Source organism: Eublepharis macularius, chromosome 5, assembly GCF_028583425.1.
Source record: "Eublepharis macularius isolate TG4126 chromosome 5, MPM_Emac_v1.0, whole genome shotgun sequence".
Classification (NCBI taxonomy): Eukaryota; Metazoa; Chordata; class Lepidosauria; order Squamata; family Eublepharidae; genus Eublepharis; species Eublepharis macularius.
The window spans coordinates 47,340,534-47,917,249 of NC_072794.1; the positions used below are offsets into that span (position 1 = coordinate 47,340,534).

The 576,716-nt window shown below is 42.0% G+C and overlaps 1 protein-coding gene across 1 annotated transcript; it reads left to right on the forward strand.

The window, feature by feature from the left end:
• The first annotated feature begins 66,422 nt into the window (after positions 1–66,422).
• On the forward strand, positions 66,423–434,627 carry COL11A1 (collagen type XI alpha 1 chain). The gene is made up of 67 exons (XM_054980352.1): positions 66,423–66,462; positions 165,018–165,185; positions 180,015–180,228; positions 180,985–181,147; positions 210,768–210,896; positions 226,902–227,027; positions 227,642–227,749; positions 230,411–230,668; positions 233,215–233,277; positions 237,142–237,183; positions 237,538–237,600; positions 240,347–240,421; positions 241,820–241,903; positions 242,731–242,787; positions 249,206–249,259; positions 250,328–250,381; positions 250,494–250,547; positions 252,171–252,224; positions 260,653–260,706; positions 260,803–260,847; positions 263,167–263,220; positions 263,315–263,359; positions 263,801–263,854; positions 264,299–264,343; positions 272,389–272,442; positions 275,716–275,760; positions 278,313–278,366; positions 278,470–278,514; positions 286,060–286,113; positions 290,517–290,624; positions 295,623–295,676; positions 299,626–299,679; positions 309,784–309,828; positions 309,986–310,039; positions 310,139–310,183; positions 316,969–317,022; positions 321,294–321,347; positions 326,515–326,568; positions 329,490–329,597; positions 333,196–333,285; positions 334,952–335,005; positions 340,498–340,605; positions 348,458–348,565; positions 355,497–355,550; positions 359,701–359,754; positions 361,603–361,710; positions 368,970–369,023; positions 369,951–370,004; positions 370,106–370,159; positions 385,576–385,629; positions 387,293–387,400; positions 388,375–388,428; positions 389,674–389,727; positions 390,771–390,824; positions 405,073–405,126; positions 405,881–405,988; positions 406,079–406,132; positions 409,297–409,350; positions 409,475–409,582; positions 410,501–410,554; positions 410,667–410,702; positions 410,811–410,864; positions 418,694–418,943; positions 423,682–423,794; positions 425,541–425,609; positions 429,702–429,935; positions 432,043–434,627. The coding sequence occupies exons 1-67, from the start codon at positions 66,423–66,425 to the stop codon at positions 432,187–432,189; spliced, it is 5,382 nt and encodes a 1,793-aa protein (XP_054836327.1). The 3' UTR covers positions 432,190–434,627.
• The last annotated feature ends 142,089 nt before the right edge of the window (positions 434,628–576,716 follow it).

A 576,716-nucleotide genomic window follows, 5' to 3' on the forward strand; every position in this document is an offset into this window, starting at 1 on the left:
AGTGGTATCTATTCATTAAATCACTATAGGCCCTGAGCTAGGTTCATGGAAAGATATCAGTGGTGAACAAAGATACCTAAGTAGTACGTCTCGGTTCAAAAATCTCTTCATGTTTTTCTTTCAGTGGACTTATTTTCACTATGTGCCTTATAAACATTGGAAGCAGCAATGTCAAATGTTGTGTGTGTGAGGGGTGGCAGCTGTGAGAAAGCACTATAAGCATGCATAAAAATTCACTTCCGTGAATAATTGGCTCCCTAGTTGCAACTGGCAAGCAGGATGTGAGCTGAACTGGCAAGTGGTTGAGGATAACTACCACAAATAAAAAGGCTTTTAAAAAAGTTAGATCCTTACTTCCTGCATCTCATCTAGCTTGATCTTTTGTTTATGGCAGAAGGGTCTGCTTTAAAAAAAAATCTATCTGTGAGAACCATTTTTGATTACCCAATTTTCACTGTAGAATATATTTTCAAAATCTTGAGATGGCCTAATGCAATTTCTCTGTCTTTTCACCTTGCCTTTTAACAACACCCCTTTATTCTGGTTTGTCTGATTTGTTTGGTTTGGGTTATCAGAACGGCTTCATTGACACTGTGCACTGCAAATGTCTGCATAATATGGAAGCCACAGGCATCCAGGATGGAGCTCAGGAATAAATAGGATCTGGTTAATACAGAAAATAAGGTGTATTTGTAACAAGAACTATAGTGTGTTCATGCCACACAGTTTATCCAACTGTGAAAATATTAGTTGGGGTATGACTGAGTCAGTGCTTAGAATTCTGCTGGACTCTGACCAGTATAAATGGTCTAAAGCAAATGATTTAGGTTGTTCAAGACACTAAGACGCTGAAAGCTGTGATCCTAGAAAAAAAGCCGATAGAGTAAGACAGCTATAATTTAGAAAAAGATGTGGTTCCAGTTGTCCAGACATATGCAAACCTGGAGGCTTGTAGCTATCTTAGGAACACAGCAAGCAGTATTGTAACGGGAAGTATTTTTAACTCCAGAGCCAGCTCAAGACATTTTGCTGTCCCAAATGGTTGAACCTCATGATCCGAGAAATGTGCAAAAGTATTCCAAGAACACTTGCAAAGGATGCTAGGGAATGTTACTATAATATTGAGGAAATCCTTCCCATTGAGAAGTGAAGGACTTTAGTACTAGGAATGGTAAGTTGGAAATATCACTTTACCCATGAACTCAGTAAGTGATGCAAAGCAAGTTACTAACCATTTAGTAGCATCCCTAGTCTTCTATCTGGAACATGCAGATAATCCAACTCGCTTCCCTTTGAGACTTATTTATAAAAATTACAGTTACTAATATAGGTGATTCTGAAGTGCTTGGAACATTAAGAAAGCTACTTTATAAATACTAAGACTGCAGTTCACCCAGGGCTTTTTTTTCTGGGAAAAGAGGTGGCGGAATTCAGTGATGGAACTCAGGACCGCACAATGATGTCACTTTGGGTCAGCTGGAACAAGGGGGGAGTTTTTTAAAGTTTAAACTGCCCTTGGTGAAAATGGTCACATGGCCGGTGGCCCCACCCCTGATCTCCAGACAGAGGTGAGTATAAATTGCCCTCCACACTGCACGGCAAACTAAACTCTCCTCTGTCAGGGGGCAGGGCCACCAGCCATGTGACGATTTTCAAGAGGTGCCAGAACTCCTTTCCACTGCGTTTCTGCTGAAAAAAAGCCCTGAGTTCACCACATAGATTTGAATCTACTTAGCAGCACTCTCCAAGCCAGTATGTTTCAATGGTTCTTAGAACTGAATGTAATTTTGCACCATTCTGATGTTCCTAGATTCAGCTTCTGGCTACGGAGGGTACACTGGCAGGACATCCAAACAAATTTGAATCCCCAAGTGTACTTCAGAATATCCAGAATGATGGCCAAGGAGCTCCAGGCAAAGCACATTAAACCCACTGCAGTCCATTGGATACATGCCTAGGTGGGGTTCAGCAAGGGAAGTATGTCACATTAACAAGGTGGGGCTGGAGTGCCAGTCTGTCAGAGACCACATTACACTTCAGTACCGCATAGGCCCCTTGGACTCCTGATGCAGACTGCTGTATTTCTTGGAAGGAAGGATGGGGTGAAATCAGGGGCTATGGCTGGTTCATAAGCAACAGCAGAGGCCGAGATACTGGAATGAGAAAGTCTTAGACCCAGCACTCAGTTCTGCATTTGACTTCTCAGAAGCTGCTGCTTCTAGTCAGGAAAAAGAAAAACCCACATGTGCATAGGGACAAGTCTCTTCAGGCCAAGAACTATTGCATAGCTTTGCCACAGGCATTAAATTGTTAGTTACTAAATATTAAACCTTAAAAAGGAAACAATCATTTAAACATAGTCAAGATTACATATTGCAAACTGCAGCATTGACAAAGGGTATGGACTATTTTTTTTCAACCACAAACAAGCATCCAGCATGTGTCTCACACTAAAGCTTGTCATTACTGGACCTGGACACTGCAACATAGTTCTCTGAACTGCTTCCAACATAATGGAGAAGAGTTAGAAGAGTGGGTGTGTGACGGTATAGCTGATTATAACCTTGGGAGTTTCTTTATCCCTGTTATTCTTTGTGAAATGTGAATGACGGACTCTTCTAAAGATACATTTTCATGATTGTTTTATTGGCAGATAAATATACATTCCATCTCTGCCATTCACATACTTGAGCTGTTCCCATCTGGCCCTGGCTGTCTATATCATAGGTTTGGGTGGTTATATAGGATCAGTATTGGTTGTAATACTGGTTGCCTCTTGGCCCTTGGACTAAGGGGCACCATGGTTCAAGTCCTAGGAGGCTGGCCCATCTCAGAAGGTATCCTGCTCTGCCTGATGGCTGTTGACCTATACAGTCCCACAAGGCTCAATTTTATCCCCCTTGCTATTTAGTATTTATGTGAAGCAGCTGGGGGAGGACATCAGGAGGTTTGGACTATAATGACATCAATATGTGGATGATACCCAGCTCTACCTCTCTTTTCGTCCACTTCCAGTTGGGTGGGGTTGCAATTCGGACGTGTGTGGCTGCTGCTCCAGCATCTACTGTTAAATACTTTTGTTATCTTTGTTTATTTCTTCAAATATTTATAGGCTCTCTCGAGGCTCTAGTTCTTAGTATTTTTAATCTTTTATTTTGTTTTGATAACAGCTGACATTGCTCGGATTGAGCAATTACTTCTCATTCCCCACCCTTTTTGAGACGTTGAATCACGCCTCATTTTCTGGGCTGACTAGTAGGGAAGGAGATTGATTTTTTTTATTTATGCTATGTGGCAAACCTGTGTTTCTTTGCCGTCTCTCTTCTAACTGGTTCCTTTTGTTCTTTGCTCCTTTATTTTCATTCCTGTTCTGTTGCCTATCTGGCTGGTGTCCTTAGTGGCCACTCCAGACTGCTGCTGGGTGTGTGAGTTTTGCCCCCTCTTTTAGAGGACGTTTTGTTCTCTTTCCTCAGCCTGGTCGTGGGGGTTTTTATTTTATTTTATTTTTTTTAATCTATTCTACTGCTTGATTCTGATTGGGTGGGTGGAGGGGCAAGGGAAAGAAGAGAGCAAGAACAATAAGGTGTAATTACTCTAATTAGTAAGACCTTGTTGCATCCTAACTATGCAGCTGATAGCACTACTCAGCTACATCTATTTTTACAGCTGTATGGTGATAACTCTAGGAAGTTGAATTTTATGCTACTGCTGTGTCATAATATACTCTAACTTGTCTACCTCTCTTTTCCATCTAATTCCAAGTATGCTGCTTGAAGTTAGTAATAGGCTAGACGACAGTGAAAAAGCTGAAGTTTAATGTTGCTTAATAGAAAGGCTGACCAATGATGTGAGATCTCCGCTGTCTTAGATAGGGTTACACTCCACTTGAAAAGTCACGTTCACACAGCAGTCACCTTAGAAAGCCAGGTGGCTGCAGTGGGTTGGAATGTGTTTGCCCAGTTTTAGCTGATGCATCAGTTGTGTCCATTCCTGGCTCAGTCAGATCTAGCCACGGTGATTCATGCCTTAGTTACATCTTGACTAGACAGTTGCAATGCAATGTTTTAAAGTTTGGCTGTCCTCAGACAAAGAAACTTCAAGGGCAGATTGCAACATGAGATTGCTGAACCTGAGTTCATTTACAAGTTCAGAACCATGGAACCTCTGGGACTGAATAGAGACATAGTATTCTTATCAATACAGATTCTAATTTCTGCTCTAATCAACTGAATTGTACCTTTACATCCTGACTCCTTTCTTCACTCCTCCCACCTCCTGACTTGGATATAAAGGCTCAGGAATCTCCCTGTACCTGAAGAATGGAGCTTTGTCTCTCCAAAGTTTATACTCTGAAAATTGTGTTGGTCTCTAAGGTGCCACTGGACTCAAATTCTGCAGTTCTACTGCAGACCAACATGGCTACCTACCCAACACTACCCATTGAAAACAACTTTTTTGGCTATGCAGAATCCAACTCATTGCATTGTTACAGTAAATAACTTTTGGATGTTTTAGTTCATTAGGAGGAGCATGGTTACCTAATAAGTTAATTTTTCCTTATTTTATATCAGTTTTTTTTAAATAAAAGATGCATCGGTGTCTCCCACTGTTGGCACATCAACAAGTAGAGAAGATGAAGATGGTTGTTCAAGGACTATCTTTGTTCATTTGTTTGTTTAAAACATTTATTAGCCACCTTTCTATAATGCCAAAATTCAAGGCAGCATACAAGATGAATTAGCACTTGCTGGTGCAGTATGAATTGATTTGGCTGGATGGCTAGACTCAAAGCCCAGGGAGTGTCAAGTAAATCTGGAATGCAGCTCAGCCAGAGTGGGAAGCATCTGGCACAGGTCAGAAGGTATGGGCCAACAGCATTTTCTAGAGAGCAGAAAGAGATGGAGTCCTGCAGGACCTAGGACAGCACCCAACATGGTTCAGAAAACAGAGAACTCTGCATGGTTGGTTTTTTCCTCGCCATTTAGTGGGCCCAATTTATCTCCCCTCCCCAAAACATCTGACTAGTTGTCTGCCTTTTCATTAGTTTTTATGTCTTGTTTATATAACTAACTATCATATGGAGCCTGACATTTTAAAAAAGTAAAGCAATCTGCTAGTTTCTATGTCTTCATACATAAAGAATCATAAAATACATCCCAGAATTTAGCATGCCATCTGGACAATCACTTGGCTGTCTTATAATGATCCAGCTGCAGAACTAGATGGATCCAAATGGTTTTCTGATGGCTGTAGGGGATTTTCTAGCTGATAATCTTGTTGATGCCCTGGTTGATCTCTGGAATGGAAATGAACCATGCAGTTGAAGTGGTTGCTCCCAAGAATTCTTTCCCACGTGTTAGAGCTCATGTAGCCCTTCGATTTACTGAGGAGATGTGGGGGATAAAAATACCGAGGGTGGGGGTGGGGGTAGCTAAATCAACAGTGGAAGAAGATTTGGGATGAATCCAGTAAGACACAGAAAAAAGCTCACCCTAAAGCATGCTCTGTGGTGGTGATGGTAGCAAAGAAGCAACAGTTTTCTGTCACTATTGCATCTGCACAATTTAGGCCAGTAGAGCAGTTTCAGGTGGTCAGAGGCCTGTTGGGATTTGGCTTGCAGGAGGTGGTGGACTACTCAGTGGCCTTCTTGACCCTTTTGCTCAGAATTTTGCAGATACAATCTCTTGAATCCATTCCAACTTAGACTCTACGTTAGCATTGACAGGGTCAGATGATGCCAGAGTGCTGACATTTCCAGTTGTTTGGGATACTTCTCAGTTTATTTAATCTGAAGATGTGGACAGGATCCTTGGTGGTTTGAAGGCTACCACCTGCTTTTATGATTGTTGCCCTTCCCTGCTGGTCTCTGTCCCATGGAGTCCCACAAGGTTCCATCTTATCACCTAGGGTCTTTAACCTCGGTGTAAGGTCATCTGAAGATTTGGACTGGGTTGTCACCAACATGCAGATGACACTCTGCTCTATCTCACACTTCTGGCTGACCCCAGGGGGGCTGTAGAAACCCTGAACTGGAGCCTGGAGACAGAATTTGAATAGATACAGGGAACCCCCAGGAACAGGATTTGGAGGTATTTCAGGCTGCTGTAGGACAGGGCAGACAAGAAACCTGCACTCCTAATGGACATCCTTCTGCCCGTGGGAAAACTCCAAGGTATCTAAGTCGATATGTTGTTGACTGTTGTAGTTATTCCTCTTTTAAATACTTTATAGACCATTATATTTTCTGCTATTAAAAACTGATAATTTTGCTCAAGTCAAAGGATGAAATTAAATTAAGGTAAGATCTGGTAAAGGTTGAAGGCATTTGAATGAAGGAGTAGCCACTCTCCCATCCCACTATTGGGACAATTATCCAGGAAACAGCAAAACACGAAGATTCCTTCCAAGTGAAGTCATTTTTTGCTCTTTATATACTGTTTTCCTGTGAGAAATATCTCTGCTGGTTTACATGAAAGTATAGAATCAATACAGGGAGATTAAACTATGAACTGGGAAAGCAATTTTTTTTAAATAACAAAAATCATCTAACGGAAAACTATTTAAAATTCAGTACGCAGTAAAAGGAAACCAGAATAAATATTTAAAGACATAACTTCTAGTCATGAATATGGTGTGTATATTTTACTGTGTATTTATAAAGCATCTTTTGATTATGCATCTCATAGGCTAAATGTTGCAATACCTCTTCTCAGAAACAAGATGTTATTGCAATCCTCAGAATATCCACTGCAAGAAGGAAATCTATCCATTTCTTTCTCTGACAGTTACTTCATAAATGACATTGCAAAGAAACATGACACCAATGTTTACAAATGTCACATATTCACAATAGCTTATAGAGTTCATGTATACTGTACAGTACAGAGATGGTAAACTGGTAGCCATTAGATGGATCTGCCCTCTGAATCATTATTCAGCATCCTAACACATTTTTACAAGCCATGATAAAAAAAAATGTTAACAATTTTATTTTGTATTTCATAAAAATATTATATTATTTTCCCTGTAGTAGCATTCTATATTAGCAAAATGCTACTGCCAATATGCAATTTTATGGGAAGAAGGAGAACATTTGCACCTCAGACATTAATCAGTGAGTTTGTAACATCTGAGCATACATGCTTCATGCTGGAGGACTTCTTATTTCTACATCAGGTCAACTTTATTTTAGATCTTGACCATCAACGATGGAATCAGATTGTTCCATCTCTCTCATTAGTGCATGGAGAATATCTTCATTCCCAAGTATATGGAAGATCCTTGAGACGCTATTATAGAATCACAAAATCAATTGTTTAAGCACAAAAACATTTCAGTTGTTACTTAGTCATCAAATTAATATCAAGTCTGCATTAAAATACCTCAAATGGGAAATAATAAATTATAAAACTAAAATGTACATTAAAAAGAAGTAGAAAAATTATGATCCAACCATCAAGATAACTAGCAGTACTGTCGAGTTGCAACCAGACCACCCTAAATAAAAGTTTTTAACTTAATAGTGGGAAAATGACAGCCTGATGCATTTTCTAAGGCAATAAATTTCATAGGATCTGCATCACAGCTGCCAAGTTTCTGCACCACATCTGTCTCATTTTAATAAAGGGTGTGAAAGATGAGAGAGTGGAGAGATTTATATTTGGAGAAAGATGTACGTGAACATAAAGGCCATTTGGACCAAGAATTTTCAGACCTTCCAATTTAAACATTGACTTAAACTTAACAATAAATTGTATTATTTAGTTGCTACATGGAGATCCCACCATCACCTCAAGGACCTCAAAAGGATACACATGAGGTTTGTCGTAACATTCCCATCCAAGTGCTGACCAGGCCAGATGGACTGCACTTCAAAGAAGAACTTGTTCAGGAGAACAGAGACCATTTCCTGGGATTTCCTGTTAATATTACAGGATACTCAGTTTTACACAGATGTTGTATGCATCTTTCTAGAACTGAATAGCCATCTTTGTCCAGAAAGAAGCCAAATTATGAGGAGAAATATTTGTCCTCTGTCTATAATTTGTTCTAGCCCTGGGTTGCAGATGCAACACTGCTCATGCCTCAGGAAAAGAAGTCCTGGTTTGACGATATGGTACAGGTTCTGGAGTGAGTCTGTTCTAGGAAAGTGCAATTCAAAAAATTTCATATTAATTTCAGATCCACACCTCAGGCTGGACATTATATTCATTATTCCATGTGTGGGTGTAGGCACTGCCACCTCTAAAGCAGGCAGTGTGGAGAAGACTCCCATGGGGACAATGCCAGCAAGGTGATTCTGGTGCCAATGCAGTGCTTTTCCTTTTAAAATTAAGGGCCATGGGTGAAACCCAGGTCTACCCAACCATCAACTTTTAGTTGGTCTTTTAAAGGGAAGATAGATAGATACCAACAAACAATTGTTTTCCAGGCCGGCTTCCTTTCTTTTCCTCCCTGTTCCCGTGCCTCCCTGAAACCATGAAATACTCTTGAAATTCCAGAAGATAAACTATCATTAGTCCCAGAATTTAGGAGAGTTTGGGGGTCATTTTGGATATCTCCAAACTGATCCAAAGCAGCTAATGTTTGATAATATGATTCTGGCTCTGGTATACTTAGTCTGTTGCCAAATTGTGAAGCATTTTCATTAGAATAGGGAGCTTGTTTGCTGCTGTGCTTTTAAAACATCATTCCATTATTGTATAATCATCATATGCGAAAGAGGAAAAGTGTAATTTAATTGAACTTTCCCACTATGTGCTGGGACAGACATGTACATTTCTATTACCGTGAATAATTCTCCTGCCAAATGAAACTCAGTGGAATTAGGATCCATATTTATTTAAGAAGCAGGAAAGTAGTGCCAGTTCCAATGCAAGTAGGAACTATTGTGCACCAATGTTCTGGCTTTAAAAGAGCCACCCTCTATTCACAGCATCAAGTGCTACAGATAGCAGCAGCTTCTGTCTTCATGTGGTGTCATAAAAAATAAGACATAGTCATATAGTTACCTCAGAATTTTTTTTAAAAAGATGCATATCTTACATGGACAAACAGTTTTTATCCTGGGGACCCCTCTTCCCAACCTGACAAAAACTGCTAGCTTCCATACCCATACTTGTTAGATTCCAGTGGAATGGCTTTTGAGCCATTCCATTCCACCCCCAGGTCTCCTCTGTGCTCTGACTCCCAGGCCTTGCTTCAGTACTGGATTTTTTTATTTAAAGAGTTGGCAATCCTATATACCTCTGCTTGATGCGACTGCTCCTATAAAAATATTTTGAAAGCATGTCTCATTTTACTTTAAAAAACTCTTACAGCCAATCCTATACATTTTTGCACTGTGTTCAATGAACTAACTTACTCCTAAGCCTTCAGTGTTCTAGGCTACATTTCTAAGAACACACTTAGCAGTAAGCCCCTATTGCATTAAATGGTACTTCTGATTAACATATGTGTAGGATTGCACTGCTATCCCTGCTTAATTTTAATGCTTATTTTATTTCCTGTCTCCCATCATATGCTTTCATAGTGGCTCCCAAACAATTAAAAAAAAATAAAGTATTACACAATTATGAATTACATAAAATTTAAACCCCACAATACCATTTTGCAAAATCCAGCTTCAAAACACTAGTATGGCCCATTCAGTCATTTTAACCAATTCAGCCAATGCCCTTAATTGAACTCAAAGCAGTCTTAATTGGGACAAGAATTCTATAGGCAAGGTGTGTTTATTGAACAAGCCCTAAGCTTCTAGAAGGCCCTGAATTTATGGTACTTCAGTTCGAGGGGTGGCTTCTTGCAACAGATCCTCCTCAGAACATCTTAAATTATGAGGTGGGGACATATGAGAAGAGACATTACTTCAGATAACTGGAGCCCTGGCAATTTAGCTCTTTAAACGTCAAACCTAGAAGAACTGTATAGAGAAGAAAGCTTAAATTATAGTATCATCTTCTGTATGAAACTTAAAGAAAATATTTGTTTTATATGAGAGTTGCAAATATGTGAGTTAAACCGCTGTCTTAAAAGAAGTCTAAATTTATTTCCTTTTGTGTGTTTCTCAGTATCCCAGCATATTTATATCTGCGTTATGATATGCTACAGCTCTGAGAGACAAAATCCTTACCCGGTTCTCTGAAAGATGAATATTGGAAGTTCTTGCTAAATTTAAAATTTGCCATTCCAAAACTATTCAGGCTAAAATAGAAGCATAAAGGCATTTATTCATTCCATTGCTCTGGCTGAAGAAAGGTTCCATTGAAACCAGGAGAACTGCTGGGGGAACATGATGCAACTTGACCAGCTGTGATAGAAGCAGCACTAAAAACTTCTGTGTCGCATTCTGCCTTCTGTAAACCATGAGAAAGTGTGCATTCAAATCTCCTTTGATTGCAAATATATTAAGAGAGGGTGCTGTGAAAACTGTGAAAACTGATTCAATGTACAGTCCTAAGTAGAGTTACAACCTAGACCCATTGACTGCTATGGCCAAGAAGGGTACAAGTCTGTTTAGGACTGCATTGTCAGTCTCTGTGTCTATGTTTATTTGTGGAGCCTTTGAGGGATTTTTCAGCTGTCAAATTATGCTGTGGAAATAAAAAATTTAGACAGGGTTTTCAAATTGTCTAAGACAATTTGACTGGGACTGTTATATCTGCAGGACCACCTCTCAGCATATGTTTACCAGAGAGTGCACCAGCAGACAATCATCTACTGGTGGTCCCTGGCCTAAAGGAGGTTTGCCTTGCCTTAACCAGAGCCAGGGCTTTTTCGGCCCTGGCACCAACCTGGTGGAACTCTCTGTCTGTGGAGACTTGGACCCAGGAGGATCTGTTACCTTTACACCGGGCCTGTAAGACAGAGATGTTCCAGGCATATGGCGGTTGAGATGGATGGGCCTCCCAATTGGCCTCCTGCCATTGGTGTGTGTGTGTGTGTGTCCCCGATCCTGCTGTTTATCCAGCTGCTTGTCACCCTGCTTCACGGGTTACTGAAATCTGATGGGTTGTAGTAATATGTGTGCTGCTGCTTTAAATGAATTGTATTATTGGTGATTTTACATTTTTATGCTATTATGTTTTTATTTTTATATTGTTGTGCTCTGCTTTGAGCCTGCTTGCGGGGAGAGCAGAATATAAATATAATTAATTAAATAAATAAAATGGTTAGTTTGCATAAAAACATATGATTGAGAATGTTTTGAAGACCTAGAGATAATGGATCACTATTATTCTTGTCCTATAATTGTATCTGTATTGCTGTAAGAGTGTCTTGTCTAAAGACACTAATGAGTTTATGTAGAATCAGATCCAGATTTGGGGGTGCCAAGGACAAGAAAGCCTCAAGTGGTTTTCCCGGTCTTGCTGTGTTCTTATCCATGAATGTACACACCCTTCTGCAAAAGGAAGCAGAACATAATAATAATAACATCCTGTACTGCTTCTGGATATGAAGGTTCTCCTTTTAGCCTCCCCCTCCACAGCACCAAGTGAATGAGTGCTTTTAAAAGAAAGTTCCCCCGTGTACATCTGATTGAGAAGCCAGTCATGCACCACATTGTAAAGTTACATTCTTAGCTACTACCCCAGTGAAAAACAGGAAAAGGAGAGAGTAAAGCTAAATTAATGCAAGGGCTATTTTTCTATTGAACATAAGCTTAGATTTGTGGCCAACATCTAACATGAACAGATAACATGGGATTATGTGTTCAGTCCCACATAAGATTTTACTGCAGCATAGCAAGGTTCTATGAAAACGCATAGTCTAGGCTGTTTGTTTGTTTGTTTATTCAATTTATATTCCACCCTCCCCACACAAGCAGGCTCAGGGTGAATTACAGTTTAATAAACAATATAATTATTGTAAATAAACATTTACAATATAAATTAGTTTAAAACAGTTTAGATAACAGTATAAAACAGTACAGTATAAAAAATAGCAGCATTCAGTAACAGGATTCATCACCTGAACTACCATTTAAAAGTTTTTAAAAAGCTAGAGGGTGGATGCATCTAATCGGGAGGGATCCGATCTCCTCTATGTGGCTGGTGGAGGCCAAATGCCTTGCAGAACATCTCTTACAGGCCTGGCAAAAGGATAACAAATCCTGCTGGGCCCTGGTCTCATCTGACAGAGAGTTCCACCAGGTTGGAACCAGGACCGAAAAGGCCCTGGCTCTGGTTGAGGCTAGGCGGGCCTCCCTGGGGCCAGGGAACACCAACAGTTGTTTATTACCTGATCGTAATGCCCTCTGGGGCACATGTGGGGAGAGATGGCCCTGCAGATACACTGGTCCCAGTCTGCATAGGGCTTTATAGGTTAATATCAAAACCTTGAATCTGATTCGATACTCTACTGGTAGCCAATGCAGCTGGTGCAATACCAGTGTTATATGCGCACCATTTGGCATTCTGGTGATAGCATGCACCACTGCATTTTGAACCAGCTGTAATCACCGGATCAGGCCCAAGGGAAGCCATACATAGAGCATGTTACAGTAATCCAGCCTAGAAGTGACCATTGCTTGAATCACTGTTGTTAAATCGTGGGTCAAGAGATACAGGGCAAGCTGCCTGGTCTGTAGCAGATGGAAAGAAGAGGACCTGACAACTGCTGTGATCTGAGCCTCCATTTTCAAGGAGGCATCTAAGCTCACCCCTAAGCTCCTGACTCTTGGAACTGGAGTGAGTAATGCCCCATTGAGGGCCAGAAGCCTGGGTCCCGAATCCACACACTCGTGACTCAAGTACAGGACCTCTGTCTTTGTAGGATTTAATTTCAGCCAACTCTGCTTCAACCATCCAGTCACGGCTTCAAAAGCATGCTCCAGGACACTGGGGCCAAGTCAGGCTGGCCATCCATCAACAGATATAATTGGGTTTTATCAGCATACTGATGACACCCAAGTCTGAAACTTCACACCAGCTGGGCGAGGGGGTGCATACAGATATTAAACAATAATGGGGAGAGTATTGCCCCCTGAGGCACACCATACACCAGTGGGTGGCGAGATGACAACTTCTCCCCCAGTGCCATCCCCTGTCCCCGATCATGGAGAAAAGAGACAAACCATTGTAGGGCCGTCTCTCAAATCCCCACATTGGTGAGGTAGTGGGTCAAAAGATCATGGTCGACCATCTTGAACACTGCTGAAAGCAGTGCCAATCCGCCCCGATCCAGGTGTCTGCGAAGATCATCTGTGAGGGCGACCAGCAATGTCTCCATCTCATGTCCTGGGTGGAAACTGGGCTGGAAGGAATCCAAGGGCAAGGTATCCTTCAGGAAACCCTGCAATTGTTCCTCCACTGCCTGCTCAATCATCGTCTTAGCTCCTGACATTATGTTTGTGTGCATACCACATCTTGCCTTTTTTTCTGTGCCACAATTACCTCCGTGACTTTTAATTTCTATTGGGTTCACAGGCACAAATCAGAAGGTTACCCAGGACAAAGATCCCATGCCTGTAACAGAGGAGTAAGAGGTGTACACACACTCATATCATAACACGTGACATATGAGTCTCATCTAGTGTACATATGACGTAGCTATTCTTTCTATGAACTTTGGGTCTTAATTTGTGATTTAAAGGTCTTTTTTTCTAATTAGAACAATGCAATAGTGTGGGAGGAACCTATCCATTAAGCCCTAAATTATCTGGCCATGGAATAAGTTATGATGTGTTGCCTGCATCTAGGGCTGCCAACCTCTAGGTAGTGCCTGGAGATTTCCCAGAATTGCAACTGATTTCCATATGAGAGAGATCAATTCCACTGGAGAAAATGGCTGTTTTGGAGGGTGGACTCTATGGTATTATACCTCACTGATACCCTCCCCCTCCTCAAACCTCTCCCTCCCCAAGCTGATATCCTCCCCCTCCTCAAACCTCTCCCTCCCCTAGCACCTCCAGGAATTTCCCAACCCAAGGTTTGTAACTCTATTTGCATCGCAAATTCAGTCCAGCAGATTGCAAATGAAATTGTTCAGGAAGGCATTTTTATAAATGGAACACGGCTGTAGTTTATCAAACTGTTTGCTATATATTTTATCCTGTGTTTACTGCGTTGTCTTCTGTTTCTTATAATCAGGATTTTTATTCTTTATGGTAGGTCATACTGTTTTATTGCATTGTTTTTAATATAATATTGTAGTCTAAACGAAGTCTTAGCAAGGAAGGCAGACTATGAAAAAAGTAAATAAAACAAAGAGTTATTCAGAATTTGCCATCTAAAAGAGTGGTTGGCCAGAGAAATTGGCAGTAGGAACCTTAATAATGAGAACACTTTCCGGAGAGGAAGTTTACTGATAGATATTAAAAATCCTTCAATCTATGCTGGAATTCGAAAATAGGATACCTGAGGGTAATCTTGTTTGGTGCTAAAGAAGGTTTAAAATGGCTGAATGAAAATATATTTTAATATATTCTTAAGTTTGGCCTTAAGAGGCAAACTCGTGTCTCAAAACTAATTTATGGGGCAAGGGGAGTTTGTTCAACCATCACTTCTGTATTCTCCAGCCAAGTAGTCAAAGGGAAACCTTCCTCCTTTATTTCATCAGTGGAAACATTTTAAAAAAAAATCTAACTACATGGTACTTAGTGTTTTTGTTTTTTAGTAATAAATTTATTCCACATTAACTTAAAACATAACCATACAAAACCCAGAGTATAACAATTCCTAAGGAGTTCCATACATTTAGAAATTCAATCGTTCTTGGCAATGAATGTTAGAAGAAACAATTTCTTTTTCCTGCAAAAATGGCACAATAGGAATTAGTGTTTAATAACTGATAGCAATTGTAGTATTTTGCTATTGGATAGCTTTAATGTAATGGTACATAGTATTCAACAGTAACAGTAATTCAGCAATACTTCAGAAGTTGATAGCTTATGTAGACTGATTCTGCACACGTTAGATAATGCACTTTCAATGCACTTTATCAATCATTTGAGGTGGATTTTTTGTTCCCCACACAAAAAAATCCATTCCAAATGATCTATAAAGAGGACTGGAAGTGCATTATCCAACGTGTGCAGAATCACTCGTAATTTCATATTTGCTGCATGACAAAGGCAGAACAATCAAGAGACACAAGAGACAATTCCAAAGCTCTCAGATTTAGAAGTGTAATTTCATACCCATGTTTTGAGCATTTGGTTCAGTTCAAAAACTAGTTTTTATGTGGACCTCAAAGTGGGTTGGTTGCAAATACCACCCTTGAGTGGGGAAAAAGTCATTGCTGGAATCCACCTTTAACTTTCCAGCTGTGGAAGAGGTATTTGGAACATTGACAGCATGGAATGCATTTCCAGCATTGCTCAAACTCCCCGAGCCTCTGCCTGTGAGAGGGAGGGGTCTTGTGTTTCCCCTGACTTTCTTCATTGCTTTATTTGCATCTGCACATGTCATTATCTCATTATTTTGAATATCACAGTGATTAAGGACTGCAACAATAGAAATTCACAAATTTTTCCCTTGTCTGCACATAAGATTCCCATAAGATAGTATTTAAAAGCTTATTAAACAACAAAAAACGGCCTGGAATCAGTGCATGCATAATGAATCATTGTACACAACCTCATTGGAGATGTCAAAAACATCTGTCTTCTCTGGTGCTAATGTCCAGATGATCAATAAATAATTTTTACTAAACCGTGAAGAAGGAACAACCTATATTCCAATTAGACAAATTATTTTATATATTTCCTCTGTGAGATATTAAAATCTCATACTAATGCTTTCATTGAGCAACAGTGGCTTGGTTCAGACACAACACAAAATCATGGTTTATTTTAAATTTGATTAATAAATTGTATAGGATTTAGCTATACAATAGGATATAGCTGTATAGCTATAGGATATAGCTATATAGCTAGGATTTAGCTATATTTTAACTATGATTAATAATTTGAATAGGATTTAGCTTGCAGATGATCATTCAAATTCTATGTATTGTTGAAGGCTTTCACGGCCGGAGAACGATGGTTGTTGTGGGTTTTCCAGGCTGTATAGCTGTGGTCTTGGCATTGTAGTTCCTGACGTTTCGCCAGCAGCTGTGGCTGGCATCTTCAGAGGTGTAGCACCAAAAGACAGAGATCTCTCAGTGTCACAGTGTGGAAAAGATGTTGGCAGGTCATTTATATCTACTCAGGAGGGGTGGGGTTGAGCTGAGTCATCCTGTAAGAGTTTCCCAGGGTGTGGAATGCTAATGGCGGGAGGCTTCACTGTATCCTGAGGAGGTTCTTTTGCATATGGATTGGTGCTTGATGTGCTAATCTTCTCTGCAGGGCTATTATCGGGTATAGAGTGTTTTGTTAGCCTGGTGTTTTTCAGAACTGGAAACCATGCTCTGTTCATTCTTAAGGTTTCTTCTTTCCTGTTGAAGTTTTGCTTATGCTTGTGAATTTTATTGGCTTCCCTGTGCAGTCTGACAAAGTAGTTGGAAGTGTTGTCCAGTATTTTGGTGTCCTGGAATAAGATACTGTGCCCTGTTTGAGTTAGGCTATGTTCAGCCACTGCTGATTTTTCAGGTTGTCCAAGTTTGCAGTGTCTTTCATGTGCTTTTATTCTTGTCTGGATGCTACGCTTTGTGGTCCCGATGTAAACTTGTCCACAGCTGCAGGGTATACGGTATACTCCTGGAGAGGTGAGGGGGTCTCTACTGTCTTTTGCAGATCGTAGCATCTGTTGTATTTTTTCGGGTGGGTCTGAATACTGTTTGAAGGTTATGCTTTTTCATAAGCTTTCCCATCTGATCAGTAATTCTAGTTTGCCTCAGCGAATGCTGGTTTCATTTCCTTTGTTCTTTCCTATCTAGTCTGCATGCAGAGACCCAGCAAGTATCCTGGTTAGCATTGCTCTAACAATGGTCAAAGAAGAAGCCAGACTGTTTGCATTTATACATCCCATGAAATCACAAGCTCTTTTCATGTGCTCCAGCCACTCATAATGGGATCGCACACTACCCACTATCTTTTCGATACATGAGGCTGCCATTTTGCTCCCCACCCCCACCCCCCGCCGTCAAAACAAAAGGCAGACATAAAGCTAGGGAATAAAATCGGGCCACTTTATTGAATACAATATAACTTGTCACTACGGCAAGGGATCTAACTAACTAGCGGAACAGGTCAAGCCCTGGGATAACCCACGACCTCCACCTTGACCTCCATAGTCTGGGTGAGCCTCCACTGCCCTGGGGGTGAGCCATACAACACATGGCTGTACCTGGCGGCCAAGAAAATGGCTCCCCCCTCAAAACCTGCAGCACTTCGTCGTACAGCAGTAGGTCCTTAATTGTACAGGGGAGCCATGCAGCATCTGCCCTCGCAGCTGGCAGCCATACAGCCTACCAGCAGCTCCTGACAGACCCCAATTCTCCACCAATGGGGACATGCCAAGGGGGTCACCGGCCCACTCATTTTCCCATCCTAACCTGCCACTGCTACGGCCAAGCCTCTGCTTAGGCCCTTGTGCCCCACAGGTGGCTTATGGCCAACCTGAGTCCTTGCTGTAAATCATCCAGGAATATGTCATAGCCAGCCACTGATAGGTGGACCCCATCACCTCTGTAGAAGTTGGCGAATTCAGCCTGGAAGCTGGGGTGCAGCAAATAATGCCCCAGCCCTCCCCAAAAGCCAAAGTCATTACAATCCAGGTAGATGACAGAACAGGAGGCAGAGGACATACCTCCCCTCAAGCCACCAGGCCACTACTTGCCTATACACTACAAGTCTGTATGAACCTGCAATGGAATGTCATCACCACCTAGGTGAATGACCAGAACATGAGGTGAAGGACCACACCTCCCCTTGAGCCATCAGGCCACTACTTGCCTGGCTGCTGCAAATCTGTGTTATATGTGTTGTATGTGAACAATAGTGAGTAAAAGTGGTACATGTGCATTTAGCTTGGTATTATTACTGGAATCATATTATTATTGCAAGGCTAAACTTGCAGCCAGTAATGTTTTTACATTCAGCCAAATAACTGCTTGTCTTTTGAAACTACTTCAGGGTAAGCAAAATGCAACTTTTTAGGTCCCACCAAATGCCAGAATCCTTTGCTACAATCCTCTTGATTATGGAACAAACTGTCTTCAGCTTGGGAATTACAGCCCTGCAATAATAATATTATTCCAGTAATAATACCAAAGTAAATATAACACATCACTTTTACTCACTATTGTTCATGAGTCTTATTCAAGGTGAGGAGATAAGAGCACAGAAAATTTTATCAATCAGCCTTCCCCTTGGCTGCTCAGCTCTGGACATGCATAATGCATAAGCCTCAATGTTACATGCAAATTAGCTGCACTAATTATTGGTTATTTCCCACTCCAGCCCCACTCAGAAGTCAACATGGGCAGGGGCATGCAATGAATGCTTCTAGAGATGTAAATGGAGGAGGAAGAGAAGTTCCAGGAATAGGAAATGGGAGGAAGAAAAAGGGCTTTTCCTAGTCTTTTACACACACTGTAATTTACTGAGAAAGAATAATTTTAAAATGAAATTGCCATTCTCCACTAACTTGGTACATTTAAAAATATATCTTTTCTTTTAAGTGGCAGGAAGTTAGCAAAAAATATGTTGGAGGAAAGAAAAAACCAACAATGGAATCCCAGCTAAGTCTCTGCTCAGAGACAGTGTGATCCTGAGTTATTAAGTATGTGAATAGGAAGGACACAGTAGTTACTCAGTGGTGAAAAAAGCCCACTCTGTATACACACAGGGGTAACTTTTCTACCAGCATGCTATACTGGAGCTGAAAATAAAATCCTGTGCAAAGTTCTGATGACACAAATTAAATAATCAAATCGCAAGTCTAACAGTGCAAACATATGTTGGGTAGGGGGCAAAGTGCTTCGGAAGCCAATGAGCATCCACAATGGCATATCTGCCTGAGACACCATCGTAAACCCAACTTACGGAGGAGAGCTAAGTCCAGAATGTCTGACTAACGACCCTCGTTCACATTCTCCTACAGGTTAACTATCTCCAGAGTCTTGGCTTGGAGAATGAGTACACAATAACGGGTAAAAAGGAGCTATGGAGCTGGCTGAGCTGGCTTGCAAGTTCACACCCTCTCCCCGATCCTCACACATGGGCTGGCACTTCCCTCCAAACACAAGGCTCTCTGGGTGAGGCTCGTTGATAGCTGGAGGGGCAGCCCCTGCCCTTGGGCACCATAGCTCATACCTGCCATAGTCCATGCCTGCCTCCCAACAGAGCTGCCTCAGATGGGATGGTAGGGATGCTGCAGTCCATGTCAGAGACTGCCTTGGCCACACTCCCCCATCATGCAGGTGAGAGAGCACGGTCTTGGGTTGGGATGACTGGGTTCTCACTCTCATAACTCCCCTGTGAGGGTGGCCATGAAACCCCTCGACTATCTCCCTCATAAGATCAGAGCTCCAAGCAACCATGGCAGCAGTGAAACAGCCTGATGCAATCAAGAAGCACTTGAGGGGCATTCATCATCTGGTTGCTGGCAGCACCTGTGATGATGGAGCTGCTATGCCCAACCATGGAAACTCTCCCTTGACATGGCAGGCCTGACTGTGGCTTGCACGAGGCCAAACCCCTCACCACAGAGGTCTCTGTTTCCCTTTCATGCAGGTTGCAACCTGTCAAAGAGGCCAAGGAGCATGACTGTTCCAGTCCCCAGTAATCCTTCTCAACTGCTATTCTCAGAGCTGCCTCTCTGAGATTTGGAGGGCTGATCCAGAGTGCCCAGGGGCTGCGGGTGTGAACTTCACCAAGTGCCACCTTACTAGTCTTACTTTTCTGAGAGAGGGTGCATGTTTCTTGGAGTAGTGGCAGAGGGGGCGAGGAGGAATTTGCAAGCAAGTGATGCTTCATCTGACAGCTGGCCCTTTTCAGAAATGGGGGTGCAGTGAGCATGATCTTTCTGGTCTTTCTCCCCTGTGTACCTGCTCTCTGCTGGTCAGGGGGGGTGGCATTGGTAGCTGGGGATGGCAAACACAACCCAGCTGGAAGAGTGGCTACGCCTTTCCCTGCCACTCACACTGCTGTCAACTGCAGCTACTCTGCAATTGGTGGATTCTGACAGTGTTGCCAGGACAATAGGGAGCATTCTGTCTTGGCCCCGCCTGGCCAGGCTTGCCATTCCAGCATTGCACTCCTGTTAGAGTCCCTTGGGAGGGACTCTACCTGTAGGTCAGCAGGGATACAAGGCTTAAGATTGTACCACCTATCTAGTCTGTTATAGCAAAACCAAAAAAAGGAATCTTATACCCTTTTAAAGACTAACATTCATTCATATACCACTTTTCTACCCAAAATAGGGTCCCCAAGGCGATGAACATTCAAATGCAAAAAAAAAAACAATTTAAAACAATTTTGAAAACAATTTAAATTTAAAACAATATTTAAAGTAGTATTAAAACAATTCCATCAATATGGCTACATGGACACACGTTTTATTTAATAACACATTTCCTTTAATCTGATCAAAACTCGTTGACTAAAAATCTTCAGCAGTCAAAAGAGAAGAGAAGAGAAGAGAAGAGAAGAGAAGAGAAGAGAAGAGAAGAGAAGAGAAGAGAACAGAACAGAACAGAACAGAACAGAACAGAACAGAAATTAACAGAACAGAAAATTATAACCCAGGCAACTGTCTGTTATTTTCTGTCAACTCATATTGTCCTCTAATAGTGGAAGGTGTATGTAGCAAAATTGTACTTTGCTTGGGATAGCAAAATACAGACACCAAACCCCCAAACTGTTTCCCTTTCAGCATCCTAAAATCATACATTAGTAAGCTCCTGTTCAGGCTTTGGCAATATAAGCTGGCAAGAAGATGGAGCCCTTAACTTCCTGAGAAGCAGCTAACATTTCCGTGATTTCCTTTCTGTTGTACTGCTTAACACTGCTTAATTGCTTGCTCCATCAGTGACCTCCTGTCCATATTGCATCATTTGATAGGGAATGAAGAAGGAAAAGATGGTGTAAGGAAAGAGGGCGTAATCATTAGTACACAGCTACATCAGCCAACATCTGGCCTTGTAAATAGAAATATGAATGGGGGTGGTGTGCATCCCATGCAGGCGTTTGATTTGTTTTCAGGATTGTTAAGTTTGCAAGAACATTTATATGATTGGTGTGAGACCGGATGGATGTCTCTCAGAATCCTGGTGGCCTCACTGGGATCTGCAAAATCATTTTAAAACTTCAGTGACTGCAAGGGTGTGCCACAAAATAAGCACAATCATGACAATGCTTTTTTTTCAAACAATAGTATAGAGTGTGGCTTACTTGCTGGTACATCTGCTCTCTGCTTACAGGAGTGGGATCAGGATTGTACAGGGCTGGTCGAAAAGAACCAGTGGCTGAATCTGGCGCTGGGCATGGGTTAGTCTGGGTGGCCTTGAAACCTTTTCAATGCATGCATTCCTACTTCAACCCATAAAGTAATTCTCCATTAAGGAGAATCCAAGAGCTTCATGAGCGTCTAATTTTTTTAACCTCATTTCTCAACATACACTTAGGGTAACAACAAACCAAGCAAGGAATAGTCACATGAAATCCCTTAAAATGTGTTTCTTATTTAAATCTTTGCTGAGAATCCAAATATCCACATACTCTGCAGAGTGGGATTTTCCTGCTTCCCCCTCCTGGTGCAACCCACTGAATTTTGTTCCAGGGGTCAGAAGACTCTTAGGAACAGTATGGGAGTAACGTGGTGGTCTGTAGTAGGAGGAGAAATTGGTGGAAATCACCACTTTCCCCACAAATGGAACTGCCATTCCATCAGAGAAACTGTGTGGGTGGATAAAGCACTTACAAGCACCTTAAAATTACGAATCGAATCGAATCCCTTTATTGGCATAACAGGACATACATATGCACAGTCAGCAAGGAGACAAAAAAAAATCCCTTGCCCCATCACTTAAACCATTCTTCTCCTCTTCAATGCACAACAAAAAAATTTAGCCAGATGCAATGATCCCAGGGTTATGTGTGGATAACCTTAAAATTACAAGGATTTTATCCAAGTAGGATCCTCCATGTTTGCTCAAAATATCACTTTAACCAACATTTGCTGACAACTCTAAGACAAACCAAATAATTTCCTGATCACAAAATACTTCATGATAATATCCTTATAGTATGTACTATCTATTTGTAGCATTTGCAAACTATCATCTATTTTCTATATGTCTGTCCCATTTTACCCCAGTCTTCCACCCAGGAGCTTGGGACAGTGTACATGGTTCTCCCTTCATCCATTTTATGCTTATGCCTGTGGGGATCATGCAGGGTCTGCAGTTCCATCCCCATTTGCAAGGCACATGCTGTAGTCATCTGATCCTATGAGGGAAGGCAGCTGCAACTGCCTTTCCACTGCTGCTGCCCCTGCATACGGCTCTGATCCTGCAATGCAACGGGTCTCATGGGTGCTTTGAGTTGAGCCTCTGGAGATGGGTATATATTAGGACTCTGAAATGAGACATGTTAGCCACATGTCATGGTCTTTGCCCTCCCCTTTGGGTGTTAGTATTAATTGCTCACTTGGCGGTGCTAAGTGGCCTCTCTGTGCCTCTCCTACCACCAAAGTGCATCACTGCAGAGTCTCATGAGCCTCATGCCATGTGCCCTACCTGCTGAACCATGGGGCATCCTGACTGGGGTTGATGTAGTGTGGGAAGCATGATTGAGTACGGAAGAGGGAGTTTGCCTGCCAATGGGGAGGCAATCATTTGCTGCGTCTGTAGTCGGCATGTGCTCCTCCAGGGCTTTTGGATCAAGCCACATCTGTGGGAAGCGCTTGGTCTTTTCCATTGCCTGGGTCTATGGGCTACAATGTAGTTTTTGATGGTGTAACTTTCCTCTGATTTGGAGGGAGGCATCCCTAGCCGACTAACTCCTGTCATGCCCCCAAGCCTGCAACTTCCTGCACTAGTGCTGGGGCTTATGCTAGTGGTCTGCTGGCAGTGACACTAGTTACCTCTTCTTTCACTGCCTCTCCTTGCTTGCTAATTTCCCCATCTTGCAAGTGGACCCTTCATTTGAGTAACATCCTTGGCACCTGGTGTGGAGGTGCACCAGTGTATCTCAGGTATATGCTGGTGTAGTGCTGATTTGGCTTCCTGACTTCTTTTGCACACACACCTCAAGGATCATGCTGTGAATGACTATCACATAGGGCTATAAACTAGAAGATATAAAAAAGTAACAATAAGAAATGTTTTTAAAAGATATTCTTTTGCAATGTAGTCTTGAATGTCTCCAAGAGTGAGCCTTTAAATATTGTTGAGAGTCTGGTTCTGATCCTTGCAGAATTCTGTTCCATCCATTGCTGAAATCTGAAATGACATTCCTGGTAAGCAAAGCACGCACTGAATAATTTATACTAGCTCAAACTGACTGACCAATTGGGAATTGGAAAACGGCTGCAACGCTGCTCCTGAGAGCATCAAATGAGTGTGTTTATTTTTTTTAAGCAGAAACTAAAGATGGGCAAAATTTTGACAGAGGAGCAGATTTTTCCACTGGCTAGAAGCCCTGTTCCAGCAGCCTTCTGCTTCATATAAATTACATATATTACATGGATTATATACAGCACTGGCTACATCCTCTTTGGCTTCCATATACAGGCCTATTATTACTTTTAACTATTTGGTTGTATAGGATTTTGGCTAGTTCCAGGAACCAGCTGTGTTAATCCTCCATACAGGTTGTAGTTAGCTAATGCCCAGCTGTCTTACAGAAGTGTCCTTGAACCATGTTTTGGCATGCTGGCTTCATTAGAAACTGATATCCTTGATAACAATCCCACTTTTTAAACAATTGACTATTTGAAAACACGCCCCCCCCCCCCCCCGTACAAAACATCAGGATTCTGCAGCCCTGAAAGTCACTGCAAGACTGCTAATTGCTGATTGCTATTTAACAACGTGTGTTTTAGTTTTACAAGGCTCCTTGGGACCAAAAAACACTTGGCTAACTTTAAGGTCTACATTTTGGCCTGGCTAGCCCTGTCTCTGGGGCCTTTAGGTCTAACTGTACATCATGCTGCCAGAAATACTTTCTTTCCCCTAATGGTCTTGAAGTTCTGTCTTATACACCTACTTATAAAGCACATTTTAAAATGGAGTAAAAACAGATGCTTCTGAGAGGCCTTTTCAGATAAACTTAGTTGGAGCAACCCTGATTCCTGCTATGATGTGCAATTGCATCATCCAAACATACATAATTCTATAATGAATAATAACAAATCTAGCATGAATAGTGAATGATAAATAAAACCACAGAGTTTTGTCCAGATCATATAGCATCAAGATGACAGCATGCTTGCAACACGATGTCAGTTCTGGGTCTGGCGGTTGGTGCAATATGTTCTTCCTCATCTCCGCCCCCTTCCATCCCACCTCCATTCATTGACTGGCAACCCTGAAGGGCAGGGTCTGTGTGATGTCTGTGGATGTTCACTGAATCAGTAGATTCAGTTTTGGATTTACGCTTGTTTTCACATTTTCAGGTTTTGGCAATTCATACCCTATTATACTTGTTCATTGAAAGTCCTAGTTGCTGGTTATGTTGTATTTTTGGTCATTGAATGTTCTAGCTGTTGTTTATATTGACTTGCACTGTATAATCTGTCTTGGGTCTCAGTGAGAAAGGTGAACAAGAAAAATAAAAATATCGATCGATCGATCACATTCCCCCACCATGGCAACCCACACTGTTTATGAAGGACCACCAACACTCAGTGGGCTGCAGCTAGAAGGAGACCGTGGAAAATAAATCTCCTAGTCTCTGGAGAAGTAATGCAGGTCTACTTAGATGTAAGCCCCATATTAATCAATAGTGCTTACTCCCAGGGAAGTGCAGCCTATCACTGAAGTCCCCAGGGCGTTTATCAAGTTTCGTTGATAGAACAGACCACTTGCACCCCATCCAGTGCCCTTTTTTCTCACAGCAACTGACCATCCAAGTGTCCCAACAGGAGTGGAGGATACAGATCAGTGCTTGGGTAATGCCACAAAAAAATTCCCTCCTCCCTCCACCAGAGTTAAACAGATGTTCCCAAAGCCAATAGGCCAGGAGGGATCTCCCCCTGTGAGGACCCGATTGGTAGGGAGAAAATGTCATTGGCTAGATAGCATCTTTTGTGTGTGTGCTTATGTGTGCATGTGTGTGTGCATTGAGTACATTCCCCTTCCTGCCAACAGAGTTAATTGGGTGGTACAACATAACATAAGGACTCTCTCCCCTTGAAATCCTATTGGTGAATGCTATTAAGGAAAACAATATGCTGCTGTGCTAGCCCCAATGCCTGCCTGCCTGCCAATGCCACTGCAGGGTAAGAAGTGAATTGACACACACTAACTTTTCAGTGGGAGGATGCCCTTATAACTTGGTTTCCCTGATATGGTTCACCATTCTGGAAGTCACATTAACAAAACGAAACAGCGAATTCCAGGCTCATTTGTTTCATTTTGCACACTCCTATTGATAACCCTGCCTGCTTGAGATTGAAAACAGGAGGACTGCCAAACAATATTTGGCTAATGGGTTGGGTTCAACATGATAAGTCAAAAGTTGTCCAGATGTTTAGAGAAATCCCTTGTAAATAGTTGGTTGGCTCATATTGTTTATGAGAAAGAAGAAGAAATATTCCTAGTTCTTTAGGACAAGGAGGCTCTCACCTTATATAAATCACCTGCTGTAGAGTGAATTTGGGAGCCAATGTAGTGTTGGACTAGAACCTAAGAGACCAGTTTCAAATCAGGGCCAGTTATTCTCTCTCAGCCTAACCAGTTTACAAGGTTGTTTTGAAAATATTCAGGAAGGACCCTCTAATCTCCTTGAAGGAATAACAGGATATAAATGTAATAAGATAGATACAAATCCTTGCAAGACCTGCCACGAGAGGGTGTAGTAGAGGACTAAAGTGGAGTGGGAAGCACTTTCTCTCACGTGGGTTTCAAAACAACAAAACATTTATATGCTTTTGAGTGTAATCATATATATAGTGCATATAATACTTCTGTGACTGCACTTCAGACAAGGGGAGCTGTTGTTTTATATTTTAGTAATGTAAGCTTTAACGTGCATATAGTTTGGCATACAGTAGCTGTCTGCACTTCTTTACAATAATGTAATTAAAACCATCCACATATTTTTGTGTTCAGCTCTAAAATTGTTCAAAAAGGCCCCAGTAAAAAGCATCTCAGATTTATTTTCTACCAACATGGAGTTTCTGTAGGTTGAAAAGCAGCCTGCTTCACAACCCTCGTTCGGCCTTTGCTTAGAATTAAGTTTAATGCTGCTAAAGGCTGCCCTTGAAGACCATTTTCACTATTTTAAAATAACAATCTTGGAAGGTCATTGTTCTCCACATTTGCTTCCTGATTTGACAATTATAATGTGCTCAACATGTGTCTGTGGATTTTTGAAGCCTTAAACGGATCACAGAATTTTAATTAAGGTATTGTTTATGGAAACTGAGGCCAGGCTCGACTGCAGACTGCTGCCTGAGGGCTCCCAGGTGCCTTAGAACCCCCATCCTCTGCTTCCTTATAAGCCATTCTGTTCTTCTTCCTGTTTCACTGCTCCTTTCTATGCCACCATTCCCTTACTGCTTTTTTATCTTACCCTTCTTCCAAATATGTAGATCCCCCACCATATTTTGTCCTTACAGGAACCCTGTGAAGTAAGTTAAGCCAAATGATGTCTTGCCCAAGTTGACCCAGTGAGTTTCACAGCTGCATGGGAGTTTAAACCGAAGCCCATGTCCAATATTCTGTTCATTATGCCACACAGAATCTTTCTTCAGCAGCAGAAAAGAGCCAGAGCCAAAAACTGTGGTAGGGTACAAGCTTTCGTAAGCCACAGCTAACTTCTTCAGATACTCTTTCTTGTGTTGTCCATTGCAAACACTGAATTAAAAATAAATATTCCAGCCTGGCAGAATTCTGGGCTGAGTTCATGGCATATTAATATTATTTCTTTCACTTTAAAAAATCCCCAAATATTCATGAGGATGGGGGACTTGATGTAGCTGGAATTGGTTGATAGGGGCTGTTTGCACACAACTCCAGCCCTAGGGTATCAATACAGTGTTTTTAATAGCTACAGAATAAATCCATGGCATCTCCAGCTGCATCTACTAAAAAGATTGTTGTCAAGGTAAAGAAGTAATAAATTGTAACAGCTCAACAAGGAAAGTGGGCTAAAAAAACCCCAAAACGGTAGACATGATCCCATTTCAGAACAAAGTGTGATGGACTAGAATAGCTTCTTGCCATTTGCTATGATATCAAAACATTGACCAGATTTATGGTAAGACAGATTTTGAAACATTTGCAAATGTATTCCTTAAATAGCCATCCAAAGCAGAAGCAGCCTGTTAATGCTATAAGGACAGCAATTGTACCTTAATACTATAAAGTATATTCAAGTATGCATTGGAAGAAACCCATAGAAAATTTACTTTCCTCAGGGGGTGGGGGTGGGGAGAACTAGAAGTATAAAATCTTTATACATCAGTAATTATTCTGTGGAACCCAGTATGGGTTCAATAAAAGACTGAAAAGCCTATATATGTCTTTAACATGTAGAAACTAAGCAATCCAAAGTATACGAAAATATTTTTCCATGGAACATTTAATCCATCAAATTCTTTCCTTCCTTCTTGCTGGCAATAGAATAATAAACTGAATGTAGGCTGGAGTATGAAACTGGAAACAAAAAGAGCAAGAGAAGGGGATTAAGGTCCCTCAAAGGAATAGTACACGACATGGCGGGTTAAAATTATCAGAGAAGGCTTTGATCCATCAGATATTGTGACCTTGTTGCAGAAAGGACCTGTCCAAGCTGAATGGGGTTAATTAGGTTTACCAACTTTGCCTGCCTCTTGATATTAGTTTTAATTAGCCTTAGCAGTGCCAATTACCAGAAAGCGAAGACCTCAAATTTTGACAAAGGAAATCTCACACAAACTAGGAATTCACATCTGCCCAAGTACAAAGCACAAAGAATCTAATTTCATAAGGGAATTCTGCCCCCACCCCCTCTTTCTCTCTCTTTCTCTCTCTAACTCTCATCGATAATTCAAGAGGGGGAGCCATGTTAGTCTACAGCAGCAGAAGAAAACAGGAGCCTTGAGATACCTTAAAGTCGAACAAAATTTATTCCAGCATAAGCTTCCCTGAGTCAGAGTTCACTTTATCAGATGCACCTCAGACAGCTGATGAACTGAGATCTGATTCAAAATGATTTATGCTGGAATTTATTTTGTTAGTTTCCAAGGTGTCACTGGACTCCTGTTACATTCTACAGTCCAAGGGAGAAAATATCACATGGCAGTATGAGACATCAAATGATTCTGCTGTTATTTCAGTGGACCTTTGACCTATGTCCATGTTGCTAGTTTCTGGCTATTGTTGTTGTTGTTATATTGGTCTGCTTTTTAAAAAAAAATTATTTGTGTATTTGAATGCTTAAGTTTTAAACTATTAAACTATTTCAATAACTAGCCGTCTTCATTTCGAGTTCATTTTAGTTTTAAAATTTTGCATTTTTAAAAAAATCAAAGTGACTATGTTTTGTTTATTATATTCATTACATGTTTCCATTCATTTCAATGGGTACACATTTCTGGCAGTACCTTTTTTTCCCTTTCAAACAACTGGAATGAAATTCTCAAGGACTGTATACTCCAACTAAAGGATACTGCTAAATTTGGGGCAGATCGGCTAAATGGTCCTTGTAATGTTTACAATTATAATTCTCCTTCGCACTGAGACAGACCTTTAACAACCTGGATAATGTCTACAAATGATCTATAATAACAAATAATATATGAGCATTCATAATTAAAGTGGGGGGGGGTCTAATTTTTAGCAAAAACCTCATACTTTATTTTTCTGTGCTGTGGCACCTGAAACACTTCTCCCAGCTGGAGTCACTTCTTGTATCAAAACCAGGCTGGGAACCAAACATTTCAAGCTCCAGAGCCGCCTTGTATTTGCAATCACTCCTAAAGAGGGCTGCCCATTGCTGGGATTGGGGAGAGCCTGGTCCTGTGCCTCTGTCACTCACTTGTGTTTTTGTATTTTCAATAATTGGGATACTGGTCAGCTTTCTCTGAGGGATATCTCTTTAAGAGTTTCTTGAAGTGCTCCTATCAGTGGCTACATGCCATCTACTTAAGTGATTAATGACTTAATGTGAGTTTACTGGGTGGTCCGTGTAAAGAACACTTTGCAGTATTTACTAGAATGAAACTATGCAAGTAGTTTGATTTTTGTATGATTTATTTTTTGATCATTGTAATATGGTTGTGTAGTGTATGTATTGTGATTGATCATTGCAGTGTTTGAAGAATTTTGCTTCATGCAGGAGGCTCTTGAGAAAGAACTTTGAAATGAGGCAGACAGTAAGCCGGCCCCTCTTTGGGCTGAAACGGGAGAACTTCTGTAGCAGCACCTAATGGCTTTTTTCTTCCTGCAAAGAAAGAAGTTTCATAATTTCTGCACTTGAACACATTATGGACTTACTTACATGACTTTTGAAATCAGGAACTAGAGTGTTTGATTATTGTATTATTGGATTCTCTAATGGTACATTCAGGGGTCATTTCGTAGAAAAAGAACTGCAGGAACTCATTAGCATAACTCATTAACATATGCCACACCCCTTGATCAGGCCAAAATGGCCAGGATTTGGCTGCTGACAGATGGGAGAATGGTCTCCCACCTGGCAGTGGCCCAATCAGGGCTCTTTTGCCCCCAATCCATGACAAAAGGCCCAAAATGGCTCAAAATGGCCATTTTGGGAACGTTTTGGCCTGGATCAGGCCCCAAACAGCCCAGATTTGGTTGGTGCCAGGCAGGACAGGGGTCCCCCACCAGGCACCAACCAATCCTAGCAGTTTGGGTCCTGATCCTGGCAGAAAAGGGCCCCAAAAGACCATTTGGGCCCCGGTTTGGCCCAGATCATTGCCGAAACAGACTGGACCAGATCAGTGCTGGGCAGGGGTGGGTTCCCCCACCTGGCATTGACCAGATCCCGGCAGTTCTGGCCCCGATCCCAGCAGAAAATGGTCCAAATGGCCAAAAGTGCCCATTTCTGGCCTTTTGGACCAGGATCAGGGCTGAAAAGGAACAAATCTGGTCAGAGCTGAGAGAGGAACCCTCCCTTGCCCAGGACTGACCTGGTGAAGGCTGTTTTGGCCCAGATCTGGACCCCAAAGGGCCCCCAAGTGCTGCCATTTTGGGCCCATTTGAGCCTGAATTGGGTCTTAAAAGGCCAGGACTGGGATGGTGCTGGGCAGGGAACACTTCCCCTGCCCAGCACCGACCTGATCCAGGTACCTTTGGCCCCAATCCGGGATGAAACGGGCCTAAAATGGCCATTTTTGACCTGTTTCGGCCAGGATCGGGACCAAAACGGCTGGCACTGGATCAGTGCCAGGCAGAGGAGGCTCCCCCTGCCTGGCACCAACACAATCCCAGCCATTTAGGCCCTGATCTGGGCCATTTTGGACCTGAAACGGGCCCAAACGCCCCCAAAATGGCCAAAAATGGCCATTTTGACCCATTTTGGCCTGGATAGGGGCCGAAACGGCCGGGATCGGGTTGGTGCCAGGCGGGGGATGCTTCCCCCACCCAGCACCGACCCGATCCATGCTATTTTGGCCCTGATTGTGGCCGTTTTGGACCCAATAGAGGCCTAAACGGCCACCTAACTTGAGCGAACTACAGGAATGGTGTTCCAGTTCATTACCCCTTGAAATGAGCCCTGGGTACATTATTGTTTCTATAGGCATCCTTATTGTTGCATGTGTCACTTTATGAAATATCAATAAGAACATGGTGTTCAGATGATACATTTCCTATCCTGTATTATATTGTTTTCATTAGTGCACATGTCACTTTATGAAATATTGACAGGATGATGTTGAGTAACACTTATATGAGACTTGAACTTGCGAAATTATAATTTCAACTTGTCTTTCTTAAGGATTTGGTTTATTGAATTATTGCTGTTTACATTTCTAGTTAGATAGTTGCTGAGTGTTTCTCTATCCTATATTGGTTACTCATTCCACAACTCTCTTTTTCTTGTTGTGCTTAAAATATCTTGGCAATAAAAGATTTCTAGAGTTAAAATAATTAGAGATGGGCACAAACCGGGAAAAAAATGAACCGTGCGGTTCGTGCTTGGTCATTTCGTGAACCACGAACTTTCACAAACCAGCCCCGGTTTGCGAACCAGTTTGTTTGGTTTGTGAAAATTTCATACCCAAGTCAGCAAATCATCACTTCTGGGTCAGCAGGAGGTCACTTCCAGGCCAGCAGGAGATCTGCAGGAGGTCCATCCCCTGTTGCCTAGGAAACTGATTGATCGGCGCCAGGCTGTCTATAGTGACAAACCAAAAAATGAACCAAACGAATCAGTCTAAAGTTCGTAGCGGTTCATCAAAAATGGCCTCTGACGAACCACCGGTTCGCAAACCATGAACTGGCCTGGTTCGTCATGAGCTTTGGTTCATATTTCGGTTCATGCCCATCTCTAAAAATAATCACGAGAATGCAGATGGTTTGGTGAGAAAAGTTTAAATATCAAGAGCTGTAGCTCTAGAGTGGTTGGCTACTGAACTTTGTGTTGAACAGAAATTCCATTGGCATGTGATCTGATATGTTTCATACTTTAGCACACCCAAAAAACTATAGAAAACAGAAACTGAGAAGAAAAGCTGATCAACATTCTGTCTTAATATGTGAACTCTTATACAAGAAGGAAAAAGTATAGGTACCTTTCAAAAATTGTTTCAATCGTCGTGGTGCTGCAGAGTTGCCAGTGGCAGATGAATACTGCAATTCCCTGGGGAAGACAATACAATAGAGCACATACTCAGTGCATCTTCAGTGCATGTATAACCCCCATAAGCTAGTTGGTTTAGGCTAGTAAGGCAAAGTCAGTATCTGGAGCCAGGCAGCTGAGGAAGAGGCTGGTTGCTGGGGAGTTAGATAAAATTTTATGTGCACTTATCACCATGAATAAAGTTACTAAAAACACATTGTATGTGAAAATGAATGAATAAAAATGTGTGTGGGGTATTACATTTAGTTTGGTATTATTACTGGAATCACATTATTATTGCAGGGCTGAAATTCATAAGCTAAAGACAGAAGCCTGGGTTCCAGTTTGTTCCCATAATCAAGAGGACTGTAGCAAGGGACTCTGGCACTTGGTGGACCCGAAAGCTGGACTTTGCTCACCCTGAAGTGGTGCCAAGAGACAACCAGTTTAACTCAAAAGACATTATTGGCTGCAAGTTTCTGTGCTTTGTTGTGCTCGTGTGTTTGGTTGTAAAATCTAGTTATATTGGTCTGATTACTGAAAGGTTTTGATTTAAAGGAAATTCTTGATTTACATTTGTCTTGCAAGTTTTGTTCCTAATTTAGTCCCAAAGAATCCATATAGAAAAGAAGTTACACATGTGCCAGTATTATTATCTGGGAGACAGCTCTTAGATAAAGGCAAGCTTTCCCCCCAAACATACTTTGAGATGGCTCATAGATAATGAGCTCATTTTGAAACAAGTCAAGAAGAGTTCAGCCATCACTAATTGTAATTTGTGTTTGATTGTCATTTGTAAGCAGGGAGGAAAGTAACTTAAATTTATTATTGGCACTGTCTCTCTTGCCCTGACCTGATAGCCCAGTCTAGCTTGATCTTGTTAGATCTTGGAAGCTAAGCAGCAGCAGTTTTGGTTAGTAGTTAGATAGGAGACAACCAAGAAAGATCAGGGTCACTATACAGAGGCAGGCAAGGGCAAACCACCTATGTTAGTCTCTTGTCTTGAAAACCCCAGCGGGAGAGCCAGGTTTGATTCCCTACTCTTCCACTTGAAATCGGCTGGGTGACCTTAGGCTAGTCACGGCTCTCTGGAGCTCTCTCAGCCCCACCCACCTCACAGGGTTTTTTGTTGTGGAGATAATTATGACATACTTTGTAAACCGCTCTGAGTGTGCATTAAGTTGTCCTAAAGGGTGGTATATAAATCAAATGTTGTTGTTGTTGTTGTTGTTACTATGTCAGCTACAATTTGACAGCACTTTCCACCACCACCACCTCCACCACTGTAACTCTGGGAAAGGTGTGGGGCTTGAAGCAGAAGATTCCACTCTGGCCACTTTTTTACCAATATTATGTGCAGGCCTGCCCTTGCAGGATTAGGTGACAGTATATTTAGAGTTTGGAATCTTGCAATAGATTAATTTCATATGGTAGAAAGACAGAATTCAGAAAATACAAATGCAAAGCTGAACTATGTCACTAACACTGCAGCCCTAAGCAGAGCCACATCCTTCTACATCCATTGAAGCCCATGAGCTTAGAAAGGTGTAACTCTGTTTAGGACTAAACTGTATATGGTTTGCTTTGGGGGGTACTATAGCTATAGTAATTGAAAGGGATCATAAAGACATTATATTTCCCAGAGGATTGACACAGCTGGTTCATTAGTAGGAAAGGTGTGATGGAAGTTGATGATGCTTATAATTCTCACAGTTTGTCTTTATTTTTAATTGCCTGGTTAATATTGTTGGTTGGCTAAGGAGAACATCTCCCAGCTGAAAAAACAGGAAACTTGTGAGTTGAGGAATGTTCCCGACTGACACAATATTTTAATGTTGTAATAAGTCTAATTTCATAAGTATTGCTAATAGTATTCTTTCAACTACTTGTTCAGACTTTTTAAATATAAGAACATAAGAAGTATCCTGCTGGATCTGACCAGTGGTCCATCCAGCCCATCTAGTCCAAAATTTAGGAGTGTGCCATGAGAAAAAATTTGTTATAACTTCAGATCCAGGATTTGAACCGGGAATGGGGGGCGGATTTTTTGCAGTGATTGATAATTTTTGTGTTGAAAATAACTGGTACGAGATATTAATCCATGTGGTTTTCAGGTTCCAGAGTTTCAGGCTAATTGTTTTATTTATTTTAAAAATATTTATTTACGTTATTTATAGTCCACCTTTATCACTGAGACTCAAAGCAGATTAGATAGTGTAAGTCAATACAATCAACAGCAGGGACGTTCAATAAACAACACTCAGGAATGATTGGGTTTTTCAACCACTCCCAAGGAAGATGGAGGCCAGTTGAACGGAATTCAGACAAAGAAGGGGATTATCCAGCTAGGCAGCTGACAGCTTCTTCTGCGGCTGGTAGAGTTGCCAACTGCCAGGTGGGACCTGGAGTTCTCCCAGAATTACAACTGATCTCCAGACAACAGAAATCAGTTCCCTTGTAGAAAATTTCAGCCTTAGAGGATGGACTCTAAGTCATTATACTCTGATGAGGTTCCTCCCACCCCCTAACTCTGCCCTCCCCAGGCTCCACCCCCAAATCTCCAAAAAATTCCTAACCTGGAATTGGCAGTCCTAGTGATTAAGGTGACAGGTCCATCTCATTATTTCTTGTACCGCACACCAATTCTCTTACTGCACAATTTATTTATATATTTACTCACAATATTTAGTTCTGTACTCTCAGTAATAAATTATCCCCCCCCCCCGCAGTCAAAATGAAAGGCAGACACGAAGCTTGGGAATAAAATTGGTCCAATTTATTGAATACAACATAACTTGTCACTATGGCAAGGGATCTAGCTAAACAGCGGTACCGATCAAGCCCTGGGGTCGCTCCAGACCTCTGCCTTGACCTGTCTGGGTGAGCCCCCACTGCCCCAGGGTGAGCCATACAAACGCATGGCTGTACCGTGCAGCCAGGCAAATGGTTCCCCCTCCAAGCCAGAAGCACCTCGCCATACAGCAGGAGGGCCTTACTTGTACAGAGGAGCCATGTGGAAGTCTGCCCTCACAGCTGACTACCATACAGCCACTCCTGACAGAGCCCAATGAGGATGTGCCAAGTAGCCAAACTATTTACAGCTCCACCAAACCAGTTACCTAAACATATCCCGCAGTGCAAGGTAGGCGAAAACCCCTCTTCTGAATGCCAATTAGGAGAAGAGAAAAAATTCCTACCTGGCCCTGATAAACAGCGGCTGGCTAATCCTGCACTGTCATAGGAGAATGGGTGGGCTGACCAAACCTGGCAACTGCACGCTGAAGGGAGGGCGGAGCAGGCATAAATGCCTTAAACTCTGCCTGCCCCAGCCATCCCTGGATGCCTGGGAAAGGCACAGTCAACCTTTCCTTCTAATGGGGCTGTATTTGCAAGCCCCGTCCAAGCCGTCTTCTGAGGAAGTTTTCAATATCAGTTAAAACAACATGTTAAAGAAGTGAAGAACCAGCATTCTATTTAAAAAAGCAGTAAAATCATTAATAGGATGGCAATGAGATGGCAGAAGGCAAATAAAAATGAATGAAAGTGGCATCACCCCCAACTTAGATTCAGAAATAAAATACCAGAATGAACAGATATAAAACAGGGCAATATTCTAATTTAACACTGGCAGTAAGAACAACAATAAAAAAACCCTAGGAGAGAAAAAAAAACATTACAGGATAAATAACAAAAGGCTTGGTTAAATAAAAATTGTCTTTGCCAGATGGCTAAAAGACAACAGATTTGGCATCAGATACATTTTCATTCTTAGCAGATTTCTATAGGGAGGAAGTTTCACATTCTCAGGACTGTAACAGAAAACGCTCCCTGCCCAAATGTGCTCTGTTGTTGCTTAACTATAAACTCTTCTAAAACAGCCTCTCTAAAAATAAATGAAGAAAGAGCAAACGACATTTTGAAAATTAATTCATAACATTTAACTTCAGGGAGACTTTTTCCTAAGTGTTATCATCATTCAGGACTATACTTTAACATGTTGAAACAAGCACACTTTCAGTAGACAAAGCATCAAAAGCTAAAATAAATTAGACAAAATGTCAAATTAAATGATGATTTTTTTTTTTGCAGAAATGTAATTTAATTCATTGGCACTGGTATTGTGGATTCGATGTGCCTACCGCATTTAGCAGAAAATGTCTAGAAAATTTGACTCCAGGACCCAGAAAGATTAATTATTTTTATTTGAGTTTCTTATTACAAGTAGTTCTTTCTCATTTTTCTGTCCTTGTGGCACAGGATGGAATTTGGAAAATGTGTATCAGATAATCAGATCAAAATTGTCAGCAATTCAAATGTGTATTTTATATTGGTTGTTATAAAATACATATGACACCTAAATTTTTATTCCATAGTATTAGCTTCCTAAACACGCTTTAGGCAATTCTATATGATGACTTTACCAGTGTACAACAAAGACTTTCTAAGGTTTAATTTTGCATGTGCAAGCATGATTTATAGCACAGATTTAGAAAAAATTTCAATGACAATCATTAATATTAACATTATCGTGTTAATAAAGAAACACAAGCTGGGGCCCTGAAAGATTTGTGAGGATCATTTCATTTCCCCCTCCCCCACAATTTCCTCTTCCCCTTCCCTGGAAGCCCCTATAGGTTCTCTCCTGTGTCTGCTTCCTTTTTTCTTTCCCACCCACAAACCAACCTACCTTCATCTGTCCCCTGACTTCAGTTTTCCCTCCTTCCCTCCACTTACCAACTTTTCCCTGGAAAAATTCTGCACAGTTCCAGCTGCTTGGCCCAGACTAATAAAATTTGTGGTAAGGTATAGAGATGGGTATGAACTAAAATAGGAACCAAAGTTCATCATGAAGTGGGCTGGTTTGTGGTTTGCAAACCAGCAGTTCATCTGAGCCCATTTCTGACTAACTGGGATGAACTTTAGGCTGGTTCATTTGGTTCATTTTCGGTTAGTCGCTGCAGACAGCTTGGCACTGATCAATCAGTTTCTTAGGCAACTGGAGATGGGCTTGGATCAGCTGCTTGTCAGGGAGATCCCTGACAAGCAGCTGATGGGGGTTGAAATGCCCCTTTCCCTGTTGCTTCACAGTAGCACAGAAAGGGGCATTTCACCCCTGCAGGCTTGGATCAGCTGCTTGCCAGGAAAGAATTAAGTAGCTGCTTTTCCCTCCCTCCCAGGCATGTTTCAGGCTTTGCCAAAGGGAACAAAAACCAAGTGTTTCGCACAGCCCTTTGGAAACAAAGTGGCAGGGAAGCTAGCAGCAGTTCCCCACCACTTTGTTTCCAAAGGGCTGTGCAAAACACTTGGTGTTTATTCCTTTTGGCAAAGCCAAAAGGCCTGGGAGGGAGGGAAAAGCAGCTATTTAATCCGTTCCTGGCTTTGTAAAGCCAGGAGGAAAGTGCAGTAATGGTACAATGTTGCCATGTTACAATGTTGCAACACTTGCTTGCCTTTTTTTAAAAAAAAGTGTCTGTGCATACCCCAAAGGAGGAAGGGAAAACCAGCCATTTAGCCCTTTCCTGGCTTTTAAAGCCAGCAGAGAATAAGCAAACTCCCGCAAACATGGGAAGCAGAACAGCCAGCATGCAGCAGCAGGGAAAGAGGGCATTTAAACCCCGAATCAGCTGCTTGTGAGGGATCTCCCAACAAGCAGCTGATCCATGCCTTCCGGGGTGAAATGCCACTTTCTGTGCTGCTGTGAAGCGGCAGGGAAAGGGGCATTTCAACCCCTGATCAGCTGCTTGTTGGGGATCTCCCTGACAAGCAGCTGATCCAAGCCGGTGGGTGAAATGCCCCTTTCTGTGCCGCTTTGCAGCAGTACGGAAAGAGGCATTTAAACCCCACAAGCCACAAACTGGTTCGGGAACTGAGGCAAGTTCATGAAAGTTTGTGGTTCATGAAACAGAACAAACCACGAACAGCATGGTTCTTTTTTCCCCAGTTCGTGCCCACCTCTAGTAGGGTATGAGCTTTTGTGAGTCACAGCTTACTTCTTCAGATACGTATCTGAAGAAGTGAGCTGTGACTCACGAAAGGCCATATCCTTCCACAAATTTTGTTAGTCTTATAGGTGCTACTGGTCTCTTGCTCTTTTCTACTGCCCAAGTTTCCTAGATAAAGAATGGGATAAACAAAATTATAAATAAATGGTAATTAAGAAGTACTAAACAAGTGCCTGGGATCAATAATGGGCTGTAGAAAGCTAAAAAATTAAAGCTTAGTCCAGAGAAAACAGAAGTGCTGCTAGTGGCAACTCAATTTTATTTATTAAGAAAATGTGTATTTATATTCTGCCTTTCTTTCACCAATGCTTCACTAAAGATAGTTATGACATAATAATACAAGTATGCAGCATTAAACACACCAATAAAGCCATTTCAAATACTAGATTTTAAGCCATAGGATGGTTTAAAAAAACCCATCAAATTAAAAGCATCAGAATAGTAAAAATGCAGCTAAAGTCAATATTGGTTCAAAAACATCTGGAGTTGAACAGGGTTACAATAATTTGAGCAGCAAAAACAATTATGAACAGTAAGGAATAAAATCCAATACTTCTCTCAAAAAGCTCACTGGAATAAAAGAGTTTTAACAACATGATGGAACGCAAAGTAAAGAGTTCTGATGAATTTCCCATGAAATGAGTTCCAAAGCTGGGGTGTCACCACAGACAAGGCCCTGGGGGGCTATACATGGGTGTTTTTAGTGTTGTCAAGCTACAGCTGTGGTCTGGAGATCTCTGGGAATTATAACTGATCTCTAGAGTACAAAGATCAGTTCCCCTGGAAAAAATGGCTGCTTTGGAGGGTAGACTTTATGGCATCACATTGCTGTTGAGCTCCCTTCCCTCCCCAAACTCCACTCCCACCCCCAAATCTCCAGGAATTTCACAGCCCCATGTTAATAACCCTACGTGTTTCTGAAATATAAAGTTGGGAGGGCTTCTCTATAATTCCCCACAGATCCACATGAATTTGGAGATTTCCCCAGTGAAAACACTGATAATATATCACCTTCTGAGGTATTCAAAAATGAATCTAGGGGTATGCAGTTCCATTCAGAATTTGGATTAAAATACTGAATCTTGGCTGATTTAGTAAAAATCAGGTATTCTGAATCAAAAACAGGTATTCTGAATTTTTATTGAATTTTCAGAAAAAAATTCAGTAAAACTAAGCGATTGTTTTCTATGAGAAAACCACTCTAGAGGCTCTCTGGTGGGCTGAGGGGGTCAATTTTCAACCAAACTCCACCAAATTTGGAGGTAACCTACTCTTTACTGTCCTCTAAAGGATTTTCAAGTTTCATGAAGATTGGCTGTTAGGGACCTATATTATGGGCCCCCAAAAGAAAACATCCCCACCCACTAATCATTATTCCCTATGAAGAAAAATATCTGGGGGCTGTCTGGGGGGTGGAGGTGGCATTTTTAAAGAAAACTCCACCAAATTTCTCCACCAGAGAAAGCCCAACAGAACCAAACTGATGCACAGGAATGGAATCCCCTCCAGAACCAAAATGAAGGAAGGGGACCAACATCATATCAGAGAATCACTTCAATTCTACCCAAACCAAACTGAAGCAAGCAACATTGTTGCATGCATTTATTTATGACCCACTTTTCTCCACATTTGGGAACTCAAAGTGACTTGGAACATTATTCTCCCCTAATCCATTTCCCCAGAATAATGACCCTTTGAGGTAGGTTAGAGAGTGTATGATGACCCAAGGTCACTTAGCGAACTTGCATGGTGGAAGTGGGGATTCGAACCTGGGTCTCCCCAGATCCTAGTTTGACGCACTATATCCACGCTGTCCATTACATGCCACCACATGTGTTACTGAGGAAAGAAGTGGAGTGGATCCTCAGCCTTTTACCCATAACTTCACAGGGGTTAAAAGAGAGTCTAGATTTTTTACAACTGGTCCGACTATAAATCTTGCTGTACACTGGCCACCTGTTGTTATTATGGTGGGAACACTCTAAGAGATGATTGCCTTACAGGCAGTCAAAATTTTAATTTCCTTAACTTAGGGAACTTTATTTCAACCTGGAAGCTGCATTTAAGCCGATTTTGTATGGTTTGTGACTTTGCAAGTATGTACAAGCAGCTTAAGTCTGAATATATATAGCATGCTCAACCATTTCATCTCTGGTTAAGACAAAGTATTTGCATGACTCCTATAAAATAGTATTATCATGCCCAGTTAGTATTTTTTATTTAAATTTGTCTTTGGCTTTTAATCTTCTGTAATATTTATGCTTGGTATTGAAAGATTTTTTTTTAAATCTGGGTTTTGTATATATTATTTTAGATTCCCTGACAAAGCTGCGTGCAAAATGCATAGGGATCTTTGAGTGAAATAAAATTTCTTTTCCCGCTGTGCCATCTCTTTTTCTTCTCTTCCTTTCTTCTCTCAGACACAGGTATTGCATTGCATTGCACTGTAAAAACTAAACAAGTGCACTGGTCCAGAAATTTATGTGCATTCAGATTACTAAAAGATGGATACGAACATTATTCCAGCTTTATTCATAAACAATTAGAGGTCAGTATAGCCGGTCATTTACATGTTCTTAGGCATTGGCAGCTCTCCGTGCATGGAGCAGAACACGTGGAATGATAGTCAATTTGACTGGCACTAAAGAAAATGATAACATTTAGAAATAAAACTCCCCTCCCCGAAGTTCTGTGATGATTTATTTAAAGCAGTTGAAAATTACAACATTGGATTTGCAGTGATGAAAATTCCATTTATTATAGCACTTGTGTCTTGGCTCCATAGTTGCATATTTGCTCCAAAATATATTACATAATAAAATAGAATTTCCAGACAGAAGTCAGGATTTTATAGCTAGATGCATATCAAGGGGAAACCTCTTTTTTTTTTTTTTTGTGCATTGGCTGCCTATTATATACCACGGTTTCTTTAGGATTTCCCCCACCCCCTTTTTTTCCTCTTGAAATAGTTTCCATGAAGCCATTTTGAGAACATTGCTTTCTATAGATTAAAGTTTCCATTTTGTTTCTGCTCTTCAGAAAAATACTTCTTTTCTGCTTCTTGACAATGTATACTTTTTTTCTAGGTTCTCTCCCCCCTCCCCTTATTTTCAGTCTGAAAACTATTGCAGCAAAGCATTGGATGGCTGCTGTTTGGGGAAGGAAATTTTTAATTTTCCCATTCCTGCCTGGACAGCAGCTGTTTTCTCCACCATGGGGATAGGGGTAGGGTTCTTGAAAACCAGCAAATGAATATCATTATATTAATATGTTATAACAGTCTGTGTAACTGGTTCTCTGAATTCTCAGCTTTTATTTTTTTTTAAAGTAACTCAGTGAGTGCACTTGATTTCATTCACAAATTCAGAACAATTAATCCTCCTACTCAGGGCTGAACAGGGACATAGGATTCTTATCTCACTACATATGCTCATTTTCTGTATTTCCTACCCAAAGCATTTTTCCTCTGCATTTTACGTTGTACCTTTGCATCCTGACTCCCTTCTTTGCAACACACCTCCCACATTCTGAGTGGGATATAAAGGCTGAGGATCTCCATTCCTACTTCTATCTGATGAAGGGATCTTTGACTCTTGTAAGCTTACCCTGAAAATCTTGCTCTTCTACAGCCGACCAACATGGATATCCACCTGAAACTAGCCTCATGGCAATAAAAACATATATGGCCTTTCCCCCCCAACTAGGGATTAACAAACGTTCACTATCTTTTTAGCTTTTGTTCTCTCGTTTCCAGCACTAGTTCTGCAGATTGATTTCTGCTGTGTATTCATAGTGTATGATTTTATATGCCATCGAAAGGTCCCTTCCTGAACATGCTGCCCAGTATGGAGCCAGCTGCCAAGGTTCAAGCGCCTTTCTACACCAAACAACTGCTTTACCAGCAAAGTGATGAAGTTGGAAAGAGCTGGACATGGCTCCTCCTCATATATGTTGTGTTGAGCATATGCGCCCCCCATCAACACAATTCCTGGTGCTGTGGAGTGAGAAATCATGCCTCCAGAACTCCAGCCTTGGTCAGCAGGATGTATTTGGTAACCCACACAACAGAATCCACCTACCCCCCCCCCCGCCCCATGCTGCAGAAAGACGCTGCTTCTCTCCTTAGCAAGTTCCTTGAGAATCGGCTTTGTCTCCTTGCCGTAGTTGTGGGGGGTGCTTCCTGTCAGGAGTAGATGCTTTGTGCCTCATCTGCCAGAAACAAAGAAGGGATTGGAGGCAGGCACTGGCCCTTCCCCCCCCCTTGATGCAACATCTGAGGGTATCCTAGTGAAGCCTCACTCCCCCTTTTGCTAGACAGAGCGAACCCCAACCCTTTCCCTCTCACCTCAATTGAGAAAGAATGTGATGGATCGGCTTAATTTTGGTTCTCCACTTTTCAACACTGGTTATGTAGATTGGTTTCCACTGTGTATGCATATTGTATGATTCTTATATGTAAGGAATGGTATTTATCTTCTAACATACATCATTTAAACATTTAATGTACACTTATATGTATAATGCTTGTTTGTTGATGCTCAAATAGTGTTGAAAATGTACGTGAATGAAGAATGACCGATTTGAGTAACAGAAGAGGGAATTAGAATTAATAAGGGATTTGGGTAAAAGACATAAAATAAAGTCAAAATCAAATGGATTTATTTATTTTATTTTATTTATTATTATATTTATATTCCCCTTTCACTGCAGAGCAGGCTCAGAGCAGATTACATCGCAATATAAAAACAGGTAGCATAATAAAACCAGATTTGGTTTATAAAGTCCCGTGGCACTCACAATGCCCTTGTCCTAGCTTCTGTTTGTAAAATAAAGGTGTCTATATTAATGTCTTGCTGATATGTAAATGCATTTCATTTGTTAGTTAAAAGACAGTCAATTAACCAATTAAACATTTTGACTGAACTATTTTATTATACAGTTGACTCAAATGTAAAGTATATGCTTAACTAATCAAAATCATTTTTCAGTGTATGGCCCAAATGAGAAGACGAAAGAGATATAGAACATGTTTGGATAACCTTAATGCCACATTTGAACAAGCAATACTGTTCCAGAAATAGCTATTTTTGCACAGCATGTATTTATGAAAATTGCACAGACCCTATGAAAGACACCTAAGAGACATGTGATGTCTTCTGAAGAACCTTCAGTTAAGAAATACTGAATATTAATAAGGACTGGAAAATAAACAAATGTAACCCTACTCAGGACTGTATTAATAAAATACCTGGTTATATAAGAAATCCAAGATTATGGGATGGAAATATCTACAGATTTTTGTATCCATATGAGATCATATAAATAGGATGGTGACAAAGAAAAGTCTGTCTTTACATTTAATGTTAACTTCCTGCAGTTAGTTTTCTTCAGGTTACCCGAAAGACCAATGAATTTTATAAAAATGCTTTCATAGGGTCTGTTCATACCTTTATTTCTGTTATTCAGAAAAATCACCTTTCTGTTTGAAGAGCACAGTGTACCAACAACAGAAGGAGGACATCTGCTGCAGCAGTATTTGTAATCACCAATATTTATTTCAGAATGTTGGGAATTTCTAAAAAATGCCATGTTGCTTGTGAATGGATCATTGTTTTGAGAGGGAAAAAGAACTCTGAGTAGCCGCAACATAACATGCCAGCTTGCATTAGGGCTGTCAACTCCGGGGTGGAGTCTGGGAGGTGGAGTTTGTAGAGGGAAGGGTGCTCAGCAGGGCTTTTTTTCTGGGAAAAGAGGTGGAGGAACTCAGTGGGTTGCCCTCGGAGAAAATGGTCACATGGCTGGTGGCCCCGCCCCCTGATCTCCAAACAGAGGGGAGTTTAGATTGCCCTCCGCGCCACTCAGCAGCTATCAAGGCAAGTGAGAAGCAGAGGTGGTTTGCCATTGCCTTCTTCTGCAGAGTCTTCCTTGGTGATCACCCATCCAAGTGCTTAGCTTCCGAGATCTGATGAGAATAGGTTATACCATGCCACCTTCCCTCCATTCTGTACCTCAAAGGCAGACCCAATTGTTATTAGATGTTGTATTTTCTTGTATATCTGAAGAATTCCCTGAGTATACAGGGAACTTCATATGTGGGTGGCTCAGTGTTCTTGTTTTTGTGATTAGTACATTATTATTATTATTATTATTATTATTATTATTATTATTATTATACATTATATATATGCAAAAAGAACTGTTTAGTTCCAAGCTACTGATAAAACAAAACAAATTATTATGGTCTGGATCCACAGAAATTTAAGCAAACTTCTGCTTTCAGAACAGGTATTTCCTGCCTCATCCATCTCACTGAATCCTCCAGTTCCTCCCTAAAATTCTTACTGAGGATGAGGAGATATTCTTAAATGACAGGAGTAAAACAATGGAAGCTTCAGCTACCCAAGAAAATTAGAATATTGTTGGGAGGGGGGGAGAGATGGTGTTAACTTTGCGGAAGTGATTTCTGTTCAGCCAAGTACTTGCTTGGATCCCAGAGCATTTATTTATTAAATTATTGAAATAGTTCCATGTGGCAAGGCAACTTTTTCCATGCGGTCACTCATACATGTACTGAATGCATTGCTGAATGCACTAAGAAGTTTCACACACCACCTCCACATCTTTTACTGCTTTTGCAGAACAGTTGTGTTTACACAAATGACAATTATAATCATTTTATGATGACATAATTAACTGAACTGGTCTTGAAAGATAAAAGTAAAGCAGCCTGAACGCAATCCAGTGAAACCACAGATGTTTCATAGCAACAGGATGATTGATTAGTGATATGAATTAATACTGCGAAGAGGAAAAATATTGAAAAATCAAGTTCCAACTTGTGATTTATGAAGGCAACAACAAATAAATATAACAAAAAAAATTAGACTTGAGAAGAACAAGCAAATGTTTAATGCTCTATGTGAATCAATTAATATCTTGTTGACACACACCCACTTACGCACAAAGAAAGAATGCCTCTTTGATGAGGTAACTCTTCCTTAAAAACTGGGGCTTTAGTTGCTTATCTACCACCATTTTAATTAATTAATAGATTAATCTAGAGTAGATTAATAGATTAAACTAGAGTTGATCAATTTACATTTCAATATATTTGCATATTATAAAAAAATCTCAATAGTAGATACCTTTTTTTAGAACAGCCAGGTAAGAGAATGTATAGTTTAATAAACAAAAGCTATTATTCACTCTTTAGATGAACCCAGACAGTAAGTGCAACTTTACTTGCCCCCCAGATTGTCGTCATCTGGTAGCTGTCCACCCTGCCCCACAGATGTGTTTTAATGTTTGAGTGATTTAATTTATAGTTTATGGTTGGTTTTAATCTAATTTCTGTAATTTGTTTTTATTGTATTTATTACTGCATGAGATCCACTCTGAGCTTGCTTGTGGACACAGTGGAATATAAATAGAATAAAATAAATAAAAATAAATACTATTCTGTCCCACAGATTACAGTTTGATCCCACTGATTTGACCTCACTGATTAATCAGCTAGAGTTCAAGTTGATTTACTTTTGTTCAAACACAGGAAGAACAAAAACCCATTAACAGTACGTATACCAAGATATCTACAGGACTCTTGTCTTAATAATACCATTACGTTTGAGCTGAAAATAACTTCATAATTCTGCACAAAAGCTTTCACCCAAATTAGCAAAATCCCCCAAAATACGCATGCTTGGAATCTGGGTGTGTTTGGAAATTTGGCTTCCACCCTATTTAGATATATTTTTATAGAAACAAAGATATATAAACCATTCATTTAAGAAGAAAACACACAAATAACTCAGAAAAGAGATGTGTGCACCAGTGTTTTTCCTATATGCTAACTGTAATGAGGCCATGAATCCTTAGAAAGAATAGTGTGATAATAGGTTGCAGGTCTCCGTAATATCTTGATCTTTTGACAGTTTTCCCACAGGACAGGCACACTGGCAAATTTCAGTGGTGGAGAAAACAAACCAAAGTAAAGCCAGGTTGGGGAGCTGCAGATAAGAGCTTGAGCCTGTGGGAAACTCTGCCTTATGAAATTCTCATGAATTGCAAAAACTGATATTACATTCTTAAGTGGTTTTTCCACATACAGACATTCTCTTCAAAATGTACACGTCACATAATGCTTACTTTCCTAGATTTCACACAACCAGTGGAAGTTGAGGATGTGCTAAATATATAGACTGCCTGTTGAATTAAAAGGGGAAAATAAAAGAATTTCTAAGACCATAGCTTTAAGCTCATCTGGAGAAAAGGAATCTGGCTACAGGCCCCTGCAGCCAGGCTTTTCTGATTCCAGTTGCTACTTACCAAAGAAGCTTCAGGGTCATTTTTCTCATATGATATTATGAGCAAACCGGTGTGAACCTGTCCCAGGATTTATCATGTCAGCTGTGGAAGGAAAGGTTCAAACATTTTTGATACATGATGCGGCAGACAGGAATTTATCAACTTCCGTCTTCTGTACCATGAATTTCCAGCGTAGTGATGGGTGACCCCTTTGAACACAGCAATATTCTCCCACTTTTCCATTTCATGTAGCGATGATCTCTTCCTTACTACAGACACACTCAAATGAAGATCTCACTATAGGTGAAATAAACTTCTCTGAGTCACTGCATGGAGACATGTTGGGTCAAACTGAATCAGCTTTGCTGCTAGTGAAAATAGGTGACTCCTCTTATGACTCTCAAAGTTTGTGCTGGGGGATCATGGGACCTTCATAGAGAAGTAGGATGAGGTCTGTACTAGGACTGGAGGTGAAATGGATGGGGGAGATCAAGCAAAAAACATTGCTGAATCCAACCCACCTTTCCTTTGTTTGATGTTGGACACAAAGAATGATATTGGGAAGGAAATTAAACTGTTCATGATTCATTGATCAGGTAAGGGGTAGGAGATTTGGGGGCTGATTTTTTGGAGAGTTTTAAAATATTTTGTGCAAATCTGGAATCCTCATACATACCCTTGAAAAGTAAACGGCCACGGCACAACTTGGTTCTAGCCTTGCTTGATTTCTTCTGCTTTCTCAGACTTTCTAGCCTGATATTCTGCCTCACATTCTAAACAAAAGATCAATGTTGCTGTAGGGAAATAATTTTTCACCTTCAGTATCAGCCAGTTTCACCGGAGTTCAAAATGAACCTGAGAAAATGTGGAGTAGCCTAACAACTGACATAAAATTGGGAGGCTCTGAAGTGGATAAAAATAATAAATTCTGATTTTAACAAACAGGAATAAATAAATAAAAGGTTTGTGTAGAATATTTTTATACCACCTGTTTAAGGCAGCTTACAATTAAAATCACAACAATACTGGAAACAAACCATTAAAATCAAGCCATTGAACATGAGCAGTATAAAAACTATCTACAAAACAGCAGACGATTAGAAAGCTGATTAAAAAAACCTCAATTAACAGTCTGGATTAAAAGATGTATTTTGGCCTGGCACCTAAATGAAGTTGATGCCAGAGAGAGACCCTCAAGAGGGAAGGCATTCCAGAAGTGAGGTGGCACGACAGAAAGTGCTCTGTCTCTAGTTACCACCTGCCTCACCTCCAAAGGTGGAGGCAGAGAGAGCAGGACTTGAAAGACAGCTTTTAACCAGGGGGCTGCATAGTAAGGGAGGAGATGATCCAATTTGAAACAATGTCCAAATGACAGCCGCACATAGAGTGCATTACTGTATTATGTCCTGTATTATGTCCTGTCATTTTCTTAGCCCATAACATTACATTTTCAAGTCATAGGGATCACGTTATGTGAATCTTGTATAAATTTTTATCTAGAAACATATAGCATACCAAAACAGATAGTCTTACTCAGTTTTTTGGGAAATCCAAACTTTTGCTTTGTATTTACAAAAAAGTGTTGTAAGTTTTATAATAGTCCTTGTAGATTTTGTAATAGTCTATTTCCCTGAATGTCTTTATTTTCAGTAACAAAAAGATTGAGATTCAAATGGAAAGGCTTTAAAAGATTTGTCCAACGAAAATTCCACTTCAGATTTGAGAAAACTATCAAAGGATTGATATTCCAGGGGGGGGGGGGGTCTGAAAGTTTTACACTTTTATAAAAAGAAACCCAAATATTTAATTCAATATGATGTTAAAGATCTTTTAAAGTCTATGGTTAGATCTAAGACATTTTTTACATAATGGTTCTTCATTTCCTTGAATGAGCAAAATATCCAAGATATCATAGTTAAATATTTTATTTCCTTTTCTTCACTAACCACATAAATACTGTTTAGCAGCCAAAAATTTTTAAGCAGTGTACAGTACAGCCAGACAGAGTAGAGTTAGAGTGTTCTCAAGTTTATTGAAGTTAAGGGGCTCTCAACAGTGGAACTCCATTTAGGATTGCATTGTCAGCTGAGCAAGACAGATCAGCAGCAAGCAGAAAATATGACGGAAAAATTCTAAAAATGCTGGCAGAGGCCAAACAACAAACTGACTAAGGATGCAGTCCTAAACTGTTGTTCTCAAAAGTAAGTCTCATGTTCGGGGATTATTTCCAGGAAAGTGACATTAGGATTTCAGCCTAAAGATATAGGCTTCCATAAATCTGAGAAGGGCTAGGATTAGGACTAGGTTTGCCAACCTCCAGGAGGAGTCTGGAAATCCCCCAGAATTACAGCTGATCTCCAAACAACAGTTCTCCAGGAGAAAATTGCTGCTTTGGAGGGTGGACTGTATGGCATTATCCCTCACTGAGGTCCCTCCCTTCCCTGACTCCACTCTCCCTGGGATTTACCCCCAAATTCCAGGCATTTCCCAACCTGGAGTTGGCAACCGTAGTTGGGAGAGGCCAAATTTAACAAAAAGACTGGGGAAAGAAACGTTCTTGTGCCTAAAACTCCAAAGACAGCAGGAAAACAATATGGAAGTGGCATTTCACAACTGTAAAGGCCCTGTCTCAAGAAACTGCCTAACTCCGGTGAATAGGTGTACTCACAGGCGAAGGGATTGTGGATCAGTAGCTGACAGGCTGGTTTGTATGGGATGAATCAGTTCTTTACATAACCTAGTTCCAGGCCTTATTCTTCCACCTATAAACAAAACTACGCACAGGATCTGCGTAAGTAAATGGGATTCATAATATGCATTTGCAGGTGAAAAAACAGATTCTGGGAAATGGAAAATAATATTCAGTACACATAGCAAGGTGGCTTCACCTTTTTTCTGGGGGGTGGGTGGGATATAAGATTCTTTGCTTCATCTAAACAAAGCAACAGTTTCAGATTGCACATATTTTCTTTAGTCTATAGGTCATCTTTTGGACAAAACTTGCAGATACATATGCCAATAGTTAGCTGAACAGCTACTGTGCGCCAAGGCCTGTAGTGGAAAATAAATCCCTCCACTTACTGTGACTAACAGAATAATAATAGAAAACAAAGAGAAAAATGTACAGTGATATTCTTGATTATAACTCCTGAAGTTTGCAACTCAAATACTTTCCCCAGTCAGACTTTATCATAATCTCTTCCAATCATTTCCAAATGGAAATTCTGAGAATTTTTTTTCAACTGACCCCCTTCTAATGTGAATTTGGAAATAATTTATAATTCAGACAAAAACTGTTTTGCATTTTCCAGACAGAGAGTCTTTCCCATTTTCCAAGGCAAATGTGTTAGTGAGGAGCTAGGGATTTTATTTTAGGGATACACACAACTGAACTTTAAAAAAAATACTGCAAATGAAGGGGTCTTGATTTTTCTTTCCGAATTTTCCCCAAGAGATTTTCTATGACATGCATCAGCAGGTGGCGATGTTACACATAGTCTGTAGCCCGCAATTTGTGTACACTGTTTTATTTTTTAAAACTTTTATACCACCTGTCCAGAAATCGGTGAACAAGGCAATGTAAAAAGGGATATAATTTGAAATTGCAACATAAAGTGTTTATTTCCCTAAATGTGATTGGGGCTGCCTTGATGTCAAGCCTAAACCATAAAACCGGAGTGCATTTTGTATATATTTATTTTTAGATTTGTATCCTGCTTTTTGATCAGAATCTCAAAGTCATGTGACTGCAGGGTCATTTTGCAGGCCTGTGTATGCGGTTGGGTCAAAACTGATTTCCCTGATTTCCCCTTCCCTCTGCAGACCCTCCCCATGTCATTCCTCAGGTTCTCCAATCTCCCAGGAGCAGCATTTTGTGCTGATCTCTGGGCTGCAGTGGGAGGGGAGAGACAGAAAATGTTGGTTCCGATGATGGAAAATTTCGTCTGGATCCAGCTCGTGGTGAACATATGGGACAAACTGTGCAAAGCAAAAGTATACAAAATCGCGTGGCTTGTGAAATCACTGGGTTGGATCCAGTAACTGTTCTGCTAAGTGCGGAGCCTGCTTTGGGTGGATGAAGCAAAGCTTCTTCTGTTCACTTAGTAGAAAGGAGCCATCCAATTCCTTGATTATAGCAGAACCACTTCTTGGCACTGACAATTCTAATGCCAAGCTGGAGCCTGGGAATGGCATCCTCTGGATCAGAGGCAGAGCCAGTCAAGAAGTTGGGGGGGGGCGGATTCCGAAATTGTATGAAAAGTGTCCTATATGTTTAAGTAAATGAAGTGAATACAGGGAAGCCTAGCATCATACAGAGCTGATGTCTGAGCTGAGTGTGCTCCAGCTCATCAGAGTTTCAGGGATATACCTTAGGTTTGCCAACTCCAGGTTAGAAAATCCCTGGAGATTTTGGAAGTGGAGCCTGGGAGTGGCAAAGTTTGGGGAGTGGTGGGACATCTGCTGGGTATAATGCCACAGATGCCACCCTCCAAAGCAGTCTTTTTCTCCGCAGGAACTGATCTCTTTTATCTAGAGATCCATTGTAATTCTGGGCCCTTCAGGTCCCGGAGGTTGGCAACCCTAGATATGCTCAAGTTTCCATTTTTGCAGTCCTGGGGTGAAAAAGACTGCAGCAGCTAATCAACTATTTTAACATAGCTCAGCTAAACGATCCATGAGTTTTTGCATTGCAAGTTTGCTTTTTGCATGATAAAAGTTTCATCAGAAAGATAGTCAATGTGGCAGCCTGAAGTCTTTGAAGCCATTTCATACACAACTGAATTTTGGCATTCAAGGCATTCAAAGGCATTTATTTGGATGTGAATAAGATACCTTGAACCAAGAGGAAAAGCAGGGTACAAATATTTTAATTTAATTAATTTAGGTGGGAATGTTTTAAAATGTCCTTTTCAAACACATTTACAATAACTCTATTTTGGCCTTTTAATCCCAAAGATACTTCAACAGCTGTGGTTCATACCCTGGCCTAGACTATAAAATCTTCATGCTGACTGTTTGGGAGCACATCTTGGGGTCACAGTTGCATCGAAAATCTGATATATGATTGGTCCTAATGCATTCTTGATCCCAGGACCTACTTGTCCTGTGATCAACCTACCTCTATTTGTGGCGGACAGATAAGATGGACAGAATATTATACAATTTAAATGTGCATGCTTATATATCAAATAAGAAAGTGGATTCTACAAGTGTTAGGGGCTATGCCCCTCACATGTCACCTTGCATAGCTATGAGCCTGGTCACTGGACAGTCAAAAGCTTATTTACAAAATTGTAGGACTTAATTATAATACTCTATGCACTAATTTTACTGTAACTAAAGTCTCGATTCTGTATATATTAATGGAATTTAGATTTCCCAGAAATGTTGTTTTGAAAATAAGTATTATTTACATGGTGTGTTACAGAGTTTCACTAGCAAAAAGAAGCCAAGAAGCTGACTGCAAGCATCTTATAGGCTAATGGACAATGGGGGAGGTAAACAGGGGAAGGGGGAGGAAAGCAAGATTTATGGGCAGTAAGGGCTGAATGTGAGCAATTGCCATTACAAATACTTAGGCTTAGTTAAAGTTTAACATGAGGTTTAAGGGGCTAAGCTGAAAGTTTCACAGAAAAAACGTGATTTCTGAGGAGTTAACTGAGGGGTGAGAGGAGCAACATGTACATATTCAAGAAGGGAATTCCTGGCATAAGGGGCAGTAAAAGGAATGAATAGATTCATTTAATATGGCAGGGTCCAAGGCCAGAAAGCTGTAAGAGTGACGGTTGTCCCATAAAGGTGGAGTGGGACAACAACATGGAGAACTCTGAAGGGAAGTTGTGTGACGATGGAAGACAGTAGTTAGCTAGTGTCGAAATCTGAAACTGTATTTTTAAATATTTTTTCTCTACAGTGAAATTGACTAAAACTCAATAGCTATCAAGACTAATAAAATTTGTGGTAGGGTATGAGCTTTCATGAGTCACAGCTCACTTCTTCAGATACAGCTATAATGCGAGTCCATCTGCTCTAATATCTTGGAGAATGGAGTGATTATAGTAGCCAAATGACAATAGCTGGTGAATGACAATAGCAGGCATGATAAGTTAGGGTGGGGTATCCAAAGGGGTTGTGAGTGTGGAGAAATCATCATTGGAAATGAGACAGGAAGCTTAGGACTCCATTCAGTTCAGGTGGATGCATTGTCTTGAGCTTCATTATCAATTGCAATTCAGCAGTCTCTCTTCCTAATCTCCCTTTGAAATTCTTCTGCAGGATAACTGCTACTTTTAGGTCAGCAATTGAATGTCCTAGAATGTCAAAATGTCCCCCCACTGGTTTTTGAATGTTTTGGTTTCTGATGTCAGACTTATGTCCATTAATTCTTTGTCAGAGGGATTGGCCAATCTGTCCAATGTAGAGGGTGGAAGGGCATTGCTGACATATGATAGCATAAATCACATTAGAGGATGAGCAGGAGTCTGAACCCAAGATGGTATGGCTGATATTATTGGGTCCACTGATGGTATTGCTCGGATCGATATGAGAGCAAAGTTGGCATCTTGGTTTGTTGCAGGCCTTGGTACCAGAGTCCATGTTAGTGTTAAGTAGTTTATCATTGTGGGTGAGTAGTTGTTTTAGGTTAGCAGGCCATCTGTAAGCAAGAAAAGGTTGCCCCCCCCCCCGTGCCTGTGTGAGGAAAGTGTCAGAATCCAGCATGAGTTGTAGGTCATTAATAATGTGTTGAACTGGCTTGAGTTGTGTCCTGTAGGTGGTCACCAGTGGTGTTCTGTATTTTCTTTGGGCTTGTCTTTTAGCAAGCTGACCCTGAGTGTCATTCTGGCCTTATGACCTACATTCTAGCTGTATCTAAAGAAGAGAGTTGTGACTCACAAAAGCTCATACCCTAGCACAAATGTTGTTAGTCTTATAGGTACTCCTGGACTCTTGCTCTTTTCTACTGCTACAGACAGACTCACACGGCTACCCATCTTGATCTATCGCAATAGCCAACATCATATATTTGCTGCTAAGATAACTGTAAATCACCATACTGAACCAATTGCTGGACCAATTGAAACAGATTTTCCAGGTAAGCCACAAAGTAAGCTGTAGCTTCTGTTGTTTTGTGCTTTCTAAAAGAAACTTTATGTGTCCCAAACTACCAATCTCATTTTGTGTAAAAACAACAAAAGGATTCAAAAGGCTAAGAAGAAGGAAAGGTCAGCCTGAATTAAAATATTTTGCCTGTAAGAACTCTGATATTTATTCTTTAAGAAATAATGAAGACCAGCCGGCAAGGGCTGATTTTGCTTTTGAGCAACACATTACTGGCATTCACATGGAACATCACAAGCAGGAATCTTAAATGGGGCTGTACTTCACTGATGTTTGGGGGACAGAGTTCAAAACATCTAAAAATATGCAAGGCATGTCAAGCAGCAGTATGAGTAGAAATTCCCCCTTGTAGCACAAGGACACAATGAGTAAAAGCAGAGTTGATGAGGAAGGGACAGCCATGTACACTGCTTTGAGCTCTTTGGAAGATTTACTAATTTACTAATTTACTAATTAAAATATTTGTACTCTTTCTTGCTGTCAACTTTCTTGTCAATTCAAGGTGGCTTACCAAGCCAGTAGCCACTGTAAAGTTGGAGGAGACATGCTAATATGTATGGCACCAACACCACAACACTGTGTTGGCACAACACTCTAGAGAAACCCTCCCCCAATTTTGGGGGAATCCTAGAATGTTATTCTATCATGATGATGTCACTTCTGGGTTTATGCTGGAAGTTATATTGTGGGCCTTGGCATGATACCTAACTCCAATTTTCCTCTCGCTGCTCTACTGAATGATTGTGAGTAATCAGGGTTGCAGGGCAAAAAGTCTTCAGCTACATTACTAGCATTATATCTAAAACCAAGTAAACCAATAAAAAACAAGTACAAATTAAACATAGCTATATACACCCCATTTCTTGGTATAGCAGCTGCAGAGATCTTTTCACCCACAATCAAAGACTCTTTTCAATAAAACAGCTTTTCAAGGCATTTCGAACCAGGCTAGTGTAGTCAGAAAGGGTTGTCTCCGAGGAGGGCATTCCGCAGGACCGGGCCACAGCCTAGAAAGGCCAAATTTGGGCTGAGCTGAATTTAATAACTCTGAAGGATGTGGCAGACAGAACGGAGCTCATTTTGTCTTGCTAGTGAAAATCTTCATTCATAAAATAAAGAATCCAACATCATTTCTGTAGAAATTTTTTTGTTAATGTATGCTTCTGCTTGCAGTGCAGCTAATGGAAAGTGACAGGGATTCAGGAGATTCTACTATTCATGTCAAAAAATTAGAATTTATTCACATCAGTTTTTGTGTTTCTCTTCCATTGACAGTAACCTTTTTGGCACCACAAGATCAGAAATGTCAAAATAGCACAGGAGGGAGGTTTTTCCTCCTATTTTTTCCTGCTCTACGTGGAGCAGTAAAAATGAGGGGAACTCTCCCCATACTATTGTGACAGGGGGAAATGGCTTCAGTGGAGAGGGAGGAGCTCCTCTTTCCCCCCATACTCCTCTTCCCCCACAGAGGCATACTGAGGCTGTTTGGCCTCACCTTCATTTTTAACAGCCATTCCCCAAACCTGCTGTGACTGCAGGGAATCTGAATTGGGCCTGAGAAACTCAGACCCAACTCTTTGAAAACGTGCACATCTAGCTTGATGCTGGGTCTCTTAAAAGCTGCTGGGAGAATGCTCTTTTGTGAGCTGGTTCCTAACAGACTTGCCATCTTTGAGGCATTTACAGTGTCCATAGTGGACACTGTAAGTCTGTAACCACTTCTTCAGGAGTTGGACTGCCCCCCCCCCATGAACCCCTACCCCATTACTTCATTCCTCACAGCAAGATCTGCTCTCCATCACATCCAGGAGGGTGGTTAGGCCTGTATCTGACTGGGGAAGCATCTTTTTTGAGGCAGCCCCATCCTAGTAGAATGGGCTACCTGGTGAGGCTTTGTTCCTCTTTAGGAAAGTCAGGAGGACTTTTTGCTACTCTCTGTGGTTTATTTGCAATAAAATATCTTAAACAAATAGAATAATGGAAAATAGACACAAATTTATTGTCTGAGAAAGATAAAATCAAGCTTATTTATTTATTTAGACTACAAGCAGTCCAATCTTCAGGCATCAGGACTAAAAATATGCTAATTATTATACTTTAATTTTCTCATATTCCTGACTACCAAAAATAGTTTTAACTAAAAGATGTGATTCTGCTTCTGAGAGATGTGCAGGCCTGGACTTCTTCAACGTAAGGGAAGTATAACGTTTTGTTTCTTTTGGAAATTTTGACCTCACCTTTCTCCCAAAATGGCACTCATTGCTCAAAATTATTGCCTCTGTGTGTACCTCAGCAAACCTATTTAGCACATGGACAGAAATTAAAGGAAACTTCCCAAAGACATTTCCCCTCATGACTTACTTTTTAAAAATCCCAGTTACATAGGTCTAAAAATTTGCTTGCTTAATGTTATCCTTTAGGGCAGTGCCTGCTTTTTGACCAGAAATGAGGCTTATGTATTCTTTTGCTGTGGAATAACCATGGAATGATAAGAATGCTATTAATCCAGAAGCAGTTTTGTGGGTTTTTCTTTTTTACAGAATTATATATAGTTTACCAAAATGTCTTTGCATAGTGGAAAGTGAACTGGCTCAAGGGGGCAGGCGGAACCAATGCAAGCATTGCAGTTTGGGTTGTCGTAAAATGAATGTGCTTTATAAAACTTATAATTTTGATATTTGATGTTGGATCATAAAATAGATCATTACTTTGGCCCATTTCTTTGGAGGGTTTAGCATTCTTCTTATTAAAGCCACAGGGCATTGGTCTGCTAATGATTTCAGCTTGGCTACATTCACTGTCATTAGCATAGTCTGCCAGATTTGTTGAGAGCAATGACATCATTAAATATTGGAAGGGGAAAGGAGAGACAGCTGAGTCCTTGCCATCAGCCCAGTTGATCTGTCACATGGCTGTCACAGGGCTCCTTCCCCACAGAATATACTCCTGTGGCCATTTCAACATGCCATTTTGAAAGTGAATATACCTTAACGTTTGTTGTTTCTTCTTCTGAATATAATGGTTTCCCATTGTTCCACCAATAACTGATTTGATTCCACTTTAATGGTAGAACTACATGTTATGAGGTAAAAATGGAATCCTCCCAATCCATGTTTATAATACTGTTTGGGCGGTGGAGGAGATCCTCTCTTTGAAAGAGATAAAATTATTTTTTCTTGCTCACTGATTCCCCTTTGCAGGTTGTTTTTCATCCCCACCCCACCCCCACTACTGAGCTACAAGATTTAGGGGGCTGCAGGGAGAGGGAGAATTGCAGGAAAAAATACACCTCCTACTCATTCTCCTTTGTAATACGTTCTACAGTTCTGATTCTCATGACCTCTGCAAACTTGTTTTTAGTGTTTGTCAGGGTGGGTAATTGATAGCTCTGATATAAACCCTGCATTTCAAATGATATTTTTAAAAATTGATTTAGTAGTCATAATCCTCCACCCATAGACCTGCACTAATTCAGAAATCTCTCTTTGAATTGTTGATCTCTATAAGGAAGATTTCCACAAAGGCTGTATTTTTAACATTAAGAGCTAAAAGGCTTCACCCATTGGCTTCTGTTGTCCATTTGTTTGCTCAGTGACTTCTAAGGAAAAAAAACTATATGTAACAATGAGAATTCTGTACATGAACTTCCAACATTTAAACAAACAAACAAACACATTTCAGTGCTGGTTGGGACTATAATAAAGATGTTTCAGTCTTCTCAACACCATTTTTCCAATTGGAAAGGGCCCTGGGGAGCCAACATTTCCCTTTTTAGGGCAAATATACAAGTAGTACCAATTGGTACCTGAAAACAGCCCAATTGGAAAATGGCATGTGGGGGTGGGGGGTGGGGATAGAAAATTCAAACTCCTCCTCCCCTGAGCTACAGGTTCAGTCAGACTTTCCTCACAAGATTTAAAACAAAAACAACAACACTGAGAAATTTGACCCGAAACTCTCAGCATCACATGTGAGTCAAAGGATTTTTTAATACCCTCTCCCCTAGTTTGGACAACAGAGACTTTTCCAGAGCCCTTCTTTAGGCACCTCAGCTGTACACAGTCTAGTTTTATGCATAGGTATCAGAAGCAAAGTTGTATTATCAAGTGTGCTTTTCTTGCTGTTCTCAGTACAGGAGAGAGCTGTACTGTATTTTACCTGTGTCTGAGCCTGATGGCAAGTAACAGAGGGAAGTCTTTGGAATTATGGGTGATGTTAAGACACAAATGGAAAGACTTGGGGGACAGGTTTGGTCCTCAGGCTTCCAGTTGCCTATGCTTATTTTATACTTCTAAACTATTTTTCCAGGCACATGTCTATAACACTAAGCACCTCTAGGTCTCTGAAGCTTGTCCAGGCAAATGCACATTCCTGTCTGCAAAGGGTTAGCTGGAATGTCTAGCAACAATTTTTTACATTTTGTAGTCATTTCAATCTCATACACTTAGACCACATCCCTAATGTAGTCAAAAGCAGCAGCAGCAGCAAATCTGTTTTAAATTAGGATAACATACTTACAGTAGTAGAAAAAATCCATTGAAAAACCCACAGGCATACTATATTTAAACAGACACCACCATCCCCACCTAACAATTAAATATATCTACTTTTTAACTCCCTTGACCACTTGTACCAAGAAAGCGAGTTCTCAGCTATTTTTTAAATATTGAGATAATAATCCTAAAAGACAGATTGTTTCAGGAAATATGAACTCACTGGATATAGAAATCATTAACAAATAATATTTGCATAGTGATTTAAAGAATAAACAGTGATCTAAGCTGTTTCTAAATTCTGATCATGAATGTTTAGTTTTTATAATAAAGGAAATAAAATCCATTATTTTAGGGTGATTCTCAGGTTTGTATTTAACACAGTAAAAGTACGACAGTGGGTTTTACCCATTGCCTACATACAGCGACAACATACCTCCATACATCAAGAAACAAAACCACAAGATTCGTGTAATGGGTGAACCTGAGTTTATTTAAATTGCACATGGAAATGTGCAATTTCTTCCTTCTCTTTAATATAGGTTCCCTGAAAGTTTGTCCAAAGTGGTTGTCAGCATGGGCAGTTACATGCTGGCTGAAATCTATGATGAGAGATGTTGTTCATCAACAACACTCCCCCATAGTAGTCAGCATGAGGGTTCAAATGATGATGACCAATGAGATAGGGGTCTCCCTTCTCAGGCTATTGAACCTGGTCAGCCAGTTTGAGTATCTTTTGATGCCTCTGAGTGTTTCCTGATCTAAATTATCTTCAAGTATCCTCTAATCTACACACAGTTGGGGTCTAACCAACCTGTAAGACCAGACTATCTTTTTTTAAAACAACAACAACCCCCAATATTCCGGAGTGGTATGAAGAATGTGAAAAAGAAGCCTCAAAATTCCTGCTCAGCCTTGAAGTGACGAGGTAATCAATCCCACATTGTTCTAAATTTTGTGGGAAGGGGATCAACTCTGCTAGGAAAAAGCTTGGCATGGAGGTGTGGGAAGGCTTTCCCCTGATGTTTCTCAGACTGGCTGTGCTGCACTTTCCCCCAAATATAGCTCCCTACCTCAAGGAAACAGACTTCCATTCACCTTCTTAAGATATAAAATTAACCATGTCATGATCAATGTGCAGCTAGTTTGAGCCCTGCAATTATATGGCCCTTTTCACATTTCCATTTTATTCCAGATGTCTCAACTTTGTGTAAAGCAATGTGGAGGTGTCAGTTTCAAATAGAACTTACTTCCATTTATGAATCCTATGCAAATTGCTGTGGCCATTGCTCACAGTGTCTCTAGTTCTGACACCAGAAGTGGCTACCCTTCATCTCCTGGGCCACCAAGGCTTTTATGATTTTTTTAAAAAATGCTGCATAAAATATCATTATAGCGTAAGGACAGATATGGCAGGTTCTCCAATTCCCAGCTTTCATTTTTTTAAAAAAGCAAGTCTCTAGCCTCTTTTCTGGCTGAGCTATAAGGGAAAAAGCATATCTCCACAAAGGAAGAAGCAAGAGCCTTGCTGTCATGGGCTGGGCTCGCCCAAACTAATAGTCCAAGCACTAATACGAAGCCAAAGGAGCATTCAAGATTCAAAAGCCCAGTCCAGTCCATAGTCAGAGCATGAGGTAAATGCCAGGGGTGTGTCCAGAATCCAAAAGCCAAGTCAAATCCAGTCCATAGGTCAGAGCATGAGAGTGTCAAGTCAAGGTGCACAGGCAAGAACAAGATGCACAGTTCAAGTGATCACAAGTAATCAACATGTTGCTTCCCCACCTGGCAGTTTCTCCAGACTGGTTTTTATAGCCAGGCATGGTTTTCAGCCAGTTGCTGGGGCTCCATCCTGACACTACTCATCATCACTCTCCAGCAGCTGGCATTGGCTCAGGAGACGAGCACTGCACCGTCTCTCCTGCAGTTCCAATCTCTGGCATTGTCTGCGGCATTCTTTGGGTGTGGGTTAACCTGGGGGGGTGGAGATCCTTGGCTGGGCTGCACCTGTAGCCTTGGACGTCCCTGGCTGAGCTTCCCCTGTGGTATTGGGGCCAAGGGTGCTGGTGCCTCTGCCTCAGCTGCTGGCTGTGAGCTCTGATCATCCAACAGCTGTTGTTCTTGATCACCGGCTTCTGCTGAGTCAGGGCTAGGGCTGGTTACACAGAACTCCTCCTGAGAAGTCCTGGCTGGCTACATGAGGCTCCTCTCCTCTGGAGACCCTCACTGAGTCCAGACTGGGCCACGCCCACGACACTTGCTTTTTTGAAACAAAAGTTGGGAATTCAAAGAACCTGTTACACCTATCAGTTCAACATTATAGTGCTATAGCACTAATCACTATCTGTTCAAAAAATAGAATGCACAGGAAAAGGGCGGGGAAATTTAAAAGGTGAAGCTGGTAAGAGCACTGACAACATTTCAAATAATGTACTGCAATGAATCAGAAATATAGAGAACACTTCTGTCATCTGGAGATCAGTTGTAATTCCAGGAGATCTCCAGCCACCACCTGGAAGCTGCAATCAAATATTACCTAAAATGGAGATCCCTAAATTTCTCTTGTATCTCCACTGTGCTTCAGTTTGTAGGTTCAATATCCAGTGGAGGAATGAAGATTTGCCCCCCACAGTCGGAAGAAAGAGGCAGACACAGTATTTTGGAACTAAGGGCCGCTTTATTAAACATAACAATAACAATAAACTGCGGCAAGGCCAACTTGCGGTACAGGTCAAGCCACGGGGTCCAACCAGGACCTCCGCCTTGACCTGCATGGGCGAGCCCCGCTGCCCCGGGCTTGAGCCATTCGAAGAATGGCCTAGACCCGGCTGGCCAGGCAAAGGGTTCCCCATCAAGATCCTAAAGCCTCAGCCATACAGCATGAGGGAAGGACTTGCACCCGGGGTTCCCAGTAGGCGGTCTAGCCAGGTGGTGGCAGCCATGAAGCATGCCATCCTTCCTGACAGACCCCTTTCCCCACCTATGGGGAATTGCCAAAGGGGTGCTCACCGGCCCGCTCCCTACTCCCCGACTTTCTCCTGCCAGGACACCTACACAGCAACACCCATAAAATGCCTCTCGTCCTGCTACAATACAAGGTAGGCGAAAAACCCAAACCCATGTGGCCAATCCAGGAATGGGAAAAAATTCCTACCTGGCTCAACAGCAGCCGGCTAATCCTGCACTGCAACAGGGCGAGGCGGGTGGGCCGATCTCGTGGAAGGGACTGCTGCTGGAGGGCGGAGACGCCTGCTAAGGCTCCTGTCTCCGCCCACCAGCCAAAGACCCGGATGCCCGGGAAAGCTCAGCCCCCTCCTCCAGCCGTGGGTGCAAATACCAGCACCCAGCTAAGCTGCATGCAGCAGCTGGGTAAGTGCTGTATTGCCCCCCACAGTCGGAAGAAAGAGGCAGACACAGTATTTTGGAACTAAGGGCCGCTTTATTAAACATAACAATAACAATAAACTGCGGCAAGGCCAACTTGCGGTACAGGTCAAGCCACGGGGTCCAACCAGGACCTCCGCCTTGACCTGCATGGGCGAGCCCCGCTGCCCCGGGCTTGAGCCATTCGAAGAATGGCCTAGACCCGGCCGGCCAGGCAAAGGGTTCCCCATCAAGATCCTAAAGCCTCAGCCATACAGCATGAGGGAAGGACTTGCACCCGGGGTTCCCAGTAGGCGGTCTAGCCAGGTGGTGGCAGCCATGAAGCATGCCATCCTTCCTGACAGACCCCTTTCTCCACCTATGGGGAATTGCCAAAGGGGTGCTCACCGGCCCGCTCCCTACTCCCCGACTTTCTCCTGCCAACGCGGATGGCCAAGCCTCTGCTTAGGCCCCCGCGCCCCACAGGTGGCCTAGCGCCAACCTGAGGCCTAGCTGCAGATCGTCCAGGAAGATATCGTTACCTGCCGCTGACAGGTGAACCCCGTCAGACCTATAAAGGTTGGCAGAAGCGGCCCTAATCCTGGGGTGTGGAAGAAAAATTCCCAACCCCTCGGCTAAAGCCTTCTGAATGGCCCTATTGGCCCGGCGCAAGGCCCGCGCCATGCCCCTAGGCTCGAGGGTCTCTCTCCATGCCCTTCGAGGGAGCATTGCAGACCAAAATATGTATGTACGCGGCCATCGTGCCTTGATCGCCCGGAAGTCGGCAATCACCCGCATCGAAAGGGCCCGACCTTTCAAAAGGCCAAGGTCATTGCCGCCCAAATGAATTAAAACAACATGTGGGGGAGGACCCGTCCTGCCCCTAAACAGAAGCGGCAATAACCCCGACCATCGAAGACCCCGCCGGCCGCACCATTCAATGACGGCACCGTCGCTCAGCCCAAGCTGAGATCCAATCGGGGATTTTCTGGCATGAGCTGCGGCCCAGAACACCATACTGTGTCCCACAATAAGGATCCGCTTCCGATCTGGACGCCCCGCCAAACCTAAAGAAAATAATCAGTCAGTAGACAGTCCACACACCGGCAACGGACGCACATATGACCGATAGGCAGAAGAACGCCATCTGCCCACCCTCTGAATCGCATCACTAGAGTACCCCATTACAGCTGCAGTAGAGGCGGCCCCAATTCGGAAGGAATGGGTGCCAAACCTAACTCCCTCTAGACCCAAACGCTTTAAGGCCCTACTGGTTACGGACCAGAATTGATAGCGTGTCAATGGGGAAAGATCCTCATGACGAAACAGCACCCCCGGGGCGTTGCCCCGGACGACTAAATAGCGCCGCAGTGCCTTTACAGGGCATAAACCTTTTTCACTACAGGGGCCCAAAACAATAACCGACCCCCTGCCCATCTGGTCTGTCTTAGAACGCCTAACCCTAATAGAAACTTGGCCATCAGGAAAGGTAAGATCCTGAGCCTGAAGGGCCCGGCCAGAATCATCAAGCCGCGACTGGACAACTAGCTCCCCCACTCTCAGAGCACCAAAGAAGGCAATAAGTGAGGCCGCGTGAAAGAGCCGTACTTCAAACTATGAAGCACAGACCAGTCCCCAAACATCCCGAAGACCCTAAGAATCGAAGGGGAAATAGGCTGACGCTTATCTCTGGAAACAGAAAGCTCCCTGGCCCAACCCTCAAGCATTTTCCTTAAACGGAAGTCGCCGCTAAAGTCAGCGAATCCGTGGGCCTTACTAATGAAAGCAAATGCGGCAAGCTGCCCCCTAATGGACCTGACAGCCATACCGCGCTCACGTTGCGCAACGCAAAACTGCAACAGGTGGTCGACTGGAATGGGCCAGTGCTCCTGCAACCCAACCCGGGCCCGAAAGTCCTGCAACTGTCCTACCGCACGTCCATACGATTTTCGCGTGCTGGGGGCAATGGCCAACAGAATAGCTCTGTTCACTTCAGATTCCCAAGCCGCCACACCTCTGGGGGGACTCTGCAGGGAAACCTGTCGGGGGCTAGCTGGTGAAAACGGTCCATCTGTTGACGAGACAAGGCATCTGCCAGACCGTTGTCCACGCCAGGGACATGCCTGGCCCTAAACAGAATGTTGAGCCGAAGGCACCTCAGCGTAAATGCCCTAACCAAACCCATAACCCTGGCCGATTTGGAGGTAAGGGAATTAACTACTTGAACCACTGCCATGTTATCGCACCAGAAGTGCACAACATGATTTGACAATTCTCGACCCCATACAAAAACCGCAACCAGGATGGGAAAAAACTCAAGGAACGTGAGATCCCTGCCTAAACCCATGGCCAGCCACTCCCTCGGCCAGCGGTCAGCACACCAGTGGCCCCTAAAGTAAACGCCAAAACCGATGGTTCCTGCGGCATCTGAAGAAACCTGTAAACCATCGCCCACCAAGAGGACATCCCTCCAAAAAGTGACACCGTTAAAAGTCCCCAAAAACTCGTACCAAACCTCGATATCCGCCTGCATGCCCCTATTAATCCGAAGCCGATGGTGAGGCGCACGGAGCAATGCCATTGCGTCACACATCCTGCGCAAAAAGGGACGCCCGGGAGCAATAGCCCTGCATGCGAAATTCAAGTACCCCACGAGCTGCTGCAACTCTTGCAAAGAAACTTTCCTTTTGCCCCTAATTTCTTGCAAACGCTCCCTAAGCTTGACCACCTTATCATCCGGCAGACGGAAAGTCTGGTGTACAGTGTCAATCTCAATGCCCAAAAAGGTTAATACCTGGGCAGGGCCTTCAGTTTTCTCCTCCGCTAGAGGAACGCCCAATTCCTTTGCGAGGGATTGAAAGCCCGCTAAGAGCCTGGCGCATTGGGCGGTACCTAACGGCCCAACGAATAAAAAATCATCAAGGTAATGCGCCGTATCGCGGCAATGAAGCCGCCGACGCAATTCCCACTCTAAAAACGAACTAAAACGCTCAAAGGCAGAGCATGATATTGAACAACCCATAGGAAGGGAACGATCCATGTAGTATCCTCCCTCAAAATAAAACCCCAGCAATTCAAAATCATCCGGGTGCACAGGGAGAAGGCGGAATGCTGACTTAATGTCGCATTTCGCCATCTCAGCTCCCCACCCACACCGGCGCACAACCTTGACCGCCTGGTCAAAAGAGGTGTAACGCACGGAACAAAGATCCCCGGGGATGAAATCATTCACCGAAGCTCCCTTAGGGAAGGACAGGTGGTGAATTAAACGAAATTCACCCGCGGCCTTTTTGGGGACTACCCCCAACGGAGAAACCCTAAGGCACTGTACAGGAGGTGTGGGAAACGGGCCTAGGACTCGGCCCTCAGCACATTCCTTCCTAATTTTCTCACGAACAATGTCCTCCATGCCGACCACAGAACGTAAGTTGTCAGACATGAAGGGGGCTCTAGCCCCTTGAAACGGTATTCTGAAACCAAACTGAAAACCTTCAAACAAATATAAGGCATCCTGACGCCTAGGGTAACCTTCCAATAAGTTCTCAAGCACTCTCACCCTTACCGGGCTGGGGCCCTTTACTAGGAAACTGGTGGGATCCCCCACCGCCAGGCTTCCGCCCGCCCCCCCCAGGCTTGGGTTTTGGACAGGATGAGTAAGGGTGGGGACCCGAGCAAGAAGGGCATTCGTGCCTGTACTTGCATGACCTGCGATTACACACTCCCTTGGACGTGAAGTCTCAGCAGAGCAACCGGGGTTGAACCGGCTGCCCCGCCTGAGAGCGGGTCAATGACGTCGCCTGAGGGCGATGTATCAAATGGCCACTATCGGCCCTGTCACCCGCATTTGGCTTAGCCGGGGACATGACCTGCAGCCATAGTTGCTGGTGGATTTGGTCCCACGGCAACTGAGGGTGGAGTGCAGCGCGCATCCTAAACTCTTCGTCGTACTGCAACCATGCAGCACCAACGAAGTCTGTGTACCCGCGGTAAATTATATTCAGGTACTGGAATAGTGCCACGGCCCGTAAAGGCTGGGCCCTGCCAAGCACCCCCGCGTAAATAAGAAAACCCGGCAGCCAGTTGTGCCAGTTGCAGTCCACTTTCCTCCGCTTAATCTTTTCCTTATCCCTATCGTCCAAGTCTTCCTTGTCCTTCTTCTCCAGATCCCTGAAGAGAAGGCTGAAGACATCGACATATTCCCCTTTGACAATCTTGTCCCTTGTTGCCTGGGTGAGATGATCACCCAAGGGAAGCGCCGTGTCGCCAAAGGGCAAAGCGCGGTAAGGAACCATTCCGTAAGGAGACATACCATAAGGAGGGAACCCCCAAGAAGAATAAGGTATAAACTGACCCATAGCTGACTGGGCACCAGTAGGCTGCCCCTCACTAACCCCCCACGGCAGCTGAGGATAACCCCCCACAGCCGTAGGGGCCCCAACCGGGGGTAACCCAGGCCATCCCAGATAACCTGCTGCAGGCTGAGTGGGTGCGTTCTGTGTATGTGAAGGTATAACAAGACCTGGGGACCCGGAGGCAGCGGCCTGACCCCAGGGCCCCCATGGCCATGTGCATGCCTGAGCAGGCAGGGGGGACTTACCCTCCACACTGGCAGGCTGTACGGCCACAGCCACCTGTTCCACGTCACCTAGATCACCTGGCTCCACCACAGCCACAGCAGCATCCTCAGACGGCTCGGCTTCCATCTCTTGACTGGGTCCAGCTCCAACCGCTCCAGCTGCAGACTCAAGGGCAGAAATTCGCTTTAAAACCTCCATCCAAAAAGCTGACTTGGAAGCAGCTCTTACCGGCCTAGAGCGCTTCTGCACCTCTGCAGCACCAACATCACCGCCCTTAGCCTTCTCTAATGCCTCAAGGCGTTTCAGGATTTCGAAATGGAAATTTTTCTCCCCCTCATCATCAGAGGAAGAAACCGCCACTGGAACCCTTTTAGGAGGCTGTCTCTTAGCAGGCTGCTTGCCCTTGGAAGGGCCCTTGCCTTTCTTAGAGGCCATCTAAATAGACAGTATATGTGCCCTAAGGCCCCACAGGATCAAGTATGGGATCACTCAGCACACCTGAGCCACTTCCCCAATGATGGCTGCAATGCTCCCAAAATATTAGTGAGGCCAAGAGAAAGCCGGCCTGCCCCCAGCAAAAACCACAGGGGCAAGCCTCAAAATGGCCACTGGCAAGTTAAAGAGGAGGAAGCTTTTCCCGCCCCTCGCCCTGCAGCAGTTAAGCCGGAAAGCACAAACCACCGGGGGGGGGGGGTGGCGCGGCGACAGCCCAACTGCCTGCAGAGGCAAAATGGCGGCCACGCGAAGAGAAGATGGCGTCCCCCAAGAAGGTAAAAGGGGGAAGGCCCCCGAAGGCAGCAGCCGCGGCGCAACCAGGCTGCCCGAAGCCCCCCGGGACCCGCGCCGGCCGCGTCAACTAAGAAGCGGCCAGAAAACTCCCCCCTCCTCCCCGAAGTAAAATTAAAGCCGCGGAACGTGGCGCAAACCGAGCCGCCGAGACAAGCGGCGCGACCAACGCCCACGCCGGGGCAATTGACGTTGAACGAAGCTGGCCCCAGCGCTCCAAAAAGGCTCCCGGACAAAGGAGACGGGCGGAGGGATGCGCCACCGAAAACCGCCGCTCTCCTAGCCGGGAGACGACCGCTCGTCCTCGCCCCCTTCACGGATCGCTGGGAGCGTGCAATACACGTCCTTCCCAGCCGATCTCGTGGAAGGGACTGCTGCTGGAGGGCGGAGACGCCTGCTAAGGCTCCTGTCTCCGCCCACCAGCCAAAGACCCGGATGCCCGGGAAAGCTCTGCCCCCTCCTCCAGCCGTGGGTGCAAATACCAGCACCCAGCTAAGCTGCATGCAGCAGCTGGGTAAGTGCTGTAAAGCCTCAGGTTCAACAATGCCCAGTGTAGAATGTTTATTGTGAACTGAGGCCTTTTATATATTTGTAAGCATCACCCACTAATCCCTCCACTGCTATTTTGTGGTGGATGGATTGTATAATCCAGTGCCTCCTAATGTATACACACACTGTGGTGTGGGTTCTCGGAGGTCTGGAGAGACCTGGGCTGCTTCCAACTTTTGAGCCTCCTATCCATAATAAAAAATTTAGAAAGCATGACTTGTGAAAACAAAGTAAGCCACACACAAAAGAGTGATACATAATTTTATTTTTTTTATTTAACAAAAATTTTCCCTGCCTTTTTTTTGAGGGTCCCTTTAAGCTTGAGCCCAGACCAAGTATACCCCCTACACCAAGTAGCCCCATAAGCAGTTCAGTGGAAGCTCACTCTCATACCCCATCATGTGTAGAATGTAATGCATTAGCTGGCTTTGTCTTTTAAGGATATATATTTCCTTCAGGGAAAGACTTATTGTCCGTGACATCCTTACTAAGACACTTTATGCCTCTGGCCTCTATACTCCCTCCTGCCACTAGGGTTAATCTGAAAGGATAGGATATCTTGCCATTTCATTTGCTAGCATGTCTTTTTATCCCTCTGAAGAATTTAGAAGACAAACAGAACTAATGCTGCCTTTGTCTCAAACCATGAAATACAACTGCTTGGAGTGCCTAATGTCTATTCATAGCAGTCTTAATCAGGCAGAAGTTCTTGCCAGAGAGTCTTGACTTAAGGGCCATAATTTAACATCACTATTGGTTCAAATGACTCTGGTTTGGCTAGGGTGTACCTAAAAATAAATAATAGCTCCCTTAGGAAGGTGCTACAGATCTCTGACCTCTTCGGCTAGTGATTTATCACTCTTTTCATAAATGCAAGTATCTACTGAGGTGTCTGGAATGGATCCATGTTATTGCATATGCTCACCATTTTTAAAATGCCTTAATCCTTTTTGACTGACTAGGTTTTTATACTCTGTTATAATTAGTTTTCTCATTTGGCTTCAACACATTAGTGAGATCAGTTCCTGATAGTGCAGTCCTAAACAGAGCTAATACTGTGGACTTAGAAGGGTATTAACTCTGTTTAGGATTGCATGATGAAGGGTCTATCCTTATATAGATAAATAGCATCATTTTTAACGAGTTTCTGCATGGACCCACAGGTGATCCATAGGGAAGCTAGTTAATTTTGCAGCCACACCCTTTTAGCTCTAAAACCCCTGCTTCATTTTCATGTTTCCCTTGTGTGACTTTAACTCATTTTTGTGCCATTTTGTGTTTCATCACAACAGGCAGAACAAAAAGTTTATACTCCTCAGTGGGGATGCAAATTGGCATTCAGCATTGTTCTCACCTCCATTTTATCATCACAGTTGCAACCCCGTGAGGTAGGTTAGGCTGAAAATGAGTGATTGGTCCATAATCACGTTTCCATGGCGGAGTGGGGATTCAAACCTGTCTCCCAGATTCTAGTGTGACATTCTTACCACTTTACCACACTGAAAGGGGTATATTTGTACATCCCTTGTGTTCCATCATGTGAAAATAGATTTATAAACTTCTTACATCAATCATGCAGAGGAGTTAGCCGTGTTAGTCTGTGGTAGCAAAATCAAAAAGAGTCCAGTAGCACCTTTAAGACTAACCAATTTTATTGTAGCATAAGCTTTCGAGAATCAAGTTCTCTTCGTCAGATGCATGATACAGAGTCTCTGTATCATGCATCTGACGAAGAGAACTTGATTCTTGAAAGCTTATGCTACAATAAAATTGGTTAGTCTTAAAGGTGCTATTGGACTCTTTTTGATTTTACATCAATCAGTGATTCTTAGATTTCTTAGTTTCAGAGGACCCTTTCCACATAGACTTGTTTCCTGAGAAACTCTTGCATATTGCAGAGGATTATTGAACATTGTCTATGGTTCACAAACAGTTCACATGCAGTGCTGGACAGATCAGTGGAATCACGCTATCTTCCTGTATGAGCAGAAGCACACCTGTGAACACAGTCTACATACAGGCTATACTCTCATAAAACTGTGCCAGGGAAAGATGTAAGCAGGGGCAAGAGATGGGGTCCACTATTATTTATTGTAGAGGAACCTCTTGTGACAGCAATTCGATGAAGAATTATTGGAGTAACTTTGCATAGAATATACCAATTGGTGAAAAATAATTTGTTTCCATCTTTGAGACTCCACTAGAGCAGAAAGGAAGAGTTGAATAATAAATGCCAGAATCCTTAGTTTGGTCTCAATATACAGTCAAGAATGCCAAACATTTCCTTTTCACTTATTAAAGGATCCTGCCGTACTTCATTCTATTCATAGCAAGGTCCGTCCTAATACCAAAACAATTGTAATTTAATAGTTAGGTGGGAGGTAATGAAAAAGCTCTAGTAGCAAAAGGAATGAGTAACAATAAATCTTCCATAGCTGCCTTGTCACTCAACCCTTTCAGACTCCAGGAAAGGAGTTTGAAAGCTTTTGATTTTGCAGTTCATGGCTGAACTCATTGTACTATAATTTGACATGTTTAACCTCTTAACTGATCCTAGGTATGATTCCTTGCTTCCCATCTTAGAGGGGAACTAAGGGAGACGAGTTATGTGAGTTTGTGCAAGTAAACAAATTTATGTATTGTCTTACATTCACATGCTGGCTTTCCCCCGAGCACAGCATATGTCTGCCAATTTCACAGGATTTCTGGGTGTGTGGTTGCATTTGCATTTCAGCTCGCAACTATAGAGTCATTAGCACAATGTCAGTTTTGTTCTGTTTATGCTTCTCTCTCCCATGGTGTTCGTGTCATACTTTTTATTCATGTTGAAAAGACAGTGGTGCAACTGCTCTGACTCACTTGTATTATTATCGCTTCTCTACTGTATCCTCCCAGTTCTGTTAAAAGCTGTAGCGGCCACTAACCACTTTCATTTTGTTGTCTAACATGACTTTTCTTTCCCACAATTTTTAAAATCCCTGCTATTCCATGGAATAGCTTACTTGATCACCTCCCCCCTTTCATCGGTTACCTTTCGATTAGAGATGGGCACGAACTGGAAAAAAATGAACCATGCAGTTCGTGGTTCATCATATTTCACGAACCATAAACCATGAACTTTCATGAACCTGCCCTGGTTTGTGATCCGGCTCATTTGGTTCATGAAAATGTCACATCCAGGTCAGCAAATCATCACTTCCGGGTCAGCAGAACGTCATGTCTGGGCTAGCAGAAGGTCTGCAGGAAGTCCATCCCCTGTTGCCTAGGAAACTGATTGATCGGTGCCAGGCTGTCTGCAGTGATGGACCAAAAAATGAACCAAATGAACCAGCCTAAAGTTTGTGGAGGTTCATCAGAAATGGGGTCTGATGAACTACCAGTTCGCAAACCACGAACTGGCCCAGTTCATCATGAACTTTGGTTCGTATTTCAGTTCGTGCCCATCTCTACTCTCAATTGGTTGTTGTTGGAATGAAGTTGAGAGCGTGATCAGAGACTGCATGATGCTGCTTCCTATGAGGAACCCTGGCCTCAAAAACCCTGATCTAATATCTCCTGAGAGCAAAAGTGGCAACACAAAAGGGAAGACTATATATAAAAAAGTAGGGGGGAACCTTACAGGGTGTCCAGACGCAACCCCCCAGGCTAAGAGCCACAGGCCAAGAGCACTTTGGCACTTTCCTTTAGGCTCAAGGCAAAGGCTCCTGCCTCTGGCTAGGAGGAGGTGTTTAAATTTTAATGACCTATGCCTCCTGCCTGACAATGGGCAGAGTATGGAAGTAATCACTCCAAAGCAGACGGGCCCTCCTCAATTAGGCACACTACACACAGGGAGAGATGAGTAAAAAACCTTTCCCATGTTTGTGTATGTTCTTTTGTCATATTGTCAGCTGCAGGCTGTGTTAGTGGGGAAACTAACAAGCAAGTGAGCAGGGAGGGAACTGCAAGCTCCAGTACCTGTCCAGTCCATCTGCTGCGCTGCCCTCTAGCAAAGCAACCCTGGCATGGCTGTGCATGGAGGAGTGAGTTCACGTGGTGGCAGCTGACAAAAAGCAAGCAAGCTGCCCTCCCCTTCCCATCCACATGTGCAAGACAAGGTGCAACATGGGATGCAATCTTCCAGTTTCAGAGAATCTGGGATAAAACTCGTGAGATTGAGAAATGTGTGACTGTGTGAGCAAATGCACAGAAGGCTAATAAGAAAACATGTAAGTTTGTTTACTTGCACAATCTTGCGTAACTTGTCATTTGTATTGTGTAGTTCCCCTTTTAGAAGCAGTCTCACTTGTAAAAGTGGCAGTAGTATCTGTATTCATAGATTATCGTATTTACTGGAAAACTAAGGTTCCTGAACACCTTAAATATGGACATTTGTTTCCCCAGTATCAACAAAATAGCTTGTGATATTTTCTTCAGTCACTGAACGAAATGCTAGCATTTCAAGCTGTTGTCCTTTGCATGTCTTATCAGCTTCCTTGCACTACCTTCTTAAAGCAATTCTCACCTCCAAATGAGGGAAGTTGAAAACTGCTACACAACTCAGAACAGCATGATTATTAGAGGTGGGACAGTTGTACAGTTTTGCCTCAAAACAGCAGCATCATGTTGTACACACATGATTAAAGACGTCAAAGCAAAACTGAAATTTGGTACACACCTAACACACTAATACTATGATGGTGGGAAAAGAAGAAACATTTAAGTTTCTTCCTAGAGATGGTAGGCAAAAATTATACCTTAAAATGGGTAAGGTACTTCTATATCATCCAGAAAGCTGAAGTCTGATGTACATGTAGTCCAATATATAGTGATTACTTGGAAAGTCTGAAAATATAGCGGGGGGGTACAAAGATCTAAACTAGGAACAGTAATTTTGCATTGTAGCAGAGGGTAGCATGACAACACAAAGTAAGCCAGCCCAACACATCATATAGAATATTGGTCTGTAAGGATTCTGTTTCTGTTCAAATATTCACACATCCTATGAATATGGAAGAAAAGGAGAATTTTCAGTAACAGATAAAAATGTATATCTACGTATTTGATATACTAAAATATGTAAAGATCTTGAGCCTTGAGATCTTGAGATGAATATAGAGGAATCATTCTGATGTGCTGAATTATCTGGTCATATCAGAAGGTAGAACTAATGCATTAGGAGTTCTCCATTACGATGTTTTGTTTATATCCAGACTTTTCAGAGAGAGTTGTACAGGGATGCTACAATCAATGTCCTGCTTACACTTTCCACTTCCTTTGGAACCAAGCACCCCATATATATCTAGTTTATTCACAATTTACATTGAAAGTGTTTCAAGTTTTATTAAACCACCCTCTGCTAATTTTTTTTGCCATTCTACCTCCCGTTCATGTTGTCATGGCTACATGCACCCCACTGTTGCTATGTTCCATGATTTCCTTTTTCTTTTACTTCTAAGATGCCATAGTGTCCTCATTCTAAATTTGCTTCCTCCGGTATTGCATATTCAAATCTAATAGGCTGCATGGTATCATAATGAAATTACAGGAGAGTAAAAGCAGGAAGCAATGCTTCTTTATGTACTATTGTATCAAGATTCCTCATGTGGTGTTTTAGCAATGCACAGTAATGCATGAGCACCATGGACAGGCTGATTCCGTAAGTTACCTGGAAAGTTCCGAGGGTGGGGGCTGCTGCCCTTGAGGATCACTAGTGGTTCAAGAGCAAGCTGAGCTTGTGGTGCTGAAAATACCATAGGTGCTGCTCAACTTGAAGCTGAACCAAGTTGCTCATGTGGTGCCTCCAGAATTGGAGCATTTGTATTATTTTTAAAACAATTTTCATTTCATTTATTCGATTTTTTGTCCGCTCTCCCCATGGTGGACTTACAGTGGAGTAAAAACCAGGTTAAAACACATTAAAACAGTTCATACAATGATAAAACTCAGTTCATACAACAATATTACTCAGGTGGTGGTCCCCAAAATATGCCCTGCCCCATTAACATTCAAGGGGTGGGAGGTGGAGAGAGCAGCCAGTCTAATGGAAAGCTCAGAGGGGGGGGTCACAATACCCCTCTGGACAGGAGGCTAGCAGGGAGGCACCCTACACCCCACCTCAGCCATATGCTTGGTGGAACAACTCCATCTTACAGGCCTGACGAAAGGATAGTATGTCTGGTTGGGCCTGAGTTTCTGCAGACAGAGTGTTCCACCAGGTTGGTGCCAGGACCGAAAAGACCTTGGTCCTGTTCGAGGCCAGGTGAGCCTCCTGGGGGCCGGGAATCACCAGCAGATTTTTTCCAGCTGATCAAAGCACCCTCCGGGGCATATGTAGTAAGAAGCGGTCCCGTAGATATGCTGGACCCAGTCCACTAGGGGCCTTATGGACTCAAGGATAGCTGAGCTGAAATTGAGGTGCTTTTTCGTGTGATTATTTTTGCTTCTCCGTACACACAAAAATCAACTTTTGATAGTATTTCAAAGGAAAGCTTCAAGTAGGGTTCTAAGTGCTCGCTTGTTCCTGTTCAGAGTGAAGGCAATCTTTGTGCTAAATTAGCTGTGATATCACCAAATCTAATTGTTTAATGGCATAGTAATGTCATCAAGTTTCCCATGTGATCCCCAATTGGCTGGAATCACACACCCAGCAAGAGGAACATGTAGTTTGGAAAACCTAGTGCCAAATAGTATTAGACGCCAATCAGTTCTTCAAAAGCAGTGAAATAGCTGATCCATAGGACAGAGGCTCAAGGCTCTATTTTTCTAATCTCTTAAAAGTGCTGAATGTATGGGACTCTTGTCTCTGCAACGAGGGAATGCAATGTGTGAGTCAATACAGGCAGCCGGCATACTGCACAAGAGGATTTTTTTTATCATTACTATCATTTTATCATTACTACAAACATGGTAAATTTCTCTTCTCATACACCTTCGTGCATATTGCAAGAAGGCAGAGTATAAATGAAGTAAACAGCTGAGTACTTGCTTTCTGCCTTTCAATACTGAAACTATTCATTAATTCACTCCTAGAAACTACCAAAGACTGAGCCTTAACTTATTTTTGAAATGCTGTAAGACATTTTTAGTCAAATTAGCTTCCAGTAGCTAGCAGAAAGAGAGGGGCAGTGTAAAATAATTAACATGACTTCATTACCTGTCCTGAAACCCTGTGATGAGCTATGTCTAAATAAATAATACAATCGAGTCCTTTTTCAGCCACCAAATAAAGAGCCACTTAAGTTGGAAGAAGGGTGCTTATATTGGAGGCTGGCTTCAGACTTTTCAGTGCAGGATAGATGCCACTGAATTTTTTAAAATTGCAAATTGATTTTGACATACTGCCTTTTAAAAAGTCAAGTAGCTAACTTTGAAAATAAATCATTGTTTCTGAGATACTGTTCTCCAGGAAAAGAATATTAAAGAAAAAGACGACGAAGAAGACACTATATAATTAGAATTAACCAAAGTATGAATGCACTTTTATTGATTATATTTGAGTTTTACATAATTCCATCTCATCCAGTTGGTCCTGCATTTCTTGGCCCTTTGATCCTGATTTTTGCCATTTTCATCGCCTGCTTCATGAAGTCTCACTACCTCATCAGACTGAGTTCTAGTCCATGAAAAATTGTGCTGGATTTTAAAAAAAAGTTTTAGTTTTTAAAGTGCCACAAGACTTTTTTCATCTCAGCTATTGCTTACCTCAGGTCCCATGAGAGCAGACTCATATACCTCTCTACCTGAATGAATACCATAAGCAGATTTTAGCCCCCTGTCATGTTTTGACAACTAGAAGAGTTCACAATGTATTTTTTCTGCTATGTTAGTAGAATGGGACTCAAGACAAAACTGCTGATTGGTTTGAAGCCAAGAACACTGTAACATATCATCTCTATTTTGTGTCACGGTTAGCTATGGAAGCAATCATCCCAGACACTGTATTTCTCTGCCAGTTGTTCCCCCTCCCGCCCCCTCTCTCTGTGAGAGAGGATTTACCAGTGTTGATTTTCTGTGATACTCACAGTCATCGTGATACTCGCAGTGAAGGGAAAGCAGAAAATGATGGAAGAGTTGGCAATATCAGACTCGTTGTCTGAGTAAATTAAAAGCATCAACTGTCTGATGGAATCATAGAATTGTCTGTCATCCACTTCTTACCTGGAAAGCAGAAGCAGCTACAAGCACACACAATACCTAGATCAACTTGAACAATGTGAATGGCTTCATGTCACTTCCACCTCTATTTTTATTGCTAATGCGAACATGTCTATGGTGACCTCACATAAAAAATTAACCAGAAGTAAGCAAACAAGCCATGAATAGTCTCTTTTATTTTTGTAGATACTTATACTCCTCTTTTATCTCCAATAGGGACCTGAAGAGGTTTACAACTCTGTTCTCCTCCTCTTCCATTTCATCCTCCTAACAATAGGCTTATGAGGTAGGCAAGGCTGAGAGACAGTGACTGACCCAAGCTCACACAGTAAGCTTCCATAGCAGAGCAGGGATTCCAGCCTGGGTCATTCAGATCCTAGCCACTACACCACAATGATCCATTTGTTTGTACATATGGATGGATTTATTTATTTATTTTCTTCATTTATACCTCCATCTTTCTCTCGATGGAGATCTCCTCCATTTTATCCTCATGACAACCCTGTGAGGTAGCTTAGGTTTATGTAACAGCAAGCTTCTATTTTATTCAGGATTTGAACCTGGGTCTATCTAGTCCAACATTCTAACCACGATACCATATTGTCTGTCTGGACTTTAAATGGTACTTGGGGTACCCGGGATAGACAAGCAAGCCTTAGACCACTGGCACAAGGCACAAGTGCAAGGCATGAGAGTTATCGCCAAGCAGCAGTTCAGCAGCAGCTACTACTTCCATTGCTTCTACTGTTTTTTATGGTAGCCACAGTGGCCAATATGTCAGATAACCCTTTGGCCTCCTTCCACAACTTATTGCCCAGAATAAGGGAGAGCAGCAGACCTGGGAACTTTATAGCAGGCACTAGCACAGGTTTGGCTCTTTTGTAACCTGTGATTCCAGAGCTGAGACCATTCTATGGATAGGATCTTGGATGGAACTGTAGGAGTTCCCTCCTTTTACTAGCAGCCTTAGTGCTATGAAGTAGAGGACCCATGTCTGACTTGAAGAGCTCCCAGTTCAAGCCCAGCTTTTTACTAGGCAATTTCTAGCATTACTTGTTGAAAGCCTCAAAGTCATTAAAAGCAGACATGCTTTTTTGTTAATAGAAAAGTCATGGTGTGCTTTGCTAACTACGAGCATTAAACACAAGAAGCATGTTGGGCAGGCAGCCTTCCAAACTGAAAATAAGGCATATAATTTCACTTAGATCTGTTTAGGCTCTTTTCTGTTGAATGAGATTTAGATGTTGCACATTTGAGGAAGGAATGGTATGAAAAAATGTATTTACTATTATTGTCTGGATGCACAAGGTCTGGCTATCGTGGTTGTTGATGAAGGTATGTTCTTTAAGTAAGTTGTTATTTAACAGCTGTCCCATCCTTAGTTTTTATGGCCTAATAGTGAGATCTGGCCTTGATTATTTGAGACTTATTTACATTTATTCTGCCAGAATACTGTATCATATTTGTTACAATCCATGAAAAAGAACCTCAAGTACACTGTAATAATTACTTGAATCTCTGTATCTACAAAGGATGGCAACCCACTTACAAATGGATGGATTTTAAAATATGAAGTTACTGTTTTTAAAGAAACAAACACTACTCCAGCTTCTTTCTTGAAGTTTAGGAAGGTTCACACCAACATAGGTTGCCAGATTTCAGGGTTTGAGCTAAGGCCTCCCTGGCAACCGCTGGGAGGTCAGGCGGAGGGCACTGGAGGGGAACAGGCACTTAGTTGGAGAGTCCTGCACGCACACTCCTGCCCTTCATACAATGATGTAACTTCTAGAAGTGACATAATTACACAGGGGGCAGGAGACCGAAAGCACTTCATGCCGCAGCCAATTCTTTTTTGTTGCATTTGGGTCTGATTCTTAAATAATTGCACCGTACATGATGCTGTACTTTCAGTGTAACCAAAAGCAATGCCATTGCACAAGGTGTAGAGGTGCACGTGTGGCCATTTGCCCGGGCTGGCTGCCTGTAGTGGGATATCACTGGGCAGCCTGCCTCCTCCCACCAATCACTAGTGATCTTGGGTGGAGGATCAAACCACTGGAAATTTGCCTGCCACAGAGGGGCACCTAGCAAGCCTAATCTGACCTGATGTTTCAAAGTTTTAATTTCCTTCTCATAGTTTCAAGGCAAAGGTATAAAATCTCTGGATGAAGGCCAAAAGAAAGGGAGCAGATTGTTTTTCTCAGGACTCATCATTATGCTTCCTTACCATTCAAAGTTTAATAAAACACATCAAAGTTTAATAAAGTACATACAAGAATATGTCTAATAGATGTTGGAAATGTGGAAAACATACAGGAACATTTTATCACATGTGGTGGACTTGTCAAGATATACATACATTTTGGGTAATGGCACATACAATGGTCCAAACAATTCTACAGATACCAGTACCTTTTAAACCTGAGTTGTTTTTGTTGAATTGCATTCCAGATGAATTTAGTAAGGATCCGGAATATGTTATAATAAGGAGTAAGGATACTGTAGTAAGTATATGTTAGTAAGGATCAGAAATATGTTACATGCAGTAACGGCAGCTAGAATTCTATTAGCATATTATTGGAAATGTCAAATAATGCCTACTCAAGAAGAACTAGCGGTGAAGGTTATGGAGAGTGCAGAAATGGACAAATTGACCTCAATATTGAAAGGGCAAATGGAAGAGGACTTCCATTCTATGATTGGGTTAAAAATAAGCACAAAAACATGAGTATATTAAGGATATAAAGGCTCGAATATAATTTGATTTTTTCCCTTTTTAAAATTTTAAAATTTTAGTGTATAAACTATACACTATAACATAATAAACAATAAACATAGAGAATAAGAAAAAACACCAATTCTAAACATGACACACTAACAATACATACATTTATATAATTCTGTTAAAGAATATAATTTGTTTTAATCATCACAGTCTACCTGTTTGTAGTATCAAGTAATCTTGCAAGCAGACTATTTAGCACGTTTGTTGATTTCCCCCTCCTATCCCCCCTTTCCCCTTCCCATGCCCCTCCCTGTCCTGACCCTGTTAAAATTCAATTTTATATATATATATATAAAACCCCAAAGTTTAATAAAGTACATCGTACACCGAAAGTGCTAAAAACCCACATGGCTTGAACTTTTGCTAATAACTTTGACTCTTCAACCTCCATGCCTAACATGCTACACTGCCAAACTTTATTCTCTGCCCTGCCAGGCATTACTAAAGCCTGACCAACTCTCCAGTTTATTCCTGCACTACCATGCACCAATTCCTGTCCTAAGACCCAAGCCTCAGCAGGCAGATAGTGCATCTATCCCCCAGAAACCTGTGAGATCTATTTTACCTTAGGATCCTCTGGGAAAGCTACACATACATCCTGAACCTGCATCCTGGTTCTTCATCATTTGTTCCTGTAAAACAAACATGCCATAATTTCCCAAGGATGCAGTGAACTAAATTCTTCACACAATGTTCACAAAAATAATTTAGTGAATTTGAAAGTAATATACAAGAGTGAACCACTCTTGTATATTACTTTCAAATTCACTGAATTATTTTTGTGAACATTGTGTGAAGAATTTAGTTCACTGCATCAGTGCTCATTTGTGTTTTTTGGCAAGTTTGGGTGGGTGAGCATCTTTGATAGCCTCTTTTGGTTTGAATAATTTCCCAAGGAGCAGTTTTAGGGCAGAAAGTGTCATGGATGACACATAATAGAGTGAGTTTTTAAGTTGAAGATTGTATGGGAAGGACAGGTACGCAGCTCTTATTCTGAAGTTTTGCAGGCAGTTTTCAAGTCAATTTCCACAGCTTATAAGTGCTAAAAAAAGTTTCAAACCACCACAATCCTGCATTTTTTTAAAAAAAAATCTTAAAGGTAGTCTGTATGAACATCTTGGGAAACTAAATATGACCACTGTCTTCACTGTTGCCTTGTGAATGGCCTTGGTGAACTGAAGAACAGGTTGACTTTGGTAATTGACGTTTAAGTGGGACTGGCAAAGTCCTTTCAATCCTCAGGGTTATCCAAAGGCACTTTGATTGTGATCTTTCTGGAAAAGGTCAGACCAGGTTTCAGGGAGATCACAGCACAGCAAGGGAAAACACAATAGCAGGAAAAATACCCATATGACATGGGTAAGATAAGATAGAACAAACTATCAATGGAACCAGACACGGTATATTCTGGTTACTCTTGTACAAAACACTGTTCTATGACACACTATTCAGGCTGAAGATTTGCAGGCTACAGCATTTAATAACATCAGTGGTTTAACATCATTGGGAACTGGTTGAACATATGGCACTATTCTCCTTAGGAGTGTCAGGTCCCCTTACCCTCCCAGCTGGTGGGAGATCCAGCACTTACCTCTTAGATATCCTCATGCACACTTCCAGTGCACGATAATGTCACTTCCGGGAGTGATGTCATCATGCAGGCCCCAGGAGTGCTCCCATGATTTGTTTGGGGCCCAAACAGACTCCCAGGGTCTGTGTGATGACATCACTCCTGGGAGTGACGTTGTCCCGCCATGCTGGGAACATGCCCTGCGAGGCTGGTTCCCGTGACTTTTCCCTCCACCAGTCAGGTGAGTGGTGGCAGACGGTGGAGGCTGGGAATGGCCCCCACCCCCACCAGAATTAAACTGGCAACTCTAATTCTCCTACTTCTGGAATCCCTTAGCCCTGAAACCATTCTTCAGTACTTCATGGTAGATGTATGTTTTATTAATAGCTATGTGGAATGTGCATCTATTCATGTTACAAAATGATGCTGGTATAATTCTAGTGCTCTAACTTAAATTTTTTAAAAAATCAGACATATAAGGTTTATGGTACCACAGTCAAAGGTAGAGTATAATTGTCAGTATTCAAGAGATTTTGTTTAAAGTTGCCAGTGTGGTGCCCATGAGTGCCATGGCTCCCACCAACACCTTTCCTGGTGCCTGCCAAGTGTTTTTAGAAAGTGTGTGGCTTTTACCCAGCAAAGCTTCTGTTTGGCTATTCAAGATCTGATTGGCTGTGCAGATTAAAATGACATCGTTTTGGCAGCAGCTGCTACTAAAGAATTACTTTTATTCTGTCTCTCACTATTCTTTCCTAGTGTATTTTTAAACATTACTCCTCTTGTCCCCTGTACTTGGACTTCCTCTGTATATGTGTGTGGCTCTGCCTTCCATGGTAACTATTTGTGGTTACACCTACCACACTGTGTCAGAATTACAAAGTCACCCACAGGCTCAAAACATTTGGGGGCTAGGGATTTAGGAAACAGAATGGCCTGTAGATAGGGCTGCCAATTCCAAGCGGGAAAATTCCTGGAGATTTTGGGGGGTAGAGCCTGGAGAGGATGGGATTTGGGAAGAGTTGAGACCTCAGCAGAGTATAATTCCATAGAGTCTACCCTCCAAAGCAGCCATTTCTCTGGGGGAACTGATCTCTGTGGCCTGGAGATTATTTGTATTTCTGGGAGATCTCCAGCTACCACCTGGAAGTTGGCAACCCTTTCTGTAGGCCTCAAGAGGTTGAACGGAGGCCCTTCCCCTCCCCAAACCCCACCCTCTATTGGCTCCACCCCCCAAATCTCCAGGAATTTCCTAATCCAGATCTGGCTACTGTAGTTTGGCCTATGTGACAGAGATTGCCTACCCCTCTGTTAGAGGCATATATTTTGCATTCCTTTGTCTGATGGTATAAAAAGTCTTATAAGAAGCAGTATGCTAAACTGTAGACATGTGTGAGTTATTTTGCATTCTATATAAATGTATAAGAGAAGGAAAATATAACAGAAGCATTAAGTCATTCTCATCTATGGCAAAAGGATCACTTTCTTTCCCAATATAACACACTGCAATAAAGAAGCTTTGTATTTATATAAGAGGAGGCATGCTATAGCTATTAGAAGTCTGTCATCCCAATACTAAAGGTTTGTGCAGCTGTACGTGTAATGTATCTGCAGCACTGCTTGTGTGACTCAGAAAGAGTGAAGTCCTGGCCAACTCCATCCAAGCACTTATGTCCCGATATTGCAAGTCTTAGAACTATTATGTTCTTATAAAAAAAATAAAATGAGAGAATTCTTTCTCAAACACTTCTGAATCTACTAGTAGGATTGCCAGTAGGGTTTTCAGAGTCCGAGTGGAAGCTGGAAATCTCCTGGAATTACAATTGATCTTCACACTACAGAGCACCAGTTTGGTCTAGTAGTTAAGAGCAGTGGGACTCTAATCTGGAGAACCAGGTTTGATTCCCCACTCCTCCACTTGAAGCCAGCTGAGTGACCTTGGGTCAGTCACAGCTCTCTGGAGCTCTCTCAGACTCACCCACCTCACAGGGTGATTATTGCTGTGGGGATAATAATAACATACTTTGTAAAGTGCTCCGAATGGGTGTTAAGTTGCCCTGAAGGGCAGTATATAAATCAAATGTTGTTATTATCAGTTCCTGTGGAGAAAATGATGTACACTATGGCATTCTACCCTGTTGGTCCCTCCGTTTCCCAAACTCTGCCCTCAGCAGGCTCCACCCTCAAATTTCCAGGTATTTCCCACCCCAGAACTGGCAACCCTAGCTACTGTTTTCTTTTCTTCCCCTTGACCAAAAGAGTTGTTTTCATCTAAATGATATCACCCTTTTGACTTGATTCCCTCAGAATTTACTACTACCCACAGCAAGGCTTCTTTCCTCTTACTCAGTTCTCTCATGAGTCTCTCCTAATTCCATGGTTGGGCTTGTTGCCTGAGATGTCTTGATCAGCTTTCAGTGATAAATCGTTTTTGTTTTGTGATTCTTACAGAAGTTCAGGTGGAACGGATTTTTTTTCCCTTATGTTCATTCTGAAAGCTGGCCAAAATGGAAAAAGTAAGTAGGAATCTTTCCATGGAAAGTAACAGACTTTGGATCAGGCCTTCTAACTTTTATCCATATTTTCCCAGCTCTGTGTGGGTTTCTTTCTCCCCCTCCCCAGGATGTTTGCCATATGTCTAATCACCACCCAGCTGAAATCTTAGTCCCTCTGAAATGGCTATGTGTTTACTGGGTGGGAGAAAACAGCTTTTGGGGCCATGGTACCCTCTACTCCTAAAGGGTAGTATGACCTTTTGGCCTTTGGGTCTCTGCCTGTTTAGTTGCAATGTTAAGTAAACCAGTGGAGAGTTTAAAGAACCAGCTGTCTCCATTCTTCCTCCCTCTCTGCCAAACAAACCATCTAAATACCAAGAGCAAAAACAATAACACTTGTAACAGGTGTTGCATGTGGCAATTTGGAGCGCACAGAACAAATACTGCTTTAAGTGTTGGTCATGAACAGCAAACATATAATGAGCAATGCAACTTGGGCTTTATGGGCGGGGGGAATCATTCATAAAGTTGATATATGGAATCATGCTGGGATTTTGCAATGGTCCAGAAAAACAGGCATCATGCAATAGCTATTTTAATTCTCCAGAGCTATTATTCAAAAAATCTATTCTGCAGTTTGTCAGAGTTCGGCTTTGCTTAGATTTGCTCAGAATTGCATATATACTGAAATTCTGCTACTGGGATATAGTGGTTCCTGCTTTTGGAGACTACCAGAGGAATTTTTAAAAAAGATTTTTTTAAAAGAAAAACTAGGGGATGGGCATTACAGATATACATTTTTGCTTAGAACCTAGAACCACAGAATATACTGACACGTTGTTGGAGACATTGGCCAAATCTACACGTCTCAAGTTTTCTGCTTTTTTCCCACCCATTATTCGCTTCTTGGAGGGCTGTTCACATACTCTTACCTTAATCCTGCCATTCTCTCGTGTCTTTCGCGTTGCGCCTCAGATGAATTTGTCATGCGTTCAAATGCTTCTCTTGTGCGGTTCTCACACAATGTGTATGAATGTGGAAAAATAGAAGCATTTCACAAGGAGACCGCCCCCTTCAAACCACCCCACTTCTGTGTTTGAAGCCTTTCTGGAACACCTTCCCTCTTTGCCGTGCAATTATCAAGCTTTTCCACTCTCTCCGCAGCATGCCTGCCTGCCCGCCCTTCCCTCCCCCCTTTTTAAAGGGGACTTTCCCAACATTGTTGCACAATCCCAGCCATAAATCTTAATCGGGGTGCTCCAAAATCCCCACGGAGACATCAAGGGGTGGCGTCATTTCCATTTCCGTGTCATTTTTAGGATGCCGAACAGTTGGAAATATCAGCGGCTGTTAAAAAAAAAAAATTAACTGTTGAAATTACCGTTATAGCAGAAACCCGTCATTCTAACATTACATTCAAGTGTCAAATAATTAGTCTGCCCGTTTGGAGAGTATGGATCACCCCCACCTTAAATATCAGTTCAAATTAGCCTGCCAGAATAATGGTCCAATGGATTTCAAATAAGAAGGGGATAGAATAACATTAACCAATCACAGGCATCATAGGGGTGTGGCCTCGCCACAGCAATTTAGCAAAAAAAACACTATAGCGGAAATCTGATGAAAAAATGAAAAAAAAATGAACGTGATGTCGTCATCAGTGACGTCGGATCTAAACCGGCCCCGTATTGTTCGATTCTACCAGGGATGCGGATGAAGTATAGCGCGAGGCAGCAGCAGTAAGAGAAGGGATGTGAACACAGATTGGGACATTGCGGGATAGAATCCAGCACGATTAATGCACATGAAAAGCGGAAGGTAGGGAAGTATGGATTTGGCCTAGGGCTGGTGAAGAAATTTTCCAAGCAGTGAGCAAAGCTACTAAGATCTGTTGAGAACCAGTGAGTTCCAACTGGTTCATAATGCAAGGTTGAGTTCATAACACAAGGCCCCAATTTTGAGTTGAATCCTAACCTTGGCAATTTTAGGCCAAATAGGGGTCACTTCTACTTTTGGCTAGCCCTTTTTGCAAGTTTTTGCTTCCCTTCAAGAGCAACAAAATCTTACTGTTGCAAAACTTTATCTAGCACTGGAGGAGACCTTATTAAACAGGATGACTGATTTGCAATTAGAAATCCAGTTTTGCCTAGATATAGTTTCCCGCTGCTGCTATTAGACTGACCTCAAGATTCAGTTTGGAAGGCTGAAATTTTTTAAATTTCCATCAGAAAATTACAAAAAATGATAGTGCAAGATTATGGTTGCTAGGTCCTTATACCCTCCCAGTGGGAGGGAGGACCTGTCACTTACCTCATGCTTCCCTGTAGTCTTTCCGGTGCTTACGTGATGATGTTACTTCCAGAAATTGACATCATCACACTGGCCACATGCATCACGAGAAGCAAATTCAGCCCATTTGGGGACAAACTTGGCCACAGTGAAGCACTGAAGCATGCCTGCAGCTGGCATGACATTACCACATCCCACTGGGAGTGCCCCCAGTGCGCACTTCCCTGAGTTGGAAATTGCTGGGTGGGGGGAGGTTTGCAACCTCCCGCTGATTGCCAGTGATCGGTGAGCAATGGGGCAAACCCCCAGGAAATTGCCGGCCATAGGGAAGCCTATGCAAGATGGGGACAGGAACGGCAACAGAGATAGATCTAACCTGCGATTTTAAACATCTCTCCCTATGGCTAGTTATTTCTACATAAAGTTTCCAACCTCCAACTGGAGTCTAAATATCTGCTGGAAATACAACTGATTTCTAGACTATAGAGATCAGTTCTTTTGGAGAAAATGGGCGTTTTGCAGGGTGGACTGTATGGCTTTATACTAGGGTTGTAGTTCTGCTAACTCCCTGGTTGGAGCAGGGGATCCCCTGCCTGCTACTGCTTCAAGTGGCAGTAGGGGAAAAATAAGCTCACTCTGCTTTCCCATGTCCTCACCCTACCCCTCCTACCAGTTGCCAGATCTAACTTGGCAACCTGCAGGAAATTAGGGTGGTGGTGATGAGGAGATGGGAGGGTGGCTGTCAGTGATGATGTCATGTCATGTCCAGAAAACCTCCAACGGTGATTACATGCTGTAGGCCCAATGGACATTTTTAAATTTTATTTTTCTCCCACCACCATTCAGAGCAGTGGCAGGAAATGAGCTGGGGGTGGGGATCCCCTGTCCTCATCAGTGACCTGGGCCGTTTCCACACTACTCACCTTCTGCCGGAACGGGGTGCAACGTCACGAAAAAAACACGGAAGATAGCATCTTCTCATGCGAGTTTTGCACAACGTTGTGCAAAACTTGCACGAGAAGATGCTCTCTTCTGCAGTTTTTTGTGATGTTGCGCCCCGTTCCGGAAGAAGGTGAGTAGTGTGGAAACAGCCCTGGTAACCCCTACTTTAAGTCCCTCACATCACCAAATCCTGCCTAGTTTCTACCCCCCAAATTTCCATAGCTGAATTTCCATAGATTCATAATGTGCCAGTAGCATCTGGATGCAAGAGCTATATAAGAGGGACAGCAAAGCTAGTTCAAGTGTGTAAAAGCAGGATTTTCATCACTTAACATATTCTCCTGTCTATGCATTGAAGGAGGGCAGCATTGATTGTTTTTATAAAACATGTTTCATACCTGCAAAAAGAAAATGCCCAGTTTTAGACTTTTCTAGTAACCAGGTTAACTAGAACTATTTGTGTTTCAAATTTCAGCTTTCCATCTGTGTTGGAAGTACCTAAACAATGCTGATATTTATGTGAGTCAGTGATTTAATAGTTACTCTCAGGAGGAGCCATTTTCAGATGCGACATCCACATTTACTGGAAGCCTGGCAATTGTATCTGTTGGGGACATGCACTGCCCATAATGCTCCCAAAATATATGGTTACCATGTTGTCTGAACAGGAGAAAGTGTGTGTGTTTTTAATGTACCATGCAGTACATGTACAGAAGCCGGTTTGCACAAACTGAAGCTGTATGTGCAAGCAAAGTCTGTGCATTGTCCTGGTTCAGACAAAATGGCAAGTGTGTATATTGGAATTATCTATGCATCTATATATAGGTGTAATATCTGAAAAGTCTCTGATAACATTATAAGCAGTAGGCAGTTATAGTGTGCAGATGTCATCAATAAATGTGCACCCTTTTTTTAAAGCTTCCCTTTGATTTTCCAGTATCCTTTTTTTTCTTTATGATTGCGATGTGTTGCTGCCAGAAGTGTACATAATGATATGACTGTGATATGCTAAATTCTGCCTTTGTGCATCAAAATGACTATGTTATGCCTCAGGATGTTGTGTTTGAATGGTTAGGTCAGGCTGGTAATCCATAATTGTGGAGTTTGATAATGTTTGCTTTGGCTGTGTAAAAAGAGCGCTATCAAAGTGCTGTAATGACCAACTTGCCACATTTGGCACCACCAGCCACACTTATATATGAAGCATAGGTTGAATGGATGGTCAAATACAATCAGCCCTTCTGAAAAAAGGGACCACTGTATACAGCCTGAAAGAATTATTGGTTGTAAAGCAGTCTGGGCTGACGATAATGTAAACTCAGCCAGCCTGAGCTGAGGGAGCCATTTCTTTGGCTCCATAACAGAACTCTTGTTTCAGAAGCGAGAGAGACCCTGGGTTGAGCCAGAGCAGCACTCAAATGAATTAACTGTGTGTCAGTCTTCGAGTCCATTCTCCATGAGGTGTTTTATGAGGCCTGCCAATACACACACACATATATAATTGTTACATCCATTTAAACTACAGAAAGTAAGTGGGGAAGGTAAACAGCGTGTTAGTTTATTGACACCATTTAAAGATAAAGATGGTTTTTCTTTTTTTAAAAAATACTGTCTAAAAAAGTAGAATTTCCTTTATGCGAATGGGAATGCCAAAATACTATCAGCCTATTTTTAAGTAAATTAGTTTATCTGTACCTTGACAGACTGATGCTAATGTTAACAATTATTCCTCCTCCAGTCATATTTCTCTCTAAAAAGCTTTTTATATCAACAGAAAATCATTTTCATCCTTTTTATTCATGGTATTAAACAGTTTTTATGAATTACTCCTTAGTGGAATAAAACATTGATTCTAAAACAAGGTGAAAAGAGAAGCAGGGATGAAAAGACTAATTTGTCATTAGTCTGAAAGTCTGAGTCCTATGTCATTCAACTTCTTTATTGTTTATTGTAGACACCCATAAACATATTTTAAAATAAATTGGCCTATGTTTTCTCGAAGAACTACTGTTCTGACAGCTATCTCAGCAGATTTTACCTGTCGCATGAAATTACGCTGTCTGAAAGGCTCCTTCATGACTCTTTACAGATAAAATATATTCCCTCATCCAGCAGTGAGTTGTTCCTGAGAAAATAGGCTTCCATATACACAGCCAATATAGATCCTATGGTTGTCTGCACTGTATGCGTTATATGCCATCAAGTCACTTCCAGCATATGACCCTATGACTGAAAGACCTATCATTAACAGCCATGCTCAGGTCTTGCAAACTGGAGGACATGTCTTCCTTTATTGAGTCAAGCCCTCTCATTTGGGGTCTTCTCCTTTTCCTACTTCCTTCAACTTTTTCTAGCATTATTGGCTTTTCCAGAGAGTCTTGTCTTCTCATGATGTGACCAAAGTACGATAGCCTCAGTTTTGTCATTTTAGCTTCTAGGAAGAATTCAGGCTTGATTTGATCTAGAATCTACTCATTTGTGGTTTTGGCCATCTATCTGCAAAACTCTCTTTCAACACCACATTTCAAATGAATCAATTTTCTTCCTATCAGCTTTCTTCACTGTCCAACTTACCATCTGTACATAGTAATGGGGAATGCCATCGTTTGGATTATTTTGATCTTGGTTCCCAAAGAGACGTTCTTATTCCTTAAGGATCTTTTCTCATTCCCTTACAGCTACACTTCCAAGTCTCAGTCTTCTTCTGATTTCTTGGTTGCAATCTCACTTTTGGTTGGTGATTGAGACAAGGAATAGAAAATCTTTAACAATTTCAATATCCTCATTTTCAACTTTAAAATTGAGTAATCCCATCAGTAGTCATTACTTTTGTCTTCTTGGCATTCAGCTGTAATCCTGCTTTAGCACTTTCTCCTTTAATCTTCATCAGTAGTCATTTCAAGTCTTCACTATTTTTTTGCCAGAGATGTGGTGTCATCTGCATATCTCAAATTGTTAATGCCAGCTATAGGTTGTGAAATTGTAGGTGAAGCCTGGGGAGGGTGGGGTTTGGGGAGGGGAGAAACCTTAGTGGGGTATAATGCCATAGAGTCCACTCTCCAAAGCAGCCATTTTTTCCAGGGGAACTGATCTCTCTAGTCTGGGTGTGTAATTGCGGGAGCTCTCCAGGCCGCACCTGGAGACTAGCAACCATAGTAGAGGCATACCTGTAATGCAGGATTGAAAGATACCTCCTGGTAACTAGTGGAGGCAGGGGGAGACCACTGGAGGTGGGTGATGGGAGTTACCTGCTGCCACAGGCCCTTGCTGATGATGTCATGTTGCTGGTAATGGAACAACATCACTTCCAATGTCAGCACACTGAACTGTTCCGGTTTGGGGGCACAACCTCTATGGTTTTGGTCTGAAACCATATTTTCTGCACTGATGAATCTGACATCATTTCTGGGTACAAAGGAAATGATGTCATTATGTAGTTGCCCCCATTTCCGCCCTCCCCACTATTTCTCCCTTTCTTCCTCTATTTTCTTACTACCAGCCAGGTAAATGGTGGCAGTGGGCAGTGGCTGGGGGCAGAGGAGCCCCCTCCTCCAACAGGGCCCTGGCAACCCAGCTGAGATGTAATTTTCACAGAGACTCCGCTGTATCTACTGTGTGCATCTTTTGATGCAGATAAGAATATGAATCCTCACAAAGATCAATAGTTATTACTTACAATGTGCTGCATTTGACTAAGGCTGAACTGAACATACTATTACAACACATTTTAAATCAAATGACATCTTATGTATGCTCTTGAACTGGAGAGTGGAAAGCAGAAGTTGGAGAGAACATTAAATATGAAAACCATACTTTCAGATAATTCCCTGAACTGGGAAGGGAGGAATATGTTAGGCTAGATTTGTGCTCCCATATTCGAGTGTTGCTGTAGATAACATAACCCTTCCGAGTTATAATTTAAATAATAAATGTGTGGGCAGGAGAATGGGGGAAGGAAGGCTAGAATGCAGGCTGGGAACGCAGGCACATGCGCCCGTGTCCCTGAACAATGATGTCATTTCTAGCCTGAACTGGAAAAACCAGGGCTGAGTCAGTAAAATCTCTATGTTTGGAGCCGATTTTTACTGAATTGGCCCTGGAGCAACCCTGGAGTCATGCCAAAAATGACATCACTGGACCTGGATGCTGGTGCACATGCTTTGCACCAGTCAGCCTCAGTCCCCACATTCTTTCTCCAATTTTTAGGTTGGGGGGATCTGGCAACCCTGGGAGGGGGGAAAGGATTGTATATGGGTGTTTCGTCATGCATCACAAAAGGAATGCTTTCTCTGTCCAAAGAAGCAGATCCGTTTATGGAAGGGAATCTTTACCAAGTGCCATTTTATCCTGGCTCTTAAATTAAGAATTAAGGCCCAAACATTGAGTCTCAGAACTTTCCTTAGATGCTGTGACCAAACGAAGATTTGGACTGCATGCCACAACCTACTAACAACAACTATGCAATTTTTATGTTACAAAGGGATCGTCTGGAAGTGCTCAGTCTTGCTGAGCCAGCACAGAAAGGCTGAAACACATGGGCCATTATATTCATGCAAAATTATCTATTGTTACATCACATTGATTTCAGAGAATTGTTCTCTTTCTGCTGCACATTGTGCCCTTTCTACAGGGATGCTGGCCATACGGTCCAGAGTGACATTGAATTTCTCCACATCAGCTATAATTTTTAGGACTTTTTACTATGTGGATCATTCTCATTTCATTTTCATTAGCTTTGTTATACAGAAGTTTACATGAACAGGATTGACAGGTTGATAACTTTTTCTGATTCTTCGGATAATGATATATAGCCATTTGTAGTTGCTTGTGGTCCCTAACCATCCCCACTCCTTCAGATCAAAACAGATCTTACAGACCTGAGGCTAGGTACCGTCTGCACATTATTTCCAGTTTGTTCCAGGATCAGCTGTCCTCTGCTTTCAATTCAGCTCTGTTTCCAGAATCCTTACTTCTTGTAAACTCTTTCAGCCACCTTCAGGGACTCTCTCTAGCAGTCTTGCTTACCTCAGTCCAGTTCTCATCTTCTCTCAGCCTCTTTTTATAATGAGGCATGTTTCTGGGCCTTCTGCATTGGTTTCCCCCAGATCCCAGGCGGGAATGCTTCTCCAAAAACAAACCTTCAGGTTGCTTTCTTGCCCTTTTCTGACTCCCCATGGCTTCCTGAGAAGACCTGACCAAGTCCTGACTAGAGATGGGCATGAACCGCATTACGAGCATCAAAAACCCACGAAAATGGTGATCGCGCGATCATGACCCGGCGGATCGTGATCGTCCACAGTGAATGATCCAGCGGTCAGGAGAGGCCTGGATTGTGGCGTTCGGCTTGGTTCGGGAATCCAGACACTCAGGCGCCAGCAATCTATTCCCCTGGCAACAGAGCCAGGGGAATGCCTGAGCTCTGTCTGCCCTCCTTCTGTTGCCCTGGAAACCCAAATGAAAGCCCAGCTTTCCTTGATCAGCAGGGCTTCCTTCCAACCATGGAGCTGCAAAGCAGTTACAGGTTGGGAGAAGACACCCAGGGGACGGAGGGGAAGGGGGCGTTCTGTAGCCATGGGCACTCCAATCTCATCCCTGCAAACCCTGATAGGCAGCTCTGACGGCCAAACACATACCTCCTGTGTTGCTGAATGGGACCCATGCTTATAAATAGCCATGGGCTCCTAGGCTGGGTTTCACTTTCTGCTAGCAGTGGAGGGGGACAGAGCTCTTGCATGCCACTTGCTAGCCTTTGGGGAGAGAGACTGAGAGAGACCCCCCACCTCCTCCCCATGCCCGCCAGGTCTGGCGGCCGCTGGCATCAACCACCGTTCCTGTATCGCTGGGAACAGCTGCACGCCCGCTGTGTTTTCCACGATCCATGATCCACGATCCGGGTTCGGGGACGGGAAATGGTCGTTGCTGTTTGGGAATTCAGGATCGTGGTCCGCACCGAACCACGATCCGCTGGTTCGATAAATTTTTTGGGTTCTTGCCCATGTCTAGTCCTGACCCTTTTCTGACCTTCCTGAGAAAACTGAAAGCATTCCCTTCTGACTTTCCTGGAAGAAACTGAACAGGGCCAATGAAACTGCACTTTTATATAGGCAGCCATTTTAAAGCCTTGGCTGATATCTTTCAGGGAGTGGCCACAGCCCTAAACAATGAAGTAGCTAATGCACAAGTCTCACATTTCTATAGAATCTGAAGGCTCCCAGAGCCAGTGAAATGGCAAAAATTTTGGCAGAAACTGGAAGTGCTATACACAGTCATTCCAATCAGCATGATTTTGTTTGAGTGGAAGACTGGCTAGCTGTTCTGGCTGGATAACATCCCTGTTGGGGCATAAATGTGCTGAGTCATTGTCTCTCTTCACTATTCTTCTCACATCCTGTTCCACAGGAAAATGGTAAAACAGAAAGGAAGGTCCAGAATATCTGTAAGATTGCAATATTTCTAACTCTTCAGTAAGTCTGGGGGGAGGTTGGATTTGGAAAATGTACTATAGTTACAGTAGGACATTGTTTGATTCAGATTTTGATTAGTCAATTTCAACAGCACATTCCTAAAAGCTGCTTATATGCTAAAAGCCTTCAAATGTCACAACAAAGAATGGAAACATTAACACTGGGGTGCCATTTTCAGTGGTAACTACACGGAAAGAGTAGCATGTGCATCTGTTCTGTCTTGTTAGGAAAATTAGAACATGGAAATTTGAGAAAAACATTTGTTGTTTAAAATTAATTCAATTATTCCTTCCTACAATTATGAACATTTCTCAATACCAAAAGAACACATTCTTGGTAGCATTTCTGGGTTTTATTCCCTCAAACTGTATGAAAGAAATTTAAACCAGAGTAGTACATTTTTGTAAAAAGTTCAGGCTGGCTTTAAAAAAAAATGAATCCAATAAGCCAAGTCCCATGGGAATTGGTTTCTAAAGCTGTTTATAAGTTCTTATAGTTTAAACTTTCAATAATCCTGGCTGTTGCAAGCTACTCAAGTTAACTTTGTGTCCCAATAAATCCTAATCTAGTGCCTTTTCACTCTATCTGACCACCTCTAGATGATACCTTTTGCCTCTCATGTGCCAAACAGAATAATTTAAGGATGCTACATATTGTTCAAATCCTGAGGTAAATTGTCAGTTGTATTACAGTATTTGCATTAGGGTGTCAAAACAGACTCCTGTCTCCCCAGAGTTTCAGCTGCTGAAGAAATATTAGTTTAAATGGACACATAGGAATGTGAGGGTCCATCACTGAAATGTTGCTAGTCTTTGTTGTTGTTGTTTTTGTTATTCCTCAAAATTCCATGGATGTTTTGCTTAAGGTGAGCTAATGCTACAGTTCAGCAGAGGATGGGAATCATGGGAACAAACCGATCTTACCCTTTAGTAAAAATCCTACTGCTTGTAGTTCCACATTAGCACCAACCTTTAAAAAATATTTCTCATTGTTCACTTGGGCTTTACTATGGCACTGTACAGCCAGAAATGTGGATAGATAGTCCATGCCTTGGCCTATTTTGGGCCATGCCTTTCTGTTAGTCCATAAGGGAGACTTGGACTTGGATACGCAAGAACACTCCTGCCCTCATAGTGCAATTTGCTTCTCACCCCCTACAGTAGTCAAAATTGCCCCTTACATGCTGCTTCTAGGAGACTGAAACAGCACTTTTGTGGGTGTTTTGAGCTGCAGCAGGAGGAGAGAAGCAAGAAATTCATGCCATGTGGGCAAAAATTCTATCCACCGACACATTCTGGTGAATCCAAGTCCTGATGGCTTGTTTGGGGGCATTTGATTGCCCTTAATTGTACTGGAAATATAGTGATTAAGAAAACCCGGATTCCCAAGCAACTGGCTGCAACTGAAACTTCATGAGAATCTCAGCTATGGTTCTAGGCTACCTACCTTATTGTTGGGCAAGCATGTTGTTTTATAGAATGGTCACTTCTATTGACAGTCAGCGTTAACCAATCTGAAGCTGGGAGCAGAGTGCCCAAGGACACTGAATATTCTGGCATTCTTGAGTCTATTGCTAAGTACTACTAATATCTGGTGTGACCTTTGGAGTAGTAGTGAAAGCTGCATAAAAGTTCCTGATAGCAGAACCAAGACCCTGGCAGGTAGGTTCGGTCCTATTATACTTGACTACTGTTTCAATACAGAGAACTTCCACTTTTCAAATGCAAGTGATTTTTTTTTTTAAATCCTTCCTCACAAAATATTCCCTGAAAATGTGGAACAAATTCCCAGTGGTAGCTGTCATAACAAACTGACTTGACATGAATGCAGGACTTCACTCAGTGAACACTAATCCTTTTCAGTTTCTCTCATTAAAAACTGCTCAGACTGGATGTGTTGAACTGCCAGGACCACTGCAAACAAGCCTAGCAGAATGCAACTTTCTGTCTGTCTGCGTTCAAACAGCGATTCCCTCTCAGCCCTTACAAAAATACTGGGAAGAAAGTTGCACTTGCGAATCAAAAGCACTTTAAGTGGTCAAAGGAACAAACATATGATCTAGAATTCTAACTTGGTAAAAAAAGAAAATGACATTGGTTTTGAAAGGAACCAGAAGGAGCTTTGCAGCGCTAAGCAATTATTCCGACAAATTAAGTGACAGCAAGCAGGATGCTCATTAATCTGAACCCTAAATAGATAAAAATCTCCTGATTTTAGCCTGGGGCATTGGTCTCAGCGAGGGAACTGAATTAAAAGGAGCTACTTGCGTCTCTAAACGTATGTAATGTGTGTGTACACACATGAGTTGCTAATAGATAGTGCTTCATACTAGAAAGCAAGCTTTTAGGAATATAAATGCCCGTGCCTGTGAATTCTGTCCTGGTCAGCATCTAATTTTCAGACATGGCCATATTTGGAATTGAGCAAGAATGGAAGGGCCAAATTGATGACTTTGTTCATTCATTTAGCTCTGGGAAAACTGAAATACAAACAACAGGATCTGTAATATGGATATGCACTGTTACCAAATGAATGAAAAACAAACTGAAACTCATTTGTTACGCTAAGAAAAATAAATGGAGGGAGGAGTGTCATTTTGTCATTCAGTGCTCCCCCCCCATCTTCTGCCCCACTACTATACATACTGTGCTTCTTATTTATTTAGAAAGTGTGCACACTATGGGCCAAGCTACAAGTGACGAATTACACTTGAATGGCAAGTGAACAGACTCACCCTGTTCACTTGTGCTCCGCTTGCACTCCACTTGATAACGTAGTGATCGCGTGGAGTGCAAGCGGAGCGCAAGTGAATAGGGAGGAATACACATGAGTCTGTTCATTTGCCATTCAAGTGTAATTCGTCACTTGTAGCTTAGTCCCACCTCTCTAACCCTGCTGGAGGCAGCTCATAAGACAAAATAAAATCAACCAAGACAAAACAATCATGCTAATAAAGCAAACCAGTAAAACAAACCAGTCAATCTGCTTGGAATCCATAAGCAGATCTCTGTGTACTTGTGTTAATTTGAGAGCAAAACTGCAATTACAGTGAAGGGATTCTGTTCAGATCTGCAAAGTTAGACATAACATGAGAACTGGAGAGGTAGACTGTGTAGGTGGACCTGTGTTCATTCTTCCTGCATACATAGGCAAGGATAGTACAGGGGGACACTTTGAACTTGGCCAAGTCTGCCTGATTCCTGAAGTGAATATTGTTACCACTAAAAGTACTCTGTATGTGCTCAGAGGTACTGTTTCCTCACATCCCAAAATGAGAGTGATGAAACCAGTATTTTGTGGTGATATGGTTGATTTTCATTAAAAGTTTGTACATCTACCATGCCCTGAAACATCCTTTTCTCTCCCCCTCTTTTGAAGTTAATACCTAGCCTGATGAGTTTACTACTATCTTCTTTCTGATGACAACCTGTATTTTACCTGTATGATGTCTTTGTATGCACTGGCTGCTAAGAAAATCCACACCAATTCTTTTCTTGACATTTAATGCACTGCAACTTATATTATGCTTTGGCCCGGGAAATTTTAAAACTGCTCTGAGTTTTATTGTGCTTTTGTTGTTGCTTGGGAATTATAAACTTTAAAAAAAAATAAAATGCCACAAGACTGCAGGGGAACAAGACACTCTTATTCCTCCACACCATTTCAAGTGCTGAAATAGCTATTCTCCCCACCTCACCCCTGCCGAGCTGTCTTGGCACTTGAAAAGGCACGCGGGGAGCAAGAATGCCTCATCCTGCTGCACGGTGGGCCCAATCAGGATCGAGTCCTTATGGCATGACCCATTTTAGGCTTTCACATGGCGGTGGCATCCCCATGTTGGACATGAGGACACCGTCATATCTAGTTTGGCCCAGAGTGTGTGCGATTGTAAGTGAGCATGCTTGGTAGCATCTCAAGCCCAAATCCTCTAATAGGCTGATTTCATTGCTGCTGCACTGGCAAAAAACATTTTGACCATCCTCCTCCCCCTCTCCTCTTCTTTGTTTATGGAGATGGTTAAATCCTACTGAACTATAACCTGGATTATCAGACAAACGTGGAGTAAGCAGCACCAGATCATTTAGTGGAATGCAAGCCTTTAAAAGGAATTCTGCAGGCAGAAAGCAAACCCAGTATCACTTCCTGCTGTCTTCTTTATAGAAAAAAGCAGCCTCTGTGTTCTTCAGGGCTGACTACTCTGCGGAAGGAGAAGAGGCAGGATAAAGGATAAACCTTTGCTGAAGGGACTGCCGTATTCTGTGCCCGTCTCCCATTCCTGTGGCTCCCACAGCTGGAAGCTAAACAGAAAAAATTGGGTAATGCAGTCTTGTGGTCAGTACAGAAAGTCAGGAGACTTTGAAATCGTTTTGGGGATTTTTTCCCCCTTCTTAAAAAAGTTGTCAGCTTCATCTGTGTCCATTAACATTTATGAGAAACTGATGTGACAGGATAGAGTAAAACGTGTCTTGGAGACCGCCATTTCAAATGTAAGTTGTTTAAGAACCCTCTTTTTTCAGTTTCTTTTTAAAAGATCATTTTATCAAAAGCAGCTGGCGCACGAACAAATAAATAATTTGCAAGTGTTAAAATAATCTTTTTGTTTATTTCTTTATTTAAAAATGCATATATGTGCTGCACATCTCATGACTCAAGGCGGGTAACAACAATATAAAAACAATTTGATAAATGTTAAGACAACAAACATAAAAACTTTAGAAACCAATAACCTGCTGTCTCTCCCCATGAAGTTATTCTCTTTTTATTAACTTTTATGCAGAGGACAGAAACCAAAATATAAGCAAATGAGCAATGGCTACCCACAAATAAAGTAAAACCAGAATTACAAACAAAAAGATTTCTTCCACCTGTATTTACTTACTTCTCTAGTAACAATGCTGGATTCAGTATAACTCCTCGGCTTTTAACTGAGTCTGCCAGGGTCAACTGAACCCTGTTGAAAGTCGGGAGTGCAATATCCTTCAATAGTGCCACCTTCCCAACCAGCTGTGGGAAGGGCATAGAAATGGTGGAAATAAATAAATAGGTTTAAATATTATGACCATGATTCAGCTTAGGGAGTGATAAGGATTAAGCTTTTGGCATGAACTGAGTGAATTTCCCTGATGTCACAGTGTGGCAGGCTAGGCCTTTGCCTTCCTTTGGCTGATCTGCTGTGATCCATGAGAATGTCAGGACAGGTAGAAGATCCCAGGAAGTATGGAGCACTGTACGCATAACTCTCTTCCAAAACATACAAACAACACATTTTATGTGCCGATCAGCTATTTGGCAGGGAAGAGGGAGAAAACCCCACATCTGTCTCCAGCTGCACTTGAGCAGTTGATTGATGCATTGACTGCTCTTGAAGAGAGCTCTGTGTGTTTAGATGTAGCGGCAGCCTTGGGGACAGGAAATAACTATGCAGCACTCATCTTTGCGCCCTGACCTGGATAGCTCAGGTGAGCCTGATCTTATCAGATTTCAGAAGCTAAGCAGGGTTGGCCTTGGTTAGTAATTGGATCGGAGAGCTCCAATGAAGACCAGGGTTGCAGAGGCAGGCAATGGCAAACCACCTCTGCTAGTCTCTTGCCATGAACACCCCCCTCCCCGGGGGTTGCCATAAGTTAGCTATGACTTAAGGGCTCTCTCCACTCCACTCTCTGCACTTCCTTATCTAGACTGCTTCCTCTTGCATATTACACCTTCTGGACCATGGGGATGATGAGTATTACACATTCTTTAACTGACGCTCATATTGCAAATACACAAACCAGCAACTAGACATGGGCACGATCTGAATTACGATTTCAAAAAAACCCTGATTTTGGCGTTTGCACCATCGTGACTCAGCTAATCGGTTCCGTCCACGGCAACCGATCCAGCAGTCGGGGGTTTGCTTGTTCGGGACTTGATCGGATATATCAGTTTCTGTTCGGAATTGCAGACACTCTTGCGCCAGTAATTTATTCCCGGGGCAACGGAGCCAGGGGAATGAGCTGTGTTTGCCCTCCTTCTGTCACCCTCGAAACATGAATGGAAGCGCAGCTTTCCTTGATTAGCAGGCTTCCTTCCAACCACAGAGCAACAACCCAGGGGAGGGAGGGGGAAGGGGGTGTTCTGAAGCCATGGGCACAAAGGAAAGGCAAAAGGCAGCACAGGAGGCTGGGAGGCCGCCCGCACCATTCGTCTTTCCCCAGGACAAGGGGTGCGTGGGCAAGCCGGCCGCCCCTTGTCCTGGGGAAAGGCAAAAGGCAGTGCGGGAGGCTGGGAGGCCGCCTGCGCCGTTCGCCTTTCCCCAGGACAAGGGGCGCATGGGCAAGCCGGCCGCCCCTTGTCTTGCGGGGCAGTTGAACAGCACGGGCAGCCGCCGAGCCACTCGTGCAGCCACCAGCTCCACAGCGCACCGGGACAGCCGGCTTGCTGCGTGGGCAGGGGAAGCGACCCAGGAGCGTGCGCATGTGCGCAAGAGCCTGACTACAGTTGCCCTGGGTGCTGGCAACCATAGATCCAGCCCTGGGAATGTCCCCTCCCTGAGGGGAGGTGGCTCATTGCCGGGTTAAAAACTCCACCCCTCTACTCTAAGTGTATGTGTGTGTGTGAATGTCCCCTCCCTCCCTGAAGGGAGGCGGCTCATCGCCGCCTCCCCCTGCCCGCCGGGCCTGGCAGCCGCTGCCACCAACCACTGTTCCTATATCACTGGAAACAGCGGGGAGTCCTCCCGCTTTGGCCTTCCCGATTCTGGATCGGAAATGGGACTTGATCGGTTAGAATCGGTGGCCTGGGTTCAGCAGCGGCCTGGATCCACGAACGGCTTAATCGGTATTTTTTTTGGCTCATGCCCATCTCTACCAGCAACAGAGTTTGTTTTTTCCTTAACTATGGATTGATAAATGACATTTTTCTCCAAGTCTACATGAATCAGAATTCATGGTTCCAAATCACTGAACTCATATAAATTATAAAGCTGCTCATCTACTGTCAAACTGTCTAGCTCAGTATCTTCATCTGGCACTTGTTCTCTAAAGACTTCATGTTAAGGTTTTTCCCACTCCTGCTGCTACCTGAGATCCTTGTAATGAGAGATGATGGGCACTGAACCTCAGATCACCTGACTGCTCTACCATTGATCTCTGGTCAGGTTGTAAATTGTCCTTTTCCCAATTCTCAAGAGGCTGCTCTAGAATTTTTTTTCAGGAATTTCAGTAACAGACCGTATTCAAAAACAAAAATATGCACATTCCTCACAGGCTAAGGAAAGCCATAGGGAGAAATGAGTGCCAGAGAGACAAAGAAGTTCAAGAAGGAAAAAAAATCAACCTTGATGGAGACAAGGAAAGTGACAGCCAGAGGCAACTCCTAAGTCAGCCGCTCTAAAGGTTGTGAAGTCTGTTGTGAAGCGTAACATGCCCTGGTATTTAACATCTGCCTTTCAGGTATTTCATTACTCACATTCCAGGCAAGAAAAGAAGCTTCACTCTGGAAATAGCTTCCCTGACAGAACACCCAGTTTGTATTCTGAAGTCTGGAGCACAGAGCTCTAGTCAAGGGAAGGAGGGACAGAAAAATCTACAAAACTTTATGTCTGCATAGAGATCTTCAAATGTTTTGTTTTCATCCGGTCTTCCTCAGGCTGAATTAAAATTCAGCTCAGCTTGGCTGGAACAGACAGCGAATGATGACGATGACATAGTTCCTGGGTTATATCGTTTCAGAATGCCAATTGGGAATCACATAGTTTAATCCTCCCCACACATACACACATTAAAATCTCTCTTAACATAAAAACTAGATATCAGGAACCATGTATACTCGACACACAAGTTTATATGGCAATATATAGGGAGGGAGAGGAATCGAGTATGCTAGTACTGAGACTGACAGTGCTCACCCTATCACTACCTATACACATTCACTATATGAGCACACACATGTACTAAGTGGATGTGCATAGCTCCATTGATTGATCAGGAATGTAGGATGCACAGTAGTTTTTACATGTACAAGTTCTTTGTATTCAGTTGAGTGTGGGTAGGCAGGGGATAGCTGGGAGGCAGGGTGAAGTGCACTCACTCCTGCATCCTTTCTACAATTCTTGTATTTTACACACAAGCACGCTACACGTGACCACTCTGCACGCTGACTGAGTGTGCAAGAGTAGGCCTGAGCTCACTGGCCCTATGTCTGCATGATTGCCAGCATCTACACATGGAGGAAGTGACCACATGTACACACGTATGCTCCCTTCCCATGATCAAGAGTATTTGGAAAAGTATCTCTGATCACAAGGAAAGAACATATGCACAGACATGTTACCCTCATGCGCATGGTGTCATGCGCATGAGCTGGTGATGACTTGGAGGTGGGAAGAGGGGCCAGCATATGCACATGTTACCACTACCCATGCGTTTAAGGGTCATGTGCCACGTATGCTACGTAAGAGTTCCACTTTAACCTTCTCCCTGAAATATTACTGGTCTATCCATTTTTCTTGTAGAAACTAGCCTACTTTAGCCCCTATATCATGAATTGGTTGGGTCTAATCACCTCATTCACTGTTTGTGTAGAACAGGCCACAGAAAGATATAAGGAACACATGAAGCTGCCTTATACCGTGTCATAAAATTGGTCTGTCATGGTCAGTATTGTCTACTCTGACTTTGCTTTTCTAGCAAACTGCTAGAAAAATGCTGCAGAAGCGGCAGCTGCCACTTTGCCTGAAGCTTCCTGAAGCAATACAAATCGCTTTGGAAAGCTTTGATTCAGTATTTCCGAATTGGGCCAGCAATGTTGGGCCTGATTTGAGAATCCCAAATCTTTCCAATTTGGGCCCAATTTGTGGTTTCTTTCCAAATCAGAATCCTGAATTGCACATCCCTAGATACAACTGAATGTCATCTACATATTGATGGCACCCTGGTCCGAAACTTTGTACCATCTAGGTGAGAGGATGCATATAGATGTTAAATAACATCGGGGAGAGTATCACCCTCTGTGGGACACTGCACACCAACGGTGTTCCATGGGATGACAACTTCTCCCCCAGCACCACCCTCTGTCCCTGACCATGGAGAAAAAAGACAAGCCACTTCAAGGCAGTCCCACATATCCCCGCATCGGCGAGGTGGTGGGTCAACAAATCATAGCCGACCTTATTGAATGCTGCTGTAAGACCTAATAACACCAGCGGCGTTGACCTGCCCCAATACAGGTGCCTACAAAGATCACCTGTGAGGGTGACCAGTGCTGTCTCCATCCCATAGTCCAGGCAAAAACTCGACTGGAATAGATCCAGGATAGAGGAATCCTTCAGGAAAATCTGCAACTGTTCTGCCACCACCCGTTCTATCACCTTACCCAGAAACGGAAGATTCAAAATAGAAGGCCACCCAGTAAGTTTAAACTGAACTGGAGTTTGAACACAGAATTATTCAATAGACGAGACTATTCTGGCTCTCAGCATGAACTTCTAGTCCTGACACAGTCTACAATTTATTTTTAATAAGGCTATTCTAATAAGGCACGCCACATAGCCTGCTTCAGTAATGACAAGGCAGAGCCATTGAAGTCTAAAATCTGCCAATACAGAAAAGGAATATATAGAACATCTGGACACATCTGGATTTCCTAGATACAGAAAAAAGAAACAAGATTTTATATAGTGAGGGAATTGGACAAAAGGGTATTTACAATGAGATTTCTGCATGTATCATCTGGAAAGATAGTCAAAGAGATGATTGAAGATTATTTTAGCACACAATAAAGCGAAAGCAGATGTACAAGCTTCTTTTTTCATCATATATTACAGAACATTTATTTATTTATTTGGCATTCTATCCTATGTGGAGTCCAAGTGGTCTGCAAAGCATACAAACACAAAAATAATGATTTAAACCACCAATTAAAGTAGCAAACAATGAGAGAAAATAAAACATTGGCTTAACCTCTGAGGCCCAAAGCCAGGACAAACAAAAAAACAGTTACAGTGGTTCTGAAAGATGTCACATTTGAACTTTGACAGATTTGGTTGGCGTTTGAAGGGTAAGACACTGAGAACTTCTGCCTATTCATTTGTTCATTTAGATATTTGTACCCTGCTTTTGTCCTCACTGGGGACCCAGATCATTATCCCCTTCTCCATTTTATCCTCACAACAATTCTGCGAGGTAGGTTAGGCTGAGAGGAAGTGACTGCTCAAGGTCATCTATTGAGCTTCCATGATAGAATGGGGATTTGAACCCAGATTCCCCATATCTTTAAAATGGGTCACTGTGAAGCGTCCTGAATGAAATTGCAACATGAAATCTAGTCTACCAAGAATAGGTAGAATCCAAGCCACACCTTTAATAGAAGGTTGTGGGATGTGGGACTTATCTTGTCATGAGTTTTAAAAACCTAGATTTTGCAGATCCTGCCAGGAACCTTAGGAGGGACCTTAGGAGGGAAAAGTATCACACTCACAAGTGTGACAGGATAGAGAGAGGTGCGACTTTTCTCTTCACAACGGTCATCCCATTTGCAAAAGGAGGGGTTTCAGGGCAACCAGAATTACATCGATGCTTTCAGAACAGAATGTAGGATGTGTGTGTATATATATTGTATCAGTATGGTCTCATACACATAATTTACAGTACTGATAGTATAATCCTATGCAGATTCAGAGGGCAATATTCTGCATTTTATTTATTTATTTCATTGATGTTATTTATAGTCTGCTTTCTCACTGAGACTGTAGGCGGATTTCACAGTGTAAGTCAATAGGATCAGTGGCTGAGACATTTAACAAACAATAGAAAGGGGTAAGATTTGCACAAATTTGAAAACAAGTGATAGATCCAAATACAGGTATGAAATTACAAAAACAAAATGTAAGAAATTTTACATGACTTATTAAATGATGTGGAAACTCCCAGTAGGAGCAGTATAAACTACAGCCTCTGTCGCTTTACCAAGACATCTGTCTGAGCAGTTTCTTACAGCACAGGACTATTATCTGGGTAAAAAGCCCTCCATATCGTTTGTGGAAAGCCAATAGATGAGATGCTTTCCTGACCTCTTCAGACAGGCTGTTCCATAAGGTGGGGGCAACCACAGGGAATGCAAATATATGAGCATCTGTTGATGTTGCCCATTTGCAAGGGGGTATCTGCAGAAGGCCTTGCTCAGGCGAGCGAAGCTGTCATGGCAGAGTGTATGGACTCGGAGGGAGACAAGCAATTCCCCAGATATGAGGAGCCAAGTCCATGAAGGGCTTCATCCGCACTCCAGTGTGGGCCCAATAAATTTAGACTAGACTAACTCTGCATAGGATTGTACTATGAACTGACTACCTTCCTTAATGGAGCTGACTTTGTTCTCTCTCTCCCTTTTCATGTAGATTTGTATTTAAAATTTATTTCGCTGCTTCTGCACTTCCTGCGCTGCCATCCATCACGAAGACCTTATTACTCTTTGCTCCAGTACAAACTGCTACAAATGAAACTAATTATTTTACAGCTTGGGCAGTCTGCCTGGTAGACTGCAGGACTTGGACAGCTGCCGCTGCCTTACAGACATGTGCTAACTTCAGAGTTTTTCCAACAATGATGATCTCTTTCAGGGTATGATTGGCTCAAATAAGGGAAAAAAATAGAGAAGCTTTAGGGAAGAAAAGAAGTTAATTGAAAAAGTTTAAGCATTTTTGTGATATATGTTTAAAAACATTCCTTCTAAGCATTACTTTGATGAGTTTTGAAGTGTGAAGTTGTGACAGAGAACTAGCAATTAAAGTTTCGGTCTGCTTACTGACTGATTCTTTGGCATACCACCATAATGGCCCCAATTTGTGTTATATTTCCAAAGTACATTGAGAGATGGGTGGGATGTTGAAAACACATTCCTTTCTCTATTTGTACTCTGTGATTCTCATACATTTTTGAAGATTGGTTTTATGGACAAACTCCACTGTCTATGAAATATGGGTGCAAATTGACTGCAGAAGTGATGTGGATGTTTGTAAAATGAAAGAATGTGGATTTGATACAGGTAGGATGCAGATTTTTGACTGCTAGTTTATAGACTGCACAGCACTGTGAAGGAAAAACGAAACACCTGGTGCAATTATCATTTTTATTATGAAGGTAGCTAAAAGGTAGGAGTGAGGAGCCTGGATTTCTCAGATAGTTTTGCCTTTACAAGGCATTGTGTAGTACAGGGGTCCCCAATCTTTTTTTGTTTGTGGACACCTTCAGAATTCTGACATATGGTGGTGGGCGCAGCCACAAAATGGTCACTTCATGAGACAGAGCCAACCACAAAATGGCTGCCATGGTAGGCAGAGCTCTCCTCCCTCAACACAGAGAAGAAGCCCAGATGTAGGCGACATGAAGAGTAAATTTTAAAAATACACTGGTAAAAAGGAGTGTGAATGAGAATAAAACTAACACTGTGGTGGTAGTTGTCACCAAAACAGTATTGTTTTAATCTGCACAGACAATAAGAATTCCAGTGACTAATCAGAAGCCCTGATGAGCAAGAGCCCCACCTGGCCCCACCCACTTTAAAAAATACCTCGCAGGTGTCAGGAAAGGTGTTGGTAGGTAACATGCACGTACAGACACCACACTGGCAACCCCTGGTGTAGAGTAAAAGGAGAAGAGGCATGCTCTCAGCTAGGTACCTTGCAGGTGAAATGAATATCACTCATTTTGCTTTACCTATTACTTATCTTGCTTTTTGTGCAGCCTCTGTTGCCCATGCAGGAAAGAGAGAGGAAGGTTCTAATTGTTTAATCTCTACTCCATTTTAATATTTGAAATCTGGCTCCCTACTTTATTAGCATTTTAAGGGAGAAAAGAAATGTGCTAGGGTTGCCAACCTCCAGCCTGGTGATCTCTCAGAATTGCAACTAATCTCTAGACATCAGATTCCTTGGATAAAATGGCTGCTTTGGAGAGTGGACTCTATTAGGCACCTCCACTCCACAAACCTCACCTTCTGCAATGTCCACCCCTATATCTCTAGGAACTCAGATCTGGCAACCCTAGGTCACATTTCCTTTAAAAAGCATACTCTCCCTCCCCTTTTAAAAGCAAGAGTCTAAGTTTTGGATACTGAAACCAAGTAGTGGCTAAAAGGTTAACCCTGCCCCAACCCTTCTGTACATAGCCAAGTGGCAAATTGAGTAAGATTTCCACCTCCATGTGTGGCCTGGAGAGCTCCCAGAATTACCACTGATCTCCAGACTACATTTGCTCCCCTAGAGAAAATGGCTCTACCCTTGGAAGGTAGACTCTATGGCATTATATCCACAAAGGCCCCTCTCCTCTCCAAACCCTGCCTTTCCCAGACTCCACCCTCAAATATCGAGAAATTTCCCACCCAGAGTCAGCAACCCTAAAATTGACACTGAACTAGTTTGCAATTTCTATTTTGGGGATGGAACATCATGTCTGTTCTCTGTCTCATCTGTTTAAGCAAGACTAAAGCATTGCCATGGCAATGATATCTTACCTTATCTTACCTTTGGAAAAGTGTAGTTTACAGCCAAAACTAAAGATGCTGGGCACAGGGAAGAGCAATCTAGGACAAGGCAAAGCCTTGCCTTCCTCTCTCAAGGCTATAGCCCCCAGGTGGGCCGTAATTGCAGAATCTAATTGTTTACATACAACCCAATATGGTGTGCTGATCTTAGTTTGACATTCTATTCGAGTAAAATATTCCTTGTACTAAACCTGAGAACGTGGGCTTTTATTAAGCACATAGGCAGATGGTGGGAAAATATTCAGAGCACAGCTTGCCACTGCTCCTGCATTCCATTCCAGCAGTGGATCTGACAATGCTACTGGATCCGTTCACAGGAAGCTAAGCCATGTTATTGCAGGAAATATGAGCTGTGCAGTGGGATAGCTCAAGCATGTCAGGAAACGTCCAAATGTATTTTATTATGTATCTAATAGGCCTTTGATTCTGTGCTTCAAGAAACCAAAGCTGCCATGTGACTACAGGAGGGCAAGTGACTCACCTGAGCCAGCCAGCTGTCTCACTTGAATAACTACAGCTACCACCTTTGTGAAGGAGCAGGAGCTTTTTCTTTCCCATAGTTATCGAATGGACATATCAAGGCCAAGAACAGTCATAAGCTAGAGCAGGACTGATGTTCACTGGATTAAGCGGGAATGTTTGCTGCGCTAGTAGGCTCACAGGTTAAAATCCCTGAGTCTCCCATGCTGAAGAAGAATTAGGGTGTAGTATTTAAAGTGCTGGACTGGGATCTGGGAGACCCAGGTTTGAACTGGCATGGCGTCATGGAAATTTGCTTGATGATCTTGGACCATCACTCTCTCAGCCTAATCGACTTCATATCATTGCTGCTGTGAGAGCAATATGGAGGAAAGGAGAATGATGTTATAAAGTGCTTTGGGTCCCCATTGGGGAGAAAGGCAGGGAATAAATAAATAGATAAATAAATAAATAAATAAATAAATAAAGATTGTATTGTATTGTATTGTACTGTATTGTATTGGAATATACTACCACAACATTTAGTGGTGGCCACTGGTTTAGATTGCTTCACCAAAGGATTAGATTATACCATTGGCCCCCTATTCGGAATGAAGAGGCAGACACAAGAGTTGGGAACTAAAGGGCCATTTTATTAAATTATAACAATAGAACTCTCAACACAGCAAGTGCCTAACTAGTGGTACAGGTCAGGCCCTGGGGGTCTCTCCTGGACCTCCACCTTGACCTGTCTGGGCAAGCCCATGCTGCCCTGGGTGCAAGCCAGCAATGCACATAGCTGGGACTTGGCCCGGTCAGGCAAAGTGGTTCCCTCCTTAAAGCTCTCCCACCTGGCTGTAAAGCTGCGAGGGCAGACTGGCTTGTCCAGGAGTTTCCCACCAAGGCATCTGTCCTCACAACTGGGCCGTAAAGCAGCCAGCCACTCCTGACAGACCCCAATTCCCCACCAATGGGGATATGCCAAGGGGGATCACCAGCCTGCTGAATTCCCCCAACTTCTGACCTCCCAGAAGCTGTTGCTGCTGGCTGGGAGTGCTGTATTGGTCTAGAAATGAATTTGAGCAAAATGCGTAAATGGAACCTCTACATATAAGGTCATGATCATGAGTAGGAAGAGCAAATGGTGCCAGATCAGATGCATCTTGGGTTTATCCAGTAGGACAATTCTTAATGACATCTCAGCTGTAACCTGTTCATTTGAAGCTGGTGCCTACAATCCCAAGGAAATACATGCCAACTTTTAGAAAAATGAACTAAGGCCGTTTCCACACTACTCACCTTCATCCAGAACACTGTGGAACGTCGCGAAAAAAATGTGGAAGATAGCATCTTCTTGTGCGAGTTTTGCGCGATGTCACGCAAAACTCGCACGAGAAGATGCTATCTTCCACGTTTTTTTCACGACATTTCTCAGCATTCCGGATGAAAGTGAGTAGTGTGGAAACGGCCTAAATGGCATTTAAACTAAAGATCTGATTATTTCAGTGGGGCTTAAATGCAACTTACATTTGGAACTCTTGCTTGGATGGAATAGAGATCTTCGTAATGCAACAGTAATAGGGTGTAGCAGTTTGCAGCTCTACGTCAAGTATATTTGCAATTTTGCTTACAGAACATAGAGATCTTTGCACCCCTATAAATACGCCAATAATACAATCTTATATTGTACCTAATTTATAAATTATGCATTTTATGTTGTTAAAGCTCTAAAGTAGGTTTAGGTCAGATAAGTAACTATTGCATATATTTCAATTCTCATCCCTCTCTTGTCTCCTCACCCTCGGAAAAAATAGTAGGAAATGTTTTTTCACCCCATGACCTCAAAATGTCCAGAAATGATATAGCTCTAGTCAGTAACAGCAGTTATAAAAGTAAAACAACTCTGAATTCACATTCCTGAATACTCTTTTTAAAAATCCTTTGAGGAGAAACAATTAACAATACATTACTTTTTAAAGAAACAACCTGAGGTGAACTAATGGTCAATATGTTGCCATATTATCATGAGAAGGAAGCTGTAAACAGGCTCTGTATGCTAATTTTCCATGGTAGTGCAATAACTTATCATGAAAGTCATTACTTGGTTCTTCTTTTTAGCAGGGAGAACTTCCATGGCAGCTTCAGCCACAGACAGGAGCAGGTGACACGAACACGGAAGATCATCTTCCCAGGTGGAAATGTTTCATAATATATTCTTAAGTAATGCCAAGGATTCATCTTCAAAATAGTACCTTCAAAATAAAAGACAATTTACTGATAGCATTGCACAAGAAGGCTTTGCTGAACATGCAGCCAGAATTCAGGATGTGTTTGTGTAGAAAAACGGCTGGGCTGTAAGAAAATTATGTTTGGTGATATAAAGCTGTTAAAGAACACATGTTTTTCCTCTGCTGATTGGTCAGGGGGAGATTAATATAGCGTGATTGTTTGTATTTGAATACTCCGAAAGTTCATGGTCAAGACCATAAAATGTACTGGAAAATAGTGAGAAATCTTTAATAGAAGACTGACTGTAGTAGTACCCCACCTTCCAATTCACTTTAAAAAATGACTTCACTTTCCTTTAGTTTCTCCAACTGTTTATTTGCAATTATGTTCTTTTTCTAATATCCAGTGTGTACAGTTGAGTAAACTAACCTGTATGTTTCATGGTAAAAGGTAGGTAAGTTTGATAAGTTGAATGTTATTATGACAAGAATGTGAATTGAACTTAATGGTGAGCCTGATCTCTGCGGATCTCAGAAGCTCAGAAGGATAGGCCTTGGTTAGTAATTGGATGGGAGAATTCCAACATAGACTAGGGTTGCAGAAGAAAGCAATAGCAAGCCACCTCTGTTCGTCTCTTGCCATGAAAACCCCACCAGGGTTTGTCATAAGTCAGCTATGACTTGACAGCACTTTCCACCACCATATGACTTGTTCATAGAATTGTAGATGAATTTTAAAACTCTGTAGCCAACTTTCTTTACGCTGAAGTTTTTTATTTAAAAAAATGATTCCGGAAGTTAATTACTTAACTTCATTTATACTCTGCCTTCCCTCCCAGGGAGAGCCATCATTTCCAGTGTACATGAAAAGGTAAGTATTCGTGCCCCATTGAAAAGGTAAATACCTGTGCCCTTTGGCGGCAACCCTACCTGTGAGGTAGGATAAGATAAGAGTGTATGACTGGCCCAAGAACACCATGGCAGAGTGGGGATTTGAACCTGGCACTCCTAGATCCTAGTCTGGCACCCTAACCACTATACCACAACAGCTTTCTACTGCAATAATACAGAATGGCTTAAACATCTACATATTTTGTTGTGCATGTGACAGACATGCAAAGAAGTCAGTCATGGAGGAGATTTATGAGTTCTCCGTGAGATAAACATGGGAAACTTTCTTCTTGACATCCACTATAAATTTTAAAAGAACATGTACAGGTAATTTGCACATCCACTGATACTGACTGACAGAAGTGCCAGCGAGTCGTTCAGCACATAATTTGAGTGACACCCAATTCTTTGCAGAAAATGTGTCATCCTCCCCTTCTACCTGTTCTGCTGACATGGGCACTGGAACCATTGAAAAACACAAGGCTGGCATTGTTTCCAGTTACAAAGGCAGAGTATTCTTTAGTGCCCTCATTCCTAGGCAAACTTCATTTGCGTCAAATACAATGAAGCCTGAAAAGTGTGAAGGAAGTCTAGTTGCTGTTACTCTAGCAACTGCTGTAATGAATTACCCTCAGGTTGTATCCTTTTTTTTCCACCACCAGGTAAATAGAAGACATAGTGTTTTAAAAATGATCCAACATCAATGCTTAGAGAAATATGCGGTATTGTCTTCCTGACTTTTAAGCAATCCTCACACCACCAGGGTCCAAGTTTGGGGGAAGGGGAAACGGGTACACTTTTCCAGGTCCCAGAAGTCTGGGGCAGGCAGTTGGCCAAGGATACAAGTATATTATAGTTATATGGCCCATTTTTCTCAGGAGTAAAATAGAAATCTTATTTATTCATGAAATTAGCTATTTTGTTTAAAATACATATATACCCTTAATTTTTTCCTCAGAATCAAGATGGCTAATAAAAAACTGCATGGACACACAAACATCATCAGCGACAAGCTAAAAAATTACACAATTAAAATGCACAATTAAAGACCAGCACACAGTCAAAATGCAGCCAAGTCTAACAAAACCATTTGCCTTCCACCAAAAGCCTTTCGGAATTAAACTGCCTTCCTGAATAGAGCAAGTGAAGGCACGCTTCATCCACTTAGGTGATTACAGAGGAAAAGTTCCAGAAGTCTGTGACCTAAATGTTCCCAAAACCCTCAGTAAGGATACCACCAGGACAAGGCTGTCTGAGGAGTTTAACTGGCCATAGGAATATAGATTATACAGGACAGAACTGGGTTTAGAGAATGTTCCATGTTACAAAGTTGTACAGTACAAGGCCTAGAGAAATGAAGTTTGTACCTGCTGCTCCATAACTGAGATAATGTTTCCAGATAATTAGATTTTAGGCTGTAGGACTGGAAAAAAGATTTGCTTGATACTCAGGAATCCTTAGAACCCATTGTATATCCCCTCCTTTGAGTAGCAAGCAGGAAAAGGTACAATCAGAAGTAGCCCTCTGTGGCCTGTCTTTGAGTGTTGAAATTGCACGAAATTGCCTGTGAGCTTCTCTGGGTCTGTTTATGTTAATGACTGATTGCTAAAATGGGGGGAGAAAGGACAAGAGTCATTTGTAATATGAAAGAGCATTCAGTCTAATGCAGGTTTTACATGCTCATTACAAACAGACTGAAGCCGGAGCCGCTTTCCTGTATGAATTGAAAATGCCTTGCATCACTGGGCTTTGGGGCCAATTTCTCATTTTAGAATCCAGGAGGGAGTGCTGCATACCGGCAAGTGAGAGGGAGGGAAAGAGGGAGGGAGGAAGCAAGGACTGAAAACACCTTTGCTAATGGGCCTGCCCTTCGTAGATTTCATTTGTAAAATTTCACCCTCCAATCTTGAAAAAAACATTTCATTGTTTTTGAATGTTCAAAATGGAGTCAAAAAAGTTCTGTCCATGTACCTTCCCACCATGCTTTCCACATACCCACTCCTCACCTATCAATAATTTTAAAAAGAACTATTTCAGTCCTGCTTGGTGGCGGTGAGCAGAAGTGTTGTGTGGCTGGTCTCTGCCTTTGCCCACTTTGCACACCTGACTCAGGGCCAAACTACAAGTGACGCCTGACACTAGTTGAACACTTGTCAGCTTCCCTCGAGTTTTGATGGGAAATGTAGGCGTCCTGGTCTTGCAGCTTGGCTTTCCGACTGCTGTCTAATGGACTTTTCAACTGTCACTTGTCCAACATTCCACCAAACTGTCTACATTTCCCATCAAAACTTGAGGGAAGCTGACAAGCATCCAACTAGTGTCAGGCGTCACTTGTAGTTTGGCCCTCAATGTTCACCGGGCACTGGTTGCAAATACTTTGCCATGGCTGTCTTCTTGTTCCTCGATCTGCTTGACTATGCCTGGTATAAATACTTGGGGCCACATCACTAGCGTAGCCCTGTTATATCCCCCCCTCCTGCAAGCTGCAATTAATATTACAATAGGTTTAAAATCTGGCCGTGAAGCACAAAATCATTTTGTACGCTTATTTAAAGGAGAACTACAGGTTATCATAAGGTGGAACAACTCATGATATTGCCAAAAGTAACTCCTTTGTGTTGAGTTCTTCCCTGCTTCCCCATAAATATAGCAAAACGTACCAGTAATGGTGCCACATTTCTCCATCCTCATCAGATATTTGGACTAAAGTACACTGCTAGGATCCGCACCATGCCAAGATAGGGTGTAGATCTGAGTGTTGCTATTGCCACCCTAGTTGGAATGAAGAGACAGACACCAAGCTTGGATCTAAGGGCCACTTTATTAAATTAACATCAACCAAGAACATTAACCAATAACTGCGGCAAGGGCCTACTAGCAGTACAGGTCAAGCCATGGGGTCAACCCTGGACCACTGCCTTGATCTGTCTGGGCAAGCCTCTTTGCCCCGGGTGTGAGCCATCCATGTGGATGGCTGAGACCCAGCTGGCCAGGCAATTTGGTTCCCCCTTTCAAGCTCTTAAAGCCTCTGCCGTATAGCACTTAGGGAAGGACTTCCATGTATGGTTCCCCCAGGCAGTCTGCCCTTGCAGCTGGCAGCCATCAAAAGCAGTACCAACTGCTCCTGGCAGACCCCTATTCCCCAGCAATGGGGAAGTGGCAAGGGTGCTCACCGCCTCGCTCCCTATCCCCAAACTCTATCCTGCCCATGAAAAATCTAACAGGCACCATCTCATGCCAATTACCTCAACCACCATAAGTGGGGCAAGTTAGGTGAAACCCCCTCTCCCTATGCCAATTTGGGGAAAGGGGGGGAATTCCTACCTGGCCCTGGCAACAGCAGCCAGTTAATCCTGCACCAATACAGGGTGAGGAGGGTGGGACGAGCTCTTGAAGCATCTGTGGTTGGAGCTGCCTACTCGGGCTGCTGATTCTGCCTCCTAGCCAAGTCCCAGATGGCGGGGAATGGTGTTGCCTCATCCTCCATCCAGGGAGGCAAAAGATGGCCCCCAGCGTGAGCGGCTAATGCCACCACTGGGATGGCCATATAAATTATAGAAGATAATCTAACGATGTCGTTTTCCATGGTATCTTCACATTGCTCACCTTTTCTTTCTTTCCATTAAATAATCAAACTAGACAAGATATTTGCTATGTTCTGGACTCTGCATGTGCAGCCCTCCTCCCAGTGGAATGTATAGCACCCCCAGGGAACAGTTTGTGTCAGGAAAATAGTGCAAGGGAAAAGACTGAAGCTCATTCTTCTGTGCCATGGTCCCAATCCAAATTGTCTCCTGGCATACTTGGAAACTTAGTTGTCAGCAGTTGCTGTGTACCTGTGAGACAAAGTTGAATTGACAGAACCCAGACCCCAACTTGTAGTGAACATCTCAGCTAATCTGGCCCTTTTAAAGACAGATTTGCTACCTGAATGTATAAATGTGTACAAGAAGTAGCCACTGGTAGATAATGTGAGGTGGTTAGCAGCAAATTTACTGTTTACAAATTTACTGCTGCAAATCAGCAGGACTTGCTCCCCATGTCATTAGAATAATGCTGGGTAAGTGAAGCATGCTTAAAGCCATTGGTATGGGTCCTACAACCCAAGGAGATCGGTATTTCTTCAGGAGTAAATTTCGTTGAGTTCAGTCATGCTTATGGGCAGGTAACTACGCCACAGATCTCTACATCCAGCTTTTCAGTGATTTCAAAGGCACTTAAAGGAGTCTGATTTTGTTTTAGGATTGAAATTTAATGTTGTTCAAAATCCAGATGAAATTCTAGCCTTGCAGGACTCCCATCTTCTTTCTATGTTCCATTTGTTCGCTAATAAATATTGGGAATGAGCCACGGAACACTTTTCCATTCATTTAATTTTTTTTATGGTCTGCTCTACATTTAAGTGAGGCTGGATTTTTTTTTAAAAAAGAACTGGATTATTAAGTAGTAGAAAAGAATTTTAATTTAAGGTTACAATCCTATGCACAATAACTTGAGTGCAAGTCTCACTGAACTCAGTGTAGCACACTCCTGTATAAATAGGAATAGGATTGAGTTGTGTTTATCAGTAGTAAAGCTGAACACTGTTAGCAGTCTACAAACAAAAGAATGAAAATGAGCTTCTTCAGTAAAGAGGGCAGGGAGAAAACATATTCTCTGCTCACTACTCCTTAACCCTTCCCCCACTGACCAAAAAGACAACAATGCCCCATCTGTGTGGATAGAAGAAAGCAATTCCTAACATTTAACCGAGAGGCTCATCTGCTTATGTCACATAGACCATATAACGAAGATCACACAATGTTTGGCCAATCTCTCCCCTGAAATGCAGATCTAGTGTCTAATGAGGTCAAGTGATTCAGCTACCCCCTTAAAAGCTGATTCAGCTGCCCCCCAAAAGATTAATTTACTGTAAATGTTGAATACTGACAACAACAAAATATAACCCGACTTGTAAGTGCTACGGTATGGTTTTGGAATATTTTACTTTAATGGGAAACCATTCGTTATCAGGCTGATGATGATGACGACGACATCTTGAATTGAAAAAGGATCCCAAGAAACCAGAAGGGAAAAAAACCCAGCTGAAGCACAAACAAAATAAATAAACCAGGGTATAAGTATGTTCTTCAGTCTTGGATGTTTGATGAGGATGAAGTGATTCAGCAAAATATACAAGATCCAATCGTCCGAAGGGGTCTTCTTCAATATTCTTGTTCTTGATGAATCCATATTATTTTAATCCAAGCGTTGTAAACAGAATTACATTTTACTAGTCCATGAAAAAGCTCTAGAAGACCATGCCAAAGAAATGAACTAAAAGGCATCTTATAAAGGGATAGTGTTGTAGTAAATGAAAAAAATTTGGAGCATGCTTTCTTTTAAGTTTTATTTAAAATAAGATACAACGAATACAGACAAAATCCTTAAATACAAACTACAAAGCTGGTAGGAATCATCAATTATACAAGCTCAAAATTAGTTTCTCATTCTAGACAGAAAGGCATTCCATTTCCCAAATTTATCAGAAAATTGGCCATGCAGTAAACAAGTTAATTTACATAAATGAATACATTCCACTAATTTCTCGAACCAATCCTCTTTCTTCGGAGTTACAATCTTCTTCCAATTCTGAGCAAAAATTAGCCTTGCAGCTGGTATGGCATTAAGAACAAAGTCACGAAGATCTTTAGAAGGGAATTCAACATGATTTAACAAAAAAAAAAAACCTGAGGGGATATAACTCTTTCTTTACACCTTTAGAAATAACTCTAACGATCATATTCCAGAACTCTGCTGCTCTCCTACACTCCCACCGGATGTGTATAAAATTGGCATACGTAGCCCCACATACACAACGATTCCCATTAGCCCCTTGACATATTTTTGCTAATTTGTAGGAGACAGATGCCACTGATATACCATTTTTATTTAATTTTCTTTGCCAGAAAGATTTACTGAGAACTTATTGGGGCTTTCAGATCTTTCATCCACAGTTTTACAAATAATTTCTGCCATTTACTATTAGCGTTTAATAAAAAATTATGTATCTTAGAAAAAAATATTCCTTTCACTATTTATAGCTAACTTTTCAAAACTTGTCAATCGGTTCTAATTTTATTTTTACATGCCAATGTTTGTAAAAGACTTTTAACCAGTAGATACTGAAACCAAGGAATTTGCCCATTACTTAACGATATTTCTGCAAATGTAAGAACTGTTAACATAGTAACTATTTTTAGCTCTTTTATTCAACCAAATCCAGACTTTCAAAGGAACTGACACAAAAGATTGCTTAACGAGGGTCAATCTGGAGCATGCTTTGATAAAGGAAACAAGGTTGCAGTTTATTGCACTGTTGTATGTACTGTCAAGTTTTACTGTTTTGGCTTTTAATTCTTGAAATCTAATTTTTGTATTGTTCACAGTATATCTGATACTTTTTATTATATTATTTTCTAATTTTGTAATCTGCCTTTATTCTCAGTGAGAAAGGCAAACTAAATAATGCCTGTTCCTTGGTTGGTGTAGACCCTGGCCAAGTAAGAATACATGCTGTTCTTCTCATAAATCCTTGTAATGTTTAGTGACTCCATTATCTTTTCAATGATACCCATCATTTTGTTCCAATGAACTATGGCATTATTATTATCCTTGCTCACAGGGAGAATGACAACCACATATCTACATTTATTTTCCAGACTGGTGGTGTGGGCACTACTTTTCCTGACTAAAGCAAATTGATATGCATTTCTTTTTCAAGCTTGAAGAACATTTTCCCAGACACTTGCCACTTTTTCCTGGCTAGGTGAGCACTAGGGGTGCCAGACCACCAGTGGGGGTGGGGGAACCCCCGCCCTCACCCCCACCCCCCACTTACCTGGCCAGTGGGGGGGCGCACACCCTCTGTGCGCGCTCCCCTGCAGAGCTGCACGCTCCCGTGGAAAGGGCCCATTTTGAGGTGCTGCAGAGCGCTCCTGCGCTCCGCAGTGCTTCAAAATGGCCCCATTTTGGCCCGGATCAGGCCCATTTTGAACTGCTGTGGCACGCAGGAGCGCTCCTGCATACCACAGCACCCCAAAACGGTTTTGGAATAATGTTGCGGCCCTTTTATTTCCAATAAGTTGTCTCTGTGCTGCCTTGCCCTCACCCTTCAACATTGGACCCACAAAGTTGTAAGTATGGCATATGTTTGTTATTCCTAGCACTTGTTTTTTCTCAGATCTTTAAATCTCAAGTCCGGTATTATTCACTCTGACTAGAAACAACTCTCCAAGCTCTTAAGCATGTCTTTCTCAACACCAGCTCTCTCGGATATTTTAACTGGAAATGTTGAACAAGGGACATTTTTCTTGCAAATCATCTGTTCTGGTGCTGAGTTGTAGTCCCTAGAGTAACTTTAGGCCTCCTCACTATAAAGTTTCAGGATACAGACCACAGTATCTTTCTCTCTTCTGGAGTATTCTGCATTGAAACCTGAAGAGAAAGTGTGGAGTAAACTGCATAACAATCAAGGAGGGCAAGAAGGCCAATGAACTTGCTAGTCCACCTCTGAGGACCCTGGAGAGACCATTATTTCCTGATACTGCCAAGTCTCTATGATCATATATATATCCCTTCGTTTTAAAAAAATTGCTACTCTGCATGCAAATATGATGCCTTATTAAACACAAAGTTCAAATTATGCACTGCATGAAAGTGCAATCAAACTGGCTTTTATGTTTCTAGCGCTGTGGTTTTATAAAAGAGGATACGCATGTTCTAAGAAATTAACATTGTCTGCCTGGCTTTTACAGTTCATGTATGCAACCATAAACTGGCTGTCTTATTCATTTGACTCTTTAAAAAATCACTTTCCACCTACAGCTTAAGCAATTTGGGTTTAATTCTCTTATGGACAGAGGACAGCACCGTTGGCTGTCTGCTACTACTATGAGAACATTTCATATGGGCAGTGATTAAAGTGGGCAGAATGGACTAAAGACAACTGGCAATCCACTTTCATTATTATCTGCATTTTCAAGCTGTTTCCTCTTCTGCTACGAGTGCCTAAAACACTTCTTTAAAATAATTCCTTCTTAGCATCTATATAGTATCTACATATCATCATTCAAATGTTCAAAACCAAACTTTCAAGTGTTCAAAAATCTCGGTAATTTTTAGGGATGTCAGGCTGCCATCTGGCATCCCCAGGAGCTTTGGGGGCAAGGCAACAGGCAGGCATGATGCTGAGCTACAAAAATCAAAACATGGTATCAGTGTATCAGCTGACACTCTAGAAATTCTATGGTAACTCTATAAAAACTCAATAGTTTCTAGAGCATTGGCTGACACACTGGTATCATTTCCAAGTTTTCTCTGGGACATGTTGTTGCTGTGTAGTGCAATGTCATTTCTGGCCCCCTTCACTGTTCTCCTTCCAACCCCAGAGGCAAGGGGGTGCAACAGTGGGAGAATGGCTGCTCCAAGCGGGCATCCCTATTACTTTTACAGCAGTCCTAGAAGGTAGGTTGCTATTATTATCACCCCTCCAAGTTTGCCTCTGCTGGGCAAATAGCAGCTCTAAAGTGAGGACTAGTTGAATTGCAACAATGGCACTTCAATGTGCCAGACCACAATCAGGTTCCCTCTCACAGCTGCTATTTGTTTCATTTAGCTCTAAGAGCTCCTAGCAAACAGAGGGGAGATTTGGACTGGAGAGTTCTGGATTCTTAGTTCAGTCTCCTAAATGCTTCACCAACAGCACAATTCTAAGCAGAGTTTTATTCTTCTTAGACCACTGAGACCAATGCATCTAGAAGGATGTTTCTCTGGCTAGTATACCACTAAGAATGAAAGCTACAGAGCATAAAGATATTTGCTGAGAAATAAATCTGCTTGGCTTCAGTGGGACTGACTTATGTACCTAGGATTTCCTATTTCATTTCTGTGAAATATCACTGGAAGTTTTATTAAACGTTCAGATCAAATAGGCTCACTAAAAACAGTAGAATGGGATTTGCATGTTTAGCAAACAGCTCATGTTTCCTTTATCTGAACATCTTATGGGATGTTTGAAATGGAGCAATTAAGATTTTGGCTAAATTGGAGCAGTACTCAGTGTGAAATATGTGGAAGGAGTTGTATACTATGCATGAAATCTTGCCAGGAGTTCTGCTGAAACAAGTCTGACTGACTGCAACCCGTGAACGCAAAGTGTTCCAAGTTTTGAATGACTTCCCTTTGCCCAGGTGATTATTCATTGCTGAATGCTTTTGCCTTATGCTGTATTATGTGTATTGCAAATGCAAACCCTGCCTGCTGAAGAAAGGCAAGTTGCAGAGGAACTTCCAACTCCCCCACTCCTCTGCATTAGGCTGCTTAAGTGGTTTTTTTCCAGCTCCACCCCCCCCCCACACACACATACTTCCTTGAAACATACGACACAGTGAGGGAATTCTTTCAAAAACCATAGGTATGTGTCTGAAAGCTTTTAACCCTTAATGACTGGTGGGGAAATGGCTAGGAAAATTCTGAATCAACCTTTTCCCAAGTTTTTTTACTTTTTGGTAGATCACCATAGTGACGTAACAAAGCTCAGTCATAGAGAAGTAAATTCTAGCAGATCTGATAGAGCTTTATCTGCCCTCCTCAAAAGACAATGGCTCCAGAAGTCAGTAAGTTAAGATTATTGGCCAAGTGCTCTAGGCAGGCACATGGATTCCAATGAACTACTCCATTCTGTCATTTAAAAAAAATCTAGTCCATTGGGATATTACAAATTTTATGTCACAGGGCAAAAGAATTAGTTCAGAAGATAATAACAGTATTAATGCAATATATTCAGAGTGCTTCATGTACATCATCACATTAATCTTCACAACAACCTTGCAAAGTAGATCAGTGTTGTTATTCCCCATCCTGTACTATATAAGGATCAGGAAGTGATGCAGAGTGGCTTACATAAAGCAAGCAAATTTGTGTGCTGGATTCTCCCATGAATCAGGTGAGATTTTTAGATAGTGGTTTCGTGGGTCGCAACTTACCCTGTTAGATCTGCCACAGTGCCAAAGCAAATTAGCCACTTGTCTCATTCTCTGTGTCTGAGAGTCTCTTCCAGGTAACTCAGGCAGGGAAGCTGGCCCTCCCGTTCTTTGACTTCCCCCGTCATGTGATTAGCACAGGACTGTGTTGGTGAGCATGGCAAAATTATTAAGTTATAAAAACTTATTTGCCAGGCTGCCTTTAAGCCTCCAAAATCAACCTAATCTACATACAAATGTGATCCTAACTGGTGGACCCTGTACCCAAAACCTCTGCTTTGTATGGTGTGTGCTGAGTTCTAGGGTACTTTTTGTTCTTCTTGCCAGCATCCATGAAGGCATCCAATTATACATGCCTGTGTCTTTGATTCATTTAGACACACAAGGCTACGATCATTCTTTCCTTAGGGTGGATACATCGGACCAGTTATTTTTTCCTGACTATACAGTGACTTTTTCCAGTCATTTCAGACATCAGATACATCACAAACCAAGCACGGTACAGAAACCTTCCAAAATTAATCAACTCTTGCTTCCATCATTTCAAATATGCCTTAGTCTCACAAAGGTTTCTTATTTTTCTTGCTGTGCACTGCATACATCAAATATTCTGACTGGATCTCTGGGCTTGCATTCTTAACCATTTGAGGGCCAGAAGGCACTTAAGTGAATTACAAATGCTTTAGGGTCGGAGCGGATCACTTTGCAATGGCATTACCATTCTGTTTTGGGATGAAATAAATATGAGAAAGTTACAAGAGGGATCCATGCTCACACCAGCATGCTTTTGATGGTTCAATGGGCAGCCTGTTGTAATGTGGTACCTGAGGCAGGAAATCCATGTAGAAACTTCCAACAGAGCTGTGAGAATTCTTTAGCAAGTCCAATGGAAATTAAGTTGTCATGCTGTTGTGCAGTTTTTTTTCAGCCCAGGACAGAGCCCTCTCTTTCAATGAGGCTGTGCTCCAAACATTGGGGTGCAAAGTTCAGTGCTCAAGGGTGCTAAATCCTCCTCCAAGTTGTGGCTTACCTTCTTGCAGTCTTTCTCTCTTCCTCTCTCCATGGATCATATTGGTTGAATCTTATTGGCAGGGAAAAGCATGTATATGTGAGTAAATGTATGTATACGTGCACACACACACACACACACACACTAGCATATTGCAGATACTTTTCAGAAGCATTCTGTGATAAGTGTAGATCAAGGGAGGATGAAGGCACAGTGCTAATGACAGCAGCAATATTATCCTAACTTCTATCACTTTATCCCTCTGCCATTTTCATCTTCAGAGAGGATGTATACTTTGCACTTTTATAATCACAACCCCCCTTCCCAACTTGTGAGGATGATATATGGACCCCTCCAGTGCTTTTCTTCTTCTTCTAAAAAAAAAAGGTGCCAGTACTCATGATGATGTTCTATCCCAGCTCAAGTCCTGAGTGCCCAAGAGGTGTCAGTATTCTGTAGTGAGGTGCTGGTACTCCGTACTGGTGTTTACCCACTGACAAAACACACTGGCTCCTTTCAAAGCTTAGGCTGGCTAAATTTTCAAACTGTGAGGTGGTGCTGGCTCTGTGGTACTGAGCTATGTCTTCTGCCTGTTTGTCTGGGTTGGATGGCCACATAATTTACTGTCGAAGGAAGGGCCTTCTGCACATGCTCAAAAGTAGGGCTTCCAGCTGCAGTTTGGGACATTCCTGGATATTTGGCATTCCAGGGGAGGGGACCTCAACAGGGTGTAATGCCATAGAGGCCACCCTCCAAAGCAGCCATCTTCTCCAGGGGATCCTGATTCCTGTAATCTGGAGACCAGTTGTAATTTTGGGAGATAGTCAGGCCCTACCTGGAAGCTGGCAACCCTAGCCCAAAGATACTCTCTCTTCTGTATTATTACTTCACATATTCCGTGAATGAGCCACTCTGGCAGGGTACCTATTTCCTGATGGGGCTCAAGCAGGCTTGTCAGTAGCTCGGAGCTTGTTTAGCTTGCCTGAGGCAAGTAAGAACGCCCCCCCCCCCCGTGAATACACCCAGACGTCTTCCAATACTTCAAGGTGCGCTCAGGGTTGGTCACTTCCAGGGCAGCCCTGGCCTTCCCCCTTGCGCGGAGGCGTCCCCCCTGCAGGCTCCCAGGCTCCTGCCATTCCTTTCATTCCCAGAGTGCCTTCGGAAACGCGCCCGCTCGCCGGTTCCCCTGAAGCGCGCGGCTCTGGAGCGAAGGGGCGGGGGCGCGAGGCTGCGGCCGCTTCGGCGACTTCGGGTCTTCTTGGGCAAAGGGGAGGGGAGAGCGGGGGCGGGCCTCGGGCTGCCGAAGGAGGCGTGCCATTGGTCTCTGGCCGGCCGCCCGCTTGTCAGTTTAGGCTCCTGAGGTGGGGAGGGGGCGGCCGCTGGCTGGCTGGCTGGCCGCGCTCGGTGTGCCCCGGGCCAGCCCTCTCGGCGGGATGCAACCTTGAGGGGGATGCTGAGCTGGCCGCGCTCGGACTGAAGCCTCTCATGCTCCTTCAGTCGGAAGGCAGGCAGGGCGCCGGCGAGGACGGACCGGAGGGGCCGGGACTTGGGCTGGGCTGACCCCCCCCCCCACGCGCACACACCTCCGCAGCAGCAAGAGCGCGCCGGCCCCCGCCTCTCTCCCGGTGCTTTCTCCGATGGGTCGCTGAAGAAGACCGCCGTCTCTTGGAATATAAGCTGGAGAGGGTGACGGCTGCGGAGCCGAGCTAGAGCAGCGGGGGGAAGGCACCCTGGGGCGGGTGGGAGGGTCGCAGTTCGTACGGCCGTTGCGGGGGGCGCCCCGAGCCATGGAGATGGGGCAGAGGTGGTCCACTAGGTGGAAAACGAAACGGTGGTTCTGGGACTCGGCTCGACCCGCACTCCTCGTATCTTTGATGCTCCTGCTTGCGGCTGTGGAGGTCAGAGGAGGTAAGAAAGGACCGGGGGGGGGCAGTCGGCCGGCTTTTCTCCCTCAACCTCCCTGTCTCCGTTGAGCCTCACCTGCAAGATCGTACTTGGTTGCTCTCCTCTCCTGTCTCTGGCTCCCTGATCTAAGGTGGCAGTTAGCTATTTCTGATGACTGTTAATGATCAGGGGGAAAACACTCTGCACATGGTCAAAGGCATTTCCCTCTGGGTACTGATGCTGAGCCCTGGCGCTGCAGGCAAGTTCCGGAGCTAATCTCGCTCAACTTTAGACCCTGGACAAAGCCGGGTTGCAGGAGGAGAACTGACATCTCCATGCAGTCCAGGGGATAGAGGGATAAAGAGCGCTTGGAAAGATTTCACTATCCTCCAAATTCTTGTTATTTAAGCTTCTCTTCTGCTCTCTACTCTGCTGATGCTTTAAAAACACCATAAATGAAAGAAGGTGGATGGGGAGAGATTGGAAACTTGGAAAGGAGGAGGAATATTGAAGTCAGTGAACTTTCTGAGCAAAGCTACTTTTCTTTGTATAGACAGCCAGTTTTTAAACTGTAAAAAAATAGTTTCTGCAACTTCCACGTTCCAGACCACCTCTCTACTTGGTCTCTTGAACTTGCTGAAGTCATTAGGCTGATCAAGTTCTTAAAATCTTGGCCAAACTGAAATTAAAGAAGGGTGGGAAGGCAGGCTTTGTGAACTTTGCCTTAATGAGAGATGGGAGAGACTATATCTGTAGACTTCAATTACAACTTGTTTTAAAAAGAAAAGAAATAAAAGTGCCAAAAATGCTGCAATATATATATATATTGATTGGAAGATTAGCAGAAAGTTATGTGCTGCAGCAAAACTCCCTTACACCTTGAGCGTCCCAATGGAAAGAAAACTGTGCTCAAATAAAAGCAAACTAGCCAAGTACTCCTAAACTGGTGTGTGAATTTTCTGGGATAGCAAGAGAAATAAGTAAGTGAGGGGACAGATTGTAATGGACTAATATCTAATGCTATAGGGCTATGCAAGCTTCTGAATGAAACAGGTATTTTTGTGTTGTTTTTAAATTGGTGCACAGGAAGAATTATGTGTAACCCTAAGGTTTTCAGTTTTTGAGTGCATCAAGAGCTAGCTAGGCTGCAATATTATTTTTACCTGTTTTAGACAGTGGTGATCCAGTGGTGTCTACCAAGCTTACGTGGCAAGGCAGTGATAGGAGTTCAATGCATAGAGGAATCTCCTCCCTTTCCCCTCCCCTCCCCTCCCCTCCCCTAAGGTGCATGCATCCTTGGGCAACAGGCGTGGAGCTGAGTGGTCCGTTAGGTGTCTGTGGGCACATGTGAGCCCGGTGCAGTTTTTGGAATTTGTAGGCGCCAGAAGGGGAGTTTGCCCTTTTAAGGAGGAATAGGAGCTCTGTGGGGGGAGAGGGTGATGAAGGGAGGGGGTATCTTTTTCAGTTCTGGATGTTGATTTAAAGGGTGGTGGTGCTTTGGGCACAAGCCAGCTGCTTAATCAGAAAAGCAGCTGAATTATCCTGTGTCTGGTAACCATAATAGGAGGTCAGCTATACATCCAGCCTGAAGGGAGGTGCTCCTTGGAAACCCGTGGGCTGATATTACAGAGATCTTCTTGTCTCCATAACTTGGCTGTGGTGCTGCGTTTCCCATCTCAAGGGACCTACGCTGTGACCTCATTCTTTGTTAATTTCTTCTGTCCAATGAAATCTGTTGAAGTGATTAAGCTGTGTGCGTCTATCTTGCAGCGTTTGCATCCTTAAGGGTCCATTTAGCTGCCCCCACCCCACCTCGGGACATAAAACTTGAGTAGTTTATGAAGGAAATCTGCAGTTATAACTAAACAAGTTCTGCTGGTCTGTTAGTTCAGCTCACCATTGGGATCAACGGTGGTCACTGAAGAGAAAGGTGCTCTGTGAGAGATCCCTTTCAGCCTCTGGGTTCCTGATCACCTCTTGGACTTGAGTGTCAGTCACATCTGCCAGTCTTTCTGCCCCCTGCTGGTTTGAATTGCAACTCTGAAGGGAGGTGGACAAATTCAGCCTAGCTTCACCTCACCTCTTGCATTCCGCAATTAATTATCCTCCTTTCCCCCCTCCCTTTGGGGCCAGGGCACGTGCAGGGCATGGATATTTACTACTGCATGCAAAGTGAAGTCATTTAAGAAGGGATTAGGAAGATAAAGTTTATGATGATTATTGTTTCATTCTGGTTTCTTTCTGTTTCTTTAAAAAAATCTGATGTGAATTGGAGACTCCTCTTGGCTAGCTGCTTTGTTCCTTAGATCTAAGAAGAAAATGAGAGTCTGTGCTGAAAAGAGGGTGTTGTGGATTGTTTCAGAGGAAACTTGCTTTAAGTATGGCTCAGATGACTTAAAATATGTTGGCAAAGGGTTTGCTGAGTAGTGCTGCTTTTTCAAGTTGTGATCCTAAGCATGCTGATTTGGAACAAAGTTTGCTGAGAGTGGTGGGCCTTCCAGTAGGGGCTAACAGTGTGTGCTTCCAAGGATATATGCTTCAGACTAAAGATGTGTGCCAGAATGGCAGGAATATTTTTTAAAAAGTTTTGGTAAAATTACTTTCACCGCCTCTCCACATTTCTCTATTCTTGTTGAACTCTTAAAAAAAAAGTCCCATTCTTCGTCTCTTTTCTTAGAAAAGTCTTTAAGTAGATTCTTCAAACATACTGGATGTGTAGAATACATCAATATAGCATGAATAAAGCTTTCGTGGTAATTTAATCTTATCTTAACATTTCTAAAAAGTATAGGGCAGCAGTTACATTTTAAATGCATTTATTTGTGTAGACCTCAAAGATACAAAAAAGTCAGTGACTCTCAACTAGCAACTATGAGGGAGGAAATACAGAAAAATAAAACATACTGCTTGTTGTAAATTATTGTCATTACTGGCTTAACTGGTTGATTTCTCAAGTATGAAAATGAATACTGTCATCAGCATCAGATGCAGTGTATACTAAAAGACCTTTGTGCTGTATGCATAAAGAAGGTTGCAGTCCTATTTCTCACTGTTTACTTGAAATGAACTCCTATTGATTTAACTGGAATTTACTTCAAGTAAGGCTGCAATTGTATGCACACTTATTTGAGAGTAAGCCCCAGTGAAATCAGTAAACATACATAGAATGTGATACTTATCCATACTGCTCCAGCTTGTCTATATTTCCAAAATCAGAATTGCTTCTGTTTATATAGGAATGTAGCTTTAGAGTTGTTTAGAAAGACCTCTTTAATATTCTAATATTCATGTTAAGGTTTAATAATAATTTTTAAGATGGTTGGTAATTGATACTCATAATGGTAGAGAATTCCCATTCCCATTTCCCACTAAAAACAGAAATACTGCAAGAATTAGAACACATTTTAGCAGTTTTTGGCCGAAAACGCTTTCCTTTTACAACTTAGAGCAAGCGTATATCTAAGACTTTCTTTGATTCCCCTTCACACCTTTTAATATGGGATCTGTTGGCAGGGGTGCTTGGGATGAATAAACACATTTTTCAAAGCAGCTACAGAAGACAAGAAATATGATATCATTTTATATCAATGAACCATTGTGACAGTGAATTAAATGTCACAAGAAATATTCAATTAATACTAGTATGGAGAGCAAGTGTGGTGTAGTGGTTAGAGTGTCATATTGTGATCTGGGAGACCCAGGTTTGAATCAACTCTCTGCCACAGAAGCTTGCTAGGTGAGCTTGAGCCAGTAACACTCTCAAAGCCTAACCTACCTCACAAGGTTGTTGTGAAGATAAACTGAATGATGTGAGCTGCTTTGGGTTCCCATTGGGGAGATAGGTAAGGTATAAAGAAAGTAAATAAATAAGTAAATAAAAAAATACCTAAACCATCTAAACGTAGGTTTTCGGGCAAATGAAAAAACTCCGCTTACTCAGAATAATAATTCATTCTGATTATAAAACGACCCCATATAATACACATATTGCTTTCTGTTAAATATATATGAGTGGCAACTAGAATAAGTACTAAATATATTGTAAGGAATTTAAAGCATGCTTGTAAATAGCCGCTGGCCTGATCACCTATGATGAAGAGAAGTCTCCTTCAGGCAGCCAACCTTTGGCTTAGCCTTTGTATACTGGAAGAAAGTAAATTCTCTACTTTCTGTTGATGTCTAATTTAAAGGAAGATACTTTTAGAAGTCAGCCAGGGGATTCTTTGTGTTTCTTAAGCTATGTTTGAAGCTAATGGGATTTCCAAAATTGGGACTACACCTCATGGCTGTACTTCAACGTGGAAAATGTAATAAAAGTAACATTTGGTTCATAAGCAGCTGGTGTAGTGTCGTGGTTATCTATCATTTCCCCCGAAAACAGCCAGCAAGAGACATACCCATAATTCAACACCTCATCTGTAGCCAATGAACATTTTAAGCAGAAGTCTGCTTCCGTTAAGGTCTACAGAGTATTTGCATTAGAGAATTTCCTGGTGGAATCTACCTTTGTCTTGTTAATTGTAAATAAGAGGGGGGGAATCTCAACAACTTTTCCTAGGAATAATTCCTAAGACAGTGTCATTTCATGCAGTTCAATAAAGCATCAAAAGCTGGCAAATCTGTACAGCTCCAGGAGACAAAAATGTTATGTTCTGCCCCTTTTCAAATCTGTTCCAGATTGTGGATTCACTTTTTCTTTCAACAGGTTTAAGTTGTGTTTTAAAGATTTGTTTAGTTAATGAATTTAGAATGGAGCATTTTCTTTTCTTTTTTAAAAAAGCATCCCCACTAACACACCAGGATTTTATTTATTTTTATTTTATTTTATTTTTGTCATTTATAGTCCACCTTTCTCACTGAGACTCAAGGCAGATTTCATAGTGTGAGATCAGTACAAAATGCCAGTGTGGCATACTGGTTAGAATGTCCGATCAGGATCTTGGAGACCCAGGTTTGAATCCCCACTCTGCCCTGGAAGGCTTACTGGGTGAACTTGGGCCAGTCACAAACTCTCAGCCTAACCTACCTCACAGGGTAAGTTGTGAGGGAAAAAATGAAGGAGAGGATTGTGATGTAAGCTGCTTTGGGTCCCCATTGGGGAGAATGGCAGAGTATAAATGAAGTAAAATTTTAAAAATAAAATCTTCAAAGTAGCTGATTACATAATTGGATCAACCCTTGTTCATCCTTGAACTAAATGGATGGGCTCCCCATCTAAATTCACTTTTGTATGTGTAAATACCATTGGTTTCAGTAAGGTCTGCTCATGTTTCTACAAGGCTTGGCTTTGGTCCATAACATGTGGTGTTATTTCATTCTAGTGTTGACCAACATGTCAACATTTGTAATAACTACTGAGTCTTTCACAGTAGCCTGGCATGCAGAATTTGAGCCAGTGAAACTTCTAGCATGGAGGTGAGTGGCAGAAGAGCTTTCAGTGTCACAAGCTGCTGTTAAAGGCAGAAATGCTGTAACGTTGGCAAGACTATGTGGTTAAATTCCAAAATGTCTTTGGATCCTTTAACTTAAAAATTATGAGAACTTGCTTTAATTACAGTTCTGTGTACCTAGAAAGCTCTGTGTTTTAAATGAATTAGACTTGTTGATCAAATCACAGAATTAAGTGGGTTTTGAGATAACTATAAATAGCTGCAAAAATTGTTTGAGTCCCAGGGATCAGCAGGTGAAATGGTTACATCTTCCTATGTACACAAACTCTGTCCCTTGGAGTAGAAAGAATCAAGAACTTGTCTGGTTTGCTGTTAAAATAATATATTTCTGCAAGAGACATGTGGCCAAACACTGATTTTTTCCCCCTGGGCAGCTGACACAGAAATATGCCTGGTATGTAGTGTGGGTTGTGCAGTTCTTTAGTTGTCCTTCACAAGGAGGCCTGAAAGAGACCCCTGAAAGGAAGGTAGATTGGTTTCCCCTGTGAATCAGCTCTTGTAGGGGAAAAATACTTTATATTTTTGAGCTTGACTTAAAATGCACAAATAATTCTCCCTCTCCTGTAACTTTGCATGGTCATAGTAAATGCAGACAGGATTATGCAAATTTATTTCAAATGGTATTAGTGGTGATAATGGAATTAATGGTGATAATCTGTATTTTGTAATATGTATCCTTAATGGAAAAGTAGGGACTACTTTCTTAATCCATTAATATTTCTTGCTTGTTTGATGTTTTTTCAATAAATTTGGAAGACTTGGTTTAAAAGTTAACTTCTACAGTGGTACAATTAAGTATTGGCCCTGTCTGAGATGTCATGTGATAAACCCTGTTTCACGATATAAGAAAGGGGAAAAAATCATAAGAGATTTTCTTAAAACCCATTTTTAACAGCAGTTTCCTTTTGAATATGTCCAATAGCCCAGTTATGGATCTTGCAGATTATTTTCCTCTGCTCTTATTCCCTACTCAAGGAAATGTAAAATGAGATCCCCAGTGCCAATTATAAGCCTCTGGTCAGGAACTAGTTTTCCTGTAGGGCTAATTTGAAAAGCTGTGGAGGGGAGGTGACCCAGAATTTCAACCTTTATCCTCTTAAAGTCACTGTCTAGCAAGTTGCCACTAAGGGCCCCCCTCCACACTTGTAGGGTGTTGGGGAGAAATTTATTTTAGTTCAGATTTCAGCTTTGGTTTGGGAAGTCAGTTGCTCGCAAGTATTGCCCAAGTACTAACAACCAAAGCTTTGGAAATGGTAATGGCTATCTGGGCCAGAGACAATGAAAGGGCCAGTTCACACCTTAGCTAGGATCTGAGGAGTCAAAGTGCATCTTTCTGGAAATGTCAAGAATGGATTCTTTGACTTACAAGAAGGTGGGGAAACAGACGAGATAAGAATCCCTTGGAATGGATGGAGGGGAGTCCATTTTACAGGTCTTTGACTGATTTCATTTGGAGGAAGGAGCTCTCACACTTGCGCTCCATCTTGATGGCTGCCATTGCCACATGGATTAGAAAAAGAGGTGGTTTCCTAGACAAAGACTTTAAGGTACTGAGAAGCTTTTAGCAAACTGTAACTTCTAAGTTAAAGAACCAGCCTTAGAACTAGACCAGCTAGGACATGTATAGAGTGAGAGAGAGGGAAATTGCAAGTTTGCACTTCTTCTTTTTTTTGGTATTCCTTGCTAAATCCATTGCTGTGCAGAGAGTATGTCTATAGACTTTTTACTTTTAATCAATTCTTTACTATTTTAAATGTTGGTAGTCATTCTCTATACCACATAAACCTCCACCATTCAAACACACTATTTGAAAGAGGGGCCAAGAGAAGAAGGTGGTCAGTTGCTAAACTGCTGCTTTCTCAAGAGTGCACAAGTGTGGCAGGCTGTTCCATGGTAACCAAACCTTGGATAGTGGGAGACATGGACATTAGGCGAAGCCTTAGAATGGCAATACAGAAAGGAAGCTGGAAGTACTGGCCCTCTTGGTGGGTAATTCCTAAAACAACCAGTTGGTGGCAACATAATGAAGTAGAAGCAAGAGAGGAAGTGCACCAATGGTTGGGTTAGTCAGGAGAGCAGTGCGTTGCTGGCCAGACTGAGTATTACTGGGCACCTAGAGATACCTTAGAGGGCCAAATGGAACACTGCTACTGTGTCAGAGGGACTGTTTTAACACAGTTGACGATTAGGAACAGCCGTCGCCCTGCAAGAGGCTGCATTTGGCCCTGAGGCCTCCAATTAGGTCCCATATTGCTAGGGAAGCTAAAACAGCTGTGGGGAAAAAATAGCAAAGTGTGCTGTCGTATCCTTCCTTTGCAGTGCTCCTGTATCTTGCTGGGTCAGCAGCAACATGAACAGGGCGAGCTCAGCTTTTTTTGCTTCTCCAAATTCCCTTCTCCTGTGCCAGTTCCATCGGCTCCAAGTCTTGGAGGCTGGCATTTTGTGTGTGTGTGTGTGTGTGTGTGTGTATGTAGGGGGTCTGCAGCCCAGTCTGGGGCACTCAAGGAGGAAGTATTGGGCAGACATCTCCTTCTGTTGCTGGATCAAGGTTGAGCATGAGCAGACCCCTGTTGTGCGGCAACAAAACAGTCAATAGCTCCTCTTCCTGCTGTTGCTTCACACCATCAGCTCACCCTAAAAATCTTGCTGCCCTAAATGGTCAGTCTGCCCTGCTTGCTTCCAGAAAAAAAATTGCTTTATTGCAGAAAGGGAATGATACCAAAAATACACTGGAACAATTATGCTTCTCTTGGATTTTTGTTTTGTACAATCCAAAACAGTAGGGTTTCCATCTGCCAGCATGATTAAAAAGTTTCTTTTTTTCTATCACTACAGTTCTCTACTTCCTTTCATAAGAAATTCTCTTACCGTTTGTTAATTTAGTGTTGGGTTGCTATTCAAGGATAATAGGGTACAGATCAACCAAATGAAGTGCAGGAGACATCTCTCGTGCTTTGAGAAAGAAAGCATATTCTCACAAAGCTATCATAATATTCTTTTGGAACAAATATAGCCCCAAAGGCCAAAAAAACCCAAAAAACATTTTCAGAGTCTGGATTAGCACTGAAATGTGCGTTACCAGTAACCATAATTACAGTATTGAGTTTATTAGCATAACGTTTGCAAACTGCCCATGTTAATAGAGGAATTGTTGACCTTCTTATTCACATTCTAGCAGGAGCTGGCAGTTGTGGAGTTCTTTCAGCACATAATTGCACATAAGAGGTTGTTAAAAAAGAAAGAAAGAAAAGAAACCTCATGTATACACAAGGCCTGGGATTTCAGTGTATGCCAAAATGATAATGCATTCAGCATGGGAAATAGATGCTAGTTAGCCAGTGCTGGATATATGAGAATATAAGGGTTGAAATACAGTATTACAGAGCTACCTTAGGCCTTGGAACCAAGCTACCTAATCCGCTTTCAAAGCAAGACTGAAGCCACCCTTCCAGCCTTCAATATTTTCCCTTTACTTTCTTACGGACTACTTCCTGGATCATATTTCTGCAGCTACTGTTGCTACAGTAGTGGTGTAGAAGACAAAGTGTAGGATTTGGTGAAGTGAGACCTGGGTTCAAATTCTTTCTCTACTATGACGTTAATTGGGCAAGTCATTATAACATCCTTCACCCTGTCACAGATGAACCATTTTTGAGCATGACAAGCAGGGTTCTGCAGTGTGGCAGGCTTGATAGAGCCAACACAATCCAGATGCCAATATGCCACATGCAGAAAGTGGGAACTAAAAATTCATGTGAGCAATTGGTCGATGTGGGGATTCGAGGGACTGCCTTGCAGTGGCTTGTCTCTTTCCTCCACGGTTGGGGACAGAGGGTGGCGCTTGTGAGACAGCTATCAGTACGCCAACCTTTGGTGTGCGGTGTTCCACAGGGGGTGATACTCTCCCCTCTGTTATTCAGTCTCTATATGCGCCCCCTTGCCCAGCTGGTACAGAGTTTCAGACTGGGTTGCCACCAATATGCGGATGACACCCAGTTGTATCTGTTGATGGATGGCCAGCCTGGCTCTGCCCGCAGTGCCCTAAATAGTGCTCTGGAGGCCGTGTCTGGGTGGGTGTGGCAGAGCAGACTGAAGTTGAACCCTATGAAGATGGAAGTCCTGTACTTGGGCCATGGTTCAGTGGATAGGGGGCTCCAGCTTCTGGCATTTGATGGGGCGCCACTTGTGCCTGTTCCGGTGGTCAAGAGTCTTGGTGTGACGCTGGACTCCTCCTTATCAATGGAGGCCCAGGTCACAGCAGTTGCCCAGTCTGCCTTTTTCCACCTTCAGCAGGCCAGGTAATGTTCCCCCTATTTTTCAACCCATGACCTAACTACGGTGATCCATGCAACGGTCACCTCCAGATTAGACTACTGTAACTCACTCTATGCAGGGCTTCCCTTGGGTCTGACCCAGAAGTTGCAGTGGGTCCAGTAATGCTGCTGCACATGTCCTGACGGGTACACCGTTGAGGGCATATGTGACTCCAATTCTGCAGCAGCTGCACTGGCTCCCTGTGGAGTTCCGGATCAGGTTCAAGGTTTTAGTCTTAACCTATAAAGCCCTAAACCAACTGGGACCAGCATACCTGAGGGACCGCCTCTCCACGTATGTACCCCAGAGAGCGCTTAGATCAGCAGGAAAACACCTAGTGGTGGTCCCTGGCCCTAGGGAGACTCGATTGGCTTCAACCAGGGCCAGGGCATTTTCGGTCCTGGCCCCAACCTGGTGGAACTCTCTGACGGAGGATACTCAGGCCCGCCAAGACCTTGTGTCCTTTCAGTGGGCCTGTAAGACAGAGATGTTCCGCCAGCCATTTGGTTGAGGCCAGTATTCAGATCCACCGACTGGCCTCCCTGCCTGTCTCCTACTAGTGGGGGGCAATATGGTCATCTGCCCCATGTAGGAATGGTGACTATCGTGCACCAACTCACGTCTCCACCCCTCTCTTCTTATGGATTGCAGGGAAGGGTGAAGGGAATCCCATCCTGGGATACCAGGAACATGGTGTAGAGCTTGTTTTTATGCCGTTGAATCTGATTTTTATGATTATCCAATGTTACTGTTTTATCAATGTATTTTTATCTGTATGTTAAATCAAAAAGAGTCCAGTAGCACCTTTAAGACTAACCAATTTTATTGTAGCATAAGCTTTCGAGAATCAAGTTCTCTTCATCAGATGCATGATCCGAACTGGTCAAATACAGAAGAGGAGGGATGAGAGGGGAGAAAGAAGGGGACATATATCACAAGGAGACAGAATCTAATTAGCGTGGAGGCAGTCAAAACATTCCTTTGCCTGGAAATGTAAACATCCCCTTTTGGTGTGCAGTCAGCCTGCCGTATTCATTTGTAGCAGTGAAAGTATCCAATTCCTATGTAGTATAAGCCTTCAATGACCACAGCTCTCCCTGCCAGCTGCATCTGACAAAGAGAACTGTGATCCCCGAAAGCCCACACCAGGCGTCACTGGGCTCCCCCAGACCACGCCTCTGTAAAGGGAATCTGTTACCTGTGATAATGTGATAACCATTCATAGTCTCTATTCAGTCCCAGCTTGACAGAGTCAAATTTGCATATGAATTCCAATCTGCCATGTCTGTAATATGCATGTATGCTTTGCACTGAATTCATTTAATCTTTTTTTTATTTAGAAAGATTTATACCTCACACTCCAGAATCTAACCAAGGAGGTTAACAGCATAAAAAACGATAAAATGCCACTTAAAATAACAACACACTGAATGAAATAAAGCAGCAGCGATAAAACCAATGTTCAGAATTTTAAAACAGCAGCTAGTAAAACAAGTGGTTTAAATCAACTTAAAAGTAGTCATAAAAATGAGGTGGGGAAGGAACAGGGAAAGATGACATTCAGTTGAAAAGTGTGAGTGAACAAAAGCAATTCATAGCATTTACGGGAACGGGTACTGGTTTACAGCTCAGAAACAGTAAAGCACCTTTCCCTTTATAGAGGTAAAGTGGTTAAAGTGTTGGAGTAGAGTCAGAGAGTTATCATGGCTAGTTTCCCTGATGCTGGTGCAGCTGCTGATAAAGCGCTGCTGGAGCAGGGTTTCCAAATGGTAGGTTTCTCCACAGTGGTGGCTGAAGGCTCAGAAGATGGATTCCTATTTCTGTGTTTTGGACATTCAGGGAAGGCTTTTTTAGTTGCCTGTCAGAGGCGTGCGATCTCCTGGGGGTTTGCCTGGTGGCAAAGGAGGTGGCAAACCCCCTGGAGATTGCCCTGTACCGGTAGACAACCCAGGAAATTGTGCACCAGGCACGTTTCCAGCAGGGCATGATGATGTCACTTCCTTTGCTTTGCTGGGGCCAGTTTTGGCCACAAACGGGCCAGAATTAGCTCCATGCAAACCGTGAGAGCATGCCCATGGCTGCTGTAATGACATCATTTCCTGGAATGACATTATCGTGCCTCTCTGGGAGTGCATGTGAGGAGATGGCAAAAGGTAAGTCCTGAGTTCCTCCTCCCACTGGGAGAGTATAGGGACCTGGGAACCCTAAATTCAGGGCCAACCTAGATATGATAGAGTCCTTGTGTCTGCCACAGGGACAGCACCACCGCCATTTTAAAATGATTTTAAAAAGCTGTGATGGCCTGATCCTGGTCAGACCTGCAGTTTGGCAGACTGAGGCACTCTTTCCCCGCCTTAGTTCTTTTTCAAGTACTAAGACAGCTATGGGGTGGGGGGGGGAAGTAGGTGTTTCAGCACTTGAAAAGGTGTGTGAGAGGGGGGTAGAAACACTTCAGTCTGCTGTGCTGTGCGCTGCACTTCAGCTTGCTGTGCTGCAGGCCCAATCGAGATAAATCCCTTTCAGCATTTTTCAATTACTTTAAAATGGCAGTGGTGTCCCCGTGGTTGACATGAGGATGCTGTAGGGTTGCCAGCCTCCAGGAAGTGTCTGGAGATCTCCCAGAATTACAACTGGTCTCCAGGCCATGGAGATCAGTTCACCTGGAGAAAATTGGCTACTTTGGGGGTGGACTCTGTGGAATTATGCCATGCCAAGGTCCTTTCCCTCCCCAAACCCCACTTTCTCCAGGTTTCTCCAGGTTTCACCCCCCAGATCTCCAGGAATTTCCCTTCTTGGAGCTGGCAACCCTAGGATGCTGTCACATCTAGGAGAGACCCTGATACAGATATTAATAGTGTACAGCCAAGATACTGAGTGAGTGAGTCATTCTTTATTACAGCACTTAACCAGTACATTTACCATAAAAATTTAAGAGCCAAGATACTGTCTTGAGCATAACACAAAATCACATTGCCTTGCACTTTGTAAGACTTGCAGAAATATAGGACCAAGAATAATACGGTTCTGGTCTTTCCCTGGTGTGTATGCAAAATCCTTGAATGCAAAGTTGGAAGTTTGATCTCCTCCTTTTATTTGGCCAATAGAAAATGTGCCCTAGGCTTCAAAGCCAGTGAGATTGTTCCGAGGGGAAGCTGGTACTGTGCTATTCATTTTATGAGGGTTGGGCTAGTTTGCTGCTGCTGAGGATCCCACAGTCATAACACTGGCACTCTCTAAAGCCGATTCCCTGCCACAGTCCTATTAATTCAACGGTCCGTCTGCTTGGACCAGTCTACTCATCAAGTTGAGGTTCTATGACTGGATCTCCAGTGAGTCTCTTCAAGCAGATCTGCAAAGAGGCAGCAGGGATGTATACATTTTCTAAATAAATAGCATGTAATTTAGATGCTGAAAGCAGTCATGGGGCTGGGGAGATTGGTCAACTTTGGGTTATGGGACTAACTCTTCCCTCCTGAACTGTTTCCCCCAACAGTCCCCAGCTGCTTTGATCTAAGTACAGGAAAAAAATAAAGGTACAGGATTGGGAACTTGGTCCTGCCTCCACTAGGTCTAAAAGCTGCCAGAGGGGGGCATTTTCAGTGGGGGAAATGTTGCAGGGGCAAGAAGGCAACCCTCTAGCAGCTGTAGTAATAGGGATGTGGCGAAGAATAAACCACCGGGGTTATTGGGCAAGCCCAATTAAAGGCTTGAAAGCTTATTTTTGTTACTATCAACCATTTGCACTAGTGTGTGTGTCGAGAACAGCGCCATGATTCCCCTGTAGTGCTGCAAGGCATTGTGGTTTTCCTCTAGTGCATCGTAAAGATCAGTTGATACACAGATGCCTTGTTTGATTTCTCATTGTTTAATTATTTAGTGCTTGATTCCTACTGAATGTGCGAAACGGATCCCTTGGAAAAACAATATGTGTGCGGTGTTAAGAAAGTTCTTTTTACAGTGATGACCCGTGACAACTCATTCACACTTGCAACCGCTCACAAAATGCTGTGATTATGAAACTCTGAATATCCATGCATGAGCCAGCCCTCAGCATTAAGCAGCAGCTTAATAATACGAAAGGACATCCAGATATTAACAGGGCAATCCTATGCATAGTATTACATTATACATAAAATGTGAAACAAAAAAAAATCCTGTTAATATAGTTATAATAATAACAAAATTAAGAATAGTCTGCAATATTTCCGGTCCGGAATGATGGAGCTAGCTCTTATTCTGGGACATGATTGATTTGCCTTAAAGTTCAGCAAAGTCATGTGACTAATGGCCTGGCAGATGTGAAACTGACAGATGTTTTCAAGTTTGTAGAGTTACACACAGATCTTGCTCTCGTTCCAAGTGGTGTTTACCAGTCACATCACTGGCTCATTGGCATGGGGAGGGTTATAAAATTCATTAAAAAAAATCTATATGCCGCCTCTCCAGAGACCTGCTTGATTTGCTATGAGGGGCTTCTTTTTGCTTGTTCTGTTCGTCCTAAGGCTGCCCTTGGTAGGCACAGGAGCAAACATGTTGTTCGCTCATACAGGAGGGAAGTGCTATAACCTGGGGAGGGGGAATGGAGCAGAGGAGGCAAATGCTTGTACTTCCAGGATACTTCTGGTATTGTGTGTGCAGTACAATTGACAACAGTAACATGAGCGTACTAGGCATACACAGACTTAGGGCCACTCTCAAATGTCGTGAGAGAAAAGAGGTGAGGATCAGATAGTTCTTGATGTCTTTAATTTTCCTTAAAATTAAGTGATGCGTTTAACCACTACCAGCAACTGTTAGTCTTGGTAGGTGAAACAACCATTTCCAGTTAATTAAATCATGAGCCAAGCTACACATACTAGGGATCTTTGTGTATTGACACAAATATGCCCATTCACATGAAGAGTGTGTGATGTGCACTCTGCAGGGGGGCTGGACCTAGACTCCTCAGGAGTAAGACCCCAAGTCTGACTGCCTAGACTGGAGAACACAGTCTGGATCTTGGAGCACAGGGCTTGGGCCGAATCAATAGATTGATCCAGCAATGCAGTCTTGCTAAGTCTCAATAGGCTGGGAGTTAATCTGGCTCAGCTGCACTTGCTGGCAAGTGTGGAGGCTCCTGAGACTGTGCTATGTTTTGGTCAAGATCCTGCAAAAAAAGTACCACTCCGAGAGCCCTGTTCTGGAACCAGGCTGTGATGGCACTTTGGCTTCTTTGTGCTGCCTTGGCCCAGGCCTTCTGCTAATGCCGGTCTTGTGGAGTGGGAACAGGATGTAATGGGCTTGGGCCCAGGTTTGCATCTGGACCAGAGGAGGCCTAGTGATCATCTCAGAGGCTGGTGGCAAGGGCTCACTTGCAGATTCTGGTAGGATCACTTCTGATGCTGCTGGACCATGGTCAGCAGGTGCCTCTACAGCATCAAACCCTCCCTGATCATGCTGGGCCACCTGGCTCCTTTGCCTTGGGCTCGTTTTCTGAGCCATCTGAATCAGAGTCACTGGGATGGTCAGAGGGGGTCATGACAATATGGATGTATTTTAAAATAAAATTAAAAATGGATGAAGAGTAGGGTTGCCAGATGTGGTCCTGAAATATACTGGATTCCAGGGAGAGGGAGAGGAGCAGCACGAACTTTAAAAAAATATTCATGTGCAAGTAACTTGCATGCTCCCATCCAGCATGATGACATCCTTACCGGAAGTGATGTTACCCACCAACTGACCTCCGGGCCCTTTGGGCTGGCTGACCTCCCCTGGGTGGTGCCATGCTGCTGCAAGAGGCAGGCCAGGCCCTCTTGCTGGATTGCCTCTCCTAGGAAGTGCCTTGCAGCTGCAGAAGGCCAGCCAGGCATCCGGATTGACAGGCCACTTTCATGGCCTGGCAGCAGCACCATACTCCCTTAGGAGGCTGGGCAGCCAGGCTGGATAACAGACCAGGGGGAGAGGGGCAGGGGAAGTGCCAAGGGTCTGGTATTTGTGGAACATTTCCCCCAGAAAGTCCCCCAAAGTATTGGACTGTCTGGGTGAAAACCAGACACTTGGCAACCCTAGAGAAGAGAGCTAAATCACTTTACCTTACTGTTTGATGTTACTTGCAATATTTTTTTCAGCCTGGCTATGATATGGGAAGTGAGCAAGGCTAGAGGAAAAATGCTCCAAGCAGCAAAGTCCAGCAGGAAAAAGCATTGGAGAGGGAATAGTTTAGCCTCTGTGTGTGCATACTCTATGTTTGTTTAAAACAGACCTCTTCCTACCCTATGGAATTAACTTTTAAATAAAACTGAATATAAAGAAGCACACAACCCTAAATAATGATAATGTATGACTAGAACTGAACAGCATTTGGTAAATACTTAGCATAAATTTATTGTTGTAGCACATCTTAGGGTTGCCAGGTCCCCAACTGGTGTGTGTGTAGGTGCTGGCACTTACTAGGGCTCAGTTTACACATGCCAAAAGGCACGTGCATTTTCATTATGTCCCTTCTGCGTTGCTGTTGCTTCTGGTTAGAGCTGCCTGGTTAGAGTTGCCCGGGGTGATGGTGGCCAATCTCCAGGCAGTTTGCCTTCCCCTGCTGATCACTAGTGATCAGTTGGCAAATCCCCGGGAGTTTACTCACCACTGGTAGGCACCTGGCAAGCTTATTTTAAGATCATGCGCTATAGTTTGGCTACACTTGTAATTGTCATTTGAAAGGCAGGATGTAGAGCTACATTCTCTTCAGGCATAATTTGGGAAAGCCGTATAATTTTTACTTTGTACGAAATGAATTTCTGCTTTGAGTATCTGCATATGTGTAGGCTCAGCAATCTTATTCTCTTTGTTTCCCATTTAATTATGGTTCACATATCTAACTAGCAAAGAGCACATCATGTTTCTTACGCTGCTCAACAATTCTTGGGTTACCATATTTTCAGATATGATCATGAAGAAAATGCATTCCAGGAGTTTAACTTGGCACCAGCATTTCACCTTTGGGAGTATCGATTCAAAAAAGATAGAATGTCTATAAAAGAAACAATGCTTTACAGTGCAATCCTATGCATGTTTACTCAGAAGCAGGTCCCATTTTAATCAGCTGAATTTAATCCCAGGTAACTGTGCATAGGATTGCTGCCTTGGTTATGTAAATAAGAGTCAGCTCTAAGTTCAGGATAATTAGCCATCCACTCATCTCCAAATTCAAATTTAGGCCAATAATGGAGTTGTAAGAAAAGAAGAACAGGGTCCCTAAAGATATTTTCATTGTCAAGCAACTATAGGGCCTAGGAGGGTTCTTGTAGAGAAGAATTGGTGAGTGGGATGCACATACTTAACTAGGGTTGCCAGGTCTCCTAGCACCTGGGGGGAGAGGGTTCCTGTTACTTACTGGGCTTCTTATGTATTGCATAAGCACAAAGCACATGCATGCTCCCAGCTAATTGTGACAATGTCACTTCCGGAAGTGATATCATTGCACTGGCCTTGGGAGTGCTCCTGCATTTTGCGTGGGGCCAATTCATTAAGAATTGGCTTGTTTGGGACTGAAATCAGCCCTGCGCAAAGCACGGTAGCACTCCAACAATCAGCACGATGACATCACTTCTGGAAGTGACATTGTCACTATTGGCTGGGAGTGCACATGCCACGCATTTCTAAGGTTGCCCACTGCTGGTGAGTGATTGCTGTGCTGCTTGCCATGTCCTGGCAATCGTCAGTGATTTGCAGGCAGACAGGCAACCCTCTAGGAGTTTGCGTGCTACCGGTGGGCACCTGGGAACCCTATACCGAACCCTTGCCTCACTTTCCCCTGCTCTCCAGAAAATGCATCCAGGCTGCTTCTAATTGCTTCTTCTTTTTGAAACTGGAATTAAGTCCACTAAAGTGAAAAGAGAAACTGCTAATTGTCCCGTGTGGAAGAACTTTGTTGGGAGAAACTTATGACACTTGTATATTTCCTTCTATGGATCAGATAGCAGTATATGCGGGGTGGAAACGGCTATTTGCAAAAAGTAATGCTCCAGTACCAATGGAAACTGCTCTCCCTCATGACTGATATTAGTGCTTCCACATCTGGTTTGGCCTTAAAATTAGTTGAGAATATGTTCAGGGTTGTTTATTCTTAGTGATAATTGAATATGATAAAGAGTGCTAGAGAGAAGTTGTCATGGAATCATTATGTCTAATTCTGAAAATGACTTGAGTGTGGATAAACCCCCCCTGCACAATGGGCCCATGTATAGATAGGGGATATTTCCCCAGAAGCCTAGGGGAAACCTCAGGTTTGCAGGAAAATATAAAATGTAAATACGTATGATTACAGACATGTATTGTAGAATTTTTTTTAAAACTTCATAAAATCATTGAAGCAACGTTGACTTCTTTAAGAAAAGAATGGTGCTGAAATCTCAGGAGACTACATTGTGAAATCTTGGTGGCCATTTTGAGGGTTGCTAGGCAATCCCTAACCAACATACTGAGGCTTCCAGAGAGGGGAGAGAGAGAATGAAAAATAAATATAAAATATAGGAAGGAAGGAAGGTAAAGGTGAGGGGGGCAAAAAAGTAAAAGGAAATCAGAAAATGGAGGGAAGTGATTAGAGGTTACCAAGGAGCAAAAGAAAAAGGTAAGTGGGTGGGAGAAAAAGGGGAGAGGCTGCAGGTACTGCCAGGGGAAGGCAAAAAGGAAAAGTGAAAGGGAATGGGGAAATGAGATTTCCCTTCTGTGAGTCCTACTTGGTCTCCTACTTGTTCTGCCTGATTATGAAATTCTGTTCTCTTAGAGTTTTAGGTCCAAATTAGACTGGGCACTAGGTACAGGTAAATCACTTACCTATGTGTATCTGATTCCTGTTTAATTTAAATGTGCTTTGTATGTGTGCCTGCTGGACAGTGTGCACAAGGCCTGATGTATGTAGCAAGACCACATAAATCAGATAAGAGCCAAATGGAAAACTTACACAGATAAGGTTTTAGAACTAATTTATAATACAGCACATCTAAAGTGGGGGAGCTTGGGTATTATTTGAAATACACATATGAAAGATTGTTCTTGATGTCTTCTTCTATGAAAAGTTAGCAGGTATGGCACACGAACACCCAGCATAAGCTTTGAAGCCCTGTTGAGGATCTCCCTGCTCCTTTCTCCAGTCCAGCAGAATGTGTTATCCTGGAGTGAGCCAATTCTGCAAAATGACTGATTTCACTTGGGACAAGGCATTTTTTTTAAAAAAAATATATCATCCATATTTGACATTGAAACACCTGTCCTGTTAGAGGAACGCGTGTGTGGAGAGGAGTACGGCAGCTGTGCCGCATAGATGTGGATCATCGGGTTTCCAGATACTCCGAGCAATCCCTCACCTTATTAAGGATGATGTCAGTAAACGAAGGAAGGCAGGGAAAAGAGGTGGAATGGCAGCTGAATTCTAGTTTTGAAAAAAGAGGTGGATCAAGCCACACCCTTTCTCCCCTAATGTACTGCCCCGATGTACTACCCCTGATTTTCTTACATCTATGGATGATTTGTCGTGAGTTTAAAAAAGAGAAAGCAGAGCATCGTAGGAACTACATCTACTATTATGATGTCTGTCTGCACCATACAGGGCTCAATGCTAGGAAGCAGGAAGAAGTTTTGTGCAGGACTCAGTAACTGTAAGTAGGAAAATGAGTAAATTTAGGGTTGCCAGCTGCTTAGAGAAAAAAAAATAGAGGCTTTAATGGGATATTATTTTCCTCCATTCGGTGGAAAATTCCAGCTGCCCGTTTCTGCACATTAAATCTCAGTTAAAGTGATGGGACATTTTTCTCCAGGCCTGTTGGCAAAACAAAAGACACATCACTGGGGTCTGGGGTTCAGAAAGCCTAAAAACTCATGCCTGTGATGTGGTTTATTTATATAATTTCATAAATAAAATAATTTCTTTCATGACTTATTAGATGGGTATAGCTGTTGTAAGTGGTATTGAATATCATATGGAATTGCTCAAAGGACCCATTTTCTAAATATGTAACAGAGTCAGTGAAGTAATGCTTAAGCCCTGTCTGTGATTTCATCCAAGGTTCCAATGTGGACGGAGTCCTGTCTGCCATTGCCCTATTTCCAGTAAGTAATGAAGAGCAGAGGAGTCAGTATAAACCCGTTTAGGGCATTCTGGAGATTTTAACCCTTGGGGAAAGTGAGGGCTATTTTAGACCGCCCCCCCCATTTGAATCCATTTCAAAGTTCAGATCTTTAACTTTTTATTTTATTTAAAACATTTCTATACTGCTTTCCAACCCTAAATAGGTGGTAAATATCAAAACACAAAACATCATAACAACACTTAGATAGAGATGAAATATTTAAACAATTCAATAAAAAAAGAATCATGCAACATGACCTGAGAGGCGGACCAGTAATAGTTATGGCAGTACACCAGACTAAGGTTGCCAGGCCCCCTTACCCACCCAGTGAGAGTGGTGGTGGGGACCCACCACTTACCTTTCTTTTCCTCTTTGTGCAGGTCTAGGAATCATCATCGCATTTGATTTATATACCACCCTTCAGGACAACTTAATGCCCACTCAGAGCGGTTTACAAAGTATGTTACTATTATCCCAACAAACACCCTGTGAGGTGGGTAGGGGCTAGGGTTGCCATTTCCCCACCCGGGGTGGGGGATCCTCAGATCCCACCCTTCCCCCCCCCATGCCCACTTACATGGCTGGTGGGGGCGCGCTCCCTGAGGCGCCCCCTCTCTGGGTGGCACAATGTGCCCCTGGGCAGGGGGTACACTCCTGCACCACAAGAGCAGGTGGCAGAGGTGGCAGCGGCAAGAGCAGGCCACTCTCACTGCCACTGCTGCCGCTGACTCTTGCCGCTGTGGTCCCTGTGCGCCAAATGAGAGTGGGTCATGGCGAGAGTGAGCGGTGGTGGTGGCGGTGGCGGCGGCGACAAGAGTAAGCAGCTGTGATCACATTGGGAGTGGGTGGTGGCGGCAACAAGGGCCCCCTTTGACCCCAGGGCACCATTTGACCCCATGTGATGACAGCACTCGCGGAAGTGACGTCATCACGCGAGCCAGGAGAAAAGAAGCTGGAGTAAGTACCAGCTCCCAATCTCTTGCCTGTAGACTACCGGGACCTGGGGGTCCCCTGTCCCCTGGCTACCCTAGTATGGGCTGAGAGCTGCAGAGAGCTGCAGAGAGCTGTGACTAGCCCAAGGTCACCCAGCTGGCTTCAAGTGGAGGAGTAGGGAATCAAACCCGGCTCTCCAGATTAGAGTCCCGCACTCTTAACCACTACACCAAACTGGATCCTAAACTGGGAGCATATGCGTGCTTCACACCGGGCCTATTGGGGCTCAGACGGGTCCGATTTGGACAATTTGGGGCCCAAATCGGCCTAGTGTGAAGCGTGGTAGCTGCCCTGGGATCGTGTCCTAAAGGCCTGTTCCCTTGCTCCCCCCCTCCCCTGCGGGCGAGGTGAGTGGTGGCAGGGGATGGAGGGTGGGAGTGGGGGATCTCCCACCCCTTCTTCAGAAGTGAGCTGTGACTCACAAAAGCTCATACCCTACCACAAATTTTCTTAGTCTTATAGGTGCTACTGGACCCTTGCTCTTTTCTACTGGATGGTAGTTATTCAGCTCCCTTGGATCCCTAGGTTTCTTTAGGAGTGGATTCACCACTGCCCACTTCAAGGGTCTGATAATTTGTGTCTAATAGAACTGGACCTCTGCAATACAAGAACTGGATCTGGACAGAATTCAGTCCTAAGTCTGTGAAAATGCTCTAATCATACCTAGAATGTTTTGTTGAGAGGTCTTCAATCTGGCTACAATCCATTGCCAGCAAGTTAGAACTTGGAGCCTGCAGGAATTATGCCAGAGTTGAAAACGGTGGCCGTGATTTCTTCATTAATGAGATTCTGTGTTTTGGGGGATTTTTTTGAGCCGTGACAGGACGGTATCTTCTGTGATATGCTTAGCAGAGTAATCTACTTCTACTCTCTGAACTATGGGTATACTACACAGAAGTGGCTTAGGTCCCTGATTCTCTGTAGCTGTTCTTTTCCTGATCGCAGTGAACTGGCAGAAAAACTTTGAAAGTTTGGACATAAAAAAAACAAAACAAAACAACAGGAGCTTCAGTGAGGAATGAACCAAGCAGCCATTGAGAAACTGAATGCTTTTTGAAGTGTTTAATCAGCTGTGACCATAAGTATACACTTCAAAAATAGCTAATTTATTAGCGAAACAATCTGGCCAGCTTTTTCACTATCTTCAGAAAGGTGTTTTATGTCTGTCTCACAGGCAGAAATGCTCATATTGATTGAAGATAATGCAGGAATGTTTTTTATAAAATACCGCTCGTTACTTGCTAAGAGTAGCTTTCCACTTTTCTATAACATGGCCATCGCTGTCAGTGTTTTTTTTTTCTCGATATGCTGTTTTACAAATCTATAGAAGCACACAAGGGAGGACCCATGAGAAAGTCACAGGGAAATTCCATCAATGGTCCTTAGGGTTACCAGACTCGAGGTGGTAGCTGGAGATCTCCCAGAATTACAACTGGTCTCCAGGTGACAGAGATCAGTTCCCCTTGAGAAAATGGCTGCTTTGGAGTGTGGGCTGCATGGTATTATACCATTCTGAGGCCCCTTCCCTCCCCAAACCCCACCCTCTCCAGACTCCACCCCCAAAATCTCCAGGAATTTCCCAACCTGGATCTGGCAACCCTAATGGTCATTGCTTTCTCCTCTGGCTTCTGACACCCCCAGCAATCATTCTCCAACCCTCTTCTTCCTGCTTCCTCCTTCTCCCGTTTTTCCTTCCTCACACCTCTCTCTTTCTTTTGTCCCCAATTCTAGTCCCCACCTTCCTCGTACCCTCCAGCTGTCTTCTCTTTTGATCCACTATCCCCACCACTACCTATATTCCTTACCACCTGGAGGTAAAGAAATGGGGGGCTAAATGAGGCAGATGCCGAGCACCCTCCAAGAGAGCCTGCAGCTGGTTACAGCCTCCCTACGAGCTCCCAAAAAGTTGGTGCTCAGTGCTTGCTTCCTGTAGTCACCACCTTCCCCCCATGGTGGTATCCATTGATTTGGGGGGCTGCTGTATGCCAGACTGGCCACAGGCTTCCTTTCAGCACCAATATTGTCAGCACTCAGCACTCACCTTCTTCTTCTGCTGCTGCCTCCCTGCTCTTAGCAATGTCCATTGATTTAGCGGACTGCTGCTGAGTGTCAAACTGGCCACAGACTCCCTTCCAGTGCCTAGGCAACTCCTAAAATGGTGGCTGATCTCATGACATGCCATCACACAATCTCATTTGTTTACATTTGTCAATTTGTATATCCTTGGTGCCACTTTCTCATTTTTTAGATTAAACTTGGTATAGTCTTGTTCTGTCTAGTTTTCTGTCTGTGTTTTTGGCCATGTTCAGAATTAGATATAATGATATACAGGAACAAGGTTGTAATTTCTGGTAATATACACAGAGATACCAATGAAAAGCAGCTGCTGGGTTACATTTTTGTGTAGCTAGCATAAGAATGCATGTTACTATGAATAATACTTTTAGGCATGCATCCATATATTTGGTGGGAAGTAATGCAACTAAGGCTGCAGTCATTTACACATTGCCTGGGAGTGAGCTCCTCTGAATAAAATGGGACTTACTTCTGTGCAAGGCTTTTTTTTCTGGGAAAAGAGGTGGTGGAACTCAGTGGTGGAACTCAGGACCGCACAATGACATCACTTTGGGTTAGCTGGAACAAGGGGGGAGTTTTTTAAAGTTTAAATCGCCCTCTGGGAAAATGGTCACATGGCCAGTGGCCCCGCCCCCTGATCTTCAGACAGAGGGGAGACCATCTAAACTTGGCGCGGAGGACAATCTAAACGGGGCCATTTTCACATGGCCAGTGTGATATATTTTGACACGCCAAATACACACTTTAAAAAATTGTTTATTGATTCCTGCCCCCCCGCCCCCCGACCTGCATGATTTCAATGTCTGGTGTATTACGTAGTCAGTTTAGAAATTAATCTAGAAATGAATGCATTGATTACTAGGAGTCAGCCTGGATTTATCAAGAATAAGTCATATCAGACTACCCTTGGTTGTACCCACACCTCATTGACTATTATTGCACTATAGCAGTCATTCACAACTGGATTTTCCTGTGTGAACAAGACAGTTCATAAGGTGAATTATTGCTGTAGCACAACCACAGTATAGTATATAACTTGTATATGGATTCAACCCTAATCTCTTTTTGATGAAGTAGCTAGTTTAATAGGTCATGAGAATGCCATGGACATAATATATCTTGATTTCAGCAAAGTCTCCAAGTCTCCCACAGTATCCTTGTGGAGAAGATGGTTAAATGTGGGCTGCACAATACTACAGTTAGGCGGATTCATAGGTGGCTGGATAACACTACCCAATAAATGTTCATTAATAGCTTCATATCATCATCCTGGAGAGATGTTTTGAGTTCTTCAGGGCTCTGTGCTGTTGAACAGTTTTAATAAATGTCTTGGATGCTTATCAAATTTCCAGTGGCACAAAGCTGGTTGAAATAGCAAACTCTGAAGAAAAGGGTCAGGATTCAACATGATCTTGACAGGCTCAAATAGAAAATAAATTTCATTTGGGAAAATGAAAGGAGACCTGGTTTAGTAGCAGTATGTGTGCAAAAGTATCTAGCGGTGCAGTCCTAAACAGAAATGGCACCTGCTAAGTCCAGCTACTTCAGTGGATTTAGAAGGGTTATACTCTGTTTAGAGTGTGAGCAATGGTGCAGTACAATAGGCTGCAATCCTGTGCATGCTTATCTGGGAGTAAGCTCTATTGTTGGATTTTTTGCTTGGGATCCCTAAAAGGATAAGGAGACTCATCTGGGGGCCAGGGGATGGAAGGTGGTACTGGCTTGGGATCCCTAAAAGGATAGGGAGACTCATCTGGGGGCCAGGGTATGGGAGGTGGTACTGGCTGTTTTATACTATGTGTGTTGGTTCATCTCTGATCTGGACAGGCACATGGGATGGGAACCTATGGGGAGAAATGTTGGTGCAAGAAGACATATAGGGAGATGTGGTTCATACTCCATCCTATCCGGGGATGTGTGTGGTGAGGCTCTTTCATGTTGCTCCACTTCTGCCTTGTTCCTTTGCAATGCCAGATCCATGCAAAACAAGATCTCTGTAATCTCTGGCCTGTTGCATGAGGAACAGGTAGCCCTGGCTTGCTTGTGGGAAACTTGGCTGGATGAGTCTGATGTTGTCAGTTTGGCGTAACTGAAGATAAGGTCCTGCAACACCTTTGAACTAGAGTACCTGTGTGTGTGTGGGGGGGGGGTTGCAGTTCTTTTTCATGAGTCTTTCTTCTTCAGTAGATACCTAGTGGTTGTATGTATATTTTTGGGCACCAGGGACAGGTTAGGAATCATCCACCTAGCTTGCCAGCAGGGTATCTGGTTGTATTGATGGCAGTGATCTTGGATTAGGTATAGAGAATCCCAAGTATGATTGTCCTTGGCAATTTCCACATATATGCTGAGGCTGCCATGGCAGGTCAGGCTCAGGACTTTGTGGCTGACATGACATCTGTGGGTCTGTCTTGGGTTGTAATGAGCTGGTGACCTGATTAGGGAGTTAAAGATTTGTCCCTTCTCAAGCTTCTGCATTCTGGACACCATTGACCTTGCTGCATCCTCCCTGAATCAATTTGAATGCTTCCTCCCATGGATCAATTTGAATGGTCTGATCTAGGAGATATGTAGATCCTGTTTGTTTCCTGGTGGCTCTCGGGGATTTTGAGAACCTCCCTGGTGACTCTGGAGGCCACTGTTGCTGGACAGAATGATGGGCAGGCTGGAGTCATAAACAGGGTTGCTCCTCAATGCCCTGTCTCAAAGCAGGCACCCAGCTCAGTGGTTTTCCAGGTTGCTGGGGATAGGAAGCAGATTGGGAGATGACTATAGCAACACAGACTCATTATGAATCAGACAGAGCATGCCATAGAGCCTTTTTGCAGGCCTATGATGGTGCTGAAGAATACATTTTCTCCACCAACATTGTTTTATCTGAATTGAGTCCAGCTCAATTGTTTAAAGTGGTTTGTGACTTGGTAACCAGTGTCCTTCACAACAGCCAGGGTCTGGGTTCGACCAGTGGGGAAACACCACAGAACAGAACCAAACACTACCCAGCCACAAGCACAAGGCATTCCCTTACTTCAGTTTGCTTCTGGTGGGCTAAGTTGCAACAGTGCGGCTTGCTTCACTTTGGTTTGGATGGAATGGATGTGATTCTCCGGTGTGATGTTGGTCCCCTTGCTCACTTTGGTTCTGGGGGGGTTCCATTCCTATGCTTCCATTTGCTTCTGTTGGGTTTTCTCTGGGATGAGCTCAATTTACATTGGGGAGTGTGCCTGGCCATGGCAGCCTTGACCCAGTTTGTTGGTCCCCCAGGGTCTAATCTTCCTGAAACTTGGGGGTGGGTATTTATAGGACACTCAGGAGTAGGTCCCCTGAAAATTTGGAGTTTTCTTGAAAAATTCTACCCCCTGTTCCCTGGATATCCCCCAGATAGTTTTCCCCACAGGGAAAAACAGTAAGTGACTGGTGGCACCTTCTTTGGGGTCCCATAGAATTGGCCCTTGGTGTCTAATCTTCATGAAAGTCAGAGGTTCTTTAGAGGACACTCTGGAGTAGGTTTCCTGCAGATTTGGTGGAGTTTGGTTGAAAAATGACCCCCTTCTCCTCTTGCAAAAAAGGCAAGAACTGCGGTTTCTTTGCAGGTAAACAGCGAAGGTACAGCCAAGTCTTGTTTACTGAATTTTACAGAATTAATTTGAGTTCTGAATACTGAGTCTGATTCGGTATTGCCTGTTTTGATCCGGAAAAACTGGATTTTACTGAATCAGCAAAAATTTGTTTTTTTCACCCTAATTCCAGACCTGAACTGCACACTCCTAGTTCTGTTTTCCTACCCATGAACTTTAATATATGAGGCCATTGAATGAGATTATTTGGAGCTTGGGGCTGGGTATCATCAACACACAGATAACACCCAGGTCTGTATTTCATTATCAAATCTCCAGATGTGTCCATCTTGGCTCTGAACCAGTGCTTGGAGGCTGTGGTCAGGTGGCTATGACAGAACAAGATGAACCTGAATCTAGAGACGACAGAGGTGATGCTTGTTTGGAAGACCGAGGTGTTGGAGAAATTGAATCCATTTTTCTTGGGTGGAGTGGAGTTGGCTTTTACAGAACAGATTAAGAGCTTCAGGGTGCTTATGGATTCATCCTTGCTGCTGAGAATGCTGGTTGTTGTAGTGGCCAATTGCCAGCTGTTTGCCAACTCTTGTCATTTTTTAGACTCAGCTGATTTGTCCATGTTCGTCCATGCTTTTTAAACTCCACAAATGGATTACTGTAATGCACTGCAGATAGAACAGTCCTTCAAGACAACCCAGAAACTGCAGGTGGTTCAGAATATGGCAGCCTTATTGTTGTCAGGGGCTAGCTGATGGAAACATATCCCGTACATCTTAAAACACTTACATTGGCCGTCACTGTATTACTATCGAAGTTTCTGGTTATGACCTTTAATGCCTTCATGGAATAGAACCAAACATATCTCATGGTCTGGCTCGTCTCATGTGTCCCCATGCACCAAGCAGAGACAGGGCATTTTCTGAGGTGGCACCTCCTTGGAACACCCTCATCCTTGCCTGGAGCCTACTTTACTTTCTTTTAGGCATCAGGCTGAAACACATCTGCTTCTGTATAGTTTTTATACCGCTGTGTCCAATGGTTTGTTTTTAATGGTTTGTTTTAATGGCATTTTACTACTGTTAGGTTTTTAAAAAAATTTACACAACCCAGAGTCTGAAGAAACAACATACGTAGAATTATCCTAAACAAACTAACAATAATCTCCAGTTTTCAGGCTGCCACCTATTAGCTTGTTTCTCCACTTAAGGGGCATCAACCTGGCATCATCCAGAGCCCATTCTTTCCCCATCATAGCTCCCAGTGTATTGAATGGGATCCTTGAGGGGCCTAGGAAATGCAATAACTAGAAATCTTCAGGAGGCACTTCAAGACCAATTTATTCACCAGAGCTTTTAATGGGGTATGTGCAAGTATCTTTTTTTTTTTTTGAGGGGGGGGACGTTATTCCATCAGTTTTAAACTGTATGTTTTAATTGTGTCTCATAAGCCCCCTTGAACTACGAGGAAAGGCAGGATGTAAATAAATAAATACATTAAAGAAAGTGGCACTTGCTTCTGAACATAAGCTTTGGTTGCAAGTTGATCGCCAGCTGAACATGAAACAGCAACACTTTAAAAGCGAATGCAGACTTGGGCTGCATTAACAGAATCATAGTGTCCAGATTGCAAAAAGCAATGGTGTCACTCTATTCTGCAGTTGTCAGGACTCATACGGAGTACTGTGCCCAGTTTTGTATTGCATTTTAAGGATGTAGACAAACTAAAAAGTGTCTAGAGAAGGGCAACTGAAGTAATTAGATGTTCAGAAACCAAGCTGTATGAGGAAAGGTTGAAAGAACTTGGGGATTTTAGCCTGGAGAGCACTAGTTACATTCTTGAACTATCAGGGAGAAAATGGGGAAAGCTTATTTTTTCTTATCCTAGAAGACAGAACTAGAACGTATGGGTAGAAGTTACAAGGAAGATTGCACTGGCAGACCTCATCTCTCTTTCTGTTTATACTCTTTTATCCCACCCCTCTTTCAAAGAGCTCAGAGCTCTGTACGTGGTTTTCCCCATCATAAATCTGGGTCCCTGAGCTACCAACCGTATACTGCTTTCCTTCTCTTAGGCACAAGGCTGATGGGTAGAGTGGCCTGCAGGCTTCGGTACAGCCTTTTCCCCAGTTGGAGGCCTGGGGGCTTGCTGGGATTTTCCTTCTGGTCCTACATTTCCCAGATGCCCTCCAAGCATGGAGTATAGGTTTTCCAGTCCCCCGCTGGGGGAATCCCTGCTCCCACTCTACTTACCTGGCTGGCAGGGGGAAAGCACCTCCCAGGTGTGCTCCTGGGCAGCACGGTGCTTTTCCACATGCTGCAGCTGCACAAATTGGGTTGAATCAGGCCAGATTGGGCCACTGCAAAGCACAGCAGCATTCCCATGCTCCACAGTGGCTGAATCGGTCCTGAAACAGACTGAATCAGGCAGCTGTGGAGCACAGCAGTGTTCCTGCACTCTTCAGTGGCCTGATCAAGATGGATTCAGGTTGAATCAGGCCCCAATTGGGCCGGAGTCAGGTTGAATCAGGTCCGATTTGGCCCCCTGCAGAGTGCAGGAGTGCTCCCAGAGGCGGCTCCTGCCCTGTGCCCTGTGCGATGGTGTTACTTCCCGGAAGTGACGTCATCGCACAGAGCAGGAACAGCACTTGCTTTGCATACACAAGGGGAGGGGAAGAGAACGGTGAGTACCAGCTCTACCACCTTCTGCTGTGAGGGTAGAGGGACCTGGCAACCTTGGATAGGGCCTAGTGAAATGTGAAGGAAAATTGGCACTAAGAAGGCTGGGCCATGAGAGAAATAATATAAGCCCCCCTCCAAGGAGGAAGGCATTCTGCTCCTAGGAGCTGAGTGGCAGAGAAGCAGCTACCAGAAGGAGAGGAGCCTTCAACCAGGCAGGATGGGTTGGACCCAGGAAGGGCCTGGCATTGTAGAGACCAGTTAGTCACATTAGGAGGCATTGATGTTTTATTACTAATTAGTTCCTTTAGGTATTAATCTTGCCCTGCTTGTTGAAAAGTATTCTCTGTTAAATTATTGCTCACAAGCATTTCTTCCCTACCTGGTTGGTGATTACCCTTGTTTAATAAACCAGTTTCTTCCATTTTGTTTGGGTCCTCATGTCTCAAACTTGCCTGGGCACCCTGCAACGTCTTCACCAGCAGAGGAACACTGTTAGGAAGGGGGAGAGGAAGGAAGGGGTACTCTGGGCCATCTGTAGTTGAGCTTGCAGACTAGAGTAAGGCCCTTGTCTGCTTAGGGTTGCCAGCCTCCAGGTAGTGGCTGGAGATCTCCCGGAATTACAACTGGTCTCCAGGCCACAGAGATCAGTTCACCTGGAGAAAATGGCTACTTTGGGGGGGGGGGTGGACTTTATGGAGTTATGGCATGCCAAGGTCTTTTCTCTCCTCAAATCCCACTTTCTCCAGGTTTCTCCAGGTTTCACCCCCCAGATCTCCAGGAATTTCCCAGCTTGGAGCTGGCAACCCTATGTCTGCTCCAGGTAGGGTTGCCAGGTCCCCCAGCCTTCAAACAGGAGGACAAGGGTTTGTGAGGGTGCATGTTCCTGGAGTTCTTACTTTGTGCATGTGATGTAGGCACACTCTGGAGCCTTCCTTGCTGCACCAGGAGTGATGTCATTCCTGGCGCGACAAAGGACGCAAAGGTCTCTGTATGGGGCTATTTTGCTTAAAATAGGCCAATTTTAAGCAAAATAACCCTGCACAGGGCCTTCACTTCCTTTGTCATGCCAGGAATGACATCATTCTCAGTGCAACAAGGAAGGCTCCAGAGTATGTGGGAACATGCTCCGGAGCTCCCGAGGCCATTCCCCATGCCTTTCCCCCCTGCCGGCTAGGAGAGTGGGGGTGGGGGTGGAGGCTGAGAGCAGGGAATCCCCCACCAGGGAACTCACTCCAGGGTTAAAGGGGGTAGGAGAGAGAGGGTGTGCTTGTGGGGCTAAAGGACCCCTGGGAACGGATACCCATAGTAGCCAACCCCCACATAGCTCCTCTTACCTATGATACTCCCTCCTTGTCCTTACAGCAATCCTGTGAGGTAGATTCTCCTGAGAGAAAGTGTGACTGGTCCAAGGTCAAGGAGTAAGCTTCATGTCAAATGCAGTTTGTGACCTGCTGTCCCAAGAACTAACTTATATACAACACTAGTTTGTGACTTACACAAAAAAGGTCTATGTGCCTAAAATGTATGCATGTAGGGCTCTCTCCATGATTGGTTCTAATTGGAAACCCAGGTTTTTAAATGGTTCTTGGTTATGCGGAGAAAGGTCTAATCTCATAAATTTATGCATGCACAAACTGAAGAACTATGAACCTTGTAGGGGATCCATGAGACTTGTTGAGGAGGAAAATCCTCCCCTCTCACATTGGCCCCACTTTCTCACTCTTCCTCTTTTCTGTTTTCTCTGCCTCCGCTGCTGCTGCTGCTGCCCGTCCGTCCCCCCTCCATCTGCAGTCATGCTGAGATTGCCCATGGACAATGCTGTAGTGCCTTGGTTGCCAGGCAGCCCCACAGTGCTAACTATGAGATTTTGCGTGAACTTGGTGGATCTCCTTCATATTTTTTTTAATTGCTTCATTTTTTTTTCTTTAATGTTTGGGAATTTATTGCAAGCCTGAGTCGCATAAAAAAATTCCATGTGTTTGTACATTGACCCATCTTGGGGATATTTGAATCTGTACTCTGGTGCCATTGTTCAAAATAAATATAATTTTTTTCTATGAGGAGTGGCCTTTGCTATTTATTCATTCATTTATGTAAACCCCACCTTTCTCCCCAATGTTCTCCTCCATTTTATCCTCACAACAAGTCAAGTAGGTTATGTTGAGTGTGTGTGGCTAGTTCAAGGTCACTCTGCACAACATTCATACTACTAGAGTGATTGAAAGAGTGCAGTTTCATGTGGATATCCATGTTTATTCTGTGGTGGTAGAATAAAGTTCAAGTTCAGGAGCATGAGCTTTGACTCATGAAAGCTTATGCCCTGGAAAAATTTGTTGCTCTTCAAGGTGCTACTGGATTCTGATTTTGTTATGAAGGATGCGTTAGTGATTATATGCCCTGTTTTTCAAATGTTCAAATGTTTTTCAAATGTTCTGTGTTCAGTGACCTTTCCCCCCCATTTGTTCTGTGGATTTTGGAGGATGTTTGAAGATGGAAGATTAGTTCATACAGGTTGAAGGTCAAGCCTCTTGGAGGTCAAGCCTCCCATTGACTTACGTGAACTGAGCATCTTCCATAAAGTGTACCAGTGTGTTCCTCTATAGCTGCATACTTCATAGAGAAGTAGGGTTGCCAGTCCCCCACTGGGGGTGAGGGATCCCCCACTCCACTCTCCACCCCCGCCCCCACTTACCTTGCCGGGGGGGGGGGAGGTAGAGGAATGTGTCTCTCAGGGCGTGCTCCTGGGCAGCGCAGTGCGCTCCCACACACTGCAGTGGACCAATTTAGGCCCCAAGAGCTGAATCAGTACCCTTTGGGGCCTAAATTGGACCACTATGAAGCACAGGAGCTTGCCAGGGCCCTCCTGAATCAGGTCCGTTTGGAGCTGAAATTGGCCCACTTTGAAGCGCAGGAGCACTCCAGGGCCTGTCTCGCCACCCGGGCAGTGCTTCTGCACTCCACAATGGGCTGATTTCGGCCCCAAACTGGCAGATTTCGGCCCACTGCAGAAATCTCCCAGGGGCAGCACAAGGCCCTGAGTGAGGACATCACTTCCCAAAAATGACATCATCACACCATCTGGGATGTGTGAACACATCAGTAAAAGTAAATGCCAGGTTTCCCGCCTCCTGCCTGGAGGGTCAAGGGACCAGGCAACCCTATGGTAATGGTGGGCAAGTTGTCTTGCAGAAATGCTGGTCAGCCATTGCTTACTTTCTTACTAAAGTATCCTTGACAATCTTCCAAGGAATTCCAGGGTTGGGGGGTTTTTTTTACCACAGTTTGAAACCCACAGCACTAGAAATGTAGTTTATTTTTCATTTCTGAAATGCTATTTCCAGATGGAAGGAACTCTATAAAATCTATGATGATTAAGGAAGACTTGGAACATACATCTTTAGAGTCTCCATTAGTTTATATTAGACTTAACCACAAACTCGGCCTCTCTTCAGATTGGCTGGCCTTCAGGCCGGCTGTACATGAAGCTACACTGAATCGTTCCAGGTTTTCTGCCACAGACAGAGAATATACAGCTTTATGATGTGTAGGATGGGAAAAAAACCTGTTAAAGAACTTTTGATTGGTAATTTTAGTCCAAGTTTTGCACTCCTGCAGTGCCAAATTGCCCTGCATCTCCCCCTCTCCCTTGATCAGTGATTGGGGGAATGGAGGGGAGGGTGGGAAGTCCTGGGTGGGAGGCCATAGCAGGAGACCTGGGAACCCCACCCACAAATTAAAACCAGGGTCGTCATTTGAAAGGAGACCAGCTCCTTTGTGTGATTTCCAGCATCCTCTCTGGTTTGGTCCTGTTGCTTCTATATTATATGCTACAGGCATAGCTACGTTTATTTACAGATTTATCATGTTCAAATCTCAAATTGTTTGAGATTATAGGGGTCTGCATTTTTACAACAGAAGGTGCATGCAGATCATAGGAGCTCTTTCCTGTCTGACCTCCTTGTGCCTGAATACTTCAAGCACATTTTTCTCAACCTGACTCTGTTCCATTATTAAAGTTGGGCTGGGCTAACAGCAGTGGAGCCACAGGAAGGTGAGGTGGGGTAGGCAGAGAGTTTCATTTCCCCTCACCCACACATTTCTTCATTATGACAACTAGAGCCCCCATCTTTTTCTGAATGGGGCAACACTTCTTCGAGCACTGCTAGTTTGGCAAGTAAGTCAAGGACCAGTAATGTAGGATCTATAGCTACCAGCATGTAGCCGTGAAAAGTAAGTAAATACATTTGTGACTGAGAATGGTTCAGGATATGTTTGCATGATCAGTTGAAACAAGAAAACTGCATCTGCACCTATGGTGGTCTCTCAAAGTCTCCTGACATGATATGCCTCCCAGGGAGGCAGTGAGGCACCATCCCCTCCTTCATTTGCCTGCGTGCCTTTCTGCCTTGCTCAGAGCCCTTTCCTATGGACACTTACTGAACTCAGCAGGCCTCACTTCTGAGTCAACATCCAGAGGAACGCTGTGACTCTCCTGTGCATCAGTTTTCCTATCCCAACCATGGACTCTTCCACCAGGTCAAGCAGCTGGGTTAGCAAGTTACTCACCTGCCAGCCTACCGGCCTGGCGAATCAGCCAGTATGTTACCTGCCTGCAAAGCCATTTGGCCACCAAGTCATAGGCTTCCAGGCTGCCTAACCAACCAGTGAGCCAGGCAGTCACCTGCCTGTGCAGTCAATTGGCCAGTGTGTTAGCAGTTAGAGCCCTCTCCATGCTGAGAGGGCAGTTTATGGATGGAATATCATAAATCCCTTCCACCTATGCTGTAAGTAAAAAAAAATCCTTTCTGGTTGAACATCTGCCTGACTTATTTGAGAGTTCTCTAAGAGAATGATCCCCATAAGCATTGGTGGAGATTCCTAGTTATCCCCTCTTGTTTGCTTCCCTAATGCTAATTCCCACAACCAGTTAAGGAGACATCCTATTTGGGTAACAAGTGAATTGCTTGCAGGTCAGGCCGATCTGTGGGTGAGTCACCTGCAAGCTCCACCATGTGACTGTCTGGCAGCAGCAGTGGAAGAGGCAGCATCAAGCCTATCTCAGTCAAGGGGAAAGGTGCCAGGCAGGTGCTCCTAGCATGTCTCCCCACCAGTAAAAGATGCATTGCTCTGGGGGCCCTTGCAGCGTCACCTGGGCTCCACCACATTTTTTCTTAATCTTGTAGGGAGCAAGTAGCAGAGCATGAGACACACACACTCCACTGCCTCCTTCTTCAAAGTGTGAGGTGGGATCGGCCTTGAAGAGGGTGGCAGTGGCCCTCCTGGGGAACCTTGAGCCCCAGCAGGTGCTCTTCCTTGCTGATCTCTGTTGAAGGCCCTGCTTTGAACACTAACCTAGTTTGTGTGTTCAAAAGATTAATTCGAGGTTGAAATAAATGGAGACAGACCCAGATGAATCAGAGGGCTCTTGAGTAGTCTGAATAGGTGACTGTGTACCGCGATCATTATCAAAGTGCACTGGGAGAAGTGGAATTCAGAATACAAGGAATGTACTCAGAGACCCAAAAGCAAGAATGGAGTAAGAAAGGGAACGTCGCTAAAATATCTGGCGATTTTCCATCTGCATAAATGAAATGAAGTTACTGCAGGTAATAGTATCTCGAGCAATCTGATCTCTCATTGTGTCAGACAAGGCTGTTTCCACATGGCAATGATTCTCTGAGTAGCTTTCATTGCCATTGTGAATGCATAAGTATTTGCAGTGACAACAGATCACCCACACAACTGTTTTCACTGTACTACCTTATGCTTCCAGCTACCATGGCTGCCGTTTTCCACCCCATCCACCAGAGGGCTTTCTTGGGCTTCCTAACAACATCTGTAATTGGCATATTGCTATTGTGTTGTAACATTATAACAATCTAATAGGTCTTTTGAACTCCCATCTTTAATTAAAACTAACTAACAAACAAACCTCCAGCCCCTTGTCTTGTGAAGATACAAGGGGAAAGGTATATCTCTGCAACTAATGTGGCTAGAGCCTTTTTCTTTTTTTTTAGTAAAAGCTGGGAATTTAGAGGAGCCATAGAGACCTCCAAGGAAGACCTGGGTTGCTATGCAGAGGCAGGCAATGACAAACCACCTCTGTTAGTCTCTTGCCTTGAAAACCTCAGCAGGGGGTCGCCATAAGTCAGCGATGACTTGACAGCACTTTCCACCGCCTCCACTATGGTGATATGTCTGTTATCATTGATCCCAAAAAGCTTGAAAAGTCCTTTTAAAAATAACTGAAACTGGAAAAATAACTGGAAACTGAAGCAAAAAGACTTTTCATGCTGACACAGTGCCCTCTCATCTGAAAAGGGTTGTGTGCATGATTTATCAATCTTTCAGCTTACTGAAACTGGACATCTCTTTTGAGATACCAAAAAAAAAAGTGGGAAAGTGTACTTAAATACTACATGTATATGATTCTGACATCCTGTCTAGAATACGACTCTGAATTCATTTAAATTCATTCAGCATTATCAAGCCAGTAGTTAATTTTGATTGGTTAAGTATGATGTATCTATAACAGTCTATCTTATACAATCATAAATCACAGAATCATAAAACTGGAATGTAATCTAAGAGTTGTCTGATCCAATCTGTATCTGACCAAGATCTGTAAACATAAACCAGCCCTACTAAATGTTTATGCATCCTCAACCATTCTATAATTTCTTTAAGAAGTACATTCTATTTGCTTAGCTGGTTATTTTTGGGAGGGGGGGATTTTGCAGTTAAAAAGGCATTTTTTAAAATATATGTTGTCAGGTGATTTCACAGAACTGTTTACTGAATTAGGAGCCAGTGCAGATAGGGAAAGAACAGGAATGTGCCAGAGAAATCTGTGTTCAAATCCTTTTTGAGACATAAATTCACTGGATGGTGTTAGACAAGTCACAGATTTTTTTGAAAAGGGAAAATGAGATAATTCCATTTATGTTAATCAAATGAACACTGCTTTCCCCCTTTCTGGCTGCTTTTATATCATTGTATACCACAGTCTCAAAAATTTTGGGTTGCAAACTGATACCCCCTTCCAATCTACAAAAACGCTGTTAGTATTGGGGCAGGAAAAACTTTTGTTTCATTATAGATTTATTCCTCCTGTCACAAGTGTCCATAATAGAAAGATTTGATAGTTCTACTGTTTTTCTTAGAATTCTTGGTGAACAACCATTGTTCACCATTCAGTAAATTTAACTAATAGAGAATGCACTAGCAATGATTCTTTGTTTATGCAAGATTGGGTGGATACTGTTAATGTCTGTAGTTCATGGTATAATTTATACAGAACCTGCCAGCATCCTGACAAAATGATAGTTGCCTCTTTTGTCTGTTCATTTTCTCCAATATCACAGTAGCACAGAGGAGCTTTAGGAACAAACATTATTTCCCAAGCAATGCTCCCCCCCCCCCACACACCAATAACTAACTGAATGGCCCTGCAGACAGAGCGAGCAGCCAGGAAATAGCTGTCTTGCTGCCTCTGCTAAAGGATTTATTCAGATAAAAAATCTCTGCTGTCCTCTCAGAGTTCTGTACCTGAATAGCTGCCCCATTTCATTTGCCCCGTAGCAAAGCGGGTCCAATTTAGGTATATATGGGTGTGTGGGTTGGTATATGTTTAGTTAAGAGCCCTTGGGTCTACCAGATCACCATTTGTATAATTTATAAATCCATTTTTCATTATCAGAATTGTTTTTTTCTGGATTTGCTTGGTACATGATCAGTTAATAATATTATGGCTCACTGGATTGCTTTAGGTACGATTCCCATTTCTGTTGTTACAGTGGTCCCCCCCCCCATAAATTATCTACATTAGCTTGGTGTTGTACAGAAAATAAGAGACAGTCTCTGCCTTCAGGTATAGAGTTTAAGAGAACTGAACAATGAGAAGAGGAGTACAGAGCTTTCTAGCTGCTTGTGCCTTGCAGGGCTTGCTTTTCCCTCATTTGGAAAGAATTGGTACCTGTCTCCCACAGTTCCTAGTTCAAGCCCTGAGGGTTCTGGCAGTTATGGAAAGAGCCCAAAAGATGTCAGGACTTGGAGGTGGCTCAGCAGGAGAGAAACAGTAAAGGCTGAATGAAGCTTGGGAGTAGAGGAAGACAGTGAGGGGAGCAAGCTGCCAAATAAGTAGGAGGAGAAAACAAAGGTTTTGAAAATCTATAAGATGGAGGCATTTAGAATATTAATTTGTGTTTGTTTGCTGCAACCACCCTTCTGCCATTCAAGATAGTTTACAGTTTGAAATATTTAAAACCTCAAATAAAAGTTAACAAAATCAGTGCAATACAATAATAGTATTCTTTCAGGCCACTGGTTGTCTCAGCTGGCTTCTCCAGCCATTTTTTTAAAAAAGCCAAGTTGCAACCTTGGGTGCAGACAGGATGTCTGTCTTTTCTTATCTGGGGCTAATTTTGATCGATGAAATCATGCAGGGAGGAAGGGTTAAATCTCACTTCAGCCACAATGCAAACTGGGACATTGTACAGTTATCTTTAAAAATGCTGGGAGATTGAGTCATGGATCTTCCAGTGTCTTGCCTAAAATTGCTGATTCACATATTAGGGAGAACATAGCTTTGGTACAGGGTTCCTCATACTGTGTCTCGTGAACAGTCACATGTGAATTGTGTGTTCTCAATGTCCATGTGCACAACACTCAGGATCACATCTGAGGCACATATGGAGAAAGATCTTCAGCTTCCCCCCAGGGCCATGTTCCTGACCTGCATTGGTCCCAGGAGTGTGCTATTTTGTCCCGTTACATGTACACTTGTTTGTTTCCCCAACAGACCAAATGGAGCCTTCCTCCCCTCCCATCCGATTTCAGGTCAAGAAAATAGTTTTCATGCATGCTTGTGTGCATGTGTGTGTGTATGTTGGGAAGCAGAAGCTCCTTCTTCAGGCATGTGTCAATTAAAATTTGAATTGAGCACCACACATGAAGGAACTGAGAACCTGCAACTGATGTGTGACTGTTGCACAGGACACAGGGAGGGGACTCCAGTTCCAATCTGTGTTTTCTGTAATGTGTAAATCAGAGAGGTTCATCAGGCCCCTTTTCTGGTCATTTTTAGATGACAGGCCAAGATTTTGTCATTTCACCATAGGCTTTAGGATATATCTAAATGGTGTTTCATCAGATTGGAGGGAGGTGTCCAGTGGGGTGCTGCAGGCCTCGGTTTTGTTCCTAGTACTTTTCAATGGGCAAATCCACACGTCCTCGGAGTGTCCCAGCGTTGCGCCAGATGTTTGCTAAACACCCGGAAGTATAGCGTCTTTCTAGCGAAATTTCTGAAATCGCGCTAGACACTATACTTTCAGATGTTTAGTGAACATTTAGCACAACGCTGGGATGTGCCAAGGGCGTGTGGATTTGCCGACTATTTTTATCAATGATCTAGATAAAGGGGTAAACGAGCTACTCATTAAATTTGCTGATGATACCAAATTGGGAGGAGTGGCAAACACCCAAGAAGATAGAGTTAAAATTCAACAAGACCTAAATACTCTGGAGAGGGGGGCGGTTGTGAACAGGATGCAGTTCAACATAGATAAGTGCACAGTATTACATCTGGGCCACAAAAATGAGAAGCACAAATACTGGATGGGAAATACACTTCTGTATGCAAAAGAGATCTTGGAGTAAGAGTGGACTGTATGCGAAAGAGAGATCTTGGAGTAAGAGTGGACTGTAAACTAAATATGAGCAGTCAGTGTGATGTGGTGGCAAAAAAGGCAAACTCAGTCTTGGGTTGTATCAAAAGGGCCATTGCATCGAAATTGCAGGAGGTCATAGTCCCTCTCTATAGTGCCTTGGTCAGGCCACACTTGGAGTTCTGTGTGCAGTTCTGGAGGCTCCACTTCAAAAAGAATGTGGACAAAATTGAGAGGGTGCAGAAGAGAGCGATGAGGATGATTAGGGGTCTGGAGACTGAGCCCTACGAGGAAAGGCTGGGAGCCTTGGGAATGTTTTGTTTGGAGAAGAGGAGATTGAGGGGGGACATTATTGCTCTCTTTAAATATTTGGAGGAGGGCAAGGAGCTGTTCCAATTGGCAGCAGAGGATAGGACCCAAAACAATGTGCTTAAATTACATGCAGAAAGGTACTGGCTGGATATTAGGAAAAACTTTGTCATGGTCAGAGTAGTCCAAAGGTGGAATCAGCTGCCTAGGGAGGTAGTGAGCTCTCCTTCACTGACAGTTTTCAAGAAGAGGCTGGATAAATATTTGTCAGAGATGATTTAAGCTCATCCTGCATTGGGCAGAGGGTTGTACTAGAAGATCTGTATGGCCCCTTCCAACTCTGTGATTCTGTAATATCTAATTTAAAATATCTAATTTTTTCTCAGCTTAGTGAATAAGCTTTAGAGTATTTGTTGCTGGTGTTTTTGGTTGATTTGCTTTCTACTTTTAAGTGTTTTGTTCTGTTATTTCTTAATTGTTGGATTGTTCCTTTTGATATTCATATTACAGTTAGTTGCTTTGAGGGTCCCTTGTGGAAACAGAAGTGGAATGAAAATATTTTAATACATCAGGGAAGAGGAAGCCTATGTGTACAACAGAAAATATGATGAGTAAAATGGTTTATATGAGCTGAAGTTTTTGTATCTCTTTCACTCCTTATGTTATTTCTATCTATTGGATTGCACTTGTTTTTTTTTTAGTTGCTTTAGGAGCCACCCTTGGCAGATAAGTTAGGGTGTAAATAGTGCCAGAAGTACAAGAGAGGATGCTGGGAGACTGAATAAAAGTTTTGCAACAATCAGTGTAATAGGTAATGAGGCATGAAGCTTGAAGCATCAATTGCATCATGAGAATAAAAAGGACTCATTTTGTAGATGTTACCAAGCAAGTGACAAATTTTAGTGAAGAAAGGAAAACAAGTAAGTGGGGTGAAAGATACAATGAAGGCTCCTTGTGCAGTGGTTTGTGTTAGACGACTTTTAGATTCTTAACAGATATGGTTTCATGTATAATGATAGATTTCTGATTGAGGCTTCTCAGTTAATTAGTCACCCTTATCACAGCTGTTCCAGACTTCATTTTTTCTCTCCCTTGATGGTGAGAATGAAAACAGCTTTAATGATGGCAAACAACATCCATAGCATTCCAGGTAATCAAAAAATTAATAACAGATGAAAAGAATGCACATAATTAAAATCTTTTTCTCCCCTTGATATTAGAGCTCCCCCCATCCCATATTAGCCAGTGAGGTGAAGCCCACTGGCATTTAATTCAGAAAGTATTAATTCAGCAACTTCATCAAGCCAGCTCTTTCTTAATGTTGTGAGATTCCTCTGAACACCTCTGCGTCATGTCAGAACCTAAGAATTGATCATGCACCAACAGTAATCAGGATATTGAGAACGCGGCTTAGAGCACAACCTTGCAGGCATTGGAGGAGCCTCTCATTGTGAGATCTATGCCAAAGATAGTTGAGGTTAGCAAGTAAGAGGTGGGCATGTACCAAACTCCATTAAAACAGAGACATTTCTGAGAAACAATCAGAACATGAACAAACATCATCAGGAATGGAGATCATCATGGAAGGCCAGTTTGATTGGTTTTGAAAACTTCCCGTGCCTTTGAAAGCTGTATTAACAGACAGCAGGAACCTAGAGCTATCTCTGTCATTGCATTCCCATGATAGGAGCAAATGTGCTGGTCAAGTAGCTGTCTGTTAAGAAGCTTGCAGTGGTGCAAGAAGCAAGCTAGAACAAAACAGTTTGCAAACCCATAGCAAAGCAGCTAGATGCACACTTGTCGCCCCAGCTCTTGGTCATGCTGTAGGAAGGATCAGCAGGTGTTTGGAACTTCACTGTGAATGGGGTCCATCCTTGCTTCTACTCCTGTTGGAAGGCTGCCTGGAAAGGGCAAGAATGACAGGAGAACAGTAGTGTTTTGCAAATAGGGCTCAAAATGTATCTCCACTTGTTCTGATACAGATAATTTTGCTCATCTGGCTTGTACTTTATACAAGTTTGTGCCAGCATGGTTGCCAAGTGGTGCCATAGATCATCAGATAAAGATTCTCTCTGTGCCCCTCCCTCTTGCAATACTACTGAGACCCAACTAAAACAAAATCAGATGACATGCTATTAGGACAAATACACTAGTAATAATGTCTGATTCTGCTTTAATCTTTCTTGTTGAGATAGAAGAGGAGGAGGAGGAGAAAAGAGATTGCAGCCAATATGTAAGGGTCTTGACTTCCCTCCACATTGCTGTTATTGTCAAATTTTAAATTGGAAGTTCCATGAATTGGGCCATTTTGTTTTTGCTTTTGCTTTAAATCACTGGTGAAGGTTAATCATGCTATAAACATGCTAGTTCTTCACTTATTGCCCATTCTTATAAATGTACCCCTTAGTATAGAGAAACCAAAAATGAGGAAGGGGGAGGTCAGGAGAGGAGTAGTTAGTGACAGTGTTACCAAGTAATTAGTGAGCTCATCTTGGGTTCAGATCTCCAATTATCCATAATATTCCCTGGCTTATTTTGACCTGGTTACTGTCTCTCAGGTTGCTTCTATGTGGAAGTTTTGTTTTAGTCTGGCATTCAACTTGGGGTGGGTTGTTCTGGAACATCCACACAATGTTCTCTAATTATCCACAGCTGTTTGCACATTTAGGAGGTCCTGATAGATGGTAACACCACAGAGTTTCTGGTGATTCCTGGAGCAGACTGATGTTACTTCTGTTTTTTTTCCAGAAGTGATGTCTTGCTGTCAGTTATGGTGTTTTTTAAACAGTATTTTTCTCCCACCAGCTGCAGTAGTGGCAGCAGAAAACAGGAGCTGGGGTTGGGGGGATCCCCTGCCACAGTGGGGAAATGTCAGCTTTGCCTCTGTCTCTCTGTCTGGTTGTGACATTTTATCCCACCCTTCTCTTCAAGGAATTCAGGCCAGTGCACATGGTTTTCCCCTCCTCCATTTTGTCCTCAAAATAACCACGTGAGGTAGGTTAGGCTGAGAGCATGTGACTGGTTCAAGAGCACTCAGCATTCAAGCTTCATGGCTGAATGGAGATTAGAATGTAGTTCATTTAGATCCATCTGACTACTATACCATGCTAGGTCCTGTATATATGCTTCCTGCCTCTGGACTTGGCTGTCTTTAGGTGACACACCCACTCCTATTGCCTAAGGAAATGCAGCTGCTGATTCTGAACAGCTCTGTATTGTTGTAGGTTATGGGGAGGGTGGGGGGTATGGTTCTTTCCCCTTTCTGAGCCCCCAGGAGGAGTTTGGCTTTATGCGTATGCTTTCTCTGTGCAGCATCCTTTTATATCTCAAAGTCGCTGACATTGTGTATTTTGATCCAAATTCTGCTTTAAACAAAATGCAGAAGCATGAAGAGATGGGAGCCGAGGTAAACCTAGAAACAGTTAACTTTTTGAGGCACAGATTTCACACTGCAACTGTGTCCCTGATGTACTGCCAAAGTTAAAGGTTGCTGTAGAACTTTGAAGTCCATCTGTGAAGCTGGAATACTCCAAAAACAAAAAAGGAATTCCTGTTCCAGTTTGTGGAAATGTGATGATCTAGATTAAGGCTTTACAACACTTTAAAATGAGAAATTTCTTAAACTCAAGAGATCTTCGGCAGGCGTGTCCCCCCCCCCCCACTTCTGTCTCTTTCTAGCTTCCTGCTTTTGTTTTTCAGTCTTTTTCTTGCTTAATTTTCTTTTCCGTTCAGCCAGCCTTGCTTCTTCCACTGAGAAAATGTATGCAAACTGCTTCATATTTATATCCCAGGTTTGATTTCCTGCTGTCCTGCATCTTCTAAATCTTTCTGTTTTTCTGTATTTGTGCTGGAGTAGAAGATAGAGAGATTTAAAAACAATTAGTGGCTGTGACAACTGCAGATCTCAATATCAAACCTGCTGGTTTTGGTTCTTTTTATGACTCAGACTAGTTTTGCCTTATGCCAAGTATAATGAGGCTCTGGCCTCTGACAAAGCTTATCACAAGGAAGGGTTCTGACATTTAAAAAATGATAATGAATTAACGGTCAACAAGCACCTGAATACATTATTTCATTTTTTTAAATTGCATATTGTGTAATGAGTGTAATGATCTTTTTTCTTCTTCCTGTTATTTTTCAGCTGAGCCAGTCGACGTGCTCAAAGCATTAGAATTTCACAATTCACCAGAAGGAATATCAAAAACAGCCGGATTTTGCATAAACAGAAGGAATTCCAAAGGATCAGATGTTGCCTACAGGGTTTCAAAAAATGCACAACTCAGTGCCCCTACAAGACAGTTGTACCCAGGTGAGGGGGGCTGGGGTGGATGTGAATTATGTGTGTGTTTTTTTTAAAGATGATATTTGATGTTTGCTGCGCTCTTATCTTTTTTATTTTGCCTACCAAATCATATTACACATTCATCTGTTAAAAATCCTTGCTCTCCATTAAATAGGCATGTGAAGTTAGCACTTTTATGGGTTTTTTTAACCCTTAGCAAACTTATTCAGGTACCACTTATCCGTATACTATGATATCATGCACATTTAGGCATTTTAGAAGTAATGTAAAGCCTGTGAGAAATCATAAGAGATTAATAAACAACGGATAGATTTGTCCTCTGTCCTATTCTTTCCCTTTAGGATATTTCCTTTTCGCTTCCCCAGATTGATTCCCAGTTGCCCTCAGCATCCCATGTCTCCAAGACACCCCAAAGATCATGCTCAGGTTATTTGAGTGGTAGGGAATTAATTTACAAAATGATATTTTTTTCTGTATACCTAGAAAATCCAGTATTCATGATATGGCGGTCCTGTTCCCCTCCTGAGAGACAGTAAGCTATTAAGTTTGCTGTTAGATAGGACAAGCTTTGAGGCCATGAGGAAACAATTTGGAAATTCCAACCCACCCTCCAGCATCTCTCCTGTCAGGATCCCGGGAGCTCCCAAGGACTTGATCAGGCTGACTTCCACTCTCCCCTTTCCCCTCTTTAATTCAGGGGCTCTCATCATTCCCTGGCTTCTCGGACACTTTCAGCTCTCGTCATCAGACCTGTTTTTGAGGGTTCTTTTGGTTAATTTACAAAGTCATATCTTTCTGCACGCCTGAGGTGTCCCCTGAGTATATTGAGGAATGTGGCTTTCATTATCTAGAGGCCAGCCAGTTTTCTCATTTGCCATTTGATTCGGTGGTGGTGGTGGTGGTGGTGATGATGATGATGATGATGATGATGATGATAATGTGTCTGAAAATTTTCAACTCTTGGCTTCAAGCTTGCATCCTAGTCTGAGAGGGGTCTAGCAGTTGGGAAAATGCTGTTTGGATAACAGCATCTTCAATACGTACAGATTAATGTGTATGGTTCCTTTGCTGGAATCTCCTTTGCTGGATTGGGCTGAGAATACTGGACTTGGACAACTAGCATCAAACCCCCACTTTGACACAATGGCTGCTCAGTGTCAGCGGGCCGTTCTTTAAATCCCAGCCTTACAGTGCTTTGTGAGGATAGAAACAAGGCGGCTTTATGTATGCTCTGGAGAAAAGATGAACATATGTATGCCAGCAGATAATGAAGTATAAGCAATCTAATTGTGTAAAGGATTGCAGCCCTCTATTTCTTCCCATTCATATCAAATTTATTCATGCCCGTAAATACCATAAGTTTCACTTGAAATATGTACCTTCTTCCTGCATAAACTGAACACAATTTTAATTGCACAATATTTGGGGAAAGTGCATGGTTTAATGGTTTATTGTAAAGGTCTCCAGAGTGTGTTCTTAAGGTGCCAACAAACCTGGAGAAAATTTCCCCGTCCCCTTATCAGAGGCGTAATGAGTGGAAATGGGGAGCTGACATGGTGGTTAATAATGTCACCTGGGAAATAGCATCACATTAAGCCTCTGGTAGTGGGACAGGATTTTTTTCCCCTCTAGGCAGTTGTCAAGTCTGTGTGTATCTGAAGCTGACGGAAGTGTTCACTGCTGCTTTTCCCATGACATCATTTGTTTTTAATCAATGCCCACACATTTTTAATTTCTGTTTGTTATAATTTGTGATTGTAGCCTAAACGATACATGCAGTTGTGCTTTTTTTTTTCTTGATGTGCTTTAAAAATCCAAAAAACCAAAAGTAGCTTCAGATGGATGTGAGAGGACAGAGAAAAGGGTCTGCTTCGCCTCTCCCCTTCTGGCTTTTTCACTAAAAAAATCACCTGCCAGGCCAGCTATCTTTCTCAGTGCAGGGAGGAACAATATGGATACCCATATTATCTTTTGTTCCCCATGGATAGAAAAGCAGCTTGGAAGGGAATTTAAAAGAGAAGGGATTAAGCAGCCAGAAGGGAAAGATTATGTAGCCCCCACCCTCCAATTTGACTAATTCCTAGTGCCACTGTTGTTTTTTCAAAGCAGAACGGAAAAGAAGGCAACACCAAGAAAACTAAAAAGAGAAATAAACCTAAGACCCAGAGGTTAGATATGGAAATATATTATCTACATATGATATACCCAACAAGGCTAAGCTTTCGGGGGAAATGATGCATCTTGAATTTAAGTAAATTTAACAGCCATTAATTGTTTGGTTTCCATTTCATTGAAATGGATTTTCTTAGTAACCGCTGTGGCTAGCTGTTTAAGTTAAGTTAGCGGAGAGGCCGCTGCAGAAACAGAAAACAACAAGAAAAGTGTTTGGCTTGATTTGCTTCAGTTATTTTAATTAAAAACTAAACCATGCCAAATGTTATGAATACTTTAAATTGAGTTTAAAACAATATCAAGATAAGATTTTCATCTTTGCAAGGCTGAGAGCTTATATATTTGCTGAAATGAGTATTCAAATGTAATTTGAACAATATTCTAAGCTATTAAAGTGAATTGTTTCATCTCTACCTATATCCTGTGTTCTTTACCCTCATGGCTGAGGGTGGCATCCCATCTGCAGTCGCCAAATGAACAATTAAACCCAGTATTTGACTGGATATATGTTACAGTGAAATCAATGAATACCAGTGCTCTCATGTAAAATATTTACCATTCCATATAAGTATTGGGACAGTTAGCTGTCAACTTACATCGTGTACACCAATGAATGTGGACAATCTCTAAGTGACTGGCAGCATTCATTTGAATATCTCTGAGGTTTTGGACATCACAAAATTAATCAGGGATTATCAACATTCACATGAGAATGTCAACATCCACACTTCATACATTGTAACATATACTTCTAGCCAGGGCTCATTTCAAGGGGGAACGCGCAGGAATGCAGTTCCGGCAGTTCCCCAAAGAGGTCACATGTCAGGTGGCCCTGCCCACCTGACTCTCAGCCATTTTGGGCCCGTTTCAGCCTGGATTGGGGCCGAAACGGCCCGGATCGGGCCTCTGACAGGTGGTGGGTCACTCTCCCACTCAGCAGCGGCCTGATCTGGACCATTTGGCGCCCCTTTTCAGCCATTTTCAGCCCCTTTTTGCCATTTGGGGCCCAATTTTGGCCCTGAATGGCCAGGGTTGGGTCCAAAACAGCCAGGATAGGTGATGCCAGGGGTTGTGGCACATGCAAATCAGGAATGCTAATGACACACTTCTGGTGATGTCAAGGGGTGTGGCATATGGTAATGAGTTATGCTAATGAGTTCCTCCAGCTCTTTTTCTACGAAATGACCCTTGCTTCTAGCGTATACCAACATTGCAAGTAATTGTAATTGACAAACCCGTGGTAGTTCCATGTTCTTTAGCTGCTGTTGAATTGGCCATTTCTCCCTCTATTTGAGCACTTCTTGGCAGTTATAGCTGGCAAATGCTGTATGTGCCCTAACATGTTCAGCAACTGTCCCATTATTTTAATTTTAAAAAGCTATAGTGGAAGAAAGGAGAAAGACAGTGTGTGAATATTAAGAGATCCTGAAAATACATATGGCCGGCAGAGAGCCGTGCAAGGTAACTTTTTCTGGAGTAAAATAAGGAAAGAGTTTGAAAAGCCAGAGGTCTGTTTATGATTTTCTGTAAGTGGGTTAGGATCACTAGTCTAAGAAACACATGAACAAAAATATTTCCTGTCCTGGATATAGGAATTGTCTTGATATGGCCACAGAACGTCTTAATCTGCATTCAGGTTACTAACAATGACAGTCCTAAATGTTAAGTATTGAGACTAAGATAACGTGAGATCTCAATTAACTTTATTGCAAGCCAAAAAATGATTATTATTTAAAACGTTTGAATGTTGCCTTTCTAACCAAATAGGGTCCCCAAGGCAGCAAACATTAAAACATTTCAAACAACATCTAGAACAGTATAAAAATAATTCAGTAAAAATGTGCACACACTCACACAAACATGCAACACCGAGAGCAGTAGGAGTGCCCGTAGCAGTTATGAGGTGTGTGCCAAATGAAACCTTGAATTGTGCCCAGAAACAGATTGGGAACCAGTGTAAATGGGCCAAGACTGGAGTGATATGATCCCTGTGACCCACTCCAGTCAACATCTTGGCTGCAGCATTTTGTACCAATTGAAGTTTCTGAATAGTTTTCAAGGACAGCCCCAGATAGAGCACATTTCCATAATCTAATCTAGATGTAATCAGGGCATGCACCACAGTGGCCAGATATTTTCTGCCCAGGGAAGGCCATTGCTGGGTAACCAGCTGAAGCAGGTAAAAGACACCCCTTGCCACAGCTGCCACCTGTTTATCCAGCAGTAGGCCTGGGCCCAAGGGTACTCCCAAATCTCAGAACTGTTCCTTCAAGGAGAGTATAACCCCATCCCAAACACTGGACACTAAAAGTCCTGGTCCAGACATTCTGTTCACCGGTAGCACTGCCATCTCGTCAGGATTAAGGTTCAGTTTATTAGCCCACGTTCTCTCCAAAACTGCCTTCTGAATCCAGTCCAGGGCTTCTACAGCCTCCCAGGAATCATCCTGATTTGGATTGGGACCACAGTGCCTATGGACAAGGTGCTTCAGCCTTTCTCTCTGTGCCGTTTCCCTGACCAGAAACAACCCCAAGGAGCCAGTCTCAATCTAAATTGGGCCCTTCCTTCTGTGCCCAGGAAGCATTGAACTCCTGGTGCACGCATGATTGAAGTCCTTGCAGCATTATCAAAAGTACTTGAGGACTTTGTGTGAATTGACCCATAGCATTACATCCACTCAATTTCTTTGGATGCTCTGCTTGATACAAATTCCTGGACTTAAAAAAAAAGTTTTCATATGATTTAGCTGACATGGAGGCAGAATCTGAGTAAATTTTACCAGACATAATAGAGAAGTATTTTTTTTCCTTCATCCTGGAGAGGTACAATTACATGGTCATTATCTGGAAATGTTGTTTAGAGTTCCTCATACATGTGATTATCAGCCCAATATGATTTCTCAGCATAATAGATTGTCGTACAAAGTTGATGTTGCTCTTAATTAGCCTTACAGCAGATTCTCACAACGCCAATTTTTGACTTAGACATCATAGAGTCACGGTGCAGCATTCTTCTCACAATATATTTTATCCCTCTCCTAATGGGTTAAGTATGTAATGATCTGTATGTGGGTTGCATGGAAGTGCTTTCCTTGTTGGAAGATGGTAGCATATAAAATGGCTTTTAGGGTTCATTCTCATAGACAGCTCTTCACGATAACTTGCATTGACTGCAGCTGGCTTGAGCCAGCTTGTACAATGAGCAGAGATGATTGTAAAAGGACTGATGGCTCACATATAAACCAACAAAACCCAAGAGTATTATTATAAGGCTAAGAGAGCTTTCATATGTCAAAGAGCACTTCAGCAGTTGCGTGGTCATCAATACCTTGAGTACAGTGAGAAGAAAAATGAGATTTAGATTGCTGTTACCTCTGGAATGTACAGCTGAAAGCCAAACTAAATGGAATGGGCATCCCCAAGTTCTGCCCAGTTCTGGTTGAGACCACTGCAGCGCAGGGGAAGAGGGGACCCTGCCTTTCTTCCTGTGCCATTTTTCTGACCTGAAATGGTACTGGGGGTGAGGCATATGGGAAAATGTCAGGCATATTTTGTAGGTGGGAGGAAGAGATTTGTGGGTTCTTTTGGTTTTAATTGTAAATATTTTAAATTTATTATTAGCTGCCTTGAACCATTAGGAATGGAGGGGTAAAAACGTGTAAATAAAATAAATCAATAAATAACACCCCTGACACCATTTTGGGATGGAAAAATGGCACAGGAGGGAAGTCAGGTTCCCCTCTTCCTCCTGCACTATAGTGGTCCTAACCAGAACTGGGGCTCCACGGCAGAGTTTAAAGGAGTTCCTGGTTGGGAACATACTTTTTAAAATGGTGGCACATCCCAAGGGCAAATTCAGGGATGCCCATCTTGTTTAGTTTGGCCATCAGTGGCTGCAAGCCTGCCCCCGCACTGAATCTGATTTACAATCCAGTCCTGTATATTAGAATTCAGTTCCATAAAGTTAAGTGCATCTTCCTCCTGCATAAATGTGCATAGGATTGTAACTTTAAGTAGTCCTTCTGTGCACAAGATAGCAGCCAATCTGTGCAGAGTTCCTTTTATCACTGGTCACCATACAAAACATTTTATCCTGAGAAAGAGACTTGTAGTCGGTTTGAGCAGCAGCCATCACACTTGAGACTTCTCCGTAAAAGGGACTCCCAAGTATGTCAGGTACCATGACACTTGCTGCTCCAAACTAACTGGGCTACATTTCAGGGTGGCTCTTGAGCAGTATTAAAGTACCAAGGTTTTAGCAGTGTTTTCCTACTCACAATACTTTAGCTAGAGAGTAAAAAAGGGTCACTTACACAAGTAAGGACTGTTAGTAGAACAGAGCTGTCACTCAGCCTTAAATCACAATGACCTTGCAATTGAAAACCCTTGAATGGTCATTGGACCATTGCCTTTTAGAAGCTGTTAGCAAAGAATAAGTACCCTCTGCCAAAACCAGGCGGAGAGTACAGACATTCCCTGGGGGAGGGGGAATAAGTCTTGTGTTAACTTGCACTTAGTTTTTTTGAATGACACTGTAGTGTAGTTAGCAGGTTTGGCAGCTACATGGTAATTGCTCATTTCTCTTTTTTGTTTTGAAGGCCAAAGTAAATACTCTCACTATGCTGTTTGTTGGCAGTTACCTAAATTAAAATAGCCTTTGGCTTTAACTTGCTTGGGTTTTTTTCTTCTTTTTCTTTTGTGCATCTGCAGGATTTCTTGCATTAGAACTAAGCTAGGAACTAATGCTTCTGCCCCCAGTTGGCCTCTTCTGCTTTTCTCTCTGGGGCATGCAGGTGAAAAAAAACCCCATTTGAACAGGGAGGAAAGGTCCGAGAGAAAAAACAAAAACACTTTCATAGCGTTCCACTTGAACAAAGATGTGGTAAAGGGAGGGCATATGAAGGATTTTGTGGAATGTACGCTAAAGAATTTATAGACACGTTAGGAACTTGTCAGTATCGTTAGTCTGCTACCTTTGTTACCAGAAGTAATTATTCTAGGTTTAGGAAAAAATCAGTTAACACTATAGCATCGCATAGAACCATCTTAAGTTAGCAAAGATAACAGTTCTATTAAAATAACAACAACAAAAACAACATTCAATTTATATAGTGCCCTTCAGGACAATTTAACACCCCCTCAGAGCAGTTCACAAAGTATGTTATTATTATCATCCCCGCAACAATCACCCTGTGAGGTGGGTGGGGCTGAGAGACCTTTGGAAGAGCTGTGTCTGACCCAAGGTCACCCAGCTGGGTTCAAGTGGAGGAGTGGGGGATCAAACTCGGTTCTCCAGATTAGAGTCCCGTCACTCTTAACCATTACACCAAACTGGCTTTCAGTAGAGGGCAAAATAACAGAGGCCAACTCAGGTAAGACATCTGGGACATTTATGTCTATAATCCCAAGAACATTTTCCTGGGAATAAACTTTATTAAATAAAATGAGACTTTCTTCTGAGTAGACCTGTTTAGGATTACTCCCTGAATAAATTTACGTATGCATAGATAACACGAAAAAAGGAAGACTCTTTTTGCACATTCAGAACTAAAAACTCATGCCACGATAAATCTGTTAGTGTTAAAAGTTCTTGCAACATAGCTGCTCCTCTGGAATAATAACACAGGTTTCAATCAGATGTCATTGTAAGTCAACATTAATCGGAGATGTACGTGAACCAAGCTTCTTGTTATGCTCACATAGGTGCCTAGTTCTGCCACCCAGTTGCAGTCTGAGTCTCTCTACACGAGATGCCTGAGCGCATGTTCATCAAGTGCTGGGAGACGCAATGTTCGCCAGGAAGCGTAGTTTTAAAAGACAGAGCCAGTAGAGATCAATCTGGAGGGGACAGATTCATTCACCACTGTCCACCACCTCTGGCATGCTGGACTGCCCCCCTTCTGCAGCTTTTGCCCTGCCATCCTCACTGCTTACAACTTTGAATTAACCGAGCCTTGGCTCTGAACCAATGCTTTTCAACTAGTCCAGTGGCTAAGGCAGAACTAGCTGTAGCTGAATCCAGGCAAGGCAGCTAATGCTATTTGGGAAGTCTGATGCTTTGGAGGCTTTGGATTCAGTTGTCTTGAGTAGAGTGGAGTTGACATTTGCAGAGTCGGTCCTTATGTAAAGCGTATGCAGAGATCTTTGGACCCAGACTTGCTGTTGCAAAAGCAGGTTGTTGTAGTGGCCAGGAGTGCCTTCTGTCAGCTGCATCTGGGTGGCCAACTCTGTCCTTTCTTAGTTTCAGGTGTTCTGTCATTGTTCAACCAGTTCAGAAAATGGCAGTCTGCCTGTTTCAAGGGCTAGCTGACTGGAACACATTTCACCTATTTTAAAACAACTGCATTGGCTGTCAGCTTGTTTCAGAATTCAATTCAAGGTGCTGCTTATGGCCTTTAAAGTTCTTCATAGTCTAGTCCACATATATGAAAGTGTGTCTCCCATTGCAGCAACAGCTGTCTTCTGCTTGCCATCTTCTAGTTGCACCCCTACTTAAGATATTATACTTGGCATCTACTAGAGCCCATTCCTTCTCTATAGTAGCGACCATTTTTGGGAATTGGCTTCTTGTGGTGAGCAGGGTTCTAGAACACACTTTAATGCTGTTTCATTGTTCAAATAAAGAAAAATTCCTCTTAAAAATGCTGTTTTGTTGTGAAGGATTTTTAAGAGGTTGATACTGCACGAATTTTCTTGGGGGTGGGTGAGTTTTTATACTACTTTTGCGCCTTTAGTCTTGGAATTGTTAGCCAGTTTGAGCCGTACAGGAAAAGTGGAGTATAAATATTTAAACAACAAAATCAAATAAATAAAATGAACAGGAGTTGTGTAAGAACTCTTTTTGAAAGAGCTGGTAGATTTGCTTTAAATATGATCATTGGGCAACAGAGTTTGCAAAGGTATTATTATCAGATATGTTCTCTGTTAGAGGAGGCACTTTGATGAATTGTGACAATTATTTTATCAATGAATAATCAAAAATAGTATCTTCTATGTACCAGCAGCAATCTACCCTTTTTCCAGACTTCAAATACACATGCAATAAGATGACTGTAGAGAAAATAGGTCCAAGTATATTAGCTAATAGGTAATAGGAGGGTGCCGGAATACAAACCAACAAAAAATTGCATCCTAACTGCCTAATCTCCATCACCAAAAAGTCACAGCTAATGGGACAGCAGCCAGATCAAGGCGGCTCCAGCACTTCTGTCATCTGAGAGAATGTGCCAAACAGAAATGTTCAGGAAGGCATTTTTATTAAGTGATCAGAAGTGCAGTATACTGGAAATGTCCAGGAGGATGCTTTTAAAAGGGAATAGGATTGTAGTATATTGCAAGATTTATTGTGTATATCCCCTCTCTTTTACTGTACTGTCTTTTACCTTGGTAATCCATTTTGCATTTTTCTCTGTCACGTCTTCACACATATAAGTATATACTCTTGTAGATAGACAAAAAGTAATATACTGTTAACATAACTTTATTAACTACTACGGTGCAAAAAAATAGAAAAAAGGAATTAATGAAACCATGTATCAGTACGAAACCTTTCTGCACCCCTATATACAGATTCTAGTATTTGCAGCTTCATATCACAATACTGGAAAATTCAGCAGTAAATCACTTGGGAGTAATGAATGGAGTCCAATGGTTAGGGGAGCTATATATAAAAAAGATACCACTCCACGAGTGGGGACCTTAACATTTGTAAGCCCATTGAAGTCAATAGACTTAAAGGGGTGTCACTCTAGTTAGGACTGCAGCATTATCTCTACAGGAGATTAAGAATGTTGAAGTTTGTGCTGCAAAGTATTCAACAGGAGCAAGTATGGGCAGTAATGATGACAGAACATCTGGAAGACTACTGGGGAACACAAAAAAGATTTTCCTTTTTAAGTGAAGGTCTTCAAGTCAGAAGTATGCATACAGCTGTGATGCAAGCAAAGTTGAAAGATATCTCAGTGAAGGGCAGAACTGAATCAAGCTGATGCATCCTATGATGAAAATAGTAAAGATAAAAACTAGATAAAAACTAGAACCATCCTAGAGGAAAATTGAAAAGAGACCCTACTAACAGATGAAAGCAAAAAGATATCATCCACCTGAAGTATTTGAATTGTGTAAAACAAGAGATCCAGTTTGGTACAGTGGTTAAGAGTAGAGATTTGCACGAACCGAAATACGAACCAAAATTCATCACGAACCACACCGGTTCATGGTTCGCGAATCAGTGGCTCGTCACAGCCCATTTCTGATGAACTGCCATGAACTTTAGGCTTGTTCTTTTGGTTCGTCATTACAGACAGCCTGGTGCCGAACAATCAGTTACCTAGGCAACAGGGATGGACTTCCTGCAGACCTTCTGCTGACCCAGAAGTGGCCTTCTATTGGCCCGGAAGTGACTTTCTGCTGACCTGGAAGTGAAGATTTGCTAACTTGGATGTGACGTTTTCACGAACCAAACGAACCGGTTCACAAACCGGGGCAGGTTCATGAAAGTTCGTAGTTCGTCGTTTGTGAAATCTGATGAACCACAAACTGCATGGTTCGGGTTTTTTCCGGTTCATGCCCATCTCTAGTTTAAGAGCATGGGACTCTAATCTAGAGAACCGGGTTTGATTCCCCACTCCTCCACTTGAAGCCAGCTGGGTGACCTTCAGTCAGTCACAGCTTCTCGGAGCTCTCTCACCTCACAGGGTGTTTTGTTGTGGGGATAATAATGGCATACTTTGTAAACCGCTCTGAGTAGGTTTTGTCCTGAAGGGTGGGTATATAAATTGAATGTTGTTATTATGTTAAAGCTTTTTGATAACAACAACATTCGACCTGGCTTCAAGCAGAGGAGTGGAGAATCAAACCCAGGTCTCCAGATTAGAGTCCCGCCGTTCTTAACTACTGCACTAAACACTGCCAATTTGAACACATTGACAGCCATTAGCATCACTAAAAATTACTTGTATGAACACTGAAGAATATGAATTTTTTAAAACAAAGTGATTTTGGAATGATTTAAATGTCAGTGGCTGCATCCATGATAGTGAGCCACCATTTCCTTTTCATTTTCTCCCTGCCATGTCACTGGATGTCTTTTTAAACAAAATCACCAATTACTTGTATGAAAGTGCATGTTAACATTATAACAATCTATTGGCACAATCTTTGCATTCTCAGTTTTCATCAAAAATGCCTCTAGCACCTTTTCTTGCAGAATTATAAGGGGAAAGGTGGAGGTAGCATTGTAACAATTGTGAAAAGGATGTGAGCTGAACCAGCAAATGTTTGGCCAACCCTGAAGAGGCCATGCCTTGCTAGTTTTGTATGTTTTTATAAGTTTTACACTGCTTTCCAGTTTTCTGCCACACACAGTTCCAAAGCCCTATGCAATCTGAGATGAAGATAACTGATGGCTTGCCTTCTTCATTTGCCTGCCTGCCAGATAAGGCTGTCATGTGACAGTGTCCTTTGTGTGCCATGTTCTGAAGCTAGGTTGGAGAGCATGAAAGACAGGACTTTCTCAGCTATAGTACTGAAGTTGTGAAATTCTCTCCCCACAGGGGTCTGCAAGCTGCCAAATTTAAATTCCTTTAGGCACCAGGTGAAGAAGTCATTCTTGTCCCTTCAGTTGGTTTTAGCTATCTCAGTTTTTTTGGTTGTGATTTCAGAGGCTCTGTAAAGCTGTTTTCAGGGTATTTAAGATGTTATCCTGTTTTAATGTGATGTGTTTAATCACTGCTGTTTTGCAGTTTTTAATTTTTTTGAGATTTTACTGCTTGCATTATATAGTTTTATATTGTAAGCTACCTTGAATATAGATATATACAGAGTTGGGCTATAAATATTTTAAACAACCTCTCTTTTGCCGTTTTTAGTTTTACAAGGCAAATTATCAGAAACATATTTAAATTGCAGGCAAACGTGAATGAAGTAGAAGACTTGAAACCATTCCATGGGTATAATCTGTTAAACCCTCTCTCACTTACAGTGGTTTTAAGAAGCTTAAGCAATTTGAAACCTGCAGAGCATCTAATATTGTTTAAGCCCTGCAAAACCGCTCAAGTGTCTTTAGCATCTGCAGTTCCATGGCATTCAAAATCAACTTGTAGCAAAAACCATTGGGCCAGGATAATAAACTATTCCAATTTAGTCTTTTTTAAAACATAAAATGTAGCTTTGCTCTCTCTTTTCATCTGGATGCAAGAAGGACTTGAAGTGTTTAAAACAGGAATTATTTCTCTGTATGCATTTAACAATGGAGTCCTGTTGAAGTCCGACCTATTGATTTATTTTATCACCATTTTGGTTAAAATGCATGTACTATTAGAGATGGGCATGAACCGGGAAAAAAACAAACTGTGCCGTTCATGGTTCGTCGCATTTCACAAACCATGAACTTTCACAAACCTGCCCTGGTTCATGAACCAGTTCATTCGGTTCGTGAAAACGTCACATCCAGGTCAGCAAATCTTCACTTCCAGAAGGTCACTTCTGGGCCAGCAGAAGGCCACTTCCAGGTCAGCAGAAGGAGGGGGATCTGCTCCCAGATCCCTTCCCGGATTTCTCAAAATACCTTGGCCATTTCCACACGGCTTACCGCTGCTCGTAACAACCCGGAAGATGGCGCAAAACTCACCAAAGTACCACCAGAAGTTACATGCCCCTCATCCAAAGCTTGTCAAGGTGTTAATATATCAAAAGATAGGCAATGTAATTAGATATGCAAAGCATTTGTTAGTTCGGTACCTTGGTTCAGATGAAGATTGTGGCATGGCATGTGTCTAAGGCTAATGATGCCACCTTGGGTTGAATAAGGATGTATGTGCCAAGAATCCGGTAGATCAACATCAGTGATGTAAGTGTAGGTGGGATGAGTTCCAGATTACCTACCTCAAACTGATGTTAAAGTGGTGGGTGTAAAGACAGTTCAGTTATTAAGGACACACATAAAAGAGTACTAAAATATTCCTTTTAACATGTGTAGAATAAGTGGATGTTCAATCAGCGATGGTCATGAAAACAATTGAGGTCAGTTATGTACAGAACACACGAAGAGTATTAAGATATTTCCTTTAACACATGTAGAGTAAGTGGACGTTCAACCAGTTTATTTTGGAAGAGTTTAGGAAGGAACAATGAGATGATATTTTATCCTTAGTTAATTCATTGAAAAAGATTTTTTGGAAGATGTTAAATCCGGTATTAGTTCTATTCATTGAACAAGACTATCGCACTACTCCAGAGTTGTTAATGAATTTGGGAGGGGGGGAGTACGGCGGGGGAGAACCCCTGAATTAATTGAATACTGTAAGTTTGTAACTCCAGAATCTTGATCAAAGAGTTCTTGCAGGCATTCTGCCAGATGAGGTTCTGTTAAGGTGTGTGTATGTGAGTGTATCTGTAATCAGATCAGAAGCAAAACTTCCTAATTGCTTAACCCAACAAGAATACTTGACCTGGAAATCTTTATAAGGGATTAGGGAGTATAATCTGATTCACTCTGGCTTTCTGGTTTAAAGAAAACACTTATCTGGTGATGCTGCTGGATGTCCAACAGTTTTGCTTTTCTGCTAGGTATTAATGGTGTACATATGGAAATCTCACCTGATGTACCTCAGGACCAAACTGCATATGGCACTGGATTAGGTTTCCTGACATGTCATTTAGCCTCAGAAAGCAACTCCAGGGAATCTGATAGCAACCAGAGCTGTGGTGAGGGAGGATTCCGCCAGATGAATTTAAGCCCTAACAGGGAAGGAAATCTTCTGGGGTTTAAAGCAGATCTTTGGTGGAGTTCAGAATGGAGAAATGGCAGTGGAGGAGAAGTTAACCCCCTTTCCTTAGTGCAGTGATCCCGGTCTATATAACATCCTTCTGTGACAGCTTTTCCACATTACATACTGGGATTTCCAGTTACAAAACTGCAGCATCATACTTTGGCATCAAGTCAATCTAAAATCAATGGGACAGACTTTCCAATTTTAAACATACTTATTCACAAGTAAGTTCCATTTACTTACATGGGATATCTGTGTGTGGACAGCTTGGATTACAGTATGGGAATACCTATTTATTTGGAAGCTCCATTGAAATAAAAAAGACTTACTAAGAAATAAATTTAGGATCAGACACTGGGTAGATAAATGCTATTTTATTTTTATTTACTTCATTTATACCCCACCATTCTTCCCAATGGAGATCCAAAGAGGCTTTATGTAATTCTCCTCTCCTCCATCTTATCTCACAACAACCCTGTGAGGTAGGTTATGCTGAAAGTGTGTGACTCACTAATGGGTCGCCTCGCAAGCTTCCACGGCAGAATGGGGATTTGAACCTGGATCTAGTCTGACACTCTAGCCTGTACACCATGCTTCACCATGCTATTGGTTTTAATCGGAATCTGGAATATAACAGCTTCTCTTTATTGCAGTTCATGAAATTATAGTTTAAATTTTGAAAAATGGCCTTACCATTAAACATAGGCCTAGAAGGAAAGAAGATAAATATACGTTAAGAATACGTTAAGAAAGCAATAATCCTATATTTGGAATTTTCCATACTTATTTTTAACAGCAGAATAAATTAAAATAATGATCGTGTTACTGATTTAAAAAGCTTACTAATTATGATCTGATTCTACAAAATGTTAACTCTTTTTTTTTCTTAACAGGTGGAAACTTTCCTGAAGATTTTTCAATACTATTTACAGTAAAACCTAAAAAAGGAATCCAGTCCTTCCTTTTATCTGTCTACAATGAACAAGGTATTCAGCAAGTTGGCATTGAGGTAGGCAGGTCACCTGTTTTCCTGTTTGAGGATCAGAAGGGAAAGCCTGCTCCAGAAGATTATCCCCTCTTCAGAACAGTTAATATTGCAGATGGAAAGTAAGTGGAAAAATCAAATGAAGATTAATATAGCATTTAATATGGAAGGCAGAATTAGTGCAGACAGTCAGATGATCTGGACCAGGGGAAATTCCAACTGTGTTCCAGTTCTCAGGGGTTTCCTCAATCGCAAGATCAATGATGACCAACAAGATTCCCTGAAAGAAAGCTTTCCTCCTTTTGCCTATATCCCCATGCAGTGCACAGCTATAAGAGATCTGGTAGTTGAAAGAGGCTGAGCTTGAAGCCTACATCATCTGTGCCATGTATAGACTGAAGCCTCTATACATGGTAATGTAGAGCTCTGATTTTGTAGGTTTGCCTAATCTGTGTTGTTACTTCCCCTGCCATTCCCTCCAACCCAAACAGCTCAGTGGCAAGATATTTCTTGACTCATATTGTAGATTTGTTAGATACTCTGTATGTCCATACATACATGATGTGGAAAAAAAACTGGTACAAAGTCAGGGCTTTGTGTGAATATTTAGGGCATTTCCAGGTACTCTTAGCCCAGAGAATCTAGTTAAGGGTTACAGAGAAGCCAATAGTGTTGCCCACGCAAGCACATTTTTATAATTGTCCTAGAGTTGTTGTTGGAAGCCATGCCATTTTTATGAAGGATGGAAAATCAATATTTTAAATCAATGTAATTGATCCTTGTTAAGTTTTTCTTAATTTGAGAATGCATTTTATTTTTGCAAAGACAGGATAAAATGAAAATGTTTTGTAATTTACAGCAAATTTTTGTTCTGCTAGGTGGCATCGGGTAGCCATTAGTGTGGAGAAGAAGACTGTTACTATGATTGTGGACTGTAAGAAGAAAACCACAAAACCACTTGACAGGAGTGACAGAACAATTGTTGACACCAATGGCATCACTGTCTTTGGGACAAGGATTCTTGATGAAGAAGTATTTGAGGTAAATATTCCTCTTTTAGATATGAGAAGTTTCAACATTTTATTTATGAACAGAGTACATGATGAACATTAAAGCAGAAATGGTAGCAAATCCTTTTGAATTGACTTGCGCTGGGCCCTGTTTAAAGCTTACAGAAATTCCTTTCAACGTTTAGAAAGCTGACTTGGTTGGAAAAGGATACCTGTTTTCTATCTCTGTGTTGTCTAGAAATAGTTATCTCATACTATGGTAATTGGAATGAAATTGAAGGAAAGGCAGCTTGAAAGATGTATGTCTAAATAGGAACATTATTTTTCCAGCTAAATATTCAAGAAGAGTGTAAGCCTTTACTCAGTTATGTGTGCCTGTGCTCTTTGATTTCAGTGAGAACTAGAGACTATCCATGTGGCAACAAGTTTTCCACGGTTACTCTGTGTGTACAGCTCTATGATCTGGCACCATTGGTTCACTAGAAACTTCCATTGATATGGAAAGTTTTCATACCAGTGCTGGGTATTTGTAAAGGTATCTTGCTCTGGCCTAATTCAGTATAAGTTCCAACATGGGTGCATTTTCAAAACTAGCGATGATAAAAGGAAGCAGACTGGACTGAAATCCCATGCGCATTTACATAGGAGTAAATCCTACTGAAATTTATGAGTATGCACACATGGGATTAAGCTGTTTTCAATTTTACTTCTGAGTAAACCTGTTTAGGATTTGGTTGTTATTCTAGGCATATAAAAATGCTTCCTATGGGAAGTAGTGAGAATAATTATAAATGGCCATTTTAATAATACCTTTTATATCACATAATCTTCTAATGTGAAGAGCAAGATCTGGGTCCAGTAGCACCTTAAATGACCAACTAGATTTCCAGAGTATGAGCTTTCGTGTTGGTCTTTAAGTTCTACTGGACCCAGGTCTTGCTCTTCTACTACAGATCAACATGGCTACCCACCTGATACTACTCTAATGTGAAGTTTTACCACTTTGCAAGGTAATATATAGGTTGTCAGAAACCTATATACCCCTGTGGTGGTAAGAGAACTCATCCAAGGGTAGTTTTGTCATTGGTATGGGCTGTCTGGATTGCTTTGGACATATATTTATTATTTTGGTTTTTTTTTTAAAGATTATATAACGTTTCTCCATTAAAATATGGTGGAGGACGTTCACAATAATAAACAATTCAAAATTATAAAAACCATTCCAAAGCAAAATGAACATAAAGTCTAAAACGGAATAAAAACCATACAGAACAACCGAAACTACTAAAAACAGCAGCTTCATTTCAGATCAGCAGCAACCAATTAAAACCACAGTGTGAACAAAAAAACAGCAAATTGAGGGGTAAAACCTACTCAGCAATTAAAAGCATATTGAAATTTAAAAAGTCTTAGCATGGCATCTAAAAGCCAGGTGCAGGGGGGAAAGGAAGGGCATCCAAGAGCTTTGGAACAGCCACCCAAAAGGCCCTACCCTTTGTGACCACTCACCTCTGAATGCAGGTGAGCTGAAATAAAGCTTGAGGTGACATATGTTGGGTCTGGACTGCAGTGTATGGAGAAGTATGTAATTTGAGTACCAAGGTCCTAGACAGTGTTCAAAACAGGATGTGTAAGAGAATGTACAACTCTTCCACCGGCTATTTCAAACATCCACTTCTGAACCCCATTTATTTCTCCACTTCAGGGTGATAGGTATAGTACAGATGTTGGATATAGCATACTTTCAGACGTAAGCCTAGAAAGTAAAATGCTTCCTTTCCTCCCACTTGTTCTGATTGTCCTCAGCTGCTGTTATTTCTCGGTATATCTTCTTGTTATTTGACTGTAAGAAGAAGACTTGGTTCATGGAACCAATTACTTATCTCCACAGTGTGATGATAACGTTATAGCATTTGCCATCGTGGCATTCTGGTGGCTGGCACAGAGAATTTCTACAACTAGTGTCAGCCTCTTAACCAGAAGCATTGGCACAATTGTGGAAACTCTCAGTGTCAAGGAGTCATAATGCCACAATAGCTAGTGCTATACATACTCCACAGGGTGGAATATAGAGGCCATTTCCAGTGGTTTACATCATGATTAAAAATGTGCTGTGCTTGTACTCTCAAGGAATGTGTCGTAACTTAATTTGAGGTGCTGGTGCTTGTAACTGAGTTCAGAATTGCAGCCTGCACTCAGATGGCAAGAAGGTGGCCCAGAGAGATCTCTGTTTATGACTTTAAGCCTCCTGATGTTTATTTATGTCATAAATCTTTCCAGTAACTAGAGAAGGTTTGGCAAAAGGAAGTATATTTTTCCACTATTTAAAAGCCAGGAAGAAGGATTATGCAGAAGACTGAAATGCATCTGTTTAGAGAAATGTATATGGGAGACTGAACTCCTTATAGGAGATATTGCTTAGAAAGATTATTTTAACAGACTGCTGGAGGACGTTAATGTTTTCAGGCATCTGATTTTACAGGCCTGTCATCTGCCAATGAAAATATTCCAAGCTGAAAAGACAGAGTATAAGAATAGATGTGGTGGTGGTGGTTAGTCAAGTTAGTTAATCTTTTTGCCTTATGCAGACTGGATCAAAAAGGCACCAGAAAGGTGCAGGTGTCTCTCACTGTGGTTTAGATCCTCCAAGTAATTCTTGAAGCTTTACTATTGCATTAGAACCTGCTTTACATCAGCTCGATGAATCCCACACATTACAAGAGGAGTTGCTATCATATTTTTACCAAAAATGAAATTAAAAGGAAATGTGGATATTCCTGTTTGGGCAAAAAATCTAAAGAATGTTGAAACAGCCAACAGGGTTTAGGTGAGACTCTTGGAGATTCCATATATCCCTTGACCCTTGATTGATTTTGCCTAAAGGAAAACTTTAATTGAATTTAGAGATTCCATCACGTGGAACATCAGAGGACTTTAAAGTGAAGCCAAAATATTTTGGTAAGACTAGTAAAGTTTCTAGGGATGCTTGAACACTCTTATTTGGCTCATAGCCCATTTACCAGTTGAGAAGAGGCAGCTGATTTTTTGTCAAATGGTTCTGATCTATCTATTGGGTCACTTTTCATTTATTCAGACAATACCATACAGTACAGTTCAATTGTCAGTGATTTGCACATACACAGTCTCAGCCTTGTGAGAGTTGTGCTCTCTCCCCTCTCCCACAGGACTGTTATTGCTGCATACCCCTCAGCAGCCAGTCACATAAATAAACAGAGACCAAATCAATCAGTCAGCCAGCAATTATAAGCACACACTTCTTTTAAAAAGTCTTACCATATAGTATCCTTTAAAGTCCCTGTTATTGATGTTATTTCATGAATGTGCATTCTCTCACAGCCTTATGGGTGGCACAGTTCTCCCCTCATGCCATGTGAAACTGTCCATCCATGCCTGTCCATCCATGACCCTGAATAATCATGTTACCTACTAGCAGATGCAAAAGTCTCTGTAAGACAAGGAAATAAAACTACTACCACAGCTACTGTACAGCTTTTCATCAGCTGTTTGGTGGATAGTTGAACAGATCAGATATTTGACTTCTGGGTGATCACAGCTGTTGAATCTGATGTGTTTGCCTATTGCCTATTATTGTTTGTAGTGAAGTTTGCACTAGGATCTCTAGAAATTTCCTAGAAGGATTTCACACACAGTCTTAATCACAAAGTTTCTACTGAGGGGCATTGGAGGGCAGAAGAAAATGGGTGTGAATAACAATTTTTTTTCCATCTTATACCTTCACTGTCATTTAAGTTTTATGTTTAGAAGTTGCTTATTTTCCTGGCAATGGTTCATGTGAACAAATCATTCTTTAGAAAGTTGGCAAGAATGGTTTTGACTCAGTTGATTATCAGACCATGACTTTGGTTTCTTGTGAATGCTTGTGGAAGTAGCTGAATGTAAAAAAGAATGCCCCTTTAAGAAGAACACAACAAAACCATTCAACCATCTAAAATAAATTCAGCAGAGGTACCTACATCAAGAAGTAATAAACTATAAAAGGCCACAATCTATAGGCCAATATCATAGGTCAATATTGGAACTGAAGAGTTATTGGAAGCAAGACTTAAAAGAGTTTACTTAAATTAAAAGAAAAGGAGGTTGGAGACATAGGCAGACTTGAAAAAGACTTTCAGAAGCCAGAAAAGTGTACAGCATTAATTGCTAACTTATCACTTAGTGATTCATTGCTGAATGTGAGAACAGTTTCATCTGAGAACTACTTTGTCTAACATAATGTGAGGTGATACAAAAGCTCTATCCTAGTATTTGGCTGTTTTACACAATGCAAATGCGTATGCAGAAGATTACATTATGTTTCAGTCATTGAGTGATGAACATATGATAATTATTCATAGTGGCAATAGCAGATTAATAAACGAAGCAATTACATTTTCCAAAGGATATTAGTTAAGGGCTGAATAGAATGAAGAGAATTTATTGTCTTCCTATGGTCTTTTGTTATATGGACCCTGAGGATGGGATTGGATGGCTTCGGTAACTATTGGAGAATGCATATCCTGAGTAGGAGCCTTTCTTTCTCCATTCTTCATCCCAGGTGTCCATGGTTTCATTTTGAATAAATAAGAAAAAAAACATTATTTGCATAGCAGCAGGATATGGGAGTAAAATAGCCATAAAAAACCCAAAAAGACTTCAGGATAGAGATGTGTGAATGTGCTCTTCTACATCTCTTTTTTTGTTTGGGGGTATTGTAAATCTTTTACTAGTTTTCATATTTGGTGCTCCTTACTCATTTGTTTCTTTTACTTCTTTATAACACATTATATGCATTTATTTACATGCAATGGGTGCAAAAATAATGTTAAGACATAAATAAAAGGGGGAAAAACCAGGAAGAGGAAGCAACAAATGGCATGGATATAAAGACTCACAGGTTTGTTTTACACAATGGAAAAGCAAAAGGAGGGAAGGGGTTTCAAGTCAAAACAGGGGAGTTAAGAAATTCAGGAACATTTCTACTTCAGAATTTTGATTCTGCAGGCATCTAGAGAAGGCATGCAAGTGTACTATATATAGATTACTATTAAAATACTTAAGGATGCATTTTTCTATAAAATGTTCAATGGAATCTGTGCACTAAAATGTACTAAAATGTGGAACGTGCAGAGCTGAACGAACATTCCAGTAAAGCTTAAACCTGTCGGAATCGTATTTTAACATTATAGCGGAACATCTACAAAGGAAGTAAAATTGGCAGTGATTCATTAGAGAAATAGTGTAACTGCCTGTAGGCGCTTTGTTTGGAATATAAACATTCAGAATTGAGAACAGCAGCACTTTCATAGGGTTCAGATTTCTTATAGATATTCCCACCCAATCAGAAAGAAAATGGGTAGGAAATAAATGGACATTGGAAAAGTGAACTGTTAGTGTGTGGGTTCTGGAAAATGAAAAGTTAGTGGCTTCACCCAATGGGGAGCCAGAGCAGTCACTGACTATTAGCAAAGTTCAGTGCCAGCTCTCTGGAAACCTGCTTGAGACAGCTGGTTTTCAAGGTAGTGCATGCAGTCTGCCTAAGCTGGGCATGAGTGGTGCTAGATCTCAGTAAGGTCCAGATGCTACAATTTCTTGTTAGTTTGGTTTCCCATATTTTATGGCGATAGTGGAGAGTTATAAACTTGCTCTTCGTTGGGGCCAACTAGAATTTTTCCTCTGCATTTTGAAAGACTGCTTAAGCCTGTGAAGTTACTTATTTTTACTACTTTTCACACAAACATCCCGAGTTATTGGCTATCCAACAATTTAAAGTCAGCTTATTTGGCTGCTCTGTTTCCATGAACTTGACACAGCTGAGCAAAGAAAAGAAAAATAGGAATATGTGGAAAGAAAATGGAAGCAGAGGGTACAAGTATTTTAAAGCAAATGACTAAGATGGAGGTAGCTATGCTATATAAGCTGGGAGGTGTCAGATGAACTTGAACGATGCCTTGAGAAATCCAAAGAGTTCACTCATTTCCACTGTGATGCCCTGGGGTTGATGCTCCCCTTTATGGGGCCTTCTTGGCTACTGCAGCGGAATGGAGTAGGTCTTCACATCAATAGATGCCCGCAGATGGAATAGGATTACAAAAAGTACTGCTTGAAGCCACCTGTTTAGTGCCACTGCAAAGCACTGCAGTTACTCAAGTCAAAGTTATTCAGAAGATATGTAAAGGAATTCCAGAAAGTGGTGGATGTGATTATTATCAACCCTCAGTAGTAACAGAAGGGAAAACTATCTTGCTGCAACATTGAATCCACTCCATTCCATTTCCCAAAGCATATTTCATTGGAAACTTGTCCAGAGTGTTTCAGATGTTTTATTTAATTTTCCACACTATGACATCTAGGTTTTGGCTGATGATGGGATAGGGAGTGCCAAAAATACCAAGGGAACTACTGTTCTGACTGTATTGCTGTAGGGAATTTTTTTAAAAAAGTCTCTTGAGGCTTTTCTTTTTAAATGTTCCTTCCAGTTCTTTTCCCACTGGGCTGTGAGTTTGTGGGTCACTGTCTTACATGCTGTTAGATGAAAATATGCATGCACATTGAAAAGTAGTAGTTATTTCACACATAGGAAGTTGCAAAAAAGAAAGCATGGAGGAAGTGCTTATACTTTCTTTGTACTTTTCCCGTAACTTTTGAAGGGCTATCCTTGTTAACACCCCCCTTTGGGAAATGTGTTAATGCATCTCCTCCAGGGGAAGCTTGAATACCCCACGCAGGCAGTGGAAATGTGATAAAAGAAGGATAAGTTGCGCCCCCCCCCTCCCTGCAGCCATTCCTGTAATATACAAAAATGCTCTCAGTGGTATTGCGGTTTTCATGTCTTGAAAAACAACAAACTAGAACTTTATGTACGCCAGGTATGGGCTCATTCCTTTCTAGGGCTGTCACTAAGTGGTGACAAATCGTGGATTTTTTGGCGAGGGGGGGGGAAGAACTATTGTGAATCTTGGACAGGCAAAAGGCAGATTGGTGAAATAACATGTCCAAGCACTTAACTTTCTTTTGTCTCAGAACTTAACCAAATGAGCCAAGGGGCTCTCTACAGGAGACATTTGACATGTGAAGAACACGTGACCGGAGATGCAGTGGTAGCTGGGAAGGGTAGTTTAAAAAGACAGAACCGGCAGCAGAACAAAGCCTTTGGAGCTGTGTGAAGGGGCTGTGAAATGCCAGAAGGGAAATGTCCGCCCATTATAACCTCTCCAGGTTCAAGCCCAGCTCTAGAAGGTAGCTCCAGCCCATTTCTGTTCCTCACTGCCCTGTGGTTGCGATTCCACACTATTTTAGACTGGAGAGGTGAAATTGACAGAGCCTTCCGGAAGGCAAAGATGAAATTAACAAACCCTCTAAGGAGTGATCTCCATTGGCTCTGTTTTTTTAAAACTACGCTTCCCGGCTAACATTGTGTCTCCCTACACTTGACAAACACATGCAGAGGTGTCTCATTGTAGAGAGACTCTAAGAGAACATTTTCTCAGTGTCACTTGAATGCATGCAGAGGTTTCAAATGTGTTGCAGACTTGAGGTAGGTTTGTGGCACATTTTTAGACTGTGATCTAAGCACACACCTAGGCCGATTCCAGATGGCCAGAAATTGCATTTTTTCTGCGGAAATAATCGCTTACTGGCCACACGTTCACTTTCGTCTCCATCCAACATTATACCTGTAGAGTTGGGTGCATTTTTAAAATGACTTACAATGAGCGGCTTTTTGTGCCTGCATAGTCACTAGCTTTAATTATGTTCCTGCATGCTCAGCTAGAAAACTACAGTTTCTTTGAGACAGAATGAGAATATGCATGTGCTAATTGATCTAGATCTGGACAGATGCTAGCCATTAATGAACACTTAGTAGCCACAAGGGACACATTTCACTAGAAAACTGCTAACAGTGAAACACAATGTTTAAATGATGTGGAACAGCAGACATGGAGATAACATTGGTGGCTGGAGATGGAGAGTAGGTAAGGAGGCAGATGTGGCATAGTACTGTGTGATTACATACATGTAACCCCACCCCCCACACACAAAGTGTTCAGACTTTCTTGAAAAGTTTTGTTTTTATTTCCTCCAATGCTTATGGCATGATACACACATACACAGCTCACACAGCTGTCTCTGGAGACTATTAGGAAGGGGTGGCTACAGAATATGGGAGGCACGTACAGAATCCATCTACATACCTAGTCAAGGGTTGGTGGAAAAATGAAAGGAAAGAAATGAAATCAGTGGGGACCTGGGATGTTCCCTGCCACATTCAGGAAATGATGAATTGTGCTGCTAGATATTGGAAACCATGGTATCTCTGCTGCATCTGGTTCCAAGGCAAATGAACAGTGGTTCGATCGTCTAATAACATCTTTTCCAAATCCTTTAACTCCCATAAACTCAGCAAGGGAATTGTGCCTCGAATCCCTTAAAAAATGACAATAGGTACCTCTTCAGATTGCAAGTTAGGAGAATATATTTTAATGTTCTGTTAGTGATAATAAAACAACTTTACATGCAAGTAGAGAATGTGGATAATAAGGAACATTGCTAGGTAGGAACCTTTCTTTCTGCAATGCTATTTTCTTCCCTGTGAATGGAGGTTTTTTCATGGGAGGGCATTAAAACAGTCCATCAGCATTCTGAAGTGTGAAATAATCCATTCTGCCATTTCAGGATTCTACCTTGCCATTCTGCTGCACTTGTACATGAGGGCTGATATGAGCTGTTATAAAATTTTAAAGTGAGAGGTCACTGTGTTTATTTTAAAGGCAAAATTGACTTGCAAACAAATGTGGCATTGAAGAAATACTGAGCGCAGCATGAAGTCCCTTATTGCAGTTGACTACTGCTAGAGGTCAGGGAGGATTAATGATATAGGTGGGTTTGGGGGGGGGAATCTGGTGATTATATGGGCAATAACAGCAATTATACTTACGTAAGTGATGGACCTGATCCAGTCAGGTGCTGACTAGCCTTAGTGCCTACTAATGACTATTTAATCAAGGCTAAATGGTAATAAGCCCTGCTATAGGGCTAATCAAATCTTAAGGTTCACTGAACTGAACATAAACAGAGTTCTGAAAGGGACACACTCTTCTCTGACCCTGTGCAAGCAGTGTTGCTCTGATCAAAAAAAACTTAACTGGAGTAATTCCCAGCATTCTGGAACATCAGGATTTTGGAGTCTGGTGGGTCATAATTTTTGGCAACTTTTGGCAAACACCAAACATACTTTGATTCATCCAATTTTTAATGCTTTTATTTAGATTTGCTTATCTCTTTAATTAAAACAACAGTTTAATGACAACTGGCAAAGTTCTTTGGGTTTAAAATGGTGGCTTGGATTTTCTGGGATCTGTGATCATTGCTTAGCTCATAAACTGGAACCTTCTTGCCTCCTCCTCCTTGCAACAGCCAGCTAAGCTTTATTGAATTCTGTTTCTGCCGATCAGAAGACCATCACGAACAGTGGAGTGAGAGGTGGAAATAAGTGAAAATATCCCGGATTCGGTTTCGTTTTCTCAGCCATGCCGGACGCTCCTCTCGGCTGGTCCGGGAGGAAACGACCGGGCACCCTGACCGGGCGGCTGATCCGCAAGGATTAGCCCCCAGGACTCCCAGGGAGGGAGCCAGGGTCCGGGACGCTGCGGGAAGAACTCCCCGAAATCAATGCAGGGGGGGGGAATTGCCCGTTTGTCCCTATGGAGGCCGGCAGACGTGCGCGGTGCCTCGAGTGCCGCCGGGCAACGAGAAACGGCAAATAAAAGAAACAGGCGGAAGCCCGTAAACAAGCGAATCCCTTCTGTTCTACAAGCGTTCGTGAAGGAGAGGTTGATCTGAAGAAGACTCGTTCTTCCCCTTCGGTGAGTTCCAGAATTTTGTTGGCGCCCCCCCCCCCAAATGGCAGCAAAGAAGCAAAGTCCCGCTCTCGGTAAGTCAATCTTGGCTACCTTGAAGGGAGAGTCGCTCGAAGAGTTGGTGCGCAGGGCGGTGGTGGAAGCCATAAAACCCTTTGTTGACAAGCTGAACGAAACTGATCAAAGGGTGGGCTTAATTGAAAGCGAAGTGAAAACCATTAAGGAAGTAGCGGGGGGGGCAGAGAAGTCTGCTCTGGAAAGTGCGTCACTTGTGAAGGCTACAAAAAAGGAGCTGAAGTTGGTTGAGAACCAGCTGATCGGGCTACAGATGGAACGAACGCAGACAATTTTGCGTCTCCAAAACGTGAAAGAGGAGGAAAATGAGGATCTGTGGGAGGTGGTCTCGGAACTATTGGCGATACCCGCGAGGACGACTAAAGAAGAGGTTAAAAGCGCCATTTTGGAGGTCCGTCGGGCTTCTTCAAAATATGCAACAAAGCGACAGTTGCCTCGTGAGATCATTATTGACTTTTCATTTAAAAAGATTCGGGACACCATCCTATATAACTCATACAATGCGGATTTGGACTTTATGGGTTTGAAAGTCAAGATTTTGAAGGACGTTCCATTTCTAGTCCGGAAAAGGCGTTTTAAGTATAAAAAGTTTGCAGCTCTTCTGAGGGACCATGGAATAAAGTACAAATGGTTATTCCCGGAAGGAATATGGTTTAGATATAAAGATCAGGCCTATAAGATACTATCAGAAGATCAACTAAAGGATTTTGAGGATAAAAACCCGGAATTCTGCTGCACCGAGAACGAAGAAAAGGAGAAGCCGGAGGGGGGGGGAGGAGGAGGAGAGCACCGCAACAGCGGTTGCACAGAGAGAATTGCGTCCGGGACCTAGAAGGGGGAGGAAAGTTTAATCAGAATTTGAAATGTTTTATTCTCTGTATGATTAACCACTTCATCATTATCCTATGGAGCTATTTTTGTATTATGACAGTATGAAGGGAAAACATTGAAGTGTAGTGTTTAGTGTTTGTAGTTCATTCCCCCCCCTCTTCTTTTTCCATCCCCCTTTGTCCCTTCCCTCTCCCCTTTCCTTGTGATAGTCTTGTGTAGTGCTGTGTAGTGTTTTGTAGTTTGAAAAATAAAAAATTTATATATAAAAAAAAAGAAATAAGTGAAAATATCCCACTGTTTGCCAATGGGACATATTTTCTGTTCCATCCTCCATATGTCCTCAGACACAAGTGTCTAACAACTCAGCAACCAACAAATAAGAGGACACATATTTTATCCAATTAGCGACACTAAAGCACAGACTAAAATGCAGAAATGATAAACTAATAATATTACCACAACTGATTTTAGCCATAACCAGAGCTAGGTAATGAAACTTCACTAAATAAGAAGAACCCTGGTGGACCTAATCAGGCATTCTGTTTGTCAGAGTGGCCAGCTAGAGCTTTCTGGAAAGCTTACAAGTAGGGCATAAAAGCAACAGCTTCCCTCTGTTGTATGTCCCGCAGCATCTGGTATTCAGAACAGATGCATCTGAACATGGAAGTTCCATTGTGCTGTTATGGCTAATGGCTATGGACAAGAAGTAAATAGATGGGTAGGAAGTTAAGACAATCCTCTACTGTGTAAAATTGATAGCCATGCTGGCTATCAATATAGAAACATGGAAAAATTGGGAAAGGTTTGTCTTAGAGTCTTTACCACACAGAATACCCTAATCATTTCAATGTGCATGAAGGTATGTTAGAAGGCAGCATCATGTTTGCAATGATAAAAAAGTCCTACTATGTAGTGTTGCCTGTATTGGCTCACACATTACATCCCCTCATTGCAGGTACAGGATTCCCTTTGATACACTGAGCACTTCTAGGAGACTATTGAGAAATATGATCTGGACTGTTATGAAAGAATGGAACTTAAGGATATTTAACATTTCTGAACTAGCAATGAGTGACCAAGAAAGAGGTCTTGGAGTTGTGGTGAATTTGGTAGAGGTGAGAGACAAATTCTATCTTAGGGGTTGCTAAGAAAGATAGAAAGCTAAATGAGCAGTGCCATTGTATTATATGTATGTATCGTATTATACTAGGCATATGAAGTACTGCATTTGAAGTACTGTGTTCTGATTGCCTTGTCTCAAAAAGGATATTGTAGACTTGGAAAAGTGCTGAAAAGGCTAACTCTGAAGGTGTTTAAGAACCCTTCCATCCCTGAATGGTTTCACTATTTGAGGCCAGATCCCTGCTTGAACTACTGATAACCTTTTAAAGAAAAATGACTAGTAGTATCCATTTCCCCTCATCTTTTTTCGTTAGTAGCATGAGGCAGGGGATCAATTAGCAAGGGTGTGCAAAGATGGAAGGTTGCATCCTCTCCTCTCTCCCCACATGATTGTCATTGTATCTTGAGCACCATGACACACCATCTTTACACACAAATAACAGGTTTTTATTCAGCTGTCAATTGGGCTCAGCCTTCATGTGTAGTCAGCCTCCGTAGCATCCAGTTTGCTACAGGAGCCCCGAAGGGCCAAGACAGAAGAATATGCAAAGCAGAAAGCTGTCCCCTAGAGGCTGCTTGTGCACATTACAACACATTTCAGATTTTTAAGATGATGGGTCTGTCTGATCACAGAGTTTCATTGAGACATTGTTTCTCAAGATCCATTTAAATGTTTGTTTCAAATATGTGCTGTACTGAATATTTCATGATAGACCAACAGTATATGGATTGGTGCTGCAATCAGCTGCAAAGTCACAAAAGCCCTGCAAATTGTTGTGATATAAAAAATCTCAAAATATTTCTGAATAAGTATGACTGTAGTTTAAATAGTTTATAAAGGGCAGGGCTCTTCTATATTTTGCAAGGTTGAAGGTGGCTCATGTGAAATATGTAATCTGCCTCCTACTACTTTCCATGCATATTCATATGGATGTTGTATGCACATATCACGGAGAAGTTAAACAATTCAGTTGAGGATGTATCTGGAATTATTTTAACTGTGAACTGTAGTAATCAGGCTGTTTGCCTGGTAGGATTCTCCTTGCTTTTTCCTTCCCCTGGAAGTTTCCTTGTACACTGTTAAAATTCCCTGCTGAGAGTTGAAGAAACAATGTAAACAAAGTGCCATGTGATGTAGAGGACTACAGTTGGAAGGATGACCTGGGCAAAATTGACCCTCTCATTTTTTACGCTAGTATAGCAAGCTCACACAAGAACCGAAGGATTATAGGGCTGGCTGCAGCTTTTGGGGAGAAAGGAAGATGGGGAAGATCCCCTTGCATGAGTTTATTGAACATTCCTTTTCAGAATGAGCTTAAATAGAGCGTTTTCTATAATAACAGTTGTCAAGAAGGCAATAAATATTATAATATCTTAGGTCCTGGAAGAAGCTGCCTATCCTATCTGTGGTTTCAAATCAAGGATGAGAGAGTTTCAGAGACCATGCCAAAGTGATAATGCAATGAAATTAAAGGAAAGAGCTGTTTCCAAGGATTCCGGTGGGATGATAAAAGGAGGTGGTTTTATGAACTTGATCTTTAACTTGTTTTAATATAAACAAAGCGTCTTTATTTGGATGCCTGCGTAAGAACTGAATGTGCAGTATTGTAGGCGATAGTGGTTTCATTGTTGAGGACTAAGCGGCTGATTTTTAATTGGTGGGTCATGATCTACAACCAGGTCATGCCCTGATCTAAAGGTGTGGATTGTACCAGCAGCAGAACCACCATTCTGTGTATCTTTTTAAAAAGTTTCTAAGAGATGTAGAAAGAAAAAGGGGAGGGAATGAAAGTTAAAGGTACAAAAAGAAAGACAAGCCTGTGTGGTAAACTTTAAAAGTGAGTGTAATGTGGTAAGTTGGAACTGAAGGTAAATCTTGGTTCTGAAGGGAATAGACTACTATGAGTTGCATAGACCCCACAAATCTCATAAGAATATCACCACAAACCTCTTTGATACTCAAACTTTGATTTTAATGTGTAGAAAAATGGGTGTGAATACTTATTTTCTCATTGGAATGAATGAGAATGTGAGAGAAAGCTATGTTCTGTTGGAATTCCAGAAGCATCGTATGTAAGAAGGGAGTATCTTTTCCTAACAATGGTTTCTGTTGCAGAAGTGTTAAGAATTTGGGGTGTATGCATATTTTTTTCTTTGTTGTAGTACTCCAGCTTAAACCAACCCTTGTTTCTCAATAGTGCTGGAAACTCTTTTAAAACGCTAATCCTTCCTTCCTTCCTTCCTTCCTTCCTTCCTTCCTTCCTTCCTTCCTTCCTTCCTTCCTTCCTTCCTTCCTTCCTCCCTCCCTCCCTCCCTCCCTCCCTCCCTCCCTCCCTGCCTGCCTGCCTGCCTGCCTGCCTTCCTTTCTTTGGAAGCAACGTGTGTCCTGAGCATTAGAAACTAAGCTTAGATTACAAAGGGCATATTTTGAAAGGGGAATCACCTTATAGATACTTTTGTGCCTCTATAATTGTACACAGTAGCCCCTTTGAACATGCCATTGGTCAGTTGAACACTTCTGGACTGTGTTCAAGTCTTTGTGGTGTTTTTTGTTAATTTTTAAATAAAAATTAAGAAATTAGTGCCTTTTGAAAACTTCATTGTGTAACACTTACATGGGTGACAGATCTGAATCTATTCTTTTTGAGGGCTGGTATATATATTATGGCCAAGTGGAGATTTTTTCACACTAGGGGCAGAAGAAAAGCAACCAGCTGTCACCTGGAGCATTTTAAGTGATGAATACAGGTGACCATTATCATATGTCACTATTATGGATCTATCTGTGATACGTACTAAAATTTTCCTTATTACATAACAGGATAATACAGCTATGACCAATTCACTTAGAGAGAAAACAGATGAACAGAAGCTTTGTATGAATAATGACTGTTGCTGGGCTGTAGCTCGGGAACTGAATGTTTGAATGCTGCCTTACGCAAAATAATGAACTAGCATGTCAGAGAGAAAAAAAGGTTCTAGGTAATTTTTAAAAAAATGTTAGACACCAGTGTGATTGTGGGAAAAGGAGACTTTTCACTTCTTCTACAGCATGCAAATTTTATAAATCTCTACCTAGTCACCCTTAGTAGATAGTTAATTTAACTGGAGATGCTGGGGATTGAACCTGGGACCTTCCATATGCCAAGCAGTTGCTCTATTACTGAGCCATGGTCAGTCAAAGGTTTTCTTTCTTTAATAGTTATGGTGACAGAATGAAAAGTAGCATTATTTTCAAAGCCTTTACTATGTTTTTTTAACCCTTACTTGCTGGGTGGATTTTGATTTTACTCAGCAGCATAAAGAAGGGCAAAAAAAAATAAAAAAAGATAATGGGGGAGGAAAGAGGAAGCTACTGCTAATTTTGAGACATTGGGGAATAATTTGCATTTTCTGAGAATTCCAAATCTCTTGTATAGACAAAATGTTTATAATTACATTTACCAGTGAAAATTATAGCATCTCAACCATAGCTTCTTGCTGAAACATGGCAAACCCTATGCATGGGGTTAATTAAATTGCCAACTTTGACTGAGTGTGGTAATAGATTGTTAAACATTTTTGAAGATATACTTTCAAAGTTGTGTGGCAGTAAACACGTATCTTATTTCATGTGTTTACTGAATAGTTACATGACTCTAATAATGCTGTAAGTAGTCGGCCCTGGCCTCCGCCATATTTAATAGCTGTTTGATAGCTGCCTGTGTTATAAAACTCACAGGGCCCCTGGATTAATGCCGCCTGATCTGCAGCAGGGAGAATTCCAGCCAGAGTTTCTGAGTCCCGCCCGGGATATCAAGCATGAATAGGATATTCATACTAAAGCAGAGTGACCATTGCGATTGTATTTACTGCCTTCCCAGCTGCGGGTGTGAGCTGTGATAAGAGAGAGAGAGAGAGAGAGAGAGAGAGAGAGAGAGAGAGAGAGAGAGAGAGAGAGAGAGAGAGAGAGAGAGAGAGATTCAACATATTAATTTAGAATGCTTACTTTGAACTTGCAACCTTAATTGTAATTTGCCAGGTTTTTTTTTTAAACTGGTCCTGCTGACACACTTTTAGCAGCACAGAGATAGAGCCAACAGCCAGCAGTAAGCAGGCAGTGTCTCTCCATCTCTAGGCCAGAGCAAAATAGAGGCTGTTCTGAGGCAAGCCTCCTAATTCAACTTCTTCCATCAGTTTTAAAAAAACACTCTCCTTCCAGAGAGTCCCATTGGCCAGAGAAGGAGAGCTCCTGTAGGGATTGGCCTCTCACTCTTCTTTCTTTCCCCTTCCCCCCTTCTGCTTCTGCCTCACTTCCCCCTTCCTTCTTCCCCCTCCCATCTTGTTAAAAAGGTGGAAAACAATGTTTCTTTGCTGTTCCTTAGCAAAGGAACAGCAAGGAACAGGCCAGCTGCAATTTCCGACATTTACTGAATTAAACCAAATTAATTTGGTAAGCTTGAGTTCAGTATTACTGAATCTCCTTCAATAATCCCTTTTAAGGTCAGTAATACTGGATTTTACCAAACCAGGTAAAATTTGGTATTTTTAACTGAATACTGAACCTGAATCGCACACCCCTAGTGGACTCTGCTCTGAGCTTCTTGGAGGAAGAGCAGAATAAAAAGTTACTAGATAGCTTAATTAAGAAATCTTCACCTGGTATCTGCTGGTTTTCTTCCTCTGTGGGGAGGGAGTTCCAAAGCTCTTATACCAAAACAGAAGAGTGCTTCTTTGCTACCCAATTTATTTCTAACAGCAGGAACAAATGGAACATGTTTTCTGGCATTGATCATAACCAGCAGATTCATACAGGAGTGAATGATCCTTCACGTACCCTGGTCCTAGATAGTTAAAACTCCAAAGGTTAATATTTATCAGCGTAGACACGGCAAAATGAACAAGACAGCAAATACACCAACTTGGCCACTGTTGACTTCCACTAGGTGTTTCATTGACTAGTTAACTTAGATAGTTTTTTTCATATAAATAAGACTAATTCATAGAAGATGCTTGATATGAGTGATAAATAGAACTTCCATGTTCCAAGCAGCGTAACTTTAAAATACTATATCCTGATGACAAACTGAGGCAGCAGTTTCTTGCCTTTGTACTTCCTATGTGGGTTTCCTGAAGGCACATTTTTGGCTGGGTGACTGTGCGCCATTCATACTCTCTCCACCAATTCCACTTTTCAGGGATGTTATGAGGATAAAATGGAGGAGAGAAGAAATATATAAACTATTTCAGGCCCTCTTTGGGATGAAAGGAAGGTCTCGAAGTAAATAAAAAAATCCATTCATTTGCATCTCTTTTCTGCTGTTATCTTCACAAAACCTAATTCTAATTGTGTACAGTGTTTTAGGTGCCTGTGATTTCTGTGGGCTGGTAAAAAACATTTTGTTTGCACCCACATATTGCTTTCCCAGCATTTGAGAAACCTGGCAGGTGTATCATATAAAAATGTCATTCTGTGGATATACTGTGCAGCAGACTTGGGGTAGTGGAATATTGTATTAAATGCTTTTGGAAATCTTCAGTCCCCCTGGGCTTTTGCAGGAAGATTAAATGAATTCTGCAGCAGGTTATTCCAAATTCTATAGTAATGATATCCAGGCTGTCTAGACTGCTGTTATTTTCAGTCTATGGTTTTACTATCAAGCAACTAATTAGAAATGCTTGGCACCCACCCAGAGGCTTTTAGGCCTCTTTAGATTTGAATTGGTGGAGAACCACAAGGAGAACAGTTTCAAGCATGAATGTGGATCCTACCAGTTTTGTTCTTGGTAAGATTTGCTGCCAAATTTTACCTAACATGAATTGATTTATTATTTATGTACTGCTAGGGGTGGAAGACACATGCCTTACTGTTGTCTCACTTGGTGGGCTTGGAGCAGAAGATGGGAGGAATTATTTGTCTGCTTCTGGATCAGTACTCTGTGCTGGTTCATAACAGCTTGCTTTAGTACTACCATATGCCAACATGTGCTTTTTTTCAGAGATTCAAGTGAAAAGACATCTTCCTGCCCTGAAAGATTATGAATAGGATCTGAGCAATTGAGAGGGATGGGGGAGCAATTCATTTTGATAAGACTAGCAGATTCTTTAAAAAGGGTTCCTTACATTCTGGGCTGGCAATTTACATGAAATACACGTGTAGGTTGCTTGTCAAAGTATGCTCAGGTTGTGCTGAAGGTGATCAGTGATCATATGTGAATCTGGGGCTGGTGAAGAGACCCTTTTGTGCTGTGAATAAAGTCGAGGAGGATGGAGTTTCAGAATTTCACCTGTCAAATATAGAGGTTCCTGGTTAAGAAATGTTGAGGGAAAACTTAAACATTTCGTTTGGGGTTCTGCACATCCTTCTTTAGGATTTTCTTGAATATTCATCTTGGATAATACATCTGCCAGCTGAACAGTGATTTTTGCCTTAGTGTAGATATTGGGCATTTAAAATCATTCATTTGCTTGACAGAGCAGTTAGAGAGCGCTCCATTTGCTCCAGAGAAGTGCAGCACTGCGTTTCCTACCCACATACTTTCACAAATTTGAAAGGGTTGAGGCCATTGCAGATTTCAAATTTATTTTCCCTAAGTCATATTTGGCAACTGTGCACTCCATAGTGTTGCACATGGTTGTACATATTTCTCACCGATTTGGTAGCCTAGCATTTCTGGAGAAAGGGGCCTAGTAGGCAACAGCACCCATTGAAATTCATAAGCATAAACACAATTTCAATAGGAAAGAAGAGACTTTAAGAATGAATAGAGCATGGCTTCCAGCCCTGCAAAACACCAGGCTAATGAAATACTCCACATCCCACAATAGCCCTGCAGAGAAGATTAGCATATCAAGCACCAATCCATATGCAAAAGAACCTCCTCAGGATACAGTGACGCCTCCCTCCATTAGCATTCCACACCCTGGGAAACTCTTACAGGATGACTCAGCTCAACCCCACCCCTCCTGAGTAGATACAAATGACCTGCCAACACCTTTTCCACACTGTGACACTGAGAGATCTCTGTCTTTTGGTGCTACACCTCTGAAGGTGCCAGCCACAGCTGCTGGCGAAACGTCAGGAACTACAATGCCAAGACTACGGCAATACAGCCCGGAAAACCCACAACAACCATTGTTCTCCGCCCGTGAAAGCCTTCGACAAAATAAAAATAAACTTGCAAAGCCGTATATTTTACAAAGACTGTGTAGAATGCTGCTGAAGTTTTGGTTTAATCGGATTTCACTGGAGCATCTACTGTGATTATTTGGTGAATAGGAACGTGGTACTCCTCAGAATATGTTGGCAGACCTGTCTAATGATACAGTTGCAATTCAGAACTATGTTGGGGTGGGGTGGGGGCATAATAATTATGATTAAACCCACATTATGATTAAACCCACATATTCTCTAAAGTTTGAGCCCAGTTCATATTGTCCTTGCTATGAGCCAGACCCTCTACTTTCTCCCTTTCCCTTGTGAAGATGAGATCCACCAGCAGGGTCTGCCTGGCAGTAGTGGAGGCCTTGTGGATTCTTAAGTCCTGGATGCTCTTAATATGAGCAGAACCACAAGTGACAAAAGACACAGATTGGACACTTGTCAGCTTCCCTCAAGTTTTGATGGGAAATGTAGGCAGCTTGGCGGAATGTTGGACAAGTGACAGTTGAAAAGTCCATTGGACAGCAGTCAGAGAGTGAAGCGGCGAGACCAGGATGCCTACATTTCCCATCAAAACTTGAGGGAAGCTGACAAGTGTCCAATCTGTGCCTTTTGTCACTTGTGGTTCTGCTCTATGTTCCGGAGTCTTCCATTGCTACTGCCATGCATTGTGCTTTTCATACCTCTGAAGAAGAACCGAGGGAAACTACAAATCTCATATGTCCCATTGGCAATATATGTGCTGTAGAATACCCAAGAAGAGTCACCAAGGCTTAAATGACTGAAACCTCCACTGTAAACACTTAGGTGTCCCATCATCTTTTTCTTTTTGATTTGCAAGGATTGGCTTATTTTGTAAATGAAGGCAATGAGTAGGTTGTTGGGGATATTACCAGGTTTGCAAATAATCTGCTTTCTGGATTTAAAAACAAAACAAAGCAAAAACAGAATTATCAGGCCTTCTCTGAGTCAGCTCAGAATAGTGGAGCTAATTACAAGATGATCCTGGAGGAGCTCACCCATTAGTGGGTGAGGCTTTGAGAGATCCTGTGCTGTATTAGGTGTCACCATCATACATAAGTGCTTGCCAGTGATGTATCATGTCAGATAATGTCATCAACATGACTATATGACACGCCAAAGTAACAGATGCCCTTAACACACGCTAGTCTTCTTTATGCATTCACAAATGCTGCTTCTGTACCATGTGTAGTCATGTCATATAGGCTATCTTCAGATTAACAAAACAGAAATGGCACCTAAAAGGCTAACAATGTTTCTTTATTACAGCACTTAGCCAGTACATTTACCATAAAATTTAAGTGCACATTTTACAACGCTAACAATGTTTGTTCCAGTATGAGGTTTTGTGAGACAGAGCTTACTTCTTAGGAACAATAGGAAGAAAGAAACTCCTTTACCTTATTTTTACTGAAAACTGGGGAGGAGGAAAGAGGGGGGAGTTGAACAGAAACAGGCCTTGTATAATGAATCAGGTGAGATTCTCTATGTGGGTATTTGAATGCTTGGATATTGGAAGAGGTCAAAGGTTCTGGCCTCTCCCACATGTTTTGCAAATTGCCTTTGAAGGCAGGATGGCCATTTTAGAATACACTGGTTTCTATAACCTAATCTGTGTATTTAACTCTGGAAACAGATTCTACACTTTGAGAGAGTTGAACGGAAGCGGTTTTATTTCTGCACTAGAAGGCTTTGTGGACTACTCAGTTTCCTCAGTGGATTGGCTGAGAACTTGTCAGTTTTAAAGAATCATGAAAAAACTTGATTATTTGCTGTTCAGCCAATCAGGAATGCAGAAGAATACAGGGTAATGCTAAAGGCGGGGCCTGGGGCAGGCCTCACACTGAATAAAGCATTCTGCTCTTCAAAAAAGCCCCAGTTTGACTTTGCTGGAAAAAAAAACTTATGGTATGTGGAGAAAAGCTGCAGAAAAGCCAGAGAAAGACCGATTCTGTGGCAGCTGCAGTCTTTCTCCATGCGAAATGCAAAAAAGTCTGGGAAGCAGTTTGGAAACTGAATCTGGATATTATGACCATGCATGCAGATGTCTGGAGAGAAATCAATGCTGTATGGTGCCATAACCAATGAAAAAGCCCTATGCAGAAAATATCTGTTATTCACACTTCATGCTTGCTGTGAGAACCATCCGTTGTACCTGTGGCAAAAGCATTTGCTGGGTAAAATGGAGCCCATTTAAGGATAGTACTTCTTCTGGTTGGGGACAGAAAATGTGGCAAATTTTAACAAAGGTAATGGAGGAGGCACCAGCAAATAGCTTGCATTATGCCTATCTTTACATAGCTGTACCACCCAGTTCTTCAGTCTCAGAATGTGATTCTTACAGTGCTGCTCAAATGTCGATTCTCATTAACAGTTTCCAATTTCTTTGGTCCCAGTGCTGGCAGAAGGGAAGGTCTGGCAGTTACGGCCAGTGAAACAGCAGCAGCTTTAAATAATTTTCTTTGCACAGTGCCAAACCGTAACAAGACCCTGTGTGCTTCTTGCAAACACATGGTCCAGCAGGAACCAGCCTTTGCCAGAATTCCACGGTTTTAAGTGCAGTGCAAAGCAAAATCCAGCATGAAGGCAGCCCAGCCTCGACAGACTTCCATAAATGTAGTGGCCTAATGAAAGTCATTGCAAAGCTTCCACCCCCACCCCTACCTCCACCCCCCAGATACAGCCAACAGCTACCTTGGTGCAGATGCTGATGGATATAGGCATCTCAGGCATGAGAAGGAGGCCTCAGCAAGTGATCAAAGCCATAGAGTTCTTCAGGGTCTTTGCTTTTTTCACTCAAGACAAAGAACATGGAGTGAAGCTGGCTGGGTTCCAAGAGCATCAGAAGGGGCAGCTACAAGGAACTCACTGTTTCTAGAAAAAAAGAGTACTCTTTCTTTTTGCTCCCCCTCACTCCAGCCTCACAGATTGGAGGGAGAAATGAAAGTGGCAAAATAGAGAGTAAAAACAACTTATAGTAATTATTTTATCCTTTGAATGATAAGTTACTGCCTTCTGACAATTCAGTGCAAAAGCTATGATTTGCCCAAACTTGGGGACCTCCCCTCAGTTATGTGGTAATGCGTCTCCACCCAATTCATGTTATCTACACAGATATATGAAACCGTTGAGGGGGAAGAGATTTTAGTCCTCTCTTTTTACAGATTTTTCTTGTAGCTTCTAGATAAGCTACAGCCATTCCACATTTCTCTTAATTTTTCAGAAAAATGGTCAGAATTATATTTATTTTCTTCCTCCATAAATAAGAAGCAATTAACTATATATAAACAAATAAAATGTGGTTTTTCTGTGTTCTTCGCATCACCTGGCTATTTTCTGATGCAACATTTTAGTTAAAGAATTCTCTTCTCTGCTTCATTGGTCTCCATTTTTTAAATAAAAAGTAATTAAAATTTTCCAATTCTCTCAGGCCTTTCCCTCTAATTGAACATTTTCCTTCCTTTTTCCAAGCCCAGCCCCTCCTCTTGCTTCTCTTATGTCTGGCAGACACATTCTGCAGAATACTGAGGGTGGAGACTATAATGGAGGTTCATATGTTATGGCCAAATGGCGCTCTTTGATTTTAACGTATTTGACAAAGAGGGACTCAAGGCATATAACAATCCTACCATATAAAAGGCAAACCGTATTCCTGACAACTCACTTCCTACCCTGGTGTTTCCCAGAGGGCGCTGTCATGGAGGGAAGCCCAGACAAGGCAGCCTGTCCCTCCAGAGAGCACACAGTGGTGGGAAGCCCAGGCTGGGACCAGGTGTGGATCAGGTGGCAATGCCCACCCCTCCCCGCCTTCACCCTGCTGGGATAAAGAGTGGATCAGGTGGCAGTGCCCACCCCCTGCCTTCAGCCAGCTGGGATCAGGAGCACAGCAGGTGGCAATGCCTGTCCCTCACCTTAAGCCAGCTGGGATCAGGAGCAGCTAGACAACAGTGAAAAAACACCTAGATATCATGTAACGATTAATCACTGATTATTACAATAGTTTTAGGATACATATACAACCATACAACAATTCTATAAATACAACAATATTCAGTTTACAGGAAATCCAATAAATATCACATCCAATTATTTCAATGTGCAATACAGGCTAAGAATACTTCTATTCCATATACAGCATATCAGAGAATCCCCTTTAACAATTTCTTCTGCGGTAAATTCAAGTGAGGTGAGGTTTGCTGTTATGCCAACCTGCTCCGTGCCAGATCCAGGCTGGGTAAAGGGGGACGGGCACTGCTATCTGCTGTGCTCCAGATCCAGGCCAGGTGAAGGGGAGCAGGCATTGCCTCCTGCTCCGTGCCTGATCCTGGCCAGGTGAAGGCGGGGGGTAGGCATTGCCATCTGCTCTGTGCCTGATCCCAGCTGGGTGAAGGCGGTGGGTGGGCATTGCCACCTGTTCCACTCCTCCTGATACCAGCTAGCTGAAGGGGGGCAGGCATTGCCACCTGCTCCACTCCTGGTCCCAGCTGGGTTATGGTAGTGGTAGGCATTGCCACCTGCTCTGCTCCTGATAAATTATTATTGGTTGTATCAGTTTTATACCTGGCATTGAATTAATGTATGTTGCTGATGCTAATATATGAAATCTGGGATTGCATGCATCTTTATTTGTAGTTACTGGAAGATTTGAAAAAAAAGATTTGGAAAACAGATGCTGTTGTGTTCCAGAGCACAAATTACTTTGTTTTAAAAGATGAATTTTCAGACAATCCTCACAGAAATAAAGCATTAGTTTTGCACGGAGAGGAGCAATCAGTTCTTCCTGGGAGAAAGGGGAATAAGAAGATGTTCAATAAAATAGAAATATAGTTTATACACATATGCATGTCTGTGCATATATAAGTTTTATACTGTTTTAGAACAGCTGAATAATATACTTTTTAAAAAACGGAATTTGTAATGGAATGCTTGATGAATTTTGCTGAAAGTAATTCAGTAGTTGCTGTGTCAGAAATAAAGAAACAAGGAGGCATTTTTATAACTGTAAAAAAGCACAAGTCATACACAATGTGATGAAGTGGGCTTTTTGTAATATATAAAAACCTTTTAAAGATTTATTTTCTTACAAGAAAAACAACCTTTTTTTCTACATGAACATTCCTGATCACAGAAGAACATGATTAAAAACTAGTCTTTGAAAATTATGTGTTGAAAGTATTTTATACTTTTAGTTAAACGTTTATTGCCAGTATTTGAATGAGCCTCAAATAGTTTGATTGTATGTTCCCTCGATTTCCCCATAAACCTTGATTTAGACCTGGATTCTAGTTACTAGCATGTAATTATCACTATCCCGCCCCAAATATGTTAAGCTGTTCAAATGTGGATGTTACTTCCTGAAGACATCCTAACTGAGGAAGTCTTTAATTGCAGCTCTGCACATAATGAGAAGAAGAAGAGAACTAATGTTTGTGGAGTAAACAAACCTCAGATGGTTGTTGTGGATTTTCCATGCTGTATAGCCGTGGTCTTGGCGTTGTAGTTCTTGACATTTTGCCAGCAGCTGTGGCTGGCATCTTCAGAGGTGTAGCACCAAAAGACAGAGAGTATCACACTGAGAGACACTGAGAGATCTCTGTCTTTTGGTGCTACACCTCTGAAGATGCCAGCCACAGCTGCTGGTGAAACATCAGGAACTACAACGCCAAGACCACGGCTATACAGCCTGGAAAATCCACAACAACTATCATTCTCTGGCTGTGAAAGCCTTCGACAATACATAAAACCTCAGATCCTTAGGTTTACTAGTTTGTGACATCTGAAAATATTGGGTTTTTATTCTTCCTTTCTTCCAGGAAGCTCTGACCAACATCTGTAAGGCTCCCTCATTCATGACATAGTAAATATTAGAACCTGGTCTCTCTAAGCACCTCACTGCCCTGACTCTTAGCTGGAGAGTCACCGTTCTTTCTGTTTCTGACAATATGACAGTTCTGTCTTATATTTTATATTTCTGGTCGCCCATTTACATTCAGTGTTATGAGTTAGCAAGTGATGATCATGTATGTGTTAACCAGCTGATAGCGATGAGCACTATATGAATTTTACTTCTCTCAGAAGTAAGTGCCATGAATTATATTGTAGGATTTTAAAGTAGTTCCTAGTAAATAAAAAAACAAACAACGTGAAAAGACAGAGCAGGCATTACACATATACACCCATTTATAATGAATTAAACATCCAGGTAGGAGTTGGTCACATTTCTGGTTCATGTAGGGCCAAGCTACAAGTGACGAATGACACTTGAACGGCAAGTGGATTGAGTGGAGCGCAAGGGAACAGGGAGAAATACACTTGCCATTCAAGTGTCATTCGTCACTTGTAGCTTCGCCCATAGATTTATTTTTATGTTATATTTTATTTTACTTCATTTATACCTTGCCTTTCTCCCCAGTGAGGACCCAAAGTGGCTTACATCATTATCCTCCCCTCCATTTTGTCTTCACAACCTACCTGTGAGGTAGGTTAGGTTGAGACTATGTGGCTGGCCATGCAGGTCATCCAGCAAGCTTCCATGGCAGAATGAGGAATCAAACCTGAGATGCCCAGCTTCTAGCCCATCACTTTAGCCACTACACCACACTGGCTTTGTGAAGCTCTACAAAAATGTGGAGGGTTTGAGGGACGAGGGAGGGAATGATTATGTTATAAACATCACTTAGGGGTTATAGTGAAATAAATATAATTAAAGTGAAAGGGATCCTAAGCGTGACTTTAAAGCAGTCTCTGTTGCTTCTGGTTGATTATTAGATTATAAAACATCAGAAGGGGGAAAGAGTGATAGAAATGACCGAGAGTCAATTGCACCAGGGTAAATAAAATACGATTAAGGCATTATTCTTCTATGCACTTGATTAGCAAGAGGATTAAATGTAGAACAAATCATAATAATGGTATAAAGGATGATTTCCTCATTGCTTTGTGAGTGTCATGGTGGGCGAAGTCCGTTTTCAGTATGCAGGAGAAAATTTTATTAACGTTCATGAGGAATGGAAAAATAATCATATTTTCTAAGGCTACTGGCAGATGATAGGACTTTTCTCAAGAAAGTTGATTTGAAAGGTGTTGCTCATGATGTATGCAAACATCCCATCTTTGCCTTTGGTAAACAGGTTTTTCTGGATTTTCTATTTTTTTTTTTTTAGAAAGTATTGTAAGCTTGTATGCCATATGAAGCAAGGTTTATCTTACACATCTTTCAGCTTTCTTAAACAAACAAAGAAAGAAAAAAATCCTATTGTCAATCTTTGCCTTGGCATGAAGGAAACACTTTTTTTTTTTGTAGTATGTGGGTACAAACAATGGTTGCAATCCAGTGCTGAGTTATGTGCTTTGGAGCACAACTTGGGCAAAAGCTCAATTATAAACATTTTAAATAAATAGGTGTTTGATTGCTTCCAGTGCAATGTAATTCATTAATCCATTGGTTCTGCAGAACAATTTTTTTTAAAATATTCAAGCTGAATGCATAAGCTGCTCCATTTTGACAGCTCAAACTGCTGAACCTTTTACATGATGGCTAGGTGAATATATGCAAAAAAGGCTGATGTGAGAGGGCTAGGCTGTGCATGTGTTATGTTGGCATGCCAGGACCCATCAGTCCCCATATCTGGAACTGTGGATGGGACATTTTTATAGAAGGTGAACTTCGCTAAAGGGGCCAGTGCCTAAGAACAGAAGAAGAGCTCAGCTGGATCAGATTCATGATTCATCTAGTCTAGCATCTTTCCCCCCCACAGTTGTCAACTAGATGCCACTAGAGGCCAGAGCTCCTCAGCAGCTAATAGTCAGAGATAGATTGCTTTTGAACATGGAGGATCCATTTAGTCATCATGGTTAATAGCCATTGTTAGCTGTATCATACCTCAAGCATCTAAAGAGATCAAGGAGAGACAGTACTCTCTGAGAATGACTCTAGAGCAGCAGCCTTGGACATTTGCCTACCCGTAGAACCCATGGAAACAGAAGACTCATCCCTCCAGCCTTCCATTTCAGGACCCACCCCCATGCATGTACACACAGTCACCTCCTTACCTTAAGAACATGGATGACATCATGCCCAAGCTGAAGCTTACATCAGAAGGTGGCTCATGCACCCAGAAAAACAAAGGCTCCCTTCTCATTGCACTACTGAGGAACAATCCATCATCAAAGTGCTGTTAGGGTCAGGAACCCAGTGATGAACCAGAAAGATGGGATTGCAAGATTGGATACAAATCCCAGTGTGGAACAGGCTGGTATAATACTTCTTTCTGACGAGTTCCTTTTCTCCATCTTCCTGTTACCTGGCTGGACAGCTCTCCTGCTGTTTCAGAAATTATGACCTGGTTCCAGCTTCTTGTTCTGCTGGACAGCTCCCTTGATGGGGAACCTGAACCTCAGCTCTGCTTTGCAGAACAAGACATGGCCACCATTTCCAAGGCCACATATTGGCCACTCGCTTGCTGCAGATTAATTAATGTTGCTGTTTCCGAAAGAGATTGTATTCCTAAGAATATGGTTGTTTGGAAGAGTAATGTGAACTGGCTCGGAGTGGGTTAAAATAGATGGGAAAATTAAATATAACATAAGGAGATCAGACACAACTGCAAACAGATTAAGCACATATGTCTCTTTTAGTTTCTTCTTTTTTATAGCTTTAGCACTTCCAAGGAATAAAAATGCCATATTTCCCATCTTTTCATTGTATCCCTGTTAATTAGTACCTTAATGTGACTGTACGGTAATCTTAGAAGGATAATTCCAGCCCATGACTGTAACATTAAGCAGTTTCCAATTATGATAATATTGGAGGTGTTCAGTTTCAAAATTATGAACAAGTGACATAATGCCACAGTGGATTAAATGAGCCTAAGATCCTTAGATCTGTGCTAGAAAAGAAGTTGCAAATGAGATTATTTTTACGTGTTCTGTAAGGAATGTGTTGGGGGAAAGGAGAAGGGATACTTGAGATCTCGGAACATTAACTAGCCTGTAAAGTATTAATGGTGCTCCTCGGTCTAAATGGACAATCCAAAACAAAAGACAAAAACTCAAGTAGATGTCAAATACTGACACATTAACTGAGAACAACAAAATTCACTCTAGCAAAGATTTGCCGGAAAAGGGAGAGTATCATTTGTATTGGTTTACAAAGGTTTAGTATTTAGTACCAATGGGAGAAGAACCTGTTATAGCCTGCTTGGAACTACAAAATGGGAACACTAGTAGCAAGCACCAGGCAGAACATAACTCATGGAGAAGCTGGTGGTCTGCATTCAGAGGTAATCTAAATGTCATGGCGAACTCGTGATCTGCATGGATTCGCAGCTGTTTGCCATCATGTTTAGTTTGGCCCTCAGATTGATGGGTCAGTTGTGCAGCCCTGAACTATCAGATAAAGGTTTCTAAAGAAGAAGCATCTCTTGAGAGTTTCATTTGCAGAGGGGGGTCTGTCTTGTTCTTCGCAGAAAAGAGAACTAGCCAAAAGACAAAATCCTTTGTGTAGTAAACTGGAGAAGGCATTGACAGAAATAGGAGATACAGGCAGCAATCCAGTACTGAGCCTGTCAATTTCATTGGGAATTTGCAGTGCTATCCTGAGCAGAGTTACATCCTTCAAACCCTATTGATATCAATGGACTTTGAAAGGCATAACTCTGATTAGGAGGTATTGTTATTGTACATAATTGTATAGGCGATGGTGGTTTGTTACTCAACTAAAAAAATGTGTATGTCTGGGCAACGGTACCCTTTTAATCACTTCTTTTGTATTACATTGTTGTTGGCTAGTTATTTTTGTTTTGTTACAGAAATTTGTTTTGGATCTGCTGTATAAATTAAATTATGAAAAATACAGTCAATAGAAGGAGATGAGTATGCACTAAACATGAGTAGACCATGCTGAAAATGATTTCCGTCCCCAAAAAGCATTTATTCCATTTTTTTCTCCAAGAAGTTAAGTTAAATATTCAGTCAGTGGAATTTAGATATACTTCAGTTTGTTGAGACAATACCCTCAATTATTAAGTACAATGCTACATTTCTATAAATATCCAATTTTAAAACATTTAACAAAATGAAATTTGTCTTTGTCAGTTGAATGCCACCAGCACCAAAGAGTGATCCCAAATAGACAGTTACAACAATGCTCTTGAAAGATGTTTTGTGAACTTTGAAGAGAACAAAGTTCTATAGTTTCTCTTTTACTGTGGTTGTCTGAAACATATGAATGGCATTACTACCATTTATTAGATCACAACAAGATAGTTGCAGCCTACGTCTAGCCTCCTGCAATCAATTTCTACCTAAGGACTTAAACATTTGGCTCTGGCTGTGCAATGATTTCACCTCCCAATAAAACACCTATTTGTACACAACAAAGCCATTAACAAGCCATGTTGAAGCTATAAGAGCAGAAGATAAATTACTTGGATAAATTAGCAGGCGCTGCAAAATAATTAAACCTCTGTTAGATGCATCTCACTTAAGCAAGGTTGTTTTGCTGAGAAGAAGGATTTCTTTTCATTACTCCACCTGACTTGTAATGGCTGCTAATTTATAACCTCCTTATTTTTTCCCGGTAGGGTGATATCCAACAGCTGTTGATTATCAGTGATCCCAGAGCAGCCTACGACTATTGTGAACATTACAGTCCCGATTGTGATTCCCCTGTGCCCAATGCTCCTCAGGCTCAAGAGCCTCAAGTTGATGAGGTGAGTAATGAGTCATGTTTTACCAGATTTACTGCACTTTATTAGGTGTGCTGGACTGTTGCTATTGCCGAGCTCCTCATTGCAGCAAAAGAGAATGTCTTTCTTACATATGCTTACCTGTCCTTTCTCAAATGTTCTTTTATTGTGTTTAACATTTTTCTCTATGCACTTTTGTAAAAGAACATTTATATATTTCATGTTATGCGTTCCGCATAGGCACCCTTCCTTGCTCATGTCCCACACAGTAACATGCTAGACCATTTTGCTCAGCGCACAGGGCCAGTTCTCTGCCAAGCACCTGAGAAGTTTGCAGTGCAGCTTGAGCTGGCATTGTGGGAGAAGATGATAGGCATGGCTTATGCCCATCATTGCCTCTTAGACCTGCACAGCTGGCAGCAGAGTCCAAGAGGAGCTCCTGAGTCTCTGACATCTCAGCTTGTTTGTAGAGTGCCTGTCCAAGTTCAGCCATTGGCTCTTCCGCTCCACCCTCCTGTTTGCTAACATGCCAGCATCTTCATAGGAAGGTGCTTGAGCTCAAAAGGCTGCTTATCACTTCTATATACTGTTTCCAGAAAAAGGTATGCTTCTATAAATATGTCTATTGTCTATACATAACAGAAAACACACATTTTTTTATTAGCTAAATCAGGTGTAAATTCAACATCCTATTGCCCCCCAAAGTGAGTTGTAACGCACAAAAGCTCATACCCTACCACGAATATTGTTAGTCTTACAGGTGCTACTGGACTCTTGCTCATTTCTGCTGCTACAGAGAGACTAGCAAAGCTATGCTACCCATCTTGATCTATTGCTCCAAGTCTTAGTTATTTTTATAATTAACCCTTTCTCAGACCCCATAGGGGACTATTTTTTTTATGCCAGTGATTTCTCCAGTGTAACAGCTTCCTGCACTATTCTTGTTGAAAAGGTTAAGTGCTTGTGTCTTCCAGCGCTCAGCATATACTTTATTTATCCATAAGGAAGATGATCCTGAATATACCACCGCTGAAGAAAGAGAATTGAAAATATTCCTCCTTAAAAAGCAGTATAAACGAAAAAAATTATTACATAGTAAATCAGTATACAATAGACTACAGAAGAAAATTACTTCCACTTTTTGAAGTGAAAGCAGGCAGTTTGGCTTCTGTTTTTTTAGCGTCTTTTCTGAGAACGGAATTTCCCGCACTTCCTTGTGCCGGCTAAAAGAAACCAAAAAAAAACAGAAGCCAAACTGCCTGCTTCTGTTTTGAAATCGGAGACGTATGGAGTGAGTAAAAAAAAAAAAGCCAGAGTTCAGTGAGTGGGCCTTCTCTTTAAGAGTGTGTGGAAAAGGCCACTGTTAAATTCCACCGCCCACCACCAAAGTTTACAATGCTTTTGTAGGCTAGGAAGTCACACTTTTCCAACAGAAGGTATTATATCTCCAATCCAGCAAGGCTGTTTAAAATTTGCTTGATTTATCTTTCTCTATCTAAAGTGTCTACAAACTCGTAACATCTATAGCTAATGTTGTGCTAAACTGCTGGTGTGGAGTGCTATTTTGAGCCAGAATCCACTGATCAATTCTTGGGTTTACTTTTTTATTTCCTTTCTTTACAACTGGGACTCATGTTCACAGTGATTTGGAAACAGGGATGGGGGACTCATCTCAAGAATCCATTTTCCCCATCCCAGAACATGTTCACGTTATGTGAGGAGTCCAGTGAGAACGCCGTTTTGGGGGGCAGCAGCATTTGAACATTTTGCTCTGGCAGAGAGGTGCTGTTTTGCAACAAGCAAACAGTTTAAACCACACCAGAGCAATCTACTAGAAGCTAGTGGAACAAGGACAAAAAGTACTTTATAGGTTCCCCCCAGAATTCTGCCATAATTGCCTCTTCAGAATTTTTTTTAAAAATCGTGGGCACAGGACAGCCCAGTTAGCAAATACAGGGACAGAGAAGGAGGGGGATGGTGAACACACTAGGTTCCAACATTGCAATTAAGAATGTGTGCTTTGGGTTTCCAATTTGGGTTTTTAACCCAAATCGGGCCCAATTTAGAAAGATTCAGGATTCCTGAATCGGCCCCAGCATTGCTGAGCTGATTCGGTAATCCCAAAGCAACGCTTTCCAAAACAATTTGTGTCACTTTGGGAAGATTTGGGCAAAGTGGCAGAAGCCGCGCCTGCAGCAGTTTTTTAGCTGTTTGCATTACAGGTTCATATGAGGTTTACAGATATGTCAAGTCATCCAGAGAGGAACTGTTGTGGGAACCCAAACTTCCCAGATAAATTTGGTAGGGGCCTGTGAAACCTTCTCAGCAGCTACCCCTACTCTTTGGAAGTCTTTCCCCCAGGAATTACATGTGGCCCCCTCACTGGCACCGGTTAGACGTCTAAAAAAAAAGTTCTGAAAACTCTTTTTAAATTGAGCTCCTGCCTTTTTTTATTCTTTTTCATTGCTTTGTGTAGAAAACCTTTAATTGTAATTATAGTGGTTTTGTGATGTTTAGCTGTGAGCCACCTTGGCTATTTTCTTCCAAGTAGAAAATGACATTTATTTCCTAAGAAAATAAATCAATGCCTGATTGACGTGACCTTCAGCTTCTCCACCATATGGAGAGTTACCTTTCTTCCTTCATTAAGGTACCAATAATCTTGTATGACCATTTAAACTCTGATTGCCTGGACATAGACGTTCTGGTTGCTGGGGAAAGTCTGGAACTGTGTGTCAAAGTTGAAAGGCAATACGCTCTGTTTTTCATATAATCAGCATATATTCAGTTAGAGTGCTAGAGTTCATCCTGGGTCAATTTCTGCTTCTCTTGGACTCACGTGGCAGCTCTGTGGCAGTAATCATTTTGAACTCAGTTATGATAATGGAGATAAAGGTTGCAGAGGTCAGGGGAGGTTCAGTGAGTTCTCCCAGATTGTATGATAAGGGCTTCAGCTGATGCACAATGCAATTGAGGCATGCAGCATCACGCATAGAATTTAGTATGCAGTAAGAAGCCATTAGATTGGTCCAGGCTGGTGTAAATATTAAGAACCTGAGTTTTGACTGGTCAACAGAGCAGTACTTGACTGCACTTCAGGTTACAATTCTCAGTTCAAGTCCTCCATGACTGTATTCACATGTTGTTGGCTATTGTGTTCTTGTTATACTATCATTACTCTATTGTGCATTACTCTATTGTGCTAAATACAATATATTTAACTGCAGGTATAGTTTTATTGTTTTGGCTATGAGCTGCCTCAAGCAAGTTCTGGAGAGATGGCATCTATATTTTCTAAACAAATAAATAATATATAATCATTTATAACTGGATTGGCTTCTCCACATAAGATAATCCAGTTTCAGATAGCTACTGTATGCCGTATCCAGCAATATGTGGATACTGCCAACGTCTAGATTCTAGTATTGCACTCTGAAGTAAAGTTTTTTGCACATCAAAAGTGCTACTATTCATAATTGTAACATTAAAGGCCTTTTAAATGAGTGTGAGAGCTAAGCATCTTTCTCCCTTGGGACCTTTTGAAAAAAGAAATCTAAGCTTTGACTTTTCGAAACGACTCTGCTGCACTGTAAACACAAATGCGCTGAACTGTGTCCAGACAAATCTCATTAGCTTAGCTGCATCTCAGAATTCAGAGAGAAGGAAAAAGACCTATTCAGCCATGTGCCCTCACCTTCTCAAAGCTGGATTGTTCCATGCAGTACATATTCTGGTCTGATTCGAAAGGGCCTTTGCTGTGAGGCCTTCTTTTGGAATGATATCCCACAGCCTCATAAATCTCACAGCCTGACTGGAGATGGAGCAATTGCTCCCAAATGGGAGCTCTGCTTCATTTGTCTTGGCCCTGCCCCAATTGCAAAGGTTATGTGAAAGAAATAAAATAGACGCTTTTAATGAAAAGCTTTTTGGAAGGGAAGATCCAGATGAAATCTAGCCATATTCGCTTTGTGTACTCTGTGCACCATTTTTTTCCATCAGTGCTTATTTAGCTCATCTTCTCTTCAAAGGTCAGAGTTCCTTCAAGAGACAGATAATGGGAGGTGCCTTTTTCATCTTTTGCACATAATATTCAGCTATACCTGTAGGGCTGAAATCTATAATAACTTTTCTAGCCAGGAGAGTATTTTATTGTGTATTTCCTGGAGGCAAACAGTAATGAAAATGGTAACTATACCAGTAACCACTGATTTCTCTACCATCTTTGGGAACTGACCTTTCTTAAATGCAGCATTTAGCTCAGCTGATTTACCTGTGTGTTATGGTATGTAAAATATTGTTGGGGCGACCCTAGTATAGTGTGGGACCCAGCTGAAGTTCAGACAGACTTCCAAGCCCTTTATTGAATTAAAAACCTTTCTGGAGTTTACTAGCATCTGATTAATCAAATTATTTTAACATTTTAAAATATCAGATTAATCATTTTTCTGCTTTAACCTTTGCACTTCTTAAAACTCCATTTCTTTTTATAAAGCACTAATTAGATCTCCTGAATTAAGCATAGCCAGGACTTCATTATTTTCATCATATTTATTTTGCGTATAATTATTGCAAAAGTTGACACAGGAACCAGACATAATCTGGTTAGAGAAACTGTCTTTGAAGTGTTACTGTTTTACTGGAGTGATCTGGTAGATGCATGTTTAAGAATTAGAACAAGAAGCTTATGTTTGCTTTAGAATATGCAATATTATTTCCTTTTGCAGAGAGATTAAAGAGCTGATAGGAGAGAGGCTGTGAGAGGCTGATACACTGAACAAGTCAGTGGCTTTCTTTTTGAAGGAATGGGTGGGTACCATGTCTCTCTATCACACATACAACATGTGAGGTAAAGCATAATAGTAAAAGCTCTGTTCAGAAATCAAAATATGAACGCAAGCCCAATCTATACAGATTTTCTCCTCTTTCTGAGGAGAGACTTTAGACTTCCATGAATCCAGAGGGTTGTATAGTATTACCCTGCTGCATTATGTGTATGCTAGTGAAATGCTCTGTAACTATGTAAACAGTATCATGGACCACTAAGGATTCCTGTGTATATGATGAAGCAAGCCATAACCAAAAGGTCTTGTCACATGTGAACTGATAAAGAGACCTTGCCTTTTGTTCATTGTATAAAATCTTCAAAACATTATTAACTTGTCACCCATCTGAAAACGCTCCACTTGTAATGAATTTTCCCCCAGATTTTTGTTTTGAAATGTTGAGTTGGTTCAAAAGTGCTTCAAAAACCCTTTCCCTTTACAACCCAGCATAGAGGTCCTTTCCAAGCAAGATCGAACATTTTTCTACTCAAGAATCTTTTCTATAGTTCAGCTCATTCCCTTTACACTGATGATCTGGTATTTCTAAAATGCACCTAATGAAGAAAACAGTCCAGTTCCCTGGTTGTGGAATACAATTATGCTTCTCACTCCGGTAAAGAAAGCATGAGATCACAATGGAAATATTGTCTCGTGTTAAGGAATGCCAGGTTTTATTCATCCCTGAGCTTTGTATCAAAGCAGCCAACCATATGAAATAGTCATTACAAGTGGAGCTTTTCTAGAGATTCACTGCCTTATTTTAACATTAGACGTTCCAAAGAAGGGGCTGGTAAAGAAACTATCTGAATTGCACCTCTGCTTTCCATAACTTATGATGCCATATCATGTCAATGTCTTGTTTGCAAGGGTGCTAGTGTGGTAGAAGTACACACATTTTTTCTTTTTTTTAAAAAAATTACAAAAATATCAGAGGAAGGGTAGTTGACAGTGCACCCAGAGTCATTTTGGTTGCAGTGGTGTGCCAGAAGCTGTGGGAAGACTGCGCTTCTTATGATGGCTTGATCCAATTTTCTTCTTTCCCTGTTCCAAGGAGTTTAGGAGGGCATACATGATTCTCCATTGTCCCACTTTGTCCTCTCAAAAGCCCTGTGAAGTAGTTTCAGCGGAGAGAAAATGACTGCCCCAAGATCACCCAATAAATTTCATGTGATTATTTGGACCCTTGTCCCCCATGTTTAGTCTGACATGGTAACCACTGCCCCGCACTAACTCCACTATGGCACATTACTCTGCTTCATTAGGCCCCCCTGCTTACTGATGATAGGTAGACTCCATTTCACTATTATCTGCATGTGAACATGCTTTGTGGGAGTATGGCTTGCTTCAAGATGAAGACTCTGTATAGGTCTCAGTGTCCATGCTTACTTATCTGTCAACCATCAGTAAGAACTGACTGATTCAAAAAAGAGAGATGCCATATAAAAAATCTTCTTGCTTCTGTTTTGTTCCATAGTTCATAGCAAAAAATAAGAATTTAATTGCAAATAAAAAGATGACCCTTGATGACTTCTGCTTGTGCATGCCTGGTTTGCTAAAAGCCGATGATACATGAGCAGGAACATTTTTAACATTCCAAGCTTAGGAAGAACTTCTTGGAAAAATGACATTTAGTTTGTAACACAGTAGAATATTACAAACGGGACAAATTTGTATACTGAGCTATTGAATGTCAGCAGTGTCACCGTAAGGTGACTAGGTGTTCCATCTCTTTGTTCTAGTTTTCAACTGCTGTCCCACTGTTTTGTAGAGGAGAGATGAAACATAAGGGAATTTCCCTAAAAAACAAGGCCATCAGATGGATGGTTCATACCCTCCCTGCCAAATCTCAAGAGCCAAGCTTGGCTGTACCAAGAAAGAGCTGTTGCCTGTTCTTTTAATCAAATTGTGCCTGCAGAGGCTGCTCAGAAATGCATTAACTTGCTTTCACTAGCAAAAGGAAATTTAAGATGGAGGTCACGGTGCTGAGATACATCCTTAGTGTGGGTGTGAAGGTGCAATGCAATTTCTTCTTTCTCATACTTTCACCATCCTGGGCCTAGTTCTCTCAAGCAGAATGTGGAATGGGAAACCTTTTTCTGGGCAATACCATTTCAGAGTACAGGTGTGTGGTGGAGAATTCCTGCACACAGCCAATGAGACTAAAATCCTTTCCCTGGCCATCTCTCATTGTATGTTGAGGAACATTCAGAAATGTGAACCTGATCCCCAAGCCCTGAAGTAGTGCAGTACAGAAAGACGTTTTCCACCTAAAGTAGGGGTGTGCACACAAAATAAAAATTGGGTCATCCAGATCCAGGTTTCAGGGAAACAACAACAAAACCCCTGGATCCTTGAAATCTAGGTAAGGTTCTTTAATCTGGCTCTGCAAAATTAGAGGATTCTAGATTTATTTGGCCATTATTTTCTATGGGGAAACATATTTGGGTGTATCTGGAGGTTAGGACATGATTTTTCAAGCAAACTCCACCAAATTTGCAGGGAACCTACTCCTAACTGACTTCTAAAGACCCCACCCCCCAAATTTCAGGGAGATTGCACAAGCTGCCCACAGCCACTCTCCATTGTTTCCTCTGGGAAAAAAGTCAAAGCTGACTCTCACTGCAGAAACACAGTAGGGCAAGGCTGCCATGGTCAAGGTACACTCCCAAATGCAAACTTAACCCAGAGAAAAACCACCAGAACCAAACTGACACCTCCCCCCCCCCCCAAGTGTCTCTTGAGCAAGTTGCCCAGCCACTCTCCATTGTTTTCTATGTTGGGAAAGTTTCCAAGCTGGTTCCCAGGCAGAAACACACAGGGGCAAGGCTGTCACTGGCCAGAGGCACACTTGCAAGTTCAACCCAGAGGAAGCCCAACGTAACTAAACTGAAGCAAGGAAATGGAATCCTCTCAGAAGTGAAGTGAAGCAAGACCAACCAACATCCAAGCAGAGAATCATATGCAAACGTACAATTCTGCTCAAACCAAAATGAAGCAAGGGACACTGTTTCAACTTAGCCCAACTGAATCAGTATTGCTATCAGAACAGAAGCCAAGCAGACAAGGAGAGTTCCTGCACAGATTGGTCATTCCCTCCCTCCCTGCTTCACTCCTGTCTCTTTTTTCCTCCCCCCTCCCTCCTCCCCCTCCTCTCTTGGAGAAAAACACAGGAGAAGACAGAGAAGCAGCCAGCCAAGAGGCTGAAGCTGTGTTTCCCAGTTTAACCCAAGTTTATCTGGAGGTCTTGATCTGATCTGGGATTCTCTCCTTTGATCCTGGAAAGCCAGATTTAGCTGGATCGTCAACAATTCAGCATTTTTACTTGATTCCTAGATCCAGATTGCAGACCTCTAACCTGATATGTTGTTTATGAGAACAGTGTGATATTTAAGCAGGGATGACTAGATCCTAGGAATGTGTGTCTACAGTGTTCCTCACCTTTCCCTAAATAGCACAACAGCTTTTGCAATGTTAGGGTTGCATTATGGCTTTGTGAAAAAACAAACCCCAGCCTGTTTATTTTGGGGGGTGCAGGATGAAAAAGAGTGGTAGGAGTGAAGCAGCCAGGACAGAATCCAAAATCATTTTCAAAGATTTGAGTCCAGAAATGTCTGCACTGAGTGAGAAATGCTGAGCAGGTCTATTTAGAATCCTGTTCAGATTATTCAGTGGGACTTGCTCACATGACATTAGAGTGATGGCAGAGTTATGACCTCATGTCTAGCAGACATCTAGGTAGCAGGGCAGGGCATACAAGCTGAGGTGGTAAAAACAAGACAAAAATCAGAGTCACAAATCCTCTGTGCCGCTGAGTTACCTCTCATGGTGCTCCTTGCAGCACATGTACAAAGAGACAAGAGGGATGGTACCCATTATCTTTATGCATCTACACTATCAGCAGATTCTTCCAAAAAGCAGTAAAAAATACTGGCTCTTTAAGAGCTCATGACCCACTGGAAAGTATCAACCCATGGAATGAATAAAGCCCATTTGTCTAGTGTATATGAGGATTGCCTAACTGAAAAAGGAGATAATATATATATTGATCCTCAGTCACAAATATCTAATGAAAGAGTTAGAAGAGTGAATTATTTCCTCATGAAGTATAATACTGAGTCTCAGAAACTTTCCATAGCCCAATCTGTCTGAAGTCAAATTTCTTAGGTCCAGAGCTGACATACTAGCTTCCAGGTCATGTTGAACATCTCTTAAGTTAAGGAATATATGAAAGACCTAGCCACGTATCTTGGCCCTGAGTAATATTGCACAAGCCTTCTATTGAATTTTTGTTAAGTCACAAAATGTTACATATGTCCTTATCCACAAATTAAAGATAATGTGGACTAGGAAATAAATGTACTGCCATGTATCTCAATTATCATGTGTTTTTGCTCTGTGAATACAATGAACAACCAGCGTGTAGTGTTGTGTTAGTGACCTTACATTTGTTGAAATGTCAAAGGCAACATCCTACAAGAGCTAAAATATTTTCCAGTTGATTGTGTATGATGCAATTCAGCCCTCTGAATATCCTTGCTTTTTATATGTGCCTCTCTTGGTTCTCATTCATGAATGACTGCCTTTGCAAACTGTGCCTCTGGCAATGCTTAGCATAAATATCAATTTACTCACTGTGCACCTTTTTCAAAATTCTAACATAGTTGGCACTGTTTTTTTGATTCAGTCAATGTTTCTGTTTGTTTTGTGGCCTCTAAAGAACTTTTTCTAACCTGCCCTTAGTAATTTTATTAGCCATAGGATTGGTCATAGGAGTAGTCACTAATGCTGCTGTCAGACAGATCTTACCATTGTTTTTAAATTAGCAGGAAAATTATTAAACTGTATACAATCCAGTTTTAAATGCTAAGTAAGTGCTGATCCAAGTGGTCGATGTAACACTTAGCGCATTCTGTGCTTTTTGAATGCCCAAAGTACTTCCAGTAGACTTCCTAAGAAACACAACAAACAAACACAACTTGTGACATGCCAAGGATAATGCTGACCAGACTGCAATCCATTCATTATTGCCTTTTGGGGTGATTCTCCCCCCCCCCAATCGACCACAAGTTTTGGTTCTAGGAAGGCATCAGAAACAGAACAGCAAGTGAGCTCAGCTTAGCATGGTAGGTCACGAGATGTATACAGTTTAATAATTTTCCTGCTAATTTAAAAACAATGGTAAGATCTGTCTGACAGCAGCATTTGTGACTACTCTGCCCCGTGCCAATCCTATGGCTAATAAAATTACTAAGGACAGGTTAGAAAAAGACTTGCCATATATACAACACCCCTGGAATACAGGTCAGCGTGACTGTCCTCATTTTGCAGAGCTGACTGAGAATGCATGAAAGTGCCTAAGGCTACCTAGTAATTTCACAGAGAAGGTCAGATTTTAAATAGCACTTGTGGGCAGGTACACCATTCATAGTCTTACACACTACACTGCCATAATGTTGGTGAGGAGGTACTCTGAAATGTTTCCTTGTTCACTAGGAGGACTAGGACAATTATACCAGACTTTTTCCTCCTGAAGAGCTAATTGTAGCTTCAGAGGGGCCATTTCAGTTTTGTCAGATGAAAGGGTCAAATATATGTTTCCTCGGAGACTCTTTGCCAGTCTTCAAAGCATCTGCTCAGTCTAAATAGATTTTTAAAAAGACACCTCAAATAACAGACCTCTTGTGTCTAGATTGATCTTTTGGTGTCCACCTCATCTTTTAAAAAATGTATTCGAAAGAATGAGTCTTTAAAATAATTTTGGAAGGACTTGGCATTGCGGGGAAAACCCCTCAAACTAGCTTTTCAAAATCTGAGGTAGGGATGTTTTACCCAGATTTCTCCTGTGATTCTGGAGTTGTTTCTGAAAATGATCCAAGCCATGTGTGGCATGGCTGTCTGGTGGGGCTAGGTGGAGAGGTTTGTTGTCATGGACACCAGGCCCAGCTCTGGTGATGAAGGTGCCAGCTCAAGGACCAGCAGGCTGTCCCAAGAAGGAGATTGCTGAGCAGACCGCCCCTATCAAGATTCCATGGGGAGGACCTTGCCAAGCACCTCAGGCTGGATAGGGTTTACTTGCCTTCAGGACCACCAGAGAGAGATGAGAAGATGAGGTTGCAGCCTGATCTCATGCCAGTGGACAGGAGAAGATATGTTGCCTTGCCACTTCCTGAGCAGGCATAGAACCTTAACAACCATGGTGAGGAGGAGGCTGGAGTTGAGCTAGAAGGAGAAAGAGGGCCCGGAGATGGAATCAAGTAAGTCTTCCTTGGCCCTCGGGAAAGATGCAAGTCAGGCAATGTTGTTACGGCACCCGTGCTTCTGGAGTGTTTGTGTAAAGACCACAGGGTACAGCCCTAGGCTCTTTGAGGTCTCTGGTGCTCACAGCACGAGTAACACTCCTAAAACACATGCTTCTAAATCTATTTAAGTCAAAGGACAAGTGTAGCGCTCCATTGTTTTTTAACAGAGTATTGTGCTTTCATAGGTCATTCATGGCCAATACACTTGTGTGTGCTGTTTAAAAATGCACTATCTCTGTCTTTATAATAAGCACACTCAGTCTTCGAACAAACTTTAAACTTTATGGTAATAACTTATTTGCAGCACTCTCTCAGTCTCAGCCTTCTCTCTTTTCAATTCAGGCCCTGACTGAAGTAGATGTTACACTTGCCTACTTCCTGGTCCCTCACAGGAAGTGCGACTTGATCATTTTCTTTCTGTATTACTCTTGGTAAAACATGCAGAAGGGAAATCTTTGTATGACTGTCTATGCGATGGTGTCCAGTTCCTTTTTGTGTAGTGTTGGAGCAACTCTTCACATCAGTAAAAGACTGCACAAAAATTATCTTATTCATTTATCGAGAAAGTTTGTAAGTCCAGAATCTGTTCAAAGCAACCCACAAGTAATAAAAATTATAATTTTTCAAACCAAAAATAAAAACGGACCTGTTGGAGTAATTAAAAACCAGCAACATTAATATTTGGCAACCTAAGATGAACATTTTAGCTGGAAACATAAAACAGCTTCAAGCTAAAACAAGCCATAAACAATTAAAATGAGGGAATAGCCCTTCAGTTACTGCCTTCAGAGGAAAGAACATATGAAGACAGATTTTTGCAGTGTTTAATTCATGCACTGGTAATGTAGGAAAGGGGAAGGCCCAAATGCTGAAAGTGGTGGCATCTGTAACAATCTACACATACTGTAATTCCAGATTGAATTTTAGCACTTCTCCTAGTTAAACTGGATTTCAGGGCAAATAGTACAAGACAGCAGAATGAAATTTTGAAGCAAGGAAGGAACAAAATGGGGGAGGGGGGAATCATCTCATCCCAAAATCAGAGAGGGAGCAATCTGATATTTGCTGTGGAAATTCTGTATAAATTTGAATTGGTAATTTAGAGTCCGTAACCCAAGCCACAAGAGCGTTCCCTGTTCATCCATGGTGCTTCAGTGCTTTTCTCCCCTCATCTTCCATCATAAAATGATTGTGCTGCATTCAGTGAAGTTTTCGTTAGTGACACTTTTTCATTCATTTTTGTTTGTTTGCCCAGAAAAGCACATGAATGCAGCGATTGAACCTCCTTGGCTGCCTGGTCAGAGGAGACAGACATTGAGGTGTTACATTCCTTTGCAGACACAACCTATTTGTTCTCTATCAATAGAGCTTTCACAGAGGCAGTGACAGAAGAGAAACTATTTTTATGGTCTTGCAATTTTAAAATCACCTTCAGGGAAATGTGCAGTTTATGTGTGTCTTCTTCACATGTTTCAAGTTAGCTTTGAAAGCCTTGAACCCTTATGCATCACAATTAAGTACCACAGGACAGCCTGAAAGATTTTTAAGAAAGATTAATAAGATATTTCGTATTAATAGTATTTATAAATGATATTTCAATATAGGTTCACAAGGTAATAGAAATTTTATGTGTGTGTATATATATATATATATATATATATATATATATATATATATATATATATATATATATATATATATATACACACAAATTAAAACAATATCAGTAATATCTGTAATAAATAAAAATAAAATCACGTTTTTCCTTTTTGGTTTATATTTGAGGTCAGTAGCTTCTGAACAATGGGGCTACTGTTGCCATCCTGAAAGTATTTGCTGTTTTGCTAGTCTAGTTAATGCCCACAGATCTGTGTATTTTTAAATGGCCTGTTCCCAGAGTCTTTAAAAAGGTGCCACTCCTAGACTAAATTCACGTATTGTTGAATATGTTGCTATTATAATCCTTTATTTCCTGGGTTTTCCTCCCCATACAAAAAATCGATTAGACTTGCACGATATTCTATGTTATGTGGACCTTATCCTAAATTGGCTGCTGTTAGATGAGGAATAGGTTTCTGAACAGGCTTCTGATAGCCTTTTGGTCCCAGAATGGTTACTACCATCATTACCACTATGGCTACTGTTTTACTGTATTTATTGTGTGATGACAGAATGCATTTTTATCAGCAGTGCTGTCAGCTACAAAAGAGGTTTTTAAAAACGCTTTTGCAGGTAGCAGAAATTCTGTCAGTGAAGTGTTTTATAACATTGATTTTGAGATAACAGAAGCAGATTTCCCCCTCTTCCTCCTCTTCCCAGTAGCCCTTTGTATACCCTCAAAAGCCTCTGTGGAAGTTGGCAGCACTCTCCTAAACAATATACAATGTGGTTTGGGAAGGGGGCTTTACTGAGTGAGGATTTGAACCTGACATTGGTTGAGTGGGGATTTGAACCTGTGTCTCCCTGGCTCTAGTCTGACATCCTAAGTACCATGTCATATTGGCCCTCATGGGTGAAAAAAGCTAAGATGACCAGTCTAATGGTAGCCTTTTCGCAAAACAGAGAAGTAACTCCTGTGGAAAACTGACCTGGGGCTGGGGTTTGTGAGCTCTGGGCCATTTAAAGGGCCCTGCTGCTTGCAAGCGGCAGGGAAGGGCCCTTTAAACTATCAAATGCCCCTTCCCCTGCCACTGCTAAGCAGCCAGAAAGGGGCATTTAAACCCCACAAACCATGAATTGGTTCGTGAACTTGCCCCAGTTCGTGGGGGTTCGTGGTTCCTGGTTCGTGAAAACGTCACGAACCACGTTTCCATTTTTTTGTGGTTCGTGCCCATGTCTACTTAAGATACATAAGATACTCTGGCAGTTAACTTTAGAATCTCTATCATTCAATAAGAAGGATATTACCTTTCACACAGATATTCCAGACTAGTATATTAAAAGAGCGGTAATGTAATGAAATAAAAAATCCTCATAAAAGGGGCATTTCAATAGCATATGTGGTAGAGGATCAATTGAACCAGAGAAGCACAAACAGGTCCTTTCTAAATAAGGTAACTTATTGTATCTGCCTTTCATAGCCATAGAAGGGATGGCATTTAATCTTGCAAGAAGGAAAGCTCTTAAGAAGCATGGGATTATCAGTAAACATGATTGCAAATGGCTTGAGGGAGGAATACCAAAAAACTGAGATGAGTAAGCATGATGAGCTTGAATCACTGTGCTAGTGTAATCAGTCTCTCTAATATATTTTTATTATGGTAAAAACCTCCAGTTTCCTAGGTTCACTCTCATATCTAAGGTTAAACCAATCAATGACAATTTCTTACCAAGAGCTTTTTGCCAGGAGAACCTACCTATAAGAATCTTGCTTCAAGAAAGCTAAATATGTTTTGTACATAAGAACAATTTAATCCATAGCTTAAAAGCAAACAGCCAAGCCCAAGAGACATTTGACCAAATTCAGCATGGAAAACAACACCTGCAATGGACCATGGAATATTTAGCAACCTACACAAAAATTGAAGGAGAGGTTGAGCTATAGATTCACTGGCTGCATTTATCCAAATGGCAGCACCAAAAGGAACAAAAACATTCTTTTTTCGTATAACTTGAGTTGGAATTCCCACCCAAAGGTGGTATATAATAAATTAGACAAGCTATTGTAAATATTTCTTATACTAAAGGTGGAAAATTTATTCCGGGAGCGATTCAAGGTTTTTATATAAAAGTTATTCTGTTTTTAACCTGCTTAATTTCAATACCATCCAACAGCCACAAAAAGAGGTCAGTTTTCTTCTCTTGGAGAAGATAATAATCTTTGATTTATGTTGATTTGTCAACAGAACTCCCCTAGAGTAATACTCAGATAAGATTTTTAATGATCTTTGCAATCCCACCCTTGTTCAGGACAGAATAACTGTATCATCCGCATACATCAAGATTGGAATACTAGAGTTTGCTAACTTTTTTGGGTGACAGATCTCCTGAAAATTTTCTCATAAATCATTTACATATAAATTAAACAATAAGGGGTCCCAAGGACATCCTTGTCTAACCCTCTAATCCAAATAGAAAGGCTTAGACAATCCCCCCTCATCATCATTATCAATAGGACAAATAGTTTTGTCCTATTACATGGAGAGGAACGGCTAATTTTTGTTTGCAGGTAGAATTATATGAGCGGATCCCTCCCCTGGAGCCTGAAATCATATAGCTCAATTTCTCTGCCAGTTAAATTATGCATTAAACATAATTTTTGAAAGATCTGGACATGTGAAGTTTGTTTACACATGTCAGTTATTCACCATCAACACACTGGAAAATCACAATTTACATGCTAATGCTGCATGCACAACAGACTCTGATGGCTGTGGAACTTCATGTGTGTAAAGTTTTTTGTTTGTTTGAATGGTTTTTGCATGTCTAGCATTACTTTGAAATCAGTCCTTGTTGAATGACTCTTGATGGTGAAACTGAAGGTGATTTTTGAAAATGTCTTACTTTCAAGAACAGGTCATATAAACTGTCAGCTAATGAATAACATTAAGGAAACATAGGGGAAGTTTTTCAATCAGATTTGTTTGCATAGTAGGTGTTCTGTATAGCATATATTTTTAATAATCCAAATGCCTACAGTCTTAAACCATGTCATAGATTATCTTATTCGGTGCTGTAAAAGATTCCTTTTCCATATCTGCATCTTGCTTTTTCTTTAAGGTTGTGCTTATAGCCTATATAATTTTTAAAAAGAAAGTAAGATCTTACTAATGTTAGTTCAATGCTTTTGTTCTCTTAACTTTTTCTTCCAAGAAAGAAAAAGTTAAGTAAAAACTTTCCATGACTGCTAATATAGTTTGCTACCACTAACCCAGGAAATGCTTGGTATTTTTCCTTTTACAATGTAGTATGCAACTGAAGATTTAATCGAATATGACTATGACTATGGGGATCCAGATTATAAAGATTATAAAGACCCTGATACTGTAACAGAAGGACCCCCACTATACGACGAGATAGTGGCACAAACAGAGGTAATGGCATCTGGTGTGTTTGTCGTGTGCCGTCTCTGTCACTTGTCATGTGGTGTAGTTTTGTCATGTTGTCTTTTGTGTTAATTAAGCTCATCAATCCTTTGCCACTCCTCCTTTCCTGTTGTTCCGGGGCTCGCAGGGAAAGGCCCGAAGATTGACAGCAGTTCACTTTTGTCATCTTGCTTACTCTGCTTCCTTTCACATCTTACTGCTTTTTTTCCTTTCATTTATTTATGTTTTCCCATCCCATCTTTCACCACCTTTTTCAGAAAAAGAAATCCAAAGCCCCAAAGAAGAAGAGGACAGTCGCTGCTAAGTCAAAGAACAACCCCCCAAAGTTCACACTCAAAAAATCTGAAACATTTTCATCCAAGAAGAAGAAAAGCTATCAAGCAACAGCAAAAGGCAAAATAGGGGTAAAGGTAGCCAAGAAATAATCAAGATCTTTCCTTGACCAAGCCTGGAAGATCTCTGATCATGAGATATGAATAGCTCTAACCCCCAGTAGATGAATACACCTCTGGCTAATACCGTAACCTGATTAAACAGAAATTCCTCCTGGATGTCTGCCTTTTTCCTTTCTGGTTAACATTGTACTTTCTCTTTCATATCAGGCCAACATTGTTGATGAATATCATGAATACAGCGTGGCTGAAACTGACTATGGGACTTCTGAGGGCTACCAGACTGCAATTCCTAGTCAAACGACGGGACCAAATGAGGTAATGAGGAATGGAAAATATGCAGGCAAGGATATTTCAAAGACCTTAGTTTATAGTTAATTATGCCTAAGCTATGCCTTGATTAATCATTCTTCTTTTGTTTTAAGAGAGCCCCCAGGGAGCAAATGGTTTGTGATACATTTTGAAGATCTACAAATTAATCAGTTTTGCAGTGACAATTGAACTCTACCCTTGCAGTTCTTACTTAGGAAAAGATTCCAAGAGATTGCAAAACCACGCTCTCAAGAAAATCAGCCATATGCATTTTGAGTTCATTGTGTAATATTGGTTTAGTGCAATTGAATCATAAGATCTTGCACACATGTATGATTTCTCTGGAAGAAAGGAAGAAAGGAAGGGTTCAACTCAGTCAACATGGGAAGTCAAGAAGACATGGGCCAGATGTGGTCCCTCATTTAACAGTATAATGAATATAATGACTATTATAATGAATATAATATAATTAATATAATATAATATAATGACTAAGAATAGTCAACTGCAACTCTTGGAAGATGTGGTCATATGACTATTTCAGTACACTCCTAAGCACACTTACATCCTTCTATTCCCATTGAACTCAAATGAGTTTAGAAGGTTATAATTCTGTTTAGGATTGAATTGTTTCTCTTCCATCCTACTGGCAGTCTTTTTTACTATCTAATCTAGATAGAGTCATACACAACAAAGCCCAGCAGTGGGTGGGATAGGCATTCTCATTCCATTATAGGTAAAAACCTGCACCATATATGTATCTTATAGCGAATGGACATTGCATTGGAAGCCTCCCTTTTGGATATACAATGTATCAAGCATGAGCATTCAGAAGAACATCCATCAGTATCTACATATCAGCTAAAATGAATTAATTGGAGTCTTAAATACATCTCTCTTTTGGGAAAATGAGGTTCAATTTGCTACTTTTAACATCTGCTCTGTTTTGGTGTGTGTAGCCAGCTGGCATTTCTGAATGTGGGTGCTTTGCTTCTTAAATACTGGAATTAACTTTTAAAGTCATAATATCCAAACAAAGGCTTTGCATTAAGTTGGAAGTGTTTTTATTTTAATGCCTGTTTTACTCCTTTTGTAAATACTTATACATTTCAGCCAGATAGATGAAAACTACAAAGGATGTTTACAAATTAGATTTCAATTAGTACTTTCATGTATACACAAATCAGCTGAGGTTAGAATTTATATTGAAAGGTGACATTTCTTTTTAAACTTCCTTTTTCAGTCACATAGTAGTGCTTAAAAGATGTACAAAATCTAGTTCTGTTTGCAAAGGTACAATCCAAGCAGATACAGTGTGAACTCGGAAGGAAATACTGCGATTGCGTATGATGAATCTGTTGCTTTGATCCACAGTTCTGGGCGGGCATCAGTTCACATATGGAGTTTCTGCCTTATGGCTTCCCCACTTATACCAGTGGAGGAAGCGGCTCTGAACACGTGTTCCTTTTCTGTGTAAGCTACATTTAGATGAATGAGAGCTATGAAACAGCACAATTGGTCCCTCTGCTGTCTATCCTGAACTATATGGAATATGGTGGTAGGAGAATGGAGAGCTCCTACTACTACCATGTCTCATAGCCTCTTTTTAGCAACACAGCTATACTTTTGATACGTCCCATTTATTTTAATGGGTTTTCACAGATGCCATTTCCAATGGATTGTACTTAGTATTTGATCTGTACCTTACCTTCTCCCAAATGCCTCTATTCCCACAATGCAACAGAAATCGGTTTCTTCCAAAATTGTTTTTGTACATCTTGAATAAAATGCTGTTTAGATAACTTTGGTGCTTGAAAGCTGAAGGCTTGGTTTCACACTGTTTTAATTAAAAAATTAAAAAAAATTAAAATCTAGAGGCAATACTGAAACTTTTGACGTCAATATTATATGAACATTACATACAATATAATGTTAGCCCTTTTCCTTTGGAAAGATAAAGATTAATATGTACAAACAATACAATATTATGGAATAACATCTCATACTTTAAAAAATTAGCTTAGTTTTCCTCCCCTTCTTAATTGACATGAGATGTGTTTATCATGTCAGCTAATGCAATTCTAGCACACTGTAAATTAGACAGTAATGGAAACATGGCAGTGCCCAGTTAACTTGTTTCTACAGTTATATTTTCAATGTAATTGATATTAAAAGGTGTGAACCCAAGTATAAAAGCTTGATATAATTGGCATAAAAATTAAAATGTTATGCTATCCTGTATGCTTTGCGTACAGCATACGTAAAAAAAAATCAGTGAGTGAATTCCTGGATTAGTAAGAATTTCCTACTGATTATATCTAAATACTTCAGTAGTGCTAGGGTTTCATTTAATGATTTTGCAAATGCAAAAAAGTAAATTTATAAAAAAGCATTAATTTCATTCATCGCTCATCTGTTGACATGAGATGTGTTTATCATGTCGGCTATTGCAATTTTAGCACACTGTAATTTAGATCTTAGGTGATCTTTTAATACTTCTGAAAAACTGTTTTCCCAGGCTTTCAGAAACAAAAGATGCCAGGCTTTTGTGCTGACATGTTATTTTACCAACCATAACATTCAATGCTACTGAATGCTTATGTTGCTTTACTAACAGTAATCCACATATTCATCCTATTCCCCAACTTTTGGTGCTTACGTGAATAGCAAAATCCTGTTGAAGAAGTATTTACGGAAGAATACCTAACGGGAGAGGATTATAATTCAGAGACTAAAAAAAACGAGGAGACAGAGTATGGAAGCAGAGGATCAGTAGACCACAGTCAATCTGAAGTTCTGGTAGATGGAGATTTAGGCGAATATGATTTTTATGAATATAAAGAATATGAAGAGAAGCCTACAAATCCCACTAATGAGGAGTTTGGGCCTGGTGTTCCAGCAGAGACTGATATCACAGAAACAAGCGTAAGTTAGCCACATCCAAGGTACTCTCTAAATATGCCGTTTGGTTAGTAGCTGATTATAGGCTGTCTGTGTTTCCTATGTTCTATGACCTAGAGTCACAGAGGCAATAGGAAGCCTTCTGGTGCTTTTCAATGCAATTCGTTTTCTATAGCATGAGTGGAAGATGGGGGAAGGAAGGGACGCATATAATTGTAAAAAAGTAATGTGGGTTCAAAACTGAAATTGTGCAAATGTCAGTGATTTGATATCGAGTCTAATTCGGTATTTGGAAATTGTTTTTGTATACCTTGTAACTTTTGAGATAATGGAAAGGATTTTGCTAAACTTCATTTAGTATTGCCTAACTTGTGACCCAGCAAACCAAATGAAGTTATCAGCCATGTATGGCAGTTCACCAGGGGCTCAATAAACTTCTCATTTTTGCTATCTGCTAGTAAAAATGCTGTTTCAAATTCTACACAAAGCATCACCTATGTGCAGGACTGACTTAAAAGATCAGCATAATATTGACCCTGAGGAAAGTTACTCCTAGATTCACTAAGAACAATGACTATTTAGACTTCCATAGCTGTCTGGATACATTTGTGGGGGTTACATTTGTCAATAGTGACTATATCTCGAAGTATCTAAAATTCCTATACAAGACACAGGTGTTTCAAGGGATTATTTGGGTAAGACCAGTGAGATCAACGAAAACTTAGAACTTTATATATTAACTAGATGTGTCTCAGTATCTTATTTCAGATACTTCTATAGTTTCACTATAGTTGATGTTATTTGACCGAATGCAGGCTATTCCACTATCTATGACTAATTAAGATTAATCAAACCTGTATCTGAAGTTGATTTATTAATCATAGTTAGTCTTAATTATGGTTTTGTGTGATGTCCGAATGGTTTGTTCTCTGTTGACCCCCTCCCAGGAAACAGAGAGAAGGAAATGAAACCAGTATTTGTCGTAGCAAATAAAAATTTAAGTGGTGGTCTGAGAGCTGCATCCTGGTTTCATAAACTAACTATAGTTAAGATAAACTTTTATTTTTGCATTATGCGTGAACTGAGCCATTGAGACGTTATCAATATATAGCATGCATTTAATCCCTGAGAGAAGATACTATCACACATAGGCTTGTTTAAATCTATTCTTTCCATTCACTAAAATAGACATACACAGAGTTGTAGTTGAATTTCAGGAAAGTTCAGCTACAGTTAGTGAGTGATGCACTGAACAATCTGTCTTTTTAAAAAGATTGCAGCAGTGAAAGAGCTTTGTGGCTACATACTTATCACTCCACTCAAAGCTTAGGGATTTGTAACCAGATCAGAAAGGTGAGATTCCTGACTTGTCAGTGTTAGCTTCTAAAAATCGTATGAAAATATAGTACTGCTATGAAAGTGGCTCTTATCCAGCACAGTCATTGGTCTTGGTACAATTATTTCCTGATTTCTGTTCAGCCAGGGGACCAAAGGACCCAGAATGAGCATTTGCTGAGGTACTTCAGAGATCATAAACAAAACAAAGTTTGTTCGGGTCAAGGATGAACCTGGAAAGTTGTCAGGCTCATGCTATCCCTTCCTTCTGCTCCTTCCTTCCTCTCCTAACATGATGTTTCAAGTTTGAAAACAGAAATTTTCGTTTAACTCCAGTTAGTCATTGCCCAAATGTGGGCACCTGAAGATATCTGAGATTAACGTGTTTCCCAGTAGTTTGACTTAAACTATTTCATTTTTCATCTTGTCTCCTGTATTAGTCCTGTGATATTCTGGCCTAGGAGTGTTTAAGCCCACTGTAATAAAAGGCTTGAAACATCCTCAAGTTTATGTAGGATTTGTGGCTACTTGAAGCTGAATTTAGTTGAGGGTGACCCAATAGTTTCAGTGGGCCAAAAGAATCCAACCCCTCATTGATAGTTGGATGTTGTAATATAGTTGCCATCATCTGTCAAACACAGCTTGGGCCAAACTACATGGATATCCATATATATCCATGTATATATATATGGATAGTAATGGAAATGTGCTTTGAAATCCTGTCATTGTAACTGAAAAGGAAGGAGGTTTTCTTTTCCTAAGAATCTTAGGCAATGAGAAAGTGATTTTTTTTCTGTTTGCATGATGTACATCCTTGGTAAATATGTTTTTGTATTGTTCTAAAACAAATAAAACAACAACAACTGCACTTATATACTGCTCTTCTGGACAGATTATTGCCCCACCCAGAGTGGTGAACAAGTTAGTGTTATTATTATCCCCACAACACAGCTGGGGAGCTGGGTCTGAGAGGAGTGGCTTATCCAAGGCCACCTGCTGAACTCATGGCAGTAGTGGGATTCGAACCAGTATAGTGCTGATTTGCAGCCAAACCACTTAACCACTGTGCTACAGCAGCTCTCTCATGTGGTTGATGTGTTTGACAGTGGGCTAAAAAGAAATGTGTGTAGGCTATGAAGCCACTTTCCTTGCTTGTAAAATACTGATTTGTCTCCAGGTGGATGGAAAAGAGATTTTAAACCTGACAGAATTTCTAATGTATGTTGTCTTGGCAGGTGAATGGTCATGGTGCTTATGGAGAAAAAGGACAGAAGGGCGAGCCAGCTGTGATAGAACCTGTGAGTATTTTAGAGACTAGTTGTTGCAGACTTCCATGAGTCAGTTGTCATATGCTTGTCCATCCCTTGAAGATTGCATTGGTAATTGGGGTGTGTCAGTGAACATGAGAGATCAAACTCTGCAGAAAGAACTTTCACATCACCTCATGTTTCCTTAGATAGAGTGTCTCCCGCTGCCCCAACCAGTGGAGTCTATTCACACATTAAGCTGTGGGTCAACAGATGCTAAGAAATCAAACTGGCCATGTATTGGTGAATTACAGATGACTCTTGCTTGGTGATAATTTACCAGGATAGACATGCACCTATGTTGTAATTTGGTTGTCTATAGTTTGTGGAAGATAATTTAAACCTCAGTTGTGTATCCAGATGAAAATCTGTAGTGGCAAATACTTGGTAAAATTTTCATCAGAAAAACTGCAAGATTGCTGGAAGTTGCTAAAGCAGGCTTGTCTCTCACTTTGGGGAAAATGTGATGGTAAAGATTTTTATTCATTATAGATGATGACAGGACTGAAACAGCAGATCAGTCACAAGTCCGACATGAAACATACTGTCAATAATAAGGAGAGACATTTGCACTGAAGTTGTCCCACAAAATGTCTGGCTTTCATAGTTACTGTAAGCCGCAAGCTGTAATATATGCAAAATCCCTTCCTAGCAGTGTGAAGGCTATACAAACATGGACCTCCTAAACTAACAAAATTATGAGCATAAGGGCACCTCTGAAGCAACACAAAGTAATATTGTAACAATAAAGGTGCAGTTATGATTTGATTTCTGCAAGAAAACAATTTGAAACCAAAAGATTGGCCCTGATGAGATTCTTTGGGTTCATTTCCTTCAAGAGGGGGATGTGTGTGATTTATTATATGTGTTTATTGTCGCCCCCCCCCATATCTCAAAATACCTCATGCAAGACACCTAAAAATGGGTTGGACTACACACAGAGGCACATACACCCAGACACACACAGTGCCAAGAGATGTTCAGCTCCATCCCCCCTGCCACCAGTTAGTATTAAGGTTCAAGTGATGACTTTCAGCCTCATGGGTGTTCCCTCCCATCAGGTTTGGGTGCCTCCTCCCCATCCTCATATTGCTCATATTGCTAATCTACTTAAATCTTGTAACCCACACTGATCATACCAAAGCCTCAGTTAAGGTTTCACCAGCCCTGTGGACCTATTTAGATGCCTCACCCTACTAGAACAATGTGAAGAAGATGAATGCTTGCTAGGGCCTGTAGTGATCACATTGCACAAAGAAGGGTGAGTTGAATGGGTGGGCATGGGAAACATTAGCTTTAAATAGCCTTCTCACCTCAACTTTACCGATAGCATGAGCATGGTAAAACATTTCCCTTTCTTTTGGGAGAAGGGGAAAAATATTTCCTGGGCCATTTTGTGTAAGAACTTGATTTCTGATTAGAATAAAGATATAGATGTAGCTTATTTGAGTCCCTTTAATTGTTGCTTTATTGTATCCTATTTTTCCACCAGTTAAGTCATTCAGTCATGCAGCCTGACCTGGTGTAGGCTTACTTGCAAGTAAGTCTATGTGAGACTTTCTGTAAGGCAAATGTGGTTGTACTGCAATTTAGTAAGCCAACTCAACAGGACATTTTGCAAGTATTTCTAGCAGGACATTTCAAGTATCAGGGCCAGGCTTCACAATGATTGTTAGAATATATGTATCTGATGAAGGGAGCTTTGACTCTTGAAAGCTCATACCCTGGAAATTTAGTTGGTCTCTACTATAGCTGTTATAGTAGACATTGCTGGGCCGAATCCACACGGCTCAAGTTGCTGCTATTTTCCCGCCATTTATGTGCTTCTCAGAGGGCTGTTCACGTACTCTCACCTCAATCCTACCATTCTTTTGCATCTGTTGCGCTGCGCCTCAGACGAGTTTGTCATGCTTTCCAACTCTTCTCTTGTGCAGTTCTCACCATGGATGTGAATAAATAGAAGCGGTTCACAAAGAGACCACCCCCTCTTAACCCCCCCCCCCCTTCCTTGTTTCTTGCCTTTCCGGAACACGGTCCCTCTTTGCCAAGCAATTCTTTTCAGTAGGGGCTCCCTCCCTAATTCTTGAATAGCCTTAATTTCTTTCTTTTGGACTATTGTCATATTCTGCGTATAGGCATCATGCTGAGACATTTTTAATCCCAGGCTTTTAATTCACGCATAATTTTTCATTTGCCCCAATGCTGGTATACTATTGGTTAGTCTTTTGTTACTAATGGTGCTGTTTTATTTTGGGGGTTTTTTTTTTAGCTTTTAATAGTTTTATGACTATAGTGATTTTTATTATGTTGTGAATCTCTGTGGTGAAGAGGTGGTTTATAAATAATTTAAATAAATAAATGGTAGAAAAATCCTGACCATCCTTTACACATTGTATTGTAAAACTGTTCCTGGATTGTGCTGTATCTAGTGCGTTTTTTGTTAAAATGGGTGCTGATACTCATATAAAATGTTGCACCGATATAAGGTTGCACTGACCCTCACAGGACTTGGGAGAACCCTGAAAAAGGGTTCGGTACTCAGTACCAGTGAGTGTCATCACAATAAAAGACCAGGCTATATCAGACTGCAGGTGGTAGATTGCATGATTGAATGCTACGCCACATTTAAATGCTTTTCTGCACATAGAAAGCTAGATGAATTGTAGTCTAGCTTTCTGATTGACACCCTTGTTTTCTGTGGGAGATTATAAATTTAATTGGTTGGCGTTCAGTCAAGTAATCTCACTTCCAGTCCAAAGGGATACGTTCCATCAACAGTTTGACTTTGCAATGAGTTGTTTTTCTAGAGAGCTTCCCAGACACAATTATGCAGTGGAAGTGTCTGAAGTTCTTGGTGGTCTTGGGGCTAGTTAAAAGTAGGGATGATTTTCATGAACTCCCGTTTATCATTTTTTCATGACGAGTTATGAAAGACAATAAAAGAGTTTGTCATTCTAGCCAATTAGGGATCATATTCTGAATGTATCACCCACGTGACCAGGAAACTCCCTCTTACTCTAACTCAGCTCCATTTGTCCTCAGTCATATCAGCCCATAGTCAAAATCTTATTGGCTTCATATTTACTGTGTGATCCTAGACTGGCTGGTATCACACTGGAAAAAAAAGAAACTCTAGGAAAGGAGGAAAAAACCAGCAGATTGGCATCAGACTGACCAAGAACAATAATCATTCTGTACATGAAGAATGTTCAGAATAAGAAATATTGTAGACCCCCCCCCAAATAATACTTTTACATATACCTGTGAGCTAGATTGATGTACCTTTATTTGTATCCTACAGTGCAATCCTAAAAAAGAGTAACTCTCTTCTAAGCCCTTTGACTTCAGTGGAGAATGGTATAATTCTGCCTAGGATTGTGCTGCAAGCGAGTTGTCTGAATTGGTGCTTCCATTTAGCGAATAGACATGATTTGAGCAATTGTGACAGCTTGAAAATGGCCATTAATGACGATATCACAGTGTCCATCCCCACTGACTCCACTCTCACTTTGAAGTACCCCCCCACACTTCATATAGCTGGATCCTTGCAAGACCACCAACAGTCTTATGGATGGCAAGTAATCCTATTAAGAGGATTTATGAGGCAGTTCTTACATTAAATACTTTTCCTAACCAGCAGTTATATTAATGTATTACAAGAAGAATTCAGTGAAGTACAAGTCGTGGCCCGTGAAGAGGGGAAATTGTCTTTTTAATAAGATGTGATGAATATCAGACAAGGATGTAGCTGTACAAGCAAGAAGATTATAATTCAGAATGTTATGATCATTACTGTGGTCTGTTCTTGGCTTTTTAAGTGTTTCCCCATGTTTATGTGATTTTATTTCTTCATAGGGGATGCTTATTGAAGGACCCCCAGGACCTCCGGGATCTGCTGTATGTATACAATTTTAAACTTCATGTGCATTTTGAAAAATCATGTTTGGTGGTGTTGGAACACTTGTTTTCATGATGACTTGATAAAAGCTGTTTAGCGTGGCTTCTCGTGGATAATGTGACTACATGATTTTCTAAAAGCAGCAGGTTGGGAATTCTGCAAATTCTCACATAGTTGTGAATTTTTGTTTCTTTTTGAGAAATCAGTAACTGGTTCCCAAATACATGTTTTGCCAGTCCACAGTCTGGATAGCAATCTATACTATTAGAGAGCAATCTAAACTAGATAGCAATCTGAACTGCTATTGTGTAAAGTTATTCAGCATAACCAATTGATATTCTCTTTATCCCTAGGGTCTTATGGGTCCTCCTGGTACGCAAGGTCCCATGGGTCCTGCTGGTGACCCTGGTGATAGGGTAAGTCTGTGTATGGGTGGCAGGAGAATATGGGAAGGCAAAATGTGCCTAATTGGGTGGTTAGACATATAACAGCTGTGGTTTATAAAACCAACAGAGCTTATATAACACCCTGATGGGGGAAAATGGAATCCGGCAGCAGATTCAAGGTTGGATTTATCTATCACACATTTTTCCATCTCTCACATTTTTATCTCACTCTGAGGAGCTCTGAGTGGCTTTTTCCTTCTTCTTATTTTATTGTCACAACAGTCCTGTGAGGAATGCTAGGCTAAGAAAGGAAGTAATCGGCCCAAGATCACCCAGTGAGCTTTATAGAGAAGTGGGTCTCTGAGTCAAGATCTTCCAAATCCTAGAGTGACACACTGAAAATAACACCATAGTGGCTCATGTATTTGGCTTTCTTATATGATCTCTTTTATATCAAAGCAGCAGAAATATGGCCTGATCTGAAAAGGATTCATTAAAGGCCTATATTTGATATTGCCTCCGTATTGATAGCATTAGGTTTTCCCTATCTCCATGCACCCAAGGCCTTGACTCCTAATAGTATACTGCACTGCAGCTTTCAAATTGGAAATTAGGCCCTTGCGAGATAATATCATTTTGAGGACTCCTCCAAGGGTGCACTGGTTGCCATCTTGCTGTTGTTACACACACATGCATATAATGTGTATTTAAGTCGTCATATCTGGGGGACCCTGTACTCATTGTCCTCTAAGGACCTGTGTGCCCCTGTCCCAACTGACAAAAAACTCAGTCCTGCCCCAACCAGTGCACTGGCAGCAGAACTAGCAGTGCTGATTAACCCGGAAGGCAGCAGAAAAAGAAGAACAGCAAAAGGTGTGGTTCTTCTCAAGTGCCCTGGATGTCATCCCTGGAGAAAGAAGTTATGGGGGCATGGTTAAATGGACATTGGTGGCCATATATGGGGGACAGACCCAATTATGCCACTGTGCTATTAATGGCCAGACACAGACAGGAGGATGAGGAAAGCAGCCTGGCTTAAACCCTTTCACTCCACACTGAGACCCTCACAGTCAGTACTAAATGACACTAGAGCCTGAAAGCATAATTTAGAAACGATCTTAAATTAATTTGTCCAACACTGCTGTGATTTAACGCTTCTGTGTCTTGTCACAACATCTTTTTAATGCATTTGTAATTTAGTGTAATTAAAGAGATTTAATTGTAGTCACAGTGAGCACATTTTGTACTGCAAGTGATGTAGCATTTACGAGTGACAGTTTACTGAGCCCAGCATGCTGTTGGCGATATTCGTGTCTGAAAGCCCGAACAATACTACAGTTTAAATTGACATTATTGCTGAAATTCTGTACAATAATGCAGCTCTCTCACACGCCACTCTGCATGTGGATGTTGTTGTTAGTACTTTTGTATGTTAATTCTAAATGTTTCCTTATCACCTGATGTGGCAGTGAAAAGAGAGATAGGAAATTGCATACCTCTCTACTTCCTGTTGCTGGCAGTCAGAGCTCTATACAATCTGTGATTCTCAATGGCGGTAATTCTATTGCCTTTCTTAATTCTACAGTCACTCCATTGACTACCCATCACTTACTGTGCTCAACTCAAGGTCATCATGATGACTAGTACATTCAAGGCGCTTCATGACCGTGGCCCCTTGTATCTGTGCAACTACCTCTCCTCCTGTGTTCAACCACATCAGCTTCACTCATCTGAATAGAGCCTTCTTTAGATACCTCCCCACAGCTGGGCTAAATCAACAGTGGCTGTACATGTGCTTTCTCTGTGGTCGCCCCCACCTTATGGAATGGGCTGCCTGAGGAGGTCAGGAAAGCTCCCAGTATGCTGGCTTTCCACCAACTATGCAAAACTGAATTATTCAGGAGGGCTTTCTACTCAAGTTATAGGGCTGTGCCATAAAAAACAACTTAAAGAGACATCTTGGTAAGGGACAGGGACTGTATATTAGGCTATTACTAGGTACTATCTGCTGATGTAGATATACTCCTATTGGGCAGTTCAACATTGCTAAATTTGTCATGGTAATCACTTATGCTTTAATTCTGAAAGATTTCATTATATGTTTTGGCTTTGTGCTAGTTTTCACAATTGTGGCTACTATGCCCTATTGTATTCTTTTTCTCATTGAATGTCCCAACTGCTGATCATATTGTATTTTTGCTGCAGTGTCCTAGTTATCAATTTTATTGTATTCAGGTGAAGTATGTAAGCCACCTTAGATCACAATGAAATGAAAAAAATACTTTAAACAACAACAATAAGTTATCAGTAAATTTAAGCCCAAACTACATATTATATGCAAATACATATAACATTGCCCTGACCTGGATAGCCCAAGTGAGCCTGATCTTGTCAGTTCTCAGAAGCTAAGCAGGGTTGGCCTTGGTTAGTAATTGGATGGGAGACCTCTAACAAAGACCAAAGCTGCAGAGGCAGGCAATGGCAAACCACCTCTGTTAGTCTCTTGCCATGAAAATCCCACTAGGGTCACCATAATTTAGCTATGACTTGGTGGTGCTCTCCACCACACATGTAACAGTGGTTTGATGGATTGCTTAGGTAGGGAAGTTGTGGAGCTGATTGGAAGCACCAAGGTGGCAGAAATAAGGGGCACAACCATTCCCCTGCTTTCTGTTTCCTAACTCCAGATTTCTACCCATCAGTGCTCCCCTGAGTGTATTTTCCCAGCAAAAAATGTCAATCATTTAACTTTCTGCATCTCTTTCATGTCTTCTAGGGTCCACCAGGACGTCCTGGTCTTCCAGGTGCTGACGGCTTAGCAGGACCCCCAGGTACCATGCTAATGTTGCCAGTAAGTGTTTCTTTGCCTTTCCATTCCATCCTTTCCAGAAACAAATGGGAATTTCTGGGTTGAAAGATTAACAACTAATACTCTTTTAAATAGCTCATCTTAACTCTAGACTGTTAAACAAAGAGTAAAAATTAATGAGTCAGGTCAAAGTGCTTTGACCTAGCAAAGTGGAGAATTCTTGGAACCATGCCTGAAACCATCACTGTATTTAAACCATAAAATAAAATCTAATTTTTATCATTGTTCTTAAAACTGTTGTAGAATGTTTTGATGGCATTGTCTTAGACTGGGGATATTTTAGGATTAAAAATATCTATTTTAATGGAAAATGAAGGTCCTCTGCGTTTGGATCTTGATGGTTCCATTATCTGTGCAGTCTTACCTGCTTGTAGAAAGCAGTAGGTATATGACACAAAATTGGGACAGGAGGGGGGAAAGGAAGAAGCATTGTAAAGGCTCTGCTGATGTTTGGAGTGGTTGTCAGGAAAGCAGCAGCACGATAAAATAAACAGTCAAGTGAAAGATAAAAAATCCAAATCCCTTTTGCATTAGAATCAGCAGTATTTGTCAGCTCAAAGCGAATACAATGGAAGACTCGAGAGCAAGTTGGTGGAAATGATAGCTCTGTATCGGCACATATTCTAAGCCGTATTTGACCTTCGCTGCTGGCACCAGTCTCCAAACCTGTTCCCTATGTCTTTACACCAGCCACATGTGACTGTAGGGGTTTGATACTAAGGAGGGTTTCAATAATAGCAGGATTGATGCCACTTCAGATGAATCACGTTTAGGATTGCCACTTACTGGTTAGTATCTTACTGACAGGTCACACCATATTCTGTCAGATAGTTTGAATCAGAAAAGCCAATCTGTTTTCAAGTTAGCCTCTGGATTTAGATGAAAGAGAACAATGAAGTTTCAGGTTGAGGTTTTAGTTAAAGCATACGTAGATCAATATGGTAAAAACAACAGAAATGTGGGGGGAGGATAACCCACTGAGCAAGTAAGTAGGAAGGGACAGTTTCTTTTGTTTTGAGATAAGCCCTGTTTCAAAGGAATCTGAAATGACTGGCCGTTTTCAGTTTTTCAACATTTCTGAAGAGTTTTCAGCAGGTCTGTGCCTTGACTTCAGAGATATGTTATAGATTAATCTTTTTGAGAGCGTAAGCAGGTCCCAATAGCCTTACTTAAAAAAAAAATTCTTAGAAAAATAATTGATTTTGAAAAGTATCAGGTGTATCTTCTTTCATTTATCCTTCTGTTCAGATCTGTGCATTGTGAGACGGAAAAAAAAAACCTTTTCTCCCCTAAGGAAGCTGGTTTCTTAAGTTATTTTGGATAATGGGTGGCTATTTTTAGTGTCTTCAGTTTTTTTAAAAAAAAAATCTTTTTGTGCAGTTCCGTTTTAGTGGAGGTGGTGAGAAGGGCCCACCAATCTCAGCTCAAGAGGCTCAAGCACAAGCTATTCTTCAGCAAGCCAGGGTAAGAATTGAATGCATGGAGGTGAGACCATTGGCTAACAGGCACGTTAAGTGAAAAGCTTCCTCCTTTGACCCTGTGATCTTCCACTCAGGTGGTTCCCAAGTTCAAACTGAACATTCTGGCTTTCCCACACATACACACACATCGTTGTCCACAACCAACTAGTAAGAGCAGGGGTGGTTCAGTGAATGGCTTTGGACTAAGAAAGTGTGGGTTCAAAGATCCCCTTAGCCGTAATAAGCTTGGGCAAGTTTTAGGTAGGTAACCATGTTGGTCTGCAGTAGAACAGCAAGATTTGAGTCAGATTTTCAGAGTGTAGGCTATTGATAGTCAGAGCACCCTTCTTCAGATACCCTGAAAATCTTGCTATTCTCTAATGTGCCACTGGACTCAAAGCCTGGGCAAGTTAGTATGTTTCATTCTAACTTACCTCACAAGGTTGCTGTGAGAATAGGATAGGGAAACCACATTCATTTTCCTTCTTGGAGAAGGGACTGTATGGGGGAAAAATATGAAAATGTCTGGAATGTCCCCCACCCCCTGCAAAATATTCTCAGAAATTCCTAGGATTGTCTTCAAGTTAGTGGGTTTAGGTTTTTTCTAAGAGTAGTCTTCTTTTATGTATATCAATTCTCAGACCCCATCCTTATCTCTTAACAAGTTGCTGAATATCACCAGCAACATATTACAGCTACATCAGTTATTTTTTGCATGACACTTAACTATAAGCAACTACGTAGCTCTGTAAATCTTACCATCTTTGATAGGTGCTGTCAGCAGTTAAACATGTGTTTACGTTAAATTCTTATTTCTTTTTCAAATCTCAGATTGCCATGAGAGGGCCACCAGGTCCTATGGGACTCACTGGAAGACCAGGTCCTGTGGTATGTTTTGCTAAGAAACAAACAGTCGGTGCACAAAGTATTCACTTTGGTGTGGTATTCTGCTTGCAGTATCATTTTTTTTCCTAGCAAGGAGTTTTGCAGGAACAGTGAAACTAGGGTATCTCTCCTTGTGTTTATGGAGAATATGTAGGGCTATAATTGAAGCATAGTTTCCTATACATAAAGCTTCATATAGTTCAATGGAAGAAGTATGTTTAGGAGGAAAAAGGTGGCTTGATCTGGGGCAAGTACAGACAGATACAAAACTTGGGAAGTGGGCCAGAGTTATCCACCACTGTTCCCTTTTCCATTGTCTCCATAAATGAGGTCTTAGTGATGACAAATAAATGTACAGGGTGGAACCATACCAATCAGCTCCCCAGCCTCTAACTAGACTTTATGGTTATAGATCCAGAGGAGTTAGCCGTGTTATTCAGTAGTAGCAAAAGAGTAAAGAGCCCAGTAGCACCTTTAAGACTAACCAACTTTACTGTAGCTTAAGCTTTCGAGAACCACAGTTCTCTTCGTCAGATGCATGTTCTCAAAAGCTTATGCTACAGTAAAGTTGGTTAGTCTTAAAGGTGCTACTGGACTCTTTACTCTTTTGTAACTAGACTTTATGTTGCTATGTAAGGAGACTGTTGCTGTCTCATCTAAGAGCTCTTTAGAATTGGCACAATAGAACCCATGGCTGCTGCTGTACCAATACCAGAGGATTCAGAATTTGCTATGAGTGCAGGCTATATCTTTTGTAGTGCTAGGATTTTTACCTATGATCATATGATTTGCTTCATCATCACCCCATGATCAGAAGTGCTCAATTATGTTTGTTGTGTGAAACTTAACAAAGACACGCGCCCCCCCAATCGCCTTAACTCTGAACAGGGGAAGAGGGCACACATCTCCATTGCTGAGGTATCCAAGTCAACAGTCTTGCCTTCTTGTCTTACTGCTGGCCAGTGCTATATCACAAAATTTTCACCCCTTATCCATCTTCAGTTGCTCATAGTGATGTATGATTAGCTGAAGAAAAATGTGAATGGACCACTGAGAATATCTAAATGTGCTTCCTTATCCATATTCTAGAGTCACTCAACCACATGTAACTAGATAAGAGTGAGGCAATATTTACCCAACTGCCCTGGCGATGAGGACTTAATGCCTCTCCCCCCGACACTTGTTCCTTTTAAAAATATATTCACCCTTTGTCAAATGGTTGTAAAAAAAATCACTGAAAGGAAGGTGCTTTTTCAGAGGATGAGATGCTTCATGAAAAATGCCTCTGGTGTTGCTTCAGTCAACAAATAACAACAACAGTGTGCTCTTCTAGACAGATTAGTGCCCCACTCAGAGTGGTGAACAAAGTCAGTGTTAACGTTATCCCCACACTACGGCTGGGGAGCTGGGGCTGAGAAGAGTGGCTTACCCAAGGCCAGCTGCTGATCTCATAGCAGTAATGGGTTTCGATCCAACGCTGATTCGCAGCCCCACCACTTAGCCACTATGCCACAGCAGCCCAAGTAATGACCATAATTATTATTTCTTTCTTTATGCTTATGAATGCTTTATCCTAATTCTAGCAACAGACATAACAAGATCCATTTAAATATTTTAAGAATATTTATTTGCAACAAGGAGCACCCATGTACACCTTTTGATTCTCAAGTTGAACATATTTCAGGGTGTGTTGATATAATGTGTGTGCCTATTTGGTTGCCTTTATAGATGGGCTGTTATTATGATTTACACCATGTTAAACTATATGTTTAACACCATGTTAAATTATACGTTTAACATATAGGGTTGTAATCTCCTGCCATTTGTTGTTTATGCCAAAACTCCTACTGACCTCAGTAGACAAACTGCACCCTAGAACTTCCCTCCTCCCTGAGAAATGTAAGGAAATCCAGGACTATTTAAAGCCTGTTTAATTTATCTGTGAGGTCTAAAATAGCTACTTATTTTAGACAGTGTTTGTGAATAAAATTCCTGTCACATGTTAAATAAAATCCCTACCTGTTAACACTGAGAATATATAATGCAGTTTCTTGTTTACAGATGGCACATTTTTTTGTACTTGTGCAGGTGCAAAAAATAAAATTTATGCAAATAGGAACATGATCAATACAAATTGGAACATGATCAAAAGGTTTGCATTAAATCATTGGTTGTTATGTATTGATAGTTTACTGTCTGCAAGTTGAGGCGCAGGCAATTTTAGGACAGGTTTACAATCCTTAGGTTTAGTCTCAATGCGGATACTGCCCTGGAGTGAATCCCTTCATATTATCTGAAATGTGAATGGCTCCCGTTTACTCTTATAGGGAAAGTAGAAATGAGTTGAAATTCATGGATGAACAAATTTGTTGCAGTGCCGGCCCCCCCAACAACAAAGAACTCATGTCTTCTTTGCACCATTTTACTCAGCTTCACTCCAGTTTGCTTCCTCCTTTAGTTGCTGCTTTGGTGTCAGTTTTCTAGAAAAGAAGGTTCAGCTGCTTGTGTCTGTGTGGTATAGCCTATTGGAGATAATATATCCAACAGAGCTTTTTTTTCAGTGGAACGCAGTGGAATGGAGTTCCAGCACCTCTTGTGTCGGGTGGCCCTGCCCCCCCCCCCGATCTCCAGACAGAGATCAGTTCCCCTGGAGGAAATGGCCATTTTGTAAGGGGGCCTGTGTGTTTCTCCCTCATTTCTGTCTTGAGAGTTCCACCACCTCTTTTCCCAGAAAAAAAGCCCTGAATGTGGTGATGACATGATGCCACATAATACCATGTAGTGAAATCTTAGTGAAAGCAGTATCTCCTCATCTCCCTCTGCATGAGAGAACATGTTTGCCCCAGTTTTGTAGGCCTCTTGAATTACACCCAGAACAACAGAGTGTATTGCTCAGGAAGTTAAAATGTCCACAAAACCCCCATTTCAACACAACCCTATGAGAAAAAGAATGCACAGAGCAAAATTTCAATTAGTGTGATGGATGGAAGGGGGGAAGGTGAAGAGTGGACCTGTATATTACAGAGATCTCAGTAAAGTTACTCTCTCCCTTCCCTATCCCATCTGTTATACCAATGGGAAATTTGCTCTTTGTTCATATTTATTTGTTGAAGGGTAGTGATGTGAATGGATGGTTTAAAAAAAAAACACAGAAATTGAGTACCTAGCTTGGATGACATATGGAAGAACAATTGCAGAGTTCTACAGTACAGACTTACAGGATGTACATTTGACATTTGCCAATCTTTTAACTGTACTCGAGTTATGACAAAAGGAGCATTCCAGCTCTGCAGTTGCTAAATCACCTGAGTAATTTTCTCCTAATAATGGTTTCCTCTTTTACAAAACTGATATTGTGCTGACAGAGGTAATCAAATGATTCACTTAAATGCTGCTGTTAAGCAGTCACTATCTTTTAAAAAGCTCTCTGGGTATATTTACAATAATATAAAATGATAGTTAGTACATCCAAGATTACAGGCTTTGCATAAAGCCGGTAGTTTTCCAAAGAGCCTCAGTAATTATGCTGTTAAAAAAAAAAGAACACATATTCAGCAAGGGTCAAGAAGAAGTATAGCATTCCAACTGAAAGAATATATTTAGTTCTTAACGCAGTACACAGTGTTTTGAATGGCAAGACAAGATTGGCCAGCATTGGTTCCCTACTGTAATCGCTGGAAACCTTTGCATCCTGGAGCAAGGTCTGCAGATACACAATGCAGCACTCTTGCTGACACTCAGCTAAGTAATTGTCTGGTGGGTGCCTGGATGGGAAATCTCATTGGAAACCCACGTTAGTGACTGAATTCCATGACTGATGAAAAACGCAATATAAGTAATGTTTTTTTAAAAGTGAAAGGGGACCATTAATTCCTTGCTTCCCATAGTGAATGCCGGTATAAGCTTTGCAGCAAGGCATAATGCAGAGAAATGGAAGTAACCATTTGAGGTGTATAATAATGGAAAGGTTCTACCAAAATTTCTGCTTTTGTCTAGCACGGAGTTAAAGAGTGCATTGCCTGCTGCAAGTTTATAGGGGATTGAATCACTCACTAGATGAAGTGAATGTCAGAGACTTGGCAAATTCAAATCCCTTGTTAGCAATTTGTTGCCATGCAGACCCTTGCAGAAATAATTGTGATAATGATTTTTTTTTGCAAGTATCTGCTGAATTTTTTGTTTGTAGGGGCCCTGGCTCAGTAGTAGAGCACCTGCTTTGCATAGAGGAACTCTAGGTTCAGTACTTGCATCTCCAGTTAAAAGACCAGGCAGCAGTAGTATGAAGAACTTCTGCCTCAGACTCTAGAGAGCCACTTTTCAAGATACTCCCCCTGCTTTGCAATTCTGCTCAAGCAGCAAAAACAAGGCATTCCTCAATGTTCTTGTGGACCACACAAAATAGCTTACACATTACTTTGAGCTTAGCAGGTCAACTTTGTATTGATCTATTTTTAGATCTTGAGTTGCAAAATTTAAATGAATGTCATGCTGGAGTCCTTATCACATTCATTTATTTAGAAGCAGACCTTGATTTCAGTTGAGGCTAATTACTAGGGGTGTGCAATTTGGCTTTGGTTCGGAATACTGAATATATACCTGAAAAATAACTATTTGGGATCATTTGGGTATATCTGGAATATTCGTATATATTTGGATAAACTAATATTTACATTACCAAAATATATTGACATATTTGGGAATATCCAGGAACTGCATTTTAAAGCTTGCAGCAGCTTGTCGCCCACCCCCACCCTTTGCCAGATTCCTGGGCAAAAGGAGGAGGGGTGAGGGAGGGAGGCAACAGTACTATGTATATGTGTCTATGTCACTGCTGATTGCTTGCCATAGACCATTGCCAGGTCTGGCTGCTGTCTTCATATTGCTGGCTTGATAGGTTGGATGCTGGGATTCTCTGGTTTGACATTGTCCTTGGTTTGAGTTTGTTATTAGGCTTGCATTGGCCCTGGGTTCTGCCTAGCATCTTTAAGTGACACTGGTTCTGTTGGGCTTGTAACAGTATCCTTTGTTTTAGTTGGGCTCTGTTGGGATTTTCTGGTTTGACATTGGTTCTATTGGGCATTGTTGGTTCTCTTTGCGTTGGTCGTTTGTTGCTGTTGTGTGTTGGCTAATGCTTCCTGTGTCCTGGAGAAAGTCTTGAATTCTCCCCCTGTAGGAAACAATGGAGAGTGACTGGGGGCAGCTTGTTCAGGGGCCTGTAGGATCCAATTCACTTAAAACTTTGGGGGGGCACTTTGGATCCGAATTCAGGAATACCAAATATTCATGATATTCCCACTACTTGGACCCAAATAATACTCTTTTTTTGCTGCATACCCTACCATTGCCTACATCTCAGTCAGTACTCAGTATAAGCTAGAGGATGTATAAAAAACATAATATGGGAACTGTTATTATCCACTTTTCTTTTCAGCCACTAGGAGGCTGTAGAAATCTAGTTGTTTCATTTCAGAGCATTGACAAAAAATGATGTATTATTATTGTTTTACGTTTTCATTTCTCTACCCCCTCTCTTGCCTTGATACTCTACAAAGAAGCTCAAATTTCAAATAAGAACCATTTGCTAAGAGTAGTTGCAACTCTTATATGTCCGCAATAATGTTGTGATCATGCTTTAGAAACCAGACCTTCATGACTGGTTCTTTTGTAGCCATGATCAGAGCAGCATATTTAATCCATTCGAGTCGCGAAAATTTATAACACTGTGAGTCTGTCATGCTGCTCACGAAGAGCCTTCAGAATGATCCCAGATTGGTTACTAAAGCTGAGGCAAAATTACCTCCTTCAAGTGGAGCCATCTAAAAGTCAATTCTGACAAGTACTACGCTGTGGTAAATGAGCCCTTGGGTGGCATATTCCTACCACTACAGAATGGCAGGTCAGGACCTTTAACAATTCCACCTTGAGGCTCACGTGTGGTAGTTGTTTCCCCCATGAAGGCTGTTGCTTTGGTATTAATTTGGTGTTGCTGTGTAATTCTACTGTTAAGCCTTGGACATTTATTTACTGTACACTTTTTGACCATCAGGCCCTCAGTGGCTTAAAAATATCTCATTTTTTTCTATTCCCACTATTCCCAGTATGTTCATCTCCTGCTGTTCTAGCTCAGGTATTATACTGTTAATGCCTTTGTTATAACTGTGCTGATGTTAGAATCTGTTCTCTTTCACCCAGGATCTTAAATGTCTTGGGATCTGTCAGGGAAAAAAGTGAGGTACTTATTAGCTGTGACAGCAATTCTTATGGTCTAGATGTTAAGAAGGGATGATAATTCTGTCAAGTCATTAACAGTATATACTTTGACTGTTTAAATGTCAAACAATGATATAGTTAGCAATGGAAAGGTATTGTTTTGTTCCTGGAGTGAGCAAAGCTAAAATAATGTTTTACATTTGTCATATAGGGTGGTCCTGGATCTTCAGGGGCCAAAGGGGATAGTGGAGACCCAGGCCCTCAGGTAAGGCACTTCTAGTACAATCCCAAGAATACTTTCCTAGCAGTAAGCCCTATTCCATGGACCTGAGCAGGAATGCGAGTTAGGGTTGCTCTCTGCATTGAAGTACAGCATACCATTGAACCCGGTAGATATAATGAGTAAAAAAAGTTTAGTTTGGAGGGTAATGGCTTCAAGGACCGCCAGATACTGGAGTTAAGGAAATTGCCACTGAACACTTGTGTTCAGAACCTTGTTTGCCTAATATATAACAGCCATTTGTTCTAAAGATTAAAATAATAAAATTGGCTACTTCTCTCATCCTTCATGCATCTCTGCATTCCTGAACACTGGCACTGTGTATTGTCATGGATAAAGGATTTTTGCTATTACTTGAGCACTCCTGCTTCAATTAGCCTGCCTAATTCCCTCAGAGCTCATAGAACCCTAAAGAGAAATGTGAGTGGGAGTTCCAAATAATTTCTTTGTCCCACAAATTCTTTACTGGTTCCCAGTTTATAAAATCTGATAATAAGATACATTGCTGTGGGTTTGGCTGCCAAGAGCCCCCAGATAAGAATTCCTTCATGCTCAGAAGAATACACACAAGATTAGAACAAACAATCCACTACTACCTCCCAGCAAGACTTTTCCTGCTTCCTTGGGCCCCGGTGCAATTCAGGAGAATTTTGTACCCCTAGTTCCCAGCACCTCAGCAGCTCTGGCTATGGGTTACAAACTCCAGAGTAGATAGAATTTCACTTCATAACAAAGGAAGACTGAGATTGAGAATTTCACTTGTGAAGATTTTCACTTGTAGATAAATGGTACATCCTGACTTTTCATCTTTCATAAATTTATTCTGCTGAATTTTACAAACTATGCAAGTTTACTTTTGAAATTAATATACGGACAACATGGTTTTTTAAAAGCCCTTAGTGGCCTCCTAATTCACATTGTGTGTTTGTGTATGTGTGTGTGTGGGGGAGTGCACATCAAAATCACTTAGAGGTGGATAATTAAAGCGTATCTTTTTGGTGCTGCTGATTTATCTTTTATTGGTTGTAATCAGCATATCTTGCTTGTTTTCAGGGTCCTCGAGGTATACAAGGTCCAGCTGGTCTTCCTGGAAAATCTGGAAAACGAGTAGGTATTTTATACTTCTAAACAGCTCAGATGTGGTAAAAATATACACAGATATCAGTAAATGTGCTCATTATGTAACTGGTACTAAAGTGCTTCTTTTTTTTCTCCCTAGGGTCGCCCTGGTGCTGATGGAGCTAGAGGGATGCCAGGAGAACCTGGATCTAAAGTAAGCAAATAGAAGTAGTTTATAGCTGACTTATTTTCCAGGTGTGTTTTGGTTAGGAACCAAGTATCTTCCTCCTGGGCATGCAAATATCACTGAATATGAGCAGAGTTGCACTCAGAATTTATTTATTTATTTAAGACTTTTATTCCACCCTCCCCGCAAGCGGGTTCAGGGCAGATCACATCATTTAAAACCACAATAAATATCCTATTTTGATAAAATCAATTAAAACATTTAAAAATCAGTCAACATAATAGACAATTAACTAGAACAGATGGCAACAGATGGCAGTATTAACCAACGTGGAAGCAGGATGGTGGACAACCTACTTGGGAGGGTTCAGATCATTCCCTTCCTTCCCTAACACCAACTCATTGATCATAGAAAAAAGTTAAGGCTCGTTCTTTTTACACATCCTATCTCAGCTTCATGCAGAAAGAGTCACGCTCCAGCAGAACTTGACAAATGCAAGAACTCTAATGAGTCACTGAGGACTAATAGGTTTCCCCTGGTAACCTGATTGAACAATAGCGCTGGGTGCTCCTGCACATATCACTTCATAGAGATAACTAAGATAGATTGCTTATACCAATTCCTTTTGGTAAGAAGGCTGCCATTAATCAAATCAAGCCTTATCTGCCATATTTTAATGCATTTTAATGGATTGGATGCTACCAGTTTTTCTACTTGATCTTGCTAGATTCCCCTTTCACTGCATTTGCATTCCCCCACCCCAACAACCAATTCTGCATGGCTGTTGTCCACAGAGATCCTACGGTTCCTGGCATAGCCATTTTGAAGTCAAAATGGCCCCCTCCTCTCACTTCCACCCATGGAAAGCTAGTAGGATCCAGTGGAATGCTTGTATTGTATGGATCAATTTTCAGGTGATTTCATCTCATGCTTCCCTCTATATGGGCATGATTCATCCCCACAGTGGTCATTGAGAAAGGAGGGTTTAGTGAAACATTTTCCAGTCTCTCTCTGCACAGTTCTTAAGCATGAATTTATTGTAGCTTATCAGTCATTGCTCCTAACAGAATGATCATCATATGTTCTGGGAAAGAGTATGTTTCAAGCTAGGACCATGTGGAGTAAAGGGATAGCTGGATGGATATGTGAGTGGCACATTAAGTCCTAAGAAAAAGAGTGGTGCATTGCAATATGCACACACCCATTTTTCTACAACCGAGACAGATTAATCTGTATTGAAATCCTTTCCTGTGTGTTCATCCCAGATGAGGATGGATTGTTCTGAAGGATAGTACTTATGTTAGTTAATTTAAAGGAAATAATTTGTGTTTCTTTCAGTCTACTGATACCTGCATTCTGCATGCAAACAAGTTGAACATTCAAAGGTGTGAATGCACACAATAAAATATGTGAGATTTATAGTGTCATCCAGCAGGGCTATCTCTGTTGCCAGTATCAAGGTCAGTAGCATAATAGAGATCTTAAGTGGTATAGCAAATTTTGCTGGCATATACCAAACAATATGCAACTTAAGCAGAAGCTGGGCAAATGACTACATCAACAGAATAGATTTACAGGGGGCATGTGCAGTTTATTAAAACTTTGACAAAGTGTAATAGTGAATTACTAATGCTCTTTTTTCCTCTTTAGGGTGACAGAGGTTTTGATGGCCTTCCTGGTTTACCTGGTGATAAAGGTAACAGGGTAAGAGAAAGATTCATGTTTATCTGAAAATATGGCTGCAGTAAAATTGTACCTGTAGCTGTTAACTAAAGCATCTGCAATATTTTATGTTTTTGCCATGACTCTGTTGGCTGTTCTTCCTGCTAGCTAGACTGGAATATCTTCATGAAAGTCAGTAAAACTACTGGAGTAACTACAAAGGTAGCAGCTTTGAATAATAGATTACAGCTTCTGTACATCTTCAATAGGGGGAATAAAAAGGACCTATAATAATAGGTTTCATTTTTCAGTATAATTTTCCTTTCCTTTAAAAACTACCTGAAGGAAACACCCTGTTCTCTCCTTTCATCAGCTCTTGTTCATGTCTTATAAGTCTCAGTTGGGTGTAGTGGTTAAGAATGGTGGGACTCTAATCTGGAGAACTGGGTTTGATCCCCCACTCCTCCACTTGAAGCCAGCTGGGTGACCTTGGGTTAGTCACAGCTCTTTCAGAGCTCTCTCAGCCCCACCAGCCTCCCAGGGTGATTGTCATGAGGATAATAATACACACTTCGTAAACTGCTCTGAGTGGGCATTAAGTTATCCTGAAGGGCGGGATATAAAATCAAATGTTATTATTATTCAGTAGCTTTCGATACCATCAACCATTGTATTGTTCTGGTTGGGTTGGGGGTAGGGAGCGCTGTGCTTCAATGGTTCCATTCTTACTTGACCAATCGATTCCAGAAGGTTGGGCTGGGAGTCTGCTGCTCAGCCCCATGGCATTTATGCTATGGTGTCCCTCAGAGTTCCATCTTGTCCCTCATACTATTTCCTATCTACATGATGGAAGAGGTCATCTAGGGATGTGGAATGAGGACTCACCAATATGCAGATGATTCTCATTTCTAATTCTCCATAATAGCTAAGCCAGATGGGTCTGTGAAAGTCCTGAATAGGTGCCTGGAGAAGGTAATAGGATGGATGAGGACCAATAAACTGAATCTTGATCCAGACAAGACTGAGGTGCTGTTGGTCAGTGGAAAAGCTGCTTGGGGACTGCAGTGTCAGCCTGCCTTAGAGAGGGGTGCTTTGTAGCTTGGATCCTAGCCTCCAGTTGGAAGCTCAGGTCTCCTCCATGGCTCAGCTTTAGCTGGTTCACCAGCTATGGTTGTTCCTTGAAAAGCCTGATCTAGCCAAAATGATCCATGCTTTCATAACATCCAAGTTAGATTACTGTAATGCTCTGTACATGGGATGCCTTTGACAATGCTTCAGAAACTTCAGTTGGTCTAAAATGTAGTGACCATGCTATTGGCTGCTTCCACACATGTTGGATAATCCACTTTCAATACTCTTTAGTGAACATTTGAAACTGATTTTCCATGTGTGGAACAAAAAACCCACTTCCAAAAGATTGCGAAAGTGCATTGAAAGTGCATTATTCAACGTGTGTGGAAATGGCCATTGTCAGGAGTAGATTGCTAAATGATCTGTGCCAGTTACTGCTCTACTTCCCAGCACAATTCAAAGTGCTGGTCTTTACCTTTAAGGCCTCAAAGAACTTGTGACCAGGGTACCTGAAGGACCATCTCCTCCCATACTATCTAGCCTGCCTGTCAAGATCTGCTGCTCAAGCCTTGCTGTCTGTGCCCCTGCCTTCAGAGACGAAGTGGTGGCAGCTAGAGACGGAGCACTTTCTGTGGTGGCACCATGGCTTTGGAATCTCCTACCCTTTGAAGATCCTCTGGCATCTCTTTTACTTCCTTTTAGGCACTGGGCCAAAACACATATTTTTATCCAGGCTTTTAATAAGAGGTTTTATCTCACCAGCTTTTTAATGGTCTCCTTATATTTTATAGATAGCTTTTATATTGTTAAGTCCAATGGCTTGTTTTTAATGGTTAGTTTTTATATTATAATGTTGCATTGATTGTAAGCTGTCTTGGGCAGGACTCTGAAGAGGTGACATAAAATTTCTTAAATAAATAAATCTCTGTTGTGGATGTAGCTTTGTTGCTTTTGATCCACTTGCTTTCTCACTAAAATTCGTATGCACGGTGAATTGATGTCATATTCTCTGATACTGTCCAAGACCCACAGTTGGTCCTAGTGCGCTTATTATTTATTGCAACACTAAATTAGTTTCAGGTGAATCTCCTACTTCTGTAAAAGTCACCTGTTGAAATACTTAGGCAGCATTCAGATATTCAGCTATACTTAGGAAGCATTCAGATATTACAAACAACCTGTTTTGTTGCATAAACTATGCTTTGTCTACCAAGTTTATGCAGCAAACTGCAGTTTGTTCATTGTTTCGAGTTTGTCTGTAATGGTTTGTTGCACTGTTTGAATGCAATCTTGTCAATTGTTCTAACATCACACTTCATGGTGCATGAAGTGGTTGCCCTGGAGTTCATGCACAGCTCAAACTTCAGATGTTTAGTGTAGAAAAAGCAGGTATAACTCCAGCAAACTCAATTGCTGAGTAAATTGTAAAATAGTTTCCAATATCCACTCCTGGATTGTGTTGTTCCCCACGCTCTTTCATCTTTCCTTCTAAATGCCTTGGGCATAGGCAAAAGTCTCAAGAGTTTGCCTACTGTTAACCTCAGAGTAAAGATCACTCAGGCTCAAGGTCATGCTGTTCCAGCAGGCATAGAGGATCTCTTTTCCATTTGTCACTTCAGTTTTGCTATTTGCATAAGAAGGAGACTATTCATGTACAACTGTGCAACACTAATTCCCATCAATAAAATAAATTAAAAACTGCATGAGAATTAAAATTAAAAGCTGCATGTAGCCACTGTGTTTGCAATCTGCTTGCTGCAGGAATTGGCTGGATTGGGTGAGGAGTCTTTATAGCAGCATACATTACTATATGATCCTGGCAAATGCTGATATATTTCATTTGAAGTTAGGTCAGGAATATAAGTGTCAACACACGAATCTTGTCGCTAATGACCTTGATGTCAATGGCTTCAGGTAGAACCAAAAAATGCCTTGGCAGAAACAAAGGGCTTAGCTTCTAGTACAAATACCAGTCCCAACCAATCCAGATGTTCCATATTACTACCTGACTTAGTATTGCAGTGGCTAAACTTTTACACCCCTGTTTTCCAGTTCAAGCTACAGAATTACCTGATCATCTGGCTTAAAAAGATCATCTGTAGAGTACGATGTGCTAAGTGCAACTTAGTAGTAAAGTTATGATAGAAGGGAAAGGAGATGTTGGTTCAATTAGAGAAAAATCAAAAACACTCACATACTGTCAAATATGTTTTCACTAAAGGTTTTCTGTTTTTGAGATTTGCTGTGTTCGCGTTATTCATAGCATAGTTCCCCATGACATCATGACAGAGTCCAGTATGACTCTGTGACTTGGTGAATATACCTGATGACATTTGCTGCCCTTGACTTATGTGATTTATGAGTTGATGCTCACTGACATAACTATTTTAACATGCTTCATCAGGCATCCATGACATTTGTATCACTGAACTTTCATGCACAAAAATATGCAACTTTTTGAGAATGAAGTCAAGGATGTGGGTGGCCAGCAGAGGGCACTCTAAATTAAGCACAACTTGCTCATAGTTCGCATGCCTCTCTTTGGCTGAATAAATGTTTCCAATTTGTCTCTGAGCCAAAGAATATCTGCCTGTCATCTACTGTGGTTTGGCAGAGTTAGCAATTGTGTACAACCTGTAGGTGTGCAATGAAGCAACTATCTTTATTTGCTCTTTCCTAAGGCCATGCATTCTGCTGGCATTTTTTATTTTGAAAATATCCAGTCATTATTTTTAATGCTTTGCACTAAGGACTTCTGTCACATTCCTTTATACAAGGGATGCAACTGAGTTTTTTAAAAAATTCTACAGCCTCCCAAAGGCTAAAAACATGGCTGTCCTGATATTATGAAAACAACAAGGTTCGGCTTCAGTTAAAATTATTCAAAATCCCTATAAATGCAGAATCCCCACACAGCTTAACACTACACAGGATTTAGATCAATGGGCCTAAACTGGGGTAACTCTTTTTAAGATTGAAGGGTAAATTTAAAGATGGGAAGTATAATGTAAAGGCATTTGAAGAACAGTAATATTTTCTCAGTAAGAGAACTAATAATCAGACATTCATATGACTGGAGCCAGATGACTGTGAGAAAACATTTGCTCATGGGAGAGACCTTCGTAGTCTTCCCATTCTTTCTGTAGTCGCTATTTATTTTAGAACTTTTTTATTCTGCTTATTGATGAACTTGCTGGCTGAGGGGGCGACAAGCTTGCCGCGCGCTCCCTGTCCTGCTGGGCAAGTGAGTGGCATGGAGGGCTTGGAGGCCGCCTACACCATTCGCCTGCCCCACAGGACAGGGAGCACACGGCAAGCCCGCTGCCCCCTCAGTGGGACAGGCGAGTGGCGTGGGCAGCCTCTCAGATGCCGGCACTGCCGCCGCTCTGTTGGTGGCACGCTGCCCTGCATGATGATGTCACAAAGTGACGTCATCACGCAGCGCCGGGAGCACACGTGCGCTGTGCATGTGTGTGGGGGCAGCCGGGCTTGGGTTGTCCCGGGCACCGGGAACACAAGATCTGGCTCTGAGAACAAAGCATTAAAAAGTGAATTAATGTACAGCATCAAAAAGCTCTAGCCCATCATAAAAGTGTAGGTTATAGAAACAAACCACAGACAGCTTAAAACAACAGTTTCCAGGCTAAAATAAGTACTAAAAAATCAACCCCTTTATTAAAAGCCTGAGTGAATAAAAATGTTTTGGTTGGCACCTAAAAGAAAGCAGTGTAGGAGCTAGGCTAGCCTCAAGGGGAAAGGCCTAGTCCCATTTCCTTTCCCTCCCTGCAAAGCTGCTCCTAAGATCCAGGAGTTTTCAAGAACAGTTTGGTAAACTCTGAGGGAGAGAATAAATGAAGGGGTAAGTGGATACATCCCCTCTTGAGTGAATAGAACAGGAGGCCACACAAGAGCAGGAGAGGTGATTTGCGTACCCTCTTTTCTCACTGCAGCCCCTACTGTAAATCCCATGCTATTCCTAAAGGTTCCCTGAAAGCATCTTCTTAGGGGACAGGGAGTTGCAGAAAGAAGAGGACAGCTGCAAAGCATCCTTTAGTGAGTAGGGTTTCCTTTACAGTTGTTTGGATCAGGCCATGGAAAGGGGTCTGGGTCAGTGGTTTAACACATATGTAACATGTAGAGGTTCAATCCCTAATAAAAGAAATGAGTTTGTAGGCATTTGGAAAGATTTTTCTCTGCTTTAGACCTTGGACAGCTGCTGCCAGTCTGGGTGGACAATACTAAACTAGATGGACCAATGGTCTGACTTGGTATAAAGTAGCTTCTTACAGCTTGGATCCCGTGGAGCATTTCCACACCAGGAAATACTGCCAAGCTTTTTCTGGGAGCCCCTTGTTCCCTAGGCCCAACATTTTGGTTACAGGTGGCATCTGCATGTACCGCCTGCATTGGATAGGGGTGACTGTTTAATTTCTCTCAGTTTTTAAATGTGTCTGAAAGTAGCATAACCAGGAATCAGAAGCCAAGTTGGCACTATGTATATAGGAATAGACTTGATCATTGAGAGCTGAGTTTACAAGAGGTCAGAATGGGGTTTACCACCCAAATGCAGTTTCAGTTGCATCCCTTTTAATTTATCTCATAGGAACAAATGGTTCCCATTCACTCTGCTGAGATAATTATAGCCCCATATTTGAGGATGCTTCTGTAATAAGAACAGTGGGTGAACTGGCCCTTGCCAATAGAGAATTGTGGGGGGTGGATGGGTATGCTTCATCCCACCCACCTGATCTTTTTTTTCACCCACAGTGGCTTATCCTCATAATAGTCCTGTTGGTAGTGTATTATAAAATTTATAAAAGAACAGGGTGCGAAAACATTTCGAGATAACAGAATATATTAATGTTTAGCTACACACACTAAACTTCATCATCTAGAGCCGAACTCTTCTTTGAATCACAGTGTAAAATATCATGAAAAGGGATAATGTGCATTGAAATACTTTATAAAAAATCACTGTAGTCAGAGGATTATGGATTATTAAAAGTAGAAAATGTGAATGTCTAGAAGTACCTGCCTCATCTGTGATTTACAGGTTTGTTTGTTTTTTAATCACAAGGGTGCCATTATCTCAGAAATCAATTTCTGGACAATCAAATGTGCAGATTTCAATTGTTATCCCCCAAAATGGGGGCCTGCAGAGAATCACAGCATGGCAGGAGAAGATCAATTTGGAAACCCCTCTAATTTGCACCACCCCTGAAGCACTCTCTGACCCCCCCTGCCCCCAATATTCTTTGTTTTCCTTTTAAATGATTCACAGCTGCTCTCAGCTCCTTTCTTGAGCTTAAACACCTCCATTTCTCTTATGCCATTTTTCTTATCTTTTTTTCCTTCAGGTCAATTTGCAAAGTCATATTCTTCTACATGTCTGAAAGGTTCCCAATTAAGTTGAAACCTCTGCTGCGGTTGTCCCATATTTGCTCCTTTTGGTAGCATAACATGGGGCAGTCAGTTAGTTATTAGATATACTGGCAGGCTGGGGTCTGTAAGGAAGCATAGGAAGGGGAGGCAGTGTAACATTCCTTCTCCCAAGTTTATTAGTTCTCTAGTTCTCTCCTTTCAAGCATTTATGAACTCTTGGGGGCTTGAGCAGGCTATTTCCTCCCTTGTTTTTTCCTGTAACTTATGTGTAGCTGTTCTCAACATTCCATATTTGAAATTAAATGTCTTATCAGACTGCTGGGGTTGGCCAGGTTAATTTATAAGTTCTTTTTTTGGCATACTGCCGAGTAGATAGAGAGCCGTACCTAGTCTGTGAGTGGCCAGGTTTTGCTGCTTTTGTCATCTGCCCAGGAGCCAGCAAGTTTACTGTTAGTTAGAGTGATGATATCCTAACAATTTGCAAGTGACACCACAGATTTATTCTCTCCATTAGTTCCTTTTTGCCACTCCAAGCCTGTGTACATCCACAGTGAAAGAAAAATCACCCATGCAGAACTAATCACCATGCAAACAATTCCTCAACGTAAACAGTATTCAACAGCAAGGGAACCACCGGCTATTTCATGGCTCAATAAAAATAGTTCCATATGCATATGCAGTTCAAGGATTTTATAGTCTTCTGATTTCTTGGTCAGTCTAACTGAATATTGTCTCCTGTGGCCTACCATAGGAAAACTAAGCACCTAATTGCAGAGCTGATGGTGGTTCTTAGATTCTGTGTATTTATTCCCATTTTCATCTTATCAAATGTGATGTGGTTTCTTATAGAAGTCGTGTAGTCAGTCATAACACAAAGAGAAGTACCAGAACTGTGACTGTTACTACTTATCGGTCATTCCATTCTTTCCTTGTTCCTGTGGCCCTCTGAATGCCATCTGCCCAACCTAGGTGAAAGACTGGCTCAACAGATTAATAGAGACATGCGTCTTGTATATTTAAGATCAGATGCATTTGGTAATTTTCAAAACCTTCCTTGCTGGGCCTGAAACTTTTATTGCACAAATACATACTTACATATCCCAGAAATAAACAATGAAAACTAAACTCTAACGTAGGATGTGATATCTAAGTGTTGTTTTAAATCTGAAATTTTGAATAATCTGATTTGTTTTTTTGAGAAGCAAATTTCCACGTTCAAATTTGAAATGTATTGGCTGAAAAAGAACATTTATTTCAACACTTATTTCATTAAAGCAAAAAAAAAAAATTTTTTTTCCAAGACACCGAGAAACATGCACCTACTTCACTGGAGTTGCAGTGTAGACCTGACGCATTTCCTTTAAAGGACCGATTCACATGGGCATATATGCCATAATTTCTTACACTTCCATTCTTATCTCCTGATGGCTCACAGATGGATACATCAACTGATTCTGTTAAAAGTGTTGTACTGGGTGATGTGGAGTACTAGAGAAACATACAGAGTTGGTGTTTATCCCTATGATTCGTATATGCAAGCTATGTCTTTATGTTACAATTACCAAGTGATGAATGTATGTGAGTGTGAGAGAGAAGTGGCTTTAAAATGCCAGGAGAGATGCCAGACTAGTCTTCTGACTTGCCCAAACTGTTATCCATGCTTCTGGTAACCCGTGAATGATGGCAGCAAGAATATGCAGGCATAACTATGTAGTATTTTAAACATTACCCATACAAATAACACAGAGTTAGGCATACCGGAGCACGCTGATTTCAAAGAGCCTGAGTATGCCTTACTCTTGTTTTGAATTGTGGCCAAAGAGTTTAAATCCAGCCCTCTGCAGAATGATAGAGAGCTCCAGGATTTGTGTCTCTTTTAGTCCAGATATGCTATGACATGTCAGAATGAAATTCAAGTGCTTGCCTAGATCCCACTTCCCCGTTTTCGGTATGTCAACACGCCATCACAATCCTTCCTGCATGTGCATGAATATGACATGATTTCTCTCATCTCTAGGGAGATCGTGGACCACAAGGACCTCCTGGTGCTCCTGGTGAAGATGGAATGAGAGTAAGCTGTTAATAGGTTTATCTTCTTGCATTCAATATAATCCGAAGGAGGTGCTTATGTGCATATTAATCCTTTGATTCAATTTCATATCAACAGGGGGAAGATGGAGAGGTTGGACCAAGAGGCCTGCCAGGTGAAGCTGTAAGCAAAGCTTCCTTCATTGTTCGTTATTCACAGTGTGTCTTGATTTTTTCACGCCACACGCTTATGCAGCGGAAGTCTCTATTGTCAGTTCATTTGTCCCTGCAAAGCTATTCTCAGTGCTGGAGATCATTTCTGTATCAATGATGCCCTGGGGAAACAGGTTAATCCCACCTATCTGACTTGCAATGCTTTTTCCCGTAGAAAGTGCTACTAGCCACTATTTTTGATCTCTGAAGGGCATCAAAAGAGCATTCTTCTTTTTCAATTTCTGGAGTTTTCAGTGTTTTACTCATGAGCACACACAGGTGTTAAAACCATTCATGGTATAAACATTTATCATGGGGCTGACTTACAGATGCATTGTTTGAAATAACTTATGGCCCAATAATTCTGCCATGCTTAATATGTGACGTTTTACATCGTATTGAAATTCTTTGAATTGGTTCATTCAGTTTCAGTGTGTATTCAAATGAGTTGCAGGTGGCACTCTTAGGCTTGTGCGTGCACTCTACCAATAGTTTATGTTATTTAGGTGTCTATATGTGTACATCTGTATTCGTGTACACTTCATTCACATGAATGAAGTGTACACTTCTTCCACTTTTTAAAATAGTGGGTGAATCACTGATCATCCTTGTGCTTACGTGTATGTGCAAGGAACACAGTTACTCATTTTCTAAATGGAGCAGAGGACATCTGGGTGCTCTGCAGATCCTGTGTGTTTTGGACCTGTGTGAACCTACCCCTTTTTAAAATGTTGATGTCAGTGAGAATTTGACTGTATAATATCCTAAATGTACACCTTGTAGAGATTTATCATTTCCTTTCTCAGTTCTTGATTGACAATTGTTTGGATAAATCCAAAAATTAGCTCTGGAGCACAAATTTTTCTCCTCACCCCTCCCATTGCAACACAAACACTCCCTAAAATACTGCTCCTGGGGTATGAAGGGACCCCAGAAACAGCATGACGGTGGAGTTGAATGAACGTTGTGAGGAACTGACAAAAATTATTCCCTTCTAGCTAAATGTAAGGCAGAACTAAACTGTTTTGTAAAAAGTGATGGGTAAAATTTGCAAAAGTGCCTGAATCAGTGCAATTAACGAATACCTCTAGAAGACTACCAGCTGCTTATACTAGTCTATAGATGCTATATGCAAAGTCACAAAGCCAGTGTTAAATGGTCAGTGTATATATCCCTTTATGACTCCTGTCAAATTTGCCTTTCTTTGAATACCCCCCCCCACACACACACACAAAAAGCAAACCATTTTACTCCCAGAAACTCATGCTGCGGTGATGACTTCAGCAAACCGTCTAAGGATGAAGATGACAGACTGACATTCTAAGCACAGTGGAAGCAGTTTTGAATAAATGCCTGAGAATACCTACAGTCAGCCCTACTTTAAACTGTGGTCTGATTCTAGAACAAAGTCAGTTAGTGTGATTTTTTTCCCCTCAAACTGATTCGCATAACAGTCCCTGTGACATTTTAGACCTGACATCTCTTGGCCCCATTAATGGAGCTAATACTAAAATGTTGCTTTTTTAAAATTTTGAACATCTTTCCTCCAGATCAGAGAATTACTGTATCATTCAAGTTACAATATCATTGAAAATAAAAGAGAGGCTGTAGTTAAGAAGGGTTATAGGAGGCCCCTATAAAGGTTACCACCTGCAATGTTCAGTAAGTTGACTTGGAATAAATGAACTACAACAAGAGCCCAACTTCCTGTGGGGTACTTTGCTACCATCTAGCTTCATCTTATGCTAGTCATGCATTTCCCCATATAAATGAGAGTAAGAAGAACAGTCTGAGGTCTTATCCTATTTGAAATTTGACAGGTTTTTTCCTGCTTCATGACATCTCCTTCTAATATGAGCAACAGGAATGTGTAGTGAGCTAAGCTCCTATCTATCTAGTCATAATTAAGTTTGTCAGCTTTTCACAGTTGCCTTCATCTTTCAAGTCATCTATGTGGTTCAACAAAGGCAGTTCTGCAAGCAAAAGCACAACTCCACTTTTATGCTGTTCATGGGACTCTGCTAGTAAACTGCTGTGATCACGCGAATTCTTTTTGAGAGTGACCACAAGAGGGCTTTTTTAGCCTTACGTACATGGATAAGTTTTCTTATCAGCACTGTTGGGGAGGGGGGAAGGGATACATCTCTACTTTTGTAAGACCTCACAGAAAGGATGTGGGCCGTTTTAGCCTAGTTTGCCTGGAGTGTTCTGCCTACCATCTCTTTTCTTCACATGTTTTGTAAACCAAATACCTAGGTAATTCTTTACAATTAATCTTTTTTTTAATTAGGGTCAACGAGGATTACTGGGCCCAAGAGGGACACCTGGCCCCCCAGGACAACCTGTATGTATTTCATAAAGAAATGCCTTATCTTATATTTTGAATTTTTTCACAGAAAACATAACTAGTATTGTTTTTGTTCTGTTCTTCTTCATAGGGAATTTCAGGTGTTGACGGCCCACAGGGTCCCAAAGGGAACTTGGTAGGTTGGAACTTTAATAGAATCATTTTGGAAAGCAGTGCAAGTTTCAAAGGAACTTTGAAAATAAACAATGAAATTAATGAAATTAATCTTTCTTTTCACACTAGTATCTCTAATATCTTAAATCTAATTGTGTGATTCTTCTGAAGAATACCTAATGTTGATATCTGGTAGCATAAAAACTGGCCTTCATTTTATCCAGTATATGGGGCATCTGTGGTTTGCCTCAAGTGTTAGTGAGAGCAAAGAGTTACTGACCTCTAATGAATGTGCTTGTGACTTGTTAGTTAAATCAAAAGGAAAAAAATCACACCAAAGAGCAAATTAGGAAACATGCTGAACTTGGAAAAGTGTCTTTGTGGTGGGGGTATTTCCCTGTCAGTAAGGATATATGTGCTTGCTCAAAACTAATATTGCCTCTTTATATTCTTTGCACAACAGGGACCTCAAGGGGAACCGGGACCTCCCGGCCAACAAGGGATCCCAGGTCCACAAGTATGTGTTTAACAGTCTTTAAATTGCAACCTTTTTCATTTCCGAGGACGTAGAGCAAGAAATGTGTTGGTGTGTGAGCTTTTCCCTTCTCACTCAGTTTATTTTTGTCAGTAGCCTTTTACAAATTATCTTGAAAATATTCCCAGGACAAGGGGAGAGAACTTTTAAAGCAAGTTTGCAGAGGCCTCCCCTCCCCTTCTCCTTCAGAGAGAAAAAAACGATTCATTCAGAGCTCCTGAATGTCTGCAAGAACCCTGTGGGGAGGGTTCTGAATTGGATTGTGTTACGTATTCACGGCCAGCAAAGTAGCCCTCATAAAGACTCACTCAAACCTCCCGAGTTTTTTTTTTCCTCCTCAGGGACTGTTTCAAACAAGCCAGTGCAATCTCTAAACAATGAGATATATGTTGATTGTTGTCTTATACTCTGTGTTCTTTTTAACAGGGGCTTCCAGGTCCACAAGGTCCTATTGGAGTTCCTGGTGAAAAAGTAAGTAGTATTCCATTACTCCGTAGCCAGTGGATTCTCCGTATGTGTGTATTTTTTTTTAAATCCTCTATAGTTTTCATACAGCAGCTGTGAGTTGTCTCAGTGGTAAATGCTCTTTCCCTAAGTCCTTATATCTCATTTATAAATACCAATGGGCTTTTCCAGTTTGACTTCCACATAAAAGTGACAAAATCAGTAGAGGAATCCTTGGCACTTAAGCAATCCTCTGGATATCTGCAATGCTCCACAGAAACAAGAAAACGTACCTAATTAGATATGTGCAGGGCTTTTTTTCTGGGAAAAGAGGTGGTGGAACTCAGTGGGTTGCCCTCAGAGAAAATGGTCACATGGCTCTGGCCAGATTGCCCTCTGGCAATCTAAACTCCCCTCTGTCTGGAAAACGGGGCGGGGCCACCAGCCATGTGACTATTTTCAAGAGGTTCCGGAACTCCGTTCCACCATGTTCCAGCTGAAAAAAGCCCTGGATATGTGTATAGCCTGCTCTTACTTTTGAAAGTTCAGAATCCTAATGGTTAAACAGGCAGCAACTTATCAGGTCCACTGTCACTTAGCTTCACAGTTCTTAGGTTCTTCTGAGCAATTCACAGTGATCCATTCTGGATGATAAGACCCATTGGTATTGTGGTTCTTAGCCACAAAAGACCAATGGGACCTCTTTGTTGTAAAGGAGCATGCTCTGGGAATGTCAGATCCTCAGGGAAAAGAAGATGCACATCCGCTTGATCTCTTGCCTGTGAATTTTTAGAGAAATCTTACTGTGAGAAAAGAAATGTTTACAAAGGTGTACTGGTCCCACCAAAATTATCAGGTAGTCTTTGCAAACTCGGAACCTCTCTTTGTGCACTACAAACCTCAAGTCTTCCTGAGCCTCAGGGGCCACTTGTCCCAGACCAGTCGCCATCCACCAATTGCCTCCTTCTGCGCTGTTTCCAGGCTGGGGGATGATACACTGGGTGAGCCAAGCTCATTGTTGACCCCACTGAGCTGAGTGGCCCTGCAGTGCTGGCTGGTGGCACAATAGGGGCCGCTCAGCTTGACTTGCTCCAAGGGCCGTTTTCAGGGATGTTACAGGGATGGGGAGCATTTAGAAAAGTTACAGGAAAACACATGCCTGTATTTTTTAAAATTGCAACTAAATTATTCAATATAATTGTAGAATACGATACTGTTGCTTCCTACAAACTATCATGGGAACAAAATTGCATGGTATAGTGGTTAGATTGTCAGATTATGAGAGGCCCTCTGCTATGAAAGCTGACTGGGTGACCTTTAGCCATTCACGCACTCTCAGCCTCACCTACCCCTGAGGGTTGTTCTGAGGGTAAAATGGAGGAAGGGAGAGCTGCTTTGGATCCCCATTGGGGAGAAAAGCAGGGTATAAATATCTAAATAAAATAAATAAGTATAAATTATAACTGTCAGATATTCCGGCATCCAGAAAGGGCTTCCTGTCTTCTTATCATAAATTCAATTTCAGACAACACTCTTCTGCATTTAAAATACTGGTCAGTATTCTACCGCCCCATGTATGGAAGGGGGAGTGTGACCAAGCCCAGTCACAACCGGCACCTGGTCCAGTAGCCAGGTCTGCGGGGCTGGCAAGAGGCCAGGCCACAGGGCAGCCCTACCAGAGCACATTTCAAAGAGCTTTGGGAGGTGAAGTGCTCAACCAAACACCTGGTGGGGTGAGTCCTGCTGGGGACCCCAACTTCCAGAACAGGATGGCCAGTGTTGGCAGTAACTGCACTCACTGGGGAAGTCATTCCTTTGGGCTGCAAATGGAGGGAGATTATAAGGTCAGAAAGGGGTCCCTGGCTGGGGCAAGCATTAGAGTTGGTGCTGCACTGGGCAGTGGCCAGGTACAATTGGGAGGACTAGCCACGCAAGAACAATCACTTAGCTAACTGAGCTGCTGTTGTCTCTGAGAGGTTCTTTCTGGGGAGTACGCATGGAGGGTGACTTCTACCCTGTTTAGTGTAAAGGCCAACCTTACTCCTCAGACCACCCTGGCCCTAGCCAGCAGTGTAACATGTAGTTTTCCTACATTCATGCAGTTAATGAAGTGGACCAGCATATGGAAATTTGCAGCTCAATGGCATCACTTCACAACTAAATTTTACAAGGGAGAAAAAAGAGGGAGTCCCCTGTAAAGTGCTGTTGTTTTCATTGATGACTCTGCGGCAGCCTTTATGCTACGTTCTCTTTCAAAATGAACATGATACAAGGGGGGAAATACTTGAGAGCCATGAGACTTTTGTAATGAATGCAGCTGGTAAATCTTGTGAGGAGAAGTAATAGAACATGAGGTAGAAAAATGTATCTCTTGTCAGCCAGCTGACATAATTTGCTCCAGACTTATTAGTTACTCATATTAATTTGCTCTTCTGGCTTTCATTATAACTTATGTGGCTCACTTACATTCTAGAGAGATGTTTGCAGCAAGCTTTTGTGTATGAACCTAAGGACATTTTGTCCTCAGGGCATCTGTAAGTAGACACTGATATTTTTTCCCCTTTTTCTGCTTATAGTAAGATGAGAAATGAGGAGAATCAAGCCCTTTCTAGGCATATACTTCATTCATTCACATGTATATTCCTGTATTTGTTCATTTTAATTTCAAGGGCCACTATCTTCAGTCTCCTGAGGGGATTTTTATTAGCATGCATAACCCTGCGTAGCTCTCTGTATGGGGGAGTATTTGATTTCCAAAAGTTACATTTTCTCTTGTGATAATTACAAATGACTCACAGAATCATTTCTGTTATATGTTGAAGGGCAAATCTGGCTTGCAGACATTAGACAGCCAGCCCTGAGCTCAATATTTCATTGTATAAAATTACTTTTGACTCTGTAGGTTGAACAGTTCCATCTAACTTCTTTCTCTGTTAGAATACAGACAGGCAGATCTTTACAGAGGGGAAATCACATGCAATTTTAAATGCATACAATCCCCAACAGTCAAGCTGTGTATGCATGTAATACTTGCACTGGCAGAGAAGCATCTGTCACTCTCATGCATGTAAGACAACAAAGATTTGTGACTGTGAGTATCGTGTGTCAGGAGTGCTTTATCCTGGGACATTGCTTATTGTCACAGTCACACTCTACAGCGTCAGATCAGGATCTCCAAAATCTGTTATGTGCAGGGATTGTTCTGGAGTTCCTTTCATCTGAATTCCACCCCCCCCTTGTTTTTGGTCCCAAGTTATTTATCTCTATATATTTTAATCCTTCTCTCTTTCAAGGTGTTTGGAGATGCCTGCATAGTCCTCCCTTACCATTTTGTCCTTAAACAGCCCTGTGAGGTTGGCTAGGCAGACTGGCTCAGGGTCACCCAATGAGCTTCATTGCTGAGTGGGGATGCCTTTCAGGTCCTAGTTGGACAGTCTAACCAGTATACCACCCTGGTTCCCAAAATCACTTGGTCTTGTTTCAAAACATGGGACTTTTGTATTAAGAATCCTCCATAGTTTCTTTTTTACATCTGGATTCCAGTGCAAAGCACTGTACCTTTCAGTTCATTTTCCTGCCCTGTATACCAGTGCATATCTAAACTGAGGTAAAACAAACAAACAATCTTGATCCAACTTATTTCCAACTATAACATCAAGATTCTTTCCAGGTGGTGTCCTAACAATGCACAGGAGTGTATGGGGAAAAAAATCTTATCACAATAATTGTACAACTGTATTAATTGCTTTTTTGCATTGTTTTGTTAATGTGTATGTGCGTGTAAATGTAACATGTTGAGAAAGAAAATAAGAGAGCTAGAGGAACCAAACCCTTTGGCAAATTCTATTGCAGGATTAATTTAATTTCCTCCCCACAAACCAGGATCCTAAATCTTGGTTTGATCTTAGTTTCAAATCCTAATTTGTGGGAAGCAAACAAATTCCTGTTTTCCCAAGTGTTATCATTTACTTAGAATACTTATTCCCATTTTTCTCATTGAAGGCCCCCAAACTGGCTTATAGCAATTTTAAAAATCCAGTCAAAATACACTACAGTTCAAATAAAATAGCATACCAGCTCTGCCATGGCTGTTCCTGGATCTAATGGGACAGCTCAACCAAGGTCACAAAGTATGAGCTACAGGCTAGGAGCCTAGGGCCAAGAGTCCTTCAGCTCACCCTCTAGCCATGTCCAACCTTTGTACTTGGAGGTAATAATAAAAACAACAACAATCACATTTGATTTATATACCGCCCTTCAGGATGACTTAACACCCACTCAGAGTGGTTTACAAAGTATGTTATTATCCCCACAGCAAACACCCTGTGGGGTGGGTGGGGCTGAGAGAGCTCCTAGAAGCTGTGACCGACCCAAGGTCACCCAGCTGGCTTCAAGTGGAGGAGTGGGGAATCAAACCCAGTTCTCCAGATTAGAGTCCCACTGCTCTTAACCACTACACCAAACTGGCCCTCTTTTAGTTAAAAGAGTAACTAAAATGACAGCTTAAATATTATAGCAGGTAATGATGATGTTCCTGTTAATTTTCCCTCCCTGCTCACATCTCGGCAATTCAGACTATGATTCAAAGCTTTTGAAACAAGGAAACCTATAATGATTAATCCCATTGTGTTCACAAAGGAAGTGGTGAAGGAGGCAAGGGCCAACTGTGGTCTTCAGGCTGCCTCTTGTTGGCTGTTCCCTCACTTAGAAAGATCCACATGGCATCAAACAGAGCCTGGGCTTTTTCCATCATGGTTCCCTGTGAGAAGCCTTTTCTTCCAGCTGAGTGAAACCTACATATCCTCCAATAATTTTGTGAACTCGGCTTGTTTTGAAATGTAAGCCTTTTCTTCAGTTGCTAGATGTTGTTGTGGTAGTGAGTATAAAGGCTTTGGGTTCTCTGTCATGAAGTAAGTATAATGGAGAGTAAACTCATACACACACAGGGTTCAACCTACAGCAGTCAGATTAAAGGGTATGAGAGCTGCCCATCACCAAATACAGCCTTAAAAACTCTGTCCTTTCCCAGAGGTAGAGGTAGACCACTCTGCCACAATACCAGGCAGAGCTTTACACAAAACTGTCAGCCTCCTGCCCCATTTTGTGCAAGTAGCTCCCCAAAGAGTTGAGTAACCCCCCCCCTCTTGAATCACAACAAATACAGATTGTTGTGATGTGTGACTGCAGCCCTAGCTGAACTGTGGGATGAAGCACAGCATAGTGAAATACTGCTGCAACTCAACAATGGAAAAGGAAAAATCCAATTATCCCAATATCTAGGTACATATAGGCTTGTATTATACAATCAGTTTCTTAATGATGGCAGGATACATATGCCATTGCTGAAGTGGGACAGTTTCTGCCAATTTCCCCCATCCCATTGCAAACCTGCATTCGGGCTTCTGTGATGTTCATGAGGGTCTCCTGATACCCTGGAAGAGAAGTTTGTGAGGCTTGGTGGGCTGCAGTAATAGGGGGAGGCAGGAAAGTCCTGCTGTAGGAGCTCTGCTTGTGGATCTTGTAAAATAGACATATGCCATTGTTATTGATCTGCATTATGGCCAGTCCTAGGGCCAAGCTACTCATGACGAATGACACTTGAACGGCAAGTGGATTTAGTGGAGGGCAAGTGAACAGGGAGAAATACACTTGCTGTTCAAGTGTCATTCGTCATGTGTAGCTTGGCCCCTAGATACATTTTGTCTTGGACTCCTAATTTGTATACTGAATCTTCTCTCTCAGGAGAACGTGTTACTTGTATATAATTCTCTTTTTTATAATGCACTATTGTCTGTTTGACTGTTGTCTTTTTAAGCATGGCACTTAGAGGTGTTTGCAAAAGTGGGGAAAGATTAAAGTGTTTCTAAACATATTATTTCCATATCTAGTGATATTTTCAAAACTCCACACCCTGCTGGGATTCAGCTTATATTACCTCAGCTCAGCTGAAAAACAGGCCAGGTGGTCTGCGTTCATCTCATGTTGGTTGCTTTTGTGCTGCAGCAAATGCTAAATGTTTTCAAAACAAAATAATTGTGGTGTTACTTTGGGCGTACTAATCATCTAAAGCATAACAATAGCAACCCTTCTGAAGCTTCAGGAAAGCTTAGCTTAACATTACAGTTGTTTACTTTTAAATGCTTGTGTGTACCCAGTGTAGCAGATATTCTAGCACCCAACTATATCTACTTTCATTATCCAATTGGTCAAGAATCAAGATCCAATTTCCGTTAGTGGCCGAGAATGTTTTGAATCAGTTACATTGGATATTCTGACTTGTATCCTTTCTTGTAAAGCTAGAAACTTGCTGGCATCATTCTTACATTGATGACCTTCAGGACTGATTACTGCTGTTCACTCTGAATAGTGCTATCCCTGAAGACCTTTTAGAAGTTGGCACGGTTGAAGAATGCTGAAGATTAACAAGAAAGTCCTTTGTGGCTTCTGCCAGTAACATGTTACGAAACATCTTCTACCTTATGAACCTGAAGGATGAGCTTTGCAAGGGAAGCTTTGCTTGGTGTTAAAGGATGCACCAAACATTTGTGCTATTTGGTGCTTTGGCACTAAAGCAGAGCTTTAGACAAACAAGTCACTCCAAACTCCATAATCCCACAATTCATAACTGTGATCTTTCTGATTCACTTTTCAGATTCAGATGGGTGAAAGAAACTAGTTTTGACTAATTGTGTCATCTTTTGAATAACTGATTTTTGTGAATTATATATGAGTGGGTACAATAGCTGAATCTTAGCCATCTTGATGAAATCTGTCACAATTACAGTGAAAACCTAAGCAGAGTTACACCAGTCTAACCCCATTGAAATCAATTGGCTCAGACTGGAGTAACTCTGCTTAGGATTTCACTGTTAATGTCTAAAATGTGTTGAATATCAATATTCACACTGAATATTTGCAATCCCAGAAGAAGAAAAGATACTCATATGACTGTTGACAGATTCCTAAAGATGATTGTCAGTAACAAGAAGGACACACAGTGTAGTGACAGCAATATAAACAACTACTGTTAAAAACGGGCTAATTTGAATCAATATTTAAACAAAATGCTTTGTATAATATACCCTTTATAAACAATGCAACCCAATTATAATAAATGCATTTATAATAATTTACAAAATATCTATATAATATAAGTACTCTTACATCCAGTGTTACAATAGCCATATACAATGAAATATAAAGTCCACAGTATTGTTGATAGCAGATGCCTTAAGTTATAAATTCCAACTTCAAGAGAACGTGCCTTCCGTTTTAAACTTCAGTTGCGGCTGACGGGTAGCCCCAGGTTATTCCTCATTTCAGCTTAGCTTTTATCAAAACCACGATTTCCACAAAAGACAAAGAGCTTATCCATAAGGCACAACAATACCAACTCCAGTTCAAGTATAGTTTCAAGCTGTATTAGCAATTAAACCATTTTCTTCTGGACCAGTGTCCTCCAGTATTTCCCTCTGGCGATAATACATTGCGCTGGTACAATAGATGAATATTAGCCATCTTGATGAAATCTGTCACTAAAATGTGGTGAATATCAGTATTCACATGTGAATATTTGCAATCCCAGAAGAAGAAAAGATACTCATGTAACTGTTGACAGATACTTAACTATGATTGTCTGCATTCATTAGCATGTTTGAAAACTGAAGGAATAGACAGCTGCTTTCAAACAGTCACAAAATTTATCTGGAATTCTTAACCCTCACATATAAATGTTGATACCCACCAAATTTCGTACACTCATTTAACATTCCTAGTCATGCAGGAATAGCAAGACGCAAAACCCTACATTAAATAAAAGGTGCATGGAATACCATTATGGATTAGGATAACTCTTCCAATGGCTGTGAATTGAGGCATGTCCACATAATGAATCCTGAACATTTAGTAAGTGCTGATCTTGCTCGCTTTAAATTTTGAAGTACTATCTTCTCTCTTTTAGACTGATTTCATGTCTTTTTTTCATAAATAATCTTCTGTCTGCTGACATTTGCAACGTGTGGTTTCGTATCTATTGATCGGTTTCTCAAAAGTGTTCCGTTATCTCTCTGCAGGGGCCACAGGGCAAGTCAGGCCTTGGTGGACTTCCTGGTGCAGATGGCCCTCCTGTAAGTAGTATAATATTTCCTCACTTTTATTATTTTTTAAATCACTTCGCAGTGTTATGCTCATGAATTTCATCAAAGCAAGCGCAATGTGGATAGCTGAAAGCAGAAATCTTAAAACATATTCAGTTTTCTTATCTGAACTCTGTCTGTGTTTCTAGTCTTGTTTTTCCAAAATGACAGGTGAGAAATTGGAATGATGATGAAGTAAAAATCATTAAGATATGTGGCCTCCTTTGTTCTAGTAAAATTCAAAGAAATATAATAGAAATGTTAGGAGAGAACTGTATTTTCAGCTAAAGCACAAATTCATTCTTTTGGACGTGAAACATTTGCTCCTAATTCTTTGGGGGGGGCGGGTTATAATACAATCCTAACAACACTTTTATGGGAGTCAGCCCATTGATTGCAAGTAGTCCTGTTTAGGACTATAAAAAACTTAACTTTCTGATACTGTTAGTTGCCATGCAAAACTAAGAAAATGAAATTATAAATGACTAACAGTGAAATCCTAAACAAATTTGCTCTAGTCTAAGTCCATTGAAATCAATGGGCTTAGACTGGAGTAACTTTGCTTAGGATTTCACTGTAAATGCAGTTAATCATAACAAAGAGTCTTCTGCCACATTTATCCCTAACAAATGTATTCTGAAATAAATGTTCTTGGGCCGTGCTCATCCCACTTCATCAGATGCATGAATTTGTCACTTAAGCATAGTAATCACACATTTGAGGATGTACATTGCTACTTTTTGTTTAAATTAATCATTATGTTGAACTATAACTGGTGCTTCCCATTGCTTGCACAAGTGATTTTACAATTGGTCAAATCAGAGTTTACCATGTATGTGACAAGATTTGGCAGCCTGTGCTGGTGCAGAGGTTTAAGAGCAATCATGACACTTCAGTGCAGAAAATGATCAAGTGATGTGTTGGCTTTGTATATGACCTTTTCTCCAGCCTGCTTGTATGCCTCCCTCTACGAGAGGGAAGAGCTTAAAAGAAAGCACACTTGTGATTTAAGGGTGTAGCACTCTAGTAGAGAATGAGTCATTGCTCAGTAACGGAGCACATTCTTTGCATGTACAGGATCCCTGGTTCATTCCCTAGGCTCTCCAGTTAAAAGAGTCTTGGGTATTTGAGCTGCGAAAGACCTCTAGGAAACTGCTGCCAGTTGGAGTATACATAACTCCCTGGACTAGATACTCTGGTAACATCCAGGTTAGATTATTGAAGAGAGTTATATGTGGGCTGCCTTCAAAAATTGTTCAGAAACCTCAATGAGAGCAAACTGCAGCAGACTATAAATTGATACTGACCACCATGAATGTGGAGAAAGGCCTCCACTGGCTTCCAGTTTGTTTCTGATCTCAATTCAGAGTGCTAATGTTTACTTTTAAAACCTCAAATGACCTGAGGTCTGGGAAACCATCTCCTGCCTGAATTTGCCCATCAGTTACAATCCACCTACCCATCATTTATGAGACTATACTTTGTATACCACTCCCCCCCCAAAAAAAACCTTTTGAGGTGAAGTAGGTCTTTTTGGTTCAGGTGATGTGGCTTTGGAACTTACTCCCCATTTCCATTTCGGAACATTTTAACATTTAGGAAGCAGTCAAAGTCATTCCTGTTCTATGGTTTTATAAATGGGACTTATGTTTTTGTAATTTTATTCTATTATTTATGTATTTATTTATTTAGAAAATGTATATGCCTCCTGTCAGAAAGCTACCTGAAGTGGCTCATAAAGTAAAATTATATAATAATAAAAGCATAAAACACCAATTTGCAAAATTTGTAATACACAAGCCGTCAAACCCAGCAATAAAAATAAACCATAAAAACAAGCATGAAGGCAGCATGAAACCGTCAGCAGCCTAAAACGACCTTCATAATGCAGTCCTCATGCTAGAAGGAGACTATTTAAAAAATCAATATGAAAGATAAGTGAAGGAACAAAAGTGCAGGATAAAAGAAAAACACTTCAAAACAATTTGAGTTTTATACCAGGTCAATTGTCATGGCTTGCCTCAAAGAATACTAGAAATGTGGGTTTGAATGGGGTTCTTGAGAATTCTGCTTTCATCAATAATTCTACTCACAGAACTTCATTTCTCAGAGTTTCCTGAAGAGAACTATTACACAAATTTAAAACTGTATCCAAAACACACCCTTGTTATTTTTGCAAACAGAAATAAAAATGAATTAGACTGCATACAAGGTGATTTGATAGACGATGCCATCCAATGTATGTTTTAAGGGTGAAGGAATAAAGGGATGGTAAAAACGAACTGGTACATCAGAGAATTTCGAGGCTCTTGTGAGTGACATACAGTGCAATTTTAAGCAGAGTTATACCCTTCTAAGTCCATTGAATTCAATGGGCTTAGAAGAGTGTAACTCTGTTTAGGATTGCACTGAGAGTCACAAGAACAAAACTAATAATAATTAGGATACTTTGAAAACAGCTGTACACACAACTGAACTAAAGATTTATTCTGTACTTCACCTGCTTGTGGACTGAACTCAAATGGCACCCCCTCTTCTGCTTATTGATTTCTTCATGCTATAAAATATTTCCATTACTGTTTGCTTTCATTTTATTGTGTCATAACCTTAATGGTGTGCTTAGTGTAATGTTCGGTGACAGACAAAAATAATCAATTCACATCTTCCAGAGAAAACGCATTGAATTATTTTCAAAAGTGATTTGGACCTGAAACAAAACAGCAGCTTCAAGAAATAAAGTGATTCACTATTCCAAGGAAAAGCAGTGATGAGAAGTAATGTTGTCAAAGTGGTTAGATTAATCTCTTGATTGATTCTCCATAGCTTTAAAAATGCTGTAGGGATTTCCACATAAAATGGGGTGGTACAGGTTGCTTACAAATGCTGTAGAAATCATATGTGTTTCTCAGGGCAGAATTACACCTTAACTCTGACATTTATTCTACAAACTTTTATTGGCTTTGTACCATTTTCACTGTCTAGGCTTTGCTGGTAAATTGCTGAAAAATTTGTTAAGAAATCTTCAGCCTTCTCTAGAACAACTGTAAATCATAGGGATCCCTGGGAGCACTGAATTACTATAAAACCACTTTAAGTATGTTGTGTAGTTAAGTATGTTGCCCATTTTCTTTTCTGTTTTTTTTATTACCAAATATGTGTCTGAAAACAAGGCTGAATTTGGTTATATATAGAACGGTATGTAATTCACATTAATTTATATAGAGTTGTTCAAAACCATGTATTTTCTATATGTTTTGTAAATAGGGTCACCCAGGCAAAGAAGGCCAGTCTGGAGAGAAAGGTGCCATGGTATGTTTATGTTTTCTGTGCCAAAAAGATGTGTATCTTCATCATAAATGGTACATCATAAATGAAGGCTGTAAAAGAACTGTGCAGAGAATTTAAATCACAGGAATAATTTCCTCCACTAAATATTTACCATGGAAATACATAGTATTTCAGAACTGAGAAGATATCCATTGATGGTAGGAATGAGTATTGCAATAAGAAGTTCTTCTCCCCTTAGTGTTTGCTGCTTCCACATTCCCCTCCTTAGATGAAGCATCCTTGACTCTCTTTCAGATGCCTAGTGACATCTCTGCCTCCTCCTTGCTTATTTACTTCTCATTATCTTTTGTCTAATTTTTCTGTAAGAACTTAAGATCTCTGTCTAAGAACATCACATACACATGAAACCATTTCTCACATAAATACAGCTATGGTTACCATTTCCTGATAATGGGGGAGGGGGAGGCTGGTGTCTTTAATTCAGTAAACATCATGCTCCCAAGACATCTGCCTTTGGAGCTTTGACACTTGTGTTCATCAGTGTTAAGCAACCTAAGTGTATGAAACATAATATTTGGTGACATCCTTAAGACAGAGGATGTCAAGATCCCTCCCATGCGAGTTTCAAGTTTGAACAGACTGCTATGTGGCTGGACAGTTTGCTGTTGAGTTTATCTGGAATGGTTTCCCTGGCATGATTCACAGCATTTATTTGACTTTAATTCTCTTTTTAAAATTCACCTATAACTTTGTAGGTACACTTGACAAATGTTTTCTTCTTGCTGTCCACAATTTTCTGAGAATTCAACAAATCCTTGTGAATATCCAAGCATTGGGAGGCAAACTTTTTCTAGTCCACAGACAGCCCTCTTCTTTAAACGACTTCTCACTCATAATAATGTACTTGCCAACACTGGCATGGACCCTGGGACCAGAGCCTGCAATAAACCAAGATGTCCCCATATTTACTCCAACAGTACAATCACTGAACCTAACAACATCAGTTATACCATCTCAGAATCATTCACTTGTTCATCTTCCAGTGTTATATATGCTATCAAGTGTCAGCAATAGAGATGGGCACAAACAGAAAAAAAACCGAACATGATGTTGATTGTTCATTGCCATCCATGAACAGGGACTCACGAACAACCACGAACATGGCCCTGTTCACAAACATGTTCGTGGTTGGCTGTTCATGGGGGCCAGCAGGCTCTCCTCCAGCCATCATCCAGGTCAAGATCCCTACTGCACCACTCCCAGAAACATGACCTGAGCAGGCTCCAGGAAAGGTACCAATAATAAATAATAGCTTGGCCCCAGAGCCTGGCAGCAGCCCTGGAACTTGAAAGGGTAGATCTCTATCCCACCACACACAAAAAAAATTCAAGCTCCAATGCACTCTCTCTATCAAAATGCCAACAGCAACTGTCTCTCTCCCTCTCCACTGTCAGCAAACTAAGCCAGAGCTGGGAGCCCCTCTCCCCCCTGGTCTTTGCTCCCTTGTTGTAACAAATTTGGAGCTCCACACTTGCAAGGAAGACCTACCTATCAAGCTAAATTGGGCTTAGATTGGGCAACAGGAGTTCAGACAGAGTTCAGACAATCCCTGCCTAAGTTGCCAAGGGAACTGATTGCACGTGCCAGACTGTCTGGCTTGATGAAGAGCAACAAACAGCAACAAACGAGGCTTGCAATGACCTTTTTCATTTAGAATGGGGACTCATGAACAGCTTGTTCGCGAACAGTAGATTGGGCTGTTCGTGGCTTTTTTTTTGTTCGTATTGCTGTCCGTGCCCATCTCTAGTCAGCAATGCCCTGCTACTCTCTACATTGGACAATCAGATCCATCCCTATGCAAAAGAATAGATGGATATAACTTTGAAATTAGAAATCAGAACCCTCAAAAACCAATGGGAGAACATTTTAATCTTCTAGGATGTTCCATTGCTCACCTAAAAGTGGCTGTCTTCAAAGAGAGAAACTTCAAGGGGAGATTACAGATTGCCTTTATTCACAAATTCAGAACAATGGAGCCCACCCGCCCACCCCCAGGCTGAACAGAGACTAATGTGCAATCTTAAACAGAGTTTCTAAATCCATTGGTTTCAGTGGGCTTAGACTGTAGTAACTCTCCTTTGGACAATACTGCCAAGATTCTTACCTCACTACAGATGCTAATTTCTGCTCTAATCAAGATGCATTGTACCTTTACATTCTTATGCCCTTCTTTGTAACACCCAACCTACCTTTGACTGGGATATAAAGACTCAGGGATCTCTATTTCTTCTCATGTATGAAGGAAGCTCTGACTCTTGAAAGTTTACACTCTGAAAATCTTGTTGGTCTTTAAGGTGCCACTTGACTAAAATCATGCTGTTCTACCACAATCCAACACAATTACCCACCTAACTTAGAAATATCCTAGAATTTCATGGTGGAACTCTAAACATATAACTAAGAAACTATGATTGTGTTGTGATATAGTCAGAAAAAGCTGATCACACTTGGGAGATAAATGTTTGTTAACCAACGTTTGAATGCATATTATTTAAAATTGATATATCTTTTAGGGTCCTCCTGGTCCTCAAGGTCCAATTGGTTATCCTGGTCCTCGTGGTGTAAAGGTATGTAGGTAGAATTTTTTTTTGTTCATTTCTAATCCTTAGTCATCTGAAACCGTCTTTCAGCAAATCTGGCAACTTTGACCTTTCCATTGTTTTCTAACAGGGTGCAGATGGTGTCCGTGGTCTAAAGGGTTCAAAAGGTGAAAAGGTAATCCTTTAATTGCATTTAATTGTTATCTATTGTTAAGTTTTCATACAGAAAGTCAGTAATTATAAAATCAAGCAAGGTGCTTCCTAAATAGCTATGACCTTGAAAACTAGCAACAAGAAATCTATCAAATACTTCAGTAGATTTGCATATCACTTCTGCAATGTACAAAACAAGAGTGAGCTCAAAATTACAATAATCACGTTTAATTACTACTAGTAATTGTTGGGCTTCAAAACAAAGCCTTGTCCCCATTATTTGATACTCTGGCATTAGTTAATAATAATTTGAATATTCTAAAATAATACTGATGGTATACAACTACCACTGTTCTTTGGGCCTGAGCATTATTTTTATAGCCCAGTATAAACCTGTAACCCCCTCACACTCACTCACTGATATTACAAGCCATCATCCCTTACATACAATCATAAAATCATAGACTCATAGAGTTGGAAGGGGTCTTACAGAGACCATCTTGTCCAACCTCCTGCCCAATGCAGGAACAGCCTAAAGCATCTCTGACATGTATTCATTCAGCCGTTCTTTGAAGACTGCCAATGAGGGGGAACTCACCACATCCATAGGCAGCCAATTCCATTGCTCAGTCTCTTAAACTATGAATTTTTTTTCTTTTAGTTATTAAATTATTGTTACATGTACACTTCTGAAAAATGCACACTTTCCCCAACTTTTGTTTAATAATAACATCCAGCCTGAGAGTACTACAGTTTGCTAACAATTTTGTAACTTCTCGTTCACCCAAAAGGGATTACCCTGTTAATATCTTTTTAAAAAATTATAATGGACCAATATGGCTGCAAAGATAAGGCCAATTAACTTAAAGCTTTATTTTCCTGGGCCTTTTCACTGCAAAGTTATGAACTAGCCCCCCACAGCCAAATTCTGTTGCAAGTTCACGCTCAGTAGATAAGATGGCTAAGTGGATGAACTGTTCTTGCCCCATGATAGAACACCTACAGTTTTGATCAGTAGCTAGTCTGCTGAAACTGCTTTCAGCTTTTTCCATAGTTACTGGCAGTATGCAAAGACTCCATAGAGTAATGCACCTTCACTGAAAATTAGTTGCCACAGACACAGTCTCTATATTGAGATAATTTTCATCTTGATTTTGTCCCTCTGCTTCCCTAGTTATTACCATATTGTTGCCTGACTGCAGAATGGCCTTGTCTGATTTGAAATAATGGATAACAGATTGGTGCCCTTTAGCTTCATTCTGTTCCCTTTTTTTTTACTTCCTTATGTTTCTGGCTGCCTGATTTGTATTTATAGCTAACACCAGACTAGGGTTGTCAGTCCCCCACTGGGGGGCGGGGGATCCCCCACTCCCACCACTCCCACCCCGCCTTTATCACCCACTTTCTACTCCTGGGGTGTGCTCCCAGGCCACACAGCGTACTCCCGTGTGCCACAGTGGCCTTATCCGGCCCTGGATCGGGGCCAAATTGGCCTGGATCAGGCCACTGCAGAGTGCAGCAGCGCTCCTGTACTCTGCAGTGCCCTGATCCGGGCTGAATTGGCCCAAATCGAGCTCGATTCAGGCTGGATCAGGCACAAGTTGGCCCAGATCTGGCCTGAATCAGCCCAGATCAGGCCCAGATCAGCCCAGATTGGGACACTGTGGAGCGCAGCAGCACTCCCACTCTCTGCAGTGGCCTTATCGAGGCAGAATCGGGCCCAGATCAGCCCAGACTGGGCTGCTATGGAGAACAGCAGCGCTTCCATGCTCTGCAGTGGTCTGATTTGTACCCCAGTGGAGCACAGGAGCACTCCCAGGCTGGCCTGCAGCCCATGCAATTACATCACTTCCCGGACATGATGTCATCGTGCAGGCCAGGAGTGCTCGCGTGACCACAGGGCAGTGAGTAGATGCTGGACCTCCCACCTCCTGCCTGGGGGGAGGGGACCTGGCAACCCTACACCAGACATGGCAGCAGGAAGCATACATGTTTGTGACTTTGAGTGAATTAGGCATTTACATGTATTTTAGGCCCGCAAATACTAACAGAAGCTGCAACAGTACTTGCTCAAACTGTCTTATGGTGCTTTGTTTTGCCCTTCCCACCAGAGGTCCCTCCCTCTGCTCAGTCAGTTTATTTGTTGCGATCATCAATCAAAGCATATCAAACAAGTCAGGAATACATAAAAGGAGTAAATACATGCTGTGACGAATTCATAGCCTTGTTAAATGTGATAATGTTATTAAAATATTATGCCAACTGATTCCTCAATTTGCATGCTGAAGCACAAAATTTTTCCACCTTAAGGGTGGTTTCATTGAAATAATCAACAAGGAGGAAGGAGATATAAATTTTGTCAGTTCTAATATATATTTACCAAATATCCTTGTGATATGACCAATACATGGCTTCAACCATGCTCGATTGGCAAGAGCAGATAAGTAAGGAGTACAGAATACATGAATATTTACCTCTGAAGAGAGCTAATGGTAACACATTAAAACGAGCCAAAGCACGGGCTCAACAGTGTTTAGAAAATTCTGATGCATAAGTAGTCTGCTGGGGCAAAAATTTTGTCCAAATTTCCAGCCACTGGAGCAGATTGAGCCTATTCTCTATCAGCTTGAAGGGCTGTATCCCATATCAGTTTTTTAATTATTCCTTTGGTTCCCCCAAACCCAAGATGCTGTAGAGCTAAGGGATTAAATTCATAAAGCGTCCCTCCCTCCTGCCTATGCAAAAATAACTCTGGGATTGCTAGTTCTTAATACGATAGACCCAGCAGTTCAGAACGTTGCTTGAGATTGCTTCTCTAATATTACTTTTAATTAGCTCCAGCCAATCTCATGTGATCTAGACAATAGATAAATAGATACAAGGAAACAAGTTTCTATAAATATTCTCAGGCATTATCTATAATTTATCCTCAATTCCCTTCCGCCTTTTCTCCTCATTGTAATTGGGATTGCAGCCTGGGCTGGGCCTCTCTGGACTTTCATGCCCCGATAAAGTGTACCCTTTCCCCCACCCCATGTGGGGTCCCTGACTGTACCAGTACTGTTCTGTGTGAAAACTGACACAGATGTTCGGTTCTCACATGTCACCTGTCTGTTAACCATCTCTACTCAATCCGTCCTGTCTGTGATCAACATAGAAAAACTTCAGCACAAACAGAGCAAGCCTACACATCAGCACGGCATACAGCAATAAATATTCATGACATGACTGCTAGAAAAATACCACTGCAACTTCAAGGTCCCATTTGAACTGAGGTTTCTCCATGTGATCCATGGATATTGATTTAATCATTTCAAAGTGGCTAGGCTGAAATCCTGTTCTACCTGTTCTGCTGTAGCAGAGTGGTTCGGTTGCCAATCAGCACTCTACTAGTTTGAATCCCACTATTGCCACGAGCTCAGTAGGTGGCTTTGGGTAAGCCCTCTCAGCCCCTGCTCCCCAGCTGTATTGTATACCGCTAATTTGTTAAGTGCTCTGGGTGAGGCACTAATCTGTCTAGAAGAGCGATATATACATACAGTTGTTGTTATCATCATCATCATCATCATCATCATCATCATCATCACCACCACCACCACCACCAAATTCAGTGAGAGCTTTGCCATTTAATTCATTGGTGAATGGATTGGGCTGAGTTTAGACGTTTTAGAAGTGGTGAATTATTGAGCTTTTTTGTTTACCAACCAGAGATACTCATCTTCACTCCTCCAGAGAAGGGTAGCAAAGTTTCACAGATTGGCACTTTACTGGATCAAGTATGGAATACTTAAAATTTACATGGCAACCTGTCTTGGCACCTGTAGCAACATTTTTCCGTTGATGGTGTTATACTGAGTGTCATCATTTATTTGGTTGCCTATGGAAACTGTGTCCAGTGTCTTTGGTCACAGGGCTGAAGCTAACCTTAAGGGCTAGAGTCATCCCCTCCTGATACGACATTATCCCCTTTGGAGCAGTTTCACTCGGTAATAATAACTGTCTTTCTACTTGTAGTTAGAAGGAGCACCGTCCAGCACAAAAAGAGAAAACATTGCAGAGCCAGAGTTCATTTTCTTCCTCCTAGGTGCATCTGAGGGGTAGCCTTCAATGTTGCTGTTGACCTGTGCACACCACAATTTCTGAGCCACTTGGTATTACTCAATAATATTAGCAGTTTCTGGAGAAATGCCTCCAGGCCCTCTGGCACAGCAGCCCTAGGAGTGTTTCTCCATTTTTTTGTCAGAAAAAGTGAGGTGTTGTTTTCCATTCAGAAAAGAGATGCAGTTCTCAGTTAAGCAAAGAGCAAAAACAAAAAGTTCTCTGTTCCTTTGTCATTTGTTTATGTCAATAGATAGGTTCTCTGCTTTGCAGCAATGTTGGCATTATAAATTTGTCTGCTGATGAAAGATATTTACCTTGGCAGAATGGGAATTCCTCACCTCCTCTCTGTCACTGCAGCCCCAAATGCCCCACCTCCAGTGTTGCTCCTATATGAAGAGAGAGTTGGAGGTCAGCAAATAGCACCCCCCCCCCTTCCGTAACCAGGATTTTCCTTCTGGATCCAAGCCATTGTATATTCTGTGTTCACAATTATGTGGCATTTATGTATACAATATATGTCATTTATAAACATATTCGATACACACACACACACACACCTACCTACCTTAATGGCACATATTGACATTGCATGCATTTTAAAAGGGAAAAAATGATGTGAAGAAAGAGGAAATGGCATGATAAGAAAATTATTAGTTCACTTTGCACAAGGAAAAAATACATTGAGTCAGGAGTGTTCAGGTTGAAATAGCAGGGATGAAAATTCAAAATAATCTCTTCTCTAGTTTCATTTTCACCATTTCTGGACAATCTTCAAGTATCAGAGCAATCAAGAATACACAAGATGCAAGTGAAAGCTGTAGAATTGCATACCACTTGTCACTTGTCAGCACACTCGTCCCCAAACCCAAAAACTGTTGTGCCTTTTTAGAGACATATGGGTTGAGATGATGTTGGCAGGCTCAAAAGAAGCACCGCACCTGGCGGGTTTCAGCACAACCATTGCTGAACAAATGTTTGGGAAGCGAAGCGGCAGAGTCCAGGTCAGCTGCAAAATGCAAGGGGCAGATGGTGCCATTGGCAAGAGATGCATGTGGCTCACTAGTCAATTCACTCTTAAATGAAGCTTGCTTTGAGTAGTCTTTCTTCTGTGGAAATAGTACTTCATTGTGAGACTTCTAGGATAACATATCCTTCGTGTCCTGGAATCTTAATCCATGGCTTGAAAGCACCTCATGCATTCTGTTGTCATGGCTCTCAAAACACTGAATTGCACAGGTTTCTTCCTGGCATTGGGATTCATTAGGCACTGTCTCTGGTTCAGAACTTCTTTTCTGAAACGAAATAAATATTTCTGCTGGTTAAATAACAGAACAAACATCAGCTCATTACAGCGGTAACCTTGAACTGTTTTGTTTTATATGAACATCTTTGCCACATATGGTAGTTTGAAAAAAAGAAAAGAAATAGTCTGGGTTACTGAACAGAGTAGAAAAATGACATTGCTTCAGCTTCAGTTAATAATGAAAAGAAGACATTTCTGACCAGAGAAGGGTACAAGTTAGACAGCTCTTACAAACAGAGGAAAAGTGCAGAGCTTTTAACATTGCTTTAACAATAGACACTACTTACTGTCAATCATTTATTCATTTTTGACAGCAAACAATATAATTTCACTTTATAAATCACTCTGAAATACACAGATTTCAGTAAATCACTTCGCTATAGGCTTGTTCAGTCCAGAGACAGTCTTCCTCATGAATGATAAAGATTGCCCCAGTATCACCTTTTTGTGCTAATCTTTCATGGGATTATAAATTAGTCAGCTAGTGGCTTAGTGTCTAGAATCAGCCCCTGAACTGACTTTATCTGGCTCCTAGTGGCCTTTCCAAATTTTAAACAAAATATGGTATGATGTTTGCTCATAGTTATAAAATATTCAAGTGGGGAACCCACAAAGACTTACAGGATGTATCTCAATTTTCCTATCCCCCCCTATTTCCTCTTTCAAGATCCCGAAAGCCCTGATAACTTCTCCCCTTTTCCTGTTTCCTTCTCTCCTTCCCACCTACCAGAAAACCTGTCTTTATATGCTTACCCCTCTTCAGCTTTCCCTCCTTCTATCCCCAGGCAGCCTATACTCTGAAACAATATGGTTGAGTTGCATGGTGCTAGCCACTAGTCTACTGTTCAGCAGCAGCCACCTCGCAAATGTCAATGTGGCATCGTGATTAGAGTTTCAGATCTGGGAGACTCATATTCAAATCCCTGCATTGCCTTGGAATCACTGGCCAGCTGCATGCTCTCAACCTAACCTACCTCCTAGGTTTGTTGTGAAGATAAAATAGACGAGAGGAGAATGATGTAAGCTGTTTTGGGTCACCATTCGGGAAGAACATCGGGTACACGAGAAGGAAATAGATAGTAAATATAGCTGTAGATGAGGGTCAGATAGTTTGGTTGGTGGGTTGGATAGAGAGAAAATGGGTGGGGGGAATATGGAGAAAGTGATGTTCTTCACCATGCAACTTGGTCCAAGCCAGGGTGAGTCATGCAAGCTTCATGGTAGCAAGTCACCTGGTGATTACTGCAGGGCTTGCTTCCAGTGAATACTCCCTCAAAGGCCAAAACAGCCAGGAAAAGAGCCCTGTTACTTGCACCTACCTTTTACTTACAGAAACCAAGGCTTGATGGCTAGCAAAGCTGTTGTGATTGGCTAACAGTAATCACAGAGATCACTAATTTCACGGAACTACGGGCACAGTTTCTATAATGGGTGGGAGGAGTTAACCCGCAAATGTATTTTTTCCCCATTTCAGTTGGTTTTTTTCCTGCAAATCTGGAGCTTTTCTCAGGTTTGTAGGAAGTCTGAAGTTTTCAAATGTTTTTCAGTGGCAGCCCCATGTACAGCACATTGTAGTAATCTATTACAGATGTAACCCAGACATGCACCACAATGGCCAGATCCTTTCTTCTCAGGAAAGGCCACAGATTGGCTAACCAGTTGAAACTAGTAAGAGGCACTCCTGGCCACAGTTACCACCTGGGTCCAAGAGCACTATAGACCTGTTCTTTCAAGAGGAGTGCAATCCTATTTTATTGTCATATCAGAAATAATTCATTTTTAATAGAGTTGTTGGTATCTTTAGGTTTACATCCAAATTGACTTTTGAACATGAGGAAGAAATTTAATATGAAGGATAATAAAGAGTTTCTTAATGAATTAAGAAATGAATGTACATGTTGCCTTATGCACCTTTCTCATTATTGATTCTCCCTTTTAAACCTGAACAGTAATTTAATTTAGCTGTAGCAATATTTTTGATAGAATAACTGTTGCTATATTAAAATTATTTGGCATGTTATGATTCATCATGAGTAGTGTAAATTGTTGTGACTTACAGCAATGTATCTATGGTTCCTTCATACATTATACTAATGCATTTGTTCAGATGTTTTAATAATTTTCATTCTATTTGCCTAAAGAGTTTTACATTTTTCTCCTCAGGGTGAAGATGGTTTTCCTGGGTTTAAAGGTGATATGGGACTGAAGGGTGACAGAGTAAGTATTTTTACCTATATTCATAAAAGTCTATTCTCAGCATCCTATCAAATTTCATTGAGGCAAAAAAAAAAAAAAAAGAACTAGAGCAAAGCTATACCAATGAATAGACAGGCATATGAAGAGGAAAGCAGACTTTTCTTAGTGGCTTGGAGTCACCAGAGGTAGACAAGATGCCAGAGGTAGAAAAGATTTCCCCCCAAATTATAGTGGTTTGGGAGATTCTGAGGCAGCTTGTGGGCAGAAACCAGAGATATTATCAAGGGAGAATGTGCAAAGACTATTCCTGTAGCTAAAAGAAAGGAGAATACCAGATGGGTGACTGATGAAACTCTCAAAATTACTAAAGATAGACAAGATGCAAAAGTTAAGGTGAGAGAAGTAGAATCAGAATTCAAATGCAGGTTTTTAGTGACTTGCACATAGAGACGAAGATAACTATTATAATAACCAGTGCAGAGAAATAGAAGAGAATAACAAAAAAGGAAGAACAAGAGATCTGTAACACAAGATCCAGGAAATCAAAGGAAAATTCAAACCATGGATAGGCATGCTGAAAATGAACATAGAAATACAGTATCTGATCAGGACAAAATAAAGATGGAAACAATACTCTGAAGAAGTATACAGAAAAGATGAAAGGATGACAAATTCCATCAAAATCTTTAAAAGAATATGCCAACAAATATGGAAAACTAAACAATGGCCCACAGACTGGAAATGCCAAGTCTACAGTCCCCTTCTGAAAAGAGATGCCAAAGATTGCAGCAACTATCGTACTATCACGTAATTTCCTATGTAAGCAAAGTGATACTCAAAATTCTGTAAAAAGACTCTTACCATATATGGAACAAGACATGTCAGGTTCTCAAGCTGGATTCAGAAACGGAAGAGGTACTAGAGATTATACTTAAATTATGGTTAATGGAGCCTACCAGAGAATTTCAGAAGAAAATCAGCTGTGATTTATAGAGTATGTCAAGGGTTTTGACTGTGTGGATCATGAAAAACTATGGACAATTTTGTGTCCCACGACATCTGATTGTTTTGAAGTACAACCTATACTCTGTACAAGAGGCCATTGTTAGGACAAAATATGGGGATATTTGGGAATATAAAATGGTTTCCAATTGGCAAACAGAAACTAAGAGCAGAACCACAAGTGACAAAAGGCACAGATTGGACACTTGTCAGCTTCCCTCAAGTTTTGATGGGAAATGTAGGCAGCTTGGCGGAATGTTGGACAAGTGACAGTTGAAAAGTCCATTGGACAGCAGTCAGAGAGCGAAGCTGCGAGACCAGGATGCCTACATTTCCCATCAAAACTTGAGGGAAGCTGACAAGTGTCCAGTCTGTGCCTTTTGTCACTTGTGGTTCTGCTCTAAGAAATCATAAGGAGCTTGAGACTTGAAAGAGCAACCATGAGGGAACTAGAAAAGTTCCTTAAGAATAAAGAAGTATTTCTGGAGACCAAGATAATTCATACTATAGTGATCCCTGTTATTGTGGATGGATGAGAAAATTGGACAATTGAGAAAGCTGACAGGAAGAAAATTGAGTCATTTGAAATGTTATGTCGAATGAGAGTATTCCAGATACCGTGGACAGCCAAAATGACAAATAAGTGGGTTCTAGATCAAATCAAGCCTGAACTCTTTTAGAAGCTAAAATAATAATACCAAGACTATTATACTTTGGTAATGTCATGAGAAGATGAGATGACTCACTGAAAAGGACGATAATGCTAGGAAAAGTTGAAGGCAATAGGAAATGAAGAAGACCAAACATGAGATGGCCACAGCCTTGTTTTCAAGAGCTGAGCAAGAAACCCTTAATTCAAAGGGTTTCCATAAGTTGGAAGTGACTTGATGGCACATAACACACACACACACACACACACACCCTTGATATTGAAATGATGTAGGTGTTGAGAAGTTCATAGAACTCCACTAAACTCCCATATATAAGCACTATTTGGAACACACTAAGGATGTGCTCACATGACAAAAAGTGTATCCTGTTTTTTACATCTGTCCAGAATATTTTGTGAGTGAAGCAGTCTGTGTGAGTGGATCTGACTGGTCTCTCCTATGAGAAAATGGCTCAGAGCTGATTTTCACGATCTCAAAAGCCACTATATTTGGGGGAGAAATGCACAAGAGTCTTGTGGCAGCTTAAAGACTAACAGCTGTTTATTTTAGCATAACCTTTCATAGACTAGAGCCCACTTCATCAGATGTGTGTAGTGGATCCTTATTAGGATATATATGTACATACACATGTTTGTAAAGAAAATTTGTAATGAGGGTCAACAAACATGAAATGCAGGAGTACCGGATGAGACATCATTATGTAAAATTAAAATGTAATTAAGACAAGTACAGCCACCGTTCATAATAGCAGTAGTTGGTGATTAATTTCCCTAGTTTTGCTATGTAGTTAACACTTGCAGTGACTGAGGATTCCTGTCTTATTATCAAATCATTAAATTCATCGCATATAGGGTTTTAAAAATCAGTCCCAACACCCTGAATTGAGCCTGAAAGCAACTTGGGAGCCAGTGTAGATGGAATAAGACTGGAGTGGTAGCCTCTTACAACCTAGTCCAGTCAACATTCTGGCTACTGCATTTTATACCAATGATAGCTTCCGTACAGTCATCAAGGGCAGCCCCACATAGACCGCATTGCAATAATCTAATCTCAATTATATCAATTTGGTTAGAATTAAACACACATGGATAGGTAGGATGAATGAAATCACTATCTCATTGAAAAGATGGAAACCATTTATCATATCATAGAATGAAATGAAGCCAAATAAAGTGATATATGTAAATATTATTCCATGTCATAACATAAGTCATGTGTTAATATAACTAGCATGGCAATCCTAAAGTCAATCCTAAGAAGGCTACCACTAAGCTGGAGTTTAGACCTCTGTAAGTTGTCTGCTTCTGCGTGGTGAGGATTCTCTGTGTTGCTTTCATCACTGCTGCTAATGTACCTTAGTGATGGTGTTTCCACACACAGGAGTTTCCTGTGCATTTTCTCCATATTTGTTCCTAACTTTCCCCTTCCAAGAATGCTCCTTAGCAATTCCGCATTGACATTCAAGGACATGGTTGTCTTGTCTCCTGTGGTGACTTGCCGGCCTCCCTTTTAAATTCTTTTTTGCACACATATGGGCAGGACCTTTGCAGGGCAGGAAAATGTGCATCCTTCCTTGCGATAGCATGCTTACAGTCTTTGTCTGCATTCTTTCCCAGAAGATTGGAGGAAAGCAGGTTTGGAAAAAAGTTTTGAGGAAGAGAAAAAACAGGATGTTTTTAGCATGACATTGTGTGAATGCACCAAAAAGTGATTGAGTTTGGAAGGCACAGTGGAGAAAAACCTCTGTGGGGCAGCAGCTTTGGAATTATCTCATGTAATAAATTAGTAATTATTATGTTCTCTCTAGCTGATGTAGCTCAAGGATAGGATTGGAAAATTTCAAGGAACGCTGAAAAGAAAAACCTATTTTTTTTTCTTTTAGAATGTGTAAAATGTTTCTTATGGCAAGGTTTTTCACATTCAAAATATATAACAAGAAAAAAAAATTGAGGACTTTTTTCACATGAAAACGTAGGCAATTTGGGATAGCACTGAAAAAACCCCTCCTATTAAATATTTTCTCGTTTTGAGTAAGAAAACCTTACAAAACATTTCACTCATTTCAAATGTATGGTATGAAGAGTCTTTTGCAGTTTTTCCAGCAGAAAAATGGGGAATTTGAAGAAGCAGTGGGGGGTAAAGACATATACAATATGGCAACTGTTACAGTATAATGTGTTTATTGACAATATATTATTTAGTGCTTCCAATGTTATAACATTTAGCTTAATTGGATATGCTGGCAGTCCTACCTATGAGAGAGTTTCTGTCCAAATAATATACTTTTTACTACAAAATTTGTTTTCTACCTTAACACCCCCCCATACATGTGCTACAATTGCTTAGATTGCAGCAGTTTACAGCTCTTTCTGAATTAGTATACTTGCAATTTTTCTTCTAGAAAATGAAGATATTTATTCTTTTATATGCAAAAGCTATGTCAAATACTATATTTACACGCTGACAAAGTTATAAATAATGCATTTAATGTTGAATCAGTAAAAGAAGTTTTGGTTTGATAGGAAAGTATTGTATATATTTCAATACTTTCAAAATTTTCACTATGTTTTTTATGGAGAAAAAAAAGGAGGGGGGGGTTCTATTGCTTTAAAGTGTCCAGAAATGTTACATCTCTAACCCATGAAAGAATCTTTTTCCCGTTATGGTTTCATCCAGACCTTTGATTACACTACCTTTCACAGAGAGGTTGTTGATTTTTTACATCCTGTATTTGTATTTGTTTTTTAAAAGGGTGAAGTTGGTCCCATTGGTCCTCGAGGAGAAGATGGTCCGGAGGGTCCCAAAGGCCGTGCAGGCCCAACAGGAGACTCAGGTGGGCCTGGTCAAGCTGGGGAAAAGGTTAGTAATTTGCTAATGGGACATTTTGTATAGAATCAAGCCACCACACAGAGCTCATTTTGCAAGTGACAGAAACAGTAAGATGAGCAAATGGCTCAAACTTCCATTTTCGTTGCATGTTGTTTCCTCATCCAGACAGAAGAACTCTCTTACTACACAGTCAAGGGGATACATGTAGGCTCCAGATAGGTGTTATTAAGATTTATTTTTGTCTGGCTACACTGTGTGGACAATAAACTAGGAAGTCCCAAGGTTCAAATATTGCCTGGACCATAATTGGACTGGTCACTGTCTCCTAGATTTTGTGGACCATATTTGAACTGGTCATGGTCTCCTAGACTCTATCTGCAGATACAAGGGTAAATTTCATTTTCCTGCCTGTAACATCACCTTTTAAAAAAGAGTTCTATTATACTGCAGGAAGGATAGGTTATTTTTTAATATATGCCCTAAACTGGTACTAAACATGCAATAATTTTTTTAAAAAAATTGGACATAGGAGCTTACTTCGGAACTGCTGTTGTGTTGTTGTTTTCCTGCCTTGAAAACACTAAAAGAATTGAGTCATCTTCACCCTCTTCACACTGCATGGATTATACCCTTGTATTTAAATCCTGACTTAATATATGCAACTAAGCAAAGTAATTTCACCTTGCCACATCGACTGCCATAAAATTACTTGTGGAGAGAGGCCTTCCTTCAAGCTATGCATGCTTGATTGTAAGGTCAGCCTGACTGCTGTTGTATTTATTACAATTCGGGTAAGGAACTTTTGACGAGCTCTCCTAAATAGTTCATCTTCCCAACTTTACGTGTGGATTTATCTGAGAAAAAAAATTATAAACAGAAGAAAGTGGCGCGTGGGGGAGGGGGGATGATTAATGGCTTCATTCTAGCAACGTTTATATGTTACCATAAAAATAAGTTCATTCATTCCAGAAAGTGTTTCTTTCAGCTTCACTCAACTGTTGAGAGTTATTTCTGAATTAATGATCCACACAGTCTTGCAAGACATCTTGCCAGCTGTTAACAAGGTCATGAACCAAGAATGCCAATGTTATCATTATGGAAGGATGGAAGGATAATGAGAATGTGATTATTCAATTCCACTTAAATTCCATTTTCATTAAAATAAGAATATATGACTCTTATTTTTCTCCCAAACTTTAACTAAATAGCAATAAAAATAGGGTTGGATCCAGGGGTGGACTGAACATTAATTTATTGGGAAAGCTCCCAGAGGTACACTGCCCCATAGGGCCAGTAGCAGATGGAAATAAACAAAGCCAAACCCCACCAGCTCTGCCAGCCCTTTAGGGGCCAATTGTATTGCAGGAGGAGGTGCAGCTCAGCCTGGCTTGTTCTTGGGCCATTTTGTCTTCCCCCTGGCTGAATCCAAGGAGTCAACAGAAGGAAATTCAGATGCTAGCCAACTTGCATGAACAGTGTTGTAGTCAATTCTGTAGCAGTTTCTGTTTTCACTTTCATGAAAGAATGTGTGAGCTCTTCTAAATGCTCTTGCATAATTGGAATTTTCAAAATTTTAGTTGTAGTTTAGCATAAGATGTAAAACATGCTATCCAAGAAAGGAGGGCAGAGATGGTACCTTTGTGTCTAGCCTATTTTTTTTTAATTGGGTGGCATTACAAGAATAGAAATGTTTAAGAAATCTTACAGAAAGTGCTTTGCTGTTATAAGATATGCAAATGTAAGCCCATCCCAAAGGAGGTTCCAGAGGAATCTCCCAAAATTGTAAAATTACTGCACCAGCCCCCATAAAATGTGACATTTTCTTTTATAACATTCACAGCTGTAATAATTTTTTTTAAGTCTTCTGTATTTAAATCTTTCAAGTTTTTTTTTTTTTTTTTTAGACTTTCTGTTGCAGCTAAAAGGGTTAGCATTGCAGTACAGACTCCTGGGAAGATCCCATGAGTAGAGAAGTTAGAGGCTTTGAGAGAAGCAGAGAACTTTGTGGATATGGTGATAACAGTGTGAGATTAACCAGTGTTTAACTAGCTATTTGATTGTTTAAAATGTAGGTTTTCCTTTTGTTTCATATCCACTTGTACTTCAAATGTCATCCTTTTAATAAGGTTGAAGCAGATCTTGAAATGGCCATAACTCTATATAACTGTGTGGAATTTCATTTTATGTCCCTCGGGGTATTTTCTTTAGGTCAGGACTGCATTTTTATTAGTACTGTTTTCATTCTAAATACTGATTCTTTCCTGGAATTTTTTTATTTTAGTTCATCCTTGAGAAAATAAAATGGTCTCTATCCTACTTATGGCAAGTCATATAATCAGTTATGTAATGAGTAAGACGTATAAAGGGATCCCTGCAAATGAAATTAGTGATTATGACTAGGACTTCATTGTACGTTTGCAGTATAAACAATTAAATGAAAAAGGGAGTTTTGGAAAGCATCTTGGGTATGGAAGAAATGCTACACATTTTTCAAAAGAATATGTATTCCACATTTTAGCTCAGTTCTGTTGGTGCTCCATGGTGTTACAGGCAATAGCCATTTACTGGATGACTTCTGTCAGATGTTTACCAACTTTGGCAATTCTTTTTAAGTAAGTAGAAAGTGGGTGATAAAGGCAGTGTCTTGTCCTGCTGTTGTCAACAAAGTCACAAGTTTTTGGAATTAAAATTCTGTAAAAACTTGTATCAAAGGTAATATTTATTATAGGACAAGTCCCCACTGTGAAGGTCAGAATTTTAAATGGCACTTGAATACAGGTAGTATGATGTGAAGTTGCGCAATGCATTCTCTACCCAACTTCCATTTAACAGACTGACCACAAGTGGTTTCTAATGCGCTTATTTCAGATAAAAGAAATAACTAATTGACTTTCTTGGATAGGAGAATAAGGATGTTAAGCAAAGAGGTGAAACTATATAAAAGTTTAACATACAGCATTTTCTGGGCTCATTCAGTTAAGTGTTTCAGTTGTCAATTCCTGGGTGCAGAGAATAGTTATCAGTAGAGATGGGCACAAAATGGGGAAAAAACAAAACAAGAGTTTCGCTTTTCGTCGCATTCCACGAATCATGGAACAGAACTTCCATGAAATTGTCCCATTTCGTGATACGATTTGTTAGTTTCGTGATTCATCAGAACTGGGGCACTTCAACAGCCCCCTTCATACCCAGAGAGACTGGGCTTGAGGGGAGGGCCCCAAAACCACTACACAGATACCTGCCCAGGCGAGAGAGGTGCACAAAATAAAAACTAAAGGAAAAAACAGGAGTGTGAGCCCTCAAAAGAGCAGAGAAAGAATTAGGAAGAAACAAAGCCAAGCAAAGAAAAAATAAGTGTGGCCTCAGTCAAGCTAGGCCCCAGAGCCTGGCAAAGGCCTGAGACTAGGGGAGGGTGGGGTGGAGGAAAAAAGGCACCCTCACCCAAAGACCTTCCCAGCAAGGCCAAGAGCTGAAAATAAGAGGCAACAGCAGCCAAAAGCTCAATTCCACTCTCTCTCACACTCCAATCCCAGCAACAGGTCCTCCCTCTCCCTCTGTCTACTGGGACTGAAAAGCATGAGGCAGAGAGCTGTGCCTTATATAACAAATGCTTACACAGAGCAGAACAAGAGGTCTGTGTTTGGCAGACAGACCTGCCTAACTGGGTTTGGAGGGATGAGATTGGTGTTCCCGGCTACAGAAGGCCCAGCTCCTCAGCCCCCCCTGCTCCTCGCTGTATAAGGCCGTATGGAAGCTCTCCAATTGGCAAGAAGAGCTGCCAATCAAGGTTATGTGGGCTAAGATTGTGGTTTCCAATAGCAACAAAAGGTTTGCAGACATTCCAGGCCTATGTTGCCTAGGGAATTAATGGATTGGCACCAGCAAATCGTTCATGAATCGGGCCAAAAAGTCACAAATTTCATGAAAACCACGACCCCACAAAATGCGTTTCACGAAACACGAATCAGCCTGATTCATCAGAAAATTTGATAAGTATTTTGATTCTTGCCCATGTCTAGTTATAAGCCAGGCTTTTAAAACTCTTGTGATGAATCTTTGGCGTTTCCACAGCCATAGGAATCTCACAGTATAAGTGTAACCTTGTAGAAATTCTAATTCTTTATACAGCTTTGCCCTGAAATGAGGCTCTGAGGCAGGTACTGTCTCCTCTTTAAAGTATTTGCTAAAATTACCCTACTTTCTCCTAAAGCCATGCTATGAAGCAACACAGTCTCCTAAGAAAGGATCCCTCATCTTCTTTTCTGGAATCTATTTGACTCAAACTGATGGATTCATCACATTCCCCCCTCCCACATTCCCCCCTCTTCCAGCACGGGTCCAACTGATCTGCACATTACCAAGCAGGAATAAAGGGGATTCGAGTTTGATAGAAGGGGGCTAGACCTTTGCCCATTTGTAACACCCATTACTTGCAATTAAATGTGAGGAAGAAAGACAACAAATGGAGGGGAAGGATGCATAGATGGGTATAAACAGGGGGAAAGATAATATTTTCATTTAGCTACATGTTCCTGGGCTTGGTTTTAATGTGGGATGGTAAGGGATGAGCCAAAGCCTGTATGGATAACTCTAATATAACTTCCAACTTTTTGAATGAACTCTTGACTGTCTCTGTCCTTATTGATTTGTATAGCTTATATTTCTACATTTTTTAATAAAATGATACCTTTAATAATTAGGATGGTATTGCAAACAACCTTGTTCGGGTGATTCAGGAAGAAAAGCTAGAATTCATGGGAGACAAAGGAAATTTTTTGAATGTATTTTGGTTTTGACTTTTGTGGACTGGCCAAGCCAAGCCACTTTTTATACGAATAAAGCAGCTATCTGCTACTTCAGCTGTAGGAATAGCAGAAATAAGAAATTATAAAGAAATACCTTTGACTCAAAGAGTTGAATTGAATCCTGCATGTAACTTTTAAGTGGGCAGGGGGTTATATCAATATTAGTATAACTTCGATGGTAGGAAACAACTGAAAGGTGAATCGCTATCATTTTTAATTGCAGGGTAAACTTGGTGTTCCAGGATTACCAGGATATCCAGGAAGGCAAGGACCAAAGGTAAAGGCAAACTGTACAGCAGTGAAGAAGAGTAGATAAGCAAAGAACAGTGTGTTAGTTCTTTATGTAACTTGGAAAACAATTCACTGCAAATGCTGAATTTCCACAAGTGGTTGTATAGTATCTTTAATATTATATACATTTTCATGATAATTCTTCCATGGAAAGCTAGTCTAATAACTTACCTGTTTCACTTTTGACATCTTCATCATGATGATTATATTGACATCCAGTAGAGCTATGGCTCTGGGGTTTGGCAATTTCCCTATGGCATCATACTATTTACAGTAGACTGTGTAAGGATATAATAACTTGGTCTCAAGAGTTCTAAATATCACAATATCAAATAATTTTTTGGAAATGTGACAATCATTTTCCATGTGTAAGCATTTTCCACTTAAGATTCAGCTCTGCTATGATGTGATCTTATATTATTCAACCAAAGAGAATGTTGACATTTGACTTTGGCGCAGTTTTCTGGGAAATTTTCCTGTACAAGCCCATCGGAGTAAATGAAAGTATCTAAACTCTTAATGTAAAATATTTGTAAAGTCCTTGGTTAAGAGAAGCATTTGTCAACATTAATAGAAGTTAATAGTGCCAGTGATAGGGGAGCTAGGTGCAGGGGTTTTCTCCAAAGAGAAGAGGGGATGTGGTAAGGAAACATGAGTCTTCAGTACTAACTCCTGATTTGTTGACTATAATTTGATTGATTTAAATGGAGACTGCATTACATCAGCATCAACACAACTTATGGTAAAACAAGGTTAAAGTTATGGTAAAACATACCCTGTTGCTCATGTCTAGAGCAGCTAATATGTGTGTATTTGCATGTGTATGCTAATTTATACAGCATAATTTATCACTGTTCGTTTATTCTACGATAATATTTTAAACAGAAAACAGAGCAATTCTTTATTCCTGTTTAATGTTTGGAGGGAACATTTATTTTACATGTATTTTTAAAATTACACCTAGGTGAACTCCAAGGGGTTTTTTTTTCCAATAAAGATGCTGGGTTAATGTGATATACTATTTACTGCTAAGAAAGTATTCATCAAGAATATTCATCTTCAGAAGTAGGTCTTTCATGCACCTGCCTTTTAACCTAAATGCCTGAGATTTCAGTCTTCTTTTTTGTCTGTCAATGCCCCAGAACCCTCTTCAGAAATTTCTTAAGATCAAAGACATCTTACATTATTCAAAAGTTTGAACAAAAAAGGGTGTATACTTCAAAGGAAATCTGTGGATTTCTTTTTTTTTCCAATAGAGATGTCAGTATGAATTTTATTAAGCTAAATCTTCATTATGTTAAAAGTGAAATGAGTTTGCAAGCTCTGTTCATGGCTTGATATTTCCAAGAGTTTTAAATAGCTACCAGCATTAAAATATATTGACAGCTTAAGGGCTTCATGTGATGAAGGGCCTAATATGGCCATATTTCATGTATGGGCATCCTGTACCTCTGTATCAGGTGGTCTTGATGCCTGAGCAGAGTTAATATAACATAGTAACAGCCCCGTGCTTCCCTAGTAGTATAATGAAAAGCATAGGAATTGCAATAGAAATGAAAATTAATAGAGCAACATAGAGTCTCACTTCCACTGTGTCTCCAGTAATTCTACTATCAGTTACCAATTATGATGCAGTTGTTCCCACACATGCAGCAAAGGTCAGCATGCCTCGATAATGGCTTGGAATACAGTTAGCAACCTCACCCCCTCACCCCCCCCACACACACACAATGTATACAGATGAACATATGAAGCTGCCTTATACCAAGTCAGACTGTTGGTCTGTTGAGGCCAGTATTTACACTGACTGGCAGGAGATCTCAAGGGTTAGCTAAGGGTCTTTCATATTGCCTATCGACATCTTTTTAACTGGGAATGCCAGGGACTGAACCCAAGATCTTCTGCATGTGAAATGGATGCTATAGTACTGAGCCACAGCCCTCCCCAGCCGCAGCCCTCTACTATATACTGTCTATGCCAGAAAGAACCTACAGTGCTTCCCCATCAGAGCTACTCTGGCCTAGTGATTAGTGATGTATAGATACAAACACACACACACATATATATGGGTGGGGAGGTCTGCAGTCACATTGTGCTACAAAAGATCAACACAGACTGGAATAGTATACTACAAGAATAAGGATACAAGAGGCAATATCAGGTAAAAGTAGTCCCCTGTGCAAGCACCAAGTCATTACTGTCCCATGTGGGGGACGTCACATCACAACGTTTTCTTAGTACACTTTTTACGGGGTGGTTTCCCCAGTCGTCCACACTTTACCCCCAGGAAAGAGAGTACTCATTTTACCTATCTCGGAAGGATGGAAGGCTGAATCAACCTTGAGCTGGCTATCTAAACCCGGCTTCCGCCAGGATCGAACTCAGGTCGTGAGCAAAGCTTGGGCTGCAGTACTGCCGCTTACCACTCAGAACTACATGTAACATTTAGTTTCACACTGAGAACAAGCAGTTACTTCTAGCAAGTGCCCGATTTGCCCACAGCTCAAGGATATTTGAAGGACCCACTAAGCTGAGTCCACACAATTCTTAATCCACACTTTTCTGGTGTCCGGGTGTTCAGGAGGAGAGTGGGAAGGGTAGATTAAAGATCAGAAAAGCGAATGAGTAGTGAGTTCTGGCTGGAGGGGGGAGGTTTTTTTTCCCATTGTGAGGTGAGTACATTTCTAGAAAGTTCTTTATAAATGAGAACATTTAGGATTTGGAATGATCTTTCAAAGTAAGTGAGATTCCTCCCTTTGGCTTGCTATTCCCAAGAAGGGTTACAGTTTAGTAAATGCTTCACATTCAGAAGGTCCCAAGATCCCTGGCATGTTCTGTTAAATGCATCTCAGGTAGCAGGGCTAAGAAAGATCCAGTTCTCAGTCTTGGTGGACAGTACTAAGTTAGAGAGAAAAATAGTCTTACTTAGTATAAAGCAGCTTTCTTTTCTTTCCTTTTCACCTATCCTGTGGACTTTATTTCTGTTTTCTTCTTTAATGTGCAGCTAGTTGGTGTAAACATCTTTCTAGGGGGTACCTGCTTCTGTCTGCTGCTATCTACAGTGTTATCTAGAGCAGTGTTTCTCAACCTTTTTCTGACTGTGGCCCCCTTCCAACCTCGTTTCCTTCCTGTGGCCCCCCTGTCCTACCAGTATAAAGGTAGCTATTTTATATGCCAATAAATTGCGTTTTTTCTTCCTTATATGGAATACCCCTGCTCTTTAGCTCCCCCTGGTGGACTCAGGGTTACACTTGCATGAAGAAACCCCACACACTGTCTTTTCTGTTTTCTTTTCTCGGTCACTTCTCTGTTTTCTTCACTTCTCACTTCCCTCTGTGGCCCCCTAGTCTCGTGCCGTGGCCCCCCATTTATGCAGTTTTTACCTGTGCTCCCCTTGGAATATTCTGGGGCCCCCTGGGGGGGCCATATGGCCGCAGGTTGAGAACCACTGGTCTAGAGTATGCTGATTATTTTAGATGGGCCTTGAGTCCATCCCTCTTTAATGATTCTGTAAATTAATTTGACTTATGATGGCTTTATTTTTCAAGAAAAAAAATTAAAGATAATTGTTAACATTTTTAATGCATTCCGGACTTGAAGCATTATGGTAAGCTACTGAAAGAAGTAAAGAAAAGTAATTTTTTTCTTTAGAATAGTTACAGTATATCATCTGAATGTGAATTCTCCAGTCCTAATCATAACTGCCATGTTGTTTTAATGTTGTGTTGTCATTCCAGACATTTTTTTTCAAGCATAACTGTCAGTAAAACCCAAAGAGTATGTTGTATTTGGTTGGGTAGTCCATCCAAACAGCATCATGACATTCAGTTACAATCCATAGTAGTTAAATTGTGATATAAAGTATCTGTCATATTTTTGCCATTCAAAGAAAAGGCTTTACTTAAATTATATGATATTTGTATTTTTTTCTATAGGGATCCACTGGTTTCCCTGGATTCCCAGGAGCCAACGGAGAGAAAGGTGCAAGGGTATGATACCATATTTCCTCATATTGTGCTTTTAAACATGTGGAACTCATTGCTAAGTAAATACTAGAACTGTGAATGTATTTGTTTATGATTTTACAAATGTTTGCAAATATTAAACAATGGCCAAAATTCATTAAGAGTAAAAAGGCAGTTGCTAAAGGAGACAGAGTAATAATTTTTCACATTGCGAATTCAGTTACACATTTTGATTGTAGCCGAAAACTCCCCAAAGCTCTGCTGTCTGCACACAGAGCTCCATCTTAGCAGGGATGTCCCATTCATCTAATCATTCCATGCACATAATGGGAATGCAAATGGGGGGGGGGAAACATTTGCCCAGTGTATACATGCAGATGTATCACTTGATTTTTTTCTGTGTTAACATTTTTATCCATGTAGAAATGAATTAATGTACAAAGGTGAGGTGATGTTATGTCCACGGACCCAATCTCTTAAAGGACCATCTCCCTTGATAGAACCCATCCTCCTATTGCACTCCTCACAGCAGGGTCCCTTAACAGTCCTCTCTGTATTCTGTTGCTGCCTCCCTGCTCTAAGAACAACCTCTTGGAAGATGTGAGGCAGGCACCTACCCTTGTGGTCTTCCACTGATGCTGTAAGACAGATCTATTGAAAAGAGTGTATGGTGCAATGCATTGGCTCAGGCTTTAATTACCTGACTTTAATTATGTGTTTTAATTAATTTAATAGATTATTATTTTTGTACTGTATCCATTCTTGTCAACTGCCACCAATCCTGATTGTGGTGGAAGAAAGGTGGGATATATAAACATTCCGAATAAATAAATAAACGCCCTTTACATGTTTAGGGCTCTGTGTGAATGCAGTCTGTGCAAGTTTGCCAAACTGAAGGCATAGATCTTGCAAACATAGCATTTGGATGCATGCAAGTAGCCTCTGGGCAGAGAGGACCCTTGAATGCATCGAAGTGGGGGCAGGATCATTCCATTTTAACATGAATGAAATCATAAACAAGGCTGATGGCCAGCAACTTAAAATCATTGCAAATCATTGCAAAAATGAATGGTGTGTTGTATCTCTGACCCATTCATACATCCAAGTGATGCTTCAACCATCAAGTGATTAACAGGAATATACGAACCAGCTCAGCAACTGGCAACACATTGAGCTTGGAAAGTTATTAGCACTTCAGGCAGCAAAGTTGTGCTGCATTTTTTGTGCCACTATAACAATTGGATCCTGACTGTTATAATAGCCATTAGGCTTGAACATTGCTGTGGGGTATTACAGACCGACCCAGTTGAAAGAACAAGGGAATAATTCCATTATTAACATGAGGATCTGTGGAAATGATATTTGATACATTGTAACATGAGGGACTGTGTAAATGAATTTTTGTAACTACATGGATGAATTGTTGTAACCTTATGTGTATTGTTGATTATTTAGTGATTATTATATAAGTTTGATTTAATTATATTGGTATAGAAATTGAGTTACACCTGGTAGTGTTTTGTTGGGTTCCCTGGGCATTCCCCTCCTTAGTTTTGAACACAAGGAATACAACACATTTTATTTGAGTGCAATCTGTGAGCTTCTCATATAAGTTACTGTGCTTTTGGAAAGGCAAGAAAAGATGTTTTTAAAAAGAAAGAACGATAAAGAGAAAGAAAATTCTGATAATGCACCTGACCAGAATCACTTACTGGGAATCATACTGGGTTGGTATCACCTTTTCACGAAGGAATCTAATACTGAGAAGTTGTACGAAAGTGTACAGGGAAAAAACGCTGACAGTTCTTCCTAGCTAGCCTACAGTTTACCTTTGGGAATTTCTCTTTGAATCTTCTATGCATTCTAATTTACTGGCACTCTTTTCATTTGGGAAAAAAAAAGTCAGGGGTTCTGGGGTTGAAGAAGCAAAAAAAATATACAGTGAGCATGCTGAAGAAATACATATTTAAATGGATAAGAAAGTCAAGACACAGCTGCTTTGTTTATTTGAAGCAAGGAGGTGGAATCTGTAATGCAGAGTCTGCCAGTTTGAGAAGGTCACTGCATCACTATCGAGAAAGCTCAGCTGGATTTAGCTGACCACTCGTGGTAGAAATGTGATGAAGTTATCAGAAGGGAGAGGATGGCTTGAAAATTGTGGATGATAACAGCTTAGTGTATCATTAAGTAAAATTGAAGTAATGTATATCATTACTCTGCCTACCAATCCGTTTCGCTTAACACAAAAGCAGGAGCACAGATTCTCACCACTTTAAATGTGAAATTGATGGCAGATGGTTGCATTTCCACCCTTGCAAGATTCTTTATTGTGTATTTTTTTCCTCCAGGAATTGTATTAAGTGAATTGAAGGCACATTATTTTTTACAATCTGCTAGGAGTGCACAGGGAGGTTAAGACCAAGCAGTACTTGAACTCTGGGGAGAAATGGAAGTTAGATACTTTTTTTTAAACAATAAACCAGTGGTTTTAATAAATAAGTATACATAGTTAAGCAGCAATCCCGCCAACTGTAAGATGTATTTAGGATCCATCAAAATAACTTCGGGTTAGGTAGCCATGTTGGTCTGCAGTAGAACAGCAGGATTTGACTCCCGTGGTACCTTAGAGACGAACAAGATTTTCAGCATATAAACTTTCCAGAGTCAAAGCTCCCTTCTGCAGATACAAAACATCTCATATCTGTCTCATATCTGAAGAAGAGAGCTTTGATTTTCGAAAGCTTAAACCCTGAAAAATTTGTTGGTCTCTTAAGGTGGCACTGGACTCAAATCCTGCTATTAAAATAAATGTAAATTAAGCATGCTGCTTGGCTGTGAGGTGAAGATACAGCAGTTTTGGAATATACATGGAAGCTCTACTAGAAAATCAAAGCACTGGCTAACCACATTCTGAACTCCCTCACTGCTTGTGCAGAACATTCCCTGATCCTGACTAGAACGGGGATCTCCTGTCCCCAGGGAGGTATATGAATCCTTCAAAGATATAGTGGCTCAGATCTCACCACCTCTCTCCTATTGTGGCCCAAAATGTCTCCGTGCTGCTTCTGGGGATTGGGGGAGTCCTGGAACAACCTGAGCATGAAGTCAAAGGTCTGCTCACAAAGATCCAGCCACATAATTTTTAGATGTGTTGCATTATGGGTTGTTTTATGATAAGATTATAAAATTATTCAAAATTAAGAGAAGCTCAGAAGCTTCTGCTTTTCAGCATGCCTGGAAATCTCCTAGCTGCAGTTAGACGGGGGAAAGTGTCCGCCTCCAACACCACATTACTTTCATGACATGACAAAGTCCCAATTTGTTCACAACCCACACTACTGTCGGGACAGAATATGAGGAAATAGAAGGGGTTCCAGTTGGCAAAGGTGTCTCCCTGCCTGTTCAATCTCTATGCAGAGTATATCATAAGGAAAACCAGATTCGGTCTAGAAGCAGGTGGAGTGAAAATTGATGGAAGGAACATTAACCATTTGAGATATGCAAATGACACCATGTTACTGGCAGAAAATAGTGAAGATTTAAAACGACTACTGATGAAGGTTAAAGGAGAAAGTGCCAAAGCAGGATTATAACTGAACATCAAGAAGACAAAAGGTAACAACTACTGAAGAATTACACAATTTTAAAGTTGACAGTTGTTCAGGATTTTCTATTCCTTGGTTCAATCATTAACCAAAAGGGAGACTGCAATGAAGAAATCAGAAGACTGAGCAGCTGTGAGGGAGCTAGAAAAGTTCCTTAAAGGTAAGGATGTCTTTCTGGGAACCAAGATCAAGATAATCCAAACTATGGTATTCCCCATTACTATGTATGGATGTGAAAGTTGGACGGTGAAGAAAGCTGACAGGAAGAAAATTGATTCATTTGAAATGTGGTGCTGGAGGACCAAAAAAGACAGATAAATTGGTACTCGATCAGATCAAGCCTGAATTCTTCCTAGAAGCTACAATGACAAAACAGGCTATCGTACTTTCGTCACATCATGAGAAGACAAGATTATCTGGCAAAGTCAACAATGCTAGGAAAAGTGGAAGGCAGTAGAAAACGAAGACGACCTAAAACAAGATGGCTTGACTCAATAAAAGAAGCCACATCCTCCAGTTTGCAGGATCTGAGCAAGTCTGTTAATGATAGGACGTTTTGGAGGTCTTTCATTCATAGGGTCGCCATAGGTCAGAGGCGACTTGATAACACATAACACGCACAGATTGTATAGGGCTATTACAGATATAATGGTGCTAGTGTGTTTATTTGTGATAAAAAGTTGTCAGCATACACTAAGATTATATTTTACAAATTGTGTGTGTATACAGATAGAGAGGACGCTAGAAGACTTTCAGATTTCCCTTGTGATTGTTGTTTCCGTTCTCTTTACTCTTAGCTTCTAAATCAGCTCTCTATTTTTTTAAAAAAAAAACTAGCAGTGTCTGATCTTAAATAACATGGTTTGCTTACTCCACGCACTCAAGATTTCACAGACTTGGTTAAAAGGCACTGCTCAGAAAAGACATTAATGGATAATGTGGGGAAAGATGCTTTGAAGCTTGTCTCTGTCTCAGTGAATTCAGGGCTAGGACAAGACTTCAATAACTTTCACCCTACTATCAACCTTAGCCTGGACCACTCTACACAACAGGTACACTTCCTGGACACCACTGTACAACTACATAATGGACGAATAAATACCACCTTATACCGGAAACCAACAGACCGATACTCATATCTACATGCCTCCAGCTACCACCCTAAACATACCACTCGGTCTATTGTCTACAGCCAAGCCTTACGTTACAACCGTATCTGCTCCAGTGCTCTCAACCAAGACTCACACTTAAGAGATTTACAACAAGCATTTTTGGGACTACAGTACCCACCAAATGAAGTGAAGAAACAAATCAACAGGGCCAGACTAGTACCCAGAAACAGCCTACTCCAGGACAAACCTAAAGGAACTAACAACAGAACACCACTGGTTGTCACCTATAGCTCCCAGCTCAAACCCATCCAACGTATCATCAGTGAGCTACAACCCATCCTGGAAAATGATACCTCTCTCTCAGAAGCCCTGGGTGGAAGACCTTTCCTTGCCTACAGACAGCCCCCCAATCTTAAACGACTTCTCACTTACAATCATGAATCAGCCAGCAGAATCACCAGCACAGGTACCAGGCCCTGCAACAGACCCAGATGCCAGCTCTGCCCCTATATCTACCCAGGGAATACAATTACAGGACCCAATGGCATCAACTACACTGTCTCTGGCTCTTACAGCTGCTCATCCTCCAATCTGATATATGCCCTCATGTGCCAACAATGTCCTTCTGCTCTGTACATTGGACAAACCAGCCAACCTCTACGCAAAAGAATAAATGGACACAAATCTGACATTAGAAATGGAAACGTCCAGAAACCAGTGGGAGAACACTTCAATCTACCAGGACATTCCATCAAAGACTTAAAGGTCACTGTAGTTCAACAGAAACCTTTCAAAAACAAAATCCAACGGGAGGCTGCTGAACTGGAATTCATATGCAAATGTGACTCTGTCAAGCTGGGACTGAATAGGGACTATGAATGGTTATCACATTACCACAGGTAACAGATTTCCTTTACAGAGGTGGGGTCTGGGGGAGCTCAGTGGCACCTGGTGTGGGCTTTCAGGAACCACAGATCTCTTTGTCAGATGCATCTGGCAGGGAGAGCTGTGGTTGTCGAAGGCCCATACTACATTGGAATTGGATGGTCTAGCTGTTTGGCTGCTACAAACTAACAGGGCAAACTCCTTTGAAGCCAACTGATACACACACCAAAAGGAGATGTTTACATATACTAGCAAAGGAATGTTTTGATTGCTCCCTCCCCCTCCCCCCCTAATTGCCGCCTCTCTTCTCTCTCCTGCTCTTCTGTATTTGGCCAGTATCTGTATCAGGCATCTGACGAAGAGAACTTGATTCTCGAAAGCTTATGCTACAATAAAATTGGTTAGTCTTAAAGGTGCTACTGGACTCTTTTTGATTTTGCTACCACAGACTAACACGGCTAACTCCTCTGCATCTAGGGCTAGGACAGAATTCCTGCACAGAATTCTTTTATAATTGAGGAGTGCTAGAAACACAAGCAGGAAGCACGGGGTAAAAATGAGGTTGCCAACTACAGCTTGGAGTCATATCAAGATTGGGACTGGATATTTGGGGACGGTGCCTGGGGAAGGTAAGAGTTTAGAGAGAGAAGGGAGCTCAGCAAGGATGTGATACCAGCTTCTCTCCTCAGAAGCTGAAATTTCCTCCAGGGAAACTGATCCCTGTAGTCTAGAGATGTAATTTCAGGAGAACTCCAGGTCCCACCTGGAGGTTTGCAACCATAGGTACAATCCACAGAAAATTCTTCTATGCAGGGCCCATTGTACACCCTCCAGAATTTCACGTACAAAAATAGGGATATGTATGGAGCATCTCCATTTTCATGAAGTTGCTGCATGTGGCTCCTACACTGTCAGCTATTGCTTCTGATGCTATATTCATCTACTCTGCAAATGCCTGCTTTTCTCGAAACTGAAAGTTAGAAGAGTGTTCCTTCTTTTGGCGAAAAATCCCACAATAGGTTATTAGTAGTTCAGCAAGATTAACAGTGCAGTCCTATGGAGAGTTACTTCAGTCTATGCCCATTGACTTCAATGGGCTTAGACTGGAGTAACTCTTCATAGGATTGCACTGTTAGAGTGTTGGACTATGATCTAGGACACTCAAGTTCAAATACTGTGCTCTCTTTGCCATAAGGGTCAGTGGGCCAGGCACTCTCAGTCTAACCTACGTTACAAGATAGTTGTGAACATTTTGGCAAAAAAAAAAAATGGAAGAGAGGGATGTACACCCCATGACCTATTTGTTGGAAGGGAGAGATTAAAATGTGACCAATATAAGTGTATCACTCTTGTTCTCTCAACTGTTCCCAAATAAAAAACAAAAAGCACCATAACATCAAATGGAACATAGAGAAAACATTCCTGTTTACCCACAGAAGCTGTTATTATCCCTCCTATATGCAACCACAATACTGATGGGGATACAGCCTCATAACCAGGCTGTAAACTAAAATGTAAGGCTCTTCCAGGTCTATGCACCCCCATCCTCTGAAGCAAAAAAGAAAAATCCTGCAACTTTTTTCCAGGGTCCCCTGCAGACTTGTAGCCATGGTTTTCCCAGGATAAGCCTGTGCACACTATAGGCATGAGGGACGCTCCTAGTGGATGTACATTTTCTGAAAATTTTGTGGATGAGAACAGGGAAACTCCGGGGAGTGGGACTATGGATGAAATACGGCACCTTAGCAGCATGATATGATAGGCAATGGTAAGGGCAACACAAGCCAGACTCTTATGTGTCATACAACCAGAATGTAGAAACTAAAACTGAATGCAAGCAGATGAGTCCAGTTATCAAAGTCTTGAGACAAGTCAAAGATACAAAATTTGCACTATGTGTAGAAGGCACTTTTTGCATTTTACAGTTGAAGAATACCGAGGCACAGCAATAAGTGACTAGTCCAAGATCAATTGCTGAATCTATGCAATAGAATTCTTAAGTGGAATTACCAGTTCAGTAATCATCGAAAGTTTCTCAGAGCTTACACAGAGTTGCTCATCCCTGAATATTTACAGCTTCTCCCTGTCTCCACACTTGTAGAATTAAAAAGCAGGGTTTAGAGACTTGATGACATACCTACATGTGGTATTTTGCCCCTCTATGAGACCTATATTATACTGCCTCCTTGCCTGCTTTAGTATTCCCTTAGATTTTTGCTGCCGCCCAAAGCTCTCACCCATCCAGCCCCCACAAAAATATTTATATGGCAAAACATTACGATATACCTGTCTGTTTAAAAATTAAATATTGACCTCACATTGCCAGCACCCAGCAAATGCATACATCTCCTTCCCTTCCAAGAACAATCCATTTCCATAAGACCATTTCTAATACCACAGCTGAGTCTTTGGTCATGGAAAGAAAAGTAAGTCAGAACATGTCCAGAGAGCTTTTTTCTAATCATTAAATTATTGGAGCCTCTTCTTTCTTCACAGAATTCAGGAGAGAGTAGTATCTGAGTGTAGAGATGGGATGTTCAAGTATCAAGGCTGAACCTATAATTCTTCCCATCCCCTCACAGAGAAACCCATACCTGGTTCTCCCCCCCCCCCCCCCTTCACTTGTCCTAGTTAACATTGTTTTTTTTATTCATTATTAGCACAGCGGAAGAAAGTGCATTTTCATTAATTTATCAATAAATCAAGGAATAGAGAGCCAGAATCTGCATTTTATCATGTCTTCGATACTTCCAAATTTCCATTGCCATTCCAGCTCACTTTTGCCCAGTCTCTGTAGTTGGGAGAAATGGAAAGAGCTAGCTAGGCTTTTCTCCTCTCACCTGGCTGGTAGGGGGAAAAAAGTGTGGGAACACTGCAGTGGGAGCAAAGTGCTCTCCCACACATTCTGGAACACCCCCTCATCGTTCGAGGAATGATGTCATTCCCAGCATGCTGCAGAAACAATGGGCTGCACGAGGAGCAAATTGAGTAATAATTGCCCCCCCCTTTTAGTTTTTGGGGTCAATTTTTACTCAGTCAGCTCCTGCCATGACCCATTACTCCCTCATTGTGCCAGGAATGATGTCATTCCTGGTGCCTTGCAAGGTGAGTGCCTCCCCCGGCACAACTCGCCCCTGCAACCCTCCCCACCCCCATCTCTTGCTTTCTACTTTAGGGGACTTGGCAACCCTAGAGCTAGCCAAAAATAAAACATCGAATAAAGCAACAACAACAACCTTTTATGGCAATTTTGCTTTAGTAAGCACTTACAAAGATATGTGATCCACTGTATAGGTGTGTGTGTTTGTGTGTTTGTTGGTGCAGGTATACTAAAATACAGGTTTAAGAGCAGATTCTTTGCACTCTGAAACTGTGAGTTTCAGCTGCCATACATATAACACAATGAAGAATAAAATGAAATGGAGCATTCACTTTAAAATCTGGATTGTTAGAACATAAACATTTTAATGGAGCAGGAGAAGCTGGGGCAGTTGCAAGGAAGGAGGGATGTTCTTGCCTTGGAATGAACGGTCTCGTTGGAATGCTTGTTGACAGCAGTACAATACTTGGGCATCTTGGTGAGGGGAAGGAACACTCTAATCACTCCTATAGGGTGCTTGCACATGCTGTTCGACTTGCGTGACGTTGAATTGGACTATATCCAAAGTAATTTCTGAAACACAGAAGTACATCATAACAAGGTACAACTGAATAATATGGAGGAAAAGGAAACAAGAAATAAATGTTCTTGACTTATAGCAGAACCTGCTGTAAATTAGCATTGATTGGAATTGGAAAGTTTCTATCTGGAGAGTGTGACTAGGACTATTATGTGCATAGAGGAGGCCAGGATGAAGGGAAACCGAAACGAGCAACTCTAAGCTGGCGGGCTCATTGCCACCTACCTGGAGATCCAGAGGGATCCTATCAGGCTCTTCTGACATTGCTGTGTTTGAACACTTACCTTATACTGACCATCCTATTGGCATCACCACACATTTGGAGCGTGAGGACATGAGGAAGAATCATTCCAAGAACTGTCATTACTCCAGCAAATTTGTATAGGAAGTTATAGAATTATCATTGTCTCTTTGCAGCTATTATGGGACATATGTGTGTATTTATGTAATTGTATATGTACACATTGTAAATATTTGACTGATTGTATATCTTTTATTCACATGGTGAGCAAGACACGAATAATAAGATTTTGAGTAAATAATTTATTGATTTATTGGGTTCCTAGGTCATCTTGCCCTTGGTGGTAATACTCCTTCTACCTGACAGCAGTTCTCCCTACAAATCCTCCAGTCTATTACAGTAACATGTTTGGCTTACAACTTGTAGTTCTGCCTTTTAAGAAAAGAGACACATAGTTTGAGAAACCTTATTAAATGCAAAGCAAGTAGTCAAATGTGTTGAATTGCTTTTGATCCAAGTAGAGATCCATTCTGCCCTTTTGAAGCCACAAAACCACCTTCTCAACTTAAACTCCAAGATTAATTTGTTTGAACTGTCTTTGGCAGGGCTTGCATGGCAAACCAGGCCCACGGGGACAGCGAGGACCAACAGTATGTACTTTGTATTCTTCTCTTCTTCCCTCAGTGTTATTTCATGCATTTCCATATTAATTATTCTCTTTGCAATGTTTGAAGAGTTGAGCTTTATATTCTGTTGCAATACAATACACAATTTAAAAATTCATTATATATCTTTCACACTCAATAGGGACCTCGTGGATCAAGAGGCCCAAGAGGCCCAACTGGAAAACCTGGCCCAAAGGTAATTTTACAGAATCTACAAACCAATTTTACAGCCAGCTATCCCTCTTAATGCAAATCTACATTTCCTCTTTGAATAAATTGTTTGCTTCTTTTACAGGGCACTTCAGGCAACGATGGACCACCTGGCCCACCAGGTGAAAGGGTATGCTTTTTATTACTTTTTGTTTTGTTTTTTGGATATCAGTATCTTCCTTGTATATTCAAATATACCAACTGTATATATCCTATGCAAAAATTGCTCTTTTTAAATTTCTGAGCGTCTCTTGATTGTGAATACTTACATATTTTGACTTGTTTGATCATCTCAGCTTTTCAGCATACCAAATTACATTTTCTTCCTGCATTTATTTTTATTTATTGCATTGCTTTTCGTTGTTTAAATTACCACGTCTTAGTTCTTGGAGCAGTTAATTTAAAAACACGAACAATGACCATAAAGCCATAGTTAGGCATTTCTGTTCACTACACAATACTAAATAGAATGTGGTGCTTATTGTTAAAATGCATGTGATTGCCAGTCTACTAAATACAACCTATCATATACTAAATAATACCTTGAAAAAAATCACTGTAAAAGCAGATTGTGACTTCCAAGAAGAAGGCAATAGGAGCTGGGCTTTATTCACATGTTCTTCCAATGGCATCAGTTTTGCACGTAAAGTTTTTTTCTGGCGTCACTGAGTGTGCCCCATCACATAATATCAGCATCTACAATCCTAAGAAAGGTCAGTATTGTTGTGGGACATTTCATATTCTAAAGGTAGCAAACTCGTAGTATGATCCCACCAGAAGTGTGTACCTCCTGATGCGAAAAGTGGTTTTCACAAATGGGCATTTTCCTCAGTCAGATCCAGAATGAATCTACTGGATGTCCAGAAGTTGAGCCAATTCTCCTAGATCACTTCTGGGTCTGCAATGCAGCAGTCCTCTCTAGGCTCCAATAGACTTCTAATGATGCTGTTGCCAACTACACTCTTCCCAGGTAGAGTGAAGCCTGCCTTCTAATTTCTTCATCCAGAAGTACAAAGGTTCCAGTCCAAAATGAGAAGCGTGACACTAATCTGATAATATCTGGGACTGGGACATACCAATGGGAAGGACCAAGGTATTTGAGGCTTTGTTAGGTCTGCCTCTCAAATTCCACATAAAAATCTGGTTGATACAGATTTAGTCTATGCCAAACCTGTTGATAAATATTAAACCTTATTCCTGATGTGGGAACCTTGTGCTGACTGTACAACCTGTGTTGGCTTTAATTGTGGGCACCCTCTGCCATGTCAGCTTCTAGGAGATGAGATGTTCAGCATGGTTTGAAGATCCCTGAAACACAGGGGGATAATATGCCAGAGTTGGCAGTAGAATTGGCCAGAGTTGGCACTAGAATCAGGGTTCAGTTTAGGGATTTTTTTTGCCCCTCAGGATAGGAGCAAATGAACATACAAATCTAGCTATGGCTGCCTGTCATTCTTGTTCCATTCTTCTGCCTGTTCTCTGAGAAGGCTAGGGACAAAACTATCCCAAGTCTGCATTTCTTAGGTAGTGCATGTAATCTCTTACTTGAAACTTTACTGATGATAGACTTTGTCCCCCACAGCGGCATCTGTGGCTACTTATGGTGCTGCTTATTTGCTTTCAGTGGCTTTTCATAGCTGAACTAGAACAAACTCAGAGTAGCATTGTTGGTAAGGAGTCTAGCTCACTTGCTGCCATTTAAAATTATGCCATCAAAGGTTGAAACTGCTCCCCTGAAACTAACTATATCACACACACACACACCCAACTGCTTTAGTCCAGGTTGCAGCTGACAGTATCTACATAAACTAAGAAAGAGCCAATTGCAGGAGATTTCTCCATTCTGTAATTAATTTATTTCATCTACTCAAGTACTAACAAAGCAGTCTACACTTTTTTTATAAACATCTCTGTCTTATAATGAAATGTATGTGAGTTTTGCATTAGTATGCGAAGGTAAACATCAAAACCCTGATTAGAAAAATGTTTTACAAAAGGAATGCTAACACTTTGGTCTGGGAAGCTTTCAATTTATGCAGGAAAATGTGTAAGAAATCCATGGCTCCTGCTTAATAAACTACTCATCTCATTTCAACTTAGTTCATAAACATCATCTTTATGGTCCCAGAGGCAATCCCTGAGCTTTGTAATCCCTTTTCACAATGCAAGTCTTGCTGGGAGACTAGTCGAAGAGAAGAATAGTAGCTGTCAAGTGGGGGACCCGTAAGGACTTCAGGAGGTTATTTCATTTTCCCCTCTTCCACCATGTCTTCTTTCATTCCCTTGCCCCCATAGCCTCTCACCTTTCTCGTGCTTCCTTTTCTCATTCCCACCCACCTTTGTATGCCCCCTATCTTCCTCTTTCCCCCTCTCCCCAGGCAGCCTCTACCCTATGGCCCAGTTATGTGGTGCTAGCTAAAGCCAGGCCCAGTTGAATAGTACCCCTGCAAGGAGGTACTTCACTTTTCCCTATATCTCCTTCCCCACACTATTTCCTCTTTCCTTCTTCCTAGCACCTTCCATAAGCTCACCTTACCCTAAATTCTCCTCTCCTTCAAACCCAGAAAACTTACCTTTTCCCTGCCCCCCTCTTCATCTATATTTATTAATTTACTTCATTCATAAACTGCTTTTCTCCCCAATGGGGACCCAAAGGACCAGACATCATTTTCCTTTCCTCATATTATCCTCAGAACAAACCTGAGAGGTAGGTTAGGCTGAGAGTGTCTGACTGAATCAGAGTCACTCAATGAGCTTCCACAGCCGGATGGTGATTTGAACCTGGCTGTCCCACATCCTACTGTGAAATTCTAATCACTGCACTATGCAGGTTTTTAGTGGGGAAGTACGCTGTTGAACAATAGCAAGCAACCAGGCCTGGGTGAGTCATGCAAATTGTGTAGTATCAAGTTGTCTGGTGGTTGCTTCTGAGCCTGACCCAGTGAGTTCTCCCTCAAAGGCCAAAAGAGTACTGGAAAGGGCCCTGCTCACTCCCCCTGCCTTTTACTGACAGAAACCACACCCAGAATACTGTTATGGTTGCCTAGCAACAGCCACTTAGCGTATCTGATTCATAAAGCTACATGGGCTCCTTTTATCATTTACATTTTTAACCCCCCCACCCCCATATATATATATATATTTAATTTCAGATTTTTCTGCAAACTTGGGGCATTTTTCAGATGTGCAGGATTTAAGCTACCACAGATCACGGCCACTTGGCTATTAGTATACAAGATATACCTAAAATGTGTGAAGAGTATAGCCAAAAATGTTAAAGTAAAGTATGTATTTGCAACGATGTGTATCATACTTGGCTACAGTTTCCTTTTTAGTGTACACTTAGTGGCAATTTCAAGTTGTGATGCCATGTAATATGTGAAAAAATGAAATAGTTATTAGGAGACGAAGCTTTTACCCTTAATGATAAACAGTATAGAAGGCAAAAAGTTGTTTTGGTGAGATCAGTCGTTAGAAAAAGTCTAGATGGCCAGTACCTCAAAAAACACAAATATTTTAACTACTCAAAGCAATGTCTGCTATTTCTTTTTAAAAAACTGTAACTCCATATCAATCATATGGTGTTTTATTGGTGTTCATAATTACTTCCTGCTGTTGGCCTGACACATGTGAGGTGGGCTATATATATTTTAAATAAGCTATGTTTTCATAGTTGTCTCCCTCCTTCTATTTATTTCATAAAACTTTATGAAGTCTATTATCCACCTTTGAATCTCAGTGAGAAAGGTGGACTATAAATAATGTAAATAAATAAATAAATAAAAATAAAATATAAGTAAATTATGGGATTTCCTCTCTTCCATGAATCTCCACAGGGTCCCTTTCACTTATTTGTACCTGCAAATCTATAAACTCTTATTTTGATGGAGCAAAGAAACCAGGGGGGATAGGTAACTCTGATAAAAAACAAAAAAAGAAAGCCATAGAACTGAGAAACTGCATTTGATACAGAGGAAATCATGACCCGGGAAATTTTTTTTGTGGTCCCCTTAGCAGTAAGTATCCATGGAGCTGTTCAGAAAAAAACAAACCCTCCTGCCCCCAACTGACCAGCTTTCAATCCAGATATTCTGAACCCTTAGTCTAGAATCACTGAAATTAAAAAATAAGACATCACAACAATAAACCATGTGATCCTGGTTGTCCAGAACATTGCTTCCAATGATACAGCTATTTCAGAGTCCCAAATCAGTAATACATTGTCAAATAAAAGCAGAAGCCTTCCCCTCCCCCCTTCCATCAAGATAGATTGTGCTTTGGTGATCAAAAATGGAAGAGGATGTAATGTACAAAGAAGAGACAAACCTGATTGTCTATGACATGTAGTCTTACTTCAAAATAACTACCAAAATATGTTCCCAACATTCAGTGAATCATTTAAAAAAATTAGGTATCGCTTCCTTTAAGGTGACTCTGACTTCTGGCAAGTTTTTTTTTCTTTTTAGGCAGTCTTCTGTTCCTTCATTTGTTTTCAGCAGTAATGCTGTCAGTCGGGTATAGGAACTGCAGTTAGCATTAGAAAACCTCTGCTGAGGAGCCACTTTGCTGAGCATGGGCCATGCATAAATGATCACCACAATTTAACAGGATCCATTTTTGCCCTTTGTTGTCTCCTCCTACATGTGCAAGGCTTTCTTGACTATACCTCATACATTTCTCTGAGTGCAAGAGATAGCTGAAAATATGGCTCTCCATGCATTTAATTTAATTCCAGATTCCAGAGAGAAGAGTTAAAAGGATTTTGAGATGGTGCTGTCAGGGCTGACCCAACCATGAAGCAAGCTAGAGTAATTGTTTAATGGTTGAAAAATAAGGTAGTAGAATCTTGAGGAAGAAGCTCCATTTCCCTGTTGCCAATCTCCAGCTGTGTGTGTCATTTTTTAAAATGAGTTGGAAAAGGGGTATTTTTTTCTGGGAGGGGCTGTGACTCTGGTACAGCACATGCCTTTCAGCCTCACGTTCTCAAGTTCAGTTTCTGCAATGGTCAGTTACAGGATCTCCAGGATCAGCAGTAACCTTTTTTCTGCCTGAGAGAGAGATTCTGCCAGTTAGGACAGGGGGAGACTTGGAGGTCAAATTCCAGGGTCATCATGAGGACCCATAAAGTTGGGCAAGTCATGTGATTTATTTTTAGGTGATGTTTTGGTATGAAAGAGGCAAATAGAATCTTTGTCTGGGGTATCTGTGGCAGTTCTCGACAGAGCTGCTGCTTAGTCAGACTAGACATTATTGACTTAGGTGGACTTATGGTTTCTGGACCTGATTCATAATCACCTTATGTTGAAATTAAGCAATTATGGATGTAATTGGTGCTTGAATAAGAGACTCCCTGAGAATTCTATGGAAAACATCTTGAATTTCTTGATGGAATAAATTCAGATAAAAAATCCTACAATGTAAAAGGCAAGCTGTCTTGGTGACGACTCACTTTTTATCCTCGTGCAGGCGCACTCTGGCCTCAAGGCCAGTGTGAAGCGTCCACTTGCCACTGGGAAGGGGCATGCTGAATTGATGCCTAAGCATTCCTCCCTGTGCCTCCCCTTAGTGTCTTCCCACTCAGGCTTCCAGGCTGCTGCAAAGTGCCCACTCTCCACTGCGAGGAGTGTTCAGGCTGTCGATTTGCCGGACCCCCTCATGACGGCAAGTGGGTGCTTTGTGGCGGCCCCCAGGCCAGAGTAGGAGGGCACTGAGGGGAAGAAGAGCAGAATACAAATTGATCTTCATGCTGGCGCATTGCCAGGAGGGGGCCTGCCGAATCAACAGCCTAAGCACTCCTCCCCACTCCTCACCTGAGGGTCGCTGATGAGAAGGCAGAAACCCCAGTGACACTGGACGCTTGTCTGCACTTGCCTGGGAGGGGTCCCCACTGGATCATGTGGCACTTATTCTCTCCTCCCTAAGGAAGCCTGGCTGCAATCCTGAAGGCAGTTTTCTCAGAGTAAGCTCCATTGATGGTTATGTTTCATAAAAAAACTTTAAAAAATGACCAACAACAGTTTTCTAGAGCTTGTGTTTTTTCACACAATGGGCTTTGTTGCTAGTATAAAATAAAATAGTCTGACTTGATATAAGGAAGCTTCGTATAAATGTTGCCTTAGCTATGTGGGACCAATCCTAAGTAGATCAACTCAGAATCCTACCCAGGGCTATTTAATGGGGCTTATTCCGAAGGAAGTGTTTTTAGGATTAAGGTTCATCTCATGTACTCTTTATTTTCAGGATTCAAGTTTGTAACTGAAATTCTTAACATAATTTTGGCAGCTGATAATATATGAAAACTAAAGATCTCACACCAAATGGAAACAGACAGATCTTTTGTTGTGTTTCATCTGTATATAAGTGTTTGCCTTATGAATGTACATTTCCGTGTTTTAATATACTGGCTGTAACAAAAATATTTTCCCACGGAGATTGCTCAGTTTGTCAGCAACAACACTAGCATTAAAAAGGGGAGAATAAATGTTAGTTTGATTTTTTTCTTCACTGATGTATTAGTATATTGATCTTACTTTTTTTTTTTTTTACAGATTTCAGTTATATATTATTGTTTGTGGATACCAGTATGGCTGTTGTCATGCATTGCTTGACAATGGTTTATAGTAAATTAATAGTTTATTACTTGATTTTACTGCATTTGTAAATCAATTTGAGCACTTAGATAACAGAAAAGTGATTTACAGTGTAACCTTACAGAGTTATGCTCCTCTAAGTCAATTGAAATCAATGGGATTAAACTGAAGTATCTCTGGGTCAGCTTATTCTGTTATAAATATAAATAAATACCTGTCATTGCAACATTTTCCGTTAAATATATGGACTATGCCCATGGTGACAACAACAGCAATAGCAATAATATTAACAATAATATTTACATTTGAATTTTTAAATTATCAGGGACCGCAAGGGCCTCAGGGACCGGTGGGTTTCCCGGGACCAAAGGGACCTCCTGTAAGTATTTTCTTTTTTCCTTTTTTAATGCAACAGCTATGTGGCCCACATGGTATAGAACCTGATTGAAAGAAACACTGATGGTTAAGAAGGTTTGATGCCCAAGAAAGTACAGTCTAAAGCATTTTGTTCCCGTTCGCTCTCCCCAGCGTTCATGAGTACCCTGACCTGAATAGGCCAGGCTAGCCCGATCTTGTCAGAGTTCAGAAGCTAAATAAGGTCAGGTCTGGTTAGCACTTGAAAGGAAGACCAGGGTTGCTATGCAGAGCGGACCATGGCAAACCACCTCCGTTTGTCTCTAACCTTGAAAAACCTATGGGGTTGCCATAAGTCAGCTGTGACTTGACAGCAAAAAAATGTACATGCACGTACACTTATATCAGGCTGATCACATTGCTATAATCCATGTAATACCTTTTATTTGGACAAACCAAATCGATACAAAGCATCATGTCTGCTTTTGAGCGCACCAAAACACTTCATCAGGCTGGATGCTGCATAATTTTAAAAGACAGAGGATTTAGAAGCAGGTTTTAAGGCCATAGTGATGTTATGACTGTCAGCCCAATTCTTTGTATGTTTACTCAGAAGTAAGTCTCATTTGCTTTCAGTGGGACTTACTCTCCAGTAAATATGCACATCATTGCAGCTTAGGTTTGTAGTGGGGTGGGGGAAGGGTGTGCTGGTTGTACTGCCCAAGAGCATTCATGCAGAGGTGATGTTTATGAGAACCAATGAATGACTCCTCATCAGTGGTTGATTCATATGGCCCTTGGTTTGCAGTTGCCTCTTTTCACAGTATCATGGTAAATACTCCTTACTTTGAGACAGCAAGTATATGTGTATGAGTGCTACCTCTATGCAAACACAGGAGCTAGGAAGGAAAATCACTTAGGAGGAATATGATTGTCTTTTACCAGACATTCTGTGTGTATTATGTGAATAGTGCATTCTGCTATTCCAGAATCAGCTCAGGAAAGCTCAGTCATGAACTAAATGGCAGAGCACATGAGATGATTTTTTTCCAAGTGTACAAAACGTATCTGAAACTGTGGAGTAATAGCCTAGGGCCAACAGAGGACTTGTTTTCTGTCTAATAGTGAATGGAGAAATGAATTCAGACATCATGAAATTCGCCTGAAACTCTTCCCTGTTTAGTGACTGTAGCTCAAAATGGGCTGGTTTTGAAATGTGACTAGCATTAGAAAAAATGTTTGCTGAGAAATAGGAAATGATTGACAAACAACAAAATTGTATAGATAAAAATCAAAATATAAAAGCTTAATAAGATAGAATCCTGATTTCGTTACAGCTGTAGTGTGTGAAATGGTGCCTATTGCTGCTGTTCTTTTGCTTTTGTTGCCAGTATAGTTGAAATCCTCCTTTGTCACTTTGTGTGATATGCCATACAATATGTCATACAGCACACGGCTGTCAGTATTATATGTGCTCTGAATGAAGTTATTGCAGGGTAAAGCAGGATATTGAAAACTGTCTGCTTTCTGCTGTGTGACTTTCTCTGCTTGATGACCAGAGGCCACTAGAGGTCAGTCTCCATCTCTGTTATGTCAAGCCTAGCCTTTAGAAAAGTGTAGAATTTAACGGGAAAGTATGCAATCTGCTCTTGGCAGACTATCACCAAAATGAGTGTGCTACACACACTGACTAGGTTATTGACTTTAAAATGCTCTATTCATAAATGAAGCTGAAGCATTCACTGACTTGGAATAACGTGTAGCCTCTCGAAACCTTTAGGGTCCCATTTGGGGCATTGATCAGTTCTGTTCAAATCAATCTGCTGCAGTCCCCCCCCGCCCCCTCCCGTAATGAAATTCTTTTGGAAGAAAGAGAAACCTCTTTGAACTCCCTCTTCTACAAGTGTTAGCACTGGTGTGTTGAATGAATCTGTAGCCAGCCTGAAATTATATTGATCCAGCAGCCCTTTGCTCTGATTATATTTGGGTTGCAGAATGGCATTATGCTTCTTATTAATATGAGCTCTCAGAATCTATATTGGCAGAGAAGCCATGGCTCATTGGCAGAGCATCTGTTTTGCATGTAGACAAGCCCAGGTTTAATCCTTGGCATCTCAGATAAAACGATCAAGTTGTCAGTGAGATGAAAAACTTTTCCCTTCCTGAGAACCTGGAGAGTCATTTCCAGTCGGAGCTGACTCATTATAAGGCAGCTTCATGTATCTGTGTATGTGTTCATAATTACAATACAGAAGGAAATGGAAGTAGCCACGTATCCGCCTCCTGAAGTAACTTTTCCTTTTAAAAAGAGATGACCACCAGAGCTGAGTTACACATATTTGTTTTTAATATATTCTTAAGTCCTAAGCATTTATTGGCTGGCTACTTCATTTTTTTTTTAATTAGATGTACTGTATGGTATCATGTCCCACATGTACCTATATCATGGAATAAAACCATCATCAGTTTGTTTAAAAATAGTTTCTGTCAACCTGAGGGTTAAGTAGAACACAGAGCACAGTTATTAGTATGCCTACAAATTTTGAATTAGTTTCAGAGAAATCATGTAAATGTGAAAATATTTTGGGATGAATGTATGAGAAAACAAATAAAATTAGAAATATACTATCCCTAATGAAAAGAAGTACCATTAAGTACTTTCCAGTTCTTAATGAAAGGGGAATGTGTCTGACCATCATTAAACTTGCCCCCGCCAATTTCATTCCCAGGTATCAGCCAACTTTCAGAAAAAATAGCTCTGCAGTGGAAGAGAGTAGAAATCACTGCCCCTTCTTCCATAAATGGAAGTGCATGGTTGAATAAACTGAGCTCCTCAGCTTACCGTGGTGGGGTGGTCTGCAGCGAGAGCAAGGCGGGTGATGGGCTTTCCATCATGGTGGCAGCTGCAGCAGCCATCTACAGGGGTAGAGCAAGAGGTCTCTGGCCATTCCTACCCACCCTGCCCCAACACAGAGGGTGGTCGGGGTGACGATGACAAGGGGCCCTGGTGGGTGGCCCATGAGATGAGCATGGATGATGCCAGATGTTGTGGAAGGACTTCTACCAGTGGCATTTGGCCCATATGGTTCTTTTGCTAGTGTCCAGGGTATGCTGACCACCAGTTCCAAGAGTCAGAAAAGAATTTTTCCCCTCTCGCCAAGTTGACTAGGGATCAGGATTTTTCCCCTCCTTCCTCTGGGCACAGAGCAGGGATCACTGGGTGGACTGAGTAGGAGTCTCCCGGGATGGCAGATAATTTATGACCAGCCTGTCTTGGAAGCCAGAGGTCCCCTGCTGTGGAAGGGAGGCTCTAACTTTGGGAGTACAGCTGTTGGAGCATTGGTGGGAGCTGGGCATGATGTTCCGCCTCTTGTGGTGGTTTGCAGGCATTGGGACAGATCCATTGGGGGTGAGACCATGCTGGCTGGCTGTCTCGCCCATAGTTAGAGGGGTCTGGGGCAAACAGGGATGTTCCTAGTTCAGGGGTATCATCCAGATTCACCCCTGAGTGGCAGAGAACCACTGAGGTAGTGCCTGGGGGATTGACATCACCTGCCATCCCATGGTTCAGTGCCCAGTAGGCAGGCTCAGGTGGCGTGCCATCAGATAGCAGTTGGGTTGTCTGATGGTTTGGATCCATGGCCTATAACATGCCAGTGTTCCAACTGCTGTAATCAAAAAGTTGTGACCTGTTTTTATTCCAAGAACACGTCTGTCTTCTTTAACCAGATCCAAGTCTCATAACATGCCCTGCAGCCACAAATACCAAAGAAACTTGGGGTTCTGTTATAGGAGTTAGAGTCCTTTGGATGAGAGAGCATGTCACAAATTTAAACAGACCTGATAATATTTGTTTCATTTACAATAGTTGAGAAGATCATGTTGGAAAAAGCAACTCCTGTAGCAGGCAGCAAAACAGCTGATCCCATGCCTGATTTCTAAAGAGAATCACTACAACCCTGTCAAGTTGCTTCCTGTACCACTGTATTGTCTCAAAAAAACCCCGTTTCATCTCTGGGTTTTCCAGTTCAAACTTAACCCCTCACACTATGACGAAAGCATGTTTCTTAAGACTTCTAGTGATAAATGCCAATTCAGAGATTATAATCAACTAATCATCTCAGCCATCAACACACAAACAGCTTTCAGAGTATGGACAATCGGCAGCCGTAGCAGATGCAGTACAGATGAAAGAAAGCTTGAGTTGGGGCATACCTGAGATTGCTAGGCATGACAGCATCCACTTTTCAAAACCAGCAAAGTCTGCAAGACCATTTTTTTTGCTTCGTTTTGTAGGGTCCTCCCGGCAAGGATGGTTTGCCTGGACATCCAGGACAGCGAGGTGAAACTGTAAGTATATTCTTCATATATATGATATTTTTGTTGGGATATATTTAGCATTATTGGAGCATTATTCTCAGGTTAATGAACTGGGAGAATGAACTTACGCCCAATGTATTGGGCTTACTTGGGCTTTTTGAAGACCTTCTTAGCACCTAAATTATCATTAATCTTTGTGTTCTCTGCAATTTCACACATGCATGCTCTCTTGTTGATGGCTTGAATACTCGAGTGCTGAGATGAAGGAGCCACAGGATTTCTGAAATTGTTTCAAGCAGTGCTTCTCAATGGGAGCAGTTGTGGACATGAGAATTGCATTACCCTATCAGGCCCATGTCCAGCTAGTTTAGTGTTCTGTTTCTCCCAATTTCCAATCCTGCTTTTAAGCAGGGAATGAATTGGGGGAGCACCCATAATTTTTGTCTCTCCAGCCTCCACTATCAGAGGCAAACTTCTGCTGAATTTGGTAATGCAATTTTTCTGTGAAGGCTAAGAGGTATTGATAGGCCTATCTTTCATTAATTTGACTCTTCTTCTTGAAGCCATCAGTCTAAACTAATGGCCATTATGTCATTTAATGAATCACTGCATGGTAAAGAGTGGCGATCACATTCATGTGTGAATTAGCCCTTAGTGTCCTGCTTAGAGAAAAGGAATGCCTACAATTCATTTTGGTATAAATATTCTGTTGGAAAGTTAGTATTTCATTCAAAAAGGATTTGATATGATTCCCCTGCCTAGAAACAGTAGCCTATGTGTTTCCATGTTATATACCATGTAGTTATCATACATCAAAAGGCAAATTTGGTGATTCTGTTATGCAATTATAAAAAATTTAATTGGCGATGTACTTCAGAGAAGAATAATGGATTTGCTCAATTATTATAGACCTGCAGAACCACTTGTCTAATAGATATGGACCTCATTTTCTCTAAGAAACATTTTAAATCAAGGCAACTATAATCTCATATTGGCTTGGATACTTAAAACTCAGGGTGTTCATTCTTCGAATATTCCCAATCCAAAAATATATCCAAAATTGTCTGTTTGGGATTAGCTCAGGAGCATCCAAAATTACCCCCCGAAGTCCTGAAATTCAAGGAATTTGTAGGGATTGTTGATAGAATTTTGGGATTGTTTCAAATTTCAGGGAGGCCAGGAGTAGTGATAGAGTGAAAGGAAACTCCCTGGGAACAATTGGAATTCCAGAGGCCAGGTCTTCCCATAGAAAATGTTTCCTGTTTCTTTTGTAAACACTCTTCCCCTTTTTGAGGGGAGAGTGGAAAGCAGGAAAGATTCACAATCTTTGCCCTAGTCCTAGTGGCTTGCTAGATCAAGCTCTTTGTAATCAGTGGAATAACTTACATGTTTAAATGTAGCTGATTATTCATAAATACACGCTTGCAGTGTGGGATCATCATCATCCCATTTGATTTATATACAGCCGTTCAGGATACCTTAACACCCACTCAGAGCGGTTTACAAAGTGTGTCATTATCCTCACAACAATCACCCTGTAAGGCAGGTGGAGCTGAGAGAGGTCTGAGAGAGCTGTGACTGATCCAAGGTCGCCCAGCTGCTTGAAGCAGAGGAGTGGGGAATAAAACTCAGCTCTCCAGATTAACCACTATATCAAACTGACTCTTGTTCCAAATGGTTCCATCATTCACACAACCTCTATACTTAATTCTGCATATTTTCTAGATTTGATACTGGCAAAGAAAAGACTGTGAACCTACAGCTAGGTGTGGGGGATTGTTTGCTGGGGGAGAGATGGAGGTTCAAAAAGAGGGTGGTACAATACAATCACAATACAGTCACCGTTTTCTATGATGTACATTTCTCACACTTATTTTTTCTGATTCACACTGTCATATCTGATGAACCATGCATGTCCATGGTGGTTACATCATTTGTACCAGTTCTGTGCTTAATTCTACATATTTCATATATTGGCTTTGATCAGGAAAAAAAAACTTGTATGTGTGTTACTTTTTGATTTAAGCATTACAAACCTTTTATAAAATATGTGAACAGTAATGATGACTGTATGCACCATGTGCTATGAACACACCCCTTCAGCTATTTGAGAGGAAAAGAAACCCTATTGTCTGCTTCCAGCTTTTAAGTTATGCTTTCTCTGTCTCTGTCTCTCTCTCTCTCTCTCTCTCTCACACACACTCACACACACACAAACACACACACACACACACAAAATTGATTAGGTCCTGAAATATCTATGATTTTTCTGCAAAAAAATCATAGATATTCTCCAAAGATTTCCTCAACTTCTTTTCCAGTGTGATTGTTATTAGCTGATGGGAAAACAAGGGCATCTGGCAATGAGCACACATCAATAACTAACTGGGAGCTACTCTGCCATCTTTATGCAGATTGGTAACAGCGGTGAGAGACAACAGTAGAAAAAATGGTCTGGAGAATAGTCTGAAAACTCATCCTGAAGTTATATTGCTGAAGGTACACAGACTTAAGCATGTCTGGATAGGGTCGGAGACCACCTATTACAAAAATAACATGAAGCAGAGTAGGAGTGCTTCAAGAAATGGTAGGCTTCATCCAAAGCTCCACAAGGTTCAAAAGAACACACTGAAAACTACACATTTATTTCCATTTCACATTGCTGTACACCCACCCCCTATATCAGCAATGGCGAACCTATGGCACGTGTGCCACAGCTGGCACACAGAGCCCTCTCTGTGGGCATGCGAGCCAAGTCACCGATTGCTAGGTCCAGGGCTCATTTGGAGGGGGAACGCCGGCAACGGCGTTCCAGTAGCTCTGAGCAGAGATCACATGGGTTTTGGCCATGCCCACATGATTCCTTTTCCTCAAGGCTGCCTCCCTGCTGCCCATCTCTTTAGCAGCAGGAAGCGGAGGCAGCAGCGAGGCTGCTGGGGCTGGCTTTGTAAAGAAGAGTAAGCTGCTTTGATTTAACTTGCTTTACTTTCAGTCGTGGCTCTTGAGCGAGTGAGAAAGAGAGGGAGAGAGAGAGTGTGTTTGCAAGCAGGGCTGCTGGTCTAAAGAAGGGCAAACTGCTTTGATTTAACTTGCTTTACTTTCAGTCGTGGCTCTTGAGTGAGTGAGAGAGAGAGGGAGAGAGAGAGTGTGTTTGCAAGCAGGGCTGCTGGTCTAAAGAAGGGCAAACTGCTTTGATTTAACTTGCTTTACTTTCATTCGTGGCTCCTGAGTGAGAGAGGGAGAGAGAGAGAGAGAGAGAGAGAGAGAGAGAGAGAGAGAGAGAGAGAGTGCTTGCAAGCAGGACTGCTGGTCTAAAGAAGGGCAAACTTCTTTGATTTAACTTGCTTTACTTTCAGTCGTGGCGAGTGAGTGAGTGAGTGAGTGAGTGAGTGAGTGAGTGAGTGAGTGAGTGAGAGAGAGAGAGAGAGAGAGAGATGTTAATTAGTTGGGACAACTGTATGAGTTGTTTTTTCTTAGCTAAAACTGCAGTATTCAGGTTTAATTGCAGTGCTGGCACTTTGAAATAAATACATTGGTTTTGTGTTGCAGTTTGGGCACTTGGGCTCAAAAAGGTTCTCTATCACTGCCCTATATACTAAGGGAAACCCCAATTAACCTTATGTTGCATACTTCCCAACTCTAGGACACAGCTAGACTTCAGCATCAAAAATGGAAAAGCAATAGAAGGAGGTCTTACTTTTTAGTAATCCAGAGCTGGAGAGGATGCTTAACTTTTTCACAACTCCCCACTTTTCTCCTGTAATGCCCCATCTCTTCCACTTTCTCCCACTAAATGTGGGGGTTAGGGAAAAGGGTTAGGGAAAGTCCATTGCATTTGGGAAGGATGGTTCTCTCCTGCATGTTGCCCCCCCCCCAATTGTACCGTCTCTTCCTGCCATGTTTTACCTTTTGGGCGGTGACAGTGGTTCTCAGGTCTAACCTGTTGCTTCTGCTCTGAGAAGAAAACAGGGCAGTTTCATAAAAGCAGTCTCCACATGACCGTTGGACACAGTGTGCAGGAGCCTCTTGGACATGGTAACCCTGAAAATGACTAGTAAGACCTTGGATAGGTACTCGGAAGAGCATGCCTTAAGGAATACTTGTGTACACACACGTAATAAAGTCAGCAACAACAACCTTGTGCGTATATACCATTCTCCAGGACTACTTAATGCCACACTCAGAGCAGTTTACAAAGTCAATGTCATTATTAGCCCCACAAACAGACACCCAGTGAGGTAGGTGGGGCTGAGAGAACCCTAAAAGAACTGTGACTGACCAAGGTCACCCAGCTGGCTTCAAGTGGAAAAGTGAGGACTGGTTCTCCAGATTAGAGTCCTACCACTCTTAACCGCTAAACCTAACATGTACAGACTCCTTTTTTATATTCAGCATTGCCAAATTCTTTCTTTCAAATAGATGAGCTGCCACAACTCTATAGAGTCCCTCTTCTAGTGGTGTCTCCAACCGTTTTAATATCAAATATCTCAACATTACAGTTGAATTAAACTTTACCTGAAACAAAGTATCAAGGCAACATTGAGGTGAAGTATCTGAGAGATGATGATGAAGATTACAGAATTTTGACGAGACCAATGGATTTTCTCAAGGGGCTACTCCCATCTGTGCCTAAGAGCCGTAGAAGCATTTAATCAAAGTTCCTAGTCCACTTGACAAAAGGGAAACTCCCATGCATCTTGGTCTCTTGTTCCTTCACCACCACTCTCATCTTTGTCACTTTCCTATCCACTTTTCCTTCCACTCCTTTAGGTAAAGATTTGTCTGCTTTTCCTAGCTGATTTTCATATATTTCTGTGTTGCTCTGTCTGCTTTTAACACATCTGCCTGCATGTCTGCAACATATATTTGAGCTAAGCCCTGAGCAGAATCATTTATGCAGTCAGAGTCATCCAGTCTGTTTCACAAAATGTGATCTGTGAAACTAACTGCCACTTTGAACCAGACTGCTAGATGAGCTAACCTCCGAATGACTGGAAATGACAGATCTCTGAAAGAGTCTTCAATATTTTACATTTAAGTGTGCATACTTATAATAGAAACAGCAGCTCTTAAATCTTGGTTGAAGATGAATCCCTTGACATGGTATTTTTTGCTTGTCGCATCTTCAATAGTAATGCAGAAGTCTGTGAAATATGCAAAAGTACGATATGATAATGTTAATCTTTTCCCCCTTCAGGGATTCCAAGGCAAAACTGGCCCACCTGGCCCTGGTGGAGTTGTTGGACCTCAGGTACATTGTTTCATCTAACTTTACTTCTGTAGAAAGTGGGAAGAACTTTTGGTATGGCTGTTCCTGTCAATCTCATACAAGTTGACCCAAGGTACACCTTTACACATCAGAAGATTCTTTCAGTGTGTCAGTCGGCCAACATGTTTCTGCCTGCCATGAAGGTCATAGCATCCTTATTTGTCCATACTGATATATGACAGGTATATGCCATGCTGTTTGGGTGGTATTTACATTAAACAAGGGAGGATGTGAGAATGGCCAGGGAGGTTGTAGGAAACACACCATCTTTCTTCCCTTGTTTGCCAGCTTCCTGCGGGCTCCTGAGTGGTGCTCAGTTAGGTCATTGCTGCCACATCCAGGTGCATGGTAGCTTGCTGCCAGTGTACCTGGGCTCAAAGCTACTGGGTTTCAGGCAGCTCACTGCCTCCTTGCTGGCCTCAGGTTGGCTCGTTGCTGCTGAGGCTGAGCCTGGGGCATCGTTGCTAGACCGCCTAGGCCTCTGTTACTCTGCTCGCCTAGTGGAGATCTGTGTATGTGCAAACTTCAGGTAAGTGTTTTGAGGGTGCATTTAACCCCCTCCTCCCCATTTTTTTCAGGTTTCAGATTTTTCTGCAACCATAGGGGAATCCTCTAAGGTTGCTGAAATGTCTGTTTTGTTCTCAAGTGGCCCTGATTGATAAGAGTGGGGGTGAAAGTTGCCACCAAATTTTACCTGTGGAAGATTTGAAGATGCCTACTTGGGTGAAAAATCCAAGGAATCTGAGGAAATTTGAGTGAAAAATTTAAAAATCTGAGGGAATTCCCTTCATTGTGCAACAGGTTTGACGAGATGACCCTTGGGAATCCCTTCTAGCTTTATGTTTTTGTAGGATACAAAATGAGTTTCCATTAAGCCTAGTGAGGTTTTTTTAAGTTCAGTTCCACATCTTTCACTTAGATCCACGCCAAACAGACGTACCAAGCAAAAAATTCAGTTGTTCTTTGGTATTGTGTATCAAATGTGTATATATAGTATTCATTTGGATATAACACAGTTAAAGATTAACTAGGACCCCTGAAATGTAACTCACGCACCTATTAGAAATTCAACTGATTTCACTTAAATTTGAAATTAGTGGATCAAATCTCTGCTTAAATATCAGCAAAAAGAAATTAGGTTGGAGAGATGTTTCAGGAGAACCTTTACAATCAAAGTCTCTGAGATATTACGGTAAGGTGAAAAGTATCTTGGAAATCTGACAGGCCATTCCATTTGCCTTCTCTCCTTGTTCTGAGAATAGGGTATTTTTAAGGAATCATAAAGGATGGAAGACAAGATACAGTTTATTTTAGAAAACATTTTATTAAATCTTTATAGAATGTCAGGTCTTTTTAAAGTTCTTTGCTTTCTAGTTTAGCTACAGAAGGCTTCTGAATAAGTTTTCATTTCTTCCAGAACTCCAATGAAGCAAAAATAGCAGGGGTCTTTCTGAGTATGAATCTTATCTGAATTACCCTTTGTTTTCGTCTCTGCTTCCATTGACTAAGCTTTGTTTAATTTCCAATATGAGCATGCTGTGCTTCTGTGGGTAAAGATAAATGAAATCCTAGCTCGTTTATATACCCAAGACTGATATTCTCTACTTCTATTGCCATATAAGGTATTGGTGTTGTTGTTTTTCTGTTTGTGCTTTTTAAGTACATGTCTGCTGTCTCCAGGGAAGAATCTGAATTCCACAATTACACATTCAAACTTACAAAGAACTCGGGCATTAATTTGTACCAAGAGCACCGTTATCGTTCTATTTTGAGGTTTCTGATATGGCTGTTTGCTGTTTATCCTTGGGCGGGGGAGTAATTGTAGAAAAGCATAACAGTGAAATGCTTTGTTACATTTGCTCTGTATTCATTTAAAATAGCTACTTACCACCAAAAAGTAAGTTTAACGTATTGGGTTATTCGGCTTCTCTTTGCTTCCAATTGCATAGGCAATGGCAGTAAGTTAAATAAATAGGGGCCGTTTTCACAATCTTGTAACATCCGGAAAATCGCTCAAAACTCACGACACGAAGTGTCTTCCTAGTGTGATTTCCTGTCATGATCCCGTTTAATGGCACAATTTCTGACGGGGGCATGTGAAAACGGCCAGGATTTGCCACATCAGAAACAATTGTACATCCAAGTACAACTAAGCCAGACTAGTTAACCACTTCAAAGAGTTCTTCCTTGGTTAGAAAGTGTGGGTCCAGGCCTCACTCTTCCTTTATGTCAAGACTGGCATGTAATCTGCCTTAGATGAAAGGAAGTTCTTCTGTTGGAAGAAGAGTAATTAATTTGGAGGAAGGCTCCTTAAGCTAAATAAAGGCTTCAGACTTTGCTCAATAGAGAGGCAGTATACATGCCACTATATCAATGACAACATCATATATCATGCCATGTACCAGGGCATCTGCTGAGCCAAACAATGAGCAGCATACTAAAGGTGGTATGCAGAAAACTAGATCCTGAGTATGTAAGCTTTTCCTACCAAAATTATATCTAAGCCCAGGGCTTAGGAAAGGCTTCGACCATTTTCTGCCTCCCGAATACTGGCAAGTGGGCTTCTTTATAATAAGATGGGGTTTACCTACTGACTGAGGAGAGGCTTGGGAAAAGTATGCTAGCCCAGCTATTCCTTCTTCCCAACCCCTTTTCAGCTGCCCCTTCTAGTATGCGTGGAGCTAATGCAACCTGTCCTTGGAGGAGTGCAAGTGAGGAGAATTCTGTTTTGGTACAATTGTGTTTGGAGATCTTAAATACTTGGAGGACATTAGTATAATTTTAAATTTGGCAAGGCAATTTTTTAAGGACATTATCCCTGGAAGTGAGGTTGCATGTCTTGGTGGTATTGTGGTGTATCCAGTGCCATAAGTGATTGATGATGTTGTGCTTTTTTGTTTTAGGGTCCCACTGGAGAAACTGGCCCAATTGGTGAAAGAGGTCACCCTGGTCCTCCAGGCCCTCCAGGTGAACAAGGCCTTCCAGGTGCTGCTGGGAAAGAAGGTGCTAAGGTATGAGTGTGAGTGTGTTTAATTTTACTGGATGCATGAAAATCTGTACTGTCCTGAGACATAAAATGTGCAGAATGTGTGGGTATTTTTCCAGTATGATGGCAGTTTGTTACAGCTACACAGATATTGTATGGGTTTTTTATCAGTTAATGCAAAGTGTGGGTTTATTATTCTGTTTTTATGTATATTCTGTTTTTCCTGTCCAAATGGATGAATTCAAAGCAATTAACATTAAAACATATACATAGAAAATTAAACAGTGGGACCAAATAGTTTGGTAGCCTTACAAAAATCCTGTTAAAATTGTTTTCTGTCAAAGTGATGGCTTCTTTTTTCAGATAATATTTGGCAACAGTTCTCCTATATGCACCTGCAGATCTTTCTTTGCAGAGCAATCGTAGTCAGAACAAGGTGTCTCTCAGATCTCAAAATATTAGGAGGTTCAAAGGGGGAAAAGATGCTTCATAAGACACATTGGTCCTAATCTGCATAGCCCAGGCAAGCCCAATCTTGTCAGATCTCAGAAGCTAAGCATGGTTGACCTTGATTAGTAATTGGATGGGAGACCTCCATTGAGGACCAGATTGCAGAGGCAGGCAATGGCAAACCACCTCTGTTAGTCTCTTGCTTTGAAAACCTCAGCAGGAGGTCGCCATAAATCAGCTATGACTTGAAGGCACTTTTTACCACCAAGACACATTGAGCCAAAGCTCTAAAGGTCTCAAAACTTCAACAGCAACAAGATTTTGAACATAAACTAGCCGAAGGAAAATGAGCAAATGTATCCAAATACCTCTTAAGTATGGAAATTGGTTCAGAATGGCAACAGAAAATCATTAGTCTGTAGTGCAACCATGAAGTTATAATTTAAACCAGATTTTTTAAAAAAAAATACTGGACAAGATGGAACATTGTGCATTGTAGCTTGAGAGTAAACCCTCCATTTAAGTGTAAAATTTTTATTTCTGTACTTGTTGCATTTATAGCCCACCTTTCTCCTAATGACTCAAGGTGGAATATAAAAAATTAAAAGCCAGCAACAGATGCAATAAAAACTGTAGTTTCAAATGTTTGTCAACAAACATTTGAAACTACAACAATATCCACTTTATAGAAATACCCTCCTGAAAAGATCTGTTTTGCACATTCCACAGAGCAATATTAGTGACCATTTCCACTGCTGTTAAAGAGATGCCCAGTCACTGAACTCTGGCGGTTTTTTTCCCATTCACTCCATACATCTCCGATTTCAAAGCAGAAGGAGGCAGTTTGGCTTTCGGTTTTTCAGCGTCTTTTATCTGGCACAGGAAAGTGTGGAAAATTCCATTCTGAGAAAAGACGCCGAAAAAACGGAAGCCAAACTGCCTGCTTCTGCTTTGAAATCGGAGACGTATGGAGTGAGTGAAAAAATATGCCAGAGTTCAGTGACTGGGCTGTCTCTTTAACAGTGTGTGGAAACAGCCAGTGTGGGAGCATTCCTAACCTCAGCAGACAGGCTGTTCCAACCAAGTGGGACCCATATCAGAGAATGCTTCGGCATGGGCAGCTGCAGATCTTACCCATTTTCAGGGTAACACCTTCAAGAAGGTCTTGCTCAGATGAGCAAATTTGTTGCCTCAGAGCTTATTGGTAAAATGGTCCTTGTGATTTGTAAAAAGACTTTATAATAGCACCTTGAATTGGATCAGGAAACTTTGGTAACCATTGGAGTGACTGTAAAATAGGTCTAATATGCTCACTCTGGCCATTTCTGTATAGACTTAACCTTCTGCTCCAATTTGGCTTCTTAACATTGGTTTTTCTCAGCCTTACACACAGCATTGTGTGCCAGTCATTCTGTGCTGGTTTCCAGTCAAGTTTTCTTCATGTTTTTTCCAACCACCTTTACACCAGTGTTTCTGGAAGGAACACACCTGAAGCGGTTTTTGTGGAGTCTGTTCAGTTTGCTGCGCTTTTAAAGAACCTGCCCACATCCAACCACATCCACACCCTACTTCCTCCTACCTCCTTTTTTTTAACTGCTGCTGTTTCCACTGGCAGCACCCACCATTAAAAAACCCTCAACCTTGCAACATATCAATACTGTAGGAGACGACCAAAATGAGGTAGGAGGAAGGGCCTGTCCTACAGTAGAATTCTCATCTTGGGCCAGTCAGACACTCTAAGCCTAACCTTCCTCACAGGGTTATTGCGAGGATAAAGCGAAGGTGAGGAGAATTGTGTAATCTGCCTTGGGCCCCTGTTACTCCCCTTCCCTCCTTTCCAGGCACTTTGAGAGTTCCAGGTCTCTCAGAGAATCAGAAACGTGTCCACATGTGCATGAAAGAGACAGACAAGCATGGAGCTTCCCCATTCTGCTTTGTAAACTAATTTCCTTTTGTCTAATCAGTTGGGATCTCTCCATTAGCAATCAGCACGTTACATTTACTTATTTACTTCATTTATATCCCACTTGAGTAAGACAGGAACACTGATTTTTAGCCCAAGGGGCTAGGAAAGACTTTCCTGTAGCTGGGATTAGGGATTTTGAATGAGAGACGGGAGGAGTGTGTGTGTGTATAAGTAAAAAAGAGAATCCTCCTCTCCACTCCTGCCTAAATAGTGGCCCTAGTAAGCCTACAGGAGTTTGTTTGTTAAGGGAAGGAGTTAAAATGTTTAAAAGTTTAACCTCTGGTCTAGAAATGGTGAATCTTCAGGTTGCCCTTGCGTTATGCCACCGTGTCAATAAATCAGCATGCGTAAAAAAGAGGAGGGTATGTTGCCATCTCTGAGGTGACAAAAGTGCTTCCATGCAGAAATATGATCCTTCACTGGATCTAGTATGCAAAGGGAAGCCCAGCTTGACAACTTAGAAACAATGAGGAAAAAAAGAAGAGAAAAGCTACTAGTTTGAAAGCAACTTCTGAAAGTGCTTCAGCTAGAAACAGGACAGTAACAGAGAATATACAGAACAAGCCTTCAGCGTGTAAGGTACAGATAGTAAGGTACAGCATTCTGTATTTGCTGAAGTTTCCAAGTTGTCTTGAAGGGCATTCCAATGCAGAACGTTTCAATAGCCTAATCTCAAGGTTATTGAGGCATGGTTTCATATAGCCAGATTTTCTAACTCGGTAAGGTGGGGAGCTACCCTACCACATGCTAAATGGAGATATAAGAAAGAAAAGATTTTTTTGTGTGTGGCTGAATTAACTTTCTCCTGGGTCAGGTATAAACCCATACTCAAGAACTAGCCATCTAGAGTCAGCTGAACCTCTTACTAAAGAACCACATTAGTCATTCTGCAAAACTGGGTTGATTTGAAGCAATGCAATGATTTACCTAACCACTTCTGCAATTAAAAGTGGGTTCATTAACCCAATATTCTTTATTAACAAAAAGAAATGTAATACAGTGCTTTATTATGTCTCCTTACCTGTTAGATAAAATAGAACATTGCTTTAAAAAAAAAGTTCTCTTTTTAAATGTGGCATCATCCTCAGAAGGGTATTGTAAGAGGATATAGAATATCTGTATTAAAATTGACATTAGAATGAAGTGTGCATCACCGCTGAATTACCTGTTGTTTGTTTTTGAAACTGGGTTTTATTGGTTTTCATAGGGGGATCCAGGTCCTCAAGGTGTCTCTGGGAAAGATGGACCACCAGGACTTCGAGGTTTCCCAGGAGAAAGAGGACTACCAGGAGCTCAGGTAGAGTGTTAAGTCCTTAGCACCTTAGCTGTTATGGAAACCATTCTCGTGCAGAGCAGTGAAATTAAAATCAGGCACTTGCACTATGGATTTTTTTTTTTTACCGTTCAAAAATCAATTCAGGTTCTATTATTGTAACATCAGTTGACAAGTTTGAAGGGCACATATTTCTATTGGGTGAACTGAGCTGCCGTTTAGTGAGTTCGTTTATGTGTACACAAAGATTACTTAAGGATGCCAGACATGCACTCAGTTGAATCCCACCCTTCCTTCAGGTTGCTCGGAGGGCAGATACTGGGATGTTCCATTTTGTCCACATAGGAACCCTGTAAGGCATGACTGATGGGTATGATTAGCTCTTGGGCTACCCACTTTATTTCATGGGTAGTTGGGAATTAAAGAGTCAGAGTTGACTAGAAGATAGGTTGTCTGATTAGGACTGGTGAGAGACAGCTTCAAATACCCACATTGCTATAAAGCTCACTTCATTTGGTGACTTCAGGCCAGGCACTTTCCTTTATTGTGAGGATCAGATGGGGAGAGGAGAACTATATAAATCTGGAGGAGTTAGCTGTGTTAGTCTGTAGTAGCAAAAACAGAAAAGAGTCCAGTAGCCCCGTTAAGACTAACCAACTTTACTGTAGCATAAGCTTTCGAGAACTGTGATTCATCTGAAGAAGAGAACTGTGATTCTCGAAAGCTTATGCTACAGTAAAGTTGGCTAGTCTTAAAGGTGCTACCTTTTCTATTTATATAAATCTGAGCTCTTTGGAGGAAGAGTGGACTAAATGTGCGCAAGAGGAATTTAACAGGAAAAGTTTTCTGTGGTGAAAGTCTGGTGCACTGTAAACGCCACAAGTTGCTTTAAAAAAAAATTGAGAAAGTAGCTTGCAGAGTGTTGCTATAGAAAGTGACATTGTGCTGTGTATGGGGGTATCTCCCTTTCGTGTCTCTTGGTTGGGTAGTTGTTTTCAGTTACAAGTTCCCTCTTTGTATTACACCAGGCCAGCCCAAGCTGTGACCGATCAAGAAAAGAGGCTTGAAGAACCTTTTGTTGTGTGCCTGTAAATGCAGAAGTCAGGAGTGGACTGGAGAAAGCCATCCACCATTCTTTTTCTAGAATGGGATTCTAGTTTTCCGTTACCAAAATTTTGGGGAGAGGGCACTGTTGTTGTAAACTGCTAAAGGTCAACTGGTGGCTCATGGGCCATAACTCACCCTACTCTGGTTTTACAAGATGGCAGCACAAAGCAGAGTGTTGTTTTGTATCTCTCAGGGCCCCACCCAGTCAAGTTCTGCCCCACCCTGGAAAGGGGGCTGAACTTCCCTTGATTAATCTGCTACGAGAAAGGAGGCAATGCCAACATGGTGATAGAGATTTGGCTTGCAGCAGTATGTATAATGTCTAGTTTCAACTGTTAAGTGCTAATCAAGTGGTAGGGATGGTACGCTATTAATAAGTTTTATAAAAGCCTCAGTTGAAAAAAAAGTTTTGCCTCTAAGGAATGAAGAACCAGTGTCTGATAACGCACATCTTACACATCCATCTTCTATGGATACAGTTGCTTTTAAAGCAGTTGAGCAGTTTCCTTAAAGATATTTAAAGTCCTGTGCAGCATCACTGTTTGATGAAAAATTGATAATTTTTGCTTGTTTTTTTCCCCAGGGTGCAGCTGGCCTGAAAGGAGGAGAAGGCCCACAAGGTCCCCCTGGTCCAGTTGTAAGTACAATTAATATGCTTGAAGGAGAAAAGGGATTTTAATGAAAAACAAATATTAGTACCAACAATTACAGGGGTTTTTTTGTTCCTTCCACGTTTTTATATGTGCTCTTGTGAACAGTATTCGAATGTGTATCATTCAGATCCACCAATAGCTGTTTCCTAGTAATTATGTGAACTAATGAGTCCACAAACGCCACAGACTATAAACATGAATGGATTGGCCTATCTGAAACCGGCTGTTATCAACAGGGGGCAAATGGCCTTTTCTTGTTACAGTAGATATTAGAAGGCTGGGGAAAAACAACCTCTAGTGGCAAGAAATGGAAAAAGGGTGTAAAGAGCACTGTGGAATTCTGTTCATCTCTGCTTCCCTTCTGAAACACAGGGAAGGTAGATTATATCCAAAATTCAAAATCATATTAGAAATATAGCTGACAAATAACTGATTTTTCAGTTTTTAAAACAAGGGGATCTTTGTACACCCACTAAAGGCTCAACCACAAACCTCTTAATTATGTGGCTGCCGTGACAATTAATTCAACCTGTGCTGAATTCCAGTCCGGGAAATATGTCATATGGTTGCCACTGAGCTCTGTAAGGATTGGTTAGTAGGACACCAAGCCAAACACTTGGCTATGTTTGACTGAAGTTGCAGGCTGAATGCCAATTTGTACAAAACTTGGCATTCTCTGGCAGTTAGTCACATTACCCTCTGAGTGTCTGGACTGCAGCCCAGATCAGGTTGAATCTTTTTCTGCTGCAGCTATATTTCTGTGTGGAAAGCGGCTTACCATGTTAGCTGCCTTAGCTCCTGGAAAGGTCTGTGTTAGTGCATGACATGTTCCAAGCATTGACCTCTTAGTTTTTCTGTTGCTGAATGCACACAAACCTATGAGGCTGCCTTATGCTGAATCAGCCCTTGTCCAGTAAAGGTCACTATTGTCTACTCTGACTGGCAGTGGCTCTCCAGGGTCTCAGGCAGAAGCCTTTAGTTTTCACAGGAGATGCCAGACATTGAACTTGAAACCTTCTGTGTGCAAAGCAGATGCTGTACCACTGAGCCTATAGCCCTGTCGTTTATAGGACATCCGACCCCCCTTTGCTGGCTCAGGAGGTGCAAGTAGGTGAAGTAAGACCATGTCAGCAAGTTGTACCCAAATAATACAGGATGAGGAAAGGAAGGCATGAAATCACTACAGCTGAATTGCATGGAATTTTTGTCTTCAATCCTTGCAGTTTACCTGAAAGCTGAGCTGCATACAGCAAAAATCACAAGGTGCAACTCATGCTGGATTGAATTACTTTTAACTGCAGGTGGGAGATCACAAATTTGAATACCCCTATAAATAACTTTGCCAAAATAGAAATGGGCACATGAAGGGGAAGATGTTGTGCTGACCTTATCACGTGACTCCTCAACAACAGTCTGGTGTTGTATATTATAGTGGAAGTCTCTTCACACAGGAGTGTGGCTTTTAGTTCTTTTATCCTCTGAATCTAAACAAAGTACATGCAGGTTTGAAATCCAGTACCCCCAAGTTTTATTGTTTGTTTTCTGTTTGGTGCCACTTCTGTCTGATTCTGAAATCTCACACATACACATTTCGAATAAAAACTCTGAAAACAAACCAGCTCTAACCTCTGTGGGATGAGAATATAATTGCCATGAAATTTAATTTTCACTCTGTGGGATGCCTAATCAAAGCAAAGCAGCATTAATCCATTGCTATGGTTTTCAGTCATGCCATGTTAATATTGAAGACCCACCCTCAAGGCCCCCAACCCTCATACCGGTTTGTGATTTGGACATTTGAAGGATGCAATTGACTGTGATGGAGAAAGAAAAAGAGCATGCAGAGAGAGAGAGAGCAAAAATTGTTTTTTTCATTATTGGTATATATATCTAAAACAAGATTGGGAAAGAAGGTGGCATGGTATAGCCCGATCTCATCAGATCTCAGAAGCAGTGCACAGTTAGTACTTGGATAGGGGTCCACCTCGGAAGACTCTGCAGAGGCAGGCAACGGTAAACCACCTCTACATCTCACTTGCCTTGAGGTTGTCACTACATCTCACTTGCCTTGCTGGGGTTGTCTTAGGTCGCTTGTGACTTGATGGCACATACATATGGGATTGCTTTACCTTGGCACAATAAAATGGACCCTCTAATCCAAAAATACGTAGAGGGTGACTTTTTGAGGACAGGAGACACTTTACAGTCTTTATAAAATATTTGTCATTCTTCGGTGAACTCCAAAGAGAAGCAAGCATCAACAGTTGTGTCTCCCACTAAGAGGCATTATTTTGCCCCTCGTGGTAAGCAACTCATGTTTAAGAGGGCCACATTTGAAATGAGACAGTCTTGAATGGCCAGAAACATTGGCTCTACCTATTAAGAGCCTGTCCACATGTTGAATTAGTGAGGTGTACACTGGAGGGCCAAACTATACATATCATTGTGTCTTGGATAGTTTTACATAGTTTTTCAGAAACGGGTTGTGTTGAACAAAGTGCATGTATGGATGCCATCATCCACACCGGCAACCTTTTCTATAGAATATTTTTTCAGAGAGTTGCTTTTTTCCCCCAACAGCAGAAAAGATGCGGGCAGGCACTTACACATTTTTCCCCAAAAAGGAAAACTGAAGGGTATGATGATTTTAATTGGAAAAACAGAGACATTTGTGATTTGGCTCTTCATTGTTTGATCTGTATACCCAAATTATGATGTGTGAATGTGACAAACATGTCTACCAATATGTACCATGCATATATAGTTATTTAGGAACCAGGATTTGCTGCATTCCCTATTGTGTGTGCACTTAGTGGCAGATTTAGGGAAAGCAGAGTTCACTCCCCCACCACGGACGCATGTGCGCACACACACAAAATCTGAGCCAAGAGCCTCAGCTTTGGTGAGAGCTGCTTCACTTTATATAGTGATCTTTGGACTCTGTTCAGCAGAGATTGAAGCCTTCCTCCAGCCTAAGGAGCCTGCCTCTAGCATCCAACAGAAGAGCCACTCAAGTTGGAGACAGGCTGCTTAGACTAGGGGTCGCGCTACAAGTGACGAATGACACTTGCCTGGCAAGTGAACAGACTCACGTGTATTCCTCCCTGTTCACTTGCCATTTACTTGTTCTCCACTTGCTCTCCACTTGGAGCTCAAGTGAATGGCAAGTGAACAGGGAGGAATATACATGAGTCTGTTCACTTGCCAGGCAAGTGTCTTTCGTCACTTCATGCATGACCCTAGAGGAAGGCTTCGGACTTTGCTGAGTGGAGTGATGGGAAGCATAATGCCAATATTTTCCAATCGTGTACAAACCTCAAAAAATAAAAAGAGTTCAAGGAGCAGGAGCGGAGTTCTGCCTCCCCTTCCTTTCCTCACAGACAGTGTGAAATACCTGCAGTGAAGATGGTCTATTTGTCCCTGGGCTGTGATAGACTGAATCTCTTATGCTTACAGTCTTCAATCCAGCAAAAGGGAGTTGTTGTTTTCCTCGATCAGAGACTTTCCCATCAACTGGATGTAGAGTGGTCTCTGAATAAGTAAATGGTAGGTTTACTTATTCTGCCTTCTGCCTTATACTGCCCTTGGCCTCTTGCTAGATCAGGGCCCTTGAGATATGTGAGATGGGGGTGAGTCTAATATGTTAGACCTCCCCCCGCCCTACTTTCCAACCCAGCAAAGCGGCAGCATTTTACTGATCCATCTCTGCACCAGACATTCTACCCTGTGGTTCAGATTCCACATCATATTATGGAAGCACTTCTGTGCTGCAAAGCGTTCAGTAAAAACACTGCCTCCTCAGTGGATTGGAGATCTGCTGACAAATGAAGCTCAGCCATGTTAGGCCTCTTTGCAGATGGCCTGGTGCATTTGAGAACCATTCCCACTGTAGTTTTGGTGGGCTATACTGATACAACTCTATTCCTGGATGAAGCCCTGTGAACAAAACTCAATCGTTCCATATCTCCCAAGCAAATCTATGCTTACCTTTATGTAATGTGTAAAACTGTCCACTCTACCTCCTATAAGACCCCAGATACAGTGAAAAATCAGCTATGTTCTCAAACTACTTATGGCAATGTACAGTCTAAGAGGGTTTGTCTCCTGACATCCCCTGGAATTTGCTCACTAATAGCCAACCACAGTCGCATGAAAAAGATTATTTTATTTATTTTAAGAGATCAAAGTAATCTGATATATTCTAAGATGTCTGCCACTACCTAGCTCACTTTAATATACTCAATATGAAACTGTGGCCAATCCCTGCTCCTTGTTGAGACGTAGATGGGCATTACCTTATCTTTTGCATTTACACTTTACATATTTAGATGTACAATAAAGCACCTGTCAGATCACCATCTATGAAATTCCTCTCATTCACAGAGAAAGCTCAGCTGTAACATTCATACATCACTCTAGCAGATCTTCTCTATCTCTGAGCCACATACTATCAGAGATACCCCTTTGACAATTTTTTGGTAATTAGATGATCCATGGATATTATGTTTACCTGAGCTGTGTTGCAACTATGATGTTGAGTTTTGGAAGGGAAGAGGAGTGGGAAATGCCATTGCTTCCAGTTTGAAAATAGTGAGTGAAGGGTTTTTTCCTCATAATATGATCCAAAAATCTGTCAGATTTTAGTTAGGCTCATAAATAAGCTTTGGCAATTCCAGTCTTTCTGTACAATGTTCCTGTTTTCCCAATTTAGTTTGCACTATACAAAACAAGAGGAGAGCTCTTAAAACCCTTGGAATTGTAGTTTGCTAGGACTTTTGGGCCTTTATTCAAGACAAGGAAGGCCTAGCAAAGGTTTCTGGACCATTTGTAGGGTCCTGGAAAGCCTGGTGAACTTCAGTTGCCACAGAATTTCAATGTAGAAACTTCCTGTTGATAAATCTTCTATGCCTGCTGAAGGCCTGAGGAGCAGCTCAATCCTTCTTCCAATTCTGCTGTTGGAAGAAAAATCTTAGTGAAAAGGGACTCTGCCCGTGGAGGACTGGCAGAGAAAAATTTGGAATGGACCTAGTCTTTTCCAAGATTGCAACGAATTCTTACGAACTCTAAAAAGATTTTCTAAGAATTCTTTGGGAAATCTCAGAAAGAACTCATTCTGAACTGAGATGGGAAGAATTGTATTCTCTAGCTATAGAACATCTAGTGAGGTAAAATAGAAAATGATTTCATTGGGTCCCTGTTGCAATAAGAAGAAATCAAAGGTCCTGATGAATTCAATTAATGGCATCTTCAGGAATCTCAGAGCTAGAACCTGAAAAAGGTACTGTCAGTGCTAACAGACAGTAGTGTATTAATAGTGGGAGGAGTGGAACCAACATTCTTCCATCATTAGGCAGCTTCATATATATGGGTGGTGTGGTATCTCACTGAAAGAATTAAGGCTTCAGCCAATCTCTTAGAAATGCTGTTATTTAGATCAGCTGCTTTAGAACTGCAATGATTTTTCTTTTTGTTCCAGGGTTCACCAGGTGAACGTGGCCCAGCTGGTACAGCCGGCCCAATCGGTTTACCAGGACGGCCTGGCCCACAAGGTCCGCCTGGGCCAGCAGGAGAAAAGGGAGCTCCGGTAAGTAATTCTGAAGAAACAGTGCAAAAGACTGTTATATTACAGAAGTTTTTACTTTTCATACCCAATAATGTTAGCTCTTCACACTCCACTACCTTTCTATTGCATATGTGCTTAGCATACATGTTAAACTCCCTTTCCATTTACTATAGAGTACCACAGAAATTTAATTAAACTGGATGACATTTTGGCACACTTTATCAAACTCGAAGGCTGAGGAAGAGGGGCTGAGCAAAGCTGATCATTATGAGCACAATAGTGTCCACCTTTGATTATAAAATATTTTGTCAAACCATAACATGAATTTAAAGGTAGTGCCCGAATGCTCAGTTTTACAAAGTGATCCTTTATTTCTCATTTTCATTACCAGTTATTCCTATCTTCCTATCCTCTGCTATCTTTCTATTCAAGCATCTCTCAAATACAGGGAATAAAGATTTTGTAGCTTTTAATTAGAGTTTTTTGCAAGATCAATTTTACATCGATACCTCAATACTTGTGCATGTTAATTGTATTTGTAATCACTGTTGGTGTCAATACTGATACATATATTTGGGAAACATTTTGTAATAAGGTAGAGGACCACTAAGAATCACAGGGTGATTGTGGTCATTGGGAATTCTCTCCCTTTCTCCAATATTCCAATAATATGAGACCTCCGAACTTCAGGAATAATAGTTGCCTGTTCACCTACCCCTGTTCACTTCCAAATAACCAATAAGTACAGGTCAGCATTGAAATTCTACTTCTTTGTGTAAAAAACTGAAAGGCATGGAAGAAAATGGGTGGGATTCAGTTGATGCCATGCATCATTAGGAATGACTAATTCCTGCTCTAGAAATTTTCCTCTGTGTCTTTGATTAAGTTAAATGAAATTAGCATGGAACTTAGAAATCCATCCTGCTCCTTAGGTTCAAATGAATGAGCACCAAGTGCCTTTAAGAGATTACTTTTGACTCCAGATCAAAGTGGACATAGGATACCTTTTAAAAACAAAAGCATTTGAAGACTTGGATAACTGGATAAAACAGCTTTCTGATTGCCTATTTGGGTCCTTGTCCTATTATTTTGCCACCAATATTTGTTATACAAAAAGCATGACTGAAAACATGCAAATATGGATAGTTACACTTACAACTCAGAGTACCAGCAATACATTATGGATTTCAAGAAAACACATGTGTAAACTGCTCCATCATATTCTTGAAATAAAAGAAGTTCAGTTAAGTTCTCCCACTAGGTTTCCTTCAGTCCTTTTCATACACAACTTACAACTGCAGACACTGGCAAATCCATTTCTGTTTTGGTCTTCTTTTCCAACCATCATTGTCCTACCATCTCTTACAGGAGATCTTAAAGACAATATCTGCCTCCTCCTATGAATTAAATAAAATGAGCTGCCTGATTTTATACATACTTACCCCGAAGTAAAACCTACTTTCAATGAAATTTTCTTCCTAATGAACATGCTTAAATCCAGGCAGCCTCCTTTCTGAAGTTCTAATCCTATGCACTCGTATATCTAGGAATAAATTTTAAAAAAGAAGTAGGCTCATAATCAGACTTAAGCCCCACTGAATGCAACATCCCAGTCTTACGAATATTTGCTTATCAAGGTTAGGTTGTACTGTCTTCAGTGGGACAATTTCAGGACTGTATGCTGTATAATATTGCTGCCTTAGTGGAACTTTTTGTTTCTTCATGTGACCTCTTCACCTTTTCTCTTTTTCTCTCATTCTTTCTCTCCCACACGCACATAAACAAAGCACACTGACAGAGCTGACAACACCAAAATTGTGGGACAGAGATAAAAACGAAGAAAGTATAATTGATATAATGGTCACAGCAGGAGACACATGCAGAAGGCAAAAAGAACATGATGGACACAGAGGGGACATAGGTGTAAAGGGGAGATACGCACATGCATACAAAAAGGGGCAAAGAAAGAGATGGATGTGAGCTCAAAGGTGGCAAAAGGGTCAGAAGAAGATAAAAGACACAGTGAGACATGGGAACACACAGAGGTTACTGACCTTGCTGAGTCTGTTCCACTTCTATTTCTGTCAAACTAGCTGAAATGGCATCATTTAAGGCAGATTTTTGCCACTGTCCTTCATGCTTGGAGAGAAAGTGTCCTGTCTGTGTATAGCCATGCCATGTTTATTTGGTTGGAGTATCACTGATGCCACAGTGTACTGAAGTTATAATGCCTTAGTGCTAACTTGTTGTAATCTATCCTCTAGCCATGTTAACCATGTTCTCTCCAGTGTATAATTATTGCTCTCCAGGCCCCAAGACAGGACCTCTCACCTTATCTCTCCTAAAGTATGCTTCTCCTAGTTAGACATGACCTTGAGTGTCTAGATGCCAGTTTTGCTACTTTGCCAGATGCTGAGAATGTACTGGTTGTTTACTCATGACTATAAGGGTTCTCACAGAATCCGTGTAATCTTGAGCGCCAAAAACCTAACCGTTGCTGGAGTGCAGGAGTTTTCAAGTATATCATAGCCCCTATGTTTTGATTCCTCACTTCTACCAAGCTCTGTGATAGAGTGCAGACCTGAACTGTAAAATCCTGAATAAAACCTTTTCTATTGGAACAAATGCATGTTCACTGGAGAGGGACTAAGGGATCTACCTGCCAGGGACTGACAGAAAGCTAGGTAGGAACTTCCAAACATCTTTCCAAGTTCCAACTTAGAGTCTCTCTACATGAAGCATGTAACACGTGGAGAACATGTGATGGGAGATCCAATGTTAGCTTGGAAGGGTAGTTTGAAAAGACAGTTGGCTGCAGGGCAAAGGCTTTGCTATACACTGGAGCCTTGTGAAGGGGCTGTGAAATGCCAGAAGGGAAAATTCAGCCCATTATAACCTCTCCAGGTCCAAGCTTGGCTTTGGAAGGCAGCTCCAGCCCATTTCCATTCCTTGCTGCCCTGTGGTTGCAAATGCGATCCCACACAGTTTTAGACTGGAGAAGTGAAATTGACAGAGTATTAAAGAAGGTGAAGATGAAATTAACAAACCCTCTGAGGAGCGATCTCCACTGGCTCTGTCTTTTTAAACTATGCTTCCCGGCTAACATTGTATCTCCCTACACTTGATGAACATACATCAAAATGTTTCATGTAGAGAGACTCTTAGTTTCCCCATGCAGAAAGAAACAGCAGTGGTGGATACTTGATTGATCTGAGCTTAGCTTGCTGTCTGCTGTGGGTTAATTTAAAGAACCAACCCTGTCCACAGAGCTATAGGGGTGGCACTTCTGTTCTTCTGTCCCTAGCCTCTGTGTGAAATGGAGACCAAATAGAGAAATTAAGGTAGTCCTGCTGCACCAGGCATTACCTTTGCACTTAACTCAGGCAAGAAATAAAGGGAGGGGGCGCTTTCTCCCCATGAAAAGAAGTGACTGGGGTTACCTTTTGCTTTTTTGCAGCTGTCTTGTGTTTAATACAGAAGTCAGGTAGGCAGAGTGGAAACAGGCAGCACATGCTTTGCAGAAGCACAGAAAAGTGGTGTAATTGCTGCCATGCCTGCTGGTAACACAGGCATGTGTACAGTAACTTCTGCCTTGCAGCAATGTTGTGTGCGTGTGTAGAATAGTGTATGCAGAAGCAAGATTACTGCAGAAGCTCAGTTGAACATGTGTAGATGGGATATGTGTTTCAGGAAAGAAACAGTAGCCGTGACCAGCTAACTAAGGCAAATTGAAAAACAAATCCAAAGAAATAATGCAAAAGTTACTTTATAAGAAAGTTAATAGAATATAAAATAAACTCTAAGTGGTCAAAAGCTGGCAATTCGGGAATACCATAATACCAGAATTATGGCATTTTACTCGCTTCAGTATGCTCCGTAAATATTCAGAGCATACTGAAGCAACTCCCCCCTGACCTCCCCCCTCCCCCGGGGCATGCTGGCCCTGATTCGGAAATCTGAACCTTTACGAATTGGGTCCGATTCAGGAATTTTTCCAGAATTGGATTTCCGAACCGCACACCCCCTATACACCATATCACCTGGAAGGCAATGAGAATGCTCGTTACTAATGAAGCTAATTAGAGAAAGAAGTTGTGAGCCCACATGACATTACAGAGGGAAGAAGAAATTGCCACTGATCCAGATCTGTCCTTATGGATGCTATAAACCTGCATGAGGAAGCCAATTTGCCCACCACCTTTTGCCTCCACGCCCTTTTGTTTGCTCAACTGCCCACAGTATTCCATGCTTCCTGAAAGTCAATGGGTGTAAGCAAAGGAAGCAACTTCTTCAATAACTAGTTTGACAGGGTTTTTTTTTATATATCAGTCTTTTATTGGGCCAATGTTTATTTCAGGTTCCTTATGTATGGAACTTGATAATACTGTAAAATTTCCACCAAGCTTTCTTCATATGATCTGCATTTTATGATTAAAGAAATGTTTCTGTATTTACCTTATGTAATAATAAGTGTCATTTTCTGGAAATAAAGTAATATAAAGCCTGTTCTAAATGGTTACCCAGAAAGATCTAATAGATAGCTTCTAAACCTGTTGAAATATTTAAATAGGCAATACTAGTATAGACCTCAAAGTAGAAAATTGTTGATTATACAGAAGCATTCTTTTGCTTAAAATTGGGATTTAGTCATAGATGGTCCAGTTGAGTTCTATCAAACTAGTATTTATTAGTTTACCTTAACTGGTTAAATTGAACTGAATTAAATGCTCAGTCTTGAAGACTGACTGGTCTAGCAAACACAATTTAGGTGGTCTCCTTTCTTCCACATACTAAATTTTAGTTTGGTATCTGCTTCATCATTAATGCAGACTGCTTGTTACCTCTAACCTCAAGCTTCTTATAAAGAACAGCTAATCTTTGCAGGACTATGTAGTTTAATAATTAGTAAAATCACATCAATACACATACAAAGCTACTTATTCATAGACATCTTTTAAATGTTTATAAGTTTCATTGCAATTCCCCCATGAGTACATTTTTGAAAATACATTAGAGATGCTAGCCCTGTATACATCCCCCCCCACACCATCACCAGTTTATGAGCACAACACCTATGCTCAGAGGAAGTGTCTGAATGTATGCTCTCTCCCTGTGGCTGGCAACATTTGGAAAGCAGCATCCCAGATCATGGGGAGTGAGAATAGATGTGGACACTTCCTCCAGGCATTGGTGCCATGCCAATGAGCTGGCCATTGCATGGGAGGCAGGGCCAGCACACTCACACCCACTCTTCCTCCCCATGCATTCAGTCAGTCCAAGGAAGAGTCATTTGTAGAGTGTTACTATATTAACAGCAATGACATTAGCAACATGCATCCCCTTAAACAGAAGATCAGAAAATTGTGTTGGTCGCACGATTTTCTCTTTTCTTCCCTTGGTATATTTTTATTTCTGTTTCTTATCTTGAATAGATTGTAATATGTATATTTTCATTTCTATTTTCTGTCTGTTATCTATAATACACTTATCAAGAAAAAAAACTTACTGAAGTACTGAAAAGCAGACAATGGCTCCTGTAACAAGTTAAGCTGTTTTGCAATGTAAAGTTCTGAGCTCTGTAATTTATATGTATGAGTTCTTATCATAACTGAGCAAGCAAGTAGAAAGGAAGTTCTTAGAAAACTTGAAAGATGTGACTTTTAAGCTGCCAAAGTGAATCAGTGAGCACAGCATTCAGAAGGCTTAAGTGGTAAAGCTCTGAGGAGAACCAGAAATAACCCCATTGCAGCAACTTGCAGGTCTCTTCTCTCAAGCTTTGTTTATCGGAGCCAATCAGGTAGAATATAAGAATATAGTCTGACAAACACACATGTGAACTCCAGCACCAATTGCATGGCTAGTCGTATTTAATTGGTGTTTTGCCCAAGAGTGTAGTTCCATAGTCCCTGCTCAGCAGCCTAATCTGCTATAGAGGCTACAAGAGATGGGATCAGAGGAGAGGTAAAATGCTACAAAGAAGTAATGGAGATGAGGAAAGCAAGATTCAGGTGGCTGTACAGCTATAAGTAATGAAAAGTGTTCATGGTTTTTTTGGATTCAAAGGTGCAGAAAGCTAGATTAATTGTTCATTAGTTTACATTTTTTCTCCTGGATTACTATTCATGCAGGATTCAGGTCATCAATATCCCTTATTCAAAGGACTGATTATCTTGTGATTGTACATAAAATTTCCAGTGGAATAGACTTAATTTTGCAACTTACACTACTCATTCTTTCATTTCATTCAGTTTGGGATAACTGTTGCTGTTTTGTGGAAATGTATTTGCATTGCAAACATGCAGCATTTGTCCACCAAAATGAAAACCACAGATATACTAGCCTTTACAAAGCACTTAAAGAACAGAAAGATACAACAGAGGGCTACAAGACTGCTACAAGACTGCTGTTCTAGGCATAGGAAGTAGTCGAGTACAAGCCATGGAAATGAGAATATCAAAAGTCAAAGTGGAGCTAAAAGTAAAACAGAGGAAGTAAGTGTTGTAAATGGAGGCCAGAGAGTTGGTGCTATGAGTGTCAGTTTAGAAAAAACTAGCGTATGAAAATGTTTTTTTTTTTAAATAATGTATTTAGAAGCATACTGGAGATACACTATTGGGCAGTTTTCTTTTAACGGGTTATCTCTCATAGAAGTAGGATACATAGAAACTATAGGTGGTTGCTCACAGAGCAACCAGATAACAAACATGAATATTGCAATGTAGTTCTGCAGAAAGCACGTGAAACCTAGATGTTGACTCCATTCATGGCACCATCCCAAAGTTCTGGCTCCTTCACCTTTCTCTTTCATGCTGTACTTTCTAAGTTGGTCATGAATATACTACCAGAGGTTAAGATGGGTCTGTACAACTAGTGAGCTATGAAACCAAGTGTAGATCTACCAACCATGCATGATGGCACTCCAAGGACCCAGCCAACCTCCTGCTTTTGCTGCTTGTTTGGGAATACAAAAATTAAAGGGGAGGGAGATATCAACTGCCTGGCAAGGTTCAGCTTGATGGGTCACAAATTGTATAGGCCTGGCCTAAGGCATCTGTCACACACCTGCATTGGGATATTTTAGGCAATAACAGCAAAGCACCTCTCGGCCACATATGTACAAAGTTGCTACTAGTTTCCAAATATGCTCATATTATTTACATTTGTATATGTTTGAGTATGTGAAAGAATTTCACAGGGTCAGTTACTTCCTTATAAGCCCAGTGAGTTCAGTGGATTTAGATATGTGAGGCTCTTTTGCTAATCTCACCGATGCTCTCACACCCAGTTAAGCTATTTCTACAATATATGAAATTTGGTTCCCATGTACTACAACTCACTCTGCTTACTCGATGTTGGGAATTTTATGTTGCTTCTTCAGAATTTGGGACACAGAGCCCGCAATTCTAAAGACACTTTCTGGGAGTAATTCTCATGGAATAACATGGGACTTCCTTCTCAGTAGACCTGCTTAGAATTGCTCCCATAGTCAGCTCCATAACTTTGGCAAGCACTACAGTGCAGACCAGGCAAAAGGAGAGAGTAGTGAGTGGTGACAGTTTCCCATTCACACACTTGAAGCCATGAATGTAATCATATTCTCATTTGCCTATATCATATACGTCTGCGAGATGTCAATTTTTGTTCTTTTTTCAGATACAGAGCTCTCACACTGTGTTGAACAGACAATGACTTGCTTAAGGCCAGTTAGGGAATTCCCAGTAGACATGAGCTTTGTACCAGATCTCTGTCCATCTACTAGACTGCCCTCACCTGACATTTGTGTTAGCTAACATGCTTGATAAGTGGATTTCCTTGAATGTATTCTACACTGTTAATTATTCATCTATGAACAATATTTTGGTATCCATAACAGGGTGAGAAAGGCCCTCAAGGCCCCGCTGGACGCGATGGAGTACAGGGTCCCGTAGGTCTTCCTGGTCCTGCTGGTCCAGCCGGATCTCCTGGAGAAGATGGTGACAAGGTCAGTTGCTGTTGTTTGTAGTTGTGTGTTTGTCCAATGATTTTGCTGTGGTTTTCAAAACTTCAGAAACACTGGGATTACTGAGATTAAAAAATGAAAAAGTGTCCCATGAAAGGCGAACAGAATTATTGTGGCATAATCTTTTGGGGACTAGAGCCCATATGGTCAGATATATTAATCATTATCCTCAAATGGATACAGGCGAAAATAAAGTCAGAAAGGCATGAAGTAGCAATAGAACTGTCACATATTATGCAAAATCCAAAAATGTAAAAAATAAAAACAGAGTAACTCCTTCACAAATGCTATTGCTGTGATAATGCTATCTTTTAAGAAATAGTATGTGGAAAATATTATGCGTGAACTTTTTGTGATACTGCATTGATGTAAAACAGAATGGCATAGAGGCAAGTCGATACAGTAGGAGATACTTTAATTTAACAAATAGTGAATGGGTACAAATGAAAATATTCCCAAGAATTGAATCCTTTTAACTCTTTTGCCAGGAAGGAAGAAAAGATACAAATAATGTATTTTATATCAAGAGTAATCTTTTGCTCTAAAGAGATCTGAATATCTGATCTGCAAATGCAGAAGAGTTATGATATATTGCAGGAATTCCAAAACATTGCATTATGAAGGAATTGATGATGTATAAGGGAAAATAAATGAATCAAATGGATTGCCACCATATCTACCCAAACTGAGGATGTCCACTGTGTTAAATAATCAATATCAACAAATAACAGCTCAGAAGCATGTAAAGGGAAAAAAAAACACTTGTTCTTCCCTTTGAAAGGAAGCAAGCAACACAACTCCTGGGGGAGGGCATTCCATAGTGCTTCAGCAACTAGTAAAAAAGCCCTGCTCCATGGGGATACCCCTAGAGTTCACAAAAGATGATTCTTTGCTGTTTTGTACTGAATCATTTCAAGTTGTTTGTGATAAACTGCTTGAAACATATCCCAGTGTAAGAAGAGGGCAGCATTTTAATATTTTCTCATTTGTTTCCAGCCTATCAAATATGAACCATGAATAGCAAAGTTAGGGGCTGGGGAATAATGCAACAGTGTGTGCATGTGGACCTTCATATGCAGATTGGTCAAATCAGGCCAATATTCAAGTATATGATTTCAACAACATTTCGTCCTCTGGCCCCCTTTGACAAGTAAATTTTGGAAATTCTTAACCCAGCAATAGCTAAACCTCTCTGAGAATTATAGCCTATAATTAGATATTAGATATCAGACAATAGAGTCCTACCCTGTGTTTGCCCCCAAGCAGCAAAGCAGCGCAAGAGAGGGTGTTTGCAGGTGAAACAGGGAGAGTGCTTAAGCCATCTCCTGCTCACACCTTTTCCTCTGGATCCCTTCTTCCTTATTCACAGCTAGTCCTAGAAGTACAGCTGGAAAACATTAACTGGAGGAAAGGTGACTGGGAGAGGTGTTGGGAAGGTAATGTAGTGGGTGGGAGTGCATTTCCTCTCTCAGTCTGTACTTTTCACTGAAAATGCTACCTCCCATCATGGTTTTGCATGCAAGTAGCAAGCACAAGGTTGGCAAACTCATGATTAATTGTCTGTCTTCTGTGCAGTCCCATATGGGACTGCGCACGGGCAGGCCTGCCCATTGGTAGGTTTTTTAAAGATAAAATCCACTAGGGGGCGCGCGCCTTTCCAGTGTACATGCACAGACTTTCCCAGTGAAACAGCACTGGGAGGCAGCACCCCCAACCCTCCAGTTCCTTCTTTGATGCTGACCGGGAAGGTCTTGCTACGTTCTGCTCATGCTAGAAGAGGAAAAGAGGAGAAAGGAAAAGAGGAGAACGGAGACATGAGATTGTTGTAGAATGTCTGATAAAGAGGTGTGTGACCTGCACAACAAAACCAAAACAGATGGTCATTCAGTCTGTCTAGAGTGTCTGGGGGAAGGACATAATGTGCAAACTTGTGAGCACTGCTGGAATTTCATCCCCAAGGCCAGAGAAGAGAGAGCGAAGAGAAAGGGTAATGAAGGCATCTGATACAAAAACCTCTGCCCCACCTTCTTTGGGCACCAGAGACATCGGACCGAGCCTGGATTCCGTCTATGGAGCCATCACGGATATAACACCCTTCTGTTCAATCAACAACATCATCTTCGGATCCATCTCAGAACCGACATCGGTTCGAAGTGCTTGAGACCCAGGGTCTCACTGAGATTCCTTGGGCCCACACTCCACTGTCGAAGTCACCATCTAGATCTGAGCTGGCAGCATCTGCAGTGGTTAAGAAGAAGAAGTGGTTGGATCTGAGTTGTTCGGAATCGAAAGGACAAGAGGCTAAGAGATTGGCTTCGAAGACTTCGGATCTGAAATGCTTGGATCCAAAGAGCTCAAATCCAAGAATGGTGGAACCAAATATTATGTTTCCGAGGATCTTGTATCCAAAGACCATGGATCCCAAAAACTTGGATCCAAAGTGTGTGGATCAGCCTGCAGCATCCTATGAATTTATACAGCCTCCAACCAAGAAGCCCAGATACAAAACCAAGCACTTAAGAGTCTGCCCAGAGGACAGACTGCAGACACCATCTTTTCATTCAAGGTCTCTATCATATCATTCCTCGGCTGAGGAAGAGGAGCTACAAGAAGGGCTTGTACCATGATTACTCTTGGCAGGTCGACCCTGAAGACCAGCAGCCTTATTCTTCGCACCCCAGACTGACGTAGTCACATCCAGTGCCTTCTACTTATAGTTTGAATTTTGGAGAATCCTATCGTATGCACTCAATAGTGTCAGGGTTCAGAGCTTTTGAGGAACACAGAGGTCGAGGTCACCCTATGAGATTCCCAAGTCATCTATGTCCTGTCAGCTTTCAGAGAGGAACCAAGAACAGAGTCTCAACCCAGCGTTGGATCCTTCACCAGATGAAGCGGTCATGGGGACTGGTCAGTTTTCTCCTAATGAAGATTACCGATTTTATAATGAACACATGTTAAGGATGGCATGGTTGTTAGAAATAGAGGTGTCAGCTGTGGACCCACAACCAAAGGATAAAACTCCACAGGACCTCTATTCGGGAAACTCTTCCAACATGACTTTCCTTATCACTCAGAGTCTGGTGGAACTGATCAGTTCCATATGTGAAAAACCAGCCTCAGCTCATCCAACGTCCAGGAAGTTGGAAGGTCTATTCAAGGCCAGGGAGGACATTTGCATCTTTTTGTTCAGCCACCCTCCTCCGTCATCGCTGGTAACAAAGGAGATGCAAACGTGCCTGAGACAGGATGCTCATACTGCCCCTGCTGACAAGGAGAGCAGAAAACTCGATTCTTTGGGCAGCAAGTTATATTCTTTGGCAGCTCTCAACATTAAATTTGCAAACTACAGGACCATTATGGGAGCCTACCAGATTTTTCTGTGGAATCGATTGACGTCGTTCCTCGAAAAACTGCCCGAGGACCAAAAAGTATTGGCGAAGGTCATTCAGGAAGAGGCCTTGAAACTCTCTAAGCAGCAGATTAACGCAAGGCGTAATTCTTCTGACACTTCTGCCAGGGGTCTGGCATCCTCTGTAATATTGAGAAGGTATGCATGGCTTCGGACTACAGCCCTGGCCTTAGAAAAAAGAAACAAAATTTAAGATCTCTCATTCAAAAGGACAACCTTGTTTTTGGTTAAAAATGATGATTACCTCTTACAGAAGAGGAAGGACCACCAGAGGAGATGGGCTAACAACGGCTCTCGACAAGGTCCACAACCACCCTCTAATACGAAGGCACAAGGGCAAAAACAATTCTGACTAGAACTGGATCAGCCGGTAATTTGGGGGAATAGACTGGCTAAATTTTCTTTGGCTTGGGAAGAGATTACTTCTGATAAGTGGGTGTTGCAGATTGTTAAGTTTGCTTGTTACCCAGCTCAAACTCTGCCTGATTTTTTGTCACATTCCCCTTCTGAGAAACTGCAGACAAAAGTAGGGGAACTGATTGAGAAAGGGGCCATACAACAAGTTCCCAGTGAGGAGTCCTGGTGGAGCTTTTACTCCAATACGTTTTTGGTAGATGAGATGGAGGTGTTAGACCCATCCTGGATCTTAGATAGCTCAACAGATACATACACACTAAGAAATTTAAGATGGTGATGCTTAATATGGTGTTACAGTTACTTCCTCATAATACATGGTTTGTGGTATTGGACTTAAAGGATGCTTACTTCCATATTTCTATACATCCCTCTCACAGATGATTCTTGCATTTCATTTGTAATAACAATATATTCCAATATCAGGTGTTACCCTTTGGCCTTTCTACTGCCCCAAGGGTGTTTACTAAATGTATGGCTGTTGTGGAGGCCTACCTAAGGAAACAGGGTTGCTTCATTTATCCTTATCTTGATGACTGGCTTCTGACAGCTTCATTAAGAGAACACCTGCAGAAACATGTAGAGTTAGTGGTAGACACCAGTAATAAATTGGAACTGATTGTAAATTTTAAGAAATTGTCCCTCACACCATCCAGGAGGGTTCAGCTCATTGGAGCTGTACTGGATAGCAATGAGAACAGAGACTTTCTACCTTAGGAGAGGGCGAACAGAATCCGAACAATTGTAGAGCAACTTGGCTGTTGTTTTTGACTGTGCACAATTTTGAATCCCAGGATCTGAGCAAGGGGCACTCAATTCCTAAAGCAGTAATGAGTTCTTTAAACTGGTGGAAAGACTATGGGAGTTTGCTAAAGGATGTAGAATTTGGGTCAACCCAGGTGGATGTGAACGTTTCTACTGATACCTCCACGTCAGGTTTGGGGGCTCATTGAGGTACTCTCAGTACTCATGGGAAACGGTTGAGACATGAAAGCCTATTACATATTAATATCTTAGAGCTATGTGCAATTCGTTATGCCCTTATAGCTTTTTCAGATACCATCCGTCAAAAGAAGGTACAAGTACTGACAGACAATTGCACGGCCATGTTTTATTTAAACAAGCAGGGAGGCACCACATCCAGAATCTTATGTGAGGAGGCCATGATCTTATGGGAATAGGCCATAGAGAGAAGTATCTCTTTACAAGTTATGCACATACTTGGCACCATGAATGTGACAGCAGATAAACTGAGCAGACTGAAGTCAGAAAATCATGAATGGTCTCTGATGTTTACCTGGAACCAGCGATTGGGGCCATCTCAAGATAGATCTTTTTGCAAAAGACGGGAACCAGACGACATCAACATATTGCTCTAGGGAAGGAATAGGATGCAACTCAATAGGGGACACCTTCCAGATAACGTGGGAGGGGCACCTCTTTTATGTGTTTCCTCCCATCCCATTAATTTCCAGGATGGTCAGCAAGATTAATAAGGAACAGGCTGTGCATCATTTTAATAACACCTTTTTGGCCCAGGCAACACTGGTTCCAGCATGTGATACATCTGTCCAAGGGTTCCTGGTATCACTTCGGGTTGGAACCAGATCTGCTGACAAACAGAGGAGTATGGTATCATGATTTACCCAGACTGAAACTGGTGTGGTACATAGCAGAACAGGGACATTATCAGAGAGAGTGACTGAGATAGTACTTAACGCTGGGAGAGCAAATACTAGGAAATCTTACACATTTAAATGGGAACGTTTTAATCACTGGGCTGCCCAGAAAGGTTTAGAACCCTTCAATGCCAAATATCAGATATATTGGAGTTTCTACTATCACTTAAGGATGATGGACTCTAATTCTGCCATTAAAGTATACTTTGCTGTCATCTCAGCATTCCACCACAGAATTGATGGGAAGACCGTTTCCTTACATAGCATTTCTAAATAATTTCTTAAAGGATTCCAGACTATGTTCCCACCCATTAGAGAAATAGTGCCTCAGTGGTCACTTCAATTAGTATTGGCTGAATTAAAGCAACCCCTGTTTGAATCTTTAGCTAGCTGTGGCCTTCATTTTTTGTCACTAAAAGTTGCCCTTTTAGTAGCTATCACCTCTAGCAGGTGAGTAAGTGATCTAACATGGTTATGTTTCTATCCTCCCTTTTTGAAGATTCACCAAGGGAAAGTAGTTCTGTAGTCCGCTCTTAGTTCCAATGAAGAACATTCCTACCTCCAGGTAAGAAGCTTGTGAGTCTCCCATGTGGAACGGCACAGAAGACGGACAATGGAAACAGAGTTGCACTTACTGTAACGGTTGTTCATTGACATCTTCTGTGCAGGCACACATATCTTCCCTCCTGCCCCACTGTGCTCTTCAATACTTAAGGGACTGGTGGCTCAGGAGAAACTGGAGGGCTGGGGGCACCACCTCCCAGTGCCATTTTGGCAGGAAAGCCCGCACATGTGCACTGGGGAGGCGAGCGCCCCCTAGCGGACTTCACCTTTAAAAAACCTACCTGTCGGCAGGGCTGCATATGCACAGTTCCATGAGAGCCTGCACAGAAGTTGTCAATGAACAGCAGTTATGGTAAGTACAACTATTTTTCTGCTGATCATCAAGTTCTTCTTCTAGATGTGCTATAAAGCTGAAAGAATATATTAACTCAGGTTCTGTCTCTTAAGCACTCTTTCTCAGTTGCTTATAATATGAATTGCAGAGAAGTAAGGAGTTGCCTTCCTTGATCACAGTTCGATTCAGTGAATACCGAAAGAAAAGTGTGGCGGTGGGCGGGGTGGGGTGGGGGAGCCATTTTCCTTCATTTCAAATCCAATTAAAGTAGTTTCAACATGAGGCCTTGTTGTGCTTTCAGCCATAGCACTCTATACCAGTACTAATCTGTCACAGCAAAATGTGATTGATCAGTGCAAAATTTCCCACCTTAGGCCTTTGCTTGTAAAATGGAGGCATGAGGCAAAGAGAATTATAAGGTGGCATTTAAAGATACTTCTGTAATGACCCCAGCTAAATGAAAAGTAGGCCTTCTAAAGAAGAAACTTAACACCTTTCTTTCTGTTACAGGGTGAAATTGGCGAACCAGGGCAGAAAGGGAGTAAAGGTGACAAGGGAGAAAATGTAAGTGGTTTTTTAAAAAAAACATCTCTTTCACTCTCGCTTTTTGACTCCTCGACAGTATTGCTTTTTCGTTCTTATTGCTTGGGCATGAATGAAAACATGTATCAAAAGCCAATATGCTGAGCAAGCAGGAAAGAGGTCTGTGTTGTTATAACATTCCCTGTCCTTAGACTGTAGAAATGGCACCAGAGGCGTTTTTAAAATTCAAAAATCTTTTACTAGTTTATTTATTTTAGAAGGGAAAGGTCAGGTGAAATCAGGGGTTGAAAATTTATGAGATAATTCAACGTATATATAAAATCACATCACTGAGGTAAAATCGGAACATACACAGTCTTCAGTTCTTATGCTTTCCACAGATACTTAAAGGCTTATGTTTTGAGGCTTCTGTTCCCTTGGTTTTCCCCAAACACTCTGGCAGAGAATTCCACCATTTAATGCTCATTGAGTAAAGAAGTATTTCCTTTTATCTGTCCTGAACCTATTTCCCAACAATTTTGTTGGGTGTTCCCAAGTTCTAGTATTACGGGAGAGGAAGAAAAAACTCCCTCTATCCACTTTTTCCACACCATGCATAATTTTATAGACTTTTATCATGGCTTCCCTTGGTGGTAGAAACTTATCACAAGTTGACCCCTCAGGGATTTTCCAAGGCCAGAAACTTACAGAGGTGGTTTGCTATTGCCTGCCTCTTCATAGCAACTCTGGTCTTCCTTGGTGGTCTCGCATTCAGTTACCAGCCAAAACTGACCCTGCTTAGCTTCTGAGATCTGATGAGATTGAGTTTGCCTGGCATATCCAGGTCATGGGAGCTCCTATTAGCCATCTTTCTTTTCTAATGTACCCATTTTTCCACCTATGCTTGAAGCGTATCTACACATCCCTATGGGAGGTTCAAAGAAAACATTAGTGCCAGTGGTTAGTGCTGTGGGAATTACTTTCCTTCTGCCAGCATTGGATGTTCTGTTCAGGGTCTGAAGTTGATGAAGAAACTGTTCACAGATGGGACAAAACGTCTAAGACCTGCAACTGCAATTTCCATCTTAAAGTAAAATTTCAGAGTGAATTAGAAATATCTAAGGAATTTTAAGGGGTACTGAAATTTTACAGGAATTTTTAGGCACCCCTAAATGTATAAGACACCATATCCCCGAAAAGCAGCAGAAACTGCATTAGAAAACCTGGGCTTTTAATGGGATGAATTGACATTGAAGAAAATTAGTGCCTTCGGTATTTTTCTTTATATGTCTCCTTCACAGAAAACTAAAGGTTCATGGATTTTCTGTGTCAAAAGTCATAACCAAAGAATTGGGTGCTGTGAATAGGTAATACTACAAACAAGTAAAGGTCCCATCCTCCCCACCCCTTTGCTCACATGCAAGACTGGTCACTTACTGGCCAGCCTGCCTGCCTTCAGCACCACCACTACCACCAGCCTGGTTCATGTGATGGTAGCAGCTTGGGCTCCCACTTCTCCCCCCAGTAGTGCAATCTCAGGGACTCACAAGAAACTTGCAGAGGAAAAAAATCCCAGTGGCAGCAGAACTCTGCTGCTTCCCTGCTTGCTCACTTTCTCACTCCTACCTGTCTGCCTGGTCATCCTGTAGTTTACATGCCCATGCCCCACCCTTATACCCTCCCCACCAGCACTCTGCCTGTTCACCCCCCTGTCCCCTGCTACTTCACCTGCCTCCCATTCACTCCTCACATCTCCCTGGCTCCTCTTTTCTTAAAACGGCAGGGGTCACTTCATTTTTCCTCATATCTCCTTTCCCATATTATATCCTCTGTCTCTCCTCTCCTCCCATATTCTTTCCCATTTCCTTGCTTCCTTCTCTCCGTCCCCACTCTCCAACCAGTATTTCTTTAATCTCATCCCTCAGTCTTCAGCCTTATTTTTATTTTCTTCATTTTGCCCCACATTTCTCCCCAATGAGGAACCAAAGCAGCTTACATCATTCTTTTCTCTTCCATCTTTTCCTCATAACAACCCTATGAGGTAGATTAGGCTGAGAGAGCATGACTGGCCTGAGGTGACAAAGCGAGCTTTCATGGAAGACTGGAGAATTAAACTTGGGTCTCCTAGATTCTAGTCTAATGCTCTAACTTTATACTACCTCTCTCCGACATGGCATTCTCTCCCTGCAAAAAGGCTGGCCAAGCTGTGGGTTGCTCAGAGCCAAACTACACGAGATTAATTACACACGTACGACACTTGAACAAACTTACACATGTTTCCCCATTGCTTTCCTGTTCACTTGCACACCGCAGTCACACTGCACTTGATCTGCTCAGATGATTAATCGTGTTCCCATGATCTTTCTTCTCACTCTTCCTTATTCTGACTGAAGATGCTGCATGGAGAGGAGGAAGAAGGTATGGGGGGGAGGAGGGTGACCAAAGGAGGAGTAGGGAGACGGTGGCGTCAAGTAGAAAATGGGAGAATTTAAAACATGCCAGATTAAAAGCAAAACAGTTTGGGTATAAGCCAGATCTAAGGGCAAAAAGAGGAGAGAGGGAAGTGGAAGCTGCCCAGGATTGACACTCTGCAATGGTGACTCACTGATTATGACATGGACAGTTGCAACTGCGACTACACCAGTTACCTGACAGACTAGGACTACAGGACACATGTTCACCTGGGATAAATGGACATGGGCAGGTAGGAACAGACATGAGTCTAGACACTCGCATAGCCTCATGTAATTCATCTTGTCTAGTTCGGTTCTCAGTGACAGCAGGTTGCTCAGGTGAGTTTTGTAGTGGTCAATGCCAGGCCCAGCCAAGTTGCACAAATTGGGTAAGGGCTGCTGCTATACCCAGGTGAGTTGCCCAAGTGATAGCAAGTTTCCCAGTGGTTGCTTCTTGGCCTAGCCCCAGTTAATCCTCCCTCTAGGAGGGAGTGGGGTAGACTGGAAAGGGCCTGCCCCCTCACCCTCCCTTTTACTGACAGAAACCAAAGTTTGAAGCCTGGCAATGCTATTGTGGTTGCATAGCAACCCCCACAATGAGAGGGCATCTATTTCTTAAATGCCCAGGTACTGCTTCTATTATTTTGGGGTTTTAAAACTCCCTAATGTGGGTTTTAAAAAAAAAAGATTTTAGATTTTTTGGAAATATGAGGCTTTTCTCCAGTTTTTAAAAAGATCTTTCTTGTCTGTTCATGGCTCCAGTTGGTTCCAGTTTCTTGGGCCATATTGAGAATATTGATGATGAAACATCTTAGATAAAGAGTTGATAGTGCAATCCTAAATAGAGTTAACCCTGCTAAGCTTACTAAAACCAAAGGGCTTAGAAGGATGTAACTCTGCTTAGGACTACAGTTGGTAAACTAAATAGGTTTCATTCTATCCTTTTCTATCCTTTTCAGTAAAGGAGATTTACTATTGAAATAAAGAAACTATAAGATATAGAAGAATTTAATCCCTTTCTCAGTAAATAATGAACAGTGTCAAAAACAAGATCCCCCACAGCATAGTTTTTGTGTAAATTACTTCCTGGCCTACTCTTCTAAGGAGTCTGTGTTTCACCAGGTGATGCAGTTACACATATTTACTATCTAACAGTGTAATCCTAAACATATCCTTATAAATTCACTGGCTCTAATGGATTTAGAAGGGTGTAACTCTGCTTAGGGCTCCAGTATTAAATAAGCACAGTGGGATTTGTCCAGTCACAAGAACAATTCATTGTTCTTTGCGGGCGGGTGAGTGGAGGGAATGAAGTTCAAGTCTAGCAGATAGCATTTATCTGGAGATGGATGAAGAAAGTATTGTTGATCTTTTTCCCTCTATGAATCTCCTCAAAGTGGTTTTATACATTTTTTAGTTGTGGAAAAACCCAGATCTCAATGTGATTCACATTTGAATAGAAATGTACCTTTAAATATCCCAAAACATTGCAAATGTAATTACCGTCAAAATGTCAGTTTCAAATTTATTGTTCAGAATGAAGTATAAGACTTTGGGAGGTGAACAAATAATGCTTGACTGCTCGGAATGTAAAAGACCTTGGACTCACAGCACTACCTCTCTAAAGAAATGCAGGGATGCTTATTAGACCTGAATAATGCAAAATACCTTCTTGTGGGTCTGCTGTTCATCTGACTTTAGATGCCAGTGTTATCTTCTTTTTCTTTTTTCTTTTGCAGGGTCCTCCTGGACCACCAGGACTTCAAGGTCCTGTTGGCGCTCCTGGTATAGCCGTAAGTATCCCACTTGTTATGCATAATAAATGAATACCTTTCTCGAACTCTCATTAGTTGTATCAAAACTTCAGTCATAATTTATATAGCCTAAAATGGAGAAGATTTTAAATCACATCCTCAAGGCATCTGTGTGTCTGTACAGTCCCATGCCTTCTTCAGGCTCCAGTCTCGGGTCAGCACTCTGCTTTATCAGTCTTGCATAAGCATAACAATTCAGTGAAAAGATCCATGGCTAAACACTTGGATAATGTTTCCATACAGTTAAATTGATTATAATCTGTATTCTTAAATATCTATGGAAGCAGGACTGGTGTTTTTAGGGCATGATATTTGTTTGCAGATGAATGCGTAAAGAGATCCCATTGAAAATTATTGTATTTGAGGTGGCTTTGGATAATCTGAAGTGGTGTCCATTTATGATACTAAGATTTTAATGTTTGACTTGCATATGTAAGTGATGCTGTTTGCAAAGAGCTGAGCATTAATGTAAGAACCAGCTTGAGGACCAACGGCTTGTGTGATGAATGATTGTTGCCAGAATTAAGAATGGATTTGTGTTTAGCATCAGGATCAATTTCTTTGCGTGTTCATGTGCCGCTTTTCCATCTGTCAAAGTAATGGGTGCAATCAAAATTTCAAATGGGTAGGATAATCTTTCACTTGTAATGGTATCTCCAGCATTCCTGTTTGGTCTAATATTGCAAAGCTCTCCACTTTCTTTGTTGCTTTTCCAACATTTTAATACATAAGTATTAAATTGACAGTGTTGTCCTAAGAACACTTCCTTGGGAGCAAGCTCCATTGGTCAGACCACCTTAGGATTGCTCTTCAAGTGCAGGAAGTTGTTCTTTGGATATGCTTTTATGTAGGTTCTTTTTAAATGCCCCATTGGATTTTCCCTACACTGATATTTTGTCACTGGGGATTTTTTCCCTTTTGGTTCTTCTCCTGCAACACACAACTACATCAGTCATGAGAGTGATTTCTGGGTGACAGGCGGTATCCATGGCATTACCGTGGGAAGCAACTGAACTCCTGCACCTTTTAATGACTTTGGATGCTTTAAGCTTTTGATGCTTTAGGCTCATCTGGCATTGGACAGGGAGTTGGACTAGAAGGTCTGTCTGTATGGCCCCTACAAATCTGTGATTCTGTGACTTTTTAAAATGTGATGATCTTTTGAAAAGCTTTATTTGTGGGGGAGGGGCTAGGAACTTTTATAAACTTCTCTCCTAGAGTAGGATAAAGGTTGCATTTCTGCTTCAATCCAACTGAAATCCATGGAATTTAAGTAGCCTAACTGTGGACATCATAATCAAAATCCATATGTTTTTTCTCAGTATCTGGACAGGCCTTTGTACAAAACAAACACAGTTAGAAATTTATTGATCCCTTAGCATAAATCTTTCTGAGTTAGAATGAAGTAGCTTCTACCCTTTCTTAGAAATAGTAGCTACATGATTCATAGTTTCCAAGTCAAAATACCATGTGTGACTTTACAAATACTGGGCCTCTAATTTAGTAGCATTTGTAAAGCAAAAGTCTGTGTTTACTGTATTTGTTGAACGAATGAGTCAGAATATATATTAAATTTATTAAAACACAGATTCTAGTTCCCAACCATATGGTGTAAAATTAAGTCACATTAATTTCATTGCTACACAATTTATGATTCCAACTCAAAACCACTTTTCCACTTTGGTTTTGAGGCAGAGTCCTTGAGTTCCTTGTAGTCCTTGTTGTTTTGAGACACAATTTATGATCAACAACTGACATTCAACGTGTTTTCTCTAACTTCTATCAATCTGTGAGTCTCTCTGAATTGTGTCTCTTCCAATTTACTAGGGTGGTGATGGAGAGCCTGGTCCAAGAGGACAGCAAGGGATGTTTGGGCAGAAAGGTGATGAGGGCCCGCGAGGCTTTCCAGGTCCTCCAGGACCCATTGGTCTCCAGGTGAGTCTTACCTTTGCCTCTCTTCCCTCTCCTCATAAATTGAAGGGGGGAATCTGTTTTTCTGTTTTTTTAAAAAAGCTTGATTTGTCAACAGCTAAAAGTTTGTAAAACTATTTCTTTACTTACTTGCTGAGGAAGACAACACTATTTATATGGCAATTCAAAGTGTTTGTAGGTCTTCATGTGTGTTTATTCGTGGGTAAATTTCTTCAGTTCTTCCTCATTCTACATGTTTCCTAGAATTCCCCCTAACAGCCACGATTACTTCCCATTTCCCTCTCTTTTCCCTTCCCCCTTGCATATGCCGCTTCAGGCTTTGGCTGCAGCAGGGATGGATAGTAGAAAGAAAGTCACTACCTCCCTTCTCTAGTATCCTGAAGGCTGCTTTGGCAGTGCCAGGGAGTAAAGGAAATACAATTGTTGGCAATGGTCAAGATACCAGGGAGGATGCAGCTTTTCTGCTCTGCTTCTTGGTTTTCCAGAGGCATCTGGTTGGCCAATTCTGTATACAGAATTCTGGGCTAGATGGTCTTTCTTGATTGAAGACTTGTTACTGTCCACATGACTTACAGATCAGTCATATGGCCTCTATACTAGTCTCATGAGTCTGAGCCTTGTGAAGCTGACCCTCCCAGGTTTATCAGTAACAAAAGGAGATCCAGTCATTCCATTCTGGAATGTTGCTGTTTGTTGTAATTTGCGCAGCCACACTTGATGGAAGGGCTCAACCCTCTTTTCTTTGAACAAGCAAAAAGGTACTTTTGATACAAAAGGCAAGCCAGGTTTTTTCTATTTGTTTACAAGTGAAAAGGCTCAATTGTAAAAATGCAATCATTTGAATTCTAGTATTATATAGAAAAGTACTAGAATTCATGGTGACATTAACAATGTCCATTACAGATGATTTTCTTTTTTTCATGTTTTAATGAAATTTAAATTTGGTCTGTATTAAAAGAAATAATATGTTTCACATTTATGTTTTTAAAATTTGTGAAACTTACATTAAAATCTATTCATATGAGACGCAAGCAAATGAGCAGTGTGCTTGAGTAAAATTATGTTTCCCTGAATCTCATTTGTCTTTGAGTGTGCTGTCTCCATTCACCAGGATTCCATACACTCTGATTCATAATAAAGGACCATTGAGAAATGAAGAGCTCCTTTTTAGTCACTAATGTGGCTCTCATCAAAGCAACCCGAAGCCCTTGTACAGCTTATCGTTTTCTCATTATAATATTTCACAATAATCAGATATTGCCAAATGTAATGAAATTGACTTCATAGTACTTATAAAAAGTACTACTTTAAAAAGTAGTATTCCTTAAAAAGCCGGGATTTTTTTCAATAATACTGCCAAACTTCCTTGCCTTAGATACATCTTTTTAAACCTTCCACTGGCTTGTACATACTTAGCTAATAAGGACTTTTTTCTGGAATGCCTGAGAGTGGTTAGCTGCATTCTCACTTAAATATGATATTTTATGTATTTTGAATCATTTGATTTAAAATTTGTTTTCAATGTGCTACATTTTATTTTTATAATACTGGTGTTATGCCTTGTCATCTTAGATTATTACGCTGTTTACTACTTGTACTATCATATTTTATTCTAAGTTTGTATGCATCTCACTTTGAACACTTCTGGAGAAGCATGTATGAAGATATTAAATAAAAATAAAACTATTTTGCTAGTACTAATAATAATTAAATGCCATTTCTCCTTGGGTCCATTTTTAACCAAATGTACAAAGTCCACTGGATTAGGGATGGAAATATTTCAGTTTAATTGTCTGCAAGGTTGTATTTGAAGATTGTGATTTGACAAATACCAGCATACTTTACATTAAGCATGCCTACCCTCCCATTGCCATTAATGATGCTGTTCGATCTGGATGGAACTTTCAGAATAACTGAGGGCCTGTGTTTGAATTACTAAAGGCAAGTTTTTGGCTTAATAAATCTTAATAACAAACTGTTGGGTAAGTAGTTAGTGTTTGTCAGGACAGCAAATTGTAATTGATGAGCTACTTATATCGACAACACAGGGGTCTTTACCTTTCTGTCAGTCCCACATACAAATGAATGATTTGTAGTCGATTATTCACCCAAAACGTTTAGAGAGCAATTCTAAGCAGGTCTGCTATGAAGTCTATTCAGACTTACTCCCAGAAAACCATTCTTAGGATTGTATAAGGCTACAATTGTCCTAACCCTTTTAACCTTACTGGATCTACTTTGTAATGTACTTTATTATATGCCTTTAAAAATGGACCAAAATACATTGACACAATTCAGACAAAATTAAGAACTTAATTCCACTGATTTCATTGAGAGAAGTAAAGACATATTTACATCAACGCCATTGAACTTAAGGGGTGCTTAGTTATGGCTGGATGTGTCTTACGTATTGTCTGTTAAGAGCAAATGTCTCTTACAGCTTTTAAAAATATATGCTTATGAGATTTGTTCTAGATATGGAAATGCATCCATGACTGAGCTATATCAGTGTGAATTGTCATTTCCCCCCTTTTTGCTTCTCTCTTGAACTAATAAAGCTTACTTCCAATGAAGAAAACTTCCAATGAAGAAAACTAAGATAATTTAATTATTACAAAACACTTTGAAAAGTAGTGGTCCCTCCTGATCACAAATCTCATATACAACCACACAGCCTCTCGCCTACTGTACAGATGTGCAGCTCAACTTTCCTTTTCCGCAAGTATCAGTGGAGAGGCCAAACGTGAATACCTGATGCTGCCTTGCTAGATTACAGCCAATAATACTATATATATTATCTGCTTAAATATCACAGCTCTGTCCCTATGGAAGGTATGAAGTAGATACATCTATTTCCAAAAATAAGTAGCTAACAGCCATTGCCATCAAGTGCCATTTAAGTGCCATCATTGCCATTTAAGCCAATTGTGGAGCCATTAACTTCAATAGAACTACGATCTATTAAAATCCCAGGTTACCAATTTAACTATAGCGCCTGATCAGGCTATACGTCACCCAGTTTTAAATATCAATGTGAAATTGCAGTCAGCAGATACTGGCACATTATCATGGTGACTATGAAGCCCAATCTTTTCAATTTCGTAAAGTGGAGAATTTTAGCAGCTGAACATATCAGTTATTGAATGTGCAAATGGTATTAAAATTTTCCTTCAGAGACTATCGGTCACAAATGGCTTGGTATTGTGCCTGCTTCTGAAGAATGGGATCAGTAAGGGTGTGATGCTGCTCCTATTGAAATCAGAGGCAAAATTCCCACTGAGTTGAAGGGAGTGCAGGAGTGCCAGTTGTGCATGTAATTTATGTAAAATGGGATTCTAAATTTTGCATAGTTCCTTCATATTACATTTCAGTCTATTAAAAAGCAATAACCCAAGCCATTTCAAAGGTGAACTTGTGTGTGTGTTGTGTGTGCACCCTTTGCTCAGAATAATCTTTATATCCATTAACTTTTTGTCAGACATTATTTTAACATTTTCCTTATAATTCAGAGCACAATTCTTCCCCCTTCCCTGTGCATATGCAGCTGTGTGCTTATTGCCGTAGGCCCAGTGTAGTCTTCTTCCTCCCCTTCTCTTCTTTGGTACTTTCTTCCCCAAGTAGGAATGCTTCCTATTTCCCCATCCAAACTTTCCAATTGAGGGTCAAACCACACAAGACAAAATACACTCGAATTACACTCAAATACGCTCGAATTACAAAATACACTTGAATTACCTGTGTAATTCGAGTATATTTTGTCTCGTGTGGTGAGACCCTGAGGATTTTATGTTGAGGAAGAAAGGATCCAAAGGCAGTGTTGTGTTTCACACAGAGAGCTGATGTTCCTGCCAAGCAGAACCATGGGCTTCATATTTGTACAAAGAAACATTGTAAAGTCTTGATACATTTCATTGTGGTTTCTTGAATTTCAAAAACAGGCCATATTTAAAGCTATAAAAAGGTAGTGGTCTATAGCAAACCATTTAATAAATTGTGTATTTAACAAAGGAGGCAGACTTTTATTCCTAGTAATTAAGAATTCAAGTGCACTGGACTTCTGAATGGATGCGAAGCATTTGAATGTTAGAGTTAGTTTTGCACATCCAGTACAAGACGGGCATTTAGTGCCTCTTTAAATAATTGAAAACACCTGCCATTATCTCCTGTTTAGAAACTGATAATGAGACAAGAATGCATTGACTGTGCCATTCTGCATCTGTTGCAATCAATGGATATATTTCAGTATGCATATTAGTATCCATTATAGCTTTTTCTGTAAATGCAGAGTAGTCTATTAACCTTCCAGATAATTAGAGGGTGAAATGGATGAACTGTTTGCACACTAACAAAAAGTGGAAGTTGCGTCATTGGTGCTTATTCCATAACAAAAAGAAAAAAACTTAAAGCATATGGGAAATCACACTTCTAATGCTGCCTACCTCTTTTTCCTGCTTTGCCTCTTGGCTACAGCAAGGATACCTTGAAGTTCCCTGAAAAGGTGGCCAAGTGAGGTTGTTGCAGACTTACAAAAATGCAGGTTGCTTGAACAGTAATTCTACTGGAATTCTCTTCCCCTGGCCCCTCGGCTGGAGAAGGTTAAGACCTGAAGTAGACCAGTGGTGAGGCTATGTGGGTAACATTTAGTGTACATTTAGGGACAAATAACATCCCCAGGGTCATTTCATCTTGGGAAAATTGCATGTAAAGAAGACAGAGGCCCCTGGCCCTGATCCAAATAGTATGGTGCTTGGGGCTACCATCTGGCTGTAGGGCAGGCATGTCAGGTCAGGAGTATCCCAACTAGACATGGGCATGAACCGCATTACGAACTTCAAAAACCCATGAAATTGGCGATCACACGATCACGATCCGGCACTTCGTTATTGTCCACGGCAAATGAACCAGCGTTCGGAAGAAGCCTGGTTTGGTGCGTTTGGCTGCTGTTCGGGAAGCCATACAGTCAGGCGCCATCAATCAATTCCCCTGGAAACGGAGCCGGGGGAATACCTGAACTCTGTCTGCGCTCCTTCTGTCGCCCTGGAAACCCAAATGGAAGCCCAGCTTACCTTGATCAGCAGGTCTTCCTTCCAACCACGGAGCTGCAAAGTGGTTACAAGCTGGGAGAAGACACCCGGGGGGGAGGGGTGTTCTGTAGCCATGGGCACTCCAATCTCATCCCTGCAAACCCTGATAGGCCGCTCTGATGGCCAAACGCAGACCTCCTGCGTTGCTCTATGGGACCTCATCTTATAAAAAGCACTGCGCTCCTAGGCTGTCTTTCACTTTCAGCGAGCAGTGGAGTGTGAGAGCTGTTGCTTGCTACTTGCTAGCCTTTGGGGAGAGACAGAGAGAGTATAATTGAGCTTAGATTTTTGTGCAAGTTTCCTGGGGGCCTCGGATTGGAGAGGGTATAACTCCAAGATCCCTATTGCAATCTTGACCAAACTTGGGTGCTGGCTAGAGGAGAGCCTGCTACACATTCCCTGTGAATATGGGCTCTAAGTGCAATGGGGGCCGTTCTGAGCACCACGAACCACAAACTGCAAACCAGTTCGGCAACGGGAAATGTCCATTGCGGTTCATGACTTCGGGATCATCATCGGCACCGAACCACGGATTCGTTAAAAAAATTTGGTTCGTGCCCATGTCTAATCCCAACCTGACTTGCAAATCAACATTTTGTCTAGTTCATGGCTTAGCAGCACATAATCTCAACTGTATACAGGTTTCCATTCTGGTCATTATGGGGGGAAAACACTAGAACAGGAAAAAATGAAAGGCTGGTTTATAAGTAAAATCTCATTAATCTTGCTCAAGTATAAAACATTATGAGCAAAAGATCTGCTCTTAGCCAACTGCTGAGTCAGAGCTTCTCTGGTAGATAAATATCATTGAAATTAGAAATACCAGATACAGTGTGTGCCAAAAATATATTAACATACAATGAAGCTGGAACTGGGTTTCCAGGAGCATTTCTGCTTTTTCCTCAATGTGGCTCAAACACTGGGGTTCCTATTTCTAAGAGGAAAAGTGGCTGTGAGGGGAAGTTAATGGGAGAAGTACCTTCTCCTTCCTACCACTTCTCCCCTGCAAATTTCTCATTTGCAGGCAACTGTAGAATCCTGTCTTTTCATGAATATCTATTTCCATCTTGAAAGTATTTCTTCAGCTACATTTTATATCATTATTTAATGGGAGTAATTATATCCCACTCTCCCAGATACCTGCTTTATGTTACATAGAACACTTTCTTTTTCCTGTTTTTTAACCTAAAACAACTTAGTTAAGCTGTAGCCCTATCAGGAAAGGCTGCTTAGCTCTTTCCCTTATGGTATCTTTTGGACTCAAAATTGTTGTCCCCAAGCTGCTTTTTTTGCACCTGCAAAAGGAGGAAAGAAGAGGAAGTGAGAGAAATCCTGTTAGGTTCACCTGTTCTTTTCTACTAAATGAGAAGTCTTCCCCTGATGGGGCAAGGCTTCTTCCAACAAAGCAAGGCTGCTCATTCAGTAAAAGGGAGTAATTAGATCCAGCCCCATGTATCTTTCCCCTGCAGGTGTAAAACCGGGTTGGAGTTTGTGGTTCTCACTTGGAAAGGACCAGAGGAGAAGGCTTGTGCAATGTCTGACTGTACAAGCATCCTCCACTTGGACTGAAACCTTACTCAGGTTCCTCTGAATGTAGAATAATCATGAAACAAAACTCCTCCAAACTAGAATTTTCTACACTATGGATTATGGAAGAATATCTAGTAACCAGTCCGTTTCAGAAGTTTCTTTATTCTGCTAACAGTAATATATGAATATTTTAATAGTGCTATATTATTTCTAAACAATTTGGGTCTTGCAACCTTGGAATCAGGACCATATAGTAAATTACAGTGTTCTATTTTTATGTAAATTGATTGCAGTTTCCATTCTTTGTAATGTCAATAGGAGAAAAAGCATTTGGCTTTAAAATTCAGAAATATGTATATTAGAACCACATGTATGTTAGAATCAAATATTCTAGTCCTGATAAACACCTGTATAAGGATCTCATTATCTGTCTGACTTTCCCTCTTGTTAGACATAGACAGGAATCCGAGGAATTGGAGAAGCAGGCAGAGTGGCAGTAGACTGTTACAGAAGCACAGAGCAGTATTCATTTTGATAGATAACTATATAAATGGGTGTTCAGATATTTCCCTATAAGGGATAATAATTTACAGCATTGCTCAAGTTCAATAATTGTGTAATGTCTTTCTTCATCTTTCCTATCACTAGGGTCTACCTGGTCCACCAGGTGAAAAAGGTGAAAATGGAGATGTTGGACCAATGGTATGGGTTTTTTTAAAATTATCCGTATATTGTTGACATAAAAATATTACAAAGAATATCTTCTCCCATATAGTCCTTTCCTCTTACGTCTTCCCAGTCAAAAGATCTTCTGGTGAGGGTGGACTGTTCAGTGAGAGCATGAAAGATCTCAGTGTCACTAAGCAATAAAAGCAGTAAAGCACCATTATATGTATGTCTGTTAGGTTTATTTCTTTATGACATTTATTAGATTTATATCCTATCTTATAGTTACTGAGTAGAGTATCTAAAATATAAATATTATGATTACATTAATTTCATCTTAAATTTCTATTTGTGACTTTATGTCCAGTGCATGGGACTGGCCGAAGGCCCCCTAGTGAACTTTCATAGAAGACTGGGAATTAAAACCTAGGTCTCCCAGATCTGAAACTCTAACCACTACAACACGTTGGTTTTTCTTGGCTGTCTGGCTGCTGCTGAACAGTAGCAAGCAGCTGGGTCTGGGTGAGTCATGCAAGTCATGTGGTAGCCTGGTGGTTGCTGCTAGGACTGGCCCCTTGAGTCCTCCCCCAAAGGCCAAAACAGACCTGGAAAGGTCCTTGCCCCCTCCCCCCAAATTTACCGACAAAAACCAAGGCTGGTAGGCAGGCAGTACTGTTGTAGATGCCTAGCAATGGCCCCTGAAGGCATTTGTTTCTTAAAGTTACAGGTGCTGCTTCTGTCACTGGGTCGTGGGGGAGCTTAATGTATTTTTATATATATTTCCAATTGTTCAGCAAACCTGGTGCTTTTTGTTTACAGAAATAGCTATCTCGTCTGTTCATGGCTTGAGTCTCTGGGTTTAAATATCCTCAGATGGGGCCACATTGAGAATTAGATATATTGCAGTGATTAGCATAGTTATAGCCCTTGTTCACTTGTTGAATTTCTTTTTGTCCCTTATAGGGCCCACCTGGACCCCCTGGCCCAAGAGGCCCTCAAGGTCCGAATGGAGCTGATGTAAGAAAGAATCACCGTTCTAATGGTTTTTGCATTCATTTTTAAAAAAATAAATCTCATGTGACCCAACTTACATGCCATCATTGTTGTCATCATCCTAGGGTCCCCAAGGTCCTACTGGCTCTGTTGGCTCTGTTGGAGGTGTTGGTGAGAAGGTAAGAAAACAGATAATTTTTCTTTCTTTTTTTAATTACCAGGAGCAGAATGATGAAGGACACGTATATACAAACAATTTTCAACTCTTTTTTTACTTGGTAGTGTCGAAATGTGAGCATTTTTCAGACACGGGGGTCATTTCCCAAGTACAAAATCTGCTTAAGGGCACAGTTACCAGCATCCTGGCACTTTCAGATTTATTTTCTTTATAACCAACAAACCAAAATTAGTCTCCCTCATGGACACAGAGGAAACTTTGGAGACGTATGGTAGGGTCTGGTGAGTGATCAGAATCCAGAAGAAAACCAGTAGAGCTTCCAGAGCGTCCAACTTTATTAAAATACATGCAATGTTTTTTTTCTGGGGGAGTGCCTGACCAGAGTGTGCCAACAGCATGTACTAAATGGGGAGTTTTGTGTGAGAGTGGTGCAAGAGGCAAAGGAGAGAGTGAGTATGTGTCTTTTTTGCTTGAGATTGCTTGGTTCCAAAGCTGTTTGTGATCTGCTTGTTTGCCTGAAACATATTCTTGGTTCTTACTTTGTGCTCCAGTGCACAGGGTCTTGGAATGAGGGACTATGTTGCTTGAGCTGGGTCAACCTGCATTGTCTGAGGCTTGCGGGTGGAGCCACAGCCTTCAGCAGAGTAATCAGAGTTCATCTCCCAAAGAATGCAGTTCTCCCTGGAAATATGTAACCAGGGTGAGAAAACATTGTGTGTTAACAAGGGAGGTTTCTTTATGGGCATTTGGTGGTGAAATTCAAAGGGAAGCAACCCCAGACACAAAACATCTTAGAAAAACAGCACACAAGTTAAGCTTCTATGTGAATTTCGCATCAGGGGAAGGAAGTCTGGGGGTTAGACATGATCCATCTTCATACAAGAAGCTGCATCCCTTCAGGGTTCTTGAAAACTATTTAAAACCATATGTTCTTATGGGTGCAGAAAATGAATATAAAACGTTTCTGCTGTGGATATTCCCTCAAGAATGCTTTGAGGATTTCAGCTGTAACTGGAAGAGGTTATCAAAAAGAGGCAGGACAAGGAGATATGGCAAGGAGAACATAGAAGTGATCTTCGACTGTTTCCACTACAATTCACTTACATTAGGGAGCAAACAGTATAAAGTAAGACAGAAATAGCTCATTAGGCAACCAAGCCAGTTCACGCATTCCTTGGGTTAACAGTATGCATTCTGGAGAAGAGAGTGAATAGTTCCTCTTCACCATGCTCATTAAGCATAACGTGACCCAAGCACAGGTCCATAACATAGGGTTTGTTCTGGGGGAGAAAGGAGAATGCACATGGTTGTGTCTGTCTGTCAGTCTTTCTATACCTCATGACTCAAGGCAGAGTCGGGAGGAGATGCTTGTTCCTTTAGCATGTATAAGGGATTATCTGCAAAGTGCTCTCTGTTAAACAAAATTGCAATCTAATCTACCATGCCTTTATGCTAATCTTCAACATTTCATAACATGGACTCTGTGTTGTATATGTGGTAACTTTTATTTTCTGCATGGAAACATCTTGCGCAGGAACACCTCATTACAAGAAAATAGCAGGGTTAAGTCATCCAAGCACTATTTTCTCATGTCACAAAATAACATGGGGATCTTATTGAGGGGCTGACATTGCAACAGTAATAATACTTGGAATGATGCTGCAAGATTGCCTTTGTTGAGTATATGAGCTCATATCCCAAAGGGTTTTTTGTATTTATGATCCTGCATGCGGCGTATAGCAGATGTACATTAACATAATAGTTCAGCTTTTTTTTACTATTTCACCAGAACTCCTTTCCAACCTGCTCTTGACAACACTGTGAAGATTAGCAGTCAGATCTGCTTCATCCAGTTATGTGTGAGGGAATGATGTAGCTCAGATATAGACAATACTTTTATAGACTGTTAAAGTAGTGAAAAATATTAAAGAGGCAAAAATGAATTTTGTGATGGTGAAACATGATTAGAGCTCTATGTTTGACCAGTTTCCTTCTGCCCTCCATGCATCTGACGAAGAGAACGTGATTCTCGAAAGCTTATGCTACAATAAAATTGGTTAGTCTTAAAGGTGCTACTGGACTCTTTTTTATTTTGCTACTACAGACTAACACGGCTAACTCCTCTGGCTAAATGATAGTGTTTCCAAGAATTTTAGTTTGCATAGGTCTCCAGTGCAAACTAGTTATCACCATAAGAAGACTATTCACCTATGAAAAAATAATGGAAAGTCACTATGTAATGGATTGCTGTGTCAAATTAAACATCAAAACTTAAATGCAATCTACATACAAAAGATACACTGTCAGCCCAAATTATCTCTAAATCCCATGGCTATTTCATATGTACAGTTTGCAAATCCAGAATTTCTAAACAGATTCTGTGTTTGCAAACCATAGAAGTCACTGATAAACTTGCAAGACTAGAAATAAGTTTAGATGTCACTACCAAAAGGACACAGACTCCTTATCACACACTCCTTATCAAAGTGAATTCTGTCACCAAAATCAGATCTCAAATATGAGACATGGGAATTCGCAAATTGAATTGTATTTCAAATTAATTTCAATTTGAATTCAAGAGGTTGATTGACTAAAAGATTGTGATCCAATGTGATTTACTTGTTAGAGTTCCTGACTACAGCCTAAGGAAACCCATATTCATGTCTCCTGTTCCTGTTCCTTTCTCTGAGGCAACTGAGGAGATGGGCCTTTTGTAGCCATGGGAACACCAATCTCATCCCTCCAAACCTTGTTAGGCAGGTCTATCTGCCAACCAGAGACCTGTTCTGCTCTATGTGAGCATTTCTTATATAAGGCACAGCTCTCTGCCTCGTGCTTTTTAATTCCAGAAGACAGCAAGAGAGGGAGGACCTGTTGCTGGGATTTGGAGTGAAAGAGTGGAATTGGGAGCTTTTGGGTGGATTTGCTGCTACTTTAAAAGAAGGTGAAAACCAAGAAAGGCAAAATGTTCAATGTACGGAAAATAATGTATTCAATGAATCACAAATAATAATTGTTTCTTCACGCAGTTACTTTAAAAGAGACTGAAAAGCCTCTTTCTTATTTTCAGCTCTTGGCCTTGCTGGGAAGATCATTGGGTGAGGGTGCCTTCTTTCCTCCACCCCACCCAACCCTAGTCTCAGGGCATTGCCTGGCTCTGGGGTCTAGCTTGACTGAGGCCTACCTTTTCCCCTTTAAGCTTCTTTCCTATTATTCTTATTTAGAGCATTTGTTCTTGCTGGCTTATTGAGTGAGGGTGGGTGGAGGAGAGTCTGCTGAAGTCTCCCTGTGAGTTTGGCATCTTTGGGTATGAAGGGAGCCATTGAAGTGCCCTGGGTTCTGACAAATCACGAAACTAACAAATCATTTTGCAAAATGGGGCAATTTCATGAAAGTTCATGATTCATTGAATGTGACACAACACAAAATGCATATTTCGTTTTTCCCATTTCATGCCTATCTCTACTAAATGTCAGACTATGGCATTCCAGACACGAGAGTCTGCCTTATTCCCTTCTGCAAGAAGACAAGGTTTTTTGATTTCAAAAGGTTTTATTTTGAAAGACAGCATTCAGGCCTAGACGTCCATATTCCAGGATTTGAGACCCTGGCTGAACAACGCATTGTTAGGAATGAGATACAGAACAGAAGTTGTTACATTTCACATTCTCAGAGCCCAGCCTCCCCCCAGAGTTCACATAGCAGGAGAGTTCTCTGTGGGAACACTAGTCAAGGTCGACTCGGCTTGAAGAAAAGATAAGACAGTATCTTCTCCCATGGAAACGGCTCCTCGCAGGTGGTGGGGCCTAGAGGGAAAAGAAGACTAAACAACTAAAGAATTAAACATGGCGTTACTCAGGTTGCTTCCTTTCAGACAACATACAAACAGACCCTGACACTAAAGAAGTAAGCCCCTTTTGAACTTTTTGAACTTCTCTTCTGACAGTTGAAGTCCAATCTAAAAAGTTCACTTTTGCATACAACGAGTCCTTCCAATATTCTTTTTTGCTGCACTGCAAAACTTTTGAGCACCTTCAGATGAAGATCTGTCAGACCTTTGCATTCAGAAGCACAGACTGAAATCACAGGCCAGTCAAAATAATTTGAGTTTGTCATGAACAACTTCTTAATAACTACTGGGAAAGAAGGCTGTTCTTACTCTCAGAGCTCCAGGTGCTTTGTTCCTCCTATGCAATGGAAGCTGCACCTACTTAGTTTAGATGTTTATTTTTTAAAAAGGCAATAAAGTAGATAAGACCTGTAACTCACCTTATTACGGCTGATAAGGTTTTCCTGTCCTCTTAGTCTTCTGTATAATATGTCCCACTGCCTTTGGCATTCATCAGAAAACATTATTTGTTCATTCATACTCCTTTCCCTTCCCACCTGCCATCATTTCTAAAATTCCCTTCAGCCAACACTTCCCTTCTATTCAGATCACATCAGAAGGAATCAAAGGTACCTTATCAGTGTGCCGAACCTATCATCTTAATAGAATCATCCCCAGTGCTTCATCTTTTTTTTTTTACTTACTTATTGAATAAATCACTTACTGGTATCATGAGATGAGGAACAGAGAACATTGTAAGTACAATACCTTATGACAGCTTGATGGAAGTGGCTCATACAGGTTTTTTTGTTTACCTCTCAGAGAAATGGATTCTGGGCTAACCATACTACACAGGTCTGTGTAACAGAGGAATACCTAGCATTACAACTAAACTTTATAGGTAAAAAACACAGAAGACTTCCTGGGCATGCATTAAAAACAAAGATTTAATTAGGTTCTGGTGTCTTAGAAACCATGCAAAGATTTTAATTTTTTTCCTCCCGAATGAACTTTTAGATAGATTTGCCAACGCAGTCCACTTTACAGGAACAGTGAGGTTCCCCACATCATAACATTGCTTTTTTTTCCAGTTTCCTTTCTGTGGTTCATGAGAGGAAGCATGTTTTGGCCTAAAGTATCCCTTCAGGCTATGTTCATCATGCAAGATAATACAATTCATAGCTCACTGTACAGACTGGGAGAATAGTTTTTGGCATTTGGATTGTTGCTGTTGTTGACTTCAGTGAGCAAAGTTCGATCAGATAAAAAACTGCATGACTGTGCAGAAGGAGAAACTCATTCTGTGAAACCAATGTTTAAAGTCTCTTTTATCTGTCATCCAGCTCTAAACATTTTTTGCCATAGTTAACATTATGTATTTTTAACTGGCCTGTTGTTTTCTTCTGCTGTGCACACAGTTGTACAGACTAAAGTGATCAAAGGCAGCTGCTAGAAGAACCTACTATTTCATCCTGAATGATTAATGCTTCCAGCTTTCTCAGAATGAGCAAGAAATCTAAAAAGTCTCCCTTACACTTGAGCATAAACATCTTAAAAAGTAACTTCTCCCCTAAGTATACTTTTTTAGAACTGCATGTGGAATTAAGAAATGGGTAGGGAGAATGGATGAGAATGAAACCTGTTGACTTTGTTTTGAACTGGTGAAGGGAAGCTCTCTGCCAGCATATAAAAAGGAGAGAAAGAATACTAAATCTCAGACATGGCTACATTACTGTCGCTCTTGAGCTAGATTTATTCCCTAGAAGCCTGTATTTTGCCAGTTTCTCAGTGCTAATTTAAGATTAAGCTTGTGTGAAGTGTCCATAGCATAAAATTTCTTGTGTGATGGTTTTATCATTTGTATGTTCTTAAATTGATCTTGTAAGCCACTTTGAGACTTCATTGCAGAGGAATGTGGGGTGAAAATATTATAAACAAAATCAGTGCTTTGCATTCATGAGATCCTTGGTTCAGTCCCCAGCATGTCCAGTTAAAGGAATCTAGACAGCAGAGCTGGGGAAAGATATTTGCCTGGGAGTTTGGACAGCCACTCCCAATTATATAGATCAGTTCTGGGGTGGATAGATTGATGGTTTGATAGTATGTCAGCTTTATATTGTTCCAAATGACTCTGGGTCAGGCCTGACTCAGATATAGGCATGCATTGTAGATGCTCTAAGTGTCTAGTTAGCTTTCCTATATATCATTTCTCTTGGCAAGAGGTACACCACAAATAAAGTTTTAGGTTTGTTACTGGTACACAAGAACCACTATTACAGAATCTCTGCTTCAATTCTATTATTTATTATTAAAACATTATTATTCAGCATTTTATACCAGCTTAATCAACAGAAAATTATACCATCTTTTATAACTACATAGATCATTTAAGGAGAGTTATTACATGAGTCCAAGAAAGTATCTTACCCAAAGATAGGCAGGTCACAGGCAAAGATCCCCTTCTAAGAAAAAAAACCCTACCAATCAGTTCAGCTTCTCATCTCTATAGAGTTTCAGAACCATCTCCTAACAATAACTCCCTGTCCCCGTTTCTGGAGGGTTCACATTCTTGGGTAACTAATTATCTTTTAACTTCAATCACGAGACATGGTTATCTGTATTTGAAACATCTTCTTGAAGTGTATAAAAACTTTCTACATTTTATCTTAACAAAGTCTATGGAAAATGCATCATTACAAGTGTCTCGAACATATCTTTTGGCTCTCATCCAATACACCCATCCTTGAATTGTATCTCCAACTTCTGTGAAGCTGGACATTCCTGTCATTCTCAGATACTCTCTGCAGCTGGGCCTTGACACATTGTATCTATTAATATGGGTTCTTCTAATCTTCATAAGGCCATACAACTCTTCTAAACTACACAAGGCCACACAAGTGTGTTATTCCTTAGTTTCACACCCTTCTCCAAGGCTTTAAGTATCTTTCAATTAAACTCTTAACCTTGTAAATCTGTTATTCTTGTAAATCTGTACAGATATTCTCGTCTTAAAGCTTTACCCTATCCATTGCTGAGTAGCAGCAGAAGACACAACAGTTTTATGCTCTGGAATTAAAAGGGAGACTGCATGCACTGGTCTCAGCTGCCAAGGCTGCAACAGTCACCATGTGCTTGGAAAAAGATGGCACAGCACAGGGGCACCAGAAGGCGTTTTCCCCACAATTAGAATATAGTGGAATAGGTTGAATCATGGCATAAGAATCCTGAACTGGGCCCCTCTCATGCAGCTTTAAAAACACAAGCAGAAGCACTTTCTATTTATCTGCTATTTTATGTAGTCATTATGCTGTCTTATGAGGGGAAACTGTGCATTGCCGGAGATAAGGCACTGCCACAAAACTAAGTTCTTGCATTGAATTCTCCCAGAACCCTCCATGATGTGTGCACTTAGCTGACAGCACGTTGTCATCACATCAGATTTTCTCCGGCCAATGAGGCCGAATTGTTTGAGAAAATACATGACAAGATGGCACCCTTTACTTGAGAGAACTGTATATAGGGAGGGGTGCCATTTTTGATGGCACCTTAAATATAACATATACTTCATCCTGACTCCTGAGCAACTTTACACCGATTGTATGAAACTAAGCTTCTGCATATTGTGAAGTTTTGGCTGATTTATAGTGCAATCTTTCCTAGGTCTAGTCAATGGGGCTTACTCCCGTGAAAATATTCTTAGGATTACATGCTTACAGTGCAATTCTAAGAAGAGTTAGACTGAAGTAACTCTTCCTGGGATTGCAATGTTAGAGTCTCACGTTGAAATGATATTACACTGATGACATGGTATTACTCTGATTCATTGACCTGTTTTTCACCACCCCAGCAAGTGCATTTTTGCCCCTCTCATGATCAGAGGACTCACTATGTCTTAGTGTCATCATTTGCATAGGCTACTTTGGTCCTTTTCAGAATCTGGGTGACAATGAAGTCCTATAAACACAGGTACTTTTTATAGAGAAGATGTTCTTCTTAGGAGTTAGCATCACTTTGATCCTCCATATATCATCAGGCTGACGCTATGTAAGAATAACAAAGAGCAGCAACATGACCATGTTTAAAAAACATGGGGTTTACAGATTTGCAGAGCTCCAGCAGATTCTTGATCCTCTGTTTGAGAATTCCAGGGAGGCTTGTCATGGGCACATTTAATATGGCAGCATATTTAAGATTTTATATTTTAATAATTTTTGGTCATATGTTCAGTTTTTGTTTAAAACTGTTACCCACCCCAAGACCCTTTGTCATTCAGTCAGCCAATCAGTGTAAAAGCTGAAAGCCAAAGAGCTTCTTTATAGATAGGCCAAAGGTCTTGAGTACGTTCAATGATTTTTGACTTTCTTTTCTTTGAAAAGCAGCCCCTCCTTGTGCCATTAAGCGAATTGCTTCTGAAAGTTCTCTCAGTTTCACAAGAGGTTAGGTGTGTGCATCTGGAGGGGAGGGGCAGTTTGAGATGCTTTCAAAAATTCAATCAAAGCCCCCTTGGAAGCATGAGGAACTAGTTGTATGATGTTTTGGATCCTGGCCATTCATTTAAAGCTATGATTAATATAGTTAAGTAATAAAATACAATCTATTGGAGTGTTAAGGAGGCTTTGAAATGATTTCCCATCTCATCAAACTAACTTCGCAGTGTTCTTTCGATACATGCAAATCTCTTTTGTACGTGATATGTTGCATTACAATTCATGCTTTTGAGCAGTCAGTTTTTAAACAAGACTTGCATTATCTATCGTTGCATGGGAAAGGAGGAGGCAATTCAGGACCAGCAATGATTGCTTCTTTGGCTTTACTGGAAATGGGGTGGAGTCCCTTCTGAGTTGTGGTCATTTCCTTTTGGTTGAGAATTGGGTTCATAGAATATATTTACTTACGATTAATTCATAGTTGATCCAGTTCCTAATACTTGGCTGTATTATAAATCCAATATAATGTCTTGCAGACATTCCAGTCCACTTGAAATTGAGAGTGATCCCTTGCATGCCCAGTTGACGTTCACTGCAGCCTTCTACTTCACAGCTGCCTGTGCACAAGTTATTTAATATAAACCCTTATTCTTAGTGAGTCTAGTTGATTGCTGTGAAACTACGTGAAATTTTAAAATAAGCCTGTAATTTGCAAAAGGGTAGTTTGCTGTGTGAACAATTAAACTGGGAGATGTCTAAGCCATGGTGATGCAGTTGTCAGGGCTTGCCGCAGCTGCCGCTGGGCGTGGCACTGGGCAGTCTGCCCCTGACGTCACAGGGGGGCCAGGGATTCTGCAGGACCCTGCTCTGTGGAAGGAGGGGCGGTATACCTCACCCAGACTCCCTCTCAGTCCACTCGCTGGCCTGCTCAACCTGGCCTGCCTGCCCCCTGCATCTTCCACCATCTCTTCCTCCCAAGACTCTCCTTCAAGCCTCCACTCTCCTTCTTGCCTTTTCCTTGGCTTCTCTCCACTCCAACTCTGCTCCATTGCTCCTACTCAAACCCACCACCCCAGAGCTCTTCCCAGCCACCCTTTATAGGGTTTCCTTTCTCCACCCCGCCCTCCTTCCAGGCTTGTTCCCTCTCCTGACTGGGCCCAGCTGTGCATTCCTCCAGGTGTTTTCCTCCAACCACTAATCCCTCCTGGGCTCTTTTGCCTTGCTGGCAGGGTGGGGTTGAGTGCGAGCCATCCCCAGCTGAGGACTCCTTGGCCTTGCTCACGAGGAGCTGCCCCAGCCAGCCTCTGTGCTATTGGGCTTGCCTGGCCTTGCTCACGAGGAGCTGCCTTAGCCAGCCTCTGAGCTACTGAGCTTGCCTGGCCCTGCTCACGAGGAGCTGCCTTAGCCAGCTTCTGCACTGCCTGCTCAGCAATGCTGGGCGGGGCTACCCATCCCCTCCCCCAGAATGCCTGTGGCAGCCCTCCCTGGAGAGGCTTGGCTTCTAGCAACTCCTGAGCCAGGCTGCTGTCTTCTAGCCATGGTGTGGCTCTGGGCTGCAGCGGCGGCGTCCTCTCCCTGCCAGGTAAGGGCTCTGCTTGGGCTGCTGCTGCTGCTGGACCCACCTTCCCCCTGCTATGGCCCTTTCCCTCCAGCCTGCTTAGCCCCCTCTCTTCCCCCTGGAAGGTAGGGCTGGCTGGTCTCTCCTTGCCCCCTCCACCCCTCTGAGGTCCTGGCCTTTTGCCCCTTCCCCCTGGAGTAGGTAGGTTCTGGCCCTGGTTGCCGGCTTGGGGGGTGGAGTTGCTGCCACCCTTTTGTCCCCTGCTGTTCCCTCTTGTCAAGTCTGGGGGCTGGGGCTCAGACCCCGGACACACACCCCCACTTGGCTTTGAGTTGTGGGGGTCCAGTTCAGTCTCAAACATGCGGGACATATAGTCCGCGTCCACATGCCATGCCCCCCGGCGGTATTTGATGGTAAATTGGAAGGGTAGAAGGGAGAGGTACCAGCGTAGCACCCTGGGATTGTGCGCCTTCATGCGATGGAGCCACTGCAGGGGTGCATGGTCCGTCAGCAGAATAAAGGGGTTGTTGGCCAGGTAGTACTGCAGGGCCCCCACCGCCCACTTGACTGCTAGGGCCTCCCGCTCCACCGTGGCATAGCGCTTCTCGGCGGGCTGTAGCTTCCGACTCAGGAAGAGAATCGGGACGTCTGCTCCGTCACGTTCCTGGGTCAGCACAGCCCCGAGGCCGGTGTCCGAAGCGTCTGTGGCCAGTGTGAAGGGCCGGTCAAAGTCCGGGTTCCACAGGGCAGTGGCGTTAGAGAGGGCGGACTGCAGGTCTTTGAAAGCTGCCTCTAGTTCTGGGGTCCACCGGACTTGGTTGGGCAGCCCCTTCCTTAAGCTGTCCGTCAGGGGCGCCGCTCGGGAGGCAAAGTGGGGAATGAACCGCCCATAATACCCCAGCAGTCCTAGGAATCGCCGAACCTGCTTCTTGGTCTTGGGCTGTGGGGCGTCGGCTATCGAGGCCACCTTGTCCGGTGGTGGCCTGACTTGTCCTCCCCCGACCACGAAGCCAAGGTATTGGAGTTCCTGGAACCCCAGGTGGCTCTTTTTTGGGTTTGCCCTCAGCCCAGCTCGTTGGAGGGCCCTCAAGACGGCTTCCAGGTGTTGGAGGTGGGTGGGCCAGTCAGGGCTGAAGATAATAATATCATCAATGTACGCCATGGCATACGCCCGGCACTCTCCCAGCACCTGGTCCACCAGCCGCTGAAAGGTGGCCGCCGCCCCATGCAGGCCGAACGGAATCTTCTTGAATTGGAAGAGGCCTTGGGGGGTGGCAAAGGCCGTCTTCTCCCGGTCCTCCGGCTGTACGGGCACCTGCCAGTAGCCCTTTGTTAAGTCCAGGGCCGACAGGTAGCGGGCGGACCCCAGGTGGTCCACCAGCACGTCTGCTCGGGGCATGGGGTAGGCGTCGAACTGGGCCACCTTATTTAGTTCGCGATAGTCAATGCAGAACCGGGTGGTCCCATCTGGCTTGGGCACCAGGACTATCGGGCTCCTCCAGGCACTCCGTGAGGGCTCGATTACACTCAGCCGGAGCATCTCAATCGTCTCCTTCTCCACTGCCTCCCACTGCTTCCTGGGGATGGGGCGCCAGGTAGCCCGGGCGGTCTGCCCCGGGCTGGTTGGGATGGCATGTTGAATCAGGCTGGTACTGCCCGGCCTGCGGGAGAAGACCCCAGGAACCCGTGTGCAGAGGTCTTGTAGCTGGGCCCGTTGAGCTGGATTGAGCTGGGGGTCCACCTTGGGCGCCTCAAACTCCGGGGCTTCGGAGGTCCACGGCAGCTCACTGTCAGGAAGCTCCAACGGGTCCTCAGCCATGCCACACTCCTCTTCAGGGCGCTCATGCCACTGCTTCAGGAGGTTCACGTGCAGGGTCTTCCGCCGACGTCGGCCGACCCCGCATTGGACTTCATAGGTAGTGGGGCCCAGCACCCTCCGAATCGGGTAGGGGCCCCTCCAAGCATCCCCCCCCTCTCTGGGAAATACCGAGTGGTGCACCAGGACCTTCTCTCCAGCCTGGAAAGTCCTCATCCGTGCACCCCGGTCGTAGGCGGCTTTCTGCTTCACCTGGGTGCGAGTCAGTCTGCGGTTCGCCTCGGCTTGGGACTGTTGCACCCGATCACGGAGCTGGCTCACGTACTCCTGTGGGGTGGGCGCAGGGCTGCTGGCCTGGGGCCCCCAGCGTTCTGTCAGCCGAGAGAGCATCCCTCGTGGCTTGCGTCCATATAGCAGCTCGAATGGGCTGAAGCCAGTGGAGGCCTGCGGGGTCTCCCTGAGGGCAAACATGAGCGGGTCGATGTACAGGTCCCACTGGTGAGGCTTGTCCTGTGTCATCTTCTTCAGGGCCTCCTTGACGGTCTGGTTCAGCCGCTCTGCCAAACCATCTGTTTGAGGGTGATAAGCCGAGGTGAACACCTGCCGGATCCCCAAATTCTGGCAGAGTTGGCGCATGGCTGTGGCACGGAACGGGCCCCCTCGATCCGTCAGGATTTCATCCGGCAGTCCCACCATCGCAAAAAACTTGGACAGGGCCCGGACCACCCCCGGGGTCTGCATGGTCTTCAGCGGGATGACCTCAGGGAACCGCGTGGCATAGTCCACAATCACCAGGGCAAAGCGGTGGCCCCGGGGTGTGCGTGGCAGCGGTCCAATGAAGTCCATCGCGATCCGTTGGAAGGGTGTCTCCATGACGGGTAGCGGGGAGAGGGGGGCCTTCGGCGGGCGGCGGGCTGCCACCCGCTGGCAGGTGGGACACGAGCGGCAGTGGGCCCTCACATCTGCATTCACAGAGGGCCAGAAGAACTGTTCAAGGATCTTCTTCAGGGTCTTGTGGTGCCCCAGATGCCCGGCCCACGCATGCTCATGGGCCGTGCGGAGGACTTCGGCCCGGTAGGCCGCCGGCACCAATAGCTGGCGGACCTCCCCTTGGCCATTTGGGGCACGAGCTATGCGAACCCAAACCCCTCCTTGCTTCTCGATGCGAGGGATCCGCTGGGACCTCCGTTCATCCCGCACCTGCTCATCCTCACAAGTGGCTGTCTCTCGCAAGCGCTGCAAGGACTCATCTGCCCCTTGGGCATCACGGAATGGGCGGTCTGCCGGGGGTCCCGCTGGGTCTTCAGCCTGTGTTTCTGCCCCTGGTCTGACAGAGGGACCCTCGCCCGGGTCATCGGCCTCCTCCACTTGCAGAGCGGTGGCAACTTGTGGGCCTGCCAATTCCCCTGCCGCCTCCAGCAGCAGCCCGGCGTTCCCGGGGGCGTCTCTTCCCCATTTCTCCGCTGCCTGCTTGAGGAGCCTGAAGAACCCCGGGGCGTCTCTTCCCAGCAGCACTGGCACGGATAGGTGGGCTACCCGGGCAACTTCCATTTGGTGGCGGACCCCTAGGTACTCTATCATGACTAGGGCCGTAGGGTACGGCTGAGTGCGGCCCATCACATCCGTCACCAGGATCCAGCGGTGCACTGGGGTGGCAGCTGGGAGGAGCTGGGGTCGAATTGCTGAGACCGCACTCCCGGAGTCCAATAGGGCTTGTAGGATCAGCCGCCCTATCCTCACGGTGGCGCATAGACTCTGCACCTGCTTGCCGGGCGGTGGGTTATTTTCCCAAACGAAGGCGCAAACCCTTGGCGAGGCCTCTGTGAGCATGCCGGCTTGCATCCGCGGCTCCGCTGTCAGTGCTAGTTCCGCTGGGGCGGCTGGGTAGGCTTCCTCCAGCTTCCCCCATATCCTATCCTGGCGTTCCTCCAGCCACAGTCCGAGCCCCGTTGGGGTGGCGGCCTTGGGGGGCCGCACCTTGACTGGCACCTGCATTGGAACGTCATTCCCCGTACAGGCCACCAACTTGTCAGGGCTTGCCGCAGCTGCCGCTGGGCGTGGCACTGGGCAGTCTGCCCCTGACGTCACAGGGGGGCCAGGGATTCTGCAGGACCCTGCTCTGTGGAAGGAGGGGCGGTATACCTCACCCAGACTCCCTCTCAGTCCACTCGCTGGCCTGCTCAACCTGGCCTGCCTGCCCCCTGCATCTTCCACCATCTCTTCCTCCCAAGACTCTCCTTCAAGCCTCCACTCTCCTTCTTGCCTTTTCCTTGGCTTCTCTCCACTCCAACTCTGCTCCATTGCTCCTACTCAAACCCACCACCCCAGAGCTCTTCCCAGCCACCCTTTATAGGGTTTCCTTTCTCCACCCCGCCCTCCTTCCAGGCTTGTTCCCTCTCCTGACTGGGCCCAGCTGTGCATTCCTCCAGGTGTTTTCCTCCAACCACTAATCCCTCCTGGGCTCTTTTGCCTTGCTGGCAGGGTGGGGTTGAGTGCGAGCCATCCCCAGCTGAGGACTCCTTGGCCTTGCTCACGAGGAGCTGCCCCAGCCAGCCTCTGTGCTATTGGGCTTGCCTGGCCTTGCTCACGAGGAGCTGCCTTAGCCAGCCTCTGAGCTACTGAGCTTGCCTGGCCCTGCTCACGAGGAGCTGCCTTAGCCAGCTTCTGCACTGCCTGCTCAGCAATGCTGGGCGGGGCTACCCATCCCCTCCCCCAGAATGCCTGTGGCAGCCCTCCCTGGAGAGGCTTGGCTTCTAGCAACTCCTGAGCCAGGCTGCTGTCTTCTAGCCATGGTGTGGCTCTGGGCTGCAGCGGCGGCGTCCTCTCCTTGCCAGGTAAGGGCTCCGCTTGGGCTGCTGCTGCTGCTGGACCCACCTTCCCCCTGCTATGGCCCTTTCCCTCCAGCCTGCTTAGCCCCCTCTCTTCCCCCTGGAAGGTAGGGCTGGCTGGTCTCTCCTTGCCCCCTCCACCCCTCTGAGGTCCTGGCCTTTTGCCCCTTCCCCCTGGAGTAGGTAGGTTCTGGCCCTGGTTGCCGGCTTGGGGGGTGGAGTTGCTGCCACCCTTTTGTCCCCTGCTGTTCCCTCTTGTCAAGTCTGGGGGCTGGGGCTCAGACCCCGGACAGCAGTATCTACAATTTCCAGGGAGAAGTGCAATGATGCACATGCTCACAGCAGTATCACCGCACATGTACCAATATTTATTATGAGCCTAGAAAGAACTCTGTGACAACAGGTGAGCTTTTTTGAATGCTTGCCAAGAACTTCATGAACATCAAGCTGATTCCAGTTCAAGCTAACCGTTCACCTCTCATAACATAAATGATATGTTTCAATTGGTTGCGATTCTGAGCTCAGGCTGAAGAGAATGAATTAATTTTAAACATTTGCTTAATGCTGGCTACATTTTTTGCCTTTGCACGGATTGTTTACATATGTCTCACAAGCCATCTGGTTTACTAAAGAGCTATCATAACTAATAAAAGTACTGTGTTGAGGTCTCCAATGAAGATTTTATTATTTGTTGGCATGTTTTTTTCATTTATTTTCAATATATTTATTTATGATGCATTCCCCAGTTTGAATGTCTAACATCTTTTTCAATTAAAGTAAAGCACTGTGAACTAGTTTCCCATTAGCATTTTCTTCTTCTGAGGGGTTTCCTTCCAGCATCCCTCACCCACCTAATCATTTATTGATGATGTGACTTCAGGTAGTCAAATACAGTGTTTGATTTTTATTACATCAGAAATCCAGGAGTAAAGCACTGATTTTATCTTGGATTCTTATAGGGTGAACCTGGAGAAGCTGGTAACCCTGGGCCTCCTGGTGAAGCTGGCACTTCTGTAAGTATTGCTCTTGTATTATTGTAATTGTGGAGAAAGTGATTATATAGTGATACACTTTTTTAAGGCGGACATATTTTCATGTTGGGAGCAATGGATACTTCCTTAAATCATTGTATACTAACTGGAGAAAAGTATTAAGGGTCAGGTCCTTTGGCTTGCTTTTTCCACCTTGTTAAGATTGGTTGGTTAGTATTGGTCCTGGTTATTACTTGTGGTGATTCAATGTGACCTGACTGGCTTTTCAGGCAGTATTGCAAGCTGTAATCAGCATTCTCCGTATTTCAGGTAGTAGAACTGTTGAATAGATCTTGAGATCACATTTATTTCTCCAAATCTGCCCTTTACCACTACCTACATTTCCATCTGATGGCTTGGATCCTGCAATGATTGAGTGAAAAGGAAGATGTAGTTTGTTCAAGGGCAGCAGCAACACAGAACACTTTAATGAAATAACTGTGTGCCTATCATGTGAATCAACGGAATGTGCAACATAGTTCACATAATTTTCTTTCACTTTTTGAAACTGTATCAGAAGAAACACCTCCATGCAGAGGAGACGGTGGGATACAGTTGCTTTCACCTAGTGCAAGCCGATAGCCCGGAATAATTTTAACACATCTGCTTGCTCAAGAAGTGTTGCACATATGAGGATATTTTGTGGTATCCATCCTGATATTTACTTGTTTGCATGCCTGCCCTGTCTAATTAATTATGTGACTCGTGGGGCCCAATGAATCTTTTAGACTGAGACTCATCTGGTCAGGGCCGGCACGTCCATGGAGGCAGGTCTGGCAGCCACCTCAAGCTGGTGGCAGCAGTGCTGGCGGCTGAATGGAAGGGCTGGGAAGATGCCCATGCGCCACCCCGGCTGCCTGCCATGCCTGGTCCTCAGCTGCTGCACCCAGCGCATGCTGGCGGTGGTAACGCAGGCAGTCTGATCGGGCAGCCTCCCAGCCCTTCTGCTCTGTTGCCCCATGCTGCTGCTGCCATCTGCACGCAACTGCAGACCAGGCACAGCAGGCAGCTGGGGCAGCACGAGACAACTGAGCGGGAGGGCTGGGAGACCACCCATGCGCCATCCCAGCTGCCTGCCACGCCAATGGGGCCGGCTCACAGCAGCATGCTGTGTGATGACATCACACACAGTGACGTCATCACGCAGTCCGGATGCAAGCGCACGCGCATGGAAGCAGCAACAGCCTTGAAGCTGCCCCCTGGCCTCGAGCACCAGAAACTCTGGCACCAGCCCTGCATCTGCTTGTGGCTTGTGGTCCTGCTCCTAGCTGTGTTGCCCATGGAGAACCCTGGGCTCTTTACCTTGTCTTCTTCTGGACAAATCAGAATTTTATGATTAGTGAAAACCTTTTCATTCATCATCATGATGACTCGTTTTATCAATAAATTCCTTTCTCATTAACTGTACCCATAATGAGATACGTATGATTAAAAGCTTGACCAGCAATGAACTTCTGAATGCAATGCCAATATAAAACTTGTTCTATGAATGTGGGTGAGAATCTAGATACAGTGTTTAAATAAAGCCTATATGATAAAAAAGTGTTGATTATATTTTAGATCTATCTACAGATTATTTTCTCCCTTACCCATTTGAGATGTATCAGTTCTATAAATCCATTGATTTTGTTTATGTTCTTAACAGGGTCCAAAAGGAGAGAGGGGTGAAAAGGGTGAGGCTGGACCGCCAGGAGCAGCTGGGCCTGCTGGCATTAAAGGACCTCCAGGTGATGATGGACCAAAGGGCAATCCAGTAAGTGAGTCTGGCAATTTAAAACTAAGGCCATTGGTTTAAAATGGGGGTGATCATGAAATCCCATTGAGGCAGATTTGACAGTTAAATCTTGTTTCTCGCCCATTGGATTGCCCTTCAGTATAACACAATCTTGGGAAAACCTAAGACAAAGAATAACACAATTGTTGTAACAGAGAACTTTGAAAAAATGAAGACTTTCATTTGCGGACTGAAAAACATTCTTTAAAAATTAATTTTCCAGCATACAAAGAGGGTTGAAAGGGTTTCTCTTATTTTTTTCCCATTTTTGTGCCCCAGAAGTGTGCAATTGCATTATCTGGAATCATAAAAGAAGAAACCCTACTAGACCCCATCATAATAGGCCCTTTGTATGATGAATATCTTTATAAATTTTCTTTTAAAACATTTTTTCTACAGAAGACTAGGTTTGAAAGAACTTCTGTTATTCTGTTGTGTTTTTTAAAATGTTTCAACACATGGGTGCACTTTTTGCAAGATCTCTTTAATGCTTGGGGTTATGGAAGTTTTTATCCATGAGATCCACAGATAACTGGGGAAATGAGAGGTGGAACATTCTCATTAAACCTGGGATTCTACTTCTTTACTTTCTCCCAAAATGATGATAATGGTGATTGCTACATTTCTGTGCTGCCTTTCCACCCAATATAGGGTCCCCAAGGCAGCAAACATTTCAGAACATTTAAAAAACATTTAAGAACATTAAAAACAGGGTTTAAAATACAAAAATATATAAATTATTTAATCAGCATCTCCAGAACAAAACCCTTGTATTAAGGACAGAATTCTAATCAAGATAGAGCTGAAGCGATCTGTTGATCCCTAGTTTAAAATGTAGTTTTTACCCCCATAATATTTCCACAATAATTCCAATTATAACTACTCTGTTCAGAGTTGTTTGTTTCTGGTATTGATGGATAGTATCACCCTTGCTTTGTTTCCTCTTTTGATAGGGACCAGTTGGCTTTCCCGGAGACCCTGGTCCCCCTGGTGAACCTGGGCCCGCTGTAAGTATCTTCAAAAAGCATATTTTATTAACATGTATAATAAAAATGGAGTGTCATTTCCAGTGACTTCAGTGGAAGTTGGATCTTCTAAAGGAAATGTTCAAATGGGTTGCATTTTCATTTATTTCATTTATTTAAAACATTTCTATCCAATCAGAGCCATCAAGGCAGCTATGGCAACACATTAAAACAAAGGCAAGAAGAAAGGATCAATGTGGGGACACCAGAAAAAAGGAAAAAGTTTTCACCCACTGGTAGAAGACAGTGATGGTTGAAACAAATGAATATCCCTGGGAAGGGAGTTCCATAATTATAGAACTTTCCCAGATTGCCACCCGTCTAGCTTCAGAAAGCTGAGGCACGTGAAGCAAGATCTCAGAAGATAATCATAGTGGTCTAGATGCTTCATATGGAAGCAGACTGTCAAAGTATGGTGGTCCCAAACCATATACAGCTTTAAATGTCAACACCAGCACCTTGAATTGGGCTCCAAAAGAGATCAGGAACTAGTGTAAATGGACCAAGACAGGAATAATTCCCTGTCACCTACTCCAGCCAACATCCTGACTGCAACATTCTGTACTAATTGAAGTTTCTGAACATTTTTCAAGGGCAGCCCCACATAGAACACGTTTAATCTAGATGTTAACAGGACATATGTCACAGTGCCCGATCTTTTCTACCCATGAAAGGCTGCAGCTGGTTAACCAGCAGATTTTTGAGAGATTTAGGATTGGTTCCAACAATACACCAGTAGCTGATTGTAGCAACTGACTCTGGTCTACTTGCTGAAACATCAGAGCCACAAAGTTCCACAAACACTGCTATTTTTTCTTTTTAGGGAAGTGAAGCTCAGATCTCAAGCAGTTCTAATATCACTGTGCTCATGCTTTGAATGAGTAGTATTTTTTATTTCATTTCAACTGGTATATCACTGATACCGACTCAGAAAATGTCAAACCCATGCATTATTATCTGATGCATTTCTACTGCTAAAGCTAAGCAGGGCTCTCCTGGTAAGCTGCCTCAAAAAGAGTCCACCTGGGAACCATCAGTAAGCCACTCTCAGCTCTTCGGAGGAAGAGAAGAATGTGTGCAGTAAATGAATAGGTTTTAGTAGTACTTTTTGAAAATCTGTAGTGGTCTTCAAAAGAGTTTCATCTTTCTGAATAGATCATAAAGTTCCACTGTACTAAGTGATGTGAACACTTCTTTTATTTTTTGTTCCTTTTCTGGCTTTCATAGGGCACTGATGGTGTAGGAGGAGAGAAAGGTGAAGATGGTGACCCAGGCCAACCTGTAAGTAAAGTTATGGAAACATCACTATTCAGGTCAAGCAATAAGAAATGCATATCTAAAGTGGCCTCTGTTTTGTTTATAACAATAATAGTTATGCTTCTTGATCTGGAAAATCACTAGTTATTCTCCACATTTAACTGTGGATTCTGTTTTTTCTGATATTTATTTTTTCTTAAGAATAAAAAACGGAAGATCAAGCAATCACAGTAGATAATTAGTTTTTCCAACTAATTCGATAGCCAGAAAGACGTACAGGCTTCTTGAAAATTAAATTTTGCTTGTATAACAGAGCTATCCTAAGACCAGCCAAAACTAACCCAGATGTTGGGCTCTGTGCACTCTGTGTACATGTAGTAAAATGGATGATGGGAAATGTTTAACAGCAATCCTAATGAGGATCATACCCTTCTAAACAGATTAATTTCAGTGGGCTGAGACATGGGTAACTTTGCTTAGGACTGCATTGTCAGATGTATATGTGGACAGATTACAGGAAGGTAATTCAAAGAGAACTCAAGGACTGCCCATGCCCAATGGAATTTGTGATTTTTTCCCCCCTTTGACCAGTAGATAACTATATCACAAACTTCTGAAAACGCCAAGTAGCCCAGGAGGTGTGCATTTCAGGAAACTGAAGCTCAAAGAGCCCTTGTGAAAATAGTTGGAGAGACATATATAATGAATCCATAATTGCAGTGGGTGGGGTTGTGTATTTTGATATTAGGGATACTAAGAAAAGGCAGGGGATGTGATTGGAGAATGTGCAGTGATGCCTCTGTAGTATGTATGGATATTCTGTTGATTGCTGAGGAGGCCAGTTATCAAACTACATAGATATTTAATAAAAACCCTAAAGCATGATGTAAAGAATGGAGACACATATCCTTTCTTATAAGAGAGAGGCATACCAGTACATTCTCTACAGAGGACTCCAGATCAGTGCATACTTGGAACTGTCTTCATTGTCATGTTCATTTTTTTCCTTTTTAACAGCACCCACCAAGAAATTGTGATATGCTAATACTGACAACTTATTGTTGCAGGGTCCACCAGGTCCTTCAGGTGAAGCAGGCCCTCCGGGACCTCCTGGAAAGAGAGTAAGTCCTCTACAAAAAAAAAAATCTGGGATTTGATCTTAATTGATTTTTTCTTTTTTATATTTTTGTTTTTATATGATATGAATACTTTTAACTGTTAAAATTAGGCATACTGTATTGCATTGTTAAGATTTAATGTAACATTTTACAACTTCAGACCTGTGAAAAATTTTGTTTGTACCATCACTGTGATTTGTGTGTTTGTTCAATCATGTGTATTTCTTTCATAGTGCTCCTAATGAAGAGATTTGAGTTGATTTTTTATCATGCATCCACAATTACTTCAGGATATTGTAGATATCTAAGTTATATGGAAATATTTGATGGTATGCTTTTTTCTGTAACTTGAACATCCAATTTATACACAGTAAAAAAATTGCTGTCATGAATTTCAGAAGATATTTAGTTTCCATTGATTCTTACAGAAATTGTACATTAATTGTGGCTTCCATTAGAAGCCACTTTTCCTTAGAAAAGTCCCTTGACACCACTGACCTCCATGAATAGAAATACACATAACCTACATTTTTCAGCTTAACTGAGTTATGGATTACAGCATTAGAGAAAATGAGCAATTAGTGTATGTTAGAACGGCATCAACATTGCTATAATGCATGTTGAGTGCATTATATAATGAGTACATGGCAGTTTATATTTTAAGAGACCCTGGTGCAAATGAATTATTCAGCTCATTTTTTTCTAAGATTGCTACTTCTCTAAAAGGAAAAAAAGGACGTTACTCATTAGGGCATGTTAATTCATTTAAATTAGGACTGCAGGCTTTGATCAGTTTAATTGGTACATTAATCAACTAAAGCTTTAGGTGATTAATCAGGAGGGAATAAATTGTAATCTGTGAGTTAAGGATACTCTTAATTTTAAAGACTGTTTTGGTTCTGGTATGTTACTGTAACCAGGGATGAAAAATAAAACATTGAAAAGGGTCTTTTTCTGATGCTGAGGAGTCACTTTTGTTTATTACCTTATAGGTTAGTTTGTACTTCATTTGGTCTCTCAGAAAGGCACCTATGTAAATTTTTGGAAGTATTTAAAATTTAATTAATTCATCAGCTAAAAGACAGGTGATTAATCAACTAAAATAATTTTCTTGGTTGCCAGCCAAATAAACATGCCGTTTTACAGATTTGTTTCATCTTAGAGAATCAAGTAACCCTGCGCATACTTGCCAATTACACCATAATTGCAGTAAACTCTTTTAAAAATAATTAGAATGTTTACAGTCTGTGACAGTTGCTCCACTGACCTCATTCCTTAAAATAACCCCACTTGGCCAGGTTGGCTGGCACATAATCAAATGCTCTAATCAGGTACCTGATATCACTGGCTTGTTGGCTTCAAGCAAAGCCTGAAGCCTGGAAAGAACTGAAGTTCCACATGTATTTACCTCCTGGGATTCCAAAAAATCCTTGATATCAAATACATTGTTTTCAATATACAGAGGTGGAAGCATTTATTTTTATATTTATTTAAATAGGAACTTATTATAAACCAGTTGACTCTGTTGTAGTAACTTACTTCAGTTCATGTATCTAGTTCATTGCTAAGATAGAGGCAAAACTGACGCTTTTGCCTTCACAGATTTCTTTGCAGGCTGTGAAAAGAAGCACTCATTTTGGGGAGTTTTAGGATAGCCTGCCAACAGATACAGGAGTAGGAGCCATGGACAAAGGAAGACTTGCATTGGTTGAGTGGTGACAAACACATACTCTGAAATTGAGAAGATTGTGTTTTTGTTATCTGACACGAATAATCATATGTCCTATAGAGTCTCTCAGTTTGCACTCACAGCCAAAAAGATAAGATCTAAGGAGATACTGAATGAGGCTGTTTCATGACTCCTGGGATAGTTTGGCATACTGTATTGTTTTAATTAATTTTAGTAACCTATATAAACTGTGATAAAGGATTTAATTGTTTATTAGTCAATGTTTGGTGAATTGTGACGGCCTATGGCTATAGACAATAAACTCTTTTGACTTGGCTTGACTTGGTTGAGTGGTGAGGAGCCACTTGAGTGGGGGTGGCAGCAATTTCCAATAGAGTGCTACCTAGAATATGCTGTGGAAATCAGACAAATAAAGTAGAAGTGTAGCAGATTTATAGTCAGTCACTGGTGCATTTATGATAGGTAGGTTAATTAATTAAATCTGAAGAAATCAGGAAAACAACAGAATGTTGTCCATCTTTTAAAGGCAAACTGCGCATAGCATGATGGTTATAGGTCGCAGGAAATATTTCCCTTATGAGATTAATGAGACAAAAGTGATCTTGATGTAATTTTACATTGCCAAATTGTAGTTTCTAAATCAATCCTCAGAAGAAAAAATTTCCATAGGGAGAGCCATAGAATTAGTGCTTGGGTCATTGGTTGAACAATTGTTAGCTTAGCTGGAGTCTAACTCCTGTGGGACATTGGTCTAGATCATGCCAGCACAATTTATAACAAGGGCTGAGTGAATGTGTCCCATTCTGTTAATCATTTTACCATGGCTTGGCTGTGCTCCATATTTTGATTTACTTGCCTTTTGATGTATAACTTAGAGAATTGTTACAATTAATTTCAGAAACGATTGCATCATAGCATACAAAGAAATAGTGACATGATCATGTAATTACATCACGATTACTCTTGACATGGTTGGAATTGATTCATATCAGCACTCATGCATATAAGGGAGAAAGCAGTGTATACTGGAAAATGTGGCAAAATGCATACATGCAATACTCTAACCAAATCTAGAAATAATCATGGTGGAGAATGCCATCAAGGCATAGCTGACTTATGACAACCCCTTCATGGCAAGAGACTGACAGAGGTGGTTTGCCATTGCCTGCCTCTGCAACCCTAGCCTTCGTTGGAGGTCTCCCATCCAATTACTCACCAAGGCCTGCTTAGTTTCTAAGATCTGACAAGATCAGGCTCAGCTGGGCTCCAAGCCAGGGTCCAGAATGAATAGGAATGGAATATTTTGGTAAACAAGATAAAGTAATTCAGAACTCTAAAATCCAGGGGGAAATTTAGATGGAGAGAATGCAAGGATCCCACTGTTTTACCAGCAAGCCAATTATCGCCATATATTTTGGGTTGCTAGGTGTTCGATGCCTCCCGCTCCTGTGTTTTTGTCCTGGACAGGTAGCAGAAAGAGGAGTTTTACTGAGCCCTTTATGATCAGCCACACAATGCTGGTGGGCTTCACTTGACCATTCTGTTATGGTACCATTCTGTTATGGTAACATTCTGGTAACATGTTCATCCTGAACACATTGAGTTGGATTCAAAGGTTCTTTTCCATTAATGCTGGAGCCTTCCTCCAATGTAATGAGCCCTCACCTACAATGAGTTTTCCTCTGATAGAAGAAGCATTCTCTGTTGGTTGAAGGGTCCATACACTGGTGGAAGGATCCACTATTAGTGGACCGGAACGTACTCAACCCATGGTTATTAAGTGAAACTTAGTCCCTAGTAAAGTGCTTAGGAGGATATTGTTTTAAAAGAGAATAGTTAGCACCAATTACAAATTACCAACTTTAGAAAAATCACAGTGTTTTAGTAACGCCTGATAAATTGACAGGTCTGTAATTATTCTGCTATCATTTGTCTTTTAAAGCCTTACAGATGCATACCTTGAATAATCTTTGTAGATATGTCAATATCTAAGCTTTCTTTATCAAGCAATCAGTTAAATATTTTACAATTAAAGAAACACATGCAGCATCATTAAACATAAGATGAATCTATTTAACAAAATGAGTTAAATTGTTCTGTATAATAGGCTTGAGTGAGCTGATATGCTTAATTCGTTTTATCTATTTTACACAATAACCTATTTGTTCCACCTACTTAGTGTACATTTATAATGCTGAAAATAATTACTGTAGCATTAATAATCTTATCACTAGAACTAAATGAAGATGTAACAGTTATGTGCATTATAGCTGAGCCAGTGATTGAAAAGTCACCCTGTTTTCCAGTGAAATTTGCCTGCCTCCTTGAAATTTCCAGTTCCATGAGCTGGAGAGAGCATGAAAAAGGAACTAAGCAGTTGGCTTGATGAGCTTCTGTAAACTTGGTCAGTCAAGAGCAAAGATGGTGCAGCTCCTTTACTCCCAGTGATCAAGCATTTTCTAGAGCTGTCCCCTATGCTGACATCACTGAGGGCAAATAAAGCTGCTTTATGGTGAGGGCAATGCTTCCCAAATAGGAAAACACTTTGTTCCATCTTACTGCAAGCCCTGAAAAATTGCCAAATAGGTACACTTTTAGATTGATGGAAATGTGTATTTAAAAAACACCCCACCTTTGGTGCAGCATCATATGCAGTAACGTACTTGCAATAAAATGCATCTGATAGGTTTTCAGTTTGGAAGAAATGGCTGCTTTGGATGAAGGGAGGACTCTATGGCATTATCCCCAAACCCTGTCCTCCCCGGGCTCTACTCCCGAATCTCCCAGCTCAGAGCTGGTACCCCTACTGTTACATGTGATACTCTAAGAAATGAAAAATGAAAACGGAGACTGTAATTTGTAGTTCTGTGCTTTTAAAAAAAAAAAAAAGTTTTGATATAACTCATGGCAAATAATCAGAAGTCGCTAATAATTCTTGAATTATTTGGTAAATCATTGCACTTTAGATTCTAGATTACTAGAATCCATAGAACATTAATGCTTTTCAGGGAAGTATTTAAGTTTCACTTAAAATGAAGACGGAAGATAAAATGCTTAAGATATTTGCCCTTATGAAATGCTTCACAAAACAGTGCTGAGACTCCCATTGCTAAACTGCTGTCTTAGTTGGAATGTGGAAATCTAGGTTCCAAAATGCTGGGAACTTTGCAGAGACTGTGATGTTCAAATTTACCTTGTTCAAAATGCCCATGTTTTGAATCAAGCCTCCCTTTTAATTGCCTTGGAGCATGGTGGTTGGGTATCTTGATTACTATACCCAGGGCTTTTTTTCTGGGAAAAGAGGTGGTGGAACTCAGTGGGTTGCCCTCAGAGAAAATGTTCACATGGCTGGTGGCCCCGCCCCCTGATCTCCAGACAGAGGGGAGTTTAGATTGCCCTCCGTGCCAGGGGGCGGGGCCACCAGCCATGTGAACATTTTCAAGAGGTTCCAGAACTCCGTTCCCCCGCGTTCCCACTGAAAAAAAGCCCTGACTATACCCAGGGTCATAATAGGATGTCTCCTTTAATGGTAGTTAAATAGTGTATGCTGCCGAAGCACATGCTCAGTTAGCAGCATTCTTGCCTTTTCTCCTCTTACAAAACATTTCTGGAAAACTATGCCACTATGAATTTATTTTTCCACCTACTTAAGGAGCGGGAGATGGAATATAGATTCATTGTTTAGAAGTGGAAGCCCCTTTGGTTCTCATATTTACGTTGCCTAATGTGTTTGTTGTCATTTCTTCTTCACAATTACATTCTGGTTTCTTTTTTATTGTCTCTCCTAATTTCCCTTTTCACATTTTCCTGAGCAATGGACTGTTTCCTTCCCTTCTTTTTGCTCTTTTAATTGTTTCCCCAAATCATTTTTTCCTCTACATCTCATCCCCATAAATCAATTAGAGTATTCTTCCAAATTGATTAGATCAACAATATCATTGTTGGCAATTAAATTTTGCCTCCCCAAATCCTCAGGAATTCATTAGCACAAAATCTAACCAGCCCTCGATATAAGATATGGGAGTATCTTTTCTGTGAACTCATTGTTGAAATCATTGTTATGAAAGTGTTGCCTTTAATCAGTTAGCCTCAAGCTGAATCTGAAAAGGTGCTGGCTGGTTCACAGGATGCGGTGCAAACCAGACATAAGCAGTCATATTCAGTACATTGTTATTTCTTCTAGAATTTTGCACAATCCCTTTATGGCTTTCAGAACTTTTCTCTTGCACTGGAAATACCAACTTCCATCATGGGAGGGTGCTTTCAAACCAACTATTGCTTTATATACCACTGACCCATCAGGGGGTATGTGTAGTCTTATACAATTAAAGAACCAAAGTATGTCAAAATTCAGAGCAAGAGATAGGTCATTTCCACACGTCCTTAGAGGTATAATCCACCCTTGGAACTGTGGCAGCTTTCCCCCAAGCATCCACATGTTATTGTATGGCAAACCAAGCTCTTTCCCTTTCTTCAAATTTCCATTCAGCCATGGAAGCCTGCTTGCAACAGGACCTGCATGCAATCAGCCTTGTGCACAGTAAAAAATTTAAAAGGGGTGGGTGTGGGTGGGCACTTTTAGACTTTTAGGTCTTCCACTTTTCTGTCTTTAGGAGATGATTTCTACCTCTAATTCATATAATGAAGAAAAATCTTTTGTACATTGCATAAGATTTCTCAGTTCCACTCTATAGGAACCAAGACTGTTTCTTTGAATACACCTGGTAGTTCCTTCTATTTGCAAAGGCACAGGAAGATGGCTAGTTGGTCACATTGTGTTTTGAGATGCTTCTCTGCCTCTCCTGATCTTCTCAATGAGGAAAGTTTGACTGCAAAAGAACTCCCAAGTTCTTGGAATACAGTTTTTAAAAAAACACAGAGAGAGTTGTATGAGAGAATGTATTCTTTCTGACTATATGTAGAATGTGCCTTCCAGTTGGAAAATTTGTACCCAAAGTAAAATGCTTGGTCAGGTAAATGCTAGCCCTCTTCATATGTCATGTAGAATTACATGAAACTTGGGCAGGGGAAATATAACAATGATTTATGTTGGGCTTGTTTTTCCATTATGGGCATATTGCTATCTCAGCAGGATATCTCTAGCACTTGTAAATGAAGTGGAATTCCTTTTTCCTCCTGGATGTATATTTATACACAGAAAAGCCTTATAATATGGCAAACAGTTATTTGATCCTAACAAATGCCCTTGTCATATTTATATGTCTTGTAAATAATGAATGACCCTGTCTTAAAAAAGGGGGGGGGTGACTCTTTTCAGTCAGCTGACTGATGACTCTGAATAGCATTTGGAACATATTTTCGAGGAAATCTTTCTGCTGAAGAGTGAAATAAAGCTTTAGAGTGTTAACATACAATGGGCCAAATGAGAAAGTGGTTTCTGCTCATTTTGTTGACTCCTGTATGGAATGTATACATTTGGTAAATGCATCCACATCCATGTGTAACATAAAATTATAAATATTATACTGATTAAAAGAGGCCTCTCAATCCTGCAAGAGAGATCATGTTACATATGCAGCACTTTGAACTGGTCAGTTTTCTTGCTGAGTGTTGCTGATGCACACCTGGATTCATTTCCTATCGGTCCTTTTCAATTGACTAGATGCATTGTCTGTGACTACTGCTACAGCAGAGCTGGGTCGAGATGTAACTCACATATATTAATTTCATATTCTTGTTTATTGGATCTCATTTGCCAGTTAAAATTTTACCAAATGCTTAGGAAACCCAAGAGCGGGAGAGTAAAGTAAATGACAATTAGCTGTCTTTCTTTTGCAGAAGTACCATCTGTGAAATGCCAGCAATCAGAGGGTGTTACAAGAGCTGCTCATTCCTCCACTTTGCATTCAGTGAAGAATTGGCACTGTGTGATAACGATTGTACCCCCTTTGTTTAGCAATCATCATTCATTGTACTTATAATTTAGCGATCACAGTGTTCTTAAGCTCTGTTAATTGATGTTGCAGCTGCATCACTAGATTATGCAAAAAACATATTTATTATTATTGAGAAGTTCTTTCATGACTTCTCATATAAGAAGATAGTTGGTTTAACCCTTTTAGAAACCTGCTTGAAGTAAGTCTTGGGAGGTGAGAAGGATTTGTTAATTGCTTTGTAACAAAGCCGTTGCACAGAATATGATACTGTTACGAAGCAAGAAATGTGGGTTTGCCTTTGAATGTACATTCAATAGAGAAGCACAATCAATGTCAGCCATCTGATGGGTGTAAACATTTTCAAACACCCTTTCACAGTTTACAGTTTAAATGTACAGTTAAACAAAAATGCAATGCATAAAAGTGTCTTTTCTATTCTTTTAATTATCCCTAGAGCATCTCCATGTTACTTTTATTATCAATTTAATAAGTAAACATAGTTGGAATGAGCAGTACGTTTTTTAAAAAAAAATTAAGCCCAGTCTAGAGATCCACATGCCACCCACTGTGAATCAGAAATTCCAAGTGAGCTTAAGCTTTTAATACAAAGTGGAGGGTAATGAGAAAACATTGACAGAGCTATCTTCAATAGTATTGCAAATGAAGAAATCCTTTTATGCACAGAGTTACCATAAATAGTCTAATGTGAATATTAGACACCCATTTCTGTGCATGAGTCTGCTTTTCAATCTGAAGTCCAATTTCACACTGAAATAGCCAAATGTAGGGAAAATACATTCCTTTCACTGCATCTTGCATTTGTTTAAATCTGATTCTGAACTAAAAGGATCATTCTGCAATTTCAGAATTTATGATAATATGTGGAGCTCCTAAGCAAGTGGAAGAGATCACAACAAAATTAAATCTAATGCTGTAGGACTCTGCCCAGGCAGCAGAAGAAAGGGGCTGTCTGTTTCAAATGTCCCGCACTGGTACAGGGTGGTTGAAATGCCACGGAACAACGAACTGGGGAAAGGTCAGAAGTTCATGGTTCGAGGTTCCGTGGAATGCTATGAACCACGACCCACGTGGCTTGGGCATTTTTTGGTTCGGGCCCATCTCTAGTGTGTACCATTCATGAAAGGGGAGGCAGTTGTTGCACACAATCAGTGGTTCGAATGTCCCTCAGCCAATTCCAAGAAGAGACAGATGCAGAGTCCTGTGAATGAAACAAGTCTACTACGTTTATTAAATGTGGAGGAACATCAGTTACACAGAGAGTGAAATGTTCCCTCATCCCCAACGCTCGTTGAAGCTACAATAGCTGTGCAAGACATTTTGTACCCTTTGGCTCATTACAATATTGGGGGTCCCATTGGCTCAAACATAATTGTGACCCCCATTCATTTATGCAGGTGACCACCTCCAATGATCTAGTGGTCCCCCATTGGAAGAATAATTCTGGTCAGCAACACAATTACAATATTTCCCATTTAGCATTGCTTATCACCTTAGTACATTGTTTTATCTCTTCAAGGAACATCTTTTCCCTTTCTCATACTTTCACATTCATAAAGTTCACATTATTTCCTGCCCTCCTGACAGTGTAACATCTGCCAAGGGCGTCTAAATGTTCCTTCAGCAACCTTGTACTTTACAAGCAGAGATTGATTCTTTTGGATACAGTGGGAGGGAAGCAATCTCCCCTCCTTCAGAATGTGTTTGAAGCTACTTGGGTACCCCGCTTCTATTGCTTGGGGCTCCTCGTAGCCTTGGAAAGTTCTGCTAATCTAATGAGGTTGAAGCAAGCTTATTTCTTTTGGCTGAGCGGTTTACCACCCGCTCCTCTTCTCTGTATTCCTTCTGTTGTCACTTCTCCTCTCCTGTCTGTCCGTTATCCAGACCAAAGTTCAGTAAATGTTTCTTTGCACTTTGAAAGTAACTTTTATGGCTGCAGCTGGTCTCTCTCTCTCTCTTCTGTATTCTTATTCTACAGCTACATCTGGCATAATTAGTTCAAAAAGAGTTTTCCTCTATCAGCCTGTAAGTGTGGTATAGTGCATAGTACAGGTGCATAGTGATTATAGGTGCATCTTACTATCCACAGATTTGCTTGCTATGCATGTCTAGTGTTTTGGGTAATGTTTTCCCATCTACAAATAGCAGGCACTTCACAGTGATTGGCCTCAGCATTCACGGCAACTAACATAACATTCACATGTCTTCTGCTTGACTATTTTGCTCCAGTGTTCATTCTCTGCTTGGCACAGTAAAAATACTCAAAGGACACCTGAGAATAAAGTAAAGTTGCATAGAGATAGAAAAGGCACGTAAAATATTCTAGTCTATTAAATTCACTTCCATCACAGTCGTGAGAGGTAGATCAGAAATCTGGGAGGCTTATAGTATCCTTTAATTTTTTTATTATTATTTTATATTTTATACAACAACAAATAAGCAACAAAAAATAAAAACACAAGATGAAAAAGAGGGGGGGGGGGAACAGCTTCCATCCAAATTGGTTATAATTTAAGATATATTCATTAAATCCATTTCTAAATAATAATATCCTGTAAAGTAACTATTCAATACCTTAGTCAAATTTCAGATATGGGTCTCCATCCAATTAAAGAACATTCTTAAAAGAGCTATATTCTGTAAAATCCATTAAATAAATTATGAAACCATTCCAGATTGTTTTAAAATCATCATTCTTTTTTCTCCCATGAATTAATCTAATCTTATTTGTTAGTGCCGCTATATTTCTTAATTTAGTGCACCACTTATCCAAGGAAATCTCAACCCTGGACAATGTGAAAGGCTTATAGTTTCCAATACAAATAGCATCCTGAGCTGGAATTCTTCAGGGAGGATTCCCAAGCATCTATGCTGCCAATAAGACAAAACCTTAGGAATATGCACAGCAAGAAGGTTTGGAGCCAATCAGAGGGGTGCTTGCCAGCGTCAGACGCAGAGACCCAAGCAACCGAATCCAAGTGAAGATCCCAGAAGAACAAAAAATAAGAGGACACATGGACTCTGTCAGGCAGGGCAAGACTGAGCACCTCAAGTACAATGCAGGACATATGATAGGATCCAAATACTGTGTGCTACATGGAGGATATTCCAAATTCAGTTATGGGTAGAAAAGATTTATTTCCTTCAAGTCTTAAGAAAGGGGAAGAAAATTCAGGCAAGCTCAGAAGGGGGCTTATTAATTGAGTTCTGGGGCTTGGGAACTTCCCTAAATAAGGAAAGGAAGAAAAGACTTGAGGTAGGAAAGAGGCAGTCTTAGTTACCTAACATAAAACTGGAAAACAGAAAGTAATCACATAAAGAGGAAAACTCAAAGGCCTGATATAACCAGACTTCTTAGTTTAAAAGGAATGTTGATGCAATAAGACTCTCTTAGTATTTCTAGTGAGCTCTGGTTGAGCCAGTCTGGGTATACTTTGCTACTGCCTCTTTTTTCTCTTTCTCAGCCTTCTTGCTGTAAATGGGCTAAAAGTGTGTTTCCTGAATCCCACACCAAATGGGAATAACAAGTATCCTACTGTATAAAAGGCAAGTCATATTGGTGATGACTCACTCTTTATCCCCATGCAGGTGCACTGGCCTGCACAATAAGAGTCATTGCCCATATGGTTTGCTTAGGAGGAGTGGGGAGGGCCAGCACACCCCTCCTAAGGCTCCACAGCAGCTGCGGGAAGGTGTGGCACGGCCTGGTGCTACCAGCGGGGATGGCTGCTCTCCTGAACCAGCCTTCTCCATCACTGCAGTAGCTTCCTCTGAAGGGTTGCGCAGCTGCTGAGGCACCAGGAAAGTCTGCCAGGCTGGCCCAGCCCTCTGCACACACCGAGCAGGCCGGGATGTCGCGACAGGCCTTGGAGTGCTCCTGCGCTACACACTGACCCAATTTCCACCCATTTGAGGCTGAAGCAGGCTGGTACAGAGCGCAGGGATGCTGCAGGGCAGGGCAGTAGGTCCTGGAGTGCTCCTGTGCTTCGCACCGGCCCGATTTCCGCCTGTTTGAGGCCAAATGGGACTGGTGCGGAGCTCCAGAACGCTGCCAGGGTGGCATGATGGGCCCTGGAGTGCTCCTGTGCTCCACATAGCCTGATTTTGACCCATTTGAGGCTGAAATTGGCCCACTGCGGAGCGCAGGAATGCTGCTGGGGCAGTGCATGCCCTCACAAGGCCCCGCTAGAGCTCATTGTATTGTTAAACACAACAGGCTTTGTTGCTAGTGAATTAATAATGGAGCCTGAGAGGGAAGGAAAAAGAAAAAAGGCAATAAAAGTTGGAGGAGACCTGTCTAAGACTGTCATCTGGTACCCTGCTCTGTGTGCCATCCATGAGCGAACCTATGGTGAAAGGCATGCGGAGCAGGGCTTTTTCATATGTAATCTCCAGTCTATGGAACTCCCTGTCTCAAATGAAGATCTCTTCATTTGTGGTTTTCCAGAAGCTACTAAAATGTTTTCTGTTCCAGATGCCTTTACTGATTTTATCATTTGATTTTTTAAAAAAATGTGATTATATCACATTGATTAGTTTTGTATTGTGTGAATAAGGCTTTAGACATCACATGTGCAAGAGAATATTATGCTTTAAAGAGGGCCCATTGCCAAACTCAGACAGTATGCTTTGTGGCTTTCTTGGTGAAGTCCTCCATTTAACCCTTCAGAATGAACATGGATGAAAGGTGCTGGCACAGCTGCTAATTTAAAAAAATGAGCCATTGGCAAGCTTTGGAACTCGTCTGCTTTGCCAAAATGTATGTATCACGGAAATAGTGAAATAAAACCATTCTTTGACTGTCTTTGAGAACTATAGCACAACTATTTCTAGTCTAACATCCTGTCTAATCAAATAGATGCATGTAGAGTTTTTAAAGTTTCTAAAATCTCATTACAGTCAATACAAACATAAGCATCTTTGCTGATAATGATAGATAACAATGTGGTTGTCACTATGAAAAGATATCTGTAGAGGAAAACCCATGGAGTGCCTTATGTTGTGTTTTGTTTGTTCACAAATAAGGTACTTGTATGTGTATTGTATCTAACCATGATGGATGGATTTTCCCTCTTCATTTAGGGAGATGTTCCTTTCATTTTGCATGTAATTTGGAGATCCTTTGTATTCCTTTGTATATTTTTAAGCTTATTGTGTGTGTGGAAAGAGCTGCTGCACACAAAAAGCATGCAGCACTGTAAATCAGTTCATCTTCAAGTAACCCCAGCAATTCTTGCTGATACAGACCTACCCACCTGTTGGAATTTGCCTTTGCAATGCTTTGATCAAATAGGTGGAAATGTGCACAGAAATTTGTTTATACTGTTTATATACATGGGTGTTTTTTTTTCAAAAAGAGAAACTCAGGTTGGCTAACACAAATTGGTGTAATCGGAACAAGGGCCTTGTGTCACCTTCAGTGTCCTGCAAAGGGCTGGCTAATGACATAGTCAGAGAAAGAAGAGGCTGGGTGGCTACTTCAATTAATGAAAGGAGCATTCTCTCTCCCACTCACATGTCCCCTCTGCACACATGTCCTTATGCTTAATAGCTTAACTGTTGAGCCAGTGTTTAAAATATGAAGTCTAAATTAGACTATGGTCAATACTATTCGTCACTGGATCAGAAGGATGGAGGAGGAGAGTGGGGAATGGAGGGCTTAGTGAATCATTCCCCTTCTGTCTTCTCACTGAACTGATAACTATTGGTATAAAACCAATGGATTAGAGAAAATCTGCATAAAGTCGGACATTCCCTATGGTTATATTATACCCCTCAGACTTCTCCATAGATGCCCAACAGGCTTATTTCTTGTAACCCTTTAGCCATCTTATAAGGACTTCTTTTCCACTGAGCCTTTGCTTTGCTTGTCTTTTGAGGCATTTGTTTTGCATTGCTAATTTTTTACCTTCTGATACCTTTTATGTTATTAAAACAAGTATTATAGAAATATATATGATGGTATAAAATATGGTAAATAGTGTTTATTTTTATGTTATAGTTTTTAATTCTGTATTTTATATCAAAAACCATTTGGGGGCATTGCTTTGTAGAAAAGAAGAATTTTTTAAAATATAAATTTCCAATCACATCATCCTCTGAACTTTCAACAGAATTTGAACTATGACTTTTTAGCCAAGGAATCTGTTTGAGTTTTGAAGTTGATTCATTTTGTCTGCTTTATTACTCATTGACATTTCAGATAATCTAAGCATAACTGCTGGTTATATTTTTCTTCAATTTGATGTACATTTAAAATATGTCATACATATTTGAAGAATCAAAGAAAGAAGAAGCAATTGGGGAATTTTCTTGACAAACAATTCTTCTTTTCCAGGTTACTTTAGGGATTTGACCAGGCCAGTTCCCAATCCTGATCTGTTTTCCTCTCCCTCATTCAAATGCTCTCAGGATTGCTTGGTGTGTGTGTGGTGGTGGGGTGTGTGTGTCTTTTTAATTTTCAAAACAAAGTTCTTCCTCATACCTGAGGAACTCCGAGTAGGCAGAAAACCCTGCCATGTCTGTGAGTGCTCTTATTTTATTGGCCTACTGATCGGCACTTGATCGTCTACCGTAGCTGGAGGGAATGATGATATGTGAGCATGCACTTTTTCTCATATGTATCATTTTCTTCTTCCTGTAACAGGGTCCACCGGGAGCAGCTGGGGCAGAAGGAAGACAAGGTGAAAAGGGCGCAAAGGTAAATTCAATGTTTTTCATGTTACAGAAATAGCTTATTGTTTCTGACATTTTGTGGCAAATGACATCACCGTTCTGTCCTTTCTTCTTACTTGTATATTTAACATACTAAATCAAAAATAAAGGATAGTGGAGTGCACTAAAGGCCAGTCCTTATGACTTGGTTGACATATGAAGCAAGCAACCTATCATTCAGCCACATTTCTTTTTTCAGTGTGTCTGCCTGAGTGATATCCATTGCATCTGCACTGAACACTGTGCCATATCTGGTATTATCACAGGGCTCTGTGAATTTGACCTGCCAACAAAATAAACATAGATAGCTTGGCTTGTACTCTAAAGGCCAAGCTACAAGTAATGAGTGATACTTGAATGGCAAGTGAATGGCAACCCTAAGTCTAGAGCCAAAAATTCTAGAAGAATTGTGGATACACAGCATTTATTCGCATCTGCCAAGGAGATCACAAATAATAAAAAGCCTACAAGCATACCACTTTAGAAGAGGGAATTCTGACTGAAAACAGACCAGTTGGATTCACACTTCTTTGCTCTAAACCCACATAGAAACTGAGCAGTGTGTCCATCTGTCAGAAGCAATGAGAACTTTCCTCAGTCTTTGCGCCAATAAGACTTGGACTTCAGAATGCTGAATTCTTGGCCTGAACATAAGGAACTTCTTCTTAGTCTCCTCCTCTTTATTCTTAAAGGTAAATAATCAATTAATGTTACTTTGTTCACCTGGTATATTTTTATAGGGTGAACCTGGTGCAGAAGGAGCTCCAGGAAAAACAGGCCCAGTTGGACCTCAGGGTCCTGCAGGGAAACCTGGCCCAGAGGGACTTCGGGGTATTCCTGGACCTGTGGTGAGTGTAATAACCATCACCTTTTAAATGACTTCATATTTTCTGTAATACACTCTTACAGAAGAATCTTAAATTGTCTTTTCCCTATAGGGTGAACAAGGCCTACCTGGAGCACCGGGTCAAGATGGCCCACCAGGTCCTATGGTAAGTACCTTTTCTTATGGGATTTATTTTAAACGAAACAAGTTCTTAATCGTACATCCTATATTGAAGATGCTATCAAATTCCAACCTAATGGAAATATCTGCTGGATTTGTTGTTGTTATTGGAATAAAATTGGGTACAAACAAATCCTAGAACTTAACACAGTGCAGCAAAAGTTCTTTCAGGCTGTTCCAAGTACAAGAGCCATATTGGGTCTTACCACTCAACATATATGCACAAAAGTATCCAATGTGTCACATGGCACAGCAGCAGAATTGTACCCCATGAAGCCAGACGAGGTGTTTGGAAATGTACATCAAGGCCTAGCGCAAACTAGACATTTCTTCATGACTCTGGATTTGGGACATAATATACAATTGATGGCACAGTGTACTGTCAATATCAGAGACCAACTGAAAGTCATGGCTCTGTTTTTGGAGCCAGCAACCATTTAATAGAGCATCATGTGTTTGGGGTAGAGATGGGCATGAACCGAAATACGAACCAAAGTTTGTGACAAACTGGGCCGGTTCATGGTTCATGAACCAGTGGTTTGTCAGAGCCCATTTCTGACAAACTGCCATGAACTTTAGGTTGGTTCAGTTGGTTTGTTTTTTGGTTTGTCACTGCAGACAGTCTGGTGCCGATCAATCAGTTTCCTAGGCAACAGGGGATGGACTTCCTGCAGACCTTCTGCTGACCTGGAAGTAATGTTTTGCTAACCTGGATGTGACATTTTCACAAACCAAATGAACCGGTTTGTGAACCGGGACAGGTTCATGAAAGTTCGTGATTCATGGTTCATAAAATGCGACAAACCACAAACCGCATGGTTCTTTTTTTTTTTCTGGTTCATGCCCATCTCTAGTCTGGGATGCATACTATATTGATATAAAATGGAAATCAATCTCAGATGCAAACCTACAAACATTTTAAAAAGAGGAGACATGTGGTATGATCTATCAGGTGCTAATGCTTTGAGCCAGTACAATAAAGTTTATGATGATCTACCAGGAAAATCTCTTTTGCAAGCATGGATGATTTTGCTTTCATTCTTCCTTGAGGTATTTTACCTCTCTTAAATCCATGCATTCATTTAAATCATGTTCCTGAATACGTGGTAACATACCTGTAGCTAACGTAATATGTGAAATGGGGAAAACAAGCTTAGATTCAACCACTCCATGCAGCAAAGTATGTCGTCTTTGGCCAACTTAAGTGCCTCTTTATCCAATATGAGAGCTCGTTAAGTTGGTGGAGCATCCTTAGGCCGGTGGAAGTCTTCAGACTTTGTTGACCAAAATGGTTGGATCTAGGCTAGAGATTTCAACTGCAGTGTCAGTGATTCTGGCTTCTGAATCTCTAAATTTAAAGTAACAGCTTAGCTGGCTCTCAAATGCAACCTTAGATCCTAGTACTTAGTTGTGTATCTCTGTAGGAACCAGGAGAGCTACACTACTAGGTTACTTGCAGAAAAGGTGTGTCATGCATTCCCACTTGTCCCAATATGCTTTGTGAAAATTTGTTAAATGTCTAAGAGGAAAAAAATCATTTATTTTTATTGATAGACTGGAATAGGATAGGATGGAAACTAAACATACAGTTTGAACAGGAAGGGGTGCATTAATTAGCTATAGATTGTTGAAAATTTAATACTGATTGCCTCTTAAAAGTTCATATACCACAAATTCTGACCAAGTTATGTACAGTGGACTGCATTTGTAAGCAGAACAGCTATTTCAAATTTGTGTATGGTTAAGGGTCACACAGATTTGCTCCTGTATCATTTTTCCACAGATGGCCACTAGCAACAGGCAACCTATGATGCTGTCTCTTAAAAAAAACACACCTTCCTGTTAGCACCTCTCCAAACACCACAAGTACATGTGAAAAGAGTAATTGATACACATCAGTAAATGAAAGACTTTTCCCCACTATAATTTGCCAATATAGATTTTTTCACGTAGTTCTCTACTGATCAAATATCAGCAATATCCTTTGTGCAAATCAGAAAAGATTGATTAAATTTGTAGATGAATGGTTTTTTCCCCCCAATCCTGGTTGTTGGGAATAAAATTAAGGAATTACCTGAATAGAAGAATTAGCCCATAATGACAAAATCTTCATTTACTATCTTCCCTATCCTAATATTTCCCTTCTAATTGCCATTAAAATTACCTTAGTCCAACTGTTCTTTAACGGATGTATGAGCTTTCTCCCCTAATGATTAAGTGTCTTACTAACATACTTCCCTTATATGCCTGTAAACAATATGGCATGAAAAATTATCAAGGAGAGGCGCCAAAGGAATTCTGAGAAAAGTTTATCATTAAAATGTGCTCTAAGCATTTATAATGGTGGTGAAAACCCTGATAAAGAATATTTGTCCTGTATAAATCAGAATTAGTTGGGGTTCTAGATTTACTACACTACTACATCTTCCTTGGTCTGCAGCAATATCATTGAAAGAAGAAAGCCCCAAAGAATATTAGATTATATTGAACTCAACAAAATGAAAAAAATACATGAATTGTGATCCAGAGAGACCACGGAGAGTGGTCTGTGCAGTTCAAGATCTCCCAACAAACATTTGTCAGAGTATCACCTACTTGGTGAGTAGCAGGGAGGGATAGAGCCAGCACCAGAGATAATAGTATTGATCATATGCCAAGTACTATCTTCATGGTTCAGAATGACTAGACACGCATGTCAAATGTGCCTCAATGATGGATACAGAGTTTTCCCCTCACAAAGCATTTTTTTTTTACATCTAGAAGGATGGGCCACACAAGTAAGCCTCCTTGTCTTGCTAGCGCTGTTTAAATATAACCACTAGCAAAATAAAGTTACAATACATCAGAATATGCTTTTAAATGACTTGTCCATTAGTAAGCTTTCTCATTGCTGCATGGGGATTTCAGATGCCCTTTAAGGTGGGGGTCAAAATCATGTATGCCATTAGTGCAGTGAACTCCTGTGATAAGCACATGGTAAGGGCACGTTCTTAAAGGTCACCTTTTGCCCTTTGATGCATAGCCTGACATTGTCTGTTGAATGCTTCAGAATGTGATTCTGTCTGTATTTGAAAAACCTTCAACTAAATATCATGAACTACAAAAGGCAGCCTTATCTTCATTGAAAATTGTTTTCTTTGATATTCCTAGGGTCCACCTGGCTTGCCTGGGCTAAAAGGTGATCCAGGTTCCAAAGGCGAAAAGGTAAGCAAAAATATACTATTTAGTATATATAGTATATTACGTTCTTTCCCAAGGTAATGTTTATTTAACTTGACATTCTGATTTCAGATGTATTACTGCATTCACAATTATTTATATATTTTAGGGACATCCTGGTTTGATTGGCCTGATTGGACCTCCAGGAGAACAGGGGGAAAAGGGTGACCGGGGTCTGCCTGGCACACAGGGATCCACTGGAGCAAAAGGAGATGCAGTTAGTAAAAAAAACTTTCCCCACTTTTCATATCTTTCCTTACCATATTATTTCATGCATATTAATTTTTCACCTTCCTCAGCCTACTGCACTTGTAATTTTTATTATTTGTTTTCTGGAACTGTTCAACATCAAAGAGCTACCACCTGAAAAAACACAAGCTGTTTCACTATTCAGTCTACCCATGGGGCAACTATACAGTTATATAGTGAATTAGTTAAAAAATGCAAGTCCATGTAATGTACAAAATGCACTTGGGCAGCTGCCTTACACTTAAGTGTGGCTTGTACAGGAGATCTTCATAGACCAAGCTCTTGCTTACTTTGTTTAGATTTTTTTAAAATTTGCAAAATAAAAACTGCCTAAAAATGTATATCATCATATCAACAGGGATTTAAAAAAGTATTCCCCAAATTCAAGTGCGAAAGCATCTCCATAGAAGGAGCTTTCAACCTTCATAAATTAGACTATTCATAATAGCCAAGATAGTTGCAATTTAGTGGACATCCAGTAAGCAATAATTTGTTACTTTTTTAAAGTAAATGGAAGGCTGTTCTTCCTGTTCATGCATGCTGTTATTTTATTCATCAGCGTTACATACTTTCTCGCTAACTCATCATTTGAGAATTTTCTCTATTCTTCTTCTTTTCTAGTACCCATCAACAAAGCACCCATGAACTTTCCATAGTTGTTAAACTGTTTGACTCAGGCCCTATTATTTCTATAATTATAAATTCCCCCAAATTTCTTAACCCCTCATGCATAACATCTACTTACTTTGCTTGATACCTTTAGCAGTCCCCAGCTGAGTTGGCAAACTCTTGTTTAATCCTTTCCAGGACATTTTATTTTGTTGCTTAATAAAGAAAGCAGAGGTTGATTAGAATAATTAACCTTGTACACATTCTTTTTTTCCAGGGAATTCCTGGTCCTGCTGGCCCTCTTGGGCCCCCTGGGCCCCCTGGTTTACCTGTAAGTAGCTGCACCAAATGAGTCTGGATGTATATTTATGTATGCATCACATTTGTAGCTTTGCACAAATGTGACATTGTCCAATAACATCTTTGTGTTACTTTTCTTTTAGGGTCCTCAGGGTCCCAAGGGTTCTAAAGGTTCAACCGTAAGTATCTTCAGTCTCTCTTTTCCGCTATTGATATTATGTTGTTCTAATCTTTGTTGTGTAAATTTTTTTCACTGCTAATATGGAGTTCCTTGTACTATTTCACAGGGCCCTAGTGGTCAGAAGGGTGACAGTGGTTTAGCAGGACCCCCTGGTCCTCCTGTAAGTAAAATTCTTTCTTAATTAATGAATGTTACTTATGCTAAAGATACTGTTTATGCTAAAGCTTTAAACAAAATGAGAGATGTGTCGCTTGGTTCAGTAGGATGGTGATGGCAGCTAGTGTTCTTTAAGGAAATTTAGAAGTACATTGTTTTTAAGAAAAAGGACTTCTGTTGGATAAACAGGTGGCAAAAGTGGCCAAGGGTGCCTTTCACCAGCTCCAACTGGTGAGCCAGCTGCAGTTCTTCCTGGGTGGGAAAGATCTTGCCACTGTAGTACATGTCCTGGTAACATCTAGATTAGATTACTGTAATGCAGTCTGCGTCAAGCTGCCCTTGAAGACTGCAGAAGATACAGCTGTTACAGAATGCTGCGGCCAGACATATTACTCTAGTCTTTTTCCATCTACACAGGCTCCCAATTTGCTTCTGAGCTCAACTCAAGCTGCTGGTATGGCTTGGGGCCAACATATCTCCCATATGAACCTACCCATCCACTCTCATCATCTTTGGAGACTCTATTTCAGTGCTCCTGCCAGTTGAGGCTAGGAACCCCAAAAAGTGTTCTGGCCTCAGGCTTCTGAGTCTGCGAGCCGTCTTGAGAACCAGGACATACCCTGCAGGTGTTCACTAGGCAGGGTCTGGAGCAGGATCTAGCACTTAAAGTTGTGGCCTTGTGAATAGACATGGGCACGAACAGGGGAAAAAACCATGAATATGCTGCAGAAAGGAGGGGACGGGGCAGGACAAGTTTTTGGGAAGGGTCATGGCAGTTCCTGAGAGGGAGAGAAGGAAAGAGGGAAGATGAGGTGTTCAGGGAAAGGGGGAACAAGGGGTTCTGGCTGCAGTAAGGCACCTGACCCGGAAGACGCATTGACAGGAATGGGTAGACACCGATCCAGCAGTGGCTGCTGACATGACCCACTTTCCTGCCTTTGCAGAAAGGGGGATGGGACAGGACAAGTCGTTGGGAAGGGTCATGGCAGTTCCTGAGAGGGAGAGGTATGGACCGGGAACTGGAAAGCTCCCAAGCATTGGGAGTCCTCATCCGTGGAACATATAGAGGTACTCTGCGGTGGCAGCTAACATCACCCACCTTCCTGTGTAGGTGAAAAGGATGGGATGGATGGGACAGGAGAGGTAGTTGGGAGGGGTCAGAGTGGTTCCAGAGAGGGAGAGGAAGAAACAGGGCAGCGGCAGCAGCTGCCATCGCCGACCTTCCTGCCTTTGAGGAAAAGACGGGAGTCACGGGACACATCCCCCCCCCCCGGCTCAAACAGGTCCAGTCAGTCCCATTGACAGGGGAGCCACCATGCTGTGCAACCATGCTGTACCACTATACTGTACAATTATACATGCAATCTCAGCCATGCTGTCCCTCATGACCAAGGAAGCAGCAGTAACATGGTAGTCCCTCGTGAAGTGGCGGCTGACATGACCCACTGTCCTGCCTTTGTGGAAAGGAGGGGATGGGCAGGACAGGAAAGGTCATTCAGAAGTGTCGGAGTGGTTCCACAGAGGGAGAGGGAGAAAGAAGGACCAGCAGCCCCGAGAACTGAGGGGGGACAGCAGTTCCACACCACTCCAAGACACCTCACCTGAGCAGGCAGTACAGGCAGTACTCATAACAGTTTGGGTGGCACCGCCAGACACCAGCCACCTTCCTGCCTTCGCGGAAAGGATGGGATGGACAGCAGAGGTCTCCAAAGGGTTCGTAGAAGGAGAAATGGGGACCGTGTGAGTGATGAAATGTGCAGACATGAACCACCTTCCTGCCTTCGTGGAAAGAACAGGAGAGAAAGGACAGGAGAAGTCGCTAGGAATGGTCAGAGTGGAAGCAGCCCGATAACTGAGAGGGGCTAGTGCAGTTACCCACCACTCAGACACCTAACCTGAGGAGGCACTACTCACTACTGAGAGCCTTTCCTGCCTTTGCGGAAAGGACAGTAGTCGAGGGACCCAATCCCCCCTGCACAGAGGGCACAGCAGTTGCAATGGATCGGGGCACTGTGCGGCTCAACCAAATGCCCAAAGGAGGCTGCTGCCAGCCTCACCCATCTTCCTGCCTTTGCAGAAAGGATGGGATAGGTGGGACAGGAGAGGTCGTAGGGAAGGGTCGGAGTGGTTCCATCCAGAGAGATAGAGGTAGAAAGAGTGACGTGGAACTTTTCAGGGAAAGGACAAAGGGTTACCCAGCGGAACAGGAAGGATCAAGAAGACCCTAACCTATGAGAGCCCTCAGCCGAGAAACCCACTGAGCTTGCCTCTGGACCTTTGCAGCCCCAGGATCTGAGGGGAGCTAGAGTGTGACATCAACACTCCCAGATACCTTTTTTTTTAATAAAAATTTTATTGAATGGGTTAACATATTACATAATACACAATGCATACTCATTTACCCTTATAATTACAGTATATGCCCCCTATCCCTTCCCCCTCCCCCTTTTCCCTTTTTGACTTCCAACAGCACTAAAACCCCTTAATTTCTTATTGTTATCTCTAATTACTATGTAGTCCCTATTATCTAAGGTAAAGTTCATGTTCATTCCCATGGCTCATATTACTTAATAACTACCTAAAGTCCACAGTTGTCCTCTCACATCCCATTTATTTTCCACATAGTCCTTAAACTTCTTCCAGTCAGTTAAAAATTCATTCGGATTCTGCTCTCTCAATTTCCTTTTCAATTTCTCCATTTCCGCCATGTGCAACAGCTTTTGGATCCATTCCTCAACTTCTGGTATGTCTTCTTGTTTCCAGTATTGTGCGCAAGATTCTTGCTGCCACAATCATATAATATAACAAAGTTCTGTCCCTCATGTTAACTTCTTGCATATTCAATCCTAGCAACAGCATTTCCGGGCTCTTCAACAAATTACATTTCATAATTAACAGCATTTCTCCATAAATCTTAGACCAAAACATTTTGGCCTTTTCACAGGTCCACCACATATGGTAAAAGGAGCCCTCATGATTTTTACATTTCCAACATTTATTTGACATTGCACTATTTGTGTTTGCTAATTTTTTCAACACTCCCAGATACCTGACCAGCTCAGGCACTAATAATTATCTAGGTGAGCCCTCAGCAAAGGTGCCCCCTCAGCTTGGCCCCTGGCATGGGAAGCCATGGTGATACAAATGCCCACATCTTGTTGAGTCCTCCTGAACCCTCAACCTCACCGTTCTAAATGGCACTGTCCTCGACCCCAAGGGAACAACCTCCACAGGGGTGGCCTGCCTGACCGTGCCACTCGCACCTGACTCGAACGTGCCAGCCCTCATTCGAGATACCTGCTGGACTCGATGGGCAAGGGTGCGCTGCGACAGCATGGAGAACCAACGGGCAAGATGCTTTAGTAGCCTGCAGAAGCCCATGCACTCCACGATGGATAGTGGCAAGCCATGTAGGGCAATCGTCTCTGCCAAGACGTGAAGGCCCGCCTCCTGAGCCCTCAACCTCACCATTCTAAGTGGCACTGTCCCAGACCCCAAGGGAACAATCTCTGTGAGTGTGGCCTGCCTGAGCTCTCCGCTCCCACCAGTATCACCCTCAGGGCAAGGATTCTTGCTTGGGGTGGATTCCAGTGACCCTCCCACTGATCCTTTCTCAGAAGAGCTGGTAGCCCTCTCTCTCCCCCCAATGGATGTTTTGCTGGGCGAGGACGGAGACCACAGGCTCGGGTGGTGCCTCTTCAGGTGCTTAGTCAGGACCGTCAATGACAGGTGCTTTGGGTTATTGCCCCTGCGCACCAAGACATCACAGCCACAGCACCTCACCACACGGGGGTCATTAGGAAGGGCCTGAAAGTGCCTCCATATGGAGGCATTGAAACGTGGACCACTAACTGTCCCAGGGGAAGGAGGACGAATGGTTACAGGCTGCGCTGCGGAGCTGGCCACGGACGACGGAGTGAGGGGTAGAGTGCAGGCAGGGACATCTCCGAGAGTTTGGATGGGAACGGGAGGGGTGTTTCGTAAAACACAAAGCATTCCTCCAGGGATCCCTCACCCCCCTCCTCAAACTGTTGAGAGAGATCCTCTCCCCCAGCAGAGAGACCTCTTTGGCCATCTCCACAGCCCCCACAGGTGAATCTGGGGGAGCAGGAGTACTCTTTGCTGCCCCTGAGCCACATCCAGTACTGCTTGCCATGAGGAAACCAGGAGGACTACCTTTGCAATTCCCCCCACGACCACCTGTGGCCACCACAACATGAAGACTCATTGTGCCACCAAACTAGAATTAAGGAGAACTGAAAAGGAAAGAACACTGTGAGCTCTCAGCAGAAGTGCCCACCACAGAACGTGGCCCCAGAGCCGGACAGCAGCCCAGGAACCAGAGGCTGAGGCTAGAGCCCTAGCCCAGCACACCCAGAAGCCTGACCAGATCAGGCACTGAAATAATAATAATAGTCAGAGTGAGCCCTCAGCTGAGGTGCCCATAGAGGTTGGCCCCAGAGCCTGGCAGCAGCCGTGAAACCAGAGGCTGGGGCTAGAGCCCTAGCCCAGCACACCCAGAAGCCTGACCACCCGATGAGGCACTGATATTGATCATCATCATCATCATCATCATCATCATCATCATCATCATCATCATCATCATCATCATAATGTGTGAGCCGAGGTGCCCACAGAGCTTGGCCCCAGAGCTGGCAGCAGCCCTGGAACCTTAGGCTGGTGCTAGAGCCCAAGCCCAGCACACCCAGAAGCCTGACCACCAGATGAGGCACTGATATTGATGATAATAATAATAATAGTCAGGGTGAGCCCTCAGCTGAGGTGCCCACTGAGTTTGGCCCCAGGGTCTGGCAGCAACCCTGGAACTGGAGGCTGAAGCCCTAGCCTAGCACACCCACAAGCCTGACCACCAGATCAGGCAATGATGATGATGATGATGATGATGATGATGATGATGATGATGATGATGATGATGATGATCAGTGTGAGCCCTCAGCTAAGGTGCCCATTGAGCTTGGCCCCAGAGCCTGACAGCAGCCCTGGAACCAGAGGCTGGGGCTAGAGCCCTAGCCCAGCACACCCAGAAGCCTGACCACCAGATCAGGCACTGATATTGATAATAATAATAATCAGGGTGAGCCCTCAGCTGAGGTGCCCACTGAGTTTGGCCCCAGGGTCTGGCTGCAGCCCTGGAAACAGAGGCTGGGGCTAGAGTCCTAGCCCAGCACTCCCAGAAGACTGATCAGATTAGGTACTGATAATAATGTGAGCCCTCAGCCGAGGTGCTCACTGAGCTTGGCCCCAGGGCCTGGCAGCAGCACTGGATCCAGAAGGGATCGATTCCTATCCCACAGAAAAAATCCCAGCTCCAATGCACTCTCCCTGTCTCTCTCTCAAAAGGCTATCAACAGCTCTGTCCCACTCCACTGCTTGCTGAAAGTGAAAGCCAGAACTGGGAGTGCAGTGCCCTTTTATAAGCAGAGGTCTAATTGAGAAAAGCAGGAGTTCTGTGGTTGGCAGTCAGAACATGCCTAACAGGGTTTCAGGGATGAGATTGGAGTTCCCATGGCCACAGAACACCCCCCTACTCCCTCCCTCCCCCCTGGTGTCTGCTCCCATGTTACCAATTGTTACCAATTTGCAGTTCCACACTTGGAAGGAAGACCTGCCCATCAAGCTAAGTTGGGCTTTGATTGGAGTGTCCAGGGTGACCAAGGGAGTGCAGACAGAGTTTAGGCAGTTGCCGAGGCAATTGATTTAAGGCGCCTGAGTGTCTGGCTTCCTGAACAGCGGACAAACGCAATAAACGAGGCTTGTGACAACTACCTGTTTGTCTGGAATGGCACCACATGAACAGCCTGTTCACAAAGAGACGAACGGCCTGTTTGTGTCTTTTTTCCATTCGTAATGCTGTCTACTTGTAAATTGGTTGATCCAACAAAGCCTGTCATCCCAAGTCTTGGTTTAAGTAGGCTGGGGTGGAATTGGCCCCAGCTGCTCTGCTGACAGGTGCTGGACTTTCTGAGATTATTCTGTGCACTGGCCAGGATCCATCCCCAGTTCACTGCTCTAGCTCTACTATGGGACAATGTGTAGCCAGTCTGGTACTTTACCTCCTCTGTACCAGGGCTTTTTTTCAGCAGGAACGCGGTGGAACGGAGTTCCGGAACCTCTTGAAAATGGTCACATGGCTGGTGGCCCCACCCCATGGCTGGTGCCACTGAGCGGCGCGGAGGGCAATCTAAACTCCCCTCTGTCTGGAGATCAGGGGGTGGGGCCACCAGCCATGTGACCATTTTCCCCAAGGGCAACCCACTGAGTTCCACCACCCCTTTTCCCAGAAAAAAAGCCCTGCTCTATACTATGTCAGCCCTGACTTTCTGCTGCCGGCATTCCTGCAGACCAGGAGAGGGTCCTTGGGGACTACAGGCTCAGGTTCAAATCCTGCCTGGTGTCCATTTCAGGGGCTGATGGTGAGGTTTCCTCACAGGCTCTAACAGGGTGTCCTCTGGCACTGATGAGATGCCCCTGCAGTGCTGGGTCCTTCCTGGTCCATTTGGTCCACCACAGACATTACTGTGGCTCCTCCTCTGGGGATTCTGAGTCAGAGTCACTGAATTGGACAGAGGAGGTCATGACAGAAGGGGTCTTCTCATTTGGGGCACCGAAATTTTGGAACTCCCTCCCCAGAGAGATTTTTCTGTTTTCTTCTACAGTTGTCTTCCACCAGCAGCTGAAGACTTCTGTTTTGCTTGGAGTCCCCCTAAAAACTGTTGTTGGCCCTCCTCCCTAGTTGTGTTATGTGAATTATGTGATTATATTTTTATTGAATTGTTTGAATATTTCATATATACTCTATTTTAAATTTTGATTTAATGTCTTAAATATTTTAATGTTGAAAGGTTTTAATGTTTGATGTTTGCCACCTTGGGGACAGTATTTGGGTTGAAAGGCAGCCTAGAAATGTTTTAAATAAATAAACAAGTATGTAATAAAAGACACACTGACCTCTTCTGTATCCTACTATTCATCTCAATGAAGTTTCATATCTTTTTCTAGCCTAAGGAGCTTTCCTTCAACTTTGTTCTATCTGTGGAATAGGAAAACTTGAAACTTTGCTGAGTAGGTTGTAAGATACAGACAAGAGAGGTAACATTAGCTCTGTCCTGACTTTTAACCATAGTTTTTGGCTAACAGCAAAGTAGCCCCACAAACGTGAACCTGTTTCAGGTCTACAAAACTTGTGACCCAGTAAAACAATATAGTCCCTCCTCCATTTAAAATGGTCCATAAGGGCTCAGTATATTTTTTGGTTTTGCTGCCTGATTGAGGTACATAAAGTGGAGCTGTCAAGCACCTTGTGCATAACAGTTTATAACTGACATACTTATGTTTTCTTGGTTGTGTAGGGTTGGCTTGTTTGAAATCACATTTCGCATGCAAAATAGGTAAACAGGTTGAGGCTTATATATCCTAGAGATTGTCTCTTCCTTCATTTCTGGTTACGAGCACTGGTGATTCAATGGTGTATGTCTTTAAATGTACCTTCTGTGCAACAACTTCCAACACAAATATTTACAGAAAAGCATAACTTGTGGTTTTTTTTTTCATTTTCTTCTGGAAGTTCATCTGAGCCTGGACAGCTTTCCAAGGCAATGTTAAGATGTTTTCGTATGTGCAAGCATTTATGTTATGTACATGTTGTAAATGTGTGGCTTTATATATTTTTAATGTCTTATAATCTTCATGTAGTCATCTTGGGGTACATGAATAGATATAGAATCTCTCCGGCTGTCCACTTAAGCTTTGTTTCTATTTGTGTAGCTTAAAACAGAAAAGAATGACAAAAGGTCATTGGTTTGTTATCCTTAGGGCCCTCCAGGTGAAGTCATTCAGCCTTTGCCAATCCAGTCACCCAAAAAGACCAGGAGATCTTCAGATGCCATGTTAGCAGATGCAGCTGATACTATCCTTGATTACACGGATGGCATGGAAGAGATTTTTGGTTCATTGAACTCTCTGAAGCAGGATATTGAGCATATGAAATACCCAATGGGGACTCAGAACAACCCAGCCCGAACATGCAAGGATCTACAGCTCTGTCACCCGGACTTCCCAGATGGTATGTTAATGTTACATGACAAAGCCTAATATATTGAAACTGTGATTTGCTAAGCTATAATGTCAGGTCGTTTATTCTAGTTAAATGGTTAATGTAGCCTCTAAAGAAAACTAAATGAAATGTTAAAACCCTTCACATAGGTTAAAACCAAAATATTAAAGACCTTTATAAAACTTAAACACCATGTGAAAGAATTCTGTGTATCAAAAAACAGTTGAGCGTTTTAACGAAAAAATAGTATTTTTCTAAAATATTATTTGCTGGAGTTTGAAAAATTGCTTTATAAGGTAACAATATTTCTTCAAGGTTAATATAAAAAAAAATTCCAGAAATCCCAAAGAACAACACTGCAGATGTTCAGGTACTTTGATTGTAAGAGTGCTAGAGGAAAGTTTGTGCCATTTGCTGTCTTTATTGAGAGGCATAGGAGAAGGGAGAAAGAAATTTACATACCAGTGGGTACTGCTAGTTGGCAGAAAGAGATGGGGTGGGGAATAGCTGGACAGATGCCAGTCCTGCACAACCCAGCTATGCTAGATCAAATTAGAAAATCCTGTAATGGATCTGGGAAGACAGATCCTGATGGGTTGGATTAAACCAGGTTAATTTAGTTTAATTTGGAAAATGCATCAGGTTTACTTCTCAAGCTTTTTCAGACATGGGCTGGGGGAGCAGAGACTGTATCCCTCAGCCCATGTCTCATGTTCTCAGCTGGCTTCTCTCCTAGCCTGTCTGGCTGCTGCAGCCTCCTGTCCAGTGCCAGCCTTACACCTTTCTCTTGCTACGGAGCTTGCCTTAGTGGCACTGAGCCACTTTGCACTGCAGCCCACTGCTCTCTCACAGCTGCCTGTTCCACATCTGCTGCTGCCTACTTTTCTCCACCCCCAAGTTCCAAAAGAGCCCTTCAAGCCATCACTGCCAGATGCCTTTTAAACCATGGCTTGCCTCCCCACTCCTGTTTGGGATTCTCTAGTTTGATGTGGAGTCTCTGGTTTGACAGAGGTCCCCTTACTATAGTTGGTTCAGATTGCATTGAGAGTGGGACTTGCATTGGGACTGGCTTTTGGCTAGCGGTTGCCTTTGCTTAAGGGTTCTCTTTGCCTGGAAATCTTTGGAAATGTTTCCCCCACAGGAAACAATATAGTGGCTGGAGGCAGCTTGTTCAGGGCCCCAGAACTGGACCCAGGGTCCAATCTTCCTGAAACTTGGGGGGTATTCAGTGGACAGGAAGGAGTAGGCTTCTTGCAAATTTGGTGGAGTTTGCTTGAAAAAATTCTTGTTCATAATTCATTTCAAAATCTACCTAATGGCACCTCACTTCAGAAATAATCCCTGACTTGTACGGCAGTAATAGGTGAAGCCAGGGGTCATTTCGTAGAAAAAGAGCTGCAGGAACTCATTAGCATAACTCATTAGCACAACTCATTTGCATATGCCACACCCCTTGACATCACCTATCCTGGCTGTTTTGGACCCAAACCTGGCCATTCAGGGCCAAAATTGGGCCCAAAATGGCAAAAGGGGCTGAAAATGGCTGAAAAGGGGCCGAAAATAGTCAGGATTGGGCTGCTGCTGAGCAGGAGAGGGATCCACCACCCAGAAGAGGCCCAGTCCTGGCCGTTTTGGGACCTATCCTGGCTGTTTGGGGTCTGATCCTGGCCATTTTGGGCCCAAATTGGGCCATTTTGGCCCTGATCCAGGACGAAATGGGCCCCAAATGGCCAAAAATCAGGTGGGTGTGGCCACCTGACATGTGACTTTTTTAGAAAACTACCAGAACTGTGTTCCTGTGTGTTCCCCCTCCAAATGAGCCCTGGGTGAAGCACATCTCATAATTGTACATATCTCAGGATTCTGTCAGGCCTGCCTAGGGGATTCTCTCAGAGCGGAACTACAAGTGACAAAAGGCACAGATTGGACACTTGTCAGCTTCCCTCAAGTTTTGATGGGAAATGTAGGCAGCTCGGCGGAATGTTGGACAAGTGACAGTTGAAAAGTCCATTGGACAGCAGTCAGAGAGACAAGCCGCAAGACTAGGATGCCTACATTTCCCATCAAAACTTGAGGGAAGCTGACAAGTGTCCAATCTGTGCCTTTTGTCACTTGTAGTTCCGCTCTCAGACTCTCCACTTCATCCAACATGGTTGCATGAGCTAAAGGTCTTTATTCAGATAAAACTTCCTAGAAGTGCTCTGTTACATAGAGATTGCCCAGAATGCTGAAGTGCAGTTCTCCCCAAGAAATTATGCCCTAGTTCTCTTCCCCCAGTCCAGTCAAAGTTCCCATGCCTGGTTCCCACACAGCTGCACTGATAAGGTCTCTTAGCAAAGCTTAGGCATAGTGAAGGAAGCTATACTACAGGAAGAAAGCCCATTCCCCCCCCCCCTCCAGTAGACAGGCATTCACAGTCATGTCAGGCAGGTTGGCTTGCCTGCCTGACAGATTCTTGATAGATGAAAATAACAAAGAACGATGTACCTATCTTTCTTTTAGGAAGGTCTCTATCCTCCCCTTCTTGGCTTGAAAACATTCACAAATAAAGATGCAAGATGAGTGTATGTTGGCTTAACTAGTTTATTTAAATGCCCGAACTATGTCATAAGCGATGGTCCTATTTAAGAACAGCCAGTGCTAGGCAGCCTTTCATGACTACTGTAACTTGCTCCAGACGTAGCCAGCAATTTTTTGATGATTGTGTTTATGCTGCACATGAACTCTCTCAACATGTTGCACAGACAATTCAGGGTATGGTTGATGCTGCTCAGCGCTGAAGGCATTCCCTCCCATGTCACTCCACCATACAATGAATGATGGACTATTGCACTGACAGCCTTTCATCATATGATAAGTCATAGTGTTTGCCAATTCTCCCTCGCTGTCTTGAGACCCATATAATAAAATATAAGCTGTATTGTTAAAAAGGAAAGTGATTTACAAGTATCTCAGGTGGAATTGTTAGCTTTCTTGTAAGGTTTAAATGGAAGTTGGTGTCCTCACACTCTTCCTGCTTCCATATTCCTTTAAATCACTATTCATTTTCCCGTCCTTAAATCCTTTCCTCTGACAGAAGCAACAAAATTATGTTATAGTGAATAAAAGTTATTAGTTTAAAGACTGAAAACATGGTTTAAAAAGCAACAAAAATGACTAAAAAGTACAGGAAGCACAGAGACTTCTGTAGAAAATGTCATGCTACATACTTTTATTGGTCAGAAGACAATTTACTTCTTACGGCCAACATTAGCATGAGACACAACAGATAACAAACAATGGAGACATTTCTGCGTGTTGCTTGGCTGAGGTGTTCTGGAGGGAAACTTTAAAATATCAAGCAGGATTCAGGGCTCTTTGCAGAGTTTTTGTGTTAGCCATTTTGCAACTATTTTACCCCGTCAGTTACAGGGTTTTGTTACTTTGCAATGTTGTTGTTGTTGTTTCTTAAAAAAGAAAAATGAATTGGTTGTTTTTCAACCAATCAGGCAGGAGGATAAAGAGGAGGGTGAAAGGCAGGGCCAGGGCCTAGCCTCACACTGAAGAAAACATGGTGCACTTCAAAAAAGCCATGGTTTGATGAGGAAAAAAGTTCAGATATGTGTGCAGGGCGAAAAACTGCAGAAAACCCCTGGGAAAAATTGATTCTGCAGCTGATGCAGCCTTTAACCATGCAGAATGCAAAAAAGAAAAAAGTTTGGGAAGCAGTTCAGAAACTGAATCAGGGTATTTTGACCATGCATGCAGAACTCTGGAGAGAAATCAATGCAGTATGAAGCCAGAACCGGTGAAAAAGCTCCATGTGGAAAGGACTGCCAGCTCAAGAAATAGAATAATTGCTTGATAAACCCTATTTCTAAAAAGGTGCATTAGCTCTTTTCACATAGGCACATGAAAATACTTCTGCCTATATAGCTCATCTACCAGTCCTTGGTTGGGAGGGAGCAAATGAGGGGCCTCAGCACTTTGAAGTCTAAACAGCTGTCTTCTCTAACTAAAGTGTGATGCATCTTTGGAAACTTGCTGCTTGTGATTCCTGCTGAAAAGTACTGAGATGTATGGCAGGACAGGCAGGAGTCAAGCTAGGAGTCCAGTAGCCAGCCTCAGAGATAGGCAACAAATTCATAGAGCAAAGAAACACTGGAACTGAACTGAAGAGAAGTCCAAGGTTAGACAGAAGTGTGGTCAAATTCAGGCATGAGGTTACTCCACCAGGCCATCCAGGGCAGAGACACAAACAGTCTTTGCACTGCAGACAAGCTTCACAAAGTGAAGAGCTCAGCCTGGAGAGTGTAGTTTCAAGGTTTGTAACTCCGAGCGGGGTCTTATTATACTTTTCAGTCAGTGACTCCCAGACGAGGTGTGCTTCTCCTGCAGGCTGTCTTGAGGAGGGTGCTGGGCTCAGAAGAGAGTGATGCTAGCAGCTTCCTGAACACAGAACAAAGCTTTGGAGCTGCTGACCCTAGGATCTGTGTTTGAGCCCCCCCAACACCTGACACTGTGTGTGCTTCTAAGTCCCTTGAAATGCTACTTAAAGTTTATTTTTTTTAAAATGCCAGAGTCTTTAGAGTACGAATTTTGGAACTGTACTTTGAGAACAGGAAAGAATATTGAGAACTTATTATTCTTTGTGATGGCACAAAAATACTCATTTTATTATTAAAGTTTTTACAATCTCATTTAGATGACAGTAGACCTGAGAATCAGTTCAATTGATTCCTCAAAGTAATTCTCTTCTTCATTTCAGGAGAATATTGGATTGATCCAAACCAAGGTTGTTCTGGAGACTCTTTCAAAGTGTACTGTAATTTCACAGCAGGTGGAGAAACTTGCATCTATCCTGATAAGAAATCAGAAGGAGTAAGTAACAAGCATTACTGTGCTCACTGTTGACTGTTCCTGCTGTGTTGTGTAAAGACTGGGACTAAAACGGAAAAAACACTGTTACATTTTCATTCACATGCATCTTCTTGAAGGATAATTGTTCCATTTTATTTGCATAAACTTGAATAAGGCAGCAAAATGATAATGCGACATGAACATAGATCCAAATCCTTCCCCAGTTCTACTCAGATGCTCATTTATGCAGATGTTTGCTGGCTGCACCTGCTTGCTAACTATATTTTTCATTGTCATGCCACAGCTGTACAGCCGTTTTAATGAGAGCATAAAGCTCATTCTGAGCCAAAGAAAATGAATCCTTTCTTTTATTGTTTAAAAAGCTACTTATACTTAACCCTTTATGAAATGCTGTCCTTCTCATGAAGAGTAGCCATTGTTCTTGTCAAATCTTATTTATTTATAGTCTGTCTTTCTCCCTGAGACTCAAGGCGGATGACACAGTGTGTGTTAGTACAGTCAATTTTAAACCAGCAGTCATTCTATGCTTTACATTGGCTATATCCACACTATAAACTTCTAGGGGTGTGCACAGGAAAAAAATAGGTATTCATTTTGGAATTCTGAAGTTGGGGGGGGGGGGGTGGAATCTTGCATTCTCCAAATACTGAATTCATTCTCTATTTCGATTTGGTATTACAGAGCAAATTTGGTAAAATTTGGCCATTGTTTCCTATGGGAAACTCAATTCGTTTTTTCGTGGCATGGGGGGGTGTCATTCTTTGACTGCATTTCACCAAATTTGCAGGGAAATTACTCCTAACTGTTCTCTAAATACCTCCCAAGTTTCGGAGGGGCCATTATATGCCTCTCCAAAGAAGGTGCCCCCAGATACCTCCAATCTCCATTATTCCCTATGGGGAAAACTATGGGGGCTATCCGAAATGGGTTGGGGTGGTATTTTGCAAGTAAAATTCACCCAATTTACCAGAGATCTACTCCTGACTATCCTCTAAAGACCCCCCCCCCCCCAAGTTTCAGAGAGATTGGATGCCAGGGTACAATTCTGTGAGCCTCTGAACAAGGTGACTTCAGGCACTCCATTTGTTCCTATTTTGAGAAAAAAACTCCAAGTTGACTCCCTCTGCAGAAACACATGGACCAAGGCTGCCATGGCCAGAGGCACACTCCTAAATACAAGCTACACACCAGACAGTCCAACATAACAAAACTTACATCCACCCTGAGCTGGCTGACCAGCCACTCTCCTTTGTTCCCAATGATGAGAACTTTTACAAGCAGAATTGCATAAGATGGCTCCCACCCATGTGTGCATTTGTTGCGGCAACTGAATCAATTGTCCTTCTCCTGCTGGTTTTCTACCTAACTTTTAAGTCTTAGGAAGAGCATTTCCCCCCACCTCACAGACTTGCAGAGGATGCAGGCCACAATGTGGGCTCACCTCATTCTTTACTCATGTAAGCTGTTAAACTGTGATTTTGTGGTTTTCTGTGTATGAAACTTATTCATTCTGTGCATTATGATGTCTTGATATGTAAATGTTATTATTGAAAAAAAAAATTAAAGCCCAATCAATTAATGTCTCTGGTTATATATTAAATAACCAGATCTGAGTACTGGATATAAATTTCTCTCCCGGTATGATTAAAACCAGGCAGAAAGCCTTTTTTATGCAGAACTCTGTTAATTCTCACTTCTCTCTTGGCTTCACAATTAACGTTTAACTTCTCTGAACTTCTTTCACAGGTAAGAATATCATCATGGCCAAAGGAAAATCCGGGAACCTGGTTTAGTGAATTTAAGAGAGGCAAGCTGGTAAATGACCATTTCTTTCTTTTGAAATTAATATGCAGCATTCTAGACACACAAGGTGCAGTAACCTCAGTCAGTGTGAGGGCATTGGTGGTTGTATATGTACAATATGTGAAAGTCAGGACTAGACATCGGCACGAACGGGAAAAAAATTCCAAACACTCTGTTCGTTGTTCGTTGCCATCCACGAACAATGAACAGAACCAAACATGTCCCCTTAACAAACATGTTCGGTGTTAGTGGTCCTTTAAAGATCCCTTTAAACTATCAGCTGGCATGTGGAAGGGGGGATTCCCCCTTGCCGCCTGCCAACTGATAGTTTAAGGGGCCCTTTCCTGCCACATGCAAGGGGCAGGGCCCTTTAAACACTCCCCCAGCCCCCTTCCCCACCCCAGCGCCGCCGAGCTGCTGCTGCGAGGTGGGAGAGGGACGGAGAGATTCTCTCCATCCCTTTGACAGCGGGCAGAGCCAGTGCCACAGGCCTCTTCTGCACGCTGTCAGAGGGACGAGGAGGCTCGCCTCTTCCCTCTGACAGCGGGCAGAGCCGCCGCGGGGCCACTTCTGCCCACTGTCAGAGAGATGAGGAGAATCTCCTCGTCCCTCTGACAGCAGGCAGAGCCAGGGCCACAGGGCTGCTCCTTCCTGGTGCCAGCAGGACAGAGAGATTTTCTCCATCCCTCTCGCACCGGGAGAGCCGGCGCCACCCACTTTGCTGTCATTTTCTCTTCAAAGTAGCAAAAACTGTACTGCCTGTTGGAAGCTACTTTGAGGGGTTACAAAACTCACCTTCCCAATGTCCAATACCCACCAAATTTGCCGGAAACATAGTCCTCACTGTCCTCCGAAGACCCCCCAAGTTTCAGAGAGATTGCAGCCCGGGAAAGGTATGATCCATGGGTCCCCCCCTTTTGCTGTCTATTTCTCTTCTGAGTGATAAAAACTGGACTGTCTGCTGGAAGCTGAAGGGTTAAAGCCAGAAGGAAAGCCAGAAGGAGTTCAGACAGAGTTCAGTCCTTGACCTTGCCAGGAGAATTGATTGAAGGCGCCTGAGTGTCTGGCTTCCCAAACAGCGGCCGAATGCAACAAGTGAGGCTTGCAATGACCACCTGTTCATTTGGGATGGGGACTCATGAACTGTTTGTGGGGGGGTTTTTTTGTTCGTATTGCTGTTCATGCCCATGTCTAGTCAGGACAGGAAGGTGCAGAAAGTGCTCTAGGGCCTGCAAGGGGGGTATTTTCTTGCTTCTTATTTTTTATTAGTTCATTTATAACCCACACCATCCCAAGCATATGGGCTGCAACCCCAAGAAGGTCTGAGTAGACCTGGTCAGGCATGCTCCCATAGTTAGGTAAACAAGCATTTAGACTTGTGCATTTCACATTTGAAGGAAGCCAGTGAGGATGCCCCTTGGTGTATCCTTTGGATACAAATGGCAAAATCAAAAAGGCCAGGAGTTCTTCTGGAATTACAACTGATCTCCAGGTTACAGAGGTCAGTTCCTCTAGAAGAAATGGCAGTTTCGAAGGGCAGACTCTATGGCATCACATCCCCACTGAGCTTCTTCTACACCTCAAACTCCACCCTCCCCTGACACCACTTCCAAATCTCTAGCAAGTTCTTAAGCCAGAGGTGGCTACTGTAATGGGTACTACAAAACCAAGGTATGGAAGTGATCTCTTATCAGGAATGTATCTTCAATGGGTTTGCAGCCGATATGGTACATCATTTGTATGACCAAGCATATCCACATGGATTGCCAATCAGGGGCCACCTTAGTCCTAACTAATTGGTGATATTGATCAAGTATGTTCCCAAAGCTGATTGTTTGGAAACTATTACATGTCTAAGTGGGCCTGTGCTTTAGTATTATGTCCTCCTGTGCTGTGGCTTTATTTGGCTAATGGCATAAACAATAATATTTCTCTAGTTATCCCTATTCAAAGCTATAAAGAGGAGCTAAGAATGATTTTCTAACATAGGAAATACATGTAATGGCCAACTCTGAATGCAAATCTTAGTTGCTTCATTAAAAAGGAAAACTGTTTAAAAATAAAGCCCATTGGAGTTCATGATTTGGGGAAAGCCAGTCTTATGTGCCAAAATATAATTTTTATCTGACACTCAACAGAAAGCAATTGATAGCTTTAGATGAGATATTTATATCTTGGTTCTCTCTATTATTTTCATGGTGCTTTTGCTAGAGAACGTATGCCTGAACATCAAAACACATTGCCACTGCAAAAGTTACTCTGATCTAGTGCTGAAAAAAGACTTTTTAAAATAAAAAGAATTTTTTTATTTCATTAAAAAATCTCCTTTTCAAAATCAGGTTTTCCAATGCCAGTTGAGCTGAAACTGGATGCATGTAATTTGTCATTAACTGAAGTACTAATGAAGGAACATTGTCGGTAATAAAATAATGTTAGCTTCTCCATGGTACAGAAAGAACAGTATGTTACTAAGGCAATTTCCTAAACATTTTGCCCATCCTTCCTAGAAAAAGTTCAAGGTTCTCCCTTCCCCATTCAGTTGTCACCAGAACCCTATAAGGTAGGTTAAGCTAAGGGTGTGACCGTCCAAGGCCACCCAGCAACCTTCCAGATCCAGGTGAGGTTTCAAACCTGAATTTCTCAGATCTTTGTTCAATACTCTGCCCCACCTCTCCCCCCGGATCTCAAAACATGTTCAGATTTACATTTGTTTTGACATATTTGAGTTTTCTTCAGTTTGCCCTTAGAGGGTACAGATGTGAGAGAGGTCTATTCTTTTATTTCTTATCATTCCTCCCTCCTAGTCAGATCTTAATTTTATTTTTATCTCTAAATCTTCCTGCAGATGTCAGGGGAAAGGCATCTTCTCCCTGGCATGATATGGTTCTACATATATGGAGCTCTACCCATGCCCAATTTGAAGTAGTAGCTCCCTAAAGACTGTCCCATTTGTCCTTTATGAAAGTTTGAATTGGCTTACAGTTCTGCACATGAAAGTTTAATGGCCTTGTTGACTGGAGGAAATGTATTTTTAAATAAAATCTAGCCATCAACCCTATAGTTTTGTGTAATAACAAAGGCTGCATTCTGTTAGTGGTGGCTAGACCCATCGGAACTCTGGGAAAACATTGTCTGTCTTTGCTTTCCTATTAGCAAAACACTCAGTGGGTTAGCTGTAGAGCAGACTTTAGTGGATCTGGTCTCTGGTTCTGCTCATTCCATCATTATCAGCTTGAAAAGTGAAACCATGGTCCATTCCATATAACTTGAGATCACTGATAACTAGGCAAGTTGCCTTCTATGAGCCTTGTTCACATACAAGTGGTGTAGAAGCACACTCCCGTCCACCATGTTCATCATAATAGGTGGCATGGGCCCGCACTCTGACACTCATGGGCACTGATGTTAGAATTGTGATCTTGTCCTCTTTGGGGAGGGGTTGGAGAGAAGGATAGTGATATTATTATGTTGTTATTATTGTATTACTGTGGTTGCTAGCAGGCCGGGAGAAAAATGTCCTGTCCCTTACATAGAAATTAATGTGTGGAAATAAGTAGGCATGGAGGTAAATCACATCATCTAGTAAATAATACGTTGAAGTCCCTATTAACGAGGCAGGGCACTGCTGCTGGCAATAAGCTTAATTCAGATTTCAGTGTATAAATGCATACACCAGCAGAAAGTGCCTGTGTATATTATGCTGCAGGAGGGTGTACATCTGTTTGTTCACCATGGGCAGAAAACTTTTGGCCCAGACAAGCATACAAGCCAGGCTACAGATTTTCAGTGAACTGAAGATGTGACCCAGAAGACCTGCTTCTTGCAAGTTTGCAGCACACTCTTTGGGATGAGTCTTTTCTTCTGACAGCCACCCAAATGCATAATCATGTTGTGATGCACAAAGAGCATCTCTTTACTGATTCCTAGCTTGCTTGCATTCTTGATGGGACAATGAAGTGGCTTGTGTCAGCTGATTTAGCAAAGAGGCCTGTTGATGTGTGCTTGTGTCAAATATAATCTTATTTTGCACTTTGAAAGGAGAATCCAGCACACGCTTATCTGGCTGCCTGTGACTCTGTTTTCTTTGCTTTTCATCTTCCTCAGCTTTCATATGTGGATGCTGAAGGCAATTCCATTAATATGGTTCAAATGACATTCCTTAAACTACTGAGTGCCTCCGCCCGGCAGAACTTCACTTACAACTGTCATCAGTCAGTGGCCTGGCATGATGTTTCTTCTGACAGCTATGACAAAGCACTAAGGTTCTTAGGCTCCAATGATGAAGAGATGTCTTATGACAACAATCCCTACATCAAAGCCCTGCATGATGGCTGTGCAGTAAGTATAAGCTCAAGATGGTCTCTTCCACATTGAGATGGCAGCTTAGTTTTATAAGCAAATGAGTTCAGATTAATGCCATTCTTAAAAGTTTTCAGTGGTCTTTTTCTTTCCTCTTTATGTTGTCTTTCATTTTTGCTAGATTTTTTTTCTTTTTACCTATGCAGTATTTGCCCTCTCTATAAAAGAAAGTTTTAAACTTCAGAAGGGGGGAAAATATTTGCTGTTACCTAAGGCAGAGCAAAGACAGAAAACAGGAGACAATTCCAATGTGCTGTTATAAATGCACTGACAAGAGAAATCATTGGAGAAACAGTACCGAGACGCGAGATAGTAATTGGAAAGCATTTGTACAGTACGATCTGCTGTAGACAAGATGAATAACAATAATACTGCAAATGGAAGTTCTCCCCTCCCCATCCTGGTTTTAATATAATTTCTCTCTAAAACAGAAAATGGAACTGAAGTCAGTGCCAAAGCTCTTAAAAATATCTTGTATCTCTTCTTCATATCTGACAAGCCGCTGCTGAAATGGCACTGCAATCTGATATGGATCAAATGGTATTAGAATGAAAGCATATGTGGGAAGGTTCATAAGTATTGAATCACTGCTCATCTAACCTTATAGAATCCCCTAATGTGTTTGTGTCCTTCTGGTCCATATGCATTGTATCTACTCCTTGACACCTGTATGGCACCCCGCTGACAAATAAGGCATTGGGAAACTGTTGCCTTTTACCTGTATCCCTGCTTTCTCTTCAACCTGTCCTAGCAGCCCTCCGGGTTTACCTCTCACCTTTCCTTAAGTATCACTTTTGTGCCCTAATACACTACCTTTATTTATTTAATTTATTGTCCGCACTCCCCGCAAGTGGGCTCAGATCGGAGAACAACACGATTATATACATTAAAAAAAATATGGAAGCAATTACATTATCTTAAAATTAACGCAATACACATCCCCATTCTCCAACCTTGCTACACCCCCATCTTCAAATTCTGCTGCTGCAATATACTAGAGCCTGATTTTTAGCTGTGTTAGTTTCTATAGTTGGTGAGAGTTTTAACAAAACATAGTTCCTGAGTGTGGAGATGGCGGAACATACTCTTGCATTCTCCATCAAAACTAGATTAGAGTTGGAGAATTGATTATATATTTTGGCACATTGCCTCCTCCTAAAAATAGGTTTGACACATTACCTTCACGCACACATTCAGTGCAGCTCATAAGACCAAAAGTTGAGACCAAAAGTCCATTTAAAGGCCAACCAAGATGACCTCAAAGAAGCCTACAAGCAAAGCTTGAAGAAATAGCATTTCCCTGCAACATCTGGTATTCAGTGGCATAGTTTGGTGTAGTGTTTAAGAGCAGCAGGAGTCTAATCTAGAGAACCGGGTTTGATTCCCCACTTCCCCACTTGAAGCCCACTGGGTGACCTTGGGATTTGTCACAGCTCTCTCAGAGCTCTCTCAGCTTCACCTACGTGTCTGTTGTGGGGATGATAATAATACATTTTATGAACCACTCTTAAGTATGGCACTAATTTGTCATGAAGAGCTGTACATAAGCACGGCATTTTTATACTGCCTCAGAACATGTAGGTTCTGTTTAGCCATCATATGTAGTAGCCGTTGATAAATCTATATTCCTTGAATGTGTCTGTTTTGAAGCAATATAAACTTGGGGGCAAATATCTTGTGACAATAAATACCAATTCACCTGTGGAAACAGAGAGGGAGAGGGGATGATGTCTATATGGTTCTCAGATTTTTTTCTTCTTCTGAGACTAGACCTAATTGAAATTAATTTAACTGAATGTAAGCTGCATAAGAAGTGGCTCAGCCAATAGTTTTCCTCTCATCTTATTGCATGCACTATTGATTAAGTCCTGACAGTAACTTCTGAGTTACTGTTGATTGCTGTACCACTTCATCAGATGTCAGCAACCTTCATTCTTGGTGCTGGTTCTTGCCAAGAATTGTCTTCTGACTCTTTCAAAGCAATTTCCTGCTTGTTTAACTTCACATAAGCTAAGGAAGAACAGCAAATATTTGTTATTTTGATTATTTCTTCACTTAAATTTTGTTATGTTTGTGTTTTTTACAGTCAAGAAAAGGTTATGCAAAGACTGTTGTTGAAATTAATACACCCAAAATTGACCAAGTGCCTATTGTTGATGTGATGATCAATGACTTTGGTGATCAGAATCAGAAGTTTGGGTTTGAAGTTGGTCCAGTCTGTTTCCTTGGTTAATCTGAGAACAAAGAGAAGATGATCAACAAGTAAAGATGCACCTTGGTGCCACCACCAACCCACTTGATGCCACATGCAAGTTTTGAATAAGGATGGTGTAGGAAATGTGTCTCACAGTGTAATATTGTCTTCTATAGAAAACACCCACCACCCCCGTAGGATGAGAATCACATGACTTAAACTTATTCTGGTAAATTGTGAAGGATGCTGTGGCTGAGGCAGGCAACATAGGGCTAATTTTATGAACAACCTCCACCATCCCTTTCCAACCCATCTACTTTATCCCCCCTTTGAATATTTTGGTGCTGTAAAATTGAACGTCATGGTGCTCCTTCCATTATAACATACAAGGTGCTAAGAAAGTGTGTTTAATAAACTGTAATTATTCTATGTACAGTATGATGCTGTCCTTTCTGTGTCCATTTCCAAAACTTGCATGTGTCCCTGAATTGCAACTGGCTCCTATCTTATAATAATTTCAAATTGTGTTGTCAATAATGTGTATGTATTATGAAAAATAAATCTGTAATTTCCAGTGAATCAATTCCATATTTTCCTGATTAATAATATTAATAATTATAATAATAAAAATCCCTTTGTATATATTGATGTTCAAGAGCTCTGTTATTTGAAGTCACCAACAAAACCTCAGGTGGCAAAACTGGAAACGTTTTCTGCTGTTTCTATTTTTTGTGCTAAGGAGTTACAACCAGGAAAGTGCCTTTTGAGGCACTCTTCCATGATACAATACCTCATACTTCATAAGTTTCCATTTCTGTTGCCAGGATATTTCAGATAAAATTGTGTGTATAATACACATACACACACCTAAGATAAAACATGCTGTGTTTTGGAATGAGAAATGTGTGATTCAAACAAACATGTAATAGATATGTCTGGGGACCTCTTTGGACGTTGCCTTTAGAGTGTGGGAGCTGCTCCAGAGTAAACTCCTCTTATACCATTCCAGAAATGTAAGAAGACTCTAACCATATTGGAGAGTCCACATCACGCCTCTTTCCCATACCATTGTAGCTCCTCCCCCAAATTGGTGTGCCACTATTATAGGGGGAAATCATGGCACGAGTTCTCCTAAAAGTCTGGATAGATCAATGTTATTGAAGCAGCATGATGTGATTCTCATGACCCATGGGCAATGTCAAAAAGGGCCTTTAAAACATTAGTCAGATAGTCTTCTTTTTTTGTACCTTATCTGATTTTGTCATCCTTGTACTTCACTGAACCACACACAGATTAGAATTGGATTCTAAACAGTTATTTATATGCCACATAAGTTAGTGTATTGATTTATGCCAGGTTTACGTAAATTATATGTGAACAATGCTGAACACTGCCTTCCTTGAACTGGAGGTCATTATATACAAAACAAAAATCTAGGATCTGCCCATTCTGTTGCGAAATTATTTCTCCCTTTTCTCTTTCCATCTTGTGGTTTCAAGAGGAGGCCTAGTATACCTGGTTAAGACCAGGCCAGCCCTGAATGATAGGCATTTGGTCACAAAAGAGGCTATATCCCTGCAGCAGACATGGAGCCTCTGAAGCAGGCACAGAGTGGCCAACTTTTGAACATGTCCATGCAGCTGTTCCATTAAACAGTGTCTTCATAAGCAGACAGTAGTGATAATGTTTACCTCCAGGCATGAAAAGTTTCACCTGCTTTTTGCAGATCAAGGTGCTATTAAACTCACAAGAACAGACCAGGCGGCTTTTTTCCCCTGGCCACTGGTAACCCTGAACAGACACCAGACATGAATCAGATTCACTGCCTCCTGAATAGGAGTTGAACATGGCCAGATATGATCTTGCCGGTCACCAGACAATGATGTATAAGTGATGCAGGAGGAGCCCTGTGAACATGCCCCAGGTATTGGATATGCATTTGTAGAATCCATTTTCTCCCCCAGTGGAAGAGATAAAGGAGTAGAAATCTGTTTCTACTCATGAATTGTCCTTGTTGGTGAATATGTCTAGGTCATGTGATTCTACCTAGTTGCCAAACAACACATGAAGAAACTGCTACCCGCAGAGCTGACCCAAACATTTCCAATTTGCTTTCCAATTTTTTACAAATGGCTGGTTAGGCCTTGCCTCAAGACATTTTATTTCCAGGTAGTCAGACATAGATATTAACTTAAGAACACAAATCCTTTTGTACTTATTTTTCATAATATATGTAAGACTTGAAAAATAAATGTTTGTTACTATTTCTTATAAAATTTGTTTAAATTAATTGATATCAGATTCCACTAGCTCATTTCCAGCTGTTTTTTTTAAATCTTGCAAACATTTTATATGTAAAACAGATTTTTAAGTCAACAGTTTGCTGTTCAGAGTTCCTTTTATAAAGCCAAAGTTGTAACTGTCACCTCAAAGAGAAAAAAAATATACATTTTATTAATAAAATCAAGTCTTGTCTACCTGGACTGATCACTTTGTTTCTTAAACAGGAAATTGTATGTTAGCTTTCAGTAACAGAATGATATTCTGGCTTTAGATAACCCATCACCTGGACCAAGAAATACAGATCACAAGTAAGTTTAAATCCAGTTGCAGATTGGCTTCGGCTTCTCTTTTACAAGGGAAAAGTCACAATATCAAAATCCTTTTAAAAACTGAATTCTAACAGAAGACAAAAGCCCATAAGCAAATACTCAAAAGTTACAGCAAGCGTTACAGTTGCGTCAGTGATCAGCATCTCATAGAAGCCGAAGCAGAGACAGCCAACATTTGGGTCATCTCTTTGTTACTGTTAGGAAATACCATTTTGTACTGATAGGACCAATAGTTGCACTCTGTTAATAAACAACAAAGGAATTCACTGAGCAAATTCTGTTCTATTGTTCCATTAATGAAAATGTACAGAATAAATGGAACAATAGAACACAGAGTACAGAATATATTCCACAGTTTCTTTGCATACAGTATTATATTAAAAGGTACATTAAAATATTTCCCTATCACAGTGATTCTGAAACTTACTATACATTTCAGAAAACACATGCAAAAGTAACTTCATGTTATTTTCCCCCTCCACAACAGAGAACACCAAGCTCTCATCTTAATTTACACTGAACAAGTTTATATTCTATGTTTCATGTTTTGTACACCAAAGCAACAGGCTATTTTGCATGATACAGAACAATTTGCCATTGAGCCTTCCAGAGCCTCCTTTCCGAATTTAGTCTGTTCCTTCTCCTTCCTCCTGGCCTTGCAAACCACCTGCAAGAGAACTGTGACCAACTTTGGGTCCCACTCCCAACCTACTGGTCTAATACTGTAAGAGGCATTGATTGAAACATCAATAACCAGTTTCCTGGGGGTAAAGTGTAGATGACTGGGGAAGGCAATGGCAAACCACCCCATAACATAAGTCTGCCAAGAAAATGTCATGATGTGACGTTCCTCCGTGGTAATGACTTGGTGTTTGCACAGGGTACTACATTTACCTTTACCTGTCCTTCCTTCTGGCCTTGCAAGCCACCTGCAAGAGAACTGTGACCAACTTTGGGTCCCAACCTAAAGTCGGAGAACCACTGGTCTAATGCTGTAGAAGACACTGACTGAAACATCAGTAACGAAAAAGATATTTTAGGTCAGATCTAGATAAATTAGTTAAATAATGTTACAGTCCATAATGAAAACAACTGATTAATTAAAAACAAAAGTTGTCTAGGGGAAGGTTGGTAATTAGGATATTTCATACACTGGCTGGACACAGCACAGCTATTTGCCACATATTTGGAAAACATAAACACTAGTACTAAACCTGTGTAAGTATCAGCACTTCCGCCAGAAAAAGGAACTGACAATTTAAAAATGCCTGTTTTTCCCCTATAAGGAGAATTATTGTTGAGAAGCCATGGCCCCAGATTTACCTTCTAGGGCCCTAACTTGCAGCTCTTGGAAGGGGGGGTTAAAGGGGTGCAGGGCCTGGCAGCTCTCTCCAAGTGGGGCAGTGCAACAGCCTGCCATTCGAATGCACAGTCAACCATTTGGCAATGGGTTGGCTGGGCTTATTTTGGAGGGCTTTCCAAGAAGCAGGCCAGGAAGACACAGTCTCCTTTTAGTCTGCTGGCTGGAAGCAAAAGTTGCAGACCCAGCTGGGCTTCCAACACTTGGCTCCTAAAGCAGCTCACCATCCATCTCACACTTCTTCTAGAGATTATTAGGTGTTTGTAATGGCTTTTGGGTTTGAAAATTTCTACTTTATGTTCTTGACTATTCTGTCTCCATTGCAACTTTGGAAGGGGGAGTTTTGGCAATGGGCACAGATCCTTTTGGGGGAAATGGCCACAAGCTCAGTTTCTCCAGACATGGGGAGCCTCTTAAAAGATCTTGAGAGTGTGGCACTGCAGGGACAAGCCTAGCCAGGGATTGTCAGGGCATGCCCACTCCAAGTTAGAAGGGGGATCCATGCAGAGGTTTGTGTCTGTGAAATCCCACAGCCTGTTATCCCATGGTTCCTCCCTTCAACAGGTAAGGGGTGGGGGGGTCATCAGCTGACAGACAAATCAGCCAATGCTTGAATCCACACCTTATGTAATTCCAAGGCTCCATAAACTGTAACCAATAAAGTTGTGGTCTTTTTAATTCCAACAAGTCTTCTGCCACCTTGCCCTCACCCCTCACCCCTTGATTCTGGCCCCACAAATCCTGGATTTATTAAATTCCATGTCAAAAATAAATTGATTTTGAGAGAGTCAGATGGAACTTAATCGTTAACCTTTTTGACAGTGAATGGAATTAAAATGTTTCAATCTTGTAAAGGACAATCATTTGCAGTTGTGTGGTGGAGAAAAATTCTTTCTGTTCATTATTAAATTGACAAATACGTTTTTTAAATTATTATTAACACCTTTGCAATCCAGAACCTTTGAATATACTAGAAACTCTCTTGAAAGTAGACATGGAATCTCTTGCACTTCAATAGACAGGGAATCTCTTGCACTTATCTCTTTACTGACATGATGCATTAAAATGACCTGGGAAATACATGAGCATGGGTGCATACTGGAGCCCCAAGGAGCCAGGACAATTTGGTGCAAACATCTTGGTAACTGGCTAACCCAGGGGAAAGATTCTGTGCCTATTGATTTACACTTTTTTATATTACTATGTGCATGTTTCCCATTTGAAACCCAAGTGGGTATGTACATACAAATACAAGCTTGGCTTTGATTCAGAAGTTCTGTAGTACTAAACTTCATGTGTGCAGGGACTACACTATTCTCTTTTCTGTTGATGTTCTATCTCCCTTTTAGAGTGGAAGCCTCTGTTGATGGGGGGCTTTGGGTCGTGCTCACTGCTACGAACATATTTGTATTACTCTAATTTGCATTTATTGCTTTGAATTTGTAAAGTAGGCCCCAACTGAGACCAATATTCTAAGGATTAAACTATGTCCCAATTTGGAGCCTGGTTACAGTTCATTAAATTTAGATAGCAGTGAATGCTGAGATGGATTAGAATTAAAAAGCTTTACTAGTTTAAACTACAAAGCACAAAATAAGTCAAATACAGAACACATTAGAATACTCAAGAGGCTTGAGAGAACTTCTTGCGTACAACACAAAGCTGTAACGATTACAAATACCAGCAGCAAAAAATAACAGGAGAGAAAGAGAAAAAAGAATATTTAAGATAAGCAGAAAAATCTACATGCACTAGTAGACACAACCCAGCCTTTTAAAGTAAATGCAGAGGAGCGTATTTCATGTACAATTTCACACCCCTTGAAGTGTCCCTTTTTGGCAGTCATTCATGGGGTGAGAGTCAAAGGCTGGCAGACTTGTTCATCCAAATCCCCACTCTTACCCACCCCAACAGGAGCCTTTCCCCAACATCAGTTCCCATCCACAGTACCATTTGGGTACTGGCAAAGACAGCAATCAAAGACAGCAATCCCTTTTTAAGGAACAGCATTCCCAGAAAAAACTTTTCATAGCCCCAGTTGGCTGCTGCATTGGTGCACTGCCCCCACCAACCAGTCTTTATTCTTTGAAGCAGCAAAGCTGTCACATAACCAGTGAGATTTGGCTGTGAGTCTCTCTCTATATAAGACATCTTACACAAGAATGCTCACATGTAGAGAGACACAATGTAAGCCGGGAATCATAGTTGAAAAAGACAGAGCCAAAGCCTCTGTCAATTTCACCTCTCTACAGAGTGGTAAAGATGGCTCTAAGATGGGTTGGTTAATTTTCTCTTTGCCTCCATGGAGGGGAGGTGAAATTGACAGAGCCTTCAAGGAGGCAAAGAGGAAATTAACAAACCTTCTGAGGAGCTATCTTTGCCTGCTCTGTAGAGAAGTGAAATTGACAGAGCCTTTGGCTCTGTCTTTTAAAACTATGCTTCCTGGCTAGCATTGTATCTCTCTGCACTTGAGCTTTCTCATGTAAGATATCTCATGTAGAGAGACTCTGTATAACAGTGTCACTGAGGGTAAATGAAGCTAATTCTAAGGGAAAGCAATTCCCATATACAGTGTTAGTTGGCTATGTAAAGATGTTTCTGAGGAAAAACGAAGCTATCATTGAATACAAGACAATTCACTGTTTCCAGGAGGAGAAGGCTAATTTGGACAAAGAAATGGCAAAAATGTAACAGCTGATCCTGTGAACACCCCAAACCAAAAAATGCACAAAAGAGATAAATGAGGGAATCTTCAGCAGAGGATGTTCCTGCACCCCGTTCATATTGAAAATGTTCAATACCAAAATTATGGAGATAAAAGTTTTACATATGAAACAAAAATTTAAAAAATTCAAAAAATGTTCAATACTGAACAGTCGGTTTAGTCCAACTTTTTAAAGTCTCTGATCACAAAGAGCGATAGTTAAGTATTTATTTAACGTAGTCCATTATCCCTTAAATTAATAAGTAACTAATTGTTTAACTTCATACAATCAAATGTAGTACAATTAGCATTTCATCTGGACAGCAGCCAGGAACTTGAGACGGGCTAGAAACATCTGACACTTCAGGGCAATTATAGGAATATTCAAATTATCTCCAATACAACCATGAAGCGTGGCTATTTCGGATTGGTAATTAATTATTGGTGCCCTTGATGATTGTACCCTGGCTAACTGTATAAAGGGACTTGCAAAGTCATCCAGATTAAGTGTTTTAATGCCTTACCCTCAGCCTTTTTGAAAGACAGATATCTTTGCATTCCTCCTTCCCAACAGGCTTGCCCTTGGCTGTGTGCGACTACAATGTCCTTATTATAAAGACATAATCAATATATTACACCAATCCTAGTAAATGTCCCGGGGAGACTGGAGCAGTTTTACACTTCCATTTCAGACTCTTGTAAAGAAACAACTAGTGATGTAGCAAAGTTTTGCGTAATGGCATGTGTGATATGAAAACAGTTGGAAAACAGAATGATTAACATTCTTAATGTGATATGTGCACTGAAATCTTGGAATGTTTAAACATAATGGCAGGTGTAAACTCTTTTATTGTATGTGGCAGCTAAAATTGTTCTTTTAAGTTGATCGCGTATTGAAATAAATTAACTCTACTCTAGTGTTTAAACAACTTTTTATAGCGTCTGAAATAAAATTCTGGACCATGAGTTTATAAGGAGGACATCTAATTCCTGTATTCTGAGAAACTATTCATTCTCCAGAAAATGGTCTGTAGTCAGAAGTGTATTTTACCACTTACTCATGCACAAAACCTCCTTTATGGATGACTGGACTCTTTAATGAAGTCCTTTCTATCTAGGCTTCAATATCTGGGAGCTCATGTTGGTCCAACCACTTCAGCATGCCTGGAGCATAACAAGGAGGCATGGAACAAGTCATCTCTTCCAGCTTTTAAGAATGAATTTTCACCTGACACATCAAATAAAAAAAATTATTACCTTGCCTTTCTTAAAATAAAACAAGTGGGGACCTGCAAGGAACCTGCAGAAGTGGCCATCCCGCTCCTGCACCTTGGCTCATTCTTCTTTCCCGCTACTCTCAGTACCTATTTCTCTTTCTTCCTCGCCCACTCCTTCTCTTACTTTATGTCTTTCTCTATTTTTCTGTATCCTTCTTCCTCCCTCACACCTACTGCCACTTTCTTTATAGCTCTCCCCTATGCCTATTGTCACTCCTCCTCTCACCCACCCCATCACTCCTTCTTTCTCTCTTTCTTCATCCCTCACCCCTTTACTCTCTCTTTCTCTTTCTCCCTTCACTTACTATGTTTCCTTCATATTGTATTAACTTAAGTAATAGTAGCAATATAGTATTATCTATTAACATGCATCACAATTTTCATTATTTTCTGTCTCAACAACTCATGCCAGCTAGTCTTGGAAAGCTCAGCTAACATCTCCTGAAATGTTACCATCTCATATACTGATTATTATGTTTTTTGTTTTTGTTCTACTGATTGTCAGTGCTTCTACTCCCTGGTGACTGACACGCACTGCTGCTTTCTTCGTCCTCATCTGGTATTTTCTCCATAGCATCAAGCCAAGAAGGCTAATCACTCAGGCTTCTTCATGATTTTAAAACAAAAACATCTGTGCTGAGAAGCTGTAGTCAGATAACATGAAAATGAGAAATTAATCACTTGCCTAAGTATACTGTAAACACAAAACTTGATAGAACATTTATCATCATTTTGCCTTCTGCTTACATTAGGAGAGTGTGGGCTTAATTACTTTTCCAGGATATTTTTCTTTCAATGTATAAAAAGAAAGGTTCATTGGCTCGCAAAGATTGATAGGCATCCATTCTGCCAATTAAATGCAGTAATGTGAAGTTACAAGGCCCCCATCCTCCAATGCAAATAAAAATAATAACAGTGCACTTATATACTGCTCTTCTAGACAGATTAGTGCCCTGCTCAGAGCGGTGAACAAAATTAGTGTTATTATTATCCCCACAATAAAGCTGGGGAGCTGGGGCTAAGAGGAGTGGCTTACACAAGGCCACCTGCTGAGCAAATGGCAGTAGTGAGAGTCAAACCAGGAGAATGATGGTTCACAGCCCAACCACTTAACTACTATGCTACAGCAGCTCTCAGATAGGTACTGCTTGCTCTAGATTTCCCACTTCTCAGAGGGAGGAAAGGGGGAGAGAGAGGGAAATAAACTAAAATAAAATGTATGGCCACGGCAATACTCAAAGACCTCTGGGAGCCACACAATATGTCTAGAAGAGCCACATTTGGCTCCCGAGCCACAGTTTGGCCACCTCTGCTCTAGTGTCTCAAATTTCATGAAAAATAATGGATAAAATCGTTTACGACTAGCATCTGTATTTTTCAATAATTTTATTCAGTAAAAGGAATTATACATGCTGCCATCTAAAGCAAACTGACAATCAATGCAGAACAAAGAAGTAATTTAAGAGGCTGGATATCGACCTACCCCTCAGAATCTCTTGTTGCGCTTTGGATTAGCTCACATGCTCACCAACTGGGAATCCATGAACGACTGCATGTATGTGATATGCAAGAGTTCATGGACATTCTTCTGTTTTAAAATTACGTTATACTACATATCACACATTGCAGGTTATGTACAAGGGATGCCAGACATGACTCTTCCACATGCCACGGTTCAGATTCTATGACTCCCTTCTGATAGGACTCCTGCCTCAGGTGCAGGACTGCTCACTTCATGAGAGTTGTAGATTTCCAGGCTCATGAGTACATAAACCAGCATTTAGAATGACTCCATGACTTCAGCACATTATAGCTGCTATTTTTCCTTTGTTTGTCCTCTCTCTGTAAAACAGGAAATCAGACCTGTATTTCTGTCTCTCTTCTCCAGGGAGATGTACAGATCTCCCCCATCCATACAAAAGCTGTACATTTCCCAAATATGGATACATGGGCAAACATGCCAAGATAATGGAAGCATGAACTATCTATGTTCCCTGTTCCCTCTTCCCCTAAAGGCTTACACGGAAGGTTGGAGAAGGAAAGAGAAGATTAAAAATTCAGATGTTGCCCTAGGATTTGGCCTTGATTAAATAATTCTTCAGCATTTCAGAGCATTAAACATTTTTGCATGCATCTGTGTGTGCTGTTTTCATGCTCTGCATAATCTTTCTGGAGTCGGCATAGGCAAAGACTCAACAAAAAAAAAGGCAGCAGCTAGACCGGCATGATTGCTCATTAAATTTAATGAGCAGGTTAGAATTAGCTACTATGAAAAGTAAGATGAAAGCAAAATCACACCTTTGAAAACCGAGCTAAAAGTTGAATGGAACGTCTGCAAGTCCAATTAGTCATAATGCTCTGTGAATATGCACATCACTAAAGACATCTTCGGGATCTACAACAGACTTCCAGGCATATTACCCAAGTGGAACACAATTGTGATTGTGTATGAAATGATACATTTAACTCTAATGAGTCACATAACTTGTGAGTCACAAGAAGCAGAACGGTGAATATATTCTGTCTGTGGATACACATACTCTAGTGATCCCTACTTACAGGTCTGGTTTCCTGGAACCCACTCCCGGCAATTCACAGGCACAGAATTGCCAATAGTTTCCCTTTGACGAAGACTGCTGCCTTTAAAGCTATTATTAGTTCACTCTCTTATGTTCCTACAAGCGAAACCATTAGTACTAATTAGGAGGAAGCTATTCATTGTCCGTATTTTCAGTATTGTACATTTTTGGTTTTTTGCTCTATTAGATGTCTTTCCAGTGGTTTCAAGTAAAAACATATTTCTAGCTATATTTCCCCTCCCACCATGCATCCAGTGTGAATGGCATCTTCAGTTATTGTATCATCATCTATGGGATCTTGACTGCCAAATTTCAGGAAGATAAGAAAGCTTCCATCACACCCACAGCCCAATCCTACAGGTTGCTTTGGCTGTAGCTGCCAGCTGCCAACATAATAATGGTGGTGCTGATCTGATCCTAAAGGACATTCCATTGGGGGGGAGGCAACATGCACCCCTCTGCAAGGCACAAATCACACAGTGAGGATGCTGGAGTCCACTCACCAGGTAGCAACACCTGATGATATCCCTCTGGGTAGCATACACAGGTGCAACCAACCAACACCTGCCAATGCAGCCACTGCCCCTCACCCCCACCATCACTCATGGAATGTCAGAGGACAGGGAGGCAGGACTCAGTGACAGAGCAACCTCAACATGTAGCCCAAGTGCCCCCCCCCCCCCCCGCATAGCACACCTCAACATGGTGCCAACATGGTCGGTGCCAGGCTGTCTGCAGTGATGAACCAAAGAATGAACAAAACAAACCAGCCTAAAGTTCGTGGTGGTTCATCAGAAATGGGCTCTGATGAACTGCCTGTTCGCGAACCACGAACCGATCCAGTTCATCATGAACTTTGGTTCATATTTCAGTTCATGCCCATCTCTAATGTGGAGCATCATGTGGCACCCTAACCCAAATTCCAAACCCAGAGAAAACCTGCTGTAGAGATGTAGCAGAATTAGCTCATCTTAGGAGGGCAGGAAGCCTTTTGCATTTCTATATGAGATACTGCTGTTCCAATTAGGCATCCTACTCAGAAACCAACTCATGAGCAAAGATAGGGGATGGACTCTGTAGTGAGGGGATGAAATGTGCCTTAAACACACACACACACACACACACACACACACACACACACACACACACACACACATATTGAGTGGCAGTATATAAATCGAATGTTATTATTATTATACTTCTGCAACATGGACAACAAAATCCTAAAGTTGCATCCCTGGAAGTGGGAGGCAGGTTTATGGTCATCTATGAGCTAACTGAAGGAAATTGAAATCTGATTTCAAGTTGACATTTGGTCAAGCTCTCATAGGAGCCAAGATGGATTAGCTTTACTCTCCATACTTGGTGTCTTAACCTCCTTATCCAAACTTTTGAAGTGTTTCACCAAAAGCTTGGAGTGAAAACTTTAAACCTGCACCACTGAATTTGGCCAGGGTAACAGAGATCTGCCCAGGTGGCAGGAGAATCCCATCTTGGAGCTATGTGTCATCTCTGATTGTGGTGAGGCCCTATCATGTGCTCAGGATGCTAATGTTGAACCCATTCCTCTGATAGGACTGTTGAGACCCTGTTTAAAGTAGAAACTTAGGGCCAAGCTACAAGTGACAAATGACACTTGAATGGCAAGTGTATTTCTCCCTATTCACTTGCCCTCCACTCAATCCACTTGCCAGGCAAGTGTCTTTCGTCATGTGTAGCTTGGCCCTTAGGTACCAAAATACCTTTGTTTCTTTTTAATACAATTCTGCTTGTTGGTAACCTCCCAATAACATGTGTTTTCTAGGTTTTATGTGCTGTTATTAAAAGTTCATTTTATTCACAATCTTTGAATATGAACTGTCTGCATATAATCTTACTCATGCGCAACTGGCTGCTCTGTTTTGATGCTGAACCAAGCGCTGCCAGTTCTAAATAGCAGGACTAACAGAGAGGAAGAGAGGAAGAGACAGGAGAAGGAACAAAAACCCACCAGATCTCCAGGTCTCTCATGCAACCACATAACTTTGCTGGCTCTTTCAAATACGTATGTGTTTCGGGGGTGGGTGGGTTCAGGCTCTAAAAGAATTTTCCCTTTTAGAGTTGGCAGATTTCTACTGCCTACTAAAGTCCCAAACCTGAGGGTGGGCAGGGAAAGTTTTGGAGAAGAATTAAAATAACGACCCCTCTTAGTGCTCAAAATACCTTCAACCAGAGAGGGGGGCGGGCAGGCATGGTTACGACAAGTGCCTCTGAGAATGGCTAATTCTTTCTGTCTATAAAATACATTCCAACTACTTTATGATGCTGGAGCCACTTCCAGTTAATCTGTTTCTCCAAACAGCTTTCCTTAAAGACTGGAGGTATACATAACATTGCATGGTGGAAGTTTAATTCAGTAAACTTAATCCCCAAATTAATTGATGTTACAGCTCATCACCCATAATAATGTTTCCAGAATATTTCCCCTATTATCTTGCACTGTCAGGTTAAATTTATCTTTTCAACTTTGGAGTTACTAAACAGCAGAAGAAAGGGGAGCGTTAGAGCTACATTAGCCAGAGGCAGAAAGAAGTCACGCCAAGGTGCTACTATGCTTAATGGTTCTGACACTCTTTGTGTTTCAGTCATTGTGGCTGGTTTCCCATAGAAGCCATCAATGACTTCTGTGAAAATACAAAATAACGTTTTTATTTGGCTAAATAATCATGAATATTTTTAGGAGGAACGAGTGATTTCCCTTCTTTTTCTCTAGCAATCACATTCAAACAATGTGACAAGTATCCGTCACCCAACACAACAGTGGAAACAGCGGGACATTGTTCCCTTTATTCATGCTACATTTTGTATGTACCAGTCTTGGCTCCTTTTGAAGAATGCAGATGACATCACCTGCCAGAGTTACTCATGTTTGTTTTCCTAATTGTGAAGTTAATTTGTGTTGTTGTGTTGATTTATCTTCTACCCAGAAAAAGAAAAAGAGGAATTAATGCTGAATAGTAGGATGGCTGAATTGGGGCAGATATGGTGTTTGAAATCTAAGCAGGAGCAAAATATTTGATCAGGAAAAAAAAGAACATGAGGAATTTAATTTTCATATGAAATTAGATACACCATGGGTCAAGCTAGGTTACCTTCTGTAATTATTTTAAAATACATTTTCTCAATTTCCAGATTCAGCCACTGGTGTTGCATTTTCAAGAATAGCACAGGGAAAGAGAGGGACCCTTCAACTATGTCCTTCTCTATGAGTTTCCTGCCTGGGGAAAAAATGACCTCCAGAGTCCAGAGACTCCAGAGTACTAAGAAAAATATGGGCACCTGCATGCTTGCCTCAATATTGGTAAAAGAAGCTTAAGGATAATTTTTGTTAATGTGGGGGCAGGGGATGGAACGAGGAGGAAACAAGTAAGAGCCTCTGTCTCTCTCCTCATATCATTCCCCATTTCCCACCCAAGTGGGTAATTTAGGAAGTGGTTAAAAAATGTACAGTATAGTTTTACCCTAATCCTACTTTAGTGATTTGTACAGTTCCTTTTGACATATTTGATGAATTATCTGAGTTAAAGTTAGATTCTGATGGCCCTTCCTCACCCAAAAGGTGTATTTGCACAAGTGGAAGCACAAGAACTGCTATAGACCTCACTTAAGCATGATAGCTATGGAACAGTCCTCCATTTATTATTCTTTGGTCCCAACCCTATACCCTTAAGTGAAAATGAAAATGTTATTTACCAATATACAAATATCCTCAGCTATTTCAATCCTTTACTTTAGAATTATTTGCTTCAATCCAGCAAGGGACACACATGTGTGCACAAGCTTGAGCATGCACACGTGCACACACACACACACAGAGCCTTCTGTGTACATAAAGCAATGAAAGGATGCCTTATCCCCATCTCCACCACAAAAGTAATCCAGGCTCAATAGAAACTGCTGAACATGTCTTTTAAGGTACATATTTGGTGATGCACATTCTTCTCCAGGGCCAACTGCTGTTACGTGCAATTAATTGTCCATGGATGGATTGGGGCCATTATTCTTTCTTCATTCTAATGCAGGCACATTCTTCTCCAGGAACATTCTGCTCCAGAACATGCTACATGCTTGTGCTACCTTGCATTTGAGGCAAGGAACAAATGGGAACATCTCTAGAATAAAATTCAGGGTTTAAGCTTCCTCTCCTTTATTTTCAATGGAAGAGAACCTCCTGCTAAATTAGCATACCCTCAGCCAAATAATTGGATGGTATATATATCAGGACTAAATCAGATTGAATGTTCAGCATGATACAGCTAAGAAAGAGCGAAACAGTCCTCGGCTCCAAGGTTTTGCACTGGAAGGAACACATAAAGAAATCTGACATTAATGTGGTCTCATCCAATAAGCAAGGCCAATCTCCTAACCTTCTGTCTGATGCTGATGCTAGTAAAATATTGTAGGCCACAATCCAACCCAAATTATCTTTATTGATTACAAAGGGAGGCTTCAGTATGTTCCTGATTCGGCTGCACTTGTATGCATGCTGCTATGAAAGTAAGCCCTACTGAAGTCACTGGGCATTACTTCTGACTAAACATGCTCTGAATACATTGAATGACTGCTTATGTTTGGCTGGACTGTAAGAATGCCAGCTCCCCCCTCCCTGGTGAGGTGTGTGGGAGATCCTTTGCCCCCATCTTTTGCCCCAATCCCATTCTCCTGGCTTGCGGAAGGGAAAGGAGGAGGAGGAGGCAGTTTCCACCAGAACATGAAGCAAAATGCCACATGCACACTCCGGAGGACATGATGACACACTTCTAATTAAAAACCGAAAGCTATGGGGTCTCCAAACTATCCAAACTATGGTATTCTCCATTGCTATGTATGGATGTGAAAGTTGGACAGTGAAGAAAGCTGACAGGAAGAAAATTGATTCATTTGAAATGTGGTGCAGGAGGAGAGTTTTGTGGATACCATTAATAGCATCCATACACATTGGATAATGCACTTTCAATGCTTTTTAGTGATAATTTGGAACTGGGTTTTTATGGCTGCTTCCACACACACGTTGGATAATCCACTTTCAATACTCTTTAGTGAACATTTGGAACAGCTTTTCCATGTGTGGAACAAAAAATCCACTTCCAAAGGATTGCTAAATGGCCATGGATGCCCACAAAGACAAATAAGTGGGTTATAGATGAAATCAAGCCTGAATTCTCCCTAGAAGCTAAAATGACAAAACTGAAGCTATCATACTTTGGTCACATTATGAGAAGACAAGATCTGCTGGAAAAGCCAATAATGTAGGAAAAGTGGAAAAGTAGGAAATGAGGAAGACCTAAAATGAGATGGCTTGACTCAATGAAAGAAGCTACGTCTTCCAGTTTGCAGAATCTGAACAAGTCTGTTAATGATAGGATGTTTTAGAGGTCTTTCCTTCATAGGGTCGCCATAGGTTGGAGGTGAGTTGACGGCACATAACACACACACATGGGATCTCAGCAGGGCCAAATCAGCCCCAAACATAGTGAAAATGTTATAGTTGGGGCTGATTTTGGCCTCTGTCTCCCTAGCGACCACCTATACCTTTAAGGTAAGAGGGCTGGCAATCCTACTGGTTTATGAAAAGGCTGCATACAGTAGACCTGGGGAGCTACCGTATGCAAGCCTAAAAAGCTACTGTATGAAAGCCTAAAAGTATTTGCGTAGCTTGATTTCCCCAAGGGCTTCAAAACGTTGCACAGTTGTGGTTAAGAGCACAGGACTCTAATCTGTAGAACTGGGTTTGATTCCTCACTCCTCCACTTGAAGCCAGCTGGGTGACCTTGGGTCAGTCACAGCTTCTAGCTCTCTCAGCCCCACCCACGTCACAGGGTGTTTTGTTGTGGGGATAATAACATACTTTGTATATCGCTCTGAGTGGGTGTTAAGTCATCCTGAAGGGCGGTATATAAATCGAATGTTGTTGTTAAATATACTCCCTAATCTTTACAGCAATCTTGTAAGGTAGGGCAATGTTTTCACTTTTAAAAATAACAAATGCTCCTCAAAAGCACAGCAAATCAAGGCCACCCACAGACAAAGTTAGATTTCTGTATACTTAGAGCTATGTTAAAAATACTACACTGTAAATTAATCTTACCTAAAATGTCTCATAAGGACTGGGCATTCCCTAGGAAGCATGAAATACTGTCAGCACTTGAGCATTCATTAAAAAGCAGTCAGAACTTACAGAAGGGGGTGGGGGAAATGGTCATTCTGTAACCTCTAAGGACTTTTACTATCTGAAAGAGAGGAAATTTAGATCAAGGAAATTTCCCAGCGTTTCCTCTCCCCCTTGTAATTCCTTACAATCCTCAGCTGTGTAGATGGAAGGGCTAAACCATAGCATATATTTCGTCATATTCTATAAACCACCGTGAGTTAGTGAGAAAGGCTGGCTATAAATGAAATAAATAAAAATATTTAAGACCACCCAGTGAGTTGTATGAACAGAGGTTTAAATCAGAGACTTCTAGCTCATGATCTTAGTTTTTGTCCTACGCTGTCCTCAAACTGCTCCGCTCAGATAATCTTCAGGTAAATATCAATGTGTGATAACAGTAGAAGCAAGTTTTTGCTTTTCTCAGTGAGCAACACTTGACACAGGTCTAATATCTTACATTAGTACCACCAATCATTTGCAAAAAGAACATTTGGATGCAAATAAATCTGTAAGCGACTATATACTCTTTTCCCTAGATGGAGTGATTTAAGGTTCTCAAAACAGCACAGGGTTTGAGTCTTCTCAGGGCATCTCACTTTACACTGATATGATTCATCTTATTTGTTCCAGATTATAGGGACTGGAAAATGTAGGAAGGATTGGAATTGTTTTGCTTATTTTGACAGTTGTGTCTGGAATGCAAGCAGTGCCTTGACAGATGCTAATAAAGTCAATCAGCAGAGCACATCTCTGTCCCAACCTTAAGGCTGTGGGCAATCAAAGAAACTCTGAACATCTGGCTCCCTTCTCCTGATTGCTCCACTCACTGATTTAGTACACCCAAATAGGCAACAATTAGTCAGTGCAGCTTGTGTCAAAAGACCCATCATGTTAATTCAAATTAAGTCAGGATAAATGGAATCCAATCGGCATCCATGGATTTCTCCATGTGTAGTTTTAAATAATTTTCAGCTGCACTCCAAAGTCTTTTATTTAAAGCAAGGCCAATGCAATCTCTCTATTTAAGACTTCACTCTGATGCATGAACTCTTGGGAAGAAGCCCCACTGAATTTCATGGGAGAATATGCATAGGATTGAGTGCGCAGCAACTATTCTCCTAAATGTCCAAGTTGTCCATGGAAAATAAAGGATTTGGGGCCGGTCCTTGTTTCTGGGCATTTGTATACAACTCTCTAAGAGCGAATATATGTAGTTACTTTAGATATGGAAATATTTATAGCTGCCCATTATAGGCAAATCTCATAAAAGCAGGGATGTTGAATCAGGTTCCAATTGTAATGTGTAGGGTGTGAGCCAAGAAAAAATTCATTATACTTTCATATCTGGGGTTGGGTGTAATTTCCATAATTGCTTATGTTTGTGTAGGATGTTGCTGGTTTGAGATTCAAATCCTTGTGGTTTGGGGGGGCTGGTTCCATTGTTTCAGGATCATTACTTCCAATGGGGATTCTATTGGAGGGTTTGGGGCAGCTGTTTTTACGTTAATGGAACCAAATTTGCAGAGAACATAGATCTAAAGAACCCCTTCCCCAAGTTTCAAGTGAATTGGAACAAGAAGATTGATTTTGCAGACCCCCCCCCCCAAAGTAGACCCATCTTGGCACAGGTACAGATCCCTCCACTGATTCCTATTGGGGGGAAAGGACAATTTAAAAAAATCCTGTCTGCATTCATTTCATTTTCCTACTCTCCTCTTACTGTGACTGACTGACAATGACAATAATAACAAAAAAATTACCTTCCACTGAAAACTCTGTGTTTGCCATCTAGAGTTATTACAGGAGGTGGATTTTCTTTGTCTGAAATTATCTTTTTTAGATATAGCAATTGGTTCCTCATTCTCTTTTCCTCTTTCAAAAGGTGCTTGTATTCTATTGTTTCTTTAATGGCTCACCTTGTTCTTAATTTTTCAACTATGCTTGTAGTATATAAATACATTAATGTATAACTTCTTAGAGATATAAATTGAATTTTGCTCTTCATGAAATACCTAAAAAAATAAACAGAAATGGATTGCTGGATTTCAGGGAGAAATTCAACAAAGAAGAATTAAGAGAATCCCATTTAACAACCCTATCACCATCCTTCTTTGCTGTGGTTTGTTGTTTGTTTCACAAAGTGAGGAGAACGGCAGCTTTGTAATTACTCCCTATGGGGGATTTTTTCAGGAAGGTTGGAGTATCTGTTTTTACACCAAAGATGCCATAGAGCTAGTACTACCTGTTCACTAAAGAACCCCCAAGGTTCAAGTTAATTGAACCAAGGGTTCCAGTTCTATGGGCCACTGAACAAGGTGCACCAGCCTGTACTAGCGAAGAAAAAAGGGCTCTGCCCCCACAAAGGAGGAAGAGAAGCTCTCTGCAGCTTGTCTTCGAAGATAATTGATTATCTGGGAGAACTCTGTGCCTCCTCCCTTGCAAGGATCTGGTTGGAAGGGAGAAATACAATTGCCTAGGAAATTAGTAGAATCAGAGAAAAAACATGTGGGCATCTTGCATTGCTGGTAAGCATTGGAAATAGAAAGGGGAAAAAAAACATAGCTTACTTAGGGGAGGGGGGAGGTTTCATAATTCCAAAGGATCCTATATTTGTATTCCAGTTCTGGGAAATCTCTCTAACAACGTGAACCAGTGATTTCTGTGTATATCTTTGGCTTGGGAATTTTGTGATGCGCATCCCAAATATTGTATTCTCTTTTTGCAATTAACCCAGTTGAACATTTAACAGACTGTTTGTGTTTCAATAGTTCTCATATGTCTGGTCATGCAAAAAAAAGTTGATGATGTATGCATAATCAAATAATACTGCTTTCCCACAGCTTCCTCACACCCACCTGCCCATCTGCCATGCTCTTTAAGCGTACAAAACATTAAGACTTCACAGGTAGTTACTTACCGTTGTCAGGTATCTCCCTGTGGTCTTTAATTGCTGCTTGACATGGTGATCATTGCAACAAAGGAAAGTGAACTTCCCAAATCTATAACAATTCATCCAGGTGTATTTGGATTTTCTTTGCTCTGGTCTGAACTACCTCCTGATTTCACCCATCAGAAATTCTATATCGGTCCCTGTTTGCAATTTTCTTTTGCCTGAATTGAAAATATACACACAAAATGCTGTTTTGAGTCTTTGCTATGATTTCCAAAATGGTAAAACCAAAACCAGCATTCTTAGGATTTATGAAAACACTCGCTACCACCCGCCCCCCGCTCCAAATCTGTGCTGTTTTTGTGTCCGGGTGCCTACCATCATCATCTTCATCTTTATCACCATCGCTGCTTCCACACACATTGGATAATCCACTTTCAATACTCTTTAGTGAACATTTGGAACTGCTTTTCCATGTGTGGAACAGAAAATCCACTTCCAAAGGATTGCTAAAGTGCATTGAAAGTGCATTATTCAACGTGTGTGGAAATGGCCCATGTGTGTTTTTTTTTCTTTAATTCTGCTTATTTCTCTGGCAATTGCATTTCTCTCCTCCCACTGGATCCTTGCAAGGGATCAGGAGAGTGCTCCCAGCTAATCACCATTAGAGACAAACCCTAGGGAAGGAATTCTTAAGGCTTGCAGCTGCTGCTCTAAGCGGGATGATATTTTCAGAGGAATTAAGAGATCTTATCAACCGAGAATTTCCAAAATAGTAGTAGTTAAGGTACTCCTACAGTGGATGCCCAGGGTGAAGATGTGTCTCATAGCAATGAAATGATGGATTTGTCGCATGGAATCATAAATGTGCTCTTAAAAAAAAAATTAAATCCAAACTATTTTCAAGATTACAGTGATGCAGTGGAGGGGTGGTTTTCTAGAAAGAAAGCCTTCCTCACTTTGTGAAAGGAGAGGACCACAACAAGGAAGAATGGCAAATGCAGAGTTTTCAATAAAAAGTTTTTTTAAAAAAACATTAGTCACTCTAAGATTACATTAAGAGACCAGAGGCAGTCAGGATTTTTTTAAAATAACACCAGCAGCTAGCACTACAATCCCCCCACCCCCAGCAACACAGGAGAGAAATGCACCGAAGGGCATATATTAAGAGGATCTATACAATATGACCCCTTAGTACATTCTGCTTGGAACATAGGGGTTCTTTAAATGAGATGGAGGACTGTGTTCTGTGAAAATCTGATGTTGTTATCTTTAATGCACAAGAGACTCTCAAATTGGTTCTTTCACTGAAAATAACAGTCCCGAAATTCCAGATACCACCACCTCTCCAGACATGAATCCTGAACTGATACTATCTTGCCCCAATATCAGAAATAAATGGTAAATATCCTCTCCAAATCACAGATCTGAAATTGTAACAATTTCTTTCCTTGGAGTACACCTCACCTCCCACCCACTGGGAAGAGTAAGGAGACTGCAAGTTATCGCATTACATAATCCAAAACTGTCACTTTCCTTTAGTTCAAAATGACAGGAAGTGTCAATTTGGGGTTTCAATACCCCTTTTATATTTTGGTCTCTATATGGCTGCATCCATTTTGATTCTATGTGTGGACAATGTGGTGAACAATTGCGGCACTGCAACAGTAGCACAATATCTGACCATCTATGGATGTATCCTAAATCTATAGTTTTTTTAATGCTTTCTCCACTGAGATCAGGTTAGAGCTCATACATAATACTCCCCTTCTCCAACAACCAAGTGAGGCAGCTTAAGCAGAGAGAACGTGATTGGCTCAAAGTCACCCAGCAAGCTTCACAGCTGAGTAGGAATTTGAACTTGAATCTTCCCTGTCCTCGTTTGGCACTTTAATCACTACATCACGCAGGTACAGCCATAGACTGTGCTGTGCAGAAGATGAAACCGATTCCCCTTGCTTCTCTCCTTCATCCAAATTACTAAGGATAGCAAACAATGCATGAAACAAATATGAAGTGATGAACAACTCTTTTGGCTTGTATGTAAACCTTTCAGCAAATTACATTTCTTTTTTCCCCCTAATGACTATTGATTTTTTCTCTTCAGCACTTTATCAAGATTGTAAAAATGGATATACTATAAAATAGTTTAGCCACCAATCAAAGCACAGTAATGTTAGCAAATGGTAATAAAAATGACAATTTTTGCCTTATGTTTTTGCTCATTGGTGATTTTGCTCATTGGTGGCCCCCACCCACCCCCTTTTCCCCCTGGAAGATCTGTTATGCCTTTAATAGTCACCCAGCAGTGAGACACAAAAAAACCTGGTGAGAAGTGTATAATAGGAAAAACTTCAGTTCTGTTTTGGCCTGTTAAGGATCTTTTAAAAGCACAGAAGCCCTGCAAGGAAAAAATGTAAATAACAACCAACTCTGTGAGTCTCTCTACCCAAAATATCTGACACGTGTTGGAAAATGTGATGTTAGCCAGGAAGGGTAGTTTAAAAAGACAGAGCCTTTACACTGAGCTATACACTGGAGCTGTGTGAAGGAGCTGTGAAAAGCCAGAAGGGAAACTTCAGCCCATTACAACCTTTCCAGGTCCAAGACTGGCTCTGGAAGGCAGCTCCAGGCCATTTCCATTCCTCACCCCCCTCTGATTGCGATCTCACAGTTTTAGACTGGAGAAGCGAAACAGACAGAGCCTTTGGAGAGGCAAAGATGAATTAACAAACCCTCTGAAGACCAATCTCTGCCAGCTCTGTCTTTTTAAACTACGCTTCCCTGCTAACATTGCACCTCCCTACACTTGATGAATATGCACCAAAATGTCTCATGTAGAGAGACTCTTTATCATACCTTTATCCTACCCTTCCTTTGAGGAGCTCAGGGTAGCATACATGGTTATCTTCTCCTCTCTTTTATTCTCACAACAACCTGTAGACACATGAAGATGGTTTCATGACAGGAATAAATTTGATAGAGAAGTGGGGACTTGAACCTGGGGGCATTTCATCACAGGGATGGTTCATAATCTGATATCCCCATGCAACCAATTTTCATGCAGTATGAGGTTCACAATAAAGAGGCAGTCATGTATAAGAAGTATTTGTGAGAATGCTTTGAGGGGGATTGTACACTTGACCCCTAAAATTTGTGTTTTCATGGTGGACCAAAAGTAGTTGTCAGAGTAGTTATATGGTGTCTTTGGGTAGCTATCTTCTGACAAAGCATTTGATAGCAATCCTGCATGCCCAATGATGCAATTCTATTTGTGCCTCTCAAACTGGCCAAATGTCCTTAGCAACTAAATGTAAAAGAAGTTTAGGATGACCAAATACAAGTGGAGCTGAAATCCTTAAGGGAAAGCCTCGAATCCCTTTGCTTGTTCCTGCAAAAAAACGCCAAGCTGCATGCACCAAAATTCTTTTTCCTCCTCAACTTCTAAAAGGAGACAGGGCCCCTTTACTGCTTGCATCTGATCAGTTCCATGCACCAGTCACAGGGTTATCTAATAATTTTCAGAATGGCCTGGATTGGCAGTACTATCTGTTGCCCATCTCCAATGTAGTTGTTAATAGAGTCCAGTGATTCTGCCACAGCAAAAAGACACAGGCAAGGCAATTCCTACAAATAACAAATGAGGTGGTGAAACTGTTTCTGGGCTGTACCACTTCAGATTTTTGGAGTGAGGGTGGAGCTTGCATAGCAGTCTGATGCTCCATTTAGAAAAAACAAGCCTGTACAAAGAAAGTGAGACATTGGAGAGGATTCCAGCCTAACTTTCTCCCTGACAATGTTGCATCTAGGAATCTTGTTTTCCATGGTCAAGCATTCCCTCATGTCTGCCTGAAGTCAGTCAAGACAGATTTGCTTCCATGTATGTGAAAACAAGGCAGATAGATGGCAGAGCAGGTACAGAGCAGCCTCGCCCAGCAAGCAAATCCCATCCCATTTATGGAGAACTCGATGGCTTTGGCAGGTCATTAGCGGATCTTCAGCTTCCCATCTGCAAAGTGGCAATAACAGCAATCTACACGGTTTGTAGTACATGTACAAAGTAATAAAGGTGGTTTGGGAACTGTGCTAGTGAGCAAGACTTTTCTTCTGTTGCTGTCTCGGAGCCAAAGATGGGCTACTTCTCACTTTCTTCTCATGCAGAATCTTCCAGTGGTCTCTAATGAGCAGTATAGCAACGGCACAGTGTGAAATCCTGGATAGTTCCAAATTCATTTGCTAGTTGCAGTTTTACTGCAGTGCTCTATCATTAGCACATGTTGTAGCCACACTGTGCGTGCTGTCAATATGTCAGAGCCAGCTGCTTGCTACTGAGGGAGAGTTGTCTGAGCATTGTGTATGAGAGGCAGAAATGTTTTTTTTTTCTTTTCTGTGGTTGCTTTTCAAGCTATCTTAACAGCTTTGTTTGGTTCAGTTTGTTTGCTTTCAGCACACTGAATCATAAGCTGTTGTAGGATACAGAGGCTTGATTTAGTGGGTTACAGTGCAATCTTAAGCAGACTTACACCTTTTTTAAGCCCATTGATTTCAATGAACTTACAAGGGCATAAATCCACTTAGAGTTCCACAGCTTGTGGTTTAACTCCTTATTTTATGATGCTTAGTGTGCACATACTGTCTTTTCCAAGAGCTCAAGAGCTCATAACCAAACCAGTTAAGAAAGTAAAAGCCAGCAGGGGACTAGGAGCTATCCAGTGTTATGCAGGGAGCGCCACATATATGATTATCTGCCCACTGGGTAGAAATTGGGGGTGGGGTGCTTGATGTGTGGAGCTCTCGACTCTCAGGGAACAGATTCGTTCCCTTGAGGGCTAAGGTTGCTGACCTGAAGAAACTGAGGAAGAGAGAGAGGTTTGTGAACGAGACCTTCAGGGACCTAATAGAGCAGTCTTCCTCCTGTGCTGACAGCTCTTCTGCTGTCATGGAGATTGAGAATCTCGAAGATGGAGGGCGTAAGATTGAGGAGGTGGGATGTGATCTGTTAGACAGGAGTTGGACCCCTTCCACAGATGACAGACCAGTATCCTCTCATACTGAGGATACCCCTCCAAGGTTGGGGGAAAGTGAGCTTTTGGTAGTGGGTGATTCATTTATTAGAAGTAAAGAGAGTGGAGTCTGTGGCAGGCATTTGGACCACATGCTGACTTGCCTGCCTGGTGTGAAGGTTGCAGACATCACACACTGTCTACAGGTTGATATATAGTGCTGGGCAGGAGTCCGCAATCATGGTGCACATTGGCACTAATGACATTGGGAACTGTTGTCGTGCCATTTTAGCGGGAAAATTAAAGTTACTAAGCAGAAATTTAGGTTACTTGGCCAGGACCTCAAAGGCAGCATTCTCAGAATTGCTAAAGGTTCCATGCACAGGAACAGCTGGATAAATACAGATCAGGTGCCTCAATGTGTGGATGGGAAAGAGGTGGGGTGAGGGAGGGTTTAGATTTGTTAGGTACTGGGGAACTTTCTGGGATGTGCCAAAGATGTAGAAAAGAGAGAGGTTTCACTTGAACCAAAAGGGAAACACACTGTTGGCACTTAATATCCAAAAGGTGTCAGAGCATCTTTTAAACTAATTCCAGAGGAAACACCGACAAGAGCTGCAGCAGATATGCTGGGCCCAGTTTGCATAAGGCTTTGTAGGTCAACACCCAAACCTTGAACTGGACCCAGTACTCAACCGGCAACCAATGCAGCTGGCGTAGTATAGGTGTTATATGTTCCCTAATCAGGACCCTTGCAATTACTCATGCAGCTGCATTTTGGACCAGCTGTTGCCTCTGGATCAGGCCCAGGGGAAGCCCTGCATAGAGTGAGTTGCAGTAGTTAGTATAGAGGTAATTGTTGCTTGGATCACTGCAGTTAAGTCATGGGTTGATAGGTAGGGGACAAGCTGCCGGGCCGGTCTTAGATAGAAAAATGAAGACCAGGCAACTGCTGTGACCTGTGCCTCTATAGTCAGGGAGGCATCCAGGATCACCCCCAGGCTCCTCACTCTTGAAACAGGCACAAGTAGCACTCCATCAAGAGTGGGGAGCCAGAGTCCCGTGCCCATTTTAGCCCCGTCTTTGTGGAATTTAATCGACCGACTCTGCTTCAACCACCCAGTCAAAGCTTTGAAGGCATGCTCCAAGACATCTGGGGCAAAGTCGGGCCCCAGTGGAATGAATAAACTCCCCAATGGAAGCAATGTGGGTGGAAGCACTGGGCCCGTAGGGTTATTTAAAAGTGAGGGTGTACTGGTGTACTGTTGCCCATCTGAGCACTCTTGAAGCTGCTCTTGAGATGGAGATGGAAATAAGGAAGGTGACTAAAGCAGATAATGTTGTGATACTGAATGACTTCAACTACCCTCCCATTGACTAGGTAAGCATGTGCTTGTTATGCTGTAGAAATGAGATTCCTAGACATCATAAATGGCTATGCACTGGAACAGCTGGTCACAGAGCCGATCAGAGGGGTAGTGATCTTGGACTTGGTACTGAGCGAGGCTATTGTTACACTATTGTTGGTACTGAGCGAGGCTATTATTACACTAATCGGCAGCAGTGACCACAATGCTATTTTTGTCCCCCTTCTGACTGCCATACTCTATTTTTGCAGCCACCCTTGAGTTACATCATGGTGGTGCCGGGGTTTATGATGATCTTGCAGTAGCTGATCTGTCTGATGGCGTCTGAATTTTAAATGTGTTAATGTGTTAATAAGGTTTTTTATTGTATTTTAACAGTATGTTTGTTGGAAGCCGCCCTGAGCCCACTTGCGGGAAGGGCGGGGTATAAGTTGAATAAAATAAATAAATAAGTTCAGCATTCTTGTCAGTGGAAAGTTACCTCCCTAAAGTCCAAAATAGTAATGTTGATTTTGGATTAAAGAACTTTACAAAAATATGTAATGACGAGTTATGTCTACGTGAATTGGGTATGTTCAAGTGTACAGTTCATATTTTGTTGGTGTTTGTATGGCTTATGGCTTCGGCCAGAAAAGCAATAATCATATTATTATTATTACAAAAATATGGGACCTACTTAGAAAGAAACTGAAAAGGCAACAGAAGACACTTGAATCTTTAGAGGATGTTTGGAAGCTATTTAAAACCACGTTAACTGAAGCCCAGGTAGAATGCATTCCCCAGATTAGGAAAGGTACTGGTTAATGACCAAAGATAAGAAAGCCATGAAACTCAAAAAGGATTCTTTCAAAAAGTGGTCTGCCCCAAAGAAGTGAACAGAAGAGACTACAGGGACTGGCAAAACAAGTGTAAGTTCATAAATAGGCATACCAAAAGAGAATTTGAGGATTGGATTGCTAAAAGCATCAAGACAAACAATAAGCATTTCTTTAAATATATCCAGAGCAGGAAACCGGCCAGAAAAGCAGTTGGGCCTTTGGGTGACCAATGAATAAAAGGCAGCTGAAGGAAGATGGGGAGGTGGCAGAGAAGTGTAATGAATTCTTTGCATTTGTGTTCACTGAGGAAAGTGTGGGGCCACATGCCACAGCCACAATTTCAGGGACAAGTCTGAAGAAATGAGTCAAATTGAGGTGATGAAGAATGAAGTTCTATACCTACTAGGGACATTAAAAACCAGTTAGTCTCTAATTACTGATGGCATACCCTCAAGATTTCTTAGGGAATTAAGTTGTAAGATTGTTGATCTACTAACCCATATATGCAACATCATTAAAATCAGCCCCTTCTCACGATGCATTCGAGACACCTGAGCTACTGCAGAGCAGTTCCTTCCTTGCATTGTTCAGGTAATGAGGCCAGATTCTAGCCCCGTGTCCTTCTACACTGCTATTTAATCTCCCCAAGCTTTGGAGACCTCCCTTTGCTAGGGCTTCTCTAACTCCCAGCTGGCCATGTCAGTTCTTAACAGAAACAAGACCTTTGCTCTCTTGTTAGTAGAGTGGCATATTCTAGTACAATGATGTGCTGAGTAGAGTCAATGGAGATATTGGTTAGTCCCATGGTCAGTGATTGGCGCAAGAGCCAGTTTGGTGTAGTGGTTAAGAGTGTGGGACTCTAATCTGGAGAGCCGGGTTTGATTCCTCACTCCTCCGCTTGAAGCCAGCTGGGTGACCTTGGGCTAGAGTCACGGCTCTCTGGAGCCCTCTCAGCCCCACCCACCTGACAGGGTGTTTTGTTGTGGGGATAATGACATACTTTGTAAACCACTCTGAGTGGGCATGAAGTTGTCCTGAAGGGCGGTATATAAATTGAATGTTGTTGTTGTTGTTGTTGTTGTTGTTATGTGGTTCCAAGAAGCTCAGGAGTTGAAGGGGATGACCTGCCCCCTTTATTTACAGGCAGCAATTGTTTTCCAAAGGTCTATTTTCTTGCATGCAACGGTCTGATTTGCTTATCCTGCCTAATAGTCACTGATAGATCCATCTCATGTAAGTCAGTTTAATCTTTTAAAATGACATTTATGCTATTATGGGTGAATTTCACAAGCTTGCATTCTCTGAAGGAGGACTTCTTTTGTCAATCACTTTCATTGGGTAAACCTATTTAACTGATCTATGTTTAGGTAACAAATCTGTGGGAATCTGGAGCAAAGCTGAAATTGCTATAGCATTTTCTCATTTATCTCTATGGTTATCTTGTCTATTGATACTGATATGACACAAAACCCATCAAATTTAGGTATTGGCAACTTAACACAGCATAGTTCAGCAATAATCTCTTCTTTGCAAACGAGAGTTTTGTCATACAAAGAACATCAAGCAAGAAATCCCTTGGATCTTCCATCCTTGCAAGCTACAGAAATAACTTATGGGGTTTTTACTTAAACAAGTCTGTTCTTTGTAGAGGCATGACACAGTAGCCCAGTTAAGTGACATATTGCTCCAACTTCTAAATGTAAAAGACTAAATTCTCTAAGCAAACAGCTGGAGGTTTTCAGATTAGTTATTCCACTTCCTTACCAACAGATGGCAGGATCACTTTCTGTTGTTGCCACTCTTTATCAAAGTAGCATCACTAAAAAAAAAAATAACAAAAAAGGTAAATTGGAGCCAGGTCCCTTAGTCATAAAAAAGCTGTATTTTACTTTTATCCAGGTAGCATGGCAGCCACTGTGAACTGTACAATTGTATATATCACTTTCATTCCTAGTAGTAAATATCAATGTAATCAACAGAGCAATATATAGAAATGAACAAGGGAGGGATACAGGCTTGGGCTGACTTTTGGAAGGGAGACTATTTTCCGACCCAAGTTCAAATCAAATTGTAACTTGACTTTTAATAGCAATTGCTGTAATATTTGAACAATATACAATTTAACATACAAGTAGAAACCAGTTCAACCTGTGTGTGGGGAAGGTTATTTTGCAAGAGTATGGTAGCTGGTTTTCACCTGCGTACTTATACTCTGTTTTGGCAACCTGGAAGATCCTGCCCTATAGGGAGAGTCTTTGGTTTGCCTGAGCAATAACATCCTTCCCACCATACAGGAAGGATATACTTTGGCCTGAGGTCTTTTGAACCCTTTATTTGATCAGATTTGCTCAGAAGCAGAATTGCAAATAGTTTTGTAGATCCACAGTGGCAGCATTTAGCATGGTAGCCTGGTGTAACTGCTGATCACACACACGTGATTCCTATGTCCCAGGCCATCGTGGATTTTCTTTTTAAACCACTAAAATTAGGTCATATGTGCTGCTTTTGCGTTGATGCAGTTGGCAGTGTTTCTCCATCTCCTTTCCTTTCCTTTCCTTTCCTTTCCTTTCCTTTCCTTTCCTTTCCTTTCCTTTCCTTTCCTTTCCTTTCCTTTCCTTTCCTTTCCTTTCAAGCAATCATTTGGTCAATTTCATTTCAAGGTCCTAGGCTGGAACATACTTCTCCAAATTGATACACTAATAGTGCGATCCTAAGCAAAGTCGCTCCAGTCTAAGCAGAGTTATAGCCTTCTTTGTCCATTTAGGTCAGTGGGCATTAAAGATTATTCTACCACTATTGAAAGAAACCCTTGGTCAATTTCATCTGCATTGTCTTTGATCAGATGTCATGCAAATGATGGCTTATTTTAACTATAGTTAGTTTGTGAAATGAGGATTCTTCTCACAGATAATCCCTCAAATCCTAGTTTGTCTTTACAACTGCTGGCTCCAAGGTCTTCTCTCTGTTGCCTGGGATGGCATCCGCAGAGTACAGACCATGATTAGCCCAAGATAAATCCAGGATGTTTTCATCAAGATGTCACACTAAACCATAGTTAAGACTTATTGTGGATAATAAACTAACTCCAGGTTCTAGTTTGATAGGATGAGAGGAGGAGTGAAAACCTCTCTGAGGGTTGGGGGGCACCAGGCAGAGACTTGGACTGCCACTGGTTAACCCCAGACGTCCCAGAGGGCAAGAGCAGTAGTGCTCATGGGTCAGTGGAACTGTTCCTCCACAGCATTAACTAATCATAGGAGGGACTGCATTCAGACAATGACTACAACCATAATTTAATTAAACCATGGTTTTGTGTGATATCTGAACTAAACCATGGACAATTTATGGTGTGATCCTATGTACAGTCACTGCAGAACACTCATCAGTTTCAAAGGTGTAGGTTTGTATAGGACCATAGTTAGTGTATTAGCTTGAAGGAAGCTCCAGAGATCAAAGCCTAAGAACTTGAAATAAAATTTACCATGACTTTCTTATCCAGGGAGGTATGCACATTCATGAAATTACTCCCCCCCCCCCCCGTTAAGAGTCCTGTGTGTGGAGAGCTCATCCCTTGGGGTCGGGGCAGAAACTGGATTTGGGGAGGGGACATTTGTGGAAAAGCATTGCCAAGACATGTGTGCCAAATTCTTCCCAATCCAGACAGTTTGCCTGCCCTTCTAGTCTATGAACACTAGGTGGGGCAGCTGTAAGGGACAAGAGGGGAGACAACTGATGGGTCTGATGAAATGAACTCTAATTTATGAATACTTGTGATGGAATAAATGTTGCTAGTTTTTAAGGTGCCACAGGACTGTTTTATCCCACATCTGTAAGTCACATAGTGAGAAACACAACTGTTTTATTAACGTAAAGAATGTGACCAATAGAAATGGGGAGAAGGAGGTGGTAGAGGCAGAGGAGGGAAAGTTGTATGAAACCAGTATATATGTCCAATCAGCTCTTTTGTACAACTGAGAATAACATTTCAACTGTTCAAATACAAATGAAAGTTTGTCAAAATTTTGACTGTGTCGCTTTCAACTTTCAGGTAACTTGTGAACCAAACCCTTTGGAAGATCAAGCTATACTGCATAATTTTCTGAATATCTGGGGAGTACCTAAACATATGAAAATCTCTAAGAATGGTCAGTTTTAGCTGCTTTCATGATCATAACGGGTGGGAGAGAGTCAGTTTCATATTAGACTGCATCCATACATGGTTGCATATGGCATTATTGCTGTCCTACAGAAGTCATTCATCTCCATTATTGTATCATCCACAGAGAAAGAATCAAATTATGAATTATTGTTATGATACTAATAGTACACTTTGCAATGATGGGGATGCAGCCTGGCAAGAATTATTATTCTACAAGATGGGGTATGTTCTCTAAATGCATAAAATCAGCCATTTTAGTCAAGACATCACCGCCATGTTTTTACCACTTTCCATCTGCAACTTTATTAAGTTTATGGCGGTGCGGGCTTGGGAAAAATGTAATGAGGAATGGTAATTACCTCCTACCCACACTTCTAAAAATAGACAGATGCATCTCCTCCCCTTTCCCCAGCATCTGATAATTACACTCATAGGAATGAAATTTGGGAAATCAGTAACTCCAGAATCATTTTCACCCATATATTTATTTAAACCACCCCTACTCTTACATGTCATTTCTTCTTGCAACATATTTTGGGAGCTTTTTACAATTATTAGTTGAAAGCACTTACCAGCCAAATGTTATGCCCATGTGCAGCCTCCCCTCGAAGCATCTGGTAGTGAAATAATTTTGAACTGAGTTAGTTTGAGCAATTACACAAAAGTCAAATTAGGTTTTACAGGCATGAGTGCTGCATTCAGCTGTTGAATGCAGCAAATCTTTCACCATGTGGCTTTTTGATAATATGGTACCTTGAGTAAGCCTATTGGACCTCTTTTACATCACAGAGATAGTGCCTTTCTCAGAAGTGGACTCTGAAGTTTTTTGCTTTGGAGGGACCCAAACAGCCACTTTAAGCATATTCAAGGCTAGTGGGATTTTTAAAGCTTGTTTCTTTGAGCAATAAGCCCCCGCTGCTTCAGAAAATCCCTTCTATTTTAGAAGTGATTTCAGAAGAAATTCACCACCCCACCTCTAGCTAAAGGTGCCTAGGACTATGTTACAGCCATTTCTGTATTGTGGTATTTGTTAAAAACTAATTTAATAAAACCTACCATGCAATTGCTTCCCATCTGATTTGTGACAAATACTTTGGGACTCAGAACACTCAAAGGAATCTCTGTCATACAGGCTGTACAGATGGCTGGTTCTTCCTTCTTCTGCCACATTTCAAGCTCTGTGAAGACAGGATTTTCCTTTCTGTTTGTCTCCAAAAATAGCATTTTTGTTTTTCCCATTCTTCCTAATAATAAGAGCCACAGTCAACAGAAACTGGCATTGCTCAACTGAAAACAATTACACTTTAAACCTGCAACTTCCACAAGGACACGAGGTTTTGAACTTTTTCATTCCTTTCAAAATGCTCTGGCTCTGAGGTGTTCGTGCAATAAGAATTTGTGACAGTTAATCGTGTAACTCTCTTTAGGATTGCACTGTTAATCTGTTGAAATTGAATGTATGAAAGATTTTCCCTCCTTCTTCTAACTACGGAGGGGGCATCTTTTGTTTAGGACTGTAAGTTATCTCACATTTAAACAGAAACCATTCCTTTCCTTCAGCTCCATCAAAACTGTATCTCCACTGAAATTTTGCACTATATGCATTTCTTTAAACACAATCTAAACGTAATTGAAATTTAAAGACAAGCAAGTAGTTATACAATTCGATATAATCTGTGATTTGTATTAACCTTATTTGGAAGCCTCTGATTATCTAGATCGGCATCATCTCTGGTGCCCATGTTTTCACAATGTACATTTTTACAGCAACATAGGGAAAGCCCTATGTGCGACTGTGTATAGTTAGGGAGATGCATACACTATACATGAAGTGAAAGAAAGGCTGCTCCCGTATCGAACAACGCGAAGAAGTGAGAGAAAACCTCACGGAAGCCACAATATTAAAAGGAAGACTAGTTTTCTATTATAGACGTTAAAGTATTTTCTAATACATTTTCTAAGCTTAGTATCGCATAATATACATAGAAAGAACCAATAAAGATTGTCCAGGACTTCCACAGTCTATGTATGTTTCTTTGTATCAACGTTCAGATGAATCTTCGCAAAGATTTCTTTATATTGAGCCAATTAGGTAGAAGGGCATATCCATAGGGATAGATACACTATACATGAACACATGAAGCTGCCTTATACTGAATCAGACCTTTGGTCCATCAAGGTCAGTATTGCCTACTCAGACTGGCTGGCAGCTGCTCTCCAGTATCTTAGCTAGAGGCCTTTCACATCATCTACTACCTGATCCTTTTAACTGGGGGTGGTAGGCATGGAACCTGGGGCTTCTGGCATGCCAAACCACTAACCTATGGCCCCTAAACACCAGACAAGTGTCAGTAAAAATGTGGCCCACTTTCCAATTTAAGTCCACACTTAAAATAGCTCAATTTTAAGGACAAAATCTTCTTTCCAGTGCCTCTTACTCCTGTCCTAAATGATAGAAGTGCCTGAGGTTCTACGTCTCGAACAAAGGAATCTTGCAGAATTAAGAAAGCTGCGATGTTTGGGATACTGAGAATATGGGCAGAGTGAAATTAGAAATAAAGTGCTAATAAAAAATAATATATGACATACCAGGTATGTAGAGAATAGACATGGGCATGAACTGAAAAAAAACCAACCACGCATTCCACGAACCAGAAACCAAGAACTTCCACGACCTTTTCCCAGGTCACGAAGTGGTTCGTGGTTCCTGGTTCCTGGTACCTGGAATTTCAAACTCCCAGCACCGGTAACTCTTCTTCTCTTGAACAGATGTGAAACTTGTTGCAAAAAGCAGGACGTCAAGAAGATGCATCCTCCCGCCCAACAATCAGGGCAGGCTATGTTGCCTGCTTTTTCATGCTAGCACCTCCTCGGGGCGGAAACGCATATCACCATTGTAATGCCATTCAAATACAAAGGTAGTCAAATACAACAAGTCAACAGGAAGAAATCAAGACAGCGGCTAAGCCGGCCCTGATTGTTGGGTGGGAGGGTGCGTCTTCTTGACATTCTGCTTCTCGCAACATGTTTCACATTTGTTCAAGAGAAGAAGAGTTACCATCTTTTGCTTTACAGAACATCTTCAATATCTATTTTGTTTACTTACCTCATTTACTCACCTTTGGATAGATTCTTGTGGAGACCTTTAATTCAGTGGACTTCACCTGTTGGACTATGTCTCTTTTCTATAGTGTCTTTTAGAGCGGCTTGCCTGTAAATGGATGTTTGTTCAACTCATGTTTAACTGTTTTTTCTAGATGTACTTTACTATTTTCATTTAATGTTCTCTACCAACTGGAGTTGATTTCAAGAGCAGACATATACTGGTCTAGTTTCAAGGTCACTGTTGCATGGATCAGATCAGTCAAGTCAAGGTAGGGAACTATTTCAAGGGCTAAATGGAGAGAGGTGGTTGCATTTTTTGCAGCTATATTAAGTTGCTACTCCAGCAATAATGCAGCTATATTAAGTTGCTACTCCAGCAATATAGCCCCTAGGCTCTTAACTGCACCAGCCAGGACAGCTGGGCTTCATCAACAGTGGGAAACACAATCTTTTCAACACTTCAGTCTTCCCACCCAGCAACACCTCTGTCTTCTCAAGATTCAGTTTCAATGCATTCAATTCAATACAGTGCCAAACCCTAGAATGCCCATAGTAAGAGCCAAACAGTCTAAGCTTTAACACACATTATGCCACACACTCCACACACAGGAGGAGGTAAGAAACCAAAGTGGTAGAGCACATTAGCAAAGAAGGTGCTATAGATACCTATCTCTACAGTTCTGGAAGACAGAGAAGGAGGAGGGTGGTTGAGGGTCCTGAGGATATTTCCAAAAAGATGAGAGGAGGCCACTAGGTGGGAGGAATTGTGTTTCAAGGCAATCTCAGTTTATCTCATTGAGCTGTGGGTTTTGGTGGATAATTCAAATACCTCAAACTACTTTTGTGGATCTGCATGTAACTACAGTTTTTGATCTGGCAGACTGTCTCTGACAGGACACTGATTAACTACATCAGAAGCCTCTGATTGCCAGATCTATCTTCCATTAATTTGTCTAGCCCTTTAAAAAAAGGGATCAAAGCTAGTAACCATAACCTTCACTTGTTAATTATGCAAATAATATTTTCTTTTGTCTGTTTCGAAGTTACTGCAATGTATTGTAAATTTTTTAAAAATGTTACCCGATAAAATACATTGACAGTATTTTGAAAATGGACAAAACAAAATACTATTTTGCAAAATTATGGACATCATAACCACAAATTAGGAATTCCAAGTCACCAGCTGTGGCAGACAACCCCCCCGTCTCCATGTTCCAGCTCCCACCATCCCTTAATGGAGCAGTAGAAACAGAATGGGGTGGAAAGATGACAGTAAATACCGCTGAGTCACTCTGAGTGAGTACCCAAAGGAGCACCAGTGGTGCTCTAGGAGTTCTCCTAATCTCTATGGCTTTTTACCATAGAGACTTGGGGAACTTCTAGAGCCTTGTGGCTATAGAGCCCAGTCTCTACCTCAAAATACTCCTGCCCTTACAGTTGGCAGAGGTTCCAACGCCAAAGCAGGATGCAAGGGGCTGGGAAAGACAGTGGGATACCCACCTCCCATGCATATGCGTGGCATCATTTTCCAGCATGATGAAGAATCATGGCGTGTGCTGAAGTCAAATGCTGACAAAACTGTCCCTCTGAAGGCAGTTTTCACTGAGCTCTGCTTCGGTGTGCACCATGGTTCCTCTGTTGTGTTGGAAAATGAGCTGTGAGTGCTGAAGTGGAACTCAGTAAAAACTGCCTCCAAAGGGACAGTTTTCACAGCGCTTGGTTTTAGCGCACTGTGAAATTCCTCCATTTCCAGCATGATGAGTGAGTGCATGAGCACCTGCATGAGTACATGCTGGCCAGTTGAGTGGGGCCAGAGGGTGGCAGGTGGGGGTGAGGGAATGACAAGCCTACCTGCCTTCAAAATACTCCTGACTGGCAACTCTACTGCAAGAGGAGGCAGTGGCACTAGCTTAGATTACTTTTGAAAGTGTTAGACCAATTAATGGAAGATAGATTTAGCAAAAACTGTTAACCATAATAGCTAGAGCTACGTCATGCTAAACTCTGATTTTGTTTAAACTTCAGTGTAGCATGATGTCCACTGGCCACCCTGCTCACTCTGATTTAGTAGGACAAAACAGGACACAAAACAGGATTCTTAATCAGAGAGAAATCCGTGACTCCTGCTTTGTACTAACTTGGAAATTGTACCTGAAAGTACAAATTGTGGCTTAATCCTGATTTAATCACACTTTGCTTGGTCCCCAGAGGAGAGAGCAGCAGGAAAAAAACCTTTGCTACTCCTGATGGAGTTACCTCCAGCTGTCAGCAGACAACTTGGAATTTCAGAGCTGTACTGACTGCAGTTCATCAGAGGTTTTTTTTTTTTTAAAAAAAAAAAACAACCCTGATGCAAACACAGAATATTGGGCACAGCCCTTCAGATTCTGGCCTCATTCTTTTTTGCTGAGAAAATTGGTCATTTAAAACTGTGTGTGCCATACAGATCCAGTACAAGACTTGATAATTCTGTACTCCACTATCCATCCCCGAATACAAAGTGTCAAGTACGAAACAATTCTAAATAGAGAGGAACATGGCTGAGTTTTTCACTGCCAGTGGTTTCCTCTTCAGCCTGCCTTCTCAAGGCAAGGATTATGTGACAGACCCATTTAACTACATGAGCCTCTTAAAAGCTTGGGCAGTAAAGTTGTTCACTTTGGCGGAGATACTAATAGGCCGAGAAGCCTTCGTGTTCAATTTTAGCACCTTCTGTCTCTCTCATTAATGCCTGACAAGACCTTTTGCTAGACAGCGATTGCAGGAGAAACTGATTACACTCACAGAAAAAAAATCCTCCTCCTGACCCTTCTTTTTGTGGACCATTATGCTATTGTAGAAACTAGTTTCTAGTTGGATTTTGTTTAACATCAAATGCTTATGGCATCCAGTTCTTGAACACACTGAACATTGGAATAGATGCCTTGGAATAGACGGCCGCCCTATCCGGTTGTTGTAATATGAGAATCTTCAACCACATGGAACCAGAGGCAGTGCTCCTGTAGAAGAGGACACGAAATCTGAGGTTTCTAAGCCGGCCCCAGATTGGGCCTGAGGAGGATTTTTACATCTCTCCCACCTCTGCGTTTGCTCTGTGTAAGGAAAGGACACCAGAAAGAAGGAAACAGTCTAATGCAAGGATCTATATTCATACAAACTCTATTACACCCGGACATGTTGCAATAACCTTGAATGCACTTTCTGCATATTTATCTTGAATGCACTTTTTGTATATGGGATTTACTCTCGTTCCTGTAAGAACAACACAAATATGTATGAATGTTTAAATCATACAGCACTGGCACTTTAAAGATTGAATAGTTTGTGAAATATTGTTCTATTGTATTCCCCGTGGGCCTGCCCTTCTTTCACACCTATTTATGAATTATTAGCTGTTACTTTTAGTAAGTGGCCAGTTTCTAAGGTCAGTCCCTCTTCTTTCCTTCCTTTCCTACCTTGAATTTCAAGCCACGTGTAATTATTCCTCAAAGAATATAGGTTTCCAGCTTTTGTGAGTTACAATATACAGCCTTTTCCTTCTTGCAATTTCAATGCTAATATAGCCAAGATCAGGCCTTTGACCCTTTGCTCTGAGTCTTGCCCCTCCACTACACTGAAAAGTCTCCCTATCCTCCAAAATGTCATCCCTGTTTCTAGTGCTGTGTTATTTGCACTGACACAAGAAACACAGTGAGTTGTTCCCGTCATACGTGGGGGCCAGTAGGGCACATAAAGGGGCAAGGAGGTGGATGTTTTCCTGTACATTCTTTCCTGGCTGCAGGACCACCAGCCCCCCTTCCACTCCTATTTCCCACTGTTGCTCTGGGAGGTGGCAGGCGAACGAAACAAACAAGACCATTGGGATGGTGGCCAATGTTCTTTTCTGTTTCTAACACCTACACCATAAGGCAGTAATTGTAATTATTTCTTTTGTTTATTTAAGCTATGTACATGCTTCTTTTTCAGAGACTTGGCTGAGGCAGCTCACATATTAAAAATAATAACAAAATCATAGAAACAGCAACTTAAGAATTACCAATATTTTAAAAGGCCATAAGAAAAACAACAACACTAATCAGCCTGAAATGAATCCCCATGGAACAATCTGCAGGCACAAGGATTTCCACCTGTGGAGTACAACTTTTGTGGTTCCTTCATGCCCTGGGAAATCCTGCTCCTTGCAAGGGTACCCTCAGCCCGCTATGGAAAAAGGTAGCCATGAAAATCATTCTCTGTGGGAAGAAATCCTTGCAACTGTGGACATATGGCATTGGGACCCCCCCCCCCTCATTGTTCTGCAGCTATATGGAGTATATATGCCAAGATTCTGCAGCACTGCTTGGAGCTGAGTTACCTTCTTTCATGTCAACTAGGACTCTCACAGTGACCCCTAAGAATAGTTGCCTCTGACTTTTACCTGAAAGGACGAGGCTATCTCTAGCTATATAATATCATACTCCACGTGCCTGAATTTTTTCCCTTGCAAATTTGGTGAGCCCTCTATTATTTTTACAATGTTGGTTATAAGCTATATGTTACAGCAGGATTGGTTACAACAGGATTTAAGGATAAGCTATATGTTGCAGCTCCTACATGTGGACGAGGTATTGACCACTCCTCAACAATAATGCAAAAATGTTCTTATCACCTATGTAAAACTGTCTCTACACCTGGAATGGACTTTCATGCACAGCAGGGGTGGGGGATGCTAATATCCATTAGGGGCGTGAAAAAAGTAGAGATTAGTTTGTAGCTCAGCTTTTCAACATCAGTGGAGAAAAACAGATGTGATCTGCAGGAAAAAATATACGGCTAAGAATGCTATGCCTGGGGATACTGTGAGATGTACAGACAAGACTGCACAGTCAATTTCAGGCTGAATGAAGTTTGCATAAATTTTGCATCCTATTCATGGATAAACAAAGGAAGTTAGTTTCCAGAGATGTCGGTTCATGGTCTTTAAAAATGGTCTTTTAAAAAGTTTTTAAGAAACAGGTCTATCCAGGGAAGATGAGCGGTTGCTTTGTGCCAAGTACTTTCAAGTCAGAGCTTCACCACTTATGACAGGTAGCATTTTCCATCTTATTATCCTCAGCATTACAGACTCCATCTGAGAAAGAGATTTGACCTTCACCTGAAATCTGACAACCCTCAGCCTGACAGAATAAAACATTATGCAACGGTCCTCCTCCTTCTTTCTCAGTGTATATCAGAAAATAGACAGATATACATTTTTAAAGTGACTGAACAGTGTTGAAAATAAGTAGATTTGGGATCCTGGAAAAATCTATGCAGAGCTGTAATAAAACGACCTATCAGTGATCCTGTATCAGTTATTGTGAATCATATTGCTGTAATATATTAGGGAAATGACTGCCTTTAAAAGCACTGGTGCTGGTTCTTATGTATGGGGGGGCTGTGATTCAGTTCAGTTCAGTTCAAAGTTTATTCTATTTTGATACAAGACCAGCTCCAGAGAGTCAACAATAATAATAAGAATAAGAAACAAACAAAAATAAAATAGAAATAGGGGAGATGGAGAGATGATACCTTCTTCCAGTAAAGAAGTAAACTTATTGAGGGTCTGTTAGCTGCTTGTGTATCCCACATGCCCACAAGCAAATTTAGCAACTTTATTAGTTATCTCCTGGGAAGAGTCTGCAAGGAGGAGGGAGGGATAAAGTTGTTCCAATCTTCCTAGTAAAGTCGACAAGATTGGAGCTATATATCAAGATTGGATATCATTATAGAATGTGCAGTGCAGCAGAACGTGTTCAAAAGAGTCTATTTTCCCTGTATAGCATGGGAAGAGCCATTGAGGGAGTGGAACACAATGGTATCTGCCTTCCAGGAGGGCTGAAGGTAGAATGTTAAAGTGTGCAAGGGTAAAGATTCTCCAATATTTGGGGATCTCAAGGGATCACAGAGTCTCTCTACAAGTTACTAAATACCAAGAGACACAGGATTGTACGTCTAATCCTCAATTCACGTGCAGGCTGTTCTTGCTTAATGCATGTGAATGCCAATTTCATGGGAGCTCCTTTTGTGTGGCTGCATCTGCAATAGAGATGGGCACAAATTGAATTACGACCCAAAAAATGCACGAACCAGGCTGTTTCGTGGTTTGCGAACCAGTGGTTCGTGGAAGCTTGTTTCCATGAACTTCCACGAACTGGTCTACTGGTTCGTTTGGGTTGTAAAGCGGCAGTTTAAATGACCATTTCCCCAGGGAAATGGCCATATAAACTTTTCCTGTGGCTTGCAAGCAGCAGGTCCCTTTAAACTATCAGCTGACAGGTAGCAGGGGGGATTCCCCCATTGCCACTTGCCAGCTGATAGTTTAAAGGGACCTGCCACTTGTAAGGCAGGAAAGGGCCCTTTAAACTGTCAAATGCCCCTTTCCCTGCCACTGTTAAGTGGCCAGAAAGGGGAATTTAAACCCCACAAACCATGAACTGGTTTGTAAACTTGCCCTGGTTCATCCCAGTATGTGGTTCCTGGTTCGTGAAAACCCACAAACCATGAACCTCATGGTTCAATTTTTTTGTGGTTTGTGCCCATCTCTAATCTGCAAGTGGTTCTGGAGGGCAAAATTCCAATTGTGCTCTGTTTTTGCTGCGAGAACAAGTACTGTAGGTTCCTTTGAACTGGCAATTTGCATTTCTTTAAGGTACAAGAAAGTGTCGAGATCTGCATTTCAATGAATAGATGTGGAAGATAGGAGAAACTTGGATACTTTTAGCAGTTGAGGAGAAACTGATATCAAACACATGATTCGGAACAACTTGAAGTGTGACTGTGCAATTGAGTGCATGGTAAGTTGGAGGAGGGACATGTGAAATGAGGTTCACTTGAGTGTTCCTGGGTACTTAGTAATGTGTAGAGAGACTCTAAGATAATCTGCTGGTTGAAGACATTTAGTGTACTGTAGGATGATTGGATATTTCTCTATCTCTGCCCTATCTGATTGTAGGGCTTGATCCCAGCACCATGGTTTGTTTCTTTTGCTTTTTGGCATCCAAGATGAAGTAAACCTTGGGGGAGAGGCCACGATCCTGGAGTTTCTCTGTAATTGCTCCTTGCCAGGTTGAGCAATGATAATTGGCAAGGATCGGGGGTCCTAGACTCACTGGACTGAAGATGAGTTTTAACCAACAGGTGGATGCACATATAGTCTCCAAGGGGATCAACCCAGTCTCTAGTCTAAGGAGCACATTCAGGATACACCAAGGAACTCAAAGGATCTTTTGTAGAAACTTGGATTGTGCTGCTTCCAGTAATCACCTTTCTTTGTAAATACAGAGCTGGGAACTGTCAAAAAGCTGAAATACAACTTTTCCTTGGAAAATCTTGATTATGCAGGGATAAAGGAAGCTCCTTTTGTAAAATAAAATCTTAGAATAGTTTGTTTATTGAATCACGGCATTTAAGAAATCCAAATTGTTTTATTCGATTTATATCCCGCCTCCTTGCAAGCGGTTACATCAAGCATAAAATGCAGTTTAAAATCACATTTAAAGCACACAGTCAAAAAATTAGAGAACTCAGTCCCAACTCAGTCTTCACCAACAGCAATCCCCTGCCTCTAATACACAGAGGGGAGGGGAGGGGAGGGAAGAGGGATGGAGGGAGTTGAGTGGCCTCAACCATAGTGGAGGATGCTCTGTGGGCAGTCTCTGCAGCGTGCAATGTCTGAGCTCTCCCATGTCCAGACAACTGGAAGATTATTCCAAGGTATTTAAAGGTTTTTGTTTGTTCGATGTTATGCCCCCCTATTAGCCATCTATGGATCTGATGTTTTTTGGTAAAGATTAAGACCTTTGCTTTTTGGTAGTTTATCCTCTTTATAGTATTAAGTGAAGGCAAAAATTGCTCTCCTGGGCTCCCTTGTGAATAAGATAAGATGATACATTTATCTGTATATAGTAAGGCAGAGATCATTTTATCAGCAATCTTTGGTGAACGGAAGCTTAGATTTCTTAAATGCCGTGATTCAAATAGAGAGGGTGAGGTGTTTTGTTTTTTTTTTTGTCTGCTGTAGCTTTGCTCCCAGATTGAGCTGTTACAAAAAGTTTCATTTTTTTAGGGGAATTGTTTTTGCCTTTTCCCCTATAAGCCCCACAATATAATATATATGAATGTTATGTACAAAGAATTAGAATACTGCTACAGATTTTTATACCAGGTTCAGAAACAGCAAATCAGTAACTGTGACAAAAAAGGAAAAACAATCACTGAGAAAACATTTTAATTCAGAAGGCCAGTGAGTCTCTGACATACAACGATTTTCAATACAGCAACCATCAGATGTAAGGTCATTAGAAACAAGAGGAAACTCCTGAATGTATAGATTGAAAACTATATGCCCTTAATTTGAAGGAGAATACATACTGCTTAAATTTGATCTAAAATTATGGTTTTAAGAGGTTGATCAGAATACCCACCTCGCAGGGTGTTTGTTGTGAGGATAATAATAACATACTTTGTAAATCACTCTGAGTGGGCATTAAGTTGTCCTGAAGAGCAGTATATACATCGAATGTTATTATTATTATTACTGATGTTATAATATTTGCCATAGAAAAGATCAGCAGCATAGACTCTTCTCAGGAGTTCTGATGTTTTATATAACGTTGTATTTGGTGCTGGGTTTTGACCATAAAGTGTGACGTAGTCCAGAGCAAAGACTATCTTCTCTCATGGGAACACACCTGTGTGCTTTGTTCATCCTCTGATGCACTGCTTTGTGTGTTCCTGCCTGCTTTGGAGATGAGGGATGATTGCAGAGAGGGTAGGGCCTTTTCTGTTGTAACCCCCACCTTGGCCTTTCTATTTATTTTTTGCTACCAGGTTATGTTGCTTCTATTTCTACAAGCTTTAAGTTAAACTAATCTGACTGTTGAAGATTCCGCACACGTTGGATAATGCCCTTCCAATCCTCTTTATAGATCATTTGGAATGGATTTTTTTGTGTGCGGAACAAAAAATCCACCTCAAACGATTGATAAAGTGCATTGAAAGTGCATTATCCAACGTGTGCGGAATCAGCCAGTTTCACCCATTATTTTAAGATGCTTTTAACTGCCTATTTAGCTGCTATTACTTGGAGATTTTCGTTTGGGTTATTATTATAATGTTATTTTTTAATTTTATTCTCTGTTATATAAGTCTGAGTTGGTCATACAAGTCTGAGTTGGCTTTTAGAATTGCAATTATATGCTTTTTGGGGTTGGGGGGGTTGCTGGTGAGTTAAATTGTTGTTTTTGATGAGATCAACATTGATCTAAATTTCTTTTATGATATTTTATTGTTTTTATTTTGATTCTTTGTTCAAAACTGCCTCTGATGATATTTCAGAGAGGCTGCGGCTTAACCTTTTTATAAACAAATGAAAATAAATAGTAAGCATTGTGTATGAGTAGTATGTTATGCAGTCTGAATGGACATCGCACAAAACTTGCGCGAGAAGATGCTATCTTCCACGGTTTTTTTGCAACATTCTGCAGCGTTCCGGATGAAGGTGAGTAGTGTGGAAACGGCCCATAACTCTATTGTTCCTGTCTAAACAGAATCCTGTACAATGTTATAATTACCTTGCAGTATTCCAATGTAGCCACTGACAGACCTATCCTCCATTAATCTGTCTAATCCTCTTCTAAAGCTGTCTGTACCGTGGCCATCACTACTTCTTCTAGCAGTGAATTGCACATTTTAATCACTTGTGTAAAGGCATATTTCCTTTTTCCCCCCCTGAACCTACTGCCCATCAGCTTCATTAGATGCCCTAAAATCGTAGTATTTTGGGAGAGAGAGAGAAAAATTATATCTGTCTACCCTCTCTACACCATGCATAACTGTATAAATAAAACTGTTTAAATTGTTTCTCATGGAATGGACTCAAAGGGTTGCCGTTGGACATCAGCTGTCTCCAGAATGGGAATTATCTTGTGGGGTCCCACAGGGCGCAATCTTATCTCCCATGTTATGCATCCTCTACATAAAACCTTTAGGAGAACTCATTCACAGCTATGGAGTGGGATGTCATCAATATATGGACGATACCCAACTCTATATCTCGTTATCTAGATCCCCACAAGATGCAGTAGAAATCCTAGATTGCTACCTGACAGCCGTCGTAAAATGGCTGAAAAATAACAATTTAAAATTGAACCCAGACAAGACTGAAGTGATGCTTGTTGGGAAGTCAGAGATCTTAAAAAACATTGTACTCCCCACCTTCAATGGAGTTCATTTGACCCTTGCAGACTCAGTGAAGAGCCTAGGGGTTATACTGGATCCAGCACTACTACTAGAAAAACAAGTTAAGGCAGCGGCAAAAAACGCTTACTACAATCTCACTCTAGCCTGGAAAATGGCTTCTTATCTCAACATGGCTGACCTGGCCACCTGGATCCATGCTATGGTAACATCAAAACTTGACTATTGTAATGCATTATACGTTGGTCTCCCATCTAAGTTAATTAGGAGGCTCCAATTGGTGCAAAATGCTGTGGCTCAACTATTATCAGGAGCGAGCAGGAGCTTGAACATCACTCCCATCCTACAGTCACTCCATTGGCTACCTATCAGTTACCATGCTCAGTTCAAGGTAATGGTTATTACATACAAAGCCCTTCATGGCCTTGGTCCAACATATCTACAGGACCACCTCTCTCCCTATGTCCGTCCATGGCAGCTTCGCTCATGTGAACACAGTCTCTTGCAAGTGCCAGCCTGCACACGAGTGAAGTCAACAGCAGCCCATATACAGGCTTTCTCTGTGGTGGCCCCTACCCTATGGAATGGCCTGCCTGAGGAGGTAAAGAGAGCCCCCGCCCTCCTGGCTTTCTGCAAACAATGCAAAACTGAATTATTCAAAAAGGCCTTTTTTCTCAGCTAAGAGGGTGGCATTGTAGGAAAGGGATCCCAGATGTTTCGCTAATGAGTTAGAAACCATAGATTTCACCATTATGTTTCCTTACATATCATCTGTTTCTTTAAATATGTACTTCTATATCCTACCTGTGCTTTATGTTGCTCAATGTAAGTCCTAGAATTGGTTATGTTCTGTTTCAGCAATTCCTCAACTCCGTACTGGATCCTTGCTAATACTATATCTTTGTAAACTTATATTCTTTTACCCCATGATATTGTTTATGGAAATATTTTCTTTCTTTCTTTCTTTCTTTCTTTCTTTCTTTCTTTCTTTCTTTCTTTCTTTCTTTCTTTCTTTCTTTCTTTCTTTCTTTCTTTCTTTCTTTCTTTCTTTCTTTCTTTCTTTCTTTCTTTCTTTCTTTCTTTCTTATCACCGTCCCCCCACCAGCAAGCTCAGGGCGGATTACAACTAACATACCATTTTAAAATTACATTAAACACTTTATACAATTTGAAACCATAAAACATTCAAAATGTCATAGCTAAAATACATATACATATAACATACAGTGACACAATAATCCAGCCGACCACCCTTTAACAATTTCCTAAGCATTGTGGCAGGGAATATGTGAGAGATGGAGAGTGTCACTTGTAAGGAGGGCATGTGCTATACTCACCCGGCCAGGGGGGCACCGCCTAGCGCCAACTGTATCCTGGCGGAACAGCTCTGTCTTACAGGCTGGGCAGAAAGATAACAAATCTCAGCGGGCCCTGGTTTCATTGGACAGAGTGTTCCACCAGGCTGGTACCAGGACCGAGAAGGCCCTAGCCCTAGTCAATGCCAGGCAGGCCTCCCTGGGGCCAGGGATCTTTAACAGATGTTTGTCAGTAGAACAAAGAGTCCTCTTGGGTTCATATGAGGACCATATTTATTTACCCTATGACATTGTCTATGGAAATATTCTTGACACTGTATGGAAATGGCTGCCCTTGTACTAATTGTACTAATCTCACACTATGTAATCCACCTTGAGTCTCAGTGAGAAAGGCGGAATATAAATAAATAAATAAACAAACAAATAAATAAACCTCTATCATGTCCCCTTGAGTCGTCTCTTTTCTAAACTGAAAAGTCCCGCACTCTTCAGCTTTTCCTCGTAAGAAAGGTACTGCAGGCCCCAGTCATCTTGGTTGCCCTCCTCTGTACTTTCTCCACCATCACGCACACACCCACCATCTCTGCCTAGTGGGCAGATAATCAAAATTGTGGCACTAAGATAATCATAAATGTGACATAAATGAACAATATGGGAAGGAACAGCCCATACTAAAGCAGCTCACATGCCACTAAAAGTAACATTTACAAGGGTCCATAGACCACTCTGTAAGGTTCATTGTTCTTATAAACAGTTCATTGCATCCAGGGGATAGCTAAAAAATTACCAACACTTACAGATTCGTTTTATCTTCATGCTCTAGACTGAATTCTCATCTTTGGTGTTTAGTACTTGCAGTAATTTATAACTTGATTTTATCTGATCTATGTCAATTTATTATCTATTTTAACTAGAATATGACCAAAAATAATGACAGCATAATGAAAATGGGAAAAGTAAATGAATATTGAGCTGAACAAATGGCTGTTTTAAAGAATCAAATGCTTAAATACCAAACACTTCAATATCCATGTAGTAAAGGCTGAATATGTATGATCTAGAATTGAAATCAAAAAAGTAAGAATAGAAATGAATGTATGAATAGAAATATCACTTTTGATTCCACTTGAAGTTTATTTTGTGTATTTTTCAACAGGAATCTGCTCTCTTTTGAACACAAAAATGGATGAAATAATACTCTTGCTGACCTACATTCGTTTCATGCCCAAAGTTTCTAAGTCTAGTGGCAATTTCACAGTCCCTGAAGAAATGACTCCTTGTATGATTATTGTCTCATAAATATGCACCCCCTCAAGCAGATATAAGCCAAACACCAATGCAAACTTGTTCATAAGGACCCCTTCTCCTACAAGTATCTAAGGAATTCTCACAGATGGATTTATCATAACTATTGGTTAGTGCTTTGTGTGTGAGTATGACAACCACTCCTTCCCCTTAAAGAAACCCTGGAGGACAATACAGCAGTGAAGATTAGAGTGTGACTGTTAATTAACAGATACTTATTAGGGGTAGATGTTCTTAAGAGGTTAGGTTTTTGAACATTTGCTATTGACATATATAATTAGGAGAATGAATTAGCTACAAGAATCATTTCATAATGATCAATATTTTAGTATTTCCAAATAAAAATGAGCTTTTGGGATAATAGATGATCCATACTAGAGTCTGCTCACTTTCAACTTGTTGGGTAGTAAATGAAAGTTGCCTGAAGAAGAATTTTGAATATCATTGCATTATTGCTGCCATCTTCAACATGCATTATCAATCTATTTGGACTGTGGAGACAAGCCATTTATCTACCTTTCCGAGTGATGAAGTTCCCCCTCTAGAGCTGTCAAACAGCAATATTATTAACGGATTTATGACAAAGGGTTCCTAATTATTCAGGCTGAGTTAATTAATAAAGATGTGTTGCACTCTATATCTTTGTCTGTCTCTCCCCCCCCCCCCAAGTAAAAGTAGAGCCTAATTTGATGTGACAGCCTTCCTGGGTCTGCCGTGGAGATGCCACCACCATTTTAAGTCTGGGATTGTGTTCTTTCAAAAACACCATAAGGACCCAATCTTGAAAGTCTACCTGATGGGCCCCAGCTAGGTGGAGACCAAATTGGGGTCCCCAGAGGAAGGCTTGAAAACAGCTTGAAAATGGGGGAGAGACAGGAACCCGGGCAGCAGCAAAGGTGACAGCTTGTGCTTGCCAGGTGATGGAGATGCCCCTGGCTTCACCCCGGCCATTCCCTCATGAGAGGCAAGCACCACCTCTCACCTTCCTGCCATTGGGGCTGTTTCTGCCCCCTTTTCCTGCAAGCTTGTGGAAATTGTATAGCAAAAGTCATCCCAGTTCTTGCTTTATAATGCCACTCTAAACAGTGATACACTCTTCTATGTCCATTGAGTCAATGGGCTTACCAGGGTCTTACTCGTCTTAGGATAGCACTGTAAGGGTTGCACTGTAATCACAGCCCCCTTGTGGTCCATCTCCTGATTTCTCCAGTAACCTGAGTACCAAATCCACATGCAGCCGGTCTCTGTATTATCCTCTCCACAATGTCAGTTATGCAACAGGTAATCCAATGCACAGCCTTTCATGGATGGGGGCTTCCTCCAGAAATCCCATTCCTGCATGGAGAAAAAGGTCTTGTGGACTCAGGCCAATGAAGATCATAGGTTTCCTTTCATTATTGTCTATCAGTTTAGCTACCATTTTTTAAATAGGGGCTTTCCTCACTAGCATTTAAATGGAAAATGCCTCTCTGTTATCCCCCCCCCCCAAAATGCCATCTACAATAATTCCTCCTTAACTTTTACTTGGCTTTTAGAAAATCTTCATAAATAAGTAATACTACCCTTGCATGTTTGCATTGCCTTAAGAAACTTAGAGAAACTTAGTAACTCAAAATGACATGGCCTTTGTCATGGACTTCTGATAATTATTTCATCAAAGCACTTCCCTCTTCATCTTCGTAATTGCAGCTTCTCCCACACTGGAACGCTGTCGTCGTTTAAAAGTGTACATCTAAATGACTAAGGAGAAGATGGGAAAGAACAATGGATGTTCCTAACTATAAATTTTATAGCTGATGCAAAATAAGTTAGGGCAAAAAGAAAATACAGTTTAACTGAACAGTATAGAGAACTGAGCCTGAAATTTAAGCTCCCTCTTCAAACCCCGGCTGCCATTAGGTCCACAGTTCCAAATTTGCCTTGGGCATTGGCCTGGTAACCTTTACTTAAAACTCCTTAACAAATGAGCAGTTCAGTAGAAGAGGAAGCCATCCCTCCATATCTTTTTGCAAACCTACTGTTGCCCCATTCCGTTGAAGTGAAGTTAGTTCCCACATACCAAAGCTCCAGCTGGAGCAAGGCATAAATTGTATCTTGCATTGGGTCCACCCAAAGTTGACAAATGCAGGGCAGATGTATCATTCAACACTGAGAGCCAGTTTGGTGAAGTGGTTAAGAGCGGCAGGGGTCTAATATGGAGAACCGGGTTTGATTCCCCACTCATCAGCTTGAAGCCAGCTCTCTCAGCTCCACCCACCTCACAAGGGTGATTGTTGAGAGGATAAGAACACTTTGTAAATCACTCTGAGTGGGTCCTAAAGGGCAGTGTATAAATCAAATGTTGTTTTTGCCGTCGTTGTTGTTCTGTGCTTGAGTCTATTCTATGCTTATTCTATGCTTGAGTCAACACCAGTTCAGATATTTTAATTCAGAGCTAGGCAGAAGAGAAAGACAGCCGACAACCTACAAGGCTGCACAGGAAAGAACCCACCCAGAAGGGTTAATTTTTCCTAGAGCTCAACAGGGTGATGAAATTTCAAAGACTTTGCCAGGAAATATTAACTGTGATAGGGGTTGTTGTGAGAGAGTCTCATAACTGGCAACAAGCCTGTCCATATTTGCCATTCTATAATTGTGCAAAAGGCCATCAGGACCTCCTGTCCTGGTATAGACTGTACTGCTTCAGACTACTGGAAGATCCCATTTTGCAAAGCTCATTTTAAAATGTTCTGCAAACAGAAAACCAGCAAATCTTGCAATAAGAGAAGGTAGAACCTCTTTCCCTTTTGTGGTAGTGTTCTTGTTGCATGGAGCTGTTTATGCAAAGGAATATCCCCTTTGTGCAGTCCACTTCACGTGCAGTCCATGCACGCCAACTATCTTGTTCCCTCCTTATTGAGCTAGATCACACAAGCCAGCCTCAGCCTGCATGCACATTGGAGGGCTCCTTTCTACTGTTGCCATTTTAAAGCTATCATTGCAAGTTACTTTTAAAGCTATCATTGCAAGTTATGTTTTGTAACTATGTTAACAGGCATGTGTAATCAAGCAATGAAAAGATGTACGTCAAATTTGCAATGGCAGTGAAGAGCAGAGGCAGAGGGTTGCATCTTCATTGCAAGCTGACACTCTGTGATGAGGGGGATTTGTTAAAGAGACTGGAGTAGGCAGTATTTTTTTTTTAAACAAAAAATCACAATAGGTCCAGCTGGTCTTTAGAAGAGCCACAAGTGCCGAGGAGCAGCTGCTGTTCTGATTGGAATGCTCACTAAAAGCAGCCAGCTTCTGTGCAGTCATCCAGACAAGAGTGGCCATCCGAACAAAACGGGCCAGGAATTGCCAAATGTTAAGGCCACAGTATCCTGATGAGTGCCAGACCATAAATCCCTTCCGGTAATTTGGGAGAGTCTAGTTCAAAATGGTATGTTCCACCTGACAACGTTTAGCATCCTTTGGGCCTCTGTCATCCCGCTTTATTGCAGAGGAGCTTTGCTTTGAAACTGCACCGCAGGTGAAAAAGTCCACCCCTTCTTGTACTCGCAGCTAATCAATCATTATGAAGGGAAGGTAATAAATATTGAAACAGAAACTTCATTTCCCCACACTTTTTGCTACAGTTGGGCACTTGGTAGCACAGTCTCTTGGCATGGAGACAAGTGGAACGATTCGACAGACTCAGTAATATCACTTTGCAATGGAATATTCATTGACCTTGAGACTGCTGGCATGACTAGGCTTCCTTTGGTTTAAAACTTGTGATATTTAAAGGGAGGAGGAAAGATAAAAGGCTGTACAACATGTATTTGAACATTAGAAGCAAAAAGCCATCTCTTATGTAAGGAGAAGGCTGCCAGTGAGCTCAACAATCTGGCATCTCTTTGTTTAAATTTTGATGGCACTTGGCACCTTGGGGGGACATTATCTGCTTTAAAGTGACTATGGCAGAATCACCTCTCAAAGTTGGGAAGGGGGGGTCTTTTTGAAACCTCTTTCCACTGTGTCCACTCACTTGAATGACATCTTGGCATTTAATTATCTTCAGATGGGAAAACGTCACATACTGTCTCTTTAATCAACATCCTGTGAAAACAGATGAGAACCAAAAGCTCCAAAAGAAGCATCTCAGCCTTAGACACCAGTACTTTTAAAAAAGTTTCCCCAAAGGGATAACCAAAAAGTTACGAAAATTTACAACAGGAAAAGCCTTGATCTTCTCCTTGGGACATACACAGACCATCAAAATTCTCCCCATAGGAGAGGACTGTTGAATCGTCATACACTGGCTTGAGCTCTAGAATGAGCCAGAGATACTTAGGACCTGGTGTAAGATGGCACACCCGACTGCTTGTGAGACATGCTTAGGCTGGGTGCCACTTTTTGCCTCACTTCCGGAGGGAAAGACAGCTTTACATTCCTGGGCATCCAGGCTTTGGGAGGTGGGGCCTGGCCCTGTAAAGGGCGGCTCTGCCTCTGTAGGGCTCAGTCAGCTTTGAAAGATCGGCCTGCCCACTGCACCCTATGGCAGTACAGAAATAGATGGTTGCTGGTTACCAGGGCCAGGTAGGAATTTTTTCTCCTTTTCCCAAATTGGCACAGGGAAGTGTTTTTCGCCTACCTTGTACTGTCTTGTAAGAGTGGTATTTGGAGTGGTGGAACTGTAACCTAGGTCCCTGGCAGGTTAGATTTGGGTAGTCAGAGTGGGCCAGTGAGCACCTGGTGGCATCTCCCCATTGGTGGGGAATAGGGGTCTGTCAGGGAGGCTGGTGGGCTGTACAGCTGCCAGCTGAGAGGGCAGACTGCCTGTGGGACCACCTGTACAAGTCCTTCCCTCGGGCTTCATGGCTGGAGTGTATGGAGCTTAAGGGGGGAACCATTTGCCTGGCCGGTCGGGTTACAGCCATTCGCATGGATGGCTCGCACCTGGGGCAGGGGGTGCTCACCCAAGTAGGTCAAGGAGTAGGTCCAATTGACCTCTTGTCTCGACCTGTACCACTAGTTATACCCTTGCCATTATTAAGTTTAATGTTGGTCAATAAATGGCCCAAATGTATACCCAAGCCTTGTGTCTGTCTCTTCATTCCGAATGGGGGCGGTGCGGGGTGTGTGTGCAAAATCTACATTGGGAATGGTACAATGAAGATGACATAGTGCTACCAAAAATCTGTTCTCCAAAACTGAAATCCTATGATGTATCCTATGATGTCTTGACAACTTGCAGTGCAATCCTATGCAGAGTTACTCCAATCTATGCCCACTGATTTCATTGGCTTAGGCAGGAATAACTCTGCATAGGAGTGCACTGTAAATCAGTTCATCTACAGTATGCATTTCATTTATTTATAAATATGCAATACATGAAAAAAGAAAATGGATAACATGTATAAAATGTGTAAATGATATAAAATATTCTACACTTCCCCTAATAGCTTCAATATAGTAAAACTGTCCACATTGTGTAGTGGCAGAATTTATAATTTAGAGATATTCCTTCATATTTAATAGTGTTAAGGAACTTGCCCTAGGATCACATAGCCTTAATTAGTGCTAGAACAAGGTTTACAGTCTGCTGTACAAGATGTTTTGGTGTTAATCTATAAAGACCTAAGCAGATTGGGACCAGCATATATGTGGGACTGCCTTTCCCCCTATACCCCCTGGAGGACACAGCAATCAGCAGAAAAACAACTATTGGTGGTCACTGGCCCCAAGAAAGCCCGCACTATTGGTGGTCACTGGCCCCAAGAAAGCCCGCACTATTGGTGGTCACTGGCCCCAAGAAAGCCCGCACTATTGGTGGTCACTGGCCCCAAGAAAGCCCGCACTATTGGTGGTCACTGGCCCCAAGAAAGCCCGCACGGCCTCAACTAGAGCCAGAACCTTTTCAGTCCTGGCGCTGGCCTGGTGGAACTCTTTCTCTTTTGAAACCAGAGCCTGGCAGGATTTGCTCTCCTTCCTCCAGGCTTGTAAGACAGAGATGTTCTGTCAGGCACATGGCTGAGGCTGGGCTAGGCCTCCACCAGCCTTGTAGGGAGGGGGAGGTGAATGAGTGTTTTGATTTCCCCATTAGGCCTGTCTGCCACCCTGTTCTTATTGTTTAATTGCTGGTGAATGTAGTCAAACAGTGATTGCTGCCATCTTGGAAATGTATTTATCACTGTTGTAAATTGAGTGTGAATTTTAAAATGCATTTAATGAAATTTTATGAATATTGTGTCTCTAAATGATGTGATCTGCCCTGAGCCTGCTTGAGGGGAGGGCAGAATAGAAGTTAAATAAAATAAAATAAATAAATGTATGTTTTAGTTGCTTTTCATGTTAAAGTTGTTTTAAGCCATTCCTCATTCTAATAGTCTTTATCTGTAGACTCAGAAATATTACACATTGCTCCAGTCCAATATTCTATGCATTTCCTTTAAAAACTTCCAACTATTAAAAACTTCCAAGGGTGATGTCCTCCCACCTCTTCATACATCCTGATCCACAAGGTGGGGGCCACTAGGAACAGAAGGGGGCTCTAGCAGATGTCAGACCTTAAAGGGGAGGCAACCTGAACATGACAGCTGGAGGACAGTAATTGGTGCATGGGGACATATGGAGAGAGAGTCCTTCAGATATGTGGGTCCTAGGCAATTAAGGGCTTTAAAGGCCATAACCAGCACTGTGAATTGCTGGAAAACAATCTGTCAGCCAATATAGGAACTTCAAAATAGATGAGAGGTGTTCCCATGAGCTGGCCCCCAACACGTTTTTTACTAGGCATGCAGACATCATGAGCCATACCAAACAAGAGATGGTTGGGGAAGCCTTTAAGAAAAGGATATGTTCCATCTGGTTGTACAACGTGTCAGGGAATTTCTGTTGCTTTATCCTTGTTGGTTCTCATTTATTTTTCTTCTGCTGAGTGTGAGCATGCAGTTTAAATCTCAGCCAACTGGTTGCCAGCCACTCTGCCACTCTCCCATGCCAGCTAACCAGGTTATCTCTGTCTCTTTTTATCTGGCCCAGAGCATTTCTGTCCCTCGTACTGATGTTGGGCCAAGTTCTGGCACCATTGCTCCCATCTTCTAGGCAAGCTTCCCATGGCTTGTGAGCTGCCTTTTCTATTATGGAAAACTTTTTTTGCCCCTTTGGCTTTTTCATCCATCTCTTAATAAAAGTTTTAAAACTTCGCCGGGGTGTTTAGCATCTTCAGATTTGTTTGCTAGTCCAGGCAGCGCTCTCTTGAGCTGCTAGGGGCGAAAAGTGGAAAGAAAGAGACCTCTGGCTTTTTCCATTGACAAGTCCCTACATACTGGGGGTGGTGGCAGAAAGTAGTGTATCCAGTCTGTCCAGGGTTAATTGGGACAGGTAGAAGTGAGTATATGGGGTGAGGGAGAGCATGTTAGGCTGCTGACAGTGAAGCACCGTCATTCAGATCCCATACTACCACTGTAACCCTGACTTCACTAGGGGGCTATTTCATATAAAGAAAAAAAGGTTCAATCTCTGGGGGGAATGGGGCTGCTCTGAGAGTGTCATGTCTGCATACCATTCATCCATGCCATTCATATGTTCTCTGCTCTCTGTATTGATTGGATCACTGTATTGATATCCTGTGTGCCTGTGTGCTTTCATGTCATGCTCATATAATATAACCATTATAATCATGCCATCCTTGGCCTGCCTAAAAACGAAAGTACAAATGCTGAGAAAAAGTACCCAGCCATTATCTCTAAAAGAATGATGGCTGTTGTGGGTTTTCCGGGCTGTATTGCCGTGGTCTTGGCATTGTAGTTCCTGACGTTTCGCCAGCAGCTGTGGCTGGCATCTTCAGAGGTGTAGCACCAAAAGACAGAGATCTCTCAGTGTCCAAGAGACACTGAGAGATCTCTGTCTTTCGGTGCTACACCTCTGAAGATGCCAGCCACAGCTGCTGGCGAAACGTCAGGAACTACAATGCCAAGACCACGGCAATACAGCCCGGAAAACCCACAACAGCCATCGTTCTCCGGCCGTGAAAGCCTTCGACAATACATCTAAAAGAATGCTTGTTGACCTTGCAGCTGTACTGTAACACTTCACAGGGGAAAGATTCGTAATCTTCTGCCTTTCTCTGGCCAGACAAAGCTATTGTGTTCTCATGAGATTTTGTAGGATTTTCACGCCTAGTTGCTAACTGCTCAAGGGGAGCGGGGAATCATGCTCCAGTCCTTATATCAAAGTGCATATGCTTCTATAGTCATTGCTGCCAACTTACCCATCTATGGATGTACCCATGAACTTAATTGATCTCTAAATAAAAACCTTTTCATCCAATGCACTGGAGTGCTTGCTGTGAGGGTTTTGGGGGGGGGGGTCTATCTGTCATGGACTGCCCTCCCTAAGACTGACAGAGAGCTCCCACCATCTAGAAGCCAGTTGCCTTGGCTACTTTCTTGAAACCCCGGTTGGCATTGAGTCACAGCTGATCCCCAGATTTTCCTGAGACACAGGTAGTGGAAAAGGTAATCAGCTCTAGAGTGCTGACTGACATCCAGGCAGCATGAGAAGAGGGAGATCAACTGTAGGGCAATCTGGGACCCCACAATACTGCCCAATCTGCCTGAGTGATTATTATTATTGCTGTTGTTGTTAAGAGAGGTGCCAGCACTGAAGAGTCTCCTCTCTGGTTGCCATTTTGCCTCACTTCTACAGGCAGAAACACAGAGAGCTGGGCTTGGAAGGAGTAACTTAACTGGAGTGCTGAACAATACAGGAAGAGGCAGTCTTTCAAGTATCCTGGTTCCAAGCTGTTTAGGTTCTTAAAGGTAAGAACAAGCATTTTGAGTTGTGCTGGGAGCAGTTGTGCGTATAGAAAGCCCTCAAGTCAGAGTTGACTTATGGCAACTCCTGGTGGGATTTTCATGGCAAGAGACTAACAGAGGTAGTTCGCCATTGCCTGCCTCTGCAACCCTGGACTTCCTTGGAAGTTTCCCACCCAAGTACTAACTAAGGCCAACCCTGCTTAGCTTCTGAGATCTGACGAGATCAGGATCACCTAGGCTATCCAGGTCAGGGCTGGGAGCAGATGGGCAGCAAATTATTTTTTATGGTGTGTTAGATTTTCCTAAACTTTATTCCTTATTGGAGAATGGTAAAATGATCTCAAAATAACCCAGTTTCCATTTCCCTCTTTTTGCCCTTGTTAGAAGATATGTCACCTTCTACCTCCCTTTTTTCTCTGGCTGATCTACACACCCTCTCTTTTCTTCCAGCTGGTGAAGAAAGAAACAACGGTTTCTCTCACCTTAGAATCTCTGAGAGGACTGGGCCCTCAGGAAATCCCCTCCCCCTTTCTATCTGCTTCAGAATTGCAGGAACAGTTAGTCTAAATACACCTCCCCCTCACCCAAAGCTGCACATTTTACCCATGGAATGAAGTGACATTTCACCACCAGTGTAACCCAAATTCTAGCTTGAGAATCTGAAATTACTTGTGGCATATCAAGAATGGTATAGAACCAAAACACAGTTGGTATTCTTAGCAAGTATTGATGGACTTGCATTTTCTTTTCAATTTGTTTAAGAAATGAGGAAAAGGCTGAGCTTTCCTCTCAGGGGCCAGAGACCAAGCCCTCCAAGGAAAGACTGAGGAATCTCAGTTTGGAGAAGAGACGGTTGAGAGGAGACATGATTGCTCTCTTTAAGTATTTAAAAGTCTGTCACTTAGAGGAGGGAAGGGAGCTGTTCCTGTTGGCAACAGAGGATAGGACTCTAAACAATGGGTTTAAACTACAGGAGGGAAGGTACTGGCTGGACATTAGGAAAAACTTCTTCACGTTAAGAGTAATTCAGCAATGGAATTGACTGCTTACGGATGTGGTGGAGTCCCTCCCATTGGCAGTCTTCAAGGAGCAGCTGGATGACTACTTGTCAGGAATGCTTTAAGCTGTTCCTGCAATGGCAGGAGGTTGAACTTGATGGTCTATAAGCTCCCTTCCAACTCCAGGATTCTATGATCTTTGATCTCAAAAAGTTATCAGATGGTGCCAAATGCATTGCAAAGTGTTCATACTCATCTTTTCTGAAAACTGGCCAGTTTTATCAGCTTAAATATTCAACACATTGCAGAATGATTTATTGCCATATAATGCCAGAAAAGATATTTTCTTAATCCTTCTAGTTTTGATTGAATTTTCTTACTATTTGTTTCCTTTCCCATTTGTATACTCAAATCTGTTTTGCTTCTTGAACAGACAGTCATTGAGTTTCATTTGAAGGAAAATAGTCTTCGAATTAATGCTGCTCAGTTTCTGGTTATTTATTTTCTTTTTTTTTTAAAGGGCAGGTTGCTATCCTGGTGTCTCAGCCATATGACTTGTAACTATGGATGCTGTAAACTTTTGCACCCCATAGTTTGTGGAAAACTAAAATAGATTGCATCTCTACAGTGTTGCCTTTCTTCACAAACTTCCAGGGACTATGACAGATTACATTTCACTGATGAGATTGCTTCACTGCACAGCTATGTCTTACTTTTGTGATACATATGGATATTTACCATGCCACTGAAAGGCCTTGCAAATGTCAATGATGGTACAGTAACATGATCATAACAAGAAGTGTGTGCTTATACACTGCCCTTCTGGATAGATTAATGCCACACAGAATGGTGAACAAAGTTAGTGTTGTTATTATCCGCACAATACAGTTGGGAACTGGGGCTGAGAGGAGTGGCTTACCCGAAGGCCACCTGCAGAGCTCACGGCAGTGTTGGGAGTTGAACCAGCAGAGTGCTAATTTGTAACCCAAACACTTAAACACTATGCAACAGCAGCTGTCAGGTACAGTACAGTGAAAAATTGAGGTGAAGGCAAGCAACTTAGTGGTGATACCTCACCTGTGGAATGCTCTCCACCCTGAAGCTTACTGGTACCTACATTACTGGCTTTAAACATTTCTGTTCAGTCAGGCTTGTAAGTGAGTTTTATCATCTTGCCATGTTTTTTCCATGCTTATTGTGCCGGATGCTTTGATACGCTCTTTTTGTGCTGCTGGTTTGGAAGGTTGCTGTTTTAAAATTCTCAGGGTGAGTATTATATCTGATGTTGAGATGTGAATTATTTTGTTACATGTTTATTTTAAACTAGCAATGGAGCCCGTTGTGGGAAAAATACATTGGGCTCTAGAGGGGGGAGGGTGGGCAGGTGGGCATTCCCTCCTCCTCCATCATTGATCCTGGCCGGATGAAGGCAGGGGGATGGGCATGGCCACCTGCTCTACACCTGATCCTGGCCGAGTGAAGGAGGGCAGGCATTGCCATTTGCTCCATGCCTGATCCCAGCTGAGTGAAGGTGTGTGTGTGCATTGCAGCCTGCTCTGCTCCTGATCTGGTCAGGTGATGGTGGTGGGCATTACCACCTGCTCCACTACTGATACTGGTCAGCAGAAGGTAGGGGGCGGGCATTGCCATCTGCTCCACACTTGATCCTGGTTGCATGAAGGTGGGGTAGGCATTGCCACTTGCTCCACTTCTGATCCCAGATGGATGAAGGGAGGGGGTGAGCATTGCTTCCTGCTCCATGCCAGATTCTAGCCAGGTGAATAGGGGTGAGCATTGCCGCCTGCTTTGTGCCTGATCCTGGCTGGGTGAATGGGACAGGCATATCCACCTGCTCCACTCTTGATCCCAGATGGGTGAGGGGGGGCGGACATTTCCACCTGCTCCGCTCCTGATCCCAGCTGGGTGAAGAGGGGGGGAGTGGGCATTGCCACCTGTTCCGCTCCTGATCCCAGCTGGGTGGAGGTGAGGTGCGGGCATTGCCACCTGCTCCACTGCTGATCTTGGCCAGGTGAAGGTGGGAGCAGGCATTGCCACCTGCTTTGTTTCTGATCTGAGCTGAGTGAAGAGGGAATGGGCATTTCCAGCTGCTCCTCTCCTGATCCCAGCCAGGTAAAGGCAGAGGGCAGGCATTGCCACTTGCTCCGTACCTGATCCCGGCCCGGGCTTCCCACCGTAGTGGACTCTCTGGAGGTCTGGCTCCCTCATCTGAGCTTCCCTGCACAGCAGTGCCCTCTTGAGGCACACCAGGGGAGGAAGTGAGTTGTCTTAAATACACTTAGCTTTTTATATAGTAGGAAATGTATTCTATACTTTTTTATTTTATGCTGATAGCTGCTGAGAGGCCAGATGGTTATAAAAGAGGAGAAGTAAGGTAGAAGTGTATCAGGAAGTACAGGGAGGGTTGCAGGCTCATAGCAGAGGGCACTGGGTCTCTCAGATGGAGAATGACAATTTGAAGGCACTTTATAAAAAGAAATTTCCCCCATGTTTCCCCCTATTTTGCCTGTAATTGCCAGTCCTAATATGAACTATGCCTGGGGGAAATTCACGCATCACCATATACCAATGAAATGAATGAATGCATATTTCAGAACACCTCCAGGATAATTTGGATCAACATTCACTCGCTGAAATGTGTCATTAGGAAGCTCCAATTTCTTTTGATATATCGAAGCATGGAAGAGGATTCATGACTCACTGGTGCACCTTCTATCATGCTTCTGCATCCCCCATAAAACTATCCAAACTGAAAATGAAATATGAAAAATTTGAAAATATTGTTTTGCCTCATATTTCAGTTCTCAGATCAACCTCAGAAATTATCCAAAGAAAACTGCTGCTTCCTAGATCATTTGAGTCACATATATTATTTGGGAAGTTCCTATGCAGCACCAAGCCTCCCTGAGAGCTACTGGCAGTGAATCCAGCCAAAACAGCCCACATGATCCACCCAATTTAAGCAATTCAAGAGCCAATTCTCACATGACACGGTCCTCATGTTTGTTGGGGGACCACATGAGATCACTTGCTGGTGGAGGCTAAGCCACCCTCCCATGGTTCCAATGCCATATACGTTAAACCCAGCAAGACTTGATGCATCAATGATGAAGGGAGATTATTCTCTCCATATGTGAGAATCAGTAACTGAGGGATTCTTCCCCAATACAAATTGCCTTCCTTCTTGTTATTACCCAGGTCAGGCCAGGAGAAAAATGCTGCAATCAACTGAGTGCAACAATACAAAGAGAAAGCTTCATTCTCTTTGCTCTTATGTTCCATTTTTGCTTAAAAATAGAAAGATCTCAGGAAAGGAAGGAAAAACTCCTCCAGTTCACATCTTCCTGTTGCCTGTGTACATTGCTTGTAAAATGAATGTGCTTTCTCCTGCCTGCCTGACATTTGGCACAGACAATGATATTCTGGCTTTCTGGAAACCAAAGAAACTATAGGCAGAAATTTGTTTTGTATTGAAACTGTTAGAAATAAATCAGGAGTAGAAAAGGAATATAAGCAGATCTAATAGCTTCCTTAAAAGATAATGAATACAATATATTAAATATAAAAACGATCCAAATATAACTCAAAGAAAATTTCTGTTGATATGCCTAGAAATGATCACATCATGAATCTAAATGGGCATGCATCACCTGGAGAGCCCTAAGAATATCATGCAAGCTTTCTAAGAATGGCAAGATAATAAACGATGAGCCAAACTACAAGAAACGAATTACACGAGGAGGAGCTGTCAAGATAATGAAGTAAACACTGTGTCATCAGTAGTAACAGAGTGATGACAGGTAGCTATCATGTGATACCAGACAGGTGATGTACTTCTCTGTAAATGTCAAGGACACCTGGGCTGGCACAGTGAGTCAGCACTGTGTTGGGATAGGCTACTTACTAATATATAAAGATGCAGTCTTTTACTGAGGAGAGCTCCAGCTCTGCGGGTTGCTGTTGAAGCACTTTGTCAGCCAACGTAATATATCTGTAATGTATCCCCCTGTAAATTGTATAATACACCATTTGTACTGAAGCTTGGTGTGTCGTGTCTTCTCTTGAACCCTGCCACTGACGCCTGTGTAGCATACTCAACTGCGACAGGAGCACATGAAGAGAGTCGCAATGTTAGTTGGGAAGCTGAGTTTTAAAGAGATCAGAAGGCTTTGTTAATTTCCCCTCTCTACAGAGCCAGGAAGGTAGCTGCTCAGAAGGTTTGTTAATTTCCTTTTTTCTCAGGAAGGCTGTCAGTTTCTCCTCCCCTTCTAAGAGGCAAAGAGGAAATTAAAAAACCTTCTGAGCGGGGATCTCCCTGGCTCTGTACAGAGAGGAAATTAACAAAGCCTTCCAATCTCTTTTAAAACAGATTCCCGGCTAACATTGTGACTCCCTTCATGTGCTCCTTCTCATATAATTCATCTCTTGTAGCTTAGCTCTGAGGCAGAGAACTGAGTGGAACTATCAAGAGCTTCAAGCATTACTGCATGTCTGAGTACTGCCAAAGGCCTGTTATTAGCCATTTGCCACTTAGCACTCCCCCGCCCCCACCGTACAATGTAGCTGGTCAGCTCCATCTGGGAGTTCCTTACTAATTCTTTATTCAGCGTGTTTCACAGTGGTCAGTAAACCTTAACAGCACTGTGATGGGAAGGTTCTTGTGAAGCAGGTTGCTACAGAAAGCCCCTCCATCTTCATAAGGGAGATTCAGCAGCAATTGGGAATGAACCCAAGAGCTAAGCGCTGAGTATTTGTAACCAGCAGGCTTCTTTTCAAATATTTGCTTGCCGATTTGCTAAGAACCTGCTTCTGTCATTACACTGCAGAAGCCCTGCTTTCCAAGATGTATTTGAAATAAGCACACGTTTCTGTGGTACATAGACTGGAGAAAAAAAAAAATTAATGAGGCCCCCTTGGACTCTGGGCTTGCTGGTCATTACAATCTAAATCCCATATGGTCAACACTTTCTCTTCCAGTGTTTGCCTGGAGCACTTTTCATGACACTGGAGACATATAAGACTTCTGTGCAGGACTGAAACATTTTCATTTGAACATCAAAGGAGAATGCTCAAAGATTTGCTTTTAGCATGCGAAGAGAGACAGAAAAGGTGGGGGACTTTATTCGAAACACAGAAAACAGTTACACCTTCTGGGACATTTTGCAAGCTATAACTCTGTTAAGACAACCCTTGCGTCAATTAAATTCTCTCACTGATGTTCTCAGAATTGAAAACTAGTGAGATTATGTGCTACCCTTTGGAGTTGCATGGTGGTGGTCCTCTCACTTTCCAGATTGCATAATCCACTTAAAATGCAGACAGGCTGCTTCATCCATCACTTCAAGGGAATTATTTTACAGCTGCACAACAAAGAAGAACGCACAGTGACTTTAGTTTTGTTGTTTGTTTTGTATATTTTTACTCAAGTGTATACCATTCTATTTAAAATGGGAACAAGATTCAATAATGTGAATTCTCATTCCATTCTCTCTGTTTTATCCACCATCAATATTTATTATTGAGATACCAATTGATGGCAGAAAGGCAGAGTGGTGCTTTTAGAGTCCTGGACTAGCATCTGGGTGACCTGGATCGAAATCCTCATTTGGCCTGAACCACAGACTGGCCATTACCTGGTGAAGTCACAAGTGAATATGGCCCTGACATCCCACAGCTAAAATAGCTCATGGATGCTTCTGGATCCCAAAACTCCAAAGACAGGCTCTGCTAAAGTGGTAGTGGAGGGGTGGAATAGGAAGCTACTGGAAGCTATTGACAAGATTGCTCCTCATTGACCTCTCCTGCCCTTGCAGAGGAAGGCAGCCCAGTGGTTCAACACAAATCTGGGTGATCTAAAGAGGGCTGGAAGACGTCTAGAAAGGTGTTGGCAGAAATCTCATGCTAAATCCTACAGAGCATACTACAGAGCCCATTGGAAGACTTATGCCATAGTGCTCATGGCAAGAATTGGGGAGACAACAGTAGGAACAAACAACCAATGCCTTGCCGGGAATGTAGCAATATGTAACAATTGTATTAAAGTGCAAATAGAAAGTGCAAATGCAGTGTAAAACAGTGTACAAAAAGCAATAAATATTTCATTTACAATGCAATTCGTTAATGTCCGTATATGTTTACATATATATTCCACAATGGGAGATCCAAGGAAAGGGAGGTGGAGTTCAATTTGGAGAATAAATATCCAAGGTAATTCATAAATAATTTTGAAAAGTCATAGTCCATGCATGATGAAACCATTATTGCCGACGGGCAAATATGTGCACTGATGTTCCAAATCCGTCCATCTTACTAATTGTTTGTATATTGATCTGGGAGTGTGTTAGACTGGGAGCTATTAAATTCCAGAAGATATATGCCCATGAGGAAGTGTCTTTTTGCCACGAAACGGGATTTGGAACATCAGTGCACATATTTGCCCGTTGGCAATAACGGTTTCATCATGCATGGACTATGACTTTTCAAAATTATTTATGAATTACCTTGGATATTTATTCTCCAAATTGAACTCCACCTCCCTTTCCTTGGATCTCCCATTGTGGAATATATATGTAAACATATACGGACATTAACGAATTGCATTGTAAATGAAATATTTATTGCTTTTTGTACACTGTTTTACACTGCATTTGCACTTTCTATTTGCACTTTAATACAATTGTTACATATTGCTACATTCCCGGCAAGGCGTTGGTAGTGTTCATGGCAGCAAGGAAACAATACTTTTTTGTAATCATTGCATCAGCTGCTTCATGTCCATCTCAAATGTGTAAAGTTTCTCAACATCTTTTGATCCCTACATCAGAACCTTCACTGGCTCAAGAATAGACAATTAGCTATGACTCCTTTGCAAAGCTTTTTGCTGATACAGAGCTTGAATATGATCTGATCTGGATGCCAGCTGTAATCATTTTGACCCAGTTAAAATGCTGGATATTGACAGAATTCTAGCACCTGTGAAGGCCACCACTTGTGCACTGGACCCCTGCTCATCCTGGCTTCTAAAATCTTGTAAAGGCCACATAAAGGAACCCTTGGTGTCTACCATAAATGTCACTAACTCAAGGCGCCTTCCCTCAGCCTTTCAAAGAAGCAGTTATCTGTCATGCAGTTTATAATCTGCCCTTTTTGGGCAAACTGGTCAAGAGAGCGGTAGGTAAACAACCCCAGGCCTTCTTAGACAATTCTTGTGCCTTTTCAGTCTGGTTTTATGCCAGACTATGGGACAGAGTCAGCTCTAGTGGCTCTAATTGATGACTTCCACTTGAATGTAGACAAAGGCCACACTCCTCTTGGATCTGCAGCCTTCAGTACAGCAGGTACTAAGTTCTGCCCCACTCCAGATTGGCTGCAGACACATCTTTCATGCAGAGGCTCTATCTGCATGCTGTTTCCCTTAAAGTTGAAACAAAAGAGGTTTTTCTTGGCCTTGGCTTAAAATGGAAAGTCCTGTGATCCCCAAACCATGCTTGGAAAGAGCATGGTGTCTTGTGGAACCTCCTAAATAAAGTGGGGGCATGTTATATTCCATATGGGAAAAATCTCTGTGGAGAGACCACTGGTATGGGGATCTGGATATGCAAGTGAACGCTACATACAGAGCTCCTAAAACAGAGCCGGAGATCTTTATGAGGAGCTTCAAACAAATTGTAATGATAACACCAATTACCTGCCTGTGGAGCAGGCAGAGAAAGTAGAGGATTGCCTAGAGAATGTTTCATATTATTGTGACAGTCTGGCAAAGCTGCTACATGGTGCTTTTCAGTTTCAAGATACTAACATGCACAACAGCGCACCTCTGTACATACATAAGGTTTTCGTTTGTCTTAAAGATACCTTCCTAAGATGTCTTCAGAATACCTGATTCAATAGAAGAATACGCTAGTCCATTGGTCTAATTGGAAATTATATTGGCTATGTTTGATACTTTCCCACAGTTTCATTATAATCACTTTATAATCACATAAACGAAGTAGCCCTTTGACTCTACCTTTCTGCTCAATGAACTTATCAGAATGGAAAATCAATGGTGAAAAGAGTGCAATTGCATTAATTGTTATGATTGCTTTTCACAACTAGAGCTGCTTTCACTCACTTTGGATAATGCACTTTCAATGTACTGGAGCAATCATTTGTGACTGGATTTTCCTATTTCACGTAGGAAAATCCAGTTGCAAACTCTTGCCTAAGTGCATTGAAAGTGTGTTATCCAACATGTGTGAAAGCATCCCTAGGTCAGAGCTCCTTGGTCTGTCATTCTGTCTTATAGTAAAGTGGCTGCTTTAGCAGGCAACACATAAACTGAAGAGTGTGGCTATCCACAAACAAGGTAGGGGTCTCTCACTATGTATGTAGAGATATATGAGTATGTATAAGAAAGAAACATAAGAAAAAGAACATTGGAAAAAAGCAACCTGCGAACTAAATATGTTGCAAAAGGGAGGGAATATTGAGAGAACCTAAGTGTCAGTTAAATGAAAAAATGTGAGGAGGAGAAATCAGCACAAGTCTCTGACAGCTTAGAGAGTCCTAGAGGAGAAGATTCTGGGAATTTCCAAAACCCTGACTCCCTTCCTTGCATTCTCCTAGACTGTCACTATACCGAATAAATAAAGTGGCTGCCCCCCTGTTATGATAATAAAAACCGGGTAGGGGTTGCTAATAGTTGGGGGATTTCCCAGTTATGCAGTTTTATAAATTAGCCAAAATAAAAAGGACTCCTTCCCAAAGATATCCTGGACTGGTTAGATCTGAATATATTCCACAGGAGAAGGAATGTTGAGAATGGGGTTGCTCCAGATTTTGCCATGAACACACATTCAGCTGTTGGACTATATTTGAAAGTTTTGATTAGATATAATTTGATCATCTGATCAGTTTGGTGCATACTAAACAGCCATGAATGCTTTGCCAGACTGGTTTGCATTGGGTTTCAACAAAACTGTGCATGCTGACAGACTCTGATGATTTAAACTGATCAGTGGCCAGTGGGTTTCTAACCCACCCACTCCTAATCAAGAAGCTGAGAGCCAAGCTACAAGTGACGCCTGACACAGGTTGGACACTTGTCAGCTTCCCTCAAGTTTTGTTGGGATATGTAGGCGTCCTGTTCTTACAGCTTGGCTCTCCATTTAATTGAAGTTTAAACCCCCCCCCCCCACACACACACCCAGCGGAGGGGAAGGGGGACGCCCGGCGAAAGCCTGATGCCTGCACTCCCCTCCCGACTGCATGTTCTCCCTCTCATAGACTGCCACTCTGTAAACTTCAATTAAATGGAGAGCCAAGCTGCAAGACCAGATGCCTACATTTCCCATCAAAACTTGAGGGAAGCTGACAAGTGTCCAACCTGTGTCAGGCGTCACTTGTAGGGTGGCACTGAGTGAGAAGAGAAAATGGCCTTGGAACAAGTCAAAGAAAGTGGCCCTGATGGCACTACAAGCCAGGGCTGCAGCGACCACCACTCAGCTCAGCAGCACCAGCCATGGGCATTAGCTCATCCAATGCTTTCCTCTTTCAAATGGACAGCAGTCCAGGAGACACTGATGACTCTTGTTGATGATATGAACCCCCTGAAATACTGAGAGATAGTGCTTACATCTGGCCATCAGGGGCCCTCTAGGTCAGCGGTGTAACAGGAAATCTCCCTGTAAGATAAATGGCCAGTCTGCCCCTGCCCCAATTGCTGTATTTGAAGAAGGCTGAAATACCTCAGAATTAAAGATTAGAAAGTTCAGATCTCTAACTTTGCTGTATTTCATCCTTCTTCAAATAGAACAATGGAGGGAGATTAGAACCCCACTCCTAGGGCCAAACTAAACATGATGGCATCCCCAGGTTCAACATAACCCATTGCTTTTTGGAGGGAAGGCTGAAACACAGCAAAGTTAGAGATCTGAAACCATTCAGTGCGATTCTAAACAGAGTTTGGACTGGAGTAGCTCTGTTTAGGATTGCACTGTCTTTTCTCTAAGTTTGCTGTATCTCAGGGGGTAGATCAGTAGCTCATTCCTAGCTAAGATGAAAGTGGGTTCCTAAACCTCCCAGTCCCCAAAATCTGGGGAAGGCTGAAACACGGCGAACTCAGAGGTCCAAAACCTCTGTCTGGCAAGTGTTCACATTTTGAGAATTCATGTGCACAAGAAACCAACTGTGCAGTATGTCTGGGAAAGAACACACTGAAGCAACTCATCAAATACCAGCAAGCAGATCAACAACCTATCAAACGTGCCATTGAAAAATCAGGTTCCTGTTCATGACCAGGATGTTAGCTGAACCAGCAGGTGATCGAGCATTTCTAGTTGACAACAGCTGAGCTAAAAAGAAAGGGGAAATTGGCCTTCTCAAGCCCCTGAGGCCTTAGTGAATCCTGAAGGGGGAAATTTTGTGGGGCAGGATGATATTTCCAAATTACATCCCCTTGCACCATAATTCCTTGATGGCCTGTGATTCTTACAGTATAAGACAACAGTTGTAAATGCAATTAGCTATAAAATTTGATTGGAATAACAGGAAGTAACATCTGAGGCAACTTTCTTTTACAGTGGGGCATTCTTTTAATTAGTGCTGTGTTGTACTTTGGTTTCTAATATTTGTTCAGGAATTTTGGTGGAAGAACCTTCCTAATTAAGAATCCCTTATTTTTTTTATATTTTATGTGGTCTCTCAGTATCATTCTTTTAAATTACTTTTTAATCCTATTTTCCCATGCTCAGCTAAAGCAGCACATAAAAGGTGGAATAATCAACTTTTCATGTTTTTTTTTATTTTGCTTGTCGCAACTACTCTTTATGTACAGAAAGCCCCAAAATCAGCACTAGCAATTTTAAGAGATTTCTCCTCATTTTTAATACATGTAGAAGGGATCAATTTCTTCTCTAGGGCATTAACCTGAAATATTTTGCAAATGCTTAAAGATTTATCTTAGTTGCTTTAGTGAATGTCTGCATAAATCAATAAATGTACACATCAATCAATAAGGATTCATCTGTTTCCAGAAATTTGTATACTTGCATTTTTTTTAACAAGAGGCCCCAGTACAGCCAATAAATAGAAATTGTTAAAAATCTTCCACTGGTGGGGTGGGCGCTAAGGAAATGGAGAAAAGAGAATAAAGATTCCATAGTCATGCTCAAGTTGGGCAGGAATACGATTCTTTTATTCTAATATTGGTGCTGGCATTAACTACTCACGGTGCTTGATGTAATAAACCAACTGAGAATGTTAGCAATGCACCCTGCGCTACAGCCTCAGTTCAAAATCAGAGTCATAAAGCTTCCTTGTGTTGAATTGTAGCAAAAAAATATTCAGTGGTTTCAAAGAGATTTAACTATCACTCCTTCCATACAAAGAACCCTATACAGTTCCTTGGAAATTATACTTTTGTGAAAAGACAGGAATCTCTATTAAAAACTATCATTCTCAAGATATTTGATGTTAGATCCAGAAATTAAAAGCCCCTACTGCACTGGGGACATAACTCCTCACTATCCCAGAAATCAAGCCGAAAGATGTGGAATTGGCTTGTCTGGGCCCTTTCACACCTCTCATGTTTGGTGAGTGTGGTGCCATTCTTTTTAGTCTGCACTGTGTCAAAGTGGGTCAGGAGGACTGATGAGTGCCAGAGTGTTAGTCACTGATGCTATCATCGGTGATGTCACAGTGCCAGCTTTTTCCTCCCCCCTTTCCCCCCTGCACACGTGATGAATCAATCCTTCACTAGAACGCTGGATCAATCTATTTCCTGGATTTCACCCTTTCAGCCCATAAGTGCATTGATCCTATGCTGGATTAAAAAAAAATTAAAAACAAATGGGAGAGAAAGGAGGGGAGGTGGAGAAATAGAAAGGAGGGGGAGGATGTGGCTGGATAAACAATAGCAGCTAATCACAATGAAGTGGGCTGGAAAACGGTGGAAGGGGGCAGAACAGGGTGGAATGCTAAAGACGGGATAAAGAGTGTGCATGGGGAACAGCAGACTGGAAAATTGAATTTAAAAAAGGGGGGGTATAAGCGCTCCCAGGAAAGCTGTGGAAAAGCCACATAGCTGGAGTGACTGCTCACGGTGGCAAATCAAGTGCAGATGGCCAAAGAAGAAACACTGCAGTATGGGAACTGAACTGGTTGAATTGGCCCATGCAGAAGGAGTTAAAGACTGGAAAGGAAAAATATATTCAGATCTGCTTTTGCAAACAGAAGTGCAACAGCAAGATCAACTGATGACAATTTAATATAATTATTAATGAAACACCATCATGCAAATGGAAGCAATAGATTGCACAATGGATGGTTGATAGGATTTCATTTAATTTAGTTTCAAATTGTACCAGAAGAAATACCTTGTGCTATGTCTTGAGCAAGTGGCAAAGATAGCTGGACACACACTGATTTAAAAGTTTTTATATCTATTGTTTTTAAGCTTTCTTTTATAAAATTGTTTTTACATCGTGGCTACCTGCCTTGGGTCCTGAGATGTTCGGGAGGGAAAGGTCGATATATAAATGAGCACAAGCAGGCAGCAAGGAGTAATTTTAACACTTGTCTTGCACAAGCACTGTTGCACATGTGGAAATCTCACTAGAGAGTCAGGTTGAAAGCAAAGAGAACACTCAGGTACTGCTATAATAACCATGAGAAACTATTATTATGCAGTTTAGTCCCCAACTCTACTTTATGCTCACCCTCCATGGAAAGCGTTGCATTTCTAGTGGAAAGGACAGGAGGGCAGTAGAAGAATCACTAGCCAAACCTGATTTATATTTTCAATCCTGCCCTTTCAGTCTTCAAACGAATGTTAATTATCACAAAATTAATTTCATCTTTCATTCAGCAGGCCGCAACTCTAGGTCTAATGAGCATGTTCTCTGCTATAAGCTCTCCTTTTATATTCTTTGCTGCCCACCTGTTTCCCCCTATCATCTTCTGCACTTCAAGCAGGCAAACCTCACACCTTCAGCATGCTAATTGTGATTATTTCCCAGTATTAAGGATTCCTGGCTATTGTGTGCTTCCTTTAACCTGCTTATAGATCTCCTTCTAATCATTAAACTTCAAGACAGTTGCTCTTGTTAATTTCTTCCAACTGTTTATCTGCCTCCATTCTCTGTTCCCTTAGGCAGTCTAATAAGATTTCCATTTTGAACATTGGATCATTATACGGTAGTCCCTCTCTTTCATCTATAGAGATTTCCACCATTTCATTTCCCCCACTTTTCATTTCACCCACTTTTTGCTATAAGCCCAAGTCACTTGCTTGGTAATCAGGTGTCTTGCTATCATACAGCTAATCCTTAATCTTTTTCTTCTTTTCGAAAGAGGCTTTCTAATCTTACCTCTGGCTTGGTGTTATTTCTTCAACTATGATAAAACTCACACAAGTAATTTCCCCCCTCCTATTTATCTCAAGAAAACAAAATGTATAAGATCAAGGTGTTCTAAGCTTGTGCATACCTTGGAATTCAAAGATATGCGCAAGCTTTGGATCTGTTTAGGATTTCCCTGTAATTACAGTACAACAGAACTTGTATAGGCAGAAAGCCCAAATATAGGTAAACAAATAAGGTAGGTATATATATTTTTTAAAAAGTATAGACCCAACAAACTCCATAATGTATGCATGTCTTTCACCATTCAGCTCACCTTAGCCTTATTTTTAATACATTTTTTCTAGAGTTTCTTTCATGCCACCAAACATGATACACTAAACATGTGGCCGTTTGTGTGCAAGTTGCATGCATACAAGTTGCATAAACACAGGCTCCAGCTTGGGCTTAGTACAAGGATCATTAAAAGAACATGGCTCTTCCTGGAATTCTCCTCCGCCCAGTCCTTTCCAGCCCCTGGGAACTTTATTCTGAGGCCCCAGGAGGACCCACATAGAGTAATAACCACACCAGTTAGGAAGCTGCAGAGAGAAGGAGGAAGGGAGAAAAATTAGTTTCCTATTCCACTTTTCAGTGGAGCTCCAATCATGGAAAAGGAAGGAGGGAGCAAATGTACCCCCTCCCCCCTCCCCATTGCAGCCCCCCAACCCACAGACCTATTAGTCCATTTGCCTCCTGTGACACCAGCAATAATTTTTCCATCGGTCAATAAGCACTTCTGGAGGGAGTGGGAAAGCTGAGCATTCTCATTCTTTCACTATTATGAATAGGGCATGCAGAGTGCCCCACTCCAACAACACTGAGAATGAGAATTCATAGAAAGTAACTTTCCCCCCTTTTCTCAATTGTTTCTGTGGTGGAGCTGCTTCCTAAGCCCGTCCTTATTCACATGGTATTGAAAAGCAGTACAGCTCTGAGGGTGGGGTAATTCATTCAGGCAATCCTGTCTCTAGAATTTGTCTGCCAAATTCTGTCTATGGCAGTGAGGACACGTCAATGCAGTAAGACTTCCTCATGGGAGCTTTACACATGGACTCTACCAAAGGACCCCCCATATGCTACTCAAGTGGATACCCCTCTCAGAGAATGGGCCCTGTTTCTAGTCAAACATGCTTTACAGATCAACTCTTGTAAGCGTCAGACTAGAGAGGAGTTGGAAACTCTTTTCCCCAAACTCTATTTCCTGAAAGAGATGATTAAAGCGTAAGTTCCCAGATTCTTGTTGCTGAGGCTTTGTTTGGCTTCTGTGATATCATATCATCTGTGAAGGCACAGATGGAGCAGTAGAAAGGGTGTCTTTGAATAGACACAAAAAGATACCGGAGTGATGTAGTAGTTAGAAATATTGGAATACTCTCTGGAAGACTTGGGTTCAAATACCAACTTATCATGAAGTTTGAGCCAATCACTTCCTCTTTGTCTAACTTACTGGGAGGGTACAAGATTAAAAGACCAATGTATGCTGCTTTGAGCTCCTTGGAGAAAGAGTGGGATGAAAATGTACTAGAAATATGGGCTGGTAGATCCTCTTGGAAAGTTTTTGACAAATGCCATTTTCACAAATGTTAGTTTTGTACCCAAAAAGTTTGCAAGCAAACTTTCAGAGCTGCCCTAGTGTTTAGCCTTGCCTAGAGAAAAGGACTTGCTGGCATCTTGTTCCATTGTATAAATTCTCCATTAGCATCCTTTCCACCACAGTTGAACCCAGACAAATTTGATGCTAGGAAGTCATCTCTCTAGCTAAAGGTTTTACATAAAACTTAAATATGCAGGCTTGACTCCCCATCAATGATTACACATTCAGATACTCCTTTAATCACTGGTAATAGGTTCCTTGATTAACTAATATTGCCAAATATTGAGTAATGAATGCATACATCATTAACAAGATGGAAAGCCTGTACTTGAAGTCTATTGGGAAGCAACTCGGCAGGTTGCAAAACAGCATCTTCAGCAATCAACCTTGACCTGAAGTTGGAGCGCTTATTAGTTGTCATGGCAATATGAGTACTCCAATGATAGGAAAGAGAAATTAGCTGGATTCCATTTAAAATGACTCTGAGAGGCTATGTTTGGAGGGAGATTTATATACCAGGCAAAGATGGATAGCACTTGCTTTTGTTATAGCTCACTGTTTTGAAAAAGAAAAAAAAACAGTCTGTATGATGAATGTGAGTTTCTTATTATCTAATATAGTTTTATCTGACTTTGAATTTGCCAGAAGAATCACATGATGGATTGACTAAACATTTTCAAGAAGATTTCAGAGTAGTAAAGTACATTTCAAGCAAATGAAATGTGCCCTCCCCCCACCATGATAAGGGGAAAACGTAAAGAAAAAAAATGTGATTGTTAGCATCAGTACTAAAGACAGTAGTGTTTATTATGGAGAAAGTAAATTGCAGGCTCAAGCTACCTAGAAAAATTTCTTTCATTCTTCTTTCAAAGTGCTTTCGATAGTGTCCATGATCCTATCATCCCCATCTTATTTTCACAATACCCCTGTGAGGTAGGTGAACCTGAGAGAAAAAATTGTCCCAAGTTTACTCAGCCAACTTGCTGGGATTTGAACGCAAGTCCTAGTCCTATATAGAGGTGGGCACGAACAGCAATACGAACAACAACAACAAAAAAGCCACGAATAGCCCAATCCGCTGTTCACGAGCAAGTTGTTCATGAGGATCCGTTTTCTGGCGAACATGTGTTGGTTCCAAGCCCTCTTCATGGTGTTCGTCAGCTGTTTGTAAAGCCAGACAGTTTGGCACCTTTCAATCAATTCCCCTGGCAACATCGGCATAGACTGTCTGAACTCTGTCTGAACGCCTGGCTTTCCTTCTGGCTTGTAACCTCTCAAAGTAGCTTCCAGCAGACAGTCCAGTTTTTGCCACTGTGAACAGAAAATGACATGAAAAAGGGAGACCCATGGATCATGGCTTTCCCGGGGTGCAATCTCTCTGAAATTTGAGGGGTCTTTGAGGACAGTGAGGACTATGTCCCCTGCAATTTTGGTGGGTATTGGACATTGGGAAGGTCAGTTTGTAACTCCTCAAATTAACTTCCAGCAGACAGTCCAGTTTTTCCCAACGTGAAGAGAAAATGACTTGAAAGGGGGAGACCCATGGACTCTCCTTTCCCCGGCTCAAGTTTAGCTAAGTCCCAAGTGGGCCATTCTCGCTCCCACAAACCTCCAACTACAAACATGTTCGTGAACATGTTATGTCCATTGATGTTCATGAATCCCTGTTCGTGGATGGCAACGAACAACGAATATCATGTTTGGGTTTTTTTCCTGTTCGTGCCCATCTCTAGTCCAATATTCTAACCATTACTCCACACCGGTGATAAGGATATGTCTGTAGAGATAGCAACAGCTACAAACATTGTTGTCCAGGGGAATTTTGCACTATTATGTTTGAAGTGTTTTAATGATGTGAGCCCTGAGGAGCCCCAGTGATGGTGTCACAGCCCAGCAGTGGACATTTAAAGAAATGCAAAGAAACAAGGGAATTAGGCATCTGTTCAGTGGATAAGAAGGGCTAACAAGCTGTACTCCAAGGACATATCACGCTGAGATCTGAAGTGGTGATTCTGTAACAACTCCTAGTATTTAACTCTCCTGGAACAATAGAACTCTACTGGAACTGCTATTTGATCTTTGTTAAAGCTACATTTCAAAGGAATATAACTTATTTTGGTTTTAAAAGCCCACTTTGAAAGAACCAAGGACTCTCTGCAAACCCTAATGCCTTGGGAGCCCCTCAAACAAACAATCAACCTGGTCCATCAAGAAAATGAGGGGCTTACAAAGTATGAACCCTGGCATCTATTTTTCCATTCTAGTGCAGGTTCCTCGAATACATTTCATATATATGTAGATCAAACACTAACAGTGAAATCCTAAGCAACTACACTGCAAAATGGTGTTCCAGGAGCCTTAACCCTTGTCATAGCATGGCTGCTCTCTTTTTTGTTGCTGCTGAGTTACTGGCTACATGAACTGCATTTGATGAACAGTGTGATATAACTGGAGGTTGCAGTACTGACAAGCTAGCACCAGATGAATAAAATGGCCCAGCAGTGGGGGGAAACCCTAAAATATGTTGCAAAAATAACAACTGCTGATCTGACAAGTGTTTCATATGGAGGCATGGAGCATCACAGCCTATGTGTCTTCTGCAGTGGACATTGAGACAATTACCCAGTTCTCTTTTGAAACCCATACACAAAGCACTGGAGATCTGGGGAGTTATTTCTTACATACTTTGTAAACCACTCTGAGTGGGCATTACGTTGTCCTGAAGGGAGGTATATAAATCGAATGTTATTATTATTATTAATGTTACTGTCTTAGAGTAATTGTGGGGCTGCTTTCACACACCTTGGACAATGCAATTCAGCAGTTGTTTGCAAACAGTTGCTAGACTGCATTGAAAGTGCAGTGCCTAAGTCAGAGATGAAACTGTTCAGCCCTTATTCCCATTAGAGAAGCAAAACTGCAGTAGGCAGCCTTGTGAACAAAAACATGCATTCCACCTGGTGTTGCCAAGTAGGCCCCCTCCCCTGCTTTGAAGCCTGCTATGAACTGTGTTAAAGTTTCCTGCATTACTGTTTCACTGCTGCACCAAAGACTGCTTTGCACGTGTGTGCTCTGATACACGTGTCAGTTTCCTGCCTGCGTGTCAATTACCTTGCTGCCGCTATAGACTGTGTAGTTCACTGACTCCATGTTTGGTTAACTGCACAAAGGACTCTCTTTCTGGGCAGCCCTGCCCTGACCTGTATCTGGAATTCCCAGTGTGTGTTTGGACTGTGTTCCCCGTGCCTGTTTTGCCATCTGCCACGGACCGTGCCTGTTCCCTGCTTTGGACTGTGTTTTAAAGTGTTGTTCCCGCTGCCTCCATGGAAGCCTGCCTCATATGGGCCCAAGCCGCTGCTAGCAGCCGGGCGCCAGCCGGGGAAACCTCCAGCGAGCCTGGCTAGGCGCTCCCTAGTCAGTCCCCGCCTGGAGCCTCCCGCGGGCCGGTCGCCGAGCTTGCCCTCGCTACCGGGCAGCCTGCTATCCAGCCCCAGCTATGCCCCGCCGGCATCCATGTTCTTAGGCAGACAGAAGACCCTGGGAAGAAGACTGCTTTGAGAAGCCATTTCGGCGAAGCGGGCACACCACGTCCGCAGCGAGAGCCCCTCGCCCCGCTCTGCATATCTTAGGAGCCGCCCCGGAGAAGGAACTAAGTGCCGACCATCCCAAGCACTTAGAGAATGCATCTCAAAGAAACCTCCGCATTCCAAAGCTGATGACATCAGGACAAGCCCTGTCCGCTGGAACATCCTTTCAGCCCACTTGGATTTCCCCCTCCCTCTTTTGTCCCCTCTTCCTGAGGTGTCACTTATCACAATCTGATTACCAAAGTGGCCCATCCAAGCCATTCAGTAGCCCATTAGACCCTTTGTTTTAATCTGTGAGAACCACCAAGTACAGCACCAGCCCCAGGGTACGTTTTGGGGTATTTAAGCTGGTCTCCCAGACCACTCGGTGCCTCGGCCATTCCCTATCCAGACCTCCTTGCTGTCCGTCTGTGGTCCCAGTGCTGGCATTGGGCCACCCTCGCTGCTGTGTCTCTGCTTCGCTCCAGGATAAGTGAGTATTCCCCCTATCATCGTTGGGAACCAGCTAATGCGAACGTCTCTGTGTTTCATACCCTGTATTTCTTAGGTCTTGTGTGTTCTCTGTATAATTGTGCAAGCTAGGCTTACGCTACACTCAATACACGTGTTTGGACCTGACTCGTTGTCTGCCTCTTTTTCACTAGAGTGTCTGGGATCGGGACCTCCGTAAACATAGGTTATGATCCTCGCTTAATATTAATAGTTACAGACTGCTACAGCTAATTCCCCATTATAATAAAGAGCAGTTCTGGTAACAGTTTACTGGTGGAGAATGCGGGCATAACCCAGTTCGTGTGAATCCACGTGAGTCGACACACGTGGCTTCAACGAACTGACTTAGAGGAAAATTTTCCAGACCTCAGTGCAAAGAGCGCAATTTAGCTCAGGGAACTAAAAGTGTGAATGTGTGTGGCTCCAGCGAGCATTTCTATCTTGTGGGTTGGCTTTTCCCCATTTCCTCCTTCAGCCAGCTTTGGACTACTTGCCTTTTGTGGTGCACCGCGAGGCCCTCCAGCCGTTATAACCGGTGTACTGTGGGTGAGGACCTCTGAACTGGTGAAGTTCCCGGCCACCTTCCGGGCCGCCTAAACGCGTCTATGTGGGTGGGATCCCAGAAGTAGGCTCTATAGATTTATATATCCTGAAGCAGCACATATAAAATTCTCTTCCGTCCTCCCCCGTCTCTCCTAAGTCCGTCCAAACCCCGTTCCTGCCAGCACTTAGGCTTCAATCCCCGCTCCGGAGGAAACGTGAAGGGATCGTTAGTCCGTTTGGTTAGTTAGCTTTGGGAATCTGAAGCCAGGTTCCTGAAGCCCCGCGGCAGCCGGCCGCACCGTGCTTAAGAGTTTTAAGTTAGACTCTTGGGCGCTTTTCCGCTTGCGAGTTTTAAGTCAGACTCGTGGGCACACCTTGCTTGGGAGTCAGTGGGACTCTTGGGCGCACCCCGCTTGAGAGTTAGTAGGACTCTTGAGCGCTTTTTCCGCTTGGGAGTACAGTAAATTTACTCCTGAGCAATTTTGCTTGGGGACGTGCAGAGGCAGTCCTTGAGCGCATTTAGTCTTTTGGTCGAGGCTTGGAGACAGTTTAACCGTTTGTCTCTGAGCACGAGGCCTGGGGACTTTGTGGAGTTTAGTTCTTGGGCAGAGAGCTTGAGAGCATTGTTGGCTTCTGAGCAGAGGCTTGGAAGCACTTCAGTTCCTAAGCAGAGGCTTGGGAGCATTTCTGGTTGTCTAAGCAGAGGCTTAGGAGACCCCATTAGTTGCAGTTTCCGGGCAGAGGCTTGGGAACACTTTTTGGTTTTCTGAGCGCATAGGCTTGGGAGACCCCTGAGCTTTGGTTTTCCGAGTAGAGGCTTGGGAGACCCCTGAGCTTTAGCTTCTGAGCAGAGGCTTGGAAGCACTGAGCGTTTTTGGTTCTTGGGCTTAGAGAGCTTGAGAGCACCCTCTGAGCCAGTAAACTTTTCCTGGTCCCGTGGCTTGTAGGCAAGCTTGAAACGGGAATAGGAATTTTCCTTCTCCCCCGGTGGAGAAGAACTGAGTGTAGGACCCTTAAAAATACCCTTGTGAACCTAAAAGTAGAACCTTAAAACCCCCTGGTAAAAACCCTTGAGGACCTGAGGGAAGGATAAACCTCCCAAAAGGAACATAGAGAGGAAGAAGTTGTTAAAACCCTTGAGCAGCTTTAATCGCCCCACCCCTGGTGTCGCTGATCCACTCTTTAACCTCCCCCGAGATCAGCCTTAAACTAAAAAGAAAAATGTACCGGGCAGCCCCCACCGTGCCCCGCCTGGAGAAGTGGCTAGTTAAGAAAGGAGATTGCCCTTGGGAAGCCGGTTCCTTCAAGGGACCCGACCCGCTCCAGATAGTCAGAAGCGCCTTCCAAGATTTTTGCGAAAAAGAGAAACCTAGGTCTAGCAAGAAAGATAGGTATGGAGCCTGGGCACTTTTCACCGCCCTACAGGACAGCGTGTCCCTAATTAATAAGCTACAGATAGCTCAGGAAGAACAGGAACAGGAGATAGAAAAGCTAAGGAGAGAAAAGAAGGAACATGAGGAAAAAACAGCCGAGTGGCGTTCAGAACGCGTTAACTTCATGCTGGAGAAGCAGGGACTAGCCGCTGCCCTCCAGGACGCCCAGCACAAGGCTGAAGTAGCCACCGCTCGTGCCGATATGGCTGAGCACGCAGTAATTGAAGGACAAGAGAAAATTGCAAAATTAATCCATGCTGCCCAGTTCATGGCAGAGCAGAAAGTCGCAAAGATAGCCGCAGCAGACCACTCCGCTTGTAAGAGGGAGCTAGAGGCCCTAAAGCAGCACCTGGGGATGCAGCAGGCCGTAATTTCCGCCGTGCATCCCGCAGCCCTCTTGGCCCTCCCCGAAGGTAGTACCGACAACTGGTCACCCCCTTCGCCCCAGCCTGCGGAAGCCCCACAGCCCCTCCACCCAATAGCCACCAAGGAAATTGTATCCATGGACGAGGATGGCAGGAAGACAGACCGGGTCGTTAAAGAAACCCGCAATTGGAGGCCCGATGAGCTCCAAGCCATAGCAGACCGTATGGGACCCCTAAACCGAGACACGGCCATCCAGTGGTTCACCCATGTGACCACCTCCCAGCCCTCCGCTAGTGGTTCCGATGTGGCCCAGCTGGCCCGCCAATGCGCTGCCCCTGAAATAGTCTCGGCCCTGAATGCCTATATCTCTAACCGAAGGTTAGCCACCCGCAGTCAGTACGGAGCAATTAAAGAAATTTGTGCATTCCTGTGGCCCACCAAGAGTTTGAAAGCCCTGTACATCGCAGAGTCTCAAAAACCCGGAGAGGACCCAGAGGCATATTTAGCCAGAAAGCAGCTTCTTGCTGAGCTAGCAGATGAAGTAGATTTAGATGCAAGCGATGTACCCGACTTTGACGAATTAGAATTCAGGAGAGCAGTCTTAGATGGACTCAATAGTACCACCCGCCTAGCACTAGCAGGAGTGGAGCCCGGGAGCATCTCATGGGGAGACCTGGAGGCTCGCATCAGAAGCATTGCTGGCCTGTTGCGAGAAACCGGCGCCATCCGCCATGTGAAGCCCCCGGCCTCTCGTAGGAAGGAGAGCGAGCCGATAAGTGCAGTCACCTATGCCAATCATGGCCCCCACTCTCAATACCGACCACAGGGACGCAGCCCGTATCCGGAGGCAAGGGGAGGAATCCTGAGGGGACGGAGCAATAGCTTTAACCGGGGAAGAGGACCAAGGGACTACCGCCCGGGAGTCTCCTTTGCACCCGCCCCGAGTTACAGTTCCTCCTCCCAGCAAGGACCCCACGAGCCCCGACTGCAGGATGCACCCATAGCCCCTTCTCACTCGCGAGCATCGCACCCGTACCACCATCAGGTCTACCCGCCTCCAGATCAGTCTAATGCTTGGGGAGCACCGCAGGGCGACCACGAGGGCTACCGGGACCGAGGCAGCACGCCCCAGTCCAGGGACTCCCTCCGTTGGGAACTTTGGATGCGCCTCAAAAACATTGGAGCGAACATGGAGCTCTTCAACGGAAAGCCCACGTCCGTTCTAATGAAGGCGATCATGGAGTGGGAAGACCAGCAGCAGCCCCCAGTACCCCCGTCAGCGCCCCCTTTACCGCCAGACCCTCCCTTCTCGAGTCCCCCGATAGCTGCAGTCCGGGAGCGCCCGAGCCCCAACAACCCCTTTAGAGGAAGCGCCGCTTCCACCGACCAGAGTGCAGGATCAGCATAGGGTTGCCCCGAGTCCCAGTCTCCTTCCGTGGGCATAGTTGCCAAACTAAAGCCGGACACATGGGGGAGACCGACAGTGAAGGCAGGGATCGGGACTCCCGGGGAAAAGAAGAAGCCTGCCACTCTCCTCATAGATACCGGAGCTTCACTTAATATACTCCGGCCCACCTTAGTCACAAAGGGAACTCAGACCCCCACAACCATGCAGCTCGCCGGTTTTGGAGGCGGCACGCAGGAATCCCCGGTCTGGCAGGATATCCCCCTCTCCGTTGGGAGCCTGGCCACCCGGATTTTGGCATGCGCAAACCGGGGAGAAGATGATGGACTTTTGGGCATGCCATTTTTCCGTGCCGAGGGACTGACCATTGACTTAGCGAACGGGCTCCTGTGGCGCATCCCGGGAGGCCCAGACTTTGTTAATGCAGTCCATCGATGCGCAGCCCTCAAGGCCCCCCTTCCTCTCGCCCCCATCACAGGAGACCCCTGGGTTCAGGACTTTCCCGAAGTGTGGGTGACAGATAAAGCCGAGTGTGGGATAGTGAAGGGCGCCTGCGTCCTGATTGAAGGAAAGGACCCCCCTCCCCAAAGACAGTACAAGTACCCAGCGGAAGCTGAGGCAGGGATAGCCAAGACTATAGAAGGACTCCTTGAGTGGGACGTCATACTCCCGATGCAGTCCATCTGCAACGCCCCATTGTGGCCAGTTCTGAAAGCAGATGGAGTGACCTGGAGAATGACGGTCGACTTCCGTGCCCTGAATGCCACCACCCCTCCAGTTGCCCCGGTTGTGGCCAAGTACAATGAGATCCTGACGGCCATTGCCGCTGGGTCCCGGTTCTACTCGGTCATAGACCTGGCCAACGCTTTCCATTCTATCCGGTTGCATGAGTCTTGCTGGTACAAGTTCGCGTTCACTTTCCGCGGCCAGCAATACGCATTCAAGCGGACACCCCAGGGATTCCACTCCAGCCCCAGCATTTGTCATGCCCATGTAGTTCAGATGTGGGAACGCCTCCAACCCTCCTCGAGGCCCCACGTACTGAGCTACGTGGATGACATTTTAGTCCACGCCCCCACGGAAGAATTAGCCCGCCAAATCACCAGGGAAGTCCTGGAACTCCTCCGCGAGACTGGGTTCAAGGCAAGCAGGGAAAAGGCCCAATTGGTTCAGACCAGCGTCAAGTACCTGGGTCTGACCCTGGGACCCGAGGGTCGCACCCCGGACGCCCAGCGAATGGAGGTCATTTCCAAGCTGCCTGCACCCACCGATGTCCCCTCCCTCAGAGCTCTTTTAGGAACTTTTAACTTTTCCCGAGACTTCATTGAGTCCTTTGCAGACAAAGCTCGCCCCCTTTATGCTCTCCTCAAGAAGAACACCCCCTGGGAGTGGGGACCGGAGCAACAGACAGCCTTAGCCGAGCTAAAGCGCAGCCTGGCCGCAGCCCCGGCCCTAGCCCATCCAGATTTAACTCAGCCATTCTTTATCCAGTTAGCAGTATCAGACAAGAGCATAGGAGCCATGCTCACCCAGCAGCAAGCGGGAACCGCTAGAGTAGTAGCCTATGCCTCTCGCAACCTAACCGCAGTAGAAACTAAGTTTAGCCCATGCGAGAAGACATGGCTTGCTCTGGTTTGGAGTCTGACCCATTGGGAATTTATCATAGGAGGTTCACGTACAATAGTTCAAACCACTCACACGCCCCTCAAATATATCCTGTCGGGAAAAATACAAGACGGACAAGTTTCAAACGCCCGCATAGCACAGTGGACCCTGGCCCTGGTCAACCGCGGAGTAGAATTCAAAAAGGAAACCACTGAGCCACCAGCCCCCTATGGCCTATTGGTAACCGGGACCGAGCACGAGTGCCCCCTGGACCCGCCACCACAGGTTGTCTGGCCAGTTACTTGGGGAGTCCCGCTAGAGGAAGCCCGACAGAACGGCTTCACATGCTGGTTCTGTGACGGCTCCTCCTTTCACGTTGGGGGCTCCCCTCGGACAGGCTACGGCGCCGTGCGAGTGAGCGACGCCCATACTCTCAAAGGTCCAGCCCGCCCCCATTCCAGCCAAGCGGCTGAGGTGCAAGCGCTTCTGGCAGTGCTTGAGTTTGAGGCCCCAGAAAGCCCACTTGCCATTTATACAGACTCAGATTGGACGGCCAAAGCCGCCACAGTCTGGCTCCCGGTATGGCAGAATCAGGGGTGGAGAGCTAGCGATGGGAAACCCGTAGCCCACCTACAGCTATGGCAGCAAGTAGCAGCACTCCTCCAGTCTCGCTCAGGCCCGACGCAGGTGACCCATGTCAAGGGACACCAGAAGACGAACTCAGAGACCGCTTACTGGAATGACCAGGCAGACCTCGCAGCCAAGGCAGCCGCCACTGAAAATGCTCCCCTACCGGAATCTGCCACCGATTATCCCCTCCGCCCTGTCACCACTCGGGCACAAGCCCGCAGCCAAGCTCAGGGAACCGCAGGAACACTAGACCTAGCACAACTGCAACTATCTGACCCAGAAATAACTGACCTCCTAGCCGCAGGAAGGGATCAGACAGGGAGACTCATGATCAGAGAAGAGGAAGGCATAGTCTGGGCAGTAGATGCAGCCGGCGAACGCCATTGGGTAGTGCCATTGGAAGTTAGGGCTGACTTAATTCAGTTTGTCCACGAGCAGGGACACCGAGGCAAGGATCTGACTCTGGAAAGGGTAAAAGAGGTTGGTTGGTGGCCTGGCATGCGCACCGAAGTAGCGCAATGGGTAGACAACTGTCTGTCCTGCGCGATGGTCAATGCAGACCCCACCGGACCTAGAGCTCCCCTCCAGCATCAGAGAATTGATGGACCCTGGGCTCGCATACAGATTGACTTTATCGGCCCCCTTCCCCCCACTGCTCGCGGCAATCGCTACTGCCTCACTGTCATAGACCCCTTTAGCAAATGGATCGAAGCGTTTCCGTGCAAGCGCAACAATGCAGCCACCACAGCCAAACTACTGTTTAATAATGTTTTTTCAAGATGGGGCATTGTGAGAGTCATGGACTCTGATTTAGGCTCACACTTCATCGGAGAAGTAACACAGGAGCTTTGTAAAGCACTGGGCATCAAGCAACGCTTCCACATAGCAGGCCACCCTCAAGCTTCAGGCGCAATAGAAAGAACCAACCGGACCCTCAAGGAGGCTCTCCGCAAGATGGTTCGCTCCTCCGGGAGAGACTGGGATGAAAAACTCCCCATAATCCTAATGGCCATTAGAGGCACTACCGCAGTTCACAGGCTAACACCCCATATGGTTATGACAGGGCGAAGAATGCAGCTCCCGGAAGCCTTCTGGCTAGATACGCAGCTCCCTTCCGATATGCAGCCCGTAGTGATTAATGACGCTTGGGTCCAGGATCTGCTCTCATCCATACACGCCGTCCACATGCAAGTGGCCCAGAGGTTGGGCACAGCTCAGAAAGATATGGACCGCAAACTAGGATGGGTCAGGAACCCCAGGCAGTGGGAAGAAGGACAGCTCGTTCTGTACAGGAAGTTTTCGCAAAAGGCGCATTCGCTAGCAGCCAAATGGCAAGGCCCAGTCCCTATCACAAAAAGAGTCTCCCCAGCCGTCTATCAGGTAGCCATCCAGAGAAAAACAGGAGGAACCTGGCTAAAATACTTTCACGCCTCTCAATTAAAAGAATGGAAAGGGAAGCCGCTCCAAACCGCCCCTCCTGTGTACGACCCTGGGGGAGCCACCACCAGCCCAGCCCCCCTCTGCCCAGTGATTCGCCAGATATCCCTTCACCCTGGGCCAGAGATACCCTGTGTCCCCTTAGACCAGACCTTTGTAGCTTTAGTATAAAAGAAACAGTAGAATATGTAGATGTAAGTGTGAGGGTCAAGAGTTTTTCCAGTTCTATTCTTTAACTTCATTAGGCGGGCCCCACAGTTGGGACCCTTAGGAGAAGACACGGCAATCAAAGCCAAATAGGACCACCACCGAAAGTGATTCTTGATTGGATTGTAAGCCGCATGTTCGGAAAAAAATTGCACAGGCAAAAGAGATTTGCTGTGTGTGAAGGTGGTTGGAGAGGCTTTAGCCCAGAGGTGCATACATTCTTTCGAACATAGTGGAACCACCAAATAAGGTGATCCCTGTATTCGAAAATATATCACCCGCCGTGCTGGTGAAGATCCCGCATCTACGTAGATTCGGGGTCTCACCTGCCAGACCCACGCTTTCGCATGATGGTCGGCTTTGGCTTTGAGGGCCGTGCCTCCCCTGGAAAAGAACCCCCAGATAGCCCAACATCCCTCTTTTACTAATGTTCATATTCGTCATGGTGAGTTGCTATACGGCGCCACCAGCCAGTACGCTTTAGTGCAAAGGTAAAAGACCCGCCAGTATTTTGTAAATATGTGACCCCTGGAATATGTTATTGAGGTGCGTTCGCTACGCACAAGGGGCAGCGTGCCTCATTTACATAGCCAGGATCCCCCACGCCAAGATGACCCCCGAACAACCCAGACCCAGTGGCGCCGACAGATCTCGGCCGCCTCCGCCGCTTTTCGATAAACGCCGCCGAGCGCCTTCGGCTCCACTTCGGCCCTTTCCGCCAGCAGCCGCCCGCCCCACGTAATCTTTTCCCTTGCCCGTACCGTACAAGGGAAAAGAAGGGGGGGAGACATATTGAAGTTATAATGAAGCCCTGCCAGGCCTTCCAAGTGAGGGCAACCTAAAAGCACCCCACACCCGTATGCCTCTTGCTCCGTGTATTTTTCTTTTTGCTCAGTGCATTTTTCTTGCTCAGTGTATTTTTCTTTTTTTTTGCCCGGTGTACCTTTTTTTAAACCAGAAAATGGGGCCTCCCGAGGGAGTCCCCCCCAAAAATTGGTTGTCCTGCAAACATATGACGAAGGCCTATTTTTGAAAAATTAAAACAAGGGCCCCCGTCTGCAGCAACCCTTATAGTTAATGGAAACCGCTCTTTAGTTTTTTTCGTTTTAAAACGGCAAGGCCAGGCCGAGCCGGACCGACAGCTCTCAGCCCGCAAAATAAAAACAGCCCGCCACCGAGCAAGGGGCACCTGAAAGCCACATAGTCCAGGCACCCAGGGACCCCTGGGGCGAGTTTGCATAATCCCGCCTAACGTTCAGCCGACCCTTGCTCGACGCAAAGACGCCCCCCCTGAAATATACACGCTTTAGAAAGAAGCCTTCGTACAGGAGTTCCCCAGAGCAACAAGCTGGAAGGCTCGCTTAGTGCTCCGGGACTTCTCGTTCGAGCCCCACCTAATAGACAGTGCTGGCAGAAATACACCCTCCCTTTTCCCCCATTCCGCTTTATTCATTTTTTTTGCTGCAATAAACTCAGGGAACCTGTACTTATATCCGCAGGTCTCCCCAGGATATTTTCACTACAGAAAGGAAAGGAAGGCCAGGAGATGAGGCACCTGGCTACTCTGTGTTTGCTCGTGCTGACAGGCACCCTAATAGAGGGACGCCCGTCCAAATTAATGCCCTACCCCCACTGGAGATGTATTAATACCCTGGCAGGAAACGAAATGATGGTCTGCAAAGTTGTGCAGCAGAGCAATATGACCACCCCCACGGCTCGCACAAACTTCCGCAGTTGCGAAGAGCAGTGGATCCGACCCCCAGAGCTTGTTATTTTATGTGTAGGAGTAAAAACTCTGTCCCAAGAGCTAGTGTGTTACTCACCTACTGACACAGTGTCACCACTTGCTCCGATTCCATGTATGTTTCTTCCCCGTATCAGGCCTGCCCCCACCGCAGTCCCGGTGGTAGACAAAAATACCACCCCTGCCAACTTCGAAACCTCGCCATTTGTCACTGAGGCTTTCGGACCATACTGTGAAGTTGTTCTAGTGTCGGCCGCAGTATGGAAGGCAGGAGACCCCTTTAGGATGACCATCCTACTAGGCACCACTACCACTGAGTCTGCATCAGTCATTATCACGCCCCCTTCAGGCACAGCTCTCTCCTTTGCTATAGAACGCTGGGAGAACCTGACCTGGATTGTAAAAGAGGAAGACCTAGCCAAACATGGCCCACCCGATTGGATTCTGGTTCAACAGACGCCCGAATGCCAAACCAAGCCCCTAGTAGAGAAATTTCACCGGCTTGGGCTGCTCTTTGTAAATTTGACTCACGAACCAGGCAATTATTCCCTGCTGATCCGGACCCAGGAGACCCACACCATCCAAATTGACCCTTTGATTGTTAGCAATAAGCAATTAAGCCAAGGCGGCACGCATATAGTGGGCTCCCATGTTTTGAAAACTGACATTCGAGAGAGAGTTCTAGTCCGCCCGCAAATGTCTTTAAAAGAGATCCGCATAGACTTAGCTGAGTTAAATATAACCCAGAGGCTGCCGCAGTGCGCTCCCTATCTGGAGGCCGGTAGCAAGGGTTGGAATGCATGGCTACAACTGTGGATCGATCCCTCCCCCTCTCTCTCGCGTGCCAGACGAAGCATTGCCGACTGGACTGCTCCTGCAGCCGGAGGCTTAGCAATCATGGATTCGGTCAACATTGAGACTCTCGCTAATAAGTTTGCCCATGTCACGACTAGCATCTCCGACCTAGGTAAACCGGTGGTGCAGTCCCTAAATTCCATTTCGAATGGGCAACACGAGATCAGCTCCATTTTAGTTAACTGGGAGAGTCAAATTGAAAGAGATTTTTCTCTGCTGCTAAAAGGGACACAGTCTTTTGAACGCAACGTGTCAATAGCCATGGCATGTATGCAAGCCCAACAATTAAACCAGGCTGTGGCCATGGGGCTAATTCGGCAAGCCACGGATGGGCATTTGCCCCTGGAAATTAAAAGATTGATTATGCCTAAATTGTCACCCATTGAACTGGAGCTTGAATCCTGGTGGTCTCTTGTAAATTCCTCATTCTCACCGACCACCCAGGAGCTTAAATTATTTTTATTAACGGCCAGTGCGCACGAGTCATTCCACGTGTATCCAGTCGTGCCTCTGGGACTCCAAGTCAGCAACACCGAAGTCCTCTACGCCCGCCACCCCGACCATTGGGCCCGCTTCACCCCGACCGGATGGCAGCTCGTCAGCCTCCAAGGGTGCCAGCATCGAGACCAGACCGGCTTCATCTGCCAGGACCAAGCCTTTGCACCTCATCACCCCTGTGTAGCCCCGCAAGTCGACGCCCTCAACGAGTGCTCTTTCGAGGTCGTCCGGGAGAACAGCTCCGCTGTGGTCTACATTGGGAAAGGATGTGCCTGCGTGCGAACGGCCTGCGACTTTGTGATCCTGAACTCGTTCCAGCTCAAGCCCGTGATCCCGGGAGTCAACCGCTGCTTCTGCAACCTATCTTCGGTGGCAGCCTGCGACTCCACCTACACGGTACCGGTCTGGACCCAAGAAGAGATCCTGGTGGCACCCTCCATCTATCGTTATGTGAAGCCTGTCGCCCTTGGCATCGGTCTGGAATTAATCCACGAGCTCCTGGCCCACCCGCAGCTCCACCGCACCCTCCAGAGCATCCAGAGGGACGGGGACACTACTGCTTTGGTTGTGTCCCACAACGGAAAGGAGATTTTGGATCTGGTCCAGCGGATTAAGACCACCGGTGAGCACTCGTGGTGGGAAACCCTCTTTGGCTGGAGCCCCACTGCCACTGGGATTTACAATTTGGCTTTGCACCCAATCATCGTTATTTTGGCCTTTCAAGTTTTGTTATGTGCCTCACTGCTTTATCTGGGCTGTTGGAGCCGCCGACAGCTCCAGCAACTCCAGCTGTCCTACCGTCTGGATCATTACAATCCAGACCCACTCTTGCCCTAATGGTGATTCTTGGCGCCCTCCTTTAACCCTTGTTTGTTTTATTGCTTGTGCCGGTATGAACTATGATTATGTTTATTATGTGTATGAATCCTGCACCGGCCCCATGGACGCTTTGCTGCTGGACACCGCTCCGAGGCCCTCTTGTGGACTAGGGGGGGACCTATTACTCTGCCTCCCAGCCCGCGGCCCGTCTCCAACCGACCGCCAGCGGCACTACCTCCATGAGGACTAGAACTGTGTGCCTGAAGCCCTTCTCGCCGCCTGCCGACCCTGCTCTGCGGATTGACACAGACAGCAAGGGGGGGCGGAAGTGTGTTTTGGGACACATGGACTAAGTTTGCTTGTTCCTGTATATATGCAACCCAGTCCAGCAGCTGTACTGTGGACTGAGCCGCCTGTGATCTTTGTTACTCTATGGTTTTATGAATTTCCTTCCATTGCTTTTATGAATTTTAACTCCCATGAATTTAGCCCCGAACTAGTCCCTCTCTCTATCTATTGCAAGTGCGCCCATGAACTTTATCCCTAGGAATTTGATTTTAACTTTATGGATTGCCTTTTTAACCTGACTCCCTCCGCCGAGGTAATTCTAGCCTATCTTATCATTTTATGAATTGGGTTTTATCCGGGACTTCTCCTGAGCAGTCTCTTTTAAAGGTTATTTTATTTCTGATTTTTAAGCTCTATGAATTTGGTTTTAATCTGGCCGCATGAGTTGGTCTTTTAATTGCAGAGTTTATTTTTCTGTCCCCCATGAGCCCTTCCGTCGCTCCCCCCCCCTCATGAATTATTTCTCCGCACTTGCTTTTACTATTGCTGCTATCATCTATGAAATCGGTTTTAACTTCCTGAATTATCATTTTAAACCCTATGTATCTATGTATCTATGATTTTAACCATTTATGAATTAGCCTACCCTCAATGAATTATGCCTTGCTTGCACATTTCACTTTACCTTGTATGAATTGCTTTTAATCCTACATTCATGAATTGAACCATGAATTGTCTTTGCTTTTAAATCCTATGCTTATGAATTAATCCATGTATATGAATTACCCCTGGTTTTAATGCTTTTAACCCACCATGAATTCCGTATGAATTACCTCCCGCCATGAATTGATCAATGTACACAATTATGAATTGTTGTTATTTATATGCATGAATTGATCATTGCTGCCTATTACTATGAATTACTATTGCTATGAATTATTACTATTTATTCTGACGGTTGCACTTAGCACACCCCCTGGTGTGAACCCAGAGACCTGCAGCCCATTGGCTGATCTAAATTGCACTTATTCGGTTAGGTGGTTCTCCAAACTAAATTTTTGAGTGACGCCTCCCCCTCCTTCCCTTCCCACTCCTTCTTCGCTCGAAGCTCGACCACCGGACATTGCCGACCACCTCGCCTTTGAAGTCAAGTTCGGAGACCCGCGCGCCTGACGTCCCGGGGTCTCCGAGGGGGGGAATTGTTGCCAAGTAGGCCCCCTCCCCTGCTTTGAAGCCTGCTATGAACTGTGTTAAAGTTTCCTGCATTACTGTTTCACTGCTGCACCAAAGACTGCTTTGCACGTGTGTGCTCTGATACACGTGTCAGTTTCCTGCCTGCGTGTCAATTACCTTGCTGCCGCTATAGACTGTGTAGTTCACTGACTCCATGTTTGGTTAACTGCACAAAGGACTCTCTTTCTGGGCAGCCCTGCCCTGACCTGTATCTGGAATTCCCAGTGTGTGTTTGGACTGTGTTCCCCGTGCCTGTTTTGCCATCTGCCACGGACCGTGCCTGTTCCCTGCTTTGGACTGTGTTTTAAAGTGTTGTTCCCGCTGCCTCCATGGAAGCCTGCCTCATATGGGCCCAAGCCGCTGCTAGCAGCCGGGCGCCAGCCGGGGAAACCTCCAGCGAGCCTGGCTAGGCGCTCCCTAGTCAGTCCCCGCCTGGAGCCTCCCGCGGGCCGGTCGCCGAGCTTGCCCTCGCTACCGGGCAGCCTGCTATCCAGCCCCAGCTATGCCCCGCCGGCATCCATGTTCTTAGGCAGACAGAAGACCCTGGGAAGAAGACTGCTTTGAGAAGCCATTTCGGCGAAGCGGGCACACCACGTCCGCAGCGAGAGCCCCTCGCCCCGCTCTGCATATCTTAGGAGCCGCCCCGGAGAAGGAACTAAGTGCCGACCATCCCAAGCACTTAGAGAATGCATCTCAAAGAAACCTCCGCATTCCAAAGCTGATGACATCAGGACAAGCCCTGTCCGCTGGAACATCCTTTCAGCCCACTTGGATTTCCCCCTCCCTCTTTTGTCCCCTCTTCCTGAGGTGTCACTTATCACAATCTGATTACCAAAGTGGCCCATCCAAGCCATTCAGTAGCCCATTAGACCCTTTGTTTTAATCTGTGAGAACCACCAAGTACAGCACCAGCCCCAGGGTACGTTTTGGGGTATTTAAGCTGGTCTCCCAGACCACTCGGTGCCTCGGCCATTCCCTATCCAGACCTCCTTGCTGTCCGTCTGTGGTCCCAGTGCTGGCATTGGGCCACCCTCGCTGCTGTGTCTCTGCTTCGCTCCAGGATAAGTGAGTATTCCCCCTATCATCGTTGGGAACCAGCTAATGCGAACGTCTCTGTGTTTCATACCCTGTATTTCTTAGGTCTTGTGTGTTCTCTGTATAATTGTGCAAGCTAGGCTTACGCTACACTCAATACACGTGTTTGGACCTGACTCGTTGTCTGCCTCTTTTTCACTAGAGTGTCTGGGATCGGGACCTCCGTAAACATAGGTTATGATCCTCGCTTAATATTAATAGTTACAGACTGCTACAGCTAATTCCCCATTATAATAAAGAGCAGTTCTGGTAACACTGGCTGGTTTCAAATCCTGATTTTGCTGGCTTGCTTGCTTGTTTCCTTGCCATTGGCAATGACAATAGCTGTGTGGTTGGAGAGGCTTTGCACAGAGGCCTTGACCTATTGGAATTTGGAGTGGAGGTGGAAACAGTACTGAAATGTGTTTGTAGGGGGCCTAGCCTGAAAGAGACACAGGTTTTCCCCAAACACACTACATGTACAAGCCGCACTAGAAAAGGCAATCTTGTGGATGTTTCTCCACTTTTTGTTCACAAAAGAAACTCCAGTCTTCCAAATAATCGAGTTTCTGCAAAACGTAGTTCGTGTTTGTGTGTCTAGAGAGAGTTATCACACTTAAAATGTTAATATAGTCAGAAACTGTGCAGAAGTAAACTCATGATGATCAGATTGGCTTCCTCAAGAATCCTAAATCACAGAAGGGATGGTTGAACAGCCGCTGGTTCAGCTCACAGCCCATTCACCAGTCTCATTCAGGGATCCTATTTCTGATGGACACAGTTTGTATGTTTGTCACACCTTTGGTGCTTTTTGGCAGGTTGTTTCACTGCATTCCTTGCTGACTGCAGTACAGTGCAACTGGCGTCTTGTGCAAGTGCATTCTCTCACAGCCCATCTGAATACTACTCCTACTTGCCAAGCCATAAATAAATGCTGTCTTTTTTTTAAAAAAATCCTGTTTTTGGTATTCATTTAAGTAGACCTTAGCAACGTTAATGGCTGCTGATCTGTTTTGATCAGCAGCATTTTGTGGCATGTACAGTTTTGAAAAAAAAATGATGCAAACCTGTGTGATATGCTATGAGTTATCCAGTCCAGTGATGTGTCCTGTCTGATCATCACAGTAGTACAAAGCATGTTTGACTGATAACACACCTAATCAAAAATTTGCAGCATTATCCCTAGTTTGCATAGTTGTGTATCATTTCATCAGTGCAATTTCAGGTGATGGCTTGCATTTAAAACGGTCATCCAAGTGGAGCTTTTCAGGTATGTCAGTTTACACTTCCATTCAATGTCTGTTCTTCAAAGCAACAGTAACTGAATGCAGAAAAAGCATGTGGGAACCAGTCTAAAGGTTTGGAGCATTTGTAAGCATTGCTGACCATCTGAATCACTCTTTCCCATGCAGGCGATCCACACGGCACAGAATAATATTCAAATGCTTCACTATCATGATGACTGGTCTGAACATGTGGAGGACCTCCATGTGGCTGAGGCCACCTGCAAGCATGACTCAGCTCAATATTGCAATGATTGAGTGATGAACAAGAGACCAGCCTTACTTTCAAATTAGACTCTTTGGGGAAAGGCCACAAAAATCACTTCTGTGTATTTTTATATTTGGACTGGGAGGGACCATTCTTAACTTCCTCTTAAATCTAATTTACACCAACAGTAACCGTTGTTATTTTTTCTATTTATTCTTTTTTTCTTTTTATTCTCAAGTGTCCTTTGATTTCTTGCCCTAGTCAATCTTCTGACACTTTGGCATAATATTTGGGGCTGCTGTTTTAGCTGCTGCAAGTAAGGCTGAGTATATCTTCTGTATGTTAGCTGCATTTAGGCTTTGATTTATATTTAAGTGTTTCTTTCCTTTCTTGGGAGATTTGTGTCAATATATACTATTGTTTAACAATGACGTACACATTTGGTGCAGTGGAATATAGAATTGGCTCTTTTTTAAAAAAGAATGCCACACTCATTTTCAGTATCTTAGCGCAAGTTCATTTTTAAACTTCACTTTTTAAATAATAAGTTCTTAATATGAACAAGCTTATTCCTCTTCTGTTGCAGAAAAACATGTTAATGTGGAGTTATACTTCATTTGTTTTAAACTATAATAAGTAACTCTCACTCAAAACATTTTCAGTTCTTTTTGGTCATGAAGCTTCTACTGTCTTACTGAAACATCTTTGTCCTAAAAGCTCATTAGGAATCCAAGGAAAAAGATTAATTGTTGGGTCTAACACTTTCTCCTCTTGGTACAGGAATATATTGGTTATTATAGCAATGCAAATCTGCAAATATATTATCCAGCATGCTCGGTATACTTATTTGCTATTGTAGGTATCCTTTCTCCGTAATTGTCTTGCATCTAGCTGACCCAATCACAGTCATTTCAGCTATACCTCAAGATTTATTTGTGGTGTCTTCAGCGGGAGCTTTTCCTAACAAGGTTTAAACAGCGACACAAGAATTAATTAGCAGAACTCTGTGAGTTACTTTTTGCTGCCTGAATGAGCTAGGACAAAAATCCCACTTGAATTTCCACAGAAGCCTATTGTTACTTTTGAAACAAATGCAGTGCAAGAGAAAGATGAGTAAGAGTATACTAACTTGAGCAGATGTTGTAATATTGTCAGGTGGGAGTAATGAATTTAATAAATAGCCTTAAGACATAGCCATTGAAAATACCTGTGGAACATGGGGAAAAGTAAGTGTGAATTTTACTACATGTGCAAGTGGAGTGCAAGTGGAGCACAAGTGAACAGGGAGGAATACACGTGAGTCAGTTCACTTGCTGTTCAAGTGTCATTTGTCACTTGTAGCTTGGCTCTCAGACTAGGGCTGCCAGACCCCTGGTGGGGGCGGGGGATCCCGCACCCCCACCCTGCCACCCCACCCCTCCCTACCTGGCCAGTGGGGGGGGCACGCACCTTCCATGTGCACCCCCCCTGCAGTGCTGCGCGCCCCACGCACAGCAACTGCCAGGATCAGGCCTGTTTTGGCCTGGATCGGGGCCCCTGTAGAATGCGGGAGTGTTCCTGCACTCTGCAGGGGCCCACAACGGGCCCGATCCGTGCCCAAATGGGCCCAATCCGTGCCCATTTTGGAGCGGATCGGGTCCATTTTGGCATGGATCGGGTCAGTTTTGGCACGGATTGGGCCCGTTGTGGGCCCTTGCAGAGCGCAGGAACGCTCCTGCACTCCACAGGGGCCTAAAATGGGCCCGATCCGCACCAAAACAGACCCAATTTGCGCCAAAATGGGTGCGGATTGGGCCCGTTTGGGTGCGGATCCGGACCATTGTGGGCCCCTGTGGAGCTCAGGAATGCTCCTGTGCTCCACAGGGGCTCACAACGGGCCCGATCCGTGCCCAAACAGGCTGCGTGGTGATGTCACTGATGTCATTACGCTTGCAGGTGCGCACTCCCCCCCTCCAGGTAAGAGCCAGGCCCCAATCTCCTGATCGAGGGGGCATGGCAACCCTATCTCAGACTAATGTATTTAGAGGGAGTGGGGGAATGTTAGCGCCACCACTGCTTACAACCAAGCTCACTAGATTCACCATTCCTATGCACATGGGCACGGCACCTATATATATAAAACTGTACACTGTATTCCTGCAATTGAGAATGATATAGACTGTGAATGTAAGTGTTGTGTGACCATGTGTGGTGAATACAGGTAGGTGGAAGGTAGGACCAGCGTGTTTGTTCCTGTTGTTTTCTTTATGCATGTTGGTCCAGTGCACTGATATGAGTGCACATGCGGAGAATTCCTTATGAAACTTCTTTTAGCTTTTCTTTAAGATCTTCAGAAGTTTTACACACCCAGGAACTTATGTCTAGGAGTGTGCAGGTAAGACTGTATTGCTTTAATTCCAGATTGGGTAATTGGGGAAGGCGTGATTGTCATTTTAGTTAAATGTTGGGGAGTATTTTTTTTCATTCCAGAAAGACAAACCAGAAATAGGAGAACAATTTGTGGAATAATACTTCTGATATTTAATAAAAAACACAATGGGCCCTTCCTCATCCCCATATGGAATTAAAAAGGGGGGGGGGAGAGAAAGAAGTGATACAGAAAAAGGAAGGCCCCTGTACCTAAACATCTGTTTGCTGGTGTGTGTCAACCCTTTAACATTTAAAAAGCCAAGACCCTGCAAAATAGCTGACCTGGCCTTTAAAGGATTGCAACAGCCAGATCTATGGGCCATTATTTCCTATAGGCAGTAGAGGAGGCCTCTGAAGGCCTGGTCTTCTGCCCATAGGAAAAGTCCGCCCTGTCCCCCAAACTGGCCCTGGGCTTTACCTTGCTGGCCCTGCTGGCTGCTCTGGGATCTGGGGCCAAGCTCCTGGCCTCTTCTCTGTACCTTTAAGATGTTGCCATCAGCAGAGCCATATAGGCTTTCCAGGCCCAGACCCTACAGCCTGCCCTGGCCCTTGATACTGGAAGAATGATGAGTGCTGGTTGGCAGACTCCTCCCAACTCTGATAGGTCTCTCTCAAGCATCATTGGAGCCAGGAGGAGCCCACCAGCCGGCCTGACTTTCTCCGGTGACAGTGCCAGGGGCTGAGTTGGGCTTCTCTGGACTCCTATGAGGCTTGAGGATTTTCATGGGGCAGCTAAACTGCTAAATAGGAGTTATGATGATGAGTAGCCTGCCTGACACCAAGTCCAGCATTCTCCCGGTTGGGGCACTGGAGATCAGGGTGGGCTCTGATGCTATTGGTGCTGGTGCCTTAAAAGCAGTCACCTGATTCAAACCCTGGAGCCCCTGACAGATGCGTCCTCATTTGCATTTGCATTTGTTTGCATCTTTGGATTACAGCTGCTATGACTTCTCTATTTGTCTTTTTGATGTCTCACTCTTCCTTTTATATAACTCCAAATGTAGTTACTACTTGGTCATTTCTTCAAGTAATGAGCAAATGGCTATCTCAGGGATATAGAAAATGGAATACAAGATATGCTGACAGAGAGAAGTAACAAAGCCTGTTCTTATTACAAGCAGAGTTAATGCTAAATGATTTAAGAATTAGCTAAAATGTGCAGAAAAAAGAAATGTGTTAACAAACAGCAGACAATGCATCTTTAGTCGAGGTACATAAATATTCTTAGGTTGCATCGTGTTAGCAAGACTGTGGCCATTTTGAATGCAAGTTTACATCTTCCACGTTAAACTTGCAAAGGAATTCTCATCTTAGGGAATCAAAACATATACTGAAACCTATGAAGCGGGTTTTCGTTTGATCAGTTTGTCTTACCATCCTATCGTATATGTATGCAAGTATTGTTAGTGTCTAGACTAATTGTGATTCCTTCTCCATGACAAATTCTTCCTCCACCATATTGATTAGCCAATGATAACACTTAACTGGAACACTCCAAACAAGCAGTTCTTCCTGCCTCACCATTGTTTCACTGAAAATAATGCAGTGTAAATGGATGACATCTGCATTTGAGAGTACATTTGCATACAAATGTTCCATCTACACTGAATTACTTTCAATGTGATGTACTTATCCATGACCACCCTAACTTATAAACTATATATGATAGTATTAGGGGATAGGAATGTGGCAGAATGCCTTAAATACCCAATTTTGTATCTAATTTTATTGCAATTGGGTCTGCCCTCTGTATGGGCTATACTGTGTCATTTTCTGGCTGGGAGGAGGCAGAAAATCTTTGCTTCCCGTCTTTAATCTGTCTCCCCTTATTTTCCCATTCATACTGCACCATACAGGGGGCTTGTATTCTGCTTCTCTCTGCTAGTTAGAAAGACTGGACACTCACTACTTCTCTTCTGTCCTGTTCCCCCATTTCCCCCATAGTTACACCTTAAGCTTAGAGTTAATTGCTGCTCCAACTAGAATTGGAATAGTTTTGGTTGATATTTTCTGGGTGTTGTTAGGAAATGTACTAGTTGCTTGTGCAGCAATGCTTGCTAATATTTACTTAGGAGAAGTCCCCCCAGCCCCCAGTCCTAATATTGTACCCATTCCCTCGATTAACTCCATATTTCTCTTTAACCCATTAAACCTGTTTCTGTTGTCCTTTTCCTGCTGAATCATGCTCCTCATAGCTACTCACAGCCACCTCATTAGGTAAAAAACCCTTTTCCACTTAGAGTTGCCAGCCTCCAGGTAGTGGCTGGAGATCTCCCAGAATTACAACTGATCTCCAGGCCACAGAGATCAATTCACCTGGAGAAAATGGCTACTTTGGGGGGTGGACTTTATGGAATTATGCCATGCCAAGGTCTTTTCCCTCCCCAAACCCAATTATCTCCAGGTTTCTCCAGGTTTCACCCCCCAGATCTCCAGGAATTTCTCAACTTGGAGCTGGCAACCCTAGTTCCACTTGCTACACAAACAAGCAAGTTAATGCCCTATACTAGTCTGAATATGTAAGTTCATGTGTTTGCAGGGCTGTGGTAACACTTATGTGCTTTCTCTCCATAAATTCTAGCACTATATATATGAAATAAAGTTCTTTCACTTAATAACGTTCACTCTATAAGGAAATTTTAAGAACAGAAAAAGAGAAAACTGACCTAAGTGGATGATAGTTCAGGTTGACAAGGATAAAATGACTAGCTCCTCCCAATTAAAAAAATAGTTAGTTACTTAAGGCAATAAACATGAATTAAGAATGTGGTTCATTAGGGAGACATCTGTGTTTACAGATTTCATCTTCACTTTTCATGTCTCACTAATCTTGACAACAATCTTTAATGAATAGAAGAAAAGCTAATTACTAATGAAAAACCTTCTTTGAAAAATAAAAAGAATCATAGAATGAGGCTGGAGAAAATGGGAAATCATCTGTTTTTTTTTTAAAGGGGGGATTAATTTCTCCTTAATTTCGTTCACATTCATTTTAGTTCATTTGCTAGGCTGCGAACAAGGACCCTTTTAAGGCATTCATTAGGAACTTAGCTGCTTCAAATTCAGAAGATAATTTGGGAAAGCTATGTAAATATGTTTTGAAAACTGCAGCTAAATAGTCTATTGAATTCCTGCATAATTTCAGTTTCATTTTCTGTCTGATTAGTAAAATGTCACTACTATAGCTATTGACACTATTGATTTTCTGTTTATTTTTCTATGCTACTATGCACACAAAATAGCCGGACTGTAAACCCCTTTTTCCCATATAGGATTGCATACAGTGATTCTGTTCTGCTGAAATGGAGTAGGATCTTTCCACTATGATCTTTCTTCTGGCATAATTTGTCACTTCCACCAGACTCTTTCTGCCAGAGAAAGTTTTACCAGTAGAGTGGAGTCATTGGATACAACCTGTAGTGTAACAGCACCATTTTTTTTTTACTAACCTACCAAAACTAAAGCAGGACATAGCCTGCATAGTTATTTTTCAGAATTTGGTTCTAAGGCTGCATCCACACTTTGTTGGATATTACTTTATTGCAATATAGCAATCATCCACAACTGATTTTTTCTGTAAGGACAAGAAGAAACTCCAGTTGCAAATGATTGCTATCACATAATATATCCAGTGAAGTGTAGCTGTATATAATGTGCTATGTAGTCTTATGACACCCACAGAACTAAAAAAAATCTTTTCATGTATATTTTCATTTGTCCTCCAATCTCCTGTCTGTGACCTAAGAGCCAGTATGCTGTACAAGTTAGACTAGAATTGTGGAGACCCCAGGCTCAAATCCCTATGAAATGTACTTGGGCCAGTCACTCTTTTTCAACCTTATCTACTTGATAATGTTGTGAGGATAAAATGGAGGAGTGGAGATCCATATGTGCCTCCTTGAACTGCTCTAAGAAATGGCAGGGGGAGACAAAATGCATAGATCTATGGGTTGGATTCAACCCAGCAAGTAATAATACAAAGGATACTGTGACACAAAGTGCATCGACTGTTGCATTTATCAGCCACACTGAATGTTCTTATTTAAATTTCAGTTGTGTGCTTAGTCCTTGCAAATTAGTTATCAATCACAACTACTATACACAAGTGCATTTTCATAATACAGAAAGCCATTTTTAAAACATTCACAATCTCCATTTGAAACATGGGAAGTTATGCTTATGACTTGCTGAAAAATGTCTACACAACAGAAAACAATATAGAGGTACTGACTGGATTGAAAAACAGTTTGAACTATGTCTCGTGCATTGGGGGAAAGAATTTAAGATACAATAGTTTACACTTATGCAAACAGGCTACAATATTTTTTCTACTGCTTCCACTTGTGCAATGACTGTTGCATACACTGAAACGTTCCATGACAATCAACCGCATGTCACGGGATTTTCAAATGTTGGTTCCACCAAGCAGTAGAAGGAGCAAGGTATGTGGGCAATTCCCCCTGTTGGGACAGAGAAGAAGGAAATTAGTGAACCTTTTCTTCTACTACCATTTCCCCCACAAGTTCTGTCCTGTAAATGAGCTTAGTTTGGGTGAGTAAGGGGTAGGGTTCTCAAGTGCCTGCCAGTGATAGGCAAACTCCCCACAGTGTGCCCCCATGAGATTGACGGGAGGTGGCAAGCTGCCTGCCAGTTGCCTGCCAGTGGCAGACCACCCAGGCAAACATGCAGCGTGTGTGTTCCTGGGTGGGGTGTGACAACATTGCCTCTAGAGGTGATGCGCTGGAGCTGAAGACGCAGCTGTTCCTGTTCCTGATAGGGTTAGGGTCTGAGCCAAAAGCTTCAGCAGCAATCACAGCAACATTAGGAGATAACAGCTTCCATAATGTGACACTCATAAGAACATGCTGGACAACAGTTCTAGTTCTAGTACAGAGCTAGTTCTGTATGGCAGAGGAAGGAAAAGTCTCCTCTATCCCCTTTCTCCCCTCCCCATCCAGCCATTTGGCATGCTACCTGTCACCCACCACTTTTCCACATGAAGCTGAAATTTCCCTATCACTGGACAAGTTTGGTGGCATCCTATATTTTAAGAGCTACCATTTACATCACAAATCAAACGTAACTGGGTTGGCAGGAAAACCATCTCCCAGTGATCTGCCCCCCTAATATTTCAGTAGTTTCTTGAGAAGATAACTCTATGGTAAGCCAAATCACCTGCCATGAAAACATTGACCTGCCTCTCCTAGAAGGTGATGCTAACGTGAGAAGGAATCTTTCCATTCAGCCCACCTGTTTGGTTCCTCCATTGAGGTATTGTCATAGAGTATTCATCATCAGGCCTTGAATGTTGAATGGCATTTAATTTTCTTTCAAGGGCCACTTCTCTCTTGGCGATGTTTGCCTGATTTTTCTTGGCGAATACTATGGAAGATAGGACTTGGTTATTTCCCAGTCGGTTTCCATGTGTTTTGCAGAGGGGAAAAATCAGCAATTTAAACGCCTGTGTATCATTCACAAATTCTTAATGAAATGCACATTTTTGCTTCATTGACTTTCATATATCATCTGGGTAAAACACCAGCCTGCATCCAGGCACTCTGGCTCAGGTTCCTGCGCCCATCAATAGCCAGCATCTACCGGCCACATATGAGCCAGAAAAATATCTGGACATGTGAATAATTTTTGCAAACTAAAAAATCACATTTTCTTCAAGACTGTAAGTGTGGGGAAAGAAAGCAACTGCTGATTTCTAGGAATTGTACTAACTATTGCTCGTCTGGATAACATTACAAAACAGAATCCTACCATTTTGTATCACCACAGTGTTATGCCAAAACCACAAGGCTGATGCAAAATTTACTTCAGTTGCACAAATTAAATCTTTTTATTGCTAATTCAACAAACTGATTCCACTGAATCTGCTCTCACTGCAGCACAACAAATTGTGACCTTTGCAATGTTGCATTTGTTCAATTCAGATGATCCATTTAATGTATTTTTCCCTTTTAAAATCACTAAAACACACAAGGATGTTTCATTGAGGATGATAATGGTATTAAAAGTCGTCAAAGGGAAGTGTGCTCTAGCAACGGCAACATTATTTAATATATTTGTTCAGCATACTAACAATGCATGCAGAGTTACTGCAGTTTAAGACCACTGAAATACAAGTGCTTAGACTGGAGTAACTCTGTATAGAATTGCACTGTTGCATTTAAAAAAACAAAACAAAAATGGTAATGGAGAGTGGCATTTATTTTGACAGTTTTATCCCACCTTTCAGCTATTTGCTCTCTAATTGGCTCACACAAAATACACATAAAGAAATTTTAAAATAATCTAGTTATTGTATTGCTCTAGCTGTTGTTCATTTAAAGGGACTTTGTTTTCTCACCTTCTTGCTCTGCAGTATGGCTGACCTTTGGCTGACTGCTGAGGGAGTCTCTAATGGCTGACTGCTGAGGGAGTCTGTGGAAGAGGCTAGTGGTAACTGGGCTAGGTAGCCCAATTGAAGGGCTTCACTCTCCATCCTTTACCTTTGTTGGTCGCTGATTAAAGGGGCCAGGTGACAGTGGTCAAGCAGGTCAATGGAAGGAGCAGAGATGCATTTCAGAGCTGAAGGCGTAGGTTCAAGCAGGAAAAGGAAAAATAGGAGACAGGGAACTAGGAATGTGATATCCAAATAGCGAGTCTTTTCGGATAAAGGCCATAAATAGGCAGAGCTCACGGGGAGTTCTCTCTTTATTGCTACTTATTTCATAGACAGAGCCCTATTCCTAATTTAAAGTTGCTCATTGGTTTAAAATGATGACTATTACTTTAAGTGCTGTTTGGCTCTCATCTCCCCAGTCTACTACTCATTCTGCGCAAGTATAATGCAGTCAGGCTCTGGTCTTGTTTGCATTAGCTTAGCTAAGACTCCCTCCCAATGCTTTGTCTAAATAACTCATACTGGGACTGATTTCTTCTGTAATGGGAGGAAATGGTTACTGACCTGAAGTTCCATCTCTAATTAAAAGTCATTGATTTTCAGATACTTGGCAGTTGCCATAAACTGGATTATTAGGTTAGAATTGGAAAATATAACAGGCTTGAACATTGCTGATCTCCTTTCCTACCCGCACCAAACTCCTGCAGTTTAGCAAAGATTAGCTATCAAGAAAGGAGCAGATGTGAAAACTGTCATAAAGGTTTTCTTAGCAGAAAGATGTTTCAAGAATCCCATTGTCAGGAATGATGTGACCAGAACCAGGGCCAGCTGGTTCTGAGGCTCATTGGCTCACCCAGGAGATGGTGCTGGGAGGTCTTATTCAGCAACTGTGGAATCAATCCAAGCCACTGAATGGACTTAGATTTCCACTCAGAGCTGTACACTGCTCTTGTATTTCTCTCATTCATTGCAATGTGTTTTAGATTTCAGAGAGCTGACAGCTTTATTACATTCACCAAATAACTACTAACAGACCTTACTATGTCAGCAGTTCTGTATGCTCCAGCATTTCACAGAATAAAATAGAGACACTGGCTGCATTCAGACATCAACACGATGATGGGCATGAACACAGAGTGTTATCTTGCTTATGTACTCCTCTCATCATCCCCTTCCCTCCTCTCCTCATACACAGAATATGATTGAAATATTCCTGGTTTGAGAAGACTTGGATCAAACTACAGTTTGTCATGATGTCCAGATTCAATTATCTGGGCAAAGTGAAGTTTGTTTCTTCCCTCCCACCCCATCACTCCTTTAAACTGAGGGCCAAGCTACACATGACGAATGACACTTGAACGGCAAGTGGATTGAGTGGAGGGCAAGTGAACAGGGAGAAATACACTTGCCGTTCAAGTGTCATTCGTCGTGTGTAGCTTGGCCCTGAGATTCTCAACTTTAGTTAAATCCAAGTTGTTGGCAGCAAACTCCAATTTTCTCAAATTACACAACTGACCCAGGCATTTGAGCGTTGCAATGAATCAGAGCTTGTTTCAAGACGTCCCAACTAGAAAGCATCCAGCTGTGTTCTGTGCATGGGGCAAGGCAGGAGTGGAAGAGCCAGAGGAGCCCATAATTATACCGAAAACCTGTGCAGTCTGCCCATCCCAGACAACCCATGTTTGCTTTGAAGTCTGAAAGTAACCACCTCTATTTTTACATTAAGAATTCCTGCTGGAATACCCCCCCTTGCATGTGTATGAAGGGTCTTGCCACAGGGTTCAAAGTTTCATAAACCAAAATAGAGACATGCTTGCACCCCCCTGTTCTTATGCCAAGTGTTCTTGACTCGTGTCAGGTTCCAACTGCTGTATTGTGCTGCTTTGCTTAACCGACTCCATATTTAATCCTTTCAGTGTTTAAGTGCTTTCTCCACAGGTGCCAAGGTTCCCAGGCAGCTATCTCACAGAAGAAGATTGTTTTGGCTACTGACGTTCCACCAAGAACCGGCCTTGGGAACTTTCGCTATCCTAACTTCAAAGGGAATGTTTTGAGAACTATGGGGGGAGGTTGGGCCTTCTGTGATCTGTTACTTTGTACCTCATGCTTTGCTAGGCATTGGTAATAATGCATATGTACCAACCTGGATATTGCATTCAGGCCAGTGGACTATAATTATCTTTTTCTTCATTAAATGCTTTTTGGAAACAATGGACTATTGTCTAATTGCGGAAGGCAGACTGGAGTAAGGATATTATCTAGCCACGGTTCTGACATTTTGTTACTAATCCCTTTTCCAATGCCTAAGCCAGATCAGACGGACTCCAAAGCTGTCCCAGTCAGGGATCCTTTGTTTGACCCGTATGCCTCTCCCGGCTCTCAAGGTTTGGAATCCCTTGAACCTGTACCGCGGGGAGACAGCTCCTCGGTTACAACGATTTATACCCTCGCTCCTAGCAACGCAGATACGCGGCCTAGAGCCACAGCCGCGCCACTCTTCAACGTGCCTACCCCGACGCAGTGGGGTGCAAGGCCGAGGGAAACGAGAGAGTGGAGGGCCAGCACAATGTTTACACAGCTACAGTTGGATAGCCGGCGCAGTTTGGAATCCATACCCGAGCAAACCAGTGGCCGACCGTGGCTGTTTTGGAACAGGACGACCGAACAAACGGAATGGGAAACGTCCCGCCGTGGCACCCTGAGTTGGGATTATGCGGAAGTCACCCCGTGGTCGGGGCAACAAGATGTAAGCGAGCACCAATGGGTGCAGCTCCAGAGCCGGATGATTGCCATTGACTCAGGGATCTCGGCAATCACTGGTCTGACGAAAGGAGTGTTAGCGGCGAGATCTCAAGAGGAACAAGGGTTAGAAACACCCTTGCCGTGGCAGCAGACGTTAACCATGGGACCGCCGCCCGAAACTATACCGACTTCACAGACAATGGGAGATGTGGGGTCCACGGAAATACGGGAGGAGGAAACTACGGATAGAGTACAGCTGTTGGAGAACAGACTCTTAAACATGGAAGAAAGTTTGGCGAATGCCGTCCACCTGCTGTCGGTGCTAGTGGCGGGAGACAGAGGTCGTGCTCCGCCAACTGGTCTACCTGACATCAGCCAAAGTTTGGCTAACCTGCAAAATCAACTGTGGCCACAACAGCCACCAGAGACGGGAGACGAGGACCCAGTCACCGGGGAAGGACCCTGCCCAGATGATCCTTGCCCCGATCAACCGATTGTACCAGGAGATGGCGGCACCGACGGGAGAGGTGGAGAGCCATGCCCAGAAGACCCTCGTCCCGATCACCCTATAACTCCGGTGATTAGTGGGACTGGAGGAGGGGAAGAACCAGAACGACCGCTAGAGCCATCTTCCCCGGTCGTCCCACCACCCACAACTCAAGCGAATCAGCCCCCAAGTCTTCCGAGAGGAACCACACCACCGGTCATCCCAGGAGCGGACAGGCCTCTCCCGACGCCGGGGTCGCGAGGGGATACGGTTCCTCTTCAACCCATCTCTCCTCACCCACCCCCGTTGTGGCCAACTCCCACTCCTCTCCAGCCAGCGCCCGGGGGCCCACCGAGGGAGCGCCCGACACCTTTTCGGCCAACGCCAGTACATCCGGCTCCAAGAGGACCCCAGCCTATCCCCCAGCCGATCCCGGGGGCGCCGGGGATTCCCCAGCCGATGCCGGGGGCGCCTCTGCCGCACCAACCTCAACCTTACCCTCAGCATCCTCCGCCACAGCTCCCGCCAATGCCGCGACAGCCTCCGTTACAACTCGCTCCGCTGGACGCCTACCCAATGCCGGCACCAGCTCCTAGACAAGAGCTTCCCATGGGATGGGTCAAACTGGACGCTACGTTTGATGGAGACCCTTCCAAATTGGGATTTTTCCTTGTGCAAGTGGTGCAATTTTTCAACCGATGGGGACATCTTTTCGGGAGTGAGGCCAGTCAAATAGAGCACCTGGGATCACGTCTCCAAGGTAAAGCTGCCGATTGGTATGTGGGATTGTATAACGTGGGGGCCCCCGAATTAGATACGCTCCAAGGGCTAGTGGATGCGATCCGAGCCCAGTATGAAGACCCCCTAGAAGAAACCAGAGCCAGAACGGAATTGCAAGCAATTAGGCAAGGCAGCATGTCGGCTAGAGACTATGCTACAAAATTCCGACAGCTCGCTGCCAAATGCCCAAGGTGCGAGGAGTCGACCAAGATTATTTTATACAAACAAGGGTTGAATCCTAAACTGCTGGACCGAGCTCTCATGCAAGACAACCCTCCTACGCTGTTAGGGTGGATACAATTGACCTGCGAAGTTGAAAATCGTTTACTAGAAGTTCGTTTAGTGGAACAACACCAACAACCTTCGGGCCAAAGACGGTCCTCCACTCCCCTCAGGGGAAGCCGGGGGGCTGGATATGCTATTCGTGGAGCAAGAGATGCTAGATGGCAACAAGGGCTATGTTTGCAGTGTGGCCAAAGTGGTCATTTTGTGGCACAATGCCCATATTGGCCTGTGCAAAGACCTCTGCTCCAGCTAAGACGCCCAGCCCCCGCAGCCTACCCAGCGCCAGCGCGCCCAACTCCAGCTCCAAGAACCGCTCCAAGAGGTAGGGGAGCGGCGAGGAGAAATCTTCCCGAGAGAGGGTTAGAATTGGAGGAAGTTATGGAGGCCGATCCGACTGCCCAAATAGGGGGAGAGAGTCCAGAGAGCCCCGCATTGGGAAACGAAATGGATCTGTCGTAAAGGGGCCCAAACGGCAGATCAAACCTTCGGAGGTCCCGGTTCTAAACCGACCCCATGGGTCCATACTCTTCATACCAGTAACGTTAGTGAATCCGGACAGAAAAATGCATATCCGTGTACAAGCTCTAATTGATTCGGGCTGTTCCAGAGACATTATTACACCAGCTTTAGTTAATGGACTAGTGCTTCCAGTAAAAGATTTGGAAATACCGGTAATCTTCGAGCAAATGGATGGCACCAACATGAATCCAGTCACTACTGAAACCACACCAATCATAACCGGCATGGGACACCATTGGGAGGTACGACCATTCGTCATTAGTGCCACAGCGAAATATCCCCTGATCCTAGGAAGCCGATGGTTATGCGATCATAACCCCTATATCAACTGGGCAGAGGGGAGCATTACATTTACTCATGAATCATGTAAAAATCACCATTGGGATCAAAACTGGGGCAATGACCCAACTATAAGTGAACCTGCTCTCCTCACCCAAGAAGAAATCAACCAAATACCCAAGCAATACAGAGCATACACCCAAGCCTTCACCGAGGAAGAAGCCAATGCTTTACCTCCTCAGAGGAGGACGGACTGTGCCGTAGAAATCATTCCGGGCGCCTCACTGCCCAAGGGCCGTCTTTATCCCATGAGTCCCAACGAAAGAGAAGAGCTCCGCAAATTCATCGATCTCAATCTTCAAAGGGGATTCATTCGCCCTGCTAACAGTCCTCATGCCGCGCCAGTGCTCTTCGTCAAAAAGAAGGATGGGGGCTTAAGACTGTGCACCGACTTTCGGGGACTCAACGCCGTATCCTCCAGCAACACCTACCCCATCCCGCTCATCAGAGATCTACTCAACGTCGTGGCGCAAGGTAAGGTCTTTACGAAATTAGATTTAAAAGACGCTTACTTCCATGTTCGTATTCGAAAAGGGGATGAATGGAAAACCGTGTTTAACACACCCCTCGGCCAATTTGAATATCTAGTTATGCCTTTTGACCTGGCCGGGGCCCCATCGGTCTTCATGTCCATGATCAATGAAGTACTGCACGAATTTCTATATAAAGGCGTTGTGGTGTACCTAGATGATGTGTTAATCTATTCGGAGACCGAAGAGGAACACGTGGACCTTGTAAAAAGGGTCTTAACCACTCTCATGAATAACAAACTGCCCATTAAGCTCTCCAAATGTGAGTTCCACAAAACAGAACTCACTTATTTAGGCTACTGTATCTCTCAAGAGGGCCTAAAAATGGATCCAGGCAAAATACAAGCTGTATTAAATTGGCAAACCCCTGCGACCCGCAAGGAACTGCAATCTTTCTTGGGCTTTGCCAACTTCTATAGAGAATTCATTGCAAATTTCGCTCAGATCACACTCCCCCTAACTGAACTGTTAAAAACCAAAGACAAGGGGGACCAAGCCAAAAAGCTGAGTGCAAAATTGTCATGGACACCAGAATGCCAAACAGCGTTCAGTCACCTTAAAACGCAGTTTGTCTCAGAGCCCGTTCTGACACCCCGATGAAAACCGCCCCTTCATAGTACAGGTCGACGCCAGCGACATGGCGATTGGGGGCGTGCTCCTACAGGGGGGGCGGACGGACAGCTCAAACCCTGCGCCTTCCTTTCCAGAAAGTTTTCAGAGGCGGAAAGAACATAAATATATGTTCAGGGCCGGCTCCAGCATCGCCGGCACCTGAGGCAGCTTAATGCTGCTTCTGTGCACACACACGCGCACGCACCAGACTGCATGATGACATCACTGCATGTGACATCATCATGCAGGGGCTGATGCGCACACGGGGGGCCTTCCAGCCCTCCCGTTCAGTTGCTCTGCGGGCCAGGCACAGCCGGCCACCCTGGCCACCGGCTGCACCTGGCCCGCAGAGCAACTGAATGGGAGGCTGCCCGCTCAGCTGCCCCATGCTGCTGCCACCAGCATGCACTCCTGGCCAATGGCGGCGGTGGCAGCTCTGTGGCGTGTGCCCCTGCCCCCAGGCTGGCACCTCTCCGGCACCTTAGTGCCCTGAGTTAGTGGCCTCACCAGCCTCAATGGGCAGTCCGGCCCTGTGTATGTTACATATACACAGTTACATATTTCTGAAGGCTCTAGATCCAAAACAGAGTTCTTTAGGTTGAAGATGAGCTAGAAAGTCCTACAATCTATTACCAGCTGATCAAAAGGAGGCTCTCCAGGAAGACGGACTGGCGTGCTCAGTTCCTTTCTTGGACCATTTATATGCATCTGCCTTGGAGGTATGATGCATCCACCCTCCCCTGACCTGAGAGATTTCACTTCCAGTGGTCAATGGGTGGGAGTTGAACCTTGAAGAGTAAGAACTGACAGTAAGGTAGCTTGGGTCAAGCGATATCAAAAGGTAAAATGAGGGATGAAAGAGGCAGGGACTTACTATGGGGAATTTTTTTAAGATATAGGCAGTCTCTGGCAGATAGGAACAACTAGAGCACCTGCTTCCCTCCCTACTATGTATTGTGTCCATTTATTCTGAAATAGCTGGTCCCGCTGGCTTCTGAAGAAACTGCCTTAGTAAACTTTATCATAACAGTTGCCATTTAGAAAAAAAAACCTTCAAGCATGTTGAATCTCACAGAGGATTTCCTTGCGCTTACAGAATAAAAAGGAGGAAAGCATTCAAAAGTGATGTTGAAGACTGGTTTTGTTTTTAGAACATTGTCCAGTCTGTGTGGAGTGAGGCTTTCTGTTCTTTCATGTACGTGTTTCCTTTTATTGCAATTCTTCTTGCAAAAGGTTCTCTTTTTGGATGTAGCTGTAGAATTCCAGCCGCTCCAACATATTCACCAGTGAGTTTATTCTAATCTCTCCCCCCACCTCACTGCACAAGCAGCTAGTGTAGGGTCTCCTCCTGTCCCCAGCTACACCAGACATGCATCCTATAACTCTTTCCACTGGAAGGAAGAAAGAAAGAGGAAATGACCCAGGGAAAAAGACAACATTTCTCCCAGTTTTCTAATTTTTTGTATCTCTATTTGTTCTTAAGAGGAAACTTAATTCTTTATTAAATTGTAAATCTTGTGCGCCCAACAATACAAAAGCTAGTTCTCACTGCACAGAATGCATCCAGTTGTGCATTAGAATAAACTACAATTCAGCAGCATTTATTACTCAGAAAGTGATTTATCGAAGAAAGCAGAGCACTGGCATGTTGTGTCCATTAGTTTCCATGCATATGGACTAGTGTCAATATACATCTGGTGTTGCCATCCTATCCCAACATTTTAACTTCCAGATACTGTGGGGAGTGGGAGGGGTTGAAATTTAAACAATGTAACCCTTGAGCATGTCTGTGTGCACGCAAGCCAATATTCTGAAAGGGGTTCCCCAGATTTCTTTCTTGGGGCCAAAACACAGTTGGTGATTTGTCCCAGAAAAATATGGCCTCTCTTTGGCAACTAAAACAATAGTAATCTATGCATGTCAGCAACAGACTCTAGGAGAACATGATTTGAATAAAAACATCATCTTCAAAAGCAGGACTAGGATATCAATCTGGTCCTTGAGCTAGCATAATCAGCCCCTTATTAAAATAAAAGAAAATGTGAGTGCGTCAGTATTTCTTGTACGTAGAGGGGAAAATCCATTTGCCACTAATGTCACAGTAGCTGAGTGCAACACTCAGCAAATTATGTCTTTTGAGTTTCAAATCAAACAGCATATTTTATAGGCTGAAAAGAAAGGTCTAAAGCAAACTTCAGAAATCATTCATTCCTCCTCACAGGAGCACCCTTATAGAAGTTGTGACCAGATTAGCTTTATCCTGGACAACACCATTCCCATACAGTTAATAGTGGTTTTACAGTGGAAACTTCTAATCTCTGGGTGGCAAGAGAGAGAGCTCCAGTTAATTTAATGGGCATCTCATTAATGAGTGGGGACACCCTAACTTATTATTAATTTCCCTCAAATGAAAATTGTCTATATTTTAGGGACACCTAGAGAACTTCATTTAAAGAAAGTAAACAATGTTATGAGGAGAAAATGACCCCAGGCCGAATCTTCTACAATTAACTTATGATACACTTTCATCGGAGGGCTCATTTTCACACCCACAGATCTCTGCCTATCCCACAAGGTCCCTGCCCCGGGGCAGGTTGTATTAAAGCCATTGGATCCACATGGTATATGTAGTTGCTCAGTTAGACCTGCCAGCATTGCAATCCACTTGGCTCCTGATCAGGCCCTGGTGAGCAGCAGCAGGTCTGGAGGTATTGGCAAGCCAGACTCACCCATCAGCTGTTTGGTGGGGATGGATGTGTGACTTCTGGCTTTGGCTTTGCTGTAGCATTGATGAACCTGGAACCAGCATTTGGAGAAGCCCGGCCCAGCTTGGAAAAGATCTGGGGTGCAGAGAAGGGGTGGCTACAAGGGCAGTGGAAGGCTCTAACTGACCATGCGAGGAACTGGAAAGTATAAAAAGGGAATAATGGAGGCAGCAAGGGATGCTGGAGGAAAGGGAAAGCAACGGTCAAAAGAGGCAGGAGGAGGAAAGGGAGAAAGAGGGATAGAGAGTGGCAGAAACAGAGGAGAACCTGGCACAGAGCAGCGGGGAGACGTGAAAAGCTGTAAGAGGAAGGTTGGGAGCACCAGGAGGAAGGGAGTAGAGCTGCTAAGCAGCCCAGGTGACAAGAATTCGGCCCACCCGGACGCCGACACTGCAGCTTGGATGGGGGCCGTGTTTGCAGCCCTGGAAGAAGGAAAGGCAGTTGGGCATTTCCTAGGCATCCGAGGGCTTTGCTAGATAGGCAGAGCCAAAGGCATATAAGCCTGCTCTGCCCTTCCCCAGCACACAGTTGTCTTTGTTGCTCAGCCCACCCACCCTCCCTATAGCAGTGCAGGATTAGCTGGTTGCTGTTTATCAGGGCCAGGTAGGAATTTTTTCTCCTCCTCCAATTGGCATAAGGAGAGGTGGGTTTTGCTTACCTTGTACTGCAGGATGTCCTAGTAATTGGTACAGTGGAGCTGTAAATATTTTGGCCACTGGCAGTTTAAGGATGGGAAAACGTGTGGGACGGTGACCCCCTTGGCACATCCCCTTGGTGGGGAATTGGGGTCTGTCAGGAGCGACTGGTGGGCTCCATGGCAGCCAGTTGTGAGGGCAGACTGCCGCGTGGCTCCCCTGTACAAGTAAGGCCCTTCTGCTATACTGCAAGGTGCTGCAGGCTTGGAGGGGGAACCATTTGCCTGGCCAGCCGGGTCCCAGCCATGCATTGTATGGCTCACCCCCGGGGCAGTGGGGGCTCACCCAGACAGGTCATGGGTGACCCCAGGGCTTGACCTGTACCACTAGTTAGTTAGATCCCTTGCCGTATTGACAGTTTATGTTGAAATTAATAAAATGGCCCAATATTATATCCAAGCTTTGTGTCTGCCTTTTATTTCAACTGGGGGGTGGGGGCAATCAGAGTCTCACAGTATATTATCATTTGATAATATGTAATCTACCTTGATTTCTGTCGGGGTATGGGAATTTGATCCTCCAGGCAAGTAATTTCAAAAGACAGAGTTTTGCTGATACTGCTCTGTATTGTCAATTAGAACTCATTATGAAAGTAGAAGTGGCAGAAAAGAAGATTGCAACAAAAGCAATCAATCACATCAGAAAGATCCAAAGGGAATTGATAAACATGAGATACTAACCATGATATAAATTGAATATATAAAGTGACATGAAGGATGAAGTGGGACAGATAATCTCACTTGTGGTTACTCTGCATTTTGAGGCATTTGTTTTCACAGCAGTGTATCAGCTGCTTCCAGGTTACATCACTTGTGGCTGTCTTCAACCTACGTAAATCCCACTGAAAAGAACTGAACAAGTTTTAACTAATTCATCCCATCAAAAGAACTGAACCCAAAACCCTATGCACAATTACCTTGGTTTAACCCCCAATGGACTCAACATGGCTTGCTCCCATGCTCCCATTCAGGCTCCAAGTTATTGAGGCTACTGTGTTTTGCACTGCCTATAGTAGATGGCTTGTAGTGGTCTGGGATTGGAGTGTAAGGATTGCTGATTTTCAGGTAGGCCATTACTGGTGTAGGATTCAAATCTAAGTATAAAAGAGGAGTAATGGAGGCAGCAATGGAAGTTGGGGGAAAGGGAAAGCAAAGGTCAAGAGAAGAGGCAGGAGGAGGAAAGAGAAAAAGAGGGATGGTGAGTGGCAGAAATCTATGTGGGTTTTTTGTGGTTCTAGAATTTTGGTACCATGGGAAACCAATTCAAACAGGGCAGCTGTTTTTAAAGATAATGGCTACAAATTTGCACAAATACCATCCTCCCGCGAATCTAAAGACAAGCTACATTTCTAGCAGAATGGACCAAAGGGTTTAATTTGACAGACTCCTCAAAGCAGGTACCCTTCATCGCAGTCTCACTTTTCTCCACTCTAATGAAGGCTTTCTTTGAAGAAAACCTCCCTCTCTCACCCTGTCTGATCTTTGAAAATCACAACAGCAACATTCAATTTACATACCCTTCAGCACAACTTAACACTCACTCAGCACAGTTTACAAAGTATGTTATTATTATCCTCACAATAGTCACCGTATGAGGTAGGTGGAGCTGAGAGAGTTCCAAGAAGTTCCAGAATCAAACTTGGTTCTCCAGATTAGAGTCCTGCCACTCTTTTTTTTTAAAAGAAATTTTTATTGGATGGGTTAACATAAATTCTACCAATCATTTTACAACATAATTCCCCATATATTGATATATGTAGCCCACCCCCTCCCCCTCCCCCTTTTCTATGTTGACTCCCAACAGCACTATGACTCCTTTATTTCTTATCGTTAACTCTATATTACTTTCATTTGTCCCTATAATTAAAGGCAAAATTCTAGCTTATTCTTTATCATTACATTTCTATAATTATCAATAGACTACTCTTATCCTATCAGATCCCCCTTAATTCCACCTAAATTTGATTTTAAATTTCCCCCATTCTATAAAAAGTTTCACCTAAATTTATTTTCATAACTTCCTTATCAAACTATTCATTTCCACCATATACAACAGTTTAAATCCAGTCTTCAACCTATTACAATTTGTTTCTTTAACCAATTACATATAACTTTGCTCTTTTGCTTTAGTTTCAATCTCTTAGATAGCACTTTTAACTTAGAACTAAAAACTTATTCCTTCAAATAATTCCATCTGTAGTTTCATTCTTTTTTTTTAATAAATTTTTATTGAACATTTGTTGCAACAAGTAACTTACAAGCAATAAACAACATTACAAATTTGGTGAAAAAACCAGTGTACAATACGTAATTAGACTTGTGTACTCCTTAATTGTCATAAATAAAATCATGTGGTTACACAATTATACTACTAGCTTAATAGAAAGAGAGGTATCCATTGTTTGTTATAACTTGTAACATTTTTGAGTTAGGCTGCAGATTATTCTCTTCTATGTATTCCAGAAATGGGAGCCACTTTTCGATAAAACCGGTATTTTCTGTGAAGTGTTCTGCATTTTGCATATCATTGCTTATTTTTTCTAAAATAAAATGGTTCCAAACTTTAGAAAACCAAGTCTCAATTGTTGGTAGACTTTTTGATTTCCATACTGTCACTATGGCACTCTTAGCTGCTATAAAGGATGAGGCAACAAGTTCCTTTCTGGGTTTGGGGATGTGTAAGTTTTCCCACAGGTCTAAAAAGATCATTTTCGGGTCGAAAGGAAGTTCGTAATTAGTGATGTCTTTAATTTTCACTAATATTTCCTCCCAAAATTGTCTAATTCCTTTACATTCCCACCAACAGTGGGCAAAAGTTCCCTCCTCACCACAATTTTTCCAGCATTTTGGAGATGATCTAGGTGATATTAGCGCTAGCTTTTGGGGTGTTAGGTACCATCTGTGAATATATATATTTTGAATTTTTAGTTATTTTATTGATTTTTTCTTATTTTCTTTTTCTTTCTTTTTTTTGTTTTCCTATTATCGATTTTTCCTAAATTTTTATGAATCTATTTACTTAATTTATACAACTAACCAACTATCCCTGCACCTTCCCCTTTCCAGCCTCCCTCCCTCCCTCCCTCCCTAAAACCACCTTTATGCTTTAATGAACTGTAAATTCCACTTAGTTGAGTATATTATTAGTATTCTATGTTGCTATAAAGAAATGTACAGGTTTAGTTCTCTCAAACTGGTGAGTTACCTTCACTCCCCAGCTGTGGAAGTCTACCTCACTCCACGTCCACTTATGAGAGCTAAAAGAAACCACATGAGCTATGCTGAAAGCCCTTCCCCCCTCCCCCAAAACCTCTATATTTATAACTCTATTTACAAGCACTACACCTTGATGTACAATCAAACCAAAGTCTAGTTATCCATTTTTACCAACTTGCTGCGAAACAGATATAAGAAGATTCAAGTGTCTCTAATGGGGATCTTGCTCCCTTTCTGAGGAGATAATAGATTTCCTTTTCTGATTTTGCTTGTTCGTCTCCATTGGTGTTTCTAACCCGACAGCATTCAATAGCTCTAGTCCCGTATCGATATCAGTTGCAGTATATCTTTTGCCTTGGTGGAGGACCATAAGTTTGCTTTGATCTTGCCATTTGTATCTCATGTTCGCTTTTTGCAGAGTCTCAGAGATTGGCTTAAGTTCCCTTCTTTTATAAAGCACTTCCTTTGGGAGATCAGCAAATATATATATATGTTTGCCTTCGCATTTAAATGATCCCCTTGCCCTGGCTTCCTCCATTATCTTCTTTCTTGTCCTTTGGTTGGGTACCTCTATAATTATATCTCTCGGGCGTTCTTTGTTTTTATTTTGTTGAAAATCCCACCCCGTAAGCTTTTGTAATATAGGGGGAAACTCCTTCCTCAAGCTTTAGTTGTTTAGCTAGCCAGTTAGCAATGAGGCTTATAAGGTCTATGTTGTGCGTATACAGTTCATCTATCCCCCGTATCTTAACATGATTTTGCCTGGCGTTTATATCAAGTTTTGTTAGTCTGTCTTGTTGTTCTGTAATTATTCTTTGCATGTCGGTGATGTCTTGTTGAGCCTTCACACTCACGTCCAGAGCTTTGTCGGCTTTGTGATTAGCCATTTGTAAGTCTCGTTTTATGTCCGTGAGTTGTTCAGTGATAGGATTAATGAGTTTAGTCATTTGATCTCCAGTGTCTTGTCTTAGTTTCGCAAGCTGGGGATCTAGGTAATTTTCTGAAGAATTTACCTTTCTCACACCTTTGTTTGCAGTGAGTTCCGCCATTTTGTTTTTCTCCACTCCGCTGCGTTCCGTCCCCACCGGCCCTCCCGAAGCCGCGAAAAACGCTTGCAAGTTTTTTGCTGCCTTTGGGTCATTTTTCTTTTTCTTAGTAGAGGTTGTGAGCATTATTTTTCTCCTGGTTATTATTCGTTGTAGTGAGTATGGGCGAGATTTGGGGTCGGGAGGGCTGAAGCGCTCTCAACATGCGTCCATTCCTCTCCGCTGTGACGCCACCCCCCCTAGTTTCATTCTTATATTTCTATCTCTCCACATCTTTTACAAATAAATTTTACTTTTACATTTTTTTTACTTAAATTTTGTTCTCCTTATTTTCTTATCAATTAATTCATTTAACTTTATATTTAGCATTTTCCAATTTGTTCATTCATCTTACATTATCAATTTGTTCCTTTAACTTTACATTTTAACCAAAAATTCAATCCCCTAGGTAGCTTTTGTAGCTTAAAGCTGAAAACTTCGTCCTTTAAGTAATTCCCGTTTGTAACTTGAATCTTGCACTTCTGCCTCTTTTCCGGGTTTCCTCTTTCACTTGAACAATATAGTCTCTTAGTAAATTCTTCTGTTGTATATAACTGGAGTTGATTCTGTATTCCATGTTTATTGTTGGCTCTTCTGATTGCTTCTTTAAAAATTCCGCCAGAACTTCCATCATTTGTTCCTGCACACTCTGCGTTGTTACCCCTAACATATCGCGAATTCCCAGCTTAATGCCTGTAGTTTTGTACTCAGTTTCTGCCACATGATCTTGAAATGCCTGTTTTGCAACTTTTAAGCTCTATGTCAAATCAGTGGTTTTTTGTACCATCTCTCGAGCTATCTGCTTTGTTACTTGTAGCTCATTCTTCACCTCCTCTTTGGCTTTTAGTAAATCATTTATATTTTTAATCAAATTTTGTTCCATTTTCTGCATAGATTGGCTCAATTCTTCATAGCTCTCTGTAACTTTTTCCCCCAGTGATTCTATAGCCGTTCCTATGGCAACCTGGCATTCCTTCTCTACTTTCTTCATGCTTCTACACTAGATTCTTCCCCGTCCCAGATATCCTTTTTATCTTTTATTTGAAAATCCAGACTACTTTAATCTCACCAGATATCGGGCGGAGAGTCTCTATGGTAGCTTGCTTTGTCCTTTTCCCTTCCGGAATGGTGGGTATCCACTTCCTTTTGTCCTCTCGTTGCTATATCTCACGTTTTTTCCTTTGTTTTCCTTCCGAGGTCTTCTTTGCTGTTTCCACTTCCTTCTTTCTCTCCAGATTAAGCCTCTCTAGGTAGTGTCACTCATTGTTCTCCTTGCATTCTAGCCTCTTGCGATGTTTGCTCCACAGCTTCTCAACCTCCTCCCCTTTTCTCACTGACAGTTATCTCTTCCAAAACCGCAGAGAATCTAAAACAGAACCCAAGATTTTATGTGGAAATCTTGTCAGATTTTTGGTACTTTTGAACTATTTTTTGTTGTATTTAATTCACCCTCCTACCTTTTCTTAGATTTTAATGCAAACCTGGCTGGCCCCATTGTGGTGTGTTCATGAGAGTTTCAAAATGTCAGGCTTTGGTACACACTCTAAGGCTTCTAGAAGAACAACTGTTTCACAATCATCATTATTTTGTAAGGCAACATTGTTCAACAGATCAGGAACTAAATTATCAGTATTAACATACTCTTCTCATATTGTCCATTTGGTCCCTCATTCCCTTTCAATATGCCTTATCTCATTTAAATAATCACCATCTATTAAATATTGCAGTATTGATTGACAATTCCATTTTAACTTCTTTGAAAGTTTCCTGTGGATTAAAGATTTTCCCTTTTTGGATGCACTCTTCTTATAGCCAACTTCTTCAAAGAAAATGTCAAAAATGAATACCGTAATTTGAATGGGGGGTGTATTGTATATAAAGGAAAACAGTAATACTTTAAGAACCTAATACAGGAGAGAACCTACTTAAGGTAAGCTGACTTTTACTTTGTCTATTTTAAGACTGTTTCAAAGCATAAATCTATATTATTGAGATGGAAGGAATTTGGGAAGAAGTTTCAACTTCACCTTTATCTCATCACATTGGATGCCTCATTCAGAGAATGTCAGTATTCGGTTCAACAGTTTAGACTGTGGCTTTTCTTAATTCTTCTGGCACGATGAATAAGAAATATCGTTCAGTAGCTTTTGCTGTAATCTGCATATAGTTAGGCTGTCTAAATATCACTAGTGTCAAAGGGGTTGAAATAGCCCAGATATGTGCAGGATTACAGTCTATACGAAAGGTATAGGTACCTTGTTGTAGCTTATTACCAAGCACTATATTATTTATTTATTTATTTATTTATTTATTTATTTATTTATTTATTTATTTATTTAACACAATTTTATGCCACTTTTACACCTGGCTTAACATCCCAGAGGCAGTGAACAATCAAATACACCAAAACAAGTTTAAAACACATCGGAAAAACAATTAAAAACAACAATTAATCAAAACACATCCTGAGTGAAAAATGCATATACAGGAAGGAGCATCAGTGAGGTAAATCTTTCCCAGTTGGTAGAAGACAGTGATAGAGGGAGACAAACCGATCTCTTTGGGGAGGGAACTAGGCACTTTTCAGCTCACTGAAAGTCATTGTCCTTGCAAGAGCAAAAGTAACCAGAAGCAGATGTGCTCCATAGGATACGAAAGGTCGCTGCACAAGGGGAAACAAGGATTAGGAACCAAGCTCTGTGTTTGTGCGCATGTGTGTCAATTAGACTACAAATGTGCCATTGGAAATTTCTTGATCCCGTCATGCTTGTTTTTAAGATATCAAAAAGGTTCCAAATCCAATTAAAATAATTTATGACATTTACAGGCAGGTGGAAGAGTTCCTTTATGATAATAATTTGCTATTGGGCTTTAATTTCCTGCGCAGCAAGAGGAGGGCAGGGGAAATAAGAAAAAAATCGACTTAGCACTACCAGATATTCTTCTGACAGTGAATAGTATTGTTCTAATTGTTTTTGTATTAGCATTTCCACCACTCTGCAGACCTTCTCTCTGGCTTTGGGAGAGCTTTCTGACTCTATATAAGGATGTACTGTTTGCCTGAACTATTTTGCTGTTAGAGGCTGTGGGTGTACTAAGCTAGCAGAAGAAAGCTTTGCTTGTAGCTGCTGAAAGCAAGGCAGGTCAAGCATGCAGGGATAGAGGTTGTGCCATCCCTTCTCTTGTGATAGGTAGGCAGCACCAGACAGCATGCATGCCCATGGAGGACAAAAGGAAATGCTACACTTGTGCTACCTGGCATATGAGCAGGGCAGACTGGGGTGGGAGATGAACGCACAGATTTTCTACATGCACACTCCTATTAGTAGACCCTACCCTCTGTACAAAAGAGAATTTTCATTGCTGCATGAAAGGGAGACATTCTCCTATCTTCTGGAAATTTGTGAGAATTTCATGAGAATTTTATTCCAGTTAGGTAGAGAGACAGCAGTCACACCCAGAAAGAAAACAATGGAAAGTGTTATCACATTAATTTCCTAATAAGGTTAGCTTTTAATTTCAATATAAACTCTAATGCACATTTTAAAATTATACCCATTTCCAAATCTGACTCCTTTTTTGTTGTTGTTGTTGCACACTTTTATTTTAGACATGAAAGGCCTGGAGGTGTGATAAAATGTAGTTTGTACGACAGGATACCAAGACAGTGTCTTTCCCTTTGTTAGGAGACATCGAGAAACTAAGAGCCCTGTGCTTATGACCTGAGTTCAATACTGGTGGAAGTTGGGTTCAGGTAGCCAGCTCAAGGTTGACTCAGCCTTCCATCCTTCTGAGGTCAGTAAAATGAGTACCCAGTTTCCTGGGGGTAAAATATAGATGACTGGGGAAGGCAATGGCAAACCACCCCGTAACAAAAAGTCTGCCAAGAAATCGTCGTGATTAGAGATGGGCACGATCCAAAAAAAATTAACAATTTAGCTGATTGTGGATCAGCGCCGGTGATGATCCCAAATTAACGATCCACATTGAGCATCTCCCGTTCCCAATCCGTGGATCGTGGAGGCAAAAGCGGAGGAATGCCCCGCTGTTCCCAGCGATACAGGAACGATGAGTGATGCCGGCGGCATCTGTGTTTGTATTTGGCTGTCAGAGCTGCCTATCAGGGTTTGCAGAGATGAGATTGGAGTGTCCATGGCTACAGAACACCCCCTTCCCCCTCCCTCCCATGGGTGTCTTCTCCCAACTGGTGACTGCTTTGCTGCTCCGTGGTTGGAAGGAAGCCCTGCTGATCAAGCAAAGCTGGGCTTCCATTCAGGTTTCCAGGGCGACAGAAGGAGGGCAAACAGAGCACAGGCATTCCCCTGTCTCCATTGCCAGGGGAATAGATTGCTGGCGCCTGAGTGTCTGGATCCCCGATCCGAGCCCGGACACCCCGATCCAGGCCTCTCCCAATCGCTGGATCGTTGGCCATAGATTATCACGATCCGCCGGGTCATGATTGCGCGATCGCCATTATCGTGGGGTTTTTCCGATCGTAATGCGTATCGTGCCCATCTCTAGTCATGATTCAACACCCTCCATGTGTCAGTAATGACCCGGTGCTTGCACTGGGGACTACCTTTACCTTTACTTAGATAGTAAACACCCTGTGCATATTGCTTTTTCCTTTTGTGATTGTCTTATCACTTTCATTTCACATGAATTTAGTAAAAATAGGATAATTTTCTCATTAATTGGTGCAGCAGCTACAACAGCTGCAATGCAAGGTGCCTGAACTTTGTTTTCTTGAACAGCTGCACTTCTTCAGGAACAGTTATCTTGCTTCTGGGGCATTCCTAGGATTGTTGTCTGAATACTTTGAATTATCTGTTACTGTGGTTTTGGCCTAAAGTTACACACCTGGAGGGGGTGGGAACCCAGTCCTATGATTTTAAAAGTTGGCCATATCCCTCAATGGAGATTGTGAAGAAATGTCCTCCACCCTAGAATTCACCCAATAGTTTAACCTTGGGACTTCACTCTGTGTAATAGCTGGAACCCGTCTGCAAACTCAGAAACTGTAGGTAAGTAAACATTCATTATACTCAAAGTGTAAACCAGATGCAAAATAACTGTTCCTGAAGAAGGAGTGCAGCTGTTCAAGGAAACAAAGTTCAGGGAGGAAAAGTCTCTCAACTCTTGAAAGAAAGGTAATGGTGGACTTTTAAATGCCACAATTTCAAGTTTTATTAGCCTATACTAGCAACAAAATTCCTAGAATAACTGCAGAATTTAGGCTAAGAGCTGAGGAATGCATATTTTTACCTTTTCTTTGTATCCTTGCTCAGCCTCATGCTTGAACAGACATGTACTCTTATTGTTTTTGTTTATTAAACTTTTTTATATTTTAAACGTTCTAAGCTTGATCTCTGTAAACACATCATGCTTATTTGGTCTAGCTATCCAAAGAGCAGTAAAGGTGAGATGCAATGTGAAAACTTACCATCTTTTCTGTGTTAGCTCTGAAGTTTGAAACAGCTGCAGATCATTAGCTAGTAGGAACAAAATAGGAGATGTGGCAGCTAGACCAAGCCTTTAAATGGCAATGCAGATACTGAATATCAGACATTGAGATCTGTGGTGGCAGTAGCTACTACCCAGTGAGAAATTTGGCACCACCCAGGAGTAAGGTAAAGAGGGGGAATCACTGAGTGGAGCTTCCCAGAACGAAGAGGGAATGGATCTTGGCTGGGCACCTGTTCCTTCACAGGGACTAATTAGAAAGAGATGGGGAGTTTCCACACGGCTCCCCGCTGCTCGTAACAACCCAGAATATCATGAAAAAAATGCGGAAGAGCACGTTTTTCTCGTGCGAGATTTGCGCGATGTCACATTTGCGCAACGTCACATGACGTTGCGCAAATCTCGCGTGAGATAACACAATCTTCCGCGTTTTTTTTGTGATATTCTGGGTTCTTACGAGCAGCGGGGAGCCGTGTGGAAACGGCCCTTGTCTCCTGCAGGTTGTGTTCATGCCCAGGAGAGTTCCTGTCCTGAGCACTCTCTCTCCCAGGATGAGATTTCTCTGTGTTATAAGGAAATAGTACTTTTAGTTTGGAATGGATGGAGAGAAACTAACAGAATGTTAGTTTCATGTCAGTGGAAGGTGAAACACCTCATAATGGAGAGCCTTTGAATGAATATTAGGCATTCACAATCTCTGAACTTGACATACATATATAAAAGCTAATTCCAAAAATTTTGTCATGCTTCTATGCCACACTGTAGGACAGCCAAAGCTGTAGTCCTATGCTTACTGAAGAAGTCTTAATTTTTCAAAGACATGAGACTAGATGTTTTCATTTTTTAAAATATGATTACCTTAGACGCTTTAATGCTTATGCTGCTGGAAAAGACAGAGACTTCGTTTAGGTCTCTAAAGAGTTAGCAATCTGAGCAATCATTTTAAATAAACATCTACAATACCATCACAACAACCTGGGGCAATACATTCCATTTGGCGGTGTAATGCTATGCATAGTTACTCCAGTCTAAGCTTAACTGCAGTAACTCTACATGGGATTGTACTGTTAATAATGCTGTTTCATCTGGTAGGCTATGGGGAGAGGATTTTCTATTTGTCACTTAATTATATTTGTTATTGCTACTCTTTATTATTTATATGGCATTTTATTGCAAAAATGCTATACAATTGGTATTTTGTTTGATTCACAGCAACCCTGAGAGGTAAGTCATAATTATTCTCAAGTTAGATATTTGAGACTTGACAGAATTTGTGAATCTGTACTAATTAATCTTCAAGGAGAATATGCCTAAGAAGTCAATAATGAAGATTGTAAAATCCACATATATTAGCAAGATGCACATATATCCACATTTAGATAGAACTGAAGGACTCAACGATTAGGCGGTCATTGAGAGCCATTGTGGAATGATAGCTCGATTAGGACAAGAAAGATTTAAGTGGGTTGAGAAGGAACAAAGAGTGTGCATGTGTAGGGGGGAGGGTCCTGTTGCTGTTTTTTGCCCAGGTGCCCAGAATCACTAAGACCACCCCTACTTTCTCAGGCTGTTGTTTCTCTCCACCTCTTTAGACAGCTGGAAACTTGTTCCTCAGACGAAGCTGCTGGGACTCAAATATCCTCCTACAACCTCCCCATTCTAGTCTCACAACAAGACCTCCATTGCCATAGAGACGGAGATGACAAGGGAGGCGGAGCCCAGCTGCCAGGTTGTCAGGTCAGCACCAGGCCACCAGCCAGCAGATTGGAGGCACATGTAAAGCCAGGCAAGTATGGGATGTCCACTCACAGCCCCACCCACCTTGCTGCCTTGATTGACAATCTCGTAGGGTCCAGGGAGTATGCAGAGGCTGTAAAGAACTCTCTTTATACACACGCATTTCACCTGTCATAATGACAGCCATTTTACTAGTTCACAATAAAACACCCTTTTGAATAAAACAGCCAACATTCTTTCCTGTCATTGTATTAATGAATGTGTGTCTGCCTCTCCTGATAGTCAGGATTTTATTTCATGGTCATAAAAGTGTCTAGTAAACAACATTCCTTTTTATCAGTAGGAAGGTACATTGACACTGGAGGATTTGGAGAGCTCTAAAATAAAAAAACCCTTTTATATAAAGATAAGGATCTTCTTATTTTTGTAAGAGGGGGGAAAATCTCTTCAACATCAACAGTGTTATTGAGGAAATTGACAAAACAGAGTATAGGCCTTTGGATGTGGGAAATAAATGTTAATTATAATTGAGGGCTAGAAAAATGATAATGAGTTTTGAACTTTGACATTAGTTTTCCTCCTGTGATGATATTTTCAAGTCTTATTTGCTAAATTATGATGGCCAGATCAAAATGTAATTACATGCATAATTTATATGTGTTTTTTTTCTATCACAGGAGTTCGTTTTACTGGGATTGCTCTGGGGAAAGATTTATTGTGCATTTAAAAACAACACCGCATCGTAGTTTCTAGCAAATCTATTAGGGCATGATTCAGCCAAGGTTAAGCACTTTTAAGTTGCATTGATTTTAGTGGCAGAATTTGTAGCATGTATTTCATTCTCCCTTTGAAGAATGGGATTAGAAACTAAAGTGACAATTTTGGTGGCCACACTGTCTCACTCATACAAAGTTAGAATTTTACAAGAATCCACAAACCTATTGTGAAAGCTGATATTATCTTCTCCATAACATTGCTCTTATCACTTACTTCTCCACACCATTGCTCTTATTGTATGCCTAGTTTGGAATTGTTCATTTGCTATTTTCATTAATAATATTAACATTTGGTGGCTGTAGAGAGTGCCCAGAAGTTATAGTTGACTTATGGCGACCCCTGGTGGGGTTTTCATGGCAAGAGACTAACAGAGGTGGTTTGCCATTGCCTGCTTCTGTAACCCTGGTCTTCCTTGGAGGTTCCCATCCAATTACTAACAAAGGCTGTCCCTGCTTAGCTTCTGAAATCCAACAAAATCAGGCTCACCTGGGCTATCCAAGTCAGGGCATATTGACATTTAATATGTATTAATTTAGCAACAAGGTTTTTTTTTTAAAAAAAACCTGAAGTATGCTTTCCAGGCATTCATTTAGCCTGAAAAAGGAACATCTGTTATAAAGTATTATGTCAGGGCCTCCAGAATTTGAACTGGCAACCTCCTGGTCTGAGCCTCAGATGAAGCCTAGTGATCATCAGTGGAGAGTATTTGTGATGACTAGGCCTCAAAACCCTCTTCAGGCACAGAATGGAATAGGAGCATGTGACACCATGAAACAGAACACCATTAAATGTGTAGAGAAAAGGAATATCCTTAATTCCAACACATTTTGAACACCAGTCTTTCTTAGGGGAAAATGGTTCATTAATATATGCAGCAGTTGGATCTGCTCCTCTGTTTCAAATATAATATTCTGTCATATACAGATATCTGAGCTGACATAAAAGAATAATCATACAAACAGCTAGATGACAGCTGTTTCAGCCCTGTGATTGGCCATCAGTATGACACCTCAAGATTGGCTAGGTATAAATACAGATACAACTGCTAAAAAGAAACGTTGCCTCCTGCCCTTTCCTGGTCAACAGAGCTGAATGAACGCATGGTGTTTCCTTATAATGTTACAGTAGGCTATTGAGCCATCTCATGAAGCATTTTTATTTTTGACTGCAGCAGCTTGGGGGAGGGGTGTCTTTCTCAACATCTGCAACCTGAGGTCCTTTAACTGGAAATAGTAGGGGTTGAATAAGAGAACTTTGTCCATGCTGACCTAGAGAAACCAGGCAGTTTCCTAGGGTGCCAGGCTTTAACGGGCATCAAATTATATATAAGTGAATTTATTTTCTCTTTTTAAAATATATGCATTAAAGCATCTCTTATAAATGGAAGTTCGAAGTACTGAATGGGGGGTGGATTTGTGGGGGACTGACAAAATTGTATGCTGTTTAGGGTACCAAAAACCCTTGGTCTGACCCAGGACCTCCCACGCTGTGCCACTGAGTAACTGCTCCTCACAGCTTACTGCATTTACTCCCTGGCTTTGATCTGACAAATATTCTCTCCAGGTCTTCCTTTGAATCTGACTGTCCACACCTTTGATTTACCAGCAATACCTCATGCAGTATCACAACATCATTATACCAGAATGTCACTTTTCAGTGGCAATTGGCAATATCACTTCTCTAATTCACACTAGGAAAAAAGCTGATTAAGAAATGTACTTTAAATAGGCCTCCAATGATTAATTTCCTAAATCTGTTTAATCAAGCAACCCAAAGCTCAAGTCCTTCCACAAATTATGTCCAGCCCTTACTTTTCGTTTATTAGATCTCCTTTTTGCACGAACAATAACAGCCAAATGACAGGATTCATATCGAGCCTTTCTGCTCCAATTCCTCTTTTTTAATCCAAATAACTCCATAAATGACTGGCTCTCTGATCATGAGAAGGGGTTATGACCTAGACCAATGTTCTGACTCAGTATGAGGCAGCTCACAGTCACAATCTGAGCCAGCAGATAATTAAGCATAACTAATTAAAACAAGTTTGTGGATATACATGGGTGGAAAACCTGCAGATGTTGGCATTGTTTTGCAGCTGACTTGCCGAGTACATTAGAAGGGATACATTTTCTGCAATGATTAGAATGTAGTGCATTTTGTGTGGAGAGGCTGATCGTTATCGGGGTATTGATTATTGCTGTGCTTGTGTTTGTGTTCTTGCTCCTGCACCCCCACAAAACCTCTCAGCTTGAACATTTGTAAAGAAGCAGATGATCACAAAGCTACACAAGCTTCCAGTGGTCCGCCTCCAATGGAAACTGATGCTAGAATTGATCACAGCTTGGGAAATGAGGAGCCTGGAAGGTATAAAACATAGTAAATTGGATGGGCAATCAATAAATGCTAATATTTTGAAAACCCTGCAGAACAAAAATGCCTTGATTGAGATGCTCCTTTCCACACTTACATATAGTGGCCGATTGCTTCATGTCAGGAAATCCTTTGCACAAGCCTAGTTTCAGAGATCAGCAATGTTTAAGAAAACAGGGCTGGCTACAGCCATGCATAGCTCTATGGATGCTTTGGAACTGCACGGTGCTTTTGATCATGGCCAATTTGTATGTAACACTAGCTCCAAAATGAGCTTCACAACTGCCAAAAAAGTTTGTGCTTTTCTGTGAAAAAATACCCCAGCTGTTCCCATTTTAGGAACTTTCCCTACTTCATTATGAAACTCCTAATCTCTTCTATTATTAACTGTCACTTCCCTCACCAAGCATCCTGTTCTGCAGGTACAGAAGACCTTCCCCATCCCGTCCTTTCCCCCTGTCCTTGCTTTTAACTCATTAATCTTGCATTTCCATTCTGCTGAGTTTGTATAAAACCTCCAACTCTCTGCTTGCGGTGGGCTCACCTCTTTGATTCCAATGCTTTGTTTTCACACTGCTCTTCTGAGGCGAGTGTCTTCATGTGGTTTAACTGAACTGACTTTTCCCCGAGCTGTTCTTAGATTTCACTTCATCAATGAATTCTTTCTAAAGTCAGACAATGACCTTGAACATGCAACATTCTCTTGTCTGAAGATCCGAGCCAGCTTCTCTCTGTGTTCTCGTCTCCTGTTGTTTCTGACATGCATTTGTCCTGTCCCACAAGGGCTTCCCAGTACATTGCTTATTGATTCCTCCGTATCAGTTGCCTTTTCATGCATTGATGTCACAAAAATAACTCACACTTTCTTGCTTCTGTTGGTTTTCATAATGTTTTTTTTCCACAATAGGCATAAAAGCTATGTTCATCTGTAATGTCTCTTTTTTAGAATAACCTCTCCCCAGATAGTTTTTGCTATGCAATGAGAACAACAGTCCCCATCAAAGTTATAGAATGGTATGCATTTATTTCTGGTGTATACACGCCCTTCTAATTTTTTTAATGTATGTTTTTCAAGTAGAAATGACCCTGTCACAGTTAGCTTTGATGTAATCATAGAGACATCCTGTTCATGATACATGGAGGTAAGGGAAGTGAGATTGCTATGGCCCTCTTCATCCTGATCTGTGCTTGTTCCTTTGATATATGCGTAGGTTCCTTTCCATGCCATCTGAAACCACAAACAACCAGGATTGCTTGGAAATTCTCCCATACATTCTTGTCTGTTGATATTCTATACAGACTTTTCTCCAGGCACCCTCCACTTTCTAAAATAAGAGGGTTGGTTACAAGAAACAAGGTCTTTTTGTGGTGGCACCTAGGCTTGCCAGCCTCCAGGTGATAGGTGGAGATCTCCCAGAATTACAACTGATCTCCAGGCAACAGAGATCAGTTCCCCCGGAGAAAATGACTACTTTGAAGGGTGAATTCTATGAAATTATACCCCACCAAGGCCCCTCCCCAAACCCCACCCTTTTCAGGCTCCACCCCCAAAATCTCCAGGAATTTCCCAACCTGGACCTGGCAACCCTAGTGGCACCCCATTTATGGAAATCTCTCCCACCTCACTAGTTTTAGGTGCTAGGCAAAAGAGTCCTGAAATTAAGAGCAATAAACATTTATCTAACATTTAACTTCTGTCTTCAGCCTGGACTGACGTCTCGTCCTTAGCCAATATAACCTTTAGGAACGAGCTACAGAAATAAGTGCCTGTATATACAGATGCATGAAACTGGAATGAACAGATGGTGAACCTTGTGTCTAATAAGTTGAAGACAAGTACTAGGAACAATATTATTTTACTGATCCTTCAAAATACTATTTTTGTAGCAATTTGATGTCTTTCATTTGGAACGTCCTGCCCTTTGCCTAGGGCCTAATTTATTCTGTTTTAGACAGTGGGCCAAACACTTCTTTTTAGGGTTTCAACTAAAAAGGTAGTACTTTTAAAATTGTTTTTATGGTCTAGTTCTAGACTGAGGATAATTTTAGGTTGCATTTTATGCTGTTTTAATGTTCTGGCTAGGATTTTAATGGACAGTTAATTTTAATAGTTTTATGCTGTTTTCTGATTTTATGTTTTACTTCATGAGCCACTTTGAGCAAGTATCTGGAGAGGTGCCATATAAATTTTACCAACAAAGAATATGAATTGCCATAGCTTGTAATTCTCAGATTTTTTAACAAATAGAATATCATTTGTCAGAGCAGTTTTTTATAGATTAATATATAAAACAAGATTTGTGTGTGCAGAATATTTGCTTAGCTGTGTCTGAGCTTTTCTTTGAGTTGATAATTTGGACAAAAACACTTAAACTAAAAATATATTCTCTGAATGTACAGAAACTACCTTACATATTTAGTAATAGTAATAGTAATAGTAATAGTAATAGTAATAGTAATAGTAATAGTAATAGTAATAGTAATAGTAATAGTAATAGTAATAGTAATAGTAAGCCAGTTTGGTGTAATGGTTAAGAGTGCGGGACTCTAATCTGGAGAACTGGATTTAATTCCCCACTCCTTCACTTGAAGCCAGCTGGATGACCTTGGGTCAGTCACAGCATCTAGCTCTCTTAGCCCCACCTACCTCACAGGGTGTTTTGTTGTGGGGATAATAATGACATAGTTTGTAAACCGCTCTGAGTGGGTGTTAAGTTGTCCTGAAGGGTGGTATATAAATTGTATGTTGTTGTTACATATGAATAAATTTTGAATTCTCAAAAAAAATCCAAGCATTCTCCATTGATGGCTACCCTTCTAGAAGTTGTCTTTTGTGCCAAGATCTCACTAGGACTTAGCCTAAGAGTTTGTTTTCAGCTCAGGTTAAGTTCTAGAAGAAAAATACTTCTGGACATGCACAAAATGCCTTTCCCTCATCACTAAAAAACTGCAGTCTTCTTCCTTCCCACACACTTTAATAACTCAATAGCATATTTAAAGATACAGAGGAAGCAGTGGGATCAGTGAACAACATTTTTAAATCTCTCTGTGAAAATGAGGATAGGATAACTATATGCCCTGTACCTTCCATAAGAATATGAGGCTTGCAGGATCACAACAGAGGCTTCTCTAGTCCAATGGCTTATTTCCCATGCTATCCAGCCAGATTCTTCTGGGAATCCCACCAGCAGGGAATAAGGCAACATCCACCCCACATAGCAGCCCCCCCAAATTTACATTCAAGAGTAGACATGGGCACAAATGGGGGGGGGAAATGAACACCCTGTTCATCGTTTGGTGCCATCCACGAACAACGAACATGGATGAACATGAACTGTTCCCAGACATGCTCGTTGTTCGTGGGGGCCAGAACCCCACCCCACCCCCACTTAGCCCCCCTCCCCTCAAACCCACTTACCTGGCCTGTTAAAGATCCCTTCTGCTGCCTGCCAGCTGAGAGTTTAAAGGGCCCTTTCCTGCCACATGCAAGAGGCAGGGCCCTTTAAACACCCCACAAATTGACCTTCCCAATGTCCAATACCCAATTTTCAGGGGACATATTCCTCACTGTCCTCTGAAGACCCCTCTCCAAGTTTCAGAGAGATTGCACCCCAGGAAAGGCATGATCCATGCGTCTCCCTGTTGGCTGTCATTTTCTCTTCACAATGGCAAAAACGGGACTCTCTGCTAGAAGTACTTTGAAGGGTTAAAGCCAGAAGGAAAGCCAGAAGGAGTTCAGACAGAGTTCAGTCCCTCCTTGCCTCCAGTTGCCAAGGGGATTGATTGCAGCAGGTGCCAGACTGTCTGGCTTGCTGAATGACTGCCAAAAGCAACGAACAAGGATTTTAATGACCACCTGTTCGTTTAGGATGGGACCTAACGAACAGCTTGTTCGAGAACAGCAGATTAGGCTGTTCGTGGGTTTTTTCTGTTCGTAATGCTGTTCGTGCCCATGTTTATTCAAGAGTATACTGCCTTTGAACATGGAGATTCTATTTGGTCATCAGAGCTAATGGCTACTTATGGACTCTTCCACCTCCATGAATCTGTGTAATGTTGTTTGCTTTGATATAAACTAGTACTAATGCATTCACCATTTCACATTTATAGCCATTAAAACATGATTAATACAATGCATGTAAAGTGTATGTTGGGGCAGGGGAAGCATCCTTTGATGCGATGATAGATTCTTGGAAATATTAACTTCACACAGTCACACAGTCACACACCCTTTCTGTTCATAATCAAACTGTATCAATTATCTGATATCATCATCCAAATTGATTGGTTAAATTCCCTCAAGTTGGCTAATAGATAAAGCCTGTTTGCAAGTTCTGCTTGGGTATTTTAACATGTTTGCATGTATGTACTTACCCTATATTTTAACTATTTATAGCTCACGGTATACTTTTATCTATTTTATTATTGCCTGTTGGTTTTTAGATGTATGGCACATAGGGTTGCCTGGGACCTGGACTCCCTCGTCAGGAGATACTCCGGTCTTCGGACTCTTCCGGTGGAGGGTTGCGTGCCACTTACTTCTGGCTTCTTTTTTCGCGTGTGCGCACTCCCAGCTAGTTTGATGATGTCTGGAGTTCTCGCCACCACCACTGTGGCCCGTTCTCATTGGGCACAAAGGGGTGGTGGTGGAGAGAGCGGGCGGCGGCAGCAGCAGCAAGAGCAGGTGGTAGCAGCGGTGAGAGTGGCCCGCTCTCACCGCTGCTGCCTGCTCTCACCACCACTGCCGTCACCCACTTTCGTGGCACGGGAACAGGGCCCCTGGGGCATGGTTTGCCACCCGGGGGAGGGGGAGCCCCAGGGAGTGTGCCCCCCCACTGGCTAAGTAAGTGGGCACAGGGGGAAACAAGTAGGATTGTGGGGTCCCCAGGCAGGGGAATGGGAACCCTGATGGCACAGTGCTGAAATAATAAATTTGAAATTTGTTCATAACATGAACAAAGTTTTTCTGTTTTTCAATTGAGTATGAACTCCCAGCCAGCCAAACTGGAACAATGAGACACAAAATGGGAAGCTGGGGGAGCAGGGGGAGAGAAACACAGAAGAATTAAAAGTGTGTTGGCGGAGAGAGGAATGAAGGCATACCACATTGGTTGGTGGTCATAGGAACATCCTATGTTTACATCAGCTCCATTGATGGGCTGTTGCAACCATGACCTTTCTAATAACAAGAATAAGAATGACAATAAATAATATTTGATAATAAATATAAATAACATCAAATAAATAATATTTGATTTATATACTGCCCTTCAAGACAACTTAATGCCCACTGAGAGTGGTTTACAAAGTGTGTTATTATTATTATCCTCATGACAATCACCCTGAGAGGTGGGTGGGACTGAGAGAGCTCTGAGAGCTGTGACTGACCCAAGGTCACGCAGCTGGCTTCAATCAGAGGAGTGGGTAGTCAAACCCAGTTCTCCATATTAACCTAGTTCTCTTAACCACTACACCAAAAAGTTCCTAAAAGAGCAGCAAAACAGTACAAGGAAATCAGTGCTTCCCTGTGCCCTTAGTGGCTGCAGTGAGAACTGTAGGAAAAGTAAAAAACTGAAATGCATTCTCTCAGTGCCGGATGATTCCAACTTCACTAAGCCACCAAGATGACATTGGGCCCCAGGAACTTTGTCCTCACAGTCTCCCACTCTCAGCAGTTCTGGCCAGGGGCCAAGGGATGGAGCAACAGTCCCCCCAGCACCACACTCTGAAACCTAGCTTTGAGGTAGGACCCAAACCACCATCGAACAGTGCCTCCCAGTCTCAACCTTGAATGGTGGTCCAGAAGGATACCATGATCAATGGTAGCAAAAGCTGCCAAGAGGTTCAGGAAAACTAATAGGGTTGTGCTCCCCCTGTCCAGTTCCCAGCACTGGGCATCTACCAGGGTGACCAAGGCCCATGACCTGGTCTGAAACCAGGAAAAATTCTGATCTTCATTCAGGAATATCTGAATGAAGATCTCTATGTGCTGAACTCAAGCTTGGTAGTTCCTATTCATCCCTTTTAATCTTGTGGAGGGCACATTTCATGGTTCAAGGGAGCAATCCTAATAGGTCTACTCAGAAGGAAGTTCCATGTTATGCAATGTACTTTCAGGAAAATGCCCTTAGGACTGCAGTTATAGAATGATAAGGAAATCTATATAGAAGCGTAATTTCAGAAGTTTTGTTCCGGTAACTTTGCAGCCTTGCATTCATATGAATGGGATATATTTTGCATTGCATTTATACTGATAGGATGTGTACTTTAAAGCACTCTGCCCATCACCACAATATTACTTCAATTTGATAAGAATGGGAAAAACTTGTGTGTATGAGGGTGAATGGTTCTAGGAATCTATCCTTTTTGACTCTGGGTCACACTAAATATGTCACCCCCCCTTTTTTTTACTATCACACTTTAAAAAGAAAAGTAATTTTAGCAGCCTCCAGGGAACACACACACATAACACAACAAAAATAGCATGGAGAAAATAGGAATTCACTTCAGTAAGGTTACAATACCCTTGATCTCAAGGATTTATTTAGCATTGAACCTGGCTTTTAATATAGTTTAGTATGTTTTTGAAGAAGCACATCCAAATTTAAGAAAGTACAATTATTTACATTATATACATGCATATCAATATAGGAGTCCCTAACTGTGATATTAAAACTAGCCAAAATTAAAAATGTACTCTCTAAAGATAGATGGAGTCGCAAAGGGCCATCTGTATTTTCAGGAAAACAGAACTTTTCATGCAACGTAATAAATAAAAGAAACTGTCAGCAACAGTGCTGAGAATTTGAGGTTTCATAAGAAAAATAATCAGCTGGAGAAAAATGTAATAGACACAGCCAGATCCCTCCCACAGTATGTAATACCTCTCTAATAGCACTTTCCATAAAGTAACACATAATTTTGGTTGTTTTATTTATTTTATGTCATTTATAGTCTGCCTTTCTCACTGAGACTCAAGGCAGATTACACAGTATGAGATTAGTACAGTCAGTATCAAGGACAATTTCATAAACAATGCCATAGAGTAAATAAACATAAATTTACAAAGACATAGCATTAGTAAGAATCCAATACAGAGTTGAAGAATGCTGAAACAGAACATAAGCAATTCTAGGGCTGACACAGGAGCACATATTTAAAGCAACAGATAGTACGTAAAGCAACAGAGAGGGACGTAAGGCAACATAGTGATGAAATCTATGGGTGATGAAGACTATGGTCCCTAACTCATTAGGGTGTAGCCAGTTTGGTGTAGTGGTTAAGAGCACAGGACTCTAATCTGGAGAGCCGGGTTTGATTCCCCACTCCTCCACTTGAAGCCAGCTGGGTGACCTGCCAGACCAAGCTGGTTTCCTTCTTTGATCGAGTGACCAGCTTAATGGATCAGGGGAACTCTGTTGACGTGATTTATCTGGATTTCAGTAAAGCTTTTGATAAGGTCCCCCATGACATTCTGATGGGCAAACTGGAAGACTGTGGAGTAGACTATAGAACAGTTCGGTGGATAGGGAACTGGTTGGAGGACTGCACTCAAAGAGTGGTGGTCAACGGCGTTTCATCAGATTAGAGGGAGGTGTCCAGTGGGGTGCCGCAGGGCTCGGTTTTGGGCCCGGTACTTTTCAATATTTTTATCAAAGATTTGGATGGAGTGGAAGGGCTGCTCATTAAATTTGCTGATGATACCAAATTGGGAGGAGTAGCAAACACCCAAGAAGATAGAATTAAAATTCAACAAGACCTGAATACTCTGGAGAAGTGGGCAGCTGTGAATAGGATGCAATTCAACAAAGACAAGTGCACAGTATTACATCTGGGACAAAAAAATGAGAAGCACAAATACTGGATGGGGGATACACTTCTGGGCAGTAGTATATGTGAAAGGGATCTTGGGGTAAGAGTGGACTGCAAACTGAATATGAGCAGTCAGTGTGATGCGGTGGCAAAAAAGGCTAATTCAATCCTGGGTTGTATCAAAGGGGCCATAGCATCGAAATCGCAGGAGGTCATAGCCCCTCTCTATACTGCCTTGGTCAGGCCACACCTGGAGTATTGTGTGCAGTTCTGGAGGCCTCACTTCAAAAAGGATGTGGACAAAATCGAGAGGGTGCAGAGGAGAGCGACAAGAATGATCAGGGGTCTGGAGACTGAGCCCTATGAGGAAAGGCTGAGGGCCTTGGGAATGTTTAGTTTGGAGAAGAGGAGGTTGAGGGAGGACATGATTGCTCTCTTTAAATATTTGAAAGGCTGTCATTTGGAAGAGGGCAAAGAGCTGTTCCAGTTGGCAGCAGAGGGTAGGATGCGAAGCAATGGGCTAAAACTACATGCACAAAGGTACCGACTGGATATTAGGAAAAACTTTTTCACAGTCAGAGTAGTTCAAAAGTGAAATCAGCTGCCTAGGGAGGTGGTGAGCTCCCATTCACTGGCAGTTTTCAAGAAGAGGCTGGATGAATACTTGTCAGAGATGCTTTAGGCTGATCCTGCACTGGGCAGGGGGTTGGACTAGATGGTCTGTATGGCCCCTTCCAACTCTATGATTCTATGATTCTATGACCTTGGGCTAGTCACAGCTTTCTGAAGTTCTCTCAGCCCCACCCACCTCACAGGATGTTTGTTGTTGTGGAGATAATAATGGCATACTTTGTAAACCACTCTGAGTGGGTGTAAAGTTGTCCTGAAGGGCAGTATATAAATCAAATGTTGTTGTTGTTGTTGTTAGTGGAGCAACTGAGACCCTAGCCTACAATACAAAAGCCTTTTTGAATAATTCAGTTTTGCATCTTTTGCGGAAAGCTAAGAGAGTGGGGGCTCTCCTGACCTCCTCAAGCAGGCTGTTCCACAGGGAAGGGGACACCACAGAGAAAGCCTGAGTACAGGCTGCTATTGATTTTGCCCATGTGCAGGGTGGTACCTGAAGTAGGCCATGTTCAGATGAGCAAAGTTGCCGTGGAGGAACATAGGGAGGTGGTCCCATAGGTAGGCCAGACCAAGGCCATGAAGAGCTTTGTATGTGATAACTAATTCCTTGAACTGAGCACAGTAACTGATAGGTAGCCAATGGAGTGACTGCAGAGTGGGAATGATGTTCATGCTCCTGCTCGCTCCTGATAACTGTTGTGCTGCAGTGTTTTGCACCAATTGGAGTCTCTTAGTTAACTTAGATGGGAGACCTATGTATAGTGTATCACAGTAGTCAAGTTTTGATGTTACCATAGCATGGATCCAGGTGGCCAGGTCAGCCACGTCGAGGTAGGAAGCCATCTTCCAAGCTAGAGTGAGGTTGTAGAAAGCATTTTTGCAGCTGCCTTAACTTGTTTTTCTAGTAGTAGTATTGGATCCAGTATAACCCCTAGGCTCTTAAGCGAGTTTGCAAGGGTCAAATGAACTCCATCAAATGGGGAGTACAATGCCCTTTAAGATCTCTGCCTTCCCAATAAGCATCACTTCTGTCTTGTCTGGGTTTAATTTCAATTTGTTCATTTTCAGCCATTTCACCACAGCTGTCAGGCAGTGATCCAAGATTTCTACTGCATTCTGTGGGGACTCTTGGATAGTGAGATATAGAGTTGGGTGTCATCTGCAGATTGGTGACATCCAACTCCATAGCTGCAAATGAGTTCTCCTAGAGGCTTTACATAGAGGATAAATAACATGGGAGATAAGATTGTGTCCTGTGGAACCCTACAAGATAGCTCTCATTCTGGAGATAGCTGATCTCCAACAGCAACCTTTTGAGTCCATTCCATCAGAAACGATTTAAACCAGTCTAAGGCACAGCCTTTGATGCCCACTATTGTCTCTAAACACCTCAACAGGATAGCCTGGTCTACTGTGTCAAAGGTTGCAGATAGATCCAGGAAGTGTGGCCTTTGTCTACATTTAGACAGAGATCATCCACTAACGCTACTAGTGCTGTCTCTGTCCCATGCCCTGGTCTAAATCCAGACTGGAAAGGGTCTAGACTAGAGCACTAGGTTTTCCAAGAAGATCTGGAGCTGGTCAGCTACTGCTGTCTCAATTACTTTGCCCAGAAAAGGGCAGATTAGAGACTGGGAGATAATTGGCCACATCATTTTTGTCTAGGGATGTTTTTTTTAATTAGTGTACAGATAACCCGCTTGTTTGAACAGCTGGGGGAAGACACTCTGAGTTAGCAATTGATTTACAATAGACTTCAGTGTTTCGCTTATGTAGTCCTTCCTTACTTGATTTTAGCAGCCAAGATGGGCAAGGAGCAAGTGCACAAGTAGTGGCTTTCATAGATGTCAGGATCCTGTTAAGATCTGTCATTGTAATTGGTTCAAGGCAGCTCAAATGTAAGCCAGAAGGTACATTAAGCATTTCTTCCATCTTGTCTGCACTGCAACTAGTATCTAGATCAGAGCGTATTCATGCTAGTTTATCAGTGAAAAAATTAGCAAAGGCCTTGCAGCTGATTGTCTGTTCTTGGGACTGTAAAGATTCAGATTTAGGGGTTAGGAGGTGTCTGGATACCTTAAACAATTGGGATGGCTGTGAAGTAGCTGATGCAATGGTGGCTGAGAAATAATGTTTCTTTACTGCTTTTATTTTTGCTTCATAGTTCCACCAGTGGGTTCTGTAGCATTGTCTATCTGCTTCCGTACGAGTTTTAAAGGAACAATAGTTTCTTTGTGACAAAAGGGATCTGAGATCTGGGAAGATGGTAAAGATATTGATGTCCAGAGCTGTGTTTTAATATTTTATACCCGCCAATTTTAATTGTTTTGATATAATGTTTTAATGTTTTTATAATGTTTTTACTGTTTTAAACTGTTGTTAAACCACCCCGAGCTCATCTGATGGGGAGGGCAGTCTAGAAATGTGATTAAATAAATAAATAAATAAATAACAATAGGTTGCCTAGGTTAAGACTCTCTGGGAATCACTTGAAGAGCTAGAGTTTTGCAGGAGGTCTATGATCAAGTTTCCACTCCAGCTGAGGATTGAAACTATATTTTCCTAGCCTGGCCAGAAGGAAAGAAATGACTCTTGCAGAACTCTAAGTCTTTCAAAGAATGTCAACTTGTAAAGGAACAGATTCTGATTGCTACCTCTGACAATACTGGTGGCTGCATTCTGAGTTTTAAAGCATGAGTTGGTGGGAACCCAAGAACTGATTCCTGATTCCCGGTGTTCTCTGATCAAGACATTTAATTTTCCTTAGAGACAAAGAGAACCCTTTCTTCCTCTTGCAAAATACAATAACAGTAGGACAGTCAATGTAGCCCTGATTACGTAGGTTTTGTGATTTCTGTGTATTAAAGTTTATTGCCCGGTTTTTGAGACCACTATGCTTCAAGCTGGAAGTTCAAGTTTCTGGCATGATTTGTTTGTGCTCATTTATCCTTCTATACTGGATATATTAATGAAATTCAGAAAAATAATACTGTTAAAACAGGTGAGCTTTTGTGTCAATTGCATGTAACTGTCATAAAATGACATCTAATACATAATGGTATATCCGTGTGAGTGTGTGTATAACTTTTGATATACTTTTTAGAAAAGCATGATATAGTATTTGCAATGAAAAAAATCATTGAAGGATGCTGATCAGGTGTTTTCTTGGGATATACTGACAGTTCTACATACCTTACAATGCACTTTCTTCAATGTAAGGCCATTGCAATAACTCTACAAAGGATCGAACTGTTGGGGAGTGCCCCCCCATTCTCCCTTTCCAACTGAACAGCTGATTGGTGTTATTCAGAAGCTCTTTCCATGAGTTTGGTACCCGGGTTTGGATCAAGGCCACCGATTACAAAGGAAATTAATTCTCCTATCAAAATATAAAGTGATTGTGTATAATGAGGGATCATATACATATTTGAAAATCAGCTTTATAGTTTATTCAATGGTTCTGTCCTTTCTCTCTTAAGGAAACCAGCCGTATTTCCTAAATTTTCTATCCGATCGACAGAAGGCACTTTTAGAAGCATTTGTCTTTCAAACCCTCACAGGCAAAACTTCAAGGAAAACTTTTTAAAACCTGATCATAGCTGGAGATGAAGCGATGCAGAAAGGCCCTCGAGCAATCTGCAGGGTTTTCCTGTCAGCAACCTAAGAGAGTGTCAGTGACTTCCAAGGGGACTTAGAACAAAGCTTTAGTTAAGTTCTCACAGGCTGAAATGGCAGGACTCCCACTGAACGGCAAAAGGTTTACTTAGGATGTCTGAACTCCCTTGTCAGATTGGGAACTGAAATGTCAGGATCAACTATGTTCCATCAGCAAGCTTTTTGTTCTGTCTTAACTTTAAGGAGCATACAAAGTAAAGCAAACTGGCCTTTATCACTTTCGAGGCACTGTAGGGCAAAGATGAGATCTGTAAGGGAAACAATACAATATAATTGGCATAATTCATTCAAATATACGTGACTGAAAACATGCCCCATAGAATTTTGAAAGTGATGCCAAATTACATAAGCAAAGAACTGAGTGGTTAGATTTATCCTTAATAGTTAGGGGTAGTCTATAAATTAAATGGGTATACTTATTAGAATATGCTTCCAGATGAATTACTGAAAAATCACAGTTCACTAATACAGTGAGGTAAAGTATTTGTTATAACTTTACAGGCCTATATCATGTAAGCTTGCATTTTATGCCAACTCTGAAGGGCTGGAAGGACACAGGTCACTCAACAACAATTGGGCATGAAGTCCCTCCTTCTTACATACTTGCACTGACTCTGCTCGGCTTCAGTGTGGGCAAAAGTCGGTGAGACAGAGGAGCCATGATTCCTGTGTGACATATGCGGCAGTCTACAGCTGGAACGTAGAAAGAAACTTGTCTCCCTCTTTTCTGCCGGTGTTATAGAATAGTAGTTATACGACTGGATTGCAATGAATGTATCTTTCTTATAATTAGTACATTATATCTTAATTTAAGAAGGTAAACACATTGCACTCTGTATGATGGTGTATTTGTAAGTTCTTTGACCGCAACTCAGCATTTTGTAATTACTTGCAACCGGGGTTTTTTTCTGGGAAAAGGGGTGGCGGGACTCTCAAGAGGAAAATGAGGAAGAAACACATGGGATTCTTTGAAATCATATTATTTTCAGGCACTATTGCTGAATATTTTCAAGAGGCGCCGGAACTCTGTTCCCCCGCATTCCCCCTGAAAAAAAGCCCTGCATTGCAACAATATGAAGCTGCATTGTTGTGAGACAGTCCATTTGTCTGCCTAGGACTGAATGGCAGAAGTTCTCCAAGGTCACAGGATCTTTCTCATGCCATGCTGAGATCCTTTGTGAATTTGTGAATGCCTGGCATTGCTTCTGGAACTTTCATTAAAAGCCCTTGTTGTTCTACCACCTATGGCTTCTCCCAGTGACTCCATTACAGTTATTCAAATGTCCAGTCTGCTATGTGCTTATGAAAACTGTACCTGCAAGTTGCATAAGAAGCTACAGTTTCAAGAAAAAAGGTCCAAGTTGTTAACTATAGCAACTGGCAACCCACAATGCAGCAAAATAAGGTCCAGTTCATAGACTTTCATGGGCAAGGTTGGCGCTTCAGGTAATGGATAGCATTACTTCTACATTGTGTACAAGATTTCATTAGCCATTTTTGTTCATATTGTGCAATAGAAGGTGCTGTTTTTGCTTTTTTCAGTATTGAAGGATAGGTCAAGGGCTAGGATCAATAGGTTGCTTAATTGTTTTAACTTCACAACAAAAATTGTTTGGTCTAAATTAGGCAATCCCTTCCTTACATGACCTGAACATCAATGAGAAGACAGCTTTATAATAACCTTGTGCTAGTGCTTATATACTGCTCCTCAGGACAGATGAGTGCCACACTCAGAGCAGTTAACAAGTCAGTGTCATTATTATAGTAAGCTAAGCACAGCTGAGGTTTCTAGAGATAAGGCTGAGTGGTTTGGGAAGGTAATTTCAAGACAACAACATAGAAAGCACTCTGTTGTCATGCATGTCACTTAAATCTGTTGGCACAGAGAAGAATGAGAGTGTGCCTAATGCTTGCTCAGGGATAACCACCATCCTTAGAGCTCCAAAGAAATGCAAAAAGTGGTTTTATATTCTTTCCAAATTGTGTGTGTATATATATACCCTTATCAACACTGTTCCAATTCAAGAAACATGGCACCACTGAGTTGCAGAAAATCAATTCATGAGTATCAATGCCAATAAATGATAGACTGTTTTATCAGTGTCTTTTAACTTTAAGGCATTTTCTATTCAGTTATTGAAGCCCTGAAGGAATGTCATAAAAGAGAACCCATTTCTTCCTAAGGCTGAGACAAAACTGCTCATGAGGTTTCACTAATGTTTTTGATGGTGGTGAAAAGCACACTCCTTTTCCAGCTTTCTTTTCTCTTGAAAAGATTAATCTATTTGTCTGTGGATCTCCCTTGCCAGCTCATGCCACTTACCTTACTCATTGTTAAGTAAGTGCCATATTTTCTTCCAGGTAACCACCTGCCTTTTAACGTACGTACAAATGGGGCACCAACAGGGATCAAGGTTTGAAGGCTAGCAATACTGTTGTGGTTGCTTAGCTAGCCCGGTAATAGCCATTGAGATTGTTAGAGCTACAAGCACTGCTTCTATTATTTGGGTGGGGGTTAACCTCCCCCATGTATTTTTTTCAGATTATTCTGGAGGGTTTCTCAGGTTTATAGAAAGATGTGGCCTGTCTGTTCATGGTTCCGGTCTCTGGATTCAATTATCTCCAGATGAGGCCATGTTGAGAATTAGATATATTGACAAGTGGGGAAACCACAAGGACTTATGAGAGGCATCTCATTCCCTCCCCTCACTATTTCCTCTTTCCCTTCCCTGAAAAACTTCATAGCTTCTTGCTTTTTCCTACGTCTTCACTTCTTTCAACTAACTACCTTACCTACCTTTAACCCCCCCCCCTTGATTCTTTAGTTTTCCCTCCTTCTCTACTCTTTGCAGCCATTCCCTGGGAAAGGTCTGACTGAAATGTGGAGTGCCATTCCCTGGGCCAGGGCTAGTTGTGTAGTGGGGAACACACATGGACTTGTGAGAGGCACCTCAATTTCCCCTGTATCAGCCTCCCCACTCTATTTACTCTTTCCCTCTTTCTGGAAGCCCCTATATCCTCACCTTTCCCTGCTTCCTTCTCTCCTTCTCACCCACCTGCTTTTTATTTGCCCCCCTTCAGCTATATTTATTATTTACTTACCCCAATCTTCTCCACAACGGGGACCCAAAACAGCTTACAACATTCTCTTCTATTTTAACTTTACATCTACCCTGTGAGGTAGGTTAGGCTGGGTAATGTGACTGGCCCAAGGTCACCCAGCAAGATTCTATGGCAGAGCAGGAATTTGAACCTGGGCTTCCAGATCCCAGCATGAAAATCTAACCACTACACTACGTTGACTTTTTTGTGGTGGCTGCTGTTGAACAGTAGCAAGCAGCTGGGCATGGGGGAATCATAGAACTCACATGGTATCAAGTTGCCCAGTAATTGCTTCCAGGCCTGGCCCTGATTAATGCTTCCTCATACAGCCCATGAAAGGGACCTGCCCCCCTCCCCCTGCATTTTACTGCATTTTTCTCTTACTCTGTTTTTTAAAAAAAGATTTCAGATTGTTCTTCCTTTTTCAGGTTTGTAGAAAAATCTGTCTTGTCTGTTCATCATTACAATATCCAAATTTAAGTGGCCATGTTAAAAATTGAATATATTGATAGTGAATTGTGTTGTATTCTTAAACATCAATCGTTTTTATCCTGCCTTTCTTTAAGGAGCTTAGGGCAGTATAAATATTTCTTTTCTGCTCCATTTTACCATCAGCGTAATCCTGCAAGGTAGGTTTGGATGAGAGTTTCATGGCTGAATGGGACTTCGAAGCCTGATGTCTCCAGTCCTCGTCTGACATTTGAACCATTACGCCATATTGTGATGGCAGTATGCCAACTATGGCAGTATGCACATGCCTAATACTTTGCTTCCATTTCACATGTTCCAGAAGCCTTTGCAGATGACGAGAGTGCTCTCCAATATATTGTATAATGAAATTACTTCTAGAAGAGGGGTTTTTATTACCATGTTTTAGGATTGTTCCATGCTGAATCTATTTATAAACACATCATATCCATATTCTGTTTCTAAATTTGCTTGCTAACGTTATACTGTGCTGTATATAGGGTCATTCTGAAATGCTCTGATTACATTTCAAATCTGAATACAATGAAAATGGAATAATCAAAAAGCATACCGGTTTCCAAAATTTTAAAGTAATAGATCCAAAATAGAGCAACAGATGTACTAAAGGGATTTTTTAAAGAAGGCATTGCTGATAATGAAACCCATATTTATGAACTGCAGGGTCTTTATGCTTAATTGCATTGATAGTAATTCATTACAAATGAAGTTATAAATATTTCAATAGCTATGTAAATTTGGATGTTTATAATTTAACCTTGCCACTTCAGAATTGTTCTTGAATTGCTGCTCTTTATTTTTAAAGGAGCAAAAACCAAAAAACCAAATACAAAAAAAGAGAGATTTGGGACATGAATGTCTTGAAAATGAATATTTGATCAATTTAGACTTTTTAAAAGACATACAAGGTTATAATCGTAAGCAAAGCAAAGTTACTGACAAATATGGCATTCATTCACTGTAGTACTTCTAAACACCATTAGGTTCCATTTATAATCTGAACCAGCTGACATCCAATGGTTGTTACAAGTACAAGTCCTAGAAATGGCAGCAATATATGACTGAAGTCACATTGTGTGTTCTGTATCACACAATAACCAGGTCTGCTTCATTTAGAAATGTGTCGAAATGACCACGGTATATAAACACACATAATGATTGTTAAGGAATAGCCATGTTAGTCTGTTATAGTAACAGAAAACAAAAGTCCAGTAGCACGTTAAAGATGATCAGTATTTATTTCAATATGAGCTTTTGTGAGGCACAGCTCACTTCTTCAGTTAGATATGCAAAGAGAAAATATTACTGGAAATTCTTACAGGGAAGATTGGGGAAGGGAGGGCCAAGGTTTAGTATGAATTACACCATGAGCCTTTCAGGTGTATATTGACGTGTAAGGGGGAAAGGAAGAGTTGATGTGAAAGGTTAGGTATGAATCCCATCATATATCAACAGAATGAGCTGTTTCACATATTGGATGGTGAAAAGTCAGAGGTTCGAACAGATAAGCTAATGGTTTTAGTGAAAATTAACTGACCTTGATACAAGGTTATAGACTGATCAGAGATGTTAAGAACTGTCAATTAAGATTTTTTTTTAAAAAAAAAAACCTGGGTTCTGCAAAGCTATTGGAGTAAGGAAATGACATTTTCTTAGGTTAAGATCGTATGTAATGTTTTACTGGTGGATGAATTCTGATTCAGCACTTTCACATTGTGTATTTCCTTTGAAATTATTTCAAAGAATAGTGACTTTCAGGTCTGTAATAGTGTGTCCAAGGAGATTAAGATGTTCCTCCACTGCTTTCTGAATCTTGTGATTTCTTATATCCAATTTGTGTTACATTTCTCTACTGTAAACAGTAGAAAGGCATTGTTCTCCCTAACAATAAACTAGAAGTGCAAGAGTAATCACAGGATGGTGATAGCACTGAGCAAGCATTGTTTCTCTGAGTTCAGTAGAAACTGCTTATGATGATACTGTGCCATTCATAAAATCTTTCATGATTCATAAATGAAAAAAAGCTTTTATTTTTGAAAGGGCATAAGTAGACCATATCAGGACATGGGCTTACTACTTTGGCCAGTTATCCCTGGATTTCTGATTCCTGGTAAAGTGACCTGAGGGTCATAGGACACTTTAAAAATCTATTAATAAACAGTAAGAAATTTTCTAAGATACAATTAAATACAGAAGTGATAATCATAACCCAGTTTTTCACTATTTGCCAATAAAGATTTTTAATGGCAAAATTAAAAGAAAAAGTTTGTTATCTAAGGAAATTAATCAAATTGGAAGAATTAATGTCTATAGAAAAGGAAACAATTTCCTCTCTGATTTGTATAGTATTCTTCTAGAAAACAAATAAGACCTATGTAAGAAGATGGCAAAAAGACCTGGGTCATGAGATTAAGCCAAAAGTTTGGAAGTCTGATATATCATAAGGCTCTAAATTCTCACCGTTCATTGTATTAAGAGATTTTTTTAAATAATGAGAGGGCGACATTTGGCTCCATGTAGGCTCGAGAAGAAATATAAAAACATGAATGCAGAATTTGGTATTGTGATTCTGTTAAAACATCTGTTTTCCACATTGGATGTATATATTCAAGTTCAAAAACACTGGGCAATAATCTTGTTAGCCATTTCTTCAGGTCTAGGAAATTAGTTGCCTTGACAATCTGAGATTATGCTATTAAATTATGCAGCAATTGTAACTAAAGAAACACTGGGGGTGCTTTTAAACATGCTTATAGGGGCAAGGTTGAAACGTGTGTCGAAATGTCTGCTCACCATAGGAGATTGGTTAGTTAAAACTGAAGATCCAAGTTGAGGATCCCGGCCATTTTTTCATGTCCAAATAATCTGCTAATTTTGCACTATGATTCCGTTAGCCATGATCCCACTATCATGATGCACCATTAGGATTGCCTTGACTTGTTCTGCTTCATTGCATATCATTGAGCTTCCAGAAGCTCACATTCCACAGGAAAAAAGCGCCAAAGCGGGCAGTGGATGTGCTCGTGTCATAGCTGACGAAGCACATTCTCGCCAATTTTTCCTGTTTTTTTAAAAAACAGGTACCAAGATTTGCGCTATATCACTGTTTCAATATACAAGATCTGACCTTGCAGTTATTCAATAGATGTGTGATATTGCGTTCTCACCCTGAGAAAATTAAAAGGGGGGCTGTTCAGTCATTTGCAAAGTGCATCTTTAACAGTACACATTAAACAGTTAATTTCTATGGTTGTAAATTGTCAGCTGTGTTTGTGTGTTTGCTTCTTTTTAAACGAGACATCACAATAGCGTAATAAAGGTGTCCATTTTTAAAAAAATTGGGGGCATCACTGTTGCCAGGAGTCTGCAAAGGTTTGTGGGATTCCTTGTCATGGTTGGGAAAATCTCTTCCTAGGGTTCAGAAAACAAAAAAGGAGGAGTTGAGTGGGCAGTCTCTGGAGAAGCATATCCGAGTGTTCTCATGCAGGTGAAAAAAGTAGTAAAGAAGTGTTACAAAGTAGAATAAATGGGAAATCTGTGTGCTTGAAGAAAATGCAATGATTATGGGAGGATGATGGGTTTTCACGGGTGACAGCGGAACACTTGTGATACTATGCGATGCTATGGCGCTACAATAAGGTCACGTGAAAATGGCCCCCATTATACAGGGTATATAGTAAGTTTATGGAAAGATTATGGAATTTTTGTAATGTTTGTGATTTATAAAATAAAGAAAATGGGAGGAAGTGTACAGAGTCTCCCCACCCTCTTCTCCAATCACTTATCCTTCTTTGGGTAACTTACAAACTGAGCGTAATTTGCAAATATGTGTTATTGACTGCAGAATTAGGACTAGTTCATATTAGTTGGTAGGTGTTTTTGTGTGTATATGTGTGCTTCCTGTCCCATCTTTCTTTGGCCCATGCCTTTGCAATCCTTTTTTCAGCAAATAAATGTGGTGCATGTATATGTTACATTTTATGTGTATACATTAATATTTTATATGCACACATAAAAACATAATAAATGAAGCAGCCTTTCCACACAAATCTTGAAGTTTTATGTCTTAATATATGCAACTAGGATTATATATCAATTTGCCAAAACATCAGAATTTGTAACTGGAGTAGCATGTGATATACATGCAGCTACATTCAAGATCACAAGTTGTTAGTTTTCTGAATAAACTTTCTCTCTTTTTCAAACTTCTGACCCTCAAGGACCCCTTTCCACATCAATTTATCTAGTGATGAATGCCTCCATTGCAGAGGATCCTGT

Excerpts from the sequence above, each read along its gene's own strand:
- COL11A1 (XM_054980352.1), top strand. The coding sequence starts at position 66,423 with ATGGCGGCCACGCGAAGAGAAGATGGCGTCCCCCAAGAAG. Across the intron at positions 333,286-334,951 it reads GAGGACTACCAGGAGCTCAG|GGTGCAGCTGGCCTGAAAGG; the intron begins GTAGAGTGTTAA and ends TTTTTTCCCCAG. Across the intron at positions 388,429-389,673 it reads CTGGTGAACCTGGGCCCGCT|GGCACTGATGGTGTAGGAGG; the intron begins GTAAGTATCTTC and ends TGGCTTTCATAG.